This window comes from Malaya genurostris, chromosome 2 (assembly GCF_030247185.1).
Source record: "Malaya genurostris strain Urasoe2022 chromosome 2, Malgen_1.1, whole genome shotgun sequence".
Lineage (NCBI taxonomy): Eukaryota > Metazoa > Arthropoda > Insecta > Diptera > Culicidae > Malaya > Malaya genurostris.
Window position 1 is genome coordinate 268718553 of NC_080571.1, and position 469689 is coordinate 269188241.

A 469689-nucleotide genomic window follows, 5' to 3' on the forward strand; every position below is an offset into this window, starting at 1 on the left:
CACCCTCCCCAGTTTTATGCAGAATGGGGATCAGCATCCTGCTCTCGAGGGATCGACCAGTTGGATGACGAGGTCGGTCCAGTGATGCCGGCTGGAGGGTAACTTCCGGTTCACTGGCGCCTCGACGACCCAAAACTGATGCTACGTCGCGGAACTACTCGACTAGTCTCCGCCAAAAGATCTAGTCTACACCGACGGAGGGTTCCCCGACGAGGGAAGTCCTCCCGAACCGACGCTTACGGTACGCGTCTACGACCCGACCGAAAGGATGCCTAAGTCGATCCAATGATTCCGGTTGGAGCGTGGCTTCCGGTTCACTGGCGCTCAGACGATCCTATCGGTATCACGCGACGATCTACTCATCTAGTCCCCGACAAAGGATCTAGACTACTCCGACGGAGATTTCCCCGGCGAACGAGAATCTCCCGACACCGAGTCTCTTACGCCACACGGGACACCCGATGGAGTGCCGAGGTCGGTCCCGCGATTCCGGTTGGAGCATGGCTTCCGGTTCGCTGGCGCCTCGACGACTCGAATCGGTGTTGTGGCGGCTACTCGACTAGCCCCCGCCTAAGGATCTAGCCTACACCGACGGAGAGTTCCCCGACGAAGGAGGCCCTCCCGAAACCGACGCTTTCGATTCCCGTCAACGCCCGACCGAGAGGATGCCTGGGTCGGTCCAGTGATTCCGGTTGGAGGATAGCTTCCGGTTCACTGGCGCCCCGACGATCCTAGCAGTTTTACGTACTACTCGTCTAGTCCTCAACTGCTTATTTTAAGTCGTATGTACGCGAAATGGCATTGTAAGGAATCGCATATCCATCGTGCCCGCACATATTCTTCCTAAACATGCTGTTTCGATGCTTGGTTTAGTGTTTATATGACCAAATTCGTTTTCTTCGGGACGTCAGAAAAGACATTGCGCTTCGGCGCAACATAGAAAAGGGTTTTGCAAATAGCGTTAACTTTACGTCTGTTTAGCGGTTCAAATTGAACCTTTTGTTTTTGCACTAAGCAGTTCAATTTGAACTGCTCTGCACTGACGAGTCGAAGACGAAACGTGAAGAAAAGCAACTAGGAATCTTTCCAATGATAGGGTTTGGAACCCCTAGGAGATTGATAGTACCTTTTGCAACGCGATTCTGAATTTCGTTCAAATCGGAATATTTCGATCGAATGCAAAGTTTTGCATTCAGTAACTCGATCGAGTTTGAGTTCTCTATACAAAAGCATCACTCGATCGAAATAAAGAATGCAAATTTTCGCATTCGATCAAAATAATCCGTTTCGAACAAATACAGAGTACGGGTGATTATTTTTCTCTGGACATGACCAGCCCAGATGGCGCGTGGAATCCGGTAGGAAAAATAATTATCAAGAATAGATTCACTGGGTTCCTGCTTCCACATCGTAAAAGGCGACAATTACAAGAGTTTCTTTTTTTACCTATTTTTATATATATAAAAAATAGGTATAGAATTCGCTCAAACTTTCGAAAATTTTTCCGAGGCCCGGAGGGCCGAATGACATATACCAATCGATTCAGCTCGACGAACTGAGCAAATGTCTGTGTGTGTGTGTGTGTGTGTGTGTATGTGTGTGTGTGTGTGTGTGTGTCTGTATGTGTGTTGTCAACTAAGAGGTCGAGATCTCAGAGATGGCTGGACCGATTTTCATCAAACTAGTCGCAAATGAAAGGTCTCCCCGTCACCCAAAACGCTATTGAATGGTTTTGAGATCGGATGTTTACTTTTTGAGTTATACAAAGTTTTATGTCAAAATTTTCAGTTTTTTGACAGTATCTGTCACAATTGACCTTGAAAACAGAATATGTTTTTAGACTTAGATTCCGCACGGTAATACCTATCCAACAAGCCATAGATTGTTAAAATCCGTCCATTTTTAACGGAGATATCGAAATTTTTCTGTAAGCGACTTTTCCCCCTATTCCAGCTGTAGGAGTTTTGAGCGCTGTATGACAAAGAAATGCTTGGGAGCAACGAAAAACACGATTTTTTATACTGTTACATACAATTGTTTCTAAGAACCAAAAGGATTGTGTACAGCATTCTTTTTCATGACATTTAGCCTCGGACCGATTTTGGCACGGCTCGTTTTTGGCAACATAATCGTTCGAATATGACATATATAAACCAGATGATGGCAGAATTTTTTTTAATTATTTTGTTTTAAACTACTTACAGCAATAAATGCTGGAACAACATAACATCCATATACCATTCGAATCAGTTCGTCGAGATCAGCAAATGCGTGTGTGACAAATAACTTCAATTAATTTTCTCGGAAAATTTCTTTTCTACAAATTCAGATTCATACGAAAAGTCGTATGCTCCCAAACAAAGTTCCTGCATTATGTTTGGTTCCGACCTCTGGTTTCGGAACTACAGGATGATATGTGAAACGAAATCAAAATTGTGTAACTCATTTTTCTTGAAGATGGCTGAACCGATCTAAGATGCAAATGAAATCTAAGAATCATCTAAGATTCAAATGAAAAGTTTCAAAGTTCTATAAAACATCTTGCTTTTCAGTCAGATCCAACTTCCGGTTTCGGGGATTGTATAAAAATGTCTATTCCACATAATTTAATCAGGTTTATCGGGTTAGCAGATTTTGATAGTCGATAAAAAAATTAACTTTTTTCAGTTTTAGTGGTATTCAGTTGTCGATCAGAAGGCACCTAAAAATTTAATTCGTGCTATGATCTCTCAAAGATGTCTTAACTGATTTTCAAATGTTTTGAAACAAATGTAAAGTGTACAGCTACTCAGGTGGATTTATCTGACTTCGGCCATACCGCTTTTAGAATTCCGGTTCCAGTATAAAATCGTTTCTCAAAGCTCAATCGTTTTCTCAAAAAAAGCCTAATCAAATTTCAGAAACAAAAATTTTAATTAAAACAAACTTATATACAAAAATTTATTATTTTATCCAATTATGACTTCCGGTTCTCGAATTACATGATGATGAATTTTTAAAATTCAAACCGATATAGAAGATGACAATCCCGAAAAGCTTCAAAGTTGAACTCAAAACTGTTGTAATTTATTCGTCATATGGCCATACGAATCGGTTTGGGTTATGCTGGTTCCTGAATACCGGCTCTGGAAGTACCTTAAATTACCGTAAACTCTAGAGTGGAACTTACATATCATGGCATGTTTAATCGATTATCACACTTCTAGATTCAAATTCGATCCGATTTGCAGTTTCGACATTACAGAGTAATGAGTGATTAGAATCTCAAATTGTCGCTTAAAACGAGGGTCATTAAAATAATGTCATGAAAACTTAAACACCGAAGAATATTCATGCAAAAAACACATGCGGATTGATAAAAATAGGTATCATCTCACTGCTAGGTGGATTAAACACGTTTTTCCTTCAGTTATCACATTTTTTCAACGAAGAAGGTGTTACGTATCGAACTTGAGATTTAAAGTGAATAAATATATATTTTTTCTCGGTAATCGACTGCCCAGAACAACCAATATAACCTATTAACCATTTTGACATTGTTTGACCATGTTGACTGTTGTTTGGTGATGTGAAATGTGGTTCAATGCATACGACACTGGTCTCACAAGCCATTTGTCGGCCAAATTTCACGGAAGGAATGTAATGCCAGGTTGAATATATATATATATATATATATATATATATATATATATATATATATATATATATATATATATATATATATATATATATATATATATATATATATATATATATATATATATATATATATATATATATATATATATATATATATATATATATATATATATATATATATATATATATATATATATATATATATATAGAGAGAGAGAGAGAGAGAGAGAGAGAGAGAGAGAGAGGGATCCATATTAAATTACCAAACAAAGGACAACAGACTTCATGCGCGTCTTGATTGTTTATTATAGTTTATTATTATTTTATTTCAATTTACCACAGTCGATGTTGAACAGTCGTTCTGGAAATTTTTTCCTGGCTACCTAGAGTTTCATTGAATTAGGGCTTCAGTCTTTTTCGAGGCTACCTGAATCACTAACAGTCTTTTTGAAGACTAACAATTAGTCAGCCTTTCTCAAGGCTATACAAAGAGTGATATTAAAGTGACTAAGTGATACAAAGAGTGATATTAAAGTGACTAAGAAATTAATCAGCCGTTTTGCCTTTCTCATATAGAAAGGTTATGCAATCACTGTGAAAACCGACTTTTGAACCGAGGCCCGGAGGGCCGAGTGTCATATACCAGTCGACTCAGTTCGTCGAGTACGCAAAATGTCTGTGTGTGTATGTGTGCGTATGTGTGTATGTAACGTTTTTTTTTGTACTAACTTTTCTCGGAGATGGCTGAACCGATTTTCACAAACATAGATTCAAATGAAAGCTCTTGTGGTCCCATACAAAATTCCTGAATATTATTTGGATCCGACTTCCGGATCCGGAATTATGGGGTAAAAAGTGCAAAATATTGTGAAAATTAGTGCGCTAACTTTTCTTAGAGATGGCTGAATCGATTTTCACAAACTTAGATTCAAATGAAAGGTCTTAAGGTCCCTTAAAAATTCCTGAATATTATTTGGATCCGACTTCCGGTTCGGGAGTTATGGGGTAAAATGTGCAAAAAAAAGAAAATATGTCTTCTAACTTTTCACATAGATGGCGCGACCAATTTTCACAAACTTAGGTTCAAATGAAAGGTCCTGTGAACCCATGCGTTATTCCTGATTTTCATGCGGATCTCCGAATCCGGAAATATAGGGTCAAACAAACCGATATCGGTTATTCTTCTAGGAATTGAAGAAAATTTTTTTTTGCCCTTCTCATATAGAAAGGTTATGCAATCACTGTGCAAACCGACTTTTGAACCGAGGCCCGGAGGGCCGAGTGTCATATACCATTCGACTCAGTTCGACGAGCACGCAAAATGTCTGTGTGTGTATGTGTGTGTTGTCAACTGAGAGGTCGAGATCTCAGAGATGACTGGACCGATTTTGATCAAACTAGTCGCAAATGAAAGGTCCATCACCCAGAACGCTATTGAAAGGTTTTGAGATAGGATGTTTACTTTTTGAGCTATACGAAGTTTTATGTCAAAATTTTCAGTTTTTTGACAGTATCTGTCACAATTGACCTTGAAAACAAAATATATTTTAACACTTAGATTCAGCACGATGATACCTATCCAACAAGCCATAGATTGTTAAAATCCGTTTATTTTCAACGGAGATATCAAAATTTTTGTGTAAGCGACTTTTTCCATTATTCCAGCAGTAGAAGTTTTGAGCGCTGTCTGGCAAAGAAATGCTTGGGAGCCACATAAAACACGATTTTTTAAACTGTTACATACATTTGTTTTTAAGTACCCAAAAGACTGTGTACAGCATGATATTTTGCCTCGGACCGATTTTAGCACGGTTCGTTTTTGGCAACATAATCATTCGAATGTGACATATGTAAACCAGATGATGGCAGAATTTTCGAGTTGAAAGCAATTCCATAATTATATTCATTTAAACTACTTACAGCAATAAATGCTGGAAGAACATTACAGCCATATACCATACGACTCAGTTCGTCGAGATCAGCAAATGCATGTGTGACAAATAATTTCACTCAATTTCCTCGGAGATGGCTAAACCGTTTCCTACAAACTTAGGTTCATATGAAAAGTAGTATACTCCCAAACAAGGTTCCTGAATTACGTTTGGATCCGACTTCTGATTGCGGAACCACAGGATGATATGTGAAACGAAATTAAAATAATGCAATTAATTTTTCTCGTAGATGGCTGAACCGATCTAAGATTCAAATGAAATCTAAGAATCATCTATGATTCAAATGAGAGGTCCTAAAATCCTATAAAACATCTTACTTTTTAGTCAGATCAGACTTCCGGTTTAGCAGATACAGGGTGATTAGTATGAAAATGTCCATCGCACATAAATTAATCAGGTTTATCGGGTTTGCAGATTTGGATAGTCGATTACCAAATAAATTTACTTCAGTTTAAGCGGTATTCGTTTTTGGATTCGGAGTGTACCCCAAAATTTTAATTTGCACTACAATTTCTCAAAGACGTCTACATACTCCTCAGGTGAATTCAACTGATTTCGGCTACACCGATTTCAGAATTCCGATTCCAGTATCGAATCGTTGCTCAAAGCTCAATCATTTTCTCAAAAAGGCCAAATCGAACTTCAAAAACAAATTAAAGGACTTAAGGTCCCATACAAAATGAATTGTATCCAATTCTGGAATTACGGATGATGAGTTTTTAAAATTCATACCTGTATATAAGATGTAAATTGTTTGGCGTATTAATTTATAGCCATACGAATCATTTTGGATTATGCTAGTTCCTGAATACCGGCTCTGGAAGTACCGTAAATAATGACGAAAAACTATAAATTGAAACTTACTTCGAAATCTCATGGAATGTTCAATCGATTGTCACACATTAAGATTGAAATTCGATACGATTTGCAGTTTTGACATTACAGGGTAATAAGTGATTAAAATCTCAATTCGCCGTTGAAAACGACGATAATTAAAATAATGTCATGAGAACTAAAACACCGAATAATATCCATGCAAAAAACACATACGGATTGATTAAAAAAGGTATCGTCTTACTGCTAGGTGGATTAATCAAGTTTTTGTACTAACTTTTCTCGGAGATGGCTGAACCGATTTTCACAAACTTAGATTCAAATGAAAGGTCTTGTGGTCCCATACAAAATTTTTCCCATATCCGACTTCCGGTTCCGGAGTTATGGGGTAAAATGTGAAAAAAAAAAAAAGAAAATATGTGTTCTAACTTTTCTCATAGATAGCGCGACCGATTTTCACAAACTTAGGTTCAAATGAAAGGTCCTGTGGTCCCATACGTAATTCCTGAATTTCATCAGGATCCGACTTCCGGATCCGGAAATATAGGGTAAAGTGTGTTAAAAATTTTATACCATCACTGAAAAGAGCAAAAAACCGTAAGAAGTTTTCTAAATCGACCTCAAATCTTTTCCAATTGATAGTTTTTATCAGTAGACGGTCAAACAAATCTATTTCGGTTATTCTTTTAAGAATCGAAGAAAAATGATTTTGAAGAATACCACAGTATTATATATGATAGTATGATTGATATGAAAAAGGCATCTTTACACCACTAGGTGGATTAAAACAGGTTTTTAAGGCTTGCTAGTCAAAGAACTATTCTTCGAAGTAATCAGTCTTTATTAAGACTACCACAAAATTAGTCTTTATCAAGACTTTTCCAAACTAGGAGTCTAATCGGTGACTAATTTAGCCTAGTTAATTTAATTTAAAATTTCATTCATTTCAAAAATGCCTGCGTCCAACCGGAAAGGCATCAAGCCTAAGGCTAAAAATAATTCAATACGGAATAAATCACAATCCGTTATTCAACATTTTTCTAATAACATTCACGATCTTATAGAATCTGAATGTAAAAATAGACAACGGACGGATTTCCCATCCATGGATTCTATGCCGTCTAACAATATTTACGAGATTCCTCCTGAATCCGATTGTAGCGACATAGAAGAAAATTCTTCAAAAATTCCCTAAATGGACGCTTGTCGTTCTGGGACGAAAGATCAATCTATGCCACCAGTGACGGTGATGATTTCCGACTTCAAAGCATTCCGTACTGAGCTTTCTACATTTCTCCCGGAAGTAAAAGTCTCATTTCAAATCGAACGAAGAGGAGAATGTCGAGTCTTGGTAGATGGATTGGAAAATTACGAACGTCTTAATCGATATTTGTCCGAAAAACTTCATACATTTTATTCATATGATATAAAATCAGACAGACCCTTCCAGGCTGTCTTGAAAGGCTTATCAAATGATCAAAGTATTGATGAAGTTAAAAATGAACTAAAAGAATTGCTTGGTTTTGCCCCTTCCCAAGTAATACTAACGAAAAAAAAACGAATGGTACTTCTAAACCACGCTCTGGAATTTCCCATGAACTTTACCTAATACACTTCAATCGTAGTGATGTAAACAATTTGAAAACTTTAGAAAAAGTACGTTTCATTTCCCACATTAAAATTCATTGGGAACATTATAAACGGCATAATCGTATTGCAAACTTAACGCAATGTCGTCGTTGCCAAGGCTTCGGCCATGGAACCAAAAATTGTCATATGGATATACGGTGTTTGAATTGTGGTAAATCGCATTCGAAAGATGTTGGTCCAATGAATGAAACCTCTGATAAATTTTCATGTTCAAATTGCGATGGAAGTCATAAATCCAATTATTTGAAATGTCCTGTCAGGGAAAAAATTTTAAACGCTCGTTCGCTTAGACAACAAGTCAAATCAACGACCTTAAATTTACAGAACATACCTGAAAATCAAAAACCCGTTACAAATGCCACGCCTAATTCTTCTAAGGCACTTATTTCTTCGAATTTAAAACAAAAAAACTTGCTTAATACACCTAGCAGTGAGATGATACCTTTTTTATCAATCCGCATGTGTTTTTGCATGAATATTCTTCGGTGTTTCAGTTTTCATGACATTATTCTAATGACCGTAGTTTTAAGCGACAATTTGAGATTTTAATCACTCATTACTCTGTAATGTCGAAACTACAAATCGGATCGAATTTGAATCTAAAAGTGTGTTAATCGATTAAACATGAATTATTTACGTTTCGCATTCAGCTTATCAGTACATTAGCAGATTATGTTGATCTACTAATGCCACCTCGCGGATCAACATAATCCGCTAAGCAGACGTAAAGTCGTTGCTACTTACAACGCACTTATTTTACACTAATTGTGCAATGTCTATTCTGACGTGCCGAAAGTAACGAAACCAATTGACGGCAATGCTGGCCGCCAACAGATAGTAGTCATTTGGGGGTTTGGAACCTCTTGGGTTTCAGTTTGTGCTAAAGTGCACATGACTAAATTGAATTATTTACGTTTCGCATTCAGCTCATGGCATTAGTAGATCAACATAATCTGCTAATGTACTGATGAGCTGAATGCGAAACGTAAATAATTCAATTTAGTCATGTGCACTTTAGCACAAACTGAAACCCAAGAGGTTCCAAACCCCCAAATGACGATTAAACATGCCTTGATATGTCGAAGTAAGTTCCACTTTAGAGTTTACGGAAATTTAAGGTACTTCCAGAGCTGGTATTCAGGAACCAGCATAAACCAAACCGATTCGTATGGCCATATGACGAATAAATTGCAATATCGCTTTGAATTTTAAAAATTCATCATCCTACAATTCCAGAATCGGAAGTCAGATAAATCTGGATTTATTTTAATTTGAACTTTTGTTTTTGAAATTCGATTTGGCTTTTTTTGAGAAAACGATTGAGCAACAATTCGATACTGGAACCGGAATTCGAAATTCGGTGTAGCCGAAGTCAGACAAATTTACCTGAGTAGCTGTATAGTTTACATTTGTTTCAAAATGTTTGAAAATCAATGTAGACAACTTTGAGGAATTGTAGTGCGAATTAAATTTTTGGGTGCCTTCCGAAACGAAAACTGAATACAACCAAAAATGAAATAAGTTTATTTGGTTATCGACTATCCAAATCTGCAAACCCGATAAACCTGATTAATTTTTGTGAAATAGACATTTTTATACTAATCACCCTGTATCTCCGAAACCGAACAAGATGTTCTATAGAATATTAAAACTTTTCATTTAAATCCTAGATGATTCTTAGATTTCATTTTAATCTTAGATTGGTTCAGCCATCTACGAGAAAAATGAGTTACACAGTTTTAATTTCGTTTCACATATCATCCTGTAGCTCCGGAACCATAGGTCGGAACCTATACAACTTTTCATATGAATCTGAGTTTGTAGAAAACGGTTGAGTCATCTCCGAAAAAAATTTAGTGAAATTATTTGTCACACACGCATTTGCTGATCTCGACGAACTGAATCGAATGGTATAGGGCTGTTATGTTCTTCCAGCATTTATTGCTGTAAGTAGTTTAAATCAATATAATTATGGAATTGCTTTGAACTCGAAAATTCTGCCATCATCTGGTTTACATATGGCATATTCGAACGATTATGTTGCTAAAAACGAACCGTGCTAAAATCGGTCCGAGGCAAAATATCATGCTGTACACAGTCTTTTTGGTACTTAAAAACAAATGTATGTAACAGTTTAAAAAATCGTGTTCTATGTTGCTCCCAAGCATTTCTTTGCCAGACAGCGCTCAAAACTTCTACTGCTGGAATAGGGGAAAAAGTCGCTTACACAAAAATTTCGATATCTCTGTTCAAAATGGACGGATTTTAACAATCTATGGCTTGTTGGATAGGTATTACCGTGCGGAATCTAAGTCTGAAAATATATTCTGTTTTCAAGGTCAATTGTGACAGATACTGTCAAAAAACTGAAAATTTTGACATAAAACTTTGCATTACTCAAAAAGTAAACATCCGATTTCAAAACCATTCAATTGCGTTCAGGGTGACGGGGAGACCTTTCATTTGCGACTAGTTTAATCTAAATCGGTGCAGCCATCTCTGAGACCTCGACCTCTTAGTTGACAACACACATACAGACACACACACACACACACACGGACATTTGCTCAGTTCGTCGAGCAGAATCGATTGGTATATGACATTCGGCCCTCCGGGCCTCGGAAAATTTTTCTAAAGTTTGAGCGAATTCTATACCTATTTTTTAAATTTATAAAAAAAAACCCTTCTTAATCCACCTAGTGGTGTGATAATGCCTTTCTCTACTTTCATAACAGTCTCATGAAAATATGTTTCATACTTTTATTAAATAAATTTGGATACTAATTTTGACACCAATAGATTCAGATTGATTCGAATAGTTCACAAAAGCATGCTTAAGTGTTTATGTCACACAGTCAGCATCATTTTTCCAAACTAGTGCTTGACATTTGCGTTGCCTATTTGTATGAGAACAGTGATGCTAATCTAAAAAAAGCCTTCTCAGTCCACTTAGTGGAATTTTCATATATCTTGGAAAATCACCATAGGGGGGAGTACATGAAATTTTCGAAATCGAAAAAAAAATTTTGATGCCAAAAGGCTTAGAATTGCATGAAACGTCGAGATTTAGTGTCATCCCGAAAAAAAAAAATTTTTTTTAATCGACTTTTTGGGACTTAGAAAAAATATCAAAATTTTTCTAAGTCCCAGAAAGTTGATTTTTTCAAAAAAAAAATTTTTTTTAGATGACACTAAATTTCGATGTTTTATGCAGTTTTAAGAGTTTTGGCATCAAAAAAAATTTTCGATTTTGGAAATTTCATGCACTCCCCCCTATGGTGCTTTTTCAAGATCGAAAATTGTCAAACCTTTACCACCGGGCAGCACTCCTTACGCATGTCCGATTTAGCTCAAATTTTGCATGAAGTCTTTTTTCGAGGTGCTTAAACTTTTGAGCACTAGAGCTTAACGGAAATAGAGGTGATCCCAAAATTTTAGCACCCTTATATATATAAGAGCGGTAAAAATCAACGTGTTTTGTCGGTTACGTCACTTATACAATCATATCTCCGGAACCAAAAGTCACAGCCATTTGATCTTCGAACTTGATCAATGGCCCGACAGTAGCTTTCAAACGAGCCCAAGTTTGTTAAAATCGGTTCAGCCATCTCTGAGAAAATTGAGCGCGTTCAAATATCTTCTAAAAGTGCACACACACACATACACACAGACATTTTCCGATCTCGTAGAACTGATAACACTATGGGTCTCCGAGGCTCCGTTCGAAAGTCGGTTTTTCCAGCAATTCTAATACCTTTCTATAGAGAAAGGCAAAAAGGTAAAAAGGAATCTCCTGCAATTTTACGACATGTAAGCATTTTATTTTATTTCGAAAATAAAACTTGAATTCAATTACCAAAGAAAAGTTATTCTGTTTAATTTCTCATATAACACGTGGGTCGAACAGTTCCCGGTTTAACAAAAAAACAAACACTTTTTTTTTCTTCAAATTTTGATTTTATTTAATCGTCGGTGGTCAAGAGGTGAATTTTGTTAGAGCCTCTAAGTTATATTATTTATCAATCAGATTTTGTAAGCCCGACAGTTTGGCATCTATTTTTGAATCCAACTATAGCCGGACAGGATCCGTGCAGATAATCCTTGCTACCAAGAATATTCGTGTCACAATGAATACTCCATCTAGTAAATATGAAGCTTGTAAATACTGTTCCCATTATTGTCGAGTAAGTATTTTTTTGTTTCTCCTATCCCGATGCAGAACTTGACCTTCATTTACGACACAATTAATAGCAGTAAACAGAGCAAGTAGTCCGTTAGCTTACAGCAGATCCCCAAACGATCGGCTTTGTCTTTCTGTTCTAAAACAAACGATTTGTCACTTGTTCTCAAAACCAAACCGTCGATCCCATTCGGAACGGGTCATCGCCGACGGTAAGTGCACTCAAATGCAGCCGACGAAGCAAAATCGTCAATCGGTTCGTGTCAGCTAGTTCTAATTGTAATCTAGCTCTAGCAGATCACACAGCAAACACGACCTATAGTCGGGTAACGGTGAAAGTGAAAAGTAGTGCGGCTTTTTCGTTGAGAATAAATCGAATGGGACTGGCTTGAGTAGTTAGTTCTTCACTTGGGAAAATGTCACCACTCCGCTGGGGAGTCGTGACCGCTGGAACGGTGTCGCATGATTTTGTGTGCGCCATATCGACGCTTCCGGAATGTGATCATAAGGTTATTGCCATTCAGTAAAAACCATTCAAGCGAAGAGGTTGTGTTTCGATTGTACTGGCTCGTGAGTTAACGGCTGCTACCGAGACAATTCTAAGCTTCAGGTAGTTAAACTGCCCATAGCAAACGCAATATTCGGGGCGTTTCCCGACTGGAAAGCTAGCAACGAAGGCCATCCCGTTCATACGCACAGAGGTGTAGAGACACAGAGGTGCGAGAGCATAGAAGTGACGAGTCACAGAGGTGCCATCGCATAAAGGTGCGAAGACGAAGGGGTGCAAAGGCACAGAGGTGCTAAAGCAACCCAGTGCTGATCTACCAGGTACCAGAATTTGTACGCTGCGTAGGATCAAAAGAGACGGCATATATCGCGAGGTGCTACACTGCAAGCATCGCATTTGATCGCCACCAAGAGCAAAAGCACTGTACCTGGGGTCAGGTACAGCAAGTGCAGTGGTGTTCACAACGACGGCAGAGCAACTGAGATAGCAGTAAACGACAGAAGACTGCCAATTGGAAACAGCAAAAGACTGCCAATTGGAAATCGTTGGAAGAGCTTCACGTCGTTCTTCACGATAAAGGAACAGAGACATCAGCTACAAGGTAGATTTAATTTAATTTATTTTTTATTTCTTATATCTGAAATTTTACTAAACATAAGTTTTTATTTTGGTATTATTAATTTACAAAAAAAATTTAATGTAATGGATGATCTCATGGAAGATCATCCGAATCCGATTCCGGATACTAGTAAAAGTTTAAATACTCCGAGGGCTAAACATTATCCACAGGGTACCACTGGGCCATGGATAGTCTATCTTCGAAAAAAAGAAAAGATTTTAAACTTGATGCAAATTACAAAGGATTTGACATCACATTTCTCTGAAGTTAAAGAAATCTGTAAGGTTAATAGAGATAAAATTCGAGTTGTAGTTAACGACTTGAAACAGGCAAACGATATTGTAACCTGTAAATTATTTGCTATTGAATATCGAGTTTACATTCCATCGAAGGAGGTAGAAATTGACGGTGTTGTGACTGAAGCAAGTCTGACAGCAGATGATTTACTTAAAAATGGAGTTGGCCGTTTTAAAAACTCCATGCTTGAGGGAGTTAAGATACTCGAGTGCAAACAATTGTACTCAGCATCTATTGTCGATGGAAAAAAGTCTTATCGTCCCTCAGATTCGTTTCGCGTAACATTTGCCGGATCTGCATTGCCTAGCCATGTCTATATCGATAAAATTCGTCTTCCTGTTCGGCTTTTCGTACCGCATGTTATGAATTGCACGAACTGTAAAAAATTCGGACATACAGCTACTTACTGTAGTAATAAGTCCAAATGTATCAAATGTCAAGGGCCTCATAAGGATAATCTTTGCGATAAAGATGTTGAAAAATGTGTTTATTGTGGGGAAAGCCCTCATGATGATCTTTCAGTGTGCGCTGCATTTAAGCTGCGTAAAGACAAAATGAAGCTTTCTTTAAAAGCACGGTCTAAGCGCACATATGCAGAAATGCTCAAAACGGTCATACATGTCTCCCCTTTGGAAACCGAAAACGGTTTTTCAAATCTTGCGGAGCCAGAGGAATCTGACTCTGACGGAAATAGTGAAGATACCTCGTTTGTCACTCCTCAAGGGTCTGTTAAGAGGAGATTAACAAACCACAAAATACCAAAAAAGACACCTAAAATTATACCTTCAAAAAAAGATCCCCGTGTTAAAGCTAAAAAGCCAAATTTAAAACCAAAAACTGTGCCTCCTGGTTTGTCAAATTCACAAACCAATCCAGGAACTAGCTCAAGAAAAGACAATAATCCAGTGGGCTCCATTTCACATTCACCAACAGGATTACTGAAATTTTCGGAAATTGTAGAATGGATTTTCGCTGCATTCAATATTTCTGAACCTCTAAAGACCATCATAACAGCATTCCTTCCAATAGCTAGAACTTTTTTGAAACAGTTATCAGCTCAATGGCCAGCTCTTACAGGTTTTGTATCATTTGATGGATAATTTATCATCCGCCGCAAATGATTCAATCACTGTCCTGCAGTGGAATTGTCGAAGCATCATGCCAAAACTTGATTCATTTAAAGTTTTGTTGCATAGTCAAAAATGTGATGTATTTGCTTTGTGCGAAACATGGCTTACATCAAACATAGCCTTAAATTTTAATGACTTTAACATTATACGTCTCGACAGAGACTCCCCGTATGGTGGAGTGCTTTTAGGAATTAAGAAATGTTATTCCTTTTATAGATTAAACATTCCTTCGACTTCTAGTATAGAAGTTGTTGCTTGTCAAATAAACATTAAAGGAAAGGACATTTGCATTGCTTCGGTATATATTCCTCCAAGAGCTCAAGTTGGACAACGACAGCTTAATGAAATTGTCGAAGCCCTTCCTGCTCCACGTTTGATTTTAGGAGATTTCAATTCGCACGGAATGATGTGGGGTTCCGTTTACAATGATAGCAGATCATCTCTAATATATAATATTTGCGACAATTTTAGCATGACGGTACTAAATATGGGTAGCATGACACGGATCCCAAGACCTCCTGCACGTCCAAGTGCATTAGATTTATCTCTTTGTTCGACTTCAATTCGACTAGATTGCACCTGGAAAGTATTTCCTGATTTACATGGTAGCGATCATTTACCAATCATCATCTCAATTAGCAGTAACAAAGGCATTGCTAATTCAGTTAATATTCCATATGATTTGACAAAAAATATTGACTGGATTAAATACCAAAGTAATATTTCAAGTGTCTTAACTTCAATGGAAGAGCTTCCCCCACTTGAAGAATATGACTTCCTCGTTTGTTCGATTCTGGAGGCCGCAGAACAAGCCCAAACCAAACGATTTCTTGGTCCATCGTCTAACAGAAGACCTCCAAATCCTTGGTGGGACAAAGAGTGCTCAGATGCTAAACACGCGAAACAAAATGCTTTCAAGACGTTTTTAAAACGAGGAGGAGGAACTCCTCAGAATTTTGAAAAATTCTTGGTTTTAGAAACCAAGTACAAGAACATACTTCGGGTTAAGAAATGCAGCTATTGGAGACATTTTGTGGAAGGTTTGTCAAGAGAAACCTCAATGAGCACTCTTTGGAATACGGCCAGACGAATGAGGAATCGTAACGTAGGAAATGAGAGTGAGGAGTACTCGAATCGATGGATATTTGATTTTGCGAGGAAAGTTTGTCCAGATTCCGTTCCTACGCATAGCATTGTTAGGGAGTCTTCTTCAAATGATGATTCCATTGATAGCCCCTTTTCAATGATGGAATTTTCCATAGCACTCATGTCTTGTAACAATAACGCTCCTGGATTGGACAGAATTAAATTCAACTTGGTGAAGAATCTGCCCGACCTCGCAAAAAGACGTTTGTTGGAATTGTTCAACAAGTTTCTTGAGCAAAATATTGTTCCACCTGACTGGAGACAAGTGAAAGTTATCGCCATTCAAAAGCCGGGGAAACCAGCTTCCAATCACAACTCATATAGACCCATTGCGATGTTGTCCTGCATCAGAAAATTGTTCGAAAAAATTATTCTACGACGTCTCGACACTTGGGTCGAGACGAACGGTTTGTTGTCAGATACTCAGTTTGGCTTCCGTAGAAATAAAGGGACGAATGATTGCCTTGCATTACTTTCGTCTGACATCCAAATTGCCTTCGCTCAAAAGCAACAAATGGCATCTGTATTTTTAGACATTAAAGGAGCATTTGATTCAGTTTCCATTGATGTTCTTTCAGACAAGCTCCACCAACATGGACTCCCAGCGGTTATAAATAATTATTTGCACAACCTTTTGTCAGAGAAACGCATGCATTTTTCACATGGCGATTTGGCAACAATCAGAATTAGCTACATGGGTCTCCCGCAAGGCTCATGCCTCAGTCCGCTCCTCTATAATTTTTACGTGAATGACATTGACAGCTGTCTAGTAACCCCATGTACACTAAGACAATTGGCAGATGATGGCGTGGTTTCAGTTACTGGATCCAAAGCTATTGATCTGCAAAAACCATTGCAAGATACCTTAGATAAATTGTCCGTTTGGGCTGTTCATCTTGGTATCGAATTCTCTGCGGAGAAAACAGAGCTGGTCGTCTTTTCAAAAAAGCATGATCCCGCGCAACTTCAGCTTCATATGATGGGAAGAATAATCGAACAGGTTTTGACTTTCAAATACCTCGGGGTGTGGTTTGATTCCAAATGCACGTGGGGAGGACACATTAGGTATCTGATAACGAAATGCCAACAAAGAGTAAATTTTCTTCGAACAATAACAGGGTCTTGGTGGGGTGCTCATCCGCAAGATCTAATAAAATTGTATCAGACAACGATACTTTCAGTGATGGAATATGGATGCGTTTGTTTTCGTTCCGCTGCAAATTCTCATATTATCAAACTTGAGCGAATTCAGTACCGTTGTTTGCGAATTGCTTTAGGCTGCATGCATTCGACACATACAATGAGTCTTGAAGTTCTGGCGGGAGTTCTTCCATTAAAAGATCGATTTTGGGAGCTTTCATCACGCCTGCTAATAAGATGTGATGTGCTGAATCCCATGGTAATTAATAATTTCGAACGACTAGTCGAGCTTCGATCTCAAACAAAATTCATGACAGTATATTTTAACCATATGTCACAGGAAATCAACCCTTCAAGATATATTCCTATCCGTGTCAGCCTCCTAAATGTACCTGACTCAACTTTATTTTTCGACACATCCATGCAGCGCGAAGTGCGTGGAATCCCGGACCACCTACGCTCTATGGAAATCCCAAAAATATTTTCAAGTAAGTTCAGGCATATTAACTCTGAGAAAATGTTTTACACGGACGGATCGCGAATGGAAGAAGCGACAGGGTTTGGTATGTTCAACAATAATGTTTCGGCCTCATTCAAGCTTCAAGAACCTGCATCTGTTTATATAGCAGAGTTAGCAGCAGTTCATTATAGCTTGAATGTAATCGTCACATTATCTCCAAACCATTATTTCCTCTTCACAGATAGTCTGAGTGCAATTGAAGCCATTCGCTCAAACGCTGCTGGCAAAAATGAACCGTTTTTCTTGGGTAAAATAAAACAGTGTCTACGACATATTGAATAATAATTATCTAATCACAATAGTTTGGGTTCCGGCTCATTGCTCCATTCCAGGCAATGAAAGAGCCGATATTTTAGCCAAACGTGGTGCTATTGAGGGTGAAATTTATGAGAGACCGATTGCTTTCAACGAATTCTATAGCGCGTCTCGCCAAAGAACACTTGCCAGCTGGCAAGCTTCTTGGGATAAAGATGATCTGGGTCGGTGGATGCACTCAATTATTCCTAAAATATCGACAAAGGCATGGTTCAGGGGACTGGATGTGAGTAGAGATTTCATTCGTGTGATGTCCAGACTCATGTCCAATCACTACACGTTAGATGCACATCTCCTTCGAATTGGACTTTCCGAGACTAATCATTGTGCTTGCGGCGAAGGTTACCGCGATATTGACCATGTTGTTTGGACATGCGTGGAGTTTCGTGATGTCAGATCTCAACTAATAAATTCCTTGCGTACCCAAGGTAGACTATCCAATGTCCCAGTTCGCGACATTCTTGCTTGTCGTGACCTTCCATACATGAAACTTCTTTATCATTTCATTAAATCCATTGGAGTTCCAATTTAAATTTTATTTTATGTTAAACTGTTTTCTCTTCCATGAGTTCAACCAATAGCCAACTATAGGATATTGAATATAAGTGGTGAACTGATACAAACAATCCTGAAATAGTTATAAGATCATGTACAAAATAAATGTATTTTATTTAATGTAATTTAAAATAGCAACTCGCTTGATAAAAACAGTGTTTAGATTAACTAATGAGTACCAACATACTAATATGATATTCGAAATGTATTAGGTTTAAACTACTATGTATTGTGGATGCCACGGCGAAGAAAAACTTATGTATATTGCCTATGAAATAAACGTATTTATGAAAAAAAAAAAAATAAGGTTATTGCCGTTGCCGCAAGTGGTCGCGACAGTGTTATTAAGTTCGCTGAGTTGCACGGAATTCCAACGTTCTACGTTGGTTTCGATGCACTGGCAAAGGATCCACACATTGGTGAGGATTTTCTTAGATTACCGGTACAACTGTTTTGATTTTTATTACCCAAACAGACATCGTTTTCATCGGATCGATGACCAGTGCCCACTATGAGGTGGCCATGAAAATGTTAGAAGCTGGGAAACACGTTTTGTGTGAAAAGCCATTGTGCGTGAATGAAGGCCAAACGAAGGCTTTGCTGAGTTATGCCCGGGATCAAAAACTATTTTGTATGGAAGCAATCTGGTCACGATTTTTGCCAAGTTACAGTCACGTGCGGGAACGAATTCGGAAAGGTGACCTCGGTAACGTGAAAGAGGTAACAGTCGAGCTGGGTTCCACCATGAGCAAAGTAGAACAGATCCGAATGAAACAGTGGAACGGTGGAGGAGCCGTTCTCGAGATGGGCGTTAACAACATCCAGCTGGCTCTGTGGGCTTTCCAAGAGGCCCCTAATGAGATAATCCCCAAATATGTGCAGAACGCCGAGAACGTTTACACCGAAACCGACGTTCAGCTTCGTTTCCCGAGTGGAGGCGTGGCTAAACTCAGAACAAGCACCGTGAAAGCATTGTCCAATACAGCCGTTATAACGGGCACGAAAGGATCCATAAAGGTAAACATTGGTAGCTTCGTATCGAAAAGCCGAATAGTGAATGTTAGTTACTGTTTTCAGCTACACGATTTTTGCTGTCCCATCGAATTGACGGATATTGACGGTACCGTTCGATCGTATCCACTGCCTAACTCTAGAGTCGAAAGCATTATGAAGAACAGTGCCGGTATGCGATTCGAAGCGGAAGAATGCAGGAAACGCATCTTGGCCGGTGATTCAGAATCACAGGTGGTGACGCATGCGAACAGTTTAGCGATAGCTCGAGTGCAAGATGTGATACGAAAGCAAATGGGTATCGAAGCGGCCGAGGATTATACCTTTAAAATCTGAATGTGAAACTCCGAATAAAATAATAGAATTTCATATATTTTCACATAACTTAATTTATTACGGTTTTTCTTAATAAACCACACACAGGATTTTCCACCGAAACTGGACTTCATATTCATGCCACCTACATTCTTCTCTTCGGTCTACTGTTGCCTGTCCGTGCTGTAGTCCGCTTTCTGATTCCGGTAGTCTGCCGTCCCAGCATTCGCTTACTCCGGAACACATACGGCACTGCCCGAGCGATCCTAACGAGACGAGTTTTTTCCTGGTCGCTCATATTTCGCCAGGCAGCGGCCCCCTGACGGACCACTTCCACCACCGACAAGTCACAGTGCATGGCTCGGTACTCACGTAAATAATTCAGATACGGATTGCGGGTCTTCCGTCCTGGTTTGCAAGTGGCACGATTTCCTGCGTTCGATTGGTGCTCAGCAGTTTTGGTATTCATTTTCTTTCCGCAAATATGCACAAAAAATTAACTGTTCAAAATGTCAATCTAACGATACGAAAAATTTGTGTTAATCAAAGCAATGCTCACTAGATTGTTCGAAGCAATATGGAATGTAAACATATTACGGACAAGCAGAGATGGCATTTCACCAGAGTTATACACGCTAGAGTCAGATTTTTGCCACACCGAGGATGAAAAAAACGAAGCACCGCACAAAGAGGAAAGCGCACTTCTTCTCAGTGTCGAATAGACAGCATTTGAGTGTGTGCTTGTGGTTAAAGCAGCTGGCGCGAGTGAAACACATTCTCTTCGCATGAATCGCTCACACGCGCTCTCGTCTAAATACACCCAAGTGACCACTGGCGCGTGATGTTGAGCGAACACTTCTGTGAACTTCAATTAATAGAGAGTAGATCTGGCCTTGCTATGAAAAATTTGCAAGGAAAACCGAAAATTTTACGATAAATTGTTTTATTTTGCTGATTTTGCGTGTCCACGCTTCATCTACGAAAACCATACAGCAGAGTGCTCTCCGGCGTGTACACCTCTGTGAAAGTATCTGCATCCACCTCAGAGAATTTATTAGCTAATGCTCTAGCACTTTGGTGCGATTGAGTGGAAGAGGTAAAAGGAAATAAACAAACGCACTCATGATGCGTGCACACTTACACAACAGTGGTGTATAAATGTGAAAGAGAAGAGCTCTCGTTGAAGTTGTCAGTGCGAGGGGAGAAATTTTGCTTGCTCTTCGTCACACAGAGGAGATAGACATCTCTGCGGACAAGTTAAATTGTTTTTGACTGAAACTAACCCAGTTTCAAAACAGTGACTTCGAACCAAATTGCTATCAAATTCGAGCGTATGTTGTAACAGCATATTTTATATGGTTATAGTTTGAGTACTTTATATATCTGGATAAAAAAAACTTATTTATTTCAGAATCATGTCAATAAAGTAACCATGTTGAGTACTCAAATCAAAGCCATTTATATCGCTTTAACGAAAAGTTGCCGAAAAAATATTTTGATGAAATCCACAACATTCCTCCGAACTCCAGTCATTATATTTTGGACACTCTCGTCCCGAGCTCGATTCCGAGAAACTTATCCTTCTCTTCTTCATCTTTTGTTTGACAACTAGCCAATATATCTCAGTAGAACAGAAATGAGAGTAGTAGGTAGGTAGATTGATGTCTTTTTCGTATAAATAATGATGTATGAGACACTTCTGGGAAGATGGGGTAAAACCAACCCCACGGAGAAAATGCATTTCTTGCTTTTCTCGAAAGCTACCAAATTTTAGCGTAGAAATTTTATTGCAGCAGAAAGTCCACCATGACAAGATGTTATTATAAAAATTTGGTAGTTAATAATGTCGTTATTATATGTAATTTTTGGCGTTCATTCCATAGTAGTTTTCTAGAGTGATGATGACTTTTTTAATAATGTAACCAGTGAAATTCTGTACTAATTCTTCGTTTATTTTCTAAACTTAGTTCTAATACAGACAATGTACTTTCAATTAAACTGAAAAATCGTCAATGTTATCGTTCCATCTTTTGGATGAGGGCCAAATTTCCCGAATTGTATGGGATAAAGTTGCTTAAGAATGGGCTTACAAAAATTATGTATAAGTTATCAATTTCATGTATAATCTTTCATCTGGTAAGCGTTGTTCCCACTAAAATCGTGTAGATCATACGCTCTTGATTGCGAAACTGGAGCGTCTAGGTGCATCGTCTAGTTTCTCTCAGTGGCTTAAATCATATCTCGTAGACCGAGTTTTATCAGTGAAGCTAGGAAATGTCGAGTCACAAAACTTCATTAACGAATCAGGTGTTCCTCAAGGAAGCAATCTCAAACCATTGCTGTTTTCATTATTTTTTAATGGTCATTCCACCAGGATGCAGACTTTTGTATGCGGACGATTTGAAACTGTTTCTTGTTGTACAATCGACAGCTGATTGCATGGAACTTCAGCACCACCTAAACAATTTTTGTGAATGGTGCAATTTCAACCTCTTAACTATAAGGTTTGTGTCCAAATGCTCTGTTATTTTTTTTCACACGCAAGAAAAGCCCGATAGTCTGGAACTACACTATTTCTGGGGAAACACTTGAAAGAGTAACTGTTTTCAAAGATTTGGGTGTGCTTCTTGATTCTCAGCTCTCCTTCAGACATCACTACTCGCATATAATTGCTCAGGCAAATAGAAACCTAGGTTTCATTATGAGGATCGCCAAAGAGTTCACTGCTCCATACTGCTTGCGAGCGTTATATTACGCGTTAGTACGGTCTACCCTTGAAGCCGCAGTGCATATTTGGTGTCCTTACGCCAGTGTTTGGATTAATAGAATTGAAGCAGTACAATCACGATTCCTGCGATTTGCTCTTAGATCTCTGCTATGGCGTAATCCGTCAGAGCTTCCACCATACATTGAGCGCTGTCATTTGCTCAACATGGACACACTAGATAAACGACGAAATATACTCAGAGCAGTATTTTAAGCGAAATTGCTGAATGGACAAATTGATGCTCCTGAAATTCTCTCGCAAATATGTATTAATGTCCCTCCAAGAACGCTAAGAGCGCGGAACTTCTTGCGACTCGACTTACGAAGAACGGAATATGGTCAGAACGAACCGATTAGGGCAATGTGCAATGTTTTCAATAGTGTGTACGACCTTTTTGACTTTTGTGTATCTAGTGTTGTTTTCAAGAATAGGCTTAAGAGACTCAGATAGATTATAAGTAGAACTTAATTATTTTTTGTCGTGAATACGACTTACTTTACTATGGGGCGCCTTTTCGAAATTTACCATCTGAGAGAGTGATAAATTTTTGATCGTGAATATCTCCTGTTGTATCTAATGAATCAACATAATTCTTGCTACATGCCAACAGAAATATGATCACAATTTTATGATAAAATTTTCAGTTGTGTGACATAATCTCAAATAGTTCAAAATTAAACTTTTCTGAAATGTTTGGTATAAACGAGTATCAAAGAGGATAATTCATAAGGCGCGTTTGCCTTTCTCATATTTTGAAAGTTCATAGCTCAGTGATCTGTGGAAGGATTTATTTGATCTAACAACCAATAGAATCGAAAATTTTCAACTTGATCATGTATTGCAACAACATTGAAGTTTTTCAATAGTAAACTATTGAAAAACCTGTTTGATTTAACCTATGACAGCACATGCTCTATACAAGAGCATCCATATAAAAGTTGATTGGTTCATTTTTCCTACCATTTGCTGAGCAACTGTTCCCGAAACAAGACACACGAGAGCAACATCGAGGACCTGTCGTCTCACTGTTTCCCGTTCTGCGAACAGCAAAAGGAATTTTGGAAAAGGGGCTGTCCGTACACCGCTGCCAGTAGCAGGTATAAAATGAAATGTGATGTTAGAAATAGCGTCATTTAAGTTAAAGCAGCTACTCTGAACGCACGAGACACCGTCAGCACGATGACACCGAAAACCGGTAGAAAGGCATCCAAAAAGTCCAGCAAGGCCCATTCAAAGCACTTTTCAGTGCTAAAGATCATTATAAAGAACTAGTTGAATTTGTTGCTTTCCTACCATTTTCTGAGCAACTGTTGCCGAAACAAGACACACACGAGAACCATCTCAGATCTCAATATTTCCTAGCAAAAGATTCATCAAGATGGATCTTACACACATTCACTTAGGAACAATTACTTCAATTAGGAACGGCAATGCGAAAGCGAAAGTGATGATGTTGAACACATCTTTTTACTAGTTTGGGGTCGTGTGAAAATATGCCATGCAAAACAGGGTTACCATATATACAGGTTAATCTGTATTATTATTATTATTATTATTATTATTATTATTATTATTATTATTATTATTATTATTATTATTATTATTATTATTATTATTATTATTATTATTATTATTATTATTATTATTATTATTATTATTATTATTATTATTATTATTATTATTATTATTATTATTATTATTATTATTATTATTATTATTATTATTATTATTATTATTATTATTATTATTATTATTATTATTATTATTATTATTATTATTATTATTATTATTATTATTATTATTATTATTATTATTATTATTATTATTATTATTATTATTATTATTATTATCATTATTAGTATTAAAATTACTCTTGCATACCGAAGATCGTCGATACATTTCAGACCAGGCCATTGCAGTTGTCTCGTACTGAAATTTCGAGAAGAATCAGATATCTTCCGAACTTTATAGCTTCAATAAAAATAAACTACAGCAAATTAAAAAGGAATTGTTTCAAGTTTGGAATATATAGTTGTAGAATAGTAGTTGTTAATTGTATCTAATATGTACTTTAATGTAAGTGCATCGCTTAAAACTTTATTAGTGAAAAAGGGGAAAGCTTCAACAATTCATACAATCAATCAACTAACTGATATTCGGAAAAGTGATGGAAGCGTGTCAGTTTTTTCGTATTCACGATATCCAGTTATGTCTCTGACATTACCCACCCGCCTTTCAGCACTGGACAATGTTTGTACCTTTATTCGTTAGGCTAATGTTTTTGAATTGTAATTATGTGAACAAATATGTAAAATGTTATAAAGATGATGGGTTTTTAAGCGCATTTGATGAATTTCAAATGGGCTTTTCCCACTCCACCAAAAACTCCATTGAGATCAATCCAGGGCAGATGGAAAGAAACAGATAAATAAATAAATAAATAAATAAATAAATCAAAATAAAGGCTATTTTTTTTTAAATATTAAGAAAAAGTTCTTTGAGAGTGCGTTATGTTAATGGAAAATTTTTAAGGGATATTGAAAAATGAGATATTTCATGTTTCTTCGATGCATACTGCGAGTATTTACTTAGAGTTATGAGTAATGATAATGACTGAAGATAGTTCTGCATGAAACTTTCAGAGTAAGAGATAACGATTCAAAAAACACATTTTTCGTAATTTGTTACAGAGAAACAGCTTAAGCAAATTTATTCAAATTTTGCTTTACATTATAAAGCATCACATAAAGAATATTTAGTTAAATTTCCGTATATTATTATTGAAAAATAAGGCGGTAACATGGCATTCCCAAAAATATCTTTTGAGAATCACGTTGCGCGGTGGACACTATAACTCGGCGTAGAATTATCTGAAATCAAAATTGTTCTTAAATTTACTTAAAGTACGAGTTATTTCTCCCCCCTCCGTCGTTCTCAAAGCAAAGCAGAGTCCTGACATTAGATTCCTATTGTGGAATTTGGACCTTCTGTTTCAAGTGACTTCGCAGCCGATTCTTAGCGTACAGAATCATTGCATGGTCAGCACTACGATCCTACTGCCACTATGAATCCTTCCAGGCTCGAACATATGACAACTGGCTTATAAGACCAGCGCCGTATGCATTGAACCGCCAACCCGTCGTGCTCAAGTTATTATTTTGATTTTTTTAACAGTTCGTGGTATACTTAAGCAAAAAATTCGATTGTTACGCTAAATTTTCCGTCAATTTTCAGTTGAAAAACTACCATAATATGAAAACGGAAAAAAATCAAAAACGTAACGAGGAGGCATTTTATACCAAGAAAGTATGTTCCAAGTTCGAAAAGAATCGGTTCAATAGATTTTGCAGGATCGTGTTCAAGGAATTCGAAAAAATGGTTTTCGAAAAAACGAGTTTAATTTTTATTTATCAAAAAGTGAGCAAAAATATTGTTGGTAACTTACACTGAATCATCGATAAAGGCCCATAAAGAACGTTTTCAGTAGCAATCTCGTTCCTTGCAAGCCTGCGTCTAATTCTTTCTCCCTTGCTCGGTTCTTCGACTTCATGTTCAGCCACTATCATCGTTTCAGAGATCAAAGAGGCGCAACTCTGGAGTGCAGTATTTTTACAGTTTTGTTCCGATTCATTTGAAATTTTTACACAATATTTTTGAAATGTTAAACTACAAAAAAAGTTAAGTTCCGAAACTGTTAATCTCTTAAAACTTTGTTAGTGACTAATGAACCTGATCGGGTACGTGTTTTCAATCAAGTGAGCGTAGGGTCTATCTAAATACGATCTGATTTTTGCATCGCTGGATTTCGACACTCATCGACAAAATCAGAATAAGTCTTATAGAGATTACGTCAACTTTGATGCAGAATCCTTGCGCATCGCCATAGAACAGATTCCTTGGGCACAGTTTTATACTATGAGAGAAACGGATCGTATGGTCGAGTTCTTCACTAGACAAATTAATGATGTCCATGATTCCGTTATTCCTTTACGAATTGTTAAACAACGTAAACAACATAATACGTGGTTTACTATTGAAATCCATGCAAAAATAATGGAAAGAGACATAGCATATAGAGATTGGAAATTTGCTGCGGATGATCAGAAAGATAGATTAAGGATGATCTACAAGGTACTGCGAAATCGTGTTACTGGCCTCATAAGACAAGCAAAATTGGACTACTGTAATACGCACTTCGATTTCAGAAACTCCACTAACGTTATATGGAAGCAACTTAAATCATTGGGCCTCAGAAGACAGAATTGTGAGATCATATGTAACTTTGATCCTGACTTAGTAAACAACACTTTTGCATCTCACTTTACGCATTTTAGCGATGCTACAACTTCGAGTGATTTACGACCCAACGAATGTCTAAATGTCTTCTCGTTCCAAGAAGTTCAGCAGTATGGGGTTATAAATGCCGTTTTTGATATTAAACTGAATGCTGTTGGGTCTGACCAACTATCATGGAAATTTCTGAAAATAATTACTTCTCTCATCATTTCTCACATATCGTCCATCTTTAATAGAATTATTGTGTCCTCATCTTTTCCAAATGCCTGGAAATCGGCTAAAGTTGTACCAATAAACAAGAAAAAGCATTTAAACACGATCAACAACTTGAGACCGATAAGTATTGTATGTGGACTTTCTAAAGCTTTTGAGAAACTACTGAAATCGCAAATTGTTTCTCATTTAAATCGTAATCGTCTGCTCTTTGATAAGCAGGCTGGATTTCGTCAAGGTCAAAGTGTGAAAACTGCTTTGCTCAAAGTCTGGGATGATAGTGCTGTTGCTGTTGATAAAAAAGTCAAGTATTGCTTCTGCTGTTGGATTTCTCTAAGACCTTCGATACAATTTCACATCTACGTTTATGCGGCAAACTTCGTTATCTCTTTGGTTTCGATCAACAGGCAGTTGCATTGATAAAATCATATTTATCCGGGAGAACGCAGTTTGTGTGTTGCCACGGTTCTACATCAGAAAGGGTGTCGGTTGTTTCTGGTGTCCCGCGAGGATCTGTGCTTGGACCCATTCTTTTTTCAATGTATATCAACGATCTTCCTGACGTTTTGAAAAACGGCGGTGTCCAGATGTTCGCTGATGATGTTCAATTGATATGTTCAAAACCTGGTATGACGCATGCGGAGCTTTTGGTGTTGTTAATGGAAGATAGACATGCAGTGGTGCGATGGGCTAAAGATAACTCGTTATGCATTAACTTTTCTAAAACCAAGCTTGTGCCATTCGGAGTACATCGTCGAGACACCTCATAATCCGAAGTAGTTATCGACCAAAATATTATTGAGGTCAAGGACTGTTGCGACTCAATGTGGTAAAGTTTATACTTGTCTTCGAACTTTGAGATCAACAACATTCGTGGCGTTTTTCATTGAAAAACACTGGTGGCGTGGATTGCTCTGGTTTTGCACTTTCGAGCAGAAATCGCAATGAAACACCGTCAAAATGTTGCATTTCTGCTCGAAAGTGCAAAATCAGAGCAATCCACGCCACCAGTGTTTTTCGATGAAAAACGGCATCGCTTTGCCTCAACACATCAAATTGAATCTGTTCAAGAGCCTCATCTTACCGTATTTCATCTTCGGAGACGTTCTTCACATAAGTATGAGCGCAGCTATGGTGCCTAAACTGGAAGTTGCTCTAACAACTGTGTTCGTTATGTGTATAATTAAAATCGCCGCGCATCGGTACGTCACTTGCAGAAAAACTTAATTGGATGTCCTTTTGCTCAGTTCTATCCCATGAGATCGTGCTTTTTTCTGCATCAAATTATACATGGCAAGTTACCTAATTTCATTTTCGCGAAACTGACTTTTTCTCAAAGCAACAGAACTGGAAACTTGATTCTACCAACACATAACACATCAAGTTACGGAGGAAAGTTTTTCGTGCGGAGCCATCTGTATTAACACGTATTTCATCGGAAGCGACGTTCAAGAAAGGCTGTTTAAATTATTTTAATAATTAGATATTAGCAAAATTAGCATTCGCAAACTAGTTTATAATTAACAATACTGTCCTATGTATCTTCGGCAGTGACAATTTAAAAGGCATAGCCTTACGTCATGTATACATTGATAAATAAATAAATAAATAAATAAATAATTTCTATCGATCTGGCATCTATCGAATAATAATATTAGAAGGTTGACAAGGCTTTGATGAAAAACAACCATAATATTTTAATGGTAGCTTATATTAAAAATTTCGTGAGCAGAATTCTGTACAATTATCAGTTCGATAGCTCCATGGAAGACAACTTTCTCGTAGAACTGCTCACAAAAAAGTGAGAACAAAAAATGTTTTTTTCGAGCCACCCTACTATTACTCCGAAATATTGATGTAGCTCGATCAAATAAAGCGCTAGGAAGATAGCTTCGTTTGCAAAGTTGTTCTAAATAAAATTTTATACAACTTTTCTTGGAAGTGCAATAATTTTTAAAATCAATTATGAAAGTTTGATTCCAGATTTCAATCCAAACATGGACCACCCTAATGACCTTTTACATCAAAAAGTACGCCAGTTGATTGAAAACAGCTTTTATGAAGACACCAACCAGACAAAATAATATTTCATGGCAAAATTTCCGTTTCTGACCAATGGCTTTTTAGAACTTAAAAAATTAGATTAGTTTTAGACAATTTTGTGATATTTTCGCGAATCTTGTCACCCTTTGCCTCCTGAAATTAAACAAAAATCACAAATTGCTATAGATTCATTCATCAATAGAGAATTTTTTCAATTATAATTGATAATTAAATAATTATGAACGAAAAAAATAAATGATTTTTCAAAAGTGTTCTACCCTACCCGTCCCCTCATTTCGGTTGGTTCAGATCCAGAACCCATATACATAATACAGTTCCAGTATCGAGAACTCAGTTCCTGTCTATAGTTTCAGAATTTAGGATTCCAGATTCAGAATCTAGCATTCAGTTCCAAATGGAGGAGGAATACTCTGCTATTCCTGCATTGTACATTCGAGAAAAATGGCATCAACATTTTGGAGCGCCGAAGTGACTTAATTAATCGGTTGTTTGCAGAGCCTTCATCAATTGTTTCAATGATTTACTGCGTGATTTTATCCCTTCGGTTTAAGCAAATCGCCCTCAACTGGTAATATTAAAATTCGAGTCTCACAAGTATCAGTACATTACTAACAAAGAACTAAACTCGATGGTTCAGCCGTTGAAATAAAAATTTCTCTTGTCGCTACTTAACCAACTCAAAGAACATTTGTCATTCTACGGTTGTGGACCATCTCGTGCATTATTTCAACATTTCGTTCAATTTTGATAGTCGAGCAGTTATTTTTTATCGAGTAAGTTTAAAGGGTAAAAGGTTGCACATAACCATTTTACTTAAATTTACGTTTCGTCTTAGATTCATCAGTGCGTAGCAGCTTATGTTATGATCACACCTTGTACCTCCGGAGTCGAATATTGGATCGGAATAAAAATCGGGAATTTCTTATGACATCCTAAGACCTTTCAGTTGAATCTGAGATGGTGAAAATCTTAGAGAAAAGAAAGTGAAAGTTGTTTTCTTTTTTTAACACACATCACACCGAAAATTAGATCCAGATGAAATTCAGGAACTTTGTGTTGGACCATAAGACCTCTCATTTCAATCTTAGTTTATAAAAATCTCCGAGAAAATTGACTGACAATATTTCTCATACAGACAATCGACGAACTTATTCGGGCCTTTGTTCAAAAGTCGGTTTTCACAGTGATCGCATAGCCTTTCTTCACGAGAAAAGTCAAACTGAAATAAAATCAAATGACAAACGATCTTTGGTCAATGGCATGCAACTGTTTCGAACCGACTGGCGATGTTTCAAATAAACTATGTACTATATTTTTCCATCCTACTCAAAAGATGGAGACGCATTGCCTCTTGTTCCGAATAGAATTTTCACAATTCAAAATGAAAAACTTTCCCGCTGAGTAAATTTTTAAACTCCTATACAGTTTTATTTAATTTTTTTTTTCAATAATACACATGTTTTGTTTTTGTTCTGTTCTGTTTTGTTTTAAGCTATAATTAAGTTTAAGGTAATCCTAAACACATCGCATAATTTTAATTATGTATTGTTTATCGTTTGCATTTATCGGTTATGATATTGAGATAAAAATTGAAAAAATAAAATAAATCAACCACATTCCCCGCCTGCGGACGAGATCCTTTGGATCTGAACCGACAGTAACGGGCGAACCTAATCACAACTGAAGCATTTTGTATATTAAATATAGTAATAACCAAACGTTTTTCATTCTGGTATATCTTGCTTCAAACCGCACATTGAGATGGTAGAAAAAAGATGTAGGTCGCTTTCATTAGTCCTGACGAGTGTTGCAATAATCACCCCTCATCAAAATCCCTGATAGTCCAAACCGTTATCCTGATTAGTCATTAGTATATAGCTTAATCAATCCTCGTGTTGTTTTGTACATAAAACTTATTGTGTTGAGTCTATACAGATAGGAAAACCAAATTCAGACATTAGTCCGTTGACTTGTGTTCTGCTCTAGCCGTACGCTTAAACTAGTTCTGACATTCGTTCAAAAATTCTGTGGTATCATGTAATTGATTTATGTGTTTCTTTGTATTCCAACTGGACATTACCTGAAAACTGATCACCGGTGTCTGTTTGCGCATCATCATCATCATCATCATCACTGATCATGCAACGCTGAGCTAAACAAGTGCTGCCAAAACGAATGAAACGTTTCGAAACATATTGTTTTTTTTTTGTTATGTTGAAAGACACTGACATCTACATACTAAACGTAGAATCGAAATGAACGATTGAATTAATTGCAATGCTTTTGCTTCGTTCCGTCCTTAGACTAAATTATACATTTATATATTTCAATGTAATTCAGAACTTTTTCTGCAACAAATTCTAGCCATTTTACATTACTTCTGCGCTGATTGGTTTATCTTCTTTCGACACTTTGTTGCTTGCATCATTTACCCCAGGAGATAATCAAATTAGAATGAATAAGCGCGTTGGGGTGCCTCCTTTCGGCTAACCGCACGTAGATAAATTCTCCTTCTCCTCAACGTCAATTGTTCACTAGTTACTTTCTCACTTATGGTAAGTATATGTTCTATTGTGTGAAGGTATTTAGGAGAAATTTTTTTAGTTTTAGTTTTTAGTGCTACTATGTCTATGTATGTTTTTGAAAAACTACACGGTTTTAGTGTTGGTGTGGGTTGATGTGAGGGGGATGTATTTACTCGATCTCATGGAATCTCAAAATGGCACGGCCAGGTATTTCCGAGCTGGCCAGTTTGCGTACTACTTCAGCAGCCTGTTCCGAAGGGAATACTGTGTGCGGGGGTGGTTCAATCTGCAGGGAAAATAAAATTCATCATTAATGGATGGCAATTATACGCAGTCTTTCCACAACGACGTATTTACCTCGTTGGCGGCCACCAGTTTGACGAGCGCATGCAGCTGCTCGATGGTACCAGTCGGAACGACCTCGATCAACACACCTCGGTCTTCCGCCCGCTTGGAGTACTTGGCCAGCAGCTTTTCGGCGTGTTCGTCACTGATGAATGCAGTTCCGCCTTTGGTCAGACACTTCATCGCCCGGTGCAAGCTGCGCGAGGTAGTACCGAAGTCGATCACGATGTCCACCAGTCCGTCGCAGGCATCGTGCGTGCGCTCAATCAGTTGCTTTTCGTACAGATCTTCATTCCACTGGACTAGATTGACCCTGGAATGGATGAGTGAAAAATGTTGTTATTTAAAATGTAGCCGTGAAAATGAACATATTTCGGACAATTTGAAAAGTTTAGAAAATTTACTGATAAACTTGAAAAAAAAATTAGAAGGTTAATTCGAATGAGATTTATTGATGAGAAGCCACGGCAAGTCACAAATCTCTAAATAACTAGGGGAACGTACCACTTCAGCCAATTAGTTCTGATTCCCGATTCCTGATAACAGATAAACCATGGCCGAAAATCGATCATTTCTTATTGTGCTTTACGTGGAAATGGACTTCGTGACCTCCTGCGTGCTATAAAGCCTCAAACGCTCAAGTCGTGATCTCATTCGCTTTCATGACATTGTGACGAGATTCTGTAACTGAATTTTAAATCTGAGTTCTGAGTGTGGATTCTGGTCCACCTGAATTCTGAACATAATTTGAAGTTTAGAATTTAGATTCAAAATCCAGTTGCAGAATTTAGTTCCAGAATACAGGTTCAAAATTTAAAATTAAGACTCTGGAACAGGAAGATTTATTTAACTTACTTCTTGAGTAGATTTTGGAACTGAATTTAGTGTCTTAATTTATGTTCGGAATCTGTACTCAGAATTCTGATTCAAGAATTAATTTCAAAATTCAAGTTATAAAAATGAATTCTATTTTGGAACAAAATTTTATATCTGAATTCCGAAACCAAAATATTGAAACTCGCTTTTGAAAAAGAATTAAATTCTGAACTCAATTCCTGAACTTACTCTCTGAGTTCAGATTCTGAATTTAATTCCTATACCTGTATGCTGGAATTGAATTCAGCGCCCTATTTCAGGTCCGAAATTCAAGTTCCGAATTTAGTTCCAGAGTTGAATTCGGAATCTGGATTCTGGAAATAAGGTCAGTTCCAGAATTTAAGAACCAAATTCGTGAACTAAATTCTGATCTAGATTCCGAACCTGAATTTGGCAACTGAAATCGGAGCCAATCCCAGGTTTCAAATTTAGTTCTTCTGTTCAGCTCCAGTTCCTGAAAGTCCATAATTCAGGTTCTGGTATAGATAAATAAATGCTGACAAAAAGTACTCAACAATGGTAAATGTCGGATGAATTTCACAAATTTGTTCTTTTAAGAACCTTCAAAGATTCTTGAAGATCTATACGAAGTTTTCTCTCACAGTGTTTGTAAATCTACAAAAAAAAAAACATTTTACACACATCACAACAACTATTATTGATCGAATTCGATAATCGTATGACTGACTGTTTTGGTTCTGTAGATTTAATCCTATAAAGTTCAAATGTATTATTTTCCATACATTTGGTTTGAGAAATGTTACCGAATATGTGACGTAAGCGCATACTTTTGTTATCTACCCTACTCAATCTGAATGAAATTGACTAAAAAATGAGGCAAAATTTTAGTGATAAATGAATGCAAATGTCAGATAAATGCAACTCAGTTTGAAAAACCAATTTAATTATTTTTGAATGCAAAACCCGGATAAAAGCATTGAGAGCAAACACCGCACTTGGATTTTGCAATGCAAGAGTCTTTCAAAAACATATTTTTGCTACCACCGGACAAAAAAAACTTCGAATGAAAAAACCGAACAAAATCTTATCCGATTTTTTCAAAACCAATGTTTTTATCCGGTTTTTACATTCAAAGTTTTTACCAACTGCCGCTGTGGACGAGGCATGGGTTGCTTGTTTGTTACTGACAAACTGATCTTTATTTATTCGATTCTGGAAGCAGCAGAACATGCACACACCAAACGATTTTCTGGTGCAAGTACATAAAACTTCCCAGCCCTTGGTGGGACAAATAAAGCTCAGATGCTAAACAGGCGATACAAAATACTTGCAAAGCGTTCGTAAAATCGGGAGAGGGAACATCACAAAATTTAGAACATTTTTTGTTTTTGCTAGAAAAAGTTGCCACTAGCCTTCTCCAAATAATGATTCGATAGATTGCTTCATATCATGCTGGGTGCTCATGAAAAAAAAAACATCATCGTTTATGATAATGTAAAGCATGCGTATTTTTCGAAAAGACACGTCGCAATACGAAGAGAATTTCTGCATCGAGAAGTATTAGTGGGAAATTCTCCACTCGGAATTCTTACCAGTGTGTTTGTGTTAGGTATGCACATGAGCGAACAAATTCCTTCTTATGTGACTTGCGATCACGATGAAGAGTGGTCATTTGAATCGCTGGTCATCTACAGAAATCAACGAGCCACGAGTCGATATTACAAACTACGTTAATCCTTGTGTCAAAACGAACAAAAAGATATCTATATTCGGGATATTTTTATACCAGCCTCAAGTATTCTCAGTACTTATGAGATAGAAACTAAAAACAAGCAAATATATTAACAAGACAGGGAACATTAAAACAACGAATTAGTGATTTCTTTTATCTACAAATTCGGGTTAATAATTGTTAAGATGGGCCAAAACTGGATTGTAAACTAATGTTTCATCTTCGACTCATCACAGTATAGCAGTTCAAACTGAACCGTTCGTGTAAATTTGATGGTTCTAAAATATTTTTATGCTACATTTGTTGCGGGCTTTTTGATTTGTTACTTTGCATTAAGAAAAAAATTTAGATGTTCTATACCGTAGCATTTAATGACATCAAATAAAGTTCAAAATACAAAAACAAGGAAATATGATGGACTTCAATGATTCTATTTCAGAGCGTATGCATAAGTTTTGACGCAGCGAAACATATTTATACAAAAATGACGATGAAGCCCAAAAATCAATTTTTATAAATCATGGAGACTTTCACGAAAAGTGCATTTATTTCACGGCGATTAGTAATAATTCTTTTTGCCTTTCTCTATAGAAAGGTATTAGAATTGCTGGAAAAACCGACTTTCGAACGGAGCCTCGGAGACCCATAGTGTTATATACCATTCGACTCAGTTCGATGAGATCGGAAAATGTCTGTGTGTGTATGTGTGTGTGCACTTTTAGAAGATATTTGAACGCGCTCAATTTTCTCAGAGATGGCTGAACCGATTTTAACAAACTTGGGCTCGTTTGAAAGCTACTATTGGACCATTGATCAAGTTCGAAGATCAAATTACTGGGACTTTTGGTTCCGGAGATATGATTGTATAAGTGACGTAACCGACAAAAAGCGTTGTATTTTAACGCGCTCAATTTTCTCAGAGATGGCTGAACCGATTTTAACAAACTTGGGCTCGTTTGAAAGCTACTGTCAGGCCATTGATCAAGTTCGAAGATCAAATGGTTGTGACTTTTGGTTCCAGATATATGATGGTATATGTGACGTAACCGACAAAATACGTTGATTTTTACCGCTCTTATATATAACACATGGATCAATAAGTCCCGAGACTAAAGCAGAGATGGCGCTAGTAGTAAACCAGTACCCACGTCTTTCTAGAGTACTAACCTTTGCTTGAAACGGGTCAAAATTTCAAGTCGATCCGACCAGAAACAGCTGAGGTTGGAGTAAAGTCGTTTTGTAGTTTGTTTAAAAAATGGAAAAACCGAGTTTCGTGTTTTGATAAAACATTGTTTTTTAATGGGTAAAAAAACCGTGCAAGCGAAACAATGGATTGAAAAATGTTATCCGGACTCTTGTCCATCAAAAGCAACGATTTGTCGGTGGTTCGCCGAGTTTAAACGTGGTCGTACCGACACAAATGACGCGGAACGCTCGGGTAGACCTGTGGAAGCCGTTACACCGGAAAACGTGAGTGAAGTGACAAAAATTATAATGAAAGATCGTAAAGTGAAGCTTCGTAAGATTGCTGAGATGACACAGATATCATATGGAAGTGTATTCACTATCCTTCATGAAAAATTGAGCATGAAAAAGGTTTTTTCCAAGTGGGTGCCGCGATTGCTTTCGATGGAACAAAATGCACCCTGCCACAAGTCGATGAAAACAATGGCGAAATTGAACGAATTGGGCTTTGATCTGCTTCCCCACCCCCCATACTCGCCATATTTAGCCCCCAGTGACTACTGGCTCTTTACTGATCTTAAAAAAATGCTCCAGGGAAGAAGATTTGGCTCAAATGAGGAGGTCATCGCTGAAACTGAAGCTTATTTTGAAGCGAAAGATAATTTTTTTTATAAACATGGTATTGAAAAATTGGAAAACGTTGGAACCATTGTATCACCCTAAAAGGTGATTATGTTGATGAATAAAAAAAAATTTGCAAAAAAAATGTTGTTTCCATTATTATACCGTTTTCGTTTTTGAACCTAGACGCGGGCTACTCTGACTCCGAGTAAAACGAACACGTGGTACGCGCCCTAAACAACAACTCATAAAAAAAAGAAAAAATAAACAAACTCGGCTGGATGCGTGGTGCGACCCGATAAAATTTTCAGAGCGAAACTACGCGATTGGAGTCCGATCTAGAGCGACCTCAGGTTGCTAAAACAAACATATCAAACGTTGTTTGGGCGACTCTGGGTCAGCTTTCGGGTTGCTCTGATCAATAAACGAAAACGGTATTAGTATCGGGACTTATTGATCCATGTGTTATAAGGGTGCCAAAATTTTGGGATCTCCTCTATTTTCGTTAAGCTCTAGTGCTCAAAAGTTTAAGCACCTCGGAAAAAGCCTTCATGCAAAATTTGAGCTAAATCGGACATGCTTAAGGGGTGCTGCCCGGTGGTAAAGGTTTGACAATTTTCGATCTTGATAAAGCACCATAGGGGGGAGTACATGAAATTTCCAAAATCGAAAATTTTTTTTGATGCCGAAACTCTTAAAACTGCATGAAACATCGAAATTTAGTGTCATCTCAAAAAAAAATTTTTTTTTTGAAAAAATCTACTTTTTGGGACTTTGATATTTTTTCTAAGTCCCAAAAAGTCGATTTTTTCATAAAATTTTTTTTTCGAGATGACACTAAATTTCGACGTTTCATGCAATTCTAAGCCTTTTGGCATCAAAAATTGTTTTTCGATTTCGAAAATTTCATGTACTCCCCCCTATGGTGATTTTTCAAGATATATGAAAATTCCACTAAGTGGACTAAGAAGGCTTTTTTTAGATTAGCATCACTGTTCTCATACAAATAGGCAACGCAAATGTCAAGCACTAGTTTGGAAAAATGATGCTGACTGTGTGACATAAACACTTAAGCATGCTTTTGTGAACTATTCGAATCAATCTGAATCTATTGGTGTCAAAATTAGTATCCAAATTTATTTAATAAAAGTATGAAACATATTTTCATGAGACTGTTATGAAAGAAGAGAAAGGCATTATCACACCACTAGGTGGATTAAGAAGCGTTTTTTATCTATACATTCACCAGCGGCGACATTTACGGGTTGTGCACTGCTTATGCGGTATGAAATCAATTGTAACAGTTCGTTGTAAATGAAAGATACGGATTGAGAAATGAATGTTCGCTAGTGTTTTTCAATACAATGAAATATTGATATATTTTTGGATGGGATTTTTTATTAAACTTATCTCATATCATCGACACAATAAAAGCATTTGGCGCTCTGCATATCGAGCAAATCTGTCAATAACTTCATCAATAAAACCGTTTTGACTTTACAACTGAGACAGCCATTTGTTTTCAACTACCATAAACATAAGCCACTGAAGCCCCTCCTGAAGGTATGCATACAAGTTCTCACAGAGTGACAAGCGATACTTGAAATTTTGTAAAATTGCTGTGGACAAAATTGCTCATCATTTATATTCTATACTATCCGACCTGCTTTCATCGAATAAAATGAGAATCTAAAATATAATCTGACTGATTTTGACCGGCTGTGCAGTGCACGAGATGCACATGAGAACGAGACGCCACTGACATTCGCGATAAAAATAAAAGAATTCAGAAAAAGTCGTAATTAAAATCAACGATATTTTTACTGATTGCATTCAAAACCGACATGACACACACACATATTCAAGAAAAATATCAAAATAAAAGTTTATTCATTGCGCTGGTTCCAAAATTTTCTTGAATTTGAAATCATTTCGAAAAGGATTTAACGCAGGTTTATGCTGATTCTTCACTTTGATTTATAAACCTTATGAAGAATGGTATACTTGGCAGGAATATTCTACTATAGAAGTTTTCAGTAAACTTTCGTGGAGTTTAATGTTTTAATGCAAGATTTATTATGTAGCATTGAAGACAGCTACAAGTATTTATTAATATTAAAAATGTTACTTGGGTTCGGAACGATAACAAAGTTTATTTGTCTGATACAAAAATTATTCAACTTGCAACGAATAGAACATTTCTCACACGATTCTCATAAGTGTATAACTCACGTTTGCTCCGTTTGAATCACATGTGAAGTTGATCGGAACAAACAAAAATTAGAGGGTTGTATTCAAGAAACGACCGAGCACAATAACATTAAAAATGGAACGTTTCTAGGGTCTTCATAATTAATACAAAAATAAAGATGATAATGATGACGATACACTAAACAAAAAACTTATTCAATTGACTAATTACAAACTTGCTCTAGTGTAAGCGCTTAGATTGTTAGCGAATGATAAAATTGACAATCAGATTCTTTCTTGATAATTGATTCTATTCAATTTTGATCCCTTTCCACAAATTTTTAAATTGTTAAGTTTTGAATAACGTCCTTTCACCAGAAGTCAATTGTGTTGAATTCAAAGTTACTTGAAAGCTCAATTTTAGATACAAACTACCTAAAGATTTAAGCCTGAACAAATGAAACTATTTTATTGTATGATAATAATTTCCAAGAAACGTACAAACTTATTAATTTTATAAACAGTTAATCGAACCAAGAGAAGATTTTATTTATTTTAACGAAAAATGTTGTACCAGTAAACTCAGTAATAGTGAAATTTTATTAATCCTTCTTCAAAATCGTCGATAATCTTCGGAAAGTGTCGGTAAATAATATGGCAACAATACGAGGAAGAAAACATGTGAAATATAGGAATTACGCATGGGACCACAGGACCTTTCATTTGAACCTAAGCTTGTGAAAATCGGTCGGGCCATCTATGAGAAAAGTTAGAACACATATTTTCTTATTTTTGCGCATTTTACCCCATAACTCCCGAACCGGAAGTCGGATCCAAATAATATTCAGGAATTTTTTATGGGCCATCTCCGAGAAAAGTTAGTGCAAAAAACGTTACATACACACACACATACATACATACATACACATACACACACAGAAATTTTGCGTACTCGACGAACTGAGTCGAATGGTATATGACACTCGGCCCTCCGGGCCTCGGTTCGAAAGGCAAAAAGGTTACGCGTCTATTGTTGAAACTTTTAATTGACACCCGGCCCCGTATAGCGAAAAGTAAGGCATTTTTAATGCCAAAAAAACTAATTAATTGTCGTTGTTTTTAAATAAAACATACTCATTGCAAGAGAACTAATATAGCAATCTTTTTCGGAATATGTATGCCGTTAAAAATAGTTGAATTTTTTACCGTTGGCAATCAACGTACTCAACAAAAACGAATTCACTAAATTTCCCTTGAAAAAGGCCACAAAAAACGGCCGAAACGTCGTGCAATTTAAGAATTAAATCGTTTGCCTAGTGATTTGGGACTGAGAAAGCCGTCAATACTTATATACTTTTCGAAATATTTTGCATAGCTTTCTATACATTTTTATCATCTTTCTGGATACTTGTGGATACCTGATGAAAAGACTGTCGTCACCACCCAGATACATGAAGGTGGTGACGATAAGCAACACAAATTGATCAGAGTACAAAAGAATGATGAAGCCTACATCATTTGCAACTGTGCAGTTTTTTTTCAGCATATCATAAACAATTAGACAACGGTACTTACTTTTCACACTTCTTCGCCAGTACGAACCCTTCATCTCGGAGGCTGGCCACGGTGATCTGAATTTTGTCCTTGGTAGCGGGAGCGTAGAAGTGCTGGGCCGCAATTCGGATGGCCCACAGTGCCAGCCCACCGGTACCGACGATCAGAATCTTAACCTTCTCGTTTGGTCGCGTCGACAGCAGATTGTCCACGATTTTGTGTGCCGAAATGATAGCACTCTGGGCCAGCAGAGCACCGGTGGGCAACGTTGCTGCCACACTGAGTGGCAACGAGTCGGGAATTGGAATCAGATAGATCAGGTCCGGAACCACCATCAGCTCGGAATACCCGGCCGGGATACCTTCGTACGGGTAGATGATCACACGTTGGCCTACCTTGAAGCCACAGTCTTCTTTAATTTCACTGCCAAGCGACTCGATAACGCCGGCCACTTCGAAACCGGGAAACAAGGCACCGTCCCGGACGCCATGATGTGCCGCGGGATTGTGCTGAATGGCAACCGAGGTCTGGTGTGCCACAACCGGTTTGCTATCGGGACCTTCCTCACTAATACTGGAAAAGTTTCCGCCCTGCATCTGTTTCGCTAGTATATGCAACGATGTGGTGATGTCACCGGTATCCGACAGCTGACTGCTGATCGACGAGATCGATGTGGACTGATTCTTACGGTAGCATGCTCCAGCGTACACCACCAAAATACGGGCCCCGTTCGGTGGTGTATCCGGCACTGGAACCACCATATTGAACACGGAATCTTTGATCTTTGGTGCGGGCGATTCGATCGATACCTGGCGAATTAGTTTACTCATGGCGGCTTCTCTTAGGCGCGTTGCTGTGTCCAACGATATAGAACGTCTGTAAATGGGAGAAGAAGCGAAAAAGGACGAATATTAATTTCACAGAAGAAACTGTTTTTTTTTCGGAGAAACTTTCTCACCAATCGACAGGACAAACTGCAGTGATTGAGTAATAGTAAAATTTTGCTTGTTACGGTAATCGGTGTTTGACCTTAATAGACCTTGAAGATGTGATCCGTCAGTATGAAAGAAAAATAAAATAAAACGTTCTGTTCGTTTGGGTGGGCAGCCGAACCCGGTGCTGACGTTGGTGTTGGTGAGAAGCCGGCCGCGCGAAACTATCGCGCATGCGAATGACAGGAATAGAGTGAGAGGGCCACCCGGGTGTCATATGTTATGGCCAATGATACAGTAAATTTACTTAAGCTTGTATTTGATTTAAGATCGTTTGAATTGTAGAGCACACCTCGACCTAACTAACAAATTGGATTCGGTTCAACAAATACTGATATTGTTGGTAGATAATTGCTAGAGCAAACACTCAACTCACGTTTTGGATGTCAACTAGACTGTCAAAGCGAAATCGAGACGGCTCGAAATGATTTCATTGCGGATCTAGTATGCTTAGACCAGCAGTTAGGGCGTAAACAGCAATAGGCTCGATATCAAGCGAAAACAACGTTTTCCATAAGCGATCGGACTATTTTTTACCTACAAAAAAAAATCCAGAAATTGAAAGCAGAAAAGGTGGCAAAACCGATAGCGATAAAACTTTGCACACATCTCCGGTATGACAAACCATTTGACTTCTCAATGTTATGTGTTTTGGTATTAAAATTTCTTGCGACCGTTGAAACTCGGAAGCTGTTATTGGTAAAAACTGGTGTCGAAGAAGATGCTCGAACAAATCTTTCACAAGAATTTAAAAGCTAAGCGAAAAACTACAAGGATTAGCCCCATGGAGTTGTTCGAGGCATTGATGTGGAACAAGGCAATCAAAATTTCTAATGATCGACATTTTCAATCAAACAGCTCAGACAATCGTCACACTTTTGAATCCGCATTTGCACGAGAGTCTGCTAAGATTAATCTTTATTAGGAACCAACACCAAACACGCGAACCCAGAATATAGACTCTGCTTGTCTTGATTTGTATTTGTTTTGTAGCCGACGAACTTACATCAATAGCCCAAATGTATGCAATTATAACTTTGTACATACTTGAGATACGGATTTCGATATTCAAGCTTCTCTTAATCAAACTTGTGTTCAAGTTTGGTAAGAATGCAGTTATACCTTATAATCAAGAAAGAACCGTTGAACGTTGGCAACACTTTTATACACATTCTGTCAAATTTTGACGCATATCGTACGATTAGTTTTTGTTTGGCGTCTATACAAAGAAGTTGAACAATTTTCGTGTGGCGATTTTTATAATGGATGAAAATTTAGAAAACGTGCGTGCATAAAAAAAAACATGTAAAATTGTGCGATTTTTTAATTACATGAGTTGAAATCGAATCGTCTACAGTTTTGGAAGTTTTACTGCAATCCAAATTATTTCTTTCAGTTTCGCTGTATTCATTATCACATCTTTAGTTGCTTAGTCAATGTTACCAAAATCAATAATGCAACATTCTTAAAACGAACGAATCATTTATTTTATCACCCACCCACACTTCACAAAACCTTTCATAATCGAGATAAACACTAGCAGACACCACACGATTATCAACGACCAACGAGGGTGTCTGTTGGAGGGTTATCTGATGTAATCGTTCCTACCAATCAATCAAAGTCGGTTGCACTGAATCGATCCATCATATCGTACGACAGTCATTGGTTTTTGTGCCTTCGCACCTACCGGGAATCCTTCAATTTTCATTACCACATTCAAGTGGGTTGTCCAATATTTGCCTATTGCGGGGGTTACGATGTCACCTGGCCAGTTCTCATTTCGCTACCGGTAGGAAGTAATTTCGCTGTGATTACTTATAACCAAAATTTGAAGCTATATCATGAAAATATTATAACAATTTTTTTTTCCAAAGCCTTCTGCACAAAAATTGATCCTAAAAAGTTCGAGTCTATTAAATTCATGAATGAATCATGCTAGTTTTTTGGATTCTTAGACTGAAGCGTATTCGAAAAAAAACCTGTTATAAATCTGTATTTATATGTCACCAAGCATGAACTATGAGGCGGGATAACTATTATATAAGTTGTTTTTGATTGCAGACACTACATGAGGCCGAGCCTCGTCATTATGGATACGTGTCTGGTGCTAGCCATACCTTATGATAAAAAAACGGGAATTTTCATTTTAAAATTCCAGCGCTTGTCCAATCGGTAAACTTTTATTCTCTCAACGTTGGCAACACTTTTATACACATTCTGTCAAATTTTGACGCTATCGTACGATTAGTTTTTGTTTGGCGTCTATACAAAGAAGTTGAAAAATTTTCGTGTGGCGATTTTTATAATGGATGAAAATTTAGAACAACGTGCGTGCATCAAATTTTGTGTTGCAAATGGATTTAAGTGCTCCGAAACGTTGAAAATGTTAGAAAAGGCCTTTGGTGAATCGTGTCTAGGAAAAACACAGGCATACGAGTGGTATAAACGCTTCAAAGGTGATCGTACAAGCTTGGATCATGATGAGATCCCTGGCCGCCCAACATTGAATCGGCGAAACAAATCGTGTTGCAAAATCGTTCTGTACCGATTAGAGAGATTGCTGTGTTGTTGGGCATCTCTTATGGATCAGCCGAACACATTTTAACTGATGTTTTGGGTTTGAAACGCGTCGCTTCTCGGCTGGTGTCAAAAAAGCTGAATTTTCACGATAATGCGCCGGCTCACACAGCGTTGGTTGTGTCGCAGTTTTTGGCCAAAAACTCTACCAATATCATCAACTCTCCAGATATGGCCCCGTGTGACTTTTTCCTTTCCCCCAGACTCAAATTGCCATTGCGGGGAACGCGTTTTGAGACCATAGAGACCATAAAAGAGAATTCGCTGCGTGAACTAAAGGCCATACCTTGGCATGCATGTATTGCCGCAGGAGGAGAGTACTTTGAAGGCGATAATAAAGAAATTTATTAAAAATTGAAATTTTGCGTTTTTGCCTTTCTCATATAGAAAGGTTATGCAATCACTGTGAAAACCGACTTTTGAACCGAGGCCCGGAGGGCCGAGTGTCATATACCATTCGACTCAGTTCGTCGAGTACGCAAAATGTCTGTGTGTGTATGTGTGTGTGTGTGTGTGTGTGTGTGTGTGTGTGTATGTGTGTGTGTATGTGCGTATGTGTGTATGTAACGTTTTTTTGCACTAAGTTTTCTCGGAGATGGCTGATCCGATTTTCACAAACTTAGATTCAAATGAAAGGTCTTGTGGTCCCATAAAAAATTCCTGAATATTATTTGGATCCGACTTCGGGTTCGGCAGTTATGGGGTAAAATGCGCAAAAAGAAAAAAAAAAGTGTTCTAACTTTTCTCATAGATGGCGCGACCGATTTTCACAAACTTAGGTTCAAATGAAAGGTCCTGTAGTCCCATGCGTTATTCCTGAATTTCATGCGGATCCGACTTCCGGATCCGGAAATATAGGATAAAGTGTGTTAAAAATTTTATATCATCACTGAAAATGGGTAAAAACCTTAAAATTTCTAAATCGACCTCAAATCTTTTCCAATTTGATGGTTTTTATCAGTAGACGGTCAAACAAACCGATTTCGGTTATTTTTTTTAGAATCGAAGAAAAATTTTTTTTTGCCTTTCTCATATAGAAAGGTTATGCAATCACTGTGAAATCGAAGATTCCTTTGCTCATAAAAGTCTTACTTTTGCATGAACTTCATAGCAGCTGGAAGTCACGATTCTGTGTAAGACTGGCACAATAGGTTTTTATAAAACTCGCATGAATAGGCCAGTGTAATCCGATAACATTCTTCAGGAGTCAAAGAACGGAGAACACACAATTTATTTTTGACGTGCGGTTTAATGCATAGGACGCTGGTCTTACAAGTCAGTTGTCGTATGTTCGAGCCCCGACCTGGAAGGATTCTTAGTGTCAGTAGGATCCATAGTACTAGCCATGCAATGATTCTGTACACTAAGAATCGGCTGCGAAGTCTGTTGAAACAGAAAGGCCAAATTCCACAAAAGGAATGTAATGCCAAGACTTTGCATGTACCAAAAATAAGGAAAAATATCCAAAATTACTTTTTGGAGCAGTTAGTGGAATGAACAAGAGATGGGCAAAACAGTTTAATTCAAAGAACCGTTCAGAACTTGATAGTGCTGCCAAAAGAACTAGTTCGTCTAAACCGTTTATTCGTTCTTCAGAAAATTTGAATGTTTTCTTCAAAAACCGTACGTTCTTCACAAAATTTTGAATATTTCTTCAAAAACCGTAGCTTCCAACTATATTTCGTTGGTAACAAATTCTTTAATGGAAAAGCAATAACTTTCTTGCATGCAATTGAAGTAATAATTGTTAACTTTTTCAGAGGTTGCTAATAAAGGGTATTTTTTGCTGGTATCTTTCTGGCAGCATTGTTTTTGACAGATCTCACATGAAACTTGTTCTTTTTGGTCTATTATTTAATCATGAATCGACTTACGAACGAACAACGTATCGAAGGTCGAATTTAGCACTGTCTGAAGTCAACAATAATTGTATTCTTTCGTATATGCTGTGGCAGCTTTTGTTCATTTGGCTCACTCATTTCGAGATCGTACTATTGTTCTCTACACAATATTGTATTTGGTTACTGTCGCCTTAAACGTGAAGGCGAACTGATAGAAAAATTGTGTTCAGCGACGAAGCTCATTTCAGCTTGAATGGATACGTTAACAAGCAAAATTGCCGAATCTGGTGTGAAGACCAGCCAGAAGCTTTGCAAGAGCAACCAATGCATTGCCAAAAAGTTACGGTTTGGTGTGAATTATGGTCCGGTCGCATCATCGGGCCGTACTTCTTCAAAGGTGACGATGGGCGAAACGTTACTGTGAATGGCGAGCGCTACCGTGTGATGATTGACGATTTTTGCCCAAAATGGAAGAATTAGACATACCTGACATGTGGTTTCAACAAGACGGTGCCACATCCCACACGGCACGCAAAACAATGACCAAATTGAGAGCCGCCTTTCATCAATAGAAAAGTATTAGAATTGCTGGAAAAACCAACTTTCGAACGGAGCCTCGGAGACCCATAGTGTTATATAACATTCGACTCAGTTCGACGAGATCGGAAAATGTCTGTGTGTGTGCACTTTTCGAAGATATTTTTACCGCTCAATTTTCTCAGAGATGGCTGAACCGATTTTAATAAACTTAGACCCGTTTGAAAGCTATTGTTAGGCAATTGATCAAGTTCGAAGATCAAATGGCTGTAACTTCTGGTTCCGGATATATAATGGTATAAGTGACGAAACCGACAAAAAACGTTGATTTTTACCGCTCTTATATATATATATATATATATATATATATATATATATATATATATATATATATATATATATATATATATATATATATATATATATATATATATATATATATATATATATATATATATATATATATATAAATTAAGGTGCCAATATTTTGGGATCACCTCTAATATCGTGCTCTAGTGCTCAAAATTTTAAGCACCTCGAAAAAACTCCTCATGCTAAATTTGAGCTAAATCGGAAATGGCTTAGGGGTGCTGCCCCAGTTTGAAAATTTTCGATCTTAAAAAAGCACCACAGGGGGGAGTACATGAAATTTCCTAAATCGAAAATTTTTTTTGATGCCGAAAATTTTAAAATTGCATGAAACGTAGAGATTTAGTGTTACCTCGAAAAAATTTTGGGGACTTTTTTTTCGATTTCGAAAATTTCATGTCCACACCTTCTTTTTTTAACTTTTTTTGTTTTGAAAAGATTTGAGAATATTGCTCTTCAACAAAAAAAAACTATTGTTCACTCAGTTTTCCAGAAGAACTAGTTCTTTTGAACCATTCGCGAACTGCCCATCTCTAGAATGAGCTAAATCGCCTTTGAAGAAAATAAATTCCGTTTAATTCCACTATGCTATTTTTTTGCTATTTCACTACTAATGTCACGAGATAGTAACAGACAAAGATAACCTTCATCAGCGTATCAGACTTAGAACTGGTACACTGAAGAAAGTTGCAAATAGCGCACCGAAATACTAGTATCTATTATTGACATTATTTCCATCGCTTTAAAGGAAAATAAATTTCACTTTCTGCCACTATATTTGAAAATCGTTAATATTTCGATTTCAAATGTAGTGGCATCAAATGGAATTTATTTTCTTTAAAAACGATGGAAATAATGCCAGTAACTTTTTTCACAAGACACTGTTCTAATTTTCGACAAACTTAAATTCAAATGAATGCTAGTATAGTCCCATGTAAGGTCACTGAATTTCAATCCGATTTCCAGTTCCGGAATTACAGCTATGTATTGAACAATAAAAATAATGTCACCTACTTCTCTCGAAGATGGCTCAAATGATTTACACTACCTCAGATTCAACTGGAAGCTGAATGGTACTGAAATGTCTAAAAATTTGCCCAACATCCTTTGTATTATCGTGCAGCTACTGCAGCAACTCAAACGACTGTAGTGGCAGCTTGCAAAATCTAGCCAAAATTTCACATCAACCAAACTGTATCCTAAATCCAGCTTTTACTTATTTCGTCGCCTGAGCAAATAGCTTGTCCGGACTCAATTATGATTGAATTTTACTGTTCACGTTACTTTAAAAGCCTCCCGAGAACAGTTAAAAATAAATAAGTAAAAAAATGAATGAAGAAATATTTTATATTGTAAGTGCATATACTCTTTCCCTTTCATGAAATCCGTTGCCACGAGCAGCACCGCACTAAGGCTCAGTAACTCTACGTGCTCTAACAGTAAGCCGCTAATTATACACGTGTCCACCCGGATCGCTTAGACAAACGTGTGACGATGTGTAACATTTCGTTCTTATCTGCCATCAGAGACTTTCAACACTGCTGCAATCTCCGCGGTGCGTCTTAGCCGTAGTCACGTAGTATGAAGTCGGTCCCGGTCGTCAATTACCGTCAAATTCTATTAATAGCTCAGGCTCTTCGGATGCTCTAGTTCACTATCAGCTATCAACAGAGCGACGATTGAGGGGTGTTTGTAAACATAGATCATGCTAATGAGACTTCGTTCGGTGCGAGAAGAACCGCTTTCCCACGACCGACAACTGACAACACTGTTTGGAGGTCGTTCGCCAATCTAGGCCATCGAACAACGACCTACCATCATTCGGTGACAGTCGGTAATCAGCTAAACTGAATATAAACAGCCGCAGCAGCAGCAGCAAAAACAGATCGTCGAGGGGGATTCGTAGCAACAATAACAACATCGATTAGCGGAATATTTGCAGTGGAATGAGTACGCTTTTGTATAATTAACCTTTTAGCTCTACAAGGCATGATCGAGTACAAAAGTGGCATATTGCGTACAAACAAACAAACAAACAACGTCAGCGGGTGGCCGACTATTCGTTGATAGCCTGTATGTTAGATTAGGTCAAATATTCGTAACGATCAACGCTAATAATGATCTAGCACTCGAACCTTTTTTCCAAACTTAAACTAATATACCAGAAAAAAATTAGCGCAATGACCAGGAAGAATCACTACTGCTAGTCAAGTGGAAGCAAACCGCTTAAACAGATTCATTCGTCTTCCGCGATCATTACAAATCATTTATCACTAGTACTCGATACTAGGAGAAACAAGAATGTGAATAAAATCTGCCCGTTCAAGCGTAGCTGGGAAGTGAAACAACACATTGACTTGTGACTGTACAATGTGTTTATCAAAATGCAATGCTATTAATCTAAGCTCGTTGCCGTTGTCTAGTACTAGCTTGTTGGTTTGGTTTAGCGGAGAAAAAACTCATTTGACCGTCATTGTTAACAGCGAGTTTTGTGGTAGAGAAAAATCAAACCTGCAATTATATACAAAACAAATCGTTTCATTTTTCAATTTGATGATTTCTAACATTTTGCTGATAAAGTGATATCGCGTAAAAATGAAATCGTTTGTCACGGTAACAAAGACAATGCGCTTTGTTGTTCCATATACACACTGCTCAGGTGCATAGCAGTTCAACATGAACTGTTTTGTACGTATAAGTCGAAGACGAAACGAGAAGAAAGCTTAAATTTTGAATCTTCATTGAACTAGGTTGTTGACTAGAATCAGCTTCAAATTGTCCTCTAATTTTGTATGCAAACCGGTTTCTGAGCCGCAGATAGAACTCGGAACCACAAAAACAAAACAGGGAATATGATAGAGAATAGCTACAAAAATAAATACTTTTTGCAAATCACTAAACCTGTCAGTGTTCCTTCCAGCTGTGGCAAATAAAAAGAATTCATCACGCACAGCAGACAAGCATTCCAAACAAAGTATAGACCGCTTACTTGGGGTTCTTTATAATTCAAAACGGGTGCCTACATCAGAATCTCCCAATAGCGGACACAGTTCTAGATGATCCAAGCAGCTCTTGATCGTCGAACAACAGCCGCAGTGTCAAAATCGAGCACCAAGCGTTGAGGTAAACTAGCCTGTGTAGGTAGTATTTATTATTCTTTTATGAAACAAAATACGATTGTTCTATTTGAGTTTAAAAGTTTTCCGATCCTGTATCTAAATGAAACTCAGAAACGGTTCAAATTCACTTTGGTATTTATAATGGAACCTTCTATGTTTTCAATCGTTGTTTCGTTTAGCCCCACACTCGCCCTTTCGTTTGGCGTAGGATATTCAGTATTTTCTCGCTGTCACATCAATAATAACAAAGACGCAATATAGCGAACCGGAAAAGAAGTACAAAACGTCAATGACCGAACGAATGCATTCAGCATTCAACACGCACTCGATCTTGAGAGATTTCAGTCGAACAAAGAATTGTTTCTATTAAAATGACAGACAGTGTCATTTGTTTTTTTTCTGTGAAGCAAACAGATATTCGACTAAGCTAATAACGAGAACGATAACAATCCCGTCAAACAATATGCAAACCGACTCGAAATTTCTGCTGGTTATTGACAGGAAACTGATTCGAATGCAACGATCGGTTTCCGAAACCGATTGCCCAAAATGCCAAACGGGCAAAGTTGATATCACCAAACTCCAAAATCAACCGATTTGCATTGGTATGAATATTTTCTTTCGTTTAGGTCGATACGGGTAAGCCATGTAGTTAAAATTGTTCTTTTCGGCTTTTTCGTTTTATAAGTTTGGGATTCGTTACTTAGCTTTCAAATCAAATTAATGCCATCGAACCATTTAAATCTATCAAACAATTGAGTTTGGATGAGTTTCGTCTCCGATTGATTAGCGCATAGCAGTTCACCTTGGACTGCTAGTGTAGCTTTGCTGTTCAACCTGAGCTATTTAGCAGCTATGGATCAATTGTGTAGTTTTAACATAAACTATTTTATGATCGTTTGAAGACATTTCTTTCAAATACGAAAGCGTTTTATTTTGTCATACAAAAATTAAAAAATCGTCCTTGAAAAGTTATGATTTTTCTAAATGTGCATGGTGGATAAATGCATGACTTAAACTTTTCAAAAAATAAACGAAAATTTTCACTTCGCTAATTCTTTTATATGTTATGTAAAAACCTGTTTTAATCCACATAGTGGTGTCATGATGCCTTTCTCCAGGCCCGTACCCAAGATTTCGTTTCGGGAGGGGTCCACAGATGAATAAATAATGTTACTGAAGATTGCTTTTGTACATAATTTTCGGTAAGCCTTTTACAGGCATTTTCTACAGACACTGGAGCTATCATTATTAAGTAATTGTATCTGTGACCGAGAGAAGGTTATTGTATTACATTTCTGAACGTTTACTGCCAAGCCATTTCAATCGCCCATGTCTAAGACCTTCTAAATGTCCATTTCTAGAGCACAAATATCTACAAGACTTGTGATAGATTTTGAGAAACGGTCCGAGATAGCTGCCTTACTTCGATTTGTAGAGAACGAAAAACATCTTCTAAATGTGTATGTCATATTAGATTACACACTTACTTATTTACGGCCTAAAACTCAAGAATAAAACTCACATCGATTTCTCAGAGAAGACTTAGGAACTTAGGATTTAGGAACAGATAATAGTTCGAAGAAGCCAAATCAGTTGAATAACCGTTGATTTTAACCATAGTAGCGATGCTCATGTGCTTCGTTTCATACCGATTTTGGTCTTTAATCGCTCCAATAATGCACACTAATGCTTGTATTGAGGTAGTCCTCCAAAAGTATACTATGACAATCCCAGAAAACCGGCATCATAATCTTTCCGACCCATTGGTCCACTTCGAAACACGACTTCAGTCCATTGTCGGGTATTCATTTTGTTCCCTAGCGTATAATAATGGATCCAGCCAAACATGTACTCGAAGTGCACTTGCGTTCGTTTTTTAGTCCTAAATAAGTATGTGCGGCATCCAGCGGTAGGATATTTTTCTCATCTGCAGAATCTTACCCGACCATGGTAAGCTCGCCCACTTTCTCTTTCCGGTCATCCAGTACAATTTAGTGTCTTTTTATTATTGCCGTTTAATTTGCCCCGGATTTAACCTCCATTCTATTTAGTTTTGACACTGTCGCTTCGTATCAAACTTTTTTTTGTTTCTGTTTCTGATTTCGGGAGGGGCCCCTCGAGCTCCTGCTCTGGGTGCGTGCCTGCCTTTATAATACCAATCTAACTATCATATATAATACTGTGGTAATCTCCAAAAGAAATTTCTTCGATCTTTTAAAGAATAACCGAATTCGGTTTGTTTGTCCTTCCGGTGCCTCCGGAATCAGAAACCGGGAACCAGGATATTAGGAATCGGTTTGTTTGACCGTCTAGTGATAACGACTACTGGTTTGAGTAGTTTTGAGGTCAGTTTAGAACTTTTTTCACGTACTTTTTTCACCCCTTTCAGTGATGGTATAAAATTTTTAACACACTTTACCCTATAATTCTGGAACCGGAAATTGGATCTGGAAAAAATTAACAAATTTTGTATAGAACCATAAGACCAATCATTTGAATTTAAGTTTATAAAAATTGGTCATGCGATCTCATAGAAAAGTGAGTAAGTACTTTGAAATTGGAACCGATTTGAAATTTATACTAATCACCCCATAATTCCGGAGCTGGAAGTTAATTTAACACAGCAAGAAATTATGAGTTTGACAGGTGACATAATTCTTCAAACGATACAATTCATAACTACTCTACTTGTCAAATAATTGAATATTCCATTCGCACAGAATTCACAGGTTCCGAGTTGCTGCTGTTTTAATTTATATGTAATAATTATGCATTGAGCAGATATGTGCTTCTGTGGCTCAGTCGATTAACTGGAGTGCTTTGAGATCTAATGTTTCTCGGTTCAAGTCGCGCTGTTGCTATCGATCTTTTGCTTTTTATTGCAATCGATTTCAAGTCATGTAATTTTCGAATCACACAATTTTACATGTTTTTGAATATAAATTTGTATCAGGTGTACAACTTTGCTTCCGCCGTTTTCCGATAGGTGGCTGTACCGGCTGAAGCTGGTTAAAATACATAGATGATAATGCCTTTAAAGTGAGTGTGTACAGTGCCTAACGAATTGTCATCGCCGTTTCAGTGACAGTTGTTCTTGTTTTCGTATTATTCACGCTCGAAAATGTCTTTTTATGTGCCCAATTCTCGCCATTTGCGGGAAGTTTTACTTTTCTGTTACAATTCGAAAAAAATGCAACTGAAGCGCATCGAATGCTTTCAGAAACTTACGGTGATGCTGCTCTGAGTAAACGAACGTGTCTTGAGTGGTTTCAACGTTTTATAAATGGTGATTTCGATGTCGAAGACAAACATAATGGTGGAAGAGAAAAAACCTTCAAAGATGATTAAAAATTTACTATGAGCTCTTAAAACCGGGTGAAACCATCACAGGAGATCGCTACCGAACGCAACTGATGCGCCTTAGTCGCGCGCTAAAAGAAAAGCAGCCACAGTATCAAGAGCGACATGGCAAAGTCATCCTCCAACACGACAATGCTCGGCCTCACGTCGCAAAAGTGGTGTTTGTTTTGCAGATTTTGATACCAATTTCCGGTACTTTCAGGACCGCTTTTCGGTATAGCCGAAGTCGGTTCGCATGGCCAGTAACTTATATGACTTATACATTGTAGCAGCTCTGAGTATAATTTGAAGAAATTAAATGAAGGCTAGTTAGATCTTTCATTTGAATCTTAGTTCGACAAAATCGGTTGAGCCATCTCAAAAAACAGTGAGAGAGTTCCGTTTTGGCGGTTTTTGACCATTATTTCCGGTACTTCCAGAACCGGATTCCGGGAACCAGTATATCCGATGTGAGTTTGTAAATGGACGAATTTATTTACAATTTTTGAGAAGTTAGCTGAACTTCACAAATTGTTCTGTAAAAGTATACTATTGAAGAACTTGTAATTCCGAAACCAGAAGTCAGATCCATATGAAATTCAAAAATTTCTTATGGAGTAAGAGTAGCTTTCATTTCAGCCTAAGTTTGTTAAAATCGGTTCAGCCCTCTCGGAGAAAAGTGAGTGCATATTTTTCAAAAGATGGTGAGACAGTTAGACTGAATCCAGTCATTGAAAATGCGGAACACTTAAAAAGCTTTAGGCCCAATGTAGAACGGGTGATTTTTTTAAAAGGCATAGGATTTGATTATCAAAAAACACAAGTTTGAGAAAATTGATGAAATCTTTATTGAAATCAACAGAACGGTCAATAAAATTTAATGTTTGAAAATGATTTCATGAAAAATGTTAGCCGCAGCTCCTCTTTAGATGGCCCATACGCAAGGTTCAATTTTGGCAATCTCTCCGACATACCGGTCGGTATTTCACGAATAATTCCACCGGCCCGTAATCCACACCAAACAGTGACTGCATTGCTCTTGCAATACTTCTGGCTGGTCTTCACTTAAGATGCGGTAATTTTGCTTGTTGACGTATCCAAACACCCAGAAATGAGCTTTGTCGCTGAACACAATATTTCGATAAAAAAGTGGATCTTCCTCCAACTTTGCCAGCACCCATTCATGATTAAATTATAGACCAAAGTATGATTCTTAAATAAAATAAAGACCAAATTAAACATGTTTTATAATGAAACAATACACGATTCACGCGTGATCTATCAAAAACAGTGTTGCCAAAAAGATACCAGAAAAAAATCACTTCATATCGACTAGCAGTAATCTAGAGAAAAAACTTGCGCACAGATCATAGCTGAAAGTGATTCTACAGTATTCTTTAGTAGTGCGATATATGGTCGACTTTTCTTTTTTTTTTAGTTCTTTCGCAAAGAGAAACTTAATTCTCGTGGTAATAAAGAAAATCAGCCAAAAGAATTGACTCAGAACCAAATGGCTCAGCTGACACGTTCCCCATATAATTCGGAGATTTGTGTCTTGTCATATCTTCTTATCATTGACTTTAGGGAAATGACAGGGAGATAACGAGCAATAGTTAGACAGGTAGGACATTATAGCTCTCGGGTTCGCGGTTCAATGCATACGGCGCTGGTATTACAAGTCAGTTGTCATATGTTCGAGCCACGACCCGAAAGGATACATAGTGTTAGTAGGTTCCTAGTACTAGCCATACAACGATTCTGTACGCTAAGAATCGGCTGCGAAGTCGGTTGAAACAGAAAGGCCAAATTCCACAAAAGGAATGTAATGCCAAGCCTTTGCTTTACATTACAGCACAGCCTAATTAGATCGTAGGACACATTCGAGATATCCGAAGAACTCAAGAAACCCAATCCCGCGACCTTAAGCATTTTGACCCACCGGGGAACAATTTGACAGCTCCCATTGTTCTCAAGCGTTACAAAAGATTTGGTTCTCTGGTTCTGTCAAAACGATTTATTTTATTTCAAAAAAGCGTTATTACGATTTGAATGAAAATATACGTTAAGTATTTAAAAACTTGTTCCAATTCAGTCATTTCGTAACTGAATTAGCATCGTGAGTTTCTTTTGCATTAATTAAAACAGTTAGAATTTCTTGTGAGTTATTCAATGCAAAGTTTCAATAGTATAATAGGATGATTGTTCACTGCATTTGTGTCTAATATGTGTTCGGATATACCAGTAAACACATCTGGAACGTCGTTCAATTCTCGGAAATACTCGAAAACTAGCCTTTTGTGATGGATATTTTTTTTAACTTCATTTTCTTTATTTTACAGATTGATACTATTCCCACATTAGTTTCCATGTTTTGGGTACCGTTGGTAATTATGACTAGTTGATCTTCGCATTTGGCGTGAAAAATAAACATCATCATACCTATTTACAACTACGCAATAACGGAACCAGTATTTTTGTTATGTGTCTCCACTGTTTTTTAATCGCCGTATCAACAAATGACAGATGGCAAAATCGAATTTTTTTTTTAAATAAGTTACAGATTCGATATTGCAAATCATGAACAAACAAAGAAATGCGAAGTTATGTTTAGCACCAAATCATCCATGAATCCAGTTGTTTGGTTTTATCCTTCCATGCGTCAAATCGCAAGTAGAAGTAAATACTTCCACTGATTTAGTCTAGCTAGAATGTTTTCATACTCAACCCCTCTGCGGTGTGATTCCGTTGTTGTTTACGCTCGAGTATATTTTTTTTGTGCGCCTCAGACAACTCCGGTTTCAGATTTTGCTTGCACACAAAGAACTCCTGCAAAAGCAAAAGCGTATGTGCACGAAGAGCCGAGAGACGGAATAAAATGAAATAAAAAAAACATTGGATATAAGACTCCCGATCACGCAGCGAGCAGCTGAGCGGTGGAATATAAAATGGTTAAACAGTTTTTTTTTCTCATCGAATGTTTTCACAGGAAGCAAGCGAAAATCGCTAAGCGGCTCGCACCAAAAATTCATTTCAGATGATTTTGCTGGTCGCTATGTAAAAACCAAAATTATTTTCAACCACACTAGAGGACATTGATCGCAATCTAGGTCGACCACATCGTGAGCCAGAAATCATGAATTATTTGCAACTGTTTGCAACAAGTACGTATCTAAATAGAAGCTGCTGCTGAGTGGTCCGTCAATGTGACATCATTAACTTAAGCTTAAGTACCGATCCATTATGCATACTCCGGGCAACTGTTCTTCTACTCGGTTTGTTTATCTCACACAGAGGACCGACTCTCCTTGACGGTACAGTTTCAAGGTCATTGGACTTCTGAACGTATATCAGACAGAGGAGTCGTGATCGATGCCTTCATTCTATGCAACACAAAACTGTGACTGCGCAAAGACATTGAAAGGATATTTACCCAATTTCTGATAACAACAATCTATCCACTTGAACAGCCATCTTTGTAACTCGTCAAATGCTGTCTATTGCAGTACAAGCACTTAATCACTTTCACTGAATGAATCACAATCAAATCCGTTGTTCCGTTTTAATTCGATTTAACGAGTAACTTCGTTCACCAACCAATGAATGCGGATTGGGTTTCAGGAACCTTTCTGTCACTTAAATAATACATTCAATTGGCACTGTTTCACCTTAGCTTCACAGTTTCACTCACTCCTCCAGCTGTTTCAATCTAGTTGAACTAACTTTTCACACATCTCAATTTCACCAAACTTCGTTTTCTGTATCTCCCATAGGCCGTCTTTACACTATTTGGAGCAGTACACTAGTAGTAAACCGATTGCAGCAGGCGCGTGAGCGAACTACTTCCGAACAACTTTACTCGTTGCGTTCACCGAACGAAATGTGGTCTGGCGAGTGCAGACAGTGTGATTTTCTCTACTATAATCACTTGTTTTTCACCGTCCACCGCACGGCGATGGCAACTCAGACCAACCCATCCGCAGCCAAGAGCCAACAATCGGCTCGGAAAATACGGTCGGCAGCACGGTGTTGGTAACGGTGACGGTGTCAGTGAGAGCGGGAGCGACTCTCTCGACACATGAGGACGCATACGCTATTGGATATGATGCTACCAATGTACGATACGATTCATAAACAGAGAGCTTGGCGTATCGAAAAGTTGGCCTGGTTGCCAGCCCTTCTGTGAATGTAACAGCCAGACTGTAGGGCGTGGTTGGCGCGTTAGATATTATCACAAATTGCGTATTAATTTCAATAGGCAATAAATACATTTTTTGATTCTCTATCGTATTTATTTGTCATATTTTGTCATCAATCAGGCATTTGTACGTGAGAATGTATCGGAAATTTGATACCATTCAAACAATATCGAGCTTGAGCTTCAGCGACCACCCCTGGTTGCTACTCCGTTACTGATCGGGATTAGCTGAAATTGCACAGGGAGTTTCTAGATGATCCATCCTGGGACTGGTAAATCATCCTTCAATGTACATCTTCTGGTAATCCCAGAATTCATTGATCAGTACCGGCGCCGGCCAGGTCCGAACGTAGATCATCGAAGGAATGGGAAAGGATGTTAGTCCAACACTTGTTGTTACTAGAGGCCGTATATACTACTGCGCGTTTCACAAGTGTCACGGGAGAAGGATATTTGTTAGTAAAAATTTCAGTATTGGTATTATTCGCGCGGGACTCAGTATGTTCCGGTTTCAAGATGCTCAGATGCACCACTAAACTCACGGACTTCCCGAGTGAACGTTTCAACAATATCCTATATTGAATTCCCGGGAAGTCTTGATTCACAGCTCTTTTTCGAGGAAACTGAAGAAAAATTTTCAATACTATCGTGTAAAAAATAAAAACTTCCCAATTTTTTATAAATGAAATTACGCGATACAAAATAAACGAGTGAATAGGATTTAGACAAAATAGTTGATTCATTGCATTGACATATTCTAAACAGTTGTTATAAAATCATTTTAAATCACCAAATAAAGGTCAACAGATTTCACGCGCGTCTTGATTCTTTATTATTTCCGCTTTATTATTTTTATTAGGCACAAATCTCCAAATATCAAGGGGAACGTGCCATTTGAGCCAATTTGTTCTGATTCCTGTTATGAACTTTGTAATATCAACGGATTTGCGAAATAGTTATAGATTATTTATTTATTTATCATTAATTTTATAATCCTGACAGACAATCAATAACATGGAAGAAGAAAACATTCCAAATAAAACTTTTTTTCGAAGTTAGACGGAAATTGATAGGTTGAATGAAGAGATAATTTAGTAAAATAAAGTAATCAGGAATGAAACATTGAAAATATCTGATAACTGAAAGGAAAAAGAAACTCCTGCAATTGTCGCCTTTTACGACATGTAAGCAGGAACCCAGTGGATCTATTCTTGGTTCATTTTTTTCCGCCGGATTCCACACGGCGTCTAGGCTGGTACTGTCCGGAGAGAGCTAATAGGTACTATCAATCTCCTAGTGGACCCCAGCCCCTTGATACCATTCAAACAATATTGCAACAAAAGTATATCTCCGTTGATTTTTCAGAAGGCCGTAAGAGCAAGTGACATTTACTCTTTGTCTATTTTCTCCTTAAATTATTGTGATGTGATTATAAAGATTTTCTTGGATTTCACAGTTCTGTTAGAAAGTCGAATGTTTTGGGTATCATTTTATGGAAATAGTTGAGTAACAAACGTGGAAACCTCTTGGTAATTGATAGAAGAGAAAGTAAACAAAGAGAAATTGTCACTTGCTCTTACGGCCTTCTTTAAAAATCAACCGAGATATTTTATGAGAAAAAGCTCACTGGTTTATTATATAGGTAACTAAAAACACGATTATATCCCATTGAACGATATATTTTCGCACCGAACGCTTTATTTTTGAATAAAATTCCACAGTAATTTATGGGCAACAATAAAAATAGTTGCATAATGTATTTAGTTGGAAAAATCACCGAAAATATAAAATTATAAGTGTTCACAGATCACGCATTTCGAAAAATCACTATTCATTCATCAGGAAAAAAAGCCAAGAAGGAATTAATAATAACCTAATTTCTAAATCACTACCGATTTTATGTGACGGAAGATCAGCGGTTCAATGATCATCGATCAATTGATCTTTGAAAGATCAAATTAGTGATGATCTTCATTGAAAAAGATCATAAGTGATCATCTTCGGTAGCGATTGCTATATACTGATTTTTAGCCCATGATTTGCGCCTGATTTTTAACCCATTATCAAAATTTTTTAAATTTTTAACACATTATCAAAATGTTTTCCTTGAGCGAAAATAAAGTTAGCACTTTTTGTAAAAAGGTAAGGAGAAAAATTTTCTTAAACTCCAGTATGAATTTTAAACTATTTTATTATAATGTGTCATCTTAAGTGTGTCAGCAGCCTAGAAGTCTGCTTAGCTGATACACTGAGGATGAATGCAAATAGCATTCGAAATGCTGGTATCTGTCTATCACTATTACGTTAGTTATATAACATAGTGAAATTCAAAGGAATTTACATTTTCTTTCCCAAAACGGTTTAGTTTCATTCCACTAACCACTCAAACCCCTAACATATGTTTTTTCAACAACACGTTTGTGAAAATTACAAAGAATATAAAAAAATAAAATAATAAATCTTTACAGTGTCTGCATACTTAAATTTGAGCCAAATAAATAAACTCAAAAATGGACGAAGTGGACACTTGAATTTCTTCTATCATTTATCATATCACATATTAAAAGAAATTCAGGTTTTTTATTTTATGTAAAAACACATTTGAAACTGAAAATGGTGTAAACTTAGGCATGATTTAAAAATTTGGTAATGGTACAATAAATTCTGCACTCCAAAAAATAGCTAGTGAACACATGGCATAATTATTATTTCATTATAATTTATTGATAACAACAGAAAAAATCCTTATTATAGCACGTATAAATGTAATAAATGATTAAACTTAATTTTTATCTCGACGAAATAAGATAACGAAAACGCACGACAGAACGACATTCAACTGAATTTTCGACAATAATAATTATTTCCGTATTATTTATTCGATTATTACCGAATCCTCGTGAATTCAAAATGTTAAACCGAAATACAGTTTTGAAAATTACCGTGTCTAACAGCAATCGATGATTTTACCGAAATCAATAAAATAAAGTTAATAATTTACCAAAATCTCCCCAAACAAACATCACCGAAGCTTGATAAATTATCAGAACAGTCATTTTGTTTCAGTTCCAAACTGAGGGACGCTAATAAGTGTAGTTTTTAAAGCTGAAAGTATAAACTAAAATAGTATCCGAAAATAGTGATATATATCCGTTGTAACAACTTTTAGCGATGATTGCCGATTAATCGCCAGAGAATTTAAAGGTATGATAAATTTCCTTAAATGTTGAATGTTTAATGGATTCTACTTTCTTTTATTGGAGCCGGATTCAGATTTCCAATGTGCAAATTCGTGCATATGTTCATACAGCTGACAAATTTGAGAATTTATTAGGTATTGTGTTACCTACTGTATAACGCTGTTCAGTTTAATAATAAATTTTTGACACTCGAATATTTTGTTTTATGTTGTGCATCTGAGCATCTCGGCAACAAAGCCTACGCATAAATACCAATAATTTAAGCCATTTATTCCTTCCAAAAACTCGGCACTCGACTGTTCAAATCTCGGCAAATTATTTTGACGATTACTCGGCAATTAAAATTCAACTGGTTTGATTATTATTTTATTTTTTTTTTATAAAAATAGTTTTATGTGTTCGTAAAATTTCAATTGATTAGATATAATCTATTTCCTTCGATTTAAATTGAACTTTTCTCTGTTCATTATAATAATAAACAGTTACAATGGTGAACTACTGTCAATCTTCAGCATTGCAAGTTATTTAGAAAATTCCCAGTCGCTCGGACAGTGTACCTTGACAACGCAAAACGTGTCCTCGAAAATTTATATTTCGTATTATAATTTGTATTTTGTATCGTGTTTTTGTAATAGAACGGAAAAATTAAATTAAGCTTCTTTTTTCTTTTTAATTCAAGCAATCTAGCTAATGCTAACATTTCATATTTAAAAGATAGTTTTGGAAGAATAATCTTCTATCTCGTGAAAGATACTTTTATGTAACTCAATGTTATATAAACAGGTGGTGCAGACCACATGGCTTGCTTGCGTTGATAACCAAAAATTTTGTAAATAGTTCGGTATGACGACATACATGAAAAATAAACTCATACTAACACACAAAAGTTGTGTTTGACTCACCTGGGGTGGAATCATGTAAGGTGATAAGTGACTATCACCTCCTGGTGATAACGAGGTGATCACCAGAATGTTTGGAATCACCGAAGGTGATCACTTTTACTATCACCATCACCAGTGATTGAGCTAACTTCACTCCATTTATCACCTGTCAAGAAACGTCAATTTTTCAGGAGTAAAATATGAATGTGGCGTATACCGTTGATATTAGGAGGAGTAACATATGAAAGTGGCGTATACCCATATAATATTTTAAAATCTAAAGTTTTATTCCTTTAGTTTTCAATTTTTTCATTAATTCGAGTCATGTTTATCAATGATGATTTGTATGGATCGAAGAGTAACGTTGAAAAAAATTTTTATTTTTCAATGGAAATCAATGTCACAGTCAATTCTTTGGGATAAATTTGCTAGCTTTGAAATGACACGAATTGTTAGATCTTCTTGATGTTTCACAACGGATGGCATTCCTCTCGAATGAGAAAGATCCGTTAAATAATTTCTTGTATAGTTTTCATTCACTTTACGATTATGGCATTTCACAGAGCTTTCAAATGCTACCTCCTTTTTGGAAATTTTACCCACCGGTACTACGAATATCCACTATGATTAGCAGCAACTAAATGTCCAAAAATATTGCCTTATTTAGTTCAACTCACAAGAAGAAAATTAAGAACGCAGTTTAATCTTTTTAACTCGTTCAGTTGAACGAGACTGATATGTCGCTTACTAAGTCACGGCCATCTAATTCTACTGAAAATGTAAGCATAGATTTTTTTATGTTACGTTATGTGCAACAGGAGATGTCTACATTCATAAACTTATCACTTTTCCAGAAAGCAATTTATCTTTGACTTTACGAATACCCCAATGATATTCCTTCAAATAATAATTATAACATAAATGAATTGATTTAATTGATAAATACTACCGTTCATTGTATGAATTCTTTAAACTATATAAACTAAGTTACTTTTCATTTTGGTATTTAATTCTGACACAATATCAGTACGAATTTTATTAAAAAATTATCCTCTCCGACCAATATTGGTAGGTTGTTTATATCAGTGGCTTGAAATTCACCTAACGAACAATAATTTATAAAGCCACTTCTCAAAAAATCAAATCACTACTGAAAGTGATAACTAAATTGCTATCACCTCCATTTTGACATGAAGGTGATTAAATCGCGGTGACTATCACCTTACGTAATGCCAACGTTTGATAGTGATGTTAGCCTCTCAGCAGTGATGACAGAACTTGGTGATTATCACCTTACATGATTCCAAATTTTCAAAAGTGATAATCACTTGGTGATAATCACCTTACATGATTCCACCCCTGTTTCTACCACATTGAGTTTAACTACTTACGAATCTACTCAAATCCTAGAAATTTTTTGTTACCCTGAATAGAATGAAAACATCGGAAAAACATATTCTGAACTTATATTGAGCCTTGTATTAACTTCTTAAAATTCCAATTTAGTTTTACTTTTGAAATAAAAAAAAAATCTCTGCTCGGTTTCAACCTTCGATAAAAAATATGAATATTTTTTCCACGCATTATCAAAAATCAAACGTACTCGCATCACTGCCATTGACTAACATCCATTGAACAATAAAAACATAACAGACAACTCAAGCATGATTCTCACATAAAAAGGTAGTAAATCGTAGCCGGAACGGTTTCCATACCGGGCCGGAGAGCGAATCGAAACTTTATGCTCAAATTTTATGTGTAGCCACCAACACAAACAAACGGAGGCTTTGTTTACTGTAAAGAGCAAGAGAAAACGGTTTCCACCAAGCGAGAGTCAGTCGGGAAAATTTTCCACACATACCAGAAAACCCAATAACCGTAACCGGAGCAGGCTGTATGTGTGTACATAAAAAGGAGGCCGATCACGCGGCCACCGAGTGATCGGTGCGTGATGAACATCGCTCGACCGTTGTTAGCTTCGTCTGCAGGTGTGAGTATAACCCGTTTCTATTTTTTTCGGTTCGCCTTCTTCCCGTGTTTTTCTTCTCGCAGGTTTGTTTATGCTGCTCGAGATGGGTTTGGGGCGCTTTTGTTTATATGTAATCTGCTTCTATAGAGTAGTGCACTCCACGGAAAATCCCCACCCAGCTTCACCCTCTTCGCTTCATAACCCCCTTGGGCACTTGGGAAAAGGTCCTGTCATCGTACAGGAGAAACACTGGCAGGTGAGACAGGGTGTGAATCACGCCATAAGGAGCTGATTCTGCAGAAATGTACTGCAGCTCAGTTGAGTCCGTTTTGCTGTAAACTGTTTGCGTTCTACGATACATTAGGATGACGCCATCGGGTTGCCGGTTATGTCATTTGAAGTTCAAATTACATGGTTTCATGGTGTTTAAATATAGTTTTCGTGTGCATCACCTAAAGTAATGGCATTTTTGTTTGTGGTGCTGCATTATACCGGTGTTACACCGACTACACACTGGTCTAATCAAGGTGTCTTCTGGCCTTTACCGCACGAAGAACTGGTATAGAAAAAGAAAACGATATGCGTTATGTTTGATTATTTGTTCTACAATTCTTAACAAGTTATAACCAAGTTGGTAATCATGTATAGATTGTCGGTTAATGTAGTTGGTAATGTCATTCGAGTTATTAAAAAACGACGAACTACCAAACATTTGACACAGGTGCCAACATTCAAATGAGACAAATTTTTGCATTAAAAAAAACTGTTTGACTCTATGTGCGAGGTTTTGAATCGAACACACCTAGACTGCGTGAAAGGGTATTCTCGCCCCATCTACTAAAACCACTTTATCAACTAGCAGATAACTTATGCTTTGTCTCACAATGTATGTAACATACGTTTTTTTACGGAAATACTCAATTTCCTGAGAAATCCCATTTGTCACATCACCTGAATAAATCTGCTACTGCAATTGAATTGTTTCTAGCGGTACAGTGGAAGAGTGAGTGGATTATAGACAATAAAAGTGGAAACGATGTTTCTACATTGTATTGTGAATTGCTGCTATAAAGAGTAGGCCGACACGGCTAACCAGTTAAACTTTGTACTGCAAAGGAGAATTAAATACAAGGCATTTTAACCAAACTCTACAACGGAACTAGACCTTCATTAATGCAGAAATTATGAATAATGTTATGTGAAATATTGGCATGGAAAATAAGAAACAGATTTTCTTGAAAATTTGACGTTTTTACCTTTCGTTGAGTGTGATGATCTGGGAATAAAAGGTAGAAGGGTAATGACTCCAGTAGTCAGCTTCAGTCATCATCTCATATACGAAAACTATTAGTTAGAGCGAGATCTGCTGTCTCTGTTTGATAAATTAACCTTAAAGGTAAGAGGCACATATGTTTCTATATATTGTGGGAATGGTTTTATAAACGAGTGATGGGGGTTCAGAACATGATTATCGTTTGTTGGAAATTATCCATTTTCTAATTGACTTATATATCCGAAGAAAAGAGTTTTTATGATATAGGAGAGACCGGGGCAAATCCAGATGCTTTGTGGAAATTAAAAAAAATATCAATATTAACTTTATCTTTACCGTTTTGTAGATTCATTCTTCAGTAACAATTCCCAATTTGTGATTTAGAAAATATGCATTAGTTTTCGTACCAAGTCGCGCAGAAGTGACAAACCCAAAATCCAATATTCGTGGAACCGCGGGGCAAAATTAGACTCGTTATGGGGCAAAACTAGACCATGAAGCTTCACACAAACATTAAGAACGAATACAATTGGGTACTAAATCTCAAAATACTTTAATTTCAATCTTTCGTGAGACTGATGTCTCAACCTCCAGCTAACTGCCGTCTGTCGGTCACACGAAAGCACGTTTGTAAAGCCAATTCATAGATCGAAATAATTGCAGGTTTATAAGATATTTAAGCTGTCCGTAGAAAGCACACTGAAGATAATATTCCTGTTGTTGAATACGTTTTTTTCAACCCGCCTTGAAGATATCACAGGTCAAACCTTAATTTAAAGCTTTGTATCAAGACAGAATTCTGGTGATCTTAAACGCAATATATCGTTGGGCAGGCACGTACCCAGAGGGTGGTCCCTCCCGAAATCAGAAACAGAAACAAAAAAATGATTGATACGAAGCGAACAGTGTCAAAACTAAATAGATTGGAAGTTAAATCCGAGGCAAATTAAACGACAACAATAAAAGGACACTAAATTGTACTGGATGACCGGAAAGAGAAAGTTCGAGAGCTTACCATAGTTGGGTAAGATTCTGCAGATGAGAAAGATATCCTGTCGCTGGATCCAGCTCATACTTATTTAGGACTGAAAAGACTAACGCAAGTGCACTTCGAATACATGTTTGGCTGAATCCATTAGGATCAGGGTCATGTCGCCGAAAGCCATTTCGCCGAAAGCCGTTTCGCCGAAAGTCATTTCGCCGAAAGGGTAATTTCGCCGAATGGGCCACTTCGACGAATGTCATTTCGCCGAAAGGGTCATTTCGCCGATTCCTACAAATGTCTTAAAATCGTAATGGGAATCGATTCAAAATAAAGACAAATTAAAGATAATAACGTGACGCCCGTTTTGTTGAAGTACAATTGTACTTCTTGAATAAAGATTGATTCATGAACCTCAGAACGGAGTTCCCAAAGAAACTTGTTGACTACTAATCATCAAAGCAATTCCATAGGTATCTACCTAGCAAATGTATGTGGTATTTTCCGTTTACTAAATAAAAAAAATATTTAATGCGGCTTCGCCACATCGATTTGATTCGTGTGCTGTCCAACCTCGCTACCGCTCGTTCGGACCTAACTAAAGCAAAGAAACCTAGCTTTGAGTAGACCGGGCAAACGAGGCGGTTACAGGTTTGTATGCAAGAGGCCGCCGCTTCCGACGGCGGGTCGGCGGCCAACTCAGCCGGCGTCGCCTCGGCGGCTTCATGCCGCCGAGCCATCTTGGCTTCGGTTATGTGGCTGCGCCACATCAGTTATACAGGAGGCATAAAGATAATTATGCATTCGAAATTTCCCTTTCGGCGGAATGACCCTTTCGGCGAAATAACCCTTTCGGCGAAACGACTTTCGGCGAAATGGCATTCGGCGAAACGACTTTCGGCGAAATGGCTTTCGGCGCAATGACCCGCTCCCATCCATTATTATACGCTAAAAAACAAAATGAATACCCGACAATGGACTGAAGTCGTGTTTCGAAGTGGCACGAGTCCCTGGCCCAATGGGTCGGAAAGATTATGATGCCGGTTCTCTGTAATTGTCATAGTATACTTTTGGAGGACTACCTCAATACAAGCATCAGCGTGCATTATTGTAGCGATTAAAGACGAAAATAGCTGTGAAAGGGCCTTACTTGAAGCACATGAGCATCGCTACCACGATTAAAATCAACGGATGTTCACCTGATTTGGCCTCTTCGAACTATTATCTGTTCCTAAACTTCAAGTCATCTCTAAGAAATCGATGTGAGTTTCATTCTAGAGTTTTAGGTCAATACTTCCGGAGCCTGATATCGAAACCTGTATAGCCAAAGTAAGTAAATATAGCCATAATCTAATATGACCTACCAATTTAGAAGATGTTTTTCGAATCGAAGTAAAGCAGCTATCTCGTACCGTTTCTCAAAATCTATCACAAGTCTTGTGGATTTTTGTGCTCTAGAAGTGGACATTTGGAAGGTCTTAGACATGGGCGACTGAAATGGCTTGACGTGTTTGTCGAAAATGCCGGTAAAAGGCGTACCGAAAATTATGTACATAAACAATCTTCAGTAACATTATTTATTTATCATTGGGCGTTACTTCTTCAAAGACGGGGAAGTCATGGTAAATGATGACAGATTACAGATTTTCTTTGCCCAGAATGGAAAAATTGGACTGAGTTTACAAGTGGTTCCAGTAGGACGGTGCCACACGGTTCGCAACACCACACCACCAATCGAGAGGAGAGTTTAGAAATAAGTGCATATACTTGGTCAAAGCAAAGCAAAGTCTTGGCATTACATTCCTTTTGTGGAATTTGGCCTTTTTGTTTCAACAGACTTCGCAGCCGTTTCTTAGTGTACAGAATCATTGCATGGCTAGTACTATGGATCCTACTGACACTAATAATTCTTCCAGGTTGGGGCTCGAACATACGACAACTGACTTGTAAGACCAGCGTCCTATGCATTGAACCGCCAACCCAGGTCGACTTGGTCAATACTCTAACTTCTTGTTTTATGTTCTTAATCCAAACATGTATTCGGGTGTTGTGAGCATGAGTGACTATTAAAACATTATTTCCACTGTGTACACACTTAATTTTTGGACGGTTTAGTCGAGCGAGAGAACAATAATACTATCAATTTTATTATCATTCAACACTTATACATTGTGCAGCAATACGGTTTGTAGTAACAACATGAGTTCAACCAATAGCTAAATTAGAATAGAAATTATGTAATGATAAAAACAAACTCGAAACAGTTTATGAAATTATCAACAAAATGTCTGAAAATAACAGCTTATTTTATAATTTATAGAAGTTAATCGTTTGGTTCAAATAATATTTCTGAGTAGATTTCATAATTAATGACGAGTTACCTTAGATGATATTTAAGTAATAAGAGGAATATGTTTTAATAAATTCAAATCGTTGGGACTATGTTATAATTAAATTAGGATAAGAATTTTATGTAAAAGTGATGCTACGGCGAAAAAAAACTTATGTAAACTGCCTTAAGAAATAAACGTATTTATGAAAAACAGTAAATACTGTACCGTTTGTCTCACCGTGTTTTTAAACAATTCGTGTCTAGAGGCAGGATATTGGTATACTCTTTTGAGAATGTGTTACAGAGTGCCTTTTAAACCTTCGAAGAATTTTTTGTTTCGTGAATGTTGGATAGAGCACAAATTTATTCAATACAAATCGCTTTCCAATGAAGAAAAAAACATCGGAGAGAAATTCGTGTAAAATCTCTTAGGATAACATTTTGATATTTGTTCTATTTTAGCAAAATATATTAGTATTCTGGTTTAAAATATTATTATTTTTTGGAGATTTTGAATTCTATTCCTACTTACACATAAATCAGTAAGGCAGTAAAGCCTCTGATCAGGACATTCAAATTTTATCTACAAGACTTTTTTTAATTTTTTTTCCTCTTTTGCCTTGAAGACTTATTAACTAAAAAATTGCAGATATTTGCTATTATTTAATTCGTCAGTAATTTCCGGAAGCTCATCTGCTAGACATCATCGTTAAAATTGAATAAATCGACTTTTGGCGAAAATTCTCCCATGTACATATCTCTGGCCAAAATGTTATTGAAATTGAACTCTTATCTGCTGCTTTCTTCAACTAAATCACAAAAAGCAAGCTTATCAATCAAATGGAAATATCACTCGTGTGACCCAGTTTCATCATAAACATCAACAAAAACAACGGACAGAGGGTTCAATAACACAATAAACTGGAGTAAATAATCAAAGGTACTCATTGCAAGGAAATGTTTTCATACGAATCGATAATATATCTTTTCACCGATTACAAGCACCGACAAAGACTACCCCAAAGATTATTCGAGAAGGCCTTCTAAACACGGCGCGAAGGTACACGAACTTCCTCGAACTTGTTATTTGTTTATTATTTAAAACTTTCTGTGACCATCCGACGAAATACGCAATTTTCTCACCATCATGAATCCTTGTGATGTCAAAACAAGAGTTTCCGCCTGTTCAAGAAGATGAACACCCGTATGCGCTTTTTATTCTTATTTTTCGGACTTTACTTTGAATTTTCATGCAAATGTAGTTGTTTCACAGTCTCACAACTCGATCGTGAGTGAAACTTGAGTTTCCCACTTGGTCATCGTCGCACAAAGTGACCGACTTTTCACGCTTCGCTAGTCGCCACAACTTCTGAGAAGGATGCTATTTATAAACATTCTATTTCGGCTCAGTCATTCGCCCATATGCGATATGCGTATTGTTTTTGCATGAACAGTTTCCGAAATCGAAAGTTTAGTAAAAACTTATGTAAGACGATGGATTTTGGTTTGTTTCCTCTGCGAACTACAATCAATATCGGAATTGTTTGTCACCGCAAACAGCACGACAAACAACAGTAGGACGAACGACGACCGCTAACAGCTTTGTTAAGTGGTCCCACGGAAAGGGTATTGAATCTATCTGGTAAATACAAATAACTTTATTCGATACACATACGTACAATCGAGAATCAGCACGAGGCAACCGGCACCCAGTTGAATGTCGAAGCGTGATCGAGACGTGAACAGTGCACTGATTCCATCGATAAACAGTAGTTGCATCTTTCGGTTCGGTTTGATTGATTGGACCACTTTGACATGCCCCTTGCGTTAGCAACAGTTGTCCCACAATTGCCAAAGCCTGCTACGGTGCGTTGATAAAAAGCATTGCAGCTCAGTGATAAATAGCTACAAAAACAATGCTCTTATCGATCACTGTTTATGGCCTTCAACCGCAACTGATTTCTGTTAAATAGTAAAATCACTTATCAGTGAAGTGATTTCAATTGTCTAAGGAGGCCGTTTGGAGTGCTACAATAACAATGCTGAAAATATTTTGCAATCAAGATTTCTACTTTAATGAAGGTTATTATTATAGTCAAGCACGTATAAAAAGAGAGTTTTAAGGGGGTTAAAACCTCTCCCGAAACTCATACTAATTATATTATGAAAACTCTTCTCTATAAATATGACAAATTTTGCGCCAATTCGATTTGTTGTTCCAAAAATTTACTTTGCAGTTTAGTTTTTCCAAAATTGATCCACACTGTCTTTTGAAAAGGGCTGAACATTTTTAATGATTTTTTTTTCAAAAAGTTTTTATCAAAAATGATAAATCCTACAAAAAGTGTTATACTAGTGATTTTCACAAAGTCAGTCAAATTTTTTAATAGAGATGCTGAAAAGACTCTTGCAGTACCCAACACTGAAAAAAAATTATTTTGAAAATTTTAAATTGTGAGAAAATTTCACCGAATACACCTTTGCTAGTCGCCTGATATTTGCAGAAAGTATCAGTGCTGGATAAGAAAAACCCCATCTTACAATATATGGAAGGCTGCCAACCTGGGGCATATTTATCGATGTTGGGACAAAATTTCATTCAAATAAAGAATGGTGTTTTTTGTAGTTTGACTTCAAATTTTTAAAATCGATTTTTTCAGTGTAAAATTTGTTTAGTATTTTTTAAGTATTTACATTTGAAATATTGAGAACAGCACAACATTTTTTTAAAGGATTTGTTATTTTTCTACTCTACTTAGGTTTTTAAAAAAAATTGTTAAAAATGTCAAGTCCTTTTCAAAGACCCACACGGACCGAAGGATGCGGCCAACATGGATATTCACCAACGCCATATGGCCACTGCCGCTCGCCAGCTGAAAGCTGAATTCTCGAGAATCCGCTACCCCGATACTACATTACATAATGATACTATTCTAGTTCCAAGTTAGTCGTAATTAAGATTTGTAAATACCCTTGGCATCTTAGAGCTTAAGAAGTGTGCCTTAAAATTATATTATAATATTATATAAAAAAAGTCCTTTTCAAAAGATAATCTAGATCAATTTTGGACACATAAAGTGAACAAAGTTGCTTTTTGTGATAAAGTCTATATGCTGCCAACTCCTACACTGAAAAAAAATAAGTTGTCAAAATTCCTGTTTCAGTATTTTTATTAAAAAATTTGACTGATTTTGTGAAAATCGCTGGTAAACTTTTTTGTTGGGTTTGTAATTTTTCGTAAACTATTTGTAAAAAAGGGCTAAAACCCCTTTTTAAAAGACAGTCTAGATCAATTTTGGAAAAACAAATTATGCAATGTGACATTTTAGGACAAAGTCTACATGTCCAGAAAGTTTCATTCAAATCTGAAAAAAATGCTAACTGCGAATATGATTTAGCGCTAAATTCGTCATATTTAAGTCAATTATAAAATGAATAATTTTCAAAAAACGACATAATCCAAATAAATTTCAAGTAATTATATGCATATTTCCATGCGTATGGAAATTAATCATCATGTGCTGGAACCCTCTCTGACAAAAATTTCTGGATATGCGTCTGATTACAGTCAATATGTGCGAAAAGTTAGCTGAGTAAATTAACGTATTGCGGTGCTAAGTGACCGTTCATAAACTAAGTTGACCAATATTAGATCTTTGAAAATTAATATATTTTCGAATACCACGGAATTTTTCTAATACACATGCTCTATTCTCAAAAAGTCTACGTAGACTTTTCAGTTCCACCGAAAATGGTTAAAATTTCTAAAACTAAAATCAATACGTCGAGACAAGAAACAAATATTTTATTTCTGCTGAAGAAAGATATTGTGAAAGGTTTGCCATTGCTCTTGTCATAAATACCATAAGCTTCGCACTAATCTGCACACTACCCAAATTTCAATTACCGAATCATCTCACTCAGATAAAACAATGCGCATCTCCCAAACTGGTTTTAATAACTGGGTCTTCATACTAGAATAAATTTCAAATCGGCAAATTTTGTTAGTGCGTCGTCGAAACCAGTCTTTTTGATAGGATTTTTTAATGCTATGTTTCGAAGTTAACCATTTTACTAACCTAGTAATTTGATTCTTCTATGCGAATTTTCAAAACTATGCAGTTTATTATGCAGATTTTCAAAATTATGCGATTTTCGAAGTCACATGTTTTGGCTTTTCTTACAAATGAACGAGACGTCGATATCTGGTGGAAAATAATTTTGATCGACTCTCTCAAAATGGCGCAACTGCCAGAAGCGATTTGTTTTAAAATATTTTTTTCACGATAAATAGTCCCAGGAACATCTGACATTAACAGCAGCCTAGCGGTTCATGTTGAACCGTCAGGTCGGAAGTAGCAGTTTAACATAAACTGCTATGCACTGATGAGTCTAAGATGAAACGTAAACTTAAGTAAAAATGATTAAGTGCATTTAGCATAAATTCGGGGGTGAAAACCTTTTTTCTCTTAAACTTACCAACAAAATTTCGATTTCAGAGATTTTAAAAGTTTTAATATTTTTTTAGAGATAATTCATTGTTAAGAACTGACTTTTGAACCAAGGCCTGGAGAACCGAGTGTCATTTACCATTCGACTCAGTTTATCGAAATAGCAAAGAGTTTCTGTATGTGTGTGAGTAAAGTGAATGTGTTATTATTTTTTTCGGAGATTAATTTGATTTTTATTCAAATCCCACCTTCGATTCCGCAATTACAGAGTTAAATGTACATTTTCTTTCTACAAATTACGTTTAAACGGAAGGCTTATGGTCTCGCATACATTTTTTCGATTCTCTTCTGCATTCGACTTTCAGTTCTGGAATTACATGATGATGGGTGCAAAATACGAGCAAAATAAGCACTCAATTTTTCTGAGATGGCTCAACCGATTTTTAAAAACTCAGATTCAAATTAAAGGACCATAGGAATCTCGATTTTCTGGTCCGAAATTACAGGGTGATTAGAGTAAACACCTCAATTTCAAGCGAGCGTTTCCACAAGGGATAATGTAAAGGAAAGCGAGTACTTTAAAATTGGTTCACAAATTTTACTACTATGTACAACTTTGTAAAAGTTAATGACCAATGAAGCTTAATTCAGAATCTGGTTCCACAAATACCAGAAATAGTGAACAACTTTAAAATGAAACTCACTCCGATTTCTCAATGATGGCAGGTCTTATAATTTCAAAGCAGACTGTCAAATTGCTTCCGGATCCAACTTCCGATATGATAAGATGATGAATGTAAAACATTTCATACTGCCATATAGAATAATGTTGCAAAGAAAGTAAAAACTCTATAATGCAAAACTATTCTTGTTTGGTGAACTTGTTGGCTAATAGTCTCACTAACCGACTTGACTTTATCAGTTCCCAGTTTCCGGTTTCGGAAGTACCGTAAATTATGATTCCAAACTCCAAAACGGATATTCTACTTCGATTCCTCAAAGATAATAAACTTTTGTTTGTGATAGAACGTAAATCTGATGAATTGATGAATTTCTTTCTTCATCCTTCCAAGGATCCATATTCTGAAATATCGGAATCAGTGGTCACATTTCTAGGAAAAAAAATTATATCAATTTTTCATATTAACGATTATGAGGAAAGTATCATAACAACACTAAGTGGATTAATACAGGTTTGTATCTCTAGTGCCACACTACATCAGTGTAGCACCGATCACACTCACTCGAATTTGGCATGAATCTACGTGGTTTATAATGGCCCCTTACGTATGTTGAGCGGTTCAAGTAACAGCAACAGCAATATAATTTGAGCTTCTATTCACTGACTAGTCGACGACGAAATGTGAGGAAAAACTGGATCTGTTTTATTTTCAAAATAAATCCTTATATACCTTATGATCAAAAAAGAACCGGAATTTTCCTTTTAAAATTCCCGCACTTATCCAATCGGTAAACTTTTATTCTCTCAACGTTGGCAACACTTTTATACACATTCTGTCAAACTTTGACGCATACCGTAAAATTAGTTTTTGTTTGGCGTCTATACAAAGAAGTTGAAAAATTTTCGTGTGGCGATTTTTATAATGGATGAAAATTAAGAACAACGTGCGTGCATCAAATTCAGGCATGTCCAAACACTGCACTGCACTGCGTGCTTCATATAACCACCGCCACCGCTTGTATTGAGAATGCCATTGCGTGCCAGTGCACAAAGAGAAACACGAAACGCAATATCCGAAGCCACGGTGCTCGTGGCGCTGTTTTATTTTCGGCGCTGGTGTTTCAAGCTTCGGCATACACCGAAACTACGTGTTTTCAATTTCGTTAAACACCGGAGCCGAGTGTTTTCAATTTCGCCAAAGCACCGAAGAGCACCCATGCGTTGGTTATATTGTCAATCAATTGAATTCAATCAGACGCGTATTGATGAAAAAAGAATTAATCATCAAAACGCATTTTTCGTCATACCATAGCGCTATAGGTGCTTATAGTACAAGCAACGTATATGGCAAAATCGGAAACACTCGGCTTCGGTGTTTGCCGAAGTCAGGAACACTCGACTTCAGTGCTGCCCGAAAATCCAAACACCGTTGCTTGGCAATTACACGACCACCGGTACGGGTGCTTTTTCTACTGCGTTCGGTGTGTGTTTTTCAACACGGGCACGAAGCGTAGCATTCAATACTCCTGGTGGTGTGCTCACGAGTGATGGTGAGTACCGTGCAGAACGGATCCGTGTTTTTGCCATGCCTGATCAAATTTTGTGTTGCTGCCAACAAAGCTGAATTTCATTCAAAAACAGCATCGTGTTGATGTGGCCAAAGAGATGATTTCCAACGCAGATAGTGACCCCACATTCATCGAATGCATCATAACTGGTGATGAGGTGTGGATCTATGAATATAACGCCGAAACCGCACAACAATCGACCGAATGGCGCTTCGAAGGCGAGCCGTTGTTCTAAATTTTCATCCATTATAAAAATCGCCACATGAAAATTTTTCAACTTCTTTGTATAGACGCCAAACAAAAACTAATCGTACGATATGCGTCAAAATTTGACAGAATGTGTATAAAAGTGTTGCCAACGTTGAGAGAATAAAAGTTTACCGATTGGACAAGTGCGGGAATTTTAAAATGAAAATTCCTGTTCTTTTGTGATCATAAGGTAAAATCATAAAAACAACTTCGATCACCCAATGTGTGGTTTCGCAACGTGTCGCGTCTAACGCCTCTGTGCGATAGATTGACTTTAAGAGTAAGATGAAAATATGTGTAGAAAGTAAGATGAAAATATGGTCTCTTTTTACGCAAGGGATACGAAAAATATGAAAATATGTGTAGAAAGTAAGATGAAAATATGGTCTCTTTTTACGCAAGGGATACGTACCGCATAAAAAAGAACCACGCAAAAAAAACACGTAACTTCGGAAATTCGCATAAGAAAAACCGCGTAACTTCGGAAATCCTCATAAAGAAATCCTCAAATCAGAAAAAAAAATTTTGGTGCCAAATATAACAAGAAATGCATGAAACGTCCAGATTTAGTGTAATCTAAAAAAAAAACATTTTTTTTGTAGACATCAACTTTGGGACTTATAGAATTTGACACCGCGTAACTTCGGAAATCCGCGGAGAAAAAAATCGCAAAATGGAAGAATATATTTTTTTTATGCCAATTGTCTTAGAAATGCATGAAACGCCCAGATCTGGTGTTATCTATTGGATAGGATTTAAACAAAAGTTGACATTAGCTGAGAATAGCAACTTTTACAACTCAACAGAAATTGAGTCAATAGCTTTCTGTTGAAACAGTTAAGGTGAGAAACATCAAGAACTTTGCTACCGCCATTTTTTTATGTGGAACACATCTTTATTTTCTATATAGAGGTGCAAATCAGAAACTCAAGAAAAACTTCACGTAGAAATGTGGTCAGGTTTTAAACACTTACAGCTCAGTCTGTTTTGTATCAATTATTAATATTATTTCATCATTTGATAGGAAATATTTCTACGTATTGATTTGAATGTTCATAACCATGGATTTTGAATTATATATCATTGAAATGTTGATTAATAACTAGCAGTGTCCTATTTTGTCTGCAAAAAATCTCAAGCATACCAAATTCCCCTGCCATAGTCGACGGTTTTGAAGGAGTAAGCGATGTATCAAAGAGAGAGCATCGCTCTGATTGGTCAATCGATGCAAAAGCGAAGCTGTTGGAAGCACGCGAATCTATAAATAGAAGCGAAATTAAAGCTAAAGTCCTATTCCTAGCATGCTATAGGTAGGTTGTTGCTAGACAGCAAGACAAAAATGTGCCATAAAACGATTTGAAGCTTTAAGGGCTGATGCCAGTTGTTAGCGTAAAACCGTGTCGCTCGCTGTGCGTATTACATTTCTCTTCATGCTCTCTCGTAAATGTGTAAAATGACTCTCGATGTGGCCGGGTGGCCAAGAAAGTTTTGATATTTTCGGTTACAAGTTTGATTACATCACATAAAATCCAATAAAGCTACCGCTTGTTTGGCAGCCTTGATGAGCCGATTTTATTTCTCTCTCATGTTTCGTTACGTTGCCAGGCAGAAATGGTGCCGCCATAGAAACGTACTTACCATAACAAAAATAACATTCACTTAATTTTTATCGCGACAACATATATGTTTTTATGCACTAATCGCATCTAAACTAAATTATCGAGACATTGTCAGGATAGATTTTTGATCCATGCTTTTGAAGGCGAGATATTCAATGAACAAGTTGAAAGTTGCCGTTTTCAGCTATGCAACTCTTCCTTCAGAAAAAAGACTTTCCCGACCGCTAAAGTCAAACAATTATTCTGAAATTTTCACAGAATAATCTAAACTAAATTTCTAAGAGATTGTCTGTTGGGTTTTTTGATATTCGTCGCCGTTTCTGAGAAAATCATATTTGAAGCGTGAAAACGCCCTAAAACACACTGGCCTCAGCCCTTAATTGGTATACTCTGATCTTGTGTCGCGCAAGCTCGGAATTCCATGTTATGTCGTTTCCCCATGAGAAATTGACAACTACCTCTGGATAAATTTTGAGTGCTTAAGATTAGTTTCTAATTTATATTAGATGAACTCGATTGATAAAGAGAAATAGTTTATCGCTTCAACCGAAATCGCAGAATGGTAGAGAAACTTAACGCTAAAAAACTGCTTGCATAAAAAATTTGAACACAAGCTTGGCGAAGAGAAGCTTAATTATCGAAATCGCAAGTATGTACAAAGATATAATTGCACATATTTGGGATAATGGTGTAATTTCGTCGGTCATAAAACAAATGCAAATCAAGACAAATGATGTTCGGTGTTGGTTCGGATTGATTGAACTTTTTGATTGTAGATCATTAGAAATTTTGGTTGCCTTGTTCCACATCAACGACTCGAACAACCCCATGGGGCTGATCCTTGTAGTTTTTCCAAAATTTAAAGCATTATTGCGAAAAAGTGCTCACAGATGTATTATTCAAAGTATTGTCCGTCGCTAGCGACAACTTTCTCCCATCTTTCCGAAAATTTTCGGATCCCGGCTCGAAAAAAGGAGTCCGTTTTTGACGCTATCCATGAAGCAATCCATTTTTCCAACTCTTCGAAGGATTGAAAATGTTGATCTGCCAGGCCGTGTGCCATCGAACGGAATAGGTGGAAGTCAGAAGGGGCGACATCTGGGGAATACGGCGGGTGGGGCAAGACTTCCCATTTTAGCGTTTCCAGGTACTTTTTGACCACTTTTGCGACGTGAGGCCGAGCATTGTCGTGTTGGAGGATGACTTTGCCATGTCGCTCTTGATACTGTGGCCGCTTTTCTTTTAGCGCGCGACTAAGGCGCATCAGTTGCGTTCGGTAGCGATCTCCTGTGATGGTTTCACCCGGTTTTAAGAGCTCGTACTAAATTGTTTGTCTTCGACACCAAATCACCATTTTTAAAACGTTGAAACCACTCACGACACGTTCTTTTACTCAGAGCAGCATCACCGTAAGTTTCTGAAAGCATTCGATGCGCTTCAGTTGCATTTTTTTCGAATTGTAACAGAAAAGTAAATCTTCCCGCAAATGGCGAGAATTGGGCACATAAACAGATATTTTCGAGCGTGAATAATACGAAAACAAGAACAACTGTCACTGAAACGGCGATGGCAATTCGTTAGGCACTGTACACACTCACTTTAAAGGCATTATCAGCTATGTATTTTAACCAGCCTCAGCCGGTACATCCACCTATCGGAAAACGGCGGAAGCAAAGTTGTACACCTGATATTTTTTAAAGAAGGGCGAATCTTACAAAAGAAAACAAATTGAGTTTTCTTTAAAAAGTAAACAAATGCTTCAAAATCCCACAATTTTGCCTAAAAATTTGGATTCTACAATAATCTCAATCTTAGTAAGATAAGGAACTATAAAACTGTCATTTGTCCATTTGTTTATGTAAGTTTCGCCCTTTGTGTTTCACGACAACAAACAGGGCGAAACTTCAATTGCTAGGAATGAAGGGCGAAACTACTTATTTTCGTTTTTTTAGATGGTTTCCAAACTTTTTACTACTGGAAATAGTAAATGAGACGATAAAATTTCCCGGAGATTTGTCTTAGTCGCGGAAACCAGTGAATTTCAAGAAAAATGCGCGAAGCATCGATTTAAAATAAATGATCATAGATTATACGATAATTTTTAAATAGGAATTGAAACCAAAGTCGAAACATTGTTTTCCTGTTTTTCTCGATTTGCTGTCAATGTTATATTCGCCCTGCTTTGAAAAACAACTGAATAGCAATATTGCGACTTTGTGATTGATGGGTTCTCCGTGCAGATAGATAAACATATTAAAGCTGTCGCAATTCCACTGTACATCACTCTCGTTAACGTGTGTGATTTTTATCAACATTTTGTTAGAGTAAACCCGTTCTCGAACTTTAAAAGCTGTATGTTTACTCTCGAAAATTTCCACGTTTATGTTCGTCTGGTCCGATAAGTACTCGAAGGTGAACTCCCACACAGCGATGTGTAGCGAAATCCAACCGCACGAAAACATCGAGTGAATCGTGGTTTTGTTTTGCCCGGAGAATCACGTTCTGTTTAGCTGCTATCGCATGACTGCAGGGGTTCGAACTTGAAATATTTATATCATTTGGTGAAACTCATTACGCAGATTGCGATACTTACTCGGCATATTTACGATCGAATGCTTATCTGTTGGTATACATGTCAGTAGTGCGTAAAATGAATTAGCAAGAGCTTGAATAATTATTGGTCCTATTGTTTGAACCCATTCGTTGGAAAAACATTATGATTGTGACTTTCAATTGATAGAACATGAGTAGCAAAATGCATCTCAAAAATATCGTCAAACTTTTTAAGGACCATGCTGTTTCATAGGTTTTATCTTATCTACCTACAACCGTTTTTTTTTCTCACACGAGTGGGCTTAGCACACACTCGGCGAGTCACGAGTCTCTCCCGTGCAACTGAACAGCTGTTTCGGTGCTTTGTCGCGCGATTAGCAACCCAATTTATTTTAATATCACGCCATTGAATCGTGGAGCCCCGTAAGGTTCGATGCTTCTGCGCAGATCTGCATTTCCTAGCGACTTATCACTCTGTCAATCATTCCGTTGCTCTCTTTGTGCAGTCATTTCTTATAACTTTTTCCGTTCTGGGTTGCAACATTTTATCATGGTAAAGCAAATCACGTGATCGGCGTGAGTCAGTTCAATTTCTCTGCCTTTGGTTTGGCTGATGAAATGTAATATCACTACCCGGGAGTATCAGTCGAGTGTGTACTTTGATCTTCTCTAGTGCGGTTGCTTCATCCGAACTCGGTAGAGGTGATAATTATTATCACCGTTCCGGTAGTAGCTGCATTAATCATGCGGGAACGTACGTCAATCACACGAGGAGATTCCTAACGCTTACTGAAAGCCGTCTGACTAGGTTCCCACGGAATGTTTTTGTTTCGCTTTCAGTTCTACTGATAAGGTCAGTAGCCTAGAAATAATAAGCCAAATCATAGCTTCTTCCTACCAGAAGATGTCCCCGGTCAATCAATTTGTTGAATAATTAGTGTTTTGAAAAAAAGATCGATTCGTGCTCGAATACACGTATACAAACGGTTACAGAATCTGAAAATGATCATTTTAGAACACAGATAAGCTGACCGTCGTTACATGAACGTTCCGGGTAACAACATTATATGTAAGTCTAACTTCTTCATCTATTTCTTAAAACCTCTAAGCGTGTTGATATAAAGTGTTCAACAAAACAACAAAATTATAGCAACCGAATTTAAAGAGAATTTTTTGTTTTTATTCTTGTAAAAGCATTCAACTTTTATTTTCAGTATATATATTTTGAGAGCAACTTGCTCATCGACACCCAGTCACGTACCCAGAGGGGGGGCCTAAGGGGCCCGGGCCCCTCCCGAAATCAAAAACAGATATATAATTATTTAGAAGGTCTCAGACCATAATGTAATACAATAACAGTTCCAGTGGAAAAGTTTAAAGTGTCTGTTAAAATGACCCGTAAAAGGCACACCGAGAATTAGCTACATAAGCAGTCTTCAGTAACATTTTTTTTTTATCTTTGGGCCCCTCCCGAAACGAAATCCTGGGTACGGGCCTGTCGACACCATTTTCGAACAATTTCCATCACAATCATTTCAAGAAAGTTGACAAAATTCAACAAAAAATCTGAGTACTTTAAATATATTTTTCTAACGAAAACGGGAAACAAATCACCATGTGAATTTTTTTTGCTTTTGAGAATTTGAGAACTCAGTTTTGAAAATACCTAAAAATTATTCTAGTTGTTACAGTTTCATTTCCATATTTCATATTTTATCATAAAATTAGCTGACCCGTCGAATTTCGTCTCGCCCAAACATTATTTGTAAGAATTTATGTTTTGGGACAGCAGAATTGTTAAACGACTAAGTGGTTAACGTTTCTCTCCATTATTTTTCTGATTACTTAATCTACAATCAACGGAATTTGACACACACTCGTTTTACCACAAAAACGAAATATCAGGAATTTCACCCGAATTTTTTTTAATTTATGTTTTCGCCTAGTAGAATTGTCAAAGGTCTTTTGCTGTTAATGTATCTTTCCATTATTTTATTGATTATTTGGCTGCGATGAATTCATAAAAAAATATTGTGAATATGTTAAAAGCTTTTGTTACGCAAAAATTAGGCGAATTCACCGATCGCCATATCATCTTTTGAGTTTGAGTGTTAAGTCGAAATTTTCCTCACTTTATCTTTAAATCCTTACTCTTCCTTGAGTACTATGGCTCTACATTCTTCATATTCTTTCTCCTCTCACAATCTCGCGTTAGTTTGATATTGATAAAAAACTACAAGGATCAGCCCCATGGGGTTGTTCGAGCCGTTGATGTGGAACAAGGCAACCAAAATTTCTAATGATCTACAATCAAAAAGTTCAATCAATCCGAATCAACACCGAACATCATTTGTCTTGATTTGCATTTGTTTTATGACCGACGAAATTACACCATTATCCCAAATATATGCAATTATATCTGTACATACTTGCGATTTCGATAATCAAGCTTCTCTTCGCCAAGCTTGGGTTTAAGTTTTTTATGCAAGCAGTTTTTTAGCGTTAAGTTTCTCTACCATTCTGCGATTTCGGTTGAAGCGATAAACTATTTCTCATTATCAATCGAGTTCATCTAATATAAATTAGAAATTAATCTTATGCACTCAAAATTTTTCCAGAGGTAGTAGTCAATTTCTTATGGGAAAACGACATAACATGGAATTCCGAGCTTGCGCGACACAAGATCAGAGCATACCAATTATGGGCTGAGACCAGTGTGTTTTAGGGCGTTTTAAAGGGCTATTTTCACGTTTGAAATCTGATTGTCTCAGAAACGGTGACGAATAAAAATTTAGTTTAGATTATTCTGTGAAAATTTTAGAATGATTGTTTGACTTTAGCGGTCAAGAAAGTCTTTTTTCTGAAGGAAGAGTTGCATAGCTGAAAACGGCAACTTTCAACTTATTAATTTTTTTTTAGTTTGACGTAAAGCCGCCATGACTAAGTTCAGTTTTTGCAATGACTGAGCGGAAATATATATTTGAGAAGCCAAGTGAAAGAAAAACTAAGAGAAAAGATGAATTTTTGGAAAAAGATACGCTCAGAGACAGGACTCGAACCTGCGTTCTTATGCATTCCGTGCATACGCGCTATCATTTCGCCACTCTGATCTTGTTTTAGCCACTCCAAAACTCGAAACAGACATAGTAGCAGTTAGTTTTTCTTTCACTTGGCTTCTCCAATATATATTTCCGCTCAGTCATTGCAAAAACTGAACTTAGTCATGGCGGCTTTACGTCAAACTAAAAAAAAATTAATAAATCGTTAAAAACAATTGCGGTTTGATTTTCCGTAACAATCTGCTTCTGGTAGGAAAGGGCAGACAATCAATACAACCAACCTGTCTGTCGCTGACGATATCCAGCCAGCGACTGGTACCATTAAGAAGGTGACAAGCGATTATAAATACACTCTCCTACTCAATGCTTGATCGGAGAAATAGGTATAAAGCGAGAGGACTAGTGTTTGATGGACAGAGAAGATGTTTGGATGTAAGGTGTCGGTCGGGTGACGGCCAGGATGTAGACCATGTTCGATGTACGTTGCTACTATGTCTGTTTCGAGTTTTGGAGTGGCTAAAACAAGATCAGAGTGGCGAAATGGTAGCGCGTATACACGGAATGCATAAGAACGCAGGTTCGAGTCCTGTCTCTGAGCGTATCTTTTTCCAAAAATTCATCTTTTCTGTTAGTTTTTCTTTCACTTGGCTTCTCAGATATATATTTCCGCTCAGTCATTGCAAAAACTGAACTTTCAACTTGTTCATTGAAAATCTCGCTTTCAAAAGCATGGATCAAAAATCTATCCTGACAATGTCTAGATAATTTAGTTTAGATGCGATTAGTGCATAAAAACATGTATGTTGTCGCGATGAAAATTAAGTGAAAGTTATTTTTGTGGAGGTAAGTCGGTTTCTATGTCGGCGCCATTTTAGTTCCCTGGTAACGTAACGAAACATGAGAGAGAAATAAAATCGGCTCATCAAGGCTGCCAAACAAGCGGTAGCTTTATTGGATTTTATGTGATGTAGTCAAACTTGTAACCGAAAATATCAAAACTTTCTTGGCCACCCGGCCACATCGAGAGTCATTTTACACATTTACGAGAGAGCATGAAGAGAAATGTAATACGCACAGCGAGCGACACGGCTTTACGCTAACAACTGGCATTTGAAGCTTCAACTTCAAATCGTTTTATGGCACGTTTTTGTCTTGCTGTCTAGCAACAACCTACCTCTAGCATGCTAGGAATAGGACTGAAACGTTAGCTTTAATTTCGCTTCTATTTATAGATTCGCGTGCATCCAACAGCTTCGCTTTTGCATCGATTGACCAATCAGAGCGATGCTCTCTCTTTGATACATCGCTTACTCCTTCAAAACCATCGACTATGGCAGAGAAATCCGGTATGCTGGAGATTTTTTGCAGACAAAATAGGATACTGCTAGCTATTAATCATCATTTCAATGATATACAATTAAAAATACATGGCTATGAACATTCAAATCAATACGTAGAAATATTTCCTATCAAATGATGAAATAATATTAATAATTGATACAAAACAGACTGAGCTGTAAGTGTTTAAAACCTGACCACATTTCTACGTGTAGGTTTTCTTGAATTTCTGATTTACACCCCTATATAGAAAATAAAGATGTGTTTCACATCAAAAATCGAAAGATAAAATTAGTGATTCTTGGACATTCAAAAGTTTAAGTTAACATTCATTTAAATATTGTGTCCTTTAAATTTAACATGAACACTGCATTCGTTTAATAGTTGCGTTAATAGTCGTCTCATTAGTCGACACCACATCATTTTGTTTAGTACCTACACGACCTACAATTAACGAATGTTGAAGTTCGGTACTGAGAATCTATATCAGAAAGTTTTATATGAAAATAATGTGCAATTCTTCTGTTATAGTGGAGTGAACATGAGGAGTGATTGTACGAGTATTCAGCTTATCAATCCACCAGAATTGAACTTCAGCATGCTAAATGCAAGGCAAACCTCTTTGTTTGATCTCATTATTTAAACAGCAGAATCCTTTAATTTATTCGTACAAAATCGTTCTATAATGTGATTTGTTCAACTCACGACTACGATGGCCAACATTAATCATCTAACTGATTACATTACACACAATGCATCTTCTGGAAACAATATCAGAACTTTTGATCCTGTTTACGATATAGCTAGAACACTCATATGCGTTCCATCATTAAGAGCTGAGACCAGTGTGTTTTAGGGCGTTTTAAAGGGCTATTTTCACGCTTCAAATTTGATTTTCTCAGAAACGGTGACGAATATAAAAATTCCAACTGACAATCTCTTAGAAAATTAGTTTAGATTATTCTGTGAAAATTTCAGAATGATTGTTTGACTTTAGCGGTCGGGAAAGTCTTTTTTCTAAAGGAAGAATTGCATAGCTGAAAACGGCAACTTTCAACTTGTTCATTAAATATCTCGCCTTCAAAAGTAGTTATCGCGATGAAAATGAAGTGTAAGTTATTTTTGTGGAGGTAAGTCGATTTCTATGTCGGTGCCATATTAGTTCCCTGGTAATGTAACGAAACATGAGAGAGAAATAAAATCGGCTCAAAAAGGCTGCCAAACAAGCGGCAGTTTTCTTGGATTTTATGTGATGTAGTCAAACTTGTAATCGAAAATATCAAAACTTTCTTGGCCACCCGGCCACATCGAGAGTCATTTTGCACATTTGCGAGAGAGCATGGAGAGAAATGTAATACGCACAGCGAGCCACGTGGTTTTACGCGACCTACTGGCATCAGCCCTTAAATAATTTGGCAAACAATAATGTTGATACCCAATTAAGCACGTGGCTCGGAATGCATGTATGCATGTGGAATCTCCACACAAAACTACTCGCTGCGCGCCAAACGATTTTTTCAACGATCTAGTGTTCTTTTCTTCGAAGGTCAAACACTTATGCAACTCGTTGCGCGCCAAACATCAATCGTAGATCTAGCAAGCATTGGTGACTTTTTCAACGGAAAATTCCATTGTCCATACAAAACAAATTTTTTAATTTTATTCTACAAAAAAGTGTTGCACCAGTGATTTAAAAAATAAACAGTTTTTTGCAAAAAAAGGTTTTTTTTTGTGTAAGAATACATTTTTTTCTTTAATATTCTAATTTTGCGATATAAGGACTTTCGGTAGGGAATATAACTACATATTTTGGAACAAGTTTCACTCAAATAAAAATGGTGTTTCTTTTTGTAATCGATTTCAAATTTTTAAAATCGATTTTTTCAAAATTTTTTCTCACGAAGATGACATTTTTTGGCTGGATCTGGCATCGCGCCATTACACTAAACCAGTGCACAGTGGTTCAATCAGGTCGAAACGCGGATTTTCTTATTTGTGCGTCAGAAGTTGATTTTGAAGCATTTATGTCTTTCGAAGAATTTCTGTTTGAAATATTTTGTTTCTTTCAATGTGATCGAAGTTGTCAAATCGTAAAATAAGAGATAGCGAGTTCATGCACACTTAAAACAGATTCTTGAGCTCGGCATAATGAAATACCGAATTAGGTCGGCAACACGACATTTTACTGATTGTTCAGTAATCCATATGCTTTTTTCCGAAATTCGTTAATCTGATATCTGATATCTCGGTAAAGCGCATTCTTTTGTCGAAGTTTGGAAAATTATTGAGCTGAGCTTGTCAGTAAACAACAAATATACCGAAATCAGCAAATCCGTTTGCCGAGATTTCGAACAGTGTGTTAGCTTTTACTGAAACTCGGTGAAACACTTGTCATTTAATGTCTCTTGTCGAATGTGCAAAACACCACGTAGCCATTGCTGGTGGAGCGAAATCAGAGTATATATTGGATGAAGGTAAGAGATTCTTATGTTTCTTGAAAAGATAAGTGAAATAAAAAACTCTGCTTTTCATATAAATTTACAAAAGCCTTCTTATTTTCAGGTAAATGCATTGAGGAGCACTGGAAATAATTGTTTTTAACCGTGATGTTTTCTTTTGAGGTTTGCTTTGCTTTTTTGTATATTGCATTAAAATTGACATTAGTAAAACATCCCCTTTCCCCAACCTTAGGTTTTGTGATATTTATTTCATACAATAATAAAGAAAAATCCTTTCTACTTTCGATTACTGATGACTCGGCAATTCATTATTCAATCATAATCGCTTTTGCCAAGCTAACAGTAAAATTGCTGCTGAGAAATTCGGCAATAGTTGACAGTTCACAAATTTGGTATTGCCGAGATTCTCAGTAATTATTATTTTTCCGAGATGATTACCGATCTCTCGGCTGTGCAAATCTCGGCATTTTTTGCCGAGATTCAGCAATCAAATTTAAGTGTGTGCCTGTAGATAAGTTGTAGATTATGTTAAAGCAAGAAAACATTTCGAAGACATGTATACTTTAAAATGCATTGGTGTCGAGATATGATGAATTGTTTATTAGAGACCCCCACAATCAAGTTTTTCCATCATTACTTTTTTCAATGAATTTTTAGAATTTTCTTTTGTTGTACAATTAAATTTTAATTACCAAATACACATTTTTTCAAAGGTTGCATATTTTTGAGTTTACAAACTAAAATGTTTTTGAAGAATTTAATTACAGTATAGGGTAACAGAGGTATTTTGACCACTTCATAAATTTTGGCCCACCTAACAAACTTTATGGATTTAACCGATGTTAAGAAACCCATGTTGCATCAATTCGAAGCTAATCACTAATAAATTACCTATCGCGGAAGAGTTTTTCAAAGATATCACAACATTTGGTGGATATTTTTACAAAGTGGGCCAACATAAAATTAATCCTAAAGTGGGCCACAATACCTCTGTTACTCTACCACGCGTGTTTTGACATGATTGGCACCACTGTGCCGTTATGGAATGGATCTAAGCCAGCGAAGCTGCTACTGTGTCGAATCTGTCAAATTTGATAGACCTATTCTGATCGTATATCAGGGCCAAGTTTTCGAAACCAAAGAAAGCCGTCAAAATCAACTAGGTTTTTATTTTTAATGTAAAAATATTTTTAACCGTTCAAATCACCCGTAAATTCAACAATATATTCCGCCTTATGTATTTGAAAAATTGGATGGACCCAGTTGAACTTTTCTTCATATTAATGATTAGGAACAGCGCATTCCGCAAAATGAGGTGTATTTTGTATCAAAATTAGCTCTAAAATGGCGATCAAAAATGCAATGCTTGTGCTGGTATTATTCTTTTTTAATAGTCATTTGCCTATCTGTGCGTACAGTATGCTTAGAAGCGAGCAATGACTATGTGGAAAAACGAAGGTAGATTCGTAGGGAACATACTAGATGTGCTCATTGAGTAACTATATTTATTTATTCGTCGAAAGCTTGACAACCCAAGTAACAATTTTTGTTACGCTAGCTTATTTGTGACTAGTTTGCAACATTCGCAAGAAATTTGAGTGACCACCATTCGCGTGACTCAAAAAGTGCAGTTTCTACTAGTGACTAATAACATGTTGGAAATCGGTTTAAATAAGCAAAAATAACTGCCGTTTACTATTTTCAAGATTTATTTTTGTTAAAAAGTAGTTCGGGAAAAAAACAATATTCTTGTTTTATTCATGTTTCATACACTTCTTGTGACTCCATAGTGTGTTCGCCATATTCAGTTTTCGTTATCATTACGTTGCGATAACCAACCGATAGCTATCTGAGCTGTGCAGAAATTGTATGTTACAATCTTGTAATACCTATGTTACTGCAATATAAATTAACAGTAACGATTTGCACATAATCTTACATGTTTCTAATGGTTTCGCAACGGCAAATAAATTTGTTTTCAACTAGTGGCTAAAGGCATAGCTGTGATTAAAGATATGTTAGAATTAAGTAACGAAAACTTATAAATGATAATTAGTCCAGTACGACAAAAAGATGTGGTGATTAGAAACCTAAATAACTATCTGATAACTAACTATGTTATGAAGTAATATTGCTGTCATCTTGTTTAAACCAGTGTAACATAAAGAAAACATCTTCGTGCTCTTGTTACAACATAGCTTGAACTTAGTCAGAACTAGTTGCAGGTTGCTATTTGGAAAGTTCCCATCTGATACATTGGATCAATGGAACTACGTAGACTTGGTGCAATCACCTTGGTAGCAGAATGAGAAGGTGCGAGTTGGTTTAATTGTCATAGCCCATATGAAGTCGCAAAATAATCTGAAAATCTTTTCAAAGGGACTGGACTCGCCGTCGTATTGCTAAAGCGTATTTATAACAGTTTCAATGTTGTTTGATATTGATTCTAATTTGAATGTCTAAATCCAACACAATATTTCGCAAGAATAAACCTACGTTTGAGAACATCCTTGTCTGTGGAAAATTTGTTGAAATAAGCATTGGAAAATCTTGAAGTCTTGCTAAACTTAATAGCGGCCCTTACACGATCATTAAAAGTGTCATTACTAAAAAGTAATGACACTTTTAATGATCGTGTAACGTCTGTGAGTTCAGTAATGACACGAGTAATGATAGAATTCCGGATTTTCCATCATTACCAAAATTATTTCTTATTATTTTTTTTGTGGAAGTGCTGAATATCGTCAGTTGTATTAGATGAGAAAATTTGACAACCATGAAGTAAACATTCTTATCAGAACTATACATGAGAAAAAAATTCTGGAAATGACAAAGTGTAAATTTAAATGATTAATGTTTCATTAACCTTAACGTTTCAATGGCAAATAAAATTTATTTTCTAATATTCTTTAATTGTTAAGTTATGCTGGAGTAGTTACAAATACTCATCATTAAAAATGAACGTGCAATGCTAAAAAGTAATGATGTACAGTAATGCAGTAATGACGAGCGTTTGAGTAGAAGTGTCATTACTTAGTAATGACACTTTTAATGATCGTGTAAGGGCCGCTAATAAGGCAATTATAAAATCATTTCATTTGAGCCTATACGTTTCAAGGAGAAAGCAAATCTCACTCGAATTGAAAAGTAAAACTATACGAAGAGAGAAAGAGCCCAGATAAATATGGCGACTTGAAGATTTTATTATACACTAGCGTTATGAAGAATACATAAACATATCCAGAACACGCATGTTCAGAGTGGCGCCGTCCTACGAGTGAATACGTGCAGCTAAATCTGAGATCGATTGTAGCTTTTTTCATCAGAACTGATGAAGAGTGCAATATGTTAACGGAGATTGGCACCTTTGCTAACGGATACTGAATAAACCATCAACACGACGACGCTTGAACTTACTTGGCTGGGTGTCAATCGTTGTCTCCACTCGGCACAGCTGACTGTCGTCTGCTTGCAAGCTTTGCTGTTTGTTGAATAAATTAAATAACGTTTATGTAATCAGCATTCGATTTCCGCAACAGTACCAGCTTTTTCTTTGAGCTGTCTCTCTATCCAAAGGCTAAACAAGACCAGCCCAACAGCACTCGATTGCAATATGAAATTCTTCAACGTTTTTGTATCGCACCAATTTTATATCACCCAGTATCCTACGTGTCACTCTCAACGTTGCTCTTGTTCTCGATAAGGTCGCCACATGAACCAGCGATTTGGATGTTTGTTTTTCGCCTAAAAGAACCAGTATTTCAGATTTCACTGAACCAACTCAGATTTTCATGCAATTATTGATAATCGCTAAATTGTAGAAAGAAAAATCAATTTCCGATTGCACTTATTGAAAATAATCACAATTGTCTCACTAACATGAATGTAATAAAAAACAATCTAATTCAGCGTTCGATTAGAGACTGAATGAAGCCAACCGGTTGACTTAATCGGTTTTTTTTCGATACAGTCAGTAGTTCTCGAGTACTAGATCGACGACAGCATATACTTGAAACTGGCTGTCACGAGGTTTTAGTATATTGTAGGCAGAAAATGACATCGTCGTTGTGAGTGAATGGGTTAAAACTTTTACGTATGTATATATCGAAGTTGAAGCACAACAAAATCGCGTGTGCCGGCCGGTTACTGTGCAGTGGAAAGTACCACTACACAAGCGGTTTTCGAGGTTTGCTTTGAGTTCCGCAAGCTGTTGTTCGAGCACGGAAAAATACTTGCACGTGGTTTTTGAATGTCAAAGAGATGTTTTGCGTGGCTTAACATTGATTCCACATTCTAGGAATGATTGACAGTAGAAGAGACAAACTTTTAAGGACATTGTACAAGCGATCTATAAAATGGCGCCTAGCTTCCGCATACTTTCTTTACAATCACACTAATTAAAACACAACTTTGTATACACGAGCCTCGTCAAATTTCTACAGCAATTAAGCAACATGCTCATCCATCGTTTAGAACAGAGTTTTCAACAAAACATCATCTCAAACGCAAAATTTGTGCAAAAATATAACACACCTGAACATCTTGTAATTTTATTTCACCCTCTTTACCAGCGATTATTTCAACACGCATTGGCTACTACTCTCCGGTATAAGCATACTTCACAAAACATTAAACGATTGTAAATTTTCTATGAAAAATGCTCGAAAATGCACATTTGTGGTTTTAAATATTGTTAATACCTTGGTATGCAAACAAACGCAATAGTTACTACGAGCAATCATGTTGTGTTTTAGCATTTGTAATACCATTTCAGTTTTTATTTTTGACAGTATGTCCAACGATGTTTTGAAAAACATATAACCATGCGCTATTGTTTTGGATTTTGACCCCTAAATATCACTAAAACTAATCAATGTGAACACATTTACTTTCTCACAATTGTAAAATTCATTCATTTGAGTGAATTCAAAATAAAAATTTTATCATTTCACTCTCAAACGAAACTCCAAGTTATTTGAAACTCTGTTTAATCACGTTCCGTTGTCAAGGAGACTAAAAGCAAAGACATCATATTAACAAGATATCCTGCTCTCACTTTTCCTGAACAAATCATTGGCAACAACGTGAGCATGGCACCAACGACGCACCCTCAGGCGAGTCCTCATCGAATCTCGTACATAGAAGTAGGGGAGAGAAATGTCAAATTCGAGCGTGCCAAGATAGCAGCACTGCGCATCCATACAATTGGCATATTGTCACAAAACTTAAATGTAGAGGCGCTGATTGTTTAGAGATAATACTTTCAGCAAGAGCTGTCAAATCGGTAGGAAAATTTCTAATTACTCCACCTTTTCAACAATACCTTATGCAAACGGGTAAATTCATTTGAAGGATCATAGTTAAAGTTGAAGAAAAAGATTTTACTCTGAGGTGGTAATGTTGATCATAGTTCATTGTGCGAAATCTACCGTTTATTCAGAATAGATAATTAAACTCTGTTTGATACCATTTTTCAAATGCCTTGAAATAACAAATAAACTATCCGATATAAATAGTACTCGATCGCTATACATTCTAGTACTAGAAAAATCAACATTACACTGGTTTCTGTTTAAAAAAATGTTGATCCGAAAAAACCTAACCTTACCCAATTTCACACATTTCTGAAGATTTTCCATGTTTAATCGTAGTTTACACTAAAAAAAGTAGTAGTAATCACTTTGAAATCGAATTTCTTCTACTCCGAGTGTACTTTTATTGCTGATATCTATTTGTCCTCTTGAATGAACGATAAAAATGTTGCAAATCACTACTGCCGATATGAAAATTTCCGAAAGAATCCTCCTTTTCTTGGTTCAATTTTTCATTGGCAGGTGTCGCTACCTATAAATCAGCTTTGCGACAATTTGCCAATTGACATGATATATTGAATTTGATGCCGAAAGTGTGTTTCAAAGACTTTTACGCTAAGAAATCATCATATTGGATTTTTTACTTGAAGGTTTTGTTCGATCCTGGCACTGAAAACTACTTACAAGTTTTTTTGCATACAGCCATAGAGCAGTTAAATATATATATATATATATATATATATATATATATATATATATATATATATATATATATATATATATATATATATATATATATATATATATATATATATATATATATATATATATATATATATATATATATATATATATATATATATATATATATATATATATATATATATATATATATATATATATATTACAGAGTAAAATATGCGAAAAATGAGGAAAATGTGTTTTCAATTTTTCAAAACTGATTTTGGCAATGTGTGGAAAATACCAAGATAAAGAATGTGTTTTTATAAGCGATAACTCAAAAGGAAGCTAATTCATTGAAACTGAACAACTACATCCTTCTAACTTGCAGAACTTTTTGATTGTAAAACAAACTCACTACGATTATTCTGATTGATGGTTTTTGATTTTGGAAGCACCGGAAGTAGTGGTCAAAAGACGTTAGTGTAAAACTCACATTGATCATCTGAACTGATTTTAAAACTACACAGTTTAAAAATTCTTGTTATTTTTCGTCTTATAAGATGCACAGCAATGAAACGTCGTACTTCACTTAAATTTACATTCAAGAAAATGTAAAATTATGTGATTCGAAAATTACATGGCTTGAAATCAAATAAAATGAAAAACAAAAGATCGATAGGAACAGCGCGACTTGTACCGAGAACCATTAGATCACAAAGCAGTTTATAGACTGAGTCAAAGAACATTACACTAGAATCCTGTAGAATTCTGTACGAATGGAATATTACATTTTGGCACTTTAAGTACCTATGAATTGTATCGTTTGTAGAATCACGTCACCTTTAGAATACACTTTAGAATTTATAAGTTCTGTCGGTTAATCGCCCATCAAACATTTTAATCTAGGAAAGCTTTTTCAAAATTCCAGAGTCATATATAAACTGATTGCTGATTGCAAAAATCTTATGAGTACAACTTAATTTGAAAATCCCGTTCAAGTATTTTTGAATGGGAAAACAGGATAGAAATATTGAATGCAAATATCGGACTACTCGCACGCAAAATTGGCAAAATCATACAGCGGGGTCAATCAACTGTCATCAGCGTAATTAAAAGGGGGACGGGTATAGTATGAGGGGTAAGTCGATGCCTTTCACACAGCCCGCCTTGGTTCGATTCCCAACCTCGCACATAGAGGCCCTTATTACCGGTATCATTATGAACATCACGCCACCAAAATTTTGTTGAAAAAATTAGTTTTTTCCACCACAGCGATCACTTCACTAGCAGCCCTTACACGTGACAATATTATTGTCAATCCAAAGTATTGTCAATACCGTCAATCCAATTGACTTGGTAACTTGAGTCCGCATTTTTCGAACAAATCAAGCGTTTGAAGCTTCAAATGTTGCAACTGAACATTGAAACATTGAGAGGAGAGTTCATTGCACATATCTCACTTAGAAAAAAACGTTCAACGGTGGTCCTTCATTGGTCCAATACGTTGGATCATTGGTCCAATGAAAGTCCAATCAATCGTTAAACGGGAGGCCAACACGGGACCTTCGTTTGCCGATTTTGAAACAGACCGTTGAACCGAATGCCATTTTTTTCGTTCAACAAACCCGGCAGACAGAGGTCCATTGTTGAGCCATTTTTGACATGAGGAGTTGGAGCCCCGTTGGACTAGTTTTACTGCAGAATTTCTGAAGTTTTTTCCACTTATTTGTTTAAACTAACAATACATACCTGCACAATACTTCTACTTCACGTAGAATAACAACAAATTTTCGTTCTATGGAAAGGTAACATTTAATTTTCACACTATTTTTGCAAGAGAAAAAACAACAACAAACCGTTCCAGCAAATTGAACGAATATTTCGTGCAATATATCGTTCAACAAGCGCTCAAAAATCAACAAAATTGAACGGCCTGCTGAGAGGGATTTGATAGTTTCTTCTCTGGAGAGAAAGTATTGTCGGATTGATGAGCAGTTTTGATTTTTTGACAATATTTTCGTCAATCCAATGAAGTTTCCATTACACGATCAAAAGTATTGTCAATACTCCTTGTATTGACAATAATATTATCTCGTGTAAGGGCTGCTACTATGTGTGATACTGGTAATAGGTAAAATCAAGTAAAGTGACATGTAAGTGAAGTGAATGTGAAAGTGGAGGTGAGAACGGTAGTAAGGGCAAGAGTCAGAAAGTACCCTTACTGGAGTCGGCATTTTGGTTAAAATACGATTTAAAAAGTTTATAACAACAACTTTTGAAACCAGATAGCAAAACACGAAAAAAATTCAATAAATTTGATTGTTTTTCTAGAATTGCGACCGAAAGTTGTAATCACCGATTTTGAAATAACTTCAAACAATGATTTTTGAAACTTTTTGATAAAACCAACAAATTCTATGGTACTATAGGAACATTCACAAAATTACTCGACTTTAGAACTTGATTGTCAAATTTTTACCTTAACTTCAAAACATATCCGAAAATTTTACCCATTATAGAAAACCACGGTTTTGCGGGTTTAAGATAGGCAAATTCTTAAATCCGACCTGTACTTTTATCCGTACCCGACTCGAACCTGAAAATTTGTTCTTCCAAACCCGAACCCGATAAAAAATAAAAATTTTTACCCGTACCCGAAAAAATGGGTTCGAATACCCGAAACCCGACCAAATTTTTTTACCCGAACCCGATCTGTACCCGTTCAACATGAAAAAATCGCCATCCGTACTCGACCCGAGCCCAATAAACAAATTTTTTTGAGCTCGAACCCGACCAAAACCCGTTGAGTTCGGGTTTGGGTTGGGTTTTGGGTACAAATATCTTAAACCCGACCATCTCTTGTTTAAGGCTATTCACAACGCTCGATATTTTCTGTAAATGTAATGGTGTTATGTCGAATCACTGATCAGAAACAAACAAACAAACAAAATAAATGTTTTCTAAAACGGTATGAATTGTTGTCACGATCTACTAGAAGAATTCGTGGATGACAGTGGATCAGAACTAATTGGCTCAAGTGGCACTTATATTAACTATTTCTGATTTCTGAAATGTAATTCGATTCTTTGTCTTTTTGTCTGTCAGATTACGTTACACACTCTCATGAGAAATATTTTAGTGTTTCAAATTTGTACTCGAAAAATAGAACTAGATCTCAGTGCTGCGATTGACGTATTTTAGTCGTAAATCTAAAATAGATCAGCTCATATGAAAGAAAACAGCATAGCGAATAGCCTAAGTGTTTTTGACTTGTACCCAAACCTAAAATTTTATTTAGATCGCTAAACCGATGCATCTGTGTATTTCGATTACTTGAACCGTTTTCAATCGAAAATGTATTTCCGATGTCCTTCACTTTCATAATTTTTTAGTATTTTGCGTTGAAAAAAATCAAATATTCATGCCTGCTCTGTTTTTCATGCTTCAGAATTGCACGAGAAACCAAAATTCACAGTTCTATCCTCGAATCGTATTTACCTACGCACTGTAGGTGTGCTTTAGTTGCAAAAACAAGTTGCTCAAGCGGTTTTATATAACTAGGAGAGTAACTATGATGAACTTAACTTTTCTTTCAATATCTTTAAAAAGTGATGTCAGGTCTGTTCATTTTTTTCGCGAGATAAAAACCGGATACAAATTACTTCATTGTTTTTTGTTTTCATTGCATATGTAATGCTGTCGCTCTGGAACTTTTATGATAATATTCTCATGTCGGCAAGTTTTGCGTTCATTTCAAGCAGATAAATCTGGTACAACTTATTTGCAAGTTTCGAATTGTGTTTCTAAAAATGAAAAAATCTGCACACACTGACCAAATATTTCATGAGGCAACCCACTTAGAAAAAAACGTTCAACGGTGGTCCTTCATTGGTCCAATACGTTGGATCATTGGTCCAATGAAAGTCCAATCAATCGTTCAACGGGAGGCCAACACGGGACCTTCGTTTGCCGATTTTGAAACAGACCGTTGAACCGAATGCCATTTTTTTCGTTCAACAAACCCGGAAGACAGAGGTCCATTGTTGAGCCATTTTTAACATGAGGAGTTGGAGCCCCGTTGGACTAGTTTTACTGCAGAATTTCTGAAGTTTTCTCCACTTATTTGTTTAAACTAACAATACATACCTGCACAATACTTCTACTTTACGTAGAATAACAACAAATTTTCTTTCTATGTAAAGGTAACACTTCATTTTCACACTATTTTTGCAAGAGAAAAAACAACAACAAACCGTACCAGCAAATTGAACGAATATTTCGTGCAATATATCGTTCAACAAGCGCTCAAAACCAACAAAATTGAACGGCCTGCTGAGAGGGAACTAAGACTATGCGGACTCGGCTGCAAAATTGTTTTTACTGCGAGGTTTCCAATTCGGCTTACCATTTTTTGCCTTGCGGAGAGCATAATTTCCCTATTTTTCTCTTCACAAGAGATAAACAACCATTTCGGTATATATTGAGTCGGATACAATTTGGAAATCCTCGAATCGAATTTACTTTACAAGTAAAATGATGAAGGCTGGTTCGTTTGATTTTTACTTGATTTCAGATTCTTTTCGAAGACGAAGCGAAACAGAAGAATTACCATAAATGACAACTCTTGATTTCTGACGAAATGACAATTTTGCCAATGCCAGCTTTGACAGCTGCTCAACTTATGCTAAATTTCTGACGGTTACTTTCATGAACAATCTTCAATTTGTGAGGTATTCTGGCAACCGGCAGAAGCTTGGCTCCATCAAGATTGTCAAAGCGAAATTGCGTCATGCTCGGGCGTGTCTTGGTAATTCGTTCTTCCTTTCTACTTCATTCGATATCCGTCATATACGTATCATATTTGGTAGTGAGAAAGCTATATTATTGTCCTTCATATATATATTTCTTATGGAAAAAACAAAACCGATGGCACTAAGGTAATAGAACCGATTCAAAACGATTTTACCAGTATTGTAAAGCAAGAATCCGGCAGAAACAGAACCGGTAAAAACCGCTAAGCGAAATTCTCTAACAGGAACAGTTATCGCATTGTTGCCAGACTTTTGCCGGAATTCTGACAGATTGTCGACAGAAAATTTTGTCAGACAAAGCCCGTCGTCTGGAGGGAAATCTTCCTGTTGCGTGCAAATGAGCTCTTTTCAAACACTCGGTTCGCTTCCGCTGATACTTTCAATGAGTGAGCACGTTGTATCCTAAGACAAGACCTGACAACTGGGGGGCTGCTTTTGTTCCAAAATGGACCAGTTTCTGATTGGCTGATTTTGATGTTGCTTCCCGCACATTGTGAAAAGAAAAAACTTTTGCAGGGTACGCGAGCAATGATGCCAAGTATAAAGAAAATCAGAAAACAAGTTTATTAAGATGTATAATTTAAGCTCACCAATGAAATTGAAAATTTTCAGAGAATGTTTCACTTATTTTCAATCTAATAAATGTTTATAGTGGCAGCACTGTGTAATTAAAATCAGTATCAAACCGTTTTTCTCTTTAGTAAATTGAAGTGTAACCAAAAAAGATTTGTTAAATTAGTGTAAACTCTAAAGTGTGTTTAGTTTTACGAGAAGAATGAACTGTTGCACACTGTGGTCTTACTAAGCATTTCTATCCAAACTTGACTTTTTCCGGTTTCCAAAAGATCCGGTAATACGTCAACAATGAATTCGATTTTGCGTCCAACATGAGATCTTTCGTGTTTTGTCATCAAAGCTCAAATAATTGTTTTTAAGCATAACATATAATAAAAAAATGCATTCACCAAAACATTTTTCATGTTTATTTCAAATCAAAATCCGAGTCTAAAAATTTAAATTTAATAAATAATTTTTTCTTAGCATAGAGTTATTCAAAAATCTGCAAATATGGCTACACTGTAGCCGATACGTTGGTATTTATTCCACAGGGCGAAAATTACGAGAAGAATGATTCGTAAGGAAGAATAAGAAGCCAGTTGTCAGGTCTTGTCTTAGGTTGTATCGTGTTAGTAGGGTACGTATTTTGGCAACTCAATGTTGCAACACAGTGAGATTTTTGCTGGTAGTCCAGCGAAAAGAAAGTCCATTGGACTATAAACGAAAATACCTGACAATATTGCATAACCCAGTGTCATCAATCGGTGCCATCTTAAGTGAGATGACGCCGACCAGAAGGAAGAAGAAAAAGACACGGGGTTCATTGAATTTTTTCTGAATTTTGATAATATGTCGCTCAATGTGCATTAATCAATGTAAATTTGGTTAATAAACTTTCTGCTCCTTTTATTCTATTCGTATAAAACATCTTAGATGAAATTCTCGGCAAAATAACGAAATTCGAATCATATTCACATTATTTCGCCTTATTCTTCCTATTATTACAATTCAAACATTAGTGTGCTTAATAATATACCTGTGAAAAGAAACGGTATTTAAACTTACGTCAATTGTTCCTTTTGGAAGTTGGCTGCACCTTTAAGTCATATTGAAACATAGATACATAATCCATAAAAGAGCCCTCACGGACAGCACCGTGACCCTCGTAACCATTCTCTGCTAAAGAAGGAATAATTACACGAAACTCAAACCCAACTCAAACAGTTAAGATTACAAGATTAGCCCCCAGATCGGATTAGGTTGACATGAACAAACAAATGTAAGCAAAATTGATTGGCGCTTCACTAGGGGCAAAAGTGTGTGATTGGTTCGATCAACAATATTAGCATTTATGTAATTATCTTATGTGTCAGTAACTCTATTAAAACGAATCATATCAACATATTAAGCAACACATGCACTACTTTTCTTCTATACTGGGTATCTGACAAGGATTTTTTTACTACTTGAAATATATTTTAGAATTTTTTAATAGAATTTTGTCATGCTTAAATTTACCGCCAATATATTACGTAACAAAAGGAAAAATGTAAACATTAGAACAGTTGAAACGACTTACACTTGCTTCTCCATATTTTCTCAACCAAAGCTTCTACTAGCGAACGGAATCTACGGGACTAGTCAAGCTACGTGAACTCTACAGTAATTTAGAATTTGGCTCCAATCGTTTTCGTTTTCCAAATGGTTTGAGTTTTTGTGCAATTTGGAACGTTCCCGGCATGAACAATTTCAAACTAACAAGGGGATTTTTTTTCTGTGTCTAATTCTCCAGCTATAGTGGAGTCGCCAATGTGGTACACCAATTTGACATCCCAAGGTCACATTAAAAGTCAAATGAAAAACTGTTCACTTACTGATGAATGTTGGGTTTACCCGGTGAAATATCTGCTGAATGTGATTTAGGAGTCTCTGGAGGATGAAAAAATCCACATATATTCCAAGAAACTGTTGAGTCACTTTCGATTCAAAACTTTAAAATTCGTTCGGACTGCTGTAAAATACTTAAATTGCTATCCAACTAGTTCAACAACGCTAGCACCTGTTAGTACAAATAAAACCACCAGCAATTGCACAATTTCAGTACCTTCGTTTTACCGACACAACAAATCCTTCGAGTTCAAAGTCACTGCCAAAGTTCTGTTCAAGTGAAAGGGATACCAAAATCGTGTAGAGTAAACGGTTTGCTGTCGGAACCACAACGTTTTTATCCAAGGATGAGACACCGAATGAGAGGAAGTGTACCTTTGATTTGCGAGAACGTTTGAACGCTGGAATGTAGGGTCAACCTAAATATATGCCGAGTCCTCGCGCACGTACACAGCTACAAGTTACACTGTCACTTTGAACCCAAAAGGGCACAATATTCCTTGTGATGATCGGTCCGAGGAAGGGAGCGATGGGTGGAATTTTTCCTACATGACAGATGGATGCCGGCACTACGCATGATTCAGCTGGAATATGCTGAAATCTGCGCATGATCGCATTTCAAACTTCACTAGAAACTATATTGGGACATTTTATGTTTTGTTGATATTTCGTTGCTCAACGTTATCGATTCGAGTTGATTACGTAAATTGATAACGAATTGTTAGTTATGTTACATCAGAATCAAAAAGTGAATAGAAAACTTCTGAATGATTCAAGGACTGTCAGATAAATAATTATTAATTAAAGTGAATAATACTTCAGAGTTTTCTAAGATTTTCAAAAATATGATGAACTTATTATTATAGTTTGTCAGGCTAGTTCTACGCAAATGAACCGGTTGTAAACATAGCACCTCTTAAGACATGAGGGAAGGAAACCAAACACATAGTCAACATGTTATGATATGTGAACCGAACGAGATCACTCACACCAGTCACTGAAACATATGCTTTGGTTTTGCGAGCAGACTGTGAACCCGAGTAGAAAATTGCTACATTATCGCACCATTGAGTACATTATACGCCTATAATATATTTCCAGGAGTCAAAAATTGGAAACTCTTAAAATAGTGATATTATCATCAACATTGTCAAATAACCATTACCACTCGTCATAACTATCAGAATAAAAATTATACGTGAAAAACTTTCCGTCAATTTTCAAAAAAGTAAAATTATTCCAGTAACAAATTTAGTTCCTGAGAAACATAATCCTTGTAGACGAAAATGTTGTACATAATTTTTAGCTGACTGTCAATTATCACTCAATTTAACTGGACAAATTTTTACAAATTTGGATTGTTCCACTTCCGGTTTCAGAATCACAGGAGAATTTTAAACCTTTGTTTAGCGCGTGAGCCTTCGCAACTGTCACAACTACATTCTTTTGGCATCAAATTAAAACCAGAATTCGAAAAGCGTTAAAACGGAGAAATATTAAGCTCCAAGAATGCTTTCAGATATCAAACAAATGCGCGTTGTTATGGACGACGAGACGAAAACCCACGTTGATAACCAAAAGATACAAGAGATCGATGCCTTCAAAATCTGGTTGGTCGTTCTTAAGATCGCGCGGAGGACGAATTCCTTGTATGTCAGATTGGAAAATTGACATGTGAATGCAATTATGTAATGAAAACCGCGAAAATGTTACCGCAGAGACGGGACTCGAACCCGTAGCTAATTCCTAACCGGGGAAAATTGTTTTTTCAATCAAACTACCCTGCATATAAAACACATTGATCTCGAACACAATACTTTACAATCATCACTGCTGCTATCACATATCAGCTGAAATGTAAGTCAAGTGGATGTATGATGCTGACGTGTACCCCGATAAACAGCAAAATAAATTAAAACTAAATCTCGAATCAGTGTCGGCGACGAAGTAACGGGTGATTTTTTAAGAGCTTGAGAACTTTTTTAAACAATAAAACGCATAAAATTTGCAAAATCTCATCGGTTCTTTATTTTAAACGTTAGATTGGTACATGACATTTACTTTTTGAAGATAATTTCATTTAAATGTTGACCGCGGCTGCGTCTTAGGTGGTCCATTCGGAAAGTCCAATTTTGGGCAACTTTTTCGAGCATTTCGGCCGGAATAGCCCGAATTTCTTCGGAAATGTTGTCTTCCAAAGCTGGAATAGTTACTGGCTTATTTCTGTAGACTTTAGACTTGACGTAGCCCCACAAAAAATAGTCTAAAGGCGTCAAATCGCATGATCTTGGTGGCCAACTTACCGGTCCATTTCTTGAGATGAATTGTTCTCCGAAGTTTTCCCTCAAAATGGCCATAGATTCGCGAGCTGTGTGGCATGTAGCGCCATCTTGTTGAAACCACATGTCAACCAAGTTCAGTTCTTCCATTTTTGGCAACAAAAAGTTTGTTAGCATCGAACGATAGCGATCGCCATTCACTGTAACGTTGCGTCCAACAGCATCTTTGAAAAAATACGGTCCAATGATTCCACCAGCGTACAAACCACACCAAACAGTGCATTTTTCGGGATGCATGGGCAGTTCTTGAACGGCTTCTGGTTGCTCTTCACTCCAAATGCGGCAATTTTGCTTATTTACGTAGCCATTCAACCAGAAATGAGCCTCATCGCTGAACAAAATTTGTCGATAAAAAAGCGGATTTTCTGCCAACTTTTCTAGGGCCCATTCACTGAAAATTCGACGTTGTGGCAGATCGTTCGGCTTCAGTTCTTGCAGGAGCTGTATTTTATACGGTTTTACACCAAGAATTGCTGCGAACGGCGACGAATAGACATTTCACGGTCTTCAGCAACACTCTCAGAAACAGACGCAATATTCTCTTCTGTACGCACTGTACGCATTCGTGTGGTTGGTTTAATGTCCAATAAAGTAAACTGAGTGCGAAACTTGGTCACAATCGCATTAATTGTTTGCTCACTTGGTCGATTATGTAGACCATAAATCGGGCGTAAAGCGCGAAACACATTTCGAACCGAACACTGATTTTGGTAATAAAATTCAATGATTTGCAAGCGTTGCTCGTTAGTAAGTCTATTCATGATGAAATGTCAGAGCATACTGAGCAAATAATAATGCATGAAAATCATAACCTCAAAAAATCTGAGCAAATACTAATGCATAAAAATCCTAACCTCAAAAAAATCACCTTTTAGAAGGGATAAAATAGACTTGTTTGTGTGCTCTGTTCAGTTTGTTTCCGTAGATATAGGACTATAAGTGAATGCCGTGGTGACCAAGTACAGCGAAGCATGCTTGATTCCTTCTAACCAATTGGACTTTTTCTTCATGTGTTTTCATATGCAGGGTAGTTTAATCGGCAAAACAATTTTCCCGGTTAGGAGTTAGCGACGAGATCGAGTCCCGTCTCTGCGGTAACATTTTCGTGGTTTACATTACATTATTGCATTCCCATGTCAATTTTCTAATCTGTTTTTCTCGTTAGATACTGATCAAATTTAACGATATTTGAGTTTCACATATCGACTTTTTATTGCAATAGTTACAGAAGAAAATCTGATTTGATATGGCAAATATTGCTGCTCTAAACTACCAAACAATATAATAAATTTTTCTCTGTGGATTGGTTTGTTTCAATCAATGTTTTGATAATTACAACAAATATTTTACTCCTGAGTCAATTTCTTGACAAACAATTTCTCGGTAAATTCAATTTGAAAATTAGTTTTAAATTAACAAACTTTAAATAAAATTGATACTTGTTGCACTTTGAATTTCAATACTTCTTAGTTCAAATAAATTAAATTGAACATTAACTTATAACAAAAAAATCACAAACAACAAATTTTTTAATCAAAACTCATAACTAATGCTCGTCTATATTTTTTTTATCGAAAAACAGTACATTTTGCGTAAAATCACGAAAATACAGTACATTAGTAAGCATTTTTTCAAACAACAGTGAATAAAAAACAAAAGCAAATAATTATCAGATAACTTATTTTCCTAACTTAAATAGTTTTTGCCAGTTTTTATATAGAATAGTTACGCAATCACTGCGAAAATCGACTTTTAAACCGAGGCCCGGAGGGCCGGGTGTCATATATCATTCGACTCAGTTCGTCGAGTACGCAAATTGTCTGTATGTGTATATTCGTGTGTATATGTGCGAATGTGTGTATGTAAGGTTTCTAGAACTTTTCTCGGAGATTGCTGGACCGATTTTCACAAACTTAGATTAAAATGAAAGGTCTTCTAGTCCCATAAAAAATTTCTGAATATTATTAGGATCCGACTTTCGAATCCGAAACTATGGGATAAAATGTGCAAAAATTGTGAAAATAAGTTCACCACCTTTTTTCGGAGATGGCTCTTTAGGCCCTATCCTAAATTCCCGAATTTCTTTTGGATCTGACTTCCGGTTCCGGAATTATTGGGTAAAATGTAAAAAAAATTGTGAAAATAAGTGCATCAACTTTCTTCGAAGATGGCTAAACCGATTCTCATAAACTTAGATTCAAATGAAAGTTTTTCAAATCTCATACCAAATTCCTGAATTTCATTTGGATTTGATTTCCGGTTACGGAGTTATGGGGTAAAATGTGCAAAAAATGAAAATATGTTATTAAGTTCAAATGAAAGGTCCTGTGGTCCCATACGGAATTACTGAATTTCATCCGGATCTGACCTCCCGATCCAGAAGTATAGGATAAAAGGTGTTAAAAATTTTATACCATCACTTGAAAGGGCAAAAAACGTAAAAAAAATCGAAATCCTCTCTAATTGATAGTTTTTTCCTTAGATGGCCAAACAAACTGATTGATCAAGTTCGGGCCATTGATCAAGTTCGAAGATCAAATGCCTGTGACTTTTGGTTTCGGAGATATGATTGTATAAGTTACGTAACCGACAAAACACGTTGTATTTCACGCACTCAATTTTCTCAGAAATGGCTAAACCGTTTTTAACAAACTTAGGCTCGTTTGAAAGCTACTATTGAGCATTTGATTAATTTCTAAGACCAAATGACTGCGACTTCTGGTTCCGGAGATATGATGGTATAAGTTACGTAATCGACAAAAAACGTTGTTTTTACCACTCTAATATATATATAAGGGTGCCAATATTTTGGGATCCCCCTAATTTCGTAAGGCGGTGGTACTCAAAAGTTTGAGCACTTCGAAAAAAGTCCCCATACAAAATTTGAGCCGAATCAGATATGGGTAAGAGGTGCTGCCCGATGGTTAAGGTTTGAAAATTTTCGATCTTGAAAAAGAGTACATGAAATTTCCGAAATCGAAAATTTTTTTTTGATTCCAAACGTCTTAGAATTGAATGAAACGTCAAGATTTAGTGTCATCTAAAAAGAATTTCAAACAAAAAATTTTTTTTCGAGATGACACTAAATCTTGACGTTTCATGCAATTCATGCAAGACTTTTGGCAACAAAAAAAAATTGATGATTTTTCAAGATATATGAAAATTCCACTAAGTGAACTAAGAATGGCATCACTCTTCTTTTACAAATAGGCAACGCAAATGTCTAACGCTAGGTTGGAAAAATGATGCCGACTGTTTGACATAAACACTGAAGCATGCTTTTATGAACTACTCGAATCAATTTGAATCAATTGGTGTCAAAATTAGTATCCGAAATTATTTAATAAAAGTTTTAAATATATTTTCATGAAACTGTTATGAAAGAACAGAAAGGCATTATCACACCACTAGGTGGATTAAGAAGGGTTTTTTTTTATATAAATTCGTTTATTACATAGGCAATATACATAAGTTTTGCTTCGCCGTGGCATCCACAATACATAGTACTTTAAACCTAATATATTTCGAATATCATATTAGTATGTTGGTATTCATTAGTTAATCTAAATACTATTTTTATCAAGCGAGTTGCTATTATAAATTGCATTAAATAAAATACATTTATTTTGTACATGATCTTATAACTATTTAAGTTTGTTTGTATCAGTTCATCACTTCTTTTCATATAATATTGCTGGCTATTGGAAGAGAAAGGAGTCTAACATAAAATAAAATTTAAATTGGATCTCCAATGGACTTAATGAATGTCGTGAACTGGGACATTGAATAGTCCACCTTGAGTACGCAAGGAATTTATTAGTTGAGATCTGACATCACGATACTCCACGCATGTCCAAACGACATGATCAATATCGCGATAACCTTCGCCACAAGAACAATGATTAGTCTCGGAAAGTCCAATTCGAAGGAGATGTGTATCTAACGTGTAGCGATTGAACATGAGTCTGGACATCACACGAATGAAGACCCTACTCACATTCAGTCCCCTGAGCCATGCCTTTGTCGATGTTTTAGGAATAATTGAGTGCATCCACCGACCCATATCATTTTTATCCCAAGAAGCTTGCCAGCTGTCAATTGTTCTTTGGCGAGACGCGCTATAGAATTCGTGGAAAGCAATCGGTCTCTCATAAATTTCACCCTCAATAGCACCACGTTTGGCGAAAATATCAATCTTTCATTGCCTGGAATGGAGTAATGAGCTGGGATCCAAATCCGAAGCGTAATGTCAGCGGGGTTTGGCGGGAAAGACCGATCAAGTTAAAAATCCCAATCGACTTCGTGTTAGACACTCGTGATAGACAAAGTGCACGCAGTATCACTCTCCGGGTTGATTCTGAAACGCAGGCCTCCGTTACAAGTAGGCCGAGTTGCTGTATCATCTGGACACCCTGGTCATCACATAACTGTTCCATCGCCCCGTAGCAGTTGCCCACCCTGATAGTCGTCGCCTTGGCAAACGCTTGTTTCCGCCTTGGCAAACGATTTACTCAGTGACCACAGATTGGTAAGAAATGTCGCCCAAAAACCAATAAGTGAAGTGAAGCTTCTCCGGAGACCAAGAAGGTTCATGACCCTGTACTGATGGTTCGCGGTGTAAAAAGTTGCCACCAGTAGTGATATACAAAACCATACGTATCACACTCCTGGAAGTCTCATGTTGTGGAGTTCCAACTAGCCAACATCGTATTCTAATAATGAAAATTGGGAAATTTGGATTTTAAGTGTTACACGAATTTCCAACTGTACTTACGTTTGAAAACTTCCAATAAAGAATGAAAAACGTTTGAATCTGTCAGTAACATCCATTATTTGTTTTAGTCTTGTTTAAGACGTAGAGCCGCCTTGAGTTAGTTTTAAATTTGATCAGTGTCTAACGACCATTTAGTTAGATTAAAAATTGATCAGTATCTAACGACCCTTGAGTTAGATTTAAATTTGATCAGTATCTAACGAGGAAAACAAATTGCAAAAATGACATGCGAATACAATTATGTAACGAAAACCGCAAAAAACTACCGCAGAGACAGAACTCGAACGCGTAGCTAACTCCCATCCGAAGAAATTGTTTTATCTTTTTAAATTAAACTACCCTGCATGTGAAAATACATAAACAAACAACCTAATTGACTAGAAGAACCGAGCATGCTTCGCTGTGCTCGGAGGCCACCGCATTCAATTATAGTTATATTTCTATGGTAACCCCTCCGCCACCAATCACTACACGTCGTACTCGTATCACAAGTCTATCTTCGCTTTCTGCTTTTACCGTCAGAATTGATTTGAGAATCTGTTTTTCTCGTTAGGTAGTGATCAAATTTCAAACTGTGTCAGCCATCTTGAAAAATTTATTTTTTTATACAGCATGTTCACTTAAACTCCGAGCATGAAATTTACCATTTGAAGATTATATGTAAATCTCATAACTTCTACAAGGCTCTCAGGTCTCATTCATAGACGTCACGAAAAATATTATCAAAGTATAAACAGTGTACGTAAACAATCCCATACAAATGAAGTGATTAATTTTTTGAGTGTAAATCTGCTATTTTTTATAACTTCTCTGCTGATTAATCTAGCATTCATCACATAATTAAGGTACATTCAAACTTTGTCGCTCCGAATCTGAGTCGGCACGGCACCATGCACGGGCGGTAATATTTTTCCACGCGTTTCAATGTAATGAAAACTATTCCGTGTACGCAACTGTGTCGTGTCTGAACCAAATCGAGTAGGTTTCAATAGACCTTTATTGTTTCGTTTGAGACATCAGCTGGGTTAATCCAACATATCCTGATGAAGATCCGAGTTGGTCTTTCAGTTTCTCCATCACAGTAGAAGATATTTGCGATGGTAAAACGTATGCGTCGTCTGCCAACATCTGAACACTATTTTTGGGTCTTTTCCAGTTTCCAAAGGATGATGGCATTTGAGAGTAGAAGTTTATGTTTGACTTTGTCAGTATACACGTCATATCATGCTCGTTGGTGGTTTCAGATGTATTGACCGAATTGGAACCCGCCCTAATCGTTTCGTAATTAGTACGGGGCTTCGTACTTTCCGCTTCGCCGTTGTTCTATAAGGAAAGTTCATGTTATTTATTTAGCATATGTCAATTCAAACATGTTTGTATTACGGTTTCATCGATTCCCATCAATCCCAGCGGAATATCCACTTTAATGTTCATCATCTTTTTCACTTTTCGAGATGTACTTATGCTCAGTCCGACGAATATAGCTATGCCACCAAGCAAGTATAGTATCGAATATAGAAGGGCATCTACAAAATTCAAAAATTAGTTCACAAGAGAAACAAAATCCGTAATTTTCTTTGCTAATTCATTACCACTGTGTTTCGTCGTAACTACGTGTGCCGTCTGGTGTGATGCATCTGAATCATCATAAGCTGCAATTATGATGTTGTATTCCGTATTGGAGTTCAGATTGGTAATAGGAATCACCGTAACGTATGGATTAAAAGTCATTCCCTCTACAAGATTCGTGCTGTCGGTAGTCCAAACACTAGCCTCGTACCGTTTGACGAGTGAACGATCCGTGCAGGAATTGTTCATACGTACAACGAGCGAACTCGCCGTTATGTCGGTAATACTAAACTTTGGCTGAGTTATCCCGGTATGACTGGAAACTACACACTTTTGCCAGGAGAGATCAGATGAATAGTTCCTGTAGTTAGCTGCGACGGCTAGATTCAACACTAGTTCCGAAGTAATGTTGAAGGTTGTTTCCGTCGCAGGTATAACGGCGAATCCTGTTGCGTCACGACAAGATCCTGTGGCAGTAAAGTTACAGTATATTATTGTGTAATTTAGAAGCTGCTCTGCATTTTGAACCGGATACCAGGAAAATACGTAATTTCTATCATCGAGTAGAATTCTTTTGATTATAGGCCTTAGACCTTCGGTTGGCGGAAAAATTTCTATCACGTTAAAATCAGATGATCCTTCTTCATTGTAGCAGGATATTTGAACTTGATAAAAATCAATTTTCAACTGGTGGAACAAAGCGGTTCCGTTGCTCATCGAAGTGGGATGAAATCTGAAAATAAAAATTTGGAAAACTTATAAAAATTTTGATTGTACAAAACTCAATACCTTTCACCAGTTTTGGAAACAGCTGTCACATTGTATTTGAATCCTGGACCATTTCGAAGTAGCTGGGAAACTTGCTGCCAATAAACTTCCACGGTGACGAAATCACCCTTGAAGTTACTTAGACTGTATGCTCCTGGAGCTGTAATAGGAGCTTGGTTTGGCTTACACGATTTAGTCTTGAAGTTTGTTTGCACCCAAGCTGACCAGTACTCATTTTCGGCTTTCCTAGGTGCCATTGGAACAACTCGAGCACGAACAAACAGTTCATATCCAGTGTACGGTGTTAAATCATGGATTGAATAAACCATAATTTCGTTAGTGTCAAAAGGCATCGTAGCGAAAATATTCTTCTTTAAATCGAATTCCGATACAAACAAGAATTGGTATTCAAATTTGCGATCCAGATTCAATAGTTTCTCATTCAAGCTCCATGCCACATCAACACTTGTGGTACTGATATTGAGGACCTGCAAGGAACTGGGTGCAACCGGTCTCACTAAGTCATAGTGGTTCATGTGAAATTCCATGACGGTTCTTCCAATCACATTCTGAGATTCAAGTTCGAACGTGATGCTCCTCTGTCCGGCGGAATACTGGCAGGTATTGCTTCGGCTGTCGAAACGCATCTGCTTGTCGACGTGAGGATCCAGGACACACTCGGACGGAACATGGTGTCTTATCATTGAAAGTTTGTACAAGGTATGCAGATTGCAGTAATCATTGCGTGTGAATTCACACCAAAGAAACTCACGGTTTTCCGATATGCATTTAAAATCGCTTGGTTCAATCAGCACTGGAGGTTTTCCAACGAAGACGGTCGTGCTGTCCACGATGGTTTGATTCAGCTTGCAAACGTAGGTTTTAACGCCGCACACTTCCGACTCATTGCCGGGGTGGAGTTTTACGTTGACTGTTATGGTTGTGACGTTCTCGATCTGGAAGAGAAAAATTAATGTTCAAAATCTACAGTGGCTCTTGCACAATAATATAATCAATCCAAAGTATTGTCGATACCGACAATTCAATCGCCTTGGTAACTTGTGTCCGCACTTTTCCAAAAAATCTAGCGTTTAGAGCTTTAAATATTGCAACTGAATATTGAAAAACTGAACGGCTGAAAGCAATCGGATAAGTGCAACTTAGTTTGGAAAACCCGTTTAAGTATTTTTGAATGCAAAAATCGGATAAAAGTATTGAGGGCAAAACACCAGACACTTATTTTGCAATGCAAGAATCGTTCAAAAACATCATTTTTGCAAGAACCGGAAAAAATAACTTTGAATGCAAAAACTGGACAAATGTATTTATCCGGTTTTTGTATTCAAAGTTTTTACCAACTGCCGCTGTAGGAACGAAGCATAGATCAGGTTGCCCACAACAAACAAGCAAACCATGCCTCGTTCACAAAGGCAGTCGGTAAGAACTTTGAATGCGAAAACCGGATAAACTAAGACTGTCCCAGAAAGTATGGACGCAACCAAAAACCGCTGCCATTTAGCAATGGTTCAGAATCTGTCAATTTTTATGGCTGCGTCCTGTTGTTTACACTCTTCTCTAACCATTTGTGCAGTTGTTTATTCGTTTTCATTAGTTTGTTTCGAAATGCGTGGACTTTCAGCAGAACAACGTCGAAAAATTGTGTACAAATGGTGCACAGAATGCGGACTGTCACTGAGAAAGATAGCAAAAATGAAAGGAGTAAGTGAAGAAAAACACCTTTGAGGATAAACCGAAAACGGGTCGAAAAAAGATCCTGCTAACCCTCAGTTGGATAAACGCAGAAACAACCAAAACGTAGTCCGAAACAAGAAGCATCGATTAGACCGAGGGTTCGAAAGCTGTACAATACGATTCTTGCTGGAAATTTAAACTGCATAATCATGGACGACGAAACCTATGTGAAACTCGATTACAAATCCTTGCCGGGACCACAATATTATACGATGCGAAAAGGGCAAGTAATAAACCAGTCCGGGACATCGATTGAAGTCGAAAAATTTGGTAAGAAAGCTATGGTTTGGCAAGCAATTTGTAGCTGCGGTAAGATTTCGAAACTCTTCATCACCACTGCTTCAATGAACAGCGAAATATACATCAAGGAATGTTTACAAAAACGACTTCTACCCATGATTCGAACCCACAAGGATCCTGTTGTTTTCTGGCCAGATCTTGCTTCTTACAACTACTCGAAATCAACGGTAGAATGGTTTATTACCAAAAATGTCACTTTCGTCCCAAAAGACATGAATCCACCAAGTTGCCAACAACTTCGACCAATTGAGGAATTTTGGGGCATTAACGAAGGCACATCTTAGGAAGCATGTCTCGGCAGCCGAAACCATTCAACAGTTTAAAAGATATTGGAAAAAAGTGTCAAAACTTGTCGCCAAGAAGTCTGTACGGAATTTAATGAGGAACGTTCGCAAGAAGGTTCGCCAGCTAGTCTACAATGGCTAAGTAGCAAATGTTGAGAATAATATTCTGTTGTTGTAGTCTAATATTATCAGTATATCGAATAAAATTTGAATATCTAACACTTGTGAAATATTTACAGCGAAATCAAAGTGCGTCCATACTTTCTGGGACAGTCTTTACATTTGTTTTGGAAGAACCAGTTAGGTTTTTGTCCGGTTTTTGCATTCATAGTTTTTCTATCCAGTTCTAGCAAAAAAGATGCTCTTAAACGATTCTTACATTGCAAAATCCATGTCCGGTTTCTGCTCTCAATGTGTTTATCCGGTTTTCGCAATTAAAAATACTCAAACCAAACTAAAATGCACTTATCCGACTTTTGCATTCAGTCGTTTCATTGAGAGATGAGTTCATTGCACATATTAAACAGTTTCTTCTCTGATCATAAAGTATGGTTGAATTGATAAGCTGTTTTCCTTTTTTTGACATTCGTCAATGCGATGACGTTTCCACTTCAAGATCAAGAATATTGTCAATTTTCCTTGTATTGACAATAATATCGTCTCGTGTAAGGATCGCATACAGTCGTCCACACCACACACGAATAGTTTCCCGAAATTTGTCATGGCTATCTAGAGCAGTGCGGTAAAATTTCATTTTCAATCGAATAATATAAGCGCCCTTATTCTGAATAACGACGTATTGATTTTTCGATCGAATATGGTTCGATCGAATCATAGCTACCTTTGATTTTGCTAGCGTTATGGGGAATACAAATGAAATACGAGCGAAAAAACGATACGACGTTATTCAGAATAAGGGCGAAGATGAAAATGAAATTTATGGTTGCTGACCGTCAGCATATCCCTACTAAATCATTTAATTTTGCTGCCATTTTCAAGTGAAGCTCCCGGAATTAAAGTTTTGCTTACTCAGTATTGAGTGCCAAGTAGTGTAGCTCCTTCATTGCCTTCGCTCTTGGTAGTAAGCAAGTTCAAACGAATAGAATTATAAATGGAGTAAAGTATTAAAAATGAAAACTGAAGGAGGAAAAAATTAATTTATGTGTATTCTGTGATTGATATTTCAGCTTTATGGTTTGTCTTTCATCTATTATCTTGAACCAATTCGAATGTTTACATGAACCTCATTTGAAGGCCGCTCTCACACTATTGAAAGAGATATTTTGTTACTTCAAGAAATCAACTGACGGTGGTTAAACTGAGAGAAACGAGTGATGAACTGAATGCTGCCCGTTCGGGCCGTCATCAAACATTGTGTGTGTCAGAGAGTGAAGTTCACTGCATTAGAGAGATCGTCAATGTGTTCCACATTCAGTTTCAATTGAATTGAATGAAGTTTTACTGCACTGATCTAGAGTTACCTAGATTTAAGGGCTCTCCGCATTTGGCCGATCCGACCGATCCGAGCTCTCCGGCATCAACTTTTTCTGCTTCGGCCGGACCCGACAAAAAAATTCATATCTTTGGCAACGATGTTCCTCACCCAGCTTTTCGTACCGTAGCAATCGTGTCGGGTGTGGCGTACCTATACATGCGCACGCCGGCAGCTCAGTCATAACCGAAGAGCGCAAAAAGGATCGGCGATGACGGCGTCGGCCATGTGCGGTTTGGCTTTTAAAAAGTCAAAATACAATTTACATATTTCAGCATATAGAAATATGTCAAAATACATTAAATATGTGTTATATCAGCTGCATAAATGAGTTATTTTTGACGTTTGAATATGTCGGTCTCAGAAGATGTAAATTTACACTAATTTTTTAGGTTTGCACATTCTGGAATCTTCCACAGACTTTATATAATATACTTCAATCGGAGTGAAGAAAAACCAATTTCAATATAGGGGACGGGTATAGCGTGATGGGATAGTCGATGCCTATCACGCAGCCCACCTGGGTTCGATTCCCATCCCCGCACATAGGGCCAGAAAGGTTTTCTGGTCCGAAGAGGCGAATGACCTTAAGATGTTAAAACCTCTATAATTGAAACAAAAAAAAAATCAATATATTACAAAAGATATACGATTGGGAGCATTATGAACAACATAATGGCATTGCAAACCGAACATCATTCAAAAGACGCCTGCTCAATGAACGAAACAATCGACGCATTTACATGCTTATATTTTTATGAAAATCATAGACTTAACGATGTTCTGTCAAAAGAAAAATAAATGCTAGCAACGAACTAATACAATATTAATTAGTTTACAGAAATTACCTAAAATTCAGTAAAAACTAATGAACCCACTTTTTCTAATGCAAATAATCATTTTTTTGCCAGATCTGCAAATTTGTCTGTAAATTATCAAATTTCGTAGTTAACCTGCAAACCTCTTTTCGTCTGAAGACTTTTTACAGACTTTTGAAACTTCGATTGATTGCCGACATTCGTCAGAATTTACAGACCATTAAAAATTCTCGCGATCTTTTTGTTTTTGCTGGCTAAACTTATTGTTTAGCTGACATCTCTGGTGATATGCAACAAGTGAAAAAAATGACAGCTTCAATACATCCGTCATATAAAAACATTGGTTCTCTGGTTCTGTTAACCATGGCGACTTCCCCATCAGACAATGAAGACTTTTGTCCAAAATGCCTCCGAAAAGAATCAATTTCGTTTTTTCTTTGAATAATTGCAGTTTTTACATATATTTTTTTCATTTTTAGCCATATTTCTAGGGGTGCCGATAACCGAACACCTTTTTTGAAATGGCCAAAATTCATCACTTTATTAAATTTATAATAAAGTTGGATCAATCGATTGAATCAACTTAGTTTCTTGTTCAGTTGTTAGCTAGGGACTTTAGCTTTCCGTTGATGTATAGATGTCTGCATAATGAGCACTTAGTCAGAGGTTATAGGATTAAAAGAAAAGGGTGCCGGTAACCGAACACTCTCCCTTACTTCAAATTAGATATATGAAATTTATACTCTTTTTCTCCATACAACTATCTACATCAAAATGAATTCGGTTACGTCAGATGCTCACTTTCCTTTTAACAAGTTCTGCCCCTTATACGATTTCCAAATTTTGAATTGCAGAATTCAATTCAGCTGTGATGTTGCACTACGTACACCTACACAATCACAAACGACGTGGCAAAATGTACCAAATGGCACATAAAGTATCATGTTAAGTAATCATTGATAATATTCGCATGTTTCTCTGTCCGAATGAGCCAAGTGAAAGTTTATGCAAGGGGATACTTTTCGCATAGCCTTACCTGAGAGTCCACTTTTTTATTAGCAACGTACAGACTCAGAAACTGACTGTTGATGCCAGTTCGTGTGGACTCTAGCTTACAGCCTACTGTGTACGATGTGACATTTGACTGTAAGTCGATTTCACGAGCTGACTTGAAAACACCTACAACGGAAAGGTTAGCTCATATAGTAACTGGTTTAAATCGATAGTACACACGATCACATACTGCCATAAATGAATCTGAATTCATCTGCTAGCCCAAAACGTGTCACACACAACATCACTACTATCACAAACATGGTGCTTCTACGGTGGTCCCGTTGATTCACATCACAGATCTGTTGGATATTCACAACCAAACCAAACAAGAACTTCGTGAGTTCAGTTCCGTACTCGCATCACCATGGTTTACCGGATCGATTTGTTTAGTGTTTTGGTTGCAAACACGAAACCTTTGACTTGGCTGATAATGAGTGTTAAGTAATGTGTTCACATACGTTTCAAGCTCTGCTCGAACAGCTTTTACTCGATCGAACCGCGCACGCTGCTTTCTCATTCAGCACTAATCGAAAGGCTTGCACCAGTACAAGCTCTTATAAATAACATAAATTCTGCGTTTTATACAGCTTAGTTGAACAAGACTGATTCTTGAACCATGCTTTTGATGGACCGGTCACTACTGGCTCAAGTTATTGAAAACCGAACTGTTACAACTACAAACTTAGGTAAAACCATATGTTTTTTGCGCTATCACACAATACTGATATTGTGATAAAAAACATGTCTTTCAGAGAATCTCAATTTTCCTGGAAGCATAGAACTGGAATTCCAAACGGCTTCCCGAGATAAGAAAGATGTTCACACGAAATTGCATGTTATTTTTTTTTTTTTTTTTTTTTCAAATAAAATTTTTATTAGGCTCATTTGCTTTAGCTTAACGTGGCCGATTGTCTTGTTGTTAGGGGGAGAGAAAGGGATGCCGTATTACGGGGCGGCATACTCCCCAGTTAGTAAGGGGACATAGGGAGGGTGGGACCTACACAGTATTGAATTGAAATTTGAATACATCATTGGTTTGTGGCATACATCTTTTAGACACATTTTGCGTTCGATGAATCTTCATGTTTTTCAGCTTGTAGCAATGAAGAGATTATTCTGGATTGGGATGCTTCGTTGGTGTGTTCTGACGTTGATGTGACGTTTTTGGGTAGCTTCCAGCAACTCAGTCAGTTCAAGGCAGGTGCATGCTCCGAAGCATCGTTTACACAGGCCATACTTCCAGCAACGTAAAGAAGAGTGCGGTAGAGCTGTAGACGAGAAAGAGATAGGGAGAGCACTAAATTTGAGCATTGATAGTTTTCAAGAAGTTATAGATGAGAGTCATATAAGGAAGATTTCGAGTTGCCAAGACGTCGCGGACTGGTACGAAGGGTGGTATACCTCGGGCCCGAAGGGAACCTATGAGTTGGGACCTGGCATCACAATACTCGACACATGTCCAAACAACATGTTCGATGTCATGATAACCCTCACCGCAAACGCAGACACCACTCTCAGCGAGCCCCACACGACGGAGATGCGCGCTGAACATATAATGATTAGACATGAGCCTTGACATTACATGAATAAAGTCTCGGCTCACGTCCAACCCCCGGAACCAAGCTTTCGTCGATACCTGTGGGATTATTGAGTGTAACCATCGTCCCAGAGTTCCACTATTCCATGTATTCTGCCAGCTGGCTAGAGTTTTCTGACGACAGCAACTGAAAAATTCATTGAAGCAGATTGGTCTTTCATAGATATCACCTTCTAGTGCGCCCACCTTGGCTAACGAGTCCGCCCTCTCATTGCCCCGTATGGAACAATGTGAGGGGACCCAAACCAAGGTAATCTGGTATGATTTTGCAGATAAAGCACTCAATTGTTCCCGTATTTTCCCCAGGAAATACGGTGAGTGCTTTCCAGGCTTCACTGAACGGAGAGCCTCAATGGAACTGAGACTGTCCGATACAATGAAGTAGTGATCTGTGGGCAGAGTGTCAATGATCTCAAGGGTATACTGAATTGCAGCTAGTTCTGCGACGTAAACTGAAGCTGGATCACTGAGTTTATAGGAAGCGGTGAAATTTACATTGAATATACCGAAGCCAGTGGACCCGTCTAGATATGATCCGTCAGTGTAAAACATTTTATTACAGTCGACTTCTTTAAATTTATTATTAAAAATTTTTGGGATCTCTTGAGGGCGTACAGGATCCGGGATTCCACGAATTTCCTCTTTCATGGATGTGTCGAAAAACACAGTAGAATTAGAAGTATCCACAAAATGAACACGATTGGGAACAAACGAAGAAGGATTTATATTCTGAGCCATGTAGTCAAAATACAAGGACATAAAACGGGTTTGTGAATTAAGCTCGACGAGCTTTTCAAAGTTTTCTATCACCATCGGATTCAAAATGTCGCATCGGATTAGCAGTCGATATGAGAGATCCCAGAACCTGTTTTTCAACGGTAAGACGCCCGCCAGCACTTCAAGACTCATCGTATGGGTTGATTGCATGCAACCCAAGGCAATACGTAAACAACGATACTGAATTCTTTCCAGTTTAATGAAATGAATATTCGTAGCGGAGCGGAAACAGAAACATCCATATTCCATTACTGACAATATCGTCGTTTTGTACAACCTGATCAGGTCTCCTGGGTGAGAGCCCCACCAAGTTCCGGTTATTGTACGAAGGAAATTGATTTTCTGTAGGCATTTTCGTTTCAAATACCTAATGTGACATCCCCAGGTACCTTTGGAATCGAACCAGACCCCGAGATATTTAAATGTGAAAACCTGAGCTATGGTTTCACCCCCTAGTTGAAGCTGTAATTGCGCAGGTTCTCGCTTCCTTGAAAATACAACCAGCTCAGTTTTCTCCGTAGAGAACTCGATACCCATTTGAAAAGCCCATGTCGACAAGTTGTCGAGGGTATCTTGCAATGGTCCTTGGAGATCGGCAGCTTTGGGTCCTATAATAGACACAACACTGTCGTCGGCAAGTTGTCTTAGCGTGCAAGATGTGTTGATACATTCATCAATGTTATTTACGTAAAAGTTGTATAAAAGGGGGCTTAAGCATGAGCCCTGAGGAAGACCCATGTAACTGAATCGCTTTGTCGTCAAATCACCATGCTCAAAATGCATGTGTTTCTCGGACAATAGATTATATAAAAAGTTGTTCAAAACTGGTGAAAGACCATGCTGATGCAACTTCTCAGATAGAACGTTAATGGAAACTGAATCGAATGCCCCCTTGATGTCGAGGAAAACTGATGCCATTTGTTCTTTACGAGCAAATGCCATTTGAATTTCTGTTGAGAGCAACGCTAGACAATCGTTCGTTCCTTTGCCCCTGCGGAACCCAAATTGTGTACCTGAAAGCAATCCATTTGTTTCGACCCAATTGTCTAGACGGAAGAGAATCATTTTCTCCAACAATTTCCGAATACAGGAAAGCATAGCAATCGGCCGATACGAATTGTGATCGGAGGCTGGTTTTCCAGGTTTTTGAATAGTAATAACTCTCACTTCTCTCCATTCGTGTGGGACAATATTACCCTCGAGGAACTTGTTGAATAAATTCAGCAAGCGCCTTTTGGCAGAGTCGGGCAGATTTTTCAACAAGTTGAATTTAATTCTGTCTAACCCCGGGGCTCTATTGTTACACGACAAGAGCGCAAGTGAGAACTCTACCATCGAAAACGGTGTTTCGTTTGTATTCAATGTCGCGACGCGGGATATCTTCTGTTCCGGAACAGAATCAGGACATACTTTCTTAGCGAAATCAAATATCCAGCGGTTAGAATATTCCTCGCTTTCGTTCGCGTGATTTCGATTGCGCATGCGACGGGCCGTATTCCAAAGAGTGCTCATTGCTGTTTCTCTCGTTAATCCGTCAACAAACCTTCGCCAGTAACCGCGTTTCTTAGCTTTAATCAGACTTTTCATTTGAAATTCTAACGCCGCGTATTTCCGATAATTATCTGGAGTTCCGTTCCTTCTAAACGAGATGAAGGCTGAAGCTTTTTTCGTTTTCAGCTCTGAGCACTCTTTGTCCCACCATGGGTTGGGAGAACGCATACTAGTTTGCGCGCTAGGTACTCGTTTCGTCTGAGCTTGAATTGCGGTGTCAAGAATCAAGCCAGCCAAAAATGTATACTCTTCCTCCGGAGGAAGCTCCTGTGATGTTTCTAGTTTCTCAGATATCGAGCTCGCGTAACGTTTCCAATCAATGTTTCGTGTGAAATCGTACGAAACATTGATTGTTTCCGATGGTCTTCCACGGTTGGTGATAGAAACTATGATCGGCAAGTGATCGCTACCGTGAGGATCACAGATTACCTTCCACTTGCAATCTAACTGTAGCGAAGTCGAGCAAAGGGATAAATCCAGCGCACTTGGTTGTGCTGGCGGTCTAGGGTTCCGTGTCATTTCTCCCGTGTTTAGAATTGTCAAATTGAAGTTGTCACACAGATCTTGGATTAACGAAGAACGATTATCATCATATAAGCAGCCCCATCCTGTACCATGCGAGTTAAAGTCCCCTAAAACCAGCCGCGGTGAAGGAAGAAGTTCTATGATGTCTGCAAGCCGACGATGCCCTATCGAGACTCTGGGAGGAATGTAGATAGAAGCTATACATAGATCTTTGCCTTTAATATTAATTTGGCAAGCAACAACTTCAATTCCCGGTGTCGAGGGGAGGTTAATACGATAAAATGAATAGCACTTTTTAATCCCTAAAAGTACCCCTCCATAAGAGTCTTCTCGGTCCAGGCGGATTATGTTAAAATTATGGAAGTCGAGGTTGATGTTAGAAGTAAGCCAAGTTTCACTCAAGGAGAATACATCGCAATTATGAGTATGTATTAAGTGTTTGAAAGAATCAAGTTTTGGGATGATACTTCTGCAATTCCACTGAAGCACAATGATCATATCTTCGATTCTCAGTGGTAAATTATCCATCAAAAGATACGATCGCTGCAAGGAGGGGCCATTGTTCAGTCAACTGTTTTAAAAATGTCCTTACTGTTGGCAGTAGAGCAGTTAGGAAGCTTTTCAGAGGATCAGTAATATTGAAGGCTGTTAATATCCAGTCCACGATATCAGAAAATTTCAATAATCCAGCGTTTGTTGGATTTTCTGGTTGTGCTTTGGGGTCATTCGGGTTTTTTGATGCCCCAGGAAGTGCTGGGTACTCCTTATCATCCCTAAGTTTTTTGAACCCAGGAGGTGTTTGCTTCGGTTTTGAGTCAGCACTTTTTGTTTCCGTTTGGTTCTTTTGTGACGAAGAGGACAGTCTGAGGCCTTTACGAGGAAGCTTGGGAGAAGCCAGATTTTGTCTTTTCCTGCTTCCTTCAACCTGTGTGTAGGAAGGTCCTTCGCCTGGGTCGTCAGAGGTATCCTCTTCAACTGGCAAGATTGCAAACGGGTTCTCAGGGGTCGATGGAGTGGTTCTTTTTAAGATTTCCGCATAAGAACGTTTGGAACGTTCTTTCACGGATCGCTTCAATTTCTCCGCACGCTGTATGTACGTAGGGCACACCGAAAGATCATGAGGATTCTCCCCGCAGTAGCAACACTTTTCCACTGCTCTTCTGCAGAGATCGTCCTCATGGGCCTCTCCGCATTTGCCGCATCGCAGTTTGTTGCAACAATAGGTTGCCGTATGACCTAACTGTTTGCAGCTTGTACAATGCATTACCCGCGGTACATACAGCCGAACAGGTAGACGAACTCCACTCACTACCAAGTAATTTGGAAGTGCAGATCCGGCAAAAGTCACGCGAAATGAGTCCGATTGGTAAAATTTACCATCTATCGATTTGGAGTGCAATTGCTTGCACTCCAAAATTTTCACTGGATGAAGGTCGGGGTTTTTGAAACGGCCTACCCCGTCCTTCATCAGATCTTCGATTGTCAGACTTTCGTCACGGACCACACCGTCGATCTCCACCACATGAGACGGGACGTACACGCGGTACTCCTTCGTGAACAACTCGCTGGTAGCAATCGCGTTTGCTTGCTTCAGGTCGGACACAACAACGCGTAACTTGTTTGGCGAAACCTTATCTATTGTTTTTATTGCCGAGTAATGTTTTTCCAGGTCCCGAGCAATATTTAAAACTCTGAGAGACTTTAATTTGGGCCGGAAGTATACCACCCACGGACCCCCCGAGCCATCGTCTTGGTAAACTTTTTGGCGGGCAGGCAATATCTTAGAGGGAGATGGAGGCATCGGAGAGGGAGATGGCATCGGAGAGGGAGATGGTATCGGAGGGGGAGATGGTATAGGAGGGGTAGATGGCATCTCGGAAGCAAACTCAGCCTCTAAATGTTCTTCGTTCATTCGTTCAGCTTCGCCCTCCTCCGAGACACCCCCACTGTCATCAATATTCATATTTAAAGTGCGGGAGTAAAGACGTCTCCCGCACTTGAAATGAGAAAGAAAGAAATAAAATGAAAAGAAAATATATGAATAGTAAAAGTTGAAAGAAAAAGTTTGAGAAAATACTTAACAGTATGTCACGGTAAGCTGTTAGGTGAGTTGCTCCTTCACTCCTTCGTTGTGCTTCAGCGTGACCTTAACTCAGGATTTGGCTGCTGCGATACGGGTAGCAAACAATAGAAATAACTGCTGCCCGAGGATAGCACAATAGCGTCTACTGTTGATACCGATACAAAACCGGTGCACAGACAGAACTCACTTGCGGGGATGCTACTTTTTATCACTTTTATTTAATGCCTATACTACAGCCTCTGCTGTGATAGGCACCTTCGTCTTACCGATGTCGATTGTTAAAAAAACGCGTGTGCTCACTTCGAACATTCGGTTACGAATGAATTGCATGTTATTGAATGGATGAGAAGAATAAACGATTGCCAAAATAGAATTATCACTGAATGCGCTTTTGCCGCTATGAAATTAAGGGTCAGAAAAATCGTCTCAATTGAGATTTGATGAGAATGGAAAAATAATCAGAACAGAAGGTATAGTTTCTTAACAAAATATAACACCAAGGCCATGTTTCTTTTGAACTTGTTCCAAATGGGAATTCCCTTTTAGAAGCTGGTCGTATGACTAATCTGTTCTGTTTACTGAATAGCACATGGCGGTTTCCATTCGTGGTTTCTAATCTGATTCTTAAGCGTCTGAAGCATACGCAACTATCGCATTTTGAAAAGAACAAGAAGCAGATCACTTTTGATACATCAAGTGGGGGAAAATAAATCCATTATTTTTACGTGACATTATTTTATCTGTTTCGAATAGTACGATTCGGGCCATTGTAAGAAGGGCTGCTTTATAATGCCAAATTCTAGTAATCGATTTTCGCATTCTACTCTTCTCTTCGTGTTGATTTCATATCATTAACAAAGATTCGCAATGCAAGGTGAAGATTGTAATCGCTTGGAGCCAGCTCCGAACTATATGGTGAAAGCATCAAAACTTTTCAACCTAGCTTCAGGAGTATCTAACGAGTCACCATAGATACGTGTGCGGCCTGACGTTGTCCTGATGGAACACACCATCTTTTCTGTTGGCCAATTTTGAACTATTCTGTTCAATCGCTAATGTAATAAATGATTCCTTATCGGTCTCAACAAATGCCCTTCTTAGCCGTTAGTACAAATGATCTTTCAAGCCGTTAGTAATGGTTTCGTGACAGCTGCACACCTGCTTTGAAAATAGGGGATAGTATTATAAAGCGCCACTGCTGGCTAAAACGCCTCCTTATCTTTTTTAGCATTTAAAACCTATCGAAACAAAAGTTTTATCATAAGGTAAAATGTAGCGGAATGCGCGCGCCGCGTTTTTGATCAATTATTCAAAACTAGACCGATTTCCAAAAAACTAAAAACACTTAAGTTTTTGCAATTAAATTTATCACAACTAAGTATTCTTAGAATTTTAAAATGTTGCTTTGCCGAGCCGTAATTGGTTTTTGAAATGTATAAACGGTTACTGTTTCGTTCCACGGGGATGGTTTTTGAACTGAAAAGTAGTGTTTTTAGCCGAATTTCACAAAGAATCTAAAAATGCAACTCAAAATTATAAAATATGATTATATGATTGTGTGGATCTTCTTCTACAGCTAGACTTTAAAATCCATCGTCGTAACTTGCGGTTAAACTCTTTCTTCAGAATCCCTCGCGCTAGAATAAACAATGGATTTAATTAACCATTTGCTAGTATGTGTCGATCATTCAAAGTTTGATCAAATGTATTCGATCAGTTCGGTTTCATATCTCATCCAAGTCAGTCGATAAAACAAAACCGCTTACGTTCGGGTCAGAATAAACCAAGTACAGTATTGTGTAGTGAACAATAGAACGACCTCGAAATGAGTGAACCAAACGATCAAAAGCTACCGCCGACACGAAAGAATACAATTGTTGTTGACTTCAGGCAGTGCAAAATTCGACCTTCGATACGAGAACTTGAAGGTTTGCTTAAGGAGCAAATGCATCTTGATATTAAACGTGTGCATTTACTTCAATGCAATAAGACGAATAATGATGTTTACATTCAGTTTTATAAAGAGGTGGATGCAATTCAATTCGCAAAAGACAATAACAATGTGCATTATGTGGAGCACGAAAACATTGAGTACAACATTCCAGTATATATGGAAGATAGTGCTATAGAAGTGCGTGTGCATGATCTTCCCTCAAGCGTTACCGATTCATATATTCGCAAAACTATGTTCCAATACGGAGAGATTCTCTCTATCGAAAAAGAAAAGTGAAAGAGTTTTTCCTCGGTATTCTAAATGGCGTACGTTTATTACGCATACACTTGAAGAGGCCTATACCTTCTTATGTGATTTTCGGTCAAGATACAAGAATTCCGTGCAAATCACTTGTTACCTATGACAATCAGATGGCCACATGTCAATATTGCCAAAAAACTGTTCACTACAGTAAGCCATGTGATAAACTGGACAAGGAGACAACTACACCAAAGGACAACGGTGCTTCCTTTACTCCAACCCCAAACAACCAAAGTACACCTGTGACAGCCACCAACAATAATGAAGCATCCCCTTCAACGACACCATCAATATCCCCTATAGAACAAAGTACACCAGCTGTAGTTAACAACTTACCCTCCAACCAACCAGCAACTGCAACCAATATACAACAAGGCGCATCTACAGCAACTCGCAACGAAAAGATGACAGAAATCGACAACAATACCATCGATGCGGCAATGAATGATGAGACGAGCCACGAACGAAGTGCCTCTCAATCCTCGCAGGAGGGAAATGGAAGCTCCTCTCCCCCTAGAAAAAGGGTGACAACCAGATCCAACTCAAAAAAAAATTATTCAAAAAATCGGCTAAATCGGCCGCGTAAAGCTTGTATGCAAATAGGCCTGAATAAAAAATATCTTTTAAATATAAATGTATTCGATTTTCATTTGTCCCGCAACACCGTAAAAACTTATTTTCAAGATTTTTTGCCAGCCAGCTTCCCGTATGAATTGAGGATTAAATTATAGATATTTAGAGAAGATAGTATGATAGATTAGTTTACGATAACGTGTAATATGTATCATTTGGATAAATGTAATTTGTTGGTACAAAAGATGAGAAGGTTTTATGCCGTATGGAGAAGGAGAAATAGAATCCCAGCTCCACTGGGCTTTTCCCTTGCTCCAAAATAAATAAATAAATAGATATTACTTCAGATTTTTGCAATTCATTATAGCAAAACAAAAAATTCAACCTTGACAGGCTACTGAATGAAATGAATACAAGCCAAATATTATCGTTAATGTAGAACATTTAAAATTATATAATTTTTTCGGCTGCTCGGCCATCCATGGAAGTTGACCATCAATGTTAACTTCCCTCTCTGAGCAGCATAGATAGCCGTGTAGTGTCGGTAGCGGTTTCCCAACTGCTAAGAATAACGCTACGGTCCACCTGTACCGGTGGTATAAGTCCACCAAACAGGTAAGCCGTGTGGCATCCGGCGGAATTATTTTTTACCAAGAATTGATCCACTGGTTTCCTATTCCATGTCGTAAAAGGCCACAAAAATAGGAACTCCTAAGTCAAGGTGTATTTCCGTGCCGATGGCTGAATGGCTGCAGGAGGTTAAACATTGCAGTCGTGAACGGAATATCTTGGGTTTTTCCCTTACTGGATACACGCAATGCTTAGCAATCAACTTCTTTGATCATCGCTTCGGCAGGCCAGAGATTAGAAAGCTGAGTGTCTGTGGGTGTCCTCAAGGTGGTGTACTATCCCCACTTTTATGGAACCTAGTCGCTGATAGTTTGTTAAGGAAACTTAATAACCTTGGATTTCCGACTTATGGTTTTACCGACGATTATCATATATTGATGACCGGTATAAGCATTAACACTCTCTTTGATTTAATGCAGCAAGCCCTGCGATCTGTTGAACAATGGTGTTGTCAGGTTTGGATTATCTGTAAATCTGGGCAAAACATCAATGGTGCTTTTCACTCATCGTAGGATAATTACAGGAGCTCGTCCGTTGCAGTTCTTTGGTTCAGGGGTCACTGTGGTCGATCAAGTTAAATACGTCGGGGTTATTCTTGACTCAAAACTGAATTGGTCTGCTCACATTGATTTCAGGATTAAAAGAGCTTGCATGGCTTTCGGCCAATGCAGACGAGCTTTTGGAAAATCATGGGGACTCAAACCCAGATATATTCATTGGATCTACACAACTATCGTTAGACCAATTTTAGCATATGGATATCTTGTATGGTGGCAGAAAGGAGAAGTCGCGACAGTTCAGTCAAAGCTAAATCATCTCCAAAGGATGGTCCTAATGGCGATGACAGGAGCATTCACGACAACTCCTACTGCTGCTCTAGAGGCGCTACTGTGCATTAAACCACTACATGTGTTCCTAGAACAAGAAGCATTATCTTGTGCATACCGTCTTAGGGTTACAGGGCTTTGGAACAGTAACCCATTAGAATATGCTACCAGTCACACTCGCTTGTGGTCTCAAATGGTTCCGTGGGATGAGTATTTACTCGCTCCTAGTGACCTAACTCTCACATGCAGTTTTCCTTTTAAAACATTCAATGTGAGCTATCCTCTTCGTTAGGAGTGGTTGTCTGGTTGTCTGGAACGACAACTTGATGAACACATAGTTTGTTTTACGGACGGTTCTCTGTTGAATGGTCGTGCTGGTGCTGGTATCTACTGTCGTGAAATAGGCTGGAGCAGTCTCATTCACTTGGTAGATACTGTACTGTGTTCCAAGCAATCGGCACTTCAGCAGAGGATCTGTGGTAAACGTATTTATTTTTGTTCCGACAGTCAGGCAGCCTTAAAAGCACTCAGTTCGAATGACTCACGGTCGAATCTAGTGATCGCATGTCGAACTCAAATTGAAGACCTCAGCATTTCAAATGCTGTTTACTTCATATGGGTACCCGGCCATTCTGGTATTACTGGAAATGAATGGGCTGATGAGTTGGCTAGAGCTGGTGCAACGAATGATTTCGTTGGTCCTGAACCAGCTTTACCACTTTCAACTAGTTGGATAAAGCACAAGATACGTTCTTGGGCTGCATCCAAACATGCCAGCTACTGGCGCAGCTTGCAAACTTGCGCTCAGACAAAAGCATTTCTACCAGATTTAAATCTGAAAATGTCAAAGTGTCTACTGCATTTCTCCAAGTATCATTGAAGTATTCTGGTCAGAGCTCTGACTGGACATTGCAAACTCAATTATCACATGGCTACTATTCAACGTGCTGAGTATTATTCGTGTGATTTGTGTGAATGCGATTATGGTACTTCATATCATCTGATATGTAACTGTCCCGCATTGACGCAGCTACGTATCCGGGTTTTTGGTTCTCCATACATGGTTGAGTCTGTGTATGCGGAGCTAAAATTGAAGGATATTCTCTCGTTTCTCACCCAATGTGGTAAGGAGCTATAGTCAGAAGGGTTCATCGTTCTTCCTGGAGTGAATGAATCCCTTCTGTATTCACCTTAAATAGGGTTTGGCAGATTGTTTGGCATCCTCTGGGGGGTACCGCATTTACTTCTGCTCGTACATACTGCGAGTCGTTCTGCATTCTTCCGGGAGTGCAGAATGGTGTCGCTTTTGTAAGATCTCTAAATCCTCTCGGGGGTTGGAGGTTTTATTAACAGCAGACTGTTCGGGACCTCGTAGAGGTTCATAATTTCCTTCTGCTTCCACTAAATGTGATCCTCAGCAGATTGTTCAGCATCCCTTAGGGGTGCAGAATTTACTTCTGCTTTTATGTGTTTTTGTGTCGTCAATTTTTCCCATCCTCCTAGTCCAACCCTTACCATTTCCTTTCAATCCTTCCCTCTTATATATCGGGAAAATGATGCTAAAAACAAATTGATGGCAAGGCACAAATCTCCAAATATCAAGGGGAACGTGCCATTTGAGCCAATTTGTTCTGATTCCTGATCCTGATGATAGATTAGTTTACGATAACGTGTAATATGTATCATTTGGATAAATGTAATTTGTTGGTACAAAAGATGAGAAGGTTTTATGCCGTATGGAGAAGGAGAAATAGAATCCCAGCTCCACTGGGCTTTTCCCTTGCTCCAAAATAAATAAATAAATAGATATTACTTCAGATTTTTGCAATTCATTATAGCAAAACAAAAAATTCAACCTTGACAGGCTACTGAATGAAATGAATACAAGCCAAATATTATCGTTAATGTAGAACATTTAAAATTATATCATTTATATAACTTGGTGCCAGAACCAGAATTCAAAAATATATACACGTTCATAGAAAATTTATCATTATACTAATATAATTATAGGATCAGAACATAATATATTTGGCACAATCTCCATTTAATTGTATTAGATAATAAACATCATCAAGCAAAACAAAGTTTTGGTATTACGTTTATTGTGAAATTTGGCGCTTCTGTTTCAACAGAATTTGCAGCCGATTCATAGCATACACGGAAAATAAAAACTACCTATTATTTGACTTCTATTTACTTAGTTTTGAGTTCTTTTGAATCTTTTCATTCATTCGCTCCTTCTATTGTTGGCAAAATACGAAGAGCGAAACCACCCAACAGCGCGAGTTTCGTTCAATAAGCTAAAATTAAGTAAACCGTATAAACCTGAAATTGAATCAATACGACTCAACTGTAAAGTAAATAAAACTAATCCTTAAGTATATTTTAGCACGTGCCTTACGGAAACTAACTAGAGCCACTTTACCTAAAATTAGGTTATTGAACGGAGCCTCCGAATTGGGTGGAATGTACTTAAAATTAGGTTGTTTTGCAGTTCCGTGTAGCTTCGATTACATAGCTAATGCTACACTGAGCAAAATACCATAGTAACCGTAGCCTGTTTTCCATTGTCATTTCAACTATACGCTTAAATAGTAGCAACAATCATGATATATGACTATTCACCATATGTATTGTATAAATTACTAGACAACAAAGACTACGACTTGACTAAACTATTTGTATTTATGACTTTTCTGGCATGGTCATCCTGACAATGGTAGTCATCTCAAATATAAGAAAAAATAGTTAAAATCACAATTTATGGTAAGGTGAAATTGCTCTCTAGCCTTGATATATATGAGGAGTTAAATAGTTATTGTATCCATGTAAATATGTCCACAGTATAATAATGTTACCATAAATAGATACATGGTTTAAAAGAAATTATGAAGTTTGAAAACACTATTCATGTAGTCCATATCAACAGAGTGTATGTAGTAAGCACATTATCGTATAGTGTTTTTTAACCGACTATGTTTTTCATTTGTGCTGGCTATACAAATTGTCAATAAACGGATGTACTTTGTTATTGTCACATAAAGTTACAAAACAGCAGACAATTTCGTAACACATCAGTGATTGATTTGAAAAAAATGTATATTGTGACTTATATTGTGCAATTTGGAAGGTCTTGCAGGAGAGTAAATATTGTAGCCTTACTAGTTTCGGTCGTTGAAATTAAATTTTTCAGCAATTTTATCGGTAACGGCTGTTTTCTAGTGAAATCGACGTCCTGTATAATTTTTATTATTTGTTTTCGGTCGCTGTAGAAACAACATCAAGCGATTGATGAAAACGACGAACATCATCGATTCTCGGATTCAAATCGCTCGAATCCGACGGAAAAAATAACAATATATGGCAGGTGGGCATTGAGGTTTGCATCTGGACTTGGCTCAACAGTTGCAACCAAGCAATGCTGCTCCGTGTCTACGTTGATAATCAATATTTCACCAGGCACATCATCATTTGATTTGATGCAAAAATAAAATAGAATTCAATGAAACTATTTTGTTGTTCTTGTTCTAGAATTCAAATTCATAAAACTTTTTAACATTAGCTCATGTTTTGCTGATCTTCAGCATTGTTGAATCAACCACTGCCTTTAGTTTCGAAATAACTAGAAGTGAAATGTCAAAAATACCATGGCTCTGGTTATAGCGAAAACTACAATGTAAATAAAGATTCGGTCATGGTTAGCCTAACCATCTCAATCGTATTAGTTATTCATACAATATACTGTTCAATATTACTATTCTAGAGCAGGGCTTGCAAATTGAAGCAACGAATATGAACGAAAGGGTTTCACCATCTGTGCTATTCACACACATTCGTATGTCAGGTAGAATTCACAGCGCAACCCAAGCCAGGAGAGCTGCTTCGTTCGTTCATTAGTTCATGAATATGTCCGCTTGCTGAGACCTATGCTTCATGAGGTTAGCATTTGATGAATGGTTCTCATATTGTAGATGCCTATGAGGAAACTAGTTTCATAACTTTTAGTTCCGATGAATGTTAATTTAAAGAACATTGCTTTTAGTGTTTCTAGGATATATACACAGTGTAAACTGCCAAGAAACAAATTGATCGTTTTGAAAATGGGCTCAAATGCAAAACTTCTGCTATAAAATGTTTAAAGTATGTTTGAAATGTGATCAAATTTGGTCTTGGAATGCGAACATTATGTTAAAAATGATTTCTGTAAACCTACTTTTTAAAAATAAACCGTAAACATTGCCTATATGACTTTGCTTCGCGTCTTGTAGCACACCGCGAGGCAAGGTCTTCTTTCTCGTACAATACTAACGAGAGCGAACCCTTCATTCCATTACATTGTCATGGATTGCTTAGTTCATGTGTTAACTGAGACTGAGAGCACAGACAGTTTACTTGGCAAGGGGAATTGGTCTGCTCAGTAGCATATACTCTCACGCATCCAGTTTCTCTCTAATATAGGTCTCTCATTCAGCTATGTTAAGCAAAGTGTTCACAGCAGATATTTTTTGTTGCTTCGTTCGTTTGAGGATTCACAATACAAGCCCTGTTCTAGAGCCGATACCATTTATAGTAAACATGAACTTGACTATTGTTGAAATCATCTGATTTAATAGTCGGCTGAAAACCACTATACTCGCACGGTCAGGTTGGCCCTCTATATAGTAACTGTTACCATAATATTTTTCTGAGTGTACGATCCTATTAGCGGCCGTTATACGAGAATAGCGGACCTTACACGATCATTAAAAGTGTCATTACTAAAAAATAATATCATTTTAATGAACGTGTATCGTGCAGTAATGACGAGTTTTATATGCAAATTTGAAATATCATTACTTAGTCATCATTAAAAATTACAAAAATAATTCTCGTGTAAGAGCTGCTAATTATTTTTGTCATTTTTAATGATGACTAAGTAATGATATTTCAAATTTGCATATAAAACTCGTCATTACTGCACCATACGCGTTCATTAAAATGATATTTTTTTTAGTAATGACACTTTTAATGGTCGTGTAAGGTCCGCTTATGCAAATTTGAAATATCATTACTTAGTCATGATTAAAAATGACAAAAATAATGCTCATGTAAGGGCCGCTATTTACACAATTGGAATATATTGGCAGTTATTTCAGTCCAGTAATTTATTTTAACCATGTCAAGTGTCAAGTAAATACTTTTAAATAATTTCATTAAATAATCGGCGTGAATGGTCTGGTGAAATACTGTCAAAGATATCGGAAATACTTGAATGTTTTATGGACTTTAATCGTTCTTTTGATGGATAATCCATGCTTGCTACTAAACTCAGCCATACACGCAAAGTAATCCTTGGGACCTTTTTTTCTTTTTAAACGCCCAAGTCAGCTTTCCGGAGATGGAGTTCAGCTTTTATTTTGCCCCGGGCGGCAAATTTCTTCTGTACGCCCCTGATTCAAAAACCCATAACAAATCAATGAGCCAATTTGTACAAGCCAACAAAACGAGAGGTAAGCCCACTGCGCTCAATCACTGAAAATATTCCTGGTTTCGATGTGTCGGTTTTTCTTGTTATGCTTTGTGTGACGATTCGGTCAACTCAAGTGATTAAAATTTTGCGCGCCTTTTTTGAGACTACATTTCACTTTAACACTAACTTTTCGTAGGGTCTTTCTGCTATGCAAGTTGTCGTTTGCTGAAAAATATAAGCTGATAATATCATTAGGCAGCTTTTTGATGTAAAATTTAGCGTCGACTATATAAGCATTTTATTCGTATAAAATAAAGCGCCTATTTTCTAACTATCTTTTAGCAGTAACTAATGTCTTTTTTATGGTTTAAACATACAAGGAAATACTGTTATTATTTTTTATAACAGTCACTCTACGGACATTATGCCCCGCTCTCGATTCAGTACTAAGTTCGATTTAAAATATTATTTTATAGATTTTTTAACGATTATTAAAACAAAGTGAAGCATTGGGAGGATCGAAAATGTTGCTTCCCGACTGCAATTAGTTGATTACGCAAATAATTACTGACGCAAATTATATTTCTTTTTCAGATTTTTTTTTCTATTTTGACATTTCAAGTTGCGTAATGCATCATTTTGGGACATAATGTCTCTTGTTGTGGGGCATACAACTGATTTGTTTTGAGGCACGATGTGAAATACCCGTACGTACGTGTATTTTACGTCGTGGTTTTGAGGTATATTATATGGCTGCTGAGGCATATATAAGGCATACTAAAAAACTGAGAATGTAGTGTGTTTAGAATGAAAAATGTGTTTATATTAATAAATTTTTATTACTTCTACCACAATCATTGTAAATAATGTTTCTCATCCGTATTGCAATGAAATACCCATATTCTCTAGAGAAAATAATAATACATTTAGAAATATCTAAATGTTTTCTTAAGAGGCGTATTATAACACTTCTCTAATCCTTTTCGCGCAATGTTGTATGCGACCTGCTCCTCGTTCTCAGTCATCATCCATTCTATGAAACGCTAAAAATAATAATCAATTTTCTTTATTTTATTGTACAGAAACAAAAGACACAGAAATTGGTTTCGTAGTGTCTGTTGATGGTGAACATTTGAATATTTCTCGAAGGAAGATGTTCATACTCGGATACATACAATTTTTTTGGTTTTAATTATATATGTTTTAAAACCTTAAGTTCATTCGCCTTTTCCCCACTGAGAAATGTGATTATTTATCGGACCAACTCGGTAGTAACATTTGATTAGGGCATATCGCACGATAGGCCCTTGCGAATGTTACAAAATATAATGCTTATTGCTCGGCTCTACAACCTTCATTAACACAATAATCGATATAATCTCGTAGATAGAAGCCCAATCTACGAAATTGTGCGCAATATGCTTGAATTTCATGTTTAAAACTTGAGTAATGAGCATTATTTTTCGTAACTTTTAAAAGGGCATATCGCACGATATGCCCTAATCACATGTTAGTACCGAACTGTGCAATGTATTTGATCAACGAAGGACTTCCGTTGAATGTTTTTTCTTACCGAGTCGGACCAGAAAATCTTTCTGACTCTATGTGCGGGTTGGGAATCGAACCCAGGTGGGCTGCGTTAAAGGCATCGACTATACCATCACGCTGTACCCGTCTTCTAAAAAAACATAACAATCATATTTAAAATAGATCAGGAGACATGTTTCATGTTTAAATTTGAAAACATTTGAAATTTAGCTGAATACAAAACAGAAAAACGGAGTTTTATTTATTGTTATTTTACCATTTTTTGTTCAATCCCGGTAATACCAAGACCAGGCTTCCCAAATGTACCGCCGCGCGACATTATTATTGAGGCTGTCTTGCTAATTTTTTCTATGACAGCCTTGTGATAGGTTTCATCACGACAGCCCTTAGACAAATAGTTCTGTACAGCCAACGTTGCCGTCATTCCCTTCGTTCGACAGTTCATTCCATCTCAAGACATTTTGTCATGGTCCACGACAGCCGAAGAAGCATGAAGTTCTCGCTGATGCGACAGTAAACTTCGGGTATCAGTCACTGCGTTGTTTCTGTCGAGAGCAAAATATTACTCTCCCTTGACCAGGTCTGCGACAGTAGCCGGTGCGGTTCAAATTTGTTGCTCTTGGTTTGCTATGAAGATTCGAGGCAAGCATGTGGGTTTTAGTTTTGCCTTTGGTGATTGCTTTGCGCAGCGGTTGATCATTGCGCATAGCAATCACCGTTGTTAAGGCATTGATAACAATATTATTGATAATTAATAATATACGAAACTACTAATACGAAATGGATTGAAGAACGGACTTTGGTTTAAATGAATAGTCAATTTTTTTATTTTGGTCGATCTTCTATGAATCGATCGATCAGTGAAATTCTATAGAAAGAAAAGTTTGTTTTCAAGAAATTATATTCATGATTAAAGAGCTGAGACAGTTCGGCGTGCTCGTTTCAGGCAGTTTACGTTCGGTTTGTGGGCAGTAACATTCATAGTGTAGGCGCGTACTGATGTGCTTGGAGCATTATTTCCATCCTCTTTATCTCTTCCTTCAGAATATCAAGGCGCGATCGTTTCTTATACAAGTGTATAAGTCAATTGAATCAGATTTTAGATGTAAACGGTGAATGAATGTTTGTAGCAAAAGATATATTCAAATTAAAGATTCTGTATTCGATACTAGTTAGCGTGATTCTGAATAGCATTCAACTTTGCGGTCGACTTGTAAGTCTACGGGACTATTGCATGGTCAGTGTTGCAATACTACGGACACTAAGAATCTTTCCAAGTCAGAACTGAAACATACAAAATCTGACTCATTAAGTTCGTTATATGTACATTGACCAATCGAATAAAAACCTTGAGTGCAAAATTTGGAGTCGGAATTAGCAATGCAAAAATCATTTAGAAACTTATTTGCAGGTACCGTACAACAAAGCTTTGAATGCAAAAACTGAATGAAAAATTGCGGTTCTTCCAAAAAACATGTTTCCAAGCGTGGAATGCAGCATGGTTGCCCGTAACAGATTCGAATGTTTATTTCGTTTTATTTAGAAAAAAGTTTTAGTTCACCAAGTTATTTAATAATGTCTTTCTTGAGTAATATGGTCTCAAGCCTTCCCGACATATCCAGTTATCTTCTATATATGAATAGTATAGTGTTTCTATTAACCTGGAATATATTCCAAAATACATATGTGCTGATAATCTGGAATTCATTTTTTTCCTGTTATGCATTGAATTATCTTATCTCTAGAAACGGCATATTAACTATTATGTTATTTTGGTCATAGCTACCAGAAGTTCACGACTTTTACACACATTAAAACTGTCACTTTACATTGTAAAATTTAAAACTCGGTTAAAGCGCATCTTTCATCAAGTAGAAGCTTGTGTTCAGTATACATATTTTGAATTCTTTAGCTTAATGTCGTTGTTTACCACAAAACTTGATATAAAAGTAACTGAGCTGCAGTTAAAAGGACAATTTCATGTAAACTTTGAGAAGTATCTTAATCATTTCCTCTATGTGCTTTTACGCTCAATCCAATTTTGGAAATGTAGATGTTGCAATCACGAGCGCACGCAGAAGAAGATGCGATGCCTTGAAATTTCAAACAGCACATCCAGTTTCTATGCGCTTGCTACAATTCTCGTACACATTTTTGGTTCTCTGTTTCAGTCGGCCCTCACGCCCTCACATTTCGATGCACTATAGATTCATCGTATTGAATTTCATTGCCGGTTCTGGTTAGGAAATTTGGGGATAAGTACGATTACCTATAAAGTACACTTATATTTCCAAAAATGGTAAGTAACAAAAACTACCTAAACATGAATTCAAGCTCAATTTGGTTTTGAAGAATCTTATATCTGCCATTGGAATTATAAAAATTTCATAGTGTGTATACATAGATTTTGATTTTGTCATGAAAAAAGGTTTTGAAATTACTTGAAAATTCGACTAGTGAAAGTTGACATTCGACTAGGATAAGTTAAGCAATTCCTCCGTGTGTATGTATGTGTATTGTATGTGTCAAACAACGTCACTCAATTTCTCAGGCATGACTGCACCTATTTTCCCAAATCAGGCTGAAATGAAAAGGCTGCATAGGTTACTATTGAATTTAATTCGGATCCGACTTCCGCAGTTACAAGTCTAAGAATGTCGAAAATTTTCTACTCTAATTGGCTAAGTAGCTTGTGTCCGCATTAAAAAAAAACAAACGTTTGGAACTTTAAATATTGTAAATGAATAGTGAAACATTCTGAGAGCCGAGTTCATTGCATATATAAGTTTTCTTTCTGAAAAGAAATTATGTTTAAAAAATGAAAAATGATATATTGAAAAATGTAGGTGTGATTCCCCGGTGAACGACCACAATTAAGTTTGAAAGCGGGAATAAATAAATAAATATAATAATAATAATAATAATAATAATAATAATAATAATATTAATAATATTAATAATAATAATAATAATAATAATAATAATAATAATAATAATAATAATAATAATAATAATAATAATAATAATAATAATAATAATAATAATAATAATAATAATATTACTCAGCACGTTGAATAGTAGCCATGTGATCATTGAGTTTGCTATGTCCAGTCAGAGCTCTGACCAGAATACTGCAATGATGCTTGGAAAAATACAGTAGACACTTTGACATTTTCAGATTTAAATCTGGTAGACATGCTTTTGTCTGAGCGCAAGTTTGCAAGCTGCGCTAGTAGCTGGCATGTTTGGATGCAGCCCAAGAACGAATCTTGTGCTTTTTCCAACTAGTTGAAAGTGGTAAAGCTGGTTCAGGACCAACGAAATCATTCGTTTCACCAGCTCTAGCCAACTCATCAAATAATAATAATAGTAATAATAATATTGTGGCTGTCATTTCCGACCCTAAAAAATTCATTGGTTTAGTTATCCTAGAAGAAACAGAAAAATCAAAACGTCGTTATTCAGAATAAGGGTGCATAAGATATTTTCGGAGTATTATCAATGAATGCTAGTGTATCTGTTTCTTAAGGAATAAGAAGGAAGCACTAAGGATGAATACTTCAGTAATTCAGATATATGAGCCGTTACACAAAACTCTTTGTTTATCTTTTAATTTTCGTTAGTTATTAAAATTCATTGCCTTCGCCGACAGTATATATAAATCTAAAACAATTTCTTTATTTCACAATGGTAATGTAATGAAACCCTAAAGTTTCCTGCAAAGGTAATCCCAACAACGCAATCGTATGTACTAGTACCATTTCATTGAGGCAGCCGAAATAGTGCGAGCGCACTATGAACCACAGCTCGTCTCCAGAAACAGCCGGTTTATTGCTTCAAGAGACATTGATGAGACAGCCGGCTTGCGACAGCCCTTCGTAACAGTAATTCCCTAAAAATCAAAGGATGTCTTCGATTTTCTAAGGCTGTCCCCGTAACATTTTATGCGAATGAGCGAACAGAAAGAAAGAGGATACAAACAGCCCGTTCGGTTTGACTACTCGCCGGATAGAATACTCTCATCAAACTGGTGAGTAGAAACTGTCTCAGTGACAGCATTCATTTAGGCATGCGAGCGCTGTTGCCATTACAGTTCGGCATATGCTTGCACACATTAGGTTTTTTACCGTCACTGCTAACCTCAATCGGATGAACACATTTTGACAGTTCAGCAGTACTGTTTGTAAACAGAAATTTCTTTTGTTTGTTTATTGACAAATTGGATCAGACCATCTACGGTCCGTATCGCCTAAATAAAGTTTTAAAACATTTGTTCACGATTGAATACGGTTTGTTTTTGATATTTATTAAATAAAAGTGACTAGTTGCAAAGTGTAAAGATGATCGTTTTAGATGTGCTCTTCGATTTTTGTTTAAGCTTGTTTGTAAACAGTACCGCTGAACTGTCAAGGATGAATACTTGTTCATTTGTGTCGTCACGATAAAAAACCTAATATTGTAGACTGGGCTTTCGACTTTGCGCTCCGACAGTTCATGCTATCTCGTGGCGGATGTCATTGAAAAGCAGTACTGCTGGGAAGCCTGACCAAGACTGTTCGAGATTTCGGAAAATTAAGAATCATTCATGTGTCTTATTATTAAAAAGTTGTATTTGTGTGGAACGCTTACGATATACGCATATACGATATACAATCAGTACGAAAAACAAAAATCCTAACTACTGCTCAACTTTATGAACATCTAGCAAATGATCTTCCAGAGTTATTTTCGCTCGGAACGACATATTGCAGTGATCGCAAACGAAGGGACGATCCGTGTGCACGATGAAATGGGCCACCGTTGTTCGCTTTGCCGAGAACGCCCGCCGACAGAGGGTACACTCGTATACCCGTGCATTCCCGAGCTGGTAGTGTTCGACCGGATTTTGAACCGATATTCGACGGCGCTCGCTGTCCGAGTGGGTGTGCGAATGATCTCCCAGTTCGGTTTTCTGGTAGAATCCTTCTCCGCAAATCTGACAGTTGTATGGCCGTAGATGCTGGTGCACCAGTCGGTAGTGTTCCGGGATAGAGCTTTCATTCTCGAATACCTGATCGCATTCGTAGCATTTTCGGCGTTTGTTCTGGGCATTGATGTGATTTTGAATGTGTCGATGAGCGGTTCGTTTCACTTTGAATGATTTTTTGCATACTGTGCAAGGATACAGCCGCTCGTTGGCATGAGTGGCAATATGTTCCTTGATGTTCTTTTTCGACATCCACCGTTGACATTGCTCACATTGAACTTTTTCATACACGGGTGCATACGTCGGACGTGGTTCAGTACAGTGACTTTCGTAGTGCTTTCCACCGCAGTTTGTGCACGTGAGAGTCAATTCTTTCAGATGGTGCTCCCGATGCTGGTGTTCTGTTTTGGGAGACGCAAATAACCGAAAGCATATGCGACATTCTTTAATCGAGGAAGCATCTACTTCGAACGCTCTCCAAAGAGATTCATTTATGTGTTGTTTGGTCGTTTCGGTATCGTGACCTGATTTTATGTGTTCGCTTAGATGGGCCATCAGATGAAAGTTTTTTCCGCACACAAAACAACTGTACAATGCATGACTATGTACGTTTAGGCAGTGAACGTTGTATTCATTAATCTTTGGGTCGAGAATTTCTGCACAGAACTCACATCGTCTAACAAGATTAATTTTAATGCCATCAGCCTTGTCGACCTTTTTCGTGTGAGTGCGTATGTGTTCCATAAGTTCCTTTTTCGTGACGAATACTGCTTGACAGTGTTCACAGCGGAATCGTGTTTTTGGTTTAGATTTAAGCTGCATTTTGTGATTTCTATGGTGAAGATATAATTTGTAGGTGTCATCGAACAATAAGGGGCATTCAATATGCTTACACTGTAGCTCAATCGGAGGTTTTGCAATGCCTAAATGACTCTTCCGAAGATGATCGTCATATTCACCGGCAAACTGGAACTTTTCATTGCAACGAACAAACTGACATTTGTATCGAATTATGCCATCGTTATTCTTTTCGCTTCGTGTCTGCCCTACGCTAGAATCCTGTCGATCAGATTCGTCAACTTCTTCTGCAACTAACCCATCGTCTTGCAAATATTCCACATAGTATTCTGACACAGCATTCTCGTCATCGCTAGAATTCAATTCCAAGCTCATATCTTCGCAATCTAATATTTCAACAGGGTGCATTTTTTCATCCATATTGATGACTTCAAATCCAACTTCCGAGGTGTCTTCAACAGCATCTGCATTCTGTTCCGACTGCTCCTCGAAGCAAAACATAGACTTCACATTATCATCAACGATGGCATCCACAGATAAATCATTAGGTATTGTTTTCAATTCTGGTTCCTCCTTTGTGTGTCGCAACTCAAATGCCTCTTCTTTCACACCGGTCTGGTCCAATGCAGTGTCCGGTTCGGAAAAGCATTCTTCGATAATTTCGCCATAGCAAATCACAATGGACTGAACTTCCGGTCTATGGATCACTTGAAGGCATTCGATAACTGGGGCAGGCTGACACCTTTCCAGAATATCTACGAGCTTGGAGATGACACCATAGTACCTAGCTACGTTCAGTAGCAAACGGCATTCGTTGGAAACGCCCACAGGTCCTGGGCCTTCTGAGCGAAGTGATGATATTGTGCTCATTGCTGATTATCTTTAAAAAACACTAGATTTCGGAAGATCCAATAATGCACGCACAAGTAAAACCGTTGTTTTGTTTCTGATAGTTTTTTATCTCAAACCTTTGGTTCTGCATAATTCTTCACATTAATATTATTTTATACGATTATTACACATACAATTTTGCATAAATCGAAATCAACGCCACATAATACGACCACAATATACTGTTTTTGTGTTACTATCGAGCAATTTGACGTTTCTGCTACACGCACCAGGGATGCCAAATAATTTTTCCAAAAAACAGTATTCGTTCTCAGTAAATCCGAATATCGTTTTTCTGGCCCTATCCGCATTGGTTTGGCATTCAGACGGCTGGCTAACGGCTGCCAGCGGGCAAAATATGGCTGGCAGCCATTCTGGTGCCCGGCTACCTCAACGCTGCCAGATATACATCTCAAATGATACAACCGTTTCCACCAGGATTTCGTCTTATCGGTTCTGAGGGAAACATGGTTTCCAGTAGAGTGCCTATAACCAGAGTGACGACATCTCATCCGTAATTTTGGCAACAATTCAAAACATTCCATTAGCTCTACATTGAATTGACAGGTCGTTTGCTCGTTTGGAACTGGGAGCTGTCATTCCAAACGAACAGCTGTCGCCACTCTGATTATAGTCACTCTAGTTTCCAGCTGTTTGTCATACTGCTGCCCACATTATCGAAATGACGGAATGATCAATGAAATCTTACTCGACTGCATGATTTTTTAGTGCTCGATCGGTTCAGTGCTAGAATTTTCGCCTGAGTTGACTGCTCGATCAACCTGATTGACAGTGACATTTTAAATGTCATTGAATATTCGCTCATTTTATGAATGTGTTAGTGTGAAATTTATGCGACTTAAGCCATTTCACTACACTCCAGCTAGAGGAATGGATGATGCTGACTAAGGTAGGCCGTTTTGTTAATTTCCAGCGAATTTCAATAGTTTATGTTGGGATTCTAAAAAGAACTGGTTATTTACTAGTTCTGTATATCCGAAAAACATGAAGATTTAAACTTGTATATTCAGTTATATAATGTTTTCGTTGAAAAATAAACTGAAAATCAGCACGAAAACGTGCAAAATCAGGAAAGAAGAAGAAGTAGACGAATTGACAATTCAGTCCGCATCTTCCCACTCAATTCCGAATGATTTCCGAATCAACCGGTTGTAGGCGAACCGGTTCATTCGGAATCGGTTGTTGCACTGGAGTTGGAATTGATTCGGAATCCATTATGATTTCCACATGAAATTCCGAATGAAAATTTCTCGCCGATTCGGAATTGATTCGGAATCCATTCGGAATTCATTCGGATCTGATAATGTGGGTGGCAGCCAGAGTGAAGATAATCGCAAGAAAACCGTTTCATTCTTCTTCTCCTTCTTCTCTGTTTATTTAGATTTTGTATTCAATTTCGGATCTTTACTCATCGTAAACTTATATATTTTCTTTACATTATTTTTATTCTTTAAATTTAATTTTAGTATTAAATCAATTCACTCAGGTAGAATGAGTTGGGCGAAATCGCTTTGAAATAGATTTGGTATTCCTCCAACAGTAACCGCTCATTGGATTCACGTCATCCCGGCGTTAACCATTCCCAACTAGATTGGTAGACATTACCGAATACAATCTGCCAAATATTAGAAGAGTAGAAATTCGTTTTCTTGTGGGAAAACCTATCCTACTTACATCTTTACAATTTCCGGGGTGGCCGCACTTGCCTCCGTTACCGGACGGTTAAGCATGTGCAAACAAGTACACTCAAGCAAATTGAGTAGTGAAAATCATAAGGCAAATCTTATGATGCATCAAAAATCACCAAAATCGAAATTTCATAAGATAAATATGAAAAATATACCTCTGCAATATACATCTTATCTATCACTATTATAGTTTTCATACGAACAACTTATGAACTTCACAATATATGAGAGAAGTTATGTTTATCATAGAATTTTTGCACAATGTTCCTAAAAATTTCGTATAAATTTCATAAGGCGTTTTATTGGAATTCCTGTTTTCGGAATTTCATAAGGCGATCTTATGATTCGCTTACGATATTCTTGTGGCTAAAAATCATACGAAATCATTATGAAATTCCATATATTTTTTGCCTGAGTGTATGTTGCGTTGAACCGTCGAATCCAAATCTAACGACGAAAGCAAATCACCTGAGTCATTCAGCAGCTTCCGCTTTTATTCTGGCGATAGTGTCCTGATAATTTCAGCATTGACTACTGTCGCTTTCTTTTCCCTACTACAGTAACTTTTCTCTAATACAATAACAAATAATACAGAAAATAACATATCACCTTGTTAGCGTTCGATTTGACCGGTATAGATGCTCGTACTTCTTTTTTGACGGGGGATTTTTTGCTGGTGATCAAAGTTTTGGGAATCACATCACCTGTTTACAGCGCGGCCAGTCTCGAAGTATAGTCGAAGGGTTTCGAATTCCAGATACGCGTATTTTTTAAACTTGAACCTGTACTGTACATAGCATCAGGGTAACACAAGACGCTAGTAGTGCTTTATTGACTGGAATCAAGTTAGTTAGGTTATTCCGATCGATTGTGAAATTTCCATTCTGTATTTCATGCGAGTAATGTATTTCTATAGAAGTCGAACGAATTACAGATTGAGAATTTCATATTCGATCGCAATACTACGAATGGAAATAGAAATTCCACGTCCAATCGAATGTATAATTTAAATTAACTCACCCATTTTTCACCAATCGCAATCTGAAATTTTCAGCGAAGATGAAAAAAATAAAAACTCTCAGCTAACTAAGATACAGGCGACTTTGTTTTGCAAATTAGATTTAACAGCCGTCACTGAATCGGTCCTGGCAACTTTCTGGTGCTCAGGTAGCCAAAACGCTATGCGGGTAATACCATGTTCACATTAGCGCTTATATCACTTGATACACCGAGATGATATGCATATCACGTGGAAGTGTTCACATTTGATCGAAATGATATCGTTTGATAATCAAGCTGTCATATTGAACGTTTCCATTAGGAGTAAGATCAATAATAATGCTTTTCTCTCCTACAATGCAATCAATAATTGAAGTCTTGCATTTAATGGTCTCCGAACGCCAGTGTTCGTTGAAAAATTTGAAATTATAATGATTGTTTATTGTCACTATGAAAGTGACGTTTATAAATGAATGCGTTCAATGCCATTATCCCTGTTGCTAGTTGCGATTTTTGACAAGTCGACATGATATCGTACATGATATCCCGGATATCATGCCAAAATGGTGATGCGCTTTTACATCAAATTGTATGGGATATCAAGTGATATCGCACATGATATCATCGGATATCGAGTATATCGGTATATCACTTGATATCAGCGCTAATGTGAACATACTATAAGAGGCGAATCAGCTAAAGGTTTTTTTTTAACAATTTTTATTCAGGCCAATTTGCGTATAGCTTTACGTGGCCGATTTACCCATGTTTTTGTTACATAAAATTATTTTTTTATTGTTGGATCTCGTTGTCACCCTTCTTCTAGGGGGAGAGGAGCTTCCATTTCCTTCTAGCAAAGATTGGAGGTCATTTTGTCCGTTGCTCGTATCATCCATTGCTATATCGTTGAAGTTGTGAGCGGTTTCCGTTTCCTTGTTTTCGTTGTTGATCGCCGTCTTGGGTTCATTTGCAGTTGCCGTAGATGCGCTTTGTACATTGATTGCAGTTGATAGTTGGTTAGATGGTGAAGGTGTTTTTGAAACAGGAGCACTGCATTCACTAGTTTCCGTTGTTGAGCGGTTGTCCTTGTTTTTGTTTGTTTTGTTTGTTTTCGCAGTTTCAGTGCAAGGTTTGCCGTAGTGTGCAGGTTGTTCACAAAACTGACATGTAACCAATTGATTTTCATACGTAATCAACGTTTTACACGGATGTATCCCGTCCTGACCACAAATGATGTAAGATGGAATTGCTTTACGTAGTTGCATACGTACCACTCGCACGCCATTCCGGATACCCGGGAAAAAATTCCGCCATACTTCCTTTTCGATGGAAAGAACTTCACCGTACTGCGACATACATTCCCGAACATACCCCTCGCTGGTCTGCGGGGGAAGGTCATGCACGCGTACTTCTATGGCATTGTCCACCAAGTACACAGGGATTTTATATTTAACATTGTCATGATCAATACTGTGCACCCCGTTATTAACCGAAGCAAATGCAATTGCATCTTTTTCACGTTTAAACATAATGTACACACAGTTCGACGCCTTGTTGAATTGAATCTCACTTACATCATTAACGTTTAGATGCATTCGTTCCTTAAGCAAGATTTCAATTTCGGTTGCTGCTGGTCTAACTTTGCAGCGCTTGAAATCAATACAAATTGAATTTGGCCTTGTAGACCAAGTTTCAGGCTTTGTTAAATCGTATTTGCCCATTTCGTACACTCTATTGTTCACTGCACTGTATTGTCTTTGTTTCTGTCGTCGCGACCGTAAGAAATTTTGGACTGCGTCGAATGCGATGCGAGCACGAACTGTCAGCTAAAGGTTAAAACCTATATTATGTAAACAAAACAAAATCTCCGATGCCCCTTTTTCATGCTATCGGAGAGACATCGACTCAATAATTCTTTGTTTGGTATCTTGTGAGCGCAAAACTTTTTTCAGGTTGAGCGGTTGATGCAAATTGTGCAGAATTTCCGATGACGGCCCGATTGCGCTACGATCGGGCCGATATCGTGCTTAATCCCACTTGTACGCGCCGGGCAGATTTCCCCCCAGACGGCTGGATATATCTGCCAGCCATTTCTGGCAGAATTCCGCCAAAAGACTGGCAAAAATGCAACAACCGTTTCCGGCAGAGAATTTCACCTAGCGGTTATAAACGGTTCTTTTCTGTCGGATTCTTGCCATACAAGATTGGCAGAACCGTTTTGACCGGCGTTTTGGTTTTATTTTTTCAATAAAAGATACATATGAAAGGTTATAAGTTATTGCCCTTCATATATACTAATCATGGAAAATGTTATTGCCAATAACATTACTTTCTCACTACCTAACATACCCATATTTCAATCTCATTTACCTCGTCTCAAGATTCGTTTTTTGTACGTACATGCGGGATTGACGAACATCAAATGAAGTCGAATAAAAAAAAAGAAAAAAGAGAGATGAGGGAAATAAACAAGACACGTACGACGAGATAATGACGCAATTTTGCCTGGACAATTTTGACAGCAGCCGGAATTCAGCCAGCCTTCTGGCGGTTGCCAGAATTCTTCACAAGCGGGTAGTAGCGTGCACCACTGACAATTCATTTTTTTCTATGCTTGTATCGCATTGACTATAAATTAACTGCACATTAACTTTTTTTACAATGAAGGTTAATGTGAAAACGCAAATTAATTGTCGTTTATGCGAGGCTAGAAATTGCATGTGTATTATTAATGTGATCTGACCCTTGGGTCAGGTCGTGTTTCGGGTACAAATATCCTAAACCCGACCATTTATAATTCACTCACAACGGCAGTTATTACCTGAATCGAACGTTATGGTTATTTTCGGTGTAAAATTTCGCCCTTCAGACTAGTTTAAATTACTCGAAAATGCATTGCGAAAGATGGCATCACTTCCTTTAGTTGTCAAGATATATTGACTTTGTTGGCAAATAGCGTCGCGACGCTGATATCACTAATAGATGTGTTTCGTGTTTGTCGTATAGTGCTAGATATCGTCTAATTGCAGCACCAATTTAGTTTTTTCTCAATTGTGTTTCTATTCCTAAATGGAATAAAAGCTATTGTGTACTGATTCTGAATCTCGATAGTTTGTAACGTAAGTTACAAACCACCACAAAACTATTTGAATTTTGATAAGGTATAGCAATTTTTCGTGAGTTATCGATTTTCTCATCGGTTGAGGTTCTGTACGTAAAAGCTGAATGGATGTGACGGAATTCACTTAACTGTGAAACTAGTTTAATCAAAGATGTTGAAACAAGAAAACCTCGCAGCTAACTTTTGTGGTTTGCTTTCGATTGCCGGAAGTAAAGGTGAGTAGCTTTACTATTCTTGGAATTGACCTAATCATCTCTATTTTTCAGACATCGCTATTGAGTGGCGGATTTTGGGAAAGGAGCAGGATGGATCTTTGCTCGCTAGTTGGATTTCATGCCATCCAATCAATCGCAATGATCAAAAGAGTAAGATTGGAACATACTCCCCCAAACACAAATCACTGGAGGTTTTATATACGTTTTGTGGGAGAGAAAATGTGATTCAAGCTTCTGTAAATTTGACCAAGACTCTGCTACTTTATACCGTCAAAGAATCGAAACACGTAGAGTCTGGAAGAAAGACGCACATTTATAGATCCTTTCTAGTAGAAATTAAAAGAAATGAAGAAGTTGAGCCACTCATGCTGATGGAAGTGGGTAGAGACCATCAGATGATGGCTCAGTTTTTGTGGCGGAATTTAGCTACTTTTGAAAAGAGCCAACAGGACAAATTCATATTGTTGATCCACCACGAACAGGTTATTGTGTACACTGCAACTTTGAAGAAAAAGTTGACTGAGGGCGAACATGATCTGATCGGAAGTAGTTCCAAACTTGACTACAATAATCCGGCTGCTTGGTATTTTGACAAATCATGTCTCAAAAGCGAAACGATTACCAAGGGGTTTGTTTGGGCTCAATGGGACGCATCTGTGCAGGCACTTTATTACATTCACATGAAGCCCGCACCGAAAACTTTGTTTGAGAAAGACGACGGTTTAACCGAGAAAAAAATGAAGCCTACCTTATCGGCTTTCCAGTTCCATGACGACCTCCGTACCGAAACGGTTCTAAATATTCCGCTGAATTTGCCAAACATTCCAACGTCTAGCTCGGGAACGGAGGATATCTACGAAGACGATACAGTTCCGTTACGCATTCATGATTCCTCTCTTAACCTGATCATCGTTAGTGACCCGGTCGGAATGCTGTACGTTTGCCACTACTACCTGTATCAACCGATCAAACAATCGGACGAGGAGGCGTCCACATCGCAGAGCATCTGCGACGTTCATTTCGCTTATTCCGTCACAATCCTCCATCATGGCTGCGTAATTCATTGCATCATTCCGGGCATTCCGTGGGAGAAGGCAAAATCGATGAAACCAACCTTTACGATGCACGGCGATCATCACATGCTGGTGTTTCAGGCGGACATCTTCATGCACCTGCTGGATGTGGGAGTGTCACACGAGCCGTGCTGTCACATTGTGTGCCCACCATTCACGAGACAACCGGTGACCCATTTGGTGCCATGCTTCGTCACCAACAATATTTGCTACGATTCGGTCACGCTGGATCTGATTTCGATCACCATTCCGAAGGGACATCTGATTGAGGCATTCCGCAACGACACTTCGGTGGACAACCGGTTGGCAATTGTGCACTATTTTTTGGCCCATTCCAGCGGGGATATCGTAAGCATTTTCTCAGAGGTAAGAAAGTAAAGCTTTGGTTTAATTTTTAATGTCAGTAGTCAATTGATTATCGAAATGAACAGTGTTTAATATATTTATTTTTCGTTAATCGAAGCTCTTGAGGATCATTATGGAACGTCCGCTCCATTTGGACACGGTTCCTCTGCTAAAAGAAGCCCTCATTTCCGGGTCCTATGCATCCGCTAAGAAAGGTCTTTCACAGGACCAATTGGCTCTGTTTCGGCTATTGCCACTGACCACGTGTAACACTTCGAAGCCCATACAGGCAAAGGTGTCCAATCTAAACGTTGGCCTGTCACACGAAACTCTCTATAACACATCGATGATGTTACTGTCGCCCCAGCAACGGCTGTCACCGTACCGTAAGGATATCTGGACTTGCCTGTGGGAAAGGTTGAACGACAATAAGGAGCGAGCTCGTTTTGCTCAAGAACAGGTGACGGAAAAATTGATGTATTCACTGACTTGCTACCAACCGGAGGCACTGTCTCGCTGCACCACTCCCATGTCTCCGGCAAACCCGATCATGAATGTTGCGGCTGAATTCGCTGCTGCCAGTTCGCGACGAATTCAGAACGATTTGTTGCCGTTCGTTGAAACGGAAGCTTGCACGGCCAGCAAACAGGAACTGGTGCTGAATGTTAATCTAAGGGAACTAAGCATGCATTTAGTGAAGCACAGCGTCAAAGAGGTTAGCGGATTCCGATGGTTGAAAAATGCTTTCTACGATAGTAACCCTGCTCCGTCGCACGTGCATGCCGTTGCCACCAGATACGTTGCGGCACAACTGGAACAATCGCGCGCTCTCTGCATGCTTGTATGCAAAACAGCTGGGTTGGATTTGGTGCTGGAGACTGAAAGAGGATTCGCTTTGGTGTATGATATTTGCTACATAAACACTTCCATTTCTCACAAGTTCCATTTTTTTTAGGGATCAACTGAGCAGTTCCCAACAGCTGAGACTATTCACGTTACTGGAACGATACTGTCTGGCAGCGGAATCGCTTGCATTTCCATTTCCTTTGGGATACTCATCCTTTTTCACGTACCTGGGTTATCGGGCACTAACGTTTGACAACTTTATGCAATACGTCGAACACCACGTACTGGAGTTGCAGATTGACGTGGTCAAGGTCATCATAGCCGACATGGACGATTCGACCGAGGGTATCCAACGAAAGCTGAGCATTCTGATGATGCTTCCCCGGTCACGTGCCAGACGCTTGCTGAACAACTGGAACCATCCGGTCAGTACGATGCTGAAGGGTAGGGAGCACGCCACGAATATACTCTCCGGAAACTCGGTCCATTTGCGCGGATATTCGCAAATCAAAAAACGCGAATACAAGCCAAAAGGTATTTGTCTAGTTTTCTGTTGTTTTAACAAAGGCTGTTCTGTGTTTGTGATGTTTGTTATTGTTATTGTGACGTTTGATGAGTTATATTTTACGATCCAAATTTGCTTGTTTATGTCTTCGGTTTCTTGCATTCCGAAATTTGTTCCATCTCATTTGTTTTGAATGTTTCTGCTCGACACTCGAATGCTCTAAATTTTTACTCCTGGCATGACTGAAAAATTGTTACATTGCATGATTTATTTGTTAATGTTCGCTCTGACGTGAAGTCGTCAGGAATCTCGTTCAACTCTTATCAGTAGTCAACGAAAGACAAATTGGAGAATGACTGATCGATGAAATGCTGCAATAAAAACCAACTGCTCAATTTGTGCACTGTCGGGTTCTCACAATGAATCAGACTATTTTTCTAAACCGATCACATGCTTTAATCGGGATGCCCCTGAAGTTGTGTTGTGTTGGAGAATGTTTCGAGTCCATTCTCTGGAGTATCCTTTTCGCAAGTTTTAATAACCGCTATTTCATTCAGTCGATTTCTAGACTGTTGAAACTAATAGAATACATCTTATTTTAACGACCTTCACGTACTTTCGAATCAAATCGTTCACTCTTTTTGGAGAAGAGGTCTGCCGGGAAGGGCTACATCTGCCGCAGATTCTAAGCCGATGGGCGAATTAGTTACGAAATCGTCTGGTTTGGTAATTTTCTTTTGTGTTTGTGAATCATTTTCAGCTTCACAAAATTTTACCAAACTTGTTGCTTGATTATTTTACCCTACACCTATTTTGCTGGTAAAAGTCGGGTAATTTCGACAGGCGACCATTAACGGCTGAGGGCAGTGTGTTTTAGGGCGTTTTAAAGGGCTATTTTCACGCTTCAAATCAGATTTTCTCAGAAACGGTGACGAATATCAAAAAACACAACTGACAATCTCTTAGAAAATTAGTTTAGATTATTCTGAGAAAATTTCAGAATGAATGTTTGGCTTTAGCGGTCGGGAAAGTCTTTTTTCTGAAGGAAGAATTGCATAGCTGAAAACGACAACTTTCAACTTGTTCATTGAATATCTCGCCTTCAAAGGCATGGATCACAAATCTATCCTGACAATGTCTAGATAATTTAATTTAGTGCATAAAAACATATATGTTGTCGCGATGAAAATGAAGTGTAAGTTATTTTTGTGGAGGTACGTCGATTTCTATGTCGGCGCCATTTTAGATCCCTGGTAACGTAACGAAACATGAGAGAAAAATAAAATCGGCTCAAAAAGGCCGCCAAACAAGCGGCAGCTTTCTTGGATATTATGTGATGTAGTCAAACTTGTAACCGAAAATATCAAAACTTTCTTGGCCACCCGGCCACATCGAGAGTCATTTTGCACATTTGCGAGAGAGCATGGAGAGAAATGTAATACGCACAGCGAGCCACGTGGTTTGACGCGACCTACTGGCCTCAGCCCTTAAAGGCCAATTACAGATTCGTGTTTTTCACGATTTTCTACTTCAAAAAACACTTTTCTGACTTCCCACGTTTTATTCGGCCCACGTATCCCAATGAATGTATTCGCGAACAATCACGATTTACAAAAAAAAACAAAAGTGAAACAATGCCCCACCAAAATCACTACTGATGTCGCCACTGTACATAAAAGTTTGTTCATAAAAGACACTCAGCCAACCAGCCCCGGTTTCCCCTACTTACTTATGCTCATTTGACAGAAACTCGACATTCAAGATTCAACGAGTAACAAGTGTGACCTTGATCAAAAAGCTCCCGGAATTTATTCAGAAAATGAAAATACAAGATTATTCATCAAAATCGATATTGTCCACTTCAATCTCTTCAAAATTCATCTCGGGTGCTGAAACGCGTTCCACGGAGCGGTTTCTTGGGTCGACCGAATAGAAAAAAGTCTGAGGGAGCCAAATTAGGTGGAATCGGTGGTTGCTGAATGGTATTCGTTTCTTTTTCACCTTTTTTTATATATATAAAAAATAGGTATAGAATTCGCTCAAACTTTCGAAAAATTTTCCGAGGCCCGGAGGGCCGAATGTCATATACCAATCGATTCAGCTGGTTTTAAGATAGGATGTTTACTTTTTGAGTTATACGGAGCTTTATGTCAAAATTTTCAGTTTTTTGACAGTATCTGTCACAATTGACCTTGAAAACAGAATATATTTTCAGACTTAGATTCCGCACGGTAATACCTATTCAACAAGCCATAGATTGTTAAAATCCGTCCATTTTTAACGGAGATATCGAAATTTTTGTGTAAACGACTTTTCCCCCTATTCCAGCAGTAGAAGTTTTGAGCGCTGTCTGGCAAAGAAATGCTTGGGAGCAACATAAAACACGATTTTTATACTGTTACATATAATTGTTTCGAAGTACCAAAAAGACTGTGTATGTGTATGACTGCATCCTTTTTCATGACAATTTGCTTTGGACCGATTTTAGCACGGTTCGTTTTTGGCAACATAATCGTTCGAATATGGCATATGTGAACTAGATGATACACAGAAAAAAATATTTTGTGATTTTACATTTATTTTCATGCACATATTTGGAGCAGGCAATTCAATGGAAATTTACATTATAAAACGAAGCGGTTTGTAAATATACAGTCTTGTTCAATGAAAAACTAAATCAATTTAAATGTAATTTTACATGAATTATGGTTTTAAATCAGATTTTCGTTTCAACTGATGTCTATTTCATAGTACTATCGGTTTACATGTCGTGTAAGTTTCATCTTTTTTTTCTGTGTATCAGCATTTTAGAGTTGAAAGTAATTCCAAATTATATTGATTCAAACTACTTACAGCAATAAATGCTGGAAGAACATAACTTCCATATACCGTACGATTCAGTTCGTCGAGATCAGCAAATGCGCGTGTGACAAATAATTTCACTCAATTTTCTCAGAGATGGCTAAACCGTTTTCTACAAACTCAGACTCATATGAAAAGTAGTATACTCCCAAACAAGGTTCTTGAATTACGTATGGATCCGATTTCTGATTGCGGAACCACAGGATGATATGTGAAACAAAATTAAAATAATGCAATTCATTTTTCTCATAGATCATCTATGATTCAAATGAGAGGTCTTAAAATCCTATAAAATATCTTACTTTTTAGTCAGATCCGACTCCTGGTTTAGGAGATACAGAGTGATTAGTATAAAAATGTCCATTTCACTTAAATTAATCAGGTTTATCGGGTTTGCAAATTTGGATAGTCGATTACCAAATAAATTTATTTCAGTTTAAGCCGTATTCGTTTTTGGATTCGGAATGTACCCCCAAATTTTATTTCGTACTACAATTTCTGAAAGATGTCCACACACTCCTCAGGTGAATTTAACTGATTTCGGCTACACCGATTTTAGAATTCCGGTTCCAGTATCGAATCGTTTCTCGAAGCTCAATCATTTTCTCAAAAAGGCCAAATCGAACTTCAAAAACAAAAATTCAAATTAAAGGAATCTGGAATTACAGATGATGAGTTTTTAAAATTCATACCGATATAGAAGATGTAAATTGTTCGGCGTATTAATTTATGGCCATTCGAATCATTTTGGGTTATGCTAGTTCCTGAATACCGGCTCTGGAAGTACCATAAATAATGACGAAAAACTTTAAAGTGGAACTTACTTCGACATCTTATGGAATGTTCAACCGATTGTCACACGTTAGGATTGAAATTCTATACGATTTGCAGTTTCGGCATTACAAAGTAATGAGTGATTAAAATCTCAATTTGCCGTTTAAAACGACGATAATTAAAATAATGTCAGACCTAAAACACCTAAGAATATCCATGCAAAAAACACATGCGGATTGATAAAAAAAGGTATCCTCTCACTGCTAGGTGGATTAATCACGTTTTTTGCCAAATGTTCACGGATAACGATGGCATTGTGTGACGGAACGCATTTCAGCACCCGAGATGGGGTTATGGAAAAATCGCAGATGGCTCTAAAGGTCATACCGAAAACTGAATATAAAAAGTGTTTCGAGGATTGGATTAAGCGCTGGCATAAGTGTGTTTCAGTCGATGCGTAGTACTTTGAAGGGGACAATATCGATTTTGATGAATAATTTTGTATTTTAAATTTTCTGAATAAATTCCGGGAACTTTTTCATAAAGGTAATATTAGTCTCGCGTTTCTACTGAACGAGTATGGAAGATAAGTCACGATCGTAGCTCCATAATTAGTGAAATAATTAATCAAGAAATCGTCAGTTTTTTCTCATGCTATAGTTTCGCTTTCATTTGGTACAGTTTAATAGAGCCCTTTCACGCAACCAGCACTAATATAAAAAATTCTAAAAATTTTTGGTCATTTGAAAGAACAAAAACAGACACAGAAGAATGCGTTAAAATATGTTTTATATGAATAACTCGTACAAATTCTGAAAGTGAAGAAATTAACAAATGCACAACTCACTCACTCAATCATTCAATTAATTAGAGCGATTATCGATATCCGGAATTAAAACGAAAAAATCATTCAATTTTATGTCTGGAAAGATGCATATTTACAGTCCAAAAAATGTAAAGGTGTTTCCTGTTAGTAATGCCACCCTTATACCGTTTTCGTTTATTGATTATGTTTGTTTTAGCAACCTGGGGTCGCTCTAGATCGGACTCCAGTTTTGTTCTGAAAATTTTTTAGGATCGGGTTTGTTTATTTTTTTATATGAGTTGTTGTTTAGGGCGCGTACCACGTGTTCGTTTTACTAGGAGTCAGAGTCGCCCGCGTGTAGGTTCTAAAACGAAAACGGTATTAGTTCAACCGAATTTGACTTCAAAGTAGACAGAAAACTCAGATTTCAATGTTAATTGATGTTATATAAAGTCACTCCCAAAAATACGACGGGAGTACTAAGAAGGGCCGAAATACGAAAGGCGGAAACATGAAAAGCCGAAAACACAAAAGGCCGTACATAATAGAAAACCGAACCTCAAAAGGCCGAAACTCAGAAGGCCGAAACTCAGAAAGCCGAATCTCAGAAGGCCGAAACTCCGAAAGCCGAAACGATTCATTCAACCGGCAAACCGGGCAAACCGGTTGAAAGAATTTTTTTTGATTCAATAATGTAATATAATATTAAGGCACACTGCTTAAGCTCTAAGATGCCAAGGGTATTTTCTAATCTTAATTATCGTCTAACTTAAAACTAGAATATTATCATTGTGTAATTTAGTATCGGAGTCGCGGATTCTCGAGAATTCAGCTTTCAGCTGGCGATCGCTAGTGGCCGGTGAATTGAATTTAGCATGTGAGTCTTCCAGATGGCGTTGGTAAATATCTATGTTGGCCGCAATCTTCGGTCCATGTGGGTCCGCGGGGTTGAAAGAATTGTTTCGGCTTTCTGAATTATGTAAGAAAATTTTCGGCTTAGCTACCTTGTTCACAGTCAACAAAACTAAAATCAGTTCTCAATTTTTGAAATGAAATTAGAAAATCTAGTTGAACACAGCACTTTACAACACCAAAAATCGGCGACAAATTAGATCAGCGAAAAAGAACTTACAAAGTTTATCACAAAAGACAGTTGTTGGTAGAGGAAAAATGAAAAAAATGTGGTCCGTCATCACATAAGCAACAACAAACTGCAGGTATGCGGCATACCGTATGCCAAATTTAAATAAATATTTTTTCTCACTTCCGGTGATGCTCTCAACGCGTGAGCATGCGGGTTCGCGACGAAAATTTGTGTATGTCTTATTCGAGGGAGAAAGAATTTTCGCGTCCCGGAGTAATCAGTGTTGCGACATCGCGAAACTATAATCGAGAGTCAATGTAAACTTTTACAATCGAAAATAATACAATAATCAGAAATAATAACATATAACCTCTACGGGCGAGATATATCTCTATAGGTCCCAGCCCTGTCAAGTTGACACACCAGCAAATAAATAATATCTTCTCTGCTCAGGTAAAAGAAATTAATTTTTTATAACTAATATAGACAAGTGGATTACCGCTAAAAATGTAACTTTTTTCGTGAAAAAATTTAACAGCATCTTGTAACTCACTCATTCGCCATCATACATATATATATATATATATATATATATATATATATATATATATATATATATATATATATATATATATATATATATATATATATATATATATATATATATATATATATATATATATATATATATATATATATATATATATATATATATATATATATATATATATATATATATATATATATATATATATATATATATATATATATATATATATATATATATTTTGGCCTGTTATGTGAGGGCTTTCCGAAATTTCGGCCTGTTATGCTTCGGCTTTCCGAAATTTCGGCTTTATGTGGTAGATAATAACATCGTCGGCCTTATATATTTCGGCCTTTTGTTATTCCGTCTTTCGTATTTCGACCTTTTTTTAGACTCCCAATACGACATGCCTTGATTTACACCATGTGTAATTTTCAATTTTTCAACGAGTAAGGTAGAAAACGATATACTTACAATGATTTTTACCTGTTGGTGCTCGTATCTATAGTAGTTTTGGTTTCCAAAAAGGCTCTATAGCATATCATATTGTAGACTCTATACTAATTTGTCATTTGAGAGTTTAGTTGAATAAATTCACTACACACTTAAATTTTATTGCTGAATCTCTGCCAAAAATACCGATATTTGCACAGCCGCGAGATCGGTAATCATCTCGACAAAATAAGAATTACTGAGAAATCTCGGCAATACAAAATTTGGTAACAGTCAATTATTGCCGAACTTCTCATCAACCAATTTTACTGTTAGCTCCGCCAAAGCGATTATAATTCGAATACTGAGTTGCCGAGTCATCAGTAATCGAACGTAGAAAGGATTATGATATTGTAAGAAATAAATATCACAAAAGCAAAGGCTGGGGAAAGGGGGAGCAAAGCAAACCTTGAAAAAACCTTTTTTAATCCACCTAGTGGTGTAATGATGCCTTTCGCATATCAATCATACTATCGTATATAATACTGTGGTATTCTTCAAAATAATTTTCTTTGATTCTTAAAAGAATAACCGAAATCGGTTTATTTGACCGTCTACTGATAAAAACTATCAATTGGAAAAGATTTGAGGTCGATTTAGAAAACTTTTCAAGGTTTTTCCCCATTTTCAGTGATTGTATACAATTTTTAACCCACTTTACCTTATATTTCCGGATCCGGGAGTCGGATCCGGATGAAATTCAGGAATTACGTATGAGACCACGGGACCTTTCATTTGAACCTGAGTTTGTGAAAACCCCCGAACCGGAAGTCGGATCCAAATAATATTCAGGAATTTTTTATGGGACCTAAATACCTTTCATTCGAATCTAAGTTTGTGAAAATCGGTTCAGCCATCTCCGAGAAAAGTTAGTGCAAAAACCATTTCATACACACATAGGCACATACACACATATAAACACACACACATACACACACAGACATTTTGCGTACTCGACGAACTGAGTCGAATGGTATATGACACTCAGCCCTCCGGGCCTCGGTTCAAAAGTCGGTTTTCACAGTGATTACATAACCTTTCTATATAAGAAAGGCAAAAAACATCACGGTTAAAGACAATTATTTCTAGTGCTCTGCTCCTCAACGCATCTACTTGGAAATAAGAAGACTTTTGTTAGTATATATAAACAGCAAGTTTTTTTTTATTTCACTTATCTTTTCAAGAAATTAAGAATCTCTTACATTCATCCAATATATATTATTTTCCCGCTCCACCAGTAATGGCTACGTGGTGTTTTGCACATTCGACAAGAGACATTAAATGACAAGTGTTTCACCGAGTTGCAGTAAAAGCTAACACACTGTTCGAATTCTCGGCAAACGGATTCGCTGATTTCGGTATATTTGTTGTTTACTGACAAGCTCAGCTTAATATTTTTTCAAAACTTCAGCAAAAGAACGCGTTTCACGGAGATATCAGAATATTACATTAACGAATTTCGGGAAAGAGCATATGGATTACTGAACAATCAGTAAAATGCCGTGTTGCCGATCCAATTCGGTATATCATTATGTCGAGCTCAAGTATCTGTTTTAAGTGTGTAGAATAATATTAATTAAAATTAACCATATGGTCTTTCGACGATGGAAGAGAATAATATTTTTTTTTTTTTTTCATAAATACGTTTATTTCATAGGCAATATACATAAGTTTTTCTTCGCCGTGGCATCTACAATACATAGTACTTTAAACCTAATACATTTCGAATATCCTATTAGTATGTTGGTATTCATTAGTTAATCTAAACACTGTTTTTATCAAGCGAGTTGCTATTATAAATTACATTAAATGAAATACATTTATTTTGTACATGATCTTATAACTATTTCAGGTTTGTTTGTATCAGTTCATCACTTTTATTTAATATAAGATAGCTGGCTATTGGTTGAGCTCATGGAAGAGAAAACAATCTAACATAAAATAAAATTTAAATTGGAACTCCAATGGACTTAATGAAATAATAAAGAAGTTTCATGTAAGGAACGTCACGACAAGCAAGAATGTCGCGAACTGGGACATTGGATAGTCTACCTTGGGTACGCAAGGAATTTATTAGTTGAGATCTGACATCACGATACTCCACGCATGTCCAAACAACATGGTCAATATCGCGGTAACCTTCGCCACAAGCACAATGATTAGTCTCGGAAAGTCCAATTCGAAGGAGATGTGCATCTAACGTGTAGTGATTGGACATGAGTCTGGACATCACACGAATGAAATCTCTACTCACATCCAGTCCCCTGAACCATGCCTTTGTCGATATTTTAGGAATAATTGAGTGCATCCACCGACCCAGATCATCTTTATCCCAAGAAGCTTGCCAGCTGGCAAGTGTTCTTTGGCGAGACGCGCTATAGAATTCATTGAAAGCAATTGGTCTCTCATAAATTTCACCCTCAATAGCACCACGTTTGGCTAAAATATCGGCTCTTTCATTGCCTGGAATGGAGCAATGAGCCGGAACCCAAACTATTGTGATTTGATAATTATTATTCAATATGACGTTCAGGCACTGTTTTATTTTGCCCAAGAAAAAAGGTTCATTTTTGCCAGCAGCCTTTGAGCGAATGGCTTCAATTGCACTCAGACTATCTGTGAAAAGAAAATAATGGTTTGGAGATAATGTGACGATTATACTCAAACTATAATGAACTGCTGCTAACTCTGCTATATAAACAGATGCAGGTTCTTGAAGCCTAAAGGAGACCGAAACATTATTGTTGAACATACCAAACCCTGTCGCTTCTTCAATTCGCGATCCGTCCGTGTAAAACATTTTCTCAGAGTCGATATGCCTGAACTTACTTGTAAATATTTTTGGGATTTCCAACGAGCGTAGGTGTTCCGGAATTCCACGCACTTCGCGCTGCATGGATGTGTCGAAAAATAAAGTTGAGTCAGGGACATTTAGGAGGCTGACACGGATAGGAATATATCTTGAAGGGTTGATTTCCTGTGACATATGGTTAAAATATACAGTCATGAATCTTGTTTGAGATTGAAGCTCAACTAGCCTTTCGAAGTTATTAATAACTAGGGGATTCAGTACCTCGCATCTTATTAGCAGTCGCGACGAAAGCTCCCAAAAACGATCCTTCAATGGAAGAACTCCCGCCAGAACTTCAAGACTCATTGTATGTGTCGAATGCATGCAGCCTAAAGCAATTCGCAAACAACGATATTGAATTCGCTCTAATTTGATAATATGAGAGTTTGCAGCGGAACGAAAGCAAACGCATCCATATTCCATCACTGAAAGTATCGTTGTCTGATACAATTTTATTAGATCTTCCGGATGAGCACCCCACCAAGATCCGGTTATTGTTCGAAGAAAATTTACTCTTTGTTGGCATTTTGTTATCAGAAACCTAATGTGTCCTCCCCACGTGCATTTGGAATCAAACCACACCCCGAGGTATTTGAAAGTCAAAACCTGTTGGATCATTCTTCCCATCATATGGAGCTGAAGCTGCGCGGGATCATGCTTTCTTGAAAAGACGACTAACTCTGTTTTCTCCGCAGAGAATTCGATACCAAGATGAACAGCCCAATCGGACAAGTTATCTAAGGTATCTTGCAATGGTTTATGCAGATCAATAGCTTTGGGTCCAGTAACTGAAACTACGCCATCATCTGCCAATTGTCTTAGTGTACATGGGGATACTAGACAGCTGTCAATGTCATTTACGTAAAAATTATAGAGGAGCGGACTGAGGCAAGAGCCTTGCGGTAGACCCATGTAGCTAATTCTGAATGTTACCAAATCGCCATGTGAAAAATGCATGCGTTTCTCTGACAAAAGGTTGTGCAAATAATTATTTATAACCGCTGGGAGTCCATGTTGGTGAAGCTTGTCTGAAAGAACATCAATGGAAACTGAATCAAATGCTCCTTTAATGTCTAAAAATACAGATGCCATTTGTTGCTTTTGAGCGAAGGCAATTTGGATGTCAGACGAAAGTAATGCAAGGCAATCATTCGTCCCTTTATTTCTACGGAAGCCAAACTGAGTATCTGACAACAAACCGTTCGTCTCGACCCAAGTGTCGAGACGTCGTAGAATAATTTTTTCGAACAATTTTCTGATGCAGGACAACATCGCAATGGGTCTATATGAGTTGTGATTGGAAGCTGGTTTCCCCGGCTTTTGAATGGCGATAACTTTCACTTGCCTCCAGTCAGGTGGAACAATATTTTGCTCAAGAAGCTTGTTGAACAATTCCAACAAACGTCTTTTTGCGAGGTCGGGCAGATTCTTCACCAAGTTGAATTTAATTCTGTCCAACCCAGGAGCGTTATTGTTACAAGACATGAGTGCTATGGAAAATTCCATCATAGAAAAGGGGCTATCAATGGAACCATTATTTGAAAAAGATTCCCTAATAATGCTATGCGTAGGAACAGAATCTGGACAAACTTTCCTCGCAAAATCAAATATCCATCGGTTCGAGTATTCCTCACTCTCATTTCCTACGTTACGATTCCTCATTCGTCTGGCCGTATTCCAAAGAGTGCTCATTGAGGTTTCTCTTGACAAACCTTCGACAAAATGTCTCCAATAGCTACATTTCTTGGCCCGAAGTATGCTCTTGTACTTGGTTTCTAAAGTCAAGAATTTTTCAAAATTCTGAGGAGTTCCTCCTCCTCGTTTTAAAAACGTCTTGAAGGCATTTTGTTTCGCGTGCTTAGCATCTGAGCACTCTTTGTCCCACCAAGGGTTTGGAGGCCTTCTGTTAGACGATGGACCAAGAAATCGTTTGGTTTGGGCTTGTTCTGCGGCCTCCAGAATCGAACAAACGAGGAAGTCATATTCTTCAAGTGGGGGGAGCTCTTCCATTGAAGTTAAGGCACTTGAAATATTACTTTGGTATTTAATCCAGTCAATATTTTTTGTCAAATCATATGGAATATTAACTGAATTAGCAATGCCTTTGTTACTGCTAATTGAGATGATGATTGGTAAATGATCGCTACCGTGTAAATCAGGAAATACTTTCCAGGTGCAATCTAGTCGAATTGAAGTCGAGCAAAGAGATAAATCTAATGCACTTGGACGTGCAGGAGGTCTTGGGATCCGTGTCATGCTACCCATATTTAGTACCGTCATGCTAAAATTGTCGCAAATATTATATATTAAGGATGATCTGCTATCATTGTAAACGGAACCCCACATCATTCCGTGCGAATTGAAATCTCCTAAAATCAAACGTGGAGCAGGAAGGGCTTCGACAATTTCATTAAGCTGTCGTTGTCCAACTTGAGCTCTTGGAGGAATATATACTGAAGCAATGCAAATGTCCTTTCCTTTAATGTTTATTTGACAAGCAACAACTTCTATACTAGAAGTCGAAGGAATATTTAATCTATAAAAGGAATAACATTTCTTAATTCCTAAAAGCACTCCACCATACGGAGAGTCTCTATCGAGACGTATAATGTTAAAGTCATTAAAACTTAAGGCTATGTTTGATGTAAGCCATGTTTCGCACAAAGTAAATACATCACATTTTTGACTATGCAACAAAACTTTAAATGAATCAAGTTTTGGCATGATGCTTCGACAATTCCACTGCAGGACAGTGATTGAATCATTTGCGGCGGATGATAAATTATCCATCAAATGATACAAAACCTGAAAGAACTGGCCATTGAGCTGATAACTGTTTCAAAAAAGTTCTAGCTATTGGAAGGAATGCCGTTATGATAGTCTTTAGAGGTTCAGAAATATTGAATGCTGCGAAAATCCATTCTACAATTTCCGAAAACTTAAGTAATCCTGTTGGTGAATGTGAAACGGAGCCCACTGGATTATTGTCTTTCCTTGAGCTAGTTTCTGGATTGGTTTGTGAATTTGACAAACCAGGAGGCACAGTTTTTGGTTTTAAATTTGGCTTTTTAGCTTTAACACGGGGATCTTTTTTTGAAGATGTAATTTTAGGTGTCTTTTTAGGTATTTTGTGGTTTGTTAATCTCCTCTTAACAGACCCTTGAGGAGTGACAAACGAGGTATCTTCACTATTTCCGTCGGAGTCAGATTCCTCTGGCTCCATAAGATTTGAAAAACCGTTTTCGGTTTCCAAGGGGGAGACATGTATGACCGTTTTGAGCATTTCTGCATATGTGCGCTTAGACCGTGCTTTTAAAGAAAGCTTCATTTTGTCTTTACGCAACTTAAATGCAGCGCATACTGAAAGATCATCATGAGGTCTCTCCCCACAATAAACACATTTTTCAACATTTTTATCGCAAAGATTATCCTTATGAGGCCCTTGACATTTGATACATTTGGACTTATTACTACAGTAAGTAGCTGTATGCCCGAATTTTTTACAGTTCGTGCAATTCATAACATGCGGTACGAAAAGCCGAACAGGAAGACGAATTTTATCGATATAGACATGGCTAGGCAACGCAGATCCGGCAAATGTTACACGAAACGAATCTGAGGGACGATACGACTTTTTTCCATCGACAATAGATGCTGAGTACAATTGCTTGCACTCGAGTATCTTAACTCCCTCAAGCATGGAGTTTTTAAAACGACCAACTCCATTTTTAAGTAAATCATCGGCCGTCAGACTTGCTTCAGTCACGACACCGTCAATTTCCACCTCCTTCGATGGAATGTAAACTCGATATTCAACAGAAAATAATTTACAGGTTACAATTTCGTTCGCCTGTTTCAAGTCATTGACAACAACTCGAATTTTATCTCTATTAACTTTACATATTTCTTTAACTTCAGAGAAATGTGATGTCAAATCCTTGGTAATTTGCATCAAATTTAAAATCTTTTCTTTTTTTCGAAGATAGACTATCCATGGCCCAGTGGTACCCTGTGGATAATGTTTAGCCCTCGGAATATTTAAACTCTTACTAGTATCCGGAATCGGATTCGGATGATCTTCCATAAGATCATCCATTACATTAAATTTTTTTGTAAATTAATAATACCAAAATAAAAACTTATGTTTAGTAAAATTTCAGATATAAGAAATAAAAAATAAATTAAATTAAATCTACCTTGTAGCTGATGTCTCTGTTCCTTTATCGTGAAGAACGACGTGAAGCTCTTCCAACGATTTCCAATTGGCAGTCTTCTGCTGTTTCCAATTGGCAGTCTTCTGTCGTTTACTGCTATCTCAGTTGCTCTGCCGTCGTTGTGAACACCACTGCACTTGCTGTGCTGCCTGTACCTGACCCCAGGTACAGTGCTTTTGCTCTTGGTGGCGATCAAATGCGATGCTTGCAGTGTAGCACCTCGCGATATATGCCGTCTCTTTTGATCCTACGCAGCGTACAAATTCTGGTACCTGGTAGATCAGCACTGGGTTGCTTTAGCACCTTTGTGCCTTTGCACCCCTTCGTCTTCGCACCTTTATGCGATGGCACCTCTGTGACTCGTCACTTCTATGCTCTCGCACCTCTGTGTTTCTACACCTCTGTGCGTATGAACGGGATGGCCTTCGTTGCTAGCTTTCCAGTCGGGAAACGCCCCGAATATTACGTTTGCTATGGGCAGTTTAACTACCTGAAGCTTAGAATTGTCTCGGTATCAGCCGTTAACTCACGAGCCAGTACAATCGAAACACAACCTCTTCGCTTGAATGGTTTTTACTGAATGAATGAGAATAATATTTTATCACCATTTAATTCTACTATATATTACATTATTCACGCATTTCACAACACTGCGAACATGTATAATAAACATCACAATACAGATAAAGCATGCTTCATTTAGAATTGGAACAAACTTTTGCTTATATTGTGGCACTCCTGGTGGACGGATTTGGTAGTTCTTGGCGCCCACGTGTCGGGAATTTTGTCAGCTTCACGTATGATTTTTGACATTCCGCAAATCGACTGTACTTTGTAAACAATCAACATGGAAGCCGAAAGAAGGGAAAAAATTGTGCACAGTTATTTGGAAAATCCATTGTTTTCTGCATCTAGGCTAGCTGAACAGCTGAAATTGCCCAGAAATACCGTATGGCGCGTTATCAAACGGTATGAGGAAACATTGACGACGATTCGGAAGCCTCAAGCCGATCGTCGGAGTTGAACTGTCGACCGGAAACTGCGTGGTAAGATTTTGAAGACGATTAAGAGGAATCCTTATCTGTCGGACCGTGATTTGGCCAGAAAATTCGGTGCTGCCCATAGTACCGTGAGGAGAACTCGACTCCGGGAAGGAATCAAGTCGTATCGAGCTAGCAAACAGCCAAATCGAACCATAAAACAAAATAGTGTGGTCAAAATTCGTGCTCGGAAACTATATGACCAGGTGCTGACCAAGTTCGACGGGTGTCTTCTGATGGACGATGAAACCTATTTCAAGGCTGACTTCGGGCAAATCCCAGCTCAAAAATTTTACTTGGCAACGGCTCGGGGGGATGTTCCAGCCAAATTTAAATTTGTTTTTGCCGACAAATTTGCAAGAAAATTTATGATTTGGCAGGGCATTTGCATCTGTGGGAAAAAAAAGAAAGTTTTCGTTACAAATAAGACAATGACATCGGAACAATACCAAAAAAAGTGTCTCCAAAAACGAATTTTGCCGTTCATTCGATCCCACGACCATCCCGTAATGTTTTAGCCAGATTTGCCAAGCAAGCAAAGTCTTGGCATTACATTCCTTCCGTGGAATTTGGCCTTTCTGTTTCAACAGACTTCGCAGCCGATTCTTAGCGTACAGAATCATTGCATGGCTAGTACTATGATACTATCCTACTTTGCCAAGCTGTCATTAAAGCAAAGTCGTTCAGGAATGGTATGCAGAGAAAGGGGTCCAGTTTGTTCCGAAAAACCTTAACCCACCCAACTGCTCCCAGTTCCGCCCTATTAAGGAATACTGGGCAATCATGAAGAGGAGACTCAAGGCAAAGGAAAAGGTTATCAAAGACATCAATAAGATGACGACCTGGTGGAATAATATAGCTAAAACGATGGACGATGGACGCCGCCTAATGAGCCGTGTTACAGGAAAAATTCGATAATTTCTTCGAAACCGTGACGAATAATTTTATCCGTATTTTTTCTTAAAAGTATGAAGAAAACGCTACATTTGTATAAAAAAAAGATCTTGAATTCAATAATAAATAACTGAAATACAGGCAATTGTCTTTGTTCCAATTCTATCTGAAGCAAGCGTTACGTATTTCGGAACAAAGATGAGGCTGTTAGATTGTAGACTTTAATTGAAAACACGTAACAATTTTAGGCTCAGTTGATTACATCTAGCGCTATCGATGGGCTTCCTGAAGTTTCATGAGGGTTAGGAGTCGGCTTAGTCGGAATTGACATTCTGCCATTATGTCTGACTAGCCCTGACCAGGTCAGTACTTCAGAGTGTGAGGAGATAGTCTCGCATCCCGATTGCCGTATGTTGCGGACTCGACCTGGCAGGATTTTTAGTGTAAGTAGAATCACGCATCGTTTGTGAAGTTTGTTGAAACAGAAAGTCAAGGTCCGCAGTGGATCTGACAGATCGGATACGTCGCTTGTTCGTTAATCTAATGAGCAATAGTATAGGCAAATGCGAATATTTTGAAATGGCACTAAAAGTTCAACATAGTAATTATTTTGAAACATAACCTCAAACCTCCGTTTAGATAACTTTTTTTTCCCGTTACCTCCATTTCCATAACTCTTTTGTCGAAGTAAATTCCAAATAACGTAAACCCCTTTTTACGATCCGACTTATTTCTGCTTCGGCTATGGCTGAACTGCACCAGCAGAGAAAAATTTGGTGTCGGAGAGCTCGTACCAGTCTAGTGCGGATAGACGTTTAGTTCACTACGTGTCGAATGCATGTCCCTAAGGGTAACCCGAAACTGTGGCAAAGGTCAGATCTGTTTTTGTTTGCTTGTTCACACTAAAACTAACATCGTAAACCATTTGCAATCCCTAACCAAATTGACTCAAATAATTCTAGCAAATCCGCTACTATGTTGCCTACTGCCGTGTTCACGAACACGATCATCGTTTGACTCACGTTCAAGTTCTCTGTCATCGACATCCCATCGACGGTTGGATTGTACCTGTACGTATGGTCAACTGAATGCTATCAACATGCAGCTAAATTGTCAGGATTTATCGAACAAAACTCCGTCTCCGTGTGTCCTGTTCGAGAAACCAAGGTGGACCTGTAAACAGCCAAGCGATCGGACGGTGCGGCGGAACTTAGTTATCATTTCAGTAACTATCGCTGTTTATGTTGCATTTGCTTTGATCTTTGCCCTGTCAGCTTACATTTTTGTGGATAAACATTTTATTTATGGTGTCTCCAATTTTGCAAAGCTCATTGCAATCGGTTTTCAGCAGTAAATTAAGTGTTAAGTTTTCAGCATGTTTTTTTATATACCTGTTTAAGTTCACATTCGTATGCACTGATGTTGGTAATGTCAATAAAAAATAATTATTTACAACCAATATGTGGTTAATTGATTTCATCTGCAGATCTGGGCGAGGATATGAGTGCCGTACAAAAGATGCAGGAACCGTTAGACTGCTTCCTGGATTTACTGACTGCCAAAGCTAGTTTGAATGAGTTGGATTTTAACCTGTTAATTGAAACCACCCTCAGCTCAGTAGAAGATTTTGAGCTGTAGAATATCAACTCCAACAAATAAAATATCATCCTTGACGTTTAGTAAGTATTCAAATATTACAATTTTAATTAGGGCCGTTGTGCAATGTTTTAACTAAAATTTAACACAATTCCCCAAATGAGGCTACAAATAAACCTTCATGAATAGCAATTAGTCCGAGTCGTATTTTTTCAACAACTCCCTATCCAACTGATACACTCCATCTGGGGCCTTCTCCAATGTCCGCCACTTCGCTATCAGCAGGTAAATGGTCCGTATCTCGTCTATTTGCTCCTTGAAGAATTCACTGACGATAAAGTCGGTCGTTACCAGATCATCATGTTTCTCCGCTATACGGTATAACTGGGAAAGTGCTTCGGAGACGGAGTTTTCCATCCGAACGGTTTCGTTCATGGTAGTACCAATGTTTGACCAACTACAGCTGGCAGGTTTCTGTATGGACCGCAGATCAACGGAACCGTTGCGTTCCAGCAAATACCGCGCCAACTTATCGGCGTGGCTAACTTCCTCCTCCGACATAGATCGATACATTCCTAGAACAAATGGTAGTTGGAAAATGATCCGGGAGCTGTATTCGCTAGGCACCCAAACCGGTACACTTACTTGAGAATCCCAACAGACCGACGCTGGATTTCGCAAAGTGGAAGCTGATCGAAAGGTACGTGTATGCTGCTCCATATTCGGCATTGATCTGCTCATTTATTGCCGCCTGGATGTGGGAGTTGATCTGCGGGGAAACCAGATTTTCCGGCCTATTGTTGTTACACTCTTGGTTCGGACCTGGAGCGGCAGTTGTGGCAAAAAGTCGTTTTGTCAATCTGAGGAATGGAATCCGACGTACCGCTGACATATTTCTTTCGAGTTTTTTGGACTTCGGCAGCGACTGCTTCGATGTTTATTTTCTGTAGTTTTTAGGTATTTGTGAATTTTGGAGGAGAGTCTTTCCGGACAGTAAAAATTGTTCGAGGTCACTGGAACCTGAAGATTGCAACAAATTTCCGATTCCAATGAATATTAGGGTAACGGGTCCAGTAGAAATTTCATTTACAAAATCCATTGGAGTGAAATCTGCTGTCGAAAGATTGATTTTAAGGGTAAGATAAAAACAAATTTCCATCTATTTCCTCTGCGGTATTGTTTCTTAAAGACGAAGCAAAGATATAGTATTTCATTATCTCACAGTTTGTTGATTGAAAGTCTAGTGATCGGCAAAAGAATATGACCACTCTGCAAATAAGATGACTATTGGTACAATATCCCTATATAATCTTTACAGCTGAATTTTATCCGGATCCGACTTTCGGTTCCTGGATAACAGCTTGATAAGTGCTCACCAATTTAAATCCTTGCTTTGAACGACCATGCAAAAAACTTTCTAAAGAATTCTGAATTGAGCTTAAGACTAGCCTTATTTGTAGGTATGTTGACCACCAACGAACCGACTCCGACCATACCGACCATCCTCGGAGGAAGAACCGGAAATATTAACATAACTATAACTCCCTAACATAACATAACTCCCTATCATCGGAAATATGTTCAGCAATTTATGATAAAATTTTCAGTAGTGTGAAATATCAAAAACAAAAAACTCAAAGTTGAAGTTTTCTTAATGTTTGGTACAGTGGCGTCTCATCCTCATGTGCACCTCGTGCACTGCACAAACGGTCGAATTCAAGGAATGAACTGCGTCCCCAATCCCATCCAAATTCAACTATTTTTTATGCAATCTTTATTTATTCGATGAAAGCAGGTTGGATCGCACCGAAATTGCGTGTATTTACACGGATCTCATATACATCAGCCATAAAATTTCAAGTATCTATTGTCGCTGTGTCTTTTCCGTGCACATGAATTACTGCACAGATTTAAGAAGAGAAAGAATTACTCAGCTCATCTCTGAGATTTGTTTGTTCAATCAAAAATTCCATCCGAAAGTATATTGTTATCTCATTGTATTGAAAACACCAAGCGAATCTCCATTCCTCAATCTTCTTGGTTTTCACTTACAACGGACATAAGCAGTGCACAACTAGTCAATTTTGTCACGAGACGCTACTGGTTTGGTATGAACAAACATTAAGGTGAAATTCAGTGCCAAAATAAGATGCATCAAACTCCAAACATATGAATTGAACAAATCATCGCACAAAGCGTATCGTACAAAATCGACACATAGAAACACGGAATATTTTCAGTGATTGAATCCTATGGGCTTACGACACATTTTTTTCGCTAATAAAACAGACACCAACAATGGATAGTCATAAACCATTAGTGTTCTTAATATGAGGAAGACATATCAGTGCCAAAACCGAGTAGATTCTAAGAATTTTTTTTATTGTATCATCTTATCATTAATTTATGACTTATACATTGCTATATGTGTCAGATGCAACAATTTACCAAATATGTTTTGACACTTTCCGAAAGGTACCACTGAAAATATAAAGATGCGGATTTTTACAAGTTAGGTATAGAAATTGCTTAAACTGAAGAAAAAATTTCCGATGTGTGGTCAGGTCAGTTTTATTCGTATTCACGTCATCCAGCTCAGCCTCTGATATTACCCACCCGTTTTTTTTACCGCTCGATTTGCTCAGAGATGGCTGAACTAATTTTCACAAGCTTAAGCTTACTTTTTGGGGCATTGATCAAGTACGAAGATGGCTGTTACTTCTGGTTCCGGAGATATAATGGCATTAGTGACGCAACCGGAAAAACGCGATGATTTTTATCGCTCGATTTTCTCAGAGATGGCTAAACCGATTTTTACAGTGCTTGAGCGGAAAATAGATATAGAGCTAGAAGACTACTGTTTGATGAACAAAGAAGATGTTTCGATGTATGGAACGGGTCGGGTGACGGCCAAGATGTAGACCATGTTCGATGTACGATGTACCAGGATGTAGACCAAGAATGCAGAAAATCATCTTTTCTGTTAAATTTTTCATTCATTTGGCTTCTCCAATATATGTTTTCCACTCAGTCATTGCAAAAAGTGAACTTAGTATGGTGACTTTACGTCAAAGCGACTAAAATGACTGAATCGATTTTAACATGTCTAGACTCATTTGAATACTAATATTGAATTATGGATCAAGCTCGAAAATCAAATGGTTATCACTTCTGGTTTCGGAGATATAATAGTATAAGTGACGTAACCTCACATTTTGCATCGGTTGAATTTTCTCGATTCTCTTAGACTTATTTGAAAGCTAACAACGTTGAATAAATTTGGAAGAGTTAAGTCGACCATTTCCGGTTCGAGAGATGTAATAATATACGTGAAGTAACCGACAAATCCCAGTGTTTTTAAATGCACCAAAATTTTTCGGCGATGAACGATTTCGGAAGACTTAGACTCGATTGAAAGCAACTATTCGGTTTTTTGTTAAGCTCCCAATACTAATGGCTGAGAATGTATTCTTATAAATGTTTTAATGGGATTATTTAAATGGCAAGGGAAAGGCATTATCAGACCACTAGGTGGATTAAGAAGGGTTTTTTCATCTAATAGCTAAATTTGACCAAAAACTATGGCCCAATTGAATAAAATAACGGATGGAAAGTTATTAGGATTTGTTCCGCATTGTTAATTGAATGGTAAATAACAAGTAGAATAATAATTGCAATATAGGGAACGTAATAACCGTAAACAAATATATAGACTAGACACTGGTGATCTTTTTTGTGATGTATATCAGGGTCCTCCCTAAAACGGGGGAAAATGACGTTAAACTAGCAGCACTGCTGAGTTTTCGTACACTCAAAATAATAATCATATTTTAGTTACGTGAAAAGTTATGTGAATATTTTCCACCCTACTTTTCACGTAGGTTTTAATGTACTGGCATTTAAAAGCTGTTTAATGCATAATCCAGTAAAAGTTACGTGTTTAATAGGTAAAATGTAATGTACTGTTCATATTGCATTTATCTATCAGTTCATATCAAATTTAGATACCAGAAAATTACTATTTTATATATTGGATAAAGTCAAAAGGGAGATTTCAGATTTTGATATAAATCTATAAAATGAAAAATGCCATGAAATATAAAACATTTATTTCAGAAAATTGTCATATAATTCCAATGGCTTAAAAAGCAACTAATAACGTCGTGGTATCTTAAATCGACAAGCCTCCAGAAATCGTTTTTGTTGTCACTGCCATCCAACCGAAGCCGAAGTCGAGATCCAAGAACTCCCGCAACACTACCGATGCAGGTTGAAATCGCATTACATGGTTCCAGTGTCTCTAGCTTCATACCGACGGCCTGTTTGAAGCATTCGGCAGGAACGGGTAAACTTCCGGACTCACGCAGGCACTCGGTCCAGTTGAACACATGGAAACTTTCATACTAGAATGGTCCGGTCGATGGAGTAAAAAATTGGAATTAAATAACTTTTCCCACAAATATTTACACTACTTACACTTCGAGGGCCACTGCTCGCCATTTTCAAAATCGAGTTTTTCACACTGAAAATTCACGTAGATTGTTTGACGTTTGGTCAATTCACGTAAACCTTATGTGATGACTCTATTCATTTTAGGGGATGTTCGTATAACATTCATTTTCGTCACGTAAAATATTCAATTTGACATTTGAAACCATTCTACGTGATTTTTCAAGTGAATCGAACGTGAATTTTTATTTGAGTGTATTTGCGATTCAAATCTCGGTTAATGTTTTAAAAGGGCGTATAAGCAAGTGACAGTTTCTCTTTGTTTACTTTCTCTTCTATTAATTACCAAGCGGTTTCCACGTTTATCACTCAACTCTTTGCATGAAATGATACCCGAAATTTTCGACTTTCAAACAGAATAGTGATATCAAAGAAAATCTTTTTAATCACATCGCAATGATCGAAAGAGAGAGTGATTAAAGAGTAACTGTCACTTGCTTATACGCCCTAATGAAAAATCAACCGAGAAATGTCAAACATGTCATGTTTGAACCGAAGCAAAGATACTATATTTGATTTTATCTCAATTCATTGATTGAAAGTCGAGTAATCGGTAAAATAACATGATGACTCTACTAATGAGATGACTATTGGTACAACAGCCCTAGTCTTGTAACTCTCGTTTCGTAGCAATTTCGTTGTTCCGTTACTCGACTTCCTTGTATTGATGTTTGCTTTCCGCACTCATAATACACGTGCGCCACCAAGTGGTGAGTGCTGTCATTATAGAAGGTATCGGAAATGTTAGCCACATCCAGGTCTTATTATTTGTCTTTGGTTCAACCATCGAAAAACATTTTCTGAATGTAATAAAAACTGAAATATTAAACCGTTGGCGGCGCTGCACAGGTCTTGTTCGTATACGAACATGTTGTAATCGAACGTGTAGTACGAATGCCGGAAGCAAGAATAGCCAAAGCAAAGTTCAGTGCAGAGTGATCGATTGATGGTTGGATGACTAGCACTTCCTTGTTATGTGCAGTGTCCTGGAAATCTTCAATTCGTTCGTTTATGTTCGAGAGAGTGAGTCAACTGAAATGACTAAACAAGACAGTGTTACTTAAGAGGTTTCAGATATGTTTTTCAATTGAGTAAAACGTTGCTAAAATATACATTTTTATTACGTAATTGATTAGTTCTGTTATTACACTTTCTTGTATAAGTTCCTACAAATATGTCAACATGTTTATTTTGTATTCCATTATTTTCGCGTTGCCTTTATTACAAATCTTGTTGAGATTTCTCTTATCCTAATTTATCCCTCGAAAAACGCTTAGTTTTCTTAGTTAAATTTCTTTCGAACAGTTTTCAAAACTCATCGGAATTCCGTTAACAAAACTTTAAAACCCGATTCCTCGATTTCATAAATGTTACATATCAAAGTGAACTACTACACAAAGTAATATGACTCGACGGGAACCTATTTGACCATCGAGTGTCGACCCTGAGAGTCAATAAGTTCCGCGTTGGCGGGGGCGAATAATCAAACGAACTCAACGATTCACACTATTTACAGCAAGGATGTGATACGTAAACAATAACAATGTTGATTTTCTTTGCTTGCGCAATTTCACGTAGATTTGTCGAACACAACAACCGAACGCTACCAAAAAAAAACTGATCAGTCTACAAATCTCGGCAGTGCGATTGGGTTATTGGCGGCATGCTGCTCACTACAAATGCTATTTTTCTGTGGCAAAACTGGAGGCGCTTTTGTTTTGTCTATTATGCTATGGTAGTATTTATAAGTCTGTAGTTCTAGTTGAGTAGTTTTAGATAACAATATTGTGGTTTGGTTTCCGGTGATTAAATGTAGGTCAATTGTAGATAAGTTCGATTTTATTTTTCATTTTCGGGATGACCAAATTGCAAAATATAATAAATATACATGATTTAGGACTTTTATATTAAATTTTTGTCTCAACAAAACCGTTTCGTTCGGTGAAATAAATATTTACAACTAAATTCTTTACATAGTTTCATCCTGTGTTTCGCTTAGGCTTAGGATATCTCACCGTCATGGGAATGGATATGAATTAGTGGAGTTGAGTGGGTTCAATGAGTATGATGATAGACAATGTGCTATGTTCTTCCATAAAGTGTAAATTCTACTTCGTCTAACGGAGATTGGAGCTTCTCGCTTGATTAATCGTAATCTTTATCCACAAAATCTATCCTATGTTATTTATTTAGCAATATTTTTGGCACGAATTATGTGTTGTTTTTGTTAGCTGCATATAAGAATGAGATTCTATCATTGTTCCACCGACGACTATCTTCGACATCTTACAAGCATCAGTTACCGTCACCATCGCCAGCACAGTGTATGACAAATGCTTTTCCATTAGTTGTCTCTTTGTTTGATTGTATGCTATGTCTGCTATGTTTCGAGGGTTTGTCGCGACTTTTGCGTGACTCACGGATCGTGGCAAGGGGACCACCGCGACTGATGGTGGCCACCTTAGGCTTATGTCACGAGATTCCACTGCCCGGCGCCGGAAGTGTCTGCGTGGACATGGGCGGTGCCGACGGTGGCACCTCGTAGATGTTATTGATGTTGTTCTTGGCGTTATGTTTTCCGCTGCGACCACCGAACGTGGCGTTACCGTGCCGGTTTTTCACTCGGAAGCTAAAGCTAAGGGAAAGCGCCCGTGGCGTAGGAAACATGTAGAACCGTTGCTGTTGCTGTTGTTGCTTCTGCTGCGACGACGGTGGCGGGTTCGATGGTTGCTTCGGATCCAGGCCACTGACAAATGGAACTACCGCACCGTTGGCGGCGTTCGCTAAACCCTAGACATACCGAGTTATCTGCGCGTAGAAATCCTGCAGGCAGATCTGCAGCTGCTCGAACGACGGGCGCTCCATCGGAAGCATCGTCCAGCAGTAGGCCATGATTGCGAATCTGAACGAAAAAAAAACGGAAAAGAAGGAGATTAGTTTTGTGTTATCAGTTGTACTATCATAGTAGTACTACTCAGAGATGCCAGGTCATTTTTTCAAAAATCTGTGATCAAACCCAAAACCTGTCTGTGAAAATCTGTGACCGTTTTCCGTTTCCCATAAGCAGTTCAAAATCAAATTGGCGAGCAAAAAAAAACAAAGGTCTCACTACCCATTTTCCGTACCCTTTCTGCTGATCGAATTCAATTTAGTGAGCAAAAAAAAACAAAAGGTCTCACTACCAACACGCTCTGTACCTTTTCCCTCAACCGCTCTGTACTTTTTGGTATTAAACTGTACTCGATTTCCAAAACCTGTGAAAATCTTTGATTTATTTAAGAATCTGTGAAAATCTGTAAACATTTTCAAAAATCTGTGAAAATCTGTGTCAGTTTTAAAATCTGTGCTGAAAATTCAAAATCTGTGAAACACAGATTAATCTGTGAACCTGACATCCCTGGTACTACTATGTCGGATAGTGAAAGTTGTCAGTGTCAAAAGTCAATTCAGTCATATTTCAATACTACCCGCACGGCCTTTTGGCTACCTGGGCAGCCATGGGCACCAGACGGCTACCAAAATTGTTTCAGTGATGGCTGTCAAATCCAATTTGGCCAAACATATCTTAGTTAGCCGAGCGTTTTCAGCTTTTCACCTTCGCTGAAAATGTCAAAGATTTCCATCGGTATGACAAACGGCTGGCAGCCACGTCTACCTCAGAAATCCTGGTGGATACGGTTGTATCGTTTAAGGTGTATGTCTGGTAACGGCGAGGCAGCCGGACACCAGAATGGCTACCAGCCATATTGTGCCCGCTGGCAGCCGTTAGTCAGCCGTCTGGCAACCAAGCCAATGCGAGTAATTTCTAAAATCTTGAGCATTTGAACGACGAATCAGCGTTCAAGAGTGTGAGGATTGGTCGACAAGTTGTCGAATATTCTAGTCTTGACTTGTAGACAGGTATGCAAACAGTAGCGGTAAGATACATTTATTTCTTTCAACACATTCAAAACTCTACTGCTTGCTTCAACTACTTGAGGGTACATTTACTGCAGATACTGCAAATGTGAACGATATAGGTAAAAATACAATTCTTCTGCTAAGGCCCGACAGAACATTGTACATTTTTAGTAGGTAACTTCACCTCAAAATTTACCATATAATCCCAAGTAACAACTTTAGTTTTAAAACAAACTGTTAACAGTTTGAAAGGTTATTTCATAGAAGTGGCATTCAAGTTTCAAAATTCACTATCGCCGACTAAAAATCATTATAAGACCATGTCCCAGCAAAGTGGACCAACCATAATATGGTTTATAGATCAAAATAAGAATTTGTGGAAATCTGTAACAAATCTTTCGAACCGTTGCGTTAGAAAAAGTTTTTATACTACCGTCAAAGTGAATAATAAACCTTTAAGGATGCTTTAAGCACAGACTAACAGACATGACAGTATGAGTAAATTCTTATAAAAACAATTTTTCGTGATGCACTAGTTCCACCTATATTGTACTGCGCGAACTATTTACTATCTGTACACCCCTTGTGTTATGTAAAAGTTGTTTTTTACTAGTTGGTTTCCCCTCGTTTGTCAACACCGATCAGCTGCTTGCAGGGATGCCTGATTTCATCATAATATTTGAAAATGAATCATCACAATAAATTATTGGATTACGTTGATAATATATTTAACTTTTTTAGCGATGTTGGAAGGTAATCATTTATTTTTCTCAACGTTGCTCATCTAGATTATTTTGTGGCGGTAGACCAGAAGCAAGTCAATATTGTAACAAAACGGGTTCGATATTGTGTTGCGTTGGAGGATGAGAAGTAGCACAATTATGTATATAGTTTCGGCAATATGTATTAAATCCGTATCCTGCATGAAATTCGCATGGACGTATACAAAACAATACATTACAGGTAATTCTGTATAAATGGCAACTCTGTTGGTAAATTAAAAAAATAAACATAGTCTAGATGACAGACAGGATGTTTTTGATAGGGTAACGTGGCGACATCATGACATATGCGTGTACTGTCCCAACTAAAGGAATATTCGAAATGGCCGTTAAAATGATTGAAGAATCAAATTTGAGTGTCTTGTCTGTTAGTCTGTGCTTTAAGGTTAACAATCAACAGGTTTGAATAAATGAATTATCATAATAATGAAACTATATGTATAGCTTTTCTGATCTATCTCACACTTAACAAGCTTACGCTTACATTTGATCGTAAATGTGAGGGTAAAAAAACAGAATTATATCTGACCATTTTCGAAACAACGCAGTTTAGCCAAAATCTACAAAACATATATAAACTAATCTAGCGATTCCAGGGTTGTTACGAAAATTTTCGAAATCAAAACGCGCGAAGTCGAAAACTAAACCGGGCGAAATCCGCGCGAAGTTGTAAACACGACTATTTTTATGCAGGTGTTACTTTTCGCAGAACTTGAAAATCCACTTGAATATCATCTAAAAATCTGCATAGATTTGTCTTATAAACACAATAAATAAGTCCGCATACAACACGTTACTTTGAGAAGCCCCATGCAAAAGATTTAATTTTAATTCCCCATTTTTTTCGATGGCCTTAGTTAATATATACTCTCTGATGTACGGAAAATGTAAAAGCAAAAATTATAAATTGCCACCATTTTGTGATTTTGAAAGAAGTTATACAGATTTCAGCGAGGACATCTTTTTTGTTTCAAGATCTTCTTGCTCGGCAAGAAAAATTTTAAGATCGACCTGATGTGGATCATCTGATTTAATATTTTAAATTTCAGTTTCAATTATTTATCACCTCCTATTCAGCTTTTGTTTTCTGGGACAGCGCCTTCTCTTGTTGTCTGATTCTACTCTGTCTTTCTTTTCCGCCTCATATTTTATTCTTTTATTTGGAGCAAGCAAAAGCCCACTGGAGTTAGTTTCTGTCAAACTTGCTCTCCAGTAGGCATAAAACCTCCTCATCTTTAACATCAACAGATTACAATCATCCAAAGTATACATTTCGTTAAATCTAGTGCCTCTATAGTAACTAAATCTAATGAGACAATAACATGAGGAACGATTTCTTGATAACACTACGTGATAAATGAAAGACGAAAGAATTGAAACATTTTTTTAAATATGCGGCACATGCTAGTAATGAACTCGTTATATCCATAATTAGTTCTAGCATAGGGAATCCGAAGAAAAAATAGGATCAAGGATTACGATGTCGAATGTCTAATTGTAACAATTGCAATAGCTCGGAGCAATCGATTCGCGACTGAAGTAGGTCGTCTGCCAACAAACATCGCGAAGGACAGATAATAATTCGAGACCAATCAGTTTGCAGTGGTCATGGTAAGTCGGTAAGTTTAAAGGATATCTGAATGGAAGACGTCGGAGAACGGATCGGACAGATTTGCGTTGCATCGCTTCAATGCGTTGGATATCATTTTTGGTAATAAGGTGACCAGATAATAGCAGCATATTCGAGAGTTGAACGAACTAAAGCGGAATACAGAGTGCATTCATAGTGCATCAAAGAATTCTTTAGTAACGCGGAAAATAAATCTTTTTTTTTTTTTTTTTTTTTTTTTTTTTTATATGAGTTAAAATTAAATTATTAAGATTTAAATTGGGTGTTCAGCCACAAGTGGTGACTTTTCAGCCCTGTTAAATATATATATGATTTGGTTATTACCATGAAGACATCATTTGCTTCCGCAATTCTGAGATTTTTGTGTAGGGAAAATTCTAAACCTACTTGTATTGTGTAATGGGGAAAAGGAACTTATATACTAACTTACTAACTAATACAGAGAGCGAATCGATTCAATTGAAGATTGCATCGATTTTTGTCGGAATTTGCTTATAATATTATGTGACATTACATCTAATGGTTCTATATTTGTGAGTCTGTGTAACTCATTTGTACTAAACCAGGGAGGACGCTTCAGAATCATTTTCAGAATTTTATTCTGAATCCTTTGAAGCGTTTTCTTCCTGGTGGAACAACAGCTTGACCAAATTGGTACCGCATAAAGCATGGCTGGTCTGAAAATTTGTTTATAAATTAACAATTTGTTTTTTAGACAGAGCTTAGAATTTCTGTTTATAAGAGGATATAAACATTTAATATATTTATTACACTTTGCCTGGATTCCTTCAATGTGATCCTTGAAAGTGAGTTTTTTGTCATACGTTAAACCTAAGTATTTAGCTTGATCAGACCATGTCAATTCCAAGCCATTCAATTTGAGAATGTGATTATTGTTTGGTTTAAGAAAAGAAGCTCTTGGCTTGTGAGGAAAGATAATTAATTGCGTTTTTGCTGCATTTGGTTTAATTTTCCATTTTGACAGATAATCACTGAAAATATTTAAACTTCTTTGTAGGCGACTGCAGATCACTCTTAGATTTCTACCTGTGGCTAACAGACTTGTGTCGTCACAGAATAGCGATTTCTGACAACCAACGGGTAGATTTGGAAGATCAGAAGTGAAAATATTATACAAGATTGGAGCTACACTCGAACCCTGCGGAACACCGGCTCGTACGGGTAGCAATTCAGATTTACAATTCTGATAGCTAACCTGAAGAGTACGATCAGTTAAATAATTTTGAATCATTTTGATCAAATAAATAGGAAACTGGAAATCAGACATTTTTGCTATTAAACCTTTGTGCCAAACACTGTCGAATGCTTTTTCTATGTCTAGAAGAGCAACTCCAGTGGATAACCCAGAAGATTTATTTGCTTTTATCATGTTCGTTACTCTGACAAGTTGATGAGTAGTTGAATGTTCATGACGAAATCCAAACTGCTCTGGTAAAAAAATTGAATTCTCATTTATATGAGTCATCATTCTTAACAAGATAATTTTTTCAAAAAGTTTACTGATAGAAGAAAGTAAGCTAATTGGGCGATAACTTGATGTTTCTGCTGGGTTTTTATCAGGTTTTAGGATAGGAATTACTTTAGCGTTTTTCCATCTTTTTGGGAAGTAAGCTAATGAAAAACACTTGTTGAAAATTTTAACCAGGAGTCTCAAGGCAACATCGGGAAGATTTTTAATAAGAATATTAAAAATTCCATCATTACCAGGAGCCTTCATGTTTTTAAGTTTTCTAATAATTGATTTAATTTCATCAAAATTCGTCTCAATAATGTCATCGTGTGATAACACTTGAGTTGAAATATGATCATATTTCAGTGAGACTTCATTTTCAATAGGACTCACAACGTTCAAATTAAAATTGTGGACACTCTCGAACTGCTGAGCAAGTTTTTGAGCTTTTTCGCCATTTGTAAGAAGTATTTGATTTCCTTCCTTGAGAGCAGGAATAGGTTTCTGAGGTTTCTTAAGAACCTTAGAAAGTTTCCAGAAAGGTTTAGAATATGGTTTAATTTGTTCAACTTCTTTAGCGAAATTTTCATTTCGCAAAAGAGTAAATCTATGTTTAATTTCTTTTTGTAAATCCTTAACTATGTTTTTCATAGCAGGATCACGAGAACGTTGATATTGTCGTCGACGAACATTCTTCAACCGAATGAGCAGTTGAAGATTGTCATCGATGATAGGAGAATTTAATTTAGTTTGAGCTTAGGGAACTGAAAGATTTCTAGCTTCGATAATATAATGATTCAAATTATCAATTGCTGTGTCGATATCCGCAGAATTTTCTAAAATAGTTTCATGATCCACATGATTTTCAATGTGAGATCTGTAATCCAACCAATTTGCTCTATGATAGTTGAAAATAGAACTAATTGGATTAATTATAGCTTCGTTGGAAAGTCTGAATGTTACAGGAAGATGATCTGAGTCAAAATCAGCATGTGTAATCGGTTCACTACAAATGTGACTTTGATCTGTTAGAACCAGATCAATTGTAGACGGGTTTTTCACGGAAGAGAAACAAGTAGGATTACTGGGATGAAGAACTGTAAAGTAACCAGCTGAGAGTTGATTATGAAGTATTTTACCATTACTGTTATTTTGCCTACAATTCCACTGGACATGCTTAGCATTTAAGTCCCCTATTACGAAAAATTTCGATCGATATCTTGTAAGTTTTTGCAAATCGCCTTTAAAGAAATTTAATTGTTCGCCGGTGCATTGGAATGGCAAATATGCTCCAGCGATGAAATAAATTCCATGAATGGTTTCAACTTCGATTCCCAAGCTTTCAATAACTTTAGTATTGAAAGAAGGTAAAATTCGATGTTTAATTTGCCGTTGGACAAAAATGGCAACTCCACCACCAATTCCAGTAAACCTGTCAAATCGATGAACCACATAATGTGGATTACTTTTCAATTTTACATTTGGTTTAAGAAAAGTTTCTGTCACAATGGCAATATGAATTTTGTGAACTTTGAGAAAATTATAAAATTCATCTTCACTCGATTTCAAAGATCGAGCATTCCAATTTAAAATATTCAAATAATTATTTAACATCACTGTTAAATTTTAAATTCATTATAATATTATTTGCAAATTTCCATCCGATTTGAAATGCTTCAAAAAGTGATGAAGTCGAATTCATTTGGATGATCATTTGAAAAAGTTGATCTTGTAGGTAGATCATTTTATTTTCAGTTATATCGCCTAAATCGACTTCATTTAAAGAAGCGAATGGCATTGAAGGAATATTTGTAGGTAGACTGCCATTAGAAGAAGATGATTTGGCCGGTCTACCTATTAATAAATTGTTTTCGTTAGAAGAAGAACTGCAAGGCGGTCCTGTGTTTTGATTATTTACATTAGAAGAAATAGGAGATAGATTTCTACCTAATATACCAGCATAAGTGAAATTAGAAGAAGATGATGACGAGGTCGATCTACCTGTCAATAAATTGTTTTCGTTAGAAGACGAATTGGCAGGTGCCTTAGAAGAATTTTCAGGTATGTTCTGTAAATTTAAGGTCGTTGATTTGACTTGTTGTCTAAGCGAACGAGCGTTTAAAATTTTTTCCCTGACAGGACATTTCAAATAATTGGATTTATGATTTCCATTGCAATTTGAACATGAAAATTTATCAGTGGTTTCATTCATTGGACAAGCGTCTTTCGAATGCGATTTACCACAATTCAAACACCGTATATCCATATGACAATTTTTGGTTCCATGACCGAAGCCTTGGCAACGACGACATTGCGTTAAGTTTGCAATACGATTATGCCGTTTATAATGTTCCCAATGAATTTTAATGTGGGAAATGAAACGTACTTTTTCTAAAGTTTTCAAATTGTTTACATCACTTCGATTGAAGTGTATTAGGTAAAGTTCATGGGAAATTCCAGAGCGTGGTTTAGAAGTACCATTCGCTCTTTTTTTCATAAGTATTACTTGGGAAGGGGCAAAACCAAGCAATTCTTTTAGTTCATTTTTAATTTCATCAATACTTTGATCATTTGATAATCCTTTCAAGACAGCCTTGAAGGGTCTGTCTGATTTTATATCATATGAATAAAATTTATGAAGTTTTTCGGACAAATATCGAATAAGACGTTCGTAATCTTCCAATCCATCCACCAAGACTCGACATTCTCCTCTTCGTCCGATTTGAAATGAGACTTTTACTTCCGGGAGAAAAGTAGAAAGCTCAGTACGGAATGCTTTGAAGTCGGAAATCATCACCGTCACTGGTGGCATAGATTGATGTTTCTTCCCAGAACGACAAGCGTCCATTTTGGGAATTTTTGAAGAATTTTCTTCTATGTCGCTACAATCGGATTCAGGAAGAATCTCGTAAATATTGTTAGACGGCATAGGATCAACGGTAGGGAAATCCGTCCGTTGTCTTTTATTTTTACATTCAGATTCTATAAGATCGTGAATGTTATTAGAAAAATGTTGAATAACGGATTGTGATTTATTCCGTATTGAATTATTTTTAGCCTTAGGCTTGTTGCCTTTCCGGTTGGACGCAGGCATTTTTGAAATTAATGAAATTTTAAATTAAATTAACTAGGCTAAATTAGTCTTCGATTAGACTCCTAGCTAGCCTTAAAAAAGGCTGATTAATTTCTTAGTCACTCTAATATCACTCTTTGTATCACTTAGTCACTCTAATATCACTCTTTGTATCACTTAGTCACTTAGTTAGTGATTCAGGTAGCCTTGAAAAAGACTGAAGCCTTGAATCAATGAAACTCTAGGTAGCCAGAAAAAAAAATTCCAGGAGCCAAGAGCTATACGCGTGCGGTGCGAACGACTGTTCAACACCGACTGGAAAATAAATCTTAATAGCCTCGAGGCTATGGAGATAGTAGAGTCTATGCGCTTCTTAAAATTTAACATGGAATCCAGTAGAACACCCACGTCCTTTAGAGACGATGCGCGTTCGAGAAGAGTTTGTGAAATATTATAGTCAAACTTGAATACAGACTTTTTGCGACTAAAAGAGATGACGGAGCGTTTAGAGGAATTTAAAACCATTTTGTTGATATTACACCAATTAGTTAAATTATACAATTGTTTTTGTAGGAACTCTGAGTCAGCTGCAGATTTGATTATATAAATTATTTTAAAGTCATCGGCGAAAGATAGTTTCATACACTTGATTGAAAAATTTGGATCATTGAGATACAATAAAAATATAAACGGTCCAAGGTGATCTCCTCGAGGAACTCCAGAGGTAGCAGCAAATGGTGAGGTTGTACAGTCTCCTATTTTCAGTACCATTTTACGACCAGTTAGATATGATCGAAGCCAATCAAAACATTGTCCGTTGAACCCCAGTCTACTTAACTTGGAGATCGTTATGTGATGATTGATTGAAAAACCACAACCCGATAAATCTACCTCAGTGTCACCTAATCGAAGATTTCTTCGGGGTTTTGAGCTTCTTGGTGTACAAAAAATAACTGGAGAGCCACGAATTGCTAACAGTTGATTGGTAGAATCAAGAAATGCATTCGCAAAGTTGACATGAAGACCGTACAACCAAATACAAATTATAATACGGAATACTTCGACAAATTTTCAAGGACACATTTTGCATCGTGCGGTACACTGTCATGATACACTGTCAGAGTGACAATGTACTTTAACGAGTTTTCTATAAAACTAACAACACTGAAGGGTACGAACAAGTTCACCATAGTTACTGTTTATTATAGTGAAAAATAAATAAACAAACAGTTTTTATCTGATAATCAAGATCACAAGCGAAATGTAAGTTAAACAATAATCTAGAATGGTTAAGCCACCATGAATATACTACTAGCTGTATTGATATTTGTAGATTCGTGGGTGTTTGTGTTAATTTTTCATCTTTTGTGCTAGTGCCAGTGATATTTAGACTGATTGTTGCAGTTTAATACAGCAACGATAAACATAAACAAACAAGTTTGTTTTGCACCGTAGCAACTAGCTTGAAGCGTTGCCAGAAACGATCTCCTTCCACATTTTCAAACTATCGCAATGAAAGGGAGTAATTTGCTAGGCTTACTTGTTCAGGCTGTGAACCAAACACTGGCGGATCGTCTGTATGGGACTTATTATTTGTATTTGGTACAACGCTCCTGTTCCGACATCAAACGGAAGCTTCGCCGAACATCCGATCACGGACCGTTTTCAAATGTTCACTAATTTTTTTTCAACAATGAACAATGTATCTGTAATTTCAATAAATCAGATCTTCTCCAAGTATGTTTGTCTTTTTTTGACAGCTTGAGAAAGAAATTCCAACATTTTAGTTGCGTTACTTCGTTAACTCAAATTTTTTTAAGTCAACTCTCTGACACTTCAGCAAAAAAAAATTTCCATTTTGAAGTTTTTTTCTTAAGCGGATTTCCGAAGTAACGCGGTTTTTTCATGCGGTACGCGTAAACAGAGACCTCAGTGTATATAGAGACTACTTGTAGTCGTGCATGTAAAGAACGTATGATGAAGGAAGCGTAGATTACTGAATTTGTGGAAGTTGAACGCTTTGGCATGAATCCATCAGATATGTAGTCAGAGCAACTGTGTGTTATAGAATCCTGAACTATAATTCCAAACAAATTCGATACAGAGCACAAAGCAGCAATTCCACGGTAGTTGGATACTTTTGTAAACTGGAAACACATAGGATTTCTTTCATATTTCATGAAAAATTCCAGAACGCAAAGAGCAATTGAAAATGTTGGACTATTAGAACAATTTCTTATCGCCTCGGATGGAATCCCGTCGAGTCCAACACTAGATAAAAAATTCAACTTTTTCTTCTTCATTTCTTTTCTAACTCGTGATCGGAGAGCATAAAATTGAAGTTTTGTCCACTGAAGAAATTATTTGCTAGAGCCGCCTCCTGGTAAATTCATCAATTCGATCAGGAATCAGGAAATTGGCTCAAATGGCACGTTCCCCTTGATATTTGGAGATTTGTGCCTTGCCATCAATTTGTTTTTAGCATCATTTTCCCAATATATAAGACGGAAGGATTGAAAGGAAATGGTAAGGGTTGGACTAGGAGGATGGGAAAAATTGACGACACAAAAACACATAAAAGCAGAAGTAAATTCTGCACCCCTAAGGGATGCTGAACAATCTGCTGAGGATCACATTTAGTGGAAGCAGAAGTAAATTCTGAACCTGAAGGTCCCGAACAATCTGCTGTTAATAAAACCTCCAACCCCCGAGAGGATTTAGAGATCTTACAAAAACGACACAATTCTGCACTCCCGGAAGAATGCAGAACGATTCGCAGTATGTACGAGCATAAGTAAATTCGGTACCCCCTAAAGGATGCCAAACAATCTGCTAAACCCTATTTAAGGTGAATACAGAAAGGATTCATTCACTCCAGGAAGAACGATGAACCCTTCTGACTATACCACATTGGGTGTGAAACGAGAGAATATCCTTCAATTTTAGCTCCGTATACACAGATTCAACCATGTATGGAGAACCAAAAACCCGGATACGTAGCTGCGTCAATGCGGGACAGTTACATATTAGATGATATGAAGTACCATAATCGCATTCACACAAATCACACGAATAATACTAAGCACGTTGAATAGTAGCCATGTGATAATTGAGTTTGCAATGTCCAGTCAGAGCTCTGACTGATACTTTGAAAAATGTAGTAGACACTTTGACATTTTCAGATTTAAATCTGGTAGAAATGCTTTTGTCTGAGCGCAAGTTTTCAAGCTGCGCCAGTAGCTGGCATGTTTGGATGCAGCCCAAGAACGAATCTTGTGCTTTATCCAACTAGTTGAAAGTGGTAAAGGTAAAGGACCAACGAAAGCACCAGCTCTAGCCAACTCATCAGCCCATTCATTTCCAGTAATACCAGAATGGCCGGGTACCCATAAGAAGTACACAGCATTTGAAATGCTGAGGTCTTCAGTTTGAGTTCGACATGCGATCACTAGATTCGACCGTGAGTCAAATTCATCAATTCGGGCAACTCGACCAATTGCTGAAACGTTCGCTCATTTTTAATTTTTTGGGGTTTCATAAAACTGAACTTTTTTTTTTGAACAAATGATTCAAAATGTGAAAAAAAGGTTTTTGGAAATTCGCGCGAAAACCGCGCCATCGTATCAAAAGCTGGGCAGAAATCCGCGGAATCAACATTTTCTATGCTAAACGTCTTGGTGTAAAATATTTTTTCGAAAAATATTGAACATTTTCGAAATGCCAGAGAGTTAACATAAAAAAATCGGGATAACACCAGATCTTTCGTTTCGTGAATTGTAAGACAAAACAAGAGAACCGCGTGACTGAAAATTCACATAACAACTCCGTAACTTTTTAAATCCGCGTAACTTCGGAAAACCGCGGTAAAATTTGGGCAATTTTGCTCAAGTTGGATTAGGTTGAAGCAATAGCATTTGATCTGAAAACTGTATATCCAAAAATACTTACAGTTCATCCGGACAGTTGATCGGCTGCGACAACCGGTAATTCTCGCGAAGGTAGTGTTCCATCTCGAAAGGATCAACCTGTGTGTGTGTGAGATGCGGGAAAGTGATAGATTAGCAAGAAGTTGTTGGTGAAAATTTTGAAGCAGTTACCTCAGCGTACGGTTGTCTGGCCAGTGTGCACAGTTCCCACATCAGCACTCCGAATGCCCACGTATCGGACGCTTCGCTGAACTGTTTGTACTGGATGGCTTCCAGGGCTAACCACTTGATTGGGCGGTTTTCGCTATCGCCCAGACAGTAGTAATCGCCCGGGAATAGATCCCGCGATAGAGAGTTATCTGCTAACTTTACTCGCAGCTGATCGTCAATTCTGCAAACAATGGGTTTCGTCAGAAAGGTTCGTCTCGAATCAACCGTTTCGAGTCTACTTACACGCAATTCCGTGCTGCAATATCCTTATGGATCACACCGTGACTGTGGAGGTGTCCCAACGCTTGCGCCAGCTGAAGCTGAATTTTAACTATCTGGATCGTAGTCAACGTTCGGGCTACGGGTTCCTGCAGAAAGATCTTCAAATTTCTCATATTTTCCGGGGCCAAGTAGAGAAGGAACGGTGCGGTGTGATCCTCAATCGACACACCCAGTACGGATAGGATACCGGGATGTTGGGCACCGTAGAGGCTCATTCCTTCCTGCAGTAGCAGTGAGACTTGGATTTGGGAAGCATGCTGGCCGACAGTTTTGACCAACACTTCTTGGCTGTCGTTGTAGGAACCACGATAGACACGACCGAAGGTTCCTTCCTGGAGCAGCGAGGACAATCGCACCCGACAGCGTTGAACTGTTAGTTCGGATATACGCCGCTGGAGTTCTTCTGGTTCTGCGTTGGCGTAGATTTTGCTTCTGGACAAAGTTGCAATAGTTGGTGCGATCGACGGTGGAGATACGATCGAGGATGGTGCTGAAGGAGGATGCGTTTGAAGGCGCTGAAAGCTAGAAGTCCGAATAGGTTGCGCATGATGTGGCTTTCGTTTCATAGATCCTCGGGCGCAATAGGCGATCGAGATCAGGATGGTTACCAGAACGATCGCCAGGATGCCACCGACGATGAGTGTTATCAGCCCATTAGGGGTGTGAGTGACCGTCTCCAACAGATACGGATCCGGTTGGTTGGCTTCGGGATGATCACTGTAAGTTAAAAAAAGAAGAGGGTATTACAATGATTGGTTCGGTTACTACGACCAACGCCATCGTACTTGTTGATGCAAATTTTCTTCCGCCGAAACACCAGCTCCGTTGCATTTCCCGTGGCCCGGTTCAGCGTGACCTCGATGGTGATCGTGACTTCGACCTCGGCCGGATCGCGACCGGCACACTTCAGAGCGATGGCAAATGTTTCGATTTGCGTTGGGATCTCACCCATCCGGGAGATGTTCATCGATGGTTTCGGCAGAACCATCGGATCCGAGGTGACAATGTTGATCTTGTAGGGCAGTGGTTTCCCGGCTAGGCTCTGCCAGGTGAAGGAAATATCCTGAACATTCGCTGGCACCGGAACGGTGAAGTGAAGCGCATACTCGTTGACCTGACCTTCGCGAACGTAGTACAACTCCGCCGAGAGTCCTGAAATGGGAAGAGTAATGCAGGTTTTAGTTTGGAGAGTTCCTTTCCTTGTTATTGAATGTTAGAAATCATGTTATTTGTTTTCGACGTGAAAGCGTAGACAATGTAATTCAAAACCTGAACCCGATTCAGTCTAGCATACAAACCTAACGCTTGACTTTCCAACCGATCGCAGTTTTCTAAATCGATTTCGTTGCGTGCAACTCGACATTAAATCATTAGCTCGTTTCGGATTGGCTAACAAGAAAATCTCAAAAAGAGGGCGAACAAGAGGGTCAGACCTTTTTAATTCTCGTTACACAAACACACATCCGACGGACGGTTCTCGCTGTCAGACCGCAGTTGGCCATGTTTCAATCGCTTGCCATTTCTGGCTGCTATAATTCATATTTCTCGCCTGAATCGTGAACTTCATCTCCATCGTCGAACAAAAAAAAACAGCGTTCTCAATTTGGAAGAGGCAGTTAGCTGCACTATTAAGCATGGCCCCCGTCATTCATTCTCGTTTGAACAACCATCGGAATTGGCCGACTCTGGCGAAGTGATAAAGATGAAACCTTGTTTTCCTTGCATTCTGGCAAGGTCTGGCCGGAGGTAGGATTTTGTCAGAGATGAAAGTCATCCCGGGAAAGAGATAAAGAGAGAGAGAGAGATATTGAGTCGACAAGGCGGCTTACTTTGGAGTGAAATGAAAAACAATTTGTTTGCTTTTCGGTAACTTGCTATTGATTCGTTTCGAAGAAGGTTGTTTCTTCACGAAAAGAAAATTTGAGATTTCAATTGAAAGATAATATTGATTGAATAAGACGATCGAAAAATTGAAAAAAAAATTTTAACCTAATCACGTTTCCCGTTGACGAACTCGTTTTTAGTTGGATAAAGTTTTCCCATAAAAATTATATTAAAATTTGCCTCAACCCAACTTCTTCCCTTTCGTGTTATATTCAAGATATATGGGTCCTCTGTCATCTCGACCAAAACGAAATCGCAGTCTCTTTATTCATGTTTCAACCCGTACCGAGAAGCAACACATGTAAACACATAAATAAACCGAACAAGAATTTGTTTCATTCAACCTTTCCGGAAAGCAAACTGGTGTGCACCTTGGGCTAATTTTTCGGCAGTAGGTAAAAATGAAGAAAATGGTCATATTTTGGTATCTGGTACAAAAATTATGCGTCATACGCTAGCAAGCACAAAACCGACGGTCCTTTTGGGCCTTTATTTAGGCACTCGGTTGGGTTGATTTACTGGACATCCCGGTACTGCGGCGATCGTGTCGGATCAACTTTCAGATGCTTTGCTTTCTGGCCACTCGGTTCAGGTCTGATTCCTCTCGTTTCCGCACGTTTAAGGCTTCCAGTTGACACCCTTAACCGGAATGGGTATGCGACAGCGACAGTGACTAACTGGTAGGAACAAAATCAAAAACCCGCACCATACATTGTGCAGGAGGACGTGTGTAGGACACCCACCGGAATAAATGTATAAAAAAATATAGAAAAAAAAGTAACAACATCCACCGAAGCTCCGAGGTGAGCCAGGTAAAATTTATTTATTTACTCTAAAATGTGGCCGGAGTGATTTATTTCAAATTGCATTCTACCTCCAACCTTTCGGTCGTAAGGATATGAAAAATATTATCTCTCCGGCCGGACCAACGCTTCGTGTGCGGCGTGTGCTGAGATGTGAAACTTGTGCGAAGGAGCGTGATATTGAACAGATCGAAATGAGATAAGTGACTTACGACACAGTCGTTTGCCAAATGAAATGTGGCCTAACTGAAGTTGTTATTTTTGTTGTTGTTGTTGGTGCAATGTCGTTTTTCGAGTATAATTTATGACTGTTTATACAGAACATTAATCTGAACCTCACTTACGCTGTCTTTCAATAATGATATCACGAACTGGGAACCAATGGTTTAAATTTCATTAATTTTAATTTCGTATACAGCTGTTCAATCATTCTTCATTGCAAACTGCGATTTTAACGGTGCTGCAGCTTTCAAAACATGGTAGAGTACACAACTAGACAAGCTGTTATAAAAAAGAGTAGGTTACGTTGGAAATGTAAGCTCTTTTTAAGGTGAAATGTAGCGTCATAAAATGCGCGCAAAATTTTATGCGCTTCAGTTGAGCGAACCGTCGCACAAAGCATAACAAGAAAAACGGACACATAGAAACAAGAACTTTTTTCAATGATTGAGCGCAGTGGGCTTACCCTCTCGTTATATTGGCTTGTCAAAAAGACTGGACGTAATGGATTTTTGAATTCTTCACACTTTGAATAAATGCTAATTCAATCATTATTGTTAGTGATTACTATTACACTTGAGCTATAAATCATGAGTAATTATGAATGATTAACATGAGGTTATATGTATATATATAGATTAACTTGCTAACCATGTATATGCCTGAGTTTAAAGTATAGGACGCTGGTCTTACAAGCCAGTTGTCGTATGTTCGAGCCCCGACCTGGAAGGATTCTTAGTGTCAGTAGGATCCATAGTACTAGCCATGCAATGATTCTGTACACTAAGAATCGGCTGCGAAGTCTGTTGAAACAGAAAGGCCAAATTCCACCAAAGGAATGTAATACCAAGACTTTGCTTTTGCACTTGAATTTCAAGGAGAACGGTCAACCAATTTTGTCGTGAAATACCATAGGGCACCTTTTCAAGATTTACCCTCTGAGAGAGTGTTGAATATTGTTGAATTTGCCTTTCTCATATTAAAAAAGTTAAGCAATCATTGTGAAAACCGACTTTTGAACTGAGGCCCGTGAGGCCGAGTGTCATGTACCATTCGACTCAGTTCGTCGAGTAGCAAAATATCTGTGTGTATATGTATGTATGTACCTTTTTTTTGCAATACCTTTTTTTGAAGATGGCTGAACCTAATTTCACAAGCTTTGATTCAAATGAAAGGTCTTATGATCCCATACAACATTTTTGAATTTAGTTTGGATAGGACTTCCGGTGCTGGAGTTACGGGGTGAAATGAGCAAATAAATGAAACATGTGTACCAATTTTTCTCAAAGATGGAGTGACCGATTTTTACAAACTTAGATCTCAATTTAAAAGTCCTATGATTATATACAACACTTCTGAATTTCATCTGGATCCGACTACCGGTTTCGGAATTATAAGGTAAAATGTGTTAACCTTTAATTGCATGATTTTTCAAAAACAGCCTTAAATTTTTTATTCGATGGGTCCAGAAAATACAAAAAAATCCCCTACAAAACTACCCCTTCAGGGGTGAAAAAACAGTCATTGTGCATTAAATTATCTGAAAATCACGAAAATCAACTTTGCTTCCGCAGTTTTCCGATAGGTGGTTGTACCGGCTGAGGCTGTTCAAAATACATAGATGATAATGCCTTTAAAGTGAGTGTGTACAGTTCCCAAGGAATTGTCGTCGCCGTTTCAGTGACATTTGTTCTTATTTTGGTATTATTCACACTATAAAATGTCTGTTTATTTGCACAATTCTTGCCATTTGAGGGAAGTTTTACTTTTCTGTTACAATTCGAAAAAAATGCAGCTGAAGCGCATCGAATGCTCTTAGAAACTTTCGGTGATGCTGCTCTGAGTAAAAGAACGTGTCGGGAGTGGCTTTTAAAAATGGCAATTTCGATGTCGAAGACAAACATGGTGGTGGAAGAGAAAAAACCTTCAAAGATGAACAACTAGAAGCATTGCTTGATGAAGATTCGTGCCAAACCCAAGAAGAGCTTGCCGAATCGTTAGGAGTGAGTCAGCAAGCCATTTCAAAACGTCTCAAGACCCTGGGTATGATTTAGAAAGAAGGAAACTGGGTGCCGTACGAGTTGAAACCGAGAGACATCGAGCGCCGTCTATTTGTATGTGAGCAACTGCTTCAAAGACAAAATCGTAAGGAGTTTTTACATCGAATCGTAACCGGTGGTTCGATACGATAATCCTAAACGCAGAAAATCATGGGAGAAGCCCGGGCATGCTACTTCGTCGAAGGCAAAACCGAATACGCACTGCGCTAAGATGTTGATTTGTATTTTGGTGGGATCAGCTCGGTGTGATTTACTACGAGCTCTTGAAACCGGGTGAAACCATCACAGAAGATCGCTACCGAACGCACTGATGCGCCTTAGACGCGCGCTAAAAGAAAAGCGGCCACAATATCAAGAGCGACATAACAAAGTCATCCTTCAACACGACAATGTTCACCCTCGCGTCGCAAAAGTGGTCAAAAAGTACCTGGAAACGCTAAAATGGGAAGTCTTGCCCCACCCGCCGTATTCCCCAGATGTCGCCCCTTCTGACTTCCACCTATTCCGTTCGATGGCACACGGCCTGGCAGATCAACATTTTCAATCCTTCGAAGAGTTGGAAAAATGAATTGCTTCATAGATAGCGTCAAAAGAGGACTCCTTTTTTCGAGCCGGGATCCGAAAATTGACGGAAAGATGGGAGAAAGTTGTCGCTAGCGTCGGACAATACTTTGAATAATACATCTGTAAGCACTTTTTCGCAATGAAGCTTTTAACTTTGGAAAAAAACGGCGGAAGCAAAGTTGTACACCTGATAGCATGGTAAATTACAAAACAACAACAACAATTTTTTTTAGTTTTTTAAGTATAGAACGCTTCTGGATTAAAAAAAGCTGAAAAAGAAATCAGCTGTGTACGAAATTCTCATTTTGTGTCAGGTAGATGCCTCTAACTTCTCTCGATATGAAGGGAATTCAATGAATTTGTTGTTTTTGTGAGCGTCCCAAATATGGAACATCATGCAATCGGTGAAAAATATACATTACAACGCTTTGTAGAATTTTTCGAAATGTGTGCCCCATATTTGGGTCTCAATGCAATTAAGGGTTAAAAATTATATACCATCACTTAAATGGATGAAACAAACACTTGAAAAATTTTTGAAACTGGCTTTAAAACTATTCCATTCGATAGTCATTATCAAGAGACGGCCAAAAAAAAACAGATTCCGGCTATCATGATCCCTGATTTCCGATTCCGGAGGCACCGGAAATAGTGTTCATATTTTTCCAAATGGATCTCACTCACCTTTCTCAGCGATGGTTCGACCGATTTTCACAAACTTAGATTCAAATGAAAGGTCCTGTGGTCCCATTAGGAATTCCTGAATTTTATCCGGTTCCGGAGTTGTAGTGTGAAGTGTGTTTAAAATTTATACCATCACTTAAAACAAAAAACGTAAAAAAAATTCTAAATCAACATCAAAACTGCTCCGATCGGTAGTCATTATCAGTAGACGGCCAAACAAAGCGATTCTGGTTATTCCTTGAAGAATCTAAGAAAACTATTTCGAGGAAAACCATATGATAGCATGATTGATATGGTTTTTCAGTCATTTGTTTTAAAGTGCCGAATGGATTTTTGACTACTTTTCGTGGGTTTCATTCTTGTAACACTCGTATTTTCTGGATTACAACGATTTGTAGATATGCGCATGTTAAAACGCGGTTTGCTTTACTGAAGACGAGTGCAAAGTTTCACCTAAATCGGAGCAAGATGATTCAGATTTTGCTTCTATTTATTGATTTCTGAAATTTCTCTTATAAAATTGGTAAAAACTAAAGCGGGGTCATTGTTCCATGAAGCCGTATCGTTGTCTTTCACAATCTACAGGCTAAGTATATTTCATCCAAAGGAATATTCCAAGAACACCGGCATTTTATTCTTTAACAAAAATAATAATCAACTGAGAAATCTCAGTTATCCCGAACAAATGCCAAAAGACTAGAAGTACAACAAATCCAATCACATCATGTCGACGAAAAATTCTTTCCACTAAAACAAATTACGAAAGACAAAATTCACAACCATGCGAACACGGAACCCAGCGGGGGAGGTGGTGCTGCTGCCTTCGGTAATGAACCGACGCGTCAGAACGTAAAATTTCATGTGACACCTTCTCATATCGGCAGCCATAAACGTCACTGTCACACCATCCGATACTTTTTACGGGTTACTTGTTTCCTTGGTATGGCTTCTCGTGCACATCGCCTTGCCTTTCCTTTCGCATTCGGGGGGGGGGGGGGGGGGTGGGGGGGGAGAACCTCGTCACCATCGTGCTCAAGGGGGCTGCAACATCAGCTACAACAAACTTGAAGCCAAAAATATGATACCTACCCGGCGTGTTAAGTATACATACTAACTACCCGCATGTTTCTGGTGCATCTTTTCGGCTCGGTTCGGGCGAATTTTTCGACCCGAGAAACCAACCAAGGTGGCAAAACCGAATATCGCAGCACAAGGAACCCGAGAAGGCGAAACAAGATAAAATGCTAATAAAAACAAACAGAAACGAGATTAAACCATAAAGCCGATAAAGATAACGAGCCGCGAAGGAGCTGCTGGCCTAGAGCAGCAGAGAAACAGGACAGGGCTGAACAGGAAGTCGACGAAAACCCGACGATCCGTCATGCGACGGGCGGTGTGGAACGGATGCCAATCGGAGAACTGCACGATAAACTTGAGCTAATAGCTTGAGGCAAAATCATGTGAGGAGGACGGACGGTAGAGGGGCGGTGGAATTAATCTCGTTCTCGAGGACCTGAATACGAACGAATTATTCGCGCGCTGTGTTGGTCCAGGCAGAAACAACATGTGGTCGAAATTTGATAGCCCCACAAAGTTCGATTCGATTATAAAGTTTTTAATTAAATTACTCCGTTTTGGAGTTCCGATGGTGTCCGGGAATATCTTGAAGGATTTACGCTCGTGTCGGACAAGTTTGTTGCGCTGACAAAGTGAATATGATATCTGGCAAGCAGTGAGGGCACTTTAATTGTTTCGATGTTGTTCGGAAGATAAGTGGTTATGGCAAACTGATCTGTCGTTTGTTATTTTTTTTAGTAGAGTCGTTAAAGTCTAATTTATTGCAGTTCGTTTCAGTTTTATGATGTTTCGTTTGCGTTCATGGCTCGTTTTCCAGTCGGACACTTGTTACTTGGTAAAATTATGTCAATATTATCTCTCCTGAAAGCCATCCGAACGACGGTTGTTTGAACATAAAGTCATATTATCAACTTGACATCTGAAGTCTTAGCCAGACTGTCGGGCCGGAACTGTCGGCTGAGCGGTCGGTAAGCAGTACAACGTTAACCATGAGAATAGAGGATCAGCATCCTGAGCCACACACTTAATCAGTACATGTTTACCACAAGGCCCAGAGAAAGCAGCAACGGCATCGGTTGGTATCCTGTCGTGTTTGCAGCACTAAAAAGCCTCTTTAGCCGTAAATAACCACACTTCAAGTGTCCGGCCTGTCGGCTCGTGTACGACCGAATGCATGCCTCCACCTGAACGCATACGGTATCAGGTCCGGACCTTTCACCCGGGTAGCGTACGTCCGAGTCGAACTGAGCACCTACCGAGATTCTCATTTTTCGTTCATAATCACAGACTGATGGAGCTGCTCGACATTCTGTCGCAAACAAACCCGAACCGGACCGGGCCTCCATCCGTCGTCGCCGTCGTCGTTGCCATCGGTCGCATTGGAAGGCTACCAAACTTGGTGAAGTGATTTAAAGCACAATTTGCAAATTCCTAACAGTGCGATGCGAAACCCAAAAGTGTCATAACACCAACCGCAGATTCACAGCAAAGAGGATCAAGAAATTCGTCAACTGAGTCGGTATTTGGTTGGTAATTGGGCATTTCGTACGTGTCGTATTGGTTGTCGCCTTGCAGGGTGCACTGTGATTTGGTTGGTCAATAATTATTTTTTTTCTTGTCGTTTATTTATATCGTTGGCTTTAACCAAGTTGCGGTCGTTCGCCGGCAAAATTAACATTCTATGTTTATATAAATATATGAAAAAAAATTTGTCCTACGCACACTGTTTATTTCGATTGGTCAGACAAAATTCGTCACGAATTTAGAACTCGCTGGAAAAGTTGGTACCTTCCCGATCAACAAGGGAGAACAAAATTGTATCTGGGGTTGTTTCGTTTTTTCTATCTAAAGTAGTCATAATCTTGGCCTCGTTAATAGTTAAAATAACAAACATTTAACCTAGGTGATAACAAAATTGTTACAAACCTTGATATGTAAATATCAATATTATATCTAAATTTTTTACAAATTAAATACGACTTTTCAGCTTTTATTACCAATTTTTTTAGGGGTAAGGTTTTACCGTGCAAATCTGAAAACAGATTTCGCGAAGTAAGATGAAATCGCATACCTTTAGGCGATTTGATTTGCCATAGAAAATGTCATGAACAGTTAAGCGACTGGTTCCGAACCGGGAAGTTTTTAGTTGCCAACATACGCTACGATTGCATCGGGGCATGAGAACCAACTGAGGTTGAAAGGATATATATCGGACCAACTCATTTCAATTTTACTGATTTTGGATCCAAACATTGTGAAAATGATTCGATGTTACTTTAGTTTGTTTTAGGCCATGATGATATCATCAGCGCCTTCAGTGAACATTTTTCAATGTAATATTACCAAAAATTTTTATTTACAACTACGTAAAAAATCCTTAGATCAACATAGTATAAAGTACAGTATGAACTAAAGATAAATCGATACGAATTTTTTTGAAGATTTTTTTTCTCTATTTCCAGTACATCCGGGGTGCGGTAAATCTAAAGTCGCTATTTTTAATCTGCAACTAAATGACCTATAAATCGAAAAAGTATTGAGCTGAGTTTAAATTTTGGTTTTGAGCCCAGTTTAGATTTAGTTTTTCGTTTATTGCAGCGTCACTTTTGAAGACGTTTTGAAATTTTTAACTCTTATCACTGTGTGTTTTCGGAAAAAAATCGGTCCCCGATAAAATTGAAGAATTCAATCAATCATTTGATTCCAAATCTTGTGAAAATCATATCTGAGGAAACAATGCAGACTTCAATGAACAGAGTCGAATGCTATATCACTTTTTACAATATTTATTATTCGAGTTTTAAAGCTTTTGCCTTACCTTTCTTTATTCGTAAGAGAAAAAGCGCAAAATTATCTTGAACAATATTATTTTAAATTTATAATTAATATTTGAATAAACACTTTACACAATTCAAGTAGGAATTACTTAGGAACGTTCTCAAATTCAAAATTTAGGCCGTCATTTCAAAATCAAATATCAAATTAATGTTTTCAAAAGCAGCTTCAGGTATGTGACATTGGAAAAAATGTTCTCTACTGCTCTTTATTGAAGCATAGCATTTTTCGGGTTGAAAGTCAAGAACCTGATCGACAAAAGTGTTTGAAGTGTTTTTTTTTCTCAATTCTCTAGTATGGTTTTACCTGAAATAATATCTGGACTTGCTATAATTTTAATAAAATCTGAATGTTTGCTTCTGATTTGGAATCATATTTATAACATAATGAGATATGAATATTAAGATCATATATAATTTTAATAGAATCCTGTTATGCTCTGTTGATCGGGTTACTATATGGACGAACTTCGCGCCAAATCGTATTCGCATATTGGCAGCACTTTCTCAGATTTGAATGAAACTGCATAGGCACGTAGACTTTGTCTCAAAAAGCTACTTTGCATGCTTTGGTTTTCCAAAATTGATCCAGACCAGTGATTCCCAAACTGGTCCCTGCAGCCCACTAGATGGCATTTGCTCATTTTCAGTGGGTAGTAAATTAAAAATTGTTAACAGGTGGGCAATGAGTCGCAAAAAGTGGACTTCGATACTCAGAAAATCTTTCCTAGAAAGGCCCAGAGTAAAATGTATTCATGACAAGTTTATATACCTTATGATCAAAAAAGAACCGGAATTTTCATTTTAAAATTCCCGCGCTTGTTGAATCGGTAAACTTTTATTCTCTCAACGTTGGCAACACTTTTATACACATTCTGTCAAATTTTGACGCATATCGTACGATTAGTTTTTGTTTGGCGTCTATACAAAGAAGTTGAAAAATTTTCGTGTGGCGATTTTTATAATGGATGAAAATTTAGAACGGCTCGCCTTCGAAGCGCCATTCGGTCGATTGTTATGCGGTTTTGACGTCATATTCATAGATCCACACCTCATCACCAGTTATGATGCATTCGATGAATGTGGGGTCACTATCTGCGTTGGAAATCATCTCTTTGGCCACATCAACACGACGCTGTTTTTGAATGAAATTCAACTTTTTTGGCACCAGCCGAGAAGCGACGCGTTTCAAACCCAAAACATCAGTTAAATGTGTTCGGCTGATCCATAAGAGATGCCCAACAACACAGCAATCTCTCTAATCGGTACAGAACGATTTTGCTACACGATTTGCTTCGCCGATTCAATGTTTTCTTCAGTACCAGATGTTGTTGGGCGGCCAGGGATCTCATCATGATCCAAGCTTGTACGACCACCTTTGAAGCGTTTATAACACTCGTATGCCTGTGTTTTTCCTAGACACGATTCACCAAAGGCCTTTTCTAACATTTTCAACGTTTCGGAACACTTAAATCCATTTGAAACACAAAATTTGATGCACGCACGTTGTTCTAAATTTTCATCCATTATAAAAATTGCCACACAAAAAAAACTTCTTTGTATAGACGCCAAACAAAAACTAATCGTACGATATGCGTCAAAATTTGACAGAATGTGTATAAAAGTGTTGCCAACGTTGAGAGAATAAAAGTTTACCGATTGGACAAGCGCGAGAATTTTAAAATGAAAATTCCGGTTCTTTTTTTATCATAAGGTACTTCTCAATATTAGATGCAAAAAAAATTCTTTAATAAGGTTTTGAAATATTTACGGCCATCCATGGAAGTTGACCATCAATGTTAACTTCCCTCTCTGAGCAGCCTAGATAGCCGTGTAGTGTCGGTAGCGGTTTCCCAACTGCTAAGAATAACGCTACGGTCCACCTGTACCGGTGGTATAAGTCCACCAAACAGGTAAGCCGTGTGGCATCCGGCGGAATTATTTTTTACCAAGAATTGATCCACTGGTTTCCTATTCCATGTCGTAAAAGGCCACAAAAATAGGAACTCCTAAGTCAAGGTGTATTTCCGTGCCGATGGCTGAATGGCTGCAGGAGGTTAAACATTGCAGTCGTGAACGGAATATCTTGGGTTTTTCCCTTACTGGATACACGCAATGCTTAGCAATCAACTTCTTTGATCATCGATTCGGCAGGCCAGAGATTAGAAAGCTGAGTGTCTGTGGGTGTCCTCAAGGTGGTGTACTATCCCCACTTTTATGGAACCTAGTCGCTGATAGTTTGTTAAGGAAACTTAATAACCTTGGATTTCCGACTTATGGTTTTGCCGACGATTATCATATATTGATGACCGGTATAAGCATTAACACTCTCTTTGATTTAATGCAGCAAGCCCTGCGATCTGTTGAACAATGGTGTTGTCAGGTTTGGATTATCTGTAAATCCGGGCAAAACATCAATGGTGCTTTTCACTCATCGTAGGATAATTACAGGAGCTCGTCCGTTGCAGTTCTTTGGTTCAGGGGTCACTGTGGTCGATCAAGTTAAATACGTCGGGGTTATTCTTGACTCAAAACTGAATTGGTCTGCTCACATTGATTTCAGGATTAAAAGAGCTTGCATGGCTTTCGGCCAATGCAGACGAGCTTTTGGAAAATCATGGGGACTCAAACCCAGATATATTCATTGGATCTACACTACTATCGTTAGACCAATTTCAGCATATGGATGTCTTGTATGGTGGCAGAAAGGAGAAGTCGCGACAGTTCAGTCAAAGCTAAATCATCTCCAAAGGATGGTCCTAATGGCGATGACAGGAGCATTCACGACAACTCCTACTGCTGCTCTAGAGGCGCTACTGTGCATTAAACCACTACATGTGTTCCTAAAACAAGAAGCATTATCTTGTGCATACCGTCTTAGGGTTACAGGGCTTTGGAACAGTAACCCATTAGAATATGCTACCAGTCACACTCGCTTGTGGTCTCAAATGGTTACGTGGGATGAGTATTTACTCGCTCCTAGTGACCTAACTCTCACATGCAGTTTTCCTTTTAAAACATTCAATGTGAGCTATCCTCTTCGTTAGGAATGATTGTCTGGTTGTCTGGAACGACAACTTGATGAACACATAGTTTGTTTTACGGACGGTTCTCTGTTGAATGGTCGTGCTGGTGCTGGTATCTACTGTCGTGAAATAGGCTGGAGCAGTCTCATTCACTTGGTAGATACTGTACTGTGTTCCAAGCAGAAATCTACGCAATTCTGTGTGGAGTACAATCGGCACTTCAGCAGAGGATCTGTGGTAAACGTATTTATTTTTGTTCCGACAGTCAGGCAGCCTTAAAAGCACTCAGTTCGAATGACTCACGGTCGAATCTAGTGATCGCATGTCGAACTCAAATTGAAGACCTCAGCATTTCAAATGCTGTTTACTTCTTATGGGTACCCGGCCATTCTGGTATTACTGGAAATGAATGGGCTGATGAGTTGGCTAGAGCTGGTGCAACGAATGATTTCGTTGGTCCTGAACCAGCTTTACCACTTTCAACTAGTTGGATAAAGCACAAGATACGTTCTTGGGCTGCATCCAAACATGCCAGCTACTGGCGCAGCTTGCAAACTTGCGCTCAGACAAAGCATTTCTACCAGATTTAGATCTGAAAATGTCAAAGTGTCTACTGCATTTCTCCAAGTATCATTGAAGTGTTCTGGTCAGAGCTCTGACTGGACATTGCAAACTCAATTATCACATGGCTACTATTCAACGTGCTGAGTATTATTCGTGTGATTTGTGTGAATGCGATTATGGTACTTCATATCATCTGATATGTAACTGTCCCGCATTGACGCAGCTACGTATCCGGGTTTTTGGTTCTCCATACATGGTTGAGTCTGTGTATGCGGAGCTAAAATTGAAGGATATTCTCTCGTTTCTCACCCAATGTGGTAAGGAGCTATAGTCAGAAGGGTTCATCGTTCTTCCTGGAGTGAATGAATCCCTTCTGTATTAACCTTAAATAGGGTTTGGCAGATTGTCTGGCATCCTCTGGGGGGTACCGAATTTACTTCTGCTCGTACATACTGCGAGTCGTTCTGCATTCTTCCGGGAGTGCAGAATGGTGTCGCTTTTGTAAGATCTCTAAATCCTCTCGGGGGTTGGAGGTTTTATTAACAGCAGACTGTTCGGGACCTCGTAGAGGTTCAGAATTTCCTTCTGCTTCCACTAAATGTGATCCTCAGCAGATTGTTCAGCATCTCTTAGGGGTGCAGAATTTACTTCTGCTTTTATGTGTTTTTGTGTCGTCAATTTTTCCCATCCTCCTAGTCCAACCCTTACCATTTCCTTTCAATCCTTCCCTCTTATATATCGGGAAAATGATGCTAAAAACAAATTGATGGCAAGGCACAAATCTCCAAATATCAAGGGGAACGTGCCATTTGAGCCAATTTGTTCTGATTCCTGATAAAAGTGTTGCCAACGTTGAGAGAATAAAAGTTTACCGATTGGACAAGCGCGAGAATTTTAAAATGAAAATTCCGGTTCTTTTTTTATCATAAGGTACTTCTCAATATTAGATGCAAAAAAAATTCTTTAATAAGGTTTTGAAATATTTTTAAAATTCAGTTTTTGAGATACATGATTTTGAGAATTTCTATGAAATGCTTGGGCCATTCTCAAAAGTAAGACTAAATTTAAAACTGACCTGATGATGTAAATTATCTCTCAGTCATGAAAAAAGCGTATGCAAAATTTGTGCAAAAAATACCCAAATAAAAGCAAAGAAAAAACCTCTTTTTGATCCACCTAGTGGTGTGATAATGCCTTTATTGAATAATTTCTGACACTAATTCGGGCTCATTTTTGACACCGATTAATAATAGTAAGATTAATTCGAGTAGTTCAGCGATTATATCACATATTCGGCATCACTTCTGAAACCAAGCGTTTGACATTTGCGTTGCCTTTTTGTATGAGAAGAGTGATTCTAAGCTAAAAAAATCTAAAAATCTTATTGAACTAATAAAGGTGAGAGGGGATTACATGAAATTTCCGAAATCTAAAATTTATTTTGATGCCAATTGCATGAAACGTTCAGATTTAGTGTCATCTCGATTTTTTTTTTTCGAAAAATCCACTTTTTGGATATTTTGAGTTTTTTCCCAGAAAGTCGATTTTTTCAAAAACATTTTTTCCGAGACGGCACTAAGATATTCGGCATCAAAAACAGATTTTCGATTTCGGAAATTTCATGTACTCTCCTCTATGGTGATTTTTCAAAAAAAAAATCTGAGAAAATTGCACGTTAAAAAAATTTGTTATATAATGCACATACATACACACACAGACATTTTCTGATCTCGTCGAGCTGTTAAAAAGTCATGTTTTCCAGCAATTCTCATATGTTACCTTTCTATTTAGAAAAACAGAAAGATTTCAGTAGGAACTGCTCAAATGGACGAAAACATATTTTAAAAGCGCTTTTCGCGCTATTAAAAAAAGACGCCACTCTTCGAAGTATTCGTCAACAGAGTATGAGTAGATATAAAACTATCAAAAATCCCGCCTCCTTTCTTGGGAAACAGAATAAACTCTGGGTAAAAATTCGTTTACAATTTTTGAGGACGATACCTCAGTTAATTGTATTCTTGCAGATGGTTTTACTGGAAAGTTGATGATTTTGCAAAGCATCTGCAGCCGAGAGAGGAAAACCAGAAGTTGTAACCAGTGTTGAGAAAAAATCAAAATTTCGAAAATCGCAACTGAAATTTTTCACAAGTGATTTTTAGACAAAAAAAATCACCGATCACACTTACTACAGAAAAGTTCAGTATTGATTTGTTGAGAACGCGATTCTCACTGAAACTGATTTCACATGGCAAAAAAATCAGTTGTGAAACTAGCGAACATTCTGCTCGATGTAATTTTTACGAAAAAAGCTCGCACATTGAATATATCTGATATGATTCTCGAACCGAAGATTTTTGGGAATTGAATTTCCAAATTCAAACGCGCCATTCAAACACTGCGCCTACTGTGTGTTCGAGGCACTCTGGCAGTGCTGCGCTCCTGTTACTTTTATGAATCAAATTCATGCTAAATAGCGTTTTATTAGGTAGTAGTGAGTAGTGCAGTGAACTCAGTTATCTGGAATTAAAGCAGCCTTTCGTTGCAATAATCACGGTCTGGAATGTTCATATTCACCACCCTACGTGCATCGAGAATATCGCAGTTATTATTTCCCAGTTCAGAACAAATTGGCTCAAATGGCACGATTTTTTTATTGATGAAAATATGACAATTAAATCTTGCACGAATCGCTTCGGTATCGAACTGGAGCGTAGTGGAAATTCTGCATCGAAATATCCTCGGAGACGCTCCTCCCTATCGATTATTTCTGTAGGTAAAAAATCGTCATCAAATTTCGTTGGCACTAAAAATCACTTGTAAACTTCGATGTTCGGAGTTTTGTGGATGCTTGTTTCATTAATGATAATATCGGAAGTGATTTTTCAGTCACTGAGTTTTTTTTATAGACCCTGGTTTTTTCACGAGTTATAGTGAAATGAGCGAGTGAGAAATTCACTACTCACGTTAACACATAGAGGTTCCGTGAAGCTTGAAACATGATCCAAAAGCTGATGAATAATTTCATTTACAACTTTTTTTCTAAAGCCCATGATAATTGACAATTATGTTTTCAGATTTGTAAAAGACTATAGTCTCGTGAGGTAGTGAGTGAGTCTTAAAAAAATGATATAATTGGGGAAAGCCTGATAGGATTGAGTAAGAATCACTGTTGAAACTATTTTATTATTTTTCTTAAGTAATTTCGAATAAAAATTTGAACTTAAGACACAGCCTATCGGTTTCGGAAAAAAATCATTCTGGAGCTCGATTTTAGGTTCGTATTCGTCGGTCACTGCATCCAACTAGTAGCTCGTGATAACCAGTACTGCTCCTAGACACATCCTGCTGGCGATGAACCACTGTAACAATACCGTACCCGTACTTTCGTACATAATCCATTCGTGCATCACAGCAAAGAAAAAAAAGGGCGACTCCGTAAAGACTTCTGGCGTTGACCGTGCGGAAGAAAAAGTGTTTCACGGAAGAGAGACTTGAATAATGGAACAACCTCGGGAGTGACCTCTTCGACTTTTCAGCCTGTTCCGCTCGTCGTGTGGTTTCGAGGCTTTCATATGCTAATGCCCCTAACTGCGCCATCCGAAGAGCCCGTTCATTGAGTTTGAAGATCACCCCCCGCGTTTCTTTCGGGGCTGTATGTAAATTCCGGAACCTCATGCATATTCTCGGCTCACCTCTGCCTGGTTCTGTTTCTGGTTCTGCTACCAACACCGGGACCGACCATCGAACGACAACAAGACGAAGAGGAAAAAAAAACCAACGAACGAATGCAACCAGGGCTGCAGCATAAGTTGGTTCGAACATAAGAATTTAAATATAATGGTAACAATGTGAAGCGAATAAATGATGCGTAATCAGCATAAAATGGGACATGTTCTTGGCTGACAATAAAACGCAGACAAAATCAGAAAAAATCAACCGCACGACGCAGGAGTGATTGGTTAGTTTGTCCGCTGCTAGAATTGAATCTGCATATAAAATTCTCTTGCAGCAGTCCTTACGAAGAGAGCAAAAATTTGCACACCGATTCTTGATTGTTTCCGACGAGCGAAGCTGGTGTAGTTTTTTTTTCAAACTTTTCCACAAGACTCAACTGTGGCATTACACTTGTCCAGAGCAGCCGAAGTCTTTTTTTTTTGCTCTTTATTATAAATTAACGTCGTCTGTCTCTTCGCACTGCCGGTACCAACGGTGATGATAGCGTACTAATTTCCGGAGTTTTGCAATATACGAAGAAAATAAAAAAAAAGAATGTACTTGCGGTGTCAGATAGACAGACATCGAGTTCGCGAAGAGACCGCAAACAGCGGAAAAACTTCTACAAATCTAATTACAAAGTCAACGGGCGAAGCTGGTCGCGGTCGGCAGTGATTCAAGACTACGTAAATTTACATTTAAATTTCCTATTTGAATAAGAATGGGCCATCCAGTGATGGCTTAGTTCAGCTGAATTGGATTCTTTTGAGGGGTTATCACTGGAAAGCGCAAAAGCACAAAAGGAAATGTGAAACCCATTTGAAACGTGCTTGCGGTTAGATAATCCGACACGCAGTTTTGATCGATAACTAACAGTCAAACAAACATTGTTACATTGTAACGATATGCAAACATTGACACGGCATATTCCCGATTCGATCCGACTGACTGGGCTGCTTCCGATTCGAATGTTCAATCAGTGTCCGGTTTTTTTGGCAAGCTACAACATGCCATGAACTACGATGCGTAAATGATAAATGGAAAAGAAAAGTTCGGTTTGTCGGTACTCTAACCGCAAAACTATTTGTTTTGATCCAGTAGAGCAGAAAAAAGGGACAAACAAATAAGATACAGACAAAATAAATTGCCCGATTTGCAGCAGTAAACGGATGTGGGATTGTTTCTCCATTATGGCCAATGACGTTTGTTGGTTCTAGACTGTACTGAATTTTTAACTCCTATCGGAGGAAGCATGACAGCATTTCCACGCTTTATAGCCCATAACGAAACCACTGACTGATCTTATTCTAGTTATCAGGATTGAATGAATTATACACGGAACGACCGAAATTAGCCCTGGCAACTAATTTAGTGATTAAAATCAGAGAATTCGACACTATCTATCTGTTACCATCACTGCTGAAAGACAGCACAAAGAAAACATCAATGAAATTGATTTTATTAACAAGTTTATTAGCCAAAAACTTACGAGATGTGTCAAAGCAAAACAATCCATTAAAAAGCCTGACTATCCTCATGTTGAAACTGCTTGCAAATTGTTTTTATGTTTTTCGCATGTGTTACAATATATTCATACTTAAATTGCCCTAAACTCTCAGTGGAAAGTGTATTTATTCAAAATTTGTGCACATTCGATGCGATTGTGCGTAATAATGTTTTTACGTAGAACAGTAATGTGAGTTTCGAATGTTGCACTCTAATTGTATAAATCAAACGAAGTTTGTTGTATCTTCCAACTTATATTGCACCTGGTTGTAATTTTTTTCAGCTGAACGCTGCATCGAAACAAAAAGAAATTTTTTCAAAACATAGTTTTGGATCAAGAATAGAAGATCCTCCATAGTTTGTGAGGAATACTCGTAGTAAGCGGTTGCTCTTCTCTGTAGCTTCTTGTTGTTTCATGATATGTTTCGCTCGGGCCGACCGGAGTACTACTTGTATTCGGCTTTTGCTTTCCGAGTGCTCAAAATTTTCAGTGAAAGAGTCGATTTCGTTGAGTTGAATAGAAGAAAAATTTTACAAAAAAAGTTTTTGTTTCGTTTATGTCTTTTTCCGTAAATACAACACGGGAAGTCGTTATCATGTTTATAACTGCTAATATAGAAAAGACAACCGCGACTGCAACATTCTTTTCAGTAGTAGAGTGCCATCTAGTGGTTTATTGGTGAATTCGACTAAAATAATATTCATTTCAACTAATATTTTATCATTATTAAGGGAATTCGAATTAAAAAATCCTTTTTACTAGAACTCATTGATTTCACACATTTAGAGCATTTGAGAACTACAAAAAAAATCGAAGAACAGTACAGTTTTTTGGAATATACACTGGCATTCGCTTTGCATGTCCAGCTAACAGTTATCTCAGAGTATGAATGTCACTTCATCGAGCGTTTACAGTGTACATGTGCGGTATACTGTTTCATTCAGTGGGTTTCTGAAATACGGTTTTCTGTATCAAATTATGAATGCAATCAGATTCATTAGTAAATTTACCTCTGCTAGGATTTTATGCTTTTTGCCTTTCTCTATAGAAAGGTATTAGAATTGCTGGAAAAACCGAATTTCGAACGGAGCCTCGGAGACCCATAGTGTCATATACCATTCGACTCAGTTCGACGAGATAGGAAAATGTGTGTGTGTGTATGTGTGTGCACTTTTAGAATATATTTGAATGCGCTCAATTTTCTCAGAGATGGCTGAACCGATTTTAACAAACTTGAGCTCGTTTGAAAGCTACTGTTGGGCCATTGATCAAGTTCAAAGATCAAACGGCTGTGACTTTTTGTTCCGGAGATATGATGGTATAAGTGACGTAACCGACAAAACACGTTGATTATTACCGCTCTTATACATATAAGGGTGCCAATATTTTGGGATCACTTCTAATTTCGAAAAATGTCCTCATGCAAAATTTGAGCGTAAGAGGTGCTACCCGGCGGTCAAGGTTTGAAAAATTTTTGTCATATCATGGTATTTTTTTGGAATTAGAAAAGCTTATTGGTCTCGATTTTAATAGCTATGAGTATTTACGTAAAACAAGTAGCTCCCAACATGTTTGGAATTCTTTTACAACTATTTCAGAAATGCAGTTATAATTAGTTAATGAGTAGCTAATATTTTCAATTGTTTTTTTAACCATTTTTGTATTGTCAATTCTGAGACGGTTCATTTTAAATATACTGAGGTCTTTTTTACGCGGATTTCCGAAGTTACGCGGTATTATACGCGAATTTTCAAAGTTACTTTGATGCTGAATGTTTTTTTTTATTTTTAGGTTATACCTGATCTCAACGTTTGGCATAAAAAAAATTCGATTTCGGAAATCTCAATTTTTTTCTAAGTCCAAAAGTTGATGTAATCTCGAAACATTTTGGCCTTTCTCATATAGAAATATGCAATCGCTGTGAAAACCGACCTTACTACCGAGGCCCGGAGGGCCGAGTGTCATATACCATTCGACTCAGTTCGTCGAGGTACCAAAATGGCTATCTGTGTGTATGTGTGTGTATGTGACAAATAATAGCGAAACGAGGGGCACATTTTTATAAATCTTACTGCTAAATTCATCTAGTTGGCAGATTTTGTTAGTTAGTGAATATATAAAATTACTTTGGGACTATTAGTCCCCGGTTTGCGCTTCAGGAAGCACTGCTAATAGTGAAGAAAAGCTTCAAAATCCGAGCTCGCTTCGATTTCTCAGCAACGGCTAAACCATGATTTCTCAGCAACGGTTAAACCATCATGATTCAAATTACAGCTCGCATTGTTTTCAAAGATACTGTGCAATTTCATCCAGATACCGAAGTACCACCGGTTCCGAAGTTAAAGAGGGATGATTGTCAAAATAATGAAATCGTCATTCAAAATGACGATGCAAAACCGGTACGCATCATTACGTGCTGATATTGAAGAAGTAAAAATATACCGGCTTTGATCCATTCGCAGCGTGCTTTGTTCAACTTCGAATAGAGGGCAGGGTGCCCACATTAAAGTTTATCTTTTTCAATTTGTACCTACTTGTTAGTGTTATTACAAGATCATGATAACGATGCTTTTCTATAGAAGTACATTTATGGGCTTTCTCATATAGAACGTTTATGTAATCACTTGAAAAATCGACTAGTGAAAATTGGCCCAGAGGGCTAAGTGTTCTATATCATTCGACACATTCGTTCGTTCATCGTTCATTCGTTCATCGAGCTGAGTAATGTATGTGCGTGTATGTGTGTGAGTATGTGTCAAATAATGTCACTCATAAAATAAAATATCTGATAGTCCCATAGGTTGCTATTAAATTTCACACCGTCATTTAGAGCTACGATGCAAAAAAGGATAAAATTGTGCTAGATTTGGCCTAAAACTGGCTATATTAGTTACTTACTAAACGCACCAACTTCGGCTATACTGGTTCCAAAAGTACGGCAAATAATAGACAAAAAGTTTGAAATGAGACTCACTCAGTTTTTGTCAGAGATAATTTGATCGATTTCCACAAACAGGCTCAAATAAAAGTTTCTATAGTCTCATACGTTACTGCTCAATTTCATCCGAATCCGATTTCCGGTTCCAGAACTATAGGGTAAAGTGTGTTTCATAATTTAGTGCGACGATGCAAAATAAAGAAATATTCTTATTAACTTGACATAACTGTTTACAAATTGAAAAGGTTATGTTAGTTTATACCCAAAAAAAGTTTCTTATTTTATTCAAGATTGAAAAAAAATTCTTCACAAAATCTTCTAGTGATATATTTGAAAATATAAGATTACATCATATCTCAACGTTTCATTTTTTCAATCTCGGAAATTTCTAAATTTTTCCAGTCGATATTTAAAAAACATTTTTTTGAGGTTACACCAGATCTGGACGTTTCATGCATTTCTAAGATAATCGGCATCAATAAAAATAATTCGGGTTTTTTACGCGGATTTCCGGATTGCACAAAACATTACCGAGAGCATGTCGTTTTGGTTGGTAGTGATGACAAAGCTGTTCACTTATTGATTGTCTCGAAGCCTTTTGAATGCACTTTTTAGAAAAAAATAATTGAAATGAATACTTTCATTACTTCCTAAATACGTCAGTTTTTTTCTTGTGGAATGGACTGTATGAAGTTTTTAACGATTTTTATGGTCCTACTGTAATGAATGAAGGAAAGGTTGGTGTCGTAGTTTCAAAAATCGACAAGCAGATGTTCACGACAAAGAGTGGAGTCGCATGCAAGCCGATGAAATTGTTGTTTTCTGAATACAATCAGATCATCGGTCTACGATGTATCCTGGCTGCTAAGTGTCCTGACCTTGGATGCGCTACAGGTTAGATACCATTGAAAACTTGATCATTTTCTATTGTATTTCTTATGACGATCTTTTTCGAATATGCCTACAGGTTTCCGAAAAAGACTCGAAACAAGACTATTATAGGTTGCAAGTGCTATAAATCTCGAAACGCACTTTTGATCATGAAAATTTGGATCTTAGTGGATTGAAAACTACTACTCATACTGTGGCTGATAATCTGCTTTAAAAACATGGCAGGTAACACGTTTATAGACTTGCCGAGTTTGTCGACGGCGCTACGCATCAGACGCCTCTCCAACTGCATTCTTAATTAGCCTATCACCGCCGTTTCTTAGTCGGAAAATTCAATGATCTAATCAAAAACGGCCGAGGTTTAATTACAAGTCCCATCAAAATCAGTCTCATTTGGACGATTCTCTCGCTTCGCCGCCCTGGCAACGTCCTGATGGAAGCTAAATACACACCCATCCGGATGAATGAATCGACACCCCCGGCTCATCACTTCTAATTAGTGATGTTTGTTCTTCGCTACCATCAGCAGTAGCAGCAGCAGCACCCACACCTCCTGAATGGAGGAACACCGACCGAACGCGGTGGTCAACCGAAAGCTGCTTCTGTTCGCTACCACACAACAACAGGCATCAAGCGTAGTAGAAAGCGCTTGAAGCGCGGAAAAGCCAACAAGTAGTTAACATAATCGCTTGGCATAAATTATCCGAGCACGGCTGGACTCTCCAACTACTGATGCCAAGCGCACACATACACAATTGACCATTATGCGGAGTTCTGAAGACGTGCCGGGGGGTCATCGGGCGAGGCGAAGTCGTAGACGCATTGTAACTGTTGAATACAACGATGCCAACCGAGGTTACGAGTGTTTTTTACTGTGTTCACTATCGCATGAAACCAACTTGAAACAAATTTTCAGCTACACAAGGAGAATCTTTTATACACTGGAGTTTAAAGCATAAAATAAACAACGCAATCGGCGACCGTCTCGAAACTTCCCAAAAACCGAGTTCCAACTCATTAACGATAACTAGGGTACTCTTCCACCGAAGTCGCGCGCGCCCGTTGCTAATAATAATAAACTGAGAAGACGAATCCAACTATCCGTGACGTGACAAACCGTGGAACAAAGTCTGAACTTATGTTTGTGGCCGTAAGGAAGAGTGGGGGGGTGGGGGACCCTACGGCAAGGTGACCAATGTTAATTAAATACAACACATTTCACTCTGGCAACGAGCATGAATGACAAATTCTCCGAATCCGGATTCCGTAAAAGTTGTTCGAGTATTCGAACGTCAGGCGATGCGATGGAAAATCTTTCATTAAAGCGTGCGGTTTGTTCTTTTCGCGGCTCGTGTTGGCATGTCAAGATGATTGGAACAGACCGCGTGAGACGCTCGCTCTCGGGACCTCGGGCTGAATTTGCGCGGTTCATTCATTCTTGGAGGTACGGTCTTGAAGGGACTTGTGAGTGGAGAAGGTTGGTGTGAAATTTTCTCTTGCGCTGATTTGACATGTGAGCAGCTGACATTACATGAGATTCCTACTCAAATGGAATCACTTTTTCGAGCGTGATTGAAATGCGAAGTTTACTGAAGCGAAATGCTGGATATTTGTTCTAGATAATGTGCTAGAATATAGAAAAGAATTTTTCGGCAACTATTTATGGCTCAGACTTAGTTCAAACGGATTTGATGTTTGTTGTTTTCCAGCTGTTCACCTATTGTCATCAAGGAAGTGTCATTTCACAATTGCCTTTGATTATACTGATGAATAAACTTCTCCGAAATGTTAGTGATTGTATTCTTGAGATAAACAAAATCGCAGCACCAATATAATTTATATTATGGTAAGATGGCGACATGATAACAGATTAGTCTTCGAAGGTCTACAGATTTTTAGTAACTCCACGTATATACGGATGCGTTAATGAAATTGATTTGATTTCAACATTAGTAAATGAATATTAGATATGCCAAAACATTGAACGGTTGGGCTCAATTTGTTAAAGTTCGACGATTTTGTGGATTGATTTTCTCGCCCACAAGACTACGAATGGCCTATCGTGCTACCAGCTTTTATAATACGCTGCGTTCAGTGAAATTCAGAGAAATTGAAGAAAATGGAGAACAAAATGTTTCAATCCATTCATATCACTCATATTATTATATGTATATAATATTATATTCTTCCAAATAACTTTCTTTGTCGATTTATCAATTTTTAGTTGGTTTGACGTAAAGTTTGACGTAACTAAGTTCAGTTTTACAATTATTGAGTGGAAACATATATTGTAGATGTGGCGGAAATGGTAAACGCGTATGCACGGATTGCATAAGAACGCAAGTTCAAGCGTAGCTTTTTCCAAAAAAAAAAATCATTTCTGTCAGTTTCTCATTCATTTGGCTTCTTCAATATATGTTTACATCCCGATCACAAGAGAAGAGTTAATGAATACCAATTTCGGCTATTCTTTTTTGGAATACCAGAATAGCTGTATTTGATATTCGTTAGGTTGAATTAGGAGCTAAAATAGCAAAACAAAATACCAAAAATAAAGCCGCCCAAGAGTAAAACAATATCTAATTCAGTTATTTAAAATAGCAAAGTAACACCAAATGAAATTTTGCGGTGGAATAGCAAAATAAGCATTTAATTTGCTTTTGGATTAAATAGCCGAATTAGGTATTCTATAGCTGAATAGCAAATTTGGATATTCTCTTTCATTTCTTCCAAATTTATAGTCAAATTGCATGGTTTTTAAAAAAGCTTTAAATTTATTTATCTTTGTTTAACTTTTAACAAGAATGCAGTCATTATTCTTCAAAATTTCTTTACACTCGAAACAACCATTAGGACATACTGAGTCTGTTGATTTTTAATAATAAATGATCAAATAAATAAATCCAGAAACCCAATTGAAAGAGCATACCTGAAAAAACAAACATGAAATTTTATACAAAGAGAAAAGGATTATTAAAAAATATATACCCACCATTTTAATTTTCACCATCTAGGCGAAATACCTCAAGGTTAAGAAAACAACAGATCAATAATCAAGTAGCCCGCCGAAGATTTGGATTGTTGGCCACCACAATCGCTATGAACTTTGCCACTTTTCTTGCAACTTTGATAGCTGTTCCTGGAGAATCTTTTAAAAAAGTTCTGCGTTCGAAAAGTCGATCTGCAAATACAATTTATATGAAAAAAAAAATCAAAATATAAATAATTATTTACCTTTTATGTACTCAACCTTTTCTGGATCCAGTTTCTCCGGATTACACGCTTCATTGACTTGAGAAGCTTCATTCAAACTCGGTTTACGCTTTCCGCTTGGATTATTCGATTTCTTTCCGGAAACGGTGGCATTGCCTATACCATTCGGCCACAAATAGAACACCAGCTCTTTTACGAATAAATAATCAGAATCCTCCGCAGCTTGCGACACTTTTAGAAGCCACGTTCTATCGGGGTACCCAGGAATCTCTTTTAAAGAAACTTCTCCGGGTTTGTCAATTAATGCTGTTTGCAGCTTCATGTTTAGATTCCGCAACTTCAGGTTATCGTCCTCAAGGTTCGTGATTTTGTCCAATAATTTTGCGATGATTGCTGCGGTAGGATTTACATCGGACACTGCACTCGATTGACCTTTTTCAGCTTCACTGGAGTCCGCTAATTGAATTAGCTCATCTTGTTTCTCCAAATCCTGTCTAGTGTTGTCCACAGCGATCTCCTGGACGCATTCTTCTTCCGAATCAGAACCAATGTTTTTAATTTCTTCATGCATGGTCGTCTTTAATATTTTTGTATTTCGTGTTACCTTTCGCAGTGGATGTCTCGTACGCTTCATACCCAATGTTTTATTTTCTTCTGGCTTGTTCACCGTAACCTAGAAGAAAACTTTTGTTAGGTTATGTTGCATGATATGTGAATATAATCCATCAAATTTCATTAAATACTTACATTTTCTTTCACAAATCCCATATTCACAGTGTTGGCCATTCTCAACATCAACTTTTGGGAATTGGTTTTCCGTGTTTTCCCCATTTTCACCACAAATTGAGTCACAAAAGAAAAACGCGCACGCCATAAGGCTGGAACAACAGTTTTTATGAAATCAGGAATGCCAGTTCTTTTTTTACATCTGAGTGATACTGATTTGGACTTGCTAGCTCAAGATATTTAGTAGAGGTGGACACATTTGTCATTTGTAAAGCTATAAACAATCTCGCGAATTATTTAAATATCTGTATAAAATGTTCAAAACGACGTATGTAACAATGAGAGATTCTCTTTGTTTACTTTCTCTTTTGATTATCACGGCACTCTTAGCAATCCTTCTCTCCAATTATTTACCGATAATATTTACTAAAGCTATCATCTTTTAATCTGCTCTGGAGAAATTACCGAAAAAAGCAGGAATCATTTGCAATAATCGAAAGAGAAAGTGAACAAAGAGAATCTCTCAATGTTACATACGTCGTTTCGAACATTTTATACAGATATGTGTACAGTTACAATTTCTATTACGTTTGACAGTATACTCTTTTTCTCTTTTCGTGGTATTTTTAAGACAAGGGAATTCAAAAAATAATAACAATGGAAATAGTAATAATACTGATAATGATAATGACAATGATAGTAATAGCAATAATGATAATATTGATTATAGAAAAGAATACGAAATAAACAAACAAATATTTTTTTATACTTTTCACCTATGTACACCTCTACATTTGTTGTCTTGATTATTTAGAAAAAGGGTTTCCACCCGCAAGCAGAGATGCCATTTATACAGATTTATCTGTATTATACAAATTTTTACATGCACATACAGATTTCATACAGAATACAGATTTTGTACAGGTTTTTTAAACTTAATACAGATTCATAAAGATTTTTCAACAAAAAAAAGGAAAGAATAAAATAATTTCGTTCGTCTGACCTCTCTTTGGTAGTAGTGACGAGATGAGAGTTTTGTAATCAATCGACGAATCACAAATTGATCTAAAAATCTTTAAATGGTGTTGATAGTTTAAGTTGAGCGCTGAGATCCTACATCAACTCATCAAGCCAATATTTTGAAAGTATACGAAATTGAAATTATGTTTTGTTGATTCCGATTGGTGATGAAAATTTGAAAGCATTTAATGTCGTCGTTGTAGAATGATATGAATATTGAGCACTCATTCATTTTCTCATTATAAAACCATAAATTTTAGGAATAACATTACCTCAACAAATTTTTATTAAAAATATTTCGATTCTATAGTGGATACAGATAAATACATATTTTTCATTTTGGGTAATACAGATTTTCTATGAAAATATCTGGCATCTCTGGTGTAATTGAAAAAGGGTTGCTATAAGAACTTGAAGACCGCTTTTGGCTCCAGGAAATTCGAAAAATTTTCAAAATTTAATTATAAATTTTGCGAGGCATACATTGAGTATTACTCATTTGTTGACAACATTCTAAAGATAGAGCATTTGTGATTTTTTAAATATTGTAGTACGTTCTTACAAATAATACATATGAAAATCTCTAATAAATGTGAATTTTGACAACCAGCTCATTATGTCATCTGCCATGTCACAGTAAAGGACCTAGAAAACTTTTCCCTACAGTGAACGACTGTAATAGTTAAAACTGGGCTTAAAGACAGGAAATATTCAATCCATCATCAACCTAGTTAGGTTCTATAGGTTGATATCGCTATTAAAAATTTTCAAAACTTGGTAGTTTTTCACATTAATGTTTTCAAATAAGAATGAGCATGCCAGTAAATTAGTGATGGCTGTCAAAGGATGACTATCCAACTCATTTTATGAGATTATTTCAAGCTGATATGAAATAAAATTAAATATATTGGTACTACCCCTTCATGGTATACATAGCTTAAAATAACTTGTTTCATAGCTAGAATGAAAAATTGAAAAATTTGCAGAAGCATTTTTTCCAAACTCATCTTTTTCCAAAATTTTTTCCAGCGTTTAATTATAAACTATATTCCAAAGTCAATTCATGATTTCCAATTTTTTTGTCGTGAATACGACTTACTTTACTATGGGGTGCCTTTTCAAAATTTACCCTCTGAGAGAGTGATAAGTTTTTGATCGTGAATATCTCTTGTTGTATCTAACGAATCAACATAATTTTTGCTACATGCCATCGGAAATATGATCACAATTTTATGATAAAATTTTCAGTTGTGTGACATAATCTCAAATAGTTCAAAATTAAACTTTTCTGAAATGTTTGGTATAAACGAGTATCAAAGAGGATAATTCGTATGGCGCGTTTGCCTTTCTCGTATTTTGAAAGCTCATAGCTCAGTGATATGTGGAAGGATTTATATAATCTAACTACCAATATAATCGAAATTTTTCAACTTAAACGTGTATAGCAAAAGCATTGAAGTATTTCAATAGTACACTATTGAAAAACCTATCTCATTTGACCCATGTCAACACCAGCCAATCAGAACGCGTTCTGAGGAAGAGAAGAAAATAGCTGCTGCTGTACAACAAATCGTTCAAGAAAAATGTTCCGAAAAGTGGTGAATATCGTAGTGAGTACCTCAATTTGGTCCGTCTGAATGCTAGAAACGAATCCTTACAGCATATTGATAGTTTCTTTCAATAAATTATGCAAATCTGAAATGAAATAATCAACATTAAAATTCTATACGCGGCTATTTTTATAGCCGTTAGGACAGCCCATTAGTGAAAAAGCTACAAACGAAATCACATAAAAGGAAATCTCTTAACAAAAATTGAATCAGTTTGGATTCTATCGTCACTGCGAGCAGATGTGTTTTGTGTCGCCTGCACAGCTAGTTTCGCTTCCGACAAGAGCGATTACGTCACAGCTGCCAGTAATTTCGATGGATGAAAAAGCAACGTTGGAGAGCATTATAAAAAATCAGCCGTTCTAATGGCTCTAAAAGTTTTCTGAAGAACTATTAGGATTTGTTGTTCGCAAATCGAAAGGAAATATCCTCAGTTTAGTGCAAATCTAGAACTAGATCTAGATTTTTGCACTTTTCGCTGTGTGAAATTCACAGTAATCGAGATCAAGTGAAGCCTTCTTTGTTTTTGCGAAAAATGTGGAAAAGGGGAATGCTTGCATAATTCATACAATTGATCAACTAATTGATATTCGGAAGTGTTAAGGAACATGTCAGTTGTTTTCGTATTCACGACAACCAGTTATGTCTCTGACATTACCCACCCGCCTTTTTATTATCATGACTGGCAACCCTTACTGTATGGGTATACACTGAGCTAAATTCTCATTTTCACATTATATTATATTCTAATGATTTTTTACTATTAGCATTTCAATTGATAGCTACAAAGTGTATTCAACATCATGTTAAATATACAAGATAATCTTATGAAACATGAAACTCTTCGTAACGTTATTTTTACAAGATTTTCATATAACGAATGAAGTTTCCAGTCTGAGTCAAATTTATTGGCGCGCCCTATAACCATTACTAGATATCCACACAACATACATTGAAACAATTCATGAAGCGCATATTATATTCACTTCGAATTAATATAGATAGGTATCTATACCATATGACTAGTTTCATAACATTTATATATAATTTTTGGTGGAGGTCATCCCAGTTCTATATATCAGTTAAATAGATCAAATGCTTGCTATTTTATTGAATAAGTTATACATATAAGATTCAAATTAATAAAAATGCTGGGAAAATGGTGCTTAAGGGAATCAAAAACAATAAAAATAATTGTCTTATCAAACTATTGTTATATTTTTCGCATGTGAAGAGTTTCATAATGAAAATTTATTGTTATATTTCAACTACACTTACTTCTTTGGAACTGGCTGATTTCATCGGATATTTACTGTTACCAGACGAATCAGATGCACAACGAATCGGAAACTACTTCTTTTATCGAGGATTTGAGCTATACTAGTCGTTAGTTTTGCGAAGGAGAATTAGGATCCCGAAACTATAATTAAATAAGTTAAATCCTCTTACTGGACAGACAGAGTGATGAGACGTACCGGGTATTTATTTCATAATCCGTTAGGGCATATCCTTGAACGAAATTGAATGAAATATTAAATATTAAATTATATTGGCTTAAGTTTTATTGACTTTTCGCATAACTTGTATATGGTATTTTTATCAATATCATAAAGATTATGAAGATACAAAATTTATTGAACATCATTTAGATTCATAAGTGATAAGTTGTCATATGTCTTTTGTGAAATACCATCTGCGTACGATTCATAAGACATATCCAATGAATATAAATTATGTAACGAGTTAAGTTTCATCGTATTTTTATATACATTATATGGGATATTCTTATAACTTTCATTATGGTAACGTCTATTTAGGTTTAACGTACACTTTAAATAAAGATTATAAGTTTGCATATAACTTCTATAAATTATATTCTGCATATGATTCATATGACAAATCTAATGATTATAAATAAGATTTTCATTTCAGTGTAGGTTTTGGATGCAGGTTAAATACACGGTGTAGAATGAACTGGTGATAACATTTTTGTGTTAGTGCGTAAACATCTGCCGTTGCAGGCTCATCGTCTAGATACAATAACAGTTTTTATTTCATTTCTATCATGTTGGAAATATTTGAACACATAAATGAAAACTTCATACCAGAAAACACCACTTTGTAATTCAGCAATAAAGCTCTGAGCCACATTTTATTCCGAGGCAAGCCATATAGAATTTCGTGAGAAAATTAAAAACGCATTCAGAAAAGACTTATGTGATCACCAGTACATTCTACTTGGTGGGTTAAATACCATGCATAGGCACAATTCTTTTTTTTTTTTTGAATAAATGAAGTATGGGATTTGAAAACAAGTTTGTGTAAAGTGAACAATTTTTTTAGCTTACATTTGATTTGCTTTTTATATGATGTCTCGAAGAAGACGTTATGATTATTTGTCGGTTTCTATGCTTGGAAAGAAGTACGAAACAAAGGTAAACAGAATACAGATTCATGTACCTGCACCATTATTTTGCATTCCGATCGAGTTCATATTATTTCGATCGAATGCGAAATTTGCATTCAGCAATTCGTTCTTCTAATGTTGTTTTTATAAGGAACTCGAGCGAAATACAGAATGGAAATTTTACATTTGATCAAAATATACAGAATCGGAATGATAAGTTTACTAAAATTTTTCAGCGTAAAAAACCGGCACGTCGGTCACAAGGCAATTTAGATAAAGAACATGTATATTTGAACGAATTTGAAGACCGAATCTCTCCAGAACTGACAGCAGTGCCAAGGAGTGTTTTTGCGTCGACAAATGAAACAGCCAACCAATCGTTGAATCCCAATATTCGGCAAGATGAAGATAATTTAAACCACGATTCATTTCAACTTTTTAATCAATTTGTGAGAATAGAGACACAAAATGCTGATGAGTTAAACAGTACAGTTGACAGTGAAATACCCAATGGAATACAACACAATGGTGAAAATATCGATGAATCAGGCAACATTAACGATTGGAATGATTTTTTTAATGTTTGTCAATATGGTATGCTCAAAGTACTTTCGGTAATTTGATTATTTTTTTAGGTGTTTTCGAAGAAGAATCATTCACAATTTCGAGTGAATTCGGATATAATTATAGCCGAAATTTTGTTCTTGGTTGTGAACTACTACGTTCGTCATAACTTGTCACAAGATGCACTAGAAGATTTATTGAAAATGCTAAATGTTATTAGTGGAACAAAATGCTTCCCTGAAAATTTTGAAACATTCGCGTCTCAGTTCCGTAATAACCCATATGATGCCAAACGTGTTTATTTTTGTACATTCTGTCAATATGATTTTGGAACAAACCTACCCAAGAAAGGAACATTATGCCCTATTTGTAAATCACAAGGACATGATTTTTTCGTAACTATACCTATTGAGCCACAACTTCGTGAAATGGTACTAAAATATAGCCTGGAAATTGAGCAGCATTCCATGGAAATCGAAAATAAGAATATTTGTGATATTAATCGAGGACGCGTAGCAAGGCGTTTAATGAAAGAGCATCCGGAGAAACATCTCACGTTAAGTTCTAATACTGATGGTGCAGCGTCTCGAAAGAGTACGACAAAAAAAAACACTTTATCCGGTTTTCGTTACACTTAACAATCTCCCGCCAGTACTTAGATTCAACAAACACAACCTTTTAATTGCTGCACTTTGGTTATCAAAGGAAGAACCCAACCTTAATTTACTCTACAAATATTTTTGCATAGAATTAAGAATACTAAAGAAAGGTATCTCGATCGGTAATCAAAACTATACAGTCAGTCTTCTACAAAATTGCGTGGATTCTGTGGCAAGATGTAAAGTTTTGTGTATGAAGCAATATAATGGAGATTACGGATGCACAATGTGTCTGCATCCCGGAAAAGCTACTGATGCAAGCCCAATAAGATATTATCCAAGTCAACGGTATCCCAAACGTGACGATGCGACCACTAGAAAAATGATGGATGAAGTTCAATTTACAGGTCAAGAAGTGCATGGAATATTAAATAAATCAGTTTTCGTGGCTCTGCCTGAATTCGATATCATAATAAGTCACCCTCCAGATTATATGCACGCAGTTCTTCTGGGGGTTATGAAACAGTTATGGGCAAGTCTAACTGAAAGTGAAAATCATAAAGCTCCATTTTACGTAGGACTTCGTATGAAAGATATTGAGAAACGTTTTCTCTCCTTCCGACCTCCAAGCTCATTCCCGAGGTATCCACGTTCATTGAATCAAGTAAAAAAATTCAAAGCAAACGAATGGGAAGCCATGTTATTACATTATATATATCCTAGTTTATATAAAATTCTTCCTGACCATTTATTGAACCATATTATGCTTTTATCATCTACAATATTTTTATTATTGGATCCAAATTTGTCTGAGGAAATGATTAATTGGTGCGATAAAAAGCTTAAACTTTTTGGTTGCCAATTTGAGGCTATTTATGGAATAGGACGAATGACTTACAACGTTCATTTGATGTCTCATTTAGCAGAAACTGTTCGAAATCTTGGAGCATTGTATAACTCATCATTGTTTCCTTATGAATCAGGTAACACAGACATGTAACATCAGTAACTAAATATTAACCATCTTTGTTTAACATTTTCAGGAAACGGAATGCTATTGAAATTTTGCAGTGGCAACAACAAACCTGTTCTTCAAATCGAAAAAAAATATTACTTGAATAAACTTTGTCAAAACAGCAGGGTGCCTCAAGATTCGGTCATTAAGCAGTGGGTTCAGTCTATATGGTTCAAGAAACATTCTATAGTTCAGTATAATCCTCAAAAAATATTTACTGTGAATAATTCTACCCTCTTCGATAATGATGTAACACAACGTCATTTCAGCTATCATTCTAGACTGTACTACAATCGCTTAAATTTGTGCACAAAAGCTGCTTGCTCAGATCTCAAATATGATGATTCATGGATTTGGATCAACAGTAATTTTTTTCGTATTCATGCTATTCTATGCGATCAAGCAAATATAATTTATATACTTGGCCAAAAGTTGGATACTATTAGTTTGTTTCCTAATATGTATTCCTATACTTTCACGGATGAAGTTAGAATTATGAAAGTTACGGATTCTTTAAAGCAATGTATTAGTATGAAAGTTGAAACTAACGGTGAATACATGAGATTCATTTCGATATGCAAAAAGCAAACACAAGTTGATTAAAAAGAACTTTTAATAAATAATGTATCATTCTTCAGATGCTATTCTTGTTAAAAAGTTAGATTGAAATGAAATGCCTTGTGTTCCTGCAGGTTACATCAAATGAAAATAACAATACAAAATAATTGGAAACCCAAATATGTTTACATGTATTACTAGCCAATTAAATGCCGTTATTATATGCCCTAAACCGAAACCTATGCTGTGAACCTTTTATTTCATCTAATCTTTATCCGATTAATAATCCCGCGTTAAAACGCATTAAATCGAATGGAATCTCATACTTTTTGATTAGATAATACTTTTTGATTAGATAATAACAAAAGAAGAACTAAACGAGCTCTTATACCAGATCGAGCAATTGGTTTACTATTAATAGCAATTCAATCAAAATATATGAATACCAATATAATAGTTCGTTATGCTATGATAACAAATTATGCTGTTCTTATGATACTGGGTTGCTATTCCCTTCTGATCGGGATATACTCATTGTAAAACTGAACTTTATTCGATTCTTGAAAGATAATAGAAAAGTTTGTTTGTGCATCAACTAGTATAACCTACAAAACGAAAAAGATCTCAGATCGGTTCGGCGATCTCCAAGGATACGAAATGAGTTCAACTATTGCAGGTAGTTTCGCAACCGGTATAATCGGTCGAAGTCGGTATGGCCAACAACTAACATGACATCCAAACTCTATTAGTTTTTAATAAAATTTAGAAGATTTTTTACGATTTTGTTTGGGAACCCAAGACTTTTGTTGAAACCTAAGTTTGTGAACCGTCTACTGATAATGACTACCGATTGATATTGTTGTTGTCCATCGACCAGTATTTTTATTAGATCCGTATGTATTCATTTTCCCACTAGCGTGATCATTTCTATGTTAGGGGGAATAAAACAATTGTTTTTTTCGATATTTTGGATAACTGGCTTTTTTAAAAAATTCATAACTTGGTATCCACTAAACCGATTTTTTCAATTTTTGGATTGTTGTCTGGAAATGCTAAGAGTCTCCAAGAAAAAAAAAACGTTGTTAGATAAAGTGGGAGTTTTGTGGTTGATAACAATTACAATTGACCTTTTCAATCACATAACTCCAACATTATCATTTCTACGTATTTTTTCTATAAACTATTCACATTTCTTGACAATATATCCAGATGCAAAACGATTTTCTCGTGGAATTGCTGATTTTTTTACGTGTTTTCCTTCGCCGCATTAATTGACGAAATAACATTTTTAACACTCTTCTCTCTTTTATTTCGGAACCGGCAATCGGATCCGGATGAAATTCAAGAGTTTCGTATGAGACCACAGGAGCTTTCAATTGAACCCTAGTTTGTGAAAATCGGTCAAGCCATTCCCGAGGAAACAGTGAGTGAGATTAGTTGACACACACAGACATTGCTCACCTCGACGAGCTAAGTCAAATTGTGGGGGAGCGTGTTCGGCTACCGGCACCCTTTTATTTTAAGCACATAACTTCTGCCTTAGTGCACATTATGTGAACATCTATACATCAATGGAAAGCTAAAGTCTCTAGCTAACAACTGATTAAGAACCTAAGTTGATTCATTTGATTGAAAAAAGTTATTATCAATAAATAAATTTTGACCATTTCAAAAAAGGTATTCGGTTACCGGCACCCCAAGAAATTTAACTGAAAATGGAAAAACATAAGTATTCAATATAAGTATAAGTTTATTCAAAGGAAAAACAGCTTTTTTTCATTTTGGAAGCGTTTTGGAAAAAGTTTTCATTGTCTGATGGTGACTTCGCCTTGGCTCTCTTGGTCGATGATTTGGATCGTGGCGCCTTTGGTGTTGATTTGGCCGGTCTTCCACGTTTTTTCTTAGTCGGAGCATCTGCAGCAGCTAAATGTTTGGCCGAAACTTTGGCTTACTTTGTCTCGACAGCAGCCTGCATATCACTGACAATTTTTCAGTATTTGTCGAAAAAAATGGGGTGGTGGTAACCGAAATGGGTAGACATTTTGAAAATGACAAAACAAATCTTTGGTGCGAAAATTTTGATAGCATCCGGTATTAAATCACGAAATAGATCGATTTCACCTTATAAATATTTAATCTACTCGCCTTTCCGATTGATGCTCTTCAATTTATGATACTATAAAAACAAGTCAGAAAAAAACTTTTGTGTTGATTTTCACGCAATTAAAACATCGTAACTGTCAAAAGTTACGGTGGGGTGCCGGCAACCGAACACCTTCCCTTATATAAAACTCGGTGCTCCGAGTCTCGGTTCAAGAGTAGGTTCTCACAGTATAGCTTTTCTATATGAGAAAGGCAAAACGAATTTCTTGTGTAAATAAACTACGTATTCAATTAATACTCTGCAAATAAACAATGATGATTTCATAGATTTTATCCAGTCTCTGCTTCAAGCAAATCAAGCTTTATTGACTGGCATGCGAAATGTAAACGTGGTCGTGCAAATACCGATGATGCACGACGTTCAGGGCGCCCAAAACAAGCTGTTGTTCCGATGATCGTTCCATAGGTTCCAGAAGAAGTTCAAAAGTGAAGTTGCAGGAGATATCGTAAAGATATCAAATATAGGTGTATTCACAATATGAATATACTCAAATATGAGGAAATGTTTTCGAAAAGTGGGTTCCACGCTTGCTCACAGCTGATTAAATGCACCGTATCACAAGCCAATCGTTACGAATTAAAATTCAAATTGCTATCGCATCCACCGTATTCACCAAATTTAGCCCCCTGAGACAATTTTCTGTTCTTTGATTCACTAAAGATACCTACTGGAACGATATTTGCATCGATGAATAAGGACATCGCTTAGACTGAAGCGTTTTTTTTAAACTAAGGAGAAATCATGGCATAAAAATTGTGTAGAAAGATTGGAAAGCTGTTGGAACAATTGTATTGATTTTCAAGGAAAATGCATTGAAAAAAATAAAATCGAAATTTGTAAGAAACGTGTTGTTTTCTTTGTCAAGCTGGACATTTTTCGACCAAAGTGTTATAATTTGATGAAAATTCAGGTCTGCTAGATCTAATATTTTGCCAATTAATTCGATGAGTATGTGAAAAACCATTGTGTTAAATTTATTGAGTGTTGAAATCGAAGAAGGCATTCATCAATTGGAAGAATGAACAATTCATAACTTTCTGGCTATTAGTTTTCTGAACGTTTAGAGGTAACTCGGCAAATCCGATGATAGTAAGAGTGGAAATTTGTTTTCTCTGGTATACGAAATGGTGCTCGTGTATAACGTATGTATTGAGAGAAATTTATTCCTTCTTACTTGACCTCCGGAAGCGAAAGTATCCAACTCCATTCGCTACACATACGAGGTTCAACGGGTAACATGGTAACTGAACAGTACTTATTGACTAAGAGCTATGAGCTTCTAAGAGCAGGTTTCAAAACAGTTTTCAATCACCTTTTACGTTCAGTTCCCGCGATCTCTAGAAACAACGGATTAACATTTCTTCCCTTCCTCAGTAGCACAGCCTTAGGTCTTGGCCGGAGTCGTTATGAATCATGGAATGGAAAGTTTTTAGTGAGTGTGCATGCACAGTGAAAATGATTTGCTTCTCCCAAGCATCTTTTTTTCATTCATTGTGCATTTTCACTTATTCGGTCAATTACGAAGGGCAACTACGGGCGGTCTACTTCTGCTTGATTTTAATTGATTGATTTGTTCTGCTTTCCAAGCTGACGTTAAAAGTCTTTAAAATTATCATAATAAATCCATTTTTTGCAAATGTTATTAGGGCGCAATAATAGAATACTTCTATGCCGCTCCAGCACCGTCGCTCGACATCTTCCAGTTTCAAGTCGTACGGATAGGATACCGCCAGCCTGTTGGCCAAACTTTAGTATTCCAAGGCGCAGGCAAATGGCGTCTTGTGTCTGAGCCAATACTGCACCAAATCCTGCTTGCGTGTCTTGCACCGATTCTGAAGAACCAAACCACGAGACCATCATGTTGGTCTTTAACACCAAAATTTTTCTTTTCGAACCCTTTGAACCATGCCCGACTCGTCGAATATCTTCCGCTGAATGAATTAATGATAAAATGGAGCCATTTACCTAAAAAACTTTACGCATAGAATTGCATAAAAAATTATTGTTGAAATGTTATTGACAGATGTCCAAGGTTTTGATATAAACAAACGGTTGCTGTCAAAAAGCAGCCTTGTAGTCTCTCTTTTCATTTAGTAATTTACATAAAGATCCATACATTATTTCGTTGGTTTCGACGAAAAGTCAAGTAATTTGAATGAAAACTTGCGGAAAAGTATATACAGAGGCACTCTACCGGAATGGTAGAACTCGAACCACATCCAGAGTAGCTCAATTGATAGAACGTTTACACCATCAGGTTTGCTTGTCTAAATTTTATCACTTCGGTAGGTTGTCATAGTTTTTTTCAAATGTTTTCATAGTCAAAATTTCGTTCATTTTCAGTGCGTATTTCGTTGCGTAACGACAAAAAGATATCAAGAAATCATTTTACTGTTCATACTTACTTGGATCAATACAATCCAATCCATAAAATTTCTCATTTGGTTTATTACATGCAAAGGGTTCCCGAGTTAGCTCTGACTGACAGGGAAGGTGTTAACGAATCCCGTCGCTTGGTAACACCTCTCCTTCCCACCAGTTATTCGTTCTGGCTTTCTTTTTATTCCAGCCCCCATCGAGAGAACGATTCCAGAAAGGGCCACTCTAAACACGAAAACTCGATTTCCTGTACCAGTTCTTCAACTTCAACTTAAATAGTTAATGCCTGAACGAGTAAGTGAATAAATGATTGAATGAATGAATGAATGAACGAACCCGCACGAGTACTGTTTAAAGTTCCCGCTCCTTTGGCCAGCGTTTTGGTCAAACTTTGCAAATGCACTTTGTTAGTGAGCTTCTCAGTTCTGATCCTGACTGCAGGATGCACACTTGAGAAGTTCTTTCAGAATTTACCGGTGGCCGTTTGCTTTTGTTTCGGGAAAGGCTTCGTTCGATTCGTTCGCTTGCTTATTATTTTTTTTTCAGTTTCATCAGCTCGAAGAAGGAAATCTATTGTTTTACTCGATGACGGAGTTATGATTTTTCCGAAGCCATGCAAAATGTTTGCACAGGAAGTGAGTGACGTTGGCTAGCGTATTTCACACCTTTAGAGACAATGCGTCGCTTCGGATTGAACGGCGGACCATGCTTCAAACCATGAGAAGAGCACCGATTCGATTAACGACGAAACCGCAGGAGTTAAAAGTGCGGATAGAAAAAAAAACAAACGAGAAATCAGGTGCATATATTCTCAAGTTTCATGCCAAGAAACAATCACCAACCGAATAATAGCGTAGTTGTTGTTCTTTCGTTTTGAAGAATAATCAAAGTGGAGCAGTTTTTTTCCTTATACAATGGATGTTCGGAAGGAAAGGTATCACTCATTCAGACTAGGCTGATTCACGAAATAAGAGACTTTTGAGACTATCCGTCGTTTTCTTTACGGTTTTAAATGAATCATTTGGGAAACTAACCGCAGCTTTGAACTCAATAGTCTGAAAAACTGATTTTCGCCGAATCGATGATGCGACCCATCTCGAATTTCATTTCTCTCTGTTCAAGAGATTTTTTGAGGGAACAATAAGTTTTTCGACGGGCCTTGTATTGTAATGTACTTTCTTTTGAAGTTTAGTTGGATGATCGATTTCATGAACTGGAATCGTAAATTTTATTTGATAAAGGTATTCGAAGTTTTTATCCATCAATTTAAAAACCTTTATTCATTGTTCGCATCGATCTGCGAAATTATGTTTCAACTGCCGATTGCACAGCAAGCTTTGTATATTCTGCTGGAATAAACAAACGACCTGTTTCAATTCACCGAGTGGTGTAATGGTGCCTTTCTCATAAGCGTATGTTACTCTGGGATTTTTAAAAAAACTTTTGCTCGATCCTAGAAAGAAAACAAATCATCATCAAATACCGTCAACAAATCATAATCATCACATAACCATTGCACGGTAGTTGCTACGATCCCCCAGATATCAAGAAATCTTCCAAGTTAAGTCTCGAACATATGATAACTGATTTGTAGTACCAGCTCCCTGTGTATTGAACCGCCGATCCGGTGGTTTTTCATTTGTGGTGCACAGAGTAGAGATGTTCAATAGGTCGATCGCAGTTTCATTTGATCGTTGGGATTTTAGAACCTCAAATGTGTACTTATTTTGATTATTATTCTATTTATTTTTGAGTATTTCGTACATTTATCTCAACTTCACTTATATGACGAATTGAGTTTTTTATATCCTGTAACTCCGGCATTATTATTATTACTTTATTACAGACTGCTACAGTGTAAACTTTTTGTAAAATTAGCTTTTTGTTTCTGAGATAGGTTGTTCAAAGTGGGACATGTTATTTTCGCCGCGGGAAACTTAAACTTTGGTTCTTGTAGTCAATTGGGTTGTCTCTTCATGTGTTTTCAGATGCAAGGTAGTTTAGTTGGCAAAACAACAACCGGATAGGAGCTAGCTAGGGTTCGAGTCCCGTCTCTACGGTAAAATTCTCGCGGTATTCATTACATAATTGCATTCGTATGTAATTTTTTCAATCCGTTTTCCAAAACTAAAACAAATAGAAATTTGTGGTTTATTATTTACTGCGATAAGCAACATTCAAATGGAATATATTAGGTTTTCATTAAACTTCAGTTCTCATCAAACTGCTACTCCGGAACCGAAAGTCGAGTTGGAATAAAATTCGATAGAATGTCAAGGAATCATTAGGTATTTAGGATTACTTTCACAGAGGAGCGCGTGTCGCCGGGCCCACGGTCTTAGAGGCGCTTGGCGAGACCCACCGAGCAAAAAAGGTCATTTAGTTAGTAATGGGCATACGAATCATTCGTTCCCCTAAGCCCAATAAAACGTAAAAGTGGAGCTGAGTGTGAATCAAAGTTAAATGTGAGAAAATTGCAATGCACAGTTTTTAAATGTTTTTCACAGTTTATCCTATAATTCTAGAAGGGAAACTTAATTTGAGTAAACCGGTCAAGCGGTCTCTGAGGAAATCGAAGATTTTTTGCCTTTCTCTACTCTCGACTTCCGAACGGAGCTTCGGAGACTCATAGTGCTATTTACAATTCGACTCATTTCGACGAGATCTAAATATATGTGTATGTGTGTATGCATGTATATGTGTATGTATGTGCAGTTTTCGAGAATATTTTTACCGCTCAATTTGCACAGAGAAGTCTCATCCAATTTCAACAAGTTTAGACTCTATTGAAAGCTACTATTGGGCCATTGATCAAGTTCGGAGATCAAATGACTGTGAATTCTGATTCCGGAGATATGATGGTATAAGTGACGTAACCGACAAAACGCGTTACTTTTTCTGTACAATTTTCTCAGAGATGGCACAACCGATTTTAACAATCTTAGGCTTGTTGATTGAATTGAAATAATCAATTTCGAAAGACTATGACTCGTTTTGAACATACTATTAGGCTATATGATAATCTCACAATACTAATGACCGAGGGTAGAATCTTACAAATCCCTAATGAGACTATTAAAATGGCAAGGCCTTTCATTTTAATTGAAATCTTTCTTTGTAAATTGGTCTCGCGGTTTCTTAGCATGAAAAAATGGAGTACACTTTATTTTTATGATACAATACATGCTAACTCTTTTACTCTGGAACTAGAGGTTTAATACAGATAAAATTGAATAACAGGCTATGGCACTATAAGGCCTTCTATGTAAATCTAAGCTTATGGAAGTAGACAAGCGGTCTTTTAGAACATGGAATGCATTTTTATCTTTATTCAAAAGCAGACTTTGTACCATAGAACCTTTCAGTTGTTGAACCAGTTACTCTGGAACCGGTAGTCAAATCAAAGTAAAATTTTTATAGCATACTGTGACACTATAAGACCTTTCATTTCAACTGAGTTCATGGAAATTAGTTTGACGATTTCTAAGCATGAGAAATCGAGTACATTTTATTTTAATAATCTTGGACATTTTACCCTGTTACTCCGGAACCGAAAGTCGGATCAAGATGAAATTAAATTGCGGGCTATGGCACTATAAGACCATTCATTTGAATCATAGCATTTGGAACACGGTCAAGCAGTTTCAAAGAAGATTTGTTTTTTGTCGTTTATTTATACTCGGTTTTCACCTAATACCATTGTTAATTCCATTTTTACACTTTTTACCCTGTTACACCGGGACTGGATGTCCTATTTGGATGAAATTTGCTGTGACCGAAAGACTTGTCATTAGCATCTATGTTTGTGCAAATCGGTCTAGCAGTCTCTGTTAAAATCAAATGCACTTACTATTTTTTGCACAGTTTACGTCTTTGGGACTTGAGACCGCGTAACTTCGGGAATTCGCGTAGAAAAAAAACCCGCAAATTGAAGAATTTTTTTATGCCAAATGTTTTAGATGAAACGTCCAGATCTGGTGTAACCTCAAAAAACTGTTTGAAAACAATCAGAAATTTTCTAAGTGTCACAGAGTTGACTTAAAAAAAAAGTTCGGGATAACATCAGATCTCGACGTTTCATATATTTCGAAGACAAAACTTCAGAAATCCACGAGAAAAAAAAATGCGTAACTTCGGAAATTAGCGAAAAAAAAACCGCATGAAAAAACCGTGTGAAAAAAGACCTCAGTGCACACTGAAAAAAAATTGCGTTTTTAATTTAATTTCGATAAATAATCTTAAGAATTTACTGTCTCAAAAATTAGAACAAGACGAAACGCATAGAAAATAAAAATCGGTAATGTGGCCAAAGCACAAAACAAAACAATGCCAAACATTACACGGCCAGTAACAGTCGGAAAACCCGTTTTTGTTACCACTTTAATAAAGAAAAACCATTGTTATCGAACACTTTTGTTCATCATTTTATTGAGATTCAGTAACAAACTATGCATTGCACAATGTAGTAATCTTCGAAATTAAAACTGATTGATGTTAGTTCTAAGATTGAATAATTTATTCGAACATTTGATTTGAGTTTCATATATCATTCGAATCGGCTCGACGAATACGCGTGTATTTGTATGTAACATTCTTTTGCTCTTAGCTTTCTCGAAGATGGCAGAACCAAGGATGGCTTTTATCGTATCAAAGAACGTTCACTGGCAACTCTTCAACGATTGAATCAGTGCCATCAAAGAGAGTTGGAAATCATCGCAACAACAAAAACCCGGCATGGCTCATTTAACATAGAATCGACACCAGTGCGAGAGCGAATTTCTCTCGATGACATTTCTGAGAATCAAAGGTTAGCACGCTGCTGTGGGGATCTTCTCTGAAGCAACAAACGGTCGCTTATTCTCGTTTTGCGATCCGATTCTATACAGGCAGTTGATAATTGCGATAGAATCATTTTACTATTGCCGCGTATTCTAACTACATATGTGCATATAATCTTTGTATAAGTTGTGTCTATGAAAATGTATGTGAATGCTCCACACAAGGGTTTTGAAATATTGCAACCTAGTATGAGAATCATCAAGTTGAATCATCGACTCGATTTTCTGCGATAATTGTCATCTTGCGATTGGGAAATTCCACACAGCAACGATCATTATCAGACTGTAATTTTTTTAAGGGCCGTGAAATACTCAGAGTATGAAGTGGAACGAAGGAATGTAGAAAAATTCTCTCGCGGTCCATGCATTGAGAGACTCGAGTTCTTGTAGCATCTTCTACCGGATTGAAAATGTTGTATACAATATAGATAGCAATATAGCAGCTTCTGTCAAATTTTCGGCAATCACTAACACTGGGCAGAACCAGTTTTCATAAACCAAGCTCTAAATTATAGGTCTTATGTTCCTACACAAAAATCCTAAAGTTTATTTGAATATGACATCCGGGTGATTGGCGCAAAAATATGAAAATAAGTAAAGACATTGCACTTTGGTGCCAAACCAAAGAGTTCGACAAGTAGCAGAAACTTCACGTCTGTTTATGTTGAACTGCCAGGTGGCATAACAATTCAACATGAACTGTTAAGCACTAACGAGACGACAAAAATTAAAGTCGGTTATGTGCCCTACGCAAAAGATAAAAGAAGTTTATTGCTCTCAACCTCAGGATGAAAAAATAATAGACAAAAAGATAGTCTTTCAAAAATACACAGCAAAAATTATAAAATTTACAGCTGACGCAAATTCACATATGACTTAATTCGTAATGTGTAAATTTAGCCTTTCTAGGAGGCGTATGAACATGCTTCACTATGTACAAAAGTATGTCAGAATGCATTAAATTCTATTCGAAATTTGTTGAAATATTTATTTAAATAATTTTTGACCCAATTCAATGGAAGTACGAAAAAAAATGTTAAATAAAAAAGTGAATCTTCAAAATTCAGCTCAATGCTACCGTTCTTTAGGTACCTGAAAAAATTAAAAAAACAAAAATTTCATTCAAGAAAAATATCATAATTTCCGTTGAAACCGCTCAATAGCAGATTATGAACTTTAGTTTGTGAATATCGGTCGGGAAAATTGAGTGCACTTTTTTCCACACACCAAAAAAAATTGTGTTTTACAGGTAACTTAATCCCTAACGCTCCTATCCGTACTGTATTTGGGAGCGGGTCATATCTCCGAAAGCCATTTCGTCGAAAGTCGTTTCGCCGAATGCCATTTCGCCGAAAGTCGTTTCGCCGAATAGGTCATTTCGCCGAAAGTCGTTTCGGCGAAAGGGTCATTTCGCCGAAAGGGTCATCTCACCGAAAGGGTCATTTTGCCGAAAGGGTAATTTTGCCGTAAGGGTCATATCTCCTGCATGTTATGTCTCCTGTATAACTGATGTGGCGCAGCCACATAACCGAAGCCAAGAGTCGACGCCAGCTGAGTCGGCCGCCGTCCCGCCGTCGGAAGCGGCGGCCTCTTGCATACAAACCTGTAACCGCCTCGTTTGCCCGGTCTACTCAAAGCTAGGTTTCTTTGCTTTAGTTAGGTCCGAACGAGCGGTAGCGTATTTTTTTCATTTTCACTTAATAAACGGAAAATACCTTCTACATTTGCCTGGTGGATACACCTATGCAATTGCTTTGATGCATACTAGCTAATAGTCAACAAGTTTTCTTGGGAACTACTTTCTGAGGTTCATGAATCAATCTTTATTCAAGAGTACAACAATCAATCATTATTCCAGAAGTACAATGGTAAGTTAGCAAAACGAGCGTTAACGCTATCATCTTTCGTTTGTCTTTAATTTAAATCAATTCTAATTACGATTTCAAGACGATTTCAGGATTCGGCGAAATAACCCTTTCGGCGAAATGACTTTCGGCGAAACGGCTTTCGGCGAAATGACCCTGATCCCTGTATTTTACAGTATAGATACGTATTTTGACCCAAATACTGCGTACTGTTATTTACCCTTAAATGTACTGTATTTTAATTTGTACTGTATTCTTCTATTGAAATGTAGAGTATTTTTCATATAAAAACATTAATACAGAGTTTTAAATCTTTAACGCATCGAATCTCGATTCGCCACAATATGAAACGTCAGAAAGAACAGTGACAACGCGTAGCGAATAGAAATAGGGGAGACCGGGGCGACATTACTAACACAAATTACGTAATACTCAGCGCTACAAAAATTGCATGGATTGCTCCCACAGAGCCCACCCAGATTTAGCGCTCAAGCAATAGCATTTTCACATGCGTGAATTGTTTCTCTGAGTCAGACAGTGAATTAGAATATGAGTAAAACGTCTTTTATTCACTTAAATTTTGGTCTTAACTCCAAGACAATTGCATTTTATTTCACATATTTTTTTCTGATCATTTTTAACATTTCTTCCAAAAAAATCAGTCCTTTGACGATGTGATGAAATGTCATTTTTCATGTACAAAACAGTTGCAAAATATCAATAAGGTCAAAGAAATTCATTTACACACAATATTTAGCTATGTGCGATTGTTGCCTGCATCAAAATCAGACTGCACATTTTCGCCCCACCCATTTCGAGATTTTCGATTCCGAGGTTGGGGCACTCAGAGCCAGATTGCACCCATATAATTGGGGATATGTGCCTCAAACCAAATGCGTTTTGTAAATAAAGGTTGTAGCTTAACATTCCGAGTGAAAATATTACTTTCCAATACCAAAAGGTGATCATTTTCGTTCGGTTTTCCTTACATACAAACAGTAAATGGATTTGCCTCCTTCTCTCCTTTGCATCGTGGTTTTTTTTTTATTATTCATTGTTCAGAGCGCATCACAACAAGCTTGCTAAATTTTGTGATTTAAAACAAAAGAAAATTGTATCCACTAGAAACAAAAAATACACTAAATCTAATTGGTCGTCGAATATATCCGTTTCTTATAAAAAATCGCGGAATTTTTTGCAAAAAAGTGTTTAATGATCGATTTGTTCATTTATTTAGTTTATTTTTAACTTACAAATACCTTAAAAAAGGGAAATAAAAAGAAAAAACTATTGAGATTATGAAACTAAGTCATCTGATAATTATTTTCTTTTATTTTTACTAACTTATATTAAAGACTGTCCCAGAAAGTATGGACGCAACCAAAAACCGCTGCCATTTGGCAATGGTTCAGAATCTGTCAATTTTTATGGCTGCGTCCTGTTGTTTACACTCTTCTCTAACCAGTTGTGCAGTTGTTTATTCGTTTTCATTAGTTTGTTTCGAAATGCGGGGACTTTCGGCAGAACAACATCGAAAAATTATGTACAAATGGTGCACAGAACGAGGACTGTCACTGAGAAAGAGTAACTGAAAAAGCCGTGCAAAATGCAATCAGGAAGTTAACACCTTTGAGGATAAACCAGAAATGGGTCGCAAGAAAGGTCCTGCTAACTTTCAGTTGGATAAACGTATACTGAAGGCGTTCGAGCAAAAGAAGGAGGTTTCAGTTCGGGACGTGGCCAAAAAAGTGGGCACTTCGAAGTCAAATGTTCTTCGTGCTAAAGAACTTTTGAATCTTCGATCCTATAAGAAGCAGAAACAACCCAAACGTAGTCCGAAACAAGAAGCATCGATCAGGCCGAGGGTTCGAACGCTGTACAATACGATTCTTGCTGGAAATTTGAACTGCATAATCATGGACGACGAAACCTACGTAAAACTCGATTACAAATCCTTGCCGGGACCACAAAATTATACGGTGCGAGAAGGGCCAGTGTTAAACCAGTCCGAGACATCGATTGGAGTCGATAAATTTGGTAAGAAAGTTATGGTCTGGCAAGCAATTTGCAGCAGCGGTAAGATTTCGAAACCCTTTATCACCACTGCTTCAATGAAAAGCGAAATATACATCAAGGAATGTTTACAAAAACGACTTCTACCCTTGATTCGAAGCCACAAGGATTATGTTGTCTTACGGCCAGATCTTGCTTCTTGCCACTACTCGAAATCAACGGTAGAATGGTATACTACCAAAAATGTCACTTTCGTCCCAAAAGACATGAATCCACCAAATTGCCCACAACTTCGACCAATTGAGGAATTTTGGGCATTAACGAAGGCACATCTTAGGAAACATGTCTCGGCAGCCGAAACCATTCAACAGTTCGAAAAGATTGGAAAAAGGTGTCAAAACTTGTCGCCAAGAAGTCTGTACGGAATTTAATGAGGAACGTCCGCAAGAAGGTGCGCCAGTTAGTCTATGTTACAATGGCTAAGTAGCAAATATTGAGAATAATATTCTGTTGTTGTAGTCTAATATTATCAGTATGCCGAATAAAATATCTAGAATATCTAACACTTGTGAATTATTTACAGCGAAATCAAAGTGCGTCCATGCTTTCTGGGACAGTCTTTAGAGAAAATGCGTACTGTAAAATATACTGTTTTTTTCAAAATCGATGTACTGTATTTTTTCATTTTAACGCAAAATGTACTGTTTTTCACAAAAAATATACAAGCGTTATTAATCCCTCATACGACGTAATTCATAAAGACCTAATCTATCAAATGACGAAAAAATTTCATTTGTAATGACTTAATGTTAGATTAGCATGAATTTTACTGGTTTTGATTGTAACTTGCCTTCTGCTAGCAGGTGTGACTGTATGAATTTAAATGCACATTTTACCCGCCAAGCAGTTGTGTGCTTCTGTGGATCAGTCGATTAACAGATGTACTTTATGACTCAATGATTCTCGGTTCAAGTCGTGATGGGTCGCTATCAGTGTTCATTTTTTTATTTCAATGAATTTCATGTCATTGAATTTTAGACATAGTATTTAATGTTCTTCAACGTAAATTTGGGTGAACTGGGACGCTTCACTTTAGTGCATCTAATAAGATGTAAAACCACGGGGTTTTTTTCGATGTGGTCATTTTAATTGCACAATTTACTACGCTACTCAGAAAACAAGCTATGGCTGACTATAAGACTAAAAGACCTTTCGTTTGAATCTAATTTTAGGAAAATTGATCCAACCATCTTCTAGCTAATCGATTTGCCGATCTGGGCGTACTGAGCCGAATGATATATGTGACATTCAGTACTCCGGACCATGGTAGCGGATTCAGTTTTCCAAAACGATTCCATAGCCTTTTTACATGAGAAAGGCAAAAACTCAACTCATTCGGTGCACAAGTGGGACCTTGAATGCACGGTCGAAACAAATTTACATACAATGTTTGAAAACAGATCGCAACCACCAAGCCACATGTGCTCCCGACATGGTGTCATACTGCCAGCCAGCTTCCAGCACTACCCGCTTATTTGTCAATTGTGCGCCACTTTTCCAGAATCTGTTTTTTTTCACCGATGAAAAACCATAGCCAACATCCCGATCAATGCTCATTAATTGGCCACAGTGTGCTTAACCGTATAAAAACTGGGATGAGGGAGCTCTGATGAGGAACACCACAGACCAATTGGCCGGCTCTTGCAGTCCCCCCCCCCCTTGGTTTGTGTTGGTTATGCTAAATTTAATGATAGCCTTGCGCCGAAAACAGAAGCCACCTACTAACAGCATGCTCTACGGCACATAATGGATTGCATTAGCACGTGTGTTCCCCCCATAGCCCGCCGAGTTGCGACCCACCCACCCGAAAGTGGAAAGTGTTGGCTGGAATTGAAATCAGTCTGCTCCCTCTGCCGGTCAGTTTCTCGTCCCGCACCCAAACATGGTTCGTTGAAAACCGAATTGAATGGGAGCATGTATTTAATTATAGCTGTTATTATTTATAACACTCTTCCTTCTACTTTTTTAGCCCTCGAACTATGATTGGAGAGTGTTGTGGCACCTTTCGGTTGTGGTTCGTTCCCAACCCCAATTCGAGACCGTTCGGTTGAACTGTCCACAATTAACACTGCACACGTTCGGAAGCTACCCTTCTGTCGAAGGAACCCATCAAAGGCTTTGTTGGGTAGCGGAAGAGTGCGCACCTGAGCGCACTCGTTACGCTAATTTCACATTTGTGTGTGTGAGTGTTCGGTTTTGCTTTCGGGTTTTCTCTAAATGGTATAAACAAATCACGCCAATTTGACCTGACAGGATCTCCAAATTTTATGGTCCAACAGATTCACATAGTTATGTAGTGAAAAACTAGGAACCCGAACGCAAAACGAATTTCCATCCGAATGCACCAAGAAGTTAGACGGCAGCAGCAGCAGCAGTAGCTTCAGCAACGGCTGGCCAGAACTTGTTATTTGTATTCCGGCTAAATATGGCGCAGAGCCAGCCAGTCAGGCTGGTGTACACAATTTGCAAATTTGGTAACTTTTTCCTCCCGGCAGAAGATGATGATTGCCGGGTTTGGTGTACACTTTTGTTGTTGCAATGTGCTTGCAGCGATCGAGGGCTGTGCGGGGGATGGCAGGACGGACAAAGTTTCGAATGAGTAGTCACATCGCAAATCGCAGTTCCGTTAGATGGTTTTTGATTTGGGGGAAACGGAAGCCAGTGGAGGGTTTCGGGCACTGTTTGCGGTTCCGAACATACGACCAGCTGGTAATGAACAAATATTTGGCAAACATGTGGTTTCGTTTTGATGTTGTAGTCCATTTTTCATGGCAGCTGATTCGGTCCGGCCGTAGCTGTGGCGGCTGATTTGTTATTTCTTTGTACTTCACTACCAATTTCAATGATTGCATTGTGGTGGAAAACAAACATGCATGCAATTGTCGTCTGTGACAGTGGATGGTAGAATAATAACGAGGATGCTCTTCTGTGACTTTTTAAATTGTACTCCAAACATGTTTTAATTGCTGTACATAATTTACTATGCGAAATGATGAGAAATTTACGAATTTATTTCACATTTTTGAAACCACAAAAAAGAAAACAATACTGCGTTTCGTGATTTCAGTGAAAACAAACAAATGACTGATTGACGTAGATTACTCTTGTCATTTTAAACTAACGCCACAGTACTAGCCATGGTGGAACCAGCTGCGAAACTTATACACTCTTCATTTTAAAGGTGCCTGTGTGTCTACTATCCGATATTGAAATATTTTTTCAGTTGTGGAAATGGCATCGCAAGAAAGTAAACTTCACAATTTTGCTCGCGCATTGCGAAAATCCGAACTACTCGCACGTCAGAATGGCTAAATTGTTGACTGTAGCCAAATCAACTGTTACCAACGAAACGAAAAGTATTGACAATGTTTGTCGATAATCAGAAAGATTGCATCGAAGGAAAATCTAAATCCGGTGGCCGTAAAAAGTGTTCCAAATGTAATCCCAACTGCTCCATCCGTGGTGTCCCACACAACTGTGGTATATCGAGTTATTAAAGGAGTCAGAGCCAGTCGACTGTTATAGCACACATATTTGAAAAGGCGGATGAAACGTAAATCGGACTTAAAATTAATGCCAGCAGAATCGGATTAGACATCATGAAACGAAGGAACTCAAAAGAATGCAAGTAATAAAGCTCGCCCTTAGCTAGAAGTTTATTATATACAAAATTCTGATTGGAAAGCCCGTGTAAAACAGAATGAACATAATAATAACTCTGTTTCAATCGGTTTCAAATATTTCACGGTTAGAAATTCTGAACAATGTCTGTGGAGAATCGACCTGCATAGGGTATTTGTGAACGGAAGGTGGAAGAGTACGCTTTTTTTCTATGTGCAGTGTTTTCGGAAGATTTCATCAGCGATAAACTATTGTTTGAACGAATCACAGTGCGCACCGTAGTGGACGATCTACGATCTGACAAATGCATCGGTGTTGAATTCCATCGAATCTATCGTCTACGAGATGCTGGTTATCGCACTAATCACGTCAAAAGAACCAACCAGAAAAAAACATGAGCTCGAAATTATATTGAGCGGTTCTCACGTGCTGCCCAAGATGCATACTAATGAGCAATTAAACGTGAATATAGAATAGAAACACCGGAACGGCTTGCGAGGATGTTATTAAAAAATATAAAAGCAGATACAAAAAAACTGATTTGGCAAGCAATTCGCAACTTTGGACAAAAAAATCAAGTTATCGTTACAAACGAATCCATGAACTCGAAGCTTTACAATGATACTATTAGGTGTACAACATTGCTTCCGCCGTTTTTTCCAAAATTTAAAGCTTTATTGCGAAAAAGTGCTTACAGATGTATTATTCAAAGTATTGTCCGTCGCTAGCGACAACTTTCTCCCATCTTTCCGGAAATTTTCAGATCCCGGCTCGAAAAAAGGAGTCCTTTTTTGACGCTATCCATGAAGCAATCTATTTTTTCAACTCTTCGAAGGATTGAAATTGTTGATCTGCCAGGCCGTGTGCCATCGAACGGAATAGATGGAAGTCAGAAGGGGCGACATCTGGGGAATACGGCGGGTGGGGCAAGACTTCCCATTTCAGCGTTTCCAGGTACTTTTTGACCACTTTTGCGTCGTGAGGCATGATGATGATGGTTTTTTAGTTTGTTTGATTAAAAATAATGAGCAGTCTACAAACGTTTGAGCCTCGCGCGCGAAGCAGGTAGTGACTATTTGGAAAGCGAACAGGACTGGCCGAAGAGCCTTAGCATTCAGTGTGTTAAGTTTGCTCTTGACCTTGATCGCAAGGTTTGATTAATAATTGAAGGAATAGATTCGATAAACTAATTGGGATCGACAGTTGTTGATGGAATTGGGCCTGGCTCTGCTCATCCGCAGTCTCGTTACTCCATCGTAGCTGATGTGTGTAACGATGAACTGGTCCGGCGGGAAGGGCCAGGTGAATTACTGTCTGATACTGGTAAAGATATCGGGTTCGATTCCTGATGTGATCAAGGATCTTCCCGGGTTGGAAATTTTCTTGATTAACCCTGGATAGTAAATCCGAAATATTTGAATGTTATTTTGTGGTCAGTTGTTCTTTTGAAGAAGAATATATACCTGCTAGATTAATCAGATCGTTTTCTTTTGTTTACTGGTTAAGATATGTGCAAAAATATTAATTATCATTTAGATAACTCGTTCTGCTCACACCTTTGTAGGGGTATGAGGTGGGACCATCATCATCATCTATCTGTTCCGTCTAGACCTGGTCTCCCCTAATAATTACTTTAGTTTTGGAGGTAGGATCGTGGTACTAGTCATGCAATTGTTCTGTACGCTTGTGAATCGCCGGCAATGTCTTTTGAAAACGAAGATCAAGTCCGGTATAGGAAGGCAGTACCTCAATTTTGCATTGCTTACTACTGTATTCGAAAAACATCCATGGCTTACCAAGATATGAAAATTTAATATCTCGAATTGTGCTATTCAGCCTGATAAAGAACACCTATCAGACACGTAATCCAATCGGCAAACCTGTCGTCAGTCGATTCGTCCCGAAACGGAGAACTAAGTGGAACCGAAACCCCAAAAACGCACACACACACAAACACACTGCTCAGATAAGCCCACTTGTCAGTCGGCTTCTGGTTTTGAGCGCGAAGGAAACGCCTTGCCACCACCATGTCGGAACTGTTAAGGAGCTTGTCAGATCAAAATGTGCAACCGATGTGAGTTGCATAAATTAATGGAACTTTTTCTCCGTTGGTTTTTCCGTGCTGGTTCTGACATTTGCGACGTGCAAATCAGAGAATGAAATGATTCGGGAGAATTAAGAAATTAATTTTAATTAGAGCTTCGGCCTTACCACGGTCACCACGGCTTTCGTGGGGTAGGTGCGAGGCGTGAATGATGTCTTCTTTTTTTGTTTTTTTTTTCCTGGTAGGTTCAAGTATTTTAATTGGAATGCTTGAAATTCGCTACACGTTTCTCAGTAGGCGCCGCGGCACTTGGGGCGATGGAAAGGCAGAAGTGCGTAATCGTGAGCAATCTGACCAGTAATTTAGCCATGGTTTGCTGAGACGGTGATTGAAGAAACATTAAAGCCCTTTCACTCGGCCGACGGATGGTAGAGAAAGACAGTTGGTAGGCTGTTGGTAAAAAGTTGCCTCGCCAAAAAACAAACCAGATCAGCAACCGGTTCAATTCACGTCCCAATTCACATTGAACAAACAAACCATAAATAAGCACTATAATCATCATAATTGTGCCTAATTTCGGCCAAACAAGCAGAGTGGAAAGGGAAATGACGGTGAAGAGTTATCTAAACAAGCGATACAAACTTGCAGACGGCGACCCCAAGCCGAGCCAGCCACTGTGGAATTTTAACCAACTTTGGCCATGCCAGATTCTTTTCGGACCCGGGTCGAAGAAACTCCCTCCGAGAAATTAACATATAATTGCACACGGGCAGCAACATAACACTAATCGATGTGAATCGTGCACCCTCATCCCGGTGTAGTAATTAAATTTGAAGTGGGAACTGGATATCTCTTTTCTCCCTAATGGTTTGTAGGCTATGTAACATACCTTGCCAGTTAGTTTTTGGTGGGAGACAAACAAAACAACATTCATACCTGCAAAGAAAAGAAAAGACTCGATTAGTAAGCTTGTTCAATTGTCACTTTTATTTTCTAAATATTAATCATTTTTTGCGCTAAAAGGTTTAGTAAGCGAAAGCCTAAATCATCACAATTTGTTCGCTGTTGCTATTTTTTACATTTAACTATTTATACAAAGCATATTCGAAAAGTAAGAGCCGTTCGTTTGTATTTCACAATCGACAAGTCGCAATACGTTCAAACTTATGAATGTAATGATAATTTAATAATATGATACAGTAGTCATTTGCATATATGTGCGTACAGTAAACAATGTCCACGTTGATCGTTACTTCTGCCAGCTGTGAAATTTGTGTGGTAAAAACATTATGGATAAGATTGCAAACAATTCTTATTTTTTTAATAAGTCTCGTGTACATAACATTCGGATAAAAAAAAACCTAAGGAAAAATGATTATGTTTATGTTTTGTCTTAGACTCATCAGTGCATTACAGTTTATGTTGAATTGTTATGCCAGCTATAGTTCAACATAAACCGCTAGGAAGACGTAAAGTTAATGCTATTTGCAATACAATTATAATTAGCACCAAAGTGCCACGTCCTTCCTGATGTGCCGAACGAAAACAAGTTTCAGCTAATATTAGCTGATACAGATGGACATTTAGGAATTAACCTTGTTTGTGCTAACTTTACGTCTGTCTAGCGGCTTACGTTGAGCTGTAGGTCGCATAACAGTTCAACATAAACTGTTATGCATTGACGAGTCTAAGACGAAACGTAAAGACAATAAAATTGGTTATGTGCCCTAGCACAAACAAGGTTAATTTCTAAATGCACTAAGAAAAAAATATTCTGTAGTGTTTAAAATTCCATCTTCTATCAAAGACTAAATCTGTTTACTTATTCATCATAACCTACTGTGCAATAAATTTCGTTAGTTTTCAGTTACAACTTAAAAATAATAAATAACATTTAATAAACCATCATTCAGTAAAAAGCGTTCAAGCAGACAGGTTGTATTACTGGCTTGTGAGTTAACGGCTATCACCGAGTCAAGGCAACTTTAGTTGCAGGTAAACAACACCCACCTGCGCCTATTGCAAACGCAGCAAAAGCTGGTGTACAGCCAATATTCGGGGTGTTCCCGACTTGGAAGCAATCGAAGAAGGCCATCCCATTCATACGCACAGAGGTGAAGAAACACAGAGGTGCGAACGCATAGAAGTGCTCAGACACAGAGGTGCGGAGACGAAGGGGTGTAAAGGCACAGAGGTGCTAAGGCACAGAGGTGCTAAGGCACAGAGGTGCTAGGGCGCATCAGCGCAAAGCCGCAAAGACAACCACCAGGTATCAGTCCGTATGGTGTACAGTACCGGTTGCGGTGGAAAAAACGAAGCATTATCGTGTGGTGCTACACAAGAAGCATCACAACTCATCGTCAACAAGAGCTACAACGCTGTATCTAAGGTCAGGTACAGACAGCGTACAGACCAAGCTCAGCGAAGACCACGACGGCAGAGCAACGGAGATAGAAGACAGCAAATTTGAAATAGTTAGAGCGAGCTTCATGCCGAGTACCTGTGGAAAGCAGAAATCGACTAACAGGTAGATCTATAATTCTATTTTATTTCACTTCAAAGAATATTCTCGTTTATATAATTCAGTTGAGATCAATTATTTAAACACATTTATGTAATGGATGATCTAATGGATGAGAATCCAGGAGATCCATCTCTGCCACCAGGCGAAAATTGAACGGTTCCTAACTCGCAGAGAACGAAGTTTTACAATGAAACTTCAGCGGGCCCATGGATAGTATATTTTCGGCGTAAAATGAAGGCATTGAATTTATTTTATATATCTAAAGAATTGACATCACGATTTCCCGCTACCAAAGAGATAGTAAGAGTTCATAAAGACAAGATCCGCGTTGTAGTCGATTCATTGAAACAGGCTAATGAGATTGTTGTTTGTGAATTCCTTTAAGATGTAAATTACCTATATCATTAATATATAAAAGAAACAATAGTGGACCAATATTACTTCCTTGTGGAACACCAATGTTTATTGGAGCAAGGTTGCTACTGTCGAAAGTGACATTGTTTCTTTTATATATTAATAATATAGGTAATTTACATCTTAAAGGAACTCCACGACTATTCGCCGACGACACAGCTCTGTTCTATCCTGACAGTGACATCAATGCTATTATTAACTCAATGGAAAGTGATTTAAGAACTCTTGATCAATATTTCAATGCGAACTTATTATCATTAAATGCCACAAAGACTAAGTATATGATTTTCCGTTCCACAAGGAAAATTATACCAACGCATAATCATCCCCAGCTTGGACACAATATTATTGAAAAAGTTGACTATTTCAAGTATCTGGGCATATATTTCGACCCCACATTAACCTGGGCTCACCACAAAAAGTTTGTTGCCAAGCACGTGGCGTCGTACTGCGGTGTTTTATGGAGAGTCAATTCCTTTGTTCCCCAGCGTGTGCTGTTAAATTTTTATTTTGCTTATATCCATTCACAGCTCAACTACTTGGTATCGGTGTGGGGGCGAGCCGCTAGTTCTCATCTGAAGAAACTCCAAACTCTACAGAACAGATGCCTAAAAATCATTTTCAATAAACCCTTACTATTCTCGAGTCTATTGTTATACTCTGACAGAAACCATAATGTTTTACCAATAACATACTTATGTGATGTCCAAACGTTGCTATTCATCCATGATAATTTGTATAAATCCACAGTACACCATAACCTACAGTTCCCAACTATATCCCATTCTAGAACAACACGCCGTAGTAACAATTTGTTTCGTGTTCGAGCAGCTACAAGCCTTGGTCAAAGACGGATCCTTTTTGTTGGTCCAACTAAATATAATGCACTTCCGCCTGACATGCGAGGAATAAGCAATCGTGCCACATTTGCGGCTAGACTAAAGTACCATTTTAAGCACAGACTGAACGAGATATTTAGCTAATTTAGTTTTTTGTTTTATAATGTAATGTATTTATCGTCAACAGTATTTCATATTAATAACTAATTACCTAATTTAATTTGTACTTTCTTTCCAACATAGCGTAGTAATTAAATTGTGGATCCCTTAAAAGGAAATCTTTTCCACTGGGATTCCACTTTAATAAATTGCACATCAAACCATGAATAAATAGAATCTCAGCGGACTTTGAATCAAAATTAAATTTGTATTTCTAGTATTATTATTGCCAGTGTCTATTTGTTTCTTGTTTTTCCGCTGAGACTAGTTGCGTCCACTACCAGGGGGCTTCAAATTGAAGCTTTTTGGTGTGGGGGAGTGTGGTGGGCAAAAAAAAAAAAAAATTATTTACCCGCGAATATCGCGTATATATTCCTTCGAAAGACGTTGAAATAGACGGTGTTATCACCGAAGCGGGTCTTTTGGTTAAAGAGTTGCTTGAGCATGGAGTTGGACGTTTTAAAAACTCTATGCTTGAGGGAGTAAGGATACTCGAGTGCAAGCAATTGTACTCAGCATCTTTTGAAGAAGGAAACAAAACTTATCGACCTTCAGATTCGTATCGAGTAACATTCGCTGGATCTGCCTTGCCTAGCCATGTCCACATTGATAGAGTTCGCCTTCCTGTTCGGCTTTTCATACCAAATGTTATGAATTGCACGAACTGCAAAAAATTTGGCCATACAGCTACTTACTGTAGTAATAAGTCGAAATGTACAAAATGTCAAGGGCCTCATAAGGATAATCTTTGCGATAAAGATATTGAAAAATGTGTTTATTGTGGGGAAAGTCCTCATGATGATCTTTCAGTATGCGCTGCATTTAAATTGCGTAAGGACAAAATGAAGCTTTCTTTAAAAGCACGGTCTAAGCGCACATATGCGGAAATGCTCAAAACTATCATTTATGTCCCACCTTTGGAATCCGAAAACGGTTTTTCAAATCTGGCGGAACCAGAGGAATCTGACTCTGACGGAATTAGTGAAGATACCTCGTTTGTCACTCCTCAAGGGTCTGTTAAGAGGAGATTAACAAACCACAAAATACCAAAAAAAGACACCTAAAATTACACCTTCAAAAAAAGATCCCCGTGTTAAATCTAAAAAGCCAAATTTAAAACCAAAAACTGTGCCTCCTGGTTTGTCAAATTCACAAACCAATCCAGGAACTAGCACAAGAAAAGACAATAATCCAGTGGGCTCCGTTTCACAGCCACCATCAGGATTACTGAAGTTTTCGGAAATTGTAGAATGGATTTTCGCAGCATTCAATATTTCTGAACCTCTAAAGACTATCATAACGGCATTCCTTCCAATAGCTAGAACTTTTTTGAAACAGTTATCAGCTCAATGGCCAGTTCTTTCAGGTTTTGTATCATTTGATGGATAATTTATCATCCGCCGCAAATGATTCAATCACTGTTCTGCAGTGGAATTGTCGAAGCATCATGCCAAAACTTGATTCATTTAAAGTTTTGTTGCATAGTCAAAAATGTGATGTATTTGCTTTATGCGAAACATCAAACATAGCCTTAAATTTTAATGACTTTAACATTATACGTCTCGATAGAGACTCTCCGTATGGTGGAGTGCTTTTAGGAATTAAGAAATGTTATTCCTTTTATAGATTAAACATTCCTTCGACTTCTAGTATAGAAGTTGTTGCTTGTCAAATAAACATTAAAGGAAAGGACATTTGCATTGCTTCGGTATATATTCCTCCAAGAGCCCAAGTTGGGCAACGACAGCTAAATGAAATGGTCGAAGTCCTCCCTGCTCCACGATTGATTCTGGGAGATTTTAATTCGCACGGAATGATGTGGGGTTCCGTTTACAATGATAGCAGATCATCTTTAATATATAATATTTGCGACAATTTCAACATGACAGTATTGAATATGGGTAGCATGACACGGATTCCAAGACCTCCTGCACGTCCAAGTGCATTAGATTTATCTCTTTGCTCGACTTCAATTCGACTAGATTGCACCTGGAAAGTATTTCCTGATTTACACGGTAGCGATCTTTTACCAATCATCGTCTCAATTAGCTGTAACAAATGTATTGCTAATTCAGTTAATATTCCATATGATTTGACAAAAAATATTGACTGGATTAAATTCCAAAGTAATATGGCAAGTATCTTAAATTCCATGGAAGAGCTCCCCCCACTTGAGGAATATGACTTCCTCGTTTGTTCGATACTGGAGGCCGCTGAACAAGCACAAACCAAACGATTTCTTGGCCCATCGTCTAACAGAAGACCTCCAAATCCTTGGTGGGACAAAGAGTGCTCAGATGCTAAACACGCGAAACAAAATGCTTTCAAGACGTTTTTAAAACGAGGAGGAGGAACTCCTCAGAATTTTGAAAAATTCTTGGTTTTAGAAACCAAGTACAAGAACATACTTCGGGTCAAGAAATGCAGCTATTGGAGACATTTTGTGGAAGGTTTGTCAAGAGAAACCTCAATGAGCATTCTTTGGAACACGGCCAGACGAATGAGGAATCGTAACGTAGGAAATGAGAGTGAGGAGTACTCGAATCGATGGATATTTGATTTTGCGAGGAAAGTTTGTCCAGATTCTGTTCCTACGCATAGCATTATTAGGGAGTCTTCTTCAAATGATGATTCCATCCCTTTTCAATGATGGAATTTTCCATAGCACTGATGTCTTGTAACAATAACGCTCCTGGGTTGGACAGAATTAAATTCAATTTGGCGAAGAATCTGCCCGACCTCGCAAAAAGACGTTTGTTGGAATTGTTCAACAAGTTTCTTGAGCAAAATATTGTTCCACCTGACTGGAGACAAGTGAAAATTATCGCCATTCAAAAGCCGGGGAAACCAGCTTCCAATCACAACTCATATAGACCTATTGCAATGTTGTCCTGCATCAGAAAATTGTTCGAAAAAATTATTCTTCGACGTCTCGACACTTGGGTCGAGACGAAAGGTTTGTTATCAGATACTCAATTTGGCTTCCGAAGAAATAAAGGGACGAATGATTGCCTTGCATTGCTTTCGTCTGACATCCAAATTGCCTTCGCTCAAAAACAACAAATGGCCTCTGTATTTTTAGACATTAAAGGAGCATTTGATTCAGTTTCCATTGATGTTCTTTCAGACAAACTCCACCAACATGGACTTCCAGCGGTTATAAATAATTATTTGCACAACCTTTTGTCAGAGAAGTGCATGTATTTTTCACATGGCGATTTGGCAACATTCAGAATTAGCTACATGGGTCTCCCGCAAGGCTCATGCCTCATTCCGCTCCTGTATAATTTCTATGTAAACGACATTGACAGCTGTCTCGTAACCCCATGTACACTAAGGCAATTGGCAGATGATGGCGTGGTTTCAGTTACTGGATCCAAAGCTATTGATCTGCAAAAACCATTGCAAGATACCTTAGATAAATTGTCCGTTTGGGCTGTTCATCTGGGTATCGAATTCTCTGCGGAGAAAACAGAGCTGGTCGTCTTTTCAAGAAAGCATGATCCCGCGCAACTTCAGCTTCATATGATGGGAAGAATGACCCAACAGGTTTTGACTTTCAAATACCTCGGGGTGTGGTTTGATTCCAAATGCACGTGGGGATGACACATTAGGTATCTGATAACAAAATGCCAGCAAAGAGTAAATTTCTTCGAACGATAACAGGGTCTTGGTGGGGTGCTCATCCGCAAGATCTAATAAAATTGTATCAGACAACGATACTTCCAGTGATGGAATATGGATGCGTTTGCTTTCGTTCCGCTGCAAATTCTCATATTATCAAACTGGAGCGAATTCAGTATCGTTGTTTGCGAATTGCTTTAGGCTGCATGCATTCGACACATACAATGAGTCTTGAAGTTTTGGCGGGAGTTCTTCCATTGAAGGATCGTTTTTGGGAGCTTTCGTCGCGACTGATAATAAGATGCGAGGTACTGAATCCCCTAGTTATTAAAAACTTCGAAAGGCTAGTTGAGCTTCAATCTCAAACAAGATTAATGACAGTATATTTTAACCATATGTCACAGGAAATCGACCCTTCAAGATATATTCCTTTCCGTGACAGCCTCCTAAATGTCCCTGACTCAACTTTATTTTTCGACACATCCATGCAGCGCGAAGTGCGTGAAATCCCGGAACACCTACGCTCGATGGAAAACCCAAAAATATTTACAAGTAAGTTCAGTCATATTGACTCTGAGAAAATGTTTTACACGGACGGATCGCGAATTGAAGAAGCGACAGGGTTTGGTATGTTCAACAATAATGTTTCGGCCTCATTTAGGCTTCAAGAACCTGCATCTGTTTATATAGCAGAGCTAGCAGCAGTTCATTATAGTTTGAGTGTAATCGTCACATCATCTCCAAACCATTATTTCCTCTTCACAGATAGTCTGAGTGCAATTGAAGCCATTCGCTCAAACGCTGCTGGCAAAAATGAACCGTTTTTCCTGGGCAAAATAAAACAGTGTCTGAACGACATATTGAATAATAATTATCAAATCACAATAGTCTGGGTCCCGGCTCATTGCTCCATTCCAGGCAATGAAAGAGCCGATAGTTTTTCCAAACGTGGTGCTATTGAAGGTGAAATTTATGAGCGACCAATTGCTTTCAACGAATTTTATAGCGCGACTCGCCAAAGAATACTTGCCAGCTGGCAAGCTTCTTGGGATAGAGATGATCTGGGTCGGTGGATGCACTCAATTATTCCTAAAATATCGACAAAGGCATGGTTCAAGGGGCTGGATGTGAGTAGGGACTTCATTCGTTTGATGTCCAGACTCATGTCCAATCACTACACCTTAGATGCACATCTCCTTCGAATTGGACTTTCCGAAACTAATCATTGTGCTTGTGGCTATCGCGATATTGATCATGTCGTTTGGACATGCGTGGAGTATCGTGATGTCAGATCTCAACTAATAAATTCCCTGCGTACCCAAGATAGACTATCCAATGTCCCAGTTCGAGACATTCTTGCTTGTCGTGACCTTTCTTACATGAAACTTCTTTATCATTTCATAAAGACAATTGAAGTTTCAATTTAATAATTGACCCTTTTGAAGGTTAGTTCTGACTCCTACTGCGTCCACTAGTTCATCCAATAGCAAAATTTTAATAAAAATGATGTGCTGATACAAACAAACTCAAAATAGGTTACGAAATCAACAACAAAATGTTTAAAAATTTAAGCTTACCTTATAATTTATAGCAGTTAATAGCTTGGTTCAAATAATGTTCTTAAGTAGATTTAATAATAAATAACGAAATAGCTAATATGATATTTAAAATATAAGAGGAATATGTTTTATTAAACTCAAATCGCTGTGACTATATTAGTATTATATAAGGTTAAGAATTCTATGTAAAAGTGATGATACGGCGAAGAAAAACTTATGTAAATTGCCTTAAGAAATAAACGTATTTATGAAAAAAAAAAATTTAATAAACCAACAGTAAAGACTGTCCAAGAAAGTATGGACGCACTTTGATTTCGCTGTAAATAATTCACAAGTTTCAATTATAGAGGCTTTAACATTAATGTCATTCGCCAGTAATTCACAAGTGTTAGATATTCAAATTTTATTCGATATACTGATAATATTAGACTACAACAACAGAATATTATTCTCAACATTTCAAGAATTGCTTGGTTTTTCCCCTTCCCAAGTAATACTTATGAAAAAAAAAGAGCGAATGGTACTTCTAAACCACGCTCTGGAATTTCGCATGAACTTTACCTAATACACTTCAATCGAAGTGATGTAAACAATTTGAAAACTTTAGAAAAAGTACGTTTCATTTCCCACATTAAAATTAATTGGGAACATTATAAACGGCATAATCGTATTGCAAACTTAACGCAATGTCGTCGTTGCCAAGGCTTCGGTCATGGAACCAAAAATTGTCATATGGATATACGGTGTTTGAATTGTGGTAAATCGCATTCGAAAGACGTTTGTCCAGTGAATGAAACCACTGATAAATTTTCATGTTCAAATTGCAATGGAAATCATAAATCCAATTATTTGAAATGTCCTGTCAGGGAAAAAATTTTAAACGCTCGTTCGCTTAGACAACAAGTCAAATCAACGACCTTAAATTTACAGAACATACCTGAAAATCAAAAGGCCGTTACAAATGCCACGCCTAATTTTTCTAAGGCACCTATTTCTTCGAATTTAAAACAAAAAACAGGTACGCCTGCCAATTCGTCTTCTAACGAAAACAATTTATTGACAGGTAGATCGACCTCGTCATCATCTTCTTCTAATGTCAGTTATGCTGGTATATTAGGTAGAAAACTACCACCTATTTCTTCTAATGTAAATAATTCTAACGAAAACAATTTATTAATAGGTAGACCGGCCAAATCACCTTCTTCTAATGGCAGTCTACCTACCAATATTCCTTCAATGCCATTCGCTTCTTTAAATGAAGTCGATTTAGGCGATATAACTGAAAATAAAATGATCTACCTACAAGATCAACTTTTTCAAATGATCATCCAAATGAATTCGACTTCATCACTTTTTGAAGCATTTCAAATCGGATGGCAATTTGCAAATAATATTATAATGAATTTAAAATTTAACAGTGATGTTAAATAAATATTTGAATATTTTAAATTGGAATGCTCGATCTTTGAAATCGAGTGAAGATGAATTTTATAATTTTCTCGAAGTTCACAAAATCCATATTGCCATTGTGACAGAAACTTTTCTTAAACCAAATGTCAAATTGAAAAGTAATCCACATTATGTGGTTCATCGATTTGACAGGTTTACTGGAATGGGTGGTGGAGTTGCCATTTTTGTCCAACGGCAAACTAAACATCGAATTTTACCTTCTTTCAATACTAAAGTTATTGAAAGCTTGGGAATCGAAGTTGAAACCATTCATGGAATTTATTTCATCGCTGGAGCATATTTGCCATTCCAATGCACCGGCGAACAATTAAATTTCTTTAAAGGCGATTTGCAAAAACTTACAAGATATCGATCGAAATTTTTCGTAATAGGCGACTTAAATGCTAAGCATGTCCAGTGGAATTGTAGGCAAAATAACAGTAATGGTAAAATACTTCATAATCAACTCTCAGCTGGTTACTTCACAGTTCTTCATCCCAGTAATCCGACTTGTTTCTCTTCAGTGAAAAACCCGTCTACAATTGATCTGGTTCTAACAGATCAAAGTCACATTTGTAGTGAACCGATTACTCATGCTGACTTTGACTCAGATCATCTTCCAGTAACATTCAGACTTTCCAACGAAGCTATAATTAATCCAATTAGTTCTATTTTCAACTATCATAGAGCTAATTGGTTGGATTACTGATCTCACATTGAAAATCATGTGGATCATGAAACTATTTTAGAAAATTCTGCGGACATCGACACAGCAATTGATAATTTGAATCATTATATTATCGAAGCTAGAAATCTTTCAGTTCCCAAAGCTCAAACTAAATTAAATTCTCCTATCATCGATGACAATCTTCAACTGCTCATTCGGTTGAAGAATGTTCGTCGCCGACAATATCAACGTTCTCGTGATCCTGCTATGAAAAACATAGTTAAGGATTTACAAAAAGAAATTAAACATAGATTTACTCTTTTGCGAAATGAAAATTTCGCTAAAGAAGTTGAACAAATTAAACCATATTCTAAACCTTTCTGGAAACTTTCTAAGGTTCTTAAGAAACCTCAGAAACCAATTCCTGCTCTCAAGGAAGGAAATCAAATACTTCTTACAAATGGCGAAAAAGCTCAAAAACTTGCTCAGCAGTTCGAGAGTGTCCACAATTTTAATTTGAACGTTATGAGTCCTATTGAAAATGAAGTCTCACTGAAATATGATCATATTTCAACCCAAGTGTTATTACAAGATGACATCATTGAGACGAATTTTGATGAAATTATATCAATTATTAGGAAACTCAAAAACATGAAGGCTCCTGGTAATGATGGAATTTTTAATATTCTTATTAAAAATCTTCCCGATGTTGCCTTGAGACTCCTGGTTAAAACTTTCAACAAGTGTTTTTCATTAGCTTACTTCCCGAAAAGATGGAAAAACGCTAAAGTAATTCCTATCCTGAAACCTGATAAAAACCCAGCAGAAACATCAAGTTATCGACCAATTAGCTTATTTTCTTCTATCAGTAAACTTTTTGAAAAAATTATCTTGTTGAGAATGATGACTCATATAAATGAGAATTCAATTTTTTTACCAGAGCAGTTTGGATTTCGTCATGAACATTCAACTACTCATCAACTTGTCAGAGTAACGAACATGATAAAATCAAATAAATCTTCTGGGTTATCCACTGGAGTTGCTCTTCTAGACATAGAAAAAGCATTCGACAGTGTTTGGCACAAAGGTTTAATAGCAAAAATGTCTGATTTCCAGTTTCCTATTTATTTGATCAAAATGATTCAAAATTATTTAACTGATCGTACTCTTCAGGTTAGCTATCAGAATTGTAAATCTGAATTGCTACCCGTACGAGCCGGTGTTCCGCAGGGTTCGAGTGTAGCTCCAATCTTGTATAATATTTTCACTTCTGATCTTCCAAATCTACCCGTTGGTTGTCAGAAATCGCTATTCTGTGACGACACAAGTCTGTTAGCCACAGGTAGAAATCTAAGAGTGATCTGCAGTCGCCTACAAAGAAGTTTAAATATTTTCAGTGATTATCTGTCAAAATGGAAAATTAAACCAAATGCAGCAAAAACGCAATTAATTATCTTTCCTCATAAGCCAAGAGCTTTATTTCTCAAACCAAACAATAATCACATTCTAAAATTGAATGGCTTGGAATTGACATGGTCTGATCAAGCTAAATACTTAGGTTTAACGTATGACAAAAAACTCACTTTCAAGGATCACATTGAAGGAATCCAGGCAAAGTGTAATAAATATATTAAATGTTTATATCCTCTTATAAACAGAAATTCTAAGCTCTGTCTAAAAAACAAACTGTTAATTTATAAACAAATTTTCAGACCAGCCATGCTTTATGCGGTACCAATTTGGTCAAGTTGTTGTTCCACCAGGAAGAAAACGCTTCAAAGGATTCAGAATAAAATTCTGAAAATGATTTTGAAGCGTCCTCCCTGGTTTAGCACAAATGAGTTACACAGACTCACAAATATAGAACCATTAGATGTAATGTCACATAATATTATAAGCAAATTCCGACAAAAATCGATGCAATCTTCAATTGAATCGATTCGCTCTCTGTATTAGTTAGTAAGTTAGTATATAAGTTCCTTTTCCCCATTACACAATACAAGTAGGTTTAGAATTTTCCCTACACAAAAATCTCAGAATTGCGGAAGCAAATAATGTCCTCATGGTAATAACCAAATCATATATAGGGCTGAAAAGTCACCACTTGTGGCTGAACACCCAATTTGAATCTTAATAACTTAATTTTAACTCATATTCCAATAAAAAATTATTAAAAAAAAAAAAAAAATTCTCAACATTTGCTACTTAGCCATTGTAGACTAGCTGGCGCACCTTTTTGCGAACGTTCCTCATTAAATTCCGTACAAACTTCTTGGCGACAAGTTTTGACACTTTTTTCCAATCTTTTTCGAAATGTTTCGGCTGCCGAGACATGTTCCTAAGATGTGCCCTCGGTAATGCCCAAAATTCCTCAATTGGTCGAAGTTGTGGGCAATTTGGTGGATTCATGTCTTTTGGGACGAAAGTGACATTTTTGGAAGTATACCATTCTACCGTTGATTTCGAGTAGTGGCAAGAAGCAAGATCTGGCCAGAAGACAAAAGGATCCTTGTGGCTTCGAATCATTGGTAGAAGTAGTTCTTGTAAACAGTCCTGATCGATTATTTCTCCCATATTGGAATTGTCAGCCTCTTGATTGCCACTTGATAAATGATATTATAGTAGTGTTTAAGAAACCCTAAGTTCATTAAAATCTGTATTTATTTCCGTGTGGCTTGCCGGTAACGTCACTTATACTGTTACATCTTCGCAATCAGAGCTGTTTAGCATTACTCTTCCAAGCTTGGCCAAAAGCATGATAATAGTACTCAAACAAGCCTAAACTTGTTGAAATCGGTGTAGTTATCTCTGAGACAATTGAGTATATTCGACATGGAATCCCGGGCCTAACAAAGAAAATGTCGATTTTTTACCGTGAAAACTTTTTTATTATTCAGTATAATCTCCATTTAGAGCGAAACACTTGACCCATCTTTCCTTCAATACTTTGATGCCCTTAAAAAAAAAAAGAATTGCCAAGGCCTTCAAAATAGGCTTCCGTTCCTGCAATGACCTCAGCGTTCGACGAAAATTTCTTTCCCTGTAGAAACCTTTTCAGGCTTGGAAATAAATAGTCATTGGGGGCCAGGTCTGGAGAATACGGGGGATGGTGGACCTATCCTTACCGCAGATCATTCAAATCCTCCGTTGTTCTTATGCTTGAATGCGCTTTTTCCATAGCTTGGTGAAAACTGGAACTCATCTCGCACGATCAGCTGTTATTCAAACACTAGTGGATAGATTGTCATGAATTTTGGTATTGGACCATCTAACATAGAGGCTCGTTCTCGACAAAAATATACACGGTTCGAAACTATTCACGTCTTTCCATTTAGTATATCTCCGCAACCGAAAGCGACAGACATTAGCTCTTCTAACCTGATCAATGACTCAATGGCAGCTTTCAAATGAGGTTGAGACTACTGAAATTGGTTTAATCATCTCCGACAGAAATGAGAATAAGTTTGTCGGATTCAGTTGAGAATTTTGAGCGTAAAAAAATATTCGTGGTTTGTTACTTAATGTTTTTTCAATGTTTTTTACCGATTTACATTGACTGCTTAAGCTTTTTTGAACCAGCGAATGACCGAAATTAGGTTAAAGCCGGGTATAAATAAACGATATAAAAAGCCTTCTCGGACAGCTCGATGTAGGTAAATATCAGACGCAAAACTTACCGGAACAACCCTTGGCTTGTCCCCCAGTTTGCTAGAACGAATTACGCGAAAAACGAACCTGTATCAAGCACGATCCGTACATTTAAAAGTTATCTTGAATTATTTGCTGTTAATCTGTCTCGTACTACTTTCAGACGCTTATTTATTGTATTTGAATTGACCAAAGAATGAAATTATTTACCATCTGTATGTTTCTTGTATATAATTTTGTGAGTGTTAAGCAAATTATGTTGGTTTGTAAGTGTATCTTGAATTTAATTTTTATTAATTGAGTTATCTTTTCGATGTGAATAATCTAATGGTACAAAATATGAGGAGGTTTTATGCCTGCTGGAGAGAGAGAGAGAGACTTTGTCAGTATCAACTTCAGTGGGCTTTTGCTTGCTGCTAATAACGATATAAATAAAAATATAAATAAATAAACCTTCTTAATCCTCCTAGTGGTGCGATAATGCATTTTTCTTACCATTTAAATAATCTCATTAAAACATTTAAAAGAAAAAAAATTGAAAAAAGTGTCAGAAAGTTGAAAGTTGAAAGAAATTTCGGGATAACACCAGATCTCGACGTTTCATGCATTTCTAATACAAAACAAGAAAACCGGATAACTTCGAACATTCGCGTAAAAAAACTGCATCAACTCGGAAATCCACATAAAAAAGCCGCGTAAAAAGACCTCAGTACAGTAGCTTTCAAACCTGTCTAATTATTTCGAAATCGATAATAATTTCTAATAAGTTTAACTTTTTCGAAATTCGTTGAGTCATCTTCGCGATAACTTTGCCAATGAATAAGAGCGGTTAGTCGGCTACGTCACTTATACCATTATATCTCCGGAATCAGAAGCGACAACCATTTGTTCTCTTAATTTGATCAATGACCCAATAGTTGCTTTCAAACGAGCCTAAGCTTGTGGAAATCGGTTTATCTATCTCCGATAAAATTACTACGAACAAATTAAGTGTATTTAGTCTGCAAAGTCATATACTATCTAATTCTTACAAATGGTAGAAATCCAAAAATGCCGCCATATACTCTTGAGTATTGAAACTTTTAACGTCCAAAAATAAAGTTTATATCTATCTCGATGTAAAATTCTGGCAAATTAATTGTGAAATTGAAGATTGAAAGATTCATTTTCGCACATTTTGGATTGCAGATTTAAGTGAATTGCGACGCTCCTTTTATGCGTATCTAACGAGAACCGAATTGAAATGTTTTTTCGTAGTGTCATTTAGTGTCATTTAGTTTTAGTCAAGAATATGTGATTTTGAAAATGTGGGTCTATTGTTTAAGCTACAACTTCCTTACAGTTAAATGAATAGTAGTCAAGTTAAAGTCACAAAAAATAAAAAATAACCAAAGATTCAGATTTCTTTAAATTCAAATAGTTCTGTTCAACTTTTTCTCAGTGTATCTTTTTCTTGAAGTGCATCATAGATTTTTGTCAGTTTCTTTTTGGACACAATTTTTCGTATAATAAATAGTTTTCGTGTAACAACAATTTGAAAAAAGTGTTTGCAAAAATGCATTCGTTCTTTTCAAAAATTGGATTTGTGTCGGACCAGTTTCTTCACGAGAAAATTAATGGTCGATCTTGAGTTTGTCCCAATTGTGAATTTCCAAAATTGCTCATGCGGTTCAAACTGTACTGCTATACACGGTAGAAGCGAGAACGAAATGTTTAAAATAAACGAAAATTATGTGCATTATTCCCACACCAGTCAATAAATACCAAATAATAAAAATAAAAATCACACAAATCGAGAAATATTTTATGCATAAACCAGAGTGACTATAAAATTAAGAAACCAAAACTTCTAATTGGATAAACTGCTGAAAGGCACAATCAAATCGGTTAACGAAAAGCTTAAGACGCCTCCTCCATCGAGAGAGCGAGTCAATTTTTACTGCCGCGATAAATTATCCTCCCAGAGAGCAATCAGCGTTCTGCCCACATTAGTGATCATTGTTTTAACCCAAATGCTGATTACTGTCGTAAATTGGCCACCTATTAGTCGGGTATGTTGACCGAATAATATCAACAAACCTAGCGTAAAATTTTGGAACCGTTGGCCCAGTGCAGTTGTTTATGCCATGCCACATACTCGAAGCCTCAATCACTTGGTCGACATCCGCAATCCTGGAATCGACTGTGGACAGTATTTAAAATTTTTATTATGAGCCGTTGCCAATTGCGACGGTGCAAAATAAATTTCGATATTTTACTGCCAGAGTTTTTTTTCTTGAATATTATTTTACAACGCCAGAATCCGTTACTTGGACATAAACAGTCGACAGTACGGAAGGATACTCTGCGAGACTGCAGTCAGTCAGTCAGTTTCAGAGTTGCTTAAATTTGCCTGTTTGTTTAAGCGGTTCTCTTTCGCATCGTAAATAAGCTGTCTGAGCGTTGGTTTTTTCTTCTTCTTCGCATCTCGGATGTCGTTGCAAGGCACGGTTTCCTTTTTCTCGTTCGATTAGTCTTACTGATGGAATGATAAATTTAAAATGGCTCATTTGCATAAAAAACAATTCACTTCTCGTTGTCAATAGTGGTCGTTAGTTCAAGTTGAAGGCGTCAGTCCGCTACGCGTCTTCCAGCTTTGCTGACGAGAAGCTGAACGTACGGCTGCTGTTTCTCATTTTTTTCTTTCGTTCCAAGGCACCGGAGGCGAAAGATCTCGGCCCAGAACTAACACCTGACATCATTTATACGGGCCAGTAGAAAGCATTCCCATTCGAAGACCGTAAAACTCGTCCGCTCTAAATCGTCTCGGAACACGCATTATCCAATTTAGAAACGAACATAAAATCATTATAAAGATAATTCAGCCGATCGCGTGAAACGGCGGAAGTTGTGCCCGGTTGCGCAGTGGTACGGCAGTCAGCGAGGTCTCGATCTCTCAAGACCTCGAGGAAGATACACGGAAAGGTGTTTCTGAATGTTGAACACTTGGCATTCAGATCCGTTCCTGAGGGAGCTGCGGTAGGGAAACGGGATTCGGTCGGTTTCTTCGATTTCCTTTTCATGGTCAGTTTTGCTCTCAGCAAAACCGTGTCGGCTTGGGGGTCATAAAATAAACAAAAACATTGTGGGATCCGTGGACGACCTGGCTTCAACCTCCTTACCCTAGCTTCACCATCAAAGCGGTGTCAAAGATCGCTACGAAGCAGCCTTGCATGGCCCGAAGGAATACTTATCTTATTGGGTCAACTGCGGAATGGCTTCGGGATAAGACCTAATCGGCAGTTGTTTATTGAAGGCGCTTTCCGACGCTGTTTGTATCGATGAAGGCAGTTTCCGTCGATGGAACATCTTTTCCGTCGGATGTTTTGAATTTGATTGGTTTGTTAGTGTGACTAGAAGATCAGAAATTCAAGTATTTTTTGAAACTTTTTTTTGTGGAGATACAAACAAACAAAAATCGGATCTCAAGAAACAAGACACTTCAAAAACCAGAAAATTGATAGAAACTCCAAATCTTCATTTCGAAATATGTAGGAATCTCTAGAAACTCAGAAGACCATAAACGCAGAAAGCCAGATGACCTGAAGAAAAATGTTACTAGAATCTCAACAATATAAGTATCTTTGCATATATTTTTGTGAAGAAAAGAAACTTCATGAGATTTTCAAGCGACTGCAAAATATCAGATATCATATTAACAGAAGATCTTCTGGAACATAAAACCGAAAAATCAAATCATAAGAAGACTTAAACAACTCAAAAAAAAATCAGAAAGCCAGAAGACCTTAACACACGAAAAACAAAAGATCAGATTCATCATCAGAAGATTAGTAAGAACTTTACCCCCAAATCCAGACAATCAGTAGACTACAAAGCTAGAGAATACTAAAAGATTTGGATCCACAAGTCCTGAATATGAGAAAATTCTTGAAACCAAGATATGAATACGACCCTTCGGTAAACTTTAATTTTGTGTCTATTTCGATGTAAAAATCAGCTGCATTAGTTGTGCAGTTAAGGTGAAATGTAGCGGAATGCGAAAATCGCGTTTTTGATCAATTATTCAAAATTTTTTAGAATTTTGAAATTTTGCTTTGCCGAGCCGTAATTGATTTTTGAAATGTATAAACGGTTACTATTCCGTTTCACGGGGATGATTTTAGAACTGAAAAGTAGTGTTTGTAGCAGAATTTCACAAAGAATCTGAAAATGCAACTCAAAGTTATAAAATATTAGCTAAAAAACCGAAATTTGAAAAAGTTTACATAAACTTTTCCGCATTTTTTTATTGCTTGCGCGCTGCTGTTTCGTATTGAGGTGGTGTGAGAAATGCACGGTGGGCACGGTGGCATTATATCGTGAGCAAAAATTACATATCAAATAATGACACAAATTTATGCAGCATTGGGTTTTGTGTTGAAATAAAAACTAGTTGAATACAATAAAATGGGTATTGTAAGAAATCGTTTATTTTCTAAGTAACTATGATTTATAATGCTAAAAATGTCCAATTCTGTTCAGTTCAATGCATTGATGTTGCTGAAGCAATAAAGCTTGGCTGTGTAATATCGTATAACAGGTATTATTTTAGATTGTAGCAATTTTTATAGCAAAACTATAACTTCATCATTGACAAGCTACTGAATGAAATGAATACAAGCCAAGTATTATCGTTCATCAACCTGTGATACAAACAATGTGATATAAATTGAGAGTCAGCTTCGAGTTAGTCAGCATGGGAAACTTATTGGAATTCATTGGGTTTTCAATTATTATGAATACAATGAACGCTTGATTTTCCTTTCAAAATCGATTGAATAATAATGAACTACGAAATAATTATATATTTAATTTCGTGCCCCAAATATGTGGTTGAGAAAAGATTCACTAAATGATTTTAACTGCATGGTAAGATGAACTCATGCGAGTCAAGTAAATACTTTTACGTAAATTCTATCTCATCGGCGGGAAGGGCCTGGTGCACTACTGGCAAAGATATCGAAAATACTTGAATGTTCTCTTGTCTTCAATCGTTCTTCTGAAGAAGAATCCATGCTTGCTACTAAGATCAGGCATATACATGGTTAGAAAGTTAGTCAATTCATATACATATAATCTCATGTTAGTCATTCATAATTACTAATGATTCATAGCATACATTCATAAAGAGTAATCACTAACAATAACGATTGAATTACCATATATTCAAAGTGTGAAGGATTCAAAAATCCATTACGTCCAGTCTTTTTTACAAGCCAATATAACGAGAGGTAAACCCACTGCGCTCAATCATTTAAAAAAGTTCTTGTTTCTATGTGTCCGTTTTTCTTGGTATGCTTTGTGCGACGGTTCGTTCAACTGAAGCGGATAAAATTTGGCGCGCATTTTATGACGCTACATTTCACCTTAATGAAATGATTCATTCTCGAATTACGACGCTCCTTTTATGTGTGTATACCGAGACAAGAATTTACTTGATTTTTTCCTAGTTTGAAAAATTAGAAACTATGCGTTTTGTTCTAATTCTTGAAAAACTTGAAATATATCACCGAAACTGTCGAACATTTAAGCAATAAGTCCAAAGAAAAAAATTATGAATTTTAAAGGTGACATAATTCTACGAACGATGCGATTCATAATTACTTAACTTTTCAATTTAAGCAATATTCCACTCGTACAGAATTTTACAGGCTCCGAATGTAATACACTCGGCTACCAAGTGCCGCTGTATGCACACCAAAAAAATTTGAATTTTACAGGCGACTTAATCCCTCACGGAACGACCGAAATTAGCTCTGCGCCTAATTCGTATTACTGTTTTTGAATTAGTTGATTTTAACAACAAAATTTCCAAAATAACTATAAAATTAGTTAAAATTGAGAATTTACTTTGCTGAAAAAACTCTTATTTCCAGAGAATGTGTTTAGTTGGTGAATATCCTGGACACAAACCAGCAATATTTCAATCCAACACGAAATTCTCATTGACAACTAATTTTGTTATTAAAATCAGAAAATTTGTTTCTATTTATCTATCACCATCATTACTGAAGGACAGCACAAAGAAACCAAAACTGAAATGGGTATTATTAACAAGTTTATTAGCCAAAAACTCATGAGAAGTGTCAAAGCAAAACAATCCATTAAAAAGCTAAAAAGGACAGTCTTATTGAAACTGCTTGAAAATTGTTTTGATGTTTTTCGCATGTGTTCGATATATCTTTATTTAAATTTCTAAACCGATATGTAAAAATGATATGTAAATGTAAACTGTTAGTGGAAATCGTATTTATTCAGAATTTGTGCGCACTTGAAGCGATTGTGCGTAATAATGTTTTTACGCCGAACAGTGAAGTGAATTTCGAATGTTTCACTCTAATTGTGATGAAGTTTTTTTGTATCTTCAAACCTTCCGAGCTGCGCCGTCCGGTGTACTTTTTGTGTATTCGGTTTTTGTTTTCCGAATGCTCAAATTTTCAGTGAGAATGAAGAAAACAGTGATTTAGAAGAAAAAATTCAAAAAGATGTTTACGTTTCGTTTATGTCTTTTTCTCCCATACAACATCGTATTTATACCCGCCAATATAGAAAAGACAACCGCGTCTGAAATTTTTTCGGCAGTAGTGTGCCATCTAGTGGCTAGTAGTCATTACGGTGTTACCGTTTCGGTGACAGGGCGCCATATAGCTGCAGATTGCAGAAGCCAATTCAACCATACATATTGGTTGAAAACAACATTATATTTCTTTAATTCAACTAAAAAATTAGTTGAATGGAAATGAAATGTGCCTTAGCTAAGAAATGACAGCACGTTTAATTTGTGAATTCAACTAAAAAAATAGTCATTTCAACAAATATTTTATTATTATTAAGGGAATGAGAATAAAAAATCTAAATCAGCAAAAGTAAGATTTTTTTAGTTGTCTCAAAAATTAACTAACTAAAATCAGCAAATCAACTAAATTTTTCGCGAAAATGCTGATTTCGGTCGTTCCGTGCTCATACGATGTAATTCATAAAGCTCTAATTTGTCAAATGACGGAAAATTTCATTTGTAATGACATAATGTTAGATTAGCTTGAATTTAACTGGTTTCAACTGTAACTTGCATTCTGCCAGCAGGTGCGACTGTATGAATTAAAATGCACCTTTTACCAGCTAAGCAGATGTGTGCTGCTGTGGTTCAGTCATTTAGCAGACGTACTTTGCGATCCAATCATTTTCGGTTCAAGTTGCGACGGTGTCGCTATAAGAACTTTTTTTTCCGATGAATTTCATGTCATGGAATTTTAGACACAATATTGAATGTTCTTCCACGTAAATTTTCGTAAAATGCGACGCTCCATTTATGTGCATCTAATAAGATGTAAAATCACAGGATTTTTTCGAATTGTGTGGATTTATATGTATCAAGCACACATCTTAAAGATATGTGCTTCTGTGGCTCAGTCGTCTAACTGGCGTGCTTTGTGATCTAATGTTTCTCGGTTCAAGTCGCATTGTTGCTTTCGATGTTTTGTTTTTTTATTTTATTCGATTTCAAGCCATGTAATTTTCTAATCACACAATTTTACATGTTCTTGAATATAAATTTGTGTGAAAAATGACGCTCGTTTTATGTGCAACTCATAAAATGTATAATCACAAAATTTTTTCGAACTGTGTCGCATTTTGCTGTTCCACTAGACTGACAAGTCATCCTATAAAAATATGTTAACAAATAACAATAAAATAAATAGAAACAAAACTGAATAGGTTTTTAAAAAGATTAGAAACATACTGCAGTTTATCGGATATCAGGAAACCAGAAGATCTTTTGGATAATCAAATAGAAAACAGTTTTAATGATCTTTAAAATCCAGAAGATATGCTTATCAGGAAGCTAGAAGACCTTAAGATCCGAAAGCTAATTGAAGAAGCCTAGTAAAACCACAACACAAGTCAGTATACCAGAAGATTCCACAAGACCAGAATATGAAAGAATACCGAAAGCTTTCGAATTGAGGTATAGATATGACTTTTGGAAACCAGAAGACTATAAGAACAAATAGATTCTAGTCACATTCCGAAAGAATGTGACTAGAATCTCAGAATCTTCGAGGCATTTTCCGTTGAGAAATTTAAAAAAAGGCGGGTGGGTAATGTTAGAGACATAACTGGATGTCGTGGATACAAAAAACAACTGGCATGTTCCTTAACACTTCCGAATATCAATTAGTTGATCAATTGTATAAATTATACAAGCATTCCCCTTTTTCACTACTAGAATTTGAAACGATGCACCTAAACTAAAGTTCAGATTAGTTACTTTAAACATTCTGAAACACAATTAAATATTATGAAATAACCAGTATAGATTTTTATAATACAAATACAGATTAATCTGTATACGTGGCAACCCAGTTTCGTGCGGCATATTTTCAAACGACACCCATTCTAGTATAAAAATTTGTTCTATATTAACACTTTCATTTGTGCATTGCGTGATTCGTAATTGAATGTGGTAGTGACGGTGCAAACTTTGTCTACTTCTATTTGGATAAATCTGTTGCTTTTGGAACGAAAGAGTAAATTCAATTAATTCTCTATAATGATCTGTATCACTGAAAAGTGTTTTGAATTGTCACGACCAACACACAGCGAAAAGTGCACAAATCTAATGAAACTGTTCTAGATTTGCTCTAAACTGAAGACATTTACCTTCGATTTGCGAGTAAGAAATCCTAATAGTTCTTTAGAAAATTTTTAGAGCTATTAGAACGGCTGATTTTGTGTGATGCTCTCCACCGTTGTCTTCTTTTCGTTGTTTTTTCACCAATCCAAACGACTAGCAGCTGTGACGTAATCGCTCTTGTCGGAAGCGAAACTAGCTTTGCAAACGACACACAATACATCTGCTCGCAGTGGCGATAGAATCCAAACTGATCCAGTTTTTGTTAAGATGTTTCTTTTTACGTGATCATTTCGGATTTGCATTTCATTGAAAGAAACTATCAGGATGCTGTACGGGATTCATTCCTGCCTTTCAGAAAGACCAAATTGTGGAACTCTCTACGATATTAAGCACTGTTCGGAACATTTTTTTCGAACGATTTATTGTACAGCAGCAGATATTTTGTTATCTTCCTCAGAACGCGTTCTGATTGGCTGATTGACATGGGTCAAATGAGACAAGTTTTTCAATAGTGTACTATTGAAATACTTCAATGCTTTTGCTATACACGTTTAAGTTGAAAAATTTTGATTCTATTGGTAGTTAGATTATATAAATCCTTCCACAGATCACTTAGCTATGAGCTTTCAAAATACGAGAAAGACAAACGCGCCTTATGAATTATCCTCTTTGATACTCGTTTATACCAAACATTTCAGAAAAGTTTAATTTTGAATTATTTGAGATTATGTCACACGACTTAAAATTTTATCATAAAATTGTGATCAACAATCCCGATGGCATGTAGCAAAAATTATCTTGATTCGTTAGATACAACAAGAGATATTCACGATCAAAAACTTATCACTCTCTCGGAGGGCAAATTTTGAAAAGGCGCCCCATAGTGAAGTAAGTCGTATTCACGACAAAAAAATGTTGTTTGCAATATATCGAACATCAGGAAACAAGAAGATCTTGTGGTCAAGTAGGTCGAACAATCTAAAGATCTCCCAAAGACCAGAAAATACAAATACACAAAAAGACAGGATACGTACCGCATGAAAAATCGCAAGAAAATTCGAAAAAACCAAAAAACCGCATAGCTTTGAAAATTTGCATAAAAAACGCAAATCTAACCAAAACAAATTTTTTAGTTCCAAAATATTGTGGAATCATGATTTGAAACATTGTGATCTAGTGTTTTTTCGAAAAATAATATTTTTTTGGAAAATATCGACTTTGGGACTTTGTGATTTGTAAATGTATTAGAAATGCACGAAAAGTTCAGTGGAGTAATAGCGAAAAATAAAAATAGTTTGGAAAAAAAATTCAAGACCCAGAATTGATTTAGGAGAATTTTGTTTTGGAGATAATACTAAATTCCAACGTTTCGGGCATCTCCAAGACGAAACAAAAAAACCGTATAACTTTGAAATAAAAATAATTGAACAACTTTGAAAATTCTCATAAAAAAACTGTGTAACTTTTAAAATTCACGTGAAAAACGCAAAGCTTAGGACAAAAAATTTTGGTTTTTAAACCAAAATTCTCTCGAAAAAATAGGACTTTGGGACTTACAAAAAATTTTGTGATTGCCGAAATCGAATTGTCAAAATTTTTTGATGTCGCGAATATTTTAGAATTGAACGAAAGGTCAGGATCTGGAGTTATCTCGAAATAAAACCTTGAAAAAAAAATTTTTTTTGACTCAGAGTTGACTTAAACAATTTTGTTTTAAGTTTCTGTGCTATGATTTTTTGAAACTCTTTCGATCTTCCAGTCTTCTAGTTCAGTGTTATTCTGTTGTCTAGTTTGGTTTTATAATTTTCTGTTCTTATGTTGTTCACAGGTCTTGTTAGTTAATGGCTCCACAAACTCATGCCCCCGGATTTCGGTTACGGAAGTTGCGGAGATAGTGGTGAACAGCTCCAAAATGAAAGCTGTTCATAAAGGGTGATTTTTTTGCTGGTATCTTTTTGGCAACACTGTTTTTGACAAATCACGCGTGAATCGTGTCTTGTGTCATTGTTAAACTTGTTCAGTTTGGTCTTCAATTTAATCAAGAATCGTCGTTTGGTCTATAATTTAATCATGAATGGGCGCTGGCAAAGTTGGAGGAAGATTCATTTTTTTAACGAAAAATTGTATTTTGGAGAGAGTGTGTGCCAAAATTGGAACTTTGCGCATGACATCGCATTAAATTATATTGATCGTTCTATTGATTCCAGTAAAGATTTAATCAATTTTCTCAAATTTTTTGAATCGAATTTTATAGCTCGTAAAAAATTATCCTATATTATTGTTATAGGCAGGAATTAACATTTATTTCATTGAAGTGATCAGAAAACCTAAGATTTCAAATGCCCAGCTTCGTGTATCGAAACCCTAAAGCCTGGAAATACGTTCGTAACCTTACCAACACCGGCAGAAGGTCGTCAGAAGAATAAGGAGCAAGAACAGCTACGAAAATCCCACTTGCCGTCTGATTTTTACTTGTGATGCGATGAAACTGCGGGAATACCAAGCGATCAAACTGGAGCAACAGAAACACACAGCAAATCTAATCGGTTGATCGGGATTGACGGTTCCACCATTCCCTCCGGTCGGTCCCAGCATCAACCGGAGGGACGAGGACACGGCGGGAAAGGCCAAGACGGACAAGTGGATTAACCAGCTTGTTAGCATGCATGATTTGTATAACAATCTACGGCCAGGCACCGGCTGATGTCCAGGGCAAGACTCGAGGCTCGTCTGCGTTTCCTTTTCGACTTGTTTTTTTTTGTTTCTCTCCGGTTTTTACGAGGCGTCCGCCCGTTGGCGGGTTTTTGCATTCGCGCGTCGGCATTCGCTACAAGATAAGATAACGACTGTTTGGACTGCTTCGCGATAATTTATATCCGTTCGACGAAACAGATTTGAACGGAACGATTAAATTGTCATGAAAATCGGGAACTAATTTTGGAGATGCTTTGCTGAAACTTCCCGAATAGAACTCCCACGCCTGCAAGAAAACGCCACATCGCCGGAGAACCTAAAGTGGGTCGATAATTTGAACCCCCACCAACCAAATTACCCACGAATTAGCCTCACGGGGCCAATTGGGCCTGGCAAACAAACAATTCGCTTCCGTTAATTACAGATCTGGGAAATCGACCATCAATCGTGTTTCAAGCGACCAAACAAACGAAATTGGTATTTTGTTTTCCTACCTAGTTCGCCTTTTTCATCGCCAGATGCTCGGGACAATCTTGGTGCTGCTCGGAATCTGGTTCTCATCCAAACATCTCGTCTCGTCGAACTAGCTCGATTGGGCTTCGTGCGTTCTCGACCATCATCGCTGGCAATTATTATCATTTTTGAATTACGCCAACTTTCTGATCCAAACACTGGCAATAGGAAAGTTTTCCTCTATTTGCCGTTCGACGGAGAAACGGAAGGGGGGGCAAACGAAAAAGACACAGTCCAAAGCAAAAAGGAATCAGAACGAAGGAAAATTACAGCTAATCATATCATTATGCAGACAAACAAGCTTCGGGCAGCTACCAAACTGCGGAGATGAACTGGACTAAGTTTCGGATTCTCTTTTCTGCAGCATCACGATTGTTTTTTTTATACGAAAAGAGTGGGTAAATTGAAAAGTTACGCTCCCGGACTGGCTTGGCAAATGAAAGACCCTGCTTCGCTGCTTGTTTTGCTACGGGCGGAACATTCGAAAGGGCTCACGTCGCCATGAGGTTGCCCCGTTTCGGGACTAGCCTCCGGCGGGCCGGTTAATTGCATAGCGAACAGAATTCTTTGCCACTCAAAAATTTGCATAATTTTGATCATTATTATAGCTAAAATTATTCACTTGTTGGTCCGTTTGTTTCCCCATAGATATAATTAAGTAAATTTATAGCAATTCCCAAACAACGAAATCTCGTAACCAGCTTCCCCTCGTGAGGTTACCGGTTCGAATCGATTCAACTGGCTCCGATTCGAACGTCGCACTCGGGCTTCTTGTCTGGCAACATGAGAACAACACCGGAACCCGGCCGGTTGCCACCGATAAGGAAACCGGCACGGAACAGCGACGATTGATTAATGATTGCTTGTCGGGGCCGGGCTTCCGTTCGACTGTGAATTCTGCAAAGCGGGAAAGGGTTTTCGCGCAATGTGAAACCATCACCTCAAACAGCGCCACACCACCACCTCCTTCGCCCGGAGGCTCTACTATAAATCACTTTACACCACTGACTGCTGGTCGGTTAGATGTCACCATCATGATAGACTTTTATCAACTATCCATCACATCACAACCGCTTCTGGGTGTGGGTGTGAGTGAGTGAGTGAGTGAGTGTGTCCGTCTGTGCCATGAACGCGATGTTCAATAACATATTGGAAATTTAGCGAAGAAGACGATCCTCCGTAGAGTGATGTTTGACTGTTACACATTCCTCCCTTCCAGGGGATGACGCACACAAACAGCATCCCAGCGATCCAGACTGGCAACATGTCCGGAATTTATATTAATGGTTTCATTGGAATGGAGCGAATGGAGCCCCCAGGAAAGGAGTTCCAGAATACCTTTGAGGTGTTTGGAGTGGAAGCCATGAATTACGGTTTGATGCCGATCATTTGGATCACTATCAAATCGAGACGAATGGATGGACGTCGTCATTCCGATACCATATTGATTACATTTCTGAAGAATTACGCTTTCCGATCACTTTCGATGTAAACTGTATAATTTGGATTAGTGCATTGTTCGTAAATTGGAGATTGAGTTTATTGTATATGGTTTTACGTTTCGCCTTCGACTCATCAGTGCATTGGCAGCTCGTGTTGAACTACCAATGCCACCTAGCTGTTTTAACATAAACCGCAAAGCACCAAGACGAAACGTAAAAATACGAAATATGTCTTGTTTACATTGCACAAGCTGGTCACTCACGAGGTACTAATTTAAGCATTGTGTTGTTGTTTTGTGATCTAATGAATATTTTATTTACGGTACTTGTGTTGGTAGCGCGGTACGTCTGTTAGTTTTAAAATGTAATCAGTCACCCAACTTTTTTTTTCATCTGACCATTTTTTTTTCGGTAAATAGCTCGAAAATATTCGACATGCATTTTTTTATTTGGAATTTTCGAAATATGATTTTTGGAAGTTTCGCGCTTACATAAAAGAGCCTTTTTTCAACAGCCTATATTGTAAAATCCACTAAAGATACTAAAATTGGTCCAAGACATGAAATGTGCGTCTTTCCCTTAGCTTTCAAATAAGCGATTCTTTAAAACAACCTTTATAGTTTATTTCATGAAAAATATTAAAATTTAACAAACAAATAAAAAAATTCAAACTTCGGTCTAATTTTTTTTTAGTTGAAAAAAGAAGCCTTAGAGGTTTAACTCAATCTTGGCAAAGTTTCAGAGTGGAAAGATTAATACTTTCGGAGCAGTGATTTTTCAAATCACGACTCGCACGCGCGGAGTGTACCGCAGCGCAACTCGCTCGAATACTAGCTTAACTTGTCGGCACATGTCGCGCCACTGATCGAATCCTAACTTTGACAGTTTAGTTGGTAACGTTTCAGTTAAGATCGCGGTGTAAAAATTAATTCAAAAATCAGAAACATTCGTTGCTTCGAGTTTCTGCTTCCCTTCTTGAGAAATTCGGTTTTTGCAAGCAAATGATGTTTTCTGTGTACCGTGTAAAATTCTTTAACTTTAATTATTATTTCAGTGTATTGAAAAAATCAAACAAACATTCTTCAATCCTTTGGTATTTCCAATCCGAATTTATTTTGATAGCATTTATCAATAATCATCAAGATTAATAAGCTATTATTCAAATAATTTCGACGAGATCACAAAATGTCTGCGTGTGTATTATCAACACCGTGTGGATTTCTTTTACCAAAACTGTAGGGGAGAGTCGGGAGTCGGTTTGGGCCATTAGTTACTTGATAATTTTTTTTAACTATAAGTGGAGAGTATTTAGCAACTCCGCACTCTGGCATTTTAGTATACTTCCGCACTTTCACTTCACTTCATTGTATTGCTTTGTAGTTTATACATGAAAATTGAAATTGAAATTTCGTTGACATTCTATTTCATTATTTTAAGTAAAACTGAAGAAAAAACTCACATTCTGTCATTTTATTGATAAAAATTCTCTCAGTTCACTTTAAAAAAAATCACATAAATTCCTTAAATACTTTTTGATTAATATTAACAAGGGAATATAAACTATACTCAAGGCTGCCGACTTTCTCCTATAGATTTTTTTTTCGATAAGTCAGTTTTGAATCACAGCTAAACTGAGGAAAAAACATACACATAAAAAAAATTTGAATTTTGCTGGTGACCTAATCCTACAACCGATGCAATTCATGAACACCTAATTGGTCAAATGCCGGGAAATTCCATTTGCAATAACTTAATGGTGAATTTTACTGGTTTGGACGTAAATTGGCGTAAGCTGCGACTGTGCATCTCATGGGATGTAAAATCATAAGGTTTTCCGAAGTGTGTAGAACTTGTGAACCAAGTAGAAATCAATTCCATCAAGTGGTAGATAATTAAATAAAAAATAATAGATAGTCATATGGCTTTTCGCAATACTTTTTTTCAGGGTGACAAGTCAATAACAAATTTCAATTTCTCGGTTATTCCGAATGGCGGAATGAAAACTCCCGATTTTTCGAAACAAACAAATCGAACATATAACTAAAATTAATAAAAAATAAATAAATAAATAAAATAACCATTCTGCTGCCATGCCTAGCTTCACTGGAACATTTTTTTTTTCTAAAGTACCCATTAGTCAATAAATGTCAATGTTTAAAATGCGGCATGTTTACCATTTTATTGCGTTGATGAGCATATAAATCAAATGAGATAATAGAAAAAAACCCTTAAAATATTCACAGTTCGAAAAAATCTTGTGATTTTACATCTCATAAGATGCACATAAATAGAGCGTCGTATTTCACACGAATTTATGTTCTAGAACATGGAAAATTGTGTGATTTGAAAATTACATGGATTGAAATAAAATTGGGATAAAAAACAAAAGATCGATAGAAACAGCGTGACCTGAATCGAGAAACATTAGATCACAAGGCACGCCATTTAATGGATTGAGCCACAGATGCTCATATCTGCTTGATAAATAATTGATACATATGAATCCATACATCGGCACTTGGTATCTGAGTGCACATTATACTCGTAGCTTGTAAAATTCTGTGCGAATTTAATATTGTGTCATTGGACAAGTTAAGTACACGCTTAACAAAAACCCTATGATTTTACATCTTATTAGATGCACATAAATGGAGCGCCGCAGTTCACGCAAATTTACGTCGAAAAACATTTAATATTGTATCTAAGACTCCATGACATGAAATTCGTTGAAATAAAAAAAAAATACTGATAGCAACCACCGCGACTAGAACCGAGAATCATTGGATCGCAAGTACGTATGTTAGTCGACTGAACCACGGAAGCATGCATCTGCTTGGCTGGTAAAAGGTGCATTTAAATTTATGCAATCGAACCTGCTAGCAGAACGCAAGTTACAGTCGGAAAAAGTAAAATTCAAGCTCATCTAATATTAAGTCATTAAAATAAAATTATTCGTCATTTGACAAATTAGGTCTTAATGAATTACATCGTATGAGGGATTAAGTCACCTGTAAAATTCATTTTTTTGTAGAATGAGTTATGAATTGTATCATTTGTAGAATTATGTCACCTTCATTATGGTTCATAATTTCTTTCTGTGTTGGTATATTATTTACTTAGTAGCGTTCTAAATGCTATGCATCTCTCGTAGAATAGCCAGAAAAATAAGCAAAAATTGAGCTCTTCAAAATAAACTCTCCGCTGGTTTTTAACCAGTTTTATTTCCAAATAGCCCAGCTGGTTAATTCTTTATGATAAATTCGTTTACAAATGATCTAGTTCTAGCTGATCAATGTCACATTTGTAGTGAACTGATTACTGAACCCGACGTTGATTCAAATCATCTACCAATAAAATTCATGCATAATAAATAATTGAATTAGTTATATATTGTACCATCTTAGTTCTAATCGGCTAGAATACAGATCTCATACAGAAAGCAATGTGAACCATGAAATTGTCCTGGGAAATTCGGCTGATATCGATACAGCAATAGAATATTTAAATCATTACATGATTGAAGTCTTTAAGTTTCAAAAGCTCAAACGAAAATTAATTCTCCTGTCATCGACAATCTTCAACTGCTCCTTCGTCGAAATCAATGTAACATTCTTGTGATTCTACTACGGAATGCATGGTTGATGACAACAGGTTTACTGAACAAATCAAACCACATTCTAAACAGTTCTAAAGTACTCACGAAAGCTCCTAAGAATTTTTAATAATTTTATGAAATTTTTTTCCGATGGTACCTTGAGACTTTTGTCAACAATTTTGTTTATTTGAGGGTTTTGCCAAAAGCCGTTTCTGTGAAATCGGTTAAAGCTTGCTTCAGATAGAATTGGAACAAAGACAATTGCCTGTATTTCAGTTATTTATTATTGAATTCAAGATCATTTTTATACAAATGTAGTGTTTTCTTCATACTTTTAAGAAAAAAAAACGAATAAAATTATTTGTCACGGTTTCGAAGGAATTCTCGAATTTTTCGTCCTTCGTCCATCGTTTTAGCTATCTTATTCCACCAGGTCGTCAACTGATTGATGTCTTTGACAACCTTTCCCTTTGCCTTGAGTCTCCTCTTCGTGATTGCCCAGTATTCCTCAATAGGGCGGAACTGGGGGCAGTTGGGTGGGTTAAGGTTTTTCGGAACAAACTGGACCCCTTTCTCTGCATACCAATCTTGAACGACTTTCCTGTAATGACAGCTTGGCAAATATGGCCAAAACATTACGGGATGGTCGTGGGTTCGAATGAACGGCAAAATTCGTTTTTGGAGACACACTTTTTGGTATAGTTCCGATGTCATTGTCTTATTTGTAACGAAACTTTCGTTTTTTTCCACAGCTGCAAATGCCCTGCCAAATCATAAATTTTCTTGAAAATTTGTCGGCAAAAACAAATTTAAATTTGACTGGAACATCCCCCAGAACCGTTGCCAAGTAAAATGTATGACCTTGGATTTGCCCGAAATCAGCCTTGACATAGGTTTCATTGTCCATCAGAAGACACCCGTCGAACTTGGTCAGCACCTGGTCATACAGTTTCCGAGCACGAATTTTGACCACACTATTCATTTTTGTTTGGTCCGATTTGGCTGTTTGCTAGCTCAATATGACATGATTCCTTCCCGGTATTATGGGCAGCACCGAATTTTCTTGCAAAATCACGGTCCGACAGATTAGGATTCCTCTTAATCGTCTTCAAAATTTTACCACGCAGTTTCCGGTCGACAGTTCCACGATTGGCTTGAGGCTTCCGAATCGTCGTCAATGTTTCCTTATACCGTTTGATAACGCGCCATACGGTATTTCTAGGCATTTTTAGCTGTTTAGCTAGCCTAGATGCAGACCACAATGGATTGTCCAAATAACTGTGCACAATATTTTCCCTTCTTTCGGCTTCCATGTTGATTGTTTACAAAGTACAACCGATTTGCGGAATGGCAAAAATCATACGTGAAGCTGACAAAATTCGCGACACGTGGGCGCCAAGAACTTCCAAATCCGTCCACCAGGAGCGCCACAATATTTGCAAAAGTTTGTTCCAATTCTAAAGCACAAAAACGACTTTAAGCCAAACCCCTAAATTATCAAAATCTATAGTTTCCTTCGGGACGTCAGAAAAGACGTTGTCGCTTCGGATGCAATATACAAAAAGTGTTTCGCAAATAGCGTTAACTTCACGTCAGCCTAGTGGTTCAAATCGAACTGTTTAAGTTTTTTCACTAAGCAGTTCAATTTGAACTGCTTTGAACTGACGAGTCGAAGACGAAACGTATAGAATAGAACAATTTAGTGTTTTTTTATATTCGCTCTATTTCTAGGTCGATTGCACACATTTTCCATTTGCAACCCTGTTCAATTGGGAGCACATAATTCTTACAAGATTATGCAGTAAACAAAATTTAGATAAATGGAATAGTTAAAAATCACATGAAAAGTAAGGTGAAAAATATTCACCGAACTTTTCACTAGGCCTGTCTGATCAGTTTTGTCAAAGCTAATGATGCGCCTTCGCAGTGTTTTTTTAAATACTGAATAAAAGATCCAATACATTATCCCATCCCAGAACATGCCCAACCACATTTCACCTGAAACGCTACCAAACTACACCAATCACAGTCAATCAGCTCTGCTCCGGGCAAGCCCATTTCGTTCCGTCGCGTTGAAGTCGATTTATCACATTGCATCATTCGAACCGTGAAATCAACAGTTCAACTGTAATGGCCCAGAAAATATGAACCCAACCTACGGATTCCGCCGGTCGGAAACGTAAACGTACCGCCGCCTAATCGAATCGAAAGAACGCGTTGACGCGTGACCAATGCCGAGGGACATTCGATTAGCACGCACGCCGCTTCTTAATTGCATTCCCGAACCCGAACAACCAGTGCTGGTGTGGAAGGGTCCCCTGATTTACGATCGTTTGTTCGTTGCATAGCCGAATTTCCTTTAAACAAATAGGGAAAGAGCGAGATGGAAAGCCCGAAACAATGCACACTGGTGCTTATCGCTACACCCACTTGGACAGATGTATAGCTCTTAGGTACTTGAATAACAAAACTACTCTCACATAATGGGAACAATTATTAATATTTCGGGCGACTGATGTGTCCCCTCGACAACGATGATGGTGTCGAAATACGACGCACTCACCCGTAGAAGGATCTTCATTGGATCAACTCCAGCAGCAGTCCCGACCGAAGGGTATTGAAAATCGATGAAGAGGAATTAAATTTGACACTTTTTCGCACTCTTCATCCCGAATCTGGTCCTTGCTTACATGCTGTGCCATTTATTCGATTCTGGACCGAGAACCTAACCTCGCTAACAAAGCAGTAATAAATGTTCAAGCCTCTCGAATCAGTTGTCCCCTTGATGCTACGTCCATGACTCCATGGCCAAATTTCACTTCAATCAGAACTTTCTCTTTTAATAGAAATACGAGGGATCTCATCCATCCGTTCAGGAGTAAATCGGCTTCTGCTCTGAAACCTTCATCTGCATTTGTTTCGTATCGAACTGAAGTTCGCATCATCACCTCACGCGTTTCGTTCGGTCAACGCCCGTTGAACAAACATTTCCGTCCGTCCCCGGGTGCAACCCGGCTAGGATCCTTCAGCTTAGCTTAACTGTAGTTACAATGATTACCGGCGGAATAATGTTAGTCCGACCCTAACCTAGGCGGTGCACATCGAATGATTGATTGTGTCCTTGCTCCCGGTGGCATCACAGCTAACGGGGCACATATTGGATGATAGCAAACAAATCTGATTTATCGAACGACCAACGGAAAGGACGGTGGCTCAGACCCCGGGCGGCTATCGGATTTTGCCATGCACACCTTAATTGCGAATTTACTGCATCGATGTGATGTCAGTTTGTTTGTGTGCACACTCACCAAACGGATGCTGAACGATTGTGTAGTAAAAGAGCGGTTCCGAAGCGACCCCTGCGGGTAGAATAAAATCCTGGCATCGGGCGACGTCGATCTGTTCGACTGTCCCGTAGAAGAAATAATGTGTTTATCGCGAATGTGTGAAAAAGGGGGCCGCACCCGGACTGCGATGATAATGTAATTACGGTTTACCGGGATTAATTTCTATTCGGTTTAGAGGGAATGATTGTCCGGCAGGAATTATTTCCGAAGAAACCAAGTGATTTGTGGTATTTTTATTTATGATAAGATTTGTAGTTTATCTACTTCTTGGCAACACATGCTGTTTCAATTTGTAAGATGAGTCTGAAGCTAATTCAAATCATTCGCCGCTTACTTAGTTGATTGATTTGTGGACCGTTTAAACTTCTAAATTAAGTAACTTGTTTTTTTTTGTTTCGGTTATAGAAATCGGTCATTCGCCTCATCGGGCTAGAATTTAATTATTATTTAAAAGTGTAATTTCTGTCTATATGTTTGTGGATTCGAATTGTAAAAACGTGATTCAACTAAAACACGGAAATGTAGGTACGATTCAACACCGACAGAGAACCGAACTTCTACTTGAAAGTTTATTCCGGCGTTTATCAAAAGCAAACCTAAATTATTTTACACAGTCGGGCCTAAACCGTTGTGAATATGTTGGCTTTCAGTAGCATTGTGAATAAACTTGAAATGACTGGAAAGCATTTTAGATACCGGTAGGATCTCCCAGGTAGGATTTTTGGAATGCCCATGAACTAATTATCTATAACCTAAGCGTTTATGAAAACTAAGATAATTCTTGATAAATAAAAATTTATCAACGGGTAATATTCAGTTTAGTTTGTAAAGACCCATAGAGTCGCCATGAGATGCAACATTTTGAGTCAAGGTCATTTCGCCGTATCCCATTTCGCCCAAAAGAATCATTTCGCTAAGTGACATTTTGCCGACAGACATTTTGTTGAATACTATTTCGTCGAAGGCCATTTCGCCGAAAGTGTCAAGTCGTCGAATCTTTCAATTGTCTTCATATCGTAGTTGGAATTGATTTAAAATTAAGACAAATGAAAGTTAGTACTTCTGAAATATTTCATATTCAAAATGACGGATAAATTCATTTCCCCATCTTTAATCCACAAAGGCCAAACTCTTGAATATTTTTGTTTTAGGATTAATTCATAATCCTCAGAATGAAATTAATAAGAGATCTTGTTGACTTTATTAGTTACTAATTACCTTTTCGACGAAACGAATTTCGGTGAAATGACCTGCTCCCAACATTTTATCGGTAACCAATCATGAATAGACCGAAAAATAGATTGAGCAGAAATAAAGAAATTCACGAAAAAAATACTCAGAGACGAGACTCGAACCCGACAGTTTTTCCTATCCTGATTATTAGTTTATTACGTGATAAAAACTTCACAAATGTGTTAAATACGACTAAGAAACCAAATATTAATAAATAAAGGTGCGAGCTAAGAAGCCAGCCACGGTCGCTATAGGTTCGAATCTAAATGAAAGAAGAATTTTATTCAGACTGGCCCGCCATAAACGCCATAAACAACATTAATACTGATATTCATGTATTTATGTTGAATATTAAATACCTTTTACAATATTTGAATGTTATTTAATAAGCATCATTGAAGCAGTCTTATTGCATGATTGCATTTTTATTCTACAGTTAAAATTACTACCGTTGATAAAGTAGATATTTGCATTTTAACTGCATTTATAATGCATAATTCCTGCTTCACTTGCCAGACCCTAGAAGAGTCTAATGTCGTTTTCGCTTGAGAAAACGGAAACGGACGCAGGGTAGTATCATCAAACATACACTATTCACGAAACTGTGTATGGTTCGCACTTAGCAACGAGGATTTGAACAAACCCGATATAAGAATCATATATAATTTTGACGTTAGAGTGGTAACTGAGTTAGGTTTGCCATCAAGCGAAAATTGCATAATAATTGCCCTTTTCGTTTTATCACATTTAATCAATTTCTTTAGGCGAATTTTTAAATCTGATATAATGTTGGGTAATAGTGCGTCGTGGTTTCTTGGGTAGTTTCAGCACAGACTATTTGCCAAATTTGAATACTTTATTCCAGTCTTTTTTCAAAAGTTTCAATGTAATCTGCTGCCAATCTTTCTCTTTTCTGACCTTTGTCAGAGCCCAACAGAGTTTAAATTGGTCTAACCTGGGCACAGTTCGGAGGATTCATTTCCTTGGGTATGAATTCGACTTCGTAGCTCCGCTTTGTAGTTTCGCGTAATGCGGTGATGCCAAGTTCTGCCAAGACATAGTTGAACTATAATGTTTTCGAGTCATGGGGTGTAGGCGCCGATGCAAGTATTCCAAATGGAACGGCCGGAACGTGTAGGGGAAGGTGTTCGATTGCGGGCACCCCACCGTAACTTTTGACAGAAAGCAGATAGCGTCATTCCGATAAATGTCATGTGTATGCAATAGTAACAAGTTCTCTTTGTGCCAAATACCGAAGCAAACAGACGCTTGTACTTTTTGCTGCGCTCAAAACAAATTTTAATTACGTGAAAATCAACACAAAAGTTTTTTCTGACTTTTGTTATAGTATCATAAATTGAAGAGCATCAATCGAAAAGGTGTTTGGATTGAATATCAATGAAGTGAAATGGATTTATTTCGTGATTTAATACCGAATGCTGTCAAAGATTTCGAATGCTGTCAAAAGTTTGTTGCAATAATTTTTAAAATGTCTACCGATTTCGTTTGCCGGCACCCCAAGGTGTTCGGTTACCGGAACCCTATTTTTACGAAAAATCACGAGAAATTGTCAGTGATATGCAGAGATGCCAAGTCTGCAAATTTGTCTGTAAATTATCAAATTTCTTAGTTAACATATAAACCTTCAATATAATATATTCAATATAAATAAGCTTCAATACATCCATCATATAAGTAAACGACTCCAAACAAATCGTCAAAGTCGCGGAAAATGAACTTTAATGCTATGCACTGATTAATGCTATTAAACGTTATTTTATTAGTTAATAAGAAGCCAATAAACTCGACTGCAGTAACATATTAAATACCGCGAAGCCAGTGAAAGACCGACCAAATCAACACCAAAGGCGCCACCATCCAAATCATCGGCCAAGAGAACCAAGGCGAAGTCTCCATCAGGTAATGAAGACTTTTGTCCAAAACGCCTCCGAAAAGAATAAATTACATTTTTTCTCAGAATAATTGTAGTCTTTCCTTATATTTTATCATTTTGAGCGAAATTTCTTGGGGTGCCGGTAACCGAACACCAACATGGCCAAAATTTATCCCTTTACTAAATCGATAGATAAGTTTTTTCAATCAAATGAATTAACACAGTTTCTCAATTATTTGTTAACTAGGGACTTTAGCTTTCCATTGATGCATATATGTCCGCATAATGTGGACTTAATCAGAAGTTATAAGCTTAAAATAAAAGCGCGCCGGTAACCGAACACTCTCCCCAACATTTGCTGTCATCTGCATTCTATATCCACAAATTGCTTACCAAACCATGGCCTTTTTACCCAATTTTGTCTATAACAATCGACTTATCAGCATCGTCAATACTTTGTCCAGCATGGACCGTGTGAAACTCAATAGCGTATTATAATCAAATTTCACCTAAAGCTCTATGATTTCGCATGCTACAATTTCACACAGTACTTTATCGTTTAACTTGCGAGAACATTGGTTCGACAGATGAGACTTGTTTTGCTTTTCTCTAAAGAAAGGTAACAGAGTTATTGAAGAAAACGACTTCTGTAGAACGATTTATCTTTTGCCTCAAAATAGCCCTCAGTTTCAGCGATAACCTCTTCATTCGTGCGAAATTTCTTATCCGTGAGCATTTTTTTCAGGTCTGCAAACAGCCAGTAATCGCTGGGAGCCAAATCTGGCAAATACGATGGATGTAGGAGCAATTCGAAGTTCAAATCATGTAGTTTTGCCATTGTTTTTATTGACTTGTGACAACGTCGAAAAATTGTGTACAAATGATGCACAGAACGCGGACTGTCACTGAGAAAGATAGCAAAAATGGAAGGAGCAAGTGAAAAAGCCGTGCGAAATGCAATCAGGAAGTTCGGTGAGGATAACACCTTTGAGGATAAACCGAAAACGGGTCAAAAAACAGGTCCTGCTAACCCTCAGTTAGATAAACGTATCACCACTGCTTCAATGAACAGCGAAATATACATCAAGGAATGTTTACAAAAACGACTTCTACCCATGCTTCGAAGCCACACAACAGGATCCTGTCTTCTGGCCAGATCTTGGTTCTTGCCACTACTCGAAATCAACGGTAGAATTGTACTACCAAAAATGTCACTTTCGTCCCAAAAGACATGAATCCACCAAATTGCCCACAATTTCGACCAATTGAGGTATTTTGGGCATTAACGAAGGCACATCTTAGGAAACAACTCGGCAGTCGAAACCATTCAACAGTTCGAAAAAGATTGGAAAAAAGTGTCAAAACTTGTCGCCAAGAAGTCTGTACGGAATTCAATGAGGAACGTTCGCAATAAAGTGTGCCAGCTAGTCTACAATGGCTAAGTAGCAAATGTTGAGAATAATATTCTGTTGTTGTAGTCTAATATTATCAGTATATCGAATAAAATTTGAATATCTAACACTTGTGAATTATTTACAGCGAAATCAAAGCGCGTCCGTACTTTCTGGGACAGTCTTTAGTGAGCAAACGCGGCACCCACTTTGAACAGAGCTTTCTCATAGTCGAATGCTCATGCAATATAAAGCCATCACGTACTTTTTGAGCTACTATTGGATCATTCATCAGGTTCGAAAATCAAATAGCTTCCACTTCGGGAGCCGGAGATATAATAGTATAAGTGATGTAAACGACCAATTTCATTACCGCCTAATTTTCTCGGATATGAATGAAACGATTTCAAAGATATAATTGCACAAGTGACGTATTTTTTCTTTTTCCATACAAGCATGTTTTTGTGAACTACTCAAATCAATCTGAATGAATTTGTATCAAAAATAAGCCCAAATTCGTGACAGAAATCATCTTAATAAAAAAAGGCAAAAAGATCACATATATAGGTGAATTAGGAATAGGTCTTCACTATGTCTTTCACTTTTTTTGACTTTTTCTGATTCTTGAAAATTTTCAGTCCTTTTCGGGTCTTTGGTTGATCTATTCTTGGGAGATTCCCTGCTTTTTGACCACATCTCGTATGAAAGCACCCGGAAGAAAACTAGCACAAATTTCTGATCCAGGTTTTTGGTTTTCAGCGCTGAAATATACGAGATTCCTTATCACACTTCCGAATTGCGTTGCGAACTACTCCGACGCTCATGTCTTCCATTTTCGCCAGCTGACCCGGTGAGACATTGCACTTTTTGTACACGATCAGAGATGCCAGGTCTGCAGATTTGTCTGCAAATCTGCAGATTTCTTATGAAGTGCTGCAGACCTTTTTTGTTGCAAACTCTATTGTAGACTTTTGAAAATCGGGCTTTTAGCTGACTTTTCTCAAAATTTGCATACTTTTCAATTGGTCGCGCTGTTTTGTTTTTGCTCGTCAAGCCAGTTTTGTGTGTTATATTATATAGAGAAATGAAAGTCCGCAGACATTTTTCCGCAACTCTGTCTGAAGATATTTAAAATTTTGACCTGATGGGGGAATGCCTCAATTTTCAACGAAAACTAATTTCACTAGTAATTGAGATTGAAAGATTTACAAATTGCAAAGTAAACAATATTACACGAATAGCAGTATTAATGCTGTTTACGGCATATTACTTTCATTCTGCATGGTCACAAATGATTCCAGCATTCTTGCTACATGTCCAGCCCCCTGTAGTTTGCCGTGTTTTATAAACCTTCCAATGTCCGCATCTTTGTATACTTGGTACAGCAACAGGTATTATCAACGATTTGTATAGAGCCAGTTTTGTGCGTGTTTGCAAGCTACGAGTCTTCAGCTGGTTACGGAGCTCGTAGAAAGCCCTATTAGCAGCTGCAACACGCCTTTTTACCTCGCGGCTATTATGTTTATCGCATGTTACAAGATATATTAACTCGTCAACAACCGGTTGGACTGCCTAGTTCTCTACCAGCCACCATGTACTTAATCTTGATAGAGTTTATCGTCAACCCTATTCTCGCAGCTTTTTTCTTGAAAAGCACAAAAGCCTCTTCCACAGCTCTACAATCCACACCAACAATACAAAGTCGTCCGCAAAACCAAGAAGCATGTAAAACTTATTGATGATGGTTCGGTTTCTCTGCACGCCGGATCTTCGTATGGCACGTTCGAGCACTATATTGAACAACAAATTTGAGAGCGCGTTGCCCTGCTTCAATCCATCTAACGCCACGAAAGCATCGGATGTCGTACCAGCTATCTTGACGCTTGATTTCGATCCATCGAACGTCGCACTAATCAGTCGTACGCTGCTTTGAAATCGCAGATGATGAGTCCGCAAGTTGTACTCCCTAAACTTATCAAAAATTTGTCGCAAGGTAAACAAATGGTCCATCGTTGAACGTCCTTCTCGAAAACCGCATTGGTATTCGCCGACAAAGGATTCTGCGCCAATGGACGCAGTCTATTGAATAGAACTCTAAAATGTACCTTGTAGGCGGTATCGAGGAGTGTTATGCCTCGATAGTTTTTACAATCCACTCGGTGACCCTTTTTTGTAGAAATCACTAGAAACAACGAGTATCGGACTAACACTCCTACTCATCCTCAGCTCTGTAGTACAGCATTTAGTTGTGAGCTGCGTTATTTTTATATATATTTTCAAACGATTGTTGATCTCAGATCCCAAAGCTAGTTTGGGTTATACTTCTGGTGTAAAACTGGATAGGAGGTTAAGTAAAAATTTTAACCTATCTCATGATTGAGAAAATTTGAAAAAACTTAAATCGGAAATCGAACATAACAGAGTAGTAAGCTTCATAATGCGGAGGATTACTGTCGTATTAGAGTTATCCTAACAAACACACACACACGCTCCTACATCAGTAAGGCTCAACGCCGGGGTGATAATTAGTTACACGTCTCTCTCTCTCTATTGAATTTTGTTGTGGGCTATAAAATTTCCAGTGAAAAAGTAAACATGGATTAAAATGGCCTGTTTTCAATGCCTTTCTAGCCCAGCTGATCCAACTCACCCAGTATATTAAATTTAATCGTTCAATTATGACGATCTATTGATTTCTACCCTCGCGAAGGTCTGTTGGGAGAAGAAAAATGGCAGTGAAAACAAGACATAACCATCAATCATCGCTCGTTATGAGCGATTTTCCCGCTCAAGGTGTTCGAGGCGCTGCCGCTCAATGACAGAAAAAAAAACAAGCTCAAATAGTCTAGTTTGTTGGTGACACTTTCGTTGTAAAATTCGTTCGAGCTATTGTTACATTGGCATTTGACACACTGCTAAATTGGATTTAAATTTTGTGTTCTGAAATCTGATCCCTAGGAGCGAGAGAGTCAGTCAGCAGCAGTCGTCTGGTGACGAGGGTCTTAACCGATGACGAACGGAACGAAACTTAATGCCCCATTCTGAGAAACAACAATTGCTTTCCACTTCGGGCTGTTTATTGGACGGGAAAGTAGAATTCCCGCCTTTCATGAAGTACAACAAAAGAACGCTAAAATGTTTGACAAATTCGACCGGTGCTGCACGGAGTGAGGAGGAAATTGGATTAAGCGGATAGAACTGGGAAGAGCGAACCGATGAAACGTTGGAATTGACGCCGTTTGTGTTGTCGGTGGCGGTGGTGGAAGACCTCCGGAGAATGATTTCCGGAAATCATAATCGAGCGGAAATGGAAAAAGTAAGAAGTTGATTCGTCTGCCTTGGGGACTGAACTAGTGTCGAGTGCTGCTACTGAGTGGGTTGGAGGGGGGGAACCATCGTGTTTACCGTTACTACCGCGTAGTTTCACCCCTCGCCCACACCACGAAAGAAAGTGTTCTTGCTTGTCGTGGGACTTGCGAATTGATTCCGATAAACGGCTTCTATTTCGCACTTCGGTTCACTGGGAATAAAAACGAAGCTCCGATGTGATTGGTATTTCGTTTTTATGAACTTACTGTGTAATAAGGAAGCAGAAATTATTAGTGTTTCCACGAAAGTTGACATCCATCTACCCCGTAAACGTTCCATTAGTTACCGTCTTTGACTGGCTTGACTACCACCCAGATGAAGATGAATATTGTACAATCATTCGGTTGCAGTTGGCGATCGTTTACCAGAAGGTCGGTCGGCGGAAAAACAAGAGTCATAAAAATAACAATAAAATTTAAAACAAATTAACCACACACGAATCGACGCGATCCCAGCCGTCCGTGGGGAGAACCACGTTGCACCACGATTGATCGATCGGCTTTCCCTAAATGGCCATTTCGATATGTAAATGGCTTCGATTACCCACCACACGAATCACACGAACGGGGCAGCATTCCGGCATCCGATTGATCGATGTCAATTCACGCCGAAAAGTGCGTTGGATCGCATCGGTGCGTTAGGGCGGTAAAACCAAACACGACTCGCGGATCGAATGACCGCGGCACGTACGTGAGATCGAGCAGAGTTAAGTTATTTCAACCTGCCACCGGGTCCGTATAACACACAGTTATACAAGCTGTGGCTCTCGTAAAAATGTATTCAAAATTATGACGGTAGCGGTCGATTTCCTGTCTAGTGTAATCTTTTCAAAGCCATAGGAAAGTGTTATGATACTGATATAAGCTCACTGGAAATAAAAATTATGAAACCCTCAATGGCTAGTCATAAGTTTCCCTTTTTTCCTATGGAACATTTTTGCTGGCGGTACTCAAATCACGATTCAAAACACAACAAATTTCGTCAAACACCATGGTAATTTTTGCTCTTAAGTTCGTATCGACCCTTTGCAAATAAATATTTCTATAAAATTAAATTACGTAAATAATTCAATGTTAGACATTTTTAATCATCGTAGAACGTTTCGAACCCGACAGCTGATCCTTCACCGCCCTTAGCAAGTGTATGGATAAAAAACAATTAACCCAAACATTTCGAGCACTGCATTGCAGTCGCTCAATTTAACTCAATTAAAATGTCTTCTTCTTCGTTCGTCCTGCCCTTAAAAGAAATGAATTCCAATGGTTAGCATATTTTTCCGGATGAAATGATTTTGGGTATTTATTTTTTTCCCCTGTTTCGAACCTTTCTTCTGTTCCGTTACGAAAAAAAATCTGTCCAGTCGGTCAGGGTGAGCTTCTAAATGCTTGATTTATAGCACGGAGCACCTGAGCACGGAGCAACTTCCAAACCCATCCGATGGATTTACCGTAATGCTTGTAACCTATTTCAGAAATGTTGAATTTCTCTTAGTAAATATTATTTTTAAGATAATAACGACGCTTAGAATAATTTGTTTGATTTCATTAATAATCATTTGTTTAGTGTTTAGGATGAGTGTCTTAAGAGAACGCTTTAGTAAGTGAAATTAACAAAAAATCTTACTGCTAATTCGGGCTCGAATTGTTCAATTTATGAATTAAAATTCGCTAATGGTTCAAATAATAAAAAAAATATTCTAGAGCAGAAAAAGTTTGGTTGAACTGAGATCACAATCATTTTCTCCAGTAGGCATAAAACCTCCTCATGTTTTATATCAACAGATGACAACAATCCAACGCGCGCGTATTAACGGTTATTGTAAGCTTTATACAAGTTATAAAATCTAGCCCAATAGCTGTACCAAGCAGTTGGGATGAAAACAGCTTAGAAGGAATTTCAGAAACACCACGAAATACTGTATTACCGCGTTGCGAAAGTGGTGAACATCCAAATCGAGGGAATATCAATAGAATAGCCGACACCATACACCATAAAAAGTTGATTAAAATCATATTTAGAGCAAGCGGATTGATTGCTAAATTGAAATTCATGAGATAGAACATTACTAGAATGAATTTTAAATTCAGTTTCCATAACTATTCTGGTGCGAAATTTGCTTTCGGAACATTTTGACGAACGGTTAACAGAAAAGCGACCGGTATGTTTACTGCATTCCTGACAGATTGAAATGTTGTAAAAATCCTTCCAAAGAAGAGTACGAAGGGTAAAAACGATGAACTTTATGCCTAATAAGACTTATTCGCAGCAAATTTGGACACCCGTAAATACTTCATGAATGCGTGAAATATTTCGCTGACTAATGAACGTAGGTGTGTTCATTGTGTAAAATCAATTTTTGGTGATACTAAAAGCTTTTAGATCGAAGATGGCGTCGAAAGAAGAGCAAGTACGAAAATCAATTGGTTGCGGTCACAATGAAATCCGGATCTACCAATAAGGAAACTTGCAAAAAAGCTTGGTTTTCCTGCAAGCACTATCCATAATGTTCTTAAGGGCTGAGGCCAGTAGGTCGCGTAAAACCACGTGACTCGCTGTGCGTACTACATTTCTCTTCATGCTCTCTCGCTAATGTGCAAAATGACTCTCGATGTGGCCGGGTGGTCAAGAAAGTTTTGATATTTTCGGTTACAAGTTTGACTACATCACATAAAATCCAATGAAGCTACCCCAGCCTTTCTGAGCCGATTTTATTTCTTTCTCAGAAAAAATGGCGCCGCCCTACAAATCAACTTACCTTCATAAAAATAACATTCACTTCATTTTTATCGCGACAACATATATGTTTTTATGCACTAATCGCGTTTAAATTAAATTATCTAGACATTGTTAGGATAGATTTTTGATCCATGCTTTTGAAGGCGAGATATTCAATGAATAAGTTGAAAGACGGCGTTTTCAGCTATGCAATTCTTCCATAAGAAAAAAAGACTTTCCCGTTCGCTAATGTCAATGAATCATTCTGAATAATTTCACAGAATAATCGAAACAAATTTTCTAAGAGATTGTCAGTTGGGTTTTTTTGATATTCATCACCGTTTCTGAGAAAATCAGATTTGAAGCATGAAAATAGCCCTCTAAAACGCCCTAAAACAAACTGGCCTCAGCTCTTAAGCCTTTCGATACACGTTTAATAATAGGCAGGAAGGCTGGGAGTGGAACAAAAACGTATCTCAGGAATCACCAGAAGGACGCAAATGTGAAGCAAATATGGCAGAAGAGATCAGATTTTTCGGTTCCGGTAAGGTATGAAGTTGTTCATAGTGAAAACTTTACTGAATTGTAATAATAAAAAGAATGTGATGGCTGAAACTCGGGCTCGCAAGTTGTATCGCGAATATTTGACGAAGTTTTTCTGTGTGATAATGGACGATGAAACTTATGTGCTGGAAGACTATGAACCGGAATGTTTTTTTTAACTGTCATGCTACGGAATGGCGTAGATAAGAATTTCGGGACGAAGAAAAAAGCTATGTTTCTCAAAAAATATTTGGTTTGACAGGCAATATGCAGCTGTGGTCGAGCACAGCCATAGCTTCATCACTACCGGAATGGTAAACAAGAAAAAATATCGCAAAAAATGCCTAAAGAAGCGATTGTTACCATTCCTACGCAGCCATGACACTTCCTCGCTATTCTGGCGTGATTTGACATCTTGTCACTATGCCTGAGATGTTGAAGAATGGTATAAAGTGAATAGAGTACATGTTGTACCGAAAGAGGCGAATCCATCTAACTGTCCGGAGCTGCGACCTATCGAGCGGCAATGGGCTCTCGCGAAGAGAGTACTCTCCCAATATGAACAACAAGCTACAACTATAGAAAAATTTTGAAGTCTTGGACAAAAGCAGCTAAATCGGTTGCAGAGAAGTCTGCAGTTCATAGTTCCTTCATGCAATCTAGTTTATGTTATTAGTTTCAAGTGGACTAGTAACTGAAGCGTGATTTTTTGCTGATATCTTTTAGGCAACACTGTTTTTGACAGATCAAAAATCAAAAATTGACCCACGAACGAACAAAGCTTGCAAATTACTGAATTTTACTATCAAAATTCATGCTCGGTTAAGAGATTAAGAGATACACTTTTTTATAGGAAAAATTGTGCTCAGTGACGAAGCTCATTTCTGGTTGAATGGTTACGTAAACAAGTAAAATTTCCACATCTGGTGTGAGGACTAGCCAGAATCATTGCAAAACCAGGTGGCATCATCGGGCCGTATTTCTTCAAAGGCGACGATAAGTGGAACGTTACTGTGAATTGCGAGCGCTACCCGATCAGATGGGAATAACAGAATTATAACAAATGGAGTAATTTATTTCAGAAATATTTTGTAACAAATTTTGAAATATTTCTGGCAGGTAAGCTGTTAAAATAACAAAAATCATAACAAAAAAGACTCTAGCGGTAACAAAATCGTAACAGATTTTGAAACGTTTGTATCACAACTATTATTGAATTTGATATAAATACAGAAGTCCGAAAGAAGGAATTTATAACAATAGTTGTAATAAATTAGATAGCAAATTTAACACAGAAAAACTATATCACAGCCAACTTTAAGAATCGTTTCAATTCAAAATTGTTTAATGAATTTTTTATTATATGAATAATTTATTTAGTGATCTGATTTCTTCCTTTAGTTTTTTGAAATTCTGATCATTATTGTTCGATATAAAGCAACGTAAGAACTCATTTTTTCTAACAATGAACGTTGTCATGTTTCTTGCAAATGAAAATAAAACATCATAACTGATTTTGTTATTATACATATTGTTTTCAAAGGTTTTAACTTTCAACAGTTTTCATTTGTTAAATATCTCGGGTACCGTGTGATTTTTGCACAAAATGATGAAATCGACATGCCGGACATGTGTTTTCAACGAGACGGTGCCACATCCCATACGGCACGCAAAAAAATTACGAAATTGAAAGCCGCCTTTAGTGAACAGTTTATTTTACGTTTTGGGCCCGTCAATGGGCCGCCTAGATCGTGTGATTTACCACCTTTGGACTATTTCTTGTCGAGCCATGTTAAATCTCATGTCTACAAGGATAAACCAGCATGTGCGTATGTGTGTATGTGCGTATGTAACGTTTTTTTGCAACTTTTCTCGGATATGGCTGAACCGATTTTCACAAACTTAGATTCAAATGAAAGGTCTTGAGGTCCAATAGAAAATTCCTGAATATTATTTGGATCTGACTTCCGGTTCGGGAGTTATGGGGTAAAATGTGCAAAAAAAAGAAAATATGTGTTCTAACTTTCTCATAGATGGCGCGACCGATTTTCACAAACTTAGGTTCAAATGAAAGGTCCTGTGGTCTCATGCGTAATTCCTGAATTTAATGCGGATTCGACTTCCGGATCCGGAAATATAGGGTAAAGTGTGTTAAAAATTGTATACCATCACCTTAAATGGGGAAAAACCTTAAAAAAATTTCTAAATAGACCTCAAATCTTTTCCAATTGATAGTTTTTATCAGTAGACGGTCAAACAAACCGATTTCGTTTATTCTTTTAAGAATCGAAGAAAATTATTTTGAAGAATACCACATTTTTATATATGATAGTATGATTGATATGAGAAAGGCATCATTACACCACTAGGCGGATTGAAACAGGTTTGCTGTGAGAAATGGAGAACGTGGAAGACTAACATAAAAGTTTGAAGACGCCGAATTGCAAGCGATATTGGATGAAGATGATACTTCTAGTCAAAAGTGAATAGCAGCAATGTTAATTGTTTCACAACAAATGATTTCTAGAGCAGAGTTTTTGAGTAAATTAACTAATGAATGCCGAAATGCTCATATGATATTTTAGGAAAATAGTAGTAATATGTTTTAGCAAATACTAACCGTTGTGATCGTATTCGATATATATATATATATATATATATATATATATATATATATATATATATATATATATATATATATATATATATATATATATATATATATATATATATATATATATATATATATATATATATATATATATATATATATATATATATATATATATATATTAGATGTAAAGTACTGTGTATGGTGGATGCTACGGCGAAGAAAATCTAATGTGTATTGCTTTATGAAATTAACGTATTTATGACCCTTCAAAAGCTATGAAAAAAGCCCAGAAGTGTGAAAAATGGGTACCATATGATCTGAATGAAAGACAAACGAAAAATCGAAAAATAACCACTTGCAAAATTTTGCTTCAACGACACGATCATAAGACATGGCAAGTAATTTGTTACACGACAATGCACGTTCCTACAACGTAAAACCGGTTCAGACCACAAACAAAACACTCGGTTGCTACCCTACCCGACGTATTCACCAGACTTGGCTTCTTCCGACTAACAATTGTTTTCATCGATGGGCAACGCATTGGCTGAGTAGCAGCAAAGAAGTTGAAAATTAGTTGTCTGATTGGTTTGCATCAAAAGACGAACATTTCTATTGGCGATGGTAATCTTTGCAACATAAATTCAGGCGTTATGTTCTAAAATATGAAGATATCATATATGAATTAAATGGAATGGTGTGATACAGGTATTTTTTTTTCGCGATTTTAACTAATGTTTCAAATGATATACACACGGAACGACCGAAATTAGCTCTGCGCCTAATTCGTATTACTGTTTTTGAATTAGTTGATTTTAACAACAAAATTTCCAAAATAACTATAAAATTAGTTAAAATTTAGAATTTACTGTGCTGAAAAAAACTCTTATTTTTAGAGTATGTGTTTAGTTGGCGAATATTCTAGACACAAACCAGCAATATTTCGATCCAACACGAAATTCTCATTGACAACTAATTTCGTTATTAAAATCAGAAACTTTGATTCTATTTATCTATCACCGTCATTACTGAAGAACAGTAGTGTCAAAGCAAAACAATCCATTAAAAAGCTAAAAGGGACAGTCTTGTTGAAACTGCTCGCAAATTGTTTAGATGTTTTTCGCATGTGTTACGATATATCCCTATATAAATTTCTAAACCGATATGTAAAAATGACGTAAATTGTTAGTGGAAAGTGTATTTATTCAGAATTTGTGCGCAGTTGAAGCGATTGTGGGTAATAATGTTTTTACGGGAAACAGTGAAGTGAGTTTCGAATGTTGCACTCTAATTGTATACGTCAAATGATGTTTTTTTGTATCTTCTCATTCCGGGCTACGCCGTCCGGTGTACTACTTGTATTCGGTTTTTGTTTTCCGAGTGCTCAAAGTTTTCAGTGAGAGAGTCGATTTTGCGAAGTCGAATGAAGAAAACAGCGATTTAGAAGTAAAATTTTTCAAAAAGAAGTTTATGTTTCGCTTATGTCTTTTTCTCCAATACAACATCGTATTTATACCTGCAAATATAGAAAAGATAACCGCGACTGAAATTTTTTTCGGTAGTAGTGTGCCATCTAGTGGCTAGTAGTCATTACGGTGTTAACGTTTGTTTCGGTGACAGTGCGCCACATAGCTGCAAATTGCCGAAGCCAATTCAACCATTTATGTTGGTTGAAAACAACGTTTTATTTCTCTAATTCAACTAAAAAATTAGTTGAATGGAAATGAAGTGTGCCTTAGCTAAGAATTGTCAGCACGTTTAATTGGTGAATTCAACTAAAAAAAATAGCCATTTCAACAAATATTTTATTATTATTAAGAGAATCAGAATTAAAAAATCTAAATTAGCAAAAGTAAGATTTTTTTAGTTGTCTCAAAAAATAACTAACTAAAATCAGAAAATCAACTAATTTTTTCGCCAAAATGCTAATTTCGGTCTTTCCGTGCATTTGAAGAGCCGAACAGTGCAAAGCATGACGAATTTCTGTTAATCTGAATCATTAACAATTAAAATATTATGTTTTTGTAAAACGATGATGCCTAAAATAACTTCAATTTTCTTTGCGTTTCGCCTTCAGCTCGTCAATGCTCAAAGGAGTTCAAGTAGAACTGCCATCTCCGTCTAGCAGTCCAACTTGAACCGCTAAGCAGACGCAAAGCTTACACAACTTATGTAACACTTTTGGATATTACACAGAAGTGCAATATCCTTTCTGACGGCGTAAACGAATGACGACTGACTACTGGTCGCCGCAGAGATTTGAACATTTAGGGGTTTTTTTGTTTTGTGCAAAAAGCACATATTTTGTTTCAATTTTCTTTGCGTTTCGCCTTCGGCTCGTCAGTGCTTAAAGCAGTTCAAGTAGAACTGCCATCTCCGCCTAGCAGTCCAACTTGAACCGCTAAGCAGACGCAAAGCTTACACAACTTATGTAACACTGACGAGCCGAAGGCGAAACGCAAAGAAAATTGAAACAAACTATGTGCTTTTTGCACAAAACAAAAAAAACCCTAAATGTTAAAATAACTTGTTTTCTTCATTGTTCCAGTTTAGATTTAGTGTTTCAGAATTTAAACACTTAAACAAACTGCATGAAAATAAAACACATGTGAATCCCACCTCTTGAAAACAAACTCTATGTCGAATTCTTGCAAATACCGCGGAGTGATTTTTCCTGTTTTTCAATTTCATGTGAAGTTAAAATGATTGACTTCATGATTTTCTAATCATGACAGCAGGATTTCTAATCTTTCTTATGTGGCAAAATTTTTAATTATTTGTAGTATTTCGATCCTATTTACAGAAGAATGAAGAGAACTATCTGAGAGAAAAGAAATTTCTGCCATGGAAATAAGAAAAATAGTGTTTCAAACAAGACACAATTGTACGTAGTTTTAAGATTAAGAAATTAAACTTTAGTTGAAAAGTTTGTTAGGCCAGGGTGAAATTAGCCCTAAAGCTTTCAAATATCTAAAACCGAAACACATTTCATAAGCTGTCAGCAGTTTGTCTCTACGAAATAAGTATGTTATTTCTCTATGGTGCCACAAATTTCAAACCCAATCTCGATTACTTTTTTTTTCGTCTACTTTGGTTTGAAATTTCAAAACACGTTTTTCACTGGGTGATTACAGTTCCCTCGTTTACAACACCGCGCGTACAGTATCACAACGGTAGCACCAGAATCCACACGACAAAAGAATTCCGAATAAAGTCATAAATTGAAAAGATTAATGAATAATGATGTTCCATCTCAGCCCAGTAGTGCAGCAATGCAGTCACGTCCCGGTTATGATAGGGAAGGAAAATAATATGGTTTGAAATACGGCCCCGTACCTAAACTAGTGAAGGCACGAACACGGAAAAACGAAGGTGTCGTAAAAATCAAATTAAACTGTTTGTTGATTTTAAATCATTAGACACGCACAAGCGCACAATCCATTCTTAGCACCACACTTTTAACACCGGATAATGAAGGCAGGGCTACGCTAGTTATGCGGTTGGTTGGCTGAGCACAATCAACACATATTTCTGCTTCCTTTTTTTGCTGCCAGACGACCCGCATCTTGCAGCATAATGTCCCGGTTGCATATAAATCAGTGTCATATTTTGTAAAAGGAAGAAAACAAAAAAAAAATACTCACACACAAAAACACCGGGAGACTGCTGCAGGGGTTTTCCACCGAGATTATGCCAAAGGGAGCACGGGGATTCCTGTTGGTTCAATTACGTTTGATGCAACCGTCGCGACGCGGTGTCGAGCTGTCTGATGTGGTCGAAGCTCCGGTAAACTCATCTTTATCCTCTGTGGTTTGCGGAAGGAACGGGGTTGTAGGGCAATTATTTTGGGGTGTCAGTGTACGTTAGAGTGCTCAGACCTTTTTCAACCCAAACCGAAAATTGATTCCGTTACTCAGTGAGACTTAAGGTTGAGCAATGCTGTGTCAGAAGGTTTGCTTAGATACAACCCTGCCAGCCAGATGTAGAGCTTTGTGTGCCTGGCTGTGGCACACAACTCGAACGGCACAAGCTAAAATTCATCTTAATCTAGATTTTGATCTATACAGTCACTTTCGAGCTGATGGATGGCAAAGTGGCAAGCGCCATGAATGGCGGTGCTAAGTAAGGGCCATGCAGGCGGACTACCAACTAGCCGCCGTCCATTCCGAGTGACCAACCGAACCAGCGGCTCTTGCAGAAGAACTGCGATATTTCGATCGCTCTGGTTAAACCGAGATAAATGTTATTGCGTCTCTAGTGGCGGTTTTTTTTTCACTCTATAATTAAAAACAACACCCTTGCCTACCCTTTTGCTACCGCACTGGTGTGTGACTTGTTTGCCATCATCTGCCGCCACCGCCGTCGTCCGGTCCATCCGACGACCGCCGTTCAAACGCACCGAGATTTGTAGATTGCAGTTTCCCAACCCGTAGCCTCGCAGCCGTAACGGGTGAGAAATGGCATGTATGAAACGATCCTAAGCCAGCTGAGCCGGGCAATAATAATAATAATAATAATAATAATAATAATAATAATAGAGCGCTTGGAAAAAGATAATCTGATTAAAATTAATAAATAACAATAATAATATGCTTTTAGCACCACTGCAGAGACTGGTTTGGTTTAGTTTTCCCTTATAAATTCAGCAGCAACGTAAACTCGGATTAAATACCGACCGCGGCGTTGATGGGAGCGCTTTGTATCCCGGGTTTGCCACCAACGGCGCTGGTTAGGCCCGAGTCAGGGCAAGTTCGGTGATGAAATTGTCACAATCGTTCAATCGACGGCGACGACGACGACGACGTTGGAAAGGGGATTTAGCGCGAGGCGGTTATACATTTAGGATTAATGGGAACTTGTTTCGGTTTGTTGATGGGTTTGGTTGGCTTCGGATTAGACACCATAAAGGAGGATTTTCAATCAATTAATATAAACGGTTTTCCGCAAGCGACGAACGTGTTGCGTCGGGATGGATGTGGCCAAGCTGACAGCTGGGATGGACCGCCTTTTATGCAAATGGGAAGATCCGAGCACAACGAAGAATTATTCAAAGTGACTGTCACTCGTGTCGGACTCGGACGAACCTATTGGAACATCTCCCCATTAGGAAACATTGCTGTTATCATTTGTAGTCAGTTATTCACTGTAAAACAAAAATTACACACGCTTCCGGTGCCCATGTATCAAACTTTTGGCAGGAAATCGATGTCAGCACAGGAAACCTACATAGTTCTACTGGTCCTACATAGAGTAAGCAACACACGAAAAGTAAAGCTTCCGGACCTGGCCTCAAAACATACTGTTTCGAAATCACGAGCCACGTCATAACAGCTAATAAAACGCAAATTAGTGTGATTAATGGGTCTTTTGCCTGCTTCTTTTGGCAAGTGTCTTGCCTGCGTGATGCTTCGGTTCTATCCGATGAAGACATTCCATTCTCGTCAGAGCAGGTGCTTACCTAGAAAAGAAGGGAGAGAAGACAAAAAAAAAACAAAGATTAATACATTTATATTCAATGGGCGTATTACTAAATTTATACGACGAGTCTAATGTTGTGTCGGTTTTCGCGATAAACGATCTAAGCTTGCAAGAATCGAGAAATGGAAAAGAAGATTCTGTTTGGATAGAAGAAAAAATTGAATCCGAGACAAAAATTCATCCAATTTTATTATTGAGTAACTTTGGAGTAAATGATTATCAAACTTAAAAAATCCACAGAATCGTTTTGAATGATCGAGAAGTGAAGCAGCGTGAGTTAGCTGACATCGTAAAGATATCAAAAGAACGTGTTTGTTTTTATACTACATGAGCGTTTGACTATGATTTCACATCCACCGAATTCGCCAGATTTGGCTCACAGCGACAACTGGTTGTTCGCAGACCTGAAAAAATGCTCGTTGGTAAGAAATTTCGCACGAAACTGAGGCCTATTTTGAATTTTCAAAAGTAGTATTGAAATGTTAGAGCGGCGTTGGAATGATTGTGTTGCTCTTAATGGAGATTTCGTTTAATGAATAAAGTTAATTTTGAACTGAAAAAATCGTGTTTTCTTTGTTAGGCCTGCGATTTTTCAGTCCATGTGTTATATTGGGTCTAAGAGTAAGCATCCCGTTTCTTACAAAATATTCAACCAGTGTTTCGTACACTACTAACACAGCTATTGAGTGGTTCAATCATCTAAAGATCATAGTATCGAATCCAACGAATACGTTTGAAACAGGCATTGAAAAAAACACGTTTAAATTTACCTTTTTGCGTTTTTTTTCATAAGGCCTCTTATTTGAATATGATTTTGTGAAAATCTCTGATAAATCGAAATGAGTTGTGTTATGGAAACTTTGCTTACTTTTGTAGTGAATACGACTTACTTTACTATGGGGCGCCTTTTCAAAATGTACCCTCTGAGCGAGTGATAAGTTTTTGATCGCGAATATCTCTTGTTGTATCTAACGAATCAACATAATTCTTGCTACATACCATCGAAAATATGATCACAATTTTATGATAAAATTTTCAGTTGTGTGACATAATCTCAAATAATTCAAAATTAAACTTTTCTGAAATGTTTGGATAATTCATAAGGCGCGTTTGCCTTTTTCGTAGTTTGAAAGCTCATAGCTCATTGATCTGTGGAAGGATTTATATAATCTAACTATCAATAGAATCGAAATTTTTCAACTTAAACGTGTATAGCAAAAGCATTGAAGTATTTCAATAGTACACTATTGAAAAACCTGTCTCATTTGACCCATGTCAACACCATCCAATCAGAACACGTTCTGAGGAAGAGAACAAAATATCTGCTGCTGTACAATATATCGTTCGAGAAAAATGTCTTCGAAAAGTGCTTAATATCGTAGTGAGTTCCACAATTTGGTCCTTCTGAAAGGCAGGAATGAATCACGTACAGCATCTTGATAGTTTCTTTCAATGAATTAAGCAAGTCCGAAATTAAATAATCGACATTAAAATTCTGTATGCGGCTATTTTTTAGCCGTTACGACCGCCCATTAGTGAAAAAGCTACAAACGAAATCACGTAAAAAGAAATCTCTTAACAAAAATTGGATTAGTTCGTATTCTATCGCCACTGCGAGCAGATGTATTGTGTGTCGTTTGCAAAGCTAGTTTCGCTTCCGACAAGAGCGATTACGTCACAGCTGCTAGTCGTTCGCATTGTTGAAAAAACAACGAAAAGAGGACAACGGTGGAGATTATCACACAAAATCAGCCGTTCTAATGGCACTAAAAGTTTTCTAAAGAGATATTAGGATTTCTTGTTCGCAAATCGAAGGAAAAAAACTTTAGTTTAGTGCAAATCTAGAACTGTGTGACTAGATTTGTGCACTTTTCGCTGTTTGAAATTTACAGCAATCGAGATCAAGTGAAGTCTTTTTTGTTTTTGCGAAAAATGTGTAAAAGGGGAATGCTTGAATAATTCATACAATTGATCAACTAATTGATATTCGGAAGTGTTAAGGAACATGTCAGTTGTTTTCGTATTCACGACATCCAGTTATGTCTCTGACATTACCCACCCGCCTTTTTCTGGAACTTTCGGAATTGGAGGACTGGTTCGCTGGGCCATCAATTTAAAAGCCCCATAATCGGTCCGGGTCATTTCGTCAAATGCCGTTTCACCGAAAGAGTCATTTTTTCCTCATCCCATTTCGCCAAACCATACAATTGTCCTGTTATCGTATCGAAACTTTTATAGAATATTTTTATGTGTTAACGCCTTGAATAAAGTTGATTAAATTAGTACCCTCCGGACAAACAGATTGCAAAAGAATTGACAAAAAGTATAGCAGAATTTCATTCAGACATTCTGGGGTTATGGTACCTCATGTATACCGGTTTATGCTTAACCTCACGAGACTAATTTAATTTTTTTACGTTTCACATTCAGCTCATCAGTGCATTAGCAAAATTATGTTGAACTGCTTATGCCACCTCACAATGTTTATCCTGGCGTGCCGAAAGTACAAACAAACTAACGGCATACTGTCCGCCAACAGAAACAGAACTGTCACACCACTCAGCAGTTAAACATAAGCCGCTAAGCAGACGTAGAGTCATCTCTAGTTGAGACATTTAAGTTTTACTGTACCCGGCGAACGACCGAAAAAGTAAAAGACGGGTAACAACAATAATTATAATAAGTTTTACAAGGGCACAGCGTCTTTACTGATGAAGTCCCCAACGTAAATAAGTTCACGGCATACTGGTCGCATACAGGCAGTAGTCATCTAGGGGTTTGTTTAGCTGTATCTTCTTGAATCTTGAAAACGACACTACACAGAAAAAATAATGAAATTTACCCGATACGTAAACCAATAGTACTATGAAATAGACATCAGCTGAATCGAGAATCTGATTTAAAACCGTGATTGATGTAAAATTAAATTGGAATGCATTGATTTTTCAATAAACAAGACTATATGTTTAAAAAAACGCTTAAAAAAAGTTTATTCTCCATTCAATTGCCTGCTACAAATATGTTCATGAAAATTGATGTAAATTCACAAAATATTTTTATCTGTGTATTGATAGTTTTTGCATAATATTGCAAAAAAACAATGATATTCAATTATTTTGAATTTTACCTTTTCGATTAATTTTCTAATCATTGAAAACTAATGGATCTCTTTCATCAGTACATTTTTTTAGTGGAAATAAAATTCTTATAACTGCTTTTTGGATACCATTTTCGTACGAATAATAATTTTCGAGTTACAGTGATTTCAAGAAAATCGATAAAACTCTACACGCAGGAAAAATTGTAGTAAAATTGAATAAATTCCGGATAATTCTGACGATTTTTGCCTTTCTCTATAAGAAGGTAATAGAATTGTTGGAAAACCTACTTTCGAACGCAGCTTCGGAGACCCATAGTGTTATATACCATTTGACTCAGCTCGACGAGATCGGAAAGTTTCGGTGTGTATCAACGAATTTTTTTCTCGCTAAATTTTCTCAGATATGGCTGAACCGATTTAAACAAACTTAGGCTCATTTTAGAACTATTATTGATCCATCAATCAAGTTCGAGGATCAAGAGGCTGTGACTTCTGGTTCCGGAGATATAATGGTATGAGTGACGCAAGCGACATAACGCGATTTAAACATACTTAGGCTCGTTTAGAAGGTGTTATTGATCCATTGATCAAGTTCTAAAATTAAATTGCTGTGATTTTCGTTCCAGTGTTATAATGGTATAAGTGACGTAACCAACTAGACGCGTTTTTTTCTCCTCTCAATTTATGCGTGATGACTTTAGGGGCTGGGGTCCACTAGGAGATTAATAATACCTATTATCTTTCTCCAGACACGACCAGCCTAGATGCCGTGTGGAATAAAACTTTACAAAGAATAGATCCACTGGGGTCCTGCTTCCATGTTGTAAAAGGCCACAATTCGTTTTTTCTTTCAGTTATCATATTTTTTCTACATTTCACATTTGTTTACAAAATTATCTTTTAATTCCATAAAGAGTTTTGTTCAAAATATTTTCCATCATTTTACGACAATATGATCTGTCATCAATCCGTTTTTTCCTTCCATGTTTTTAAAAATTATAATTCGAATGATAAAAATCCGTTAATACTACACTTTTATTAACATAGATCTGTGTGTTAAATAAATAGTAGGAAAATAGTAGGAAAATGCAACTCCTATAGATTTGAAGTAAATACATAAATAGTTTTCATTCGTCCATTAAAAATTTTCTTTCAGTTTTCACGAAAAACAACTGTGAATCAAGACTTTCCGGAACCTCAATATCGGATATTGTTGAAACGTTCACTCGGGAAGTCCATGAGTTTTGTGGTGCATCCGAGCATCTTGAACTCGAAACATACTAAGTCGCGCGCGAATGCTACTAAAAACCCGAAATTTACTGAAATTTATACTAACTAATATCCTACTCCTGTTGAATTCTGGGGTTCCCAAAATATGTGCATTGAAGGATGATTTACCAGTCCCCGGTCCGATCATCCAGAAATTCTCTGTACAATTTCAGGTAATTCAGATCAGTGACGGAATAGTAACCAGGAGTGGTCGGTCAAGCTCAAGCTTAGGCTTAATTAGTCATACTTTAGTATAGAAAAAACGTTACAATACTGAAAGCGAAGCAGTAAAAGTTGAAATATTCATACAATCAATCAACTAATACAAATGATTATTGATATTCAAGAGTGTGAAATAGGCATGGCCGTTTTATTCGTATTCACCTCCCCCAGTTATGTTTCTGATATTACCCATCCGTCGTTTTGATATCTAGCACTCAACCCGGGACGCTCTTTCTTATGGTGTTTTTCATTGAAAAGCATTGGTGATGTAAGAATTGCTCTGGTTTTGCTTGGTTTGAGTAGAAATGGTAATAAAACACCATCTCAGAGGATTGCATTACTGCGCGAAAGTGCAAAATCAAAGCAATCCACTCTACCAGTCTTTTTAAATGAAAAATTCCATTAGACTCAAAAGACAAGGAATTTGTTTTGGTTGAAAGTGATAAAAAATAACACATAGATGGCGCTAGTTTTGTTTCAGCTACCTTTTTTCAGTTAATACTAACCTTTAAAAGACAGAAACGACCGTATATGGCAAAGAAAAAAATTTTGTTTCATCAAGACAACCCATCGTGTCACAAGTCAATCAAAACAATGGCAAAAGTGCATGAACTTCGAATTGCTCCCACATCCACCGTATTCGCCAGATTTGACTGCCAGCGACTACTGGCTGTTCGCAGACCTGACAAAAATGCTCGCCGGTAAGAAATTTCACCCGAATGAAGAGATTATCGCTGAAATTGAGGCCTATTTTGTTTTTTTGTTTTGCCTCAAAATCGTTCTACAAAAGTGGTATTGAAATGTTAGAACGGCGATGGAATGATTGCGTTGCTCTTGATGAAGATTACGTTGATGAATAAAGTTAATTTTGAACACAAAAAATTCGTGTTCTTTTTGTTAGGTCCGGGACTTTTCAGCCCATGTGTTAAAGTTTCGAATTTTAAAACAAAAAAAGATTTGCAACTGATTCTTAGCGACTGCGATGTTTCCAACTACAAAAAAAAAACAATTTCTTAAAACGTAATGAGTTACCGTAGTTCATCAGAACGTCGTCGACCGGCTACCATTTCCCACTCGTTTTGTTCTACCATGTTTGATTTATGTTACCGCAGATTGTTTTAACTTAGTCCGCCATTCCGGGTTGGCCGATCCATCGATCTCTCGAGATGTTTTCGCAGATCGAAAACGTTTCGAATTCACACAGCCAACATGTTGGACATCCTCCTGGACATACAAGAAAATACATCGATATTCTCGCAAACAACCGGTTGCTTCGGTCAGAATTGAAGTGCCTTCCAACTTTAGTTTAACGTCGTCTTATGCTCAGACGACCGGCGGTTTGTTCTCCAGCGGACGACAGACAGGGACAGGGCAGACGGTGGTGGTGGATCGACACCACATGCTGCATACCTCACGAGCGCTGATTGTGTTGATTGATTGATTAAACTTATGATTGATTAATGTTGCTGGTTGGCCAATCATTTAACCTCTTTTTTTTCCTCCAACAGCGGGGACGTGCTGCTGCTGCCTGGCAGTTTTGGTTTTCGATTATGGATTCACTAGCCATAGTGAAACCTGCCCATTCCGAGCCGAAGCCTGGGGTCGAACAGAACGTGATCGAACCACCATCGACGGATGGATGGATGGATCGCTGGTGATGGGGCACCGGTAGGAATTGTGACGCACCAATCAGTGCCTTCAGCTGGCTGTGATTCAAGCTTCATAAACTGATCGCCCATTCCACAACAATGGCATCGTATCACCTCCCAGTAGGCTAGTGCCCGTGTAAACGAGTGATGGATTTTTGTTTCGAAATTATTTAATCAATATTTACATTCGGATTGATGGTCTGAGGTCTCACCTCTTTCGTGTTCGAGGTGGGAACTACATTGTTTTTGCAACGGAATAATGGTACTGCCTGTCGTGATGGTAATCTTTCTAGTCGCGTAACAAACAAACGCCCGCCGGTGGGTTATCAATGTTCCCCCAGAATGCAGTGCAGAATCTGTTCAATAAGGATGCAAATATCAAGCAGCGAGAAATTTGGTATGCCCGACATGCGTCATATTGGTTTTTCTTCTGCCGTTCGGTAATCTTCTTTCGATGCGCATTTACTGATATCACGTTTTCGGAGACTTGCTCGTGACTGGAGTTTGGAATCGGACTTTCCATAGGTCCCGATGTGTCCACCGTTAGTGTAGCGACGGTGTAGCGAACCAAAAACAGTTCGCCACGGTAAACCCACTTTTCAGGTTGAATCATCTGGGCTGTGCGATCGCAGTAAATGTTCACTGAAATGGAAAATGTGTTTTTATCCACTGTATTTTTCGTTACACAATTAAACCAGCGATTGTTATCGGCTCGGTTTAATGTGTCCGACCTGTCCGAGTCGTTCCTGTTTCCTGCCGGTTAGGGATAATTAAATTGGAAAAAACAAACACCCTCCCTCGGTCGGTCAAGGGAACACGAGCGTGCAGGCGAAAATGTTAATTTTACATCTCCCATTCCCACCCCCGCACACCGACCGGGCGATTATTCAGGAACAAAATTGGCATTTATGAAAAACCACAGGTACGTTACACTCATAAGCCGCGCGATTGTCGAAGCATTCGTTTTAAAATTACATAGTATTAATTAAAGTCTATTCACCTCCAGCCGGTTAGTTCGGAGCCACCCGCAGCAGCTCACGAAGTAATAATCGAGTTGCTTGCGCTTTCGGGTGCTCCCGGTTCGACTCCCGGCGGACATGACACGGTAGGGGGAACGGCTCGTTTCTGGAAACTTTTTTCTCCCCTATTCCTAGAACATACACGGGTTGGCGGCTTACGGATGCCAGCCGACGAGCGAAAACTCATTTTCACACTCTGTTCGTTTTGCGGCTTTTACCTGCTCGAACATGGGTTTTTGAATTATGTCGTTTGCGGAACGGAAAAACTTGGTAATCTTTCTTGTCGGATCCAGCGTCAAATAGTATGATAATAAGATGAGCCAGGGATCGAGAAATCGATTTAAGAACTCTCAAAACAAGGATTGTGCTTAAAACAGTGTTACCAAGTTGGTGTTAAAACGGGCATGCTATTCTTTTTTTTACTGCAAATGTTTTTTTCCAACTTTTTCGTAACAGAGCAATAACAGAAAATGTGTTAGAATCGGGATCAAATAGCTTTGATTTGGATAAATATTTCACACGTCTTCATCATGGCAAACCAATTTCGTTGCACGAAAGGAAAGATCGATTCGACTTAAGACATAGTTTCTAAATAGATAAATGTATTTTTGCTTTTATTTCAAATCTTTATAACTCGAGTTCAAAAAATAATCTTCTGATCAAAAAGTGTAGTACTTTATCAATAATTGAAGTATAACACAAAAAAATCCGATCTTTTCTTAATATTTTTATACAAAAAATTGCTACCAAAATCAACACTCGAGCTATCCTAAAAATGAAGAAGCTACAGCTAAAACAACTCATAGGGGAAGATGGGGTGAAAAGCACCCCCGAGGCATAATGCACCTTTTGCTTTTCTCAAAAGTTACCAATTTTTTTCACTGAAATTTTAATGAAACTGAAAGTCCGCCATAACAACAAGTTACTATTAAACTTTGGTAGCGATGGTTCAATCATATCTAAAAAAATTATAAAAAACCAATTATGTCTCTGTTATAAGTAATTTTGGATGTTCATTCCATAGTAATTTTCTAGGGTGAGGAAGACGATTTTAATTATGTAACCAGTGAACTTCTTTGCCAATCATTCGGGTTTCAAAAATTAGTTCTAATACAGACGATGTGTTTGCAATTTTATCGAAAAATCGTCAAATTTATCGTCTCATATTTTTGGGGGCAAAACGACCCGAATTGTGTGAGGCAAAATGCTCAAGAATTCGCTTACAAAAATTATCCATAAGTTATCAATTTAATGAATAATAGCGAACAATCTTCCACCTGGCAAATATTTCGTCAACGAAAAGTCTAAAGCTTTCTTTAAATAAAAAGAATAAGCTTTATGAGGGTGCATATTGCCCCGTGGTTTTCATGGGTTTTAATCCGTTGTTTTGATGAATGTTTACCCGAATGTTCGAGAAGCATATATTTATTTTTATTTTCTTCAGTTCTGAAAGCAGTTCAAGTTGAATTGTTTGGCGGAGATGAACTCATACCTATTGGCAAACTTTCCAAACTTGTTAAAAACCACCAGGACTGTAGACGTAGAACTGTCAATTATTGTTTTGAATATTAGGGAGTAGTCATACTAAGAGAACATGACTGACATTCTATTGGTTTTACGCTTCGTCTTCGACACATCAGTGCATTAGCAGTTTATGTTGAACTGCTAGTGCCACCGCGAGCTACAGATGAGTCACAGACGAAACTTCAAAATAATATAAGACATAAAATTTGTGTTCCATTAGTAGGGGAGACCGGAGATAAGCCGGATACTTTTAGGAAATTGAAAAAAGCATCCACAGTAGCTAGGTTTTTACCCAAGTTATCCAGACCATTTTGTAGCTTCAACCTTCAGCTACCATTCTCAATTTGTGACTTGGAAAAATATGCATTAGTTTTTGTACCAAACCACGATAAAGTGACCAACCCAAAATCCACTATTTAGGAACCACGGGGGCAAAATCGGACTAAAAAGTTTAACACAAAAATAAAAATCGAAGGGCCCAAATCGTAAGATAACCTTATGAGCTCAAATGAAATGAAATCTTGTTCGAATGGATTGTTTGTTGGTTTCAACCTCGCGTGAGGCATAATCGTGCTCGCTGGGATTCTAGGTATTGTCTCGAAACTTTACGCCTTGCAGTACCAAATAATTGATGTTGAAAATGACTTTAGAGTCTTTACTGACTTATTTGCTTGTTTCGCTACATATAATTTACATTTTACTTAAATTCATAGTAAATCAAGTTTTAATAAGTGATAAGAAGTAGAATGGAAATATAGATATCAATAGTTAGGTACGTTTCACGAATCCGTTAAGAATTTCAAATCGAAAATTATGTGTCCGGTGAAGCTCCACACTTTTTGTCCGATTTAGACCTGCACAGACAGTTTATTTTCGAGACGAAATAATAATTTTATTTTTCACGTAATCAACACTCAATAATCACTGGATTCACCACGAAAGGAACATTTGAAAGCTCTAAAAGACCGACATCACAATGCTCAGAAATCAAATATACCCAAAATTTAAAAAAAAAAAAATTCAGCAAAACGTACAACGTTTCAAAACGAACACGATTGATCTCGAATGCGAAGAAAGACGTAGTCCTATGTCAAAATAATCACGTCAGTACTAGAATGCTACTAGATTCTACAGATCAAAGGCAATATATTTGTTCATAGTACCTTTTTTCCAAGAAATAGCAAGACATGAAATTCGTAGAACTCTGTTTTTGTGTGGAATTGTACAATTTTGACAAGTTTTCATTGATAATAACAGTCAGAAAATTTGTCTAGAGATACGTTTGACCAGTTCGGGATGTGGCAAAAAAGTGGGCACTTCGAAGTCAAATGTTGTTCGTGCTAAAGAACGTTTGAATCTTCGAACCTATAAGAAGCAAAAACAACCAAAACGTAGTCCGAAACAAGAAGCATCGATCAGGCAGAGGGTTCGAAAGCTGTGCAATACGATTATTGCTGGAAATTTGAACTGCATAATCATGGACGACGAAACCTACGTGAAACTCGATTTCAAATCTTTGCCGGGATCACAATATTATACGATGCGAGAAGGGCAAGTGTTAAACCAGTCCGAGACATCGATTGAAGTCGAAAAATTTGGTAAGAAAGCTATGGTCAGGCAAGCAATTTGTAGCTGTGGTAAGATTTCGAAACCCTTCATCACCACTGATGCAATGAACAGCGAAATATACATTAAGGAATGTTTACAAAAACGACTTCTACCCATGATTCGAACCCACAAGGATCCTGTTGTCTTCTGGCCAGATCTTGCTTCTTGCCACTACTCGGAATCAACGGTAGAATTGTACTATCAAAAATGTCACTTTCGTCCTAAAAGACATGAATCCACCAAATTGCCCACAACTTCGAGCAATTGAGGAATTTTGGGCATTAACGAAGGCACATTTTAGGAAACATGTCTCGGCAGCCGAAACCATTCAACAGTTCGAAAAAGATTGGAAACAAGTGTCAAAACTTGTCGCCAAGAAGTCTGTACGGAATTTAATGAGGAACGTTCGCAAGAGGGTGCGCCAGCTAGTCTACAATGGCTAAGTAGCAAATGTTGAGAATAATATTCTGTTGTTGTAGTCTAATATTATCAGTATATCGAATAAAATTTGAACATCTAACACTTATGAATTATTTACAGCGAAATCAAAGTGCGTCCATACATGGGACAGTCTTTAATATGTAAACCGCACAGTAATGAAGCGCTAACCCTTTTGTTGCAAAATTATTAAACGATGTAATGAGAAGCTAACAGCTACTCATCAAACCACATCGATAACAATAAAAAATCAATCGGAAGAATTCTGTCGAGTTTATCAGATACTTGGATCTTGGGACTTTTTTCATTTCTTGAAAAAAAAACGGATTCTTTGTGTCTCTTCAGTTGCTAGAGCGAGAGAGAGAGAGAGAGAGATAGAGAAATATTGTAGCAGTTCCAATTACATCTATCGTTTCCATTGGTTCCTCATAAATTCAGTACACACTTAGCAAACTGATCGATCGATCAGCCGTGTTTCGGGCAATCGAAAACCAACAGCAATGATGCACCCCAGGGAATCCGCTAACCATCACATGATAAACTGTGCTTGGGAAAAATACTCGAAACGGTTACACATCGCATTCGGTTTCGCAGCACGATAGACAGCCAGCCCAGTCTGGGCCGCCATCAGCCATCAGCCATCAGCCATCATCAACAGCAGCAGCAGCAGCATCAACACGTCTCGTGTTTCGAGAGTCCACCGGCGAGCACAGAAGATTTCTATCGAGAACATAAATTCCGGTCTCGTTTTTCGGGTAAATTGATTTTCGTTTTCCAAACGATTTACCCGGCGGTCAGTCTCCCGGTTCGGACGGTTGGGTTTGGACCGGGAACTTGTCGGCGAGTGGTGAGAAACCACATCACGCACGCAGCGTGACTTCGGACTGTCATAGCCAATGACCGGCACCGCGATGCCACGAAGAATTTAGAGCCGCAATTTCAGGACGAACCGGGTTCGGGTTTCCCGTAATGAGGCTTGGGTGGGGTTGAAAGTTTCATAAGGTACAGTGAGACTTTTGGCTCGTTTGGTTGGACGACCGGACTGGGATAGCGTTCCTGGTCGAAACCGTACTGCTCAGGGGTTAACTTCACATAAACAGATATATTGGTTTTCATCGCAGCGTTTGTGGCTTGGATTGTCGGTGACAGCTTTGTGGCTTCGATAGCACGCGAAAAATAGATCTTCTGTTCCGAATAAAATGGAATATAGCACTATTTTAGAAAGATAAATGGGTTACGATTTTCACAAATCATTGGTTTTATTAGATTGGCCGTAACAAATGGGACTGATTGTCACAAATTGTCCCAAATGGTGCGTGGTTCGAATAGAACTGGTCACATTTGATCATCATTCTAACTTTTCAAACTTTAACTGAACAGTTGATTCCACTAACCCGTTTGAAAATCCAAACGTAGTAACGGTAAAGCCGTCACATAAACCTGCTTATTAAAATTCCGTCTTTTTGTATTCATTCAACTCACCGCACGGCAGCCGCAACGCATCGAAATTTTTAAACGTTTCAAAGATTCATAACTATAAAAGCGAGTCGCTTTTAGTCGGGCTTTCAACTCGTCACAACAAATTCAACAAAGAAAACCCCCAAAGGTATCAATTATTCATGTCGGGAGGCTGAGAAAAATGCGCACCCATAGAGAGAGAGAGGGCACATCGGTTTTGTGCCGCCCGCTTGTCTGCTGGTCTGGGATCCGCGGCGGTACCGCGCGGCATGTCACGACGGTGGATGTCAGCTTTGACAGCTTAATTGAACCGTCATCCCAAAACTCACAACAAACGATCAATTTTTTCCGGCCCACCGATTAAGATTTAGGCGACCGTTCTAGGAGTGAACTAGGTGAGAGATTTACGTTGCGGTTGAGCTTGAGTCAACTGACCACGATGTCGCATTAAATCAGAATAGCAAAATCGACGGATATAGTTTTAGGAGCGATGTCGTGGAAAACATACACATTTAATTTTCATTGCTGATAAATTTTGTTGAAATTAAAAACTTTCTCAACTATTCGGTGAGCATTAAAAAATAAATAATCAAAAAGAGTTTTTTCTGTTTGTGCTTTCGAAAAAAAAATTGTTTTCGTGAATAAATGATGGCCATCAAAAGGGCTAGATAACTAAAAAGAAGAACTCACAAGTTCCTATCTCGTGTCTCACCATGATGACAAGTGTTGAATAGAATTCCGAAAACTTGGTGCTATAACCTTTTACCTTAGTAGCAGATTGAAAAAAGCGAATTAGGTTGCGTATGTTATGGATCATCTGACATTGTGGAATTAATTTAAATTTCTTCAAACAGGTCAAGTAGTATAATGTTGGTATCTATCGTGAAATGAATGGATCAGTTGTTGCTTTACTGTGAAATTGGTTCAAGTTGACTCCGACCAGTAAAAGTTTTAACGAGCAAACAAAGGGACATGCAGTGCCCCTAAATTATTCTCGAACACACTGTTGTATGTAGTCAGGCTTGGTCATCGTTTCCTAAAGCTTATAGGTTTAGGTTGATGTTTTTCGGTGATAAAATGATAAATTAAATAAATTATACTCAATGACAGAGTGGAAACATATATTGCAGAAGCCAAATAAAAAACGAAACTCACAAGAAAGTGGTGGTAGAATAGTGTCTACCACAGCTCAGGATGGCGGAAATAGTAAACGCGTCGGCCCGGATTGCATAAGAACGCGGGTTCGAGTCCTGTCTTTGAGCGCATCTTCTTAAAAAAAACTTTTCTGCAAGTTTCTCATTCATTTGGCTTCTCCAATATATGTTTCCACTCAGTCATTGCAAGAACTAAACTATGTTATGGCAACTTTACGTCAAACCATCTAAAAATTAATAAACCGTTTCAAACTAATGTTAGGTGACGATACACAAACGTACGAAATCTTTGAAACTGTGCTCATAACTATCCCAATTTGTAGATCTTGTTAGTTAGTGGTTTACAGAGTACGAGTCGGTTCGATATTGTTTCTGGTTTGGTGAATTGGCTTTTCTTAAATGCGAACAACACACACACACACACACACATTTAAAAGTAGAATTTCAGATGACAACTTCGAGGTAAGCCACAAAAAAAGATAATAATAATAATCATCGGTTTGCCATGATGACACTAGCCTTACTTTTGAGAAGGGTCATTTTGCCGAATTCCGTTTCGCCGAATGCCGTTTCGCCGATTGTCATTTCGCCGATTGTCATTTCGCCGAACGTCATTTCGCCGTAACCGCCAAACCCATAACCGCCTCGTTTGCCCGGTCTTTTCAAAGCTAGGTTTCTTTACTGCAGCTAGGTCCGAACGAGCGGTAGCGAGGTCGGATAGCACACGAACAAAATAATGTGCGGAGCCGCATTCGATATTATGTTCATTGGCACTCAATTATCGGGAAATACCATACACCTTTTCGGCGAAATGGCGTTCGGTGAAATGAGATTCGGTGACATAACCTTTTCGGCGAAACAGCTTTCGGTGAAATGATCCCTGATCCCATAAATTTTACAAACCGAATATATGACAAACATAAAACCGCCTGTTTTTGGATTTCTCTTTTGTTTTTCGGTTATTGCATAACATTTAGTACACTGAGGTCTTTTTTTATACGGTTTTTATGCGACATTTTATGCGAATTTTCAGAGTTATGCGGTTTCGCGGTTTTTTTATGCAAAGTTTCAGAGTTATGCGTTTTTTTATGCGAATTTTCAGAGTTATGCGGTTTTTTTAATGCGAATTTTCAGAGTTATGCGGTTTCCCTTCTGTGTTTTTTAATGCGAAGTTTCAGAGTTATGCGGTTTTTTATGCGAAGTTTCAGAGTTATGCGGTTTTTTTTTATGCAAAGTTTCAGAGTTATGCGGTTTTTTTTATGCGAAGTTTCAGAGTTATGCGGTTTTTTTATGCAAAGTTTCAGAGTTATGCGGTTTTTTTATGCGAATTTTCAGAGTTATGCGGTTTTTTATGCGGTACGTAAATTCGCATAAAAGAAAAACTTCAGTGTATTTAAATCTTTAACTTGGCGCAATTTTTGTCATCGTGTATTTAGAAAAAAACCGAACCGCACAGAATGCAAATCGGTTCGAAACTGATTCTTGTTTGGTGTGAGCTATTTTCTTAAATGCGAACGCACACATTGAAAAGCGAAATACTTATGGGAACCATGAACTCTTGTTTAGGAAACTGTCGTCTCTGTTACGAAAACCAGTGGTAATGGCACGGTAATTACAGTTTCGATTACCAATTTTCTAAAACATATTCTCTCTACTCAAATCGATGCGTAGAAATAAAGGGTGATTATTTTGCTGGTAGCTTTATGGCAACACTGTTGTGCACAGAACACGCGTGAATCGTGTCTTGTGTCTTTGTCAAACTCGCTCAGTTTGATCTATAATTTAATAATAAATCGTCGTTCGGTCTATAATTTAATCATGAATGGACGCTGGCAAAGTTTCTGGAAGATCAAATTTTTATCGAAAAATTATGTTAAGCGACGAAGATCATTTCTGCTCTTGCTCTTCCGCATCTTGAGTGAAGACCAGCATTGCAAGAGCTACCGATGCATCCTAAAAAAGTCACTGTTTGGTGTGGATTATTGGCCGGTGCCATTATTCGTGAAATATCCGGCCGATATGTTGGAGTGAGTGTACCAAAATGTACGAACCTTGCGTATGGACCATCTAGAGCGGATCCGCGGCCAATATTCGGATGAAATTATCATCAAACAATAAAATATATTGATCGTTTCATCGATTCCAATAAAAATTTCATAAATTTTCTTATTTTTGTTTGTGTTTTTTGAAAATCAAATCCTATACCTTAAAAAAATCACCCTTCAGTTTCAAACAGTAGGTGTAATAATATCTTATAGTAATGAACGGATTTTCTCAGTCTAAAAAGTAAGGCAGACGATTTGAAAAAGGCCATCAAAAAACGGCCGAAACTTCGGGCAAATTTAAAAACAAATCGTCTGCCTTACTTTTTGGACTGAGAAAAGCCATTCATTACAATAAAATAACCCATAACCAGTCGTTAAAGCACTTAGGTGTAATAATATCTTTTTGAAATCGGTTGACCTGTGGATGTTTCAAACCTGACTACAGCTTAATTTTCTGTTTCGCACTCCTCTCTAGAAAAAAGACGTAGTCCTACGGCAAAAATACAAACAGTTCGAAAAATTCGTGTGATTCTACATCTAATAAGTTGGACATAAATGGAGCGTCATATTTGACACAAACTTATATTCAAGACAGAGATGGAAATAAGCCTATTTTGTGCACGAGAATGTGAATCAAAATTTCTGATTGTGAATCAAAAAACCGAACACCGTGAATTGAAAAACTGGGTAACAAAACTAAAATTGGGATTATTTTTTTAAATTGTGGGAATTATATATTACACAGAGTAGCAGCAGACCTTATGCGCTCTTTTTATTGCAATGAGACAAATTTGTTCTCATTCTCAGAAGACTACCATGCGCAGACGAAGAGCTGCTCTCACAAAAACTCGTTCGCGCATTTTTGTACCACGGCAGAAATGAATGTACAACGCTTCGTTCGCTCTTGGCGCATTTAGCCAAGAACGCGGTACGAGTGCTCCAGTCTAATAACATTTATACAATTTGTAACAATATTAAACCCTACCCTGTTTTCTGAAACTTGTTTAATTACTTTCCTTGGCGAACGGCACAATTGTTAATAATTAGGTTTTCAAAAGCGGGAAAAAGTATCTGTGACTGTTCAATCATTCTAAAGCTTTTTTATCTCAACATCATCTTAAGATTCATTTAAAATTGTTTGCGTGGTCATACATAAAAACTATTCAAATACTATCTAGAATTGAATATAGTTATCTCGTTAGTAATTTTAATTATATTAAACTACTTTTCGAACCTGATAATATCAATAATTGGTGTATTTTTTTACACTTGAATGAATTTTGATTCCGAAAAATATTTAAATAGATATATATTATCGAACTTAATTCGTCAAGATAAAAATATTTAATTTTCATACAATTAGATTAAAATGAAAGATTCGTCATCAATATCCAGTATTCAAAAATCTTTTAGGTCTCAAACAACTTGTAGGTTAAATAGTGGGTTGCAATCTGTTAGATAAAATACATAACATTCTAAATGTGGAATGAATCCCGCAGCCAAGGGAAACACGTAAAAAGTTTCCATGCAAAAATCAACACATTTGCTCTGAAAGTACCGACTAAGATTTTATCCGGTTATCCCATTCAAAGTTTTTTCTCAGTTTTTTACTACTTGAAGAGGCCGATCCGGCTAACGACCACAATTAGGTTAAGGCCGGGTATTAATACACGATATAAAAAAAAACTTGAAGGGTTTTAACGATAAGTTGCACTTATTAGCTATTCATATAACGCTCTGCTATGTTTCAAACAGTAAAAACAGGGTTTTTTTTAAAAAAAGCTTTAAAATTAAATGTGTCATTCATGTATATTCATGTTAACTTGAATATGTTATGTGTATTTGGCCGAAGAAAACTTTTTTGTTGTTGTCCCTCATTTGAATCAAGATTTCAAAAAATAAAATTATAGTGGGCTATACTTCCAAAATGGAACTGGTATCGATCGATTTTCACGAACTTAGATTCAAAGTTTGAATGGTGCGTATGAATTGGTGTAGCGAAATCCTGCACTCCTGTTACTTCTGTGTATGATATTCAAGCTAAATAGGGTAATATTACTCAGCTGCATAGCACGCACAACGATTGGATATATTTTTCTTATTATGATAATTATTATACATCGCAGCATGTATTAGCTGTTTTATTGATGATATTACTCCACTACGATGGTATTGCTGAATAAATTTCAAATACATCACAACGCATGGAATTTCGTTGAGACCGACGAAATAAACTTACCCAACGAGCCCAAAATTATTGATATCGGATAATCCATATTCGATGAAATTGAGTGATATTCAGCTTTGACGTTTACGTCACTTATACCATTATACCATCGGAGTGACAGGCATTTTAACTTCAAACTTGTTTAATGAACACAGAGTGGCAGTAAAATGAGCCTAACTTTGTTGAAATGTTGATCCCGAACCAGACAGTAATACTGATAAAGATGAAGACATTTTTAAATTTTAAATAAAACCAAAATTTATCTTAATAAAAATTATTTGTTTCAAAATTTATTATAAAATCTACAATAAGTATGTGATATGAAAAGACAATACTGACTATTTTTATTTACTGTGAATCAAAAAATTTGCTTATTTCCACCCCTGATTCAAGACTATGTAAAATTGTGTGATTGAAAATTATATGGATTGAAATCGAATGGAATAAAATGAAAAGATCGATGGCAACAGCGCGACTTGAACCGAGAAACGTTAGATCACAAAGGACTCCAGTTAATCGACAGAGCCACAGAAGCACATATCTCCCTAATGAATTATTGTTAAATATAAATCCAAACAGCGGCACTTGGTAGCCGAGGAAAAATTACACTCGGAACATTTTTTTTTCTGTGCATATTTCAATACCTTCAGCTCTTACGTTGAAGCACGTATCAAAAGATGTCTGTTTTTATTCACCTAAAAAAACTGGAATGTTGCAGGTTTCTGTCCCCAAACGCCAACCTGACCTTGGTTAGTACTTTTTAGGCTAGTTTACCATGCAAGCAGCTCTATCTGCACCGGTACAGATGATGAATTTATGGCGATTTCATGTTAGCTGGAGCAAGAATCCTGCTTGCAAAAAAGGGATGGGCAACGGTGAACGATTTATAGCTTACCTACCTCCTGGGTTTATGTGCTTCATGCAAGCATAACCTCAAGTGAACTGAAACTTTCCGGTTTGGATCGATGGTAAGTCACACGATAGTTTAGACTTTGAACATTCATCGGTCATTAATCTTCTCTTTCAATGGCACTAACAAGTACCAGACATTCAATTCCCGCATACATAAAACACTGGCGAAGAACGAAAGCTTCCAAAATCATCCAATTAATTATTTCCCCTTCTAGTCGTCCGTGTTCGTTTTCTGCCGAAACAAACCTGGGCATCGAGTTTCAGGTTCTAAGCCGACGACCGGTTGGAAATCAATAAAAAATGTGTATAAATTTGAATGTTTTCCCCTTTTGCTAGACCAACCGAAGAAATCGATTAAATCGCTCAGAACCGGGCGTGCTCAGCATGCTTTCCACAGTCCGCTTCGGCGTGTTCGTCCGGGTTGACCCCCGCTCCCTCCACCGCCGCAGATGAAAAACGAAATGAAAAAAAAAACGAAACAGCATCCATCATGGAGAGCGCGAACTTATCTGATTTCAACGAAATTACTCACACTGGTCGCCGGTTCCAGTGCTGTGGGACGCAACTCTCGCACAGTCCTCGACCGGTGTAGAACCGGCCAGGCGATGTTATCATCGTCGTCGCACCGGCTGAGAAAGAGGAAACACTGCGTGTCTAACTTTCGAAGCGCAGCAGGTTTCTCGCTTGGTACGACTCAAGTTACCACCGAGAGTTTCTCAGAGGGATTTGATCGGCCCCGAGGTTTCCGGTTGATTTCGATCGGTTTTGTGCTAATTGACACTGGGATTTCTACAATCGACATTTTTCTGTGAAGTATTTCAAACCGAAAGGTCATAATAAAATTGATAACTGTTCGGCAGATTACTGCACCATCCAATCAGCAAATCCTAGCGACATAGGAAACCCGGAAAGTAGACCGAAAGCAACAACAGAACCCAAACAAGTCGATCGAACGACTAATTTTATTGCTCGACTAAAGACAGACTCATAAATTAAGTCCAATAAAAGCAGACGCTGTAGGAAGATCCTTCCTTCCTGGACTTCATATTCAGCAATAAAAGTGAAATTTACGCGATGACGCAGCTCGTTGTGCCCTCGTTTTACGGGATGATGAACTGTTTTTCGAACCCCAGCATCGGAAGGCCCATATCGCAATCATGTAGAGTTTTTCTCTGTCCGTATCGAATCAGCTCATCGAAATGATGACAAAGTGGTCTTCGGTGATAATATTCATTTTGATTAATGCCCTTTTAATCCATTGAGAAATATGGCTTCGTGCGGTAGAAAATCAAGAGAACCAACCGAATCTTGCTCGCCTAGACAAACGACCGCCGTTCGTTCTTCACATGGTGGAATTGAGCTGGGGCTTAGTCAGCGGCAGTAGTTTTATTAATTATTACGATTATGATGATTTTATTCATGAACTTGTATTGCTGCCTCCCACGGATAGCCGTGTAGTTTTGCTGGTAGGTTGAACTTTGCCATCAGTACTTCGAGCTTGGAACCGTTTTCCGGTAGAATGGACTTGATAATGGCACTCTGAAAGGAGACAATCTGTTCCGAACTGAATCTCGTTGGCTAAAAGTTGGCAGCTAGCCTTTTCCATAGGATGTAGGTTGTAAAATTCGTAGTGCCAGTTGGCGGTGTGTGTGTATGTGCATAAATTAGTCATAAAAGTGAAAAGCCCTATGCCCGATTGTAGTACCGTAGGACGAACAGAAGTTTAAAACAAAAGCACCGAAAATTAATTATGATTTATGAAAATAGCAGACACGGTTCAACTTGGCCGTAAAGAAGACGTCGGAAGGCGTTTCCCGGTTCCAATCTACGACGAAGTTCGAAGGGGAGAATTTTGTTACGAATGTTTGTAACTCCACAATCTGATAGTGGCTTCACAATCGTTTACCTCGTTGGGCACGGTCGATCGTTTTGACCGAAAGACATTAGTCATCATCGTTCCGTCGGCTCCACTGACAACATCATCACAGAGCTGGCCGGCTGAATATGATTCGCCTTTTACGCAGAAACGCGAACATAAATCCGAAATACCAACCGTCACGCATTGGGTCAGATCGAAAAATTCGCGGGTAGATTCCCAGCAGGTGAGCTCCAATTGGACACGGAATCGCCATTGCCAAATCCCAGCACAGACCGAACAAACACTCAACAATATGATCAGACTACGAATAACAACAAAAGAAAAAGGTTTGTACTGTTTGAAACCATTGGCAATTTGCCAATGAAAAAGGGATTAACTGTAGTTGTAGGACACAGTCTAGTTTTGGCTTGGTTACGCAACTTTTCGGAACTAATCGGTAATTGAAATTAATTTCTGGAACCTTGAAGATCTTTACAATCTGATAGATACCTGTCTTCAAAATATATACGAAATTGTGCTACAATCGAAAGTTGGTAAAACAAGAATGATTGTCAAACATTTTATTTAAAAAAAAATCGAAATTTGTTTGTTTTTAAGTTCAATCAAAACGGAATAGAGTAAAAAAGGAGGCTGACGTTCTTTTTCCACACTTCCGAATATCGATAATCGTACGTACTAGTAGAATTTTGCAAATTTTCAGCGATTCACTCACATAATTCTAACGGTATAAAGCGGAACACATGAGAGCAAAAAAAATTAACAGAGTTCACACAACAAGACCGATTACGATGACTTTAAAAATGCAATGTTTAAGCTCGTTCATAAATTGATTTATCCGAGAAATATCATCAACAAATCGTTTGTAGCCATCTAGAATTTCTAAGTAGAAGTTATAAATTAACATGACATTAATTTGACTTACTTGTCAAACCCGTCTTGAAAATACACATCAAGGAGTGTATCGATAAGTAGTAGGCAACATTCAAACAGTTATTACTTTGAAATGGCTTATTTTTTTGCTGCGTATTTTGCGGTGACATGTTTGTTTACATGTCAATAACAGCTGCGCCATCGATTGGTTTCGGTACGGTTTATCGTTTCAATGATGAGTCGAATTGATCCGGAAACGCGAAAGAAAATTCTGCACACTTGGTGCTCAGAAAGTGGTGTCACGTACAACGAAATTGCAAAACGGGTGAAAGTGCACCACACCAGTGTCAAAAATATTATCGAGAAGTTCGGTAAGACCCTTTCCATGAAGGATTTGCTCCGATCCGGTTGGAAAACGGGTCCCAGCTAGCCCGGCCGGGACTTAAAAGTGGAAAAACCCATCGGCGTCGACGCGGGATTTGGCCAAGCAGTTCAACACCAGCATCGGGATGATTCAACGGATCAAAGTTCGGAACTCCATTAAAAACGTACAAGAAACAGAGCTTGAGCGACCACCCCTGGTTGCTACTCCGTTACTGATCGGGATTAGCTGAAATTGTACAGGGAGTTTCTAGATGATCCGACCTGGGACTGGTGAATCATCCTTCAATGTACATCTTCTGGTAATCCCAGAAATCATTGATCAGTACCGGCGCCGGCCAGGCCCGAACGTAGATCGTCTAAGGAATGGGAAGGGATGTTAGTCCAACACTTGTTGTTACTAGAGGCCGTATATACTACTGCGCACTCCACAAGTGTCACGGGAGAAGGATATTTGTTAGTAAAAATTTCAGTATTGGTTTCGCGCGCGACTCAGTATGTTCCGGTTTCAAGATGCTCGGATGCACCACTAAACTCACTGACTTCCCGAGTGAACGATTCAACAATATCCGATATTGAATAAAAACTTCCCTATTTTTTTTAAATGAAATTACGTGATACAAAATAAACGAGTGAATAGGATTTAGACAAAATAGTTGATTCATTGCATTGACATATTCAAAACAGTTGTTATTAAGTCATTTTAAATCACCAAATAAAGGTAAGAAGATTTCACGCGCGTCCTTATTATTTCAGCTTTATTATTTTAATTATTCAATAAAACTATTAATTGGTTATATTGGTTGATCTGGGCAGCCGGCTACCGAGAAAAATATTAGTTTGTTGTTTGAAATATTAATATCAAGTGTTTTTTACTATGTATTCAATATACCGATATATGTTATCTCTATTATTAACTTTGTAATATCAACGGATTTACGCAATAGTTATCAATTCAATTTATAATCCTGAAAGACAATCAATAACATGGAAGAAGAAAACATTCCAAATAAAACTAGACGGAAATTGATAGATTGAAACGAACGAAGCTAGACGGAAATTGATAGATTGAATGAAGAGATAATTTAGTAAAATAGAGTAATCAGAAGTGAAACATTGAAAATTTCTGATAACTGAAAGGAAAAAGAAACTCCAGCAATTGTCGCCTTTTACGACATGGAAGCAGGAACCCAGTGGATCTATTCTTGTTTCATTTTTTTCCGCCGGATTCCACACGGCATCTAGGCTGGTACTGTCCGGAGAGAGCTAATAGGTAATATCAATCTCCTAGTGGACCCCAGCCCCTCGTACAAGAAACAGAAGGTGCCGAAAAAGTCCCTGGTACAGCAAGTTCAGGCCAAAACAAGAGCGCGAAAACTGTATAACCGGATTCTACAGAATAAAGACGGATGCATCCTGATCGATGACGAAACCTACGCCAAGGAAGATTCTCGAGCGCTGCCCGGACCGCAATATTATACGAAATCGGTGTACCTGGACGACGCTGACACCACGGTGGCGATGGAAAAGTTTGGGCAGAAGGTGTCTGGTAAGCAATTTGTACCTGTGGTTTGCGGTCGTCGATTTTCTTCACGAAGGGTACAATTAACGCCAAGGTGTACGAGGAAGAATGTTTGAAGAAGAGATTGCTGCCACTGTACAGAAAGCATAAGGCTCCTCCTCACTTCTGGCCGCATTTAGCTTCAGCCCACTACGCCAACTCCGTTCTACAGTGGTTGTCAAAAAATAATGTACAATTCGTGGAAAAGGACATCAACCCACCGAACTGCCCGGATCTTCGGCCAATTGAAAGGTATTGGGCAATTTTCAAGCGGCACCTTCGGAAGGAAGGTACAGTGCCCCAAAACATGCAGGAAAGTCACAAAAGTAACTGTGCAGAATTTAATGAAGAATGTCAAGTCCAAAGTGCGAGCGTTTCACAGAAACTAGGATTTTCTTCAATGTAATCAGTGAAATGCATAAAAATGTAATTTTTCTACAATATATCGAAAATTGATGTCAAAATATATTATTTTCGCTTTTTTATTCAATAATCAATGTTGCTAACTACTTTTCGATACATTCCTTATTTGAAAAAATATCCAAAATCTTTAATTTTAGGAATTCTAAATATATAAATTATTGATATCAACTCGCCAAGCGCGTACAATAACTGTCAATAATTCCTGCAAAATTTCATGAAATATAGTAAAATATAATTCACTTATGACCCAGTGTTTTTACCCAAAATTAAAACGAAATTAAACAAACCAATAATATATTTCACCCCCGTTTTCCTCTACCATAAACCTAATCTACTTCAATTACCCCCAATTACCCTGGGACCTGCGAATACCGATTGAAACCAAGTAGTAGGTTTGATAGACAACTGATTTTAAACATTCGAGATTATTCTGCGTGATCATAAACTGCTTCGGTCTCAGCACAGAAAAAAAAAAACAATGATATTTACACGACATGTTGTTCAATAATCAAAGTATTATTATGGACATCAATTGAATCAAATATTTGATTGAAAACCATCAACTACGAGGTAATTTAGACTACCTCGATTTTTCAATGAAATAAACAAATATTTCAATTTACGCTTAGTTTTGCATTTAAAGTATATTGAAAAGTTAAGACGTGAGGGGTAACTTCATATTCGAAATATGTGCATGAAAATAGATGTAAATATTTTAATCTGTGTGGCCCAAAACGGCATATATGAGTGGAGATACGCTTTTGGTTTATTCGAAGCAACTTCTAGCTATGATTCATGATATAAAATTGAATAAATTAAAAAATTGAATATTATTCAGTTCTTTTATAAAATGATTCTAAGTGGAATATTATCAACATGCCAAAGATTTTGGTCTGTAACAAAGAATCAAGGATGGCAACAAAGAATCAAGAACGCTCACCAGCAACTCTTCACACGATTGAATCAGTGCCATCAAAGAGAGACGGGTATCATCGCAACAACATAAACCCGGCATGGCTCATTTAACATAGAATAGACACCAGTGCGAGAGCGAATTTCTCTCGATGATATTTCTGAGAATCAAAGGTTAGCACGCTGCTGTGGGGATCCTTTCTGAAGCAACAAACGGTCGCTTATTCTCGTTTCGCGATCCGATTCTATATGGGCAGTTGATAATTTCGATAGAATGATTTTACTATTGCCGCTTATTCTAACTATGTGCAACCTTTGTATAAGTTGAGTCCATGAAAATGTATGTCAATGCTCCACACAAGGGTTTTGAAATATTGCAACCTAGTATGAGAATCCTCAAGTTGAATCATCGATTCGATTTCCTGCGATAATTGTCAACTCGCGATTCTCTTTTGGGAAATTCCACACAGCAACGATCATTATCAGACTGTAAATTTTTTTAAGGGCCGTGAAATACTCAGAGTATGAAGTGGAGCGAGGAAATGTAAAAAAAATCTCTCGTAGTTCATGCATTGAGAGACTCGAGTTTTCGTAGCATCTTCTACCGGATTGAAAATGTTGTATACAATATACTCGTAGATAGCAATATAGCAGCTTCTGTCAAATTTTCGGCAATCACCAACACTGCAAAAAATGGACAATTTCGCTACAAGCGAGAAAATCCACTATAAGAATTTTGTAAATTAAATAGTTTATCATCGTTAGTGCCTGTTTTACTAGCGAACAAAACGTGTCGTAAGCCCACTTTGGCACTGAATTTCTCCTAAATGCTTGTTCATACCAAACACTTCAATTTTGAGTAATCTGTGGTGATCTCGAACAAATGTTCGAAAGGAAGGATTGTTAGTTTAATGCATGCTGCTACTAGGAACCTCTGCATATTCTCTGCATTCTCACATGCATTACAGGAAGGGATTGTTTGTTAGAAAACTTTTGAATGATACTATCATGTGTTTATTGCTCTGGGTAGCCGGCTACCGAGAATGCGTTGCAATTTTATCGTGTTTTGTATAAACTCGTGAAACTCCATACAGCAGGCTGTCGGGAGGTTTGCTATCAATACATACATTCAAGGATCAAATTTAAACCAAGTTTACTTGTGTAGGTATTTCTACGCATTTATATGTGCAGTGCAACCAGTTTATCAAAGTGGCTGGAACGGTTGAGTATAAAACAATCATTTAGGGGTTAGCCAAATTTTGCTTAGAGCTAAACTCGGCAATTCAATTTGAGCCGCTAAGCAGACGTAAAGTTTCTGCTACTTACAGAACACTTTTTGTTGCCGTTTTCGTTCGGCACGTCAGAAAAGACATTGCACTCCGTTGAAAAACAAAAAGTGTTCTGTAAGTAGCAGAAACTTTACATCTGCTTAGCGGTTCAAATTGAACTGTCGAGTTTAACACTAAGCAGTTCAATTTGAACTGCTCTGCACTGATGAGTCAAAGACGAAACGTAAAAATAATAAAAACCGGTATGTGTCCTAGCAAAAAATTTAGCTAACCCCTGAATGACCAAACCTGCATCGGCCAGAAAAAGTCGAAAACACGTTTTCGTTCGGCACGTCAGTATAGACATTGCATTTCGATGCAAAGAAAACAAGTGTTCTGTAAGTAGCAGAAACTTTACGTCTGCTTAGCGGTTCAAATTGAACTGCCGAGTTTTGCATAAATCAGTTCAATTTGATCTGCTATGCACTGATGAGTCAAAGACGAAACTTAAACATATCAAAATTTTGTTTGATTGCTTTCCATTATGTTTTTCTTATCATCATTGGTCACTTTCCTCTTCGAAAAACGCCAGTTTGTCTTGAACTGTATCTGTAATATTTACTAATTTCTGCCTGCTCCGTGCACTTGAGAGACTTCATGTTCCTGTACGTCGTTCGTGACATACCTTTTTATAGTCTTGTCGCAATGGCAAGTGGTCAAATTTATCCAAAATAGAACGAAATAAATATGTTGCTGGAGGAGAGACCATCGAAGATTTTACTAGTTTAACTACTTTTGTACTTAACTTTTTTTTTAGCAAAAGGCCCTTATTGCGATGTAAATGTCGCTCTTGAAACCACAGGGACAGACGACCTGCCATACGAGATATTTCTTTGCGAACTTCGATGTGTTTGAAGATATCTGCTAAAACGGAAATGCTTGTGATCGCAAAACAACTGAAATATATTGTGTTTTTTTATATGATTGAATCAAATTTGATACAGCTAACGGATTGTTGCTCTCTCCTAAATTGATATTCACGGATTTTCACGATGCTCGAGCAAAATTTCGGCCCGTTGCTTTTCTTGTTTCGCAGCTTTTTTCACACAACTGAATCGTAGATGTGAAAATCAAACAGTAGATATGATGTTACATAGAAAACAAAATGTACATAAGTAATTACTATTCTTACTTAATTTTTCAGCTATTTCGACTCTTTCATTGGCGTTTTCTATTGTTCCCAAACTTATGGAAACCCTTGAACTTATGTATACGAAAATTCAACGTCCACACCCATTCAGTAGAACGGTGACATTGATATGTCACTCATTAACTCAAAACTTTTTCCTTTGATTTCCTCATTGACATTCGCTGATTGTCTACTCAACATTTAGTCATGAATTGTTGAGTCTCTCATCTCGACGTCAAATCATAAAAATCTTAACTAAAGTAAAACATAGTTTCAAAACATGAATGTTGAACGTTTCCTTTAAATTTAGTGCTGGTTTATTTAACTAAACAATTTTATTTTCATTCGGTTTGTATTCCGAAATGAAAAGCGTAATTTCATCAGAATTTATGATACACTGCCAATCATTTTATTCATTACCCCATCATCAAAAATTTCAATTCCAATAATAAAAGCCCTCCCACTTCTCAGAAACGCTCAATTGAGGCAACTCTATCGTTCTGTAAAGCTGGACTCCCGTTGAACCAGACACGGTGCCTCCTTCCGGCTTGCGGCGTCATCATTGGTGTCGGTGTCGTCATCGTGTTATTATTTTTTGTTATTGTTGTCCCCCCCACCGCTTCGTCACACGAGAGTGGCAAAGGAAACAACTCGGACGCCCCACCCGAATTGAAGCTAATTAAATTAACGCCCTCTGCTCCTCTCCCTTCTAGATTCGTCCATGGTTCGTCCTTTCACCTTCCAGTGTCGTGTACGAAGTCGTGGAACGAGGGCGCCACATGTTTTGTTATTGTTTTCGATTATTATTTTTAAGCTGGGAGGGGGGGGCTTCGCGGTTTCCTCATCTGCCACCAGCCGGGACAGAAAACCCATAGAGGGAATTTAATAAGAAGCAAACACACACACAGGAACATGAAATTATGGGAAAAATTCTGTGAGCCATGTGATGGTGCAGCTCGGCTTTCCAGGGCCTGTCGTCATTGTTTTGGAAGGGGAAAAGGTTCCGTTGCAACCGAAGCGTGTGGTTTTTTTTTTTGTATCATTTTTTGTTGTTGTTTCTAAACTTATTTATTCCAGTGTTTTTCGCCGCCTAATGAGAGGAAAGCCGGCGCACGTGGCTGACAGGTGGGCTGGGTGCTAAGACGTAATGTGTAATTATGTATTTATGCTCCTATTCGGATACTTTTCCTAATTAGCAGGTATTTCGAATCGATGAATATTAATTAAGCCGCTACTGGACTGTTAGCGGTTTCCGTAGAACGAACGTGCATACAAAGTATTTGTTTAAGGCAAAAAAATTGAAGGTTTTGACAATTGAAGGTTTCATTTGAGATTTTACAAAAAAAATTTCATCTATTCCACTTAATAAGTGTATCAGACAGCAAGAGTTCACATAATACAATGAGTTTTTAACAAGACAGGACTAAAAGTAACTGAACAATTTAAGTAACTTCCACAAATGAAGGAATCCCAAAATACATCGATTTCCTTTCAGTAGTTTTATTTCCGCTTTTCATTCATTTGTGGTTCAAGTTTTAAGGATCTTAAAATCCAGTTTGTTTTGGTGGTTTAACTGAAATGTAACATCATTTGTAAATAAATTATATAAAACCTGAAGCGAATCTATAATAATTCGAATCTTTTATTTCGAAGTTTTTCATTTGGATCATTTAACATTTTCCTGATCAAAAAGAATAATTTGCATCATCAGATCATTGATTTGACTTCTGGCTTCAAAAGAGAGCCCTGAGCAAAAATTCCTTGAATTTTTTTTGGTTCTTAAGAACCAAGACAAGGTATGAAGTCGTTCAAAGTGAAAACTGTGATGATAAACAGAATGTGACGGCTAAAACCTGGGCTCGCAAGCTGTATCACAAATATTTGATGAAGTTTTCCTGCGTGATAATGGACGATGATACTTATGAGCAGGAAGATTTTGAGGAGCTTCCCAGAATGTCGTTTTATACTTTCATACAACGGAACGTCGTTGAGGAGCATTGCAGAACGAAAAAAGACCAAGTTTCCAAACAAATATTTGGTTTAGAAGGCGATATGTAACTGTAGTCGAGCAAGTCAAAGCTTTATCACTACCGGAACGGTCAACAAGGAAATCTACCGTATACCGCTTAAAGAAGCGATCTTTACGATTCCTACGCAGCCATGACACTCCCTCGCTATTCTTGGCGCGATTTGGCATCTTGTCACTACGCCAAAGATGTTTTGGAGTGGTATTAAGCGAATGAAGTCCACGTTGTACCGAAAGAGGCAATTCTACCAAACTGGCAGGAGTTGCGATCTATCGAATGAAATTGGGCTCTCGTGAAGAGAGAACTCCCTCAATATAAACAACAATCACTATAGAAAAATTACGAAAATCTGGACAAAAGCAGCTAAATCTGTTGCTGTTCCTAACGGCTGCAGTAAGCTAAAAAAATCATAGCTTCTTCATGCCGCCTAGTTAAGTAACTCTAATTTGTTTTCAAATGAAAAGTAATGCACAACTAAATTAATAAACAATGCATCTTTGACTGAACTAACAGTAAATTTATTTTATTCCAAATTTAATATGTCCAGAGTTTGTCGCAAACAAGTCCTACGTTACAAACGACAAAAGATAGGTATCCCAGGTAGAAGTGATTTGCAAACCAATAACAAATTAAATTACTAAACCCAAATATCTGAATGCTAGAAATTAACATTATTTAGTTTGAAATAAAAGTTAGAGTATCAAAAATCAAAACAAAGTCTGTATGAGAAAATAGCCACAAAATATAAAATTCTGTCATTGTAATATCAAAGCAAGAACAAAATATTTTTAAAAAAATTCAGTTAATTTATATTCTGGCATTACGAACAGAATGATACTATAAGCATTTCTCTAATCTGATTCGAATGCAGTTTATTCAATTGTATTTTACAGAAACATCAAGGCAAGATATGATGGTAAAATTTGTTATTATTTTGATATTTGTTTGCAATTTACATCTTTTCGGGATGAGCCAAGCAATGCACTTAAAATGACCAGAATGTGGTACCAAACAGTGGAAAGTGATGCGCTCATGACAAAGCTCCGTCTTACGCTTCAAAACCTGTCCAAAAGCAGATGGAGCAGTTCGTATGCGATATACCTATCCCTATACCTAAGCTGTTACAAGAATGTAACAAACGGCTGTTTTCCTAACAAAAGCGTATAAAAGTTCGGGTTCGTTAGTAATTGTAATGCGACTTTCTCAGTCTTTAATAAAATATGTTAAAAATTACTGATAAGTCGTATTAGTAACTTTCCAGATAGACATAGCATACTATATAATATGCAATACGGATTTCGAAGCGGGAGCAGGCTGAGCTCGTAGAAAAATTTGAAGCTGACTCAAAAAATATGTAGGTGCATTATTTTTAGATCTGAAAAAGACATACTCAAAGAAGTTGCTAACAGCGTAATTCGCTGGAAAACAGAACCCAATATGTCTCCTTTAACGGGGGTACAAGTTCTTTAAAATAAGTAGGCAGTAGTGTACCACAAGGAAGTAATGTAGGACCTTTGCTTTTTCTGCTGTACATCAATGACATCAGTAAAATTCATTATTCTGGTACCCCAAGATTGTTCGCGGATGATACGGCTTTGTTTTATCCAATTGTCAACAAAAACCCTATTATGAATAAAGATCTACAGATCCTACAAACATATTTTTCGAAAAATTTGCTTTCTTTGAACTTACAAAAGACTAAATACAGGATCTTTAGATCGCCAAGGAAAGTCTTCATAATTTAGTCATGGATGGCAAGTTTCAGTGTGCGTACATCATTATCTATGTTATGTGTAAATCGTTTACAAACAGCTAATTTTAATGTGTTTTACTATCGCGTTGAATAACAATTTTATTGTTCAAATTGTTAATATCTTTAAAAAGATACTTAGTCCGCTAGAAGTACAAGTTCCATTTTCATTCTGTTATGTATTAAAGTTCTCTCAATGATAGTATTTGTAAATAATTTGAAAAGTTTTCAGCCATTTAGATTCATTAGTAATGTAGGGTAAAGGCTCCCTATTTCATCTCATTTGTAAGGACGTTACCTTAAAAACCTGATTCAGCCACCAAAATCACTACGATCTTTTCATATTTCTGCTTAATTCGCCTTACTCCACATTGGAAATTGATTCATATTCCTTGGAAATTACAGTAATAATTAAAAAATCAGCAAAACACACGTACTGTGCTCCTAATTTCATCTCATGGGTTTTATATTCATCCTATCGTTGGTCCTTTATTCATTCCATAAATTAGCAATGGCGACAGCAATCAAAACCAAAATATTGCACTATTACACTCTCAGATTCAAAATGTCAGAATTTTCCTTAAAAAAGGCCTAATGCCAACTATGACACAACACACGATATTTTAAAAAACCGTTAGGAATCATTTCGACGTTTAAAACATTTTGTATCGTTTTTATTACCTTTCGTTTCCAATTTTTAAATTTTACTCTGCAGTTAATTTGGAGAATTTAAAAAAAAAAGAAAAAGAATTGTTACTGTTTAGGCATTAGCCCTTCTAAAAACGATATGCAGAATCAGAGATGCCATTTATACAGGTTTATCTGTATTGTATAGATTTTTGCGTTCGCGTTCGTTAAATCAGATTACAGATTTTCTAAATTTAATACAGATTTGTAAAGGTTCATAAAAATTGAGAAGTAAAACGTTAAACTTTTCTCTCTGAGTATCTATTAGTATTTGATTGCAGTCATCTTTAAAAGTTTATGCAGTATCTTTAAAAGTTTATCAATCAACGGACAAATCACATGTTAAAATGGAAATCTTTTGTGCAAATGTTTGATGATGAACACTGATAAACATTTATATGAAAATTTAAAACCAATTTGAATTTGATTCATTTTATTAGTGAAAACAGATAGAGCAGATGCATGCAGATGCACAGCCGATGAAACACACACATTTTACAGTGTTATGGTGACGTATAGCGGAAAGAAACCAGTGCTACTAGATTTGCCACAATGGTTATTTGATTAGTATTTAACACGCTCTATTTGGTAATAATAGAATCCGAAACAGTTTTATTTATATATAAATATCAATGATATAATTAAACTAATATCACGGATTCCAAAAAATATTTGTTGATGATAATTTAAAGAAGAAAAAATAATTATTTTTTTTAACATTATGAGAAAACTTGGTAACCTTGCGATACGAAATGAGATGAAAGCAAAGAGCAATCAAGTGAATTAAGTGGAAATTTTCATCTCATATTTTTCATTGCTTTTATTGCTTATCAGGTAATTTCAGAAGTCTTAAATCGTTGAATAAACAAGTGGAAAGTGAAAATTACTAACTATAAAGTCATCCAACATTGAACAGTTGTGTAATTATGTGAAATAGTGATCATGTTTTGAGACGAATCGATTAGTAAATATACAGAAACATGATGAATTGTAAAACTTCAGACGAAAGTGGTCCTAAATCAAAAAGTGAGTTTATTTTAAATGAAAAAAGCGATCGTTGAAGGTTTTTTAACTATTTTTTTCAATTAAAAAGTGTGGCAAAACCTAGAATAAATGTTTTCAAACGTTCCACAGTTTTGTTCAGGTATGTTTAAAGATATGATTAATGTTCAAAGTTATGAGGTGAAGAAATGAGATGGAAATTGGAGCTGAGATGAAATTGGGAGCCCTTACCCTAATTGTAAGATTTTGTTGTTGCCTTTAGCTGAAAATTTGGAGTCCATTGCCAGTGGGGCTCAAAAATGATCCTTTTGGTGTGGGAGAGAGCGGGGGGTAATAAAAAAACAAAAAAGACCATTTTTAATCCGCCTAGTAGCGTAATGATACCTTTCTCATATTACTTACAGTTCTAAAATATCACTAGAAGATTCTGTGAAGAAATTTTAATTTAAACTTTCTTTGGGTACAAACTAACATAACCTTTTCAATTTGTAAACAGTTATGTCAAGTTAACAAGAATTTTTCTTTATTTTGCATCGTGACACTAAATGATTGAACACACTTTACCCAATAGTTCTGGATCCGGAATTCGGATTCGAATGAAATTAAACAGCAACCCATGAGACTATAGGAACTTTTAATTGAGCCTGTTTTTGGAAATCGATCAAATCATCTCTGAGAAAATTGAGTGAGTCTCGTTCAAAACTTTTCGACCGCTATTTCCGGTATCTCTGGAACCGGGAATTTGGAACCAGTATAGCTTAAGTCGGTTCATTTAGTAAGTAACTAATATAGCCTACAGATTGAATTGTTTTGAGCCAAATCTAGAAGAACTTTACCCTTTTTTGTATCGTCGCTCTAAATGATGTTGTGAAATCCAATAGTAACCTATGGGACTACGAGATTTTTTATTTTATGAGTGACATTGTTTGAAACATACTCACACACATACACGCACAGACACATACATTGCTCAGCTCGATGAACTGTGTCGAATGATATAGAACACTTAGCCCTCTGGGCCAATTTTTACTAGTCAATTTTTCAAGTGATTGTATAAACTTTCCATATGAGAAAGGCAAGAAGTGTACTTTTATAGAAAAGCATCGTTATCATGATCTTGTAATAACGTTAACAAGTAGATACCAGTGTTGGTGATTGCCGAAAATTTGACAGAAGCTGCTATATTGCTATCTATATTGTATACAACATTTTCAATCCGGTAGAAGATGCTACAAGAACTCGAGTCTCTCAATGCATGAACCGCGAGAGAATTTTTCTACATTCCTTCGCTCCACTTCATACTCTGAGTATTTCACGGCCCTTAGAAAAATACAGTCTGATAATGATCGCTGCTGTGTGGAATTTCCCAAGAGAGAATCGCAAGTTGACAATTATCGCAGAAAATCGAGTCGATGATTCAACTTGATGATTCTCATACTAGGTTGCAATAGTTCAAAACCCTTGTGTGGAGCATTCACATACATTTTCATAGACACAACTTATACAAAGATTATATGCACAGAGTTAGAATAAGCGGCAATAGTAAAATGATTCTATCGCAATTGTCAACTGCCTGTATAGAATCGGATCGCGAAACGAGAATAAGCGACCGTTTGTTGCTTCAGAGAGGATCCCCACAGCAGCATGCCAACCTTTGATTCTCAGAAATGTCATCGAGAGAAATTCGCTCTCGCATTGGTGTCGATTCTATGTTAAATGAGCCATGCCGGGTTTTTGTTGTTGCGATAATTTCCAACTCTCTTTGATGGCACTGATTCAATCGTTGAAGAGTTGCCAGTGAACGTTCTTTGATACGATAAAAGCCATCCTTGGTAGGTACATTAGAAATTTACATATTTTTCATCTGAAAAATATAAATTTGAATGTGGCAACCCTGCACGCACATTCATCGCCCTATTATTTCGGAACCGAAAGCCGGATCAGGATGAAATTGCACACTATATTTAAAGACAATTGAAGCTTTAATTTGAATCATGATTCGTGAAAATCAGCTTAACCGTTGCTGAGAAATCGAAGTGAGCCGTTTTTTGAGCTTTTTTTAAATACTATCGGTGCTTTCGGAAACGGAAACCGGTCCCCAAGTAGTTTTATATATTCACTTACTAGCAAGAACTGTCAACTAGATGAATTTAGCAGTAAGTTTTATAAAAATGTGCACCTCGTTTCACCATCGCTTGCGAAAAAATACTCATGAAATTGAAAATTTTCACTAATTGCACCGTTATACCGGAACCGGAAGTCGGATCTGGATCAACTTTTCGGGGACTTTTAAAGAATTTTAAGTCCTCTTATTTTGTTTTTAGTGTGAGAAAATCTTTATGAAAAGTGTCCTAGTCCGACCGGGGCTAGGTCTCCCCTTTATTATGAAAAAAACCCACGAAATTTTTTTCTGGGTACGCGCTTGGCATCATTACACCACTTGGTGAATTGAAATAACGGAAATCTTAGAGATCGCAATAATAACTGAAACCAATAATATAAAACTGTCAACATTTTAACGTGAATTTTTTTTCTATAATTGGATTCATGGATTAGACTTTCCACAATTACAACCAGGGTACAGATCGCAATCCCGTTGGTAATCCTCTCATTTCTCTATTACCGCAGAAGACAACACACTCAGCTCATTCATTTGATTGATTAAATACCATTTTAGATACTGCGAAAGGGATTAGTAAGCACATGAAGTCTCCCTTTTATAACCGACTTTAAATGAATACAAACTGGATAGCACATTTATAGTTATACGGAACAAATCAAGTCACATCTTCCTGGTGACATTTACGGTACTTATAAATCCAAATTCAGATCCGGAAAGGGGAAAGAATAAACATAGTTGGATTAATGGAAGCACTCTGCTAAATGTCCACTGCGATGATCCACAGCCACCGGGACAACGCTTTTCATCCAGTCGAAATATTATTTCATCAAGAAAAGCTTAATTTGAGCATGACTAAATAAATCCTTGAGATCCTGAATGAGCCCATAATTGCTGGTAATTTTTCATTCCCGGGCGAGAGCGCGCGCGTGAATTGCATTTTCAGAATAAATGTGTTTCAATTTACAGAGTTAATATCGTTTCATGAACGAACAGTTCACTGCAAGTGAGTCGATTGTCGGGCTACCATCCGGCCGGAGGAGGAGGTACGTTCTGTACGTATGTACACGTACCTTGAACCGTGTCGAACATGGGCATCCATCCTGCTCACCACGTTAATCAGTCAGGAAGAAAGAAGGTGTGTAAAAACACGACCGGGACGACGATGATGACGACGACGACGACGACATCAACCACAAGTCAACGGTGGTGCAGCCGGTTAGGGTGGTCCTCATACAGGAGAAAGACAACACCCGCTTCAAACAGGAAACCCTTCACGAGACAACGGGGTTTCAAACTTGTAGTAGCTGTCCGTTGCAGCAACAACAACAACAACAACAACAAGAGATACAAGAAGGCAAACAATCAACATAGCATTTACCGCGTACTCAATCATTTCGCGTACAAACAATTCGCTTCCTTTTTACAGTTTCATGTGACAAGAAAGAACCCCCCGGTTCTCCACGGAAACTCATTCGTCGCGACAGCCTGTTCATTCGCCATGAAACCCAACAACAACAACGTTTGCAAAATACATTATTTACGTCTTGTTGACTGTCACTAGTGCGATTTATTGCAATTTGCCATGTTATTCGTCCGAGTCATCCGCCGCCGCCGCCGCCGCGCCGCCGAAACTCCTTGCCCTGAAAGAGATAACAACAGCCCGATGGGATGACCGAACTGGGTTTGCGTCTTGTTGCGTCTGACGACGTCATCGTCGCCCGTCGTTACGTGGTTACGGAGGAGTAGCGCGGCACGAGTTCCGGTGTGGGTGGGAGATTGTGGTTTGACTCAAGTAGTGCAACTCTTGACACTGTGCTACCTTCGATTTTGCGAAAAACAGAAATTCTCGAGGGAGGCACACGAAAACGACGATGAGTCATGACTAACGCTCAGAATTTGGCAGGTATTTTGCTTGATTACCGTGGTTTCAATAGTTGCTATAGTTCCAGTTAAATTTCAATATTTCTGATCGAACAACAAGGGAAACGATGAACTGTTACATAACCGCTTCATGGGACGTTTTGCACATCTCCTTTTTGGCTAATTCCACTCACAATTAGTAGACAGCAAAAACAATTCAATCCAAGTTCCACCGGGCGAAAGTTTCTCAGAAGTATGAAAATAAACTTCTTTCCCAAGTAGAGCCTCTTCGTTCATTCACCTAATCGGGTAGGTGAGAGATGGAGCATCGGCAGTCACAGGAAAACTCGTTCCTTCAAGTACCGTAACCAGTCAGCATCGAGTGCCCGTATCTCTGGCAACAAATAGATTTCGAGGATCTCAAAATTAGACACTCGAAGTGTTCACGAGCCCGCGATGTTTAGCCAATTCCGTGGGCACACAAAGTTTTGCTGCAATTAGCCTTCACGTGTTCGCTTTATCCCCCTCCTCTCTTGGAGGACGGCCGGATAAATCCACGTGAAGGGTCATAATTTCAACGTTCGTACGAAACGGGCGGGTAATCGACGGGGAAAAACACTTACGAGGTATATTATATTAACATTTTTTTTTTGTTAACCGAAAGCACAAGTTTCTTCGCACTTGAAGCGTCGAAGGAAAAGGAATTTAACCAAAGAGCATAACATTTTGACAGCTTGTTAACGAATTTTATATTTATTTTTCAATTTTTCTTTTTGTCAAGTTCTTCCCGCTGTAGCTCATGTTTATCGTCAAGGGAAACTCGTACAGTCGGGTCCTTTGCTGTACGGTATTTTGTATGCGAATGTATGTTGGGAAGTACCAAATTTTGATTGTCCTAAGCGAAAAGATTTACGTTAATCTAATATCCAAAATTGAAACCATCAATGAATTGAGGGAAAGTGTACTAGAAAAGTTGAAAACTCTACTGTAGTCGAACAAAGAGAAGACGTTCAGATCGTACACGGATAAAAATCCACTGCCGCTATAGCCGTTCCGCGGCATCAAAGAACTGTCGGATTCGGTTGAATATCATTGCTTCTCTCCAGTGAGGGTGTGAAGAGATACTGTTCACAGCAGGGATGCCAGATGTGAAGATTTGTCTTCACATCATGGTCGTGTTTTTTCTGGCTTGACAACGTAACAGTCTTCTGGATTGAAAAGAATAATTGACAATTTAGTTTCTGTTTTACACCACACGGAGATCCCTTCGATCATAAAATTGCGATATCGCAGTTTTTGATTTCTGCGATAGTTGATTTAACAAATTTCTTCAAATTCAACCAATATGGTTTTTGATTTGCATATATTCAAGTAGTTGAAAAATGTGTTGTTTTGATTTACTTCCAGCAGACTGTTTTACTTCCAGCTGTTTGATACCGATGATGATGTGCATGCATTAGCAATAAAACGCGTTTTGACATGAATTTAATTTATAAAAGTAACAGGAGCGAAGGGTTTCAAACACACAGAATGCGCTGCGTTTGAATGGCACGTTTGAATTGCCGTAGCAAAATTCCAATTCCCAGCGGTTGATGCACCCAAGCTCATATAAATTGACTAAAATTATCAGTGCATAACTTTAGTTCAATCGTTTGAAGGCATCATCTTTCAAAACTCATTTTAGGTAAATTTATTAATTTCGCTAATTTACTCGCTCCTCCGGGCACTTTTGCTGACTAGAAACGTTTTTCTACATCAATCATTTCCGATCGAATCAGAAATATTTTTTTTTAGAATTTAGATCTTCACTGATCTCGACTTGACATGATCATGATCATACAAGAAACAAAATCATTTAGAGATCAGATCAGTTCTGATTTCGTAATGATATTTTTTTCCTTGGTTAAGATCACTTAAAATCATCAGTGATCGGTGGTTTTTCCAGCCCTAATGATATTACATGTCAATATAAAATACTGTTTTCTATTTTAACAACGATATTTATTTCATGAATCTCAACATACCGAACTTATTTCAAATAGATCATGACGTGTATCAGTAAGTATATTTTGATTATTTTCGCAAATCAATAACATTGTTCTTGTTGATTCAACTATTTGCAATGTATAAAACAAATAAAAGCGATTTATTTTTCAACTAACAGAATTTTGTTTCAATAACAACACCAGTTATTTCAACTAAAATATTTGTTGAAATTGAAAGGTATGTGTCCTCACTAATTGACAGCATTTTTTTTTAAACAGTTAAATTAGTTGTTTCAACCATCGCTTCTGCTAATCGAAAAACAAAAATGACAGTTTAGTTAAAACAACAATCGATTAGTTGTACCAAATTTCAACCAATCGAATTCAGAAAATCAACTAATATTCTGGTTGAAATGGGATCGTGGGTGGTTCCGTGCAGTTTCAGAATCCAATGGAAACCATAATATATGATTACGGAGTGGTCGTTGCCGTGCTTTAGTTTACACATCCAACGATCTTTTCCTGACGGAATTTTTTAGTATTATTTATTAATGATTCACAGAATCGAAAATTATTCACAGAATCGAAATCAATCCTTGGAAGAAATATAGTTGATGACTGCATTTAAATCGTTGAGAATTGGGTATCAGAATAACAAAACATATAACATTCGTAACTAAAGGCGCCTGAATACTACACTGAAGTCTATTTTTACGCGGGGGATACCGCACAAAAAACAGCGTATCTTCTGAAATCCACGTAACTTTGGAAATTCGCTTAAAAAACTAGTTAACTCTGTAGTCCGCCGAAAAACTACATAAAATGTCTTCCAAAATCCACGACACATCGAGATATGGTGTTATCTCAACAAAATTTTGTTTGAAAAAAACTGTGGGATCTAGAAAAATTTGGAATATTTCCAAATTTAAAAAAAATTGTTTAATGCCAAATATCTTAGTAATGCATAAAACGTCAAGATCTGGTGTAATCTCGAAAAATGTTGAATCGAAAATTGTCTAAGTGTCAGAGAGTTAATTTAAAACAAATTTCGGGAAAACATCAGATCTCGTCACTTCATCTATTTTTAATAAAAAAAAAAAGAAAACCGCATTAATTTGAAAATTTGCATTAAAGAAAAAGCGTAACTGCAGAAATCTGCGTTTCTTCGGAAATCCGCGATGAAAAACCGCATAAATTTGGAAATCCGCTCAAATAAGACCTCAGTCTATTTCAAAACATCATTTCTCAGCTCGTGCAGCACAGAAGAACACTGAGAATCCTAACATATGTATGCATAAATACATAACCGTGGAGTGTATTTCGTTTGAAATACAGCAAAAAAATCAAAAATGATCATGATATCTGGACTATTAGTACGGGAGAATGTTCTGTTGCCAAAAATTCGAGTCATTTCGACAAATGTCAAAAAGCAAATACTCGCGTATACGTTTAATGCGATTAACATAACTCCTTATGGTGTGATTATCAACACAAAAGTTTTTTCTGACCTTTTTATAGTGCCATAAATTGAAGAACACAAATCGAATTACAATTCTACACTTCAAACTTGGCGGTCAGAATGACGTGTTTCGGGACGTCAGGAAAGACCTTACACCTCGGTGTAAACAAGTGACCTACAAATAGCAAGTACTTTACGTCTGCTCAGCGGATTATATTGATCCGTGACGTAGCATTACCAGATCAATATAATCTGCTAATTGCACTGATGAGCCGAACGCGAAACGTAAAATTTGAATTCTATCAAAATATTCGCAATTTTCGCAGATTTTCCGGGGGGTGCCGGTACCCGACCATCTTTTTTTATATGACCAAAAAAGAATCACTTTACTAAATAAGTTAAAAATAATTGAATCGCTGAAATCATTTTTATTCCATCAGTTATTAAGTTGTTAGCTAAATGTCCACAAAATGTGCACTTAGTCAAAAGTTATAAGCCAATAAAAAAGGGTGCCGGTAACCGAACACTCTGCTCTACTTTTTTTCGAAACCATGACTTCTTATGTCCTTTTCTGTAATCGGAATTCAGCTAGTGTAATTGTGGGGATTTATTTTTACCATATTGTTACATGTTTATGTCCACTTTAATTATTGTTCCATTTTACAAAGCTTTTGAAATTTTACAAGTCAATCAAAAATTTTAAGGTTGTGATAACTTTGAATTTTTTTCATTGTATTTGGATTGAAATAGAATTAAAATAATCAAAACATTTGTAAAATTACGACTGCGAAATTTCGATGCCAAGGTTCGAAAATTATTTGTGTGTGACCGAGAAAGAGAAAGATGCAATTTTACGCCGTGAGGCCTAGGGTTCAACATTCACAACATCGTCCATCAATTTAGTGTCGTAGGTGTTGTTTTTGCTTCTGAATACACTCAAGTCTCTTTTTAGGTGGTTATTTTAGTACAGTTTTATGTGATTTTTTTAATGCAAACTTTCAAAATCATACCGTGATTTGAAAATGAAGTCTTTTTGGGCAAATACTCAAAATTATGCGGATTTTTTATGCGAATTTTCAAAGTTGTGCGGTTGTCTTGCTTAATCTAGGAAATTCACGAAGCGTCGAAATCTGGTGTTGTCTTGATACTTTTTGAAAATTCCAATCCCAGAGAGTTGACTTAAAAAATTAAATATATCTCGTGCATTTTTACGCCGAAACAAGAAAACAGTATAGCTTTGAAAATTTGCATGGAAAAATCTGCAAAGCATCGAAAATTCGCGGAAAAAAAACGAATAACTTTGAAAAAGCTCATAATTTTAAAAATTCGTATAGAAAAACCGCATTATTTTAAAAATTTGCATAAAAAAATCGCACAACTTTGAAATTTCACATAACTTAGAAAACTCGTGAAACCTGCATAGCTTTAAAAATGTGTATGGAAAAATCCACAAAGCATCGAAAATTCGCGGAAAAAAAACGAATAACTTTGAAAATTCACTTTGAAAAAACTCATAATTTGAAAAATTCGTATAGAAAACCGCATTATTTAAAAAATTTGCATAAAAAAATCGCATAACTTCGAAATTTCACATAACTTAGAAAACGTGGGAAACCTGCATAGCTTTAAAAATGTGCATGGAAAAATCCACAAAGCATCGAAAATTCGCGTAAAAAATACTAATAACTTTGAAAATTCACTTTAAATAAGCTTATAATTTTAAAAATTCGTATAGAAAAACCGCATTATTTTAAAAATTTGCATAAAAAATCGCATAACTTTGAAATTTCACATAACTTAGAAAACTCGTAAAACCTTGCAAATTCGCATAAAACCGCATAACTTTAAGAATTCGCGTTGAAAAACTAACATAACTATGAAAACTCGCATAAAAAATCCGCATAACTTTGAGAACTAGCTAATAAAAATCACATTACTTTTAAAATTCGCATAAAACCGCATAACTTTAAGAAATCGCGTTGAAAAACTAACATAACTATGAAAATTCACATAAAAAATCCGCATAACTTTGAAAACTAGCGAAAAATAAACACATTACTTTTAAAATTCGCATAAAACCACATAATTAAAAAAAGGCATAAATAAAACCGCATAGCTTTGAAAATTTGCATGAAAAATCCGCATAACTTTAAACATTCATATAACTTTGAAAATTCCTATAACTTTGAGAATCCGTTTAAACACCGCAAAGCTTTCAGAATTTCAGAATTTTTAATGATCGACATTTTTATTCAATCGTCACACTTTTGAATCCGCGATTGCACAAGAGTCTGCTGAAATTGATCTTTATTAGGAACCAACACCGAACACGTGAACTCAGAATATAGACTCTATTTTTTTAGATTTGTATTTATTTTGTAGCCGACGAAATTACATCAATATCTATCCCAAATGTATGCAATTATATCGTTGTACATACTTGCGATACTTGGATTCCTATATTTAAGCTTCTCTTTTCCAAGATTGTGTTCAAGTTTTGTATGCAAGCAGCTATTTTTATAGCGTTAAGTTTCTCTACCATTCTGCGATTTCGGATGAAGCGATAAACTTTTTTTCATTATGAATCGAGTTCATCTTATATAAATTAGAAATTGTCAATTTCTCAGGTGAAACGACATAACATGAAATTTCATCCGAGCTTCCATGACACAAAAACCAATTAAATCGTTTATGGCACTTTTTGTCTTGCTGTCTAGCAACAACCTACCTCTAGCATGCTATGCGTAGGACCAGAGATGCCAGGTAAAAATTTCAAATATCTTCATACATGGTTGCAAAAGTCTGTATATCCGAAAAAAATCTGCAGTCAGCATGTATTTCTTGCTGGCGCAATTTCTCTATAAAGTAAGATACTCTAAACTGACTTGGCGAGCAAAAAAAAGGTCACGACAATTTGAAAAGTCTGCAGCATTATGCACGAAATCTGCAGATTTACAGACAAATCTGCAGATCTGACATCTCTGCGTAGGACTGAAACGTTAGCTATAATTTCGCTTCAATTTATAGATTCGCGTGCTTCCAACAGCTTGGCTTTTCCATCAATTGACCAATCAGTGCGATGCTTCTTTTTGATATATCACTTACTCCTTCAAAATCGTCGTCTGTGGCAGGGAAATTCGATTTGCCGGAGATTTTTAGCAGACAAAATATACACTGCTCGCTACTAATCAAAATTTCAATAATTTATAATTGAAAATACGTGGCTTGATACATTCAAATCGAAACCTATAAATATTTCCAATCAAATGACGAAATAATATTAATAATTGATACAAAATAAACTGAGCTGTAAGTGTTTGAAAGCTGACCACATTTCTACGTGTGTTTTTCCTTGAGTTTCTGATTTGCACCCCTATATAGAAATTAAAGATGTGTTCAACATAAAAAATCCGCAGTATTCTGAAAATAAAGATGAAAATCAAATAAAAAGTCTGCATAACTATGATAATTCAAATAAAACAGTCCTCATAACTTTAAGAAATCGCAAAACAAAGCAAAATTTCTAAAATTCGTATAAAAACAACCGAACTTTTAAAATTTACAAATTTGCAAAACTTAAAAAATTCGCATAAAAAGACGGATAATTTAAAAAACTTGAATAAATTTGAAAATTCGCATAACTTTGAAAGTTCACATGAAATAATCCGAATAACTTGGACAATTTGCAAAAAGTACTCACCTTTAAAAAATTCCTACAGAAAAAAAAGAATAAGCTTGAAGATTCACATTGAAAAATCCGAACAATTTTGAAAATTCACATGAAAAATCGCTTAACTTTCATAATTTGAAAAAAAATCCTCCGTATTTATAAAAAGGAATTTAAGAACATATCATAAAAAAATCGCATAGCTTCGAAAAATGCGTAACTTTGTAAATTGGCATAATAATAAAAGAACTACTTTAAAATTCACTTAAAAAATCCGCCAAACATTGAACATACGCGAAAAAAATTCTTCATTTCCTTGAAAATGTGCATAAAAACCGCATAAATTACAAATTTTGCATAAATAAAACCGCATAACTTTGGAAAGTCACATAAAAACCACACAACTTGGAAAATTAGCTTAAAAATATAGCATAACATCGAAAATTTGCATTGACAAATCCGCACAGATAAAAGTTTCGCAAAACTTTGAAAATTCACTTCAAATAAACCCATGCAAACTGGAAAAATCGCATGGAAAAAAAGCATAACTTTGAAACTTCGCATAAAAACCGCATAACCTTGAAAACTCACATGAATTTGAAAAATACGCCAAACTTTTAATATTCACATAAAAAATCCGCATAACTTTTAAAATTGGTATATAAAAGCTATGTGGTTTTAAAAATTTGCACAAGAATACAGTTTAACTTGGAAATTCCGCATTCAAAAATTAGCACTAATAAAAAAACAGCATGACTTTGAAAACTCACATTAAAAAATCGCATAGCTTTGAAAATTCGCCTAAATTTGGAAATTTATATAAAAATAGTCCACATAGCTTTGAAAACTCGCAAAATAGCATATCTTCGAAAATTGGAATAAAAAATCGAATAACTTTGAAAATTCGCATTGCAAAATCAACACAATTTCGAAAATTCGTATAAAAATATTGCATAACTTTGAAAATTCACATAAAAACGAATTACTTGGAAAATTCGCAAATAAAATCGCATAACTTGGATAAATTGCATAGAAATATTCTCAGTATTTTGAAAATGAATTCAAAAAATCGCATAAAAACCCGCATAGCTTTGAAAATTCGCATCAAAAATCGGCACATATTTAAAAAATTGCATACAATACAGTATTACTTCAAAAATTCACGTAAAAAATCCGCCTAATTTGAAAATTTGCCAAAATAAAACCAGATAATTTTGAAAATTCGTATGAAAAGCGCATAACTTTGAGAATTTTTCCGGTGCTTAAGGCTCGAGAATATCCTATCTTGAAAAATCACCATTAAAGTTTAGAAAAAGATTTTTTTATTCCAAATATCTTAGAATTAAAAAAATCCCATAAGATCAAAATATAAATTATAAAGTAACAAACGGGACGCATTGAGTGACTTATCGTTTTCAACTCAGTCCATACTGTTCGTGCACTATCGGACCGACCATCGCCGAGAACGCTGAAATACCTGACAGCTATTTGTGTATCATCATATTTCTTCGTTGAGAAGATTGCTGTCTTTGATGCTAACACTCCTCGATCCTTCCGTCTTCCTTCGAGCATTTGGCTGGTCGCGGAAAAATTTTCAACAGAATATTCAAACAAGAGAAAAAACATCTTTCAACGACCACGGGAGGCTGCGCGGGTCGTCGTTTGTTACTAGGAATCGAAAAAGAAGAAGAAGAAGGAGAAACAATTTGTCGGCTCAGTTCTTTGAACGGCCGATTTTCAAAGATCTTGACATCTCTTGACCCTGTTGGTTTGCGTAGATTTGATTTTGACCAAAACAACCGAAGCGGGTGCTTCGGAATGGAAGTCGAACGAAAGTTGGCCGCTTCAGTTGGTAACCCTAAACAGTCACAGCGCAATTATCATACAGCCAATCGAACAATTTGTTCGGCTGAAATTTCTCATTCTAAGCCGTGAGTTGTGGCTTGTTGTGGCTGTTATTTTGTTGTTTTTTTGCTTTCCTTGTGATGCTTCAAGTACAGATGGGGGCAGCAAATCAACTACACCTATCCTCGCCTCCACTTTCGTTTCTTCAACCACCACTCCACTACTGTGCAGCTCAATTGGTTCGCTTAATGAGGGTTTGAAAAATTATAATAATTGGTGAATTACAGAGCTGTATCCGCTAGCAAATCGATTGCACTGGCATGTAGGTAGAATAAATAGCACGAAGAGAAAACTGTGTTCGGCTGGATACTAGGACTGGAGCACGGTCATGTCGGCTAAGAACCATCTCGGAACTGCCCGTTCGTTTTGGCTAGTAAATGAGCTTTATTATTTGGGGTCTGTTTTGTTGGGACCAGTTTTCTCTGGGCTTCTCCGGGAACCGTAGGTTAAAGCAAAGGTGCTACTGGTAATTTGCGAACACAATGGGATCTTATTAGGGGGGGGGGGGGGGGGGGAATTCGCAGCAGTCTGAAGATCCACGGACAGAATATGTTTGAGGTACTTATGGGCACAGTTGCTTGTTGAATAGTGAAGGCATTTGTTACCTGTAGATGAGGTTGTTCTTTGGCTGTTGGTAGATGATGATTGACACTGTTTTTTTGCTTACCTGAAAGAAAAAAAAAGACAGTGATTTTAAGAAACTGTTAGTAAATATTTTATAAATTATAATTGATTTTTTTTCAAAGTTTTTGTTTTTCAAATGAACAATGTTGAGTACTTCAAGTTCTGGTCATTCAATGCACTTTAATGTGAAATATAGAAAAAAAAATCCGATTAGGTTTTGATGAAACCCCGAACTTTTTTCGATTACCACTAATCAACGTTTGGACACTCTGTTAGCTATTTTGAACAGCCATTTCGTTCCATTTTCGATGCTCTGTAACATCTCGAGTCACATTTCTATTCTTCTTCAACTGTTTGAAATCGCTCAATATTTTCTTATTAAGCAAAATTGAATTGGTTGGATTGATGTCGTTCTGGAAGAAATCTACCCCGTTGATTCGACATCACTGTAGCTCTCCTTCGCTGTAGTGACAGTTGGCCAAATCAAGCCAAAACTTTACAAGTCCATTGAGAGCTCAAATGTACTGGAAAAAATGCTTGCACATTTGGGAATCCAAATGCTTGTACATTTGGGAATTCAAATAGTTATTTGTCATGAAAACATGTTTTTTTTGTTCACAGCTGCATAACACCTTACCAAATCATAAGTTTTTTTTGCGAATTTATCGTCCAAAGATTTCATAGAACTCTAATATGGGAAACAGCCAATAATCTTATTTTTTATTATCATATTATTTGCTAACACCTAAGGCCAATAATCTATCTCCACATACATTTCGACATCCATGAGAATGCTTATATATTTCGTAAAATTTTGTACACTGGATCCTCAATTTACGCGCAAAGTCAGGTGCGTAAATTAAATAAAGCTTCGTGTTATTTCAAAATTTTCATGTAAAAAAAGGTTTTTTTTCAATTTCATTCGATTTTAGTGTAAACAACACAAAGAAAACTAACTACGTTCATGCATCTAGGACCATCTGAGTATATTCTGAGACTACGGGAATCCGCAAAAGATATTCCAAGATCCAAGAACTATTTGGAATATTGTCCTTAAAGACTACACTGTGCCACAGTAAGAACTACAACGGCTAATATCTATTTTTTGTTTGCTGTTCATATTTTTAGAGCTACACATTGCTTACTTGTCTATTTATAGCTGTTCCAGGTATGGAATCAGTAGTCCAAGAACTTTAGTGAAAATAGGTCTTAAGATCTTCACGAACAATCAACAGTTTATCAATAACTTTCAAATGCTGTTCATGGTCATTGAGCTACATACTGCTTATTTGTCTATTTTGATCTGATTCAGGATTGTTCTCAGTAATCCAAGACTTTCAGTGGAAATAGGTCTTAAGATCTTCACGAGAAATCAGCAGCTTATAAATAATTTTTCAAGAATCATGGAGCTACATATTGCTTATTTGTATATTCTGATCTTTTCCAGGAATATTTTCAGTCATCCAGACACTTAAATGAATCGCGAATGTGAAGCGTGAAGGTTAGATTTTTAATGACCTTTGTTATTCTGGTAGATCTTACGGTCTGAACTGCAGGTAGTTTTTGGATGGCGTAGTTCATTTACAATAGGCCTATTTGTTGCATGTGATATCACGAGTATGAGCCGAGGACAAAAAGTTCATTAATTCAGTTCCTTCTGCTGGTAGATCTTAAGGCCTGAGTTCCAGGTAGTATTTGGGTGACCAAGAGCATCCACAATAAACCTCTTAATTGTAATTGGAATCACGAGCATAGACCGCGATCAATAAATTCGTTATTGCAGTTCCAGGTAGTGGATGACCTGAAATATTCACAATAAGCAAATGATTTGCACGTGGTATCATGAACATGAACCGTGTACAAGGATCTTGCCACTTCACATGGTTACGTTGGTAGATTTTAAGACATATACTCCAGGTAGTTTTTGGATGAACCAACACTTTCTAATAATTCATCAAAATGATCCCATTGCTTGAACGTGATACCACGAGTATGAACCACAAAAAAGAAACTCACTAATGTCATCAGTTTCGTTGGTAGAACTCAAGACCTAGATTCCCAGAAGGTTTTGAATGGACAAGAACTTTCACAGACTTTACCTCAGTATGTCCATTTGCTGAATATAGGAGTAAGAGAACATGCCCCACTTGAAAGTGATGCAAAAGTCACCAGTGATTCCTTTTTCTCAAAGAATTCTTGAATGCCCCCGATCTTAACTAGATTCTATGAAATCAAAGAATTCTGTAATGCACATTCCATAAAATTCATTTGACTGAAGCATGTTGGATTGATTTGTATACGTATAAATGTAAATTCCCTTCATAATGCAAAAGCTTTTTTACGCGATCATCGCGTAAATTAAATAGAAAATCATGTTATTTCATATAAAACGCGTAAAAAATGTCGTAAATTACGATCGCGTAAATTGAAGTATTGGTTATGCACAACTTTCGGGTACGACTTTTGGCCAACCGATTCCGTTACAATGTCCTGTTTGGTTGCTCACTGGTCCGAAAAGAACGAACTCTTCCTCACCGACGAATCCTTCTAATTGTGCTTAGGCAGACATTGAATTTCTAGACGATATTGTAATCCGACAGCCCAGGGGTGAGCTCTAATCTCTCCTCAACACCTTCAAATGTAGCTTCCGATTCTAAGTTCCCCTATGACGCTTTCAGTGATTCTGACGATCGATGGTACGCCGTAAATAAAAATCTTGGAGAACGCTGCACACGGCCGATTTAAGCAGTTTCAACTATCTAACGATTTTTGAACCTGATTATGTCGGATTATCGGAGTGGATGTCCAAAATTGGTTGGCAGCTTTGATCATTTGAGAGCCTTAAACAGATTACCCTTCGGCTGAAACATTAACCAGCTCAGCTCACTTAGACAAAACAATGTGCATCTCCCACGAATCGCAAAGTTTTCGGTGAGTTTATCCATATTTACAGGAATTTTCAACCAAATTCGAATAACAAGGTAAAATTGCTTTGTCTCTTGGTGTTATAATACAATTATTGTAAGAAACAAAACCCTTGGTATTACATTACTTATGTTGAATTTGACCATCTGTTTCAACAGACTTCGCAGCAGCAATACAACCTTCATAGGGGTCAGTCGCTGACGATGTCCAGCCAGCGGCTGGCACCATTAAGAAGGTGACAAGCGATTATAAATACACTCTCCTACTCAATGCTTGATCGGAGAAATAGGTATAAAGCGAGAGGACTAGTGTTTGATGGACAGAGAAGATGTTTGGATGTAAGGTGTCGGTCGGGTGACGGCCAGGATGTAGACCATGTTCGATGTACGTTGCTACTATGTCTGTTTCGAGTTTTGGAGTGGCTAAAACAAGATCAGAGTGGCGAAATGGTAGCGCGTATGCACGGAATGCATAAGAACGCAGGTTCGAGTCCTGTCTCTGAGCGTATCTTTTTCCAAAAATTCATCTTTTCTGTTAGCTTTTCTTTCACTTGGTTTCTCCAATATATATTTCCGCTCAGTCATTGCAAAAACAGTACAGAATCGTTGAATGACTGGTGCTACGAACCTACTAACACTAAAAATCCTTGCAGGTCGATGTTACTACCTTCAACGGCTGGATTATTCTCAAAAAAAAATTCCGGTCGAGTGATGCATCCGAGGTGGTAACCCTTATGTTTTGTTCCTCCGAAAAAAACCTATCATTGTAAAGTCAACACGCCTACCCTGACTCAAACCAACACACATCCGTCATGTTTCTGGTGATTTGACAACACAACCTGTAGGACACGATTGTAGCAGCTACCTTTGCATTATTTCATCTCACGGTTGTCCTTGTCATTACGCGAGTTCAACTTTGCTATTGCTGCTGCTGCTGTTGCCGTTCCCGGAAGCGGGGGTTTCCACCGCGGGACACTAATTAGACCCCGTACAGTGTTGTGCTGTGGTGCAAGGGAACATCAACAACAGGCAACCATTTGTCATACCACCAGCAGCATCATAACTTCGCCAGAGTAAAAAAGTCACATTCGAGTATCCAGTCGTCGTCGAAGTCTTGCCTAGAAGGTGGATGGTGGAGTTTGATAAAGAGTCCTGCAGCCTCCCAGCGTGTGACATTATATCTCAACCTCTATAATTCAGCCACCCGGCTCGAGGTAATAAACTTCACTCGACTGTTCGTGTGTGCATGTGTGTGTGTTAGGTTAATGGTAAATGCATTCATAAAACCTACTGATGGTTCTTCAAACGAAAATCTGATACTTTTTTTCCTTTCTTTTGGGCACCGGAGACGCTTGTCGTATCACAACATTCCTCCGGGAGATCTTCTACCCTCGGCTCAGCGTGACACCGAAACAAGAGGATGGCAGCAACGTCTAAAACAATGCAACCAAGGCCCCTTTTTCGCATTTGGGAAGCCCACTGAAACTGTGGGAATAGAGTCACAAAAAAGGATAATTCAGCTAGAATGTGGCCTTATCTGTTCCATAGAGTGGTTGTCTTTTTTTTTTGTTGTACTTTGACGAACGGATCCCTGCTGCTTTGTTGGATGTTTCAATAAATTTTCGGTTTGCTGCGCTGATGCAATGGAGACGTCCGCCCAGCGGTGGCGGTTCCTGACCGGCGGAAATGAAAACGAGACTTGTTGATGATCGTGAAAGATGATTTTCGTACACTGCCTTTGACTGCACAGAATGGATGGATATTTGTTTGGAATTATATTTCTACTCATGTTTCAAGCACGCTCGAATTTCCAACATCTCTTCCACTGCGCTGTCGGATTGGGCAAACAGATAAATATTTACTGTTCACCTGCCACCACACAAATGAGCCGGAGTCAATTTGTTTGTAATTTTCGAATTAATTTTCCTTGTTGGTAAGTGGCAAGTTAAGAAACATGAGCGTAGCTGCGTTGTATACTTTTAGACCTATTTATATGAACAGCAGTTGAAAAGTATTGATGATCGGGTTACAAGGGTTGGGTTGGAAGCCTCATTTGTTATTCTGAAATACTAGAACGATCTGTCAAAATGTTTGTAACAAAAAGAACGAAGAATGCTCGCATGTCTGCGATGACTTTTGTCATATGCCTAATGGATTATATGGAGACTGGATCGTGACATGACGGTCTCGAGAATTCGATATTTAATTAATTAAATTTTTACGACTTGGAAGCATTGTTCTGGTGTAAACCGAATTCATGATGAAATATCAAAGATTACTGTGCAAAACACCATCGACCCTCCGGGTATCGGTTAAAAAGTTGGTTTTCACAGAGTTTGCATAGCCTTTCTATATGAGAAAGGCAAAAACATGTAATCAATGTAAAATAAGTTATACGGATACTAAATAGAATACGGAAATTCATGGCATCTTTGCTCCGAACCTGAATTCAATCAATTTCATAATTTAATTCCTGAATTCAGTTTCGGAACTTGATTCCTAAATTCAGTTTCAGGATTCAGAAACTGCATGCTGGAGTTGAGCGCGGAACTTGGATTCTGGAATTAAAGTTCGGAACTGAATTCAGTTTCTTTATTGAGAATCGGAATTCAAATTCAGAATTTAGTTCCAGAACTTCTGGATTGTGATAAAAAGTTCAGTTTCATAATTCTATAACAAAATGAATGAACTAAATTCTTGATCTGGATTCTGAGACAGAATTTGGTAACTGAATTTTGAGCCTGCTTCTTATTTTGAATTCAGTTTTGGTTTTTGAATATTGAATTATGGTAAAACGTACTCAACAGTTGTAAACATAGGATTAATCTCGCAAATCGGTTCTTCTAGAACCATTAACATTCTTCCAGAGGATTATGCAAAGTTTTCTTCTACTAAGTGTGTAAATTCACAAAAATACTACTATTACGTTGTTTGTTGTATTTTTGACTTTCTCATATCACTATTCAATCACTTTGAAAACCGACTTTTGAACCGAGGACCGGAAGGCCGAATATCATATACCATTCGAATCAGCTCGACGAACTGAGCAAACGTCACATGTCACAGCAAATGAGCACATTTTTATAAAATTTATTGGTCAATTCATCTAGTTGGCAGACCTTGTTAGTTAGTGGATAAATAAATCTACTTTGGAACTACTAAAGACTGTCCCAGAAAGTATGGACGCAACCAAAAACCGCTGCTATTTCGCAATGGTTCAGAATCTGTCAATTTTTATGGCTGCGTCCTGTTGTTTACACTCTTCTCTAACCACTTGTGCAGTTGTTTATTCGTTTTCATTACTTTGTTTCGAAATGCGTGGACTTTCAGCAGAACAACGTCGAAAAATTGTGTACAGAACGCGGACTGAGAAAGATAGCAAAAATGGAAGGAGTAAGTGAAAAAGCACTGCGAAATGCAATCAGGAAGTTCGGTGAGGATAACACCTTTGAGGATAAACCGAAAACGGGTCGAAAAAAGGGTCCTGCTAACCCTCAGTTGGATAAATGTATAATGAAGGCGTTCGAGCAAAAGAAGGAGGTTTCAGTTCGGGATGTGGCCAACAAAGTGGGCACTTCAAAGTCAAATGTTCTTCGTGCTAAAAAACCTATAAGAAGCAGAAGCAACCAAAACGTAGTCCGAAACAAGAAGCATCGATCAGACCGAGGGTTCGAAATCTGCAGAATACGATTCTTGCTGGAAATTTGAACTGCATAATCATGGACGACGACACCTACGTGAAACTCGATTACAAATCCTTGCCGGGACCGAGAAGAGTAAGTGTTAAACCCCGGGTGCCGGGTGCGAGAAGAGTAAGTGTTAAACCAGTCCGAGACATCGGTTGAAGTCGAAAAAGAATGCTATGGTCTGGCAAGCAATTTGTAGCTGCGGTAAGATTTCGAAACCCTCCATCACCACTGCTTCAATGAACAGCGAAATATACATCAAGGAATGTTTACAAAAACGACTTCTACCCATGATTCGAAGCCACAAGGATCCTGTTGTCTTCTGGCCAGATCTTGCCACTACTCGAAATCAACGGTAGAATGGTATACTACCAAAAATGTCACTTTCGTCCCAAAAGACATGAATCCACCGAATTGCCCACAACTTCGACCAATTAAGGAATTTTGAGCATTAACGAAGGCACATCTTAGGAAACATGTCTCGGCAGCCGAAACCATTCAACAGTTCGAAAAAGATTGAAAAAAAAGTGTCAAAACTTGTCGCCAAGAAGTCTGTACGGAATTTAATGAGGAACATTTGCAAGAAGGTGCGTCAGCTAGTCTACAATGGCTAAGAAGCAAATTTTGAGAATGATATTCTGTTGTTGTAGTCTAATTTTATCAGTATATAGAAAAAAAATTTGATTATTTAACACTTGTGAATTATTTACAGCGAAATCAAAGTGCGTCCATACTTTCTGGGACATTCTTTAGTCGCCGGTTTCTGCTTCCGAACGCACCGGCAATAGTGACGAAAAGCTCCTAAAACGGAACTCACTTCGATTTCTTAGCAACGGTTAAACCGTTTTTCACAAATCATGATTCAAATTGAAACTCTCAATGGTTTGAAAGATAGTGTACAATTATAGGGCAATGAGTATCAAAACTATCAAATTGTCATACAAAATGTTGCTAAATCGGTACGTGCTGGTACGGAAAAAAACGCCACCGCCTAACACACAGCGTGCTTTGTTCAATTTTGTATAGCGTGCAGGGTTGTCACATTTCAATTAATATTAACTTGACACAACTGTTTACAAATTGAAAAGATGATGGTAGTTTATACCAAAGAAAGTTTTTGATTTTATTCAAGTTTGAAAAAAAATCTTGACAAAATCTTCTAGTGATGTTTTTGAAAATATAAGTAACATGAGAAAGGTTGCATTACTCCACTACAGTATAAGTTGCAAAATTTAAACAAACAACTAATATGAACGATTTTTTAAGTTTTATTTCTATTCAGTGTTGGTGATTGCCGAAAATTTGACAGAAGCTGCTATATTGCTATCTATATTGTATACAACATTTTCAATCCGGTAGAAGATGCTATAAGAACTCGAGTCTCTCAATGCATGAACCATGCAAGAGAATTTTTCTACATTTCTTCGCTCCACTTCATACTCTGAGTATTTCACGGCCCATGAAAAAATATACAGTCTGTTAATGATCGTTGCTGTGTGGAATTTCCCAAGAGAGGATTGCAAGTTAACAATTATCGCAGCAAATCGAATCGATGGTTCATCTTGATGTTTCTCATACTAGGTTGCAATATTTCAAAACCCTTGTGTGGAGCATTCACATACATTTTCATAGACACAACTTATACAAAGGTTATATGCACATAGTTAGAATAAGCGGCAATAGTGAAATGATTCTATCGCAATTATCAACTGCCTGTATAGAATCGGATCGCGAAACGAGAATAAGCGACCGTTTGTTGCTTCAGAGAGGATCTCCACAGCAGCGTGCTAACCTTTGATTCTCAGAAATGTCATCGAGAGAAATTCGCTCTCGCACTGGTGTCTATTCTATGTTAAATGAGCCATGCCGGGTGTTTGTTGTTGCGATGTTTTCCATTTCTCTTTGATGGCACTGATTGAATCGTGTGAAGAGTGAAGATTGAACGTTCTTTGATACGATAAAAGCCATCCTTGTTTCTATTCACGTTCTTCAGTTGTGTCTGTGACACTTTTTTCTATGCTACAATAGTCTAAATTTCGACACCATTGCAATATGCTCGAGTTTACATTATTTCACGTGCTACTGAATAAAATCCAATTATTATTGGCAATTTTTAAAAGTATAGTAGGAATTGATTCCATTCGTCACACTTACTTAAAAATTGTGCAAATCTGTATGAGACTGAAATGTGTGTATTGACAGTATTCTTCATGCATTAATGAACTGTGTTGAGTTTGGCGAAGAATTAAATCCTGTGTGCACTTTTAACTTAGTACTCATTATTTCCAGTGGTTGAAAGTTCGGGAAATATTCGATCTTTCCTGGCTACAAATTGAAGTATCGCCCAGTTTATTTGATTGAGGAGCGAAACTTACGAAAATGACCGAAATTATAGTTTCGCCTACTAATAAAATCTTGAACTAAGTAATCATAGAAGACATAGATTCGATTTTTTTTAAACTCTCCTAATATCTTGTTCCCCACTTTGCGGTTGAAACATGTTTCAGGGTTATCTTGATGACTTTTTTTTGTGAATATGGTTTAACATTTATTTTGTAGAAGCGGAACCTCGCCCGTTGCTAGCTAACACCTGATCGATCGCCAGTCTAGATTAATTACGGAATGTCCACTGAATCACTCCTGACTACGCTACAGTGCATCGGTAAGTGTCTTTCGCTTTGAGCGCCCGCGTCAGCTCGACAGTTAGTTGGTAAAACACAAGTGGAAAGAGTTTTTTTTTCACTCTGCTAACCACTCAGCGACTGACACCCGGGTCGATCCGGGCGGCTGGCGGCAGTAAGGAAACCGAGATATAAATCTCGATGGGATTAACCTAGTGGAAAATGTGCGAGCTTCCCCACTGGGGCGGAAAAATAAACATTTCCCGTATACAACACCACTGACTGCTGTGTCTGTCTGTCTGTCTGCCAACTAATCCAATCCTCCTCGCAGCGGATCCCGGTGCCGGTGCGTTCTGTTAGTATTGTAGTGTCGGTAGAGGTATCTTTCCTGCTGCCGAGAGCGTTGAAAGGTGTTGAAACGCTCATTAACTACAACACGTTCGGCATCTTAATTGCCAGGCACGCTGCCATACAACCATCCCCGGGACTAAGCACCCATAAGCGGTTGATTAGATAAACTCCTTCGTTTCGCTGTAAGCTTTGGGGGCTGAGGCAACTCGGTCAATTGTTTGTTGTTGTTCCTTTCGAACGACGCATCGCAACCGTGTTGGGAAACATGTTGCATGATCCGCCATCCTTCAGATATAATTAGCGTAAATAGCGCTAACCGCAGAAGCTATTCTTTAGTATAAACTCAACTTTAGCGGTTTCAGCTGAAAGCGATATATTCTGCTTGTCGGAATGGAAAGGAGATGAAATAATTACTGAAGCCTGGTAGTTTGATTGATTAACTGATGAATAGCGCTGCATGTCTGTCGAAGCTTCAATCCTAAACCACACCAACAGTAATAATTTAATTACAACTCCGAACTGTCTGCGGCGATTGCTGATTGATTATGTGATAGATTAACGGTAACTGATGGGTTAACGGTTTCTTTTTCGGCTCTATTACACGCAACCAGGACGGTGTAGCTTGTCACTGTTCAATTATTTCCCGCCCGGGTTCGGAAATGTCCCGTAACAGGTCCGTCAACACCGATGTCCCGAAACCCGAGGTTTCGATCGCACTGCGCATCACCCGGGCTCTGATGGATGAGACGTAAGCTCGCCGAACCTCCTCCACTACCCGGCCCAGTGCAATCTTGGCTACCAAACCAGGCATTAATATGAAAAATTACCGACATACGAACAAACCCGAGGCAACATTTGTTTGTAATTATCCGTAACGACGTCATTCCTGGCATTGCATTCCAGTGCAGTGCTCGTAATTTATCCGCGGCATCGCGCGGGTTGGACCCATAATCCAGGCAACGTTTGTATCTTCCACTCGCCGTTTTGTTTCCGATGGAGCAAACGAAGTGGTTTCTCCAAAGAAGAAACGAGTTACCACGGCTCCTGAGAACGATAAATTTAGAGCCATCCCAAAATGCATACTTCACAAAAACATTAAACAATTAAGAGGAAAATTATTTTCGGCTGCTCGTATTACTTGGGTTGTGGTTTGTTTGTACGGCTGGAACCTAGGCATTCGGGGGGAGCGAGAAAACGATGTGACAGGGAGCAAAAGCAAGAAGAGAAATATTTTCTGCATTTTGCTAGAGCTAGGGACTAAATTAATTCAGCTTGACATGTTGGGTTCACAGAATGTTAGCGAGCAAATATCTCGAAAAAGAATCCAAAATAAAAAAGTTGGGAAGAAAAGTTGATTACTAATTTTAATATCCTTCTAGAGAGTCGCTGAAGTTATTTACATTTACGCTCCAATGTAAATAAAATTTTTGCATAATTTATGAAATTTTCATTTATACATTTACAAAACAATACAATATACTTCGGTGATTTGAATATTGTGGAATGTACATTACTGAATTGTTTAGTTTCGTAGAATCTAGTTAAGATCGTAGGCACCCAAAAAATTCTCCGGAAAAAACGATGTCAGTATATAAACGTGTAACTGGTGACTTTTGCATGACTTTCGAGTACGGTATGCACTTGTAGTACTATATACAGAAAATTGACATACTGTGATAAGATCTGTAGAAGTTCTTGCTCATCCAAAACCTCCTTGGAACACAGGCCTTAAGAGCTGAGGCCAGTAGGTCGCGTATAACCACGTGTCTCGCTCTGCGTATTAAATTTCTCTCCATGCTCTCTCGCATATGTATAATGGGCCGGTTGACCAGAAAAGTTTCGATACTTTCGGCTGCAAGTTTGCATAAAATGTGCCTGCATCTAATAAAGCTACCGCTTGTTTGGCAGCCTTGCTGAGCCGATTTTATTTCTCTCTCATTTTTCATTACGTTACCAGAAAACTGGAGCAGAAAAAAATGGCGCGTGCATAGAAATCGACTTACCTTCACAAAAATAACATTCACTTCATTTTTATCGCGACAACACCTATGTTTTTATGCACTAATCGCATCTAAATTAAATTATCTAGACATTGTCAGGACAGATTTTTAATGCATGCCTTTGAAGGCGAGATATTCAATAAACAAGTTGAAAATTGTCGTTTTCAGCTATGCAATTCTTCCTTCAGAAAAGACCGCTAAAGTCAATGAATCATTCTGAAATTCACTCTCATTTTCTAAGACATTGTCAGTTGGGTTTTTTTTTATATTCGTCACCGTTTCTGAGAAAACCAGATTTGAAACGTAAAAATAGCCCTCTAAAACACACTGGCCTCAGACCTTAAGGTACACCAACTTAACTGATGATATTGGCGAGTTTCTTGTTAGTTATCCATACTGGTGCTATCACATTCAGTTAATGGAATCATTTTGATGAATTATTACAAAATGTTGGTTCATCCAAAAACTACCTGAAGTATAGGCCATAAAATTTACCAACGTAACTACCTGGAGTTCAGGCCTTAAGATCTACCAGTGTAGTCGATGACGAAAGCGGATGTATATTCTCGTGATATCACATGCAATTTATAGGCTCATTTTGAATGGTCTAGAATTAACGAACTTATTGTGCATGTTGGTCCATGTTGGTGATAGCACATGCTAATCATAAGCTTATTGTGAATATTTTACGTCTTCCAAAAACTACTTGGAGTTCAGATCCTAAGATCTATTAGTCGGAAGCATCTCAAAGTAGACAAGTAAGCAACATGTAGCTTCACGACTACGTGCAACATTAAAAGATATACATAGGCTGTTGATTGCTCATGTAGATTTAAAGATCTCTTTTCACTGAAGTTCTTGAACGACTGAGAACATTCCTGGAACAGATCAAAATATACAAGTAAGCAGTAGTGGTACATACTACGACTACGAACAACATTCGAAAGTTATACATAAATTACTGGTTATTCGAGTAGATTGAGCTTTTTTTCGTGAAATTCTTGGACGAACGAGATTATCTTGGGATCCGATCAAAATACACAAGTAAGCAGTATGTAGTTCCACGATACTTTTGCGTATGAACGTATGAAGCGTACAGGAAAATTATCTGACTAAGTCTATAATCATACGAACTTTAGAAATCCTTTCAGATCAGGATTTCAGTATCTTGCCTTCTATAACCAGCGACTAAAGCATCATACGGGTTTCTTCTCATTAATCCTAAGTTACTTTCAGAACTATACATTGCTTCTTAGGATAAATTTATAAGAAAAAGATTTAGTGAACTTAAAAAAGTTTAGCGGGATTGAAACGGGATTTCGAAAGTTTAGCGAGATCCTCAAATGCAATATAGATGCATGAAAAGATTTGACAAAAACTGGTTGCATTATTTAAGATCACTTAGCTTTATCTAATGAATTTATTAGACATCCAGAGTATTATGTGGTTTCCACCTAACAAAGATACAAATCCATAAATAACCTAGGAAACGTGCTACTTGAGCCGATATCTTCTGATACTTCTGGAATACATCGGTCGACTTAAGAACGACAAGAAATGTAATCATTACCATAAAACAAAACAGGAAATCGGAGATCCTGGGGATCAGAACTAAATATTAGAATTCTCAAATGGCAAAAATCTTTAAATCAAAAGAAACGAAGACTAGAATACTATGCTGAGTAATCGCCGTAAGGTTAATAGACCAGATGATCAGAAGGCGAAAATATCAGAAGATCAAAGGACCGGAATATTAAGAGATCGAAAGATGAATAGAACACTAGAATGATAAGAGAACCAGACTAGTACACAAGCTGAAAAGCTGGACGGCAGATGATCACAAGAACAGAAAAATAAGTGCCAGGCAGTAGTAAATCAAAAAACCAAAAGCTGAAGTTTATTGGAGTAGAAGAGTAGAAAACTCTAAGACAATAATAAGGGTATCATAAGAAGATCATAAAGTGTGGAAACTTGAAATTTAAACAAGCCTAGTAGACCAGAAGTACCGAAAAGTAAATTAAAATGAATACATTAAATCAGATGAACAAAAGAGAAAAAGAATATATGACTAGGAAATCAGGAAATTTGTTGACCGACGTAGCAAAACTTAAGAAAATGAAAGAATAGAAAGTAGGAATACCAGTAATTCGCAGGATTAGGAAAATGCGATATCAGAAGACAGACAGACTGGAAGAGCAGAATATAAACGGAAATGAAATACAAAATAACCGGAACGGAATCGAAGTACTAAAAGACATCCCGATAACCACAGATTAGAAATCCAGAAGAACAGAAAATAACAATATCTGAATGCCAAAAAAAAAACAGAAAGCTGAAGCTTGTACAAAATAACTATAAATCAAAAAGTACAGAATTCTGAATCAGAACACTGAGAAGAGTTGAAGGTCAGAAAACAAGAATATAAAAAAAGTGAAACGATAGAAGGCTAGAAGATGGTCGAAAAAGAAAATGCGATCAGACAATCAGACAACCAGATGGATCGCCAGTATACCAGAAGAGCGAATAATCCGAGGACTAAATTATTGAATGAATTGAAATCCAGACAGTTTACACATTCTAAATGTGTTCTGTGAGACAAGTAATTTAAACATCAAACGCCCAGCACAACTATACACTTTAAACAAGTCTAAGACTCCAAAACAACATTATGAAACCGAAGACTGAAAGCACAGTAGATGAGAAAATCTAATGACCAAAAGAACGTAAACCCTGAAGAACAGAAGATCAGTATACCTAGAAAACTGATAATCAGCACATCAGAAGACCTTAGGACCACAAACCCTGAGATCGGGATAACGTGAAGAACAGAAGATTCCCGATACTTAGTACATTGTTGATATGGCAAGAAATTCGAAGATTGAAAATCATACGACTATTCTATACCGTTTAGGATTAAAAAAAAATTAAAACGCGAAATACTATGAAGATTCGGAATAGATACGCGAACACCAAGAAGACCGTTAAACGAGAAATCTGTGTAAAGACCAAAACAGACCGTAGCCCCAAAAGTATGAAGGACCAGAAGTAACAAGACCATTTGCAGAACTAAATAATATAAAACCCAGGATATTTTTAAATCTAAAACTAATATAACAAATGGACTAAGAACACAAAATACCTAACCAGAATACCTAGACCTACTAGAAAATCTGGAATCAGAGAATCTAAAGCTTTAAGTTTCAAAAATCTCGAGTCCAGAAGGCTAGAAATCATAAGATTAGAAAACCGTACTTGTATGTTAAAGCTTACCAAAAACATCACTAGATAATCTAAATATAAAAATACAGCAACGGAAATAGATAAACAGAAGATTAAAGTAACAGAAAACAGTACGACTACATGATTGGATAATTATAGTAGTGAAAGGAAAAAAACCGTGCTATTAAGAAAAACAAACGCAAACTAAAACTACAGGACAAAACGACCAAATGGTGAGAAGATTAGTGGGAATGGAATCTAGACTAGCAGGAAACCAGAAAGTCAGCGGAATAAACTTGATCTCTCATCGAATACGACGGATATTTGAACAATGTCGATCCTGTGCTTAGCCGATGGATAGAGATACCGCTAATTATGCATTATGAACATTAGGGTACTAATAAAAATGATTCTAATTTCGTGAAGCGGTTGTGCTTAAAATTTTGAGTACCTAATAAAAAGTCCTTATGCAAAATATCACATGTTATCTCGATTTTTTTACATGAATACGTTCAACTGTACGATGGGACGCCTTTTAAAATCCACTTTGGACAACAATGATAATGAAGCCACATGATTTTTTCTCGATATCATCGGATACATGGTCAACAATGATGATAAAATCTTCAGAAGAATAAGATAACTACAGTTTAAATGAAAATAGAAGTTTTCTAAAAAGTTTGGTATGAGCGAGCATTAAGGTGAAATTCAGTGTCAATACAGTGCGCGGTAAAATTCAACGCCATTAATTGAACGAATCATCTCACGAAGCGACACTTACTATATATGCTTATGAACCATCATTCCTTGTTACAGATCAAAATTTTTGGCATGATGTCAATACTTCACCTAGTTTATTCCAACTATGCATCATTTTATAAAAGAACTGAATAATATTCAATCAAAAGTTTTTTTATTTGAAATAACAACTGAAATTATAACTGATATCAATATTCGGGAGTGTGTCAAAAGCATGTTATTTTTTTCGAGTTCACGTCATCCAGTTACTTTTCTGACATTACATACATTATGGAACCTATTTTTTGAAATTTCCGAGGTATTATTTTTTGTGATAGATGTTTTAGAATAGCATAAAACATCGTTCCTTTTCTATTTTTTTTAATCGGCTCTATGGGTCTTAGATATGCATGAAACGTCGAGATCTGGTGTTATCTAAAAAAATGGAAAAACAACTCTCTAGAACATGATATTTTCGAAAGATCGATTCCTTTTAATGCTCAAGGTCATAAAATTGCAATAAATCAAATGTTGAAATTTTCGAAAGCGAATTTTTCATGTCAAATGTTTTAGATCTCACTTCATTAGTATTCACGTCATCCAGTTATGTCTCTGACATTACCCGCCCGCCTTTTTTTTGGAAAAATATCTACTCTGGGATTTTTGAAATTTCCGAAATATTATTTTTTGTACCAGATGTTTCAGAATTGCATAAAGCGTCCATTTCTATTTTTTTAATTGCATGAAACGTCGAGATCTGGTGTTATCTTAAAAAAATGGAAAACGACTCTCTGGGACATGAAATTTTCGGAAAATCGATTTCTTTTAATGCTAAATGTTATAGAATTGAAAAAAAATCGGACATTGATATTTTCGAAAGCGAATTTATATGTCCAGATCGGGTGTCATCTTAAATTTTTTTATATTCGACTGGGTCTTAGAATTGCAGGAAACGTCCAGATTTGGTGTCGTCTCGAAACAATGTTTTCTGAAAAATATCGATTCTGGGGATTTTGAAATCGAAATTTTGTTTGAAACCAAACGTCTTAGAATTGTATGAAATCTCGAGATCTGCAGGCGAGTACCGATCATCAAATTTCTTGAACGAAAAGAAAATTTCAAAGAGATTTTGCCTATATGTTTAATTTAGAATTTCCGTCAAGTTCAACAGAAATTTGTAAACGAAAACAAATTTCACTTGAACATTTTTGCGAAGGAAATTCTGAAAATTAATTCTTTTAGTGATGAAATTCAGCAAAACTATTCGAAAACTATTAAGTATCAACGAAAAAGAGTAAAATCATCGGCAAAAGAGATTTAGTCTGGCTTCGCTACCAACGATTTTTGAAGAATAGTTCGAAGTATGTTACCGGATGGCAAATTTGAAAAGCTAATTGGAATGCTTAAATGTTTGGCTTAAAAGTATATTGACTTGTTGGATCAATTAGTACAACATAATCATTCTTAATAATTTTGCTGAGTTTTATCATAAAGAAAACTGTCTTTCAGAAGTTCTTTCGCAAAGCCGTAACAGAGAAAGTTATTCTCTTTCTCGTTTTCAAGTGTCAACAAATTTCTTCTTGAACTTGGCAAGAATTCCGAAATAAGAAAACAGGCGAAATCTGCTTGAAATTTTCTTGTCCTTCAAAAAATATTCTGACCGAAGCTCAGTTGCTAAATTCGTTGAGAAGAATTTGCGAAATTTTGTGAAGTGTAAAACATTGTAAGATTTTCTTAACTTCAAAACAATTGTGATATATTTCTTCTGCTACCAGAATTCGGCTGTTTCGTTGAAAAAAAATCGACTCGGGGAGGAAATCGAATATTTGTTTTGATGCCAATAGACTTAGCATTCTATGAAACATCGAAATCTGGTGCCTTAATTGAGCACTACCGTTTTACGACATTAGGGATGACCCCTTTTTATTGGCACCCTAATGAATATACATTACGAGTAATGAAGATCACATGAAAAAGTGTAAAATATAACATTTACTAATACCAGTGTATGATGGAATATATTCTACCAAGGACTTACTTTTATTCATTATGGAAGCTTTAATCTCGTGGTCAATTAACTCTCGAGCCAAAAACTTGTCCGGGTCCTATGCGCGGAGTTGGGAATCGAACCCAGACAGACTGCGTGAAAGGCATCGACGGATCCAGAACGCTATACTCGTCCCTCAGTAAAGGTTCATAACACTAGTCATACACTAGGAATTGATTGCAAACAACTCTCAAACGACAGATCATGCTTCGTCTCGAAATTTCATGAAATTGAAATCCATTGAAAAAAAAAATACATCACAGTTTTTTTGCATCATCGTTTCACAAATCATTTCACAGAAGAAAAAATCTCCCACGAAGTAGACTAAACAAATCTGAGTCAACATTTCCTTCGTAAGTCCGCTGGCTGCTCGAGCTCGGAAAGGGTCCATTCATCAATTCGCACCCAACAAATTTCCCAACCGCATCTCCGGAGGTGATAATTGTACAACATTCTTCCAACTCTCCAAAGCAGATTCTGTCCGTACGGAATGGAATTACCCGACGTGGCGGCCGGCGTTGGTCGGTCCATCATTGCTGGTGGTATTGAGTAAACAAACTTTTTCTTTCCCATTTTCAAAACGGAAACAATCCCCTTCAGATCACCAACCGAGAAAGAAGATGAACAAAAAAAACCTAACTCATGGTGATTTATTTGTGTTGCATCAGCGTCGTGTTTTCATATTATCACTAGTTTCCAAACTTCATCTGATCAAACCGATGACATACATTTTTCATGTGGAATGTTTCAATTCCAAAGCCTCTGGTCTCTGTAGGCAGAGTTTCCAAACCACAGTCGTAGAAACCCGTAGTGCAAATAAACATCTTACTTTATGTTTACCTAGATCTGTTATTTCTCCCTCTCACCTGTACGGACTGGGAATGGGAATTGATGCAGGTAGAGCCGAACCGAAGCTCTGACGGTACAAATTTGCTTAATGCTTCAATTCTGATGCCAAAACACGAAATGTCATAACCAGCAAAGCTAGGCTTCGGCACTCTCCGGAGCCTTCAACCGAGATAGAAGCGGGACGTAAAATAAATACTAATAAAATACCAGAAATTTACATGATTGGGGCAGCAAGAATTTCGACGCTCATAGACATTAAAGTGGTTTATGAGAGGGTTTGGATTTCCGTGAGGCTTTTACTTTCTTTATTGGTGTCATTCGGGATTGATTTGAATAGCGTTTTACGTCAAATTTTTATGGGGGCCGTTTATCATTTTGAAAAATCTAGTGCGAATGTATGCTTCGATTAAACTTGTAACGTGCGGTGTTTGTTCCACTTTAAAAATTTCCAGGCTGACTGGGCTTCAACTGATCTCGAATTTTGTGCTAACGTTCTAGCATAAGGACTCTCCACAGGCTGTTCAACACTTTTCACTTACGTACGCTATTCCGACGCATATTCGTTCGTCAGACGATGGAACGGGAAAGGGATCTGCATTGTGTGTGGAAGAAGGGGATGGAGAGGGGTAGGGGGTGATGTGGAGGCTTGACTTTCCCCAGTCAGTGGTGGTGTTTCGTATGAAGAATGCACTTGTTTTTTTTCGCCATACTGCCATGTACTAGCACTAGGGATGTACGTGCGAGTAGCACTGGATGTGCTGATCCTGACACCTCTCTCTCTCTCTCTTTCGGATTCTGTGTCGCGTTTTCTATTTGTCCTCGTGACACCCGCGCACACAGCACCGACGGAAGCGGTACTTTCGCAAAAGGGATTTCGAGGGGGCGGTGCGGGACAATCCGTTTTCCACTTCGCCCGCAACAGGATGCGGCGAATGAGACGGGTGAACGCGTATGCAGAACGTTTTCACTCGAGTGGTGGGCGATATGCACCCACTTGTTTTTTCACATGATGTTACAGAACGATGGTCGGATCGTCTGGACCGAAAATTCTAGTCACAGCTGAAAGATTTAACGGGGGTTTCTGGGCAGATTTATGCACCGAGATGTACTTTAAACGTGAGATTATAGACAGTGGGGAGGTTTTATTCGGGTCCAGAAGGGACCGAGCAATTGAAACCTTTGGAGCAGCTTTTGTCGGATGTGTTCGATGTGATCGTTAGTGTGATTTCAACTAGCAAAAGTAAGAATCGTTTGTTAGATTGCACCTAGAAAAAATCGTGTAAACTTATGTCTTCTGAGACCGAAATATTCGAGCATCAATTAGACACATTGTCATTTTACGACTTACGTTTTGAAATGACAATGCATTGTGTCATTGTGGAATTGCGTCATCTGTAAATTTATTAATTTTGTTTGCGTGTGAAGAAATGAAATTAGCGGAGTTTTGGAAGAGACAGCAATCAAGGAAAAAAGCGCTGTTGACCCCAAGAATTTATCATTTCTTGATTCCCGTTCAGCTAAGCCTTCATTGAACTACATTTGGAATTAGCAATCTAGTGATAGTATTGAATTTTAATTAATTGAGCCGTCACATAAGTTTCCATAGAAAGTATCAAATTAAGACTACTATTTATGAAGCATGAATGTATTTACCAAGTAGAGATAGATTTCAGAAACAGAAGTCGACAAGCCATAAAAGTTTCAAATACTAGTGATTCAATAGACTAGAAATTCAAAAAAAAAAACATTAGATGATCAGACGAACAAAGGATCCTAAAACCAGAAGACTAGTATTCCGGTTAGTTAATTAGAATGGCAAAATACTAACAAACCAAAAAAATATGCAGAACTCACAAGATAACCTATCGGAACAAGGAGATAATATGGCGAGAAAACAGAATGATCAACCAGAATACCAGTGGATTACAACAGAACACTTTCAGAAATCAAGAGGAAATTCAGGAGATAACAATATGCGATGTGTCTGGTCTAGTTTGAAAGCAAACAGAAGACGGCGGATAACTAAACGGCCAAAATATTGGAAATAACGAACATCTTTAGACACTGAAGATTAGACGCATAGAAGAACCTGTTTGAACCCACTTAGTGGTGTATTGATACCTGTCTTATCCCGATCAACAGAGCATAACAGGATTCTATGAAAATTATATATGATCTTAATATTTATATCTCATTATGTTATGAATATGATTGCAAATCAGAAGCAAACATTCAGATTTTATTAAAATTATAGCAAGTCCAGATATTATATTAAGGGCCGTTATATTTCAGGTAAAACTATACTAGAGAATTGAGAACAAAATAGTTCAAACACTTTTGTCGATCAGGTTTTTGACTTTCAACCCGAAAAATGCTATGCTTCAATAAAGAGCAGTAGAGAACATTTTTTCCAATTTCACATACCTGAAGATGCTTTTGAAAACATTAATTTGATATTTGATTTTGAAATGACGGCCTAAATTTTAAATTTGAGAACGTTCCTAAGTAATTCCTACTTAAATTGTGTAAAGTTTTTATTCAAATATTAATTTTAAATTGAAATTAAATATTTTTCAAGATAATTTTTTCAGCTAGGTCTTTTAGTTGCAGATTGAAAATAGCGACATTAGTTTTACCGGACCCCGGATGTACTGGAAATAGAGAAAAAAAATCTTTAAAAAAATTCGTATCGATTTATCTTTAGTTCATGCTGTACTTTATACTATGTTGATCTGAAGATTTTTTACGTAGTTCTAAATAAAAATTTTTGTAAATATTACATTGAAAAATGTTCACTGGTGGCGCTGATGATATCATCATGGCCTAAAACAAACTAAAGTAATATCGAATCATTTTCACAATTTTTGGATCCATAATCAGTAAAATCGAAATGAGTTGGTCCAATATATCCTTTCAATCTCAGTTGGTTCTCATTCCCCGGTGCAATCGTAGCGTATGTTGGCAACTCAAAGCTTCACGGTTCGGAACCAGTCGCTTAACTGTTCATGACATTTTTTATGGCAAATCATTCGCCTAAAGGTATGCAATTTCATCTTACTTCGCGAAATCTATTTTTAGATTTGCACGGTAAATCCTTTCCCCTTAAAAAAATGGGTAATAAAACCTGAAAAGTCGTACTAAATTTGCAACAAATTTAGATATAATATTCATATTTACATATCAAGGTTTGTAACAATTTTGTTATCACCTAGGTTAAATTGAGTTATAATTTTTGTTACTTGAACTATTAACGAGGCCAAAATTATGACTAATTTAGATAGAAAAAATGAAACAACTCCAGACACAATTTTGTTCTCCCTTGTTGATCGGGATATCACTCATATTGTCACAACACAATACTGCAGTATTCTTCAAAATACTTTTCTCTGATTCTTGTTGAAATAAAATAAAACAGTTTTTTTTGCGTTTCAACTTGCTTAACCTTCAAATTGAATTAGTTTTGAGCACAATTTAAAAGATAGTTTACGTTTTTTTGCATCGTCGGTTTGGAATTTTAAGGACCCGTTAATTTGAATCTCCGGAGCCGGATCGGCAGTTTTATATAACACTATGCAACCTTACATTTGAACCACAGTTTGGGAAAATCGGTTTTAGTTATCACTAAGAAGAAAAACCTTTTTTAATCCACCTAGTGGTGTAATGATGCCTTTCTCATATTACATATATATTCTAAAGCATCACTAGAAGATTCTATCAAGATTTTTCTTTCAAACTTGAATAAAATCGAAAACTTTCTTTGAGTATAATCTACCATAATCTTTTTAATTTGTAGACAGTTGTGTCAAGTTAATATAGATTTAAATGTGCCAACCCTGCACGCTATACAAAATTAAACAAAGCACGCTGTGTGCTAGGCGGTGGCGTTTTCTTCTTCTTCCGTACCGGCACGTACCGATGCGTATCGGTTCTGCACCATTTTGTATGACAATTTGAAAGTTTTGATACTCGTCGCCCTATAATAAATGATCTGGATGAAATTGCACAGAATCTTTTAATACACTGAAAGCTTTAATTTGAATCATGATTTGTAGAAATCGGTTTAACCGTTGCTGAGAAATCGAAGTGAGTTCCGTTTTTGGAGCTTTTCTTCACTATTACCTTACTAGTAGTCCCAAAGTAGATTTATATATCCACTAACTAACAAGATCTGCCAAGTAGATAAATTTACCAGTAAGTTTTATAAAAATTTGCATATCGTTTCCCCATCACTTTTGAAAAAAAATATTCATGAAATTAAAATTTTTCACTTATCGCGCTGTAACTCCGGAACCAAAAGTCGGATCTGGATCAACTTAGGATTTCAAGACCTTTTATATACATCTTAGTTTGTAAAAATCGGTTAGGTTTCCGAGAAAATTGAATGAGTATTTTCTCATAGATTTGTACATATTACCTTGTGATTTCGGAACCGAAAGTCGGATAAAGATCAACTTAAGTAGAGAGCTAAGACCCTTCGTTAGAATCTAAGTTTGTGAAAATCTCTGAGAAAAGTGAATGACATTTTTTTTCATTTTTTTGTGCTTATCACCCTGTAATTCTGGAACCGGAAGTCGGATCGGGATAAAAGTCAATAGCGATATATGGGACCATAGGGCCTTTCATTTGAATCTGAGTTTGTGAAAATCGGTTCGGCCATCTTTGAAAAAATTGAGTGACATAATTTGTCACATAAACACATACACACTGACATTTTGTGACGAATCGCTCGACGAACTGAGTCGAATGGTATAAAATATCAGTTTTCACAGTGATTGCATAGCCTATCTATATGAGAAAGGCAAACCGCGTAACTTTCGAAATTCCCGTTAAAAAAACCGCGTAATCTGCGTTAAAAAACCGCAAAACTGAAGGATTTTTTTTTATTCCTCCAGATCTGATGTAATCTTCAGAATCCTTTTTTTTTTAATCGACCTTGGCACTTAGAAAAAAATTGAGATTTCTGAAATTTAATGCCATGTATCTTAAAAATGCATGAAAGGATGAGATATGGTGTAAAGAAAACAAAAAAAAAACAAAAAAACGATTTTGGGACTGCATTTATGAAGTAATTTTTTTATGTAAAATGTCTAAGAAACAGCGATGCCAGATAGTAGTAGTGTCATTTCCGTAGATTGGCATGTTTCTCGGAAGCTCTCGCGGTGAGCTTTCTTTTTTGCTCGTCAGACAAAACTAGTTTCCGTAGATTTCCGTAGAAAAAATCCAATTTCCGTAGATTTTGTCTACGGATCCGTAGATCCGTAGAAAATGTTCAAATCCGGAGATCTACGGAAATTTCCGTAGATCTGACATCGCTGCTAAGAAATGCATGAACCGTCGAGATCTGGTGTAGCCTGAAAAAAAATATTTCGAAATGAATCGATTATTTGTCAGAGAGCTGACTTAAAAAAAAATTCGGGATAATACCAGATCTGGACGTTTCATGTATTTCTAAGATAAAACACGAAAACCGAATAAATTTGAAAATTCGCGTAGAAAAAACTGAGTGAAAAAGATCGCGAAGTTTCGGTATGATAACAAAACAAAAAAATGCGTATCATCGGAAATTCACGTAAAACACCGCGTAAAAAAAGACCTCAGTGTACGTCTAACGTGTAATGATTGGACATGAGTGTGGACATCACACGAATTGGACTATACTTATGTCGATATTGTAGGAATAATTGAGTGCCTTCATCGATCCATCCTCCAAAAGTAAGATAGCTAAATGCTCAGATGTTTTTATCTATTGTCACTTTGTGAATGAACAGAACGATGTCGAGTGGGTGCTATCGTCTTCTGCGTTAGTAGCAACATGAGAGGTTTTAATGAACATGAACTTAGCGAAACACCTCCCGTCGATTACAACGCGAATAGGTGAATAATTTGTTGCTAATTAGTTACGGTAATTTTGAATTTGTTGCTCAATTTTTTTACATTTTATTAGTACTTCGCTAGCTGTATATAAAGTTAACGAAGCACCCCTAAGCTTAAGCTTGAAAACAAATAGAAACGCCCCGGGTAGTTTGTTGCTAATAAGTTGCAAATTAGTTACGGTAGCTTTTAACGTGTTGCTCAATTTTTTTAGTACTTCGCTAAGTTCATATAAAGCTACTGGAGCACCTCTCCCAAATAAGCTTGGAAACAAATCGAAATTCAGCGGTTAGTTTGTTGCTAATTAGTTACGGTAGTTTTGAATTTGTTGCTTATTTTCTTTAATTTTTTTGGGACTTCATTAACTTCATGAAGTTAACGAAGCAACCCTAAAAAATGAATTTGAAAACAAATCGAAACCCAGTGTATAATTTGTTGCTTTTTAGTTGCTGATTAGTTACGGTGGTTCTGAATTCGTTGATCAATTTTTCTTTCGAGTACTTCGTTAACTTTGTATGTATAAGCTCACAAGCGAAGTACTTAAAGAAAATTTGAGAAAATTGAGCAGTAAGTTTAAAACTACCGTAACTAGTTAGAAACTTATCAGTAACAAACTACCCGCTGGGTTTCGATTTGTTTTCAAGCTTATTTGGGAAAGGTGCTCCAGTAGCTTCATATGGCCTTAGCGGAGTACTGAAAAATAATTAGGTAAAAAATTCTAAATTATTGTAACTAATTAGCAACTTATTAGCAACAAATTACCCGATGGGTTTCATTAACTTCATATGAACTTAATGAAGAACTCAAAAAAAATTGAGCAACTAAATCAAAATTACCGTAACTAATTATAAAATTACTAGCAACAGATTAAAGACTGTCCCAGAAAGTATGGACGCACTTTGATTTCGCTGTAAATAATTCACAAGTGTTAGATATTCAAATTTTATTCGATATACTGATAATATTAGACTACAACAGAATATTGTTCTCAACATTTGCTACTTAGCCATTGTAGATTAGCTGGCGCACCTTCTTGCGAACGTTCCTTAATAAATTCCGTACAGACTTCTTGACGACAAGTTTTGACACTTTTTTCCAATCTTTTTCGAACTGTTGAATGGTTTCGGCTGCCGAGACATGTTTCCTTAGATGTGCCTTTGTTAATGCCCAAAATTCCTAATTTGGTCGAAGTTGTGGGCAATTTGGTGGATTCATGTCTTTTGGGACGAAAGTGACATTTTTGGAAGTATACCATTCTACCATTGATTTCGAGTAGTGGCAAGAAGCAAGATCTAGCCATAAGACAACAGGATCCTTGTGGCTTCGAATCATGAGTAGAAGTCGTTTTTGTAAACATTCCTTGATGTGTATTTCGCTGTTCATTGAAACAAAGGTGATGAAGGGTTTCGAAATCTTACCGCAGCTACAAATTACTTGCCAAACCATAGCTTTCTTACCAAATTTTTCGACTTCAATCGATGTCTCGGACTGGTTCAACACTTGCCCTTCTCGCACCGTATAATATTGTGGTCCCGGCAAGAATTTGTAATCGAGTTACATGTAGGTTTCGTTGTCCATGATTATGCAGTTCAAATTTCCAGCAAGAATCGTATTGTACAGCTTTCGAACCCTCGGCCTGATGGATGCTTCTTGTTTCGGACTACGTTTTGGTTGTTTCTGCTTCTTATAGGTTCGAAGATTCAAACGTTCTTTAGCACGAAGAACATTTGACTTCGAAGTGCCCACTTTTTTCGCCACATCCCGAACTGAAACCTCCTTCTTTTGCTCGAACGCCTTCAGCATACGTTTATCGAACTGAGGGTTAGCAGGACCTTTTTTCGACCCGTTTTCGGTTTATTCTCAAAGGTGTTATCCTCACCGTACTTTCTGATTGCATTTCGCGCGGCTTTTTCACTTACTCCTTCCATTTTTGCTATCTTTTTCAGTGAAGGTCCGCGTTTTGTGCACCATTTGTACACAATTTTTCGACGCTGTTCTGCTGAAAGTCCACGCATTTCGAAACAAACTAATGAAAACGAATAAACAACTGCACAAGTGGTTAGAGAAGAGTGTAAACAACAGGACGCAGCCATAAAAATTGACAGATTCTGAACCATTGCGAAATGGCAGCGGTTTTTGGTTGCGTCCATACTTTCTGGGACAGTCTTTATTCACATATTTGCGTTATAATAGGCGAGAGGTGCCTACCTGAGTTCAACAGATTTGCGTGCTGTAAGTCTAATTGTGGCAGCGGAATCGATGGAGAACATTTCAAATAAGTCTTTTAGATGATACGATCAAACGAACATTTTCTTTTGGTTCTCTGAGTGCAGTTGGTAGAGTTCACATTTAGTGTGAATCATATTGCACGTTACCATTATAATGATGCAAGGGCATTGATCCTTATTTAAACCATGTTTGCAAATATTTCAATCTCTTGGGCTGTTTGAAATCACATCAAAAAATTGTGAGATTTAATTCGGAATCTGGACGAAAAAACAAAATGCAATTACCATATCAATTTGTCGAATTTGTCAAATCCTTTCATTCTGGAAAATGTATGTTTTAAGCAATTTTCTATCACGTTTTGGATCCCCGAGGAATCATATTTCACCGAACATGCAGCTGTCATTAGATCCCAGTAGATTACGCGACTTACAATACGAAGACCGGCGCCATCATTGCTTCACCGGAATATAAATCATCAGCCTCCTGCCTTCGTAACGAGCCAACTTCCCGATAGGATATTCATTTGTGTATTTCTGCTGATGTTAAACTTTCCTTTTCCGCCTTTCATCCAATTACTCAATGATCGTCTAATGAACGTCTTTAGCTGAATTGTCTTACATTCTGTTGATTGGATCATGCTCTCTCAGGAGTGCCATCGGAACTTTTTTTTCCAGTATCTGCTCACACACACACACACAAACACACTCACACATGCGCTTACTGAAACTTTTTCTGCCCGAAATGTGTAGCAGAAAACTACGGGCAAAGTTTCCGCTTCCATGGGAATTTGGCCATTGGTTTTCCAGCTATCGGAACTTCGCATCCAGGTAATTCCAGGTCGGTCGATGTTAGTTTACTTAGTGATGAGACGTGCAAGAAATCAAAAATGAGGTACATGAGGATGTTTTCACCTTTCGCCATTGCCCCCCTGAGACAAGCTGCTCTGTACGTCTCGGTTCCAGCCGAACACAAAGTACCGAAAACCCAAACATTTCAATCAATCGCCTTCTGCGGGAGTAACGAGGTTTGGTGTTGCCCGATTCCTTGGGGAAGAAAGTTTCAGTCCTTTCAGTCGGTTTACTTTGCCGATTCTTTTTCCACTGCGAGAAAAAAGTGCACACCAGCTTCAGACCGGAAAATTCAGTCTGAAGAAGCTTGCGGGGTTGCATTCCAAAAATATCATCCCAATCCCGTGAGCAAACGACCAGAATCAATCTTCAATGATGACACCTCATCCATTCCTGCGGGTTACGGTGGCTAACGTTGAAGTATGGAAACTCGATTGAATACCAATGAAGCGATGGAAAATTGAGCCTCATGATTTAGGGGTCTTCAGGTTCGCCCGAGTTCGGGCAGTGAAAAGTTCAACCAAGATTCCACTAATAAAAAAAACTGAACTCGAGAACAATTCCTCTTATCCCATATGTAATTCGTTTCAAATCCTTCACACCGTGCCGTAGATTGCGAAGTGTTATACGTGATATTGGTTGGATTGCATTGAACGTGGATCGGCCACCGGTTCTTCTAGAAGCTAGAGCGTTGCATATATCCGGCTAGCTGCGGTCCGAAAATCCGATCCGAGGAAATACGAGAACGTGAAAAGAGAAACGATAAGCTGCAGGATAGTTTTATATCTCAACTTTCCCTACCCTCCATGCAGCTTCGCCCTTTTTCCCTCACTGACTCGGTCAGTTGTTTATTATTGGGAAGATGATGTTTTATGATTTAGGTGAGCTCGACCTTCGGGACAAAAATCTGTTCAGAATAAATGCTATCACCTCCGGATTACCTGTTGTTTTTCGTTATTGTTTCATCATTCGTCTCCGTGTCCTTTTTGGTCCAGAGTGGACGGGGAACGGAACACAGACGATTGTGGCCGAGACCAGGTTGATTGAATGAAAGATGGAAGAAAACATTGTTTGGAATTTCAAATGCGTCCCCGGTATCATCAACCGAAAGAACCAGTACAAACAACTTTGATGATGAAGTTGATTGCAGCAATTGAATAATGTGATATTTGCTATGCTTTTTTGCTCTCTTTTCCATGCTGTCTTCCGTCGGTGGTACACCGGCTGTGTTTCGGAACTCGAAGACCTTCGGAAAGGAAAAGTTTGTCTCCTTCCCACTCCACAACCCCCTCCCCGTCGCCCCAGAGGAATGTATTTGCAGATATTTCCGCCACGTAAGTTGCAATTTTGTCTCTTTGTTGGTTCTCACAGTGATAGGAAAAATGATTTTATGTATTCTGTTGTGTATGCTTCCGAATGAATGGAACTTTTATGTTGCCAGCCATGTGAATGCTGGAGCGTAAAACATTTCTCATTCGGTATTGTTCGTTCGTACGTTCGACTAAAATACGGAGGTGTCTCCATTCTGAAGCTTCGAGCGTCATGCTAAAAGATGACCTAAAATGCAACACAACACATCACGGGTCTTTGTACCGAATAGAATAGCATTTGTCACATTCCTGGATGAAGCAATTTAAATAGTCTAGAAAAATGATATTTTACTTAAGGTTTTCTTGAAATTTATTCGATCAATTGTTTTCTTATGATCGAAACTTTCGGGGCATAATAAGCAACGCTGTTAGGTTTGAAGTTTCAATACTCGTCCAAAGCGAGCTATTCTGACTTAACAGAATTATTTGTATTGTCAACGGCCTCAAAAAATCTAGAAATTGTCCTTTGCTTTGAAATACTCTGATTGTAGTGAAACACAATCACTTAGACGTCAAAATGGATTTCGGATCTTTCCAAAAATTCTACATGGCGACGGTACGAGGAGATGTTCCTGCGAAGTTTAAATTTGATTAGTGGAAAAAAATTGCAAAAAAATCTGATGGTTTGGCAAGGGATATGCAACTGCGGAGCAAAGACCAAAGTTTTCGTGACGAACAGTGTGAAAATCATGGTCAGAAAAAGTTCATTTCAGCATAACTCGTGGAAAAAAAGTTTAAGAGATTTTCTGAAAAAAAAATTCTGTGACTGGAAAAATCACTTCCGAGATTCTCATTCATGAAACAAGCATCCACAAAACTCAGAACCTCGAAGTTCACAAATGACTTTTGTATCAGCGAAATTTAATGCTAAATTTTCACCCACAGAAATATCGCTAAAGAAATAATCGATAGGGAGAAGAGTCTCCGATGATATTTCGGTGCTGAATTTCCTTTACGCTTCAGTTCGACACTGAAGTGATTCATGCAAGATTTAATTATTTTATCATTCAGCAGCAAAAAAAAATCTCTGCTGAATAAATTTGCAACTGAATTACAACTGAGAAATAATGACTGCAATATTTTCGAAGCACACGGGGTGGTCAATATGAATAACAACATTTTTTTCCACATTCCAAAAAGTGATTATAGCGACGGAAGGCTGTTTTAATTCCAGCTGACACAATGCAACAACACTGACATTATTTAAATTAAACCCAACAAAACGCTATTTAGCAAGAATTGGATTCATAGAAGTAACAGGAGCGCAGCATTGTCAGCTTGACCGAAACACTCGAACGCTGCAACTGAGCCTGGCGCGTTTGAAATGGCGAAGCGATAACCTGCGCTCTTGTTACTTCTGCGAACGATATTCAAGTTAAATTAGGTAATATTTTTATGCAGCAGTATAACATGCTCTGTGATTGTTTTTACTATCATTATATCTATTATCAAATCACAGCACTTGCTGCTTTATTGATGATGTTACTCCACCACCATGATATTGCTGAGTAAATCTCGAATACATTACCACAGGCGCGTACCCAGAAAATTTCGGATGGTGTTTTCATGATGTAGGGGAGACCACAGCCAAATCGGACATTGAAAAAAAAAATCATCCATTGGGTTTTTATCCAAGTCATTTCTAAGCGCGTTTACAAAGTAAATCCATGAGTCGGATCAACAGCAGATATTTAAGCTGTCCGGTTCAACCACGTATTCGGTCTAGCCCCTGTCTCCTCTAATAATTTCTTGAGTTTCGAAGGGGAGGGGAGGGTGAGTTGAACCCCTATCCTCCCCTCTTGAATACGGACCTTCATCACCATTAAACATTTTCAGAAAGGGTACATTTTTGTTCATCGGCAAATTTTTTCATCATATTTTCTGCAATGGGTTGAGATTTAGCCACTATGAAAATTCATTTCCCAAAAATCTTCTGAATCACATCAGATATATTCAACGTGTGAGCTTTTTTCATGAATATCATCGAGTAGAATATTTGCTAGTGAACTTTTCATAACTGATTTTTTGCAATATGGAATCAGTTTCAAATCAGTACTGAACTTTTCTGCAGTAAGTTTTCTGATCGATGATTTTTCTGTCTAAATATAACTTCTGAAAAATTTCAGTCACGGCTTTCGAAAATTTGATTTTTTCTCAACACTGGTGACGAATATGACGATGGGTTCGAGGCTGTACAAGGAATAATGCCAGGCACTACCTTTCATTAAAGCCCATAATGGTCCCGTGATGTTTTGGCCAGATTTGGTAAGTTGCCACTACAGCCGGGAAGTCATCCAGTGGTACCGCGATAATAACGGTGATTTAATCGATAAAAACATAAATTCACCCAACTGCCTGCAGTTCCGGTCCATCGAGAGATCAACAATCTCCTCCCCCCTTTACCTTTAGAACCCTTGCAATTATCTGAAGTGCAAATAATATCTGTACTCAGCAAGAAGTATCGTTTTATGGAAAATTCTATAAACTTTACATAACGCTCTTATTTTTAGAGGTACTCATTATATTCGCCTCACAAACATCCTTAAGACCTTCAGTTTTACAAAAAGTATCGATTCTCGTTAAATTAGATATTTTTTTTTCATGAGAAAAGCTAGAAGTACCTGTGCCAAGTTTGATGGCAATCCGGCAAACCAATTCAATGAGAAACTGATATAGGATCTCGCAGAAATTCCTAATATTTGGAAAAATCGTTCTCCATCGAAAAATACTAGACCCGTATTTTTTTAAATTTATCATTAGGGGCGACCATTTTCTTGTTAGGGTGGATCAAAAAACCGATTATTTTCGATTTTCTTAAAAAATACATATTTTTTCAAATCATAGCTTTTGAACCACTCGACCGATTCCGCTAAGTTTTGAACATGTTGTCAATAAACGCATATAGTTTTTAGCAAAATATGCGGATATTGTAAAGTTTAAGGATTGTGCTTAAAAGAAGCTGGAACAATTTAACATAACATTTCCAAAAATTAGCGATGCGTTAATATTTGTTTTTGAGTTATAATATTTAGAAAATTTAAAGTTTTCATAGATTCCGTGTTTTTTTCAATTTTTTTAAAGATGTTGTTGATACTTTTGAACCAGTCGACCGATTTCGCTAATTAGTGAATATTTTGTCAATAAATGTCTGCAGTGTTTGGGAAAAATATGTGAATATTACAAAGTTGACGTTTTGTGTTTTAGAACCTAATTTGTATATACGGTTTTCACGGTAGGTAGATCAATGAGCATGTAACGTAATTTTATTATTTTTATTTTAAAACTTAAACATTTTTACATAACGTATACAAAAATTGACGATGCATTACTTTTTGTTTTTGAGATAAATTTTTTTGAAAATTTCTAGTTTTCGTTGTTAATTTATTGTTTTTATAATACGAATACATTCTTACCTCTTTTAGATTGTCAAACAGGCCCATCGGTCTACCTACCATTGAAACCGTTGAAGGATATACAAATTATGTCTAAAACACAAAACTTCAGACATTTCTTGACAAAATATCCACAAATTAGCGAAATCGGTCGAGTGGTTCAAAAGTTATAAATTTATCAACATCTTTCTAAAAAAATCGAAAAAAACACGGAAACTATGAAAACTTTAAATATTCCAAATATTAGATCCCAAAAACAAAAATTAACGCATCGCTAATTTTTGGAAATGATATGTAAAATTGTTTCAGCTTTCAGAAAAAAAATACAAAATGACATTGTGCCAATTAGTCGCAAACCTTTAAAAAGTTATACAATTGACTTTTTCAAACACAAAACTTTAACTTTACAAGGCCGAGTGGTTCAAAAGTTATGATTTAAAAAAAAAAGTTTTTTGAAAAAAAATCGAAAATAATCGATTTTCTTATCCACCCTAACAAGGAAATGGTTACCCTAATGAAAAAAAAATAAAAAAAAAACGGGTCTAGTGTTTTTGGACGAAGAACGATTCTTCCAAATATTACGAAATTCTGAGAGATGGCATAGCAGTTTCTTATGGGTTTGAAACGCGTCGCTTCTCGGCTGGTGCCAAAAAAGCTGAATTTTCACGATAATGCGCCGGCTCACAGAGCGTTGGTTTTGTCGCAGTTTTTGGCCAAAAACTCAACCAATATCATCAACCAAGCACCGTACTCTCCAGATATGGCCCTGTGTGACTTTTTCCTCTTCCCCAGACCCAAATTGCCATTGCGGGGAACGCGTTTTAAGACCATAGAGACCAAAAAAGAGAATTCGCTGCTTGAACTAAAGGCCATACCTTCGGCGGCCTATAAAACTTGTATGGAAAATTGGATCAAGCGTTGGCATGCATGTATTGCCGCAGGAGGAGAGTACTTTGAAGGCGATAATAAAGAAATTTATTAAAAATCGAAAATTTTGCGTTTTGCCTTTCTCATATAGAAAGGTTATGCAATCACTTGAAAAACCGACTAGTGAAAATTGAGTGAAGTGTCATATACCATTCGACTCAGTTCATCGAGCTGAGCAATGTCTGTGTGTGTGTGTGTGTGTGTGTGTGTGTGTGTGTGTGTGTGTGTGTGTGTGTGTGTGTGTGTGTGTGTGTGTGTGTGTGTGTGTGTGTGTGTGTGTGTGTGTGTGTGTGTGTGTGTGTGTGTGTGTGTGTGTGTGTATGTGTGTGTGTGTGTATGTGTCAAATAATCTCACTAGGTTTTCTCGGAGATGGCTGAACCGATTTTGACAAACTAGGATTCAAATGAAAGTTCTCGTGGTCCCATACGGAATTCCTGAATTTCATCCGGATCCGACTTCCGGTTCCGAAATTATAGAATAAAGTGTGTTCAATATTGTACACCGTCACTTAAATCGGCGAAGCAAAAAACGTGAAAATTTTTCTAAACTGGTCTCAAAACTACACAAATCGATAGTCATTATCAGTAGGTAACTAAACAAACCGATTCCGGCTATCCTGGTTCCCGGTATCCGATTCCGGAAGTACCAGAAATAATGGTCATATGTTCCAAAATGAATCTCACTCACTTTTCTCAGCAATGGTTTGACCGATTTCCACAAACTTAGTTACAAATGAAAGGTCTCGTGGTCCCATACGGAATTCCTGAATTTCATCCGGATCCGACTTCCGGTTCCGGAATTATAGGGTAAAGTGTGTTCAATATTGTACACCGTCACTTAAACCGGCGAAGCAAAAAACGTGAAAATTTTTCTAAACTGGTCTCAAAACTACACAAATCGATAGTCATTATCAGTAGGCAACTAAACAAACCGATTCCGGCTATCCTGGTTCCCGGTATCCGGTTCCGGAAGTACCAGAAATAATGGTCGAATGTTCCAAAATGGATCTCACTCACTTTTCTCAGCAATGGTTTGACCGATTTCCACAAACTTAGATTCAAATGAAAGGTCTCGTGGTCCCATACGGAATTCCTGAATTTCATCCGGATCCGACTTCCGGTTCCGGAATTATAGGGTAAAGTGTGTTCAATATTGTACACCGTCACTTAAACCGGCGAAGCAAAAAACGTGAAAATTTTTCTAAACTGGTCTCAAAACTACACAAATCGATAGTCATTATCAGTAGGCAACTAAACAAACTGATTCCGGCTATCCTGGTTCTCGGTATCCGGTTCCGGAAGTACCAGAAATAGTGGTCATATATACAAAAATGGATCTCACTCACTTTTCTCAGCGATGGTTTGACAGATTTCCACAAACTTAGATTCAAATGAAAGGTCTTCCGGTCCCATACGGAATTCCTGAATTTCATCCGGATCCGACTTCCGGTTCCGAAATTATAGGGTAAAGTGTGTTCAATATTGTACACCGTCACTTAAACCGGCGAAGCAAAAAACGTGAAAATTTTTCTAAACTGGTCTCAAAACTACACAAATCGATAGTCATTATCAGTAGGCAACTAAACAAACCGATTCCGGCTATCCTGGTTCCCGGTATCCGGTTCCGGAAGTACCAGAAATAATGGTCATATGTACCAAAATGGATCTCACTCATATTTCTCAGCGATGGTTTGACCGATTTCCACAAACTTAGATTCAAATGAAAGGTCTTCCGGTCCCATACGGAATTCCTGAATTTCATGCGGATCCGACTTCCGGTACCGGAATTATAGGGTAAAGTGTGTTCAATATTGTACACCGTCACTTAAACCAGCGAAGCAAAAAACGTGAAAATTTTTCTAAACTGGTCTCAAAACTACACAAATCGATAGTTATTATCAGTAGGCAACTAAACAAACCGATTCCGGCTATCCTGGTTCCCGGTATCCGGTTCCGGAAGTACCAGAAATAGTGGTCATATATACCAAAATGGATCTCACTCACTTTTGTCAGCGAGGTCTCCCGGTCCCATACGAAATTCCTGAATTTCATCCGGATCCGACTTCCGAATCCGGAGTTATAGGGTGCGTATTAGAAGAGTTTGTGTGTCATGTTAGTTGGTGGCCGTACGAACCGACTTCGATTATACCGGTTCTCGGGTTCCGGTATAATAGTGAACCCATTTTGTTCTCTTAAGGATGGCTTACGCAATCAAAGCACTGTTTTATTCTGTATGTTATGCATAAACAATCACTTGGTTTCTTTCAAAAATCGAAGAGAAAATTTTTGAATAGAATACCACAATATTATATGTACATGAGAAAGGCATCATTACACCACTAGGTGGATTAAAATAGGTTTTTTAATAAAATTCCGGTTCTTTTTTAATCATAATGTATATACATATGTGTGTGATGTCATTTAACACTACAGTTTTAGATACTCTACTGGCTAATCTGAACGGTCGTAAAAACAAGCGTTGTCAGGCAATCCTGCTTGTTTTGTTTATCACGAAAACTGGAGTTTCTTGCTCGCAGCTGCAAATACCTTGCCAGATCAGAAGCTTTCTTGCAAATCTATCGGCAACAAAGAACCGGAGATAGCTAGGGACATGGCTTTGTGGCACGTTTACATTTGTCTGGAGAGCTGCTTATAATCCATCTTCTCGTACATTCCGTCGTCTGTGACGATGCCTACTTCGCCTTTCGTACAACTAGATTCTGTAACGGTGCTCAGTTGCTCACTGGTTGAAAATCATTCTAACAAACGTATCTTCCTGACGACTGGGATTGAATTTCTTGGCAACATCGTCATCCAACAGTCCGGGGTTTGCTAAAATCGTTCTCCACACCTTCAAATACAGTTTTTAATTTTTAGTTCCGCTACGACACGTGCATGACGATGCCGCCCCCGGGAATGCACTCGAACCTGACCTAGCTGGATTTCCGAGGTTGGTGTCCAAAATTAATTTTCGGCACACGTCTTCCAACAAGTTTAAGTTTTTGGGAGCAAAATGAATCGAGTCAAAACATCAAACACTGAAGCTTCAAAATGACCTTTTTCCCATTTAAAATTTCAGATGAAGAAAATTATGCATCTATCCGTGTTTAACTACACAGATAAAAATATTTTGTGAATTTACATTTATTTTCATGAACATATTTGGAGCAGGTAATTGAATGGGTAGTTACATTACAAAACTAAGCGATTCGTAAATATACAGCCTTGCTCAATGAAAAAGTAAATGCATTTCAATGTAATTTTACATCAATCTTGGTTTTAAATCAGATTTTCGTTTCAACTGATGTCTGTTTAATAGTAATATTGGTTTACATGTCGTGTAAGTTTCATCTATTCTTTCTGTGTATAGCAAAGGAATATTAAAAAACGATATTGATCAGTACATCACAAGTACTAAAAGTTGAAATGATCGTTTTAACAGTCAAACACATTGAACTTTTTTTAAGATGTCTTTCCTCATTTTTCAAATATTCTTCAAAAGGAAACAATTCTGTTCCTCTAGATCTGACTGAACAATCCGCAAAATGATGCTATGATACTATCACTGCTCATCGCAACCGGAACGAATTTATAACGAAACGTCTCATTTTCACATTTCTCATCCAAATGTGTTGCATGAGTAAAATTCGATTAGATCGGTCTGGTGATCTCGAATCGGCAACCAACGACAACTCCGACAATTGTTTCATTTCATCAGCAGCATCTGTGCGGGAAATGGTTCATCAAATTTCGGTTGGATGAATTTTGAATTGTTCGAAATTTATCACTCATCCGCCAGGCGTCCAAACAAAAATAATTCTATTTCGTTACACTCGAACAAATATCACATGAATACATGCATCCGGTGATGTTGGCAGGATTTTTAGATCAATTTACGATACAAACATTCAAAATTGGTACTATCTTCATCAAGCGACCACATTTGCAGCTCATTGCCGTTTATTGCCCTGAAATAACCTGTAGCAACTGTTTTTTCCCTCTTGTTTCGTGATGCCACCGCAGTTCTGCCGGTTGGTTATGTTTTCAATTTGAACTCTATTTAGTACGCCAATTATGTCATTATCTTGTCCCCAGTTCATCATCGTCATTGCCGTGTCGCATCGTTCCTGGTTGACCGGTTAGCTTCGGTTCGGTCGGCAATCGAACGACCCCAAAGGATCCGTAATCACTCCAACAGTGATGGCCTGCGGTTTTCAGTTTTTCTGTTCTTTTTTCTCGTCCCGCTTCTACGAACTTCACTTCATTTCGGGTCAAACCGGGAGAGAAGTGGTTGCGCATAAAATTTAACTGCATTACCCACCACCGAAGGAAACCATTCCCGAAGTAAGTACCCAAATGAAGGTCTTGTTTTTGCTGTCGACGGTTTGTCCGCGACTGAACGGATTTGATGTAGAAAAGTTGACCAATTGGATGCTGTCCATCGGCCGACCGTCATCGTCTTCGGCTCCCATCGACCACCGACCCGGTCATAAATTCAATCATAATGACGGTCCACCGGGAAGTTAATAAAGGTATGAAAGCGAACGAAAAGTAAACAGAAATTATGGAATTTTATGATTCGGTCCTAGCAGCACTCGCGGTAATCGATTAATGTGTACGTGAGGCCCCGAGATCCAACGATGCTAATTATTGAGTGGTCTTCTGGTCGAGATCCAATAAAAAACAATGAACAATGAGATGATTGAAGATGGTCACGATTCGTGCTCAAGCTGGACGGGGTTGGGGGTTCGGGGGTATAAGGGTGGAAGCCAACGAGATGGTTCGGGGGCCAAAGATTAACGATGAATCGTTGCAAGTTTGTACCGGAGTATCCTAAGGCGAAAGGGATCAGTTTCATGCCATGCTGAAATGAAAGAATAACAAGCGCGGCAAATCTCTACCAAACGACAACATCCGACGGTTTGCCATGTGATCCGATCCCGGCAGCCAAATCTGCTACAACACCATGCATGTGTCGACGTCAAAAGGTTCATCTGCTTGTCGTCTGGCACCTTACCCTCGGATGAGCTGAAATCTGCTTACCTTTGGCTGACTGGCTGGCATAAGCAAGGAGCGAATGAGGATATTGGTGAGTGATTTATGAATTGCTGCAGTGATTTTACTTGCTGTCTGTTTTCCATTTTTCACTTATTTGTTTACACTTGTTTTCAGAATACATTCTTGGTGTGGTGACACTGCTGTTACAAGGAGAATTTTATTCAGATCTCATTATTATTCAGCGCCGAGTTCGTTGCTCTAATAAATTTCTTTCATTTCAATATTCTGTGCATTCATATGTTTCTGTGTTATGAAAATGCCAGTTGAAATGAAAGATTTACGTTTAATTGTTTTCGTTTCCCAGTTCTGGTTCCTAAGTTACAGTTCTCGGCCAGATATCCAAGGGAGATAGATTCCTGCTACGATCTGCTACTCGAAAACAAGGATGAGATTTTTTTTAGTTTTTTCTATTACATGCATTCTATTCTATATTCTCACAGACCACTTCCCAAAAGGGTAGATTGCATTCGTGCGGGGAAGGAATCGAATAGTGAACGTGTGTGGAATAAGATTAAATCGACGATACTGAATATTGAACACATACATAGTCTACATGAACAGAATTCTCTCCAGGCTCAGATCCATTTCACCACATCCAAAATAGTTCAATTAACTGAACAATTTCCCCGGAATGTGAAAAAATGCTGATTGAAGTCCCGCCCGAACAAAAAAAAACCTTTTTCAATCTACCTGGTGGTGTAATGATTTCTCATATTACTTATATTTCCAAAAAATATCACTAGAAGATTCTGTGGAGAATTTTTTTATCTTTAATAAAATAAGAAACTTTCTTTGGGTATAAACTAACATAACCTTTTCGATATGTAAACAGTTATAGCAAGTTAATTAGATTTTTAAATGATTAGTCACACTTTACCCTATAGATCTGTAACCGGAAGTCGGATTCGGACGAAATTGAACAGCAATCTATCAGACTTTAGGAACTTTTATTTGAGCCTAAGATTGTGGAAATCGATCAAATCATCTCTGAGAAAATTGAGTGAGTCTCGTTTTAGAGTCTTTGACCACTATTTCTAGTACTTCTGGAACCGGGAACTGGGAATCAGTAAAGCCGAAGTCGATTCGTATAGTAAGTAACTAATATAGTCTACAAATTAAATCAGTTTTGAACCAAATTTAGAAGAATTTCACCCTTTTTTGCATCGTCACTCTAAATGACGGTGTACAATTTTAAACACACTTTACCCTATGAAAGCATGATGAAATTCAATAGCAACCTAATATGTGACTATGAGATTTTTTATTTTATGAGTGACATTATTTGACACATACATACATACACAGACATTGCTCAGCTCGATGAACTGTGTCGAATGATATAGAATACTTAGCCCTCCGGGCACATTTTCAAATCAATTTTTCAAGTGATTGTATAAACTTTCTATATGACAAAGGCAACAAGTGTACTTTTATAGAAAAGCATCGTTATCATGATTTTGAGATTATACTAACAAGTATGTACAAATTGAATAAAAGATTTACAAATTTACAATAAGAGCTTCGATTCGAATCATGGTTCGTGAAAATCGGTTTATCCGTTGCTGAAAAATCGCACCTCGTTTCGCCATCACTTTTGAAAAAATACTCATGAAATTGAAAATTGTTCACTTATCGCGCTGTAATTCCGGAACCGAAAGACAGATCTGGATCAACATTTCGGGGACTTTTTAAAAAATTTCAAGACCATTTATTTGCATCTTAGTTTGTGAAAATCGGTTAAGAAATAATCGAGAATATTGAGTGCACATTTTTTTTTTTTTTATTCAATATTATAATACAATTTTAAGGCACACTGCTTAAGCTCTAAGATGCCAAGGGTATTTACTAATCTTAATTACGACTATATTAAAACTAGAATAGTATCATTATGTAATGCCGGTGAATTGGATATTGCATGAGGGTCTCCCATATGGCGTTTGCAAATGTCCATGTTGGCCGCATCCTTCGGTCCGTGTGGGTCCGCGGGAAACACCCCCAGGCTACAAAGGCCCGGCGGGTGGCCCGCATGCTGGTCATCGTCTGGAGCGTAGGACCGTAGGCGGTGATGGTGATGTTACGAAGAGATGAGAAAATAAAAAAAGTAAATATTGTGAAAACCGAGGTAAATAGGGGGTATGGAAACAAAATGTCTGAAAACTACAGAGATCTAATTAGTTGCCATCGAGATGGTGAAGAGACATGGAAGGGGGGAACGAAAAGTTAGTGACAAAAAAAGATCTTGTTAGTTACAATGAAGATGGTGGACAGGGACGGTGATCGAGAGAATCGAGCGGATGTTAGTGTCGAACCTGTAGGTGGAGATTATACTTTCTGAGCGAGGTATAACAGATTACACTTGGATATTAATGTGTTTGAGGTACTGGTATATAAGAAGCATATAAGAGATATCCCGACTAGCCAACACATCTCGGACCGGAACTTCAGGTGGTCTACCTCGGGCCCTTAGGGAGTCCTTTAATAAAGACCTGGCGTCACGATACTCCGTACACGTCCATACGACATGCTCGATGTCCTGATAACCGTCACCACAAGCGCAGAGACCGCTCTCCACGATTCCAATACGCCGGAGATGCGCGTTAAAGGTGTAATGGTTTGACATGAGCCGAGACATCACACGAATGAAGTCACGACTCACGTTCATCCCCCTGAACCAAGGTTTCGTCGATACCCTAGGGATAATGGAATGCAGCCATCGTCCCAGTTCGCCATTGCTCCATGAAGTTTGCCAACTTTCGAGAGTTTTCTGACGAGAGATACTGAAAAATTCATTGATGCAGATTGGTCTTTCATAAATATCACCTTCTAATGCGCCCACCTTAGCCAATGAGTCTGCCTTTTCATTGCCCGGAATGGAACAATGCGAAGGGACCCAGACTAACGATATTAAATAAGACCGTTCAGATAAAGTTCTCAAATGTTCCCGTATTTTCCCCAGGAAATATGGGGGATACTTTCCTGGCTTCACTGCGCGGAGAGCTTCTATTGAACTTAGACTGTCCGTGACAATGAAGTAATGGTCTTTGGGCAAGGTTTCAATGATCTCGAGGGTGTACTGAATAGCAGCTAATTCTGCGACGTAGACTGAAGCCGGATCACTGAGTTTGTACGAAGCGGTGATGTTCTGATTGAAGATTCCGAAGCCTGTGGACCTGTTGATGTTTGATCCGTCAGTGTAAAACATCTTTTCACAGTTGACTGTTCTAAATTTATTATAAAAAATATTCGGGGCCACTTGAGGGCGCACGTGATCCGGAATTCCACGAATTTCTTCTCTCATGGATGTGTCGAAAAACACAGTAGAATTAGTAGTATCCAAGAAATGAGCACGGTTGGAAACAAACGAAGAAGGATTAATATTCTGAGCCATGTAATCAAAATACAAGGACATAAAACGGGTCTGAGAATTGAGTTCGACAAGCCTTTCGAAGTTTTCAATCACCATCGGATTCAAGATATCGCATCGGATTAGCAATCGATATGAGAGATCCCAGAATCGGTTTTTCAACGGTAAGACGCCCGCGAGCACTTCGAGACTCATCGTATGAGTCGACTGCATGCAACCTAAGGCAATACGCAAACAACGATACTGAATTCTTTCCAGTTTAATGAAATGGGTGTTCGCGGCGGATCGGAAGCAGAAGCATCCATATTCCATTACGGACAATATCGTTGTTTGGTACTGCCTGATCAGGTCTCCTGGGTGGGCACCCCACCAAGTTCCGGTTATTGTGCGAAGAAAATTGATTCTCTGCTGGCATTTTTGTCTCAGATATCTAATGTGACATCCCCAGGTGCCTTTGGAGTCGAACCAGACCCCGAGATATTTAAATGTGAAGGCCTGAGCTATGGTTTCACCCCCTAGTTGAAGCTGTAATTGTGCTGGTTCTCGCTTTCTTGAAAATACGACCAGCTCAGTTTTCTCCGTAGAGAACTCGATACCCATTTGAAGAGCCCATGTCGACAAGTTGTCGAGGGTATCTTGTAATGGTCCTTGGAGATCGGCAGCTTTGGGTCCTATAATGGACACAACGCTGTCGTCGGCAAGTTGTCTTAGCGTGCAAGATGTGTTGATACATTCATCAATGTTGTTTACGTAAAAGTTGTATAAAAGGGGGCTTAAGCATGAGCCCTGAAGAAGACCCATGTAACTGAATCGTATTGTCGACAAATCACCATGTGCAAAATACATGTGTTTCTCGGACAATAGATTATGTAAAAAGGTGTTCAAAACCGGCGAAAGACCATGCTGGTGCAGCTTCTTAGATAGGATATTTATAGAAACTGAATCAAAAGCCCCCTTGATATCTAGAAATACTGATGCCATTTGTTCTTTACGAGCAAATGCCATTTGAATTTCGGTTGAGAGCAACGCAAGACAATCGTTCGTTCCTTTACCCCTGCGGAAGCCGAATTGTGTATCTGAAAGTAAACCATTAGTCTCGACCCAATTGTCTAGACGGAAGAGAATCATTTTTTCGAACAACTTCCGGATACAGGAAAGCATAGCAATCGGCCGATACGAATTGTGATCGGAGGCTGGTTTCCCAGGTTTTTGAATGGCGATAACTCTCACTTGTCTCCAGTCGTGTGGAACAATATTACCCTCGAGGAACTTGTTAAACAAATTCAGCAAGCGCCTTTTGGCAGAGTCAGGAAGATTTTTCAACAAGTTGAATTTAATTCTGTCTAACCCCGGGGCCTTATTGTTACACGACAAGAGCGCAAGTGAGAACTCTACCATCGAAAACGGTGTTTCGTTTGTATTCGAAGTCGCGGCGCGGGATATCTTCTGTTCCGGAACAGAATCAGGACATACTTTTTTAGCGAAATCGAATATCCAGCGGTTAGAATATTCCTCGCTTTCGTTCGTTGTGTTTTGGTTGCGCATTCGTCGGGCTGTGTTCCAAAGAGTGCTCATCGATGTTTCTTTTGTTAATCCGTCAACAAACCGTCGCCAGTAACCTAGTTTCTTTGCTTTAACTAAGTTCTTCATTTGCTTATCTAGCGCTGCGTAATTTCTATAATTATCAGGTGTTCCATATTTTCTGAACTTTTTGAATGCTAAAGATCTTTCCGCGTTCAGTGATGAGCACTCTTTGTCCCACCACGGGTTGGGAGGACGAATGTTAGTATTCGCGCCGGGTATACGTTTCGTCTGAGCTTGAATCGCAGTGTCGAGAATCAAGCCAGCCATAAACGTATACTCTTCCTCCGGAGGAAGTTCTTGTGTTGTTTCTAGTTTCTCAGATATCGATATTGCGTAGCATTTCCAATCAATATTTCGTGTGAGGTCATACAAAACATTGATTGTTTCCGATGGTCTTAATCCGCTGGCGATTGAAATTACGATAGGCAGATGATCGCTACCGTGGGGATCAGGGATTACTTTCCACGTGCAATCCAACCGTAGCGATGTCGAGCAGAGGGATAAGTCCAGCGCACTTGGTCTTGCTGGTGGTGCGGGAATTCGTGTCATTTCTCCCGTATTCAAGATTGTCATATTGAAGTTGTCGCAAATATCATGGATCATAGCTGATCTGTTATCATCATGAAGACAACCCCATCCCGTACCGTGAGAGTTAAAGTCTCCTAGAACTAACGTCGGTGCGGGAAGAAGTTGCATGATACTGCTGAGCCAGTGGTACCCAACTGAGGCTCTAGGGGGAATATAGATGGAAGCAATACAAAGGTCCTTGCCTTTAATTGTGACATGACATGCGACAACTTCAATACCTGATATCGAGGGGAGGTTAATTCGAAAGAAGGAATAGCACTTTTTGATCCCCAAAAGTACTCCTCCGTAGGGATTATCTCGATCCAGGCGAATAATGTTAAAATCGTGGAAGTTTAGTGATACATCAAAAGTTAACCAAGTTTCGCACAATGCAAATGCGTCACATTTCAGATTATTTACTAAGTATTTAAAAGGATCTATTTTCGGGATGATACTTCTACAGTTCCACTGTAAAACAGTGATCGAATCCTTGACCTCGTTCGAAAAATTAGCCATCGAAGGAAACGATTGCTGAGAGGAGGGGCCATTTTGCAGTCAGCTGCATCAAAAACATTTTAACTTTTGGCAGGAAAGTCATCAAAATACCTTTTAGGGGGTCAGAAATGTTGAAGACGGAAAATATAAAGTCCACAATGTCACTGAATTTTACAAGTCCAGCACTTGATGTGTTTTCTGACTTTCTGGGGACTTTCGGGGTTTTGGGTGTCCCCGGAAGTGTTGGATATTCTTTCTCCGATTTCAAGTCTCCGGAACTAGGAGCTTTTGGCTTCTTCTTTTCGTTTTTTTTACCAACACTTCCTTCTGCTGTTACTTTTGGAGGGCCTTCAAGAGATATCTTCGAACCCTTTCTAGGGAGTTTAGGAGATGATATATTTTTCCTCTTCCTAAAACTACGAGGGACAGTTGAAGATGTACCTTCTTGAGGATCGTAAGAGTCGCAATCGTCCGCAGACAAACAGGTGTAGGGGTTCTGTTCAGGTGGTGTGGCGATTTTCAGCATTTCTGCGAACGAGCGGTTTGATCGTTGCTTGAGAGATCTTTTCAAATGATCTCCACGCAATTTATACGCAGAACATGCTGTGAGGTCATGCGGGGCCGCCCCACAGTAAAGACACTTTTCAATGTCTCTGTCGCAAACGCCATCCGCATGACTCTCTCCACACTTCGAGCAGCGGGGCCGATTTCCACAATGGGAAGCTGTGTGTCCTAGTTGTTGACAACTAGTGCAATTCATTACCCGTGGTACGAAAAGTCGTACAGGTAGACGAACCCTGGCCAGGAGAACGAATTTCGGCAAAGCCGAGCCGGAGAAGGTCACCCGATACGAGTCCGAGTGGGGATAAGACTTTGTCCCATCCGCGGCGATCGATACTGAATGCAAACGTTTGCAGTCCAGTATCTTGACATTCTTAAGCAAGGGATCTTTAAAACATCCGACCCCATGTTTGAGAATGTCCTCGCATGTCAGACTTGGATCCGTGATCACTCCGTCTATCTCGACTTCGCGAGCTGGTATGTAAACGCGGTAGTCCCGCGTAAAGTGGTCGTTTCGAGCGATCTCATTAGCATGTTTCAGACTGGTCAACGAGACCCTGAGCTTATCGGGACGAATTTTTGAAATAAATTTCAATGTTGCATATTTCGACTCCAAGTCTTTAGATATTTTCAGAATATTAAGCGGTTTATTCTTCTCTTTGGTCCGAAAATAAACCACATAAAGGCCGGCCGAGGGTGAAGGCTCTTCGGGATACTGTTTAACCCGGTGAGTCTTATTATATGGAGCAGATTTAAAATCTGTTTCCATTTTATCTTCGGGGGGCAGGGGAGGATTTAATGGACTTGCCATAGTTTATACTGTATTGATCTACTGCACAAGCTCACGAACAAAAGATCTGATATTAAATGACCTTGAAACGGATTAGAATGGATTAACGCACAGCTGCTCTAATGCAAACTACCATCCGATCGATACGACGGTCACGAAAGGAATGAGTGCACATTTTGTCATAGATTTGCACATATTGCCTTGTAATTCCGGAACTGGAAGTCGGATCGGGATAAAATTCGATAGCGATCTGTGGGACCATAAGATCTTTCATTTAAATTTGAGTATGTGAAAATCAGCTTAGCCATCGTGGAGAAAATCGAGTGAAATTATTTGTCACATACACACATACATACATATATACATACATATGCACACATACATTTTGTGATCTCGACGAACTGTTTCAAATGGTATATGACACTCCGCCAGTGATTGCATAACTTTTCTTTATGAGAAAGAAATAGTATTTTTTTCAATTTGTGGTTAGGGTGAATTGTTTACAAAATTGGTTTTTCGTAGAATTGTTCACAAAATTGATTTTTCGACTTTTTGGAAAACTGTTTTTTTTTTTTTATTTAAAAGATGTTTTTATTCAGGCCTATTTGCGTACAAGCTTTACGTGGCCGAATTAGCCGATTTTTTAAATAAACAATTTTTCGAAGTGGATCTCGTTGTCACTCTTTTTCTAGGAGGAGAGCTTCCATTTCCCTCCTGCGAGGGTTGAGGGGCACTTTTGGAAAACTGTTATTTCTGTTTCCAATGCTCAGTAACCATTGAACCAGTTTTTCTTAATTTTTGATGTGTTGTGTGAAAAAGCCCAATTTTCAAAAAATTATAACTCAAAAACCATTAATTTTACTTCGCTTATGTTTTGATATATGTAAAAAAGTCAACAGAAAATTAAAATATCCACAACCCTTGATAACCTTCAAAAAGTGGAACAATGAGCTCAGTCTCTCTCTCTTTGTGTGTGTGTGTGTGTGTGTGTGTGTGTGTGTGTGTGTGTGTGTGTGTGTGTGTGTGTGTGTGTGTGTGTGTGTGTGTGTGTGTGTGTGTGTGTGTGTGTGTGTGTGTGTGTGTGTGTGTGTGTGTGTGTGTTGTGTGTGTGTGTGTGTGTGTGTGTGTGTGTGTGTGTGTTTGTGTGTGTGTGTGTGTGTGTGTGTGTGTGTGTGTGTGTGTGTGTGTGTGTGTGTGTGTGTGTGTGTGTGTGTGTGTGTGTGTGTGTGTATCTGTGTGTATCTGTGTGTGTGTGTTCGTGTGTGTGCGTGTGAGAGAGAGAGAGTGAGTGTGAGTGTGTGTATGTGTATGTGTGTATGTGTCAAATAATCTCACTACGTTTTCTCGGAAATGGCTAAACCGATTTTAACAAACTTAGATTCAAATGAAAGGTCTCGTGGTCCCATACGGAACTCCTGTTTTTCATCCGGATCCGACTTCCGGTTCCGGAGTTATAGGGTGAAGTGTGTTCAATATTGCACACCGTCACTTAAACCGGTGAAACAAAAACCGTAAAAAAATTTCTAAACTGGTTTCAAAACTATACAAATCCATAGCCACTATCAGTAGGGGCAATAAACAAACCACAGATTCTAATGAAAGGTCTCACGGTCCCATACGGAATTCCTGAATTTTATTCGGGTCCGACTTCCGGTTCCGAGGTTATAGGGTAAAGTGGGTACACCGTCACTTGAACCGGCGAAACAAAAATCGTAATAAAATTTCTAAATTGGACTTAAAACCTTCTAAATTTGTAGAGTTTGTACGTCATGACCTTCAAAACTAGTAGAGTTTGTACGTCATGTTACTTAGTGGCCGTGCATACCGACTTCGATTATACCAGTTCTCGGGTTCCGGTAATAAAAGTACATGGGTTAATAGTGAACCAACTTCGTTTTCTAATAAATGACCTTACCGACCAGAGAACTGTTTCATTTTCTATGTTATACTAGTAAGGTGGGGCCCGAATTTTTTCCAGAATTATCTTTCAACACAATAAATTCAAATGTATTGCATGATAAAAAGTATCATTCGAAAAACATTTTGTGATTTTTCCGTGGAAAAATATTGAGAAAGAAGTCGGTGAAGGGGTATTTTTAAGGACGCTTCTTAAAAATCATGATTTTCGGTGTCCACTGTATCTCAGCGCAGACTAATCAGAAGTGAACAAATGAACGCAGCATAGTTAGAGTAGAAACTTTTCTAGACCCCAACGTTTTTTTTTTGTTTTTAATTAATTTTTGGTGGTTGTTCAAAGTGAAAACTACGATTTTTCACGAAAAAATCTGGTATTTTGTAGCTGTTAACCATCATCAAAGTAACAAACAACCAAAAAGAAAACGTTGGGGTCTGGGTTTTTCTATGTAGAAAGGGTGTGCAAAATTTGAATAAAATTGGTGCAGTATTTTTCGAATGAAGATGGACACGGACTTTCAAAACCTGCTTTCGAGAAAATCGCGTTTAAAGTTTTTTGTCTATAATATCAATTGAAACAATTTTTTACTCTAGGAAGCCTGTAGGGTCTAACATTTTCAGAAAATCTTTTTTTTTTATATTTTATTATAATGAAACATTTCAAGAAAACATTTTCAAAAACAAAAACATTCGATGTTCTGTCAAGTTTTGAAGTTAATCGAAGTAGAAATCTTGGGCCGGTGCGCCGATCTCTTGCTTCTTCTAAGAATGAAATATCCATATATAAAGGTCCATAACATTCAGAGTTTCGTTCCAATAGGCTTGAAAATTTCACAGAATATTCTTGAAATGTTTTACTATAAGAAAATATAAAGAAAATAATAAATGGCTTTTCATAAGTGTTAGACCCTACCCGCCCCTTAATGCACAAACAATCCCTTGGTTTTTTTTTTAAATCGAATAGAAACATTTTGAATAGAATACCACAGTATTATATATGAGAAAAGCTTCACTACACCACTAGGTGGATTAAAACAGGTTTTAAAGAAAGTATTGGCTTTTCTACACATCCGACGATTTACAATAATAATCAGTTTTCCTAAAAATCATAATAATAAAAAAAAATGGTTCAGTAGTTCAAAAGTTGGGATTTTTTGAACGGGCATGGCCAGGTTAAGTTTCTCTTTGTTTATTTCCAAGGCATTCGCAAGGATATCATTGTACTTTCAATATGAAATGATTCCATCGATCTTAAACTTTGGATAAGTTCTAAAAAAATAAGCAAAATCTCCAAATACGTATCGTAATCATTGGTAAAAAAGAGCAATTGTCACATACTTATGCAGCATTGAAGGTAAATTCTAATAATAACCAGATGAAGAACATGACATTTGATCCAATTTGGTCTGATTGTAAAGCCGTAAGTTTTATAAACCTGACCAGTTTTCTATATGTTTGCATTTGCATTCTCGAATTTTATATATATGCCTCCATGTATAATGAAATCCATATCAAAACAAATGCACATAGCTGTAGAACGGTAGAATTTACTTTATTTCACAGTGAGAATCTAGCTTGATTTCCATTGTTTCAAAAATTCGTAACGCTAATTAATGTTGCAAAAATTCAATCTGCAAATTGTTAGACAGGAGCTTCCGTATTTTCTTGAACGTTTCCATTTATGTTTGAAATTCTATCAACTTTCGGACATGCTAAAATCAAGTAATTTTCTGTCTCTATTGACTTTTCTTTTCATTCAATAAATGTTCAACATTTTCTCAGCATATGTTTATTTTCGCTGGTTGACAACCCTACGCATCAAGAAAATTTTTAAATATTGTGATTTTCAAACAATGTTGACGACCTTGTTCATTTAGTTCATGTTTTAAAGTTTCCCAAACAATTTGTAAAAATATCCATCGAATGTTGTAATATCTTTGAAAAACCCTGCCACAATAGGTAATTAAATGTGATTAGCTTCAAATTGATGCAACATGGGTTACTTAACATCGAATAAATCCATAAAGTTTGTTAGGTGGGCAAAAATATATGAAGTGGCCAAAATACCACTGTTACCCTACACATGGAAATGTGTGAATCAATTCGTAGCAAAACTTAGTCTGCTAGTAGTGCATTTTCATAGACTGGAGAAAATTCTATAGAACTGAAGCTAAACATTCATCCCTATTCTGTACTTCGACTGAACCGGGATATTTCGATCGAATGTAAAAATTTGCATTCTTTAATTCGAGTGATACTTCTGTTTGAAAAACTCGAACTCGATTGATGCACCGAATGTAAAAATTTTCATTCGATCGGGATAATCCAATTTGATCGAAATACAGAATAGGGGGGCGATACACTAACTTTGATCATTCATTTCAAGATGGACTTTTCAAAGTGTTTTATTATCTGTGTTGTAATTGCCTCTTGGTATTATTTTTTTATCAAAATCAGAGTAAACGTTGCTTTGTCACTGCTAAGAGCTTAGATGGACATTTTTCCCACACAATTTCCAATCATATTGGAATAAATTGAATTTTTGGTTGGATGGCCTCGTTCTTGTTCCAGCCCGGATACCTACGTCTTTCAAGGTTCGAATTATTCTGCACTTGAACAGTCACCGCTCGGGCATCAATCAAACACACACGCTTACCTAGAAAAAATGGAAAGAGAATAAAAATATCTATTAGCTTGATTGAACACGTTTAAGTGATAGAATGTCAATAATGTTTGGGATGGCTGAAATATGATACCGTCAAGTGGAACGACGTTCGGTTGGCAAAGAAATCGAATCCTTCCACTCGTACCAGACCGTTTTTCGAAAAATAGAAACATCGCATATCATATTAAAATATAATGGAAACAGCGATGCCAGGCAGCTATGAACCGCGTCACTCAGGAGGAGCATATATTCCATTACAAAACTGTACACACGTCAGACTGAGAGTGGCACATGGTTGAACGAGCGGCTGTCATGAGAGGATTACCCAAGTGGCATCAAATTTCGAAATCCTTTTTTCATAGCCAAAGAGCAATGATGCGGCGACGGGAGTAATGTAAACAATGTCACCGAGTTTGATTGTTTTTCTGTCAAACAATGCCACGTGTTCCAAAAACCCCTTGAGTGACACGTTCAGAAAATTATACGACAAATAATTCTAAACAGATATAGCCATTAATCGGAGAAAGGATGCTCTCGGCTGCGGAATAAATCTTAAGACCGATCGAAACAAATCCGAAAATTGAGTCATTTCTGAGAAAAAAAAACTCATTGCAGTCTGGCACATGCAATGACACCGAATCGTGACAGTCGATGCATCCTAATGATCAGCGGTGTTTGTTGTTCGTCGGGTCCGATTGGGTATCAACATCAGCAGTCGCGGGTTTTTCGTTGTACCCGGCCGTGCTGGTCAACGAAAAAGGCTCATACGTTGTGAGATCCCTATCGCTGGACCAGGCCGTGTTCGAGAAAATTTCGTTTCTTCGCTGGAAACAAAAAAAAATAAAGAAACCGAGCCCAACATCGTTGAACGAAAACCTTCGTGTTTCATGGTCTCGGTTATTAATGATCACGAAAAGTGCGCGATCTTCTGCCGCAGATTAGACTCTGCCCCGATCTGTCTTCGCTGTCCTCGTTCAGCACGTCGAAAAAGTGTCGTCGTTCGCAAGCAGGCTCGGTTCGGGCGTCCATCGTCGTCGTCGTCGTCATCGTACAACGAACACATGCCTACACCGTTTTCGTGGGCTTGTTTCGGTCAGACCGACTGAAAATATCGGAGCGCGATCAAGCGGAGGAACATTTTCGCAAACCGATCCGCCACGTTACGTAGCACGACATCGCGACGAGGTACGATGCTAAAGTAAACAACAACATGGCAGATTGTCTGGTACCGATAGCGATGCATGTATGGATACTGTTTCGAGGGAACTTTTTTTTATTGTTGTAGACTAGGCCAACAGTTCGGAGGTTTTGGGTTGTGTTTAGCATATCTCGAAATAAATTAACAACGATCAGGAAAGTTTAAGCGATTCTCTACGAAGAGATAGAACAATTGAATAATTAGCTGTTTTCAGTTTTTTTTTTTTTTATTTAATAACGTATTATAAGGCACATTGCGTTAAGCTATAAGATGCCGAGGGCATATGTTTAAACTACTTAAACTAGATTTTTTTTTATTTTCACATCATATGAGCTTTGGGAGATCTAGTCTTCAACGGGTGGTCGGCAGTGGCTGGCTGGATCTTGTACGCTGGAGTAAACTGGCATGACGTTGGTACGTATCACTGTTGGTCGCATCTTTTCGTTCGTGTGGGTCCGCGGAAAACACCCCCGACTACGGGGAGGCGGCTGATGGCCCGCATAATCATCGACTTGAGCGGCTCTCCGTGGTGGTGAATTTTGTGGAAGAGAAGGAAAGAAACAGAGAGAAGTTTATGTTGTTGAAAAAGGTGGTAAGGGAGCGAAACTACTTAGGTCAGCGATAAGATCTAATTAGTTGACATCGAGATGGTGAAGAGACGGGGACGGGGGAGCAAAAGCTGTTTTCAGTTGTTTGAAGTTCAAACTGTACGCTAAACACGATGTTTTGATATTGTAATTGAAAAACATGTTGACATTTTTCTTGATTGCCCAAATAAAACTTCAACTGGAAATAATATTACATTCATTCTAAATTTCACTAAAGTATATGATACTTGGTACTATTTTGGTCTAATCTTCCTTCCAAGGATTTCATAGAAGGAATCCAGCCTAAGTGTAACAGAACAATGCAATGCGAATCGTTATGCAGTATCAATTTGTTGTTGTTGTTGTCCCACCAGAAGAAAAGACTCAGAACTTAGTATAAATGTGTTGCGCAGGCACACATATATTGAATTATTAGATGCAATAACATATACATACTATTACACTCTCATGTTTAAAATGTCCGAATTCTTCTTAAAAGGGCCTAATTCTGATTAAATTTATTTGTTATTAATTTATTTATTTATTTCGTCAAGCAAATGTAGACTACATATAAATTGTTTATAATGTTCACGCATTATTTCTCCGACAAAGCTGAGATTTTATTTTTTTTTTTTGACATAGTAAGGTCAAGATGTTCACAGTATTGATTGCAAAGGCGCGTTATTCGATTGACTGGACTGTATTTTGCATAATTTGTTCTATTATGTTTTTCTAAAAATAATTTCCTGGAACGTAGTTGACGGCTAGATATATAAAAATTTAATTGCGATAATAATGGTGCTGATTGAATGCGTTGAGAAATAATGTCGCTGATAAAATAAAGCATTGCTAAGTCGCGACATTCTTTAAGTTTTTGTATATTGATGAGCATGCAGCGTGCTTCATATGATGGTAGAGGAAATGTTATCCAGTTTAATTTACGAAGTGCATATAAAATAAATTGTTTTTGTGTCCATTCAATGCGTTCTTCTTGAATAATGTTATATGGATTCCATACTAGGCTGCAATATTCCAAAATGGGTCTGACATATGTACTATATAGCAATTTTATAGTATATGGGCCTTGAAAATTATGACTGAAGCGTTTGATAAACCCAGCATACTGTTTGCTTTAATTGATTATTGTGTTGTAATGTTCTACAAATGTTAGTTTGGAGTCCAAAATTACACCTAAATATCGTACAATTTTTCTTTTTTCTACTATTTGATTTCCTAAAAATATGTCTACAGAATGGGTTTCGTTTTTCCTACTGAAAGTTATTGAGTTGCATTTTTTTACATTGAGTTGGAGTAGACTTTTGCAGCACCAAATGTTGAATAGATTGATTTCGTTCTGGAACATTACAGCGTCGTTGATATTTTCAATTTACATGAAGAGTTTCATGTCGTCTGCATCTATAAGCACTTGTCACCACTTGGAAATATCGTTTATATGTAAAATGAAAAGAAGAGGCTCTAGGTGAGAGCCCTGAGGTACGCCAGATGTTACATTAATTGGTTCAGAGTTTACGTTTTGGAAGCGAACTACTTGTATACGATTCGTTAAGTATGATTCAAGCCTCTCCAGAAGGCTATGTTCTATGCCATATTTTTGTAGTTTGTATAGAAGTAATGGTGTGTCAGTACGGTCGAAAGCTTTACTAAAGTCGTTGTTATGAGTTTCTACGTGGTTTCCAGCGTCCATTGCGTTCAGAGTGATTATGTGATATGGTGATCATGTGTAATTATGTGATATGGTGATCCTGTTTTGAGACGATGTTTGTTTCCTAAAATGGAAAGTGAAACTATTTTCAAAGGAAAAAACTATCGCTGAAGGATTCAAAATCTTTTTTTTTGTGGAAAAGTGCGACATACTTAAATAAACGTCTTAAAGCATTTCACAGTTTGGTTGAGGTACGTTGGAAGATATGATTCATATTCTAAGTTATGAGATGAAGAGATGAGATGGAAATAGGAGCTCAGATGAAACAAGAAACCGTTACTGCGCTGTACCAGAGCTAATAAGAGTAATTTTCGTTGACTCAAAATAGACGAAAATGACGAGAAATTAATGTCACTCTCAGCTTCGCTTGCAAGCTATGAGAACGAAATCCATGTCCAGTCAATGACATAAGCGGAACAGTAGTTTCAAAATTGTGTTCTTTTTTTTCATTTGCCCTTTCAGTCATTTGCGGTTTTCAGTGAAAATCCCATAGTATGCAGTGTCGGTATTCAACCGAAGCTTTGAGAATCGAAAATGACAGAAAAAGGTTTCACAATGACTTTTACCTGTTAGTGCTCGAATTTGTAGTAGTTTTGGTTTCCAAAGAGGTTCCGGGATGTAATTACTTCTATTTGTCATATTTTAGACACTCTTTATAGCTAAGCGTCGCAGATTTTCAATACATCGATGAAAGAATGAGAATCGAAATTCTGCTGATGCTTCCTGCAGACGTTAGTTTGGTTTCGTCTTGTCATAGAGGAAAGCGTGACGTTGGCAATTATACTCTCTCATTTTTTCGATGAGAATGGAAATGCTTCGTCTCTCTTCGTTTGTTCTGGTGTTGGTCATTTACGAATGAGACAGTAAAACAATAAAATGAGACTGTTGGAATGATTTCTCTCATTGAGAATGCGTGACAAGTTTAAGCTCTGCTTTGTTTTTTGCACAAAATGAGTTTTTACTCTATGAAAACCCTCAGAATTTAGGTATCGGTAGCTAACTTATTTTTATATTCTAGTAACTTACGCTCAATTGACTGAACTTGGGAGAATGAGGCTAAATCTTCTACCACCAACGTAAATCGGAGGAATATTCAAATCTAAAAGCCGCTAAAATATCAAGTGGAATCCAAACATCTTGGAAAATGCAACACTCGTGATTTCATTGTCTAACAAACAGAGATTGTTTAGTTTTTGACTCTTGTTCTCTTTAAAGTTTTAAAAGACTGTGAATTCAATACTCATCAATGATAACCTGAGAATTCAAGTTGATGCAATTGGTTTCGACCTAATCATAGTTTGTCCACGTGTTTGTTATTCAGTAATATGACAGCAAATTGAAGTCAATACCGCCATCCTTCTGTTGATGAATGATTGACTGAATGGATTGATGAGGTTCGCATCAACCGCATAATTTCACTTTCGGAAACGATGATAATAATGGCGAGGGTGATGATCACAGAGATGATTATTATAACTTTTATTATTACCATTACTACGATTAGGCCGTTTCGCAAGCCAGCGAACAACACATACAGACAGTGTGCTGTCATCCAATCGAAAGACAATTTTGATTTATGTGTTCCACATGCACCAGCAATCCTCCGGTACGTAGGTCGGTGGTGTGGTATCCTTAGCAAACCGACTGGCGCCGTCCGTTGAGCTCTCGGCGAATGTTTGTCCATTTCGTAGGCCTATTTTTAGCCCCTACTAAGCCTCTGTTTCCTTTCTTGTGTGTCTACTCCACGACCGGGCTCGAAATGGCTGAGCACACACAGCAGCACTATTGTTCCATCGCATCTGGTGTGTCGCCCAGCTAGGTCGGGTTGGGTCGGGTGCCCGGCGGGGAAGAACATGGGAAAAAGCTTTTATCAAAATTACCTCTCCAAGATACAGAGCAAGATACCGAAGTGTCTTCGGTTCGGTTCCCCATTAGCGCCCCTCTCGCTCCGTGTCGTTCAACTTGGGCCAGTTTTCCCTGCTGTGTTTTGGAGCGCAAATATTTATGCAAAAATATTATTTCGCGGAGTATGATTGAGGAGTGCTTAACGCTTCCAGAACCTCGCAATACCCACACGTATCGCGCGCGTTGTAGGTCGGCGTAATGGAGAAACTTTTCACGTGGAAAGTTAGGAGAGTACTTGTTTAACTAGGATCACGCCCGGCTTTCGCAACGAAACCAAACAATAACGTTCCGGAAAGAGGAGGGTGAAGTTCTTCCATCATTCATTTCGTCCCGGCTCGTCGGGAATACCGAACTGACACGCCAGGAGTGTGTCACATCGCCGACCAGCCACGCTGCAGATGACGAGACAAAGCGCGCCGGCGGTATGAGCTCTTCAAATCCCAAAACTATTCGGCGGATGGCTAGAGCTAGTTGGCAGAAATGGAAAATTGGTGCTTCCGTGTCGTGTCATTCAGCGCGCGACGGCAGGCGCCCACTATCCGTTCATTCACTTCGGATAGGCGAACAATGTGAAAAAAAAGATGGCGCGGGGGTTCACAGCGGGAGGCACTCGAATACAGGCACTTAGTCAATACCAAATCAGTTTCCGGGAGCGCAAGGATTCAGGTTGAGTGGCAAGTCCGTTAGAAACCCATTCGGGAACTGGACCGTTTTGTGTGTTGCCGGCAAGCTAATAATAGTGAAACAATAGCGGTTTGAGTGTGGATTGAATGTTTGATAAAAGGATTTGAAGTTGTGTGAAGCGTAAATTGGACGCAAACTCGCAAGGGAAAATAGGTTACGAATTGCGGCTTCCTCAGAGGGTTCTGCTTAACCGAACAGGGTTTATTCAGTGCGATTTGCAACTGGCCGAGTGAGGTTGGATCACTAACAATCAGCAACCAGCAACCGAATCACTAGCAAACGGAGGATCTAACGATGCTCGAGAAACTTTAGTAAAAATTCATTATATCCTCTCAACTTTCAATACTGAATTCGTTAGACGAATATTTTATCCACTAGGGCGTTTAGAAAAACAACGAATCCTTGTTCACGATTCGATTCAGTCATTTAGCAATATTTCATATCAATTTTGGAATCATCCATATAAACTGCTGGTTTTTCACATCTTTTCTGGGTTTCACTTCACGATGGTCCAATGTCTTTCTGCTGGGTGACTCAAACGTACAGGAAGAGTTCATGCTTTTAACACACCCTGAACGTTGTTCGCGGCATAGCACTCCATGACATTGGAGGAATACAACATATATCGTTCTAGGCACTTCTGAGCATAATTTTTTTTCTGGTTAATGATCCCGGCTGCGATTTAAATGTTGCTTTTCAAACCACAGGAACAAATGGCCTGCCACATGAGATATTTGTTTTGAGTTTTGCCAGTTTAAGGTGGTTAGCTGTCATCCATTGGTTCATCGTCGGTGCTGTTTTCAAACGTGCTGTAGGGTGGTTTCTGTTTTCTTTTCGTTTTCATTGTTGTTCGCTGTTTTGGAATTTGGTCGCGAAGACCAAGTTTCATGCTTTTGTACATCGTGTTTGCTTATACTATTGCTCACTACAGCGATTTTCGACTGTGTCGGATGAAATGTGAACACAAAGGTGCATGGTTTTAAACGACACTCCCAGTTGGTTTGCGGGTCTGTCTAGCTATCGACAAACGTTCTCCGAACATTGTTATTACATTGATGACGGTTGATTTGATCGCGTTTGAAAATTACTTCTAGTTGATGTGCGAGTAGTTCGGATTTTCACGATGTATGACCAAAACGTTGATGCGTTGCTCTTTTTGTTTAGATGTCATTATTTTTTTTATATCATATAATTTTTTCAGAGTGTTCCGAAAGAATTAGTTTTAATGTATTGTAAGACATAGTTGCATGTTATTGCTCGTCTTGACTTGATTAATGAGAACGATTTTCCGCTAAAATCGGTTACTATTAATATTAATAATATAACCACTTAAAAAAGGTACACCCAAGTCTCTTTTTATTTGACTTTTTTTATATGAATTTTCAATGTTATGCGGTTTTTTATGCGTATTCATAAATATATGCGGTTTTTAATAACCCAGTTTCCAAAGTTTTCTTGTTATGTCGTAAAACTAAACAAAACGATAAGATTAAAGTGAGTGTTATCACAAAATTTTTTTTTTAATTTTTTTCAGATATCAACAGATTGCGACGTTTTATATACACTGAGGTCTTTTTATGCGGTCTTTTTATGCGGTTTTTTTACGCGACTTTTTTTATGCGAATTTTCAGAATTATGCGGTTTTTTATGCGAATTTTCAGAGCTATGCGGTTTTCCTTCTGCGGTTTTTTATGCGAAGTTTCAGAGTTATGCGGTATTTTTTTTGCGAAGTTTCAGAGTTATGCGGTTTTTTTTATGCGGTACGTAAATTCGCATAAAAAAAGACTTCAGTGTATATGAATATGAGCTTAACGAAACACTTATCGCCAATTATAACGCATATAGGTGAACAATCGAGGTGAATTTCTTGCTCAATCCTTTTTACTTTTTCGAGTACTTCGATTAGTTCATATGAAGTTACTAAAGTACCCTTCTGAAATAAACTTGAAAACAAACCGAAACCCAGTGAGTAATTTGTTGCTAATTGGTAACGGTAATTTTGAATTTGCTGCATTTGTTTTTTTACTTTTCCGAATACTTCGCGAAGTTCATACGAAGTTAACGAAGCATCCTTCCGGAATAATCTTGAAAACAAATCGAAACCCAGTGAGTAATTTGTTGCTAGTTAGTTTCCAATAAGTTACGATAATTTTGAATTTGTTGCTCAATTTTTTTGTACTTTTTCGAGTTCTTCGCTAAGTTAACGAATCACCATTTTCGAAACAAGCTTGAAAACAAATCGAAACCCAGTGGATAATGTGTTGCTAATTAGTTGCGATAATATTGAATTTATTGTTCTTTTTTTCACTTTTTCGAGTACTTCGCTAAGTTCATATGAAGTTATCGAAGCACCATACCGAAACAAGCTTGAAATCAAATCGAAACCTTGTGGGCAGTGGATTACTAATTAGTTGCTAATTGGTTACGGTAAAGTAAACGAAGCACCTTTCCGAAACAAGCTTGGAAACAAATTGAAGCCCAGTGGAAAATTGGTTGCTAATTAGTTGGTAGTAAGTTACGGTAATTTTTAATTTGTTTCTCATTTTTTCTGACTTTTTCAGTTCTTCGCTAAGTTCATAGAAAATTAACGAAGCTCCTAAGCTTGAAAACAAATCGATAACTAGTTGCCAATACGGTAATTTCATATTTGTTGCTCCATTTTTTTTTACTTCTCGCACTGGGTTTCGAGTTGTTTTAAAGCTTTTTAGGAAGGGTGCTGCGTTAACTTCATATGAACTTAGCGAAGGGTTTGGAAAAGTAAAGAGAAAACTGCCCAACAAATTTAAAATTACCGTAACTAATTAGCAAACAATTATTCACTGTATTTCGATTTGTTTTCAAGCTTGTTAAGGAAGGGTGTTTCGTTAGATTCATATGAACTTATCGAAGTACTGAAAAAGTCAGAAAAAATTAGGAACAAATTCAAAATTACCGTAACTCGTAACCAACTAAATAGCAACAAATTATCGCCTTGGATTCGATTTGTTTTTAGGCTGGTTTAGGAGAGGTTTATTTTTCGTATGAACTTAGCGAAGTACTAAAAAAATAAAAATAAAATCAACAAGAAATTCTAACTTACCGTAATTAATTGTCAACCAATTAGCAACAAATTATTCACTTATTTGCATTATCATTGGCGATAGGTGCCTTGCTGAGCTCATGTTCATTTTATATGGTTCTGAAACCAGTGCACTATGGTCCGAATCGGGAAATTAGCGTGACAAAAATATTTTCACTATCAAATATTAGTTTTTTGTAGTTGGTGTCTTCACAAAAGTTGTTTGTAATCAAATGGCGCTCCTTTTGTTGAAAAAAGTTACTAGGGTGGTCCTCATTTAGATTGAAATCTGAAATCTAAGTTTCTTAATTGAACTCAAAAATGATTTCGTTGTACAATAGAGTTGTAGGGAATTTTATTGCGAGCAACTTTGCTGAAAAAAGTACCACTCTAGCTCTTCGTTTGATCGAGTTATATCAATTTTCCCGAGTAAAAGTAGGGTGGCTCCTGATAAATCACTTTTTTTGTTCTAACTTTTTTGTGAAACGTTCTATGGAGACGTTTTCTTTAGAAGAGTTGTACTAACTATTGCGCATAATTTTGCTTAACCAAGCTTTTTCATATGAGCTACCAGTAAATAGTTATGATTATTTTTTCATCAAAAACTAGTCAAGCTTCAAATATCAATATTCATTAGATGCCAGATCGATAAAAATGTATCCTATGCGGTTCCTGAAAAGACATAATATAGATAAATATTTAAGAGAAAATTAGAAGGGAGTTATTTTTTAACTTATTTAAAGTAGTCGTAAAAATACCTTCAAAACCCAAAAATATTGCATAACTCTTAAACGCCTTGACGTATCAACATACTTCCTTCAGCAAAATAATAGTATCAAATTAGTTCTACAAGTGTTACATACATTGTCTATTCGAGAAATGAGACACACGAAAACTACAGCCGAAAATAGATTTGTTGTAATTTAAAGCACTTCCTGAAACCCAAGAAAATCATTAGTTTGTTAAAATGAGTAGAATGTATTTATTCGAACCAAAACTCATTGTACGTCGTTTTCCGGTTTTTACAGGCTATTCGCTACACAAGTTGATGAGAAAGAAGGGCCAGTGTCATAGGCGTCTTGGCACGATGTGGATAAAAATATTTGCATTTTACTAACTTGCACCAGCTTGTTGGAATGGTTGTCGAAAATGTTGTTGTGAAAATTTCTGTTCAGAAATTTATCATGGCCAATTAGTTCGGAATAACCATATTACACAGTATCTCTAATCCTCAGTTGCTCAAACTCAATTGAAGTAGTTATTTTGGTAATAAATAATTAAAATTGTTCTGCAATCTATTTTCGGCTGTAGTTTTTGTGTGTCTCATTTCTCGAAAGGACAATGTATGGAACATTTGTAGAACAAATTTGATACTATTATTTTGCTGAAGAAAGTATGTTGATACGTTTAGGCGTTTAAGAGTTATGTAATGTTTTTGAGTTTTTTAAGGTATTTTTAAAACTCATTTAAGTAAGTTAAAGAAAAAACACCCTTCAAACATTCTCTTAGATTTTTACTTATATTATGACCTTTCAGGAACCGCATAGGATACATTTTTGTCGATCTGGCAACAAATGAATATTGATATTTAAAGCTTGACTAGTTTTTGATTAAAAAACAATCATAACTTTTTACTGGTAGCTCATATGAAAAGTTTGGTTCAGCGAAATTGTGCGCAATAATTAGTTCAACAACTCTTCTGCAAACTTCTTTTCCATAGAATGTTTCACAAAAAAAATAGAACAAAAAAAGTGATTTTTGGGGGCCACCCTACTTTTACTCGGGAAAATTGATGTAACTCGATCAAACGAAGAGCTAGAGAGGTACTTTTTTCAGCAAAGCTGCTCGCAATAAAATTTCCTATAACTTTATTGTACAACGAAATCATTTTTGAGTTCAATTAAGAAAGTTAGATTTCAGATTTTAATCTAAATGAGGACCACCCTAGTAACTTTTTTCAACAAAAAGAGCGCCATTTGATTACAAACAACTTTTGTGAAGACATCAACTACAAAAAACTAATATTTAATAGTGAAAATATTTTTGTCACGCTAAATTCCCGTTTCGGACCACTGTGCAGTGTTGGTGATTACCGATAATTTGACAGAAGTTTCTCGATATTTCTCTATATTTTATACTGCCCATACTCGCATATCAGTCCCATATCGATTTTCACCAATATTGAGTTAGCTTGAGGAATGACATCTATACTCAATCTACTCTCACAAAATGCAATAAAAGTTGAGGGTTTGTTCAGTAAAATGTGAAAAAAATATCAACTCATGTCTGTCCCATGTGCAAAGTACCCGCATATCAGTCCCATTCAGAGCAAATTTCAATAATTTTATGCGTTGCAATATTGGAATAGTAAAAGTGTATTACCGATACTTCATGTAATAATGCCATGATTTATCATTATGTAGCACAATAAATCAAAAAATTTGGAAATAAAATTATAATCGTCTTTTTCTCAAGCCAGCTGTCGTATGTTCGAGCCCCGACCTGGAAGGATTCTTAGTGTCAGTAGGATTCATAGTACTAGCCATGCAATGATTCTGTACGCTAAGAATCGGCTGCGAAGTCTGTTGAAACAGAAAGGCCAAATTCCACGGAAGGAATGTAATGCCAAGACTTTGCTTTGCTTCTCAATATGTTGATTTTCTGCATTCACATACATTTTCATAGACATAACTTATACAAAGGTTATATGCACATAGTTAGAATAAGCGGCAATAGTAAAATAATTCTATCGAAATTATCAACTGCGCATATAGAATCGGATCGCGGAACGAGAATAAGCGACCGTTTGTTGATTCAGAGAGAATCCCCACAGCAGCGTGCTAACTCGTAATGCTCAGACAGGTCATCGAGAGAAATTCGCTCTCGCACTGGTGTCCATTCTATGTTAAATGAACCATGCCGGATTTTTTGATGCTGCGATGATATCCGTCTCTCTTTGATGGCACTGATTAAATCCTGTGAAGAGTTGCTAGTGAGCGTTCTTTGATACGATAAAAGCCATCCTTGTCTACAACACATTTTTTTCGTTTCGGAAATCTGAAAATCCTAAAGTCGATATTTTTCGAAAAAAACAGAGTTGACTAGATATCGATTTTTCATAAATTTTTAACGGACGAAAATATTTATTGTTTTTTTAGATTTGTTGTTTATTTATGTGAATTTTCAAAGTTGTGCGATTTTTTTATGCTGCACGTATCACCGCCCAAAAAAGTCTTGAGTTTAAATGAAATATTCTCAGTATTCGGCTATTCATTCAACCAATCTAGCAATATATATTTTTTTCCAAGGCAAACAATATTTACAATGCTCGTATTCATACTGTACTTTACAGTATACTACTGTATTTTTGACCCAAATAGTGCGTACTGTTTTTCACCTTTAAATGTACTGTATTTTGATTTTTTTTATTCAACAATATATTTAATAAGGCAGCTTTAGCTCTAAGATGCCGAAGGGGAAGAAAACTTTCTAAAGTATGCAGAATAAAATTTTCAAAATGATCTTGTAGCGTCATCTCTGGTTTAGTTAAAATGAGTTGCAAAGACTTACAAATGGTGAATCATCAGACGTAAAGTGTCATACAATTATAAGCAAACTCCGACGAAAATCGATGCACTCTTCAATTGATTCGATTCGCCATTTGTATTAATTAGTAAGTTATTTTTAAGGTGCTTTTCCCCGTTACACCATTCAGGTAGGTTTACAATTTTCCCTACAAAATATCACAGAATGGCGGAAATCATAGGGCTGAAAAGTATAAAAAAGAATGCATATAATAAGGCTGAAAAGTCATCACTTGTAACTGAACACTGTATTTAAATTTTAACAATTTTATGCCGTTTTCGCTTGAGAAAACTGAAACTGTTAGTTTCATCAAACAAACCCTTTTCAAGCAACTGTGTTGGGCAACGGGGGTGTACGCAAACCCGGTATAAGAATCAGGTTCGAAACTCGATGTTCAGTTCAGTGACGTTGAAACGAGATTCGAAAGTGGCTTCAAACATACGATATGACAGTAGCTAAGGTGGAAATTTGCTTCGGGTGATGCCAAGCGAAAGGACAAAAATTTAATTTATATTTCAATGAATAACGCATAAAAAAGTCGAAAATATTTCTTCAAAAGATCAATAACGGAGTAGTAAAACAAGGGCAGTCTCTAATGCTAATTGATTTTATATAGAAATATTTCAAATTTAGTTTTATTTCCGATTATCCGCCTTCATTCAAGTCATTCAGTTTGCTTCCAGTCATGAAAGAGTGAAGAACAATAAATTTCTGGTTCTTCACTTTTCATTACTGGAAGCAAACTGTATCTTAAATTCTCAAGCTCCATAAACTGGTTCATCTCCGACTAACCACGACTAGCCGCAACTCCAAACCCAAATTGCGCCTTACTCCTTAGAAGAAGAACCAGCCTGGATTAGGAAAACCGTCTAAAACCTGTCATGTCACTGCTCGCTGCTCGGTCGCACCATTCCCGTACTAGACCCGATCCTCCCTCTCGGTAACAGTTTCAATTTTTGTATTCCTAGTACGTCTTTCGATTTTCCACATCGGCAGAGCATTTCCCGGTTTTCCATCTACGCCCGGGTAGCGGCATTCGTCGGTGAGTAGGTATGGCAGCAGCAGCAGCGGTAAGTAGCCTCAAATAGCAGTTGAATACGAAACCAGAAACAAGCATTTTATTGCATATGCATATAACCGGTATATCGCCAGCGCCATACGTAATTGTATTTGATGCAATGCCACCGAGAGTCCTGCTGTGCAGTTCATGGCAAAGCGACCGTCTTCACTGGAGTCCGATGCTGATGCGAACCGAACCCGTTGGAGCCGGCAGGCAACGTGCGGTCGGGGTAGTGATATTGCATGTTTTATTGGCGTTTTTATGGGCTGTGTACCAGTTCTGGATAGGAGACTTGATAGTACCGTAGACGTGTCGCACGATTCGAGCCACACTCGCAAAGTAGTTAGTGCCCGATTTGGAAAAAGGATTCAGTTCTGGAATGATCGAAACCACAGTCGCTATAATCCAATAACACTTTTCGTCGTTATAACCATCATAGGCGCTAAATTCTCGTGGTGAGGTCGTGGTCAGTTATCAACAGCCTGACGTACAACTAACTGCCGGAACACCGATCCTACCGTATTTTAACAGCTCAAACAAACGACTACCGTAATACCGATAGCTTGAGGATCCGACGAAGAGGATAACAAACAATAAAAATTTACACGCCATGCACCTGAATGGGAAGCATCCCGAGCGCTTCCTCACGGTGAAAAGATTGCTGACAAACTAACTGCGCTTGGTGGCGAGTAGTCCTTTGCCGGGTGAATGCCGAGCTTTTTTGCTCCTCCTTTTTCTAACTGGGGGGGTCAGTACATATCGGATATATCACGGAACAATAGCAAAACATGGCTCAATGACGTCGGGTTATTGCAGATAGTGTACTCTGCTGCAAATGTCGCTTCGTTTGGGTTGGTCAGCACTGGCCACTGCCACTGTTGTGTGCACCATTCTCCGTTGGGCAGTTGGTAGGTAGCACTTATCTTCCAGCAGGAACCGTGTTGTTGTTGTTGTTGTTGTTCCGGAAACCGTGACAATTCGATACCTTAGCTTAGTTGCCGTGGTGGTGGTTCTAGTGTCCCGGGCTTATGCTGTTGTCCCCGTTCGTTGGACCCACCGATGGACGGGTTGGCAACGGGAGACAGGTAGCACATATCGGATCTTTTAATTGGATTTTTCACCATTGTGGTGACATGGGTAGAGTGCCTATCGTTTGTCCATCGGTCGAATCGCGTCCCTGGCACAGCAAATAAGCAGATAAGTTAGTTGCTGTCGTTGATTTTCAACAGGTGTGCCATGTTTCATGACCATTTCTGTCAGCAGATTTTGGAATTGGTTTAACATTTCTGCTACCATTTCCAAACGTTGAGGATAATTTGAGGGAGAGCTTTGTTAAGTACTGTTATATTTGCTTTTGATTTTTCAAATATTGAGCGTCAGACAGTATTTTCTCTAGAAGAGGTAGGCTCGCGCTGGAAAGTGATTTTTTGCTGATTTTAATTATTTCATTCGATTCAGCAATCTCTCAAGTTTTTCAGACTTGTGAGTCAGTGAGATTGACCGATTTTTTTTATATAAAAAGTGTTTTTTTTGCTGAAATCTTTTTGGCAACACTATTTTTGACAGATCACGCGTGAATCGTGACTAGTGTCATTGTCAAACTTGCTCGATTTGGTCTATAATTTAATCATAAATCGTCGTTTGATCCATAATTTAAAAAAAGAATTGGCGATGGCAAAGTTTAAGGAAAATCCATTTATTTATCGAAAACAACGACGAAGCTCATTTCAGGTTGAATGGATACATCAACAAACGAAATTGCCGCATCAGGAGTAAAGACCAGCCAGAAGAATTGCAAGAGCTTACAATGTATCCCAAAAAAGTCCCTGTTTGGTGTGGATTACGGGCCGGTGACATTAGTCGTGAAATACCGGCTGATATGTTGGAGAAACTGTGCCAAAATAGGACCTTGCGCATGGGCCATCTAAAATGAAGCCGCGGCCAGCATTTGCATGAAATCATTTTCAAACATTAAATTGTATTGATAGTTCTATCAATTCCAATGAAGATTTCATCAAATTCTCAAATTGTTTCGTTTTTGAAAATCAAATCCTATACTTCTTAAAAAATCACCCTTTATTTCTTGATTTTTTCTTTCTCACACTATTCGACTCAGTTCGCCGAGACGTTAAACGCCTGTGGGTTTTTTTTCTAGAGGTATTTGACAAAAATAAACAGTCAATTTTCTCCCAAATGGCTGAACCGATTTCCACAAACTTATGTTAAAATGAAAAGTATTCTAGAGACTGTACTCGAAAAAAGAATGCAACACTTTCCTTTGTATATAACTTTTTATTGGATGGGTAAAAATAGATGAAATTTTGGGACATACTAGTTTAGAGTGTATGTGGTTATCGAGATGATTTCCAAGCAAAAAGTGCCTCAAAAAAAAATTGTGCGTGCTTGCAGAAAATCCAGGCCACATGTGCCTCTAGAAACCGTAGGGAATCAACAATTCGACCAAAATCCCTCACGAGAAAGATGTGCCGCAGGTGGTTGGTGCAGACGAAATGCATCCTAACGGACGACGAGACGTACATTTAAGCGGACACAAAACACATTCCCGACCTGGAATTCTTCGTTGGCATGCCCCGTCTGGATGTCCGGAATAATTTCGGAAGAAAAAGGCAAAATCAGCAAGCCGTATATAACGATCGGCATCATCTACGGCCAATTATATAAAGAAGAAAGCTTCCAGAAGTAGCTGATGTCCTTCTTTCTGTCCCACAAAAATAACACTCTATTTTGGCGGGATCTGGTATCGTGTCATTGCGCGAAACCGGATTTAGATTCTACGTTGTTCTATTGTATTCTGATATTTTTTTCGATTTTTAAAATGTTTAGAACATTAAAAAAAACTGTTTTCAAAAAATGTATAGGAAAAAATGAAAAAAAAAATTGGTAACCTTTATGCAATAAGTTTAATTATTTTTACACTTCGTCTTTTACTCATCAGTGCAGAGCAGTTCAAACTGAACTGCTTAGTGTTAAACTCGGCAGTTCAGTTTGAACCGCTAAGCAGACGTAAAGTTTCTGCTAGTTACAGAACACTTTTTGTTTTGCAACGGAGTGCAATGTCTTTTCTGACGTGCCGAACGAAAACATGTTTTCGACTATTTCTGGCCGATGCAGGTTTGGTCATTTAGGGGTTAGCCAAATTTTGTGCTAGGGCACATAACCGTTTTTATTATTTTAGAAAAAATAGAACCAATTTATCACTACTTGAACAAAAATAATTTTTGTTTTCATTTTGGCGATTTTACGGATTTTAACCCTAAGTATGCCGCCAAATTGTTTCGTTCTTCCGGCACGTCAGGAAACACATAGCACTCCGGTCCAAATGAGTGTTTTGCAAAAATCATTAACTAATTTACGACTATTTAGCGGATTATGTTAACCCGTGAGGTGGCATTAGTAGCTGAACATAATCTGCTAATGCACTGATGAGTCGAAGACGAAACGTAAACATTGGGGATTTTGAGTTATTTTCAAAAATTTAAGCTTTGGACGAAAAATAGCCAGTTAAAAGCAATAAATTTACTCATAGCAATTTTTTTCTCCAGAAGTGATATTGAGACATGAATTGAAAGTACTCAGGTTCCTGTAGAATTGTGCCGATTTTTTTTTCTAATCCTTTAAGCGGGGATACTGTTACCTGTGCAAAAATGGTATCGCAGAAGAAGTTGTAGGAAATCGATTAAAAAATATGCACAAGAAAAAAAAAGTTTCAAGTTGCTTTTCAAGAAATAAAATATCTTTTATAATCCACCTAGCGATGTAATTGATGCCTTTCTCATACAACTTATATTTTCAAAAATATCATTAGAAGATTCTGCGAAGAAATTTTTTTTTCAACCTGGAATAAAATAAGAAACTTTCTTGGGGTATAAACTAATATAACCTTTTCAAACTTGATATTGAAAATTTTCACTAATCGCACTGTAATACCGGAACCGAAAGCCGGATCTGTACTCAACTTTTCGGAGACTTTTTAAAGCATTTTAAGACCTTTTATTTGCTTCTTAGTTTGTGAAAATCGGTTAAGAAACTTCCGAGGAAATTCGCATTTTTCAATGAATTTGCGCATATTTCTTTGTAATTCCGGAACCGGAAGTCGGATGCGAATGAAATTCAAGAAAATTATAAGAGGCCATTAAACTTTTCATTTGAAGTTAGAAGCTAAGTTTGCGAAAATCGGTTCAGCCATCTCTGAGGAAATTGAGTGAAATTATTTGTCACATAAACACATACATACACATACACACACACACACACACGCACACACACACATTTTGTGATCTCGACGAACTGAGTCGAATGGTATATGATACTCGGCTCTCCGGGTCTCGGTTGTGAAGTCGGTCACACTATCATATATAATACTGTGGTCGGTCATACTATCATATATAATACTGTAGTATTTTTCGAAATGATTTTCTTCGATTCTAGAAAAAATCACCGAAATCGGTTTGTTTGACCGTCAATTGATAAAAACTATCAATTGGAGAAGATTTGAGGTCGATTTAGATTTTTTTACGGTTTTTCGCCCTTTTCAGTGATGGTATAAAATTTTCAACACACTTTACCCCATAACTCCGGAACCGGAAGTCGGATCCGGATGAAATTCAGGAATTCTGTACGGGACTACAGGACCTTTCATTTGAATCAAGTTTGTGAAAATCGGTTAAGCCATCTCCGAGAAAAGTTAGAGCAAAAAAACGTTACACACTGCGTACTCGACGAACTGAGTCGAATGGTATATGACGTCGGTTCAAAACTCGGTTTTCACAGTGCACTATGGTCCGAAACGGGAAATTAGCGTGACAAAAATGTTTTCACTATTAAATATTAGTTTTTTGTAGTTTGTGTCTTCACAAAAGTTGTTTGTAATCAAATGGCGCTCCTTTTGATGAAAAAAGTTACTAGGGTGGTCCTTATTTAGATTGAAATCTGAAATCTAACTTTCTTAAATGAACTCAAAAATGATTTCGTTGTAAAATAAAGTTGTAGGAAATTTTATTTCGAGCAACTTTGTTGAAAAAAGCACCTCTCTAGCTCTTCATTTGATCGAGTTACATCAATTTTCCTAAGTGAAAGTAGGGTGGTTCCTGAAAAATCACTTTTAAATCCTAACTTTTTTGTGAAACGTTCCACCGAAAAGTTGTCTTTAGAAGAGTTATTGAACTAAACATTGCGCACAATTTTGCTCAACCAAGCTTTTCATATGAGCTACCAGTGAAAAGTTGTGATTGTTTTTTCATCAAAAACTAGTCAAGCTTCAAATATCAATATTCATTAGATGCCAGATCGATAAAAATGTATCCTATGCGGTTCCTGAAAGGTTTCAGGAAGTACTTTGACTTACAAAAAATCTATTTTCGGCTGTAGTTTTTGTGTGTCTCATTTCTCGAAAGGACAATGTATGGAACATTTGTAGAACTAATTTGATACTATTGTTTTGCTGAAGAAAGTTAGTTGATACGTTAACGCGTTTGAGAGTTATGCAATGTTGTTGAGTTTTTTGAAGATATTTTTAAAACTAATTTAAATAATTTAAAAAAATAATACCCTTCCAATTTTCTCTTAAATTTTGACTTATATTATGACCTTTTAAGAACCGCATAGGATACATTTTTATCGATCTGGCATCTAATGAATATTGATATTTGAAGGGGGACTAGTTTTTGACAAAATAACAATCATAACTTTTCACTGTTAGCTCATATGAAAATGTTTGGTTCAGCAAAATTGTGCGCAATAATTAGTTCAACTACTCTTCTGAAAACAACTTTTCCATAGAACGTTTCACAAAAAAAGTTAGAACAAAAAAAGTGATTTTTCAGGAGCCACCTTACTTTTACTGGAAAAAAATTATGTAACTCGATCAAATGAAAAGCTAGAGAGGTGCTTTTTGAGGCAAAGTTGCCCAAAATAAAATTTCCCACAACTTTATTGTACAACGAAATCATTTTTGAGTTCAATTAAGAAGGTTAGATTTCTGATTTCAATCTAAATTAGGACCACCCCAATAACTTTTTTCATTAAAAGGAGCACCATTTGATTACAAACAACTTTTGTGAAGACACCAACTACAAAAAACTAATATTCAATAGTGAACATATTTTTGTCGCGCTAATTTCCCGTTTCGGACCACTGTGCAGTGATTGCATAACCTTTTTATATGAGAAAGGCAAAAACTCTCGATTTTTTCTGATTATTTCATTCAAATCTCTGAATTAAAATTCCCAATTGTTTGTTTGATTAGTGTGAAATAAAAAGTGAAGAAGTTATTGCTGAAATAATTTTTCAACATATTTTTTAGTTTTATGTTCCTGATGCAAAATGATCATTTAATTCCACAGATAAAAAGCAAAAAAAAATTACATATACTTTACTCCTAGAAGTTGCTGTTTTCGAAATATTTAGACATGAAGTGCCAGGAACTCAAATTTCTAATAAATTGCATCGTTTCAACAATAAATAGTTTTATTATATTGAAGACGTTCAGCAACAATTTCGCGAATTACTTTTCGTCACATTTGTTCAATCGGGGAATTGGACTTCGATGAAATGACATATTGAAAATGAGTTACAGAACCGAATAAATAGCATATTATAGTTAGCACGATCTCTAGTACCAAATCAATAGAGGTTGAAATTGTTATATGAGAATCTGTATTCATATAAAAATTATTTCTAACAATTTTTTATGCTCATTACTAGTCAGTGAAACTAATGCAATTACAAAATTGAATGTAACAGAATTGTATTCATTAAAAATGATGTCCCTTACATAAAAGAAATGTTTGACTCCCTCAACAGAAAAACAAACACATTATTTGCATCGAAAACTTCTGCTATTCAAAAAGGCAACTGACAGTAATTAAAGAGATGACCCATAAAAACTTCCTAACCGGCGAAACTACCTGTGATAGATTTTTTTTGTTCTCACTTACCTAAACCGGACAATCATTAAACAACTACGACTACGCCAGGTTTCTGCTAGTTTTCATGACTGTTTCCTCTGCCCGGGCATAATGTGTGACCTGAAAGCCAACCACCACATGCTGAGTTATAGCGTCTGCCGGGTTCAAACTTTTGTCATTTGTCTGCATTCCGGAACACACAATGACACAGTGGTGGTGGAGGTGCCTGGTGACAGTGGCGAAAACAAAAAAAAACCAGACCAGGACCTGCCTCGTAAAGTTCGAAATTAAGCAAACACTCCACGTTGCCGGGGTTGTAGTTTTTGTAGGTTTGCACCGAACCATCAAACCAAAATTAAAGAAAGATAAAAAAAAGTCAAAGAACTCCCATCAGGTTGATTGGGATAAGGTTTCGGAGGAGAGAGTGAGAGAGAGGTATAAAGGAGGGACTCTCACAAATACAGGGTTGTTACGAAAAATTTCAAAATTAAAACGCGCGATATCCGCGCGAAGTCGAAAACTGAAACTATGCAGGTGATACTTTACGCAATACACTTGAAAATTCACTTAAATATAATTTAAAAATCTGCATAAGCTTGTCATATGAACACAATAAATAAGTCCGCATACAGCACGTCACTTCAAGAAACCCCATGAAATCGATTTCATTTTTATTCTCCAATCTTTTCGATGCCCTAAGTTAAGGAGCAAGACTTTTTGCAAGCGTATACAAATGCTTTGAAGCAGTGTTGCCAACTTTTTTTTATTAGGGAATTAAAATCTACATTCATAAAATGTAAGCAATTTTCCATCAAACGTTGGTGAAAAATTATTCAAAACTAATATTTCATACAAAATGTCAGGCTTAGTATTCATTTGAAAATAAATTATTGTTAAAAAAGATTGTTCGAAACTCAATCCTGCAAGTCACTTTAATAAACTTGTTGCACTGCATATATCAATCTATGACATACGTACTGAATAAAATGTACGTAATACACAAATTACCAACACAAGTTAACTTGGTTTACTCTTGATCCTTAATTAATACTCTCTGATGTACGGAAAATGTTACAGTAAAAAAAATGCTTACAATTGTGATTTTGAAAGAAGTGAAACAGGTTTCATCGAAGATATTTTTTTTGCTTCGACATGTTTTTGCTCGGCAAACATTTCCTTCTTGGTAAGAAGATTTTTAAGGTAGACCACATCAGGATGATATGATTCACTCTTTTTAATTTCAGATTCAATTATAATAGCGCCTTCTTCTGTTGTCAGATTTTACTCTGAATGTCTTTCTTTTCCTCCTCATCTTTTATTTGGATCAGGGAAAAGCCCACTAGAATTAGTTTCTGTCAAACTGGTTCTCCAGCAGGCCTAAAACCTCCTCATCTTTTGCATCAATAGATCAAAATCACCCAAATGATATATTTCCTTAAATCTAGTGCTTCTATAGTAACTAAATCTAATGAGACAGTAACATAAGAAACGATTTCTTGATAACATTACGTGATAAATGAAAGTCGAATGAATTGAAACATTTGTTAGATATGCGGCACATTAGTTCTAACATAGGGAATCCGAAGAAAAAAGTAGGAAAACCACGACGTCGAATGTCAAATTGTAACATCTGTAACCTCTATGTGCTGTTTAAAATTTAACTTGGTTTCCAGAACACCCAGGTCCTTAACAGACGATGCGCGTTCGAGAACAGTTTGTGGCATATTGTAGTCGAACTTGAATACAGACTTTTTGCTACAAAAAGAGATGACGGCGCATTTAGTGGCATTTAAACCATTTTGAAATATGAAATACGAAAGCCATCGGCGAACGATTGCTTCATACACTTGATCGAAAAATTTAGATCGTTGAGATACAATAAAATTATGAACGGTCTAAGGTGACTTCCTTCAGGAACTCCAGATGTAACAGCACATGGTGAGGTTATACAGGCTCCTATTTTCACTATTATTTCATTACCAGTTAGATATGATCGAAGCCAATTAAAAAATTATCCATTTAATCCCAGTCTACTCAACTTGGAGATCGTTATGTGATGATTGATTTCGTCGAACGCAGCAGGGGAAGTTGAAAGCTTTGGCATGGATCCAAGCTGAGTCTCTGATATGTAGTCAGAGCAACTATGTGTTATAAAATCCAGAACTATAATTTCAAGCTTCGATACAGCGCACAAAACAACAGTTCCAAGGTAGTTGGATTCTATAGCCTTGTTCACATAGAATTTCTTCCATATTTCAGGAAAAATTCCAGAACGTAAAGAACAATTGCAAATGTTGGATAGTGGAACCAACAAACTATTAGAACACTTTCTTATCACCACGGATGGAATCCAAGAACTTCTTCGTTTCTTTTATTGTCAGACTTCGCTTCGTAAGCATGTCGTGTAAATTTTGCTTTAAGAATGCGATTTTTATCATACACAAAATTTGTTACCATGTTATTGAAGAATCGCATTCCATTTATTACGTTCTATGCATTATTGAATGTATCATCATTGAGACGATATCGTCAATCTGACATCAATATTCTTGAGTGCAAAATGTTGAAATAGCAACTAGTATCACTCGAGACCGAAAAGCATAAAATCGAAATTTTGTCCCCTGAAGAAAACATTGGCTAGAACCGACTTCTAGTAAATTTTAGTTTTATCATGGTGAAAATTCGTCAATCTCGACCAATTGCTGAAACGTTCGCCCATCTTTAATTTTTTAGTGTTTCATAAAACTTAAAAAATTTGCAAAGAATTTTGTAGAATGATGTTTTTTGAAATTCGCGCGAAATCCGCGCCATAGCATCAAAATCTTAGCAGAAATCGCGCCAAATCCGCGAAAATCGCGAAATCCGCGAAAACCGCGAAATCCGCGCGACCGTAACAACCCTGCAAATAGTATAAATTTTAGTTAGTTTTATTTACGGATGGCACATTGGTTAAACAATTGCTCTGGTTTCCGCTGGGTGCACTTTGCCGTTTTTGCCGGGAGTTTTCTTGAGAGGCAAACGATAGACTAGCTGATTGCTTGCTGGCAGAACCCCACTTGTTTGAATGGTTTCCAGCGAAGCCCACCAATGGAATGTGAACCGAAATGGACCTGGATGTTCCCGCTCCCAGGTTCGGGTCGACACAGTTTTGTCGAAAATTGTATGTTTCATGATCCGGAAAACGAGAATGTTAACGAGTTCTTTTCACTCGAGCTGCACATTTCGGCAGGTCATTTCGGTGCACTGACACGAACAACCCGGTTAAGTTTGGGCAATTGTTGTCAGTTTTGCAGCAAGACATGACAGTAGGTTTTTTTCTTCCGTTGGTTGCCTATTGTTTTTTGGAAGTCCTCGAAATCATTTGCTCGAGTAAGAGCTTTCCACCATGTTTGTTTGGTAATGAAGCACTTTTTCGTCTGGCTTATGTTTGTAAATCATCATTAGATTTCAAGAGCTGCGCACACAACGTTAGTATTTTAAAATGTTTAATCGTTTGTGAAAAGTAGCCTACTTGTGAAACTGCATAGGGAAATCAGTTCTTTACAAAGAAAAAACTATTGATTTATTGAATAATATTAGCGTATTTTTGAGAATCACGGTAGATACCGTAGCTTCTTTGGTTCTTTAGACATTATGTTGTTTTTAAATCATGTTCATTTATTTCTTATTGTTTAGCAGACGTTGTCTGTGCACATATCTAGGACAAGGATGAACATATTTTTACATAAATTACTTTGTCAGTCCATTAAAATAACCTGCAGTAAGATTTGACCGAGCGTTGTCCTGATAAAAAATTACAAATTCATTTCTGATCAGCAAATACGATTCGGTCGCTTTCAAAAAACATAGAATTGCTGGAAAACCGGCTTATGGTCGAAGCCTCGAAAACCTATAGTACTATTCACCATTCAACTCATCTCGAAGAGATCGGAAAATGTTTTTGTATGGGAACCTTTCACAGATTATTCTCACCGTTAAGTTTTCGCAGAAATCGATGAACCTATTTCAACAAGTTTAGAAAGATACTACTGATTTCTTGATCAATTTCAAAGAAAAAATAACTGTTACTTCCCGGTTCCGGAGATATAATGGTATAAGCGACGTACCACAAAAGGCGCGGTTTTCTTTTCCGTTCGATTTTTTCGGAGATGATTAAACCGATTTTAACAAGATAAGGCTAATTTGAAAACTACTACTGGTTTTTAAATCATATTTGAAGATTGAATAGCAAAGAAAGCAAAGTCTTGTCATTACATTCCTTTTGTGAAATTTGACCTTTCTGTTTCAGCCAATTCTTAGTGTACACAATCATTGCATAGCCATTACTATGATCCTACTGACGCTTAGAATCCTTCCAGATTGAAGCTCGAACATAAGATCGAATAAATCGAACGATGCTTTAGTTATACATACAGTTTTTTTTTACCAAATACGAAACGGAAGTAGCCGAATTCGCGGCGACAAACAATGAAGTTTACTTAGTTGAGCATAACAAGGTTAAGTATAACAAATCCTTGTATTCTAACGATAATGTCAAAGATGTGCATGATCTTCCTCCGAGCAAAAACAATAGCTAGATTCAAAACTACATGGTGGAATGTGTGGTGGAACTTTTTATCAGGCGAACGGAATGTCATTCGTGTATTATGTATGCGTTTGGCGAGGTCAATTTCTTCTTACTTATGTTTTAGAAATCGGAAGATTCCTGTTTGAATCACTGATCAATAGGGTGCCAATATTTTGAAGTCATCCCTAATTTGGTGAAGCGATAGTGCTCAAAAGTTTAGGCATCTCATAAAAAGACCCTATGCAAAATTTAAGTTAAATTGGACATGAGATGTGAGATAAATTGGACATGAGATTGCATGAAACCTGGAGATCTAGTGTCATCTCGAAACAAAATTTCTTGAAAAAAATCGACTTTCTGGAACTCAGAAATTTCTGAAATCGATAAATTATTCTGATGCCAAATATGTTAGAATTGCCTAAAACGTCGAGATAACACGACGTGTTTGCGATCGCTCTCGTTGATATGACGTTTGTTTTTTCGTGAATACGACTCACTTTCAGGGGGCTATTTCAAAATTTATCCATCACAAGAATGAGTAGAACTTAATCGCAAATATCTCTTGTTGTATTTAACGCAACGACATATTTTTTTCTCCATATCATCGAATATGTGGTTAGCAGTTTATGATAAAATTTTCACTAGTTTGAGATAACCACAAAAAACTCAAAGTTTAAGTTGACTTAAATGTTTGGTATGAACAAGCATTAAGGTGAACATCAGTGCCAAAGAAAGAGGCGCAGCAAATACGATTCGGTCGCTTTCAAAAAACATAGAATTGCTGGAAAACCGGCTTATGGTCGAAGCCTCGAAAACCTATAGTACTATTCACCATTCAACTCATCTCGAAGAGATCGGAAAATGTTTTTGTATGGGAACCTTTCACAGATTATTCTCACCGTTAAGTTTTCGCAGAAATCGATGAACCTATTTCAACAAGTTTAGGAAGATACTACTGATTTCTTGATCAATTTCAAAGAAAAAATAACTGTTACTTCCCGGTTCCGGAGATATAATGGTATAAGCGACGTACCACAAAAGGCGCGGTTTTCTTTTCCGTTCGATTTTTTCGGAGATGATTAAACCGATTTTAACAAGATAAGGCTAATTTGAAAACTACTACTGGTTTTTAAATCATATTTGAAGATTGAATAGCAAAGAAAGCAAAGTCTTGTCATTACATTCCTTTTGTGAAATTTGACCTTTCTGTTTCAGCCAATTCTTAGTGTACACAATCATTGCATAGCCATTACTATGATCCTACTGACGCTTAGAATCCTTCCAGATTGAAGCTCGAACATAAGATCGAATGGCTGTCGTTCTCGATTCCGAAGATATAATGGTATAGGTGACGCAATCGACAAAACGCTTATTTTTCTATTCGCTCAATTTTCTCGGGGATGGCTGAACCGATTTCATCAAACTTAGGCTCGTTTGAATGCTACTCTTGGGCTGTGAATCAAGCTCAAATTGATCAAAGCTCAAACACAGTTTTGATTCTGGAGGTATGTGACGCAACCGACAAAGCACTGTTTTTATTTTTTTTTTCTCTGAGATCTCCGATTTCTGAAGTTACGCGGTTTTTGTATGCGAATTTTCAAAGTTACCCGGTTTTCTTGTTTTGTCTTAGAAATGCATGAAACGTCGAGATCTGGTGTTATCCCGATTTTTTTAAGTCAACTCTCTAACATTTAGAAAATTTTCGATATTTTCCATAACAAAAAATGTGTTTAGATTACACCAGATCTCGACGTTTCATGCATTTCTAAGGTATTTGACACCAAAAAATAAATTCTCAATTTTTGCGGTTTTCTTCTACGTGTATTTTTCCCCCATAAATACGTTTATTTCTTAAGGCATTTTACATAAGTTTTGCTTCGCCGTAGCATCACAATTTCAGAAATTACGCGGTCTTAAATTCTTGAAGCCCCAAACATGATTTTTTCCAAAAAAAGTTTTTGATGTTACACCATATCTCAACGTTTCATGGATATCTAAGACATTTGACATAAAAAAATGGGCATACAAAAATTCTTCAGCCTGCGGTTTTTTTCTACACGGATTTCAAAAAAAAATCTAGATTCACCATATCTCTTTTTCGGCATGAAAAAAACCGATTTTGGAAATGTCAAAACTTTTCCCGAAGTTGATTTTTTTCAACAATTTTTTTTAAGATTACACCAGATCTGGAGGTTTTATGCCTACTGGAGAGAGAGATTGCCAAATTTCATCTCCACCGGGCTTTTCCCTGCTCCCAAATAAATAAAAAAATCTGTACATTTAATGCACTTCTAAGACATTTGGCAACAACAAAAAATTTCAATTTTGCGGTTTTGCCTTTCTCATATAGAAAGGTTATGCAATCACTGTGAAAACCGACTTTTGAACCGAGGCCCGGAGGCCCGAGTGTCATATACCATTCGACTCAGTTCGTCGAGTACGCAAAATGTCTGTGTGTGTATGTGTGTGTGTATGTACGTATGTGTGTATGTAACGTTTTTTGCACTAACTTTTCTCGGAGATGGCTGAACCGATTTTCACAAACTTTGGTTCAAATGAAAGGTCTTGAAGTCCCATAAAAAAATCCTGAATATTATTTGGATCCGACTTCCGGTTCCGGAATTATGGGGTAAAATGTGCAAAAAATTGTGAAAATAAGTGCACTAACTTTTCTCAGAGATGGCTGAACCAATTTTCACAAACTTAGATTCAAATGAAAGATCCTGTGGTCTTATACGTAAATTCTGAATTTCATGCGGATCTGACTTCCGGATCCGGAAATATAGGGTAAAGTTGCTTAAAATTGTATACCATCACTGAAAATGGGGAAAAACCTTAAAAAATGTCTAAATCGACCTCAAATCTTTTCCAATTGATAGTTTTTATCAGTAGACGGTCAAACAAACGGATTTCGGTAATTTTTTCAAGAATCGCAGTATTATATATGATAGTATGATTGATATGATAAAGGCATCATTACACCACTAGGTGGATTAAAACAGGTTTTTTTAAGTGGAGTTACGCGGTACGTATCCCTCGCGTAAAAATGATACAGCGTTGCGAATAATAAAACTATCTCAAGATGAGCAAACCTAGAAATCAGAAATCACTACTACGCTGCTGAAGGAGAATTTGCGCCTCGCTATAACCATATGGTACAAGAGCTGAAGTTGAATAAATCGAACGATGCTTTAGTTATACATACAGTTTTTTTTACCAAATACGAAACGGAAGTAGCCGAATTCGCGGCGACAAACAATGAAGTTTACTTAGTTGAGCATAACAAGGTTAAGTATAACAAATCCTTGTATTCTAACGATAATGTCAAAGATGTGCATGATCTTCCTCCGAGCAAAAACAATAGCTAGATTCAAAACTACATGGTGGAATGTGTGGTGGAACTTTTTATCAGGCGAACGGAATGTCATTCGTGTATTATGTATGCGTTTGGCGAGGTCAATTTCTTCTTACTTATGTTTTAGAAATCGGAAGATTCCTGTTTGAATCACTGATCAATAGGGTGCCAATATTTTGAAGTCATCCCTAATTTGGTGAAGCGATAGTGCTCAAAAGTTTAGGCATCTCATAAAAAGACCCTATGCAAAATTTAAGTTAAATTGGACATGAGATGTGAGATAAATTGGACATGAGATTGCATGAAACCTGGAGATCTAGTGTCATCTCGAAACAAAATTTCTTGAAAAAAATCGACTTTCTGGAACTCAGAAATTTCTGAAATCGATAAATTATTCTGATGCCAAATATGTTAGAATTGCCTAAAACGTCGAGATAACACGACGTGTTTGCGATCGCTCTCGTTGATATGACGTTTGTTTTTTCGTGAATACGACTCACTTTCAGGGGGCTATTTCAAAATTTATCCATCACAAGAATGAGTAGAACTTAATCGCAAATATCTCTTGTTGTATTTAACGCAACGACATATTTTTTTCTCCATATCATCGAATATGTGGTTAGCAGTTTATGATAAAATTTTCACTAGTTTGAGATAACCACAAAAAACTCAAAGTTTAAGTTGACTTAAATGTTTGGTATGAACAAGCATTAAGGTGAACATCAGTGCCAAAGTAAGAGGCGCAAAATTTCAACCGCATGCATTGAACGAATCATCGCACAAAGCGAATCGTGCAAAAACATGTTTTGCTCGCTAGTAAAACAGACACTAAATACGATCAATTTATAACCAAAATGCACTTATAATTGAGTGTTCACACGTATTTCGAAATTGTTCATTCTTTGTTACACATCAAAATCTTTGGCATGATGGTAATACATCGCCTAGTTGATTATAGTAATATTGTATCATTTTATAAGAGAACTGAGTAATATTGAAACAAGAACTTATTTATATGGAATCGAAACTGGTTTGTAGGATGTTATCTAGTTTGTGAAATTTATTTCATATCACTATATAATTGAATAATATTCTACCATTTCTCATGAGTTTTAGAAGAAATTATAGATACTTTTTGTTCACGCTTGGCAAGTAGGTATCACAAATGGATTAGGGTCATTTCGCCGAAAGCCATTTCGCTGAAAGCCGTTTCGCCGAAAGCCATTTCGCCGAAAGGGTTATTTCGCCGAATGACATTTCGCCCAATGACATTTCGCCGAATGGGTCACTTCGCCGAATGCCATTTCACCGAATGCCATTTCACCGAATGCCATTTCACCGAATGCCATTTCGCCGAAAGCCATTTCGCCGAAAGGGTCATTTCGCCGAATCCTGAAATCGTAATTAGAATTGATTTAAATTAAAGACAAACGAAAGATGATAGCGTTAACGCCCGTTTTGTTAACTTACCATTGTACTTCTTGAATAATGATTGATTGTTGTACTCTTGAATAAAGATTGATTCATGAACCTCAGAAAGTAGTTCCCAAGAAAACTTGTTGACTATTAGCTAGTAAGCATCAAAGCAATTGCATAGGTGTATCTACCAGGCAAATGTAGGTGGTATTTTCCGTTTATTAAGTGAAAATGACAAAATACTAATGCAGCAACGCCACATCTTTTTAGTTCATGTGCTGTTCGACCTAACTAAAGCAAAGAAACCTAGCTTTGAGTAGACCGGGCAAACGAGGCGGTTTGTATGCAAGAGGCCGCCGCTTCCGACGGCGGGTCGGCGGCCGACTCAGCTGGCGTCAGTTATGTGGCTGCGCCACATCAATTATACAGGAGACATAACATGCAGGAGATATGACCCTTACGGCAAAATTACCCTTTCGGCAAAATGACCATATCGGCGAGATGACCCTTTCGGCAAAATGACCCTTTCGGCGAAACGACTTTCGGCGAAGTGACCTATTCGGCGAAACGACTTTCATCGAAATGGCTTTCGGCGATATGACCCGCTCCCATCACGAATTTATATTTTAGAATTCTTAAATTCGGTAAGACAATATTCTTTCAAATCGCTAAACAACTTGTATTTTCGAGACGGGTTTGACAAGTAGGTTGTAGAAATTATTGTCATATAAATCTCTCAACTTAAATTTCGAAATCCAAAATGGCTAAAACGATGAATTTATTTATTTCGTCAAGCAAATGTAGACTACAAATTGACGGCTAGTTATATAAAAATTGAAACTGATTGAATGTGTCGAGAAACAATGTCGCTGATAAAATAAAGCATTGCAAAGTCGCGACGTTCTTTAAGTGTTTGTATATTGATAAGCATGCAGCGTGCTTCATGTGATAATAAGGGAAATGCTGTCTAGTGCAATTTACGAAGTGCATATAAAAGAAATTGTTTTGGAACGATTCAATGCGTTCCCCGTTTTTAATATTATATGGATTCCATGCTATACTGGAGTTCAAGATTACACCTAAATCTCGTACAATTTTACTTTTTTCTACTATTTGATTTCCTAAGAATATGTCTGTAGAATGGGTTTCGTTTTTCCTACTGAAAGTTATTGAGTTACATTTTTTACATTGAGTTGGAATAGACTTTTGCAGTGCCAAATGTGGACTAGATTGATTTCGTTCTGGAATATTACAGCGTCGTTGATATTTTAATTTACATGAAGAGTTTCATGTCGTCTGCATATATAATATGCACTTGTCGCCACTTGGAAAAAAATTAAAAGATGAGGCCCTAGGTGAGAGCCCTGAAATACGCCAGATGCTACATTAATTGGTTCAGAGTTTACGTTTTGGAAGCGAACTACTTGTACACAATTCATTTAGTATGATTTAAGCCACACGAGAAGGCTATGTTCTATGCCAAATTTTTGTAATTCACCCGAGTAGAAGTGATTTGCAAACCAATAACAAATTTTATTATGGAAACCAAACATCTCAATGGTAGAAATTAACATTATTTTGGTTTGAAATAATAAAATATCAAATATAATAACAGTCTGCATGAGAAAATAGCAACAAAATACATAATTTTTCCTACATGTCCGTCGAGATGCATTTTAAATGGAAAATTGTTACATTTTAGTTTAGTTTTCGTGTAGTTAACAAAATTCGTAGGACAGGTCTTTACATCGTTTACAATTTTGCGTCTACACTCTTCATGTGCTATGGCTATTTTGAGTTGATTGCAGAGGTCTAAGTAATTTTGGAGATTAGCCTCAGTTTCCGCGATTATCGATATTCCCGACTTTGTTTTGATGGCGCGATGTAACCAATCTTTATTCTCAAAATACTCGAGCAAAATTTTTGTCGCGCTCGCACTGCTCTTTCGTCATCATTTGGAAAACTTTTGCGAACCTGATGAAATCAATTTTCAGAAAGTTAACAACACACATTAAGCTATGTATAGGCAAAATTTCAATTAATTTGAGCCAAAGGATGGAAAGAGTGTGTGCCGATTTTAAACGGCTGGATAGAAACTGATCGTGTAGCTTCGAAATTCCATGCAATAATGTAAACAACCTGATCGTTTTACATCCGTCGTCCATCACACAGAAATCCGTAGATCCACATGATTTGGCATCACTGGCTGAATGTGTAGCACTTTGACACCTAAACAGAAGAAGCATAAGTTTTGATTCAGAAACTAGACCCAATTTGGGTAAGAAATCATCGTGCAGCCGGTAGCATCGAAAGCAACCGTACGAAACCTTCGATAATACAAACCATGAAAATCGGTAAACCACAGGCCCTGAGAGTCAATGAACCGTCTGCCCCATCCTCGCAAAAGAGACGGCAGCACTCGGTGGACAGACCCGTTCTGTTTCGAACGGTGTGTGTCGAATCGTTTCTCCATCCCAATTGATCCTACACTCTGCTTGTATCGTTGGTACATTGCGATGACGAATTTACCAACGGAATCGCAATCGCGGGGTGTCGATTGGTGAAAGTTTTTCGAAAAAAACCAAAATCGAATCGTTAGACGTATTTCTAGGATTCTCAAAATCAGACGGTGCTAGGAGAAAATTCGAGAAAAATTCCCAGTCGACTCGACCGCGTTCGGTGGTGTCATGTCGACAAACCACAACAGTCGAAGAAGCTAACAGAAGACCGCTGACGGTGCAAATTAAAACCTGGAAGTACGGTGCTAACGAACCGGGAGGCTGCCAGTATGACTTGTAGCTCGGCCGGGGCCGTGCTCCAATGCATTCTGGTGCATTGAAACCGCTAGGATACGTGCAGAGGGTGAGACGCACGCTGAGAGGAAAGAAGGGCAGCAAAGTAAAGAAGTGAATCTTCTCAGCACCCGTCTGGACACGGGCCTGATGATGGTTACTTTGTACTTATGTTCGCCTCAAACGCTCGAAACTACGAGGAGCTAACGAGGTTCTGCCGAAGCACTCGGTCGGGAAGGCAAAATAAGAAGTTTATACCTTCTGGTAAGTCACGATTTTCTGTCATCACGTTCGGATTTCCAGTGCGCCCGGTTCAGGTATCAGCTGAGCGCGGTAAGTGCAGAGCGAAACAGGCTCCTACGCGGACGGGGACGGGAACCTCGTAGCTTCTTGCATCATGGTTTGCACCCATCTACCAGGTTAACAGACCTTGTGTTGGGCCTTCCGAAGCTAATTAGCCATAATTTAGACGTGTGTTTAACAAAACATACATATCTGGAAAGCAGAAAATTTTCCTACATGCATGATTCAGTTTATGAGTGTTATTTACAGAGAATATGCAGCGGAACCGCAGAAGTGTCGATAACTCTCCGTCAGTCATCGCGCTGCAGGATGTGTGCCATGATCCCGACGGGGCACAGCACACGGAAAGTTCAGCGGAACTGAATCGAAATGCATAATCGAGCATGAAAATAGTTATATGCAAATTTCTACATGTTCCGTCGTCGGTTGGGGCACACAGAGCAGTTGGATCGATCGGGTTCACAGGCAGAAACTCGCAGCCAAGTGGCTGACAGGCGAAGAGACGCCTTTAACTTGATTAATTTCAGTTCATATCAATGTCAACTTTTCTGCACACAGCACAGACATAGGAGAAAAATCAATTGCCGTCGAAATTTTATCAAACTTCAAACTGCCCGGTCGTTTCATCGATGATTGGTGAAATACCGTTGACTTTATCAGTTCTTTTATTTTTTTCATTTGCGAATTCTGAACTGTCACCGGCACTCGACCGTGCCAAGTAGATTGGTTGCTAGTAGAAAAAAAAAATGCACTCATCTCCAGGACCGGTGCGCATTCGCGATCCTGACTGGTTGAAAAATTTCGAATCGCATTGGCTAACAGCGAAATTCCAGCGGCCATTAATATCCATTTAATTATACGGAAAACTAGTTTAGTGACATTTTTCCACCTCGCCGTTTTCGACTTTTATAAATTCGCACACATCCGAGATCAGCTTGAATCAGCTGGCTCTCAAGCACATGGACTATGGAATGGCGCCAGGCAACGTAATAAGATGCAAGCTGACGGAATCGCCGAGCTGCGTTTGGGCTTTCGAGTTCAGCACCGTGTCCTGACGTACACGGTCGTAGACACTAAGCGCGCCAACCGCACACCCGATATTGATTGCACTTTCACGTTAGATTAGCAGTGGTGCACCGCGCTCGGATGCACCAAAACCAGACGGCAAACTGCTCGAAATGGATCGATTCGGTTCGGCGGGTGCCTGCGGGAACCGACAGTGGCAGGGGGGTGGATTTATGCTTTTAAACTTCATAAATAGATTATTAAATATGGCTCCCCTGTCGGGATGGATTTATTTATGTTGCTTCTGGTGCGGCACTCGCCGTGTGACTATTTACGTTCACTATGATATGGCGACCGGAGAGGACCGGAGTTAAGCTCTAATGCAGCGGTATGACTCTGGCTGCAAGGAGCTAACTATGCCATCGAGAATTTCGGAAAAGTACTATCTACAAACGAGGTCGTTCGTTTATCGGCTCACTGGCACTATTGTTGGTAGCATAATTAAGAGGGAGGCACGGAAAGCGGTTCTTGACGTGTGGGACGAAATGATTATCGTCGTTGCGAAATGAAACCAGGTCGGATTTTATGGAAAAAATGGAACGCGATAGTTGGCTTTTGAAATTGTCAAATAAAAAAAAAAGTTCTAGTACCATTCACTATTTGAATTAGTTTTGTATGGTCAACTTAATTTCGGTTCCCAGTCGGGAATGGTGGTCAATGGGACCGGCTAAAACTATCAATTTTGCAACTATTAATTAATACGTAAAACCAGCGCTGTCCCCTACGAAAAGTTTTTTTTTGGCGCAGGGAAATAGGTGGTCCTCGATGACGTATTCTAAATAGTACACTAAAAAAATCACTTCAGTTTCATGGGATTATTCACGTAAATGCATGATTTGACTGTATTTTGATATTCTACGTGCTTCCTGTATATAACATATGGGATCCCTGCACAACATAAAACATACTTGGAGTTTAAGTGATCTTTCTGTATGAAAAGATTCTGAACCAAAATGGCTGACATTCTGTTAGGATTTTGTACATTCTTTAATGGATTTATTTGACCGTAAGTATACTTCTAAAACTCTTGTTATATTTATAATGAACAAATTTCTGTTGCAAATATTGTATACAACATTTTCAATCCTGTTGAGGATGCTACAAGAACTCGTGTCTCTCAATGCATGAACCGTGAGAGAATTTTTCCAAATTTCTTCGCTCCACTTCATAATCTGAGTAATTCATGGCTCTTAAAAAAATTTACAGTCCTATAATGATCGATGCTGTGTGGCATTTACCAAGAGAGAATCGCAAGTTGACAATTATCGCAGAAAATAAAGCGTACGAAGTGAACGAGGGAAATTTCTTAACTAGGTCCAATTTGTAGGTCATGTTTGTTACTGGCCACATGAACAAATTTCGGCTATTCCGGTCCTCGGCATTAGGTTTCGAAAGTATTGGAAATAGTGATCGAGAACTGCAAAAATGATCTACCTTACTTTTCTTCAAAATGGCCAAATCGATTTTTTGGAAAGTTTGGTAACTTCAAAGGAATGGCTTTTCCTGGCAATGAAAGAGCCGATATTTTAGCCAAGCGTGGTGCTATTGAGGGTGAAATTTATGAGAGACCGATTGCTTTCAACGAATTCTATAGCGCGTCTCGCCAAAGAACACTTGCCAGCGGGCAAGCTTCTTGGGATAAAGATGATCTGGGTCGGTGGATGCTCTCAATTATTCCTAAAATATCGACTAAGGCATGGTTCAGGGGACTGGATGTGAGTAGGGACTTCATTCGTGTGATGTCCAGACTCATGTCCAATCACTACACGTTAGATGCACATCTCCTTCGAATTGGACTTTCCGAGACTAATCATTGTGCTTGTGGCGAAGGTTACCGCGATATTGACCATGTTGTTTGGACATGCGTGGAGTATCGTGATGTCAGATCTCAACTAATAAATTCCTTGCATACTCATGGTAGACTATCCAATGTCCCAGTTCGCGACATTCTTGCTTGTCGTGACCTTACATACATGAAACTTCTTTATCATTTCATTAAATCCATTGGAGTTCCAATTTAAATTTTATTTTATGTTAGACTGTATTCTCTTCCATGAGTTCAGCCAATAGCCAATATTAAATAGAAGTTATGAACTGATACATACGAACTTGAAATAGTTATAAGATCATGTACAAAATGAATGTATTTTGTTTAATGTAATATAAAATAGCAACTCGCTTGATAAAAACAGTGTTTAGGTTAACTAATAAATACCAACATACTAATATGATATTCGAAATGTATTAGGTTTAAAGTACTATGTATTGTGGATGCCACGGCGAAGAAAAACTTATGTATATTGCCTATAAAATAAACGTATTTATGAGAAAAAAAAACCCTTCCTAATCCACCTAGTGGTGTGATAATGCCTTTCTCTTCTTTCATAACAGTCTCATGAAAATATATTTCATACTTTTATTAAATAATTTCGGATACTAATTTTGACACCAATTGATTCAGATTGATTCCAGTAGTTCACAAAACCATGCTTCAGTTTTTATGTCACACAGTCAGCATCATTTTTCCAAACTAGTGCTTGACATTTGCGTTGCTTATTTGTATGAGAACAGTGATGCTAATCTAAAAAACGTGATTAATCCACCTAGCAGTGAGATGATACCTTTTTTTATCAATCCGCATGTGTTTTTTGCATGTATATTCTTCGGTGTTTAAGTTTTCATTACATTATTTTAATGACCGTCGTTTTAAGCGACAATTTGAGATTGTAATCACTCATTACTCTGTAATGTCGAAACTGCAAATACAATCGAATTTAAATCTAGAAGTGTGATAATCGATTAAACATTGCCATGATATGTAAGTTCCACTTTAGAGTTTACGGTAATTTAAGGTACTTCCAGAGCCGGTATTCAGGAACCAGCATAACCCAAACCGATCCGTATGGCCATATGACGAATAAATTACAACAGTTTTGAGTACAACTTTGAAGCTTAATTGGATAAAATTCATTAATTTTTGTATGTATGTATAAAACTAATTAATTTTGTATATAAGCTCAATTCAATTTGAATTTTTGTTTCTGAAATTTGATCAGGCTTTTTTGAGAAACGATTTTATACTGGAACCGGAATTCTAAATTCGGTATGGCCGAAGTCAGATAAATTCACCTGAGTAGCTATATAGTTTACATTTGTTTACAAATATTTGAAAATCAGTGAAGACATCTTTGAGAAATCATAGCACGAATTAAATTTTTAGGTGCCTTCTGAATCGACAACTGAATATCACTAAAACAGAAAAAAGTTAATTTTTTTTATCGACTATCCAAATCTGCTAACCCGATAAACCTGATTAATTTATGTGGAATAGACATTTTTATACTAATCACCCTGTATCCCCGAAACCAGAAGTTGGATCTGACTGAAGAGCAAGATGTTTTAAAGAATCTTGAAACTTTTCATTTGCATCTTAGATGATTCTTAGATTTCATTTGAATCTTAGATCGGTTCAGTCATCTACGAGAAGAATGAGTTACACAATTTTGATTTAGTTTCACATATCATCCTGTAGTTTTGGAACCAGAGGTCGAAACCAAACATAACTCAGGAACTTTGTTTGGGAGCATACGACTTTTCGTATGAATCTGAGTTTGTAGAAAAGAAATTTTCCGAGAAAATTTAGTGAAATTATTTGTCACACACGCATTTGCTGATCTCGACGAACTGATTCGAATGGTATATGGATGTTATGTTCTTCCAGCATTTAAGTAAGTAGTTTAAAACAATATAATTAAAAAAACATCTGCCATCATCTGGTTTATATATGTCATATTCGAACGATTATGTTACCAAAAACAAGCCGTGCTAAAATCGGTCCGAGGCAAATTGTCATGAAAAAGGATGCTGTACACAGTCTTTTTGGTACTTAGAAACAATTGTATGTAACAGAATAAAAAATCGTGTTTTCCGTTGCTCCCAAGCATTGCTTTGTCATACAGCGCTCAAAACTCCTTCTGCTGGAATAAGGGGAAAAGTCGTTTACACAAAAATTTCGATATCTCCGTTAAAAATGGACGGATTTTAACAATCTATGGCTTGTTGAATAGGTATTATCGTGCGGAATCTAAGTCTGAAAACATATTCTGTTTTCAAGGTCAATTGTGACAGATACTGTCAAAAAACTGAAAATTTTGACATAAAACTTCGAATAACTCAAAAAGTAAACATCCGATCTCAAAACCATTCAATAGCGTTTTGGGTGACGGGGAGACCTTTCATTTGCGACTAGTTTGATCAAAATCGGTCCAGCCATCTCTGAGATCTCGACCTCTTAGTTGACAACACACATACAGACACACACACATACACACACACACACACACAGACATTTGCTCAGTTCGTCGAGCTGAATCGATTGGTATATGTCATTCGGCCCTCCGGGCCTCGGAAAATTTTTCGAAAGTTTGAACGAATTCTATACCTATTTTTTATATATATAAAAAAAGGTAAAAAGCCTTCTCAGTCCACTTAGTGGAATTTTCATATATCTTGAAAAATCACCACATGAAATTTTCGAAATCGAAAAAAAAATTTTGATGCCAAAAGGCTAAGAATTGCATGAAACATCGAGATTTAGTGTCATCTCGAAAAAAAATTTTTTTTAAAAAATCGACTTTTTGGGAATTAGAAAAAATATTAAAATTCAAAAATTAGAAAAAATATCAAAAAAATAAAAGTCCCAGAAAGTTGATTTTTTCAAAAAAAATTTTTTTGTGATGACACTAAATTTCGATGTTTTAGGCAGTTTTAAGAGTTTTGGCATCAACAAAAAATTTCGATTTTGGAAATTTCATGTACTCCCCCCTATGCTGCTTTTTTAAGATCGAAAATTGTCGAACCTTTAACACCGGGCAGCACCCCTTACGCATGTCCGATTTAGCTCAAATTTTGCATGAAGGCTTTTTTAGAGGTGCTTGAACTTTTGAGCACTAGAGCTTAACGAAAATAGAGGTGATCCCAAAATTTTGGCACCCTTATCGAACTTGATCAATGGCATGACAGTAGCTTTCAAACGAGCCCAAGTTTGTTAAAATCGGTTCAGCCATCTCTGAGAAAATTGAGCGCGTTCAAATATCTTCTAAAAGTGCACACACACACATACACACAGACATTTTCCGATCTCGTCGAACTGAGTCGAATGGTATATAACACTATGGGTCTCCGATGCTCCGTTCGAAAGTCGGTTTTTCCAGCAATTCTAATACCTTTCTATAGAGAAAGGCAAAAAGGAACGGCTGGGCTCGAATAAATTCAATGAACTATATGACCGAAAATACTCGCAGCTCGACTTTGCGTCTACTTAGCGGTTTAAATTGAATTGCCACGTGGAGATAGCAGTTCAATTTAAACTGTTAAAGCACTGATGGGCTAAAGACGAGCAAGTGTTTGAGTTTATATTTTGATAAAACCAAACTGTATTTTACTGTACGAATTTTGTTTTTGATAATGTTCATCAGACATGTTAATAATACGCATTCGACTTATTATTTCAGCTGAGTACTTTCAACGGATTGTACATGATATCAGGATACATATGGCTCTAACGAAAACTGGGACGTTTATAAGAAATTGAGTTTAGCTGTAACAAATTCACAGCACCAGTCGCCTAACATTGCTCCAACATTACCGGAATGTTGATCAACTAGTCGCTAGTGCCGAGAGAAAATAAAAACTGTGCCGTGGCCCATTACGTGATTGCGTGAATGTCCTTCCAAGCGGACCAGCGAAGGTAACTAAAGGTTATTAATTGCACAAACACGCGCAACTGATTAATAACTACACGATCAGGTTCGATCGTTGCTCTAACTCACTGTCTCGTTCACTTCTGGACTGGAGGCTATTTGTCAAGTTTCGTCACACTGTGAAAAGGGCGCGGAATTAAACGCAAGTCACAACCCGCGACTACTCGGTGAATAATGCGAAACTATCCGCCGTTCGGTCGGGGTTAGCCGACGTGTTACTTGTGTTTATTAATTTGTCATTTGAAATGCCGGAGCAGAACGTAGTAGGGATTTAGCAGGAAAGAAAGGTTACAGGTTGTGCGGTTTCGTCGTCAAATGTCACGTCTCCGGCACCGGCCCAAGACGATGTTCACGCCGACTCGAAGCTTACCTGAAATGGAAAGAAATAAAAATGCATATGAGTGAAAAGCTAAATTTGGAATTGCAAATGTCATTTGAATTTGAAATTGGGAATGTTCGTGAGCAGCAAGATTCTTTGGTGGTGACCAATCAATCAATCAAACAAACAAACAACGGTTGACCTCAAGCGATGTGAATGCACCATCAATCTTCGTTTGTTTTTTGATTAATCTACGAACAAAACTATGCTGTCTGCGAAACTCAGACTTGTTTCCTTCCCTATGGTTTTAGATGTTATTTGTTTTGAAATTTAACTCACCAAACATAATGCCAAACCCAAAATCACGCTGGCAATGTCGCACTCAACCTTCCGAATAATCAGATCAGGACGGCACGATTCGTGATTCGTCATCACTTATAATAGTCACTTAGCACTGGGTCTCCGTTTTGTTTTTTTTTTTTTCATTTACCGTTTGCCGTTTACAACACTATAAACAGGGAACCCTCAGGCCAAACCGAAATCAAAGTCTTATCATCAATGCATTGTGTTGAACCGCAACCCGATTGTACGCATCAAACGATCCATCATTTTCACTCCACTGCTGTCACTGTTCAATTGCTGCTTTACACCAGCTACTGGCAGGAACTTGTAGTGGAATTTCAATCCAGACCAGAAATAGCAGAATCGACCCTGCCGACCGAGAGGTTCGGTCTGCTCTATGGATTGAAGTGCAGCAAATCGAAATAAACTGCATCAAACAGCACAATGCAGACAGCAGCGAGCTGGAGTGGAAAACCGAGACCGCAACAAATGAAAAAAGCATTCTCTTGTATCGCTTGTATCTCGAACTGGCTTCGTACGGATCCCTAGATCCCGGTACTCGCAACGACAAAACGGTAGTTTTATCAACTTGGCTGCAGCACCACTCACCTCACCGGCTTGTCATACTGCTTTCAAACTGTTGTTGAAAGATGGCATAGAAAAAGAAAAAAAAGTAAAACATGAAACTAGAAGGCAAACTTCAAAACGATGCGTTATATGGAACACCTTACCGAAAAGTTCGGCACAGGGTTTCCCCTTCCCCCGGGGGCCGCACTTTCGCAAAGCAGCTATACGCTTTTTTTCTGTCTCTCGAGAAGAACAACTTTAGCGCTTAGTTCCCAAAGTACTAGTATCGCTTCTTTTTATGTGTGTTTCCTGAGTGTTACCTCGAGCCGGTTGGCGGCTCGAATATAGCAAAACACAAAAAAAACAGGCGACTTGTACTTGAAATTCAAATTTTCTCAACTCTAGTTCGAGCCGCATATGCTCCCAAACGAACGACTTTTTCGCCCTACCACCCTACCGAAATGCTGCTCTGTGTGAAAGCAGGATGATGTATGCGCTTATGATAATTGTATTTTCCCATTTAAAGTTTCGCTCTACTCCACTTGAGTCGGGTTGAGTTTTCTCACTACCAGCCACCGTCGTGGGAGCACTTGAGCGATGCTTGAGTTTCTGCACCACTTAAATGCTGTGTGTGTGCGTGTGTGCGGTTGTCCCGGAGTCAACCCACAGAACAACAGGATGCCGAAATTGTCTCATAATGATTACGAAATAATGGAGGTCTGCCTTCACCGCCGCCACTGTCGCCTATCTGTGCGCTACGCTTGATTTTTCCAATTGACTTTTGACGCAACGGATACGCGCATCAATTATCGCCTGTCAACGTCTGCACTTCAGCGCCTGCACTGACGGATTGTTGATACAGAGGCTGGAACGGGACCAACTACGTTGCGTCGCGTTGCTTGAAAGGGTAGTCAGCGACAAACTTGGAAGCAATCATAAAGTCATTACTATAATTTTCCAATTTTCTCCTCCGGCGCTTTCTCGGGAATTGTTTGAACCCATTTGGTTGAATGGAACGACCCCTGCTGTCTTTTGAAGATTTGTCTTAATGGAGTGTACAGTTTTTGTTAATTCAAAAACTAAAAGTGGCTTGTCACGCTGCGATTGACGCGACTGTCAAGCATCCATTTATTTAGAAACTGATTATCACATCATAATGCCATAGCTTAATAAAACTAAAAAAAGGTGTAAAGTGACTCTGAAAGCAAAATTTCTCTCTAACATTATCTCATTTTTCGAACATTACTTTCATTACGATTTGTCTTCTACCTGGCAGTACCAAGCAATTCAAATGTAACAACTATCTCTTAAATTATTAAACCGATTTCAAAAGTTTCATCACCATTAGATAGGTAAACTCATTAATAACAAAATAAATTTGAAAAATACCCGGGTTGGCGGTTCAAAGCACAGGGCGCTGGTCTTACAAGCCAGTTGTCGTATGTTCGAGCCCCGACCTGAAAGGATTCTTAGTGTCAGTAGGATCCATAGTACTAGCCATGCAATGATTCTGTACACTAAGAATCGGTTGTGAACTCTGTTGAAACAGAAAGGTCGAATTCCACAAAAGGAATGTGTAATGTTAAGACTTTGCTTTGAAATAAATTAAGGGTCACAGAATATAGAGTTTCCTACCCGAAAAAAAATGAGAAGGTGAAAATCAATGTCTTTTGAAAAAAGCGGGATCGCTTACTTTGAATGACCATATATCAGCAGTTAGTAGTCCGATTTTTAAACTTTTATGATCATTTCAAAAATATTTTTTTCGTGAAATAATGGCGATATTTTCTATATTACGCGTAGCTAATAAAAGTTCTGATCATAAACTCAATCAAAACGTCAAGTCAAAGTAATGGAAAACTTCGTATTTGCAACATATTTTTAAATTCAGTTAGTGATAGCATATATGATGAGTTTCTTCAAAATGTGTCTAAAAAAAGGCGGATGGGTAATGTCATAACTGGATGATGTGAATACGACGGCGTTGGTGTTAGAGAGTGACGAATTGTATTCGAATTCCGATGAATGCTGCTGACATCCGTCATCTGTACCTGTAGGTTGATCTTATGTCCGATATGGTTGGCGTAGATATAGTGTTCATAACCGACTATAATCTTACAGCGAAGAAAACATTCATTCACTGGATTGTTTAAAGATACAATAGGCCTATCATATGAAAAATATGAAATATATCTACGGCTTCCTACGTTAATGTTTTTAGCAAACACGAGATCAGTACATGTGTTCAAGCGTAGTAGCTTGTGAAGAAACAGATATCTTACACAACTGGATGTACTTGTTCATGAAATCAATGAATTTGATATTATCTGGTTCTAAGGCATCTACATTGAAATCCCCCTCAACTATCAGAGAGCAGAGAAAAAAATACGAAAATTTTTTATTTAGAATCTATCAGACTGTGAACTTTCTTTGATTGATTATATTCACATCCGATTTGCATATTTCAACAGATAAGTAATTCTAATAATTCTTTAGATAACATTTGAAGCCAAAACCGCTGCTCAACGTTGTCCACTTTTCGTTGTATTTTGCTCCAATGAATACTGCCAGCAGTTGGATGACAGAATCGCTCTTGTTTGAAGCAAAACTGGCTCTGCAAATGTCCCGCAGCAGAACTGCTTCCTGTGCGAATTGATTCAATACTATAGCTATTTTGGTGAAGGATTTTCTTTTTATGTGACTTCGGTTGTGGCGGTCTCAACGACTACAAAAATAGCAACATACAGAATTTTGATATCGATTATTTGATCTCGGATTTACATATTTCACTGAAAGAAACTATCAACATTCTGTACGGGATTAATTTCTAGCATTAAGAAGAGCAGATTGTGGAATTCTCTACGACATTAAACACAGTACGGAGCATTTTTCTCGAACACGAAGCAGTCAAATGCTGGCGTTATTCGCACTCGAAAAGTGCACAAAGCTAATCAAATTTTTCTAGATTTGCACTAAACTGATGATTTTTATCCTCGATTTGAAGAGAAATAATCTTTATAGTTCTTTACATTACATTTGGAGCTATTAGAAGGGCTGATTTTGCATAATGTTCCCCATCATTGTCCACTTTTCGTTGTATTTTGCACCAATGCAAACGACCAGCATCAGGATGACGCAATCGATTTTCTCCCAAGGGAAACTGGCTCTGTGAACGTCCCGGGATTGATTCAACAGTGAACTGAATTCTTGATACTGATACTGCAACTGACCTCTGAACCTGAATTAACCGGAATGATGCACTTGCTTTACTTTCTGCTCAGTCAACTGCGCAGACTAGAAATATGTCAAGTGTTATCCTTTTTTACCTATAAAGGTACGAGAAAGACGTCATGTGTTTGCTTCTGTAATACTCGTTCGTATCCAGAACATATAGGAAAACTTTAATTTTTAATCATTTGTGGTTATGTCATACAACTGGAAATGTTATAAATTGATGATCATATTTCCGATGGCATGTAACAAAAATTATGTGGATACGTTAGACACAACAAGAGATATTCACGATCAAAAACTTATCACTCTCTCAGAGGATAAATTTGGAAAGGCGCCCCATAGTAAAGTAAGTCGTATTCACGACAATAGATGGTTTCTCAGAAATTTTAGAATAATAGAAATACTCATTACTTTTTTAAGAATGCTAAGCGAACAGCTAAGAACTTTTACATTCTCTTTGATTCATGTTGATACAAGCCTTAACAAATGGGCTGAAAAGTTCGGGGCCTAACAAAGAGAACGCGTTTTACTAGTTCAAAATTATCTGTATTCATCACCGCAATCTCCATCAAGAGCAACGCAATCATTCCAGCACCGCTCTAACATTTCAATACCACTTTTGGAGAACGATTTATCTTTTGCCTTAAAATAGAGCCAGTAGTCTCAGGGAGCCAAATTTGGCGAATACGGTGGATGTGGGAGCAATTCGAAGCTCAATTCATGTAGTTTTGTCAATATTTCAATTGACTTGTGACATGGTGCACTGTCTTGATGAAACAAAATTTGTTTTCTTTGTCATATGAGCAATTCCAAGAATGAGTAGACGAAAAAGTGACAAAATCAGAATCTGCCTTCTCCGATTTGGATGAAACTTTGCACATGGCTTCAGAATGGCAAACCATAAATTTTGAACCGATTGAGAGGTCAATCCGACTCACGACTGATTTTTAAAAAGGGAGTATTTATTTACGCATTTCACAAAAATTGCCTTTTTCAAATCGTTGCAACTCGGAAACCGTTAACTGTATAAAAATGGCGTTCAGGAAGAAGTTGTAGGGAATCGATTGGGCACTCTAAAAAAAATATACACTGGAATTTTTTTTTCTCAACAATTACAAAATAATCCGAAAAAGTGAAATAAGCAAAAAGATAAGGGTTTTAATTTTTTTTTTGATAATTTTTATGTAATGAAAATGAAGAAGTTACAGCTAAAACAGTTTACGGGTGCATGCAAATGATCAAGTTCTTTTCGTTGTAATTCGGAAACCGTTCATCGTACAAAAATGGCGTCCAGGAAGAAGTTGTAGGGAATCAATAGAGTACTCTAAAAAATATACACTGAAAAAAATTGATTTTTTTCTCAATAATTTTAAAGTGAACTAAAAAAATTAAATTAAAAGAAATCAGGGTTTCAATTCTTTTTATATAATTTTTATTTTATAGCTCTTATTAAAACCAACAGATTGATGGCTATCTCATCCGTGCCTTTTGAAAAATGAAGAAGTTACAGTTAAAACAATTTACAGATATATTCGAAATTTCAAGATCTCGTTGAAAGATAATCATTTAAACAGTAGAAACAACGTAGAATCACAGAGGTGTGCCAGTTGACTACCTACTGTTTCCAACCAACGTACGTAGCGGCGAATTGCTTACCCAAATTCTAGCATTTGTGATCGCTGTCGCTTCAACGAAAAAATTGCAAAATGTTGTTCGAATAATGTTTTATCATGCAAAAAACATTTGAATTTATTTTGTTGAACGCTAATTAATAAATTTATAATTTGATAAATAAATAAATAAATAAATAAATAACAAAAGCAAACCTCAATTTCGTGTATAAATTTTCATTGCCTGCGTAAAAATTGATGAAATGTTTGTAAAAAAAACTGCTATAAAGTATAATAGAAAACATGGAAGGATTTCGAAAACGACATGATATGAAGAAAGAGTGGATGAAAGTGTGTAATAAAGATGGCGTAATTGTAGCACAGAATTTAATATATAACGTTGTGTTCAAGGTGCGAGCATTTATCCAAGGAAAGGAGGTTGTGAAAATCAACTTTGAATAAAAAAATAATATATGTTTTTTTTATTCTATAAGTGTTTCAAAAATATCAAACTTAAAATGAATTTTCGGTTACCATTTTGGTCTGTTGCATTTTGTTTTTGGAGCTTCTATATGAGAAAGACAAAAAGCTGGTTGCAACTTTGTCCATAAGCAAGAATGGTGGCAAGTGATACCAAGCTAAATTTATATTTGCTTTATTATCTTTACGTTTCGTCCTAGACTCGTCAGTGCATAACAGTTTATGTTGAACTGTTATGCCACCTCCAGTATTAGTCGAAACTTGTTTTCGTTCGGCACGTCAGGAAGGACTCGGTAGTAATTATAAGTTTATTGCAAACAGCAATATCTTAACGTCTGCCTAGCTGTTTATGTTAAACTGCAGGTGGCATAACAGTTCTACGTAAACTGTTATGCACTGACGAAACGTAAAGAAAATGAAATTGGTTATGTGTCCTAGCCCAAAAATTTAGATTTAGCCTTCGTTAATACCAATACCGTTAATACGTTAATACCGCGCTCTTATTACTGGTATCACTACACGGTGAAAATCAAATGAAGTGATTGTGATCAGTGCAGTAAAATTCCATTCAATTCAATTGAAACCGAATGTGAAACACACTGACGATCTCTCTACTACAGTAAACTTCACACTCTGACACCCACAACGTTCGCCGAGATAACGAACGAGCAGCATTCAGTTCTTCAATCGATTCTCTTCAAATCAAAACTCAGTTTTACCACCGTCATCTGATCTCTTGAAGTATCAAAATATATCTTTCAATAGTATGAGAGCGGCCTTCAAATGAGATTCATGTAAACATTCGAATTGATTCAAGATAATAGATGAAAGACAAACCAGATAGCTGAACTATCAATTACAGAATACACATAAATAATTAGTTTCCTCCTTCAGTTTTTATTGTTTAATACTTTACTCCATTTATAATTCTATTCATTCGAACTTGCCTCTACCAACAGCGAAGACAATGAAGCAGCAAGACTATTTAGCACTTGAAACTGAGCAAGCAAAACTTTGAATGACTAGGTACGATTATTCAACTGACGATGAATTCTGGGAGCTTCACTTGAACATGGCAGCAAAAGTCAAATGAATTTATATCGATATGCTGACGGTCAGCGGAAATAAATTTCATTTTCAAATGATATTATTCGATTGAAAATGAAATTTTAGCGCACTGATTGTGATACTCTTTGTGGCCTCGTGGCGAGGCAAAAATGTTCAGAGAAGCATAGTTTCGTATAGTTGGTGCGTTCTAGAGGAAAAATGTTGCTCGACATATAGACAATGAAGAATAGTGCAAAAATGTGATTCAAATAAACATCGGAAGACTGTTAAACAAGGCAGATTACAGCTGGCTGGACATGTATCAGAAATGCCGGAATGCTTAGCAAAGTTCTAGAAGAGGTAATCGATTTTGGTTGCAGACCTTGCACTTGATGTTCGCGTGCAGTAGAAACGGAAGTGCTGAGAGAAAGAAAGATTGGAAAATGGCGGCCAAAGATCGTGTATTCTGGAAATCTACAATTTGTTCGATCATTTTCCGGAGACGGGATATGCTCCATTGAAGTTATGTAAATAGCCAACTTCCACCGTCGCCAATCACGTCCAGAGAACAAGCGATAGCATCGAGAATCCTTTACTTTTACAAACAATTCCCACCAACAACATCTCAGCTTCCATCACCTTTTCTCGGCTAGGCACGATCAGATCAAAGCGCCCTAAACTGTCTCTGCCCTAAAAGCTTTTCTCCTTGATTTTTTTTTCCGATGTCGATAGCAACTTTTCACCCATCAGGTTGACGCTTACATCAGGCAAACCTCGGCCACCCCTGCCGCCTCGGGTGGACCGCCTAGACTCTCGGTATCGCATCCAATCCGGCTGCAATGTCAAAAGTGAGAGACGATGAAAAATTAATGGAACTTAAAAGGCATTTACTGCGCGGGACCGGGACGACGACAAATTGGGTTAGTTTTTTGCCGCTCCTCGCCCGTCACCAAACGTTGGTAGCCGTTAGGGTACACGAGCGACCCCCGGCCACCGCCGCCGCCGCCGCCGTCGCCACCACACGCCAGGACGGAAAGACGATCGCAGATTTTTCCACCTATTTTAGTTTGCCGTTGTTGGGATACGGCTTGATTTCACGCTTCCCCTGGCTGATGGAATCCGGTTGGTGCGTTACCAGCAGGATTCAGACTCGGTAGCACCCGGATGAGGCAGAAAATAGCGAATAATTGAATTTTCATTTTCAGACAAGTGGTTTTCCCTGTGTGTGGTACCGATACGGAGTACGGCGAGTGTTGGTAGAATTTTTTTGTGTACCTTCGAATCCCAACAGCTACGGGGATCAAACGAATCATCCGTTTCAGCAAGTGAAAGCTGAAAATTAATATTCTAATGAATCGAATTTATGAATACGGAATGCATCGCTGTTTCACGAGGTAATGCCATCATTCTTGTTAAGCGAAGGATCGAATCGATGAGAGATGAAGCTGTTCTGTGCATTGATTTTTCGTAGGAGAGAACAGAAGAATCCCGTTGTTCTACGACCGGCACAAAAGCAAAGTAGAAAAACGCAATTATATCGCTCCTCGACGTCAAAACGAAACGCCCAAGCCTAAATTAAACTTGTAATTTGAACAGGCTGCTTCACACACATGACTGCAAGTGCACCGCACACAAAACCAATCCCACCCACATTGGCACAGGACTTCTTCTCTTATTGTGATGCTTAATCCCAAAACGGGACTTGACCTATTCCAGAACAAAATTCTTCACTCGAACATGTCCCCTCCCTTCCATAAATTAATCACATTTGTGCTTTGGGGACACCAGGAATCACCGGAAGTTCAAATCCTGCTATCGGTTTATAGGACATGGAAAGCGTCCCTTCCCTTCGATATACTCCAGGAAAAACTGACTTTCAATCAAGTAGAAAATAGGCACAAAAAATCCGAAGGCAGCCAAAGAAAAGTTCATTGCTTTAATCCAGCCAACCATAAAGCCATTTTGACTGGGTATTGCTTCATTTACGAAGCCGGGTAAATTTTTCCCTACGCTTTTCTTTTTTTCTTTACTCTCGCGCATCCAGCATAAGTTTTAATACGATTTTCTTTTCATTTCCTTTACTTCTGATTGGTTGGTGCCGATCGAGTGGGGGGGTCGGTGGAACGGAATGGGAAGTCTGTATTTTTTTTTCTTTTTGTGGAATGTTATCGACGACATAATCCGGTACTTCATGCTAGGATTCACACTCGACAATGGGCTTGTTGGCAATCATCGGTACTGACGGATAACGCAGCCGAAAGTCCGTGTTCGTGCGATAGGAAAATCAAAAGGATTAGCTCCAAATGGTAAGATGATTTTTCCTTGAATATAGAAGTTCCAAGCCTTTGATTACTCGTGTGTGTTCTTGAGATAAACTATGAACCTAAGCAGACACGTATACCAGGGGGGGGATGCTGGTTTTAGGGATTCAAACACCCCCCCCCCCCCCATCGAAATTTCAAAAAATAATTATGTTATGAAAGCTTTTCTCTAGAAACATGACCAATTTCGCGCTAACTCTAACAAATGTTGGCATCACTCTCTCTGATTAGAATGGAACTTTCTGGACATGTAGACTCTATGTTAAAAAGTCTCTTTGCATACTTTGTTTTTTTTTTTTCCAAAATTGAACTAGACTGTTTTTCGAAAAGGGTTAAACATTTTTAACCAAATTTTTTTTCAAAGAGCTATTGTCGTAAATGATAAATCCTACAAAACAGTATTATACTAATGTTTTTCTAAAAATGAGTTAATTTTTTTTGAAAAATACTGAAAAAATCCTTATTGAGTCCTACACTGAAAAAAAATGACCTCACATTTACATAAACCAAACCATCATTTATTTTGATAAAAATTTTTCCTAAAATAGATAATTAAGCTCCCTGCACACCGATAACACATTTCAAGATTGACCCACTAAAAACAACTTTTTTAAACAAAAATAATTTCTTGTCCAACATGAGTTTTTCATTCAGTGTCTTTTTATTAAAACTATATTGAACAGAAAGTCATAATCACCCAAGATTCCAATAAATCTCATTTTTTTAAGAAAATTTTACCGAATACCCTGTTGTTAGTTGCCCGATATTTACTGGAAAGTGTCAGTGCTGGATAAGAAAAAAATTTCATTCAAATAGAGAATGGCCTTTTTTTGTAATTTGACATCATATATTTATGATCGATTTTTTCCAGTGTAATCAGTTCATTCGAAAATTAGACTTAGTTTGAAAACTTCACCAGCACAATTTTTTGTTGGATTTGTCAAATTGGTAAAAATGTAGTCGTTTTCAAAAGATAGTCTAGATGAATTTGGGAAAAATAGAATAAGCAAAGTGGCTTTTTGTGATAAAGTCTATATGCTGCCAACTCCGAATACGATTTTCCACGTAATTCGAAAATTCGAATCATACACTGGAAAAAAATCGGTTTTCAAAATTTAAAGTCAATTTACAAAAACAGAACACACCACTTTCGAATTCTATGATAATTTGTCCCACGTTTTTTTTGTAGTGTAAGGCGGACAGTTTCAGGAAACCAAAACTTTTTCATGTCCATTTGTGATACTTTTTGTAAATTTCGGCCACCAGCATTTTTTTGAAATCTTCTCTCGAATTGAATCTCATTAAATTTTTGGATGTTAATGACTTTCAGTTTAGTTTGGTTTTCGATAAAAAGACACCGTAAATTTTTTTTCTCATCGAAAATAAAATTATTATTTTTGTAAATTGATTTTAAATTTTTAAAATCAATTTTTTTCCGTGTAGCACTCGATGCGGAAATTTTTTAGTACTTTCATTGGAAAATTCGACTGATTTTGTGAATATCAGTAATATAATACTCTTTTGTAGGCTTTATCATTTTTTTGTCAACTATTTGAATAAAAAAGGGTTAAAAAAGTTTAGCCCTTTTCAAAAGACAATCTTGATCAATTTTGGAAAAAACAAAGCATACAATGTGTCATTTTAATACAAAGTCGCCCAGAAGCTCCATTCAAATCTGAGAAAATTTTTTTATCTTTTTCTATATTTTTTTAATAGAATTGTTGTTTTATTGCCGCTCAATTTTCTCAAAGATTACTGAACCGATTTTAACAAACTTAAGCACGTTTGAAAGTGTTAATCAAGCTCAAAGATCAAACGGCTGTGACTTGTGGTTCCGGAGATATAAATGGTATAAGTAACGTAGCCGACAAAACGCACCTTTTTCCGTGCTCAATTAAGACTCGTTAGGAAGATATTACTGGGGCATTGATAAAGTTTGAAGTTCAAATGGCTTTGATTTCTGGTTCTAGAGATATAACTGTATAAGCGACGTAACCGACAAAACGTGTTGTTTTCTACGCACTCAATTTTCTCGAGGATGGTTGCACCAATTTTAATAAGCTTAGACTTGTTTGAAAGTGACTCTTAAGCCATTGATCAAGTTTGAAGATCAAACAACTGTCACTTCTGTTTCCGAAGATATAAGTGGCATAACCGACAAAACTCGTTGTTTTTCCTCTAAATTTTCTCAGAGACGGCTGAACCGATTTTAACAAACTTCAGCTCGTTTTAAAGTTGCTGTTGGGCTATTGATTAGGTTTGAAGATCAAATGGCCCTAACTTTTGGTTCTGGAGATGTGTTGACATAAGTGACGTAACCGATAAAACGCAATGTTTAATTACCGCTCAACTTTCTCAGAGACAGCTGAACCGATTTCAACAAACTTAGCCTCGTTTGGAAGTTACTATTAAGCTAATGATCGAGCTCGAAGATCAAATAGCTGTGACTTTTAATTCCGGAGATATAATGGTATAAGTGACGTAACCGATAAAACGCATTTTTTTCTCCACGCTCAATCTTCTCGAAGATGGCTGAACCGATTTAAACAAACTTAAGCTTGTTTGAAAAATACTATTGGGACATTGATAAAGTTTGAGGATCAAATGGCTGTGATTTTGGGTTCTGGAGACATAATTGCATAAGTGACGTAACCGACAAAACGTGTTATTTTCCACGCGCTAACTTTTCTCGAATTAGAACCGATTTTTAGAAACTTGGGTTCGTTTGAAAGTGGCTATTAAGACATTGATCAAGTTTGAAGATCAAACGATTGTCACTCTTGTTTCCGAAGATATAATGGTATAAGTGACGTAACCGACAAAACGCGTTGTTTTTGTCGTGAATACGACTTACTTTGCTACTCATTCGTGAAAATCTCTTGCTGTACTTAACCCAATAACAAATTTTTTCTACAAACTATCGGAAATATGATCAGGAAACCAGGTATAAATCGTGAAACGCTCAGACCGTGCTCTCATTTGGACTTCGGTCGTCGGGAGGATTAGTCGCAAGTAATGAGAACAGACTTTTTGTATGGTACAAAACCTCAAACGCTCAGGCCGTGATCTCATTTGAACTGTTTCAGAATTTAGTTCCAGACTTCAGAACTGAATTCTGCAACTAGATATCATAGCTTAATTCAGTTTCGGAATTCAAATTGAGAATTCAGTTTAATTAATATTAATATATTTTAGAATATATTCCCAAAGAACTATACTATTTCTACTATGTAAATCTGTAGTGCCTGTTGGTTCAGGCCCAGAGCTCAGTTCTAGTCTTTAGAATTCAGTTCCGTATTGCATCAATTTCGGGACGTTCGAAGAGCCAGTGTTCCTTCAAAGAAGAACGATTGCATCATCCTGCTGCTGGTCGTTTGCATTGGAGCAAAATACAAAGAAAAGGGGACAACGACGGGGAACATTATGCAGAATCTGCCGTTCTATTGGCTCCAAATGTTATCCAAAGAGCTATGAATTTGCGTCTTTGCAAATCGGAGATAAAAACCATCAGTTTAGAGCAAATCTAGAATAATTTTATTAGCTTTGAGCAGTTTCCGCAGTGCGAAATTCGCACCAAACGAGTGCGAATAAAGCATTTGAGATTTGACTGCTTCGCGTAAGTAACACGGAACAAATAAGAGTAAAAAATCACAACATACAGAATTTTGATTTCGATTATTTCATTTCGGGTTGGCATATTTCAGTGAAAGATATTATGAAAATGCTGCATCCATTTCTGACATTCAGAAGGACCAGTTTCTGGCATTCCTTTTGAATGTCAGAAATAGATACAGCATTTTGATAGTTTCTTTTACTGAAATATGCAAATCCGAAATCAAAATTCTGTATGTTGCTATTTATTTACTCTCATTTGTTACGTGTTATTTAATTGTGTGGTAGAAAATATTTGACGTCAATAAGTCAAGCATTTGTATCATCACGGTTTAGGAACCGAAGCAGTAAAAGTTGCGAAATTCACACATGTATTGTTTTTATTCGTATTCACGTCCTCCAGTTATGTCTGTAACATCATTCACCCGCCTTTTTTTCTCAATTTTTTCAGAGGCTGTGAACTAATTTTAACAAATTTAGGCTTGTTTTAAAGCTCTTGTTAAGTCATTGATCAAACTCTAAGATCAAAAGACTGTGATTTCTGTTTCCGTAGATATAATGGTATAAGTGACGTAACCGCCATAAACGCGTTGGTTTTTTTTTTTTGCTCAATTTTCTGAGAGATGACTGAATCGGTTTTAACAAAATTAGGCCCGTTTGAAAGCTAATATTGGGCCGTTAAACAGGTTTGAAATTCAAATGGCTGTCACTTACGATTCCGGCGATATAATCGCATAAATGATGTAGACGTCAAAACTCGTTACCACACAATTTTACATGTATTTGGACTAACCGATATCAATAAATTTAGGCTCGTTCGTGATTAAGGGATTAAGAGCTGTGGGTCGATTTCGAAAATCGTATGGCGGACGAGTTGAATGTCGGAGATATAATTGTACAAGTGACGTGAACGTCATTTTTTTTTCTATCCGCCATATTGTTGCAGATATTGACCTAAGATCACATTCAAATGTATTATTGCTGATACACTTGGTTTGACAAATGTAACTTTGACGCTGAAGCATGCTTTTGTAAACTACCCGAATCAATCTGAATAAATTGGTGTCGAAAATGAAAATGAGAATGATCCCCAATAAGTTCGAAATTATCTCAAAAAAAGTCAAAAAATATTTTAATGAGACTGTCTATGGCAGAGAAAGGCATTATCACACCACTAGGTGGATTAAGAATAGGATTTTATTCAAGTATAGATTACAACCATGACAAAATCATCAAAACATTTGTCTTCATTTTAATTATCATATACTTTATCGACGGCCGAATGAATAAATCTAGAAGAAATATGCAAACTATTTTGTTACTAAAATCAGCAGCCAGACACTAATTCGACTCAATATATTGCGACGCATCCATGGCTAACGGTCGCATCAAAAACAAACTCGAGCATCAATTTCTCCTTCAGAATTACCCTCACAGAGCGGAACATCTGCCGCGGCTTTGTACTAATAACAGGCCAAAGATATCCATCCATCTTTTCTTCCTCACTCCCCAGCTACCCAGACCTAGCCAGGAACCGTTTTCCGGGACTTGGCTACTAAACGTAGGAGAAAAAATAATGCCAAACGCAGAAAAAATCCACATAATCACCTAATCATTTAACGCCATCGAAGCACTTGAGAATGATCCATTTGACAGTACCAGTCATAAACATTTCAACTCGCAAGACGCTTGACTGGCTGCCAAGCCCCGCCAGTGCCTTGGGAGCGCAACGCTCCACAAACAAAACGAGCAGCGAGCAGCCAATCATCGTCGTCAACGGACAAGACGACGTAAGCATCAGTGCTCAGTTCTCTGTGTATGGTGGTGAGTAGGAAAAACCATAATTCCTCTGGTGCGGGACGACGCGGCCGTTTGAAAGTAAAATGTGGTGCATTTCGAATGAATTAGTATGATTGATATATTTATGAGCACAGCGCAGATTCGATGACCATTGGATGTCGATCAAGGCAAGAGGGAAAACAATAAAGAAGACTTGGTAAGCCCTCGAAACGCGTATCTCAAAGCTTTCGGGAAGCTGTGTGGGATTGATGATGCGTTGCGACCTCTCGGAACCCACCGCAATCTGGACCGGTCCGGTCGGGTTTCGAAATGTCTGCATTCATCATAGGCGTTTTGACGTCGGGAGTCCATTGTTTCCGACACTGTCGGCTTAAATAGTTTGATGCCGTTCGTTAGTCATACATGTTTTCAGTTTTGTTTCATTTTTGTTGCGCTTGCCTTTTGGAAATTTTAAAACAGAAAGAAAAAGCTTCAATCTGTTGGTTAGTTAGTTCATTCGAAGCGGCTAGACACCAAGCAAAATGTAAATCGAAGGAAGCTAACGGAACAGAGTTATTATGTAATTTTTGGTGGCACTTTTCTAAAATGCTTGAGACGTCGCTCTTTGCCCTATAAGGCAAGCACTATTAAAAATTCTTATTCTGAAATGAATGTTTTGGTTTTATCGGGTAATTTGAATTTCTCACGTTCGTAGTTAGTGATAAACTTCCTTCAAAAATTTATATTTTCGAAACGGTTTGCGAAGCTAATATTCTGATTGCCAAACTTGCGAAGTATATCAATCGATTGGAGTCTAAGCTGAAATTTTGCAAAACCGCTTCATTGAGTGTCCTCCTCAAGATCGGAAACTGATTTCGAACGTATTGAGGACAGTTAGTGTAAACTCAGAACATTCGGTTAGTGACAATTTCATAAAGTATAATTTGAACCGTCCAGAAAACCCGATTATGCAAAAGATATTGTTCTTATCATTTCTGCCAGCAACCAGCGAACTCACTGAAATAACAACATAACATACATTTGGGGGTTTTTGTTTACAAAGTAGCTAATTTGTTCTAAAAGCATATATTTGTAATCATTTTCTTCACGTTTCGCCTTCGACACATCAATGCTTTAAGTGTGAGGTGCTCTAAAAATGGTTGTATTGGGAGTACAAATTAATTCGATCCGTTTTTTTTAGGTAAAAAATTTTAATTTATTCCAAAATAAAAATAATATAACATTAATCAACGTATCATCCATCGCTTGTTACTACTTTTTCCCACCTTTCAGGCAATTTTCGATTTCCATCTCGAAAAATCGTCTGCATTTGTCGGAACAACCAGTAATCAGAAGGAGCAATGTCAGGAGAATACGGCGAGTGTGACAAAAGTGTCCCGCTTGAACGTTTCCAAATATTTTTTCACAACTTTTGCGACATGAGACCGAGCGTTGTGATGCAGGAGAATAACTTCATCATGTCTTTGCTTCTATTTCGGCACGGCATATTTCGTAATGCACGGCTCAAACGCATCAATTGCAGCTATTGCCCTCGTAGCGAGGCATCTAATTTGGCATTTCAAATGCATTTCTGGAAAATTTACAATACTAAGCGAGTCCAAAATCAGAAATCGATTTTGAAGCGAATACGTCTTATTTTACTATGGAGTGCCATTTAAACATAAGCTTATTGGGAAAATGATACGTTTTTGATCATGAATGTCTCTTATTGTAAGGGAGAGTGTTCGGTTACCGGCACCCTTTTATTTTAAGCTTATAACTTCTGACTTCGTGCACATCATGCGGACATCTATACATCAATGGAAAGCTAAAGTCCCTAGCTAATAACTGATTAAGAAACTAAGTTGATTTATTTAATTGTGAAAATTTTATTATCAATTTAGTGAAGTGATAAATTTTGGCCATTTCAAAAAAGGTGTTCGATTACCGGCACCCCAAGAAATTTCGGAAAAATATAAGTAAAGAATCCAATTATTCAAAGGGAAACCGGAATTTATTCTTTTCGGAGGCGTTTTGGACAAAAGTTTTCATTACCTGATGGCGACTTCGCCTTGTCTCTCTTGGCCGATGATTTGGATGGTGCCTTTGGTGTTGATTTGGCCGGTTCCACGTTTTTTTCTTAGCCGGAGAATTTACTGTATGAGCAGCCAGATGTTTGGCCATAACTTTGGCTTGCTCTATCTCGACAGCAGCCTGCATATCACTGACAAGTTTTCACGATTTGTCGAAAAAACTGGGGTGCCGGTAACCGAAATCGGTAAACATTTTGAAAATGACAAAACAAATTTTTGATTGCAAAAATTTTGATAGCAACCGGTATTAAACCACGAAATAGATCGATAAATATTCAATCCACTCACCTTTCCGATTGATGCTCTTCAATTTATGATACTAGAATAAAAGTCAGAAAAACTTTTGTGTTGATTTTCATGCAATTGAAATTGGTTTTGAATGCAGTAAAAAGTACAAGCGTCTGTTTGCTTCGGTATTCTGCACAAAAAGAACGTGCTGCTATTACACATACATGACATTTGTCGAAATGACGCTATCTGCTTTCTGCCAAAAGTTACGGTGGGGTGCCGACAACGGAACACTGCCGGCTACCGAACACCTTCCCCTTTTCTCAGTAGATTATGACATAATTTCCGGTAGTTTGGAATAACCATACGTAAGTTTTCTAAAGTGTTTAGAATCAATGAGCATTAATGAGAAATACTCACGAAGCGTGCATATCGTTTTAGTGGTCCAATAAATTTCAATTTTCGAATTCAGTTTCTGAGTTCAAATCCAGGATTAAAACTCCGTCCAGAATTAAGTTGCGAACTTCACTTAAAATAATCAGTTTCAAAGTTCCGGTTCAGAATTAAATTTCAGAACTCAGTCCCAAAATGTAGGTTCTGAATTCAGCACAAGAAGCCAAGTCCAGAATCCAGAATTCAGAATTTAGGCCCAGTTCGGTTTCAGAATCCAGGTTCAGAACTCAGCTCTTGAATTCTGGATCATGTCTGATATTCAACAACAGAACTCAGCTCTAGATATCCAGATCCAGAATTTAGGTTCGAAAGTCAGTTCCAGAACTCATTTCTAGTTATAAAACAAGACCAAAAGTGTTTCAATGAGACTATATCAATGACAAAAACGGTATTATCACATCACTTGGGAGACAAAGAATAGGTTATGCCTTTCTCATATAAAAAAGCTATGCAATCACTGTGAAAACCGATTTTTTAACCGCGGCCTGGTGGATCGAATGTCATATACCAATCGACTCAGCTCGACGAACTAAGCTAATATCTGTTTGTGTGTGTGTATGTGTGTGTATGTATGTGTGTTTGTTACAAAAATGTGCACTCGATTTTCTCAGAGATGGCTGTACCAATTTTCACAAACTTAGATTCAAATGAAAAGTATCTTGGTCTAATAAGTTGCAGTTGAGTTTTACCCAGATCGGACTTCCGGTTCGGGAGTAACGAGGTAAATTGTGCAAAAAACTGTAGAAAAAGTGCATCCGATTTTCTCAGAGACAGCTCAACCGATTTTCTTCAACTAAGATTCAAATTAAAGGCTTTACAGTCCCATAGGTTGCTATTGAATTTCATCTGGATCCGACTTCCGATTCGAGAGTTGCGGGATAAAATGTGCATGTTGCTCGAGCCATTGATGTGGAACAAGCAAAAAAAAATTTCTAATGATCTACAATCAAACAGTTCAATCAATCGTCACACTTTTGAATCCGCAATTGCACGAGAGTCTGCACCAACACCGAACATTGTTTGTTTTATAGCCAACGAAATTACACCAATATCCCAAATGTATGCAATTATATCTTTGTACATACTTGCGATACGATTTTAATATTTAAGCTTCTCTTCGCCAAGCTTGTTTTCAAGTTTTGTATGCAAGAAGTTATTTTTATAGCGTTAAATTTCTCTACCATTCTGCGATTTCGGTTGAAGCGATAAAATTTTTCTCATTATCAATCAAGTTCATCTTATATAAATTAGAAATTAATCTTAAGCACTCAAAATTTACCCTGGGGTAGTTGTCAATTTCTCAGGCGAAACGACATAACATGGAATTTCATCCGAGCTTGTATGACACAAGATCAGAGCATACCAAATAAAACTTCAAATCGTTTTATGGCACTTTTTGTCTTGTTGTCTACCAATAACCAATTCGCGTGCTTCCAACAGCTTCGCTTTTGCATCGATTGACAAATCAGAGCGATGCTTTCCCTTTGATATATCGCTTACTTCTTCAAAACCGTCGTCTATGGCAGAGAAATCCGATATACCGGAGATTTTTAGCAGACAAAATAGGACACTGCTCGCTACTAATCAAAATTATTTATAATTGAAAATACGTGGCTTGATACATTCAAATCGAATCTTAGAATACTTAGATACAAAATATACTGAGCTGTAAGTGTTTAAAACCTAACCACATTTCTACGTGTATTTTTCCTTGAGTTTCTGTTTTGCACCCTTCTATAGAAAATAAAGATGTGTTCCAAATCAAAACTTGCAATCCAATTTCTCAGAGATCGCTCATGCAATTTTCACAAGCGTAGGTTCCTATTAAAAGTCCTATAACTTCCGGTTGAGGAGTTACAAACTGAGAGGTATAAAACTATCATTTTTAGGGGCGTGTTTTGCCTTTTGATTTCGGAACTAGAGTACGATAAGTGGAAAATTTTGAATTACATGTGTTTTTTTCATATACGATGGCATAGACAAGTACAAATCCCACAAAACTTACTGATAAATTTTTCTAGAGAACTTATTAATTTGAGAGCATATAAACTTGATTCGGCTCTAATAGATTCCTATTTCCTGTTTCGAAAGGTAGTACCAAAGATTGTGAAGAAAAACTCTAAAAGTAGAACTCACTTCGATTTCTCAGCGAAGCTTGAACCGAATTTCACAAATCTTGACTTAAATTGAAGCTCATATTGTCTCAAAAACTGTTGTGAAACTTCATACGGATCTAACTTCCGGTTCCGCAATTACAGTGCGATGAGTTTCAAAGCTTTCAAACCATCATATAAAATGACGATACAAAACCAGTACGCATCGGTACGAGCTGGCACGGAAGAAGAAAACACATCTCGCCTTTACAAACAATGCACACAGCAGATTTTATTCAATTTCGAACACGTTATAAAGAAAACGAAAGCCAATACCTAAGCTGATTACTTATTCACTTTCCTCAGATATAGCGTGATCGATTTTCACAAACTTAGGTTCTAATTGACCTTCAATTATGAATTCATAGCAAGCTTTAGAATTTCCCCCGAATACAACTTTCGGTTACGAAATTTGAGGGTGAAGAGTGTAAAAAAATGTATAGCGTCACTTCAACCGCGATGACAAAAACGTAAAAAAAATATCTAAACTGGGCTCGACTATTCCAACCGTTAGTCATTGTTAGTAGACGGCCTATCAAACTAATTCCGGTTGTCCTGGTTCCCGATTTCCGATTCTGGAAGCATCGAAAATAGTGTTTAAATCGTCTTAAAAAAGAACGAAAGGATCCTTTTAGATATCACTATGAAATTCATAGTGGAATCTAAACGGAACCTTTCATTCTTTTGTCGTGAATACGACTTACTTTACTATTGGACGCCTTTTCAAAATTTACCCTCTGAGGGAGTGATAAGTTTTTGATCGTGAATATATCATGCTGTATCTAACGTATCAACATCATTATTACTACATGCCATCTGAAATATGATCATAAATTTATGATAACATTTTCAGTTGTATGACATAATCATAAATTATTCAAAACTAATGTTTTCTGAAATGTTTGGTATCAACTAGTATCAAAGAAGAAAACTTTAAGCGTGTTTGCCTTTCTCGTACCCGAGCCGACGGTTTTGATGTAGTAAGAAACATTTCATTTCTGCGTTACCTACTGGAGAGGTATAAAAGGTTAACACTTGATATATTTCGTTCATTCTTTCTGTGCAGACCATGTTCGATGTACGCACTATTGTGTCTGACTGGCGTTTTAGAGTGACTAAAACAAGATTCAGAGTGGCGAAATGGTAGCGCGTATGCACGGAATGCATAAGAACGCAGGTTCGAGTCCTGTCTCTGAGCGTATCTTTTTCCAAAAATTCATCTTTTCTGTTAGTTTTTCATTCATTTAGCTTCTCCAATATATGTTTTCGCTCAGTCATTGCAAAAACTGAACTTAGTTATGGCGGCTTTACGTCAAACAACTGAAATTAATAAATCGATAATTTTCTCTAAAAGTCATTGGAGACGATGAGCAATGTGTGATAGAATTTTCAGTAGCATGAGGTAACCACAAATAATTCTAATTCGAATTGCATTTTCCTAAATATTTCATAAGTGAATAAGCTAACAAATTGATACTTCATTCATTCTAGCCTGCGTAGTTGACAGTTCTAGAGCTGGAGTTGAAGTTCTGGATTTCAGATTAAGAATCCAAGAGCAGATTCTTGTTCATTTCCACAATCCAGATCTTAACTTTAGTTCCTCGTCGAGCATCTAAGGCCAGAATCGTGTTCCAGAATTCTGAAACTGTAGCTGAAACCGAATTTTGGAACTTGATTCTACGCCTGTGTTCTGGAACTGAGATCATAGTCTCGATTCTAGTCCTGGGCTCTCGATCTAAATTTCAGAAATGACTTCTGGACTTAGATCTAAATTTTGAAACTGACTTCTGGAACTGAAGATGCATATCAATTCAGCGGAATTCAGTTTCAAAGTTTTTGTCCGGAGTTCAGAATTCAGTATCAGTAGTTTCAGAATCCTGACACTGAGTTCTGAACCTGAGGTTCTGGAACTGCAGACCGAAATCTAGGAGTATAATTCAGATTCAAAATTCAATTGTATTTCCAGAATTTAGTTCAAAAATACACTGCAGAATCCATGTGCAGAATTCAGTTCAGAGCATTAGAATTTGGTTCAAGAAATCAGTTTTACAATCTAGAAGGATGAATGAAATCAGGAAATAGAATCCAGTCACGTAGCAAGAGGGGGGAAGGGGGGGGGGGGGGGGGTGGCAGGAATGAATCCCGTAAAGCATTCTGATAGTTTATTTTAATAAATTATGCAAATCCGAAATGAAATAATCGAAATTAAAATTCTGTATGCGGCTATTTTTATAGCCGTTAGGACCGCCCATTAGTGAAGAAGCTACAAACGAAATCACGTAAAAAGAAACCTCTTAACAAAAATTGGATCAGTTTGGATTCTATCGCCGCTGCGAGCAGATGTATTGTGTGTCGTTTGCAATCCGACAAGCGCGATTACGCCACAGCTGTCAGTTGTTTGCATTGGTGAAAAAACAACGAAAAGAGGACAACGCATCACACAAAATCAGCCGTTCTAATGGTTCTAAAAGTTGTCTAAAGAACTATTGAAATTTCTAGCTCGCAAATCGAAGGAAAATATCCTCAGTTTAGTGCAAACCTAGAACAGTTTGATTAAATTTTTTGCACTTTTCTCTGTGTGAATGGAACTCAAAGTAATCGAGATCAAGTGAAGCTTTCTTTGTTTTTGCGAAAAATGTGGAAAAGGGGAATGCTTGCATAATTCATACATTTGTTCAACTAATTGATATTCGGAAGTGTTAAGGAACATGTCAGTTGTTTTCGTATTCACGACATCCAGTTATGTCTCTGACATTATCCACCCGCCTTTTTTAGGACGGTTTTGTTTCATTCCACTAACCACTCGAAAACTATACTTTGAATATTTAAATACTTCAAAATGAAACGCAGACTATTCTCTTAGAGCTTTTAGTAAGAGGTGTTATAATCCCAAATAAAATTCCTGAATCTCATCTGGATCCGACTTCCGGTTTCGGAACTACTGGGTTAAGCGTTAAAAATTTTATACCGCTTTAGGTAGCAACGAAGCAACAGAGGGAAAATTTCTTTTCAATTCGGTTCAAAACTGTTCCAATTTGTAGGTCATATTAATTGCTGGTGATACGAACCAACTTCGGCTATTCCGGTCCTCGAAATCATGTTTCGGAAGTATTGAAAATAGTGGTCAATAACAGGATGGACTTACTTTTGTTCTAGATATCCAAATCGATTTTCATAAACTTATAAATTTAAAAAAAGGCGGTTCATACAAAATCCTTGAATTCGTTGTGGATAATAATAAAGGTATGAGTAATATGAGAAAGGCATAATTGCACCACTAGGTTGATTAAAACAGTTTTTTTGAATTCGGTACTAGAAACCAAGTGCAGAATTCGGGTTCAGAATTCAGATCCAGAATCCTGATCTTGATTTCGATTCAGGAATCAGATTCAAAATCCTATGTTCAATTAATTATCGATTCATCCCTTAGTGAAATCCCAGCATGTATTTTCTAATATACTTTCAATTCTAGATCCTGTTTGCCACAGCAACAGTCAGTTTAATACTGCTGCAAAGTTCAAGCAAGACAAAATCGCTTTCCATTTCCGATTCGAGAGTAGAGCTGCATTTGAAGAAATAATCTTTCACTTGTCTTCCCCTTGTACCTTGAATCCCTCCCTGATTCCTACGCACTCGGTGAGAGCGACCGACTACTAGTCGAATTTTCTTCGACAGCTCATAAACACGGCACTTTCCAATTTGATAGACGCACGTCTTGCGCCACTCGTCGACTTCAACCGAACAACAACCGAAGACACGATGAATTTACGTACAGTGCGCACATGAACAGTAACAACAACAACAACAACAGCAACACCGGCTACAAACTTCCAGTGAAACGCTAAAAACAACACCCCGGCTGCGGTCGTAACATAAACATAAGAGGCGATGATGGAAACAATAATCGTTTCAACTGGGGCTCGGAGTCTCGGAGTGACGAGATCGTCGTCGTCGTCTTCCCCAGTAAGCGGAGACTTCGATTGGGGTCTGGAGTAGCTTCGACGAAATTGATGGCGCGTAGGGCCAAACAAATAAGCAATGAGCACTTGAAAAAATTTATACAGCCGATAAAATTTTTTACCCTTTATTTCCTTAATGTAGCCTCTCCGGAGCTCACGAGATGAAACGGGTTGGGTTTGGTGACGGGTTTAGCTCGGGAAGCGACGCAAAGCGGTGGTAATGGACTCGGGTTTTTTTTTCTTCGAACATTTGTAGCCAATTTCGGGAGAAAGCATCCCATCGGTAGTCTGACGGACAGGGTGAATATGATCCGCGGCCCATTCACGCCCGAAACGAGTTATGGATGGATGTGTTTTCACGTGTTTTCATGACAATGATGGTGACGGCGGCGACGACGACGACGGGAAACCACTTCAAGCCAGCCAATGTGTCGCGCTGTGAGTGTTTTAGTTTGACTCGGTTGATGGGCACATTTGCTGCCATTATTTACACAGTGATGAAGAAATTATCAAAATTTGTGCACCACTTGAGGAAACAAATAATTTATTACATCGGCCCGGTCGGGTTTCAGTTTCAGGGAGCGGTGGGAACGAATCCGCGCTGACAAAAAGCGACATTGGTGGGTGACGAGTGATGTCAACCAGATCAGACCGATCGATGATTTGTCATTTGGAGAAAACAGATAAAAACGACCTTCAAATTTTTGGTCGGTTTCGAAACGGACCAGGACTGTACCAGATGCGTAACTTTTTAACCTTCGAGGAATGTGGCTGCTTGACATTGAAGCCTGCCGAGGAATCCGATGAATTGCAAACTTTTAATCAATGCAGTCGGATCGCAATAAATCACCGGACCAGTGTTTTCACATTTCGGCGGAATTTCGTTAATTCACGAAAGCTATTCGCACCGAATGAATTTTAATTCGATACATCGTTCGGCTCTGATTACAAACTGGCATAATAATGTTAAATGAAAAAAAAAAAAAACCACCGCATCTCTCATTCCACCAATTCCGTGCGATTTTCCGTGTTTGTTTAACCGGGTTGACATTCCGGAAAGTAATAACAACAACAACAAACAACAACAAGCAGTCGCTAATTTATTGCTCCTGTTTCTGCCATTACCAGTTTGAGTTGTGATGCTGTTAACGTTATTTTCATGTTTCGCTTGTCGCGATGATGGGATTCTTCCCCGAATTCATAAATTGCATTCCGATCGAGCATGTCGTGACACTGAAATCGAATGGGAGTTTTGATCCTGTGCACTGCGCTGCATTTTAGGCTTCCCATGAGAAGCGAGTTGTTGTTTTTTTTGTTGTTGTTGTTCTTTTGCGAGACATTTGCCACATGTCGCCCCGGGTGCTGTGCTGGGAAGTTGATCATTTTTCGAAAATGCTTCGAATTAGTGAATTCAGTTCATTACATGCTACCGATATTTTATTCGTTCGTAGAAGAGAAAAAAGAGCCGGAAAAGTAATTGAAGCCTTCGAACGCATCGTTGAGCAATCGGGTTTATGACCGCCACCATACTCGCAGTTTCCACCAACCAACCAACCAACAGCAGCATTTTGGTCGTACGCAACAGGCGTGAAAAGCCGATGATAGCTAAGGTTTTCGGGACTCCATGTGAACGGGGTCGCTGCCGTAGGCGTGGGTGAGTCGTGTCTTGACTGTTTGTTTAGGTCGAACCAAAAGTAATAGACAGAAAAAGCCAACAAAAGAGAAGGGAGAAAAAAAACTCTACTCCACTGTTTTTACGATCTTCACAATGCAACCAAAACAATTAAATGCCATAAAATTTTTATTTATGAGCTAAATATAAAATTTTAATGTTGCTCGCTCTGAACTTCTCAGTTCGACTGGAAGAGAGTGCGTTCGAATGTACGCGCACATGGCGGATCGGGTGGCACTGTCTGCTCGTCCAAAACTGCGTTTCAAATTTTTAGTTCTTTTTTGGAACACAGTTGCACATTTAATCAAAGAACATTTAGTTGCGGTATTTCTTTCACTTTTTTATGGTTGGCAAAACAATGCGGATTTTGGGTAACTTCCGAAATTATCGTGGAATAATCTAAGTCAATAGTTATAAACGAAAGCTATGAATAAAGCGTAAAATGCGGGGTTTGGAGTTTTAGTTTGGGTTGCCACAGTCAGCTCCATTGCTCGTGTGATTTTCAGTCTACTTTTTCGGTCTAGATAGTAGCTATTATCTTTCTCCAGTGTTGGTGATTGCCGAAAATTTGACAGAAGCTGCTATATTGCTATCTATATTGTATACAACATTTTCAATCCGGTAGAAGATGTTACAAGAACTCGAGTCTCTCGATGCATGAACCGCGAGAGAATTTTTCAACATTTCTTCGCTCCACTTCATACTCTGAGTATTTCACGGCCCTTAAAAAAATTGACAGTCTGATAATGATCGTTGTTGTGTGGAATTTCCCAAGAGAGAATCGCAAGTTGACAATTATCGCAGAAAATCGAATCGATGATTCAACTTGATGATTCTCATACTAGGTTGCAATATTTCAAAAACCTTGTGTGGAGCATTCACAGACATTTTCATACACACAACTTATACAAAGATTTTATGCACATAGTTAGAGTAAGCGGCAATAATAAAATGATTCTATCGCAATTATCAACTGCCTGTATAGAATCGGATCGCGAAACGAGAATAAGCGACCGTTTGTTGCTTCAGAGAGGATCTCCACAGCAGCGTGCTAACCTTTGATTCTCAGAAATGTCATCGAGAGAAATTCGCTCTCGCACTGGTGTCTATTCTATGTTAAATACCATGCCGGGTTTTTGTTGTTGCGATGATATCCGTCTCTCTTCGATGGCACTGATTCAATCGTGTGAAGAGTTGATGGGAGCGTTCTTTGATACGATAAAATCCTTGTCTTTCTCTGCTGATCCTGTAGCTTAGAGGCTGTGTGGAATCCGGCGGCAAAAAATGTAAAAAGTGTTTCGTAAATAGCGTTAACTTTACGTCTGCTTAGCGGTTCAAATTGAACTGTTTAAATTTTTGCAGTAAGCAGTTCAATTTGAACTGCTCTGCACTGACGAGTAAAAGACGAAACGTAAATATTAATGAAATCGGTTATGTGCTCAATACACTAAAACGGCTTTTAGCCAAACCGCCAAATAAAAAAAGTAGCCAAGAGTAGATCCACTGGGTTCCTCTTTCCATGTCGTAAGAGGCCACAATTGCAGGAATTTCTCTTCTCTTACTTTCAGTTACCAGAACTTTTTGCCTTTCTTATATAGAAAAGCTATGATATCACTGTGAAAATCGACTTTTGAACCGGAACCCCGAGGGCCGTGTGTCACCTACCATTCGACTCAGTTCGTATACATTATAAAACCTGTTTTAATCCACCTAGCGGTGTAATGATGAGTTCCTCATATTGCTCATATTCCCAAAATAGAATATTTTTGCTACCAACATATAGTGCCTGCACGAAAGAAATATTACATAGTTTATTCAAAGGATATTGTTCATTTCTACATCGTTTTGTATATAAACACGCTGTTTAAATTATCAGTGTAGTCCATATTTCGGAATTGAAAATCTGATCATGAGTTCTATCGTTCTGCGATAATTGTCAACTTGCGATTCTCTCTTGGTAAATTCCAGACAGCACCTATCATTATCAGACTTTAATTTTGTTAAGGGCCGTGAAATACTCAGAGTATGAAGTGGAGCGAAGAAATGTAGACAAATTCTCTCATGGTTCATGCATTGAGAGACTCGAGTTCTTGTAACATCTTCTACCGGATTGAAAATGTTGTATACAATGATAATATATATCGAGCAGCTTCTGAAAAATTATCGGCAATCACCAACACTGATTCTATGAGTTCGTAATATTTATTTGAATTTTAGTTTGCAAAAATCGATTCTGCACCCTGAATCAAACGGAGTTGAACATTTAAAAAATCTTACAAATAATGCAAATTGCATCTAATGTCCTATTTTGTAGCAACCGTATCCAAACCTTCAGTTCACAAAAGCAGTCAATTATAACATCGAAATATAGTACGAAGTAGCACACATTGGAATATCATTCTTAGTGCCGTCTTCCTATATCAAAAACTAATACAATTCGTAACATTATTTCTAGACAAACAATCCATAAGAAATATTCTTTACTATCCTGATGTTTAGCTGGAGCAGTTCCTAGGCATAATTGAGCTACTCGCTGCTTTCTAGAAGCCTGAGATCTTCGGCGTTTCTCTTCTATATGTCTTACTACGACAACCATTGCGCAGAATTTTTATCTTTTATATCGATGTAGTTCTACAGTAGCAGATATTTTGTTCTCTTCCTCAGAAATCGTTCTGATTGGCTGTTGCTGGCATGAGTCAAATCAGACAGGTTTTTCAATAGTGTACACTCAATGTTCTTGCAATACATGTTTAAGTTAAAAAAAATCGAATATATTGCTAGTAAGATGATATAAATCATTCTACAAATCACTGAGCTATGAGCTCTTAAATTATGACTGAAAATCTACCGTCGGCTCAGGTATGAGAAAGGCAAACAAGCAATATGAGTTAAACTTAAATTATTAAGATTTAAATTGGTTTAAATTCAGCCACAAGTGGTGACTTTTGAGCCCTATTATATACAGTGGCGTACCGAGGAAGTTTGGCGCCCGGGGCAAAATAAGAGATTTGTCGCTCCCATTGTTGGTGTAGTGAGCAAAAAAAACAAAGCTGAATTCCATCTCCGCCCCCAAACAAAGGCCCCCCCCCCCCTCCCCCCCCTTGATACGCCACTGATTATATACATGATTTGGTTCTTACTATTAAGGACTCATTTGCTTGCGCAGTTCTGTGATTTTTGTCTAGGGAAAATTGTAAACCTACTTGTATTGAGTAATGGGGAAAAGGAATTTATATACTAACTTACTAACTAATACAATCTGAATCTAATTTTGTGAAAATCGGTCCAGCTCAGTCGCCTATTTGTTTCTTTTGGGACGTCAGAAAAGACATTGCGCTTCGGTGCAATATAAAAAACTGTTTCGCAAATAGCGTTAACTTTACGTCTGCTTTGCGGTTCAAATTGAACTATCTAAATTTTTCACACAAAGCAGTTCAATTTGAACTGCTCTGCACTGACGAGTCGAAGACGAAATGTAAAGAATAAAGACTGAATTTCACTTTAATTCTCGTTCGTAGCAAACATTTTAAATTTCAAGCCAAATTTTGATCTAAAATTATCAAAAGATTACTTAAAAACTTATTATTACTTAACTTAAATTTCACTTTTTTATTTTTTTAAATAGTTCAAATTTTCAAGAATAAAAATGAAAACATGTACCTCCCTCTGTCCACAAAACTTGAAAACAGCTAAAAATTTATACAATTATCGTTTTCAAACACAAAATCCAACTTTTTTGTCTTCATTTTTTTTTTGAAAAATACAAGCATTTTTACAGAACATGTTCATAAATTTGAAAAAATCGGTTAAGTCTTTCAAATGTTATGATGATTTTATATGGGCATGGTTGATAAATTCATGACTTAAATCTTCAAAATATTTAACTCAAAAATAAAAAATTTAACCTCGTTACTTTTTATGTTTCGCCTTCGGCTCATGAGTGCGTCAGCAGCTTATATTGAACTGCTAACGCAACCTAATGGTTCAACTTAAGCCACTGAGCAGACGTGAAGTTATATTTTTCAATTGAAACACAAATTTCATCCGTGAGAATTGAAACGGGAGCTAATAGTTATAATAAATATAGTTAGTTATGATAAATTCAAAAAAAGACTTGTCTAAAGAGGTAAAAACAGTCACAATAAAAATGCTCCTTTAGAGTTTCAATATTGAAAAATCATCATGAAACGCACGCGAAATTTCTCAAATCGAAAATGGGATATTTCAAAACTACCATTTAAAAAATTAGAGATGATCATTTCTGCATCGTATTGTACCCTCAATCAGCCAACTAAAACAATCAATTCAAATATTTTGATTTGGATTAGTTTCCTATAAACGCCACCATGTCTCGAGGCTATGTTTACAATTCACAAAGTCAGGAAATATGATCTTCACTTATTGCCCAAAAAACATGAGAAGCCCTTTTAAGAGCCGCATTATTTACAAAGTAATTAGTAACTAACTTTAACTAACTACGTTCTTCATTTGATATAGATATCACCATATTTTCTAACTGCTTTTAGCACGATATAGAAATTATTTACACATTCAAAATTTGTTACTATTAGATATTTAGTTAAGTTCAGCGAAACATGTTTGATTTTCAAATCCAAGGTGTTTAAACAAACTCATCTGACATCGAGTGACATCAAACTGACGAACGTAGTAACTGAACAAAGGGCAATAATTTTTCCACAATATGTATTCCATAGAACACCCAGAAAGCCCAAAACACTCACAGCAGTAAGTAAATCCGCCTTTTCATGGAATTGTAAAAAACAAATTACCCGCGCAAAATGAAGGTATATACGAGTTCTCCTGAGCAAAGAGCTGTGAAGAACTTTTCACTGTGAACCAACAATATTGTGATTTAAGCCTCTTACCCGTCGGATCGATCCTTTCTTCCTTTAATAGGCCCAAAGCGACAAAAAAAAACAAACTTATTCACCTTTCTCTCGGACTGGCCATTCCATCGAATGGGAAAGGGTGATTATTACCTGCTTTTGTCACCTCGGCTTCTCCATATCAAAACACACAACTGCGGACTAAAAATAGTAGGAGCAAGAGGATGAAAGGTAAGACTTTTTACCTATTTCCACCCTGATTATTTCGAAACACAAAAATTTATTATCCTCGCTAAAGTTTTCCGTCCGTTCGCTATCAATGGAAAGCAACAGGACCGAAAACGATTTAAAGTAAATATTTAACCTGTCGATAAGGGAAATCGTCCCTCTGGGACCTTTCGGTTGGAATGGAAGAATAAGACGCAGTAGGAAGCTATGGTCTTTTAATTGATTTATAGCACCGTTCTCGGATTGTGGGTCCTCGGGTCATCGAAGATGGGTTTTAGGTGCTCTCAGGTATAAAAAATAAACGAGAATTTGGGCTAACGTTTGTGGAAACATGAAAACGTACAACCGTAGGATTAGAATAAATGTTGTCGGATCATCGCTCCTTCAGAATTAATTGCATATCCGCTAGGAAAGCAAATATATTTGCCATCCTAAGTACATAGATGGAAATCTTCGTACGAGGAAACATATGCAGCGTATTTGAGTTCAATCAATCACAAGTATGTACAAACAGAAGACCGAAAATTTGAGTTTAATTGCAGTTTAGTGACAGGAAATCGTTCAGAAATAGATTTTTTTTGATACTTACTGTGTCATGTACAGAACAGTATAACAGTATAGAAAATCTACATCCATAGCGAACAATTTAAATGATTTGAACCAAAATTGTTACAGTCAATCGACATAAATGGGAACGAATAGATTCTTTCACATTTCATTAAACCCCGAATGAATTAAAATGGAAACCAACAATACGATTAGCACGATTTCTCAGAGTATTTATTCAGGTGCAACACTTTTAACCACACAGCCATCCATCACGTTCGGAGCTGTACCACAATCCGAGGTAGACACAAAACAGGAGAAACAGCGAGAAGATGAAAAACATCGCCTACTAAAAGTAAGGTTATGTACCGGTAACAAAAATATAAACAAAACATCTTGTAACACTGCTTTGATTTGTGAACCCATCTCCGCTCGATTCTGCTAACTGCTAACGAATCGAACCGAAATTGTCTCTATTTTTGGGTGCAATCCAACAGTTTTGCCTCATTCCTACATACCTAGTAATCGCATGACTTCGAGCTGGTTCAAATACAGATTCAGATGCGCTTTTCCGCCGGCCGCTAACACCAGGAATAATCCAATGTAAACACATAAATTCGTCATTTTGACGTTGGTAGTTACTTGTTTAACTCTTCTCTTTTTTTCGATTTTCCGGGTTTTATTTTTAAAATCGTCGATCGTCACTCGCTGAAATCCACACTCTGAGGGGAAATAGTTGCCGAGGTCACAATGTATTCCCAGCTGATTGCGGTTCTTTTACCGTGCAATCACATACAGACGCGAGCACTGCACTTGGCAGGCAATCAACTGACGGTTTATCGCACTGTTATCAACTTTTCATAATCAAAATATTTACACCGGCTTTCGCACGTCTACACTAATTCATCGCACATGATTGGAGTTGTTGTTTGACACTTGCACACGAATCGAACGCGAGTTGCCCGTTAAATACACCGATCTCTTTCGTTCGCTTTCTCACTCACTCGTTCCGATCGGTGATCGTAATCGTGAACATTTACTGAATTATTTTTATCTTAAAACCAACCATCAACTGCATTGCCGCACACCGTTATGACAGGTCGTTCTCATTACGTTGAAACTGTCGATTGAATTTATCGAATAATATGCCACTGCAATTCCTTACACGACTCAAAATACACGATCAACAAACGCGAACGCAAAACACTACTCCCAGAAACTAAGGACACCCGAACCGAACGAAGTTCTCTACGAGACTGAGCGCGCGGCAAGATGGTAGCTAGCCGCTCCAATGCGATGAAATAACGAACTCGCAACGAATGCAGTTGAGTTCGTCAGCGTGTGTGTGTGTGGGTGCGTATGCATTCGGCTTTTGCTTCGTGTTGTTTTGTTTTGGAGGCTCGTTCGGTAACGTCGTGTTTGTTTATTATGCTGGCAGTTCGATGTTTGGATTTTTTGTATTATTGTCAGTTCGGAATGGTTGTGAACAGCCCTGACACCGGTGCACAATGCTGTCGGCTTTCCGTGCCTGTGTGATTGCGTTGCAATACATTTATGTTGCGGGTTTGGATGGTTCGAATGATGTTTTTAAGATATTTTTTACCGAATGTTCGGATCTCTTGAAAAACTATGTGTTTTTCTATATCATTTATTTATACCCGTCTTTAACCTAATTTTGGTCGTTCGCCGGAACTATGTGGTAAACTTAGATATAAAAACTAAATTCTCATGTTCGCAATTTACAATGTAGTTTAAAAATTTGATTTTCGTTTTTTTTTATGCGAAATACGCTAATGATTCCAGTCAAATGCGTATTTAAAAAGTGCTTAATCCACCTAGCAGTGAGATAAAACCCATTTTTTATCAATCTGCATTTTTCGCGTGAATATTTTTTGTTGTGAAGAAAATGTACAAAATTCTTAAATTATGCCTTTTAATCTAAAGTGTAACAATCGATTAAGAATTCCATCAGATGTAGAAGATCAAGTTCTCTAAAGTTTTAGTCATAATTTATGTCCAGAAACGGTATTCAGACACCAGCATAACCCAAAATAGTTCGTATGCCCATGAAATAGTATGACGAATAAATTGAAATAATTTTGAGCCCAACTTTGAAGATTTTTTTGTATTGCCATCTTCTATGACGGGTTGAATTTTAAAAACTCATTACTCTGTAATTTCCAATTTGGAAGTCGGAATCGGATAAAACTTCCCAATTTTTGGGTACCTTCCGGTATCGAAAACCGAATACCGTTAAAACTGATATCAGTTTATTGGTCGTCGACTCTCAAAATCTGTGAACCCGATAAACCCAATAAATTTTTGTGAAATTTTTACACTAATCACCCTGTATTTCCTGAGTCGGAAGTCGAATCTGATTAAAAACAAGCAGTATTTAAGGGACCTTAAGACCTTTTTTTTGGCATCTACTAGCAAAATGAGTGACATTATTTTAATTTTATAACATACCTCATCCTGTTGTTCCGTAACCAGAAATCGGATCCAAATGAAATTCAGAAACATCATATGGGAGCATTGGACTGTTGATATGAGTCAAAGTTTGTAGACATCAGTTAGGCCATCTCCGAGAAAAATTAATGAAGTTATATATCAATATAAATATGAAATTGTGTTGAACTTGAAAATATAGCCATCCAGCTTTTAGGTGTTAAGAAACAATTGCATAAAACGGTAATTGTGTTTCACTTTGCTCTGAAACATTGCTTTATTATGAAGCGCGCAAAACTCCTACACTAACATAAGGCGAAAAGTCGCTTACACAAAAATATCGATATCTCCGCTAAAAATGGAAGGATTTCAACAATCTATAGTGTGTTGGATAGCTATTAAAGTGTGGAATCTTAATCTAAAATATTCTGCTTTCAAGGTCAATTGTGACTGATATAGTAAAAAAACTAAAATGTTTGACATGAAACTTCGTATAACTCAAAAAGTAAACATTCAATCTCAAAATCATTCAATATCGTTTAGGGTGACGGAGAGACCTTTCATTTGCGACTAGTTTGATCAAAAACAGTCCAGCCATCTCTGAGATCTCGACCTCTTTGTTGACAACACACACGCACATTTGCTCAATTCGTCGAGCTGAATTGGTTGGTATATAACGAGTGAAACGAATAGGCGCCTGAACGTCAGAAAAGACATTGCGCTTCGGTGCAATATAAAAAGAGTGTTTCGCAAATAGCGTTACTTTACGTCTACTTATCGATTAAAATTGAACTGTTCAAATTTTTGCAATAAGCAGTACAATATGAACTGCTCTGCGAGTCGAAGACGATACGTAAAGAATAGTAAAATGGGTTATGTACCCAAAGCACAAATACGGCTTCTAGCCAAACCCCCCAATAACTAAAGTAAGACGTATTTACGTTAAAACAGCATCGTGTTGAAGTTTACCAATTTTTGTCGTATCACCCATTATTACAATATTCCCGTTGATATCTGGAAGAATAATGAAAATCCGAAGAATACAAACACTTCCGGTGAAACCTTCAACGAGTGAACACGTTGTATCGTGTAAGTGCGGTGAAAATTTGAGTATTTCGCCAGAAAGAAAGGATTTTCATCCGTACTTTGGCGACTCCACGTTGTCACACAGCGAGGTTTTCACTTGTAGTGTAGTGAAAAGAAAGTCCATTGGACTATAAAGGACAATTAACTGGCAACATCACGTTAAGCTAACGCAAATGAGCCCAATAAAAATTTTATTATAAAAAAAAAAAAAACTGGCAACATAGCTAAGTCACTGTGCCATCAATCGGTGGCTCAAGTGAGATGACGCCACCAGAAGTGAAGAAGAAGAATAAGAAGAAGAAGAAGAAGAATTCAAAAGTATCATTCGTAGAATCGTACAAAATCGAAAACACTTGAATTGAATTGAAATGATTGAGCCAAAGTTATGAGCAAAACTAGTTCAAAAACAGGTTTTTTCTAAACTGCTATATCTAAAATTGAGGAAACGAAAATAAATTTCGTTTCTTGCATTTGATAGAAAATTCTGTCAAGCTGAAGCAAAAAATCTAACCGTTAGAGATACCACAATGGCGTATTCGGTAAATCTATTTGATTTTCCTTCAATTTTTCTGATTGATGCAGTTCTTTATCTCAACACATTCGGAAAATAATTTTCGGATCTCTCTAATAATAAGAGCCACTCTAATACCATCCACGTTGAAATATGGCTTAATTTTCACTGATCATTTGTTCTAAAGATTGTTGCTCTAAACCTGTTTAAATTGCCCTTTAAAAATTTTTGGGAAATAGTTTACCATGTTGCACAAGTTTTGTGGATTTAGAAGATTTTTATTGTTTCGTAAGTATGCATATATTTTAATATTCTTGCTGTAAGCTTAACTTCTTAGAACATTTTTTTAGTTTGCTGACAAGTTCAATTAAGTTACATGTTGGGAATATTTCTAAATTTTGCACTAATGTGTCAAACGACCGATCTTACACTTCATACTTGCATTGATGCTGCAATGAAACCAGCCAATATAAAATTTGGATTTGCTGGACTGGATTTTTTCCATTTGTTCTACAAAAGTTCACAGAATCCGATTTTCTGAGGAGACAATTTACTAACATACCAATGAATGCAAACGACAACCTCAACAATACTAATAAAAACCCATCTTAATCCACCTAGTGGTGTGATAATGCCTTTCTCTTCTTTCATAACAGTCTCATGAAAATATGTTTCATACATTTATTAAATAATTTTAGACGCCAATTGATTCAGATTGATTCGAGTAGTTCACAAAAGCATGCTTCAGTGTTTATGTCACACAGTCAGCATCATTTTTCCAAACTAGTGCTTGACATTTGCGTTGCCTATTTGTATGAGAACAGTGATGCTAATCTAAAAAAAGCCTTCTTAGTCCACTTAGTGATGTTTTCATATATCTTGAAAAATCACCATAGGGGGGAGTACATGAAATTTTCGAAATCGAAAATAAATTTTTGATGCCAAAAGGCTTAGAATTGCATGAAACGTCGAGATTTAGTGTCATCTCGAAAAAAAAATTTTTTGAAAAAATCGACTTTTTGGGACTTAGAAAAAATATGAAAATTTTTATAAGTCCCAGAAAGTTGATTTTTTCAAAAAATTTTTTTTTTGAGATGGCACTAAATTTCGATGTTTTATGCAGTTTTAAGAGTTTTGGCATCAAAAAAAATTTTCGATTTTGGAAATTTCATGTACTCCCCCCTATGGTGCTTTTTCAAGATCGAAAATTGCAAAACCTTTACCACCGGGCAGCACCCCTTAAGCATGTCCGATTTAGGTCAAATTTTGCATGAAGGCTTTTTTCGAGGTGCTTAAACTTTTGAGCACTAGAACTTTACGAAAATAGAGTTGATCCCAAAATTTTGGCACCCTTATATATATAAGAGCGGTAAAAATCAACGTGTTTTGTCGGTTACGTCACTTATACCATCATATATCTGGAACCAAAAGTCACAACCATTTGATCTTCGAACTTGATCAACGGCCCGACAGTAGCTTTCAAACGAGCCCAAGTTTGTTAAAATCGAATCAGCCATCTCTGAGAAAATTGAGCGCGTTCAAATACAACGCTTTTTGTCGGTTACGTCACTTATACAATCATATCTCCGGAACCAATACTCACAGCCATTTAATCTTCGAACTTGATCAATGGTCCGACAGTAGCTTTCAAACGAGCCCAAGTTTGTTAAAATCGGTTGAGCCATCTCTGAGAAAATTGAGCGCGTTCAAATATCTTCGAAAAGTGCACATACATACACACACACATACACACACACATACACACACACACACACACACACACACACACACACACACACACACACACACACACACACACACAGACATTTTCCGATCTCGTCGAGCTGAGTCGAATGGTATATAACACTATGGGTCTCCGAGGCTCCGTTCGAAAGTCGGTTTTTCCAGCAATTCTAATACCTTTCTATAGAGAAAGGCAAAAAGCTCTGATCTCGATGTCATTCCACTGAAATGCCGAATTGGTCCATTCCCGGTAGGAAAATCTAAAAAAAAACAGAATTCTCAAACTAGAATCCCAGAAAGACTACGTAATGAAGACTACGTGATAGAAGCATGATTGTCACATACAGGATAGTGAGCAAATTTATCGAAGAAAAGTTTGAAGAAGAAAAGAATCTAAAAACTATTCTTAATACACTTTGTGGTGTACTTCTCTTTTCAAATATAAAGACATTAGTAAGATTCTATCCTCGGCCAGCCTTTCGAAATCGATTCTTTCATCTCCGAAAAATTTTTGTTGTATTGAAAAACACTGGGATTTGTCGGTTACGTCACATATAACATTACATCTCTCGAACCGGAAATGTTAGTTATAATCCTTCCAAATTAGAATTTCAGCTTTCAAATAAGTTCGAGGAAACACAGTCAATGAAAAATGAGCTGTTAGTCGGGCACGTCACTTATACTATTATATCTTAAAAACCGGAAGTGATAACCATTTGTTTTTCGAATATCATCTAAAGTTCAATAGTAGTTTTCAAACTATCCTAGATCGGCTAAACCATCTCCGAGAGCGGTACAAAAATCTTTTACACACATACACAGACATTTTCCGATCTCGTCGAGCTGAGTCGAATGGTATATAACACTATAGAGAAAGGTAAAAACAAGCATAATAAAAAAACTGGAAAACCATAAACATTAGAATATTTCATCGTTGTACAATTGAACGATTTTTTCAAACTATTTTCATTCAACTGTGAAACATATGTTTTTCATTTCATTTATAAAATTGAAATATTTTATCCTCGTCCAACTTTCATAAAAGTCATATTACAACCAATTCGTTGAATTAATCCACTAGCAACTTCGACCAAACGAGACGTCCAACGTGCCCCATTCTTCCCTAAATTATGACTAATTAGTTGCCTAAGTACACCGGGTTCTGGTTGAAAAGATTCATTTCAGAATGACTGCATCGTTTTATGTATCAAGAAAGAGAGACAAAAATCTCATTTTCGGCTTTTGAAAGCAGGTCATTCTTGCAATTTCTTCAGAAATTTCTTATTAAAGAATTTAAAATACGCGTAAACTAAGTTGAGTGTAAAATCGATATGTACATCAGCTAAGAAAACACTAGAGCTCCGCTTCATTTCAGTTCTGAAGTACTGAGCATCGAACTCCATCAAATTTTCCTACCATCTGTAGCAAACTTGTCTTCCGACTCGTGACAAAACTGAAAACATCCTTCAATCCGCCTGCTTGCTAAACAAACCCGCAGATGCACTATGGTTGGTTTGGTGCAATTTATGAGGCGTTGGATGATCGGTTCAGGCAGGTCCTTCGAGTTTGTTTTCGTTTTTTTTTGCTCGCTCCACACAACATCCGTTTTGCTTCGACAGTTTCCAATGAGGTATGACAGATTTTCCTGCTGCCGGGTAGACGATGCGGTAGTCAACGAACGGAACATTCCATCACGTCATATATTACCACTGAACGAACACATATCCGCATCACCAGTCGGAAGGATAATCTTCCCTTTTCAATTATAACCGTTCTGCTTGTTCCCTTCATTTCGCAGGGAATTGCTGTCGCCGCAAACAATTTTTAACATGAATTTAATTTTTTTTTCGGCCCATCTTCTGACAAACCCAAGGTACTAGACTATCCATCCTAGTCTAGCCGGGGCGTTGAAAATCTACTTATAAATAATAACATCTTCCTCAAAAATCATATCAATAAATCAGGATTTCTCCTGCCACCGAATCCGGATGGTAGTGCAATGATAACGTGAATCAGAACTGCCGAAGAGAATGGAAGGGACGCGTTGGCGCGTGCATAATGTTATTAAAATGCCAATCCCAGGCACACGGAGTGGATTCCGCTGGTCGGCAATGGCAGATGGGACGGTTGCGATAATGATGTGTAAAATTTGTTGAAAATTTTACGTTATTATCCTGGTGGTGCGGCGCCTAGCCGGAACTGGGGTTTTTTTTCAGTGAAGTGGCTGCTATACCGAAATTGTTTCACTGAATAATTCTTGATAGTTCTCGCCCCGACCAGTTCTGAAACAATTCGATCCCAACAAGGCGCGTACCAGCTGCCAAGGGTGACGCATTTTTGTCATATATTGTCATATGAACCGTCCAGGCGCAGATGAAGATGTAAAAATCATCCACTTTCCCGGAATCACCGGCTAGTGAAGGGATTCAAAACAGCGCAGATAAATATATTAATATGTAGGTATTCAAAATCCTGAAATTGGAGTTTAGTCACGTTCGTATCTTTCGAACCGGCTAAACTCACTCGGTAGATATCCTTTTCCTGTCACTTGCGAGAACCGTGGGCGTATTTTGAGAACCGGCCCGATGGTGGTGATGTTGATGATATAGTCATCACACGTATCGGTTTACTTTTGCTTACCCGGTTCCGGATGGGGGTTTGGTTTTTTTGATGCGCAATACTAGCCTCCGATCGGTATTTGGCCTTATTGAACTTTGATATAAGGAGATTTTATATGCTGGGTGAATTCTTTTCGCCAATCCGATATATTCAAATTCGTAGGTTGCGATAAAGGGCTGCTATGGACAACAATTTGAATAAAATATAATAATTTACAAAATACTGGGAAGGAATTTGGTTTCACTATTATGATTGACAAATGATGTATACTTCGTTCCGCCCCGCGTTTTTTCGATTGTAATTATTCCGAGAGACTATGATTGCCCTAGAATTTTAAACATAGTCAAACGACCATCTATCAATTCCATTTGAATTCGAAAACCTTATTCTGTTGTATTTTTGTGACAGTTCCCAGTAAACTTAATTTGAACCCCGCTGTATCTCGATAACGGTGGTATTCAGTAAATTTGGATTAGAGTTATCATTATTATCAATATCATTTAGTTTCACCCGGCTTTATTTTCGATTAGAAATTTTGTCTTTCTCATATAGAGAGGATATGCAGAAAACCGACTTTTAAACCGAGACCCTGAGGGTCGAGTGTCATATACCAATGAAATCAGTTCGTCGAAATCGCAGAATGTTTTTCTATTTTCTTAGAAACTTAGGCTCAAAAAACAGGTTTGAAAAAATGCTTTTCCATAGACCTCTGTTGAATTTTATTCGATTCCCATTTTCGGTTCCGGAACTACAGGGTGAAGTGAGTGAAAAATTGAAAACCGTCATCGATTTGTGTTTTAGTCTTGTAAAGACGTAGGGTCGTCTTGAGCTAGTTTTGAATCTATAAGTAATATAATTTTATCAAGCAACAAATAAATAAAAACAAAATCTCAAATCGGTTTCGGCGGAAAAGCAGAATAGGAAGAAATAGACTTGTAGTGAGTGTGTGTTTGTTTTCTGTTCAATTTGTTACCATATATATATATATATATATATATATATATATATATATATATATATATATATATATATATATATATATATATATATATATATATATATATATATATATATATATATATATATATATATATATATATGTATATATATATATATATATATATATATATATATATATATATATATATATATATATATATATATATATATATATATATATATATATATATATATATATATATATATATATATATATATATATATATATATATATATATATATATATATATATATATATATATATATATATATATATATATATATATATATATATATATATATATAGGACTATGAGTGAATACTGTGGTGGCCA

The 469689-nt window shown here is 37.4% G+C and overlaps 9 protein-coding genes across 15 annotated transcripts; 3 read left to right on the forward strand and 6 right to left on the reverse strand.

The window, feature by feature from the left end:
- Positions 1 to 12458: 12458 nt before the first annotated feature.
- On the forward strand, positions 12459 to 20068 carry LOC131429944 (trans-1,2-dihydrobenzene-1,2-diol dehydrogenase-like). The gene is made up of 4 exons (XM_058594481.1): positions 12459 to 12764; positions 18793 to 18904; positions 18961 to 19502; positions 19563 to 20068. Exons 1-4 carry the CDS (start codon positions 12672 to 12674, stop codon positions 19830 to 19832), a joined length of 1017 nt encoding a protein of 338 aa, XP_058450464.1. The 5' UTR covers positions 12459 to 12671; the 3' UTR covers positions 19833 to 20068.
- Positions 20069 to 30553: 10485 nt separating this feature from the next.
- Positions 30554 to 99343, reverse strand: LOC131429947 (uncharacterized). Of its 6 annotated transcripts, XM_058594487.1 has the most exons (5): positions 99200 to 99336; positions 98970 to 99024; positions 40162 to 41016; positions 32034 to 32334; positions 30554 to 31962 (listed from the first exon to the last, which is right to left on the reverse strand). In XM_058594487.1, exons 3-5 carry the CDS (start codon positions 40968 to 40970, stop codon positions 31846 to 31848), a joined length of 1227 nt encoding a protein of 408 aa, XP_058450470.1. In that variant the 5' UTR covers positions 40971 to 41016; positions 98970 to 99024; positions 99200 to 99336; the 3' UTR covers positions 30554 to 31845. The 6 variants fall into 6 exon arrangements, with proteins under 6 accessions (XP_058450470.1, XP_058450472.1, XP_058450468.1 ...); XM_058594489.1 differs by lacking the exon at positions 98970 to 99024 and having other exon boundaries at positions 99200 to 99343; XM_058594485.1 differs by having other exon boundaries at positions 98970 to 99338.
- A 5412-nt stretch (positions 99344 to 104755) lies between these two features.
- LOC131429951 (cytokine receptor-like) lies at positions 104756 to 114670 on the reverse strand. The gene is made up of 6 exons (XM_058594492.1): positions 114322 to 114670; positions 114115 to 114257; positions 108454 to 109388; positions 107688 to 108397; positions 107479 to 107621; positions 104756 to 107418 (listed from the first exon to the last, which is right to left on the reverse strand). Exons 1-6 carry the CDS (start codon positions 114392 to 114394, stop codon positions 107092 to 107094), a joined length of 2331 nt encoding a protein of 776 aa, XP_058450475.1. The 5' UTR covers positions 114395 to 114670; the 3' UTR covers positions 104756 to 107091.
- A 21871-nt stretch (positions 114671 to 136541) lies between these two features.
- LOC131429953 (zinc finger protein 84-like) lies at positions 136542 to 138793 on the reverse strand. Its single transcript, XM_058594497.1, has one exon. The coding sequence runs from the start codon at positions 138583 to 138585 to the stop codon at positions 136630 to 136632; it is 1956 nt and encodes a 651-aa protein (XP_058450480.1). The 5' UTR covers positions 138586 to 138793; the 3' UTR covers positions 136542 to 136629.
- Positions 138794 to 144279: 5486 nt separating this feature from the next.
- Positions 144280 to 164773, forward strand: LOC131429954 (protein pigeon). Its single transcript, XM_058594498.1, has 5 exons — positions 144280 to 144650; positions 144702 to 146089; positions 146187 to 146968; positions 147024 to 147448; positions 164469 to 164773. Exons 1-5 carry the CDS (start codon positions 144587 to 144589, stop codon positions 164618 to 164620), a joined length of 2811 nt encoding a protein of 936 aa, XP_058450481.1. The 5' UTR covers positions 144280 to 144586; the 3' UTR covers positions 164621 to 164773.
- Positions 164658 to 165515, reverse strand: LOC131429955 (ferritin heavy chain B-like). Its single transcript, XM_058594499.1, has 2 exons — positions 165224 to 165515; positions 164658 to 165153 (listed from the first exon to the last, which is right to left on the reverse strand). Exons 1-2 carry the CDS (start codon positions 165468 to 165470, stop codon positions 164771 to 164773), a joined length of 630 nt encoding a protein of 209 aa, XP_058450482.1. The 5' UTR covers positions 165471 to 165515; the 3' UTR covers positions 164658 to 164770.
- Positions 165516 to 170190: 4675 nt separating this feature from the next.
- Positions 170191 to 461192, reverse strand: LOC131429956 (tyrosine-protein kinase Dnt). Its single transcript, XM_058594500.1, has 6 exons — positions 460468 to 461192; positions 185147 to 185513; positions 184323 to 185078; positions 184041 to 184260; positions 183892 to 183968; positions 170191 to 171989 (listed from the first exon to the last, which is right to left on the reverse strand). Exons 1-6 carry the CDS (start codon positions 460571 to 460573, stop codon positions 171878 to 171880), a joined length of 1638 nt encoding a protein of 545 aa, XP_058450483.1. The 5' UTR covers positions 460574 to 461192; the 3' UTR covers positions 170191 to 171877.
- On the reverse strand, positions 209759 to 211677 carry LOC131429958 (uncharacterized). The gene is made up of 4 exons (XM_058594503.1): positions 211087 to 211677; positions 210361 to 211012; positions 210119 to 210307; positions 209759 to 210055 (listed from the first exon to the last, which is right to left on the reverse strand). Exons 1-3 carry the CDS (start codon positions 211168 to 211170, stop codon positions 210180 to 210182), a joined length of 864 nt encoding a protein of 287 aa, XP_058450486.1. The 5' UTR covers positions 211171 to 211677; the 3' UTR covers positions 209759 to 210055; positions 210119 to 210179.
- LOC131429957 (uncharacterized) lies at positions 215960 to 219076 on the forward strand. 2 transcript variants are annotated; one of them, XM_058594501.1, is made up of 4 exons: positions 215961 to 216130; positions 216339 to 216683; positions 216738 to 218248; positions 218309 to 219076. In XM_058594501.1, exons 3-4 carry the CDS (start codon positions 217240 to 217242, stop codon positions 218881 to 218883), a joined length of 1584 nt encoding a protein of 527 aa, XP_058450484.1. In that variant the 5' UTR covers positions 215961 to 216130; positions 216339 to 216683; positions 216738 to 217239; the 3' UTR covers positions 218884 to 219076. The 2 variants fall into 2 exon arrangements, with proteins under 2 accessions (XP_058450485.1, XP_058450484.1); XM_058594502.1 differs by having other exon boundaries at positions 215960 to 216130; positions 216738 to 219076.
- Positions 461193 to 469689: the final 8497 nt, after the last annotated feature.

What these genes read in the sequence shown, in the direction of transcription:
- LOC131429944 (XM_058594481.1), top strand. Translation starts at nt 12,672, where the DNA reads ATGTCACCACTCCGCTGGGGAGTCGTGACCGCTGGAACGGTGTCGCAT. An exon ending in GGCAAAGGATCCACACATTG is followed by an intron (nt 18,905 to 18,960) that starts GTGAGGATTTTC and finishes TTACCCAAACAG; the next exon opens with ACATCGTTTTCATCGGATCG. An exon ending in GCACGAAAGGATCCATAAAG is followed by an intron (nt 19,503 to 19,562) that starts GTAAACATTGGT and finishes TACTGTTTTCAG; the next exon opens with CTACACGATTTTTGCTGTCC.
- LOC131429947 (XM_058594484.1), bottom strand. Translation starts at nt 56,391, where the DNA reads ATGGCTGTTCAAGTGGATAGATTGTTGTTATCAGAAATTGG. An exon ending in TTGTTGTTATCAGAAATTGG is followed by an intron (nt 41,017 to 56,350) that starts GTAAATATCCTT and finishes TCCCATTTACAG; the next exon opens with ACGTTCTATATCGTTGGACA. An exon ending in CTGGCGAAGAAGTGTGAAAA is followed by an intron (nt 32,335 to 40,161) that starts GTAAGTACCGTT and finishes CATCCATTCCAG; the next exon opens with GGTCAATCTAGTCCAGTGGA.
- LOC131429951 (XM_058594492.1), bottom strand. Translation starts at nt 114,394, where the DNA reads ATGTTTGTGATAGTAGTGATGTTGTGTGTGACACGTTTTGGGCTAGCA. An exon ending in ATTCAGATTCATTTATGGCA is followed by an intron (nt 114,258 to 114,321) that starts GTATGTGATCGT and finishes TTTCCGTTGTAG; the next exon opens with GTGTTTTCAAGTCAGCTCGT. An exon ending in TGATGGGAATCGATGAAACC is followed by an intron (nt 107,419 to 107,478) that starts GTAATACAAACA and finishes CTTTCCTTATAG; the next exon opens with AACAACGGCGAAGCGGAAAG.
- LOC131429953 (XM_058594497.1), bottom strand. Translation starts at nt 138,585, where the DNA reads ATGAGCACAATATCATCACTTCGCTCAGAAGGCCCAGGACCTGTGGGC.
- LOC131429954 (XM_058594498.1), top strand. Translation starts at nt 144,587, where the DNA reads ATGTTGAAACAAGAAAACCTCGCAGCTAACTTTTGTGGTTTGCTTTCG. An exon ending in TCGTAAGCATTTTCTCAGAG is followed by an intron (nt 146,090 to 146,186) that starts GTAAGAAAGTAA and finishes CGTTAATCGAAG; the next exon opens with CTCTTGAGGATCATTATGGA. An exon ending in GAAAGAGGATTCGCTTTGGT is followed by an intron (nt 146,969 to 147,023) that starts GTATGATATTTG and finishes CATTTTTTTTAG; the next exon opens with GGATCAACTGAGCAGTTCCC.
- LOC131429955 (XM_058594499.1), bottom strand. Translation starts at nt 165,470, where the DNA reads ATGTCAGCGGTACGTCGGATTCCATTCCTCAGATTGACAAAACGACTT. An exon ending in CGGTCTGTTGGGATTCTCAA is followed by an intron (nt 165,154 to 165,223) that starts GTAAGTGTACCG and finishes CATTTGTTCTAG; the next exon opens with GAATGTATCGATCTATGTCG.
- LOC131429958 (XM_058594503.1), bottom strand. Translation starts at nt 211,170, where the DNA reads ATGGGGAAAACACGGAAAACCAATTCCCAAAAGTTGATGTTGAGAATG. An exon ending in TGGGATTTGTGAAAGAAAAT is followed by an intron (nt 211,013 to 211,086) that starts GTAAGTATTTAA and finishes GTTTTCTTCTAG; the next exon opens with GTTACGGTGAACAAGCCAGA. An exon ending in AAAGGTTGAGTACATAAAAG is followed by an intron (nt 210,308 to 210,360) that starts GTAAATAATTAT and finishes TTGTATTTGCAG; the next exon opens with ATCGACTTTTCGAACGCAGA.
- LOC131429957 (XM_058594501.1), top strand. Translation starts at nt 217,240, where the DNA reads ATGGTGCAGCGTCTCGAAAGAGTACGACAAAAAAAAACACTTTATCCG. An exon ending in ATTGTTTCCTTATGAATCAG is followed by an intron (nt 218,249 to 218,308) that starts GTAACACAGACA and finishes TAACATTTTCAG; the next exon opens with GAAACGGAATGCTATTGAAA.
- LOC131429956 (XM_058594500.1), bottom strand. Translation starts at nt 460,573, where the DNA reads ATGACGAATTTATGTGTTTACATTGGATTATTCCTGGTGTTAGCGGCC. An exon ending in CGAAGTCATGCGATTACTAG is followed by an intron (nt 185,514 to 460,467) that starts GTATGTAGGAAT and finishes TTCCCATTTCAG; the next exon opens with GACTCTCGGCGGAGTTGTAC. An exon ending in AAGAAAATTTGCATCAACAA is followed by an intron (nt 185,079 to 185,146) that starts GTACGATGGCGT and finishes TTTAACTTACAG; the next exon opens with TGATCATCCCGAAGCCAACC.